This window comes from Schistocerca gregaria, chromosome 4 (genome assembly GCF_023897955.1).
Source record: "Schistocerca gregaria isolate iqSchGreg1 chromosome 4, iqSchGreg1.2, whole genome shotgun sequence".
Taxonomy (NCBI): Eukaryota; Metazoa; Arthropoda; class Insecta; order Orthoptera; family Acrididae; genus Schistocerca; species Schistocerca gregaria.
Genome location: NC_064923.1, coordinates 201,893,185 through 202,444,388, shown reverse-complemented (window position 1 = coordinate 202,444,388; position 551,204 = coordinate 201,893,185). Strand labels below are relative to the sequence as shown.

At 40.2% G+C, this 551,204-nt stretch overlaps 1 protein-coding gene and 3 non-coding genes across 5 annotated transcripts; 3 read left to right on the top strand and 1 right to left on the bottom strand.

Moving 5' to 3' along the window:
* Positions 1–85,140: 85,140 nt before the first annotated feature.
* Trnas-cga (transfer RNA serine (anticodon CGA)) lies at positions 85,141–85,215 on the top strand. Its single transcript has one exon. It is a non-coding gene; the product is annotated as a tRNA-Ser (tRNA).
* Positions 85,216–249,544: 164,329 nt separating this feature from the next.
* On the bottom strand, positions 249,545–249,619 carry Trnas-cga (transfer RNA serine (anticodon CGA)). Its single transcript has one exon. It is a non-coding gene; the product is annotated as a tRNA-Ser (tRNA).
* A 416-nt stretch (positions 249,620–250,035) lies between these two features.
* Positions 250,036–250,110, top strand: Trnas-uga (transfer RNA serine (anticodon UGA)). Its single transcript has one exon. It is a non-coding gene; the product is annotated as a tRNA-Ser (tRNA).
* Positions 250,111–252,672: 2,562 nt separating this feature from the next.
* Positions 252,673–518,928, top strand: LOC126268215 (transmembrane protein 245). Of its 2 annotated transcripts, XM_049973842.1 has the most exons (15): positions 252,673–253,356; positions 253,712–253,940; positions 271,327–271,388; positions 300,978–301,392; positions 309,243–309,367; positions 323,307–323,435; positions 331,679–331,846; positions 377,365–377,560; positions 416,443–416,627; positions 442,905–443,005; positions 469,622–469,752; positions 469,898–470,072; positions 495,488–495,703; positions 495,918–495,974; positions 516,564–518,928. In XM_049973842.1, exons 1-14 carry the CDS (start codon positions 252,820–252,822, stop codon positions 495,928–495,930), a joined length of 2,682 nt encoding a protein of 893 aa, XP_049829799.1. In that variant the 5' UTR covers positions 252,673–252,819; the 3' UTR covers positions 495,931–495,974; positions 516,564–518,928. The 2 variants fall into 2 exon arrangements, with proteins under 2 accessions (XP_049829799.1, XP_049829800.1); XM_049973843.1 differs by lacking the exons at positions 442,905–443,005; positions 469,622–469,752; positions 469,898–470,072; ... (1 more) ...; positions 495,918–495,974; positions 516,564–518,928 and adding an exon at positions 416,972–417,227 and having other exon boundaries at positions 252,724–253,356.
* Positions 518,929–551,204: the final 32,276 nt, after the last annotated feature.

Sequence of the window (551,204 nt, the reverse complement as noted above, 5' to 3'; positions counted from 1 at the left end):
ATTTAAGGTGTATGTGTGATGTAACATGTAGATAATTGCATGCAAATTCAATGCAGAAAGATTACCTAACATACTGTTGTAGATTTCTTTCAATTTTTGTGCATTCAGTGACCCAGAAAAAAATGGAAAACTAACAATTTGCAGAGGTATATGTGTATGTACACCATGAAGAAAGTTACAGGTCTGTTAAGTTTGGAAATTGTGCGGTTTACACGCACCTGTCTCAACATAAATGACTGTAATTCTGGTTCTAATCCAGGTATCCCAGTGAAACTTGTATCATTTAAAACCTAATGAGAAACGCTGTACATCGATTTGCAATGTGACAAGTTTCTAAGAATTTTCACACTAAGGTCATTGACCTTAACCTTTGACCTAGATTTAAAAACAACACGTTCAGTTTTTGTGGCAACATAAATGTGTTAAATATCAAGATGGTACACCAAAGGCATCATGCCCAAAAATGTTGTCAGCGTCAGTATACTATCAAAATGCAGAAGATAGTGCACGAATTATAAAAATATACAATTTGTAAGTAACGTTGTACAAAAATGTAGTTCCAGTGACATCGTGAACCATTTATAGTGTATTGTATTGGGGACCTAGAAACAATGGGGAGGCTTCGTCCCCACTGGAGTACACAACCCCACAATAGGCTACAGCAGTCCACTTGACCCATTGCAGCCCCGCACCGAACCCAGGGTTATTGCGCGGTTCGGCCCGAGTGGACCCCTCTCCCCCCTGGAAATCTTTCACAAGAGACGAATGTAACCCCCATGTTTGCATGGTAGAGTAATTATGAGTATGCGTACATGGAGAAAGTCTATGAGCAGCAGGCACCAACATAGTATAACTGAGGCGAAATGATGGGAACCAGCCTGTATTCATTGAGGAAGCTGGAAAACCGCCTCAAAAACCATCCAGAGTGGCTGGTACACCAGACCAATACTAATCTGCCGGGTGGATTTGTGCCAGGGACCAGCACTCCTTCCTGCCCAGAAAGCAGTGAATTACACTGCACGGCTAACTGGGCAGGCCATTTGTAGTGCAGTCACAATGAAAAGACAATACAGAGCAGTTACATCTTGTTTCACAAGTCTCCAATTAAATTAAGGTTCAACAGAACTGATGCAGGGGAAAAGTATGTTATCCCAGATGACGTCACTGAATCCATATTATTGAGAATGTCACATCTTCTGATAACACAAGTGTCTGTTATGGTAGGAAACACACATGAAAATGGTCCAATTGTGTGGATGCAAAAAGCTGGCCTTTTCTTCGTGTTTCCATAAGTCTGTAAGACATATGCAACCCACCAATGACTGGCATACACAGAGGCAACAAATCAATGTATCTGTTAACAGCTTTTCTTGCCACATAGCAGTCACTGACTCATCACTGCTCAATGAATAAGCAAAATTTGGCTTTTTTTTACTATACCATTGTTAATAGATATTATACACTGAATCTTATTGTCACCTGAAATCATACTTGTACTCTTGAATCAATGTTTCCACTTGGCAGTGTCATAATTGTGATGGAGAGACTGATGTATAGTCGAAGCCCCATGAAGGAATATTTTCTTTGTACCACTGAAACAATTATCATAGTGTGAAAATATGTTTGGTAGTACGCATACAGATAAACATTATTCTTGTACATTGCTTTATATTCGAAGTAAAGTAATAGTGAAGAAACTGATAAAAGCAGCTTCTGTGTGGTTTTAAAGATAAGGGTTGCATGCAGAAAGGTCAGATTGTACCCCTCACCACCTCCCCCTTGGATGGTTATTCGCCTCTCCAATGACACATCTTGTTTTGGCGTTGGTGATATTTAAGTCGGATAATGTTTGAGGTTATTCAAAAGTTTCTGTGTCATTTTGCAACTGCCACCAATTCGGGTGGTGTACCAATGCGTGGCACTGCAGTAGTCATTATCCAGAGAGCAGTTTGTCATTCCGTTGCATTGTTGAACGTAAAGCAGTGTCCGCACTGAGCCGTGCTGTACAAAACCACGAGGGTTGACTTGGACGTATGTCTGTGCCGCTCTGTCTCAACAATGAAAAAGTATTGGTACGTCAAAGGAAATGGTTCGTTCTTGCACAGCTTTGCACAGCATGTCTCGTAATCAGTGGTTATCTCAGCACCCATTCACACCAGAACATACCTGCACACATAAGAACACAATGCTTCATTCTGCGCTGCTCAGCTGGAAATGCGCAGTACAACACGTCCGCTGTGGCTGCTGCTGTACATCAAATGGCATTGTTATCGAAGAAAGCTTGCATCTGGAACCAGACTGTGTGTATTGCAAAGATCAACCCACCCCCTCTCCCTCATTGCACCACTGCATATTTCATGTGCTGTATGGGATGGGGGGTGACAACTTCCTAATTGTAGGACAGTAATGAAATTCTTCTGTTTTTTAATTGGGCAGTACAACTATTGAAGTAGTAAGTGTGAAACTATGCTCTGGAGCTGGAAAGTGAAAATTTTAAGAAATTGTGCTGGAAAAAATACAATTAAGTGTTTCCATGTATGTGAATTATTCCAGTGAAATCCCTGCACTGCATCCTGAATGGTGAACGAATAATTCTCTACAAAATCACAGGCACCAAGATGTTCATTACTTTTAAGTTGTTCTTCAGTGATATTAAACATCTGAGTGCTGTTGGGTTATTCATGAGTACAGTAGGTGCTGTTGTAAATGTGGTGCAAACACACCAATGAAACTGACTGTTGAGTTTGTTATTGTCCCTAGAGCTACATTTCTTCTAGTTAACGTACACTTGTATGTCAATGTAGTTTGTTACAGACAGATAAGTCAATCTTGCCAAACTTGGACAATTGAGACGTGCACCTAAGAAAGATGCTGGAACCCTAAGACAGAATGTAACAAATGGTACAAGTGCTTTTATGGTGGTAATGTGTGCCCTTCACACTTCATTTGTTATTTCAGATTAGACCTTTCAACTGTGGTCTGAAATGCACATAAAACAACATGGGTCCCATGATATAAGCAAGACCACAGTGCTTTGGCTGAAACTCAAAAACTCAATATTTAGATCTGAGTATGCATCTTTGAAATATGCACACAATTCCTTAAGGCTATGCAACCTCAGCTTCTTTTGCTTATGTACTCTAGTTCCATTTTCTTTCACAGGTACATAATCTTTTCCTCATGCCATCATATGGCTCACTTTGTGATCACTGTAATAATAATCATTAAACACTGAATGTGTGTTTTCACAACAAGTTTACCTGGCTTGAGATTTAGTGGTGAATCATACAATGTTCTGTTGCTAACTGATTTGCTCTTCATAACATGTAATCTGAAATGGAAAAATCTTTCATGGTTTTTCTTATACTTGAGCTCTTTGGAAATACTGCCAAAATTTGTAATTTTGTCACACAAACAATAAGTATACTAAAATTTATCTTTCAGCTGGGCTATGATTTCTCTTCATGCATTTTTCACTGCCCTCTTTCTACAGCTGTGCCACATAAGTATGCTCTAACAATGAGGGAACCTTTTTCAGTTTTTGCTTTGGGTACTTTTTCTCAAACCGAAGTCTCTTGTTCTAAATAGGAGATTCACCTAAAAACTGAAAGCTAGTACTTAAAGAATCCAGTGCCATATCTGATGCTATTTCCCTTAATTTAACATACCTAACACAGATGAGCACACCTTCAGGGGTTGATGGGTTTTGTGATTTTACTGTCTACATTTACTGTAAATTTTTCCACTTAATAATAGTTTAGGACACATTTTTACCATCTGCTCCTGAACATTCCTCATTCTTCTGTACTCTTGCGTGAACTCTTTCTTTAAATGGACTGTGGTAATACAGTCTTGACTTAAAATCCATTTTTTACAAACTACTACTACCAAATAAAAGTTTGCAGCACTTTTACACTGCAGTTTGAGTAAACAAGCCACACCCATGAAATGAGCTAATTATGATTGCTTGAAATGAAAGTGTGTCTGATTGGGCGTTCACAGCAGGAAATTTTCTCCAGTTTGTCAGAATAATATTGACTGCTGTTCTGGAAAAAGCTTTGATGTGTAGCTACTAAGTGGGATGGGGAAGCTTGTGTGTTGTGGAAAGGAGGCCAAACAATGAGTTCATCGGTCTCATTGGATTAGGGAAGGATGGGGTAGGAAGTCGGCCGTGCCCTTTCAAATGAACCATCCTGGCATTTGCCTGGAGCGATTTAGGGAAATGACAGAAAACATAAATCAGGATGGCCGGGCGCAGGATTGAACCATCATCCTTCCCAATGCGAGTCCCATGCGCTAACCACTGCACCACCTCGCTCGGTATGCTACTTAGTGCATTTTATTAATATAGTGATGTAGATGAAATAAATTTTTATGATTATGCCTTTGGTGTGACATCTTGTGTTACCATGTTTATAGTAGCATATTGGGGCAATAATTATTTTTTAATTGGATGTTGTGAGATACTCAAGGGGGAAGGTCAGTGACCTTTAATGTGAAAATTCTCAGAAACCCACCATGTTGCATATAATGTAAAGTTGTACTCATCAGCTTTTCAATGATGCAAGTTTCACTGCTCTATCTGGATTAGAAATAGAATTATAACCATTTATGCTGAGACAGACACATAAACTTCACATGATTTCCAAGCTTTGAAGACCTGTAACCTTCACAACTGTCATACGTGTCTGGAAATGGGTCATTTTCCATTTTTTACCTGGACCATTGAAGGCAACAAATTTGAAAGAAATCTGAGTGGGCTGTGCTGAGTGCTGCATTGAATTGGCGTGTAATTACCAAAATAGACTAAAAACATGTTCTTATTAAACATGTAAAAATGTAATTCTGGAAGAGCAGCTGGATGATTCACTGTAGTGTTCGTTTAGTCAGTGCAAGAAACATAAATCTTCATCTCTAGTAGAATATCCTGTAAGAAAGAGGCTGTGCATTGCACAATAGACTTTCTACTAAAATTCTGGGAGTACATTCAAACATGAATTAATAGACATATTTCCTTCTCAATACATCTCATTTAATGATCATATCTGTAAAATTAGTGAAAATCTGTCATACTAAGCTAAAGATATCAGCCTATACCTTACATGTGGCATTTGAGAGGGTCAAACAATAGTGTTACTGTACATATACCCATCACTATACACCATACATTTGGCTTCTGGATTGCAGCACAGGAGATATGTGCCCCTCTCCTCTTTCTTGTCCCCTATCCAACATTGCCCCCTCCCTGCAATATAGCTTGTGCTATCTGCAATTGTTTTATTATATGTAATGTTGGAAGGCATCTGAAATATGTACCATTTGTTCATCAGTGGATATCACAGGGGCAGAATGGTGATGGCTGTAGCTGTGGTGTAAGGAAGTCTTGATAATAGTTTCACATACTCAGTAAAAACACTGGTAGTCAGGAAGTGCCCATCTGCATCAGCTTCTGAAGGCCTAAAACAAGCTATATACATTTCTTCTTGTAGCTCTGGATAGAAAATGCAGTTGACATTCTGTTGATGGCCACAATTTAACAAAGGCTGCATGTTTTGACTATATAAAGATGGCAATTCAGTATCATTTTAGCAAATAAAGTTTGTCACCAACATCTACTATTTTTCTCTGGAACTTTCATCAGATTAAACATAAATGATTCTGGTTTTTGAAAGTTTATTAACTTCCTGAAATATTGCACTCATAAAAGATAGTTCAAGAGAGAAGGTATGTAAATTACATAAAAGCCAGTGTCTCAGTATCAATAACTATTATGTAGATATAGCATAAAAAAAATTAGCATGCGGCATATCTTGTTCACTAAAATTTTCCTGTGATCTGCCCACACAATTCTTCAAAAATGTATTGTTTGGAGATTTTCATAGTCCGCCTATTTGTGATTATCAAAGAACTTTGGTTTTTTGACTTTCCATAGTTTGTAGAACTCGACTATTGTCAGTGCTCTTTTATTCCTCAGTAACTGCCAGCACTGCTTCACACTATCTGGTAGCTGTTCTTATGTTGCTGCACATTTTATTACACTCTTTGTTAGTAATAAATATGCTAGAGATCAATGAGCTATTCTTCAGGAAGGCTGGTTCACAGCAATTTGGCAGTGTCAACACTTCTTCCACTTAACTGCTATATGGATTATACATGGTAATATCACAATGATGTTACAAACTATCTGGGATAACGGAGAGAAGTAAATATATCAATTTCAGGTTAGGGACTCTGGTATAGAAATGTATTGTTCTCGTACTTCTGACAGCAGACTACATGTATCATTACTATTGCAACTAAGTTTGTAGGGTAGGCAACTTTCAGAGATGGCAGTATGGACCAAAACAAGGAAATAATGTCTGATGAACATTTGCTCCAAAGTGCATACTTTTGTTCATCTTTGCTACTGTGAAACATGTGTCATCTGCTGAACAAGTGCCCTTAGCTCTTAAGGTGTGCACTTTAGAACCCATATTTAGGGTGCATTTTTTCTGGTTTGGATCCACACTACTTCCTCCAAAAATTTAGAAAGCAAAGAGCTTTGCAGTAGAAATGTCTCTCACAGTACTGAAGATGGAAAAAGTTGTCATAGCTCTTAACATATGCTTTTAGAGCCCATGTTTACTAGACATTTCTCCTTGTTTTGGTGCCCTGTAGCGCCCTGTTGTGCCCTGTAGCGATCCATAGTTCTGAAACCAAAAAACAGAAACGAGAAACATAACAGTTAGGTAAAATGCATTTAACTGACTTTGAGTTGCTGAATACAATGCAGTCAGATCTGAAGTGAATATTCCAGTGTGTCCTATCTCAAAGCTGACTCTTTTACACTGTAGTCACTGATAGTGGTCGTGTACTCGCATGAAATGATCACGATGCAGAATGGGACTCCGCTTGTGGTGGTCTCTTTCTATGCTGTGATGGTGGTGCTACGTGCACTGGCTGTTGGGGGGAAGGTGGGCATGTTGGTGTATCGGCTGTCGGCTGGCAGTTGCTGTTTGCTGTGGGGCTGCCGCTAGTGGCGACACTAGTAATGCCTATTACTAACCTTTGAATGATGAATAGACATGCCAGTGTAGTGTCTGTGATGGACACCACATTCCTCTTCCCCCGCCCCCCCCCCCCCCCCCTGCCCTTCCAACTCTCCACCATTTGCCTTACGAATGACTGGGAACACCAGCAGAGAAATTAATCATAGGGTGCACACCCATGCCTACAGATGGGGGCATCTTCTTGAAATGGCTTGTGGGTCCTCAGAGGCATGGAGAAAAGCAGCGGGATAGAGAAGACAAGATCTCTGCAGTAGGGGCAGCTGACTTTGCAGTGATGTCAGTGGCCCTGTACAAGATAGACTGGCCCAAAGCTTCCTTGCCAGTGTCTATTTCTGCCAAAGAATCTGAAAGAGACATATACTTTGCTGCAGTCAATGCAGCAGTGTTATTTCAGTATCATGTACAAGTTCCCCAAGGGACTTGCTGTTACCCTGCTGGGAGTGGTATGAGGACAGAAGAGTCATTAGAGCTTGCTCACATATGTGGAAGGCACTTGGCCATTTGCTGCTTAAATGTTCTCACAAAACATTGTGCTTCATGGTTTGTTAGATTGTTGGTGGAATGATGCACTTATCACATGTTGAATGTCATTGGCATTACAAAATTGCTTGAAGTGTGCCAAGTTAAACTGTCTTCCTTTGTCCAAGACTACTACTTCTGGGAGACCTTCAATAAAGAAAACTGACGTGAGAAATTTGATGGAATATAGACTGCAGCAGCAGCACAGACGGAAATTTGCTATAAGTGTCCACGGCAACTGTACAAAGGGTGTTCCAAAATGGGCCCACAAAATATACATGTAGTATCTGCTAAGGAGTGCTAGGCTTGGACCAATCAAAGAACCTGGGGTGTGCAGCAGTCTGGTGCTCTGCATATGCCTGACAATGAGAGGTCAACTTTCCATGCAAAATACAAAAGACTTCTTGTTGTAGAGACTGTGGAACAATCACATGCAACTGATCTCTATTTGAGTGAAGCATAATGACACCCTATTGTACAGACAAGCCATTCCAAACCCAGTGTATTGGTGAACCACTGGATTGTGAAAAGCTTCGACAGAATGTGACCAAATGGTGGAGATTTACTACAGCAGAACTTGTACAGGGTGTTTAAAAAATGACCAGTATATTTGAAACGGCAATACAAACTAAACAAGCAGCGATAGAAATACACCGTTTGTTGCAATATGCTTGGGACAACAGTACATTTTCAGGCTGACAAACTTTCGAAATTACAGTAGCTACAATGTTCAACAACAGATGGCGCTGCGGTCTGGGAAGCTATATAGTACGATATTTTCCACATACCCACCATGCGTAGCAATAATATGGCGTAGTCTCTGAATGAAATTACCCAAAACCTTTGACAACGTGTCTGGCGGAATTGCTTCACATGCAGATGAGTAGTACTGCTTCAGCTGTTCAATTGTTTCTGGATTCTGGCGGTACACCTGGTCTTTCAAGTGTCCCCACAGAAAGAAGTCACAGGGGTTCATGTCTGGCGGATAGGGAGGCCAATCCACGCCGCCTCCTGTATGTTTCGGATAGCCCAAAGCAATCACACGATCATCGAAATATTCATTCAGGAAATTAAAGACGTCGGCCGTGCGATGTGGCCGGGCACCATCTTGCGTAAAACACAAGGTGTTCGCAGTGTCGTCTAAGGCAGTTTGTACCGCCACAAATTCACAAAGAATGTCCAAATAGCGTGATGCAGTAATCGTTTCGGATCTGAAAAATGGGCCAATGATTCCTTTGGAAGAAATGGCGGCCCAGACCAGTACTTTTTGAGGATGCAGGGACGATGGGACTGCAACATGGGGCTTTTCGGTTCCCCATATGCGCCGGTTCTGTTTATTGATGAAGCCGTCCAGGTAAAAATAAGCTTCGTCAGTAAACCAAATGCTGCCCACATGCATATCGCCGTCATCAATCCTGTGCACTATATCGTTAGCGAATGTCTCTCGTGCAGCAATGGTAGCGGCGCTGAGGGGTTGCCGCGTTTGAATTTTGTAAGGATAGAGGTGTAAACTCTGGCGCATGAGACGATACGTGGATGTTGGCGACATTTGGACCGCAGCTGCCCACTGTTGGATCACCTGCTGCACTAGCTGTGCGTTGCCCTCTGTGGTTGCCATACGCGGTCACCCTACCTTTCCAGCACGTTCATCCGTCACGTTCCCAGTCCGTTGAAATTTTTCAAACAGATCCTTTATTGTATCGCTTTTCGGTCCTTTGGTTACATTAAACCTCCGTTGAAAACTTCGTCTTGTTGCAACAAAACTGTGTTCTAGGCGGTGGAATTCCAACACCAGAAAAATCCTCTGTTCTAAGGAATAAACCATGTTGTCCACAGCACACTTGCACGTTGTGAACAGCACACGCTTACAGCAGAAAGACGATGTACAGAATGGTGCACCCACAGACTGCGTTGTCTTCTATATCTTTCTCATCACTTGCAGCGCCATTTGTTGTTGAAAATTGTAACTACTGTAATTTCTAAAGTTTGTCCGCCTGAAAATCTACTGTTGTCCCAAGCATATTGCAACAAATGGTGTATTTCTATTGCTGCTCGTTTAGTTTTTATTGCCGTTTCAAATATACCGGTCATTTTTGAAACACCCTGTATATTGGGTTTTGCAGCCACTGCATGAGCAATCCAGTAGTAATAGATTGGGAATCGATAGTGTTTCATGGTCCTGCACATCAATATGAAACAAGAGTCTTCAAATGTGTTGAACGACGCATCGTCACCAGCTGCCAAATGAGAGAGGGTGTCTGCTTTGGAATGGTTGGCTGTCAGCCCTTACATGATTTCAGACTGGCAATTTGACAGTATCAAAGAACACGTTGCAGTTTCTGCATTGTGCATGGTGGGACTGGTTTCACAGATCCAACTTTGTGCGAAAGCACTGTGTCATTCCCATATGAGGAAAAGTCGGCAGATGCACGACTTACTTAGCGGGATAAAATGCAGTAAATAGTTGTCATTCAACAAAGTTTACTTCAAACGAAGTCTGACACTTCCAAGACCATTCAAAAGAAACATTTGTCCTACATAATCTGTGTAATAGAGACGCAACTTGCTGTGCATTCGAAATGAAACGAACGTAGAGAGGGAGTTTGGATAATTCAGCATTAAGTTCACTTATGTTGGGAGGTCATTAATTGCAGTTAAATGAGACTGCGAAGGGTAGATTGTCTGAGCGTGGATGATATGACCAAAACACTAAACTTTAGTTGGAAAGAAAGAAAACTTGTCTGTGTTGCACGTCAGAACGGCAGCATAGAGAACCTGCAATAAACATCTGAGATTAGAAAGATGTTCCTCAGGAGTACAATCCAAAACCACAATAGCATCCAAATAATTCATGCATTAAGGCACTGTAGCACTCAGCTGTTCAAGATAGCGCTGAAAAATAGGAGGCACTACCGGACTGAAAGCATAACAACTTCAATAGCCACAGGTGGATGTTGGTCACAAAAAAATTCTGATACTGCTCGTCCAATGGAATCTGCAAACAGGCATCCGCTAAGTTTATTGTAGTTACGTGGCCAGCTTACCCATAAGCCTTTTACATCGGTGTGACGACAAACTAAATTGGCTGAGCACACGAACGAGACAAACTGTCCGCCTAGGAGATGTTCAATACCAAGTAGCAGAGCATGCCGTCCAGCATAATTCTAGGGACCTAGGAACCTGCTACAACGTACGTGTCATTTGGCTTCTCCCACCCAACACCAGTCCCTCGGAACTGTGGAATGGGAACTTGCACTCCAACACATCCTTTCATCCTGCCATCCCCTTGGGCTGAACCTACGTTAACCAACCTCACTCCCATTTACTCTTCAGTCTTCTCCTTTTTCCCCTCTCCTCTTTAGCCATTCACACATCTTTTCATCCTTCATAGTTATGTTTATCTTTATACTATATACCTCTTTACTTCTGTATGCGTCCTCTTTGGTTTAAAGCTGGCACAGTACTTAACAGTAGAATATCTTTGGCTTCCCTGTGACAACCATGCCTCCATCCTTGGTACCCTCCCTGTTTACCTTTCCCTGTTGCTTCATAACCTGGGTTGTGAGTAACTGAATCCACTTTTCCCTTTTTCCCCCCCTCTCTCCTCCCTGATGAAGGAACAAAGTTCCAAAAGCTAGGAATGTAAATTTTCTGTTCTGTTTTGTGTATCTATCGGCTGTACTGAGCTGAGGTAAGTGCTGGCCAGCCCCTCTATCTCTTTGTCAGTATTTGTTTCACATCGTTATATGAGATTGTCCATTAATCATTTAGATTATCCATCAAATCATCAGGCTGTGGTAACTGAAGTAAATCAATCAGTGGCCGAGGATTCACTGTTGACTTAGAACCAGCACGCAGTCTTAATTCATCATACGGTTTCCTGATGACTGCAAGAGGAAACGGCCACCGACTAGCTGCTACTGGAGCGATTACGCCTTTTCCTACCGGTACAACAAATGTTGCGTCATTTGATTTCCAGTTGCTTGAGGGACGGGTGCCCGGTAAAACCGCTTAGGCCGTCCTGTAAAAGTTTACTACAGTCTGCACAGAGTTTTGAAACAGTATCCCGATGCAGAAAAGAATTTACAGAAAGTACATTGTCGTGAATTTGCAGCCCAGAAAGATCGAATGCATCAATACCAAAAATGGTTTGACTGTCCTTGGAACAAAACATTAAATGAATCTTTGTTATATTTCGAAAAGTCGAGGCAGGCTACAAACATAAAGAACTGCCATATCACGACCGTTGTAACCCGTAAAGGATTGTCTGTGACGTGTACAGTTTAGGTGTTTCTAGCAGTTCGTAGGCGTGTCCAAAATTATCACTGAAGCTTCCATATACAAATGCATGCACGCGTTGCGATTAGAGAACTTTAAAGTGACATTTTTTTTTTTTTTTGATTGCTGCTGAATAGAAGACTTCTTCGAAACTGATTTCGACACTGACGTGGCACCATGACTAGCACTAGGTAGGTTTGAAAGTACAACATTGACATTCCTAGGCTGGTACTTTAAATTAGTGATGCAAATTACAGTGCCTCAGGTAACACTGGTGTGCCCACTGCTAGTGCCAAATGTGTTACCGTGCCAAAATTCCGATGCCACTGCACTGTCAGTGCCACAATGCCTATACTTATTCATTTTACACGTGTAAAAACCTCTATTCTTCATGCACTGACAAAAAAAGGAACTACATATAGACATCCCGTAATTTATATTAATATTTACATGCACAATATTTCAAAATAATTCTCAAATAAGTTTTCCATTCAATTTTTTCTCTTTTCACTTTATTCCCTGACAGGCTGTTTCGTCTTTTAGTCAAGTTTTGAGCAGCTTTCGGAAACACACGCTCGACAGGCACCGATTTTACTACAACACACAACTTCCGGACAGCTAAATAGTAAACGCTGGGTCACTGAAGCTTTCTTCATAACCACCGTTTTAACGGATCTGGCAGCCTAGCTATTAAGGCGTCTTCCAAGTACCTGTAATAAAAAGATACAAATAAACACTATTTCTCTAATTTGAATGTTCAATAACGAATTAGTGTTTTAATAGAATGGCACTCCGAATATTTTAGAGAGATTGAAATAAAAGCAGCAAATAAAAATATATGTAATTTGCTTATCTGTTTACTTGTGCAATAGCTTGAGACACAGTTGCTGAAATTTGTGGTTGCAGACATCCAGCTAAATCCTCGTTGTAGGTAGCCCTTGGTGAAAATTCTTCTAGTTCATCTTTTTCAGCAACTGTGTCTGTAGCAACGGGACTTCCAGTTCCCCACTTTCTTCCGGATGGGATCTTAAATTTAGGTCTGCTACATCGGTAATGACATCTGCATTGATTTTTCCGGCATCAAGAACGTAAAAAATGCTTTCTCTCTTGAATCTAGTCTCTAAGGATGTACAGGCTACAAATGTCTTGGTCTTCTCAGTGTCTCAACCGACCATTAGCGAATGTAAAACTTGCGCCATGATGCTATGAAACTTCTTTGAATCGATCATTTTATGGCAGAAAGAGAGTAATCTCCTGCTTAAAACAATCATCTTCGACGCCGATACATATTTGTCTGCACTTATTTCGCATTTCACTATTTCGAATGACAAAAACTGCACACATGTCACGAATAATGTGCGTTCTTCCACTGCAGTGGCGGGAACGTTAGCGTTTAGTACAGCAGCCGTACTTTTCGCATCATATGCAAGTTTATGGAAGCGATAATGTGAAACGTCGAGTTTTGCCTAAGGGATAAATCGTGGATGAGTTTTTCAATTGGGAGATCGTTCGCCTGTAAATAGTTTCTTAGGGCTGCCATTGCTATCGAGTTTCTTTCGAAGGAGTCTCCACCGTTTCCCTCACTTTCTCCAGAACAACTTGTTACTCACCCTGCGTCATCGTAAATTGCACTACTGAGTTCAACGCATGAGCGAAACAGCCAAATTTAATAAATTTGCTTCGTTCAATTGCGCGAACAATATTCGGAGCATTATCGAACCCAACAGTTAAACTTTATCGTCGACGTTCCGTTCGTTTGTGATGCGCTTAAGCTGAACACGCAGATTTTCCGCAGTATGTCTGCCTGAACACGAAGAACACTTTAACAAAGACTCTGCATGGTCATAGTGTTTGGCAAAATAAAATAGGCCGTGACAGCCATGAAACTTTCTGTGTTACATGATGTCCAACAGTCAGTAGTTAACACAGGCATAATGAGCAAGATGAATGTATTCTCATACTTTATGCTGGCATGGCGCATACAGAGAATTTATCAGCGAATGATTTCAGACATATTTTGACGGGAGTTCATAGTGGGGATTCAGAGCTTGAGTGTACTCCACAAATCCAGTGTTCTCAACCAAACTGTACCGCTGTGAATCCATGTAGATCACTTTTGCTAAAGCGAGGTCTATTCTCTTCTTTTGAGGAGAATTTCGTTTTCTTCTGGCCAGCGCAGTTACCGTCATCTGGTTGTTAGCCTTTGAAATAGACACCTCTGAAAATGGCGTAGCTGGTGACCTTACAGGGGAGGCAGTTAGAGCAAGAGACCGACTTGAACTCGAAGCACTATTTCGACACTCAACTTCCAGTTGTTCATCACTCTTGTTTCTGCTTTCCGGCGTCTGAGTCACTTCTTCACATCAAGGCAAAATCACTGTCGTTTGGCGACGAAGCATATGCCGTTTTAAATGTGTTATCATCGATTTGAACGATACAAAATATTTACAAATATCACACATTGCTATGTGCTGGTTTTTGTCATCTGGAGTGAAATAGCTCCGCAAAGAGATAGATTCTCGTCAGTCTGCCACTGAGTCGGAATACAAGACAATTCGATTATACACTCTAGCGCCAAAGAAACTGGTAGACGCATGCGTATTTAAATACAGAGACATGTAAACAGGCAGAATACGTCGCTGCGGTCGGCTACGCTTATATAAGACAAGTGTCTGGCGCAGTTGTTAGATCGGTTACTGCTCCTACAATGGCAGGTTACCAAGATTTAAGTGAGTTTGAACATGGTGTTACAGTCCGCCCACGAACGATGGAACACAGCATCTCTGAGGTAGCGAAGACGTGATGATTTTTCCAAACGACCATTCACGAGTGTACCGTGAATAGTAGGAATCCAGTTAAGCATGAAATCTCGACATCGCTGCGGCCGAAAAAATATCCTGCAAGAACGGGACCAACGACGACTGAAGAGAATCTTCAACGTGACAGAAGTGCAACCCTTCCGCAAATTGCCGCAGATTTCAATACTGAGACATCAACAAGTGTTGGTGTGCCAACCATTCAAAGAAACATCATCGATGTCGGCTTTCGGAGTCGAAGGCTCACTCGTGTACCCTTGATGACTGCGCGACACAAAGCTTTCTGCCTCGCCTGGGCCCATCATCTCCAAAATTGGACTGTTGATGACTGGAAGCATGCTGCCTGGTCGGGCGAGCCTCGTTTCAAATTGCATCTAGCGTATGGACGTGTACGGGTATGGAAAGAACCTCATGAATCCATGGACCCTTTATGTCAGCAGGGGACTGTTCAAGCTGGTAGAGGCTCTGTAATGGTGTGGGTCGGGTGTCGTTGGAGTGATATGGGACCTCTGATACCCCTAGATAAGACAATTGACAGGTGACATGTACGGAAGCGTCCTGTCTGATCACCTGCATCCATTCATGTCCATTGTGCATTCCGATGGACTTGGGCAATCCGAGCAGGACAAAAAGACACTCTGCACGTCCAGAATTACTACAGAGTGGCTCCAGGAACACATATCTGACTTTAAACACTTCCGCTGGCCACCAAACTCCCCCAACATGGACATTATTGAGCATATATGGGGTGCATTGCAACATGCTGTTCAGAAGAGAACTCCCCCCGCCCCACCCCCCACCCCCATCCCCCTCGTTCTCTTACGGATTTATGGACATCCCTGCAAGATTCATGGTGTCAGTTCCCTCCAGCACTGCTTCAGACATTAGTCGAGTCCATGCCACATCGTGTTGCGGCACTTATACGTGCTCGCGGATGCCCTACACGATTTTAGGCAGGTGTACCAGTTTCTTTGCTTCTTCAGTGTATAACGAAAGAGAATAAAGCATAGCGTGGCTGACTCCGGCAACACTTGGTAGGACAGGGAAGCTGGTAGAAGCGATCTGTCCTGGCACTAACACTGACACTGGCATGGATCTGAAAGCATTGGCATTTACGTGCAGTGCCTTTGGCAGCAGACAACGGCCAGGCGCAGTCGAGACCGTCACGTGGCTACACACAATAGAGCTTCGTTCGGCAACAATGGCAGTGTCCGTGCCCTTCAGATTGTTCGATGTACTTATCTACATCTGCACTCTGCAAACTACCTTGAGGTGCATGGCAGAGGTTACGTTCCATTGTGCCACATATTAGGATTTCTTCCAGTTCCATTCACGTATGGAGAGAGGGAAGAATGTTTGAATGCCTCTGCTCGTGCAGTAATTATTCCAACCTTATCCTCACGATCCCTATGTGAGCAATATGTAGGGAGTTGTTGTATATCCCTAGAATAATCATTTAAAACTGACTCTTGAAACTTGATAACAGACTTTCTCTGGATAGTTTATGTCTGTCTTCAAGAATCTGCCATTTCAGTTCCTTCAGTATCTCTCTAACTGAATATTTATGGAGCTTCTCTCAGATTGTACTTCATTGGTATCATCTGCAATAAACCTAATTTTACTAGTAATATTGTCTGCAAGGTCATTAATATACAACATGAACAGCTTTTGATAATAAGCGTAGGTGCGGTACTGAGTCAAATGCTTTTCGGAAATCAAGAAACACTACATGGTTGCCTTGATCCAAAGGCTTTAGTATATCACGTGAGAAAAGTGCGAGTTGGGTTCCACACGATCGATGTTTTCGAAAAACCTTGCTGGTCGGCATTGAGGAGGCCACTCTGTTCAAGATACCTCATTACGTTTGAGCTCAGAATATGCTCTAAGATTCTACAACAAATCGACGGCAAGGATATTGGACGGTAGATTTGTGGATCGCTACTATCCTTCTGGTAGAAAGATGTGACCTGAGCTTTTTCCAAGAACAGGACATGGTTTTTTGTTCGAGGAAGCTACGATAGATTATAGTGATAACAGGGTCTAATTCAGCCACAAATTCAGTATAGAATTTGACAGGGATTCCATCGGAGCCTGGAGCTTTGTTCAATTTTTACAATTTTAGCTGTTTCTAAACATCACTGGTACTTATTTCATTCATATTTTCGGTGGTATAAGAATTGAATTGGGTCAATTTTCTTGGAACATTTGAAAAAGGAGTTAAGCATCTCAGTCTTTTACCTTTGCTGCCCTTTATTTCAGTTCCTGTCTCATTCACTAGGGACTGGACACTAACTTTGGTGCCACTAACAACCTTCACATACAACCAGAATTTCTTTGGATTTTGTAAAAGATCATTTGACAATATTCTGCTACAACAGCCAAACGTGTTTCATTCAGCAACTCTCTATCTATAGCCCTACGCTTTGTTTTACACCTATTATGCAGCAATCTCTGTTTCTTTGGAAGTTTCTTTACAGTGACTGTATACCACGGAGGTTTCCTTCCATTATGAACTGTTTTCTGGGTACATATCTATCCAGTGCATGGCCAATTATTCTTTTAAACTTGAGACAGACTTTCTCTACATTCTCCTGACCTGTACTGAAAGTTTCCACAAACGCGTCATCGTCACTGATTCCAGTTTTTTCGATGTGAACGTCCTCAAAGACGTCAAGTCTATTTGTTGCCATTAGATCCAATATATTTCCATCATGAGTAGGGTTCCTAACTATCTGTTCTAGGTAGTTTTCAGAGAAGGCATTTAGCAAAGTTTCACATGGATGGCTTATTAAGTGCACCACTAACAAAATTGTAGTTTTTCCAATTAATTGATGGATGATTAAAGTCTCCAAGGATGCTTACAGTATGATCGGAAAACTTACATTATGTGTTCAAAAGTATCCGGACACCTGGCTGTAAATGACTTGCAAGTTCGTGGCGCCCTCCATCGGTAATGCTGGAAGTCAGTATGGTGTTGGCCCACCCTTAGCCTTGATGACAGCTTCCACTCTAGCAGGCATACGTTCAATCAGGTGCTGGACGGTTTCTTGGGGAATGGCAGCCCATTCTTCACGGAGTACTACTCTGAGGAGAGGTATTGATGTCGGCCGGCGAGGCCTGGCCCGAAGTCGAACTTCCAAAACATCCTAAATGTGTTCTACAGGATTCAGGTCAGGACTCTGTGCAGGCTAGTCCATTACCGGGATGTTATTGTCGTGTAACCGCTCCGCCACAGGCCGTGCATTATGAACTGGTGCTCTATCGTGTTGAAAGAAGCAATCGCCATCCCCGAATTGCTCTTGAACAGTGGGAAGCAAGAAGGTGCTTAAAACATCAAGGTATATCTGTGCTGTGATAGTGCCACGCTGTACAACAAGGATGCAAGCCCCCTCGATGAAAAACACGACCACACCATAACAGCACCGCCTCCGAGATTTTACTGTTGTCACTACACACGCTGGCAGATGACGTTCACTGGGCATTCGCCATACCCACACTCTGTCACCGGATCGCCACATTGTGTATCGTGATTCGTCACTCCACACAATGTTTTTCCACTGTTCAGTAGTCCAATGTTTACGCTCCTTATACCAACCGAGGCGTCGTTTCGCATTTACCGGCGTGATGTTTGGCTTATGAGCAGCCGCTCGGTCTTGAAATCCAAGTTTTCTCACCTCCCGCCTAACTGCCATAGTACTTGCAGTGGATCCTGATGCTGTTTGGTATTCCTGTGTGATGATCTGGATAGCTATCAGCCTATTACACATTATGACTTCCTTCAACTGTCGGTGGTCTGTCAGTCAACAGTGAAGGTCGGCCTGTACGCTTTTGCGCTGTACGTGTCCCTTCACGTTTCCACTTCAATACCACATCGGAAACAGTGGACATAGGAATGTTTAGGAGTGTGGAAATCTCGTGTACAGACGTACGACACAAGTGACACCCAATCACCTGACCACGTTCAAAGTCCGTGAGTTCCTCGGAGCGCCCCATTCTGCTCTCTCACGATGTCTAATGACTACTGAGGTCTCTGATATGAAGTACATGGCAGTAGGTCCCAGCACAATGTACTTAATATGAAAAACGTATGTTTCTGGGGGTGTCTGGATACTTTTGATCGCATAGTGTATGAACAAATGAACTGAGGTTTTCTCTGAAGGTTTCGGTTACATCAGGAGAAGAAACTGGTGACTGAGAGAAGGATTCAACTATAATTTTTTGCCTACCCAGGTACTGGGTCTTGCCCAAACAATCTCACCTGCGGCTTCAATTTATATCTCAGTGGATTTGAATTTTTGGTCTACTGCATCAAAAATACCACCTCCATTTCCCATTGACCTATTCTTTCGATATACATTTGAATTTTCCTAAAAAATCTCACTGCTATCAATTTTATGTTTCAACCAGCCTTCTGTAACTAGTATTGTGTGAGCTTCACTGCTTTTGATGAGTGCTTCTAACTCTGGCACTTTGTTACGAATGCTTCGCCAGTTTACCATTAGGACTCTCCTATGGGAGACATTCTTTCGATCTTACACTGATACTTCTGCATTTACTGCGGCGGTCATCAGCTGGATTGGATGAAGAGTCGCCTAATCTAAAAAAAACTCTTGTGTGCACCCCACACAGAATCATATACCTGGGTAGCAGCTTCTGATGTGTAGTAAACTCGTGGAAAAGTAGGCTTTTTTGGTGTGTGTTCTTGCCCTTACTAAATAACGAGTTGCCCTTTAAGATCAATGTACGCATCACAGACCTTTTTATTCTTGCAAACGTTTCACAGATTTATTTTTGTAGCAGTGCCACTGCCACTGATTCATTTCAAATCGTGGCACCTCGTATATTGTGCCGCCTATGGCACCGGTGTCAAGGCACACAACTACCTTAAATAAAGAACAGATTGCTTGTGAAATTTTTGCTTTTGCAAACATACTGATTGTTTTTGTCCATGTTTACCACAAGGGAACGACTTTATGTCCAGGCAGGGGCATGCCTGACACTTGAATGACGTGAAGCACTAAGGGTACGATTTAACACTGCGTGCCGTCTGCCTAGCATGCTGCTATGATTTGGTAGGTCGCGTCAAGTGAACTGGTCGCATGACCCGTATACTGTCACCACTTCTTCGCATTTCATATATGAGAGGAGAATCAAAGTCTACCGCAGCTCTGTCATGAGTCCTGTGACTCAATTAAATCTAACACATGCTTAAAATTTGGGTCTGGGTATTTAACTGTTTGTTCCCTGATTCTATAGTCAGTCACATTCTGGGTGATAGCGCCTCGAATTATGGTGTCACTGTTATATCAAACGCATTCACACTTAAACTTGCAGTGTCTAGTCAGGACCTGTAAATCAGCTACCCACGGATTTTGAGTTTGAGGAGGCTGTCTAGGCAAATGAAGATCTTTTGACGAGCAGCAGCCACATTCACTTGTTCATCAAAGTATTTACCTAACACAGCAGTCAAGGCCTCATTAGTCTACTGTTTTGGGGCAGGCATTGGAGAAAGCTTATATGCCAATTTTTGTAGTGCAGTACCTACTTTTGCCATAAAAGTTTGGGTTTCTGTCCATATACTGAATGTAATGTGCAGTGTAGATATCGAGCTCAGCACGGTATTCAAACCAGTCCTCCTGCAGTGGATCGAATTCCCGGAACTGTGATGCTGTGGCACGGCTTGGTGCCGCAAGTGACAATGAAAAACTGCCTCGGAATTGCAGCAACTGCGTCATTCCCATCAAGAGTTGTTGGATTTGCTGTGTCTGCAGCAGAATAGCTTGACTTGGAGGTGTTTCCTGTCGTACATTGCCATGATTCAATACGCAATAGACACTCACAGAAAATAAAGTAACCACTGGAGCTGTGAAGAATGTCTCGATTACAAGTCACAGACAAGAATATGCAAAAAAATGACAACCTCTGTACCAGGTAACAATGAAAATAGCGGGTTGCAGGCTGGAATATTCAGAAACATAAGAGTTCAGACACAAGCACCACCGCGGACAAGCACTATGTTCGTCAAAGAATGTGCAAGAAACGCACGCCATCTTTGGCGCCATAGCATTGCTGTATCAGCAAGACCAGAGTCCTGCAAAAAATAGGCAAACGGAGGATCAGCCTTCGCGCCAGTGTTTTGTATTCTGTAGCAATGTGCGGGTTCTGAAGGCAAAAAGCAGAATAGAGAAACACCACAATAGTTAAGCAAAATGCGTTTACTTATCTCATAGTTGCCAACTACAATGTAGTCAGATCCATAATGAATATTCCAGAGTACCCTTTCCTATAACAGTGTCCGTTGTATTGAAGTCGCTGATAGAGAGAGAGGCTGCGTACTTGCAGGAAACAATTCTATTCAGAAAAGGGTGCATGGTAGCTTGTGGTGGGCTCTTACCGAATACGCTACAAGAGCATCGCTGCTTGTACACTCGTGAGGACGGGGTAGGGGGGGAACGAGGTGTGTTAGTGTAAGAGCCGTCGGTTGGCGGTCCCCGATTGATGTGTGACTACCTCTAACAGCAGAAATGGTAATGTCTGCTGCCAACATCAGAAAATGGTTCAAATGGCTCTGAGCACTATGGGACTTAACATCTGAGGCCATCAGACCCCTAGAATTTAGAACTACTTAAACCAAACTAACCTAAGGACATCACACAGATCCATACCCAAGGCAGGATTCCAACCTGCGACCGTAGCAGTCGCGCGGTTCCGGACTTCGCGGCTAGAACCACTCTGCCACTGCGGCCGGCTGCAAACATCTGAATATGAATAGACACATCACTGTGGTGCCTGTGACGAACTTCTGAAAGTTGTCCACTGTACAGTTCTTAGCAACAACAGTTCTAGTACATGTATTCCACTGTCAGAGGTATAAGATCGATTTTCGCTCTCAACTTTCGATTCGATCGTCTCCTGACCAGGGTCCCTTACTCCTGAAAGTCTGTAAAATCATCACAGAATCACCTTGTATATAAACACTATGAGCGAAATGACGCTTTATTAAATGGCTACACTTCGTTGAACACTTTGACACACCCCATAAGAACGTTAAATAACCATTTTGTTAATCGTCTAATATTGCGCATACACTCCCTGAAACGCCAAAACAGCCGGAATTGTTCTGGTTTTCATAAAGTGTGTTACTACCGCAATTTGAAAAAAAAGTTGGAGTTTCTTAGAAGTCCCCATAGTCTGGAAACAAAGGAAATGGATGAATTGATATTCTCACAGTTTGTTGAAGACCGTACTGTTTTATATTACGTAACTGTTACTATAATGCAGGGTATCCATAATTAAAGTTCCAGTTTCAAAATGCTGTAGAAAGAGGATCACTGCTCAGAAAACGTCATATTCGATCTGCATTTTATTGACATACAGGGAAACGTCATGGAAAAAAAATTGGCCAATTGATGGCGCTGTTTTTCATCAGAATATGCACACCTGCAGATGTGCGGCACACGGCTGTTCCCTAGTTTGCTCCCGAGAAACCGAACATGACTGTCTCCAAGAAAGATAGCTAGCTGCTGATAGAACTCTTTTCAAAGGATGGTGACTGCACCAGTAGCCCTGCAGAAGTTCCGGATACCTAAGGGTATTAAAGCAGACGTCGGTCCCATGTCTGCTAAGTGTCTGGAGAAATCCTCTTTCTACAGCATTTTGAAACTGGAACTTTAATTATGGACACCCTGTATTATAGTAACAGTTACGTAATATAAAACAGTACGGTCTTCAACAAACTGTGAGAATATCAATTCATCCATTTCCTTTGTTTCCAGACTATGGGGACTTCTAAGAAACTCCAACTTTTTTTCAAATTGCGGTAGTAACATACTTTATGAAAACCAGAACAATTCCGGCTGTTTTGGCGTTTCAGGGAGTGTATGCGCAATTTTAGACAATTAACAAAATGGTTATTTAACGTTCTTATGGGGTGTGTCAAAGTGTTCAACGAAGTGTAGCCATTTAATAAAGCGTCATTTCGCTCATAGTGTTTACATACAATGTGATTCTGTGATGATTTTACAGACTTTCAGGAGTAAGGGACCCTGGTCAGGAGACGATCGAATCGAAAGTTGAGAGCGAAAATCGATCTTATACCTCTGACAGTGGTATTAAAAAAGATGGATTCTTGTGAAGTCCAATGTGGCAGAGGGAGGTAAGTAGTTGATCCGACATCTGTCGAATATGTAGCCTCAGGGGTCAAACGGAGGTATGCAGACATGCAGTGCACGGGAAACTGCCTGAACGTTGGACATGCCTGTGAGGATGGTTCATAAAATTCTACAAAACGTTCTGCATTGCTATCCGCACAAAGAAAGTCACGTTCGTGAGTTGCTTACTGCTGACCTGCCCGAAAGGCAAACGTTCACTCTGAAATTTCTTGCTCGCATGGAAGAGGACAATGAATGGACATGAAACGTTCCGTGGACAGACGAAGCTCATTTCCATCTCCAAGGCATGTCAGTATGTAGAATCGCAGAATATGGACACATTTCAATTGGTACCATTTCATTCTGCAGAGGTGACTGTTTGGGGTGGGTTGAGGGCATCGTTTATCGTAGGGTCGTATTTTTTCTAAGAGATTAGTTCTGTGGGTCCTGTTACCTATACCATCACTGGTTAACGCTATGAGAGTCTTTGGCGCATCATTGTCATTACAACCCTCAACAGCGTGGATATGTAGAAAGGATCATTTTTATGCAGGGTGCCACTGCTCCACACACTGCACAGCCAGTGAATTGGCTGCTGCAGAGGTATTTCGTAAATTCTAGAATTACGAGCTGTCATTTTCCCACAGTGTGGCCATCCAGATCAACTGATCTTCATCTGTGTGACTTCTGGCTGTCTGGGGTTATGTGAAAGATGATGTGTTCAGTGCTCCAAGTACGAGCATAGCTGAACTGAAGGCACGCATTGTGCAACACATTCTGAACGTGACCCTCAAGACACTCTGATCTGTTGTGGAACATGCTGTTTCTTAATTTCAACTTGTGGCAGAAAATAGTCGACAGAATACTGAAAATCTCTTACGTCAGTCTCACGACAATTAGAAACTGATGCCATTTTGCATTTTATACAGTTTTTGACATCAGGACAACTAAAAACCTATTTTCACGTCCGATGTGGTACTACCTTGCCGTGGATGGGCTTACCTAACCAACAGTGTCACAACTTGCACAGTCATGCACATTGAAAAGTATGGATGGTGTAATGTGTAACTCAGACCATAGTCGTTCTACTGCAATTTACCTATCATTTGTAGCTGACCCCATTTACGTTAAGACCCTTACAGCGGCCTCGGTTGATAAAATTTTTGTTAATTTCTTTGGTCTATAATCTTTCCCCATGTATAAATATAATTCTGTTCAAATTTGACGTCATTCTGAGCAGTGGTTCTCTTTCTCCTTCACTTTGGAATTGTAACTTTAATTATTTGTGCCGGCCGCGGTGGTCTCGCGGTTCTAGGCGCGCAGTCCGGAACCGTGTGACTGCTACGGTCGCAGGTTCGAATCCTGCCTCGGGCATGGATGTGTGTGATGTCCTTAGGTTAGTTAGGTTTACGTAGTTCTAAGTTCTAGGGGACTAATGACCACAGCAGTTGAGTCCCATAGTGCTCAGAGCCATTTGAACCATTTTTTTAATTATTTGTGCTTCCAGATTATCTCACTAAACATCTTGCCCTTGGTGAGCCAACTTGGGGACAGCTAACTTCCGGATGATGCAAAAAAATGTACTCTTTTGCATTATAATGCTGTTCATTTGTCTGATATTCCCAATCTGTTTGTTAAGCTTAAGTCACATGGTAGTGTACATGACTTGTATAGAAAGAAAGTTAGGGCTTTAATGTTCAGCTGAGACTTGTGAAAGACTAATAGGTTTGATCCAAATACCAGTCTGTCCAGTTATTCAGCGCGTTGTATATATTAATCCAATTTCATAGCATAGTTATCTAATTCTTCTTTTGTGATATGCAGCATGATCTTCTTAACATCTGTCGAAGAGTACACGTGCAGAATGAGCTATTTAATTATTGGTATGGAATACATGAAATTCATTTGCAGTTGCGAATATGAACAATTATTAGTTGTGTGGATGTGTGTATGTATATGTATAACGGGCTCGTAAAAGAGCAGTTTGTTGACCACATGCTCCTCAGTATGTGCATGCAATTACGCCTGTGGGCTGAGATGACACGGCGGCTGGTCGGTACCGTTGGGCCTTTATGGCTCGTTCAGCCGGTGTTTTATCAGCTGTATACTGTAAGTGAATGACGATAAGGAAAATCTGAGACGGACCAGAACTCCAAACAAGATTTCCCGTTTTATGCAAATGGTCACGTTAACCGCTTTGGCTGTTTGTGTGTGATCTACAGACAGACCCAGACTTCCATGTGTCATTGTTCCTGAGTGACAACCTGTACTTGTACACACATATGTAATTCCTGTTTGGGAGAGGACGTTTCAACCGAAAGTCAATGCCTGACATCAGTGGGTAAACACATTGTTGTAGGGCCTGTGTTGTTAAGAAGAACTATGCAATTTTCCGTTGGGCATGCAAGCATGAACGACGACATATGCAAGTTTGGGTCTGGCTGTGAGTTGTGTATGGATAGCCAAAGCAGTAAAGGCAACTGCTCATGTAAAGTGGGAAATCCAGGTTTGAGTCCCAGTCTAGTACAGATTTTCATTGGCATCATTTCCTTATACAGCTGTTGGTTGTTTGTATTCACAACTGCAAATACATTTTATATATTTCATAATGACTGTAATCGTCAAAGTGCCTGTACCTCTGGACATGCATGTTAGGTTACTTGGACTTCAATATGAAAGTCGCATCTGACAGGTGGGTCGCCATCATTCTGAGATCTGAGTGGCTATCCGTACGCATCCCACGTGAGAAACATCAGTATATAATTATTCACAACATCAAACAGATTTTTATGAGAATAGCACTCAGAAAGTGGGACACCATGGCATGTCATGGATTTAGATATCTAAAGTTGTGAGTATTGATAGGAATGTTACACAAGATGGAGAGAGACATTAATTTCTTCAGCCTTAGAAATAAATCTCCAAATTTGTGGAACATGTAAGTGTGAGAAAATATGGCATTCAGATGTTTAGCAAGGTTTTCTCATATAAAGTGATAAAAGGAAATAAAGGAAACAAGTAAGCTAGCTGACCAGGGAAGTAATGAGGACATACGATACTTTCAAAAATCGTATAAATGAGTCTCAAGTGGGAGCCATGGTGGGTCTGTCTTGTAAATTCATAAGATAAATGATAAAAGTGTACAGCACTCCATTACCCCTACCCCCTATCATTCTCCCTCATCATCTCCCTCTCCTTCTCTGCCCCTCTATCACACATAAACAAAATAAAACTGGTTGCAGGTGATGTAAATTGGGTTGCCTATCTTAAGGTGCATGAAATATTTTTCTCCGTCAGTTTTCTTTTGCCCACACTGTAATCCTAAATAAATCCCTGTAAGCGACCTGTGTGAAGGCTCTGGCCTCTCGGTTTGGAAAGCCATTCTTACGAAAGATAAATTATTCCTCTTCTGTGTGAAGCCACCTTTACTCATAGGCAAGTGGAAGAGATTGGATTGTCTTGTCAGACATTTCACAAAAGAATGAAAAGGGTTCAAGCTCCATGGAGAATATGAACATCGTATGAAACGCACTCACACTTCCGATTTCTAGAGGAGGACTGTTTGCTGAAACAAAAATCATGGATATAAATGCTTTACATTCTTAGTATTGGTGAGCAGCATCATGGTCAGACTTGCTGTATTTTCATTTGAGACAACTTTGTTTTCGTTAGAGGTGGAATGCAGTCATTTTTATTTCAGCACTGCCTATTCCTGACAGTAAGTTTGCAAACTGATACTTTCTCTGGAATAATTCATTTGTTTGTGTTGTAAAAATGTTATTAGGTGCCAGAGGGAGAGAGCATACAGAACAAGTACAGACTGGAGATGAGTACAGATAGACAGGTCCAGACATGATGACTACAGACTTATTGATATGTGTACAGACTGCCAGCCAGACACTGACACTGAGAGTTGCGAGCTCTTCCTTTTCTCGGGGGGAGGGGGGGGGGGGGGGAGTGGAGGCCAAGCAGGTGAATACTATTCCTGCAGAACCTATAATTGGGTGGGAGATGCAAAGGTGCAAGACTGGACTTGTGGGTTAGCATGTGGTGACGTGGAAAAGATCCTGCAAGCTTGAGATCCCTACACCCTCATGGAGCTGACTGGTCTGGTAGTTCCTCAGGAGATGCAAAGCGAGTTTGATGCGATTGTGCACTCATTACAGTGTTACAGTAAGGGAGGTAGCAGTTTCACCCCACACTATTGTGGCACACACCAGAACTGGACGAACGAGTAACAGATCTACTGCGCTGTAATGGTGCAGAGCAAGCAGTGACTTGGGGTTGATGATTGGGTAGAGAACGTGAAGATGGCCACTGCCTTGCACCTGGCACCTGTCATCTTGGATGTGCATTAGCCATTTGAGGGGGCAATCTAGGGTCACCCCCAGGTACGTCCCCATCTGCAACTACTGGATGGCGCCTCTAAGGATGGCTGACAGGTGGAAAGGCAGGAGGCTGATGGGAGACCACTGCCTGGCTTTTGGTGCCATTAAATTTGTTTCTCTATTTCTTGGACCAGATGTCCAGGGCCTTGCAGCCAAGCTGGAGACAGTGGCGCATCAACACCGCATTCAAGGATCGTTTAGAGCCATTTCATTGGCGTATAAACTCAACTGCATGATTTCCACCTTTGGGACATCAGCCATATACAGAGTCTGAGCGCCAGCTCCTTTGGCACCCCTGTTTAGATTGGCTACACTTTCGACTTTCCATCCTCTGCCCAGATGTAGAACATTCTATCAGAGAGGTATGAGCATAGAAGGACCCCGTGTGATTTTGGCAGCCCTTGTATAAAGAGTTTATACACAAGGCCTCTTGCCACATGGAGTCAGACACCTTGGAGACTAGAGCAGGACAGCCCACCTGACCCAGGCAGAGGGAGGGGGGGATATGGTGCTGGTGGTGAAGGAAGTGCATGGTATAGCGCCAAGCACTGCCATCATTGCTACATAGTGTTGAAATCAGAGCAGCCCCAGTCATGGCAATGGTAGTCTTCAATGGCTGCTTTAATTTTGTGATGCATTATGTTGAGGCTTTTGGCTGGTGTGTAAGCTGCCATTCATGAAACAGGCGATTTGTCTCTATGATTGCTTCCCAGACTGAGGCAGGAATTGTCTGAAGAAGTTGCTGTGGTCAGATGACCTCCTAGGATGGGCTCTATTCAGCACATTTAGTGTTTGATGATAAAATACTGCAATGTATCATCCATCCTGCTCGGTTTGGGTGTATTGTCCTGCCACAGGGGTTAGAACCATGCCATATTGTTGCCATGGTAGGTTTGGTGGTGTGCGGGCTAGGCCGTCCTTTCGAGTGCCATGTCAAACACCACTGGAAGGTTATCAGGGCACAGGCCAACAGGAAATGAGAGACACCATTGAGGATCACGACATCAAGGATGTCACGAAACCCCTGCTATTGGGGTAGAAGGTGGCATCATGTGATCCAAGGAGGATGGTCCCATGCTTCAATGCAGTGCAAAGAAGACACTGACTGCTGTGTTCACAGACTGAATGCCAGTGAGTATATTTCAGATTGCACTTACCTGCAAGGTACAGCTTCCCTGGCATGAACAGAGGACATCAAATTGAGCAGTGTCCAGAATCCCCCTCGGCAGCTAGTAGACTGCAACGTAACTGATCAAGCCCAGAGAAGGGTGCACTGCAACGCTCATGGTTTTAATAGCAGTGAGCTCCAGCAGGTGTACTTGGAAATGCTGGAGAGACTGCTTGACATAGATGACAGTGCTCCCACCAGCGGTCAAGATGTCTGTGCAGTATCAGGAGTCATTGGCCACACACATATAGACTGCAGGTTTCAGAAAGATTTTGCTGACCAGGCAGATGTCAATGTCCTTGTCCTGGAGTAATTGGCGAAACTCTCCTTCCTGAAGTTGGAGACTGTTTATTTTGAAGGCGGAAATGGTGAGACCCATGATATGGCGATTATCCATAGCAGATCTAAGGGACAGTGGGACTGCCCTCAAGGGCTGCCATGGGTGCAGTGATCATTGTGGGAGGCTGGACATGAAGGACATTGAAAAAGCATAGAAAACGCTTGGATCCTTCCTGCATTGCCACCTGCAGACTGCAGGGAAAACGCAACAGTAACGATCTTATCCTGAGCAAGGGCAGCATGGGGGATGTACTGTGGCTGGGGGGAGGGGGCGGGGGCGGGAGGTGGGGAGAGCCCAGGTGAAGACCAGGAGCAGATGGAGTGCTCTGGATTGCTGTCTAGACAGTGACAGGTTCTACCATGAATCCAACCTTGTGAGGTTCCTAGGCTTTCTGCTGAATGGCAGTGGAGAGTTACATCCAGTATCCACTAGGGGTCGCTGGCTAGACACCGTGGTTAGGACATTGTGAGGGCGGAGGTAGCCAAAGTGTTTGTGCTGTTTGCTGTGGAAGCAACCAGTCCACCAGCAGCATCGACAAAGCTGCAACCAGGTTGCACTCAACCAGAACTGGCCAGTTTGCTGCACTGTTTGGTGCCATTGAATGTACTGCACTCTCTGTAGTTGGTGACATGCATTCGCTACAGCTGCAGCACTTGGGCATCTCTTCTTTCTTCTTAACACCTGCCTTGCTGGGATGAGAACCCACACACTTGACACAGTGACTGGCATCGAGCAGAAACAGACAATGTAACCAAAGTGGTAGCAGGAAAAGTGTTGTGCCCAGTGCAGCTTGACCACAACTTTTATGTGTGTATGTGTGTGTGTGGTTTGGGAACTTATGGGCGCCCAATGGCGAGGTTAACAGTGCCCTGACATCGATTGAAACAAACGAATGCGGATAAGAACGAAAAGTGTCGTACACGCATGCACACGAAACTACCACACAACAGCTATCGTACAGGTACTCTTACATGCATTGAAACCAATGAGGAGGCAAGATAGCCAATCAAGAAACTAAAAGAGGGAAAACAAGCCACAAAATAGCTAAAAGAATACCACAGGGAAATGAGACTGGCTGACCATTTACGAAAAAATTTGGGTGAGCCAGCCACCCCATTGACACATTAAAAATATCTCCCCAAAATCTTGTTAAAAATGTGGGACAATTCACAGAACTTTAAAAACCCGAACCACATTCGTTTGAGCATTGCATAAAATAGACTGCAGATCCACTGGCAAATCCGATGCAGTCTGCTGATGAGCAAATAGAATGCATTCCAATAAAATGTGGTGCACCGTGATCTGCACGCCACAAGCACCACACATCGGAGGGTCCTCTTGCCGGAGTAAAAATCCATGCATCACAGGGCTGTGGCCAATGCGAAGACGAGTAAGGATGACCTTGTCCCATTATGTCGAGCTTAAATATCTTGAGATTTTTGAACGAGCAGCATTATGCGGTGCATCTTAGAGGGTTCATCTGTAAACTGCCAGTTGGAGTCGGTGCACAGCAATATAAACAGCATTTGTCTGCCATGGGCAGCTGGCTCTCGGCTGCAGGTGACTGAGGTGCTGGATCTTGATTGGCAGCCTCTGGTGGGGACCTGGTGTAGCAAACACCACACTATAGAAAACTGCGTGATGCATGCTGCATTGGTAGCGGTGCAGGTGCAGAAGTATATGGGTTACTACATTTCTCCTTTCTTTCGGGGAGGGGGGGGGGGAGAGTTGGGGGGGGGGTAGAGCAACCAGATGCACACCCTCCATGATATGCTGATGGGTGACACACCCATTGTGTCAGAAGCAGTCGTCCTGGATGTGCACAGTTCCAGAGTCACGCAGGCTTTTCCCTCTCGGAAAGATCATTGGATGCCCCCAGCACCCAGGAGTCACGGGGCTGTAAGCTGGGACATCATTTTGTCCAGTGGGAGGGTAAGGGCTCAGGCAGGAAGAGGCAGGCAACTGCATTGGTGCAGGGGGTGGCCATGTCAATGTAGGAAATGCCCACATCAGTGAAAGTATCTGGACCAATGTGGGAGGCATCCTTTGCTGTTGTTGGAGGCTTTAGAAGTGACTGTGTAGGTACAGGAGGAGCCGAGAGCAAGGAGCAAGGTGAGAGGTGCCGGTGGTGGTGCAGGAGGAGCCGGTGTTGGTGTAGGAGGCACCTGGAAAGCCCACATAGCTGTAGGAGGCACCTGTGCCAAGGTGAGAGGCACCTGCAGGTGGCAGCTGGAAGCACTGGTGTCAGAGCCAGAGATGTCAAGAGACCGAAGTACGTCATCCGTGCAGGGGCAGCCATCATTGGGGAGGTGGGAGGGCACAACGGTGGGCAGTGTACTGCCACAGGGAGCAGCGATGTCAGTGAATGCCATCACGGAAGCAAAAATCGTAAAAGGTGATGAGCCAAAAAACCACTGTACAATGGAGGCCTCCGACAGAAAAAAAGATAGTGCAGCTATAGTCCCGACTGCTGCAGTAGGTGGACAACAAACAACATAAGTAAATATGGAGGGCATAAACGACCAACAACCAACAGTGTCTATGATAGTTCAGCAAAAGCAATAATTATTCTGTCCCAATGTAGCACACATGCCAACCAAAGGAGAAAAAACAATATGCCATGCTGATCATAGATTGCGGCAGGTTGCAAACGAGTACAGGAAATTGCTGTGTATTGTAGCTTACAAGAAAACGCTTGATGACAGCCAATGATAGGGGGCTCAGCCATGCATACAGTTGCGAGTGGAGGAGCGAAAAAGCTGCTCCAGTGTCTACATGAAGCTCTTTCATGTTGTACAAAGCCTGTGGTGCCGGTTGGAAGTGCCACACGGTGCCTTTGTTCTAGGTGCCAACAGAGTTGTCCATTGCAGCGAGGTTTCCTGGTTGCTTTCTAGCAGCTTCCTCTTCACCCAGCAGGCTTGCTGCTGCGCGCCAATGTTTTCCACAAACAATAATGTCTCCGTCCCCCTCCCCTTTCTCCTGTGAATGGAAAGCGTAGGAAACAGCGGTCGAGACTGGATTTACACAACGAAGGGTGCACTGAGAAACATCTACGGCAGGTACGAGTGGAAGGATCATATCCCTGAGCATGGAGCCAGTAGATTGCTGCATGAGAAAAAAGTCGATTCAAGTACAAGGGTGCATGAGTGATGAACAACTGAAGCCAGTTCTGAAAAAGGGCTAGTCGACACAACTAAGAGAGGAGGGCCACGTCCGGAAATGGGGGCCTACTGACACAACAACGAAGAGTGGGTGGCCATTCCCAAAAAGGAGGCCAACTAACAGAACAATGAAAAGAGGAAGGCCTTCCTTGAAAGGAGGCCACTAGCAGAACAACGAAAAGAGGGAGGCCATCCCTAAAAAGGAGACTATAACAAAAAAAGAAGCGTTACCAGTGTCCAAATCCATCACCTAAAAAACAGCAAAGTGTTGGTTGAGCTGTTGGTAGAAACTTGCCAAACACAACATGCGATTCTTCCCATTTTGCATACTTCATTCTTCTGTTTGTGCAGCAATTTTCAAGTAAAAACCTTAAACTATATATTTTTGTGTTAAAGTCATTCTCACTGCAGCCCGTGGCTGATCAGGTCTGACAGCTATAGCCATAACATTCACTACAGTACCAATGGCATCACACAACTATACAGTTTACTATTGCAGGGAACTTTTTTCTTTCAAGGCGTTTTCATGGTTAGGAACCATGTTACAAATAACTATTTTGATACCTTATCTTCAATTTGGTATTAAAACCTAATTTGCTTCCTTCAGAAAACAGTGCAGTTTATTAATGTGGTGTTGTAAATGATATCATTAAACCAGTACCACTAGTTGCACAGAACCCTTCCAGAAAATTTCCTGAATCCTGTGCCAAACTATATAACATATCATTCACATACAGATGGGCATCTGATTAGAAACAGTTTTCTAGATCTTCACAGTCCACTGCTTGTAAGTCTATGCACACCATAACTAGATGTTTGTATGACTGGAGATGAGTGACTTAGATCCAAATATCTGAGCAAGACCAGTGTCGCCATCTTACAGAAATTCCCACATTGTAGTGAACTGAATTTTAGCAGTGAATCAGCATGACATCTGCTTGTCCCAGTTTGTCATGGTTGACTGTAGCTCATTGTAACCTAGGACAATCAACAATGCCAGCAAATAAGGAGCAGGATCAGGTGGTAGTAATGAAAGTGCAACTACTTACAGAGGTCCAGTGTGGGCTACAGTTATCGTAAGGCAACAAAACTTAGTAGATATTCTAATAATTTGAAACTGATCAACTCTGGAAAAAATAGTTCCAATTTTAGCCACCAGGCACGTGTCTGGCAATGTGAGTGCAAGAAATACATTTAGAAATATTTCCATATGTAATGGATAAGGAATGGGCAGAATAGGTCAAAGAAGTGAGAAAGGCATAATGTTGATTTTAGTATTAGCTGCTGCTTACATAATTTGTTCAGTATGAACACTGGAGACGTCGACAAGATGCTGTACAGCTCCCGATTAGCACCTGGTGGCCAAAATTGTAACTAATTTTCCTCCACCATAAGTCGCTTCCACATTAACACTTTATCATATCTACCAAGTTTCGCTGCCATACGACTATTAGAGTCCACACTGAGCCCCTGTGAGGAACTGCACTTGAATTGTAACCACATGGTACTTCATTATAGGTAACAGCATCAACTGAAAAGAGTCTGAGGTTTCTATTAAGGCTATCTGACAGATAATTAATATAAAACATGAACAGCATGGGTAAAAACACACTTCCACGGTGCATGCCATTAATTCTACATCTGTCGATGCATCTCCATCCGAGATAACATTCTGTGTCCTCCCTAACAAGAAATCCTCAATCAAGTTACAGATTTCGCTTGATACCCTATAAGGCCACATTTTCGATAATACTGAATCAAACGCTTTTCAGATGTGGTGTACTGGAGGTTCAATGCAGGACATTAAAATTGCAACAGAATGAAGCAATAAATGCCGTATTAGTATAAGCTAACTGAATATTTAGCTGTGAAAATGATTATCATTTCAGGTAGCCACACAGACTGTGTGACGACTTGTGAACCACTACAGTCTGTCAGCAAGACGACCATTGTTGCTCCTTCTGCTGACCCCACACCAGAGAGAGATGCGTCGACAGTGGTGGCCTCAGTGATAACACAAGAGTGGCCCACGTCATCGTTTCAAACGAGTCCCATTCCTATGTAGAACTTCACGATGGAGGTATCCATGTGTGACGGTTATGAGGAGAATGGAGATTGACAGACTGCATTCATCATCGTCATACAGCCCCAGTACTGATATGTTGAAATGATGATTTGGATAGGGTTGTCACCCTAAGGCCGATGGTTATGCCCTATCAATGGTGGTTTCCTTGACGTTACCCTTCATCAAAACAAGACTAATGTTGCCTGTGCTGTCCCGAACTGTCTTGTACAGAGGGTGTTCAGCTACTGCCCTGGCAAGCATATTCTCCAGATCCCTCACTTGTTGAAAACCACTGGTCATGGATACTGACTGATTGGCACACCACCACTCGCCAGTCACTAATACGGGGCCTATTAGACCTGTTAATCTAGGTTTTTGATGAGTTTTAGGTCCGTTGTAGAGAAACCTATCCTGAGTTGATGACTAGGGGCTTTTCATGTGATGACCCTTAGTTTTAGAGGAAATCGATGTTGAAGTTTTAGGTGCATTTACCAAATCCGTAATGTTAAATTCGAGGAGCGTTCCTCGGCCAATTTCTGTTAGGAAAATGCGGTATCTGTTTTGGGGTGTCGTAGAATACTCCCGCTTCAGCGCGTATAGTTTCGTGAAGTTCCAATAGGTGGTGACGCTGTACTTAACATTCAAAATGATGTCTATAACAGAGGTGTATTCCATCAGACAGCTGTCATTGAGTTTCTTTTGGAATATCAGAGCATCACAGGTATTCATGGGCGCTTGCAGCAGAATTACGGAGAAATGGCAGTGAACAAAAGCACGGCGAGTCGTCGGGTGAGATGCCTGTCATCATCGCAACAAGGTTACGCAAATCTGTCTGATCTCCCGCGTGCCGGCCGGCCGCACACAGTTGTGACTTCTGCAGTTTTTGAACGTACAGAAACGCTCATTTGAGGTGATCGACAGAGCAGAGTCAGTCCACCAGACCACCGGTTGGAAAACTCAAAGGTGCGTTCCAGCTGGATTCCTCGCCGCTTAACAAACGAAACTTCAGCATGTTCGTCACCAAAAAAATGTAAACGAAGGTCTCCTTCTGCACAGGTCTGCGCACATGAGAGGAGCTCACAAAACTTCGTTGGACTGTTCTTTTTCATCCACCCTTCAGCGCGGAACTCGCACTTTCCAACGTCGATTTGTCTCGCATAATGAAGGATGCACTCTGCTGCAAGCAGTAGGTAGATGATCGGGAGGTAACTGATGCAGCTAGGTGCTGGCTCCAACGTCGATCAGTCGAGTACACCATGCGTGCATGCAGGCTCTATCCGTAAGGTGACGTAAGGCGGTCTCGAATAACCGAGATTATGTTGAGAAAAGATTGAGGAATAATGTGGTGTTTTGGAATCCTGAATAAAACCAACCTATTTCAGAAAAATATTGTTACATTATTCATTGAACGCATGCAGGCTCTATCCGTAAGGTGACGTAAGGCGGTCTCGAATAACCGAGATTATGTTGAGAAAAGATTGAGGAATAATGTGGTGTTTTGGAATCCTGAATAAAACCAACCTATTTCAGAAAAATATTGTTACATTATTCATTGAACGCCCCTAGTATGTTCCGATCGAACCTTGTTGGCGGCCTGGGTTCAAACCCTGCAGATATGCATTTTTTTCACTTTCATTGTACGAAATATAATTAACTAGAAGAGGTCGTGTAAAATTATTCAAAAACACGTATGTTCCATAATAATTTAATAACAAAATCAGTCATGATAGCACACTTTCTTCAAATGTATACTCCATTTGTTACAGAATAGATTACAGAATCGTCACTTGCATCACTTGATTTTCTAGAATAGAATTCCGGATGGTACTTCTCGCAGAAGCAACACAAATTCTTAGAGTGCCATGCACATTTAATGAAAACTTCTGCCACGCAAGCACACCTATTTTTCAGAAGCGATGCCGGAAAAAAATAGAACAGTAAAATAATAAATAAGAATTGTTCTGTCTATGATCAACTTAAACGCATATTTGATAATTCCTGTGAATGCACATGGACTACATTAATACAGAATCAAAGAATATATTTTTATTGAATCTTCCCTTGAAGCAATTTCTCTATCAGCCTTTAGCAATTCGGGGAGCAATCTGTTGGGTTTTTTTATGAATATTTTTACCTACCTATAAAAATAAACACCACAAGGTTGGCAAAGTAGAGCACATTTGGATGGGATAGATTTTGCGTTGTAGGTACATACTTCTCCTTCTACATCTACATCTACATCCATACTCCGCAAGTCACCTGACGATGTGTGGCGGAGGGTACCCTGAGTACCTCTATCGGTTCTCCCTTCTATTACAGTCTCGTACTGTTCGTGGAAAGAAGGATTGTCGGTATGCTTCTGTGTGGGCTCTAATCTCTCTGATTTTATCCTCATGGTCTCTTCGCGAGATATACGTAGGAGGGAGCAATATACTGCTTGACTCTTCGGTGAAGGTATGTTTTCGAAACTTCAACAAAAGCCCGTACCGAGCTACTGAGCGTCTCTCCTGCAGAGTCTTCCACTGGAGTTTATCTATCATCTCCGTAACGCTTTCGCGATTACTAAATGATCCTGTAACGAAGCGCGCTGCTCTCCGTTGGATCTTCTCTATCTCTTCTATCAACCCTATCTGGTACGGATCCCACACTGCTGAGCAGTATTCAAGCAGTGGGCGAACAAGTGTACTGTAACCTACTTCCTTTGTTTTCGGATTGCATTTCCTTAGGATCCTTCCAATGAATCTCAGTCTGGCATCTGCTTTACCGACGATCAACTTTATATGATCATTCCATTTTAAATCACTCCTAATGCCTACTCCCAGATAATTTATGGAATTAACTGCTTCCAGTTGCTGACCTGCTATTTTGTAGCTAAATGATAAGGGATCTACCTTTCTATGTATTCGCAGCACATTACACTTGTCTACATTGAGATTCAATTGCCATACCCTGCACCATGCGTCAATTCGCTGCAGATCCTCCTGCATTTCAGTACAGTTTTCCATTGTTACAACCTCTCGATACACCACAGCATCATCTGCAAAAAGCCTCAGTGAACTTTCGATGTCATCCACCAGGCCATTTATGTATATTGTGAATAGCAACGGTCCTATGACACTCCCCTTCGGCACACCTGAAATCACTCTTACTTCGGAAGACTTCTCTCCATTGAGAATGACATGCTGCGTTCTGTTATCTAGGAACTCCTCAATCCAATCACACAATTGATCTGATAGTCCATATGCTCTCACTTTGTTCATTAAACGACTGTGGGGAACTGTATCGAACGCCTTGCGGAAGTCAAGTAACACGGCATCTACCTGTGAACCCGTGTCTATGGCCCTCTGAGTCTCGTGGACGAATAGCGCGAGCTGGGTTTCACACGACCGTCTTTTTCGAAACCCATGCTGATTCCTGCAGAGTATTGGTGTCATTTGGAAACTTGTAACCCTGATGCCAATCCTTCTGCAGCTGCTAATATTTTCTTTTTCGTCACTGAAACCTCTATGAAGCTGTCCAAGCATTTGGAATTTAACTACAAATCAAAAACTGAATACACATTTGAAGAAAGTGTGCTGGAATGATTGATTTATTAATTAAATTAATATGACAAAGACGCCTAGTTTTGAATAATTGTGGATGACATAAACTACACACATAAAAAAATTACATCACCTCGGTTCCGAGAGTTCTGAAAGCTGTTCAGGAAACTGGAATATAGGTCAACATAAACATCATTTATTGCTCATGAAAACCACACATTACATGTTGTACCACCATACAGCGAGACCTTCAGAGGTGGCGCTCCAGATTGCTGCACACAGCAGTACCTCTAATACTCTTGCATTCATGCATGCCTGTATTCGTCGTGGCATACTATACACAAGTACATCAAGGCACTGTTGATCCAGATTGTCCCACTAGTCAACGGCGATTCGGCGTAGATCCCTCAGTGTGGTTGGTGGCTCACGTCGTCCATAAACAGCCCTTTTCAATCTATCCTAAACATGTTCGATACGGTTCATGTCCGTAGAACATGCTGGCCACTCTAGCGATGTCGTTATCCTGAAGAAAGTCATTCACAAGACGTACACGATGGGGGCGCGAATTGTCGTCCACGAGTACGAATGCCTCGCCAATATACTGTCAATATAGTTGCACTATCGATCGGAGGATGGCATTGACGTATTGTACAGCCGTTATGGCGCCTTCCATGACCACCAGCGGCGTACATCGGCCCCACATAATGCCACCCCAAAACAGCAGGGAACCTCTACCTTGCTGCATTCGCTGGAAAGGTGTTCAGCCTGACCGGGTTGCCTCCAAAAACGTCTCCGACGATTTTCTGGTTGAAGGCATATGCGACACTCATTGGTGACGAGAACATGATGCCAGTCCTGAACGGTTCATTCGGCATGTTGTTGGGCCCATATGTATTGCGCTGCAGCTTGTCGTGGTTGCAAAGATGGACCTCGCTATGGACGTGGGGAGTGAAGTTAGGCATCATGTAGCCAACTGTTGAGAGTTTGAGTCGTAACACAACGTTCTGTGGCTGTACGAAAAGCGTTATTCAACGTGGTGACGTTTCAATCAGGGTTCCTCCGAGCCATAATCCATAGGTAGCAGTCATCCACTGCAGCAGTAGCCCTTGGGCGGCCTGAGAGAGGAATGTCATCGGCAGTTCCTGTCTCTCTCTATCTCCTCCATGTCCGAACAACATCACTTTGGTTCACTCCAAGATGCCTGGAAGCTTCCCTTGATGTGAGCCATTCCTGTCACAAAGTAACAATGCGGATGTGATCTAACCGCGATATTTACCATCTAGGTGTGATTGAACTACGGACAATAAGAGCCATGTACGTTCTCCCTGGTGGAATGACTGGAACTAATTGGCTGTCGGGCCCCCTCCGTCTAATAGGCGCAGCTCATGCACGGTTGTTTACCTCCTTGGGTGGGTTTAGTGACATCTCTGAATAGTCAAAAGGACTGTGTCTGTGGTACAGTATCCTCAGTTAACGTCTATCTTAAGGAGTTCTGGGAATTTGGGTGATGCAAAACTTTTTTTTGATGCGTGTATTTAATGATATTTCATACGACAAAACTGAAAGAAGAAGAGAAAAGAGGTGCACAGGCAGGGTTTGCCGCGATATCGTCAGCGTGGCAGCCACGAACCTTAGTTCCTGTGTTACACTGACTCAGTCGAAACATATTTAACGTTACAGACGCAGGAGGCAAGCATAAAACTTCAACATTTATTTTCTTAGACACTAGGAAGCGTCTCAAAAAAAAAATGCGAGCTAGGTACTCAAAACAGGTCCCTCTACAACATATTTAATGTGGCATCACACTCCACTGGTGTCAAAGTTGCCAATGAAACTGCAAGTTTCTGTCAGGTGACGATAGCAGTGATGTAGGATCCATGGGACCCAATGGAGCATGCCTGCTGAGCCACAGCTCCATATCATGAGTGACATCTGCTGCTGTGATACAGGATGGCCAGCAGTAGCCACGCAGCCCATTCACACTTGGGAGTCTCTTTGCTACGTGACATTATGCAGATGCTGTGTAGTCCCGGCTCCGACTCCATCATTTGTGTTTTTAGTTCAGAGAGTCTAATCCTTGTTGACACTGAGAGCTGGACAGTGTTTATTGCTACATTATTTGCGTAGAGTCTTCGTACACTTGTAAAAACACAAGTTAAGTAAATTTACTGTTTACTGTGTCAACTTGTTCGCTAATCGTTTCTAATCCCGTCCAGCTTTCCTATGACAACAGCTACCACACTACTCTGTAGCCTATCTCTCCGTATCATTGTGTACGAAATTTTACACAAAACTAAAGATTCATCAAAATCCATAATCAACAGGTCTGATAGTCCCCTTGTAAGCATCATGAAATGACATACACTACGTGATCAAAAGTATATGGACAACCCCAAAGCCGGCCGGAGTGGCCGTGCGGTTCTAGGCGCTACAGTCTGGAACCGAGCGACCGCTACGGTCGCAGGTTCGAATCCTGCCTCGGGCATGGATGTGTGTGATGTCCTCAGGTTAGTTAGGTTTTATTAGTTCTAAGTTCTAGGCGACTGATGACCTCAGAAGTTAAGTCGCATAGTGCTCAGGGCCATTTGAACACCCCCAAAAACATACGTTTTCTTATTTTGTGCATTGTGCTGCCACCTACAGCTAGGTACTCCATATCAGCGACCTCGGCAGTCATTAGATATAGTGAGACAGCAGAATGGGGCGCTCAGCAGAACTCACGAACTTCAAACATGTTCAGATGATTGGGTGTCATTTATGGCATACGTTTGTATGCAAGTTTTCCACGCTCCTAAACATCCCTAGGTCCAATGTTTCCGATGTGGTAGTGAAGTGGAAACGTGAAGGGACATGTACAGCACAAAAGCGTACAAGCCGACCTTGTTTGTTGACTGACAGAAACCGCCAACAGTTGAAGGGGGTTGTAATGTATAATAGGCAGATAGCTATACAGACCATCACACAGGAATACCAGACTGCATCAGGATCCACTGCAAGTACTATGACAGTTAGGCGGGAGGTGAGAAAACTTGGATTTCAAGGTCGCGTGGCTGCTTGTAAGCCACACATCATGCTGCTAAATAACAAACGACACCTCGCTTGGTGTAAGGAGAGTAAACATTGAATGACTGAATAGTAGAAAAACGTTGTGTGGAGCTACGGATCAAGGTACACAATGTGGCGATCCGGTGGTAGGGTGTGGGTATGGCAAATACGCGGTGAACGTCATCTGCCAGCGCGTGTAGTGCCAACAGTAAAATTCGGAGGCGGTGGTGTTACGTATGATGTGGTCGTGTTTTTCATGGAGGAGGCTTCCACCCTTGTTGTTTAGCGTGGCACTATCACAGCACAGCACCTTCTTGCTTACCACTGTTGAAAAGCAATTCGGGGATGGCGACTGCGTCTTTCAACACGATCGAGCACCAGTTCATAATGCACGGCCTGTGGCGGAGTGGTTACACTACAATAACATCCTTGTAATGGACTGGGCTCCACAGAGTCGTGACGTGAATCCTATAGAACACCTCAGGCATGTTTTGGAACGGCTACTTCGTGCCAGGCCTCACCGATACCTCTCCTCAGTGCAGCACTCCGTGAAGAATGGGTTGCCATTCCCCAAGAAATCTTCCAGCACCTGATTGAACGTATGCGTGGGAGAGTGGAAGATGTCATCAAAGCTAAGGATAGACCAACACCGTATTGAATTCCAGCATTACCGATGGATGGCGCCACGAACGTGTAAGCCATTTTCATCCAGGTGTCCGGCTACTTTTGTTGATATAGTGTAATTTTACTTTCACTTTGTGAAGGAGTCTCACTACGTATTGAGCTTTCATCACGCCCAATTGTTCTCTTTGACTGTGTGAAGCAATTTTTAACGCAACTAGTGTGCTACTTCATCACATCGGCATTTTTCAAAATAGTTGCTGAAAATGATGAACAAAAATCTAAATGACAATATTGGTCTTTGCGTGGGGCGAGGACGTGTGGGGGGAAATGATGACATAATTGGCGCTCGGCAATAGTAGCAGAAACTGCAACGTTTAACTTCACCACGCAATTTTGACACCTCAACTGGTAGGTTGCTAGCGTTTGCAGAAATGAGAGAACATGTAAGTCGACATGAAGTGTTCTGGACATATCCGATGTGTGTCGAAACCGAACTACGGACCCATCTGACTTGTGCCACTTACACGCAGTTACCATTCTTAGCATAGTGGTTATCGCTAAGCGTTAACTTGCATCGTTTCCCTTTAAACTTTTATTCTAAGAGGGATAATCAGGCTGCTAGCTTGTTTATGTACAGAATACCTAATAATTAATCAATGCTTAAATAATGAGCTCTAAAACCGGCAATATATTTACAATGTGCAGAAGACTTTTGTGGGTCGGTAGAACCAGAAAGGAACAGGAGCAAATAGCACTAAGGGTAGATGACACATTAGTAACCGATGTGCATAGTGTGGCAAATCTATTTAACAAGTACTTTATATCCGTTATTGATAGAATGGGATTGTCAGGATCAGTAAATAATGCCCTTGAATATCTGAAACTAGCCTTTACAAATAGCTTCAGGTACATGAATATGTCACTCATTTCACCAAAAGAAATAACTTCCATAATGAAATCTTTAAAAACAAAGCATTCTAGTGGTTATGATGAAATATCAACAAAGTTAATTAAGGCATGTTCTTGTGAGTTTAGTATTTGTGTAACCAGTCAATTATAACTGGGACATTTCCTGACTGGCTGAAATATGCAGATGTTAAGCCTCTATTCAAGAAAGGGGATAAAGAGATGCCATCAAACTACAGACCGATTTCACTTTTGCCAGCATTCTCAAAAATTTTAAAAAAAGTAATCTACAGGCAGCTATTCAACCATCTGACCACAAATAACATATTATCAAGAACACAGTTTGGATTTCTGAAGGGTTCTGATATCGAAAAGGCTATTTACACCTACAGTGAAAATGTACTTAATTCATTAAATAACAAGTTACAAGCAGGAGGTATTTTCTGTGATTTGTCAAGGGCATTCGATTGTGTAAACCAAAACATCCTTTTAAATAAATTAGAATTCTATGGTGTCACGGGCAGTGCTTCAAAATGGTTCATGTCCTACTTCGCTAACAGGAAACAAAGGGTGTCAGTGCAAGGAACTAGTGAATTAAGTCATCAGTCATCATCAGAATGGGAAGAAATTACATGTGGTGTCCCACAAGGATCCATCTTAGGGCCATTGCTTTTTATTATGTACATTAATGATCTCTCATCAGTTACACTGCCAGAAGCAGAGTTCGTTTTGTTTGCAGATGACACAAGTATTGCAATAAATAGTATGTCGAGTGTAGTTCTAGAAAGATCTGCTAATGATATTTTCGTGGATATTAATAAATGGTTTAACGCCAACTCACTGACATTAAACTTCGAAAAGACTCACTATATGCAATTCAGAACCTGTAAGAGGTTTCCACCCAGCATATGCATAAAGTACGAAGAACAGCAGATAGAAGAGGTTGACAGTCTTAAATTCCTGGGATTATAACTTGATAATAAATTCAGTTGGGAGGAGCACACCACAGAACTGCAGAAACGCCTTAACAAATCTGTATTTGCAATTCGAGTTTTAGCAGACATAGGCGACATAAAAGTGAAAAAGCTTGCATACTTTGCCTACTTTCATTCCATAATGTCATATGGTATAACCAAAATATTCAGAGTCCAAAAGCGTGTAATACGTATTATTTGTGGAGTAAACTCACGGACGTCTTGTAGAAACCTCTTCAAAGAACTGGGTATACTAACTACTGCCTCTCAGTATATTTACTCCTTAATGAAATTTGTCCTAAATAATATATCTCTTTTTCCCAACAAACAGCTCAGTTCATACATACAATACCAGGAACAAAAATGATCTGCACAAGGACTTAAAAGCACTTACTTTAGTTCAAAAAGGGGCCCACTACTCAGGAACACTCATCTTCAATAATTTGCCAGCAACCATAAAAAATTTAGTTACAAATAGCGATCAGTTTAAAAGGAGCCTGAAAGACTTACTAGTGGCCAACTCCTTCTACTCCATTGACGAATTTTTTAATAGAAACAAATGATGTGTTGTATGGATTTATACTATTAGTATTGTTATTTCAGCTTAAAAAAAATAAAAAAAGGTGACATGGTCCACATCCTCCTCAACACAGATCTATGGAACGAAAAACTAATCTAATCTAATCTCATATTTTTCCGTCGATCTATCGATATGCCGATACTTTATTCGACATATTGGGGGCCAATAGTGATATTTCTTTTAAATAGCGGTATATCGGATTCCAATTATTTTTTGAAATACCAACAGCCCTACCTGTCATCACTGGAGAATAGTCTGAAAATGGTCTGAAAATAGATACAAACTGTTCACCATTATAATTAACATTTTTATGAGATCAACACTGTCTTAATTTTTAACTTATAAAAGTTGCGCTGAATTAGTCATGTTGATTGGACGTTTCCGTACCTAGGCTCCTGTTATTTCTTCCGTTTTTTGTTTTGTACATTTGATCCCGTATTTGTTCTTTCATACCTGTAAGGTATACATAATTCCCACGAGAGCTGTTATAAAATCCAATAATAAGGCTAGTTCCGTGACACAGTTATGGTCATTTGTGGACATGACGAATTTTCTATTTTTCCACTTTCCTTTTCTGTTTCAGTTTTTTCTGTCTCTCATTTGGAGGCCATGGGTGACCTCGGTTCCATGCAACGACCACTGAAGGATAAATGTCTAAGATTAATTTTAGCGTTGTGTTGCTACTAACGTTAACACTAAAAAGAGAAGAAACAAAGTCTGATGTCCTATGTATTTAAGTGAGTTTATCGATATCATTTACATTTTGTATATTTTAGTATAACTCGAGATAAGAGATTAAAGTGGTCTTGTGTGCCAGAGGCGCCGGGTTGAAAATATTTTTTTTTTTTGGGGGTGGGTGGGCAAGAATCATTTTGTTAGGTACTACATTTGATAGATAACTTTGCGTCTCCATCTACATGTTCGACACTCCAAACCAGTCCTATTTGCAAAAGACACCAGTGTATTGATTGACGGTGGAAATAGAAAGAATAGAAAGGCTCTTAGGCTGTTTGCTGAAGTCACAAATGAAACATTTCAGAGTGGTTTCTGAGGAATAAGGTACTGATTAAACCAACAAAAAAACGCAGCTATACAATTACACATACAGCAAAATTAAAAATCCATTAAAACCAAATATTTCTTTGGACAACCAAAAATTTAAGTGTCACTGAAACAAAATTGCTTTGTTTACTTACAAGACAATCTGAAATGCAATTCCCACATCACATTCTTAGATTCTAACCTATCTAAAATGACCTACGCAATGAGAATTATATGGAACAACACAAGTGCTGAAGGAGAGTGTCGCCCTAACCGCCGTCTGCTTCACGTCTGCTGTGCAGCGAGCTACCTTAATTTAAGTATTAACTGTATTTTTCTAACTTGTCACTTCTTCTTCTGCGTGTTTTTGCTTTTAGGAAGCTTTAATAGTCGAGTGCTATTAAGTGTTCCATAGATTTCGTGTTTGTTTTGAATACAGTCAGAGAGAGTCCCTTTAGTCAGCCATAGTGCTAGTAGTGCTAGTGTTTGTTTTGAATACAGTCCAGAGACAGGTAGTGCTATTTTCCTTGTTTTCTACAAGGAGTGGTTAGCAATCACACTTTAGTCAATAATCGACTGCCTTTAGTGAATTAGCAGTCTATTTAAAAGTTTATTCACTCTCTATAGTAAATTGACTTCTTAGGATGGATAGGATGTGTGGCTGCTGTGTACGGACGCAGGAGGAGCTGGCCACTCTTCGCGAACAGCTGAGCGTGTTGATGGCCGCGGTCAGCCGTCTTCAGGCTGCTGCCTCGGAGTGTAGCGGCAGTGGGGAGTCTGGTGCGTCGCAAGGTACACCCCAGGTGTTACATGCTTCACCCACTGTCCCTGCTGTCGAGACATCTTCGCGGGTACCGGGCGCGGTTGGGCCACCCTCTCCCCAAGGGGAGTGGCGGGTTCAGCGGCGTTCGCGGCGCACGAGGCGGAGGGTCAATGTGGAGGCCGGCCGTGTGGCATCGCCCGGTCTGCCTGTGAGTGGACATGTGGCAGCTCCTTCAGCAAGGTCCGAGCAGGCACATGGGGGGAGGGGTTTATTAGTTATTGGGAGCTCCAACGTTAGGCGGGTGATGGAGCCCCTTAGGGAAATAGCGGAAAGGTCGGGGAAGAAGGCCAGTGTTCACTCTGTCTGCTTGCCGGGGGGTCTCATCCGAGATGTGGAGGAGGCCCTACCGGCGGCGATAGAGAGCACTGGGTGCACACGACTGCAAATTGTTGCTCATGTCGGCACCAATGACTCCTGCCGTCTGGGTTCAGAGGTCATCCTCAGTTCGTACAGGCGGCTGGCGGAGTTGGTGAAGGCGGAAAGCCTCGCTCGCGGGGTGGAATCAGAGCTAACTATTTGTAGTATCGTTCCCAGAACCGATCGCGGTCCTCTGGTTTGGAGCCGAGTGGAAGGCTTAAACCAGAGGCTCAGACGATTCTGCGGAGAGCTGGGGTGCAAATTTCTCGACCTCCGCTATCGGGTGGAGAAATGTAGGGTCCCCCTGAATAGGTCAGGCGTGCACTACACGCCGGAAGCGGCTACGAGGGTAGCGGAGTACGTGTGGAGTGCACATGGGGTTTTTTTAGGTTAGAGAATTCCCTCCCTAGGCCCGACAAGACGCCTCCTGAGACGCGGCAAGGCAGTAGGCAAAATGCAACAAGGAATAACAATATTAATGTGCTTATAGTAAACTGCAGGAGCGTCTATAGAAAGGTCCCAGAACTGCTCTCATTAATAAACGGTCACAACGCCCATATAGTACTAGGAACAGAAAGTTGGCTGAAACCAGACGTAAACAGTAATGAAATGCTAAACTCGGATTGGAATGTATACCGCAGAGATAGGCTGGACAGTGAAGGGGGAGGCGTGTTTATAGCGATAAGAAGTGCAATAGTATCGAAGGAAATTGACGGAGATTCGAATTGTGAAATGATTTGGGTGAAGGTCACGGTTAAAGCAGGCTCAGACATGGTAATTGGATGTCTCTATAGGCCCCCGGGCTCAGCAGCTGTTGTGGCTCAGCACCTGAAGAATAATTTGGAAAATATTTCGAGTAGATTTCCCCACCATGTTATAGTTCTGGGTGGAGATTTTAATTTGCCGGATATAGACTGGGAGACTCAGACGTTCATAACGGGTGGCAGGGACAAAGAATCTAGTGAAATATTTTTAAGTGCTTTATCTGAAAACTACCTTGAGCAGTTAAATAGAAAACCGACTCGTGGCGATAACATATTAGACCTTCTGGTGACAAACAGACCCGAACTATTTGAATCAGTTAATGCAGAACAGGGAATCAGCGATCATAAAGCGGTTACTGCATCGATGATTTCAGCCGTAAATAGAAATATTAAAAAAGGTAGGAAGATTTTTCTGTTTAGCAAAAGTGACAAAAAGCAGATTTCAGAGTACTTGGTGGCTCAACACAAAAGTTTTGTCTCAAGTACAGACAGTGTTGAGGATCAGTGGACAAAGTTCAAAACCATGGTACAATATGCGTTAGATGAGTATGTGCCAAGCAGGATCGTAAGAGATGGGAAAGAGCCACCGTGGTACAACAACCGAGTTAGAAAACTGCTGCGGAAGCAAAGGGAACTTCACAGCAAACATAAACATAGCCAAAGCCTTGCAGACAAACAAAAATTACGCGAAGCGAAATGCAGTGTGAGGAGGGCTATGCGAGAGGCTTTCAATGAATTCGAAAGTAAAGTTCTATGTACTGACTTGGCAGAAAATCCTAAGAAATTTTGGTCCTATGTCAAAGCGGTAGGTGGATCAAAACAAAATGTCCAGACACTCTGTGACCAAAATGGTACTGAAACAGAGGATGACAGACTAAAGGCCGAATTACTAAATGTCTTCTTCCAAAGCTGTTTCACAGAGGAAGACTGCACTGTAGTTCCTTCTCTAGATTGTCGCACAGTTGACAAAATGGTAGATATCGAAATAGACGACAGAGGGATAGAGAAACAATTAAAATCGCTCAAAAGAGGAAAGGCCGCTGGTCCTGATGGAATACCAGTTCGATTTTACACAGAGTACGCGAAGGAACTTGCCCCCCTTCTTGCAGCGGTGTACCGTAGGTCTCTAGAAGAGCGAAGCGTTCCAAAGGATTGGAAAAGGGCACAGGTCATCCCCGTTTTCAAGAAGGGACGTCAAACAGATGTGCAGAACTATAGACCTATATCTCTAACGTCGATCAGTTGTAGAATTTTGGAACACGTATTATGTTCGAGTATAATGTCTTTTCTGGAGACTAGAAATCTACTCTGTAGGAATCAGCATGGGTTTCGAAAAAGACGGTCGTGTGAAACCCAGCTCTCGCTATTCGTCCACGAGACTCAGAGGGCCTTAGACACGGGTTCACAGGTAGATGCCGTGTTTCTTGACTTCCGCAAGGCGTTTGACACAGTTCCCCACAGTCGTTTAATGAACAAAGTAAGAGCATACGGACTATCAGATCAATTGTGTGATTGGATTGAGGAGTTCCTAGATAACAGAACGCAGCATGTCATTCTCAATGGAGAGAAGTCTTCCGAAGTAAGAGTGATTTCAGGTGTGCCGAAGGGGAGTGTCATAGGACCGTTGCTATTCACAATATACATAAATGACCTGGTGGATGACATCGGAAGTTCACTGAGGCTTTTTGCAGATGATGCTGTGGTGTATCGAGAGGTTGCAACAATGGAAAATTGTACTGAAATGCAGGAGGATCTGCAGCGAATTGACGCATGGTGCACGGAATGGCAATTGAATCTCAATGTAGACAAGTGTAATGTGATGCGAATACATAGAAAGATAGGTCCCTTATCATTTAGCTACAAAATAGCAGGTCAGCAACTGGAAGTAGTTAATTCCATAAATTATCTGGGAGTACTCATTAGGAGTGATTTAAAATGGAATGATCATATAAAGTTGATCGTCGGTAAAGCAGATGCCAGACTGAGATTCATTGGAAGAATCTTAAGGAAATGCAATCCGACAACAAAGGAAGTAGGTTACAGTACGCTTGTTCGCCCAATGCTTGAATACTGCTCAGCAGTGTGGGATCCGCACCAGGTAGGGTTGATAGAAGAGATAGAGAAGATCCAACGGAGAGCAGCGCGCTTCGTTACAGGATCATTTAGTAATTGCGAAAGCATTACGGAGATGATAGATAAACTCCAGTGGAAGACTCTGCAGGAGAGACGCTCAGTAGCTCGGTACGGGCTTTTGTTAAAGTTTCGAGAACATACCTTCACCGAAGAGTCAAGCAGTATATTGCTCCCTCCTACGTATATCTCGCGAAGAGACCATGAGGATAAAATCAGAGAGATTAGAGCCCACACAGAAGCATACCGACAATCCTTCTTTCCACGTACAATACGAGACTGGAATAGAAGGGAGAACCGATAGAGGTACTCAGGGTACCCTCCGACACACACCGTCAGGTGGCTTGCGGAGTATGGATGTAGATGTAGATGTAGAGAGAGGTGTATTATGCATGCATACTTTCCCTTTTGAGTTATGACATCATATTCGTGGGAAATTCCCCTCACAGCATAACAACTTTCAAGAAACAAAAAAAGATTGTGAGGATAAGGAAAAATGCAAACAGCTGAAAATCATGCAAACTACGATTGGCTGGCGACTAGCCCCTACCCCTGGACTGGCTGAAACGTCAATCACAATGTCATTTCAGTCGGAGTATAGGTCAGTAGTGGTACAAAACAAATACATAAATTAAGTTGAAGAAAAATACCTTAATTTTTGATGGCAAATGTACTCCTCAAATCATTCCTACATATGAACTCGTTACATATGGCATCAAGGTCGAGTTTCATGGATTCATCTCTATGGGTGTTGAGAAGGGCGATGTCATTAAGACGATCCTGCCTCATTATAGAACGAAGATACGTTTTCACCCTCCGCAGACAAGAAAACGATCGCTCAGCGGTGCAGGACGTTCGGAATCGTCAGCACAACACGTGTGAATTTCACTAGTTCAGGCAGTAGGTCAAACAGGTGTTTTTCCTGTTTTAGGCATTTCACTATGTCATCCAACGAACTAATATTCGCAGAATCACTACTTTGGATAATGTAATGAAACATGCTTCGGTGGAGAAACAAGCGTTCTTTGTCTATATCTAATTCGTAGAAAGATAAAATATCGAATGAGAAGAAGTTGTTCAATTTGATTTACAAACATGAATGATTGAGTGTTGAACCGTGATTCCAAGAAGCTGTTGGATGTATCCATTGTTTCATAATACAATCTTCTATATTTGTCATATACTTCAGTGAATGTTTCTACAGATGAATTGATGGACTCATCGTATTTCTTAGGAACTTTTCTTCTACGGGGTAATTTTGGGAAATCAATATCCATATCTTGACATTTTGAAGTTACTTCACCCCAGAATGATTCAAAATTGTTTCTCATAAATTTAATAGAAGTTACAAGACTGAAAATCATCTTATTGGTCTTCTCTAAGTGTAGAGATTTCCTCTGTAGTGCTATTTTTACGGTATCAGTGTGACCAAACAGTTTTGCCAAAAGTGATAACATGAAAAATAAATCATATGTCTGCATATTAATCAAAAAGCCGTTTCCCTTGGCCCCAGTGTCTGAATTGTCATTTCTTGAAACATTTAGAAAAAATTCCTTAAGTTCTGTATAGTTGGACAAAACTGAAGACATTGCCAATAATCTTACAGCCCACCTTGTAGAACAGAGTGGTTTAAATTTGTAGAGGCACCTGCCTTCAGGTGAGCAAAAAGATCTAATGTTTTAGGTGAATCTCTCACAAAATGTATGAAGTCCTTCATAACATTCACTGCATTTCGACATTCTGGAACTGCTTTCACGGTGTCTTGTAGTGTTAGATTTAAACAGTGTGCAAGGCAGTGCACAAACATAGCTCTCTTCTCCATTTCCATGAACTTCGACTGGACACCATTATACAATCCGGCCATCTTAGCTGAACCGTCAAAGCATTGGCCCCTACAATTAGATGTAGGCAAATCAAATCGTCTTAAAATGTCGATAATAATATCAAACAGAACCTTAGCTGTGGTACTTTGTGTTGAATATAGCCTTAAAAAATATTCTTCTATCTCTAGCGAAGCATGAACAAATCTTATACAGATACTAAATTGCTCTTTGGTGGCTATGTCTGTTGTTTCGTCTGCTATTATTGAAAAATACTATGCACCCTTGATATCCTCCAATAATTTTCTAAGAAGTGTATGACTTAAAATGGCCAAAATTTCGGTTTGCACATCATGGGATGTCCATTTGTAAGATTCACGCTGTAGCTATATTAAAAGTAGCTGGTTATCTTCACATTGAAGGCGTAATAAATTGTCGAAGTTACTTGTTTCATCAGTATGCCCACGTATTGCAAGCCCCTGCTAAATAACGGAGGGAAGATATGATTTTTAGTAAACAAGCTCGGTTTTCTTTCATTTGCGTCAGTTTTTCTTTGTAAATATGGCTAGATACATTGACACTCGATTTTAAGGATTCGAATTTCAGAACAGCTTCTCTGTGGCAGCCTGATGCTTCATGCGCTTTCAACTTTTCTACCCCTTTCTTTCAGTTCGAAAAACCAGTTTCCATGAGAGTTTTTTTTCCATTTGGTGAGAAAACTGAAAACGATTTTCTTCAAACATTTGTCTGCAAATTTTGCAAAAAACAACATCTCTTACCTTATTGTAATCGATCCACGCAAATTGCTGTTTCCAAGAGGGCTGGTAACAGCGTTGTTTTAGGAATAGTGTTTTTTGTCACCTCCAAAGTTCCATCACTACCTGTGGCTTTGTTGTCACACACAGCAACACTAACACTGGGTGTAGCTTCACCATCGCTAACACTTGCCACATTGTCACACTGTTTCCTAATTATAAACTTGTCCATTTTAAAGTGGACAGTAAGGGACGAAAGATTAACAACTGAATCGATTCACAGTAAGACCGACCACTGGCTCCGGAATATTTACCTTCGCTGCCAACATTAGCTGCGGTCTGAATAACACTACTGTGCGTCTAACAAGAAGTAGACATGTAACAATAGTGTTGATTATTGTCAGGGCCGGCTCTAGGGGGGCGGGCAACCATGCCATCGCCCAGGGCAGGAGATTTGAGGGAGCGGCAAATCCATCTTGCGTAAATAAAGAAATGTGAGAATAAATTGGAAATACAAATTATTCATAAAATCAAGGGTGTTATTGAAAATTATCTATGGTACAGAAACAGTTTGCTCTGATTTACGAAAGAAACGCTTCCTTCAACAAAAATGGCTTAAAATGTATTGCACTGTAAACGTATCACTGACTGCTGCTTTGATCTTAAAGACATATTCACAACAAAGAGACGAATGAGTGTGGTATGTGAAAATGAGGCATAATGTATGAAATATATTGCGGGAAAAGTTGACTATGTCGAAAAAGGGGGGTGGGGGGGAGGCGCTTGACATGTTAGCGCGGGGCGGCAAAAGCCCTGGAGCCGGTGCTAATTTGTGTGGTGTTGTACCTAGTGATTGTCAATAGAATTTACAAAAATGAATGAAGAGCCTTTAACGTTATCTAGTCCTTCTATCGATCGCCATCAAAGTCGTTGTCACTATTGCGCATTAGTTTCTTTTACAAGCTGCCAGCAGGCTGCTCTGGGAGGAAGTGGAGCTCGTCCTAGCAGCCAAAGCGCTGCGAGCTTATGGTGAGCTTTCGTTCCCCGCATACCTCCGTACAGCAAATGTGTGCGAATAGTACAGATGCAGGGGACAAACGCTGTCACGACTGTTCGTCATATGCAGAGGCTGGATGAGTAGCAGGAAGGAAAACGCTATCGCTCGAAAAATCTGTATTTTTTCCTACATAGTCATTACATACTATTATGCAAAAATGTATGTGCAAGTTTTAACAAACTTCCCCGTAAAGGATGAGGAAGGGGAAGAGAGCGGTGAGAAATGCATGTTTGAATATTGGGGGGGGGGGGGGGGGGGCAGACCCGTACTTTAACTATTGGGCGGTGGCACCAAGTACCTTGCCCCCGCCCCCCTAAGTCGGTGCCACTGTTGAGACTCCCTTGTGGTAACTTGTTTAAACTGTACTATGGCGTCATATCCTTCATACGTTACGCCTTGTTTAGAGCTTTTGTGGTTAAGGATTTTGAGTGGTACAGCAAACTTGAGTTCGCTCAGTTATCACCCTTGGAGTTTAATTTGCACTGCTTACATCGGGACTGCAAACATCACAAAATTACGTATACTACAACAAATTTAAGTATTGAAATAGAAATGAATTTAACTGGCTTGTTTGAGGACAATGTACGATTTACTGTCTTCATCTGTCGAAAGCGGCTTGTCACCAACATCCGATGCTCTGACAAATCCGAGCGATATTCCGTGGCTCGTGCTTTACGTCGGTCAGGACATCTACCGTTGATGTAGCCTGATCCTTGGTACAAGTGGCCCAGCTGAAATGGTGATGGAGCGTCCTCTCAGGATGTTTTGACATACACAGGTTTTGGACAGAAACATGGAAAGACAGCGAGAAACGAATGCTTGAACATAAATGCCAAGCGTGCAGGCTGCGCTGTTGCGTCTGATCACGAACGCCACCCCGTTCAATGTCCTCAAAACGTTTTAGGTGTCAGTCGTGGTCAGAACGTTGTCCTATGTAGTTGAGTACAGTTATGTCGAAGCTAAGTGATTTCGAACGTGGGCAAATCGTTGGTTCTCGTATGTTGGGTGCTTCCTCAACTGAGATAGCAGAAGTGTTTGGTGTTTCAAAGAGGCACCGTATCGAAGATTTTTAACGCATACAGGAAAAGCGGAAAAACGTCATCCGCGAATTCGAGACGCGAACGGAAGTGAGTGATCGTGACAGACGGTCATTGAAGAGGATTCTGTTGAAAACTAAAAGGACGACAGCTGCAAATTTCACTGCAGAGACGAATGTCACACTCGCGAAACTTGTCAGTCCTAAAACAACGCGAAGAGAGACTGGTAAGCAGGGAATAGCAGGGCGAGGTGGAATTAGAAAACCGCTCATCAGTGATGCAAATGCCCGTAACAGGAAAGCGTGGTGCCGACGCTACAAATCCTGGACTCTAGAGTAATATTGGAAGAAAGTAATTTGGTCGGATGAGTGCTACTGAACATTGTTTTGGACGCCTGGCCGAGATACTTCCTTAGATTGAAGCATGACGGGGGTTAAATGATCTAGTAGATAGTGTCGGAAGTTTCATGCGGCTTTTCGTGGATGATGCTGTAGTATACAGAGAAGTTGCAGCATTAGAAAATTGCAGCGAAATGCAAGATGATCTGTAGCGGATAGGCGCTTGGTGCAGTGAGTGGCAACTGACCCTTAACATAGACAAATGTAATGTATTGCGAATACATAGAAAGAAGGATCCTAGATTGTATGATTATATGATAGCGGTACAAACACTGGTAGCAGTTACTTCTGTAAAATATCTGGGAGTATGCGTACAGAACGATTTGAAGTGGAATGTTCATATAAAATTAATTGTTCGTAAGGCGGGTGCCAGATTGAGATTCATTGGGAGAGTCCCTAGAAAACGCAGTCTATCAACAAAGGAGGTGGCTTACAAAACACTCGTTCGACCTATACTTGAGTATTGCTCATCAGTTTGGGATCCGTACCAGGTCGGGTTGACAGAGGAGATAGAGAAGATCCAAATAAGAGCGGCGCATTTTGTCACAGCGTTATTTGGCAAGCGTGATAGCGTTAGGCAGATGTTTAGCAAACTCGAGTGGCAGACTCTGCCAGAGAGGCGCTCTGCATCGCGGTGTAGCTTGTTGTCCAGGATTCGAGAGGGTGCGTTTCTGGATGAGGTATCGAGTGTATTGCTTCCCCCTACTTATACCTTCCGAGGAGATCACGAATGTAAAATTAGAGAGATTCGAGCGCGCACGGAGGCTTTCCTTAAGTCGTTCTTCCCGCGAACCATACGCGAATGGAACAGGAAAGGGAGGTAATGACAGTGGCACATTAAGTGCCCACCGCCACACACCGTTGGGTGGCATGCGGAGTATAAATGTAAATGTAGATGTAAGTGATAATTAGGGCAACCATACCGTGAAGTTCCAAGGACCACATGGGTATTCTGCAAGCTCACATTACTGCCAAGGATTATGTGACCGTTTTGGATGATCATATCCATCTCATAGTACAATGCTTATTCCCCAACGGTGATGCTGTGTTCGAAAACGGCAGGTCCCTTGCTCACATTGCTTACATCGCCCATGACTGGTTTGGTGAGCACGTGGATGAATCCTCCCATTTCCCCCCGGCCACGCCAGTCACCAGATCTCAATATTATTGAGCCTTTGTGGTCTACTTTGGAGAGAAGGGTGCTTGTTTTCTGTCCATCTCCATCATCGTTACTTGAACGTGCCGCTAGTCTACAGGAAGATTGGTATGAGATTGCCTTGAGAGCAATACGGAACCTGTATTTATCCATTCCGAGAAGAATGGAGGCTGTTTTGAATGGCAACGGTTTTCCTACACCGCATTTGGCATGGCAATGTGTGGTGTTTTTTATGTTTCCACATTTCTGTCCACGTTCTGTTTGTCGGTCTTATGCAGTTCAAAGCCTAAGCATGCTATTCGGACACTTTGTTAGTAAATTCTATATCTATATCATCTGAAATATTTTTTTTATGTTTGAAAAATGACAATGACAGTGCAAAATTGGACCTTAAATTTTTCGTTGATACAGTTCTGATTTTTTATAATACTTACAAGTTTATATGATTCGTAGCACAATCATTAGTTCTTGCTAGGTAGTACGTCATCTGCAACAAGATGTTTGCTCTGAAAGATGGGTAAAACTGAAGAAATTCACAAACTGTAAACTATCGGCGAAAGTTTGTTCTCTGTAGGTATTAAAATTCTTACACACACGCGCGCGCGCACACGAGTGTGGTTGTGTGTGTGTGTGTGTGTAGCAACACTGACCCTATGACTTATCTTAGAAGATAGATTAAGGAAAGGCAAACTTACGGTTCTAGCATTTGTAGATTTAGAGAAAACTTTTGACACTGTTATCTGGAATAATCTCCCTCGGATTCTGAAGGCGACAGTGGTCAAATTCAGGGAGCGTAAGGGTATTTACAACTTGTACAGAAACCAGATGGCAGTTATAAGAGTCGAGGGGCATGAAAGGGAAGCAGTGGTTGGGAAGGGGGTGAGACAGGGTTGTAGCCTATCCTCGATGTCATTCTATCTATATACTGAGCAAGCAGTAAAGGCAACAAAAGAAAAAGTTGGAGTAGGGATTAAAATCCATGGAGAAGATATAAAAACTTTGAGGCTCGCCGATGACATTGTAATTCTGTCAGAGACAGCAAAGGTCCTGGAAGAGCAGTTGAACAGAATGGACCCTGTCTTGAAAGGAGGATATAAGATGAACATCAGCAAGAGCAACCGTGGGTAATGGAATGTGGTCGAATTAAATCGGGTGATGCTGCGGGAATTAGATTAGCAAATAAGACGCTTAAAGTAGTAAACGAGTTTTGCTATTTGGGGAGCAAAATAACTGATGATGGTTGAAGTAGAGAGGATATAAAATGTAGACTGGCAATGGCAAGGAAAGCGTTTCTGAAGAAGAGAATTTTGTTAACATCGAGTATAGATTTAAGTGTCAGGAAGTCATTTCTGAAAGTATTTGTATGGAGTGTAGCCATGTATGGAAGTGAAACATGGATGATAAAAAAGTTAGTCAAGAAGGGGATAGAAGCTTTTGAAATGTGGTGCTACAGAAGAATGTTGAAGATTAGATGGGTAGATCACATAACTAATGAGGAGGTATTGAATAGGATTGGGGAGAAGAGAAGTTTGTGGCACAACTTGACCAGAAGAAGGGATCGGTTGGTAGGACATGTTCTGAGGCATCAAGGAATCACCAATTTAGTATTGGAAGGCAGCGTAGAGGGTAAAATTCGTAGAGGGAGACCAAGAGACGAATACATTATGCAGATTCAGAAGGATGTACGTTGCAGTAGGCACTGGGAGATGAAGAAGCTTGCACGGGATAGAGTAGCATTGAGGGCTGCATCAAACCAGTCTCTGGACTGAAGACCACAATAACAACAACACGCCTTAATATATTCACAAACGTGTTCCAAATACGAGAAAAACTGCCAAAAAATTCTGTACCAGTCACTATCGACAGCAGTGTAACTCCTTAGTCGCCAGCCCTGTGAAACATGATGTTTATATTCGTACTAAGTGTCTGCATGCGTGTGATGTTCAGTTGTTCTAATCTTACTCTTAGAGAATAATTTGGATTCTCTCTCTCTCTCTCTCTCTCTCTCTCTCTCTCTCTCTCTCTCTTTGTTTCTCTCTTCCTCTCCCGAGCTTTGGGTCTCTGGTTATATTACTACACAGTAAATCATTGGCTTTACTCTGAGTGCACATAACCGAACATAATTTCACACACCAGGCTTTCAGGTTTTTGTTGCTTTTTATCTGAGACATATCGCCCCAGAGTTAAAAGTGGTTCGCATCCCATTCTGACCAAGGTTTTCTGGAGGTCTCCCTTTGTTGCAAGGCAAATGCCGGAACTGGAAATCCCATCCCATATATTCCCAACTGACACTTCTCCAATTTACCACTAGCTCGCATCGTGTTTGGCTGAACTGTCCTTGAATCTCCAGTGGGTCATTATTCTCCCAGTCCATTTTACTTTTAAGGGGAAGGAATAAACGTATTTAAAAAAAAATGTGTTTGTGTGTGTGTATGTGTGCTCGAGGTCACGGGCTCGCGTGTACGTACGTACTTCTTCTTCAGTCTCTCTTTCATCAGTCTGTGCTCCTTTTCCCATATAATTCTTCTGATGCCCTGGACACAGTGCACTTAATGTTGTCTGCTCATTTCAGATCTGTATGTGGAAATCTTCGGTTCTAGCTGATTTATCCATCTGCTCCCTTCTACAAATACCTTTACTCATAGCTGTTCGTTTCTTCAAAGTTTTCTTCTCAGTTCCCACGCTCATCTGCCCACAGATCTGCTCACAGTTAATCGGTCTCCAATGAACCTAAGTTTCTACTAACGACTGGCGTGCGGCCAACTTTAGATATTCCTTTCTTATTTGCAAAAATGGAAATCCAAAATACGACGAGGATAGTGGAAAAACGAATAGTGGAAAATAAAAACATTAGTCGAAGGAAAGAATTGGGCAAATCAGCTGTACGGATCGCGCTTTAAGTGAGGAAACCACATGTTCCTGTTTGATAAGACCCAGGTCATGATAGCCACGAGCGGAGGTTGGACAGAGATTACCCCATACGGAAGAAATTGTAATGGAGAAGAGGAAGGTGTGGAGCTCCGTGGTACCTGGTTCTCGCTTATGAAGAGGAGATGCATCAGAGTTGAGATCATCAAAAATTTTTGATCCTCAGCATGCTATGGTGGCAGGCTTTAAAAACTTATTCCGTGAGTTCCCCCTTAAGCAACCTCCACCCACAAAACCCAACGCGACAAGCTGGCAGCTATGATGTATCGGTAGTTACAAAAAGATTTATAGACGGTCTTAAGGCGCTCACAAATATAATTCATACGACTAATAAATAAAACGAATGAAATCTAGCGATAGGTTTTGAAAAGGAAACTGAACCCTACAGCTGCGTTACCCTTTTCGTAATTTAACGCAGCTCTTACGAACGGCGTTGTCAGAAAAGATCATTCAACAAACTGCTTGACGTAACATACAACGTACGAGAAAATCGTCGCACCGAACGTTGATTTCCTAACAGACGTATCAAAACTACAAAACAACTCTCCGACGAGTTTCACAAATGCGGGAGTTTGACGGAGCCAGCCAACTACACCGTTCGAGCAGAAAGTTTCGAGATTTGATTTTATTCCTATTCTTGAGTCACAAATCGCAATGGAGCAACAAACTGAACTGTATAAATCAAGTATTCTAGAGATTATTGGAGACATTCTCCAGAATGTTTTGAAGAAGAGAAAAGAAAGTATGTGAAATGTTTATCACTGCACCTTGACTCGCGCAAACAGGAGACCGACACGTGGATACTTACTTCGACTTGATTCAAAGGGAAAACGTGGATAGTTCTTTACTGGAACAAGTCACCACGGGTGACACGAATATGTCACAAAATGACAAAGCGCAGAATGGTTCCGTGATGGTTCATCAAGGACGGAGGAGGTGCGAATGTGACTCGCGAATTGAACACCAACCCCAATGAAGGGCTTTTCCGACGTTTTCACATGCTTGTCTGAACGTTCTGTGCGTTGTACTCAGGTGGTTGGGTGGGGGGAACACCCGACTATGTAGAACAATCGAAGCATTAAAACCACCATCTTAAGGTTTCTCTATTTTTATTAATCCAGTCAAGAAACTTCTTGGACTGACAGGAGGGTATGTTATGAATGAGACATTTTTACATGAGGGCTGCTACCATTTATTCGCAATTAAACACGCGGCTTCAAGGAAGGAAATAATTTATAATCGCTACTGATTAATACGCCTTTGTCCATAACCACCGTCTGTAATAAACACCTTAAAATGAGGCACTACAGTCTGTAATGACGTTTGCTGAAGACTATTTTCTTCTATTTCCAGAACAGTTGATGTTGGTAAGAAATTTCTAAGCACAAATATCAAAGCTGTCTCATATACAAGACGCAGTAAAACATAGTTCACTGATACCGAGTTCCCCAGGTGTACATACAGCCTTTCTGCTGTATGGTACAGCACCTATGATATTGTAGAACGTGCGAGTTTTTTTTCCAAGCGAATAACACACTTACTTTAGCTATGTGTAATATTCCTTACATGCACTGGCGCAGGCACGAATAGCTGTTTAAAGTGCTTATGTATATAGTATATACAGGGCGAGTGAGGAGGAAAGGTAAATTCTTTGAGGGGTGATATTATTAGTGATTCCGGAGAAAAATCGTCATTCTTTATGATCATTGCCTTATCACGAATGGTCTCAGGTACAGAATACATTTAATATTACTTTTCTACGTTTTTCCTTAATAACTCGAAAACCGTACCGTCCAGGGGAAACACGTCGCGGAACAAAATTAAGCTACATTAAATTTCCCATAAAAACTTTTATTCATTTTTTTCTCTATGACTAATAGTTTGTGCGGAGAGAGCGCGTGAATATTGAAAATCTCGCGTGACGCGCATGATCTTTAGCTTAGGTGGTTTTTGAAGACCAATTTGAGATATATCCGACTTGATAGACTACAAGTGTCATGTAACAAAGTGTATCTCTCTACTTCCTCTACGAAGACAAAGTTTGAATAATACAGAAAATAAATAACAGTGCGCATTTTTGGAAATTTGTGATAAGATCTTATGAGACCAAACTGCTGAGGTTATCGGTCCCTAAACTTACGCACTACTTAATCTAACTTCCCCGAGACCCAGTGTACATTAAATGTGTTCTACGCCGGAAACCGTTCGGAATAGAGTGTATGTCCATATGAAGTTTTTCGTTCAGAACCACTAATACAATCACCCCTCAAAGCATGTATCTTTCCTCCTGTCTCACCCTTTGTTAAGTCCCTACAGAGGGAAATGTTGGTTTGCGCAACTGTCAGCGTCTTTTGCGTCGAGTGGAGAAAGAAGGAAGAGTGTTCGTAAGACAAATTGTAGCCTGCGGCGAGACAATGATTTACCACTGCACGACACTGAACAAGAGGAGGAGTATGGAGCTGAGGTAAAGGTGAGAGAGGGCCACCAGTGAAGGCCAGAACTCGCGCATCAACAGCGAGAGTCCCAGCGTCTGTCTTTTGGTATTCAAATGGCGCGTCGTTCATTGATATTCTTCACGACAGAAGAGCGATGAAAGCAGCGTACCACTGCAAGCTGTTCGTCAATGTGAAAGCTGCCCATCGCAGGACAGGGTGTCGGTAGTCCATTCCCAGCGTTCTGCTTCGACATGGAAATTCACGACTCCAAGAAATTCATTGCAAATTCTTTTCACGGTTCCTATTTACACCTCTGTGGCTTCCACATGTCAAGGGCCCTGAAAGATATACCACGACGGTGAAAATTCAGTGATCACGCAGCGGTTGGCAGGTACATTGCCGAGTGACTTGCCAACACGGAATGCCCCTCTTCCTTTTTCGAATAAGGGATCAAGAAGCTGCCCGTCCAGTTTCGCAGTAAAATATTATGCTGATTCGTAATGTTTACGCTTCACTAACAAACCTGTAAAATCAAAACCTGCCCTAAGTCTAAATGACTCCGGCATTGCCTTCTCAAGTCTTTACTGTCCTCTTACCCATTCGTCTTCCTTTCTCATTTCGCGACAGTCATCTGTCGGACAGCTTGCACGTCTAATTTCCATGTGTCACTATCAAAGGCAAGAACTAGAGTTCAGACTAATGTTGACTTTCCATTTCAATCACAAAGAACAGTTATTTTTGAATGCGATATTCAGTCGTCCAGATAAACTCAAAATCACTTTTATTCTCCACTTCTCTTTTTGTATCCATTCACTTTTCGTTCCGAATTCAGCTGAATGCAGGATTTTTTCTGCAGGTTCAGTAATGTCGTTGCTATCCTTCAATGCATTTCTTTCTGTTTAGCAGTACTTCTGATTTTACCATATTAATTTTCAGCCTTAAACTCCTGTTTGCTTCATTAATTTCATCTATTGTCTGCTGATGTTCTGCAAAAAGGTGCCGTCCACAATCAAACGTGCTTCAAATTAGAATCACTGTTGCGCATACTATAACGAGTAACTTTGTAACAATTAATGAAAATATAATACTCTTTAATTACTGCTTGTTTTGGAGACTTTCTTTCGTCGTAAAGTGAGAATTAAAATTCATAGTAAAGCAAAGATGTCGAAAAATTCAATCTCGATCACACCTAATTATACACTCTTTCAAATCCAGACTGATCCTTGCTCGGACTACCGTCAGCTATTTTCCCAAATCGATAGTGAGAAATTCGTATAAAATGTGATATAAAACGAGAAGGCGGATTAGGTTTCAACGTCCTATCGTCGGTGACGTTATTAGGAACAGAACACATTCTCGTAATGGACAAGGATGTGAAAGGAAGTCGGGATGCCCATTTGAAATGTACCGCTCAGACATTTGCCACAATAAATTTAGGATAATGACGGAAAAAGCTAAATATTGGTAGCCGGACACGGATTTTAATCCTTCTGTTCTCGGACTGAGTGTACTGCCTTAACCAATCAATGCGTTAGCTCGCCCGGTAAAATCTAGTTTATACGAGGCGTAGTCATAAAGTTTTAAGTATAATCTCAATAAAATAAAGTTACATAATTAATTTTTTATTTGCAAGTACACGTCTGTAATCTCGCTGCACAGTAACGTGGCACGCCGTTTGAATTAAACTATATGCTTGGGGATTCCAATTACAAGGAACTTGGAATGATCACATAGATAATGTTATCAGGAAACCAAACCAAAGACTGCATTTTATTTACAGAACACTTAGAAGGTGTAACACGTCTACTGGTGAGACTTCCTACATTACTCTTGTTCGTCCTTCTCTGGTGTAGTGCTGTTCGCTATGAGATCCGCATCAGATAGGGTTGACGAAGGATGTCGAAAGAATTCAAAAAAGAGCAGCTCTTTTTGTATTATAACGAAATAAGGGAGAGAGTGCGACGGATATGATACCGAATTGGAGTGGCAGTCATGAAAACAAAGGCGTTTTCGTTGTGACAGGAGCTTTTCAAGAAACTTCAATCACCAACTTTCTCATCTGATTCGAAAATATTTTGTTGGCGGCCACCTACATAAGAAGTCATGGTCACCATGATAAAATAAGAGAAATCAGAATTCGCGTGGAAAGATTTAGTCGTTCGTTTTTCCTGTGCTATTCGAGATTGAAATGTCATTAAGATGGTTCGATGAGCCCTCTTCCAGGCACTTAATTGTGAACTAAAAAGGAGTCATGTAGATGTAGATACAGAGGAGCCAAAACAATAAGGCATGTTGTTGTTGTTGTGGTCTTCAGTCCTGAGACTGGTTTGATGCAGCTCTCCATGCTACTCTATCCTGTGTAAGCTTCTTCATCTCCCAGTACCTACTGCAGCCTACATCCTTCTGAATCTGCTTAGTGTATTCATCTCTTGGTCTCCCTCTACGATTTTTACCCTCCACGCTGCCCTCAAGTACTAAATTGGTGATCCCTTGATGCCTCAGAACACGTCCTACTAACCGACCCCTTCTTCTGGTCAAGTTGTGCCACACACTTCTCTTCTCCCCAATCCTATTCAATACCTCCTCATTAGTTACATGACCTACCCACCTAATCGTCAGCATTTTTCTGTAGCACCACATTTCGAAAGCTTGTATTCTCTTCTTGTCCAAACTAGTTATCGTCCATGTTTCACTTCCATACATGGCTACACTCCATACAAATACTTTCAGAAACGACTTCCTGACGTATAAATCTATACTCGATGTAAATTTCTCTTATTCAGAAACGCTTTACTTGCCATTGCCAGTCTACATTTTATATCCTCTCTACTTCGACCATCATCAGTTATTTTACTCCCTAAATAGCAAAACTCCTTTATTACTTTAAGTGCATCATTTCCTAATCTAATTCCCTCAGCATCACCAGATTTAATTCGACTACATTCCATTATCCTCATTTTGCTTTTGTTGGTGTTCATCTTATATCCTCCTTTGAAGACACTGTCCATTCCATATCTTTGCTCAATACGTTCAATCATCTTGAGAGAATCGGTAATCCGACGAACACGTTAGGTTGCACCTCACTCAGCGACCGACAGGCAGCGACTGACGCGTTGGAAGGCGGGCAGGAAAGTCACGCATGCGCATAAAGGTCTCTTCCTTTACAGTGTTCAGTAGCGCCGCGCTATTGTCTCTATTTTGCGCGGGACAATCAAAGGTTGGATACTTCTCGGACAAACGTACATAGTGATAATACTTAGACAGACGTACATAGTATCAGACTAGAAATAAGAACAATCTACATAAAGACCTAAAATCACTTACCTTGCTCCAAAAGGGATCCAATATTCAGGAACACACATTTTCAATAAATTGCGAGAAACAATTAAAAACTTGGTTTCCGGTAAAGCACAGTTTGAAAGACTTGAGATAGGCAACTCCTTCTAATCTATAGATGAATGTCTTAACAAGAACTGTTAGACCAGCTTAAGTAAAAATGTCTGTTAGGTTTCAGTTTTGACAGCACTTTATCACAACAGTCAAGATTAGGCATTTTGCGTATGTGTACAATTATTGAGTGCATAACTATGTTTCATTATGACATTGTATTAATTTTGTAAATATTAGCAGCTCAAGTTTGCTGTAATGTATTCACGTATTTTGACATTCTTCTGACAAATGATTTGGGTAGTGAGTATATTTTCAAATCTTTTATGTTTTTTAAGTTATACTTTCCTATGTGTTCCACACCTATGTGAATCATGAATCTCATCTAATCAAGCCACGTGCATTTCTTGTGTCATTTGTTGTTGTTGTGGTCTTCAGTCCTGAGACTGGTTTGATGCAGCTCTCCATGCTACTCTATCCTGTGCAAGCTTCTTCATCTCCAAGTACCTACTGCAACCTACATCCTTCTGAATCTGCTTAGTGTATTCATCTCTTGGTCTCCCTCTACGATTTTTACCCTCCACACTGCTGTACAATGCTAAATTTGTGATCCCTTGATGTCTCAGAACATGCCCTACCAACCGGTCCCTTCTTCTTGTCAAGTTGTGCCACAAACTCCTCTTCTCCCCTATTCTATTCAATACCTCCTCATGAGTTACATGATCTACCCACCTAATCTTCAGCATTCTTCTGTAGCACCACATTTCGAAGGCTTCTATTCTCTTCTTGTCCAAACTATTTATCGTCCATGTTTTACTTCCATACATGGCTACACTCCATACAAATACTTTCAGAAACGACTTCCTGACATTTAAATCTATACTCGATGTTAACAAATTTCTCTTCTTCAGAAACGATTTCCTTGCCATTGCCAGTCTACATTTTCTATCCTCTCTACTTCGACCATCATCAATTATTTTGCTCCCCAAATAGCAAAACTCCTTTACTACTTTAAGTGTCTCATTTCCTATCTAATTCCCTGAGCATCACCCGACTTAATTCGACTACATTCCATTATCCTAGCACATCGATAAAGTGGAGTTTCGTAAGGTAATTCGTTTTCTATATTCGAAGGAGAACAACACCGCAACAATCCATGCTGATTTGATGGACGTGGGCGGGAACAATTCACATTATGTTTGGGATCCCCATCAGGTCGGATTAAAGACATCGAAGAAATTCAGAGGTGGGATGCTATATTTTTTACCGGTACTCAACTATTATGGTCATACTTCGGGAATTCAGAGGCAAAGGCCTTGCCGCAGAGGATACACCGGTTCCCGTCAGATAACCGCCGCCCCCCGGTAGCTGAGTGGTCAGCGCGACAGACTGTTAATCCAAAGGGCCCGGGTTCGATTCCCGACTGGGTCAGAGATTTTCTCCGCTCAGGGACTGGGTGTTGTGTTGTCCTAATCATCATCATTTCATCCCCATGGATGCGCAAGTCGCCGAAGTGGCGTCAAATCAAAAGACTTGCACCAGGCGAACGGTCTACCCGACGGGAGGCCCTCGGCACACGACATTTCATTTCAACGAAGTTAAGCGCTGTTGGGCATGGCCAGCTCTGGGATGGGTGACAGTCCAGGCCGCCATGCGCTGTTGCCATTTTTTGGGGTGCACTCAGCCTCGTGATGCCAACTGAGGAGATACTTACACGACCGAATAGTATTGGCTCCAGTCACAGAAAACCATCATAACGACTGGGAGAGCGGTGTGCTGACCACACGCCCCCTCTATCCGTATCCTCAGCTGCGGATGATACGGCGGTCGGATGGTCCCGATGGGCCACTTGTGGCCTGATGACGGAGTGCTTCGGCAACTCAAATTGGAATCCATGGAGTGAAAGAGACGTTTTCTTCTGGGAACGCTATTGAGAAAATTTAGAGAACCGGCATTTGAAACCGCTGGGAAGTCAGAAGCACCGGGAAAATAGTTCAAGCGACTATCATATATGAGAGAGGTAAACGAACCGACCCACGGAATTACAGACCAATATCCATAACATCTCTGCAGAATTCTTAAGCGTACTCTTTGGAGAACAATAAATTTCATTGAGATAGAAGAGCTGCTATCCAAAAATCGATATGGAATCAAAAAGCATCGGTCATGCGAAACTCAGCTTGTCCTTTTCTCACACAATATCCTGCTAAGCACAGATGAAGGGTAGCACGAACATGTACGAGTAGAATAGATTTTCAGATTAGTTAGTAGCTAGAAGACTTTTTAAGTAAGGCGACCTAGTACATGGTCAAGAAAAGCAAGTGTTCATCGGAAACAAAGGTATCGTCAGAAATGCCCGAAGGAAATTTTAACAGGACCGCTCTAGTTCCCTGTATAGATAAGTAATTTGACGGACGGGATGAACACAAATCTGCGACCGTTTACTAACGTCGCAGCATTGTGCAAGAAGGGTTCGTCTTTGACTCACCGTAGGCTACAGGAGAACTTGGATAGAATTTTTAGTCCAGTCTACGCAGGACAGTTAGGGGGAAAATTATTCTACTGTAGTAGCAAATTTTTGTGCAGTGGTAGGAACGGTGTCTTCAGCAACATACTGAAACTTCCGACCGGTCGGATGTAAGGCGTTTAAGGGGCACTTATTTAGTTATTTCTTGAATTTCTAAAAATCATTGCTCCTAGCGAAAATGTTTCACAGTGCAAAATTAAACTGAATTAAATTTCCTACAAAAATGGTCCGATTGATCTTTGTCTAGTTCCCGCGTTGCAGGGGGCGTAAATATCACAGATAATTAAAGATAGTGTTTTAATGGTGTCAAATCGATGTTTATTGTTGAATGAAGTAGATTAAGAACGAATTTTAAATGTATGTACCATACCTAAGAGCAGCAGAGCCATATTGATGGATAAGTGTGTTCAAAGGGGGTGTAACAGGGCAGAAAAAGAGGAGGGGGGAGGGCGGAAGTTAGAAGCATGAGAGAAGATAAGTCGCCGGATTGTGGTCATGCACTTCCCTCTTTCATGTGCCTGCGCACTTGAAAGCGAGCTGGCAATTCCCCCTTCTCTCTACCACGCTGCTTCACGAAAAGCAACTACGAGGTGTTTCATACAAATTATACTGACCCTACCGCAGGTCGCCTTATGAATCACTGGCCACACAATGTGGAGTCATGCGAAGGGTTTTTTATTTTCCACAAAAGTGTTAACTTTACATAGAATACGGATTACTAATAATACTGACACAAGAAAAATTCGGAGTAGGTATTAAAATTCGTGTAAAAGAAACAAAAACTTTGAGGATGGCCGATGACATTGTAATTCTGTATGAGACAGCAAAGGACTTGGAAGAGCAGTTGAACTGAATGGACAGTGTCTTCAAAGGAGGATATATAATGAACACCAACAAAAACAAAACGAGGATAATGGGATGTAGTCGAATTAAATCGGGTGTTGCTGAGGGAATTAGATTAGGAAATGAGACACTTAAAGTAGTAAAGGAGTTTTGCTATTTAGGAAGTAAAATAACTTATGATGGTCGAAGTAGAGAGGATATAAAATGTAGACTGGCAATGGCAAGGAAATCGTTTCTGTAGAAGAGAAATTTGTTAACATCGAGTATAGATATAAGTGTCAGGAAGTCGTTTCTGAAAGTATTTGTATGGAGTGTAGCCATGTATCGAAGTGAAACATGGACGATAAATAGTTTGGACAAGAAGAGAATAGAAGCTTTCGAAATGTGGTGCTACAGAAGAATGCTGAAGATTAGGTGGGTAGATCATGTAACTCATGAGGAGGTATTGAATAGAATAGGGGAGAAGAGGAGTTTGTGGCACAACTTGACAAGAAGAAGGGACCGGTTGGTAGGGCATGTTCTGAGACATCAAGGGATCACAAATTTAGCATTGTACAGCAGTGTGGAGGGTAAAAATCGTAGAGGGAGACCAAGAGATGAATACACTAAGCAGATTCAGAAGGATGTAGGTTGCAGTAGGTACTTGGAGATGAAGTAGCTTGCACAGGATAGAGTAGCATGGAGAGCTGCATCAAACCAGTCTCAGGACTGAAGACCACAACAACAACAACAAATGACACAAGAAATGCATGTGGCTTGATTAGATTAGATTCATGATTCTCATAGGTGTGGAACACATAGGAAAGTATAACTTAAAAAACATAAAAGATTTGAAAATATACTCACTACCCAAATCATTTGTCAGAAGAATGTCAAAATACGTGAATACATTACAGCAAACTTGAGCTGCTAATATTTACAAAATTAATACAATGTCATAATGAAACATAGTTATGCACTCAATAATTGTACACATACGCAAAATGCCTAATCTTGACTGTTGTGACAAAGTGCTGTCAAAACTGAAACCTAACATACATTTTTACTTAAGCTGGTCTAACAGTTCTTGTTAAGACATTCATCTATAGATTAGAAGGAGTTGCCTATCTCAAGTCTTTCAAACTGTGCTTTACCGGAAACCAAGTTTTTAATTGTTTCTCGCAATTTATTGAAAATGTGTGTTCCGGAATATTGGATCCCTTTTGGAGCAAGGTAAGTGATTTTAGGTCTTTATGTAGATTGTTCTTATTTCTAGTCTGATACTATGTACGTCTGTCTAAGTATTATCACTATGTACGTTTGTCCGAGAAGTATCCAACCTTTGATTGTCCCGCGCAAAATAGAGACAATAGCGCGGCGCTACTGAACACTGTAAAGGAAGAGACCTTTATGCGCATGCGTGACTTTCCTGCCCGCCTTCCAACGCGTCAGTCGCTGCCTGTCGGTCGCTGAGTGAGGTGCAACCTAACGTGTTCGTCGGATTACCGATTCTCTCAAGATGATTTGGCGTATTGAGCAAAGATACTGCATCAAATTCTGTCAAAAGCTTGGTGATTCTCAAAGTGAAACAGTTCGTAAGACTAAGCAATTTTTTGGAGAAGATGCAATGGGTGTAACACAAATTAAGGAGAGGTTCAACCAATTCAAAAATAGCCGCACATCAGCCGAGTGTGACCAGCGTTCTGACAGGCCCGAAACTGCTTGGAGTGTTGTTGAGAGGGTGCAAAATCTGGTGATGGCAGATTGTCGTTTGACCTTGCCGGAGATTTCCGAGAGGTTGGAGTGAGTAAAGATTCTGCACATGCAGTTTTGTATGATGATTTGAACATGCACCGAGTGGCTGCGCAATTCGTGCCCAAGTTGTTGTCACCGGAACAAAAAGACCTCCGTTTGGACGTTGCACAAGACCTTGTGGACACCACCAGCACTGATCCTGGGTTTGTCAACACCGTGAAACTTGAGATCAGTCATGGATATACGGGTACGACCCAGAAACAAAGAGACAGTCGCCGCAATGGAAGCATCCCGAGTCTCCAAGGCCGAAGAAAATGAGACAGATGCGAAGCAAACTGACGGTGATGCTGACTGTCTTCTTCGATGTCTGTGAACTGTGCATCACAAATACGCACCGGAAGGACGAACAGTGACAAAGGAGTAATATGGAGATGTTCTCCGGCGTCTCTGTGACGCAGTCCAGCACAAAAGACCAGACATGTGGACTGCGAAAAAATGGCAACTGCATCATGACAACGCCCCCGCACATTCATCCCACTTGATCCTAAATTTCTTGACCAAACATGGAATTACAGTCGTTTGTCAACCTCCCTACTCTCCAGACAAGGCTCCTTGCTACTTCTGGTTGTTTCCAAAGTTGAAGACGCCACTGACAGGATCTCGTTCTGAGAGTAGAGAAGAGATAATGGATAACACGACGACAGAGCTGAACACCATTCCAAAAGAAGACTTCCACTTATTATTCCAGCAGTGGAAGGATCGATGGACTAAGTGTGTGCAAGCACAAGGGGCCTACTTTGAAGGGGATTAGGGTCTCAACCACGTCAGGTATTCGAAATATTTTTTTTCCAAAGATTGGATACTTTTTAGACAGGCCTCATATTGAGCTATTGGCTGGAAATAGACTTGCAACAACTTTCATTAAGGAATAAATATACTAAGGAGAAATGATTAGAATACAAAGTTCTTTGAACAAGTTTCTTCATGTTATTCTTGAATTTAAACCACTAATGATTCTTATTACACACTTTCACGTGCTAAAAGCTTTTCCTCGGTTTGATGAGTTATCCTAGAGTATAATCCCATATGACATAATGGAATGAAAGGAAGCAAAGTATGCAAGTTTTTTTATATTTACGTCTTCTACATCTGACGTCATTCTCACTGCAAATACAGACTTCTTTAGCCGCTTCAGCAATTTTTTGGTATGCACTTCCCACCTGAATTTATTATCAAGCTGTAATCCCTGAAATTTAACACTATCAACCTTTTCGATCTGCATGTCTACATATGTTATACACATGGTGGAAGGATATCTTCTACTGGTTCTGAACTGCATATACTAGGTCTTTTCAAAGTTTAATGATATAAATTAGTTTTAAGCCATTTATTAACATCAGCAAAAAATTGATTTGTAGCCATTTCTAAATCTGTGCTTGACTTGCTACTTATTGCAATGGTTGTATCATCTGCAAACACAAAAAAATAAGCATCTGGCAATTTAACAGACGAGAGGTCATTAATTTACCCAAGAAAAAGCAACAGACCTAAGATGGAACCTTGAGGAACACCAAAAGTAATTAATTCAAAATCTATGTAAATCTCCACATAACTACCAGAGGGAGACGGATTCTTAGGCATCCTGTTTGACAGCTGTATCGTTCTTCTGGAAAAGGTAACTTCCCCACTATGACTGCTGCTTCAGTTTCAATGTACAAACAGATTGTGCCTTCCCAACAATCCTCGTCCACTTTTCTCATGTGAGTAAACAAAATAACGTGACTGGGCTCACGTTTACATAGTGCAGTTATTTTTATTTTATTAACTGAGGATTTATTTGCAGTTGTTAAGTGAGCTATCATGTATAAAAGCTCCACAGTTGGTGCTGTCAAGTGTCAGCCACACTGAAGAGCCTGTCCCAAATGTAAAATAATCGCAATATATGTTCAACAATTTTGATTGATTGTCTGCACTATCAATGGTAATGTTCAAAGCATGAGGGGTATCAAATTCATCATCATAACTTCAACCCTCCCAACATCTGAAGAGGCTCACAGGCTTCAGTTGCCTCCTTCTGTATCAGAAGTAGTTCACCAAGGTGTTATGGAACTTCATATATTTGAACGTAAGTCAAACAATGAACTACAGAAAATTACATTTGAACATGATCAGTCCTAATCCATAAGACACATTGATGCCCTTCTTGCAAAGTATAATGCATATGTGAAGCCCACTCTACAACTGCCAGCAATTCCAGAATGGAAAAGATTTACCCAAATTACCAGCAACACAATTAATGGCGAGAGAGGTGTAGTAACTTTCTGATCATTCATTAATTCATCACCAAGTGAGTACAACGCAGTCACGTGGCTTTACAGCATGCTATCAACGACATACAGCAACAAGATGCCACATTTATCAACCCAACCTCTTTCCCACCAACACTACGAGCGTCGCTCACAAAATCACACTTACAAATTAAGTATTTCCAGTCGTTGTCTATAGGTGTATATTTTACAGAAAAGGTTAGTTAGCAATTGCAAATAAATACTCAATAAACAGAAAGGAAATCAACTATATAGAAACGAGTTCAATGAGATTCTTATGTCTACTCGCTTAAGAGAACTGGACAATAAATGCTGGGGAAGTTTCGTCTGTCTGTAAACTGAAAAGCGAGCTGAACTCGTAGTGAAGGAAGCCACCATTCTCAGAAGAACGCTGTAACTGCCGTACTAGTTGACTAACAACCAGTTTTTATTCTTATAGTTTAGAATAGTGTGCAGAGATTTACGTAGAATGTGTCGCAGAGGCGAATCGAGAGGGCGAGAGGTTATTGGGCTGCAGCCCCACGCCCCTACAAATTCATCTCTTTCTTCACTTTTTTTTTTTTTTTTTTAAGAAGAAAGACCAAACATAACTTCTTTCAATTTAGCTCTCAGACTTAACTGTCTCGAAAGTTTTCTCGTTATTGTAGTTGGTACACATGGCACATTGATACAAAACCACCACACACACACACACACACACACACACACACACACACACCTCACCCCCAAACTAAACTTCTGGAGTCCACTCTCATCTGACCGTATGCTTTTCTTGCATTAGTGTTATTAGAAACACGTATTCACGTATTCAGTGCAATGTTAACACTCTTTGTGGAAAATAAACACCCCCCCCCCCCCTGCAGGAGTGTCTGCACGCTGGGTGTTAAGTGATACACGAGGCGAGCTGGAGAAGGGTCAGTATAACTTTGTAAAATACCCTATAGTGGATTTTTGTGATATAATGGTGTAGAGAGAGTGGGGACTCGTCTGCTCGCTCTTTATGTTGCACACCAACAAAGGAGGGAATGCATGACCACAATCTAGTGGCCCATTCTTTCTCACGCTTCTAACCTTCGCATCCCTCCCTTTTAAACTCTGTTACAGTCTCAGAACACAGTATCCCATAAAACTGTTCCACTGCACTTTGATGTGGTACACACATTTAATATTTGGTCTTAATCCACTTCGTTTAACAATAAACATCGATTTACACTATTTTAAATAATTCGCGATGTTTACATCCGCGGCAACGCGTATATTATTGGTTCCTGAGAAAAAATTAATGGAGCCTTTTTGTAGGGAATATTACGTAATTTATTCTTACTGGGAAATTTTCGCGAGAAGCCTCGGTTTCCGAGATATTCAAGAAAAACCTTAAGATGTAACCTTTAAAGATACCCCCACCTCGCACTATTACACCCTAACGATCAGGATTTTCAGCACGTTGTTCATGGCGCACACTCCTATCACGGTACAAAACTCTGGGACTACACGAATTTTTTCTCTCAATCGACCCTTTGGTCTTCGTTGACTGGCTATTTTATTAGGAGAGATGTATGGTAGCGTGTTCTATAAGTTCAAAAACGCGCGGGAGAAAGAACCCTGTAATGTTGGAATACAGTATTAATGATGTGCTTCTTCACACAGTCACGTCGATTAAGTATCTAGACATAAGGTTCCAAAGCGATATGGAATGTAAGGTCGTAGGAAAGGTGAATGTCAACTTCTGTTTACTGCCAGAATTCTAGCAAAGTCTAGCGTATCTGTAAAGAAGACTGGGCACACAACACTTGTACGACCCATTCTTGAGTGCTGTTCGAATGTTTGGGATTCCCACCAGGTCGGGTTAAAGGAAGACATCGAAGCAATTCAGAAGTATGCTGCTAAATTTTGTAGGTTCGGTAAAAACGGGATAATTACGAAAGTGCTCCTTGAACTCAGATGGAGTGAATGGAGGGAAGAAGACCTTCGTTTTGCGAAACAGTATTGAGAAATCAGAATACAGACTTTCACAGTCGGTATCCGCGTAGCTGCTGATATCTTACAAGGGAACCTCCCCATCGCACCCCCCTCAGATTTAGTTATAAGTTGTCACAGTTCACTGAACACAGATCAATCGAGAAAACAGGAAGAAGTTATGTGGAAGTATGAAAAAATTAAGCAAAATTTACAAAATGGTAATCCATGTGTAAGATATGCAACATCAAGGATAATCTGGGCTGAGGAGCGCCGTGGTTCCGTGGTTAGCGCGAGCAGCTGCGGACTGAGAGGTCTTTCGTTCAGTTCTTCCCTCGAGTGAAAAGTTTAATTTTTTATTTTCAGACAATTATTATCTGTCCGTCCGATGAATTTGACGGTCTACACACGGAACAATTTGAAAACGTTAAAAACATATGTTTTGACCGAGCACAGGGAAAACTGTGCGACAGTGAAACTGTTGCATTCATTTGTTTCAGTTTATGTGACAAACTCTTATGTTTTCATCACTTTTTTGGGAGTGATTATCACATCCACAAGAAAACCTAAATCGGGCAAGGTAGAAGAATCTCTTTACCCACTCGCCAAGTGTACAAGTTAGATGGGTCGACAACATATTCCTGTCATATGACGCACATGCGGTCACCAGTGTCGTATAGAATATATCAGACGTGTTTTCCTGTGGGGAAATCGGTTGACCTATGACTTCGCGATCAAATGTTTTCGATTCCCATTGGAGAGGCACGTCCTTTCGTCTAGTAACCGCACGGTTTTGCGGTGCGGTCACAAAACACAGACACTAAACTTATTACAGTAAACAGAGACATCAATGAACGATCAGACAGATCATAACTTTGCGAGAAAAAAAACTTTTCAATTGTGGGTAGGGGAGGGCGGGGAAGGCAGAGTGATCAGGGGTCGTAACCCGAGGCCTGGTCACAGTGTCCCCCTCGTCCGTCAAGGAATCAAGGAAACAGGGATGGGAAGGGGGGAAATCTTTTGTGGGAATCATTATTTATTAGTTTATTTTTATTTACTGTTTTTAATACAAAGTTAATGTGGTTTTACTTTATACCACAACAAAAATAAATGTATCTAGCACCGCATCGTGCTCTGAGTAAAAAAAAAAAAACCACAATATCTCGGCACGTTCCTACGCCGAGGTAATGTATATGGGGAAAACGAAAAAAAAGAGTGCTTCATACAGGATGTAGAAGGGTGTGTCGCTACTCTCCTTACGCTTCATCATCCAGGTACGTCTTCACGTATATCATGTTATTCCACCGAGAATCGAACTTAGTCTTGTCAGCTCACTCAGTGGGTGTCTTCTCCTACCTGTTGATGATCCAGCTGCGTGGAGGGTCGCGTAGGGCACTCCCTAAGTAATTAGAAAAATACTGTCTGTATTTTGGGTTCCGTACGATCTTGCAATGACGTTTTTGTAGGTAGTTCCAAAAGTCTAATTACATCTTTAGGTCCATCGTGAAATAAGTAGTGTACCGCAAGCGCACGGATCCACGCAAGAGCGTTGGTCTTGGCGCGCGGGAAATACTGTTGATCCGGAAATAGTAGAAACCGAGGTGTAATGTGTTCCGGAGTCACTCGTAGAAAATACGACAAAATTTGTCGCACCAAGCGCCATACGTCTTCTGCCGCGCCACGTGTGGGACGGTGTTCGTCCGTGTCTGGTATCCCGCAGTCTACGCAGAGAGGCGATTCCGCCATGTTTAGCTTGTGGAGGCGTGATCGGGTGATCTGTTTAACATTGACTGTGATATACCATGTGGATCGGACGGCTGTGAAGACTTGAACCAAGGACCTCTCGTTCGCCAGCTGCTCACGCTAACCACGGGACGACGGTGCTCCTGAGCCCACACACTCCTTGATGTTGCCTATGTTGCGCGTTGACTACTCAGTTTGTATATTTTCCTTATTTTTTTCATAGTTCCACACAACGTCTTCCTGTTTTCTCGATTGATCTGTGTCCAGTTTTTCATGGCCGATTCACTGTGACAACTTATAACTAAATCTGAGGGGGGTGCGATGGGGAGGTTCCCTTGTTAGGCAGCAGTCTGATGACGACACGAACTGGCCGTTGCGTAATACATATAAACAGTTCGGCTTGCTGATCTTGTTCGAGTCTGTAAGTGCTTTATGAGTTGTTGAAGCCACTTGATGAGGTCTCCAGCGTAGGAAGACGAAACGGTAGGCAGAGAAGTGTATCATGTACCATGGCCTTAAGCGCATAAAAGCAGTTATACGATTGAGGAAACTTTAGATAACTGGCACTTGGCGGTATTAGGCTTATTTCACATCTACCCGGCAGCCGGTAGCCGGCACCGGCTAGTCGCATTTACATGAACTTTTCACACCAGGACGAAAGACGCCGTAGACGGTTAAACGACAGTCGCCCGCCGGGTCGAGGCTGTGGGATGCCGGCGGCCCCCACCGTGTCGGCCCGTTGTCGGTGTTCGGTAATACGGCTCAGGTGGTGCGGCAGGAGAGCGCTACATACAGGGTGTTTCAAAAATGACCGGTGTATTTGAAACGGCAATACAAACTAAACGAGCACCGATAGAAATACACAGTTTGTTGCAATATGCTTGGGACAGCAGTACATTTTCAGGCGGACAAACTTCCGAAATTACAGCAGTTACAATTGTCAACAACAGATGGCGCTGCGGTCTGGGAAACTCTATAGTACGATATTTTCCAAATATCCACCATGCGTAGCAATAATATGGCGTAGTCTCTGAATGAAATTACCCGAAACCTTTGACAACGTGTCTGGCGGAATGGCTTCACATGCAGATGAGATGTACTGCTTCAGCTGTTCAATTGTTTCTGGATTCTGGCGGTACACCTGGTCTTTCAAGTGTCCCCACAGAAAGAAGTCACAGGGGTTCATGTCTGGCGGATAGGGAGGCCAATCCACGCCGCCTCCTGTATGTTTCGGATAGCCCAAAGCAATCACACGATCATCGAAATATTCATTCAGGAAACTAAAGACGTCGGCCGTGCGATGTGGCGGGGCACCATCTTGCATAAACCACGAGGTGTTCGCAGTGTCGTCTAAGGCAGTTTGTACCGCCACAAATTCACGAAGAATGTCCAGATAGCGTGATGCAGTAATCGTTTCGGATCTGAAAAATGGGCCAATGATTCCTTTGGAAGAAATGGCGGCCCAGACCAGTACTTTTTGAGGATGCAGGGACGATGGGACTGCAACATGGGGCTTTTCGGTTCCCCATGTCCGCCAGTTCTGTTTATTGACGAAGCCGTCCAGGTAAAAATAAGCTTCGTCAGTAAACCACATGCTGCCCACATGCATATCGCCGTCATCAATCCAGTGCACTATATCGTTAGCGAATGTCTCTCGTGCAGCAATGGTAGCAGCGCTGAGGGGTTGCCGCGTTTGAATTTTGTATGGATAGAGGTGTAAACTCTGGCGCATGAGACGATACGTGGACGTTGGCGTCATTTGGACCGCAGCTGCAACACGGCGAACGGAAACCCGAGGCCGCTGTTGGATCACCTGCTGCACTAGCTGCGCGTTGCCCTCTGTGGTTGCCGTACGCGGTCGCCCTGCCTTTCCAGCACGTTCATCCGTCACGTTCCCAGTCCGCTGAAATTTTTCAAACAGATCCTTTATTGTATCGCTTTTCGGTCCTTTGGTTACATTAAACCTCCGTTGAAAACTTCGTCTTGTTGCAACAACACTGTGTTCTAGGCGGTGGAATTCCAACACCAGAAAAATTCTCTCTTCTAAGGAATAAACCATGTTGTCCACAGCACACTTGCACGTTGTGAACAGCACACGCTTACAGCAGAAAGACGACGTACAGAATGGCGCACCCACAGACTGCAGCGTCATCTGTTGTAGAAAATTGTAACTACTGTAATTTCGAAAGTTTGTCCGCCTGAAAATGTACTGTTGTCCGAAGCATATTGCAACAAACGGTGTATTTCTATCGCTGCTCGTTTAGTTTTTATTGCCGTTTCAAATATACCGGTCATTTTTGAAACACCCTGTATCTACCCGTCAACTATCGTGTGCCGGCTTTGTTAGTGCTTCAGACTGTTCTGGACATTTCTATTCTACTGTGTCATGGCGGAAATTGATATCGAAATCCTTATAACATTAGTTCGGCAACGGCCTTGCCGAAGTGAATACACCGGTTCCAGTCATATCACCGAAGTTAAGCGCTGTCGCGCGTGGCCGGTACTTGGACAGGTGACCATTCGGGCCGCCATGAGCTGTTGCCAGTTTTCGGGGTGCACTCAGCCTCGTGATGCCAACTGAGGAGGTACTCGTCCGAATAGTAGCGGATCCTGTCAAATAAAACCATCTTAACGACCGGGAGAGCGGTGTGCTGACCACACGCCCCTCCTATCCGCATCCTCATCTGAGGATGACACGGCGGTCGGATGGTTCCGATGGGCCAATTGTGGCCTGAAGACGGAGTACTGGATGGAAGACGGAGTACTGGACTATAACATTAGTTCAGGAGCGACCAGTTTTGTGGGACAAGTCTTTACATACTTTATAAGGACAGAATACAAACAAGGAAAACAAAGAACTGAACAAAGGCTTTGAACGGATGTGTGACAAAGGCGGAGACCACTATGGTAAGTACAAATCTTAAATTCAAAAAAATTTTTTACGTCACTGGCACACTAAATTTTAGATAATTGCCATTTCACAGATCCCTCAGGAGTCATAAAATAATCCGTCATCATTTGTCGTACATTATTGGCAGAAATTCCCCCACGTACACATTCACTTCTTGTTATACTTTCAAGTCCAGTTATGGACAGAGTATCCTAGGGGTTGTAACCTTCTTTTCTAAGAATCACACACCTTGACAATGTCAAGAGCAAAATAGCGTTTTAAATTTATACCTCCGTGGAAAATCCTCCATTTATTAATCAGTGTCCCAAATGAACATTCTACGTACCTCCGGGCTCTTGACAGGCGATAATTGAACGCTCATTTAGCAACTGTTAGTTGGTGTCCAGTGTATGGTCGTAGAAGGTGTTGATGCAGTCCAAACGCTTCGTCACCAATAAAAAAAATAAGGTACAGCCACAACAACACGTAATGGCAGCGAAACCTCAGCCCATCTTTTGAGAAATCGGAAAAAGTGCACTGCGAAGCGACCATAGGTTTAGAAGTAAGCCTATTTACATCGCCAACAACACAGGAGAACGCACCACAAATTCAAAACTATGACAAGTTGTATATTGTGTAGCAGGATAGCTACCAAACTAAATGGACAATAAAATCATGTAAGTTAAAAAAACTAAAAAGATGGAACCCACTGACGATAGCACAAAAGCGCTGAAACATGTATGGGTGAAACAAAAAAAAAAAAAAAAATGGTGTCTTGCGTAAGGCGGAACTTCTCATCCCAGATTCGTAGCAATCACGGATACAACAAGAACTGCACCACAAGATGATTAAATAAGGTACCTTTGGACTTACTGTACTACGAAGGCACCTGTCTTCAGGAATTACCAGTTTTTTCCCATCAGTGATTTGCACAAAGAACATTCTTTAAATATAGTAGAATCACTCTCTTTGCCATAACTACCGATATCTACGTAGATAAATCTACAGTCGGAGTCAGCCACAGCCATGAACACTATTGATGAATATCCTTTTAATTGCAGTACACTGAGTTAGCCGATGACGACACTGAGTTACATGGAAGGACGATAAGAATGTGCTTTCCATCTACAGCTCCAATGCAGTAAGGAAAATTTGCCCTTTCCTCAAATTTTCGAGCAATGTTTTCAAAATCGTCTTTGGTGGGTAGAGCCATACATTCATAACGTAGAGACCAAATAGCTTGGCACACACATCTGACCATTTTTCTGATTAAGGAAATGCCAAGTCTGTAACTATAATGAAGATCTGTGAACTTACAACCGCTGGCCAGATATCCGAAAAAAACGAACTGTTTCAGTAATAGTACATTTTTATATCTTTCTGGAAATGTGGGTGGTGTATACCTAACGTAAACAATAATGGAGAAATAAAGTGCACCATCCTACATTAGGACCATTCCGCGCCCAGTGGTCTAAAAGGTAAAGAACCCCCTCATGATTATCACAGTTATTGATGAAACAATGCACGAACATTTGTAAATATCTCCAATTAACAATGGCAGTGTTTTGCTTTCGCGAATTAGATACTTGTCGAAATATAGTCTCTTGTTTCACACCATAGCAAACCTTTGCACAGTGCGCCCACAGTTTTCGACAACATTGAGACATATCTCCGGCAATATTTTCGTGAAAGTAACACGTCTACGACATGTACAACATTTTGCGCTATCGTAAATGAAATAATAAAAAAATATTGCATTACCAAATTTCATACAGATAACGTAAAGCTGAGTCGAGCGAAAAAATAGCCCCATGAAAAAAGTGTGAAGTTTGACCTTTCATAGCTCGGTAAGAAATTGCGAAATAAGCCTGAAACTTTGTATGTAATAATTTTCCAACGTATGGCTCTACATTATAAAATTTCAATCTCCTACTGCTCTCCAATACTTTTTAAATTGAGGGCAAAACTGACTGGTTTCCTAAAAATATTAACTTTTACACCACTAGACTATTTAAGGTTTCCACTTTTCCTGACGCTATGATTTCAGACAGACTGAAAACCATTAAACTTTTTGTAAGGATAGTAATGTGATGTACCACTTCATATAGTATTCTTGTTTCAGACAAATTTGTGATGAAGAAGTGGGAGAATATTTGCGATTCTTTCCAGAGAAGTGAGATGATATGTAAGTCATCCGTAGAATCTGGCAGTGAGTGGCAGCCACCCAGAACGTACACATACAGTCAACAGCTTCAATTTTTTCCAGAAGACCACAGAAGGACGTCCGACTGCCTCACTTACAATGATGAGTTTATGGAAAGATCACTTTCTGATGACACTTTTTCGGTCACTAATGACGCTCAGCTTCGAGAACATGGTGATAATGAGACGATCACAGATGAAGTACGTAGCTTTAAAACAGTAGAATCACGCAATAAAAAAAGGAAACTTGATCCTGTAGACGCAGAGCTGATTAATGCGCTACACGGAAAACCCAATCGGCATACGTCTTTTTTCAACGGGATAGTTCCAACATTGGAAACATTTGATGACGATGAGATAGTCCAGTTTCAGTTAAGGGTTATACAGCTTGTGTCCGAAATTAAGGAACGTAAAAAGTCATTGGAAAACGTTAATACAACCGCTCACCCTACTACATCACCTCAAGTTTCCCTCTCTATCAGGAACAACAATTTACAAATGTTGCAGTAAATAGTCAACCAACCACTACTACCGACACACAGTATTGCGAACAAGCAGTGGAACAATTTTCAGGAACATCTTCCGGATCCCCAAGCTTCATACGTCTCTGAAAATTCAGTATTGAGTCGCTTAATGTTTAACAAATGTTTTAATTTTTTAAGTTAATAGCAAAAATATACATCTTTTAGGGTAACAATTTTTTTTAATTTTGGCTGTTTTCGTTCCCACTCACCTGCCAACATTTGTATAGACTGGATACATTCTTAGAAGGTCTATTACGACGTTGAATAGAACTCTTCATTCGTACATGTAGATCGTGGAAAGTTCGTAAACTCATCCTAAACTAATTAAAAAACTTGTCTTCATCTCCCATTAATTCCTCAAAAAGAACAAAGAATGTACCCATTTCGTCTCTTCTCATACTGAGTGGATGAACCAAGTGCACTCTCCTTCTTCTTCTGTTTTTGAAACATCTGTTCAAGCGATACCGCTCTAATAGCAGGTCGTGCTCCATTTGTAGTCGAGGTCAACTGAATAGGCACAAGACACGCAACGACGACACGGCATGCCGTGCGGCTGTCAGCTACGTGTGCAGAGGCGGAAGGTCCCGTGTCAGCCCGGCAAAAATGCCGGCTTGTCGGCTGCCGGGTTTATGTGAAATAAGCCAAGACTGCAGAACGATCCTACTAACTGCAACACAAATCTCGTGTAACGACCACGAAGACAAGATAAATCAGCGCTCATACGGACGCATACAGACAGTAACTTTATCCGCGCGCCATTTGCGACGGAAGCAGGAAGGGAATTATTAGCAATTGTACAAGGTACGCTAATACCATGGCCTCCGAGTATTTAAGTAGTTTGGATGTATCTGTAAACGCTGTTGATGGTAATCGGTCCGCTACACACAGGGACTACTTGATTGTATTCGAGAAGAATAAACTTAGTGCCGACAATGGGTTTCATCCAGGGCCGAATTAATCATGTCGGGGCCCCTAGGAAATGCACATCTGGGGGCCCCTTTACCCTTTTCTAACTTCCTAAAATATATTTTTCCACCACAACGCAATTTTCTTCATAATTAAGCTGCTTTGTACTACATTATGAAGGTATGACATCAAGCTCTTCAATAAAAAAAATAAGCAATGGAAAAGAAAATACTTGTATTTTCTTATTACCATATTTTAGGACTATAAGATGCACTTTTTTCTTCAAAAAAATTGTCTCCAAAATTACGGGTGCGTCTTATACTCGAAATTAATAAAAAAATGTCCAGTGTCTGATTTAAAATTCCCGCCAGGTTTAAAAATTGCCATATATTCGATGCCACAGAAAACCTCTCTCTGTCTGCCTCCCGCCCCGCCATCACAAACCCAGAACCCTGTCTAACCTCTGATGCGTTCAAAAATGTTTATTCAAGTTCCTCTTCACAGATAGAAAAAAATATTATGAAAAAAGAGAGACGGACGAAAACGAAATTTTATCAAACCAAGTATCAAGAACATCAAGTTTGACTTAAAAGCTGACATTTGATTTGTATGGTGTTGACTTTCGTAAAAACGCGTGGTTCACCTTTCGTTAGCCAGGCTATAGAAAAACTGTAGTTTTTACGAAGGGTCAAAATGTTTCAAATGGCTCTGAGCACTATGGGACTTAACTTCTGAGGTCATCAGTCCCGTAGAAGTTAGAACTACTTAAACCTAACTAACATAAGGACATCACACACATCCATGCCCGAGACAGGATTCGAACCTGCGAGCGTAGCGGTCGCGCGGTTTCAGACTGTAACGCCTAGAACCGCTCCGCCACCTCGGACGGGCTTTGACGCCTCATTACAGTCCAAGGTGCCAGTGAACTTGAATCGAAAGTGATTTGTGTTATCGGTGACAGTACAATATTTTAGTAAGTAGCTTCTTTTGCGATGGGAAAAAATAAAAGGTATTCATACAATGCGGGCTATAAATTGAAAGTAATAGCACATGCAGAAGAACATGGAGACAGAACAGTTGAGCGGCACTTCGGCCCTCCGCCAACAGAAAAAAACCATTCAGGATTGGAGGGCGAGTAAAGAACAGAAAAAACTGAGGAAGACTAAATGTGCAAATAGAGGACTGAATGCAAAATGGCCAGAACAAGAAGATGATGATTTTCAAGTATTTTAAAGGTCAGCTTTTATAAACTAATAATTTTTTTGGTCTGGGTTTGCAATGTAATAATAAAAATTGTAATGATATTTTTTTTAAAAAAATGCTTTTAGTCTATAAAATACGTAAGTCGTTTTGTAAAGGACGATATATTTAAGTATTCAAAATGGTTCAAATGGCTCTGAGCACTATGGCACTTAACTTCTGAGGTCATCAGTCCCCTAGAACTTAGAACTACTTAAACCTAACTAACCTAAGGACATCACACACATCCATGCCCGAGGCAGGATTCGAACCTGCGACCGCAGCAGTCGCACGGTTCCGGACTGCGTGCCTAGAACCGCGAGACCACCGCGGCCGGCGGGACTAATGACCGAAGACATTTTTTGATAAGTTTTTATTTCGACATTCACCACTGTAACCATCAAACTTCTATGTATTTGCAGTGCTATCATTACATTCGGGAAAGTTGATTTTGCCATATTACCAAAAATTAGTCTATCGATTCCTAGGCAGGTACAGTTTTAAATTTTCGCCATCCTCTGATTGTAAGAAGTACTTCAACTCATCTGTAAACTCAGGCTCAGCGTCCTCGGAATAACGTTCTCTAAACTTTGTGCAGGCCTCTCTAATTTCGTCGTTGGACTTTGTTTTCCTCGGTAAGCCTCTCGTCCTCCCTACAGTTCAGTGTACAAAATGTATGGTATAGACAAGTAAGTTTAAATTTTTAACTTCTGTCTTTGGGTGGAGTCCGCCTTTAGCAAAATACAATTTTGTTTGTTGTCCCAGAAATGTTTCACTGCAGTTGCAGCATTATCAGTGTTTTTTTGATTATTGTGGCTTTTTACCACATGGTGTGGTTTTCCTGCTGTATTACGTTTTTACAGTGCCTATTTCTCTTTACAGTTTGTCATCTGTAAGTTTTCTTTTTTCCTCATCTTCTTCATTGTCAAGTTCTGTGTATTGAGCTGTCACTGTCACTGTTTACCAGTTGTAAAAACCACACCATCTGGTAAGAAGCCATAGTAAAAAAAAACCACTGACGATGCTGCAACTGCAGTGAAACATGTCTTGGACAACAAACAAAATTGTGTTTGCTAAAGGCGGACCCCGCCCAAAAACATATGTTATTGTTAAAGCAAACACAGGAAAAAGAGCTTCAACCTCAAGATGAGTATTTTTAACTTCTCTTTTCCTTTGTGTAAACGTTACCTCCAGATCCGTCAACGCGACTCCTTTTCCTTCTTCGCTCATTTCCATCACTGTAATCAGTATTAGTTTTCTCAATGAAGCGAAGGAAGACTGGGTTTCAGATTGCGTCTACAACGAGGCCATTAGAGACAGAGCAAAATCTCGGATTGTGTCAAGGTGGGGAAGGAGATCGGCCGTACTCTTTCGAACGAACCATCCTGGCATTTGTCTGGAGCGATTTAGTAAAATCATGGAAAACCTAAATCAGGATGGCCGGACGGTTGTTTGATCCGTCGTCCTCCCGAAGGCGAGTCCAGTGTGCTAACAACTGCGCAACCTCGCTCGGTTTACTTTTCTCATTTGCCTTCATATCGTTATCGTCGTATAATTTTTATTTTGAAAGTAAAAAAAAACTAAGTTCAGTAGCTTTTTTTTCTTTTTAGGCTTAGTGTTACCATTGATTCGATCTAATATGGCAGCTCAGGATGCTACCATCACGACAGTTTCTTTTTTCCCCAAGTCCTTTAATAGACACCTGGGCTCGTGAATCGCTTGTGATGTCTGAGTCTCATCAACAGCAATAGACTGCGAAGCTTTCTGAAAACTTGTAAACTTTTGACAAAGCCTCTGTCGCATCGCCCTTGCACACCACTTTGTGTCGGATAATCTTTCCAGAACTCATGACGAGTATTGCTTACATTCATCACCTTTTTCAAGATGTCTGAGCATAATTGCCCAGCAATGAGATGACGCCGAAAAAAGTTGTGTAGTGCCTCTACAAATCCGAAGAATGAAATTGCTCCTTCGCACATCTCCGCAGCACGTACTCCAACCAAATTCAGAGAGTGCACTGCACATGAAACGTAGTGTGCGAGGTGATTTATTTTCCTGACATGCCCCAGTAAGCCATTGTAACAACCAGACATGTTTGATGCATTATCGTAACTATGGACTCTCAAATTTCTTATATCAAGGTTATATTACCAGAATGAGATTTTCACTCTGCAGCGGAGTGTGCACTGATATGAAACTTTCTGGCAGATTAAAACTGTGTGCCCGACGGAGACTCCAACTCGGGACCTTTGGCTTTCGCGGGCAGGTGCTCTACCAACTGAGCTACCAAAGCACGACTCACGCCCGGTACTCACAGCTTTACTTCTGCCAGTATCTCGTCTCCTACCTTCCTTTACAGAAGCTCTCCTGCGAACCTTGCAGAACTAGCACTCCTGAAAGAAAGGATATAGCGGAGACATGGCTTAGCCACAGACTGGGGGATGTTTCCAGAATGAGATTTTCACTCTGCAGCGGAGTGTGCGCTGATATGAAAGTTTGGAAGGTAGGAGACGAGATACTGGCAGAAGTAAAGCTGTGAGTAGCAGCCGTGAGCCGTGCTTCGGTAGCTCAGTTGGTAGAGCATTTGCCCGCGAAAGGCAAAGGTCCCGAGTTCGAGTCTCGGTCGGGCACACAGTTTTAATCTGCCAGAAAGTTCCAATGTTATATTAGTTTAAAAAAATTTTAATTGTAATGTCTCGTTCTTATCCTGTGATTTCCTAAACGATAAAATGTTACAACATTTGAAGTAACGTATCTCAGCACTACAATCAATTTATCAGTACGAGACGTGTCTGGTGTAGAATCGACGCTGGCAGAAATATTCGGCTTCAGCAATTGCATTAACAGTGAATTTTATTTCCCAGTATATCAATAAGATCTTCATAAATCATTGAAGATAAATATAATTGTGTAGGCGACTTGCCTACAACAAATAATTGCATAGCCGTCCGGTATAATGTGTTAACGAAAAAATATTTATTCGCAAAAACTCACAATGAAAAGAAACTAAAAAAAAAACAACAGAGAAGTAACAAAGAACTGGAGACTCTATAGTCTTACGGCAAAGATAAAAAACAACACATGACCAGAAAGAAAACTCTCGCGTACTTTTGTTATCACTATGCACCAGACGGTGTTTCGGTATGCTCTGCGTCCATCATGTGTTGATGCACAGGCGTGGTTTCAGGAGTCGGAGAGGGTAAAACCCATGCTGGCTTGACACGTTCTATCGATAGCTTTGTCGGAACACCATTGTACATTATGTCCACGGTATGTTTATTTCTACTCAGCACCTTACTCTCGTCCTCTTGTTGACTTCGTGTTTCACGCCCAGCCCGGTCTCTCTTGCGCTTAAAAGATAACTTGTGGTCGCTGTAGCGTGCGTAGCTGCGTTCGCAAATCCTCTATTGCAGTTTTTAAATCTCTAATTTCGTTTGAACTTTATGTTGTTTGTCGCGTTGCGACGGCGGCACAGTTTACTGTTATATCGTCAGTTTGGTCATGCTAGTAATGGTAGTTACCGTACGTGGTATCTGTCGACGTCATTGCGACTGTTCCAGTAGGCTCGTGCGTCTCGCAGATTCTGTCTGCAGCGAGCAGCAGTTTGTCAACTGATCTTTCGTCGTATATAGCTAGTGTAGTTCTTACTTAACGTTGGTAGTTGTTGTTGCCATACGTGGAGTAACAGTCTATCAGAGACTGTCGAACTATCTACCAGACTGCGTTAATGACGCCGGTATGATGACGGGTCCTATCTCCCTGTTTCTCTTGGTACAGTACTTGTTTGACTCTGATGTCGACTCACTTCACACACCGAGAAACTAATTCTTCTTTCAGTCTACAGTATGCTCCTTCTGTAGGCGGGTTCACTACAATGTCAGATATCAAAGCTGAGGTCTGATGGTCCAAATTACTTATCACCAAGATGAACTTCTAGTGATCACTGACTATTCTTTGTTGTAGAAATATATTTTCCATTACCGCGAACCATGTGTGTGGCTGAGGAGGCATGAATGGGGGCGCTCGTAATGGCAACCGTTGTGTTGGTGAAGCGTTGAAACCAGCGAGTAGTTCGATTGCTGTTACTTGCTGTGGTTGTGCTGCAGTAGTCCCAGTTTTCGATGATGTTGCCTTGCTGGTGTGTGCCATGGTTGTTGAACCAACGTCATTCCTTTGGTCCAGTATATGCTTGAAGTTCATATCTTTCGAAATATGCAACTGTAAAGTTTCCATCTCATTCTGAAGCCTATGGATTTCTTCCGTTATCGAACCGTATCGTTTGCCGTCGTTGTTCATTGCTTTTAAAGTTAATTTTCGACGTAGCTAACGAAAGGTTTGAAGTTCTTTAATCGGAGGTCACCAGTTATGTAGGCGATTTGCCTATAACAAATAATTGCATAGCCGTCCGGTATAGTGTGTTACCGAAAAAATATTTATTGCAAAAGCTCACAATGAGAAGAAACTAAAAAAACCGCAGACAAGTAACAAAAACTAGGAGACTCTATAGTCTTACGGCAAAGATTAAAAAAAAACGACACATGACCAGAAAAAAACTCTCCCGCACTTTTGATATCACTTTGCATCAGACATGAAAAATATCACTGCCACAATTGTTTTCTCTTGCCTACATTGCCATATTTGACTAAATGCTAACGAAGGAATGGGTCGATTAACTCTAAAATTCCCAGATAGTTGCCATCATGTCGAGAACCATGAATTTCATTATCACCTCAAAATGCTAATCGACGGTATAATAAAAATTTAATCTCTGGAATTATTCCTAGTAACCCTTTCACCGAATATTCTTTTTCTTTGTGGAATGTAGTTTCCAATGAGGTGTCGATTCGTCCGTGAACACGTCGTGAACTAATCAGTGACTGTACAAATGCTCGTTGTGCCGCAATATTCTCATGCCGTTGTATTTCGTACGACGCATGTTTCCAATTAGAAAGTCCAGTTTGAAACTGTGGCTGACTTTAAGCATAAAAAAAAAATCATACGGAAAACAGTATACTTTTGTAGTAGACGAAAACACATGAGCCACTCCCGTTTAATTTTAACACCACTTGTATGTTTCCGAAAAAAACATAGATTGAGGAAAAAAATCTTTTTCTGTCGTCACATTGTCGGCATGAAGCAGAAAAATCACACTCAAACAGTTGCTATTCGTTAGGATCTCTATCACATCAAAAATCTTGCATTTCGTTGGTAATGTTTTTCCATACGCCATTGTCATTCTGGAATTCTACTCCTAGATGGACTACGTTTTGATGTAGTAATTAGACCTCAGTCTCGGTCTCACTTTCTTCTTCTTCACCCACTAAGGTAGCTGTTTCTTGATCCTGGCCCCTCTGTTCAAAACTCTCGCAAGGGATCTCTACTGGGTACACCGCCATCGTCTGGGTGGAAGACGTACTTGGAGGCACATGAGGTTCAGTTTCCGTTAATTGGCAACTAGATACTAGCTGAGAAAGGTTTTTGTTTCTCCTTTAATTGTTCATCACACTTCTGTTGTTGCTCTTGCCGATTTTTAAGTCTTTTGGAACCACTTAGGTGTTTTTTTCCATACGAGTACGTCCGACATTTAATTCCTGAACGAAAGGTAAAAAATCGTGTGATTAGTGTGTGGACCTGAAATTTACAAATAACGTTTGGAAACACTTGCTTATCTATTAAATAACATAAACTGTAAATTAATTTACATAAACGAAGGAAAGACTAAACTAGGATCGCCGGACAGTGATTTTAACCTAACTCTCTCAGGAAGCACATGTAATGCCTCAATCACTGCGCACTTTTGCTCGGTAGAAGAATGCGTATTCTTTTCTGAAGCAGTTTGCTTTCTTTGTACTCCTGAGTTCCTGATAAGTACGGACGGTTGGTTCAAATGGCTCTGAGCACTATGGGACTCAACTTCTGAGGTCATTAGTCCCCTAGAACTTAGAACTAGTTAAACCTAACTAACCTAAGGACATCACACACATCCATGAAAGAGGCAGGATTCGAACCTGCGACCGTAGCACCAGCGCGGCTCCGGACTGGAGCGCCTAGAACCGCACGGCCACTTCGGCCGGCTAAGTACGGACGCTTACGACGTGGTGCGCGCATTTGCTGAGGAAGGGGAGGCAGTGCGTCACGTCAACGAGGTCTGCATTACCAAACTAACGAGAGGAGCTGTCACACCCGGTGGATGACACTCTGTGTGCCGGAAACACGAAGACCAGTCTGCCAGAAGTAAGGAGGCCACGTTTTACAAGTCCGACGTCGAGCGCTGGGGGTGCTGCACCACCCAGGAGCCACGTATTGCGGTTGGAGGATCACCTTTCATCAAGTGCAGATAAAACAGAAACAGAAGTATGAAGAATTTCTGCCTAGCCTACCATTTCATTTCCAACTTCCGTTCTTTTTTCTTCCCTTTGCTGCCAGTTAGAGCCTGCTCGGGATTTCGCCACGCCGTGAGAAAATTTCAAATGCCCCCTCCCCCCCCCCCCCCCACACCACCACCGCCACCATTGCACCCACCCCGCCCCCGCATCGTTTCATTTTCTGACATATTCAACTTTTTTCACGAACTCATTCGTCCATGATGGTATTATTTTCACACATCACACTTACAAATACGTATTTATGATGTGAATACGTCTTCAAGAATAGACCCAGGTATGGGGCACCAATCAGTAAAACGGGAGTTAAACGTTTACAGTGCACATTACAGTCATTCTTTATTTATTACAAAGTTTTTGTCTCAGTTATATTGCTATAGGTGTTTAAGTATGCTGTCTAGGAACTGTTAGGCCATATTGACATTTATCTTTATTTTACGAGGGCGTACTGATAAGTAATGATTTCGAATTATTTATTTTAAAACTCTTAAAGTTTTTAAATAAAACAAACCTTATTAAAATCTACTTATTCTTCATACAGGGTGTTTCAAAAATGACCGGTATATTTGAAAAGGCAATAAAAACTAAACGAGCAGCGATAGAAATATACCGTTTGTTGCAATATGCTTGGGACAACAGTACATTTTCAGGCGGACAAACTTTCGAAATTACAGTAGCTACAATTTTCAACAACAGATGGCGCTGCAAGTGATGTGAAAGATATAGTAGACAACGCAGTCTGTGCGTGCGCTATTCTGTATGTCGTCTTTCTGCTGTAAGCGTGTGCTGTTCACAACGTGCAAGTGTGCTGTAGACAACATGGTTTATTCCTTAGAAGAGAGAATTTTTCTGGTGTTGGAATTCCACCGCCTAGAACACAGTGTTGTTGCAACAAGACGAAGTTTTCAACAGAGGTTTAATGTAACCAAAGGACCGAAAAGCGATACAATAAAGGATCTGCTTGAAAAATTTCAACGGACTGGGAACGTGACGGATGAACGTGCTGGAAAGGTAGGGCGACCGCGTATGGTAACCACAGAGGGCAACGCGCAGCTAGTGCAGCAGGTGATCCAACAGCGGCCTCGGGTTTCCGTTCGCCGTGTTGCAGCTGCGGTCCAAATGACGCCAACGTCCACGTATCGTCTCATGCGCCAGAGTTTACACCTCTATCCATACAAAATTCAAACGCAGCGACCCCTCAGCGCTGCTACCATTGCTGCACGAGAGACATTCGCTAACGATATAGTGCACTGGATTGATGACGGCGATATGCATGTGGGCAGCATTTGGTTTACTGTCGAAGCTTATTTTTACCTGGACGGCTTCGTCAATAAGCAGAACTGGCGGACATGGGGAACCGAAAAGCCCCATGTTGCAGTCCCATCGTCCCTGCATCCTCAAAAAGTACTGGTCTGAGCCGCCATTTCTTCCAAAGGAATCATTGGCCCATTTTTCAGATCCGAAACGATTACTGCATCACGCTATCTGGACATTCTTCGTGAATTTGTGGCGGTACAAACTGCCTTAGACGACACTGCGTACACCTCGTGGTTTATGCAAGATGGTGCCCGGCCACATCGCACGGGCAACGTCTTTAATTTCCTGAATGAATATTTCGATGATCGTGTGATTGCTTTGGGCTATCCGAAACATACAGGAGGCGGCGTGGATTGGCCTCCCTATCCGCCAGACATGAACCCCTGTGACTTCTTTCTGTGGGGACACTTGAAAGACCAGGTGTACCGCCAGAATCCAGAAACAATTGAACAGCTGAAGCAGTACATCTCATCTGCATGTGAAGCCATTCCGCCAGACACGTTGTCAAAGGTTTCGGGTAATTTCATTTAGAGACTACGCCATATTATTGCTATGCATGGTGGATATGTGGAAAATATCGTACTGTAGAGTTTCCCAGACCGCAGCGCCATCTGTTGTTGACAATTGTAACTACTGTAATTTCGAAAGTTTGACTGACTGAAAATGTACTGTTGTCCCAAGCACATTGCAACAAACGGTGTATTTCTATCGCTGCTCGTTTAGTTTGTATTGCCGTTTCAAATATACCGGTCATTTTTGAAACACCCTGTATCTACATGTTTACACTCATTTTCGGAAAAAAAAAGAACACCTTGAACGACTAGAGACAGGGCGGTCATATTCACAGGACATGTACATTAGAACGTTCTGCAGAAATTATTAGCATTTTTGGTCACCTTACTTCAGTATATGTTCTGTTGCCTTGTAGGCACAGGGTCCGCCATGGGCCCTAGTAACTTGTTTTCTGCTTGATGGCATCGACGCGTATAAGGCGCTAATGGCGTCCTGTGGTATAGCCATGCATGCGGCATTAACCGGGTTCCAAAGTTCATCTGTTGTGGTTGACGTTGGGTCAAAGCTCTCCACTCTTTGTTTCACCACAGACTGGTTACAAGTCTGGTGATCTGGCGGGCGAGGGCACAAGGCTGGCATACTGTGACAACAAGAAGGCTTGTGTTTGTGCAGCAACTCGTGGTCGCGCAGTGTCTTGCTGAAAAATTGCGTCTGCAGTGTTGTGTGGAAATATTACGGCTATGGGTTACAGGATGTCATCCACGCACTCGTCACACTGTGCTGGACACGCACCAACTGTGATTTGTGGTTGTATCCAGTAGTACCCCACACATAAGGCCTTGAGTGGGCTCTGTAAATCTTGTACTAATGCAGTCACTGTGATGTCGCTCCCCTGTCTGGAGCGAACCAAAATGCGGCCATCATTTCCAAATAAATAGAACTTGAATTCTTCAGAAAACACTATCTGATGCCACTCCTGTCCCCAGTGACGCCGTTCCATACACCATTGCCGTCTACCATGTTTCTGCACATTCGCGAAGGTATTCAGAGAAGTAGGCGACACGCACGTAACCCACGCCATAATAAACGACGATAAACGACAACGTATTGTCACGCCTGATAGTGTACGATGTGTTACACTCTTCCACTGTCACGCCAGAGCCGAAGAAGATGCGGATCTGTCCTGCAATGCCATTCGGATGAGGTGTCGGCCTTGTCGGGGGATATTCTAGATGTTGCGATCTGACCATCTCGTCGTGTTCTGCCGCCTTTAGTGAATCACTCTGCACACACTCGTTGCACTGCTGAAGCACTTCGTCCCACATGAGAAGCAATTTTCAGGTTGGTTGCATCACATCCTCTCTTTTAAACTCACTGATTTGACGGTACGGTTCGCGCATCTTATACGTCTGCTCGAGCCAAACTGATTCATTACCTTCGATTTGTAGCGACAACGAGAGCGCAGGCACATAAGAGGTGCTACAATAAAGTAATGAGACTGATGTGGAAAAAAAAAGGGGCTTACCGTTTCTGTCATGTTTAGTGTTGTCTCCCTCAAAGTAGTTCCCTTCTGATTGCACACACTTTTCCAGCGCTTCTGCCGTTAATGGTAGCATTTCTGGAACTGATCTTCTATAATATCCTCGAAGACCCTCGTCACAGCTTTTTGGACATCTTGTATTCTTTGAAAATGGTGTCCCTTGTCCGCCGTTTTGACTCTTGGAAATAGAGCGATATCTAGTGAGTAAAGTGGCTGTGGTAGTACTGAAATTTGTTTTGAGGTTAAAAATTGCTGTACTGACAGAGCAGTATGAGATGGCGCATTATCATGATGCAGAATCCAATTATCAGCAATGTTGGCAAAGACATGAAGACCTGTTTTACAAAGCCTTTCTAAAATTGCTTTGTAGTAACATTGGCTAACTGTTTGACCAGGAGGCACCAACTCTTTGTGAACAATTTCCTTGGAATCAAACACGCGCACAAGCATGCATTTCACTTATGTCTTGAACATTCGTTCCGCCTTATGCTAATGAAAAACTTGAGCTCTTGACATAACCTCCTCTCCAAAACCCTTCTGAAGCATACCGTAACTTGTCGTCGCGTATTCACCCAATTTAAAGCAAAAAGAAGTGGCATACCGTTGCCCCATTTTATGGGTTCCATTTCCGTGATGAAAGACACAAACACATGTTAACTTATTACAGCACAATTCTACGACTGAGCAGTTGCGTCGATGTGCCGCTTGGAATAGAAGCAACTTATAGACCAAGGTCAAAGATACTGTGCCTACGCAAGCCTGCAAGATTGTCACATCTTGCAAAGAAAATCAGTCTCATTACTTTATTGTCGCACCTCGTATTACTGGCAGGTGGTGTTGCGCCGCGATATCGATGTTGACCTTCAACCTGTCGGCCGACGTGTTCCAAATGGTAACCATTTATGCAGAACATACTAATGTATATGTCATGCGAGTATGAACGTCCTGTTTCTAGTCATTCAAGGTGTTCTGTTTTTTTTTTTTTTTTTTTTTTTTTTTTTTTTTTTTTTTTTTTGAACGTGAGTATATTTCTCAACATAGTCACCGCGGCGACGAACATATTTGCCCCAAAGTGTGACCAGTTAGTTGATATCACTACAGAGTGTTTGACTTTGTTGACAAAGTCACTGCCTTAACTGCGCTTTCATCCTTTCATTACTATCGAAGTGAAGTCCTCGAAGGTGCTGTTGAAGTTCTGACAAATAAAAAAAAAAAAAGAAGTAGAACCATGAAAACCGGTTGAGGCCAAGTCGGGACTGTATGGAAAAAAATGGAAATCTGTGGTAAGTTCCTATGGGACCAAACTGCTGTCATCGGTCCCTAGGCTTACTCACTACTTAACCTGGGGACTGATGACCACGGTAGTTAAGTCCCACAGTGCTCAGAACCATTTGAACCATTTTTGAACTACTTAATCTAACCTAAACTAACTTCCCTAAGGACAACACACGCACCCATGCCAGAGGGAGGACTCGGGGAGGGGAGGGGGGGGAGGGGAGCCGAGCGATCCGTGGCAAGGCCCCTGAGACCGCGTGGCTACGCTGCTAGGCTCGAGTGTATGGAAGATGATAGACGACAGCGAACCCAAGGCGTCAGACTGTTGAAGATGTCGCAGCGCTTACACGTGGTCTGGCACTCAAGTGCTGAAGGAGAGGGTGCTCTACATGTGGGCAAAGTTTTCTGCGGTTAGAAGTTCGATTACAGCACCGACATAGTTACATTACAAAAAATGGCTCTGAGCAGTATGGGACTTAACATCTGAGGTCATCAGTCCCCTAGAACTTAAGAACTACTTAAACCTAATTAACCAAAGTACATCACACACATCCATGCCCGAGGCAGGATTCGAACCTGCGACCGTAGCGTTCGCGCGGTTCCAGACTGATGCGCCTAGAACCGCTCGGCCACATCGGCCGGCAGTTACATTACACACCGACATAGTTACACACTACGATTTGGAACCATCTAGCGGCAGAGGTTTGCAACTTGTGTCAGCAAAGCCAGAAATTCGACTAAGTAAAATGCATTACATGTAACACCTCGACCGATATTGAGAAAAGAAGAATAAATTCGGCAGCATCACGTCTTAGCATGCCCTCGTCTAAAGTTTTCTCTTCCTTAGGGACATTCACGCTGACAATTGTACATTTCACGTGTTATGTAGGCGCATGGTAGAAATTCATTTCGCAATACTGCCACTAGCAAGCTTTGCTATTTTGATACACGCACACAAAGTGACTCAATACAGCGTTTCACATGCCATCTGTATCACATTTCCTTAGATAATTCCCTGTACAGCACTGGATTTTATAAATGATTAGTATTTTGAGCTTATTCTCATGCTTCTTCGTTTATGCAACTATTTTCATTGTCTTCCTAAGTTCATCATTTTGGAACCACACTAAAATTTAAAATTTTGCCGCCCCCAAACATGTTCCTTCCTGGTCGGTGGCACGGTTCAACCTCCTCTGGAGCTGCCCCTGCCGTTAATTATTTTCATCATGGCAGCCACAACAGCAACCGTTACGAAATTGTCTCGAATGAAAAACAGCTCACAGTTGCACTAAATTATGTTTACTTTAAACCTTGATCATGGTTTCAGCTATAATAATATAGCCTTCTTCAGAAGTCCTGTTTTCATAATTTTTAAAGACGTGTCGGTATACCTATATGCTGCCTTTACTACCTGGGCAGGTACATATTTCATTATTTTCGTCATGGTAGCGACAACAACCGTTACGGAATTGTCTCGAATGAACAACAGCCCATAGTTGCAACCATGGTCAAGGTTTAAAGTAAACATAATTTAGTACATTTTGTTTTCAGTAATTCTTTTTCTTCTTTTTAAATAGATATGTGGTGTACTATGGTGTAGGGGTTTGGGCCTATGCAGGTAAGTATTTGTAGAAGAAGGAAATAATTTTATTAATGTCGTGTAGGCTGTAATAATAGTGACAATAACTGTGAAACAAGGCCTGTAGTTGCTTCGAGGATGCAGATCATATGGAAAAACCGCAGCTAATAAGTAAAATACACAAATATCCAAGTAGCTCTGAAACATGTCTTCCCAAGTAACGTTAATGCAACAACAGGGTAACGATAAGTGACAGGTGAAACATCGCATCTTTGTTTATTTAAAATGCCTTGCCTTCGAGAAATTTCCAGAAACTTCAAAAGCTCTACATATTTCACAAATATCTTTAGCAACACTGTGAACGAAAGAAGTTATTTGATTAAACAGTCGCACAATTGAGGCTACGAAGAAAATATCCATAGCCTTTACATCTTTAAAAATGTAATTCGTGAGTGCAGATACGGGTCAAAGCGCTTCTTTTTCTCTCTTGCTCCTGTATTCTCCTCATCCTTCCGATATTAAATGCGAGGAACGCCACTTCACTAAAAGGAAGAACTGCAGTACTAAAACAATAGCACACTATTTGATAATGTGGGCTCTGGTTCGATGCCCTTAACCGACGAAGGACAAATACAGAAAAAGAAATCTACTGCGACAAATTGTTCCCTTAATTCGTGTATCGAAGAGTATGAAGCCAACATTTCGCTGCAACCGAGTGTAATGTTATGGTTCTGCACATCCTTCCTGGTCCATATCATCGTAAGTCAAATCACGTATCTCTGTTCAAAAGAGGAAGAGCAGATTTGGGCCTGGGGAAATGGTGCAGCTGTCCGCCTACAATCCTAGCGTCACATGACGATAGCGGCGGGGCGTTAAGGAAACTGAAATGTTCGCCAACTTCCTGCCGCACCCACGACTTTATTGTTCTGCTTTTTCCTTCTTAAATTCTGCTTGAGTTTTGGTTGTGATCAAAACGACGAACAGTCTTTGTACTGGTATTATACCGTTCGCTGTCTCGTTCTCCTGTGTGCTAGTTTTTCATCTGTGAGTGTCTGTTACATCCAACGTCCTTGATAAGATGTTTCTAATTTTTTTTAATATTCGTGTGGCCTCACATTTTTGTACCAGTGCTGTTGGTTACATCATCAATTTGATATTCATAAATGTCTTAGCACATCAAGTGGGTATGGCAGCAAGTCATTGAAAGAAATCACATCCTCTGCTAAGATAGTAGCACGCTATAATGTGAAGTGCTGTGTGAGCACAAAAGAGCCCTACACTTTCAACATTCGATACCATTGAAACTATGCAACTTATTCGCTACAAACCTCATGCTGTTAGTAAAATATCTCTGGAAGCTTTTTTTACGTTTGGCTACAATTCTTTTGATGAAGACTGCCTACGCCAGGTAGTGCTAGTGTAGAAAATGGCGACTACATTGCAACAGAAGAGCTGATGTGTCCTTCAGTTATCAAAAAGGACGTCGGTAACCGCTGCGCTACGAGCACTTGGAAAACGTTTTCCCAGGAACCACCCATCAAAGCCTCCATTCACGGCTGGTGTAAACACGTTGATGACAATGGCTGTATTTCCAAAGACAAAAATCATTGTCGGTCTCCTGTATTAAAGAGCAAAATGTTGATTGTGGTTGAGCAGCATTCTAGGGGAGCCCACCTAAATGAAGACGGCTTTCCGAAATCCCGCGTAAATTCTTGCACATGAAACGGTGTTAATTGCAGTTGGTGCAGGCACTCTCTCCAGGAGATCACGCCCTGACTTCTGCACCGAGATGTTGACAAGGACGGGAAATGACACTGACACGCCAAAAAGGTTAATTTTTAGTGACGGAGCAACCTTTCACAATTAATGGTAAAGTTAATCGGCACAATATTCGTTTTTGGGGAGCAGACAACCCCCTATTTTCCATCAAATATGAACTAGATTAGCTAAAGGTTAGTGTGTTCTGCGCAATGACGAGGGAGATGAATAACGGCTCCTTCCTTTTCACGCAGAAAACCTTCACAGAAATTTGTTGCCTCGACATACTTTCTTTGCGGCTTCAGGCTTAGTTGCAAGAAGACTAACATTTCGTCTTGCACTACGGTGATGCACCTCCTAACTTCCACTTGGCTATACGGTAACACGTAAACGCACGTCGTAGGGCGAACAGTTCTCCCGTATTTTCCGGGCTCTCCCGTACTATAGAAATTATTTTTTAATTCTCCCGCCTCCCTTATTGATCGCCTGTCTCTTCTATATATGTCGCCAGTGATCACTGTTATACAAATTGATCCCACTATCTACGGTTCAAATGCTGTGAACGACAGGTCACGGAATGTTTTCATATAATTATTCGGCAGTATTGTCGACCTATTCTCTTTTTTTATGTCCGTGCTCCTAAGTGAGAAAGACGGTTTAGCTCAAGCGAAGCGAGGAGCAAAGAAAATGAAAGGCAGCCTAGGCGCCGGCCGCGGTGGCCGTGCGGTTCTAGGCGCTCCAGTCCGGAGCCGCGCTGGTGCTACGGTCGCAGGTTCGAATCCTGCCTCGGGCATGGATGTGTGTGATGTCCTTAGGTTAGTTAGGTTTAAGTAGTTCTAAGTTCTAGGGGACTAATGACCACAGCAGTTGAGTCCCATAGTGCTCAGAGCCATTTGAACCATTTTAGCAGCCTAGGCGTCTAGAGGTATCCTGAGAATGGGAATGTTTACTTGTTTCCCGACCAGTACTGGCAAACCACGGATGCGCTCACCTCGTACCGATCTGCAGCTACGGTATAAATGGAACACGACAGTAACAAGGAGTGGCGGAAGTGGATTACAGAGGCGTCCATGCTCAGTCACATTCGTTACGTTGTTAGTTCTCAATTGACTCACACAGCGCAACAGTATTTCGCAAATTTTCGAAACTGCCAGTACCGTTAGATCGCTGAAGTTGGTAGGAATCTAAAGGAGAGGGCAGTCAACACAAACGTTCCAATTTGTGTAGTATTCTTTCAGTAATTGTATCTACTACGTTGTTCTATACTACACTATACTGAGGCTTATTACACGCTTTTGCACTCTAAAAACTTTCTCTCAGTTTGTTGAGTTACCCCAAAATACCGTATGATATAATACAGTAAACGTATGCCAGATTTTTAGTATTATTATTACATATTAACATTTTAATACATACATAAATGAGCACTGAACGCAAAGACAATTACGTTTAAAATAGTAGGTGCTAGATTCACAAAGGAAATATTTTTGTACTGTATCCAATAGTTAAATGTGCAAACTGCACCTTAGTTTATTTTATAAGGAAATTTTCTTTATGGTTCAAATGGCTCTGAGCGGTATGGGACTCAACTGCTGTGGTCATCAGTCCCCTAGAACTTAGAACTACTTAAACCTAACTAACCTAAGAACATCACACACATCCATGTCCGGGGCAGGATTCGAACCTGCGACCGTAGCAGTCGCGCGGTTCCGAACTGAAGCGCCTAGAACCGCTTGGCCGCCGCGGCCGGCTTACATTAGTCTTGCATTAAAGTATAGGATGTTGATATTTGTAGTGGTAGAGACAGGAGATATTAAATTTCAAGCAGTACGCTTCTGTTGTTCACAAAGTAGTCTTCTTCTGGATAGTTGTGAAACAAAAATTTTCTTTTTTGCCTTCTTGTGTCTTTCTTAACCTTTTCCGTAACTGAAAGAATAGTGCCACGTTAGAATGGCGAGTGATATTAGTCTTCAGGCAGATGAAAGTAATCTTCTCACGATTTAAAATGTATTCTTGTAGAAACTAAAATTGGGTCCTTGTCAAATAAAGTAAAAAATAAGAAATAATAGTAATGTTAACATAGGATAGTTCAGTGAGTTTTGCTGTGTTTTCTATGTTCTTGTGGTACGTTGTTTTGTACTAGCACTCCGTTTTCAGGCCACAAGTGGCCCATCGGAACCATCCGGCCATCCTCAGCTGAGGCTGTTCTATCGAGCAGCTCTTCAATTGGCATCACGAGGCTGAGTGCACTCCGAAAAATGGCAACTGTGCTTGTGCGACCCGGATGTTCGCCCATCCAAGTGCCGGCCACGCCCGACAGCGCTTAACTTCGGTGATCTTGTTTCGTACTAAGTAGTGACTTAAATAAACGATTGACATCTGCGCCATAATTTTCAAGATGTTACCATACGTGTCAATGTAATCTCTTTGTCCTTTTATCTTTCCATGTTCGTATTCCATATATGCACAGTATTCTTCAAGTGTTGTATGACAAAGATTGATAATATAAGCAGCGGTGTGACATAAATTCAAATGACGAAATTTTGCTTCGTGAGGGGCATCGTGTTTTTCTTGGTCTGGTTAATTCCGTGATGTCGACGTTGTGCGGTCAATTATCGCCAGTCTACTTCGCATGTGCACCGTGATCAGTCTAGCTGTACCATAAGTGAACTTGTGAATTGAGGTGCCAACGTGACCGCATATCGTACAAGCGGGTGTGGAGCTAAGGTGGGTATTGTGGAGTTTCTCATTGGTTATAACTTTGTCGTTGATGATTAGATATCATGTAGACCGGACGTGTGATGGCAGTACAGAGCTCTGGATATTTCGCCAGATAGTATTCCACTTTGCTTGCGGGTATTTTTGAATGACTATAGATTTTCATGTTGGTATAAGGTGGAAGGGAGTTGTCAGTTTGTCGCATGTCACTGAATTCGCAGTAGTAGAATCTAATATGGCGAAAGGTTATTGGTATCATACCTTCACAATCTCCATCGTCACCCATGCCAAGAAAATACTATGTTTTTGTGCAGTTGAAATTTGTTACAACCAAATCTCCCTTAAACTTCCCTTAAAACCATGGTCAGGTATTGGCCATCTTCTTCAAAAACATGATCAAACGTTGGTCGCCCTGCACATCTGCATGTACGAAGGTTCGTCTGTGCAGCTGCTGATGATGACGTCTGGTGCAGATGTCAACCAAGCTCTTCACACTTAACCCCTTTTCTTTTTTATGGGGTTATGCGAAAAGCAAAATGTTTGTTCCATCTCTGCCACAATCCTTCCCACAACTACGGCAGCGAATCGCAGTAGTGGCAGAATCTACCACCACCGACATGTCACACAAGGTTTGTTAAGAGTGTGATTATCGTCTCAATGTTTGCCTTGTGGCTCGAGGAGTACATATCGAGTCCCTCGAACCCGTAAAAAAAGCTTTTAGAGGTACGCAGTTGAAAGGATAGGTATGAAATGAATCTAATTGCACTGTTTTTCGTCTGAACACCTTGTCATCCTGTACATGCCCTGGGAACTGAGACAAGAAACATAGTTAAAAAAAAGAAAAAAAAATGCCTGTAACGTTTTTCTCGCCAACCTGTTGAGTAAATTTAGTGAACCGAAGTTCGAGGAAAAAAATGGTGCAAATGGCTCTGAGCACTATGGCACTTAACTTCTGAGGTCATCAGTCCCCTAGAACTTAGAACTACTTAAACGTAACTAACCTAAGGACATCACACACATCCATGCCCAAGGCAGGATTCGAACCTGCGACCGTAGCGGTCGCGCGGTTCTAGACTGTAGCGCCTAGAACCGCTCGGCCACTCTGGTCGGTGATGTTCGAGGAAGAGTGAACTACAAATCAGCTGACTGCATCGCATATTCCGCTGAGAAACCATGAGAACAAGATAAGAAATATTAGGCCGCTAAGGAATACATACTGTCATTTTTTCCTCGCTCCATATACATATGGAACTGGATAATCAGTGTCTAATATTGTCATAGCTATGTATTGCGCAGCTGTGCAGTGACCAGCAGAATGTATAATATGTATACAGGGTGGTCCATTGATCGTGACCGGGCCAAATATCTCACGAAATAAGCGTCAAACGAAAAAGCTACTAAGAACGAAACTTGTTTAACTTGAAGGGGGAAACCAGATGGCGCTATGGTGGGCCCGCTAGATGGCGCTGCCATAGGTGAAACGGATATCAACTGCGCTTTTTAAATTGGAACCTCCATTTTTTATTACGTATTCGTGTAGTACGTAAACAAATATGAATGTTTTAGTTGGACCACTTTTTTCGCTTCGTGATAGATGGCGCTGTAATAGTCACAAACATATGGCTCACAATTTTAGACGAACACTTGGTAACAGATAGGTTTGAACATTTTATTTCGGTTGTTCCAATGTGATACATGTATCTTTGTGAACTTATCATTTCTGAGAACGCATGCTTTTACAGTGTGATTACCTGTAAATACCACATTAATGCAATAAATGCTCCAAATGATGTCCGTCAACCTCAGTGCATTTGGCAATACGTGTAACGACAATCCTCTCAACAGCGAGTAGTTCGCCTTCCGTAATGTTCGCACATGCATTGACAATGTTCTGAAGCACGTTGTCGGTGGATCACGATAGCAAATATCCTTCAACTTTCCCCAAAGAAACAAATCCGGCGACGTCAGATCCGGTGAACGTGCGGGCCATGGTATGGTGCTTCGTCGACCAATCCACCTGTAATGAAATATGCTATTCAATACCGCTTCAACTGCACGCGAGCTATGTGCCGGACATCCATCATGTTGGAAGTACATTGCCGTTCTGTCATGCAGTGAAACATCTTGTAGTAACATCGGTAGAACATTACGTAGGACATCAGCATACATTGAACCATTTAGATTGCCATCGATAAAATGGGGGCCAATTATCCTTCCTCCCATAATGCCGCACCATAAATTAACCCACAAAGGTCACTGATGTTCCACTTGTCGCAGCCATCGTGGATTTTCCGTTGCCCAATAGTGCATACTATGCCGGTTTACATTACCGCTGTTGGTGAATGACGCTTCGTCGCTAAAAAGAACGTGTGCAAAAAATTTGTCATCGTCTCGTAATTTCTCTTGTGCCCAGTGGCAGAACTGTACACGACGTTCACAGTCGTCGGCATGCAATTCCTGGTGCATAGAAATATGGTACGGATGCAATCGATGTTGGTGTAGCATTCTTAACAGCGACGTTTTTGAGAATCCCGATTTTCGCGCAATTTGTCTGCTACTGATGTGCTACTGATGAGCGTCAGCGGCTAAAACACCTATTTGGGCATCATCATTTGTTGCAGTTCTTGGTTGACGTTTCACACGTGGCTGAACACTTCCTATTTCCTTAAATGACGTAACTATCCGCGAACGGCCCGGACACTTGGATGATGTCGTCCAGGACACCGAGCAGCATACATAGCACACGCCCGTTGGGCATTTTAATCACAATAGCCATACATCAACATCATATCGACCTTTTCCGCAATTGGTAAACGGTCCATTTTAACACGGGTAATGTATCACGAAGCAAATACCGTCCGCACCGGCCGAATGTTACGTGATACCACGTACTTATACGTTTGTGACTATTAACAGCGAAAAACGTGCTCCAGCTAAAACATTCATATTTCTTTACTTACTACACGAATATGTTACAAAAATGGGGGTTCCTATTTTAAAAAACGCAATTGATATCCGTTTGACCTATGGCAGCGCCATCTAGCGTGCCAACCATAGCGCCATCTCGTTTCCCCCTTCAAGCTAGTTCTTAGTAGTTTCTTTCGTTTGATGCATATTTCGTGATATATTTGGCGCGGTCACTATCAATGGACCACCCTGTATGATGGATCATACCCCAGATTGCTAGACGACCACAGTTAGATTTAAAAATTTGTTTTATTTTACGGCGCGGACCGGTTTCATGTGATAGGACGTATATAAATGTGCGAACATTCATTGTGAAGGAACAATTCTTCATGTCGTACAAAAGAAGTTGGTCGAGATCTATGGTTCTGAAACGAACAAAAGGGCCTGTGGCAAATATAAAAAATCACCCTTTTCTATTTACAACTGATTGTCGGTGATAACAAAGCTCGTGTATTTGTTATGTCTACACGAGACACAACTTGCGGAAGACGAAAACTGAGTTCAGGTAAACCTTTTTACGCTTTCATATTTACATGTTAAGGCCTGAAGCGGTTTTGCTAGATCCGTCAGATATCTGCTTTCCGATCGTCGGCTGGTTTACACAAATGCCCTCTGGAAATCATTTGTTGCACTTTCTGATTTAGTCAGCACAATGGCTGTCTCTCTTCACTTAAATATCGGAGTTAGACAACTTGACTCTGTCTACGACTTCTCCTTCACCGCTCAGAAAATCTCTTTGTCCAGATTAGCAGAAAATTTTAAAAAACAAGATGTTACCTGTCAACACAAACACGTCTCAAAAAGGACTGTACGTTTACAAGAGAGCGAAAATCCACTGTGGCAGTGGGAATTCGGCAGCCAGAACCGCTTTTCCAGAATCGTTATTGGGAGTGTTTACACGACCAATCAGAAGCGATATTGGGAAACTGATTTTCGAAATCCGGTTCTGGGAGTGTCATGTAGACGTTGTAACTATGCACACCTATGGGCTATACATACTAGTCGTACGACACTACCTTTACGTGCGATATTTCTTCCGAAAGACGAAAACCGAATTTCGGAAACCGTTTTTCGCGATGGCGTGATGAACCATCCCTGTTTCTTCTTCCCTTACTATCAAATTTATTCATCAAGAACTAGCAACATTAATGGGCATGGGTCCGTTTGAAGTAAAATATTTCGGAGGTAAACTAGGTTCCCATTCGGATCTCCGGGCGGAACCTACTTCGAAAGAGATTCAGGACGAAAGGAACTTTCAGGTTGGGAACATGGAACGTTAAAAGTTTGAACAGGCCAGGAAGGTTCCAGACATTATTAGACGAATTAGATAGATACGATGTAGACATTACAGCTATTCAAGTAACTCGGTGGCAGGGGGAGGGGAGTATAAAGAAGGGTAACTATACATTTTTCTATGGAGGTGCGGAAGCTCACAGTTTCGGAACAGGTTTCGCAGTACAAAGAAAAGTGCTTCGCGCAATCAGAGATATAAGTTTCATTAGTGACCGACTATCAGTTATAGTGTTGTTCGGCAGGTAGAATAGACTAGTAGTAGTTAATGTACACGAACCAACTGAGGACACTGAAGAGGTTGTTAAAGACGGCTTTTACGAAGAACTGGATCAACTGTGGGATGAGTTTTCCTCGTATGATACAAAATTAATCGTAGGTGATTTTAATGCGAAGATAGGTAAGGAGGAAGCATTCCGGTCTACAATTGGGAAAGAAAGTTTGCATAACATTTCGATGATAATGGCACAAGGGTGGTTAATATTGCTGTTTCAAAAGACATGATTGCTGAGAGCACGTATTTCAAAAGGAATTCTTAAAGCAACTTGGGTCTCTCCGGATGGACACACCCGAAACCAAATTGATCATGTTCTGGTAGATCGGAGATGGCACACTAGTATAGAAAATGTTAGGACTTTCAGGGGAGCAGACTGCGATTCTGATCATTTTCTTGTAGTTGCCAAAGTTCACCAACGGCTATCTGCAGCAACATCAAGGTGTCACAATGTAGAACTTGTTAGGTTCGACACTGACAAGCTAAATGATGAAAACTTTAGAAGAAGGTACATGACATAAATTTCAAATAGGTTTGATGCTCTCAGGACACACGAAGATCAAGACGAGGATGCAAATAAACAATGGATCAGTGTGAGGAATAATATCAAAGAGGCACGAAGGTCACAATAGCTACAATTAGGAAGAACAGGAGGAAGCCGTGGTTTGACGAGGAATGCAAGAAATTGGTAGAGGAAAGGAGAAAAGAGCGATTAGATTGGGATAGAATGCGAGACAGAAAACGAGAGGAGTTCTTGAACTTGAGAAGAGAAGCTGGTCGTAGGCTACGGGCAAAGAAGAGGGATTATTTGAACAATCAAATTACAAAAATTGAAACAAACAGTAAAACAAAAAACATTAGGGAACTTTACCTAGACATAAATGCGTATAGAAAGGGCTTCAAGGCTAGGACAAATGCACTTCGAGGGGATGCTTAGGGAATACTGTCAGACCCCAGTGCTATATTAAGTAAATGGAGGGCGTATTTTGAGCATCTATTAAATGTACAACTGGAAGCAGGAAATGAGCAGGCGTACGAAATACATACAGCGGAACCCCAGATACCTGAGCCAACGTTAAAGGAAGTAAGAGATGCAATCAACAAATTGAAAAACCATAAAGCACCAAGATCAGATTGCATAACTGCAGAATTAGTTAAAAATGGGGGACAGAAATTGGTGGAAGTGGTTCACAAAGGTATAACTAAAGTATGGAACTCAGAGATCATACCTGAAGAGTGGCAGGAGTCGATTCTGATCCCAATTTTTAAGAAAGGCGACATAATCGATTGTAGTAATTATAGAGGGATATCGCTATTACCAGTATGTTCCAAAATTTTCTCGAATATTCTGCTAAGCAGGCTTACACCATATGCAAATGAAATTTTGGGGGGGATTACCAAGCTGGCTTTCGGAGGAACAGATCAACTATAGACCAAATATTCACCCTGCGTCAAATTTTGGAAAAGAAATGAGAATACAATAAACCAGTTCATAATCTTTTCATAGATTTTACAAAAGCATATGATTCAGTATTGCACTCAAAATTGTACAGAATTCTTTTGGAACTTGGAATATCAAAGAAGTATGTTAGACTTATAGAAGTGAGTTTGAAAAACACAAAAGGTAGAGTACGCGTGGGGAAATTGGAGTCAGGAGAATTTGTAATAAAGAATGGACTTAAGCAGGGAGATGCCCTGTCTCCGCTACTTTTTAATTTAGTCCTAGAATGTATTGTACGAATGGCAGCAGATAATTCAGAGGGTGTGGAGTTAAATGGAAATATTAAGATATTAGGGTATGCAGATGATCTAAACGTCATTAACGATAGGAAAGAATCAGTAACGGCAAATGCGAATGCGTTAATCAAGGCTAGTGAAGGTGTAGGTCTAGGGATAAGTGAAGACAAAACTAAATACCTGGTTACTACTAGAATGCCAACAGCAGTAGATCAGGAAATGTTAAGAGTTGGAGACATGCAGTTTGAAAAAGTGAACACATTTAAGTATCTAGGCGTGGACATCACTTCGAGAAATGAGATTTAATCCGAACTGAAGAAGAGATTACGGGCGAGCAATGCGTGCTACTTCTCACTGAATAGATCACTTTCATCACGGATGTTGTCTAGGAATTTAAAGATTAGAATACACAAAACTATTATTCTACCAGTTATGGTGTATGGGTGTGAGACTTGGTCTCTCACTGTACAACATGAAAAGCCGTTTCCAGTATTTGAAAACAAAATTTTGAGGAAAATTTTTGGAGCAAAAAGAGATGACATTAGCGGAGAGTGGCGAAAACTACATAACGAAGAGGTTCACGAACTCTATTCAAGCCCTGACATAATCAGTATTATTAAATCACGTAGGCTGCGATGGGCGGGTCACGTAGCTCGAATGGATGAGGCCAGGGCAGCGCGCAGAGTACTGGTAGGGCACGAAGAGGGAAAACGTCCCTTGGGGAGACCGAGGCGTAGATGAGAGGACAATGTGAAGGCTGCTCATAAGCCGCACATCACGCCGGTAAGTGCCAGACGACGCCTCGCTTGCTGTAAGGAGCGTAAACATTGGACGATTGAACAGAGGGAAAACGTTGTGTGGAGTGATGAATCACGGTACACAATGTGGCGATCCGATGGCAGGGTGTAGGTACGGTGAATTCCCGGTGAACGTCGTCTGCCAGCGTGTGCAGCGTCAGAAGTAAAATTCGGAGGCGGTGGTGTTATGACGTGATCGTGTTTTTCATAAGCGGGCATAAGCGGGGGGGGGGGGGGGGGGGGGGGGAGGGGGGGTTGCACCCCTTGTTGTTTGGCGTGGCACTATGACAGCACAGGTCTACTTTGATGTTTTTTTAAGGACCACCTTGCTTCCCGCTGTTGAAGAGCATTTCGGAGATGGCGATTGTGTCTTTCAACACGATAGAGCACCTGTTCATAATGCACAGCCTGTGGCGGAATGGTTACACTACAATAAAATTCGGGTAATGGTCAGGCCTGCACCTATAGAACACCTTTGGGATCTTTTGGTACGCCGACGTCGTGCCAGATCTCACCGATCGACATCGATACCTCTCCTCAGTGCAGCACACCGTGAATTGGCTACCATTCCCCAAGAAACCTTCCAGAACCTGATTGGACGTATGCCTGCGAATGTGGAAGCTGTCATCAAGACTAAGGGTGGGCCAACACCATGTTGAATTCCAACATTACCGATGGAGGGCGCTATGAACCTATAAGTCATTTGCAGCTAGGTGTCCGGATACTTTTGATCAAATAGTGTATGTTACTTGGCAGTGACATATCATGCGTAAGTTGCTTTCGCCCTTAAGTTTGCACACCAGTGTGTTTTTCACAGAAACAGGTTTAATTTCGTAGCCCTTTGATAAGTATAGTATTCCACCGGTATGAAGAAGCACTCGTTCACAACATTTCTACTTCAGTTTCACATATCTCTAGCCAACAATGTAAAACTACTCGTGAAACTGTAGCCCGCGGGCCGTACGCGGGCTAATCAAGACCTGCAGTTCTCGGTCTTATTTTATAATAATATGTAACTAGCAACTACCAGCGGAATCTAAAACCGTAATTAACGTTAAGAGCCTCTTAAGAGGGTCTTTTTCTTACTCTGTGACAAACTAATATGCTTACAGAGACAGTAATATTTTAAGATGTGCTTAATTTGAATTAACATTGGTGAGTTTGGCCGTGAGCTGAGTAAAGTTTGTCGCTTACTTCAGGGGTAGAACGGTATGCTGCGCGGCCACTGCGGGGTTAATAGAACTCACAGGGGGAATGTTTTATTATTTGTCTTCCAATGCTGAAAACGCACCACCGTGCGCATCTATGTAGCTCCGATAGGCTGCTTGGTACAAATGTCAAACAGAAGTAACATGCATTAGTGAATGCACATTATAGAGAATGTGGTGTCTGTAGCAAATAATGTGAAGTCAAATAAAGGCTATTGTAATACAGTGCAATGAGTAAACGAAAAATGACTTTCAAAACATTTAGTAAACATCTGTGGCCGTGTCTCATATTGCAGTTACCGTTATTAATTAATATAACTTAACAAATTGTGAAGGTTAACAACTAGAATTTTAAGAGCACCAGAAATTTCAGATAAAGAGCATGTTCTTGAGAAATCACATTATTCATTAGTGTTATTTTTGAGCAATGTAAGTTTACGTCTGATGTATCTCACTAGAGTTTTATCCTTTGGTGCTCTTGATGTGGACAATAAATATGACGAAATTCTGTTAGCTGATACATGAGGATTGTCCCTTACTTTGATTTTGTTTCCATCCAACTTCTTCAGTAATGACCATTCTTCTCTACTTGATGTTTGAAAACTGAGTGTTTCAACGATCTCTATTCGCCTAGAAGGGTGTGGCTGTATCGAGAATATGAAGTAGGTTATCCGCTATTTCCAGTTCCCTACTTTTTATAAATGCATCATATTGTTTCTCATTAGTCTGGCTCCAACTTGGAATATATTGCTTCCGGTAGCCCCTAGGGATTTCCTTTTCTGCTGCAGTTATCATACCTCCAACAAGCTTCTCACAGTTTTTCCTTTTGGGGCAATTCAACCAAGACATTTGTCCAGATTTTTAGCAAATACATTCCACATTGTTTTTCTAAAGTTCCATCAAGGCTGTGGAAAGGTTGATACGAGAGGGATATTTGTCCCTATTTCAATCAAGATTGGACGGTTTTGGCTGCGTGTGAAGTCTTGTAATAAGAACTGCGAACTTAGTTGTTACATAGCATAGATCAGGATTATACTCTTGTCTCCAAGCTGCCGATACAAATGTTCCTTTATCCTTTGCATCAAACACCAAAAATGAACTATTGTCTTCTGCCCAATTTGCAACGGCTTCCATTGAATATGATGGCTGTTAAAATCTCCGAGGAATATGGTGGTCTGAGGTGATACCGGGATGACCAATGGAGGCCAAGAGATGGCTGGAGGTTTGTATACATTGATTACTGTTATTTCTCGAATTTTTTCTGTTACTTCGTGGATGTCGTTGAGATTAGATACAGAGCACTGACGCACTGACAACAGAACATATGTTGCCACCACATAAGCACGATAGTAGATTGCTCCTAGTAAATCCAAGCCAGGAATTTTTCCACTCTGATTCATTTGCTCTCCATTTTCAGTATGTCCCTCCTGTACAGCAACAACATTGATGTTATATTTTGATAAAATCTTCTGTAAGATTTGGCATTTTGATTTACTTATGCTTTCAAAGTGTATCTGACAGCTCTTGATAACAGGATGAAAGTTTATAGCTGGAGTTTCCTGAGAAGGGCCCTGTGAGTCCATGTCTTGTGAAAAATTCATTTTAGCCAGGAGGTCTTTAAGATTATCTGGCTGTCTCTCCTTCCTGACTTAACATGTTTACATTGAAGTGAAAGTACTTTAGCACTACCCAGAGGATACACGTGTGAATTATAGAATGTCACAGGCGCGAACAGTCATTGTTCTCAGGTGTGATACCTTGGTTACTGATTGAAGTTTACCACTTACATATTCTGAATCTACATATTATAAGGTGCTATACCTTATACTATGAAGATTCAAAATGTGTAAGTGGTAAGATGTGATAACTTATAACATGTAGATTCAGAACTTGTATTCTACCAATAACCATGGTTTGGTGAAAACTGAATTTCTGTTTGAGTGACCACTTTATTCTCCTCCCCCTCCTTCCGCCGTTTTATGCGGCCTGAGATGACGCCCTATGTTGCCAATATTGGCTCTTAAGCACAAAGGTTTGATGACCACTGCTGTAAAATGTGAAGAGTCTGTAACCGAGTACCACCCACCCAGGAAAGCTGGGACCTACAACTGGATTCGTCTGACCCCAAGTGCAGAAACAATCGATCGTCTTGTGTTGTTGGAACAAAATTGTTCGCAGTGTTCTGTTATCTCCTGTAGCTACTGTCATTGTTGTTTCGATCTTTGCTGTTAATGTTGTGCTAATAATCCTTAACTCACGAGGTGTGATCTCTCAGACCACGCCAGAATTGTTAAGTCGCTCTCGTAGGTGAGTTATAGCGCATTGTTTTTATACACCACCTACTCTCCTTTAATCACCAACCCTACAAATTATTATTGTCAGTTGCGTTATCGCATTATTTGAATGTTACTGACATGTGTTGTTGTTACGTGATGGGGTCTCCTAGACCGCGTCTCGTGAACTACCCACCTGATTTCGTCAGCTCAGTAAAAAATGCGTTCGCAAGAATGTTACAATTTTACGCACTCTAAGTTCGATGAAATTTTTAGTCAGTGGATGGAGGATGTTGTCAATGACCATAATTTTTCATCACGTAAAATTCAGTTCTCTAACAGTTCATTAATGTGTACTACTGAAAAAGCTTCATGAAAGTATGTGGTTTTTGATTGATACAAAAGTAAAATATGTTGACTTTATTTAGAGCAATAAAATCAACAAGGAGTATTTAAACAACACTTGTATAGTTGTAACCATAAATATTACATTACAGAAATAAATTTTTCAAATGATGTACAGCAACTTGGTTTAAAGACAGAGGTCTCAGAGATCACATCTCGTTGTATACGTTACAGAAAAGTCACCTCGTTAGTTAAGGGATAAGTAGCTTTTCGTTCAGGTTTCCGTGCACGTTTATGAATAGTGCATTCACTTAACAGTAAACTTATGTCTGGGCTAGAATGCTGAAACGCTCACTAGCGTTGGGAAATTATATGACTCGATAAAAAGTGAGCTTCAAGATAAATTCAATGTGATATGTCTGTAGGTTGATTCGTACTCTGAAATTATAATAATTAACGTTTTTCGTCTGTAAAAAAATTAGCGACACCAGTCATGGTTCATGAAGAACGGAAAAGGGTAGACTAGTATTTAAGTAAAACCACAGAAATTTGGAAGACTGAGTGAAAACATTCACGTAAATATCCGTAATGATCAGAAGCGTTTGCCGGTTGTCTCGGGTAGAATAGGGTGACCGAATTATTTTCGGTGAAAACCGGGACACATTCACCCGGGTGCCAATGGACACTTCATTCCACATGTACCCAGGTTTCTTAATTTTAAATATTAATGTTTTGTTGGCACGTTTTGTTAACCCGATTATTATAACTAATATGAGGATACAAAAGATTGATATGATCTAGCTTATCTGTATAATTAATGACATTTAATAAACGTATACAGTAATAAAGAAATGTATTACGATTTTACAAAATGTTACAGCCATTGACTGTCCTTGGAGAAAAGGGTATTTTTCACTGCCTCCAGCCTTCTTGATCGTGTGTTTGTTCTTTGAGATACAGCGATAAAACTCGGCACAATCCATTTTGTAGTAGTACAGAATCTGCACGATTGCTTCAAGAGAGTCCACCTCCATTCTGTTTCTTTCATCAGACCAATGGATTTTCATGAACGAAAATATTCTTTCCACACTGGCATTATGGGCTGGGATTGCAAATAAATACCTTGCAGTTATTACCAACTCAGAGTAATGCTGAAGACAGTCACAGCTTTAAAAAAAAAAAAAAAAAAAAAAAAAAAAAACTCGGCTGCTCGAACTTTCGTCTCTTCACTTGACTGATGTATCACAAAATAATTTTGTAGAGTTTTACTGCAGCTCGGTGCTCTGTATCTGTTAATGTGTTTCTTTGACCTGATGTGATGAACTATGTAGGAACGTCCACCATGACTTATACTAATAAAACAGTTACATACGGAACACTCTGCTTCGTAATCAAAACGACCTTTCTTAATTAAATTCCATTCCTTGGAATAACAGTCACTAAATTTGCAGGCACGTTTCGGCAATGCGTTTCACAGTACTGCAGCAATAATACCACTAATATGAGAAAAACCTATTGCAGTTTGTCTGACAAAACATCAACTACTACACTGTTCTGACAATGAGTGTGTAAGTGGCGCGACAATCGGACGTTTTCATAGCTCCGTTACGATAATGCAACTTACTACTTGTTGGCCAAAGTACCGCTCAAAGTAAATTATTGCCTGAGTGTATCAAGACTGATACTGTGATTACTAGTATGGGACAATGGAGGTTTTAGACAAATAAGCTAAAATATATTAATTTCTTGTGCTGTATTTTCTTTACTACAGCGAAATCCCAAAAATTTGAGAAAGTTTCACGAGATGTATTTGAAAACTGAATTTCGGGACTTTTGAGCGTCCCGATACAAATTTTCGGGACACCGGATCACAGGGATGAAAACCGGGACAATCCCAGTTTTCCGGGGCGTTTGGTCACCCTTGAAAAGGACAACTAACTTCTACGACGTAGAAGTTGGTTGTCCTTTTCACTGGAGGAGATTTTCCTGATGTCTCACAAGCGCAGGCATCTGCAGAGCCTCGTACGTCACAAAATTCTGCACAGAATTAGTTCGTTGTCTAAGGTATAAAGTAAAGGCGACTTCAAGTTTTGAAACGGGAGAAACTAAGTAAATAGACATTGATAAGTTTCTATTCATTTTATACGTCATGAAACGGTAATTTATTTTCGTTCTTCATTTTTGCTAATATTTTGTTGCTTACTGCAGTTCTTTCTTAACGCACACTGACGACTTTTGCCTTTCCTGTTGAACGACCGACATCGATGCTCAGCGACAATTGCAAGAGGTAAGCGCCAAGAGAGTGCAGTGTTATGTAAATTGAAGGGGGAGGGTCGGGGGAAGGAAAGGAAAGGGAAGGAATTAATGATTTCAGCTGTATCGGAACCTTGTGTGGAGTCAGCGCCGACGAATGAAAACGTGTGCCGGGCCTCCTGCTTACAAGGCATGAAGCCTTAGCCCATCTGGCCACAGTGTTTATCGCAAATGCACGGATTATATCGGCGCGCTTCCCAGTAGACTCACATTTCCACTTCGCGCTACCTATCCGCAGTCCCCTATCCATGTCTTCCATGTTCGCTAATTTTGGATTCTCACTGGAGGTCGAGCATAAATGTATATCCGTTCTGAAGTTTGTGGTTTCATTGCACGTCGAGGCGAATCTTCTTTCGGCCATGTCCAAAAGAAAAGACACCCCCCCCGTTCATATAATAGAGTGCAGGCTTGTGCTGCCCCTCGACAATAGAGTCGTCACAGCCTGACTATTGAAAAGTCTAATAATTTGGTGCTAACAAGTTGTTGTGTCCGAGTACTGTTAACTTCTTTTTTCGTTTAATGTGGATATTCTCTCGCGAAACAATGTACTCTTTTTTAAAACCAAAGAAAGGTTCCTAAAGACTTCCTAATTAAGCATTTTCCGTGTCCGCTGCTTGATAAACTGATTTACCTCACGAGATGCAGCTGTGCACCACTGAGCCAGACAGCTTCTTGAAAAAGCCCACTGCACGTCTTAAACACGATGTCTAACGGCAGATCTCTGAGCAATCTTTTCCTTCTTCTTCTTCTTCTTCTTCTCCTTTCAAAAGGCTAAGCTCATATCTGCAGCCACAGCTCCCTCTCTTCACCAATCCTCTTCATCTCCCTGTATGAAGGACATCCCATCTCCCTGATCCCATTTTTTAAATCGGATGTTCCCGATCGTGTCCTTGTTTTCTTTCCTACGTTCTTGCCTTCGAATAAGTTTTGTAGCTAAATGTTATGTCTGATTAACAGCCAACTGCATCAACCTCGATTAAAAGTTAACCACAGTTAAGTCGGCTATTCACCCTGGTGAAACCAAAATTCGACAGCACCAACTTCGCTGAAAGTTAAACGATGGAGTTAATCATGGTAAAGTTGACTGAGGTTGGATGCTCATTTACTTTGAACTGATCGCAGTTAAAATGAAGTAAACATGTACCATATTAAGATAGCGGCGCTTTCTGATGATTTAGATGGCGTGGAAGATGAAGGAATGTTATATCTTAACCCTGTAAATTGCCGCCGCAGTCGTACTGGTGTACATGTGGAAAGCAGAACTACACCAATGACAAGTGTAATACACGCTGAGAAAACAATAAATAGGATGAAAACTTTAAAATTATTAAGGGTCCGTACTGATAAGAATTTGAATTGGAAAATAAACAGTTTGGAACTCCTAAAACAACTACGTTGTGCTTGGAATCATTGCAAATTTTGTAGAGATACTAATCAGCAAGTTGACATATTTTGCATACTTACATTCAACACCGTCATATGGGATAATGTTCGGGGGTAACTCATTTTTAAGAAGGAAAGTCTTCATTGCGCAAAAACGTTCTGTAAGGATAACATGTGGGGCTCACTCATGATCATCTTGCAGACATCTCTTAGAGCATTCTGACTGCAGCTTCGTAGCATATTTATTCCCTCATGAAGTTTGTTGAAGATAATCCATTACAGTTCACAAGGGACAAGGAGGTACATAATTACAACACCAGAAGGAAAAATGACGTTCATTACTGTACATTAAGGTTGCCTTCAGCCCAAAAAAAAGCGGTGCAAATGCTACAACAAAAGTTTTTATCACTTACCCAGTGATATAAAATGCCTGAGAGACAACAAAGTAAAATTTGATAACAAACTGAGAAAGTTTCTCCTTGACAACTCATTTTATTCCGTAGAAGAATTTCTACTATCGTAAAGGGTGGTAGGGTGATGGGTAGGAGAAAAAAAAAAAACTTAGAAATGCAACCTATGTACAAATTAATTTGTGATATGAATTTAAAATGACTCCGTCCACACTATCACGATCTATCGTGCAGAATGACCCATGGAACATATAAGTAACTAACTTTCGAAAATTCTGGGGGTACGAAGAGAAATTCCATCCTTCCAAAGAAACTTGGTAGTGATTATGATGTCAGATCAACGAGAGGTTGGAATCTTCTACTCATCGGAATAACCCTAGCTTCCCTGTGAACAGTCTTCCAAAGACAACAAAGACATGCAAATGATGTACAAGGTGATCTATCGTGGATCGTAGCAGCAATGTCTCCACGATACATAAAATTTTCTTCAGGAGCAGAATTACACTCCGTGCTAAATGATTTCAGCCTATTGGATGGATTTCCTTGGAGTCACTGGTATAGTGGATTTCAGTGTGACGGCACAATGAAGATATATCAAAAGCGCGTTCTTTTTATAGAATTTGGCTCAGTTAAATATCAAATAATGATATTTGTAGATACGGTCTTTACATAGTGTATTCATATATGGAGAGCTTGGTATCAAGTTGAACCAGTAGCCTAAAAAAAAAAGACCTGTAAACGAATGGTAGTAGAAGGTTCGTGTCCGCGTCCTACTAAAATTTTTGTAACCTTTTGTTTCCTGAAAGGTTCCAGGTGTTTCTTCTTAATTTAATAGCAGTATCATATGCGGTAGTCGATATTATTTATTATAAATAGTGTCTCTGCTGCTGTTGTTGTTGTAAAGACCAATATCTATAGTGTTACCCCAGTGGCCAGAAATCTTAACGCAGTCAGTCTGTGACAGAAAATAAACACAAGTTACACACTGCAAGTTTTTGTTACTATGAACCTTCGGGTAATATTATACATCTGTGCATGTGTAATCTGATATTCAATCTAAATCCGAAACTTTTGAGTTAAAGAGTAAATTCAGTTAGTGTGTATCAGATAGTTATACAGCATTATTCGCTGTTCAAACCATCGACGAGCCCTGAATCTTCTTAACACTACACCAGCCGTCTTTCTGCATTCTAAAAGGTTCTCGTTCCAGCCTACCAACTCTAAAACGATACCAATTTCAAAATTTCTTGTTTTACACAGCACATTACTCATGTTACGTAACAAGCTGAAAAGGACTTGTAAGTACCACAGACAGCGATTATCATTATCTTTGCATGTATAATGGACGCCTTCCCTCGTAACACATGGAGTAACCTTGGCCAGGTTCCCAGTTATTTGAACATGTTTTGCTAACTGCATTTAACGTTGGTGCAGCGCAGGAGCTACTTAATCACGATTAAGCTTTAACCGTGATCGCCGGACCCTTGGTTATCTTGCTGTGTAATCGACGTTGGTGCAGCCGGCCGTAAGTGACCAACAAGTTTTGCTTTGTGTCGACCTATAACTTTCAACAGTTCTTTCCTCTCGCAAATTTCCTGTAGAACCGCCTCATTCGTTTTTTCTGGCAGACCAGCTATTTTTTGCAATTCTCCTCCAGAATCACATTTCTCCAGCTTCGGAGCGAGCTTTCTCGTGCTTTGCTAACGTCCATTTTTCACATTCATATGTCAGGACACTCCACATGAAGGTCTTTACAAATCTTTTCTTAGTGTGGAAGCTGGCGTGTTTATTCAACAGAAGGTTCTTCTTCTTTTGGATGGAACTCCGGCCACTGTTATCTTTCTCTTGACTTCCTTGAAGCATGTATTTCCTCCGCAGAGTTACTGCAGTAGTGAAACTCGATTACTTCATCAAGATGTTCACTTCGTATTTTGTGTCAGTCTTGTCTCCACTTCTTGTCTTGTCTATAACCATGACTTTTGTCTTCTTGGTATTCATTTTTACTTTTGTTTAAGTCTTGAAGCATATTATTTAGTTCTTTCTCTGCGTCAGTCACTATTGCGTGTCATTGACAAATTTGATGCAGTGAATATTAATATAATTAATTTTGATTCCAGTCAACTTTTCTTTCATTGTGGCTATTCCCTCCTAGATGAACATATTAAATAAGTAAGGTGACAGACGGCATCCCTGACTTACTCCCCTTCTTATTTTTGCTTCTTTCTTAATACTATTGATATCTTTAAAAAATTATTTCCAATCGGCCATATCAAATGCTTTCTCTAGGGCAGTACACACTATTTATGTTTTCTGTTTACTTCTAATCTTCTTTCCAATATTTGACTTAGTAATAACACTGCATTTCTCATTTCTTTCCCTGTTCTGAAGCCATATTGATTATTGGCTAATTTCCACTCTGTTTTCTTTTTAATCCTCTCTGTACCTGTTGATTGTAATATTTTTTTACCTATGTGACAGAAGGGCAAGTTTTCTATGAAGTCCTTTGCATTTGCCCTCTCGGGCCACGCAATAGTTCTACTTTTTGTGAAGTCAGATGGTATGATACCCTCTTCATAACATTTGGATACCATAGTAAATAATTTACTTTTGATGTATTCACTACTGCTTTGAAGGAGTTACACAGAGTTGTCATCTAAGCCCATTGCTTTATTCAGTTGTAACCTATTTCGTACAAGAAAGAACTCTTCTTTTATTATCGGCGGCCCGTTATTATTATCATCAATTACTTTTTCATCTTCAATATTCACTTTTAAACTTTCAATTTCAGTATCAGTCCATCTGCTGCTCACATCTGCTATGTAAACAGCAATTCTTGTCTCTCACCATGTTGCCCTTGGTTCTGTGTGTTGCAACAGTTTAATTTTGGAGTAAGCTTCATCCTTCTCACCTATTTAGAATCATCTTCTATTTCTTTGCTAATTTTTCCAGCCACTATTCTTTTTCTAAATGCTACATTGTTGTTATTTTGTTTTTTATTGCTTTATATTGATCATGGGGTTCTTCTTCTGTTTAGTCTATTCCTTTTGACAATATATTCCAATATTTCGGAAGTCATCGAAGGATTCCTCGGCTCAGTTTCTTAATCCTAATACGCCTGAGGCTGTATTTGTTATATTTGACTTGGTAAAATCCCAGCAACTTTCTTCCCTGTCTGCTTCCATCGATGCATCCTTGAATTCCTGCACAACCTCTGCATCCTTCCATTTATATGGTGCCCATTTCTTAGGATACTGCAGATGGTGTTTAATAAACCTGATATTGCACTTCGCCACCGCAAGAGTATGGTCTCTAACTATATTAGCATATGGAAAACAATGACTAGATTTCACTTAGTTCCTGTACCTCTGCTTTGCTATTATATAATCAGTCTGTTTCTCCCATTTCACCAGGTGCCTTCTAAATGTAACATCTTCTCTGTGAGGCTTCATTATATGTGTTTGTTATAACCATTTCGTCTTGTTCAGAAATTTTAATAATTTCTCACCTCTTGAACTTCCCCATCCGAACTTACCAGCACATCTGTGGTTCTCTTGTATAGCTACTGAGGCTTTAAAACCTCCCATGAAAATAACATTGTCTTTGGTGTTTATCAGTTTCATTAAATGTTCAATGGCATCATCATTTTTTTTTTATATTTCTTCGCCGAAACTATTTGTCGTTTATATATATATATTTCAACAATTTTTTTGAAAAGTGGTTTAGCTTTCAACTTTATCATTAACGTCCTATCACTTAAATGGTAGGTATTCATTCCATTATGTATCCATTTCTTTATTGAAATAATAGCTACTCAATTGTTCGCTGACTGATGGCTTCCACTACGAATTATTCTCAAATCTTCTGATTTAAATTCACCATTTCGAGCTCATCTTGTCTCACACAGTCCCAGAATATCTAGTCTTTTTGACTTCCTACAGATTTAACGGCGTTCACACATTTCATGTACCATGCAAAATTAATCTTTTCCTACTCTCTCAAGTCTTCTTCCTCCCTCTCTGCGTGTATTTCGCGGGATGGTGACCTGTGTAGTCTCGCCTCTTTTCACGCCAGACCTTGGCCTCCGAACGAAACCCGTGATTCTCAAGGGTACATTCATATGGATGTACTGCTGGGGGAGGGGGGGGGGCAGATTGGGGAAGCGGAACAAAGGGACAGCTGCACTCCCCCCCCCCCCTTTCCGAATTTTATTTGCCTGCGTTCCCATTGTTGTCGATGAAAGTTATGTTAGTCCCCATCTTATGACTTACTTTACAATATATTTTGCGTTAACTTTTGAAAAAATCGCGTTGCGCGCCCGGTCAAGTTGCGTTAATGCAATACACTTAGCACGGAAAGCAAGCATCACGTTTGCCAGCCACCACTGCGTCGACGACATACGGAATTTTTTGCGAGTACTTTGTATTATTTTTTTAAAATATTCACCTTCGAAAGGAAGTACCTAGATTTAGGTTAGGAAGGTATCTGATATGAATGTTGTGGTCGTCATGTCGGTTTATGCAGCTAGAACTGATTTTCAAAATTCAAATGGCTAAGAGCTCTATGGGATAACATCTATGGTCATCAGTCCCCTAGAATTTAGAACTACTTAAACCAAACTAACCTAAGGACATCACTCACATCCATGCCCGAGATAAGATTCGAACCTGCGACCGTAGCGGAACTGATTTTACCTTCGTAAAAGCCGGTCAGAGTGGCCGAGCGGTTGTAGGTGCTACAGTCTGGAACCGCGAGACAGCTACGGTCGCAGGTTCGAATCCTGCCTCTGGCATGGATGTGTGTGATGTCCTTAGGTTAGTTAGGTTTACGTAGTTCTAAGTTCTAGGGAACTGATGACCTCAGAAGTTAAGTCCCATAGTGCTCAGAGCCATTTGAAACATTTTGAACCTTCGTAAAAACTTTACAATTTTTCTATAGCCTGGCTAACGAAAGGTGAACCACACGTTTTTAGGAACGTCAACACCATACAAATCAAATGTCAGCTTTTAAGTCAAACTTGATGTTCTTGATACTTGATTTGATAAAATTTCGTTTTCGTCCATCTCTCTTTTTTCATAATATTTTTTTCTATCTGTGAACAGGAACTTGAATAAACATTATTTTGATACATCGTCCAACGTATTTCATGATTTCAATCGTTATTTGACGTATTGAACAAGCAATAGCGACTGCGATACCGCCTGTAATCGGTCGCTCGGATTGACACCCCTCACACGGGCGATTTTGCCAAGTAATTTTGCGAGGTGCCGGGGCTAGCAGTGTATTTAACACTAAATTCATCTAGAATCTTCATATGGAAATGATGCTCTAAGCCACCCTTTTCTAACTGCGACTTTTGCTGTTGCATATAGATTAAGAAGAAGCGCGAACTGACTGTAATCGACCCTACAAGTGGAGTAGAAAAGAGTTTGGCACCTGCAATAATTTAATTTGATAAAGGAAAGTTTCATTAACGTAGTAAGAAATGAAAGGGTTGCTTTATCGATCCACAGAATGAAAGTTCTGTCCAAAATAACAATTTGATTTATTATGACTAAACTCAATAAACAAAATACATGAAACATTTACAATACATCAAATTGGATACTCAAATAAATGCTGTGGAGGTGAAGTTGTCCATAAACTAGATTGTGACATTTATGACCAATTGGTATGTGGAGCCAATTCCTTGCGACAAATCTTAAGAGAAACACCCAGCCAACCCAACATTAATTGCTGCTACAGTAGTGATTAACTCAGACAATGAACATCCAAGACAGAACAAAGTTAGAAAAGACGAACAGGCGCGCTCTACTGAGCTCTGATTACCACCTAGCAAAATTTCGTGATTTGCCGGTGCTGCGGACGTACATTACCAAACTGTCTTCTTAACTGCAAGGACACGATCTGGCATACCGGAGGGATGGCTGGCTGCTTCGACGTCCCGTCGTGGTGATGATAATGTCGTGAGTATAGCCCGAAACAAATTCTCCTGGTCTGGTTGTTCCAGACTAAAGACTTCCCAGCAACACAAATACGCCTCTGAGGGAGACGGAGAAGGCTCGCTACACAATCACTGACGGTACAGTGAGTGACTTTAACAAGAGAAGTCACACAGTAACTCCGGTGCAGTCAACTTTAGCCAGAACTGCTCAAGATGCACAACATAGGCCGCTTGTACGCAGAACGCTCAATTGCCAACTGTACTTGGGAAGTTACTTTGAAGTCGAAACTTGAGTAACTTCGTCAAACAATTAAATGAAAGTATACTAGACAGCCAACGGAAGGCAGGCTGTCCAGAGCAGCGAGAGCTCAGTCTTGTAACCTATTCCAACCGAAAGGCGAGAGCTGAACCTCTCAAGAGCCCCCGTAAAAACCGAACACAGTGGCCATGATTGAACGTTCCAATCAGCAATTCGAAAACCGGCTGAAAATTCCACTCTACTGCCGACGCATCACTATTCCACCAATGGAAATATTTGGTGCCAATTTCTGCGCCGATTTTGCTACGTCAAAGAGCTATCCCCTGAGCCAGCCAATCACAGTTATGATTTTGCAGAAAACACGGGAAGTTGCCCGCCAAGACTGCCTGGGAACACAAGTCATTCCCACGCCTCGCTGGTAGCCCGCCAGAAAGTGTTTTCACTAAGTTTCTGCGAAGTAACGGAATCTGTAGCCCAGCCGCTCCATCAGACCTCTGTGGGCATGTCGCTCCCGCTCTTATGACAATGTAGGCGTCTGGAAAGCATCCACTCGACTCCCTCACACCCTTCGGCTTAATACTTTCAAGTTCAGCAGAACCCGCCTGTCACCGGACCACCTGGGTGACGAGAGACGCTGCGTGGGAAATCCGCGTGTGAAAGAATAGCGACTTTTCGCCGCATGCAATTTGAGAGAAAAATCGAATTACTCAAAGTAAGATAGAAATATGAAAGGGGGCTCATTTACTTATTACTCCTCAAATTCTTTTTATTCATTAATCTTACAATTTAACTGCAAGTACTGACACAATTTACTCGACGTGTTTATAGGGATATTGTCAATAGCAGCACTGCTGATTACCGTAACTCTTTTTAGAAATTGTTGAAGGAGAGTTAGTTTACATAAAATGAGAAGGGATTTGAGTGTAACTGAAATGGTAAAATCATAAAACCCTTATGTCCAATACCACAAATTTTTCAGATTAAGCAAAAACGTGGTTATCAGAAAGACTGATAATTGAAAGTTATTGAGAGAAATCCCACATTTTCTACTACATAATATGCTATTCTAGACCCAAAATGTTGCACGTATGTATTATAGGAACCGAAATGTTAATATATGTAAGTATTGGACATGAGGGGTTTCTGCTCATAAGGTGGACATGAGTGTTTCTACATCAAATGAAATGCAACAAATGGCGTTTTAGTGCGATTTATTAATGTATCAATAACAAAATAGTGCATTATATGTGCTACATTTAAACCATGAGCTTTGGGCAAAACATCCTTTCCCTTATAGTCCGTGTATTTTCTGTTGTTTAGTCTCGCTTTCATTATAATGTCACAAACATATGCTACGAACGCCTTTCCTTCTCTTTCTTGGTGATTCTACATCACTCATATTAGAAATGTTTAAACAATGCAGAAGTATGGTTAAACTATATAATAATGTAATGAAAACTGAGTATTAATTGCACTACAGTTATACAACTTTTGTGTATATTATTGACTGCTACCTGCTTAGCGGCCCGGTACAATAACCGTTGAAAACAAAGTAAACCGCCAAGGAAACGAAGGAAATCAAAGGGAAAGATACTTCCACCCATAAGTGTAGAAACTCCTCATGTCACTGGACATGAAGCGTTTCTGAACAAGAATAAAATTAACATGGAAATTATTAAGTGGACATGAGGAACTTCTATCACAATCATTGCAGCTGCCTTCATAGATGTGTAATCGACCATTACCTCACTTTGCAAAAAAATATGGACGAGGAGTTTCTGATTTTAACAATTCAACATTTAAATTAAAATGTCCTCTTAAAATTGTATTAGGTATGTATGTCATTCTGTTTAGAAGTTAAGAACTTTAATAAGGCTTATAATTATTTCAGAGTCTTTTGTATCACAACTATGAACTTCCTAACACTTCTACTTCTATAGCACAAGCTTCAAAATGTTAATCACTGTATTTTGTATTATTTCTCAATATAAATGGCAACTCCGGCTTCCATTTCACTTCTCAGAGTGATTCGTGATCATTGGATAACTTTAAATTCTATCGTAAATTTCCTGCTCAAAGCGTATAAAGAGAAACGAAACAAAACTGCAATAAATAGAGAAACGTGTCGCTGTCCTAATGCCAGACACCTCTGGTAACTATCCAGGTAGTCATACTGGGTGCACAAATCGTATGTAATCCGTAAGATTGCCTGGGATTTCCACATGATCAGCGTTCAGCGACCGATCGCTGCAATTTGCTCACACACATGCCATTTACGAAGCGATCGGTCGCCTATGCTGCGGATCGCTGCGATCCGTCGCTCAGTGTGGAGCCCTTAAAGGATACTGACAAATACGCATGGTGCACAAATATAATCAGTTTGTTACCTACGTATATACAGATCGTATAAATGAAATCTCTTTTTCTGAAGTAGGTTAAAAATAGTGTTCAGCAAGAGTGTGAAAACAAATTAATTTATTAAATAAGCAAGCTTTCGCTGACGAGGCTGTATTGAAACAATATTTTTGGGCTTGTGTATTTACTTTTGCAGCCAAAAAACAAAAATGGGGAAAATAACAGACAAACAAGAAGATACAAGTGACGGTAAATCTTGTGAGGTGGATACAGCGTCAGTTAGACAATTTTATTTTAGTCGTCCAAGTAAGTAGTAATAAAAACTCGTGTAACTCATTACTGAATCCCCTAGACGGATCGGAATCGAAACCCCTAAATTCTGGTAATATTACTGACGAGGTAGCTTCTGAATCTCATGCATCTGAATCTACATCCATTCTGGAAGTTGGAGATAATTGTCATGACAATGACATCGGGTGGTATGTTGGACTATCTTTTGTAGTGAGTACCGAAAAGCGAATGGAAATGTTAAAGCTGCGCTGGATACATCCAGATAATTATGATTTTGCTGGTGATGCTTCGCTTTTGAAACGCAAATTTAATCACACTTGGTTAGAAATGTACAAGACTTGACTTGCTTACTCAAAGAAATTGAAAGGTGCGTTTTGTTTGTTTTGTGTTTTATTTCCGTAGAAATCTCTTTTTGTCCGACCATTAACTAAGTATAAAGATGTAGACAATTACTGTACAACACATGTAGATATTCAGTGACACCGTTCAAAAACAAATGCACAGGTTGCTATCCAAAATACCACACAAAAATTATTAAAGATCACAGAAATGCATGACAGTCTGTAGTCAATACTATTATTTCTACGGAACTCATGATTTGCCATTGAGAGGAAAAGAAAAACATAATGACGTATTTCAAGATTGCCTTGAACTAAAAATTGATTCAAGTGTCGAATTTTTGAGCAAACACTTGGAAAAAGGACATGTACATGCTCAATACACGTCTCCAAAAAAATCGAAATGAGATTTTCAACATATGTGGAGTCCTAATCAGATAATCGGAGAAAAATTAGTCTATAATATCAAAGTTGCAAGTGCCTAAGGCATTTTGGTTGATGAATCAGCTGAAATATCTGGAAGAAAGCAACTATCAATAGGTCTTATACATTACTATAAAAGGGGAAAAATTGTAAGGAATAATTTATGTGTTTTGGCGAGATAGAAAGAATGGATGCCAAATGATAGTTGCTCAAATTAATGGATTAATCAATGCGTTAAACACTGATGTTAACAAATGCGTTGGATAGGGCTGCGACGCATGTTATACGATGGCGTGAAAGGGTGGCGGTGATCAAAAAATATTGAGAGTAACATATAAAAAAAGTTTATTTTTTCACTGCCCCTATCACAAAATAAACCTTGTAGTAAACTACTTGAATAACGCTCCTGAGATCCACAGTGCATTGTAACTGTAAAAGACACGCTAAGTGTTTTCAGGGAATCAGTTTTGCGTCAAAAATATGCACCGAAAATACCATTGCTCTGTGGAACAAGGTGGTCTCATTAAGGGGAAATGCACTTCGATTTTGAAGAATCACGAAGGGAATCCTGATACGAGAAATGAAATGATAATTAAATCAATAGGCTAAACTGTCTAAACTGTCGACAGGCTTTGATATACATTAACGAGGACAGTTGAATATGTATATGCCGAATGGGATCTCCTGCTTACATGGCAGACACTCTCTCCATCTGAGCCACCGAGAGCGCAGAGAATAGTGCGTCTGCAGAGATTTACCTCTTGCACTCTCCCCGCAAGACCCATATTCCCAACTAAATGTCCACACACTACACTCGTAGTGCCCCTGGCCATTACACTCACTACCCGCGGCATACAATCTTACCGAGTCCTTTAAGAGTTCGAGGAATGCGTGTGCATCCAGCACAGAAGAAGAAGGTCAACGGCCGGTTAGTGATAACTATATGAAGATGTAGCTGTTATTTCGGACATGTCCAAAAGAACATATACCGTCTTAATATATGATACAAGAAAAGTAGCTTTCCAGTTGTTATCCACAGCTGGACAAACCACATTCATATTGTCTTTATATACTGTAGACAATTCCCTACTGCAACCGGTCGCAAACACTCTGCATTCTAAGACCTTGGAAGCAATTAAGAGTGCGGAGCACGTCCAAACCATAACATCTGCAGTTGCAGAACACAAACATTCTGCCGAAGAAGGGAGTGGAGAATTATTAAAATCAGCTAGTGAAATTGCTAAGGCTTAGAGCCCAGAGTTGCGTCTTCCAGACAGCAAGCCACCAAAGATCATGCAGCTGATTCGTTAAGCGAGTGTTTCCGTCTCTCGCTATAGGGCCCTATTTAGATTCGTTATCAGTCTCATTAGAAGTGAGGATGGGCAGACAATCACTGTTTTCTCTTTCACTGTCACTCTATGCACAAAGAATGTATGGAGGAAGTACTAAATTTTATGAATTAGAAAGGATTACGCGAACGGCTTTGCCGCAGTGGTAACATCGGTTCCCGTCAGATCACCGAAGTTACGCGCTCTCTGTTTTGGATAATACTTGGATGGATGACCGTCCGGGTCTGCCGAGCGCTGTTAGCAAGCGAGGTGTCCTTAGGCCTTGTGAGGTCAATATTATAGAGCTACTGAACTGAAAAGTAGCCGCTCCTGTCATGAAGAATGACATCGACTGGAAGGGCGGTATGCTGATCATACTCCTCCAGATCCGCATCCAGTGACGACTATCGGCTGTCGGAGTCGTTGGATCTTCCAAGGCCACTTAGAAGCAGTCGAACTGTGGTGCACTTATTGGATAAACAAACAGAACTTTGAAACTTTGGAGATAACAGAATTACTCCAACAAGCAGAGTATTTTTATTCTAAGTTGAAAACAGCCCTAGAAATCTTACTGACAATGCTTTATTTCACAGCTCCTTCATTATATTCAGACGCGTTAAATCATGGTTGAGATTATCTAAGACAGATTAAATGGGCTCTGTATACTCAGTGTACATAAAAAATTTGTAAACAGTATGGGTGATACTTTCAAGGGAGACGTTACCAACCATTTTGCTGAAGACCCACGAAAATTACTTTTAAAACAGATTTCTGATCAAACAACTTAAATTAAGTAAATGCATATTTATATTAATCTTTATTTATCTGACTACCTATAAAGGCTGGCCGCTGTGCTCGAGCGGTTCTATTCGCTTCAGTCTGGAACCGCGCTGCTGCTATGGTCGCAGGTTCGAATCCTGCCTCGGGCATGGATGTATGTGATGTCCTTAGGTTAGTTAGGTTTAAGTAGTTCTAAGTCTAGGGGACCGATGACCTCAGATGTTAAGTCCCATAGTGCTTAGAGCCATTTGAACCATTTTGAACCCATAAAGCAGGATCTCGTGTGGGTGTTCACCCTACACATTACGTCCACCTAATGTTTCGTGCAATTGTCTTCGCGCAGGGTGCAGGAGAAAATAAGTGGGGGAGACCCAGCTTAATAAATTTATTTGTCTCCTCCCTTGGGCTACAATCTTAGTCCGCCTATGTACATATATTATTAGATTCTGCCATGGTTGTCACCCATGGGATATACAAATGAATCTTTAGTGTGGTGCCTTCCCGTCGTTTTCCACATGTCCATGCCATTGGCGTTTGTGGCGCATCTGCCTTCATGGGTAGTCTCATAACCCAGAGGGAAGATGGTGTCCTGCCTGTACTACCTCATCCGTCTGCCTAGGAGACCGTTTATTCCGGAAGACATTCAGTCCCCACCGACGTTGGCCGCCTGAAATGTTGGCCGGTCCCCACCACAACGAGGTATAGGTTGGGGTTTCGCTTCATTGAGGATGAGACCATAAGGCATTCCTCATACCTCTCCAGTACTTCTGAGGAACATCGAGCGATCACAGCAACAAAAATTATTTGAAGTCGACTAACCTTGTACAATGTCTATCACGCGAAGCAAATGTGTACAAATCTATAAATTACACTTAGTAATGATAAATTCTCCTAAGTGCAAATTTTTTTATCTGTAATCCAACATTCATAGTAAGTGCAATAGCTGCAATAAATGGCTCTTAAAGGAAAGGGGGTCAAGTACGAAGGATAATATATAACTGGGGCGTGAAGTGGTTATGGAATCTTTCGTCAGTATGTACAGGGTGATTTTTTCCACCGTGTACAAACTCTAAGAACTGATCGATGAGAGGACGGAATAAAAAAGGTCTAATGAACTTATGTCCGGAAATGTATGGTTTCCGTACTAGAGGCCATTTAATCAGTCATACTTTTTTTTTATAGAGACTGCGTCTAATACGCGCTCTACCATGCAGCCACAGTTACAGTATCCCACCGAGCGAGGTGGCGCAGTGGTTAGCACACTGGACTCGCATTCGGGAGGACGACGGTTCAATCCCGTCTCCAGCCATCCTGATTTAGGTTTTCCGTGATTTCCCTAAATCGTTTCAGGCAAATTCCGGGATGGTTCCTTTGAAAGGGCACGGCCGACTTCCTTCCCCATCCTTCCCTAACCCGAGCTTGCGCTCCGTCTCTAATAACCTCGTTGTCGACGGGACGTTAAACAACACTAACCTAACCTAAACCTACAGTATCCATGGTTTCCTCCTTAGGGGGGGGGGGGGGGGGGCTCTGTTCCTCATACGTCGCGCCCTAGCGCTGTCTCCTGCCATAGTTATTGGTAATGTTGTGTCTGATTCACTTCTTTTGCTGACTCACCTTGTACTAGACGAGATACAGTGTTGTACGCAATGGTTCCGTATTCAAATTGAGAGCTCACCGACACGGTGTTTACTTACGGCAAGGCAAATGGCATCGAGCGGCGGACTGCAAGTTTGTACCAGGAGACCTACCCCCACCGATAACAATCAAAGCATTCAGTGTTTGCAACTGTTTTTCGCCGTTTGTCTCAAAGAGGGTTGTTTCAGAAAGCAGCAAATCACGAAGGACGTATGAAAATGTTTTGACACCAGATTTGGAAGAAAATGTGATTAACACTGTGGAAAGCCGTGTTAGAACCAGGCAGTTGGCCCTCCAGCACAGGGTAAGCCACCAGACGAGCGCGTGGAAAATTCTCCGTGACAATTGTTACTACCCTTATCACTTGTAGCGTGTACAGGGCTTACTAGCGACAGAGTTTCCACATCGGGGGCAGTTTTGTCACTGGCTTCTTCACCAGGCAACCACGATTCCGGGACTTGTGTAATCCATCCTATTCACAGATGAGGCCACCTTTACATGGAGTGTTATCATTAACTTTCATAACAGTCATCTATGGGATAGTATACATAACCCCTATGGTATGGTGACAGCGAATCACAGCGTCGGCGCAGCCGGAGTGTATGAGCTGGGATAATTGGTGACTGTATTTTGCGACCAGTCTTCCTTCTACGTCGCCTAACAGGCCGGAACTATCGGCATTTACTGTGGGTGACATTGCCACACCTTCTGGAAGAAGTGCCATTGATGATTCGAAAGGTTATGTGGCTGCTGCATGATGGCGCTCCAGTATACTTCGCCGTTAACGTTCGGACGCATCTCAAGCGTGACTTCCCTGGTCGATGGGTCAGACGAGGGGATCCAGTTGCATTGCCTGCTCTTTCACTGGATCTCAACCTGTGCTAATTCTGATTATGTGGCTGTCTCAAAAGTATCCTGCATGCAGAGCCCATTCCAGATGTGGAGACACTAGAGCAGCGTATTCATGTTGCCTTTGGCACTGTTCGGATATAGCCTGGTCGATGTGAACGTGTAAGACAGAACATGCTACGACGTGTATACACATGCGTTGAGGCACACGCAAGCCATTTTCAACACACGCTGTAACTGTGGCTGCATGGTACGGCGCGTATTAGACAGCAGTCTCTGTAACAATAATAAATGGTTTCTAGTATCAGTTTGGATTCCGTCGAAATGTTGGAACACGTGAGGCAATACTGACCTTACGACTTATCTTAGAAGAAAGATTAAGAAAAGGCAAACCTACGTTTCTAGCATTTGTAGACTTAGAGAAAGCTTTTGAAAATGTTGACTGGAATACTCTTTTTCAAATTCTAAAGGTGGCAGGGGTAATTTACAATTTGTACAGAAACCAGATGGCAGTCATAAGAGTCGAGGGGCATGAAAGGGAAGCAGTGGTTGGGAAAGGAGTGAGACAGGGTTGTAGCCTCTCCCCGATGTTATTCAATCTGTATATTGAGCAAGCAGTAAAGGAAACAAAAGAAAAATTTGGAGTAGGTATTAAAATTCATGGAGACGAAGTAAAAACTTTGAGGTTCGCCGATGACATTGTAATTCTGTCAGAGACGGCAAAGGACTTGGAAGAGCAGTTGAACGGAATGGACATTGTCTTGAAAGGAGGATATAAGATGAACATTAACAAAAGCAAAACGAGGATAATGGAATGTAGTCAAATTAAATCGGGTGATGCTGAGGGAATTAGATTAGGAAATGAGACACTTAAAGTAGTAAAGGAGTTTTGCTATTTAGGAAGTAAAATAACTGATGATGGTCGAAGTAGAGAGGATATAAAATGTAGACTGGCAATGGCAAGGAAAGCGTTTCTCAAGAAGAGAAATTTGTTAACATCGAATATAGATTTATGTATCAGGAAGTCGTTTCTGAAAGTATTTGTTTGGAGTGTAGCCATGTATGGAAGTGAAACATGGACGATAACTAGTTTGGACAAGAAGAGAATAGAAGCTTTCGAAATGTGGTGCTACAGAAGAATACTGAAGATAAGGTGAATAGAGCACGTAACTAATGAGGAGGTATTGAATAGGATTGGGGAGAAGAGAAGTTTGTGGCACAACTTGACTAGAAGAAGGGATCGGTTGGTAGGACATGTTTTGAGGCATCAAGGGATCACAAATTTAGCATTGGAGGGCAGCGTGGAGGGTAAAAATCGTAGAGGGAGACCGAGAGATGAGTACACTAAGCAGACTCGGAAGGATGTAGGTTGCAGTAGGTACTGGGAGATGAAGCAGCTTGCACAGGATAGAGTAGCATGGAGAGCTGCATCAAACCAGTCTCAGGACTGAAGACAACAACAACAACAGTATGCAAACCATCCATTTCCGGACATAAGTTCATTAGACCTTTTTTGTGTCGTGTCCTCTCACATATCAGTCCCTAAGGTTTGTCCACAGTGGTAAAAATCACCCTGTAAAGTGGACACGGAACAATCTGGCATAATGCTACGAGACGGGAAGTTGAAAATAAAAAGTTCGAATCGGTGGAAGTTCTGTTAATTGCTAAGTTTCTGCACCATCTGTACCATTAAAAAAATTCGTACTTCTACAATTCATTCAGGACTTCGAGGCCCTCTGCAGATTTCCCCACAGGTTCCTTTCTTACAATTAGAAACAGGCAATCACCGGCAGCGTCCTTGTCAACCATGGTCAGGGATGACGAGGTGTGAAGTTAAGTGGTACTGAAAGTGTCGGCGCTGTCGAAGATGAAAGGGAAATACGCTGAAGCGCCAGAGAAACTGGTATAGGCATGCGTTATCAAATACAGAGACATGTAACCAGCCAGAATACGGCGCTGCGGTCGGCAACGCCTATATAAGACAATAAGTGTCTGGCACAGTTGTTAGATCGGTTACTGCTGCTACAATGGCAGGTTATCAATATTTAAGTGCATTTGAACGTGGTTTTACAGTCGGCTCACGAGCGATGGGACACAGCATCTCTGAGATAGCGATGAAGTGGGGATTTCCCCCCTATGGCATTACAGGAGTGTAGTGTCAATATCAGGAATGCGGTAAAACATCAAATCTCCCATAGCGCTGAGGACGGAATAAGATCCTGAAGAAGGGGACCAACAACGACTGAAGAGAATCGTTCAGCGTCACAGAAGTGCAACCTTCCGCCAACTTCTTCAATCTGAGTCAACAACAAGTGTCAGCATGCGAATCATTCAATGAAACATCATCGATGCGAGCTTTCGGAGCCGAAGGCCCACTCGTGTACCCTTGATGACTGATTAACACAAAGCTTTACACCTCGTCTGAGCCCATCAACACCAATATTGGACTGTTGATGACTGGAAACATGTCGCCTGGTCGGACGAATCTCGTTTTAAATTGTATCGAGCGGATGGACGTGTGTGCAGGTGTGAAGACGACCTCATGAACCCATGGACCCTGCATGTCAGCAGGGAACTGTTCAAGCTGATGGACGCTCTGTAATGATGCGGGGCGTGTGCAGTTGGAGTGATACAGGACGCCTGGTACTTTTAGATACGAATCTGATAGGTGACACATACGTAAGCATCCTGTCTGATCATCTGCATCCATTCACGCCCATTGTGCATCAAGACGGACTTAGGCGATTCCAGCAGGACAATGCGACACCCCACACGTCCTGAATTGCTACAGAGTGGCTCCAGGAACTCTCTACTGAGTTTAAACACTTCCGCTGGCCACCGAACTCCTCAGGCATGAGCATTGTTGACCGTATCTGGGATGCCTCCGACGTGCTGTTCAGAATAGATCTCCGCCCCTCGTACTATTACGGATTTATGGAGAGCTCTGCAGGATTCATCGTGTAATTTCCCCCAGCACTACTTCAGACATTAGTCGAGTCCATTCCACGTCATATCGTGTCACTTCTGTGTATACGCGGAGCGCTAAACGATATTAGGCAGGTGTACCAGTTTCTTTGGCTCTTCAGTGTACTTCAGACAATGCAGGTCGCACATGTCGAAAATCGCACTGCCGACGAAAGCCAAAATGCCTGAAAAACTAACCTGTGGAAGTTTCTACAAGTTTTTATTCAACAAAACAAATTACATTTCGTATTTTCTTATCTCTTAATATGGGCCAGTACTTTTGTGAACCGCGATGTACGTTTTAAAACTGATCACAGAAACATAATTCCAGGAACAAAAATAAATTTCAAGATAAATATTATAATGATCAATCTCTTTACGCGAAACATGAAATGATGCACACACAACGAAATCTATACGTTTGATGATACTACAGAGACTTGCTCACAGCACTAAAGGCGATGGAGGCAGACGCCCAGTCGCATTGCGTTCACAAAGCCGCGTTTTTGTGATTGCTCTGTGGTATCGAGGGCTGGATAGTGGTTCAAAAGCTCTAAGCACTATGGGACTTAGCGTCTGAGGTCATCAGTCCTCTACACTTAGAACTACTTAAACCTAACTAACCTAAGGACATCACACACATCCATGCCCAAGGCAGGATCCGAACGTGCGACCGTAGCAGCACCGCGATTCCGGACTGAAGCGTCTAGAACCGCTCGGCCACCTCGGCCGGCGCTGGATAGTGACGACCCAAACTGTACTGCATTCATCGTTTCTTAAAGATCATCTGCTGATTCTAATAATTAAGAATAACGGTAATTAAATTCGATTTTTTATAAAAAATCGTATTATTTTTTTAAAAATTGATAAACTGAATTTGGCGAAATAAAATATGCTGTTATATGCATCAGCAGTGGTTTAATTCTTGAAGAGACAGTTGTAGGTGGAAGGGTTTTGACGAAATAACATCTTCACAAAATTTTTCGTTTGTCGTAGAAGGTTACGTAATGGGTAACTTGCTTTTAATTTTTCTCCATTTCTAGTGCTTCTCTTTTTCGATAATTTGCGACAAACAGTTTTCTTTCATCAATTTTTTTTGTGCTTCAGTTGGTTCGTCGTAACAAAGACAGTAAAAGCACACAGTATGTTCACAAAAGTTCTGGGCAAGTAGACACATAACAATACGCTGGCATGGAACGAGAGCACTCGAGGAGATCAACTGAACACTGCGGTCTGGAATCAAGTGTTGCTGCCTCATTGTTTGAATGTCATTGACAACTGTGCAATAGCAAAGGAGATTGGGAAAGCACCACAGATGGTTAGAACGCGTGATTTTGCTTTCGTAAAACAGTTTATTAAATCAGTATGGATTCTGCACAGTCTCTTAATGTGAATATGAAAAGGAGACGCACTAAACATTTCAGTGTAGTTGTCTGTGGACACAGTGTACGTAACTAGTCTCTTACCCTGATTACACTCAAACTTGTGTGTTTTCAAATGAATATACACTCCTGGAAGACCGTAGGATCCTACGCAGTGCCGTAGGGGACCGCACCGCCACTTCCCAGCAAATTAGGGACACTGTTGCTCCTGGAGTATCGGCGAGGACCATTCGCAACCGTCTCCATGAAGCTGGGCTACGGTCCCGCACACCGTTAGGCCGTCTTCCGCTCACGCCCCAACATCGTGCAGCCCGCCTCCAGTGGTGTCGCGACAGGCGTGAATGGAGGGACGAATGGAGACGTGTCGTCTTCAGCGATGAGAGTCACTTCTGCCTTGGTGCCAGTGATGGTCGTATGCGTGTTTGGCGCCGTGCAGGTGAGCGCCACAATCAGGACTGCATACGACCGAGGCACACAGGGCCAACACCCGGCATCATGGTGTGGGAAGCGATCTCCTATACTGGCCGTACACCTCTGGTGATCGTCGAGGGGACACTGAATAGTGCACGGTACATCCAAACCCTCATCGAACCCATCGTTCTACCATTCCTAGACCGGCAAGGGAACTTGCTCTTCCAACAGGACAATGCACGTCCGCATGTATCCCGTGCCACCCAACGTGCTCTAGAAGGTGTAAGTCAACTACCCTGGCCAGCAAGATCTCCGGATCTGTCCCCCATTGAGCATGTTTGGGACTGGATGAAGCGTCGTCTCACGCGGTCTGCACGTCCAGCACGAACGCTGGTCCAACTGAGGCGCCAGGTGGAAATGGCATGGCAAGCCGTTCCACAAGACTACATCCAGCGTCTCTACGGTCGTCTCCATGGGAGAATAGCAGCCTGCATTGCTGCGAAAGGTGGATATACACTGTACTAGTGCCGACATTGTGCATGCTCTGTTGCCTGTGTCTATGTGCCTGTGGTTCTGTCACTGTGATCATGTGATGTATCTGACCCCAGGAATGTGTCAATAAAGTTTCCCCTTCCTGGGACAATGAATTCACGGTGTTCTTATTTCAATTTCCAGGAGTGTATTAACATTTCGGTGTGTTGTCGGTGGACATAGACTGAGTTGTCCCTGAGTCTGCTGCACCTAAAACGTATGTTCCTTTACCTGGCTTTCTATTGCCAGATACTACATACTTTCGTGAAGAACTGTAAATAACACTTTCTTGACCTCAGTCCACATAACCTCATTCAAACGTGAGTCACTTTGTGTCTGCATCATAAAGTTGTTCTTGATTGAAAATTTCAGTTTACGAGCCTGATTCTCGTCATTTGAGGGAGGTGTTGCAGTCATGTTTCAATATGAAGAAAACAGCGGCTGAGTCACATAGAATGCTCTCAAGTACGTATGGCAAGGGCACTATTAGTGAAAGAACGTGTCTTGAATGGTTTCAACGCTTCAAGAACGGTGATTTTAACGCCGTAGACCGGCATAGTGGTGGAAGAGAGAATGTATTCGAAGATGCAGAAATGGAGGCATTGCTGAGTGAAGACTCGCGTCGAACGCAAGAAGAGTTGCCACGAGTAGTGCAAGTGACACAGCAAGCCAACGTCTCAAGGCTATGGACATGATTCAGAAAGAAGGAACTTGGGTCCCGTGTGAGCAGAAGCCAAGAGACGTTGAACGGCGTTTGTGTGTTTGTGAACAGTTGTTTCAGAGGCAAAAGCGGAAGGGATTTCTGCATCGCATTGTGACCGGGAACGAAAACTGGGTTCGTTACGATAACCAAACCGAATATTCACGGCTCCAAGATCATGCCTGCATTTGGTGGGACCAGCTCGGCGTCGTGTACTGTGAAGTGTTAAAACCAAGTGAAACAATCACAGGTGATCGTTGTCGAACGCTATTAATGCATTGGAGCAGAGAATTAAAAAACAAACGGCCGCAATACAGCGGGAGGCACGATAAAGTGATTTTGCAGTACGACATCGCTCGACCCCATGTTGCAAAAGAGGTCAAAACGTACTTGGAAACGTTAAAATGGGAAGTCCTACCTCACCCGCCGTATTCTCCACACATTGCCCCCTCTATCACCTGCTTAGATCAATGGCGCATGTCCTGGCAGACCAACACTTCCGATCTCTTGAAGAAGTCACAAATTGGATCGATTCGTGGATCGCTTCAAAAGATGAAAAAATTTTTCGACACGGGATTCGTACACTGTCCGAAAGATGGGAGAAAGTAGTGGCCAGCAATGGAAAATACTTTAAGTGATACATATGTAACCAATTTGTTTCATTAAAGCCTCAAATATTGGGGGAAAAATGGCGGAAGCAAAGTTGTATGTACACCTTGAATTTTCCTTGATTAAATTGTACAGCTTATCAGTGTATATTGTGTATATAACTTATGTATTCTTATGCTTATGTTTATATACACTCCTGGAAATGGAAAAAAGAACACATTGACACCGTGTGTCAGACCCACCATACTTGCTCCGGACACTGCGAGAGGGCTGTACAAGCAATGATCACACGCACGGCACAGCGGACACACCAGGAACCGCGGTGTTGGCCGTCGAATGGCGCTAGCTGCGCAGCATTTGTGCACCGCCGCCGTCAGTGTCAGCCAGTTTGCCGTGGCATACGGAGCTCCATCGCAGTCTTTAACACTGGTAGCTTGCCGCGACAGCGTGGACGTGAACCGTATGTGCAATAGACGGACTTTGAGCGAGGGCGTATAGTGGGCATGCGGGAGGCCGGGTGGACGTACCGCCGAATTGCTCAACACGTGGGGCGTGAGGTCTCCACAGTACATCGATGTTGTCGCCAGTGGTCGGCGGAAGGTGCACGTGCCCGTCGACCTGGGACCGGACCGCAGCGACGCACGGATGCACGCCAAGACCGTAGAATCCTACGCAGTGCCGTAGGGACCGCACCGCCACTTCCCAGCAAATTAGGGACACTGTTGCTCCTGGGTTATCGGCGAGGACCATTCGCAACCGTCTCCATGAAGCTGGGCTACGGTCCCGCACACCGTTAGGCCGTCTTCCGCTCACGGCCCAACATCGTGCAGCCCGCCTCCAGTGGTGTCGCGACAGGCGTGAATGGAGGGACGAATGGAGACGTGTCGTCTTCAGCGATGAGTGTCGCTTTTGCCTTGGTGCCAATGATGGTCGTATGCGTGTTTGACGCCGTGCAGGTGAGCGCCACAATCAGGACTGTATACGACCGAGGCACACAGGGCCAACACCCTGCATCATGGTGTGGGGAGCGATCTCCTACACTGGCCGTACACCTCTGGTGATCGTCGAGGGGACACTGAATAGTGCACGGTACATCCAAACCGTCATCGAACCCATCGTTCTACCATTCCTAGACCGGCAAGGGAACTTGCTGTTCCAACAGGACAATGCACGTCCGCATGTATCCCGTGCCACCCGACGTGCTCTAGAAGGTGTAAGTCAACTACCCTGACCAGCAAGATCTCCGGATCTGTCCCCCATTGAGCATGTTTGGAACTGGATGAAGCGTCGTCTCACGCGGTCTGCACGTCCAGCACGAACGCTGGTCCAACTGAGGCGCCAGGTGGAAATGGCATGGCAAGCCGTTCCACAGGACTACATCCAGCATCTCTACGATCGTCTCCATGGGAGAATAGCAGCCTGCATTGCTGCGAAAGGTGGATATACACTGTACTAGTGCCGACATTGTGCATGCTCTGTTGCCTGTGTCTATGTGCCTGTGGTTCTGTCAGTGTGATCATGTGATGTATCTGACCCCAGGAATGTGTCAATAAAGTTTCCCCTTCCTGGGACAATGAATTCACGGAGTTCTTATTTCAATTTCCAGGAGTGTATTTTACCACTTTTGTAAAACATCTGACGATATTTTTCCCAGTTTTGTTGTGTAAGAATTTGCGTTTGCTCCTTTCCAACGTGTTAGGCATGACCAAACACACAAAATTCTTAAAAGTTAGGGTGGGTTTTATGGAAGATGGACGTCAATATTTCCTTGGAAAGTTGGCCACTAATTCTACTGTGGGGGTGCGTACACAATCTCTGACTCTGAGACATTATTATCTCGAGTGGTAGCGAGCGAACAGTTGTTGAGAGTAGTCGGACGCAGCCTGCGGTAGAGAGATGCCGCCCGACAGATGAGGTCGCAGCCTGCTGTGATCGTGCTAGTAGCATTGGAGGAGACTTTGGTATTAACTGAGAATTTTTGGTAATTTGCTCTTTTGCTGCATGTAGTTGTTGCTTGCTTGCGCACTGGAGGGATTTTGCCTGATTTGTGTATGCATACATTATTTGTTGCGACCAGATATGTGATTATTAATTATAGACATTGTCGAATAATTAAAATTGTTGCTAATCAATCCATCGAAGAAAAGGAAAGGTCCGAGCAAAGTTTGTCAGTGTTTAAACTGTCAATTTTCTGAATAGAGTAAATTAAAACTTATCATTGGTTTGTTTCATTTTTTACGCCGCTTGTGGTCTATGGACCTAGCCCCTCCTGATCATTCAATTTCTATATAAAAAATGGCAGTAGTTGTGACCATGCAGTATACTCTGCATGAATCGCAGTATTCCTTCTGAATTAGTTTATCATGTTGCTGGACGCAGAATGTTCACGCAGTTGCAGCGGCAAGATAAGTCGTCTGTCGCGTGCAGGAGCATTATTGTATCAATGTTAGGAGATACTAATATTGTCAGAGATGGAGCTTTGCACATTCCCGTACATCTTTCACCAAAATTGTAAAAACTGCAAATAGAGAAAAAATAAATTTTCGACCTACCTAAGTGCGAAACACATTGGACCTACACATTGGGTTATGATGTGGGATGTGATTTCGTATGACAGCAAGAACACATTTATAGTTATCCCACTCAACCTGACTGCAAAATTATATGTCAATCTGGTGTGCTGCCATTCATGAACAGCATTTCAGGGGGTGTTTTCCAACAGGACAACGCTCGCTCACATACCGCTGTCGTAACCCTACTTGCTCTACGGAGTGTAGAAATATCGCCTTGGCCTGTTCGATCATCAGATCGGTCTCCAACCCAGCACATGTGGGACATCATCGGACGACAACTCCAGCTTCATCAGGAAGCAGCATTAACTGTCATTGTATTGACCGACCAAGTGCAACAGGCGTGGAGCTCCAACCCACAAACTGACATTCACTCCTGTAAGACACAGTTCATGCACGTTTACATACTTGCATTGAACATTCTGGCGGTTACATCTGTTATTAATATATCGGGATTTCACTTTTGCGTTTCAGCGATTCTGTTGTTATCTCATCAGTCGTGGCAAAATGATCTCCTCTTCAGCCTCGGGAATAGAAAGAAGTGGCCGGGGACCATGTCCGCCGAATACGGTTCCTGAGGCAACATAACGGTTTTGTTTCTTGCCAAATAATCACGAACAATCGTTGATATATGAGCGGGAGCATTTTTGTGATGCAGTTGCCACGAGTGTTTTTGCCACAATTGTGGTCGTTATCTTTGGATGTGCACTATCCTATTATAATCGAAGAAAGTACTGAGAAGAAACTCCACATGTGATTGAACTTGTTGAATTTGTTTTTTCGGTTTTGGCTGTCTAGGCAGTTTCTATTCGGGCGATTGGGCCTTGGTTTCGACGTCATACCTGTGTATCCATACAACCTTCTTTAGTTCTAGATCGTCGTCGCAGTTTCTGAGCGATATCTACGCGAGGTCGTTTATGAACGAAATTAAAAATTTCGGAACAGGCTTTGCTGCTACAGTTTCATGCCCAAAGCAACTGAAAAAAATTCTTGACACGAGCAAAATTTCTTGATGTGAGCAACTTCTCTGATGGTGACTCGTCGATTTTCCATAGTCATTTTCTTCACTTCTTCCACATTGTCGACAGAAATTGATGTGCTAGGGCGTCCGGGAGGTCGTCGTCTTCATTGTTTTCTCGACCCTCTTCGAAACGTTTATAACACTCGTAAACTCTTGTCTTACTCGTAGTAGATTCGCCAAAAGCCATACTCAACATTTCGAATGCGCTGCTGCACTTTATTCCGTTTTTAAACAAATTTAACGTAAGTTCATTGATCTATTTTTTGTATAAAATAACAATTCGTTGAGCACTCGAAAACACGTATAACCTTTTCGACTGTCGACAATAAACTAAAAATTCAACACAGCTGAAAATGCAAACATACATTAGGAGCATGTGGAGAAACAAGATAAAAAAAATTGAAAATCGGATGTATAAAGCCCGCGAAATTAAAAAATTCCCGTTACTTTTTGGTCTTAACACGTATGGTTCTAACTTTGTTTACGGCCGCTATAAGAATCACGACTACCGAACTTAGTAGACTTGTGTGTTTGTGTTTGCAACTGAGTGTCATTTTCCCTCCACATGACATTTCAGCAACTTCCCTTGTTCTCTTCCTCCTCATCTGGATATTCGTGGTCTTGTTCCGATACTGCTCGGAACCGAGAAAGGTTGCTAAATTCCTGCAGTATGTCATATATCATCGAATTCAATGGCCTGTGAGGTACTCTTTGTTCATGGTATCGTCATTGGTACTCCGCCCCTCCTAATTACAGCGATCACTGGCGTTCACCACATTTTGAATCTGTTAATCCGAGAATACTTACGAAACGGCAAGACCAAGCACTTCTTCTCTACGCAAGCAGTATGCAAATCTCTGTGTAAGTGATGGTGAGCCGCTGTGAGTGTTAACCCGTTAATACCTGAGTACATTTTTAGGTGAAAGGCAAAACTCAAAAATCGTGGCGTTTAAGAGCTACCCGAAACACGCAGGAGAATACAGCACTTGCCAGAAGCATTGGTGGCTTCATAAAGAATCAGCACCTACCGGCACTCGTGGTCAAAAACAATTAACTTTCGATTTATTAACGCACCACTGGTATGAAGCAAATTCGTGACACTCGGCATTAAGCAGTTAAATAGCAATACCGCGAAACTGAACATTTACTTATATGTTTTTCATTTTAGAATTATCCACGCACTCTTTGAAGTGCCTTCCTTTCCACTTGAAACATTTTGTATTCCCGTAACGTCCATATCTCCTAATCGCAGATATACAGGGCGAATCAGGAGGAAAGGTACATACTCTCAGGGTAACAGTGATTCTGAACAAAACAACGCCATATGAGCAAATGTCTTGTTCTTAGAAACTAATGAAAACAGTGGCAAAAAGGTCAAAAGTAGATGATATAAATGAACCATTGTGATGTGATGTTTTTCAGTTGTGTACAGTTCCTCACAGAAAATGTCCAAAAAGTCCACCGCCAACTGTACTGTATTTTGCAGCTCTTGTAGGCAGTCGCTGTTTTTCTAATCTGAGCTCATTCGTAGGTCCTTTACTTCAGCATACGCATGTAAAATATGAGCGAGAAATTACTCCTTTGTGTTGGCTCTGCGCTTGTAGACTCGCTCTTAAGCTAAGCCCACAAAAGTAATCTAATGGAGAAAGATCGGGTGAGCTCGGTGGCCAAGAAATGACTCCACGACGACCGATCCAACGCCCTGGATTCGTTTCAAGTATGTGCTGTGACTGACTGTACGCAATATGCAGGAGCTTCACCGTACTGATAGTATATACGACGCCGTGTTGTCGAAGAGATTTTCTCCAAATAATTTGGTAACACCTTTTGGAGGAAATAAATATACCGTACTCCATTAAGAAGGTTATCTGAGACAACTGGTCCGATGAGTTGGTCATCAATAACACCGCTCGCATTGAAATGTACAGTAAAGTCAACACTAAGTACACTATGTATCTTCATAAAATTCTTTTAACATTACGTAGCCTAATGTCACTTAGCTGGTATTCGCATGTGAGTGCTGGTGAAGAAGGAAATGCGACTGACGCCCGTGGCTTTCAAACATTTACTTGTTGGATACAGTTAAGAAAAGGGTATGTGTTCATTTTCAGTTTTTAGTTCAGAATTACCAATACAATCACCCCTTAAACGATGTACCTTTCCTCCCGACATACCCTCTATTTATTTTTCTCAAGGTACCTAGCTGCCTCTACACCCATCATCATGTTAGACATCTGGGAACTCCTTTCTTGTTGCTCCAAGGCAGTCGCCTGACTGAACTTTTCAGCTCTCTGAAAGTGAAGACTATGTTGAAACGAGTCTGCTCTCCAAGTATTTCGAAAGCCTGCAGCCGAGGGTTATCGGATAGTAGCAGCGCAGGCAACCACGTAGTGACTTGCTGTCGCAATAGTGGCTCACGCTATCGATAATAAACCGGTAGCGACTCGGTGTGCTTCGCAAAAGGTCTACCGTTTATGAACATTTCTGACGTCTCTCCTGCGGTCGTTTTTGGCGATCACAAGAACAGAAAATTCAGCCTTTTTTGTCTTATATCTGATTTGATGAAACCTGTACCACACTCAGTCCTCTGCCAACCTCATCACGTCAGAATAGCAAAAAATGGTTCAAATGGCTATGAGCACTATGGAACTTAACCTCTAAGGTCATCAGTTCCCTAGAACTTAGAACTACTTAAATCTAACTAACCTAAGGACATCACACAGATCCATGACAGAGGCAGGATTCGAACCTGCAGTCGCGCATTACCAGACCGTAGCGCCTAGAACTGCTCGGCCACCCCGGTCAGAATAGCAGTTGCAACCAACGTCCTTAATTATTTGTTTGATATATTTCAATCTCCGTCTTCCCCTAAAGTTTTTTACCCTCTAGAGCTCCCGCTAGTACCATGGAAGTTAATCCCTGAGGTCTTAACACGTGTCCTATCATACTATCCCTTCTGCATCTACATCTACATGATTACTCTGTAGTTCAACTTAAGCGCCTGACAGAGGGTTCATCGAACCACCTCAAACTATTAATCTAAAATTCCACTCTCGAACAGCGCGAAGGAAAAATGAACAATTAAATCTTCCCGTGCGTGGTCTGATTCCTCTTGTTGTATTATGACGATCATTTCCCCATATGTAGATGGGGTCAACAAAGTATTTCCGCATTCGGAGAGAAAGTAGGTGATTGAAATTTCTTTTAAATATCTTGCTCCAACGAGAAATGCGTGAAACGCTTTTGTTTTAATGATTGTCACTCTGACTTGCGTATCATATCCGTGACACTCTCTCCCTTAATTCACGATAATACAAAACGAGCGGTCTTTCTTGACAGTGTTTTCTTTATGTTCAAATGCTTCAAATGGCTCTGAGCACTATGGGACTCAACTGCTGTGGTCATTAGTCCCCTAGAACTTAGAACTATTTAAACCTAACTAACCTAAGTACATCACACACATCCATGCCCGAGACAGGATTCGAACCTGCGACCGTAGCAGTCAAACGGTCCCGGACTGCGCGCCTAGAACCGCGAGACTTTCTTTATGTACCTTTCCTAATTCTGCGGAGAGTCTCTTCATTTCTTATCTTAACTGTCTATCTTATTTCCAACATTCGTGTATAGAACCACATCTCAACTCTTCGATTATCTTCTTCTACACTTTTCCCATAGTCCATGATTCAATTTCCTACAGTGTTGTGCTCCAGACGTACATTATCAAAAATTTCTTCCGCAAATTGGGGACAGTAGTAGACTTCTTTTGGCCCGGAATGTCCTCTTCATCTGGGCCACTCTGCTTCTTATGTCCTCGTTACTTCGTTCGTCACGGTATTTTGCTTCCACAGCAATAGAATTGCTTCACTTTGTTTAGTTCTCGGTAACCAGTGTTGATGAGATCGCTGGGCGCTCGGCTCGGAGGTAAGCAAGTTAGAATCTTGGTGGTGGATAAAATTTTCACCACGCGGGATTACCCGAGCGGTCTCAGGTGCTGCAGTCATGGACCTTGCGGATGATCCCGGTGGAGGTTAGAATCCGCCCTCGGGCATGGGTGAGTGTGTTTGTCCTTAGGATAGTTTTAGGTTAAGTAGTGTGTAAGCTTAGGGACTGATGACCTTAGCAGTTAAGTCCATAAGATTTCACAAACATTTGAACACTTCGATAAAATTTTCCCTGTCACTACTTGCCTGACAAGTGGAGGAGAGGTGCGGCGCAAAGTTTCTAACCACCAGCCTTCGCGCCAATGCCCTACGTTAAATTCCAAATCTCTCCACACTTTCGCATGAAGTGAGGGCATGTGGCACAATTGATGGCGATCCGTCCGTCGGATGGAGACGTTAACTTCGGTGGCCACTTTGTGCTTTTCGAAAGGAGTAGGCTTTGTGCCGGAACAGAGTTTTATGCTCTTCCTTCTCTCATCATCACCAATGCGAACATGACACTATGCTCCACACACACACACACACACACACACACACACACACACACACAAACACACATTACAGTAAATTTCTTTGTTAATTGTTAAGTTTATCGCTAATCTTATTTCTGCTACTCCTCGTTACTTTGGTCTTTCTACAGTTTATTTTCAATCCATATTCTGTCCTCGTCAGACTGTTCTTTTCCTGCAACAGGTACTACAATTCTCTTCATTTTCACTATTGATGTAATCGGCGAATCTTATGGTTCATGTCCACTTACACCGAATTTTAATTCCACAGCTCACCCTTTCTTATATTTCTGTCATTTCTTCTTCGGTGTATAGACTGAACAGAAGTTGCGAGAGACGCATCCCTGTCTTACGCCCTTTTTAACCGTTCCTGGCTTTCCATTTTTATTTTCACTCTTGGTTTTTATACATACTGTATATTATCCGTTCTTCCTATAGATTACAGCTATTTTCCTGAGGACTTCAAAAACTTTGCCCCATTTTAGTTGTCGAATGCTTCTTCTAGTTCGACAAATCCTGCGGCAGCCGGCGGGGGTGGCCGCGCAGTTCTAGGCGCTACAATCTGGAGCCGCGAGACCGCTACGGTCACAGGTTCGAATCCTGCCTCGGGCATGAATGTGTGTGATGTTCTTAGGTTAGTTAGGTTTAAGTAGTTCTAAGTTCTAGGAGACTGATGACCTCAGAAGTTAAGTCCCATAGTGCTCAGAGGCATTTGAACCATTTTGAATCAAACCCTGCGGCAGCGTGTTTGATTTTCAGAAGTCTTATTTCCATTATCAAATGCAACTTCAGAATTGCCTCTCCAGTGTCTTTACCCAGAACTACCTCTCTGGTGCCTTTACCTTTCCAGAAGCCAAACTGATCGTCATCTAACATTTCCTCAACTTTGATTCCCATTCTTCTGCATATTATTCTTATTGACATCTTTGGTGCACGAACTGCTAAGCTGATAGCACGATAATTTTCGCAGTTGCCATATTCGATATTGTGTGGATGCTATTTTTTCTAATGTCTGCATGTATCTGTATGTCTATTGCCTCACAGAGTCTACAAAACAAATTGAATAGTCGTTTTATTGCCACTTCCGCGAATGGTATTGGAAAATTCCAAACGCCTTCCGCCTTATTTGATTTCAGTATCAAGAGATCTGGATGTCTTCTCCTATTATGTCATCATAGAGCATCTCCATATCGTAGAGGCCTTTACTGTACTCTTTCCACTATCCGCTCTCTCCTCTGCCTTTAACAGTGGAATTTCTTATGATTCTTTATGAAGATGCCATAGGTTTTGATGTTACCGGGAGTTGTTTTGACGTTTTTGTATGCCGACAACCATTTCTCTTTCGATTGCTTCAAATTTTTCCTGAAACCATTTCGCTTTTGTCTACCTGCACTGTCTACGTATTGCATTCCCAAGTGACTTCTATTGCCGTATCCCTCTCTTTTCCTGAATATCTCTGTACTTCCTTCTTTCCTCGATCAAATGCTGTATTTCTTCTGTTAGCAGATATCTCTTTGCACCCATATACAGGGTGGTCCATTGATAGTGACCGGGCCAAATATCTCACTAAATAAGCATCAAACGAAAAAACTACAAAGAACGAAACTCGTCCAGCTTGAAGGGGGAAACCAGACGGCGCTATGGTTGGCCCGCTAGATGGTGCTGCCATAGGTCAAACGCATACCAATTGCGTTTTTTTTTAAATAGGAACCCCTGTTTTTATTACGTATTCGTGTAGTACGTAAAGAAATATGTTTTCGTTAGACCACTTTTTTCGCTTTGTTATAGATGGCACTGTAATAGTCACAAACATATAAATTTTAGACGAACAGTTGGAAATAGATAGCTTTTTAAATGAAAATACAGAACGTATGTGCGTTTGAACATTTTATTTCGGTTGTTCCAATGTGAAACATGTACCTTTGTGAACTCATCATTTCTGAGAACGCATGCTGTTGCAGCATATGACTGGGTGTTGTGTGATGTCCTTAGGTTAGTTAGCTTTAAGTAGTTCTAAGTTCTAGGGGAGTTATGACCATAGATGTTATGTCCCATTGTGCTCAGAGCCATTTGAACCATTTTGTTACAGCGTGATTACGTGTAAATACCACATTAATGCAATAAATGCTCAAAATGATGTCCGTCAACCTCAATGCATTTGGCAATACGTGTAACGACATTCCTCTCAACAGCGAGTAGCTCGCCTTCCGTAATGTTCGCACGATCAGTGGACCACCCTGTATGTCTGCCCAGCTTATATGTTTGCCCTCCTTAGAGACGTCCATTTCTCTTCAACTTAATACCTACTGTGGTATTCATTACTGCAGTATGTACAGCTTTCAAGAACATCAAATGTCCCAACTCTCCTCAGTATTTCAGTATTCCACTTCTTTCTATTCTGATTCTTCTGGACGATTCTCATAAACTTCAGCCTACTCTTCATCATAACTAGAGTGTGATCTACACTCCTGGAAATTGAAATAAGAACACCGTGAATTCATTGTCTCAGGAAGGGGAAACTTTATTGACACATTCCTGGGGTCAGATACATCACATGATCACACTGACAGAACCACAGGCACATAGACACAGGCAACAGAGCATGCACAATGTCAGCACTAGTACAGTGTATATCCACCTTTCGCAGCAATGCAGGCTGCTATTCTCCCATGGAGACGATCATAGAGATGCTGGATGTAGTCCTGTGGAACGGCTTGCCATGCCATTTCCACCTGGCGCCTCAGTTGGATCAGCGTTCGTGCTGGACGTGCAGACCGCGTGAGACGACGCTTCATCCAGTCCCAAACATGCTCAATGGGGGACAGATCCGGAGATCTTGCTGGCCAGGGTAGTTGACTTACATCTTCTAGAGCACGATGGGTGGCACGGGATACATGCGGACATGCATTGTCCTGTTGGAACAGCAAGTTCCTTGCCGGTCTAGGAATGGTAGAACGATGAGTTCGATGACGGTTTGGATGTACCGTGCACTATTCAGTGTCCCCTCGACGATCACCAGAGGTGTACGGCCAGTGTAGGAGATCGCTCCCCACACCATGATGCCGGGTGTTGGCCCTGTGTGCCTCGGTTGTATGCAGTCCTGATTCTGGCGCTCACCTGCACGGCGCCAAACACGCATACGACCATCATTGGCACCAAGGCAGAAGCGACTCTTATCGCTGAAGACGACACGTCTCCATTCGTCCCTCCATCCACGCCTGTCGCGACACCACTGGAGGCGGGCTGCACGATGTTGGGGCGTGAGCGGAAGACGGCCTAACGGTGTGCGGGACCGTAGCCCAGCTTCATGATGACGGTTGCGAATGCTCCTCGCCGATACCCCAGGAGCAACAGTGTCCCTAATTTGCTGGGAAGTGGCGGTGCGTTCTCCTACGGCACTGCGTAGGATCCTACGGTCTTGGCGTGCATCCGTGCGTCGCTGCGGTCCGGTCCCAGGTCGAAGAGCACGTGCACGTTCCGCCGACCACTGGCGACAGCATCGATGTACTGTGGAGACCTCACGCCCCACGTGTTGAGCAATTCGGCGGTACGTCCACCCGGCCTCCCGCATGCCCACTATACGCGCTCGCTCAAAGTCCGTCAACTGCACATACGGTTCACGTCCACGCTGTCGCGGCATGCTACCAGTGTTAAAGACTGCGATGGAGCTCCGTATGCCACGGCAAACTGGCTGACACTGACACTGGCGGTGGCGGTGCACAAATGCTGCGCAGCTAGCGCCATTCGACGGCCAACACCGCGGTTCCTGGTGTGTCCGCTGTGCCGTGCGTGTGATCATTGCTTGTACAGCCCTCTCGCAGTGTCCGGAGCAAGTATGGTGGGTCTCACATACCGGTGTCAATGTGTTCTTTTTTCCATTTCCAGGAGTTGTGTGTGTGTGTGTGTGTGTGTGTATGCTCCTGGATACGCCTTACAAACCACTATCTGGTTTCAGAATCTCTGTCAACTGCGATGTAATTAAGTTGTAATCTACCCGTGTCTCCAAATCGTTTCTAAGTACACCTTCTCCTCTTATGGTTTTTCGCAAGCTAAAATCTGTTCCAGAAATCACTTCGCCTTTCTCCTCTGTCATTTCTACCCCAGAGCCCATGTTCTTCTGTAGTTCTTTCTTCCGTTTCCTCCCTACTACAGCGATCCAGTCCCCACGAAGCCATGGACCCATGTTGTCAATAAGTCACTGTGCAAGCTTTTGGTGCCTCCATAATGTTGTGGGCTGTACTTACATGGAATTGGGTCGTTCCGCCGTTATGTTCGTCTACTTGGAAACCATTTGCAGCCATTCATGGACTTCGTATTCGAAACCAATGATGAGATTTTTATGGCTTACATTGCGCCATGTCACCCGGCCACAATTGTTTAAGATTGGTTTGAAGAGAATTCTGGACATTTGGAGAGAATGATTTGGCCACCCTGATCGCCCGACATGAAACCCTGCTAAACGTATGGGGTATAATCGAGAGGTCCGCTCGTATACAAAATCCTTCTTCGCCAACACTTTCGAAATTACGGCTGGTTAAAGAGGCAGTATGACCCAATATTTCTGCAGTGGACTTCCAACGACATTTTGAGTCCATGCCACATCGAGTTAATGCACGGGCAAAAGGATGGCGAACACGATGTTAGGAGGTATCCCACGATTTTTGTGACCCCCGTGAATAACTGGCTTGGTAGACCAGCTCAAAAGCAAGAGGAAGGCGATGACATACCATCTCCAGTAGGATCACTATTAGCTAAGCGCTATTGCGCTTAAACCATCCTTCGGTTTGATGAGAACTTTTTTCTAAATGCACTATATGCAAACCATTATCGACGAATCGAATAGTGAATCACAATTAGCGTGGAAAATGGATGGGCGTAGCTATTTTAGGAGTTTCAAGTAATAAGACGGTCTAATTGTAATATTATTGAAGTAAACTCTCAAAAGTAAAAGAGTTTTGTCTTAGAAAATTCATTTGTGTGTCGTGTCGATCCAATGATATCATAACCGTAAGCAATCTGGTGCCGAAAAGTTGGAAAGCACTTTAGGAAATGAGCAAAAGTTTTTAAGCGTTAATGGATGTGCTTAATAGGTATTGCTTCATTACGTTCTTATTGCGAAAAACGTTTTTCTATCCTTTTGTATTTCAAATAAATGAGTTTTAGATTGCAAACTTTTTTTTAATTTTTTTATTTTTGGCAACCATCTTTGTACCTCATCTACGTCACTCAGATGAGTTTTGTAGCTAACACGACAGATATGCTTCCTGATCTTTATCTGTTACCTCAGCTCTTTCTGCGCCACACTTTTAATTTACTGTGCCTTTCGTGCCTCCCTATAACAGAAACTGTAGGTAAATTTAGTCTATTGAAATGAGTTTTTTTTATTGAAATTATCTCTAGTCGCTAACGAACAGAGAGGTAGGTATTTTGGTTTTAAAACAAGTAAATGTGTTCTTTTTCAGTAATTTCCAAATGTAATATTTTTTTCAAAATTTAAGCCATAAATACTTGCAGTTGAAGTGGAAAAATCTGAAGTTACATAAAGTAGTAATTGTAAAATAATTTTTCCCTCACTGAAAAACTAAATTCTGTATGATCAGTTAATACATAATATTTCAGTTTCTTTGCTTAACTTTTGTTTAACACTTCACAATAAGGAAAAATATTTTAGCAAAATCATCGAATCTGTTCAAAATGCCAACAGGATTACTAGATAAAAGTATCCAGTTTTGAGTGATCTGTTCGACGAAATTAATTTTGCACTATCTTCTCGGTTGAAATTGCGAAGTCGACCTAGTGTCCTTCAGCTTAGTAAGACCCCTGGCAATGCGAGTTTCAGTGTTCCATTGATTATTCCTTAATAGTTTGCTCGAAATCCTTTTTCCTGACAGAGTTCAGGCGTGCCGTTTCTGAGTCAAGGCAGCTTCTACGATAGATGTCTGATCCCTAGAACTACGTTTCTTCCACATGAACGCATATGCCCATTGCGTAGCTTCATGGCAAATAAAATATTGCGACAAATTAAAACTGTGTGCCTCAGTAAGGACGGGCGGCGAAGTGAGCGTGTTTAGGACTTAACGTCTTGTGGACTGTGACCTCATTGCAACTGAACGGTCGAAACACCTTCAGTTGGACTCATCTATATGTAGCCTACTGCTGTTTACATTCTCCGAAAGCCTGGAAATAGCGACGGTTGTACGGAGTGACACTTTCGCGGAGTCGGAATGTACTGACATTTCTGCGGAGAACAACACACTTTAGGCAGTTCTTCCTTTCACATTCGTTGGCTTCACCAACCTAACCTAGACCTCGGGATAACCTACGGATCAGTCTGTCACCACAATATGGTTTTTTTGCTGTCCCGTTCACCGTATTGGCCGACTCACTGTCACCTTCCAGCCTAATCTAGACCTTGTCTGAAGATGTGCAAGCCAGGCTGTAAATGGTAAAGGCGAAATAAATTACAAAAAGTTGTAGTGTTTTACCGAAAGGGTATATTCAATCTAGCTCTTTGATGGGAGGATTGTCTCAATGATCACAGCAATTATGCCTGATTGCCATAGCAATTCTGTACAGTACGGCCTTCGAACGGAAACTTTTTCGTAGCCCCTTATAGATAGAGAGAGAAATGTACATGATATTTAATATAAACTTTTTTTAGTGAAAACAGAGAGAGAAATTCTTTGACGAGGCAGAATTTTAGGTACTTGCGTAATTTGTAATAACACATTGTTACACCCACTACACAAGTTTTTAAGTGCTCCGTGTGAGAGCACAAGTGAGACGATTTTATTTATTTAATTTATTTAATCGTATGGTGATTTTATACAATATACAGTTGATATAAGGCAAATGATTTTATACAGTATACATATGATATTAGACAAGATTAAACCTTAAAGTCCGTGTTTTTCAACCAGTTAATTAAGCTGGATGTGAGAGTGAACAAGTCATAAGGAATTCCAGGCTATGAATGAAGTGGACAGCGTTGGACTACATGTTCAATTGTCTGCTCTTCTTCATTACATTCACACATTGGTGAACTGATCCAGCCCCATTTGTACCTGAAGTACCTACAACAACCATGTCCAGTCCTTAACCTGTTGAAGCGCCACCAAAGGTTCTTCGGTATGTCAAAACCTTTTGGCTTCTTCGTGTGATCAAGGTGATGGGCTCTTGTTACCAATGTTTTTGTTGACCATTCATGCTTCCAACTTTCATTTAGATCAAAACCATCCGCGATGAGTTGTCCTGCAGTAACACTTGCTGGTGTTCTTGATCGCAAACGTTGCTGTGGCGGATGACAGAATTCCTGGTGCAGTGGTAGAGAGGGCGATGCAGAGATTTTCTTGGCCTCCCTCAGTAGAGCTTGTTTCCGCCTTAAGTGAGGTGGAGGGATGTGACTCAGTACAGGTAACCAGTGGAATGGGGGGTTGATTTGATGGAACTAGTAATGCAGCGCATTGTGTCGTTAAGTTTTGTGTCTACCTCCTATACATGTACACTTTCCAACCAGACAGGTGCACAGTACTCGGCAGCAGAGTACACACGACTGATGCCAGCTAAACGCAGACACTCAGCAGAGGTTGTACCACTGAGCTTACGTAGTATGTTGTTCCTTGCAGCAACTTTATGAGAAAGCTTGGTGATGTGCTCTTTGTAGCTCAGGGTTCTATCTAGAGTGATTCCGAGATGTTTTGGGAAAGGATTGTACCTCAACGTTTGTCCATGGAGCAGAACTCTTGGTCTGTAGTTCGCAGCACGATTCGCTAGATCGAAACAAGAGACTTCAGTTTTTGATGTGCTTGGGAACAATTTCCAGGTCTTAAAGAAATTTAACATCTTCTCCAGATCCTCCGTAAGAATTTGTTAACCATCTTCGAAGTTACTGCTCCGTGCTACCAGTGCGATGTCATCAGCATAGATGAATTTAGTTGATATTGTGGTTGGTAAATCACTAATGTATAAATTGAATAGTGATGGGGCTAAAACAGATCCCTGTGGTAGTCTACATCTACTCTACATCTACATCCATACTCCGCAAGTGGCGGAGGGTACCCTGAGTACCTCTATCGGTTCTCCCTTCTATTACAGTCTCGTATTGTACGTGGAAAGAAGGATTGTCGGTATGCTTCTGTGTGGGCTCTAATCTCTCTGATTTTATCCTCATGGTCTCTTCGCGAGATATACGTATGAGGGAGCAATATACTGCTTGACTCTTCGGTGAAGGTATGTTCTCCGAGCTTTAACAAAAGCCCGTGCCGAGCTACTGAGCGTCTCTCCTGCAGAGTCTTCCGTAACGCTTTCGCGATTACTAAATGATCCTGTAACGAAGCGCGCTGCTCTCCGTTGGATCTTCTCTATCTCTTCTATCAACCCTATCTGGTGCGGATCCCACACTGCTGAGCAGTATTCAAGCAGTGGGCGAACAAGTGTACTGTAACCTACTTCCTCTGTTGTTGGATTGCATTTCCTTAGGATTCTTCCAATGAATCTCAGTCTGGTATCTGCTTTACCGACAATCAACTTTATATGATCATTCTGCTTCCAGATGCTGACCTGCTATTTTGTAGCTAAATGATAAGGGACCTATCTTTCTATGTATTTGCATCACATTACACTTGTCTACATTGAGATTCAATTGCCATTCCGTGCACCATGCGTCAATTCGCTGCAGATCCTCCTGCATTTCAGTACAATTTTCCATTGTTGCAACCTCTCGATACACCACAGCATCATCTGCAAAAAGCCTCAGTGAACTTCCGATGTCATCCACCAGGTCATTTATGTATATTGTGAATAGCAACGGTCCTATGACACTCCACTGCGGTACACCTGAAATCACTCTTACTTCGGAAGACTTCTCTCCATTGAGAATGACATGCTGCGTTCTGTTATCTAGGAACTCCTCAATCCAATCACACAATTGATCTGATAGTCCGTATCCTCTTACTTTGTTCATTAAACGACTGTGGGGAACTGTGTCAAACGCCTTGCGGAAGTCAAGAAACACGGCATCTACCTGTGAACCCGTGTCTAAGGCCCTCTGAGTCTCGTGGACGAATAGCGCGAGCTGGGTTTCACACGACCGTCTTTTTCGAAACCCATGCTGATTCCTACAGAGTAATTTCTAGTCTCCAGAAAAGACATTATACTCGAACATAATACGTGTTCCAAAATTCTACAACTGATCGACGTTAGAGATATAGGTCTATAGTTCTGCACATCTGTTCGACGTCCCTTCTTGAAAACGGGGTTGACCTGTGCCCTTTTCCAATCCTTTGGAACGCTTCGCTCTTCTAGAGACCTCCTGTACACCGCTGCAAGAAGGGGGGCAAGTTCCTTCGCGTACTCTGTGTAAAATCGAACTGGTATCCCATAAGGACCAGCGGTCTTTCCTCTTTTGAGCGATTTTAATTGTTTCTCTATCCCTCTGTCGTCTATTTCGATATCTACCATTTTGTCAACTGCGCGACAATCTAGAGAAGGAAGCACAGTGCAGTCTTCCTCTGTGAAACAGCTTTGGAAGAAGACATTTAGTATTTCGGTCTTTAGTCTGTCATCCTCTGTTTCAGTACCATTTTGGTCACAGAGTGTCTGGACATTTTTTTTGGATCCACCTACCGCTTTGGCATAGGACCAAAATTTCTTAGGATTTTCTGCCAAGTCAGTACATAGAACTTTACTTTCGAATTCATTGAAAGCCTCTCGCATAGCCCTCCTCACACTACATTTCGCTTCGCCTAATTTTTGTTTGTGTGCAAGGCTTTGGCTATGTTTATGTTTGCTGTGAAGTTCCCTTTGCTTCCGCAGCAGTTTTCTAACTCGGTTGTTGTACCACGGTGGCTCTTTTCCATCTCTTACGATCTTGCTTTGCACATACACAACTAACGCATATTGTACGATGGTTTTGAACTTTGGCCACTGATCCTCAACACTATCTGTACTTGAGACAAAACTTTTGTGTTGAGCCATCAAGTACTCTGAAATCTGCTTTTTGTCACTTTTGCTAAACAGAAAAATCTTCCTACCTTTTTTAATATTTCTATTTACGGCTGAAATCATCGATGCAGTAACCGCTTTATGATCGCTGATTCCCTGTTCTGCATTAACTGATTCAAATAGTTCGGGTCTGTTTGTCACCAGAAGGTCTAATATGTTATCGCCACGAGTCGGTTCTCTGTTTAACTGCTCAAGGTAGTTTTCAGATAAAGCACTTAAAAATATTTCACTGGATTCTTTGTCCCTGCCACCCGTTATGAACGTTTGAGTCTCCCAGTCTATATCCGGCAAATTAAAATCTCCACCCAGAACTATAACATGGTGGGGAAATCTACTCGAAATATTTTCCAAATTATTCTTCAGGTGCTGAGCCACAACAGCTGCTGAGCCCGGGGGCCTATAGAGACATCCAATTACCATGTCTGAGCCTGCTTTAACCGTGACCTTCACCCTAATCATATCACAATTCGAATCTCCGTCAATTTCCTTCGATACTATTGCACTTCTTATCGCTATAAACACGCCTCCCCCTTCACTGTCCAGCCTGTCTCTGCGGTATACATTACAATCTGAGTTTAGGATTTCATAACTGTTTACATGTGGTTTCAGCCAACTTTCTGTCCCTAGTACTATATGGGCGTTGTGACCGTTTATTAATGAGAGCAGTTCTGGGACCTTTCTATAGACGCTCCTGCAGTTTACTATTAGCACATTAATATTGTTATTACCTGTTGCATTTTGCCTACTCCTGCCTTGCCGCGTCTCAGGAGGCGTCATTATTTAGTTTCCGTTTGTGGCTTTTAGAGCTGCCTAGAAACACTTCAAATTGCATTTCACTAAGCATGCTGGATATTAGATAGGTACGTTTTTTGACGTAAACACTTTTCTGGCGATATGTAAACCCAAGAGAGAGGAATTTACTGATGAGGCAGGATTGCGTAAACTGCGCAACAAAATTAAAGGGTCACTTTTTTCTGGAATCACCTCATTTTCTCCCACTGCGACGCAGAAGTTTGAACTTTGGCTCGAAGGTGCCAACAACCTTGCTCTGCAATGGTGCAAACGAATGACACCCTGTGACGTCACCCTCGGTCTCGGAGACGCTTTGAACAGCAAGGTGTCGACAAGTGCAAAAAAGAGCTGAGCTCAGACGTTCATGCTGGGTGTAAGATGAGTTAATGATGTCGCATTGGCATCACATTTCACCACAATTCTGCTTAACGCCATGAGAAGATCGTGATACCCTCTCTTACACCTACCTCTTCTCTTGACTCTTCTGCGACCGTGTGCAGAACCGCTACAAATAGTGTAGAAATCATGTGATTTGATTGTGGGTGTTCAAGTGAAATATTTCGCGGACACTGTTGTTCTGGATCGACGCGAAAGCGCCTCAGAATGTCATACAGGGCTGGAATGAAACCATCCTTTCCCGTGGAGCATTCGTTTCCACACGTTTCGTGGTCGAGAACGACTATTTGCAGTGCTAGCATCTCCCGACGAACCAACCCTTCTCTTAGTACATCGCAGGACTGTGCCCTACCGAACATGATCTCACTCCTTTGCAGTGTGGTGTGACCTCAATTTTTGCTCTGGTGTATTGGGTGGAAACACTAGGGGCCATTGAAAACCATTCAACGAAATTTGAACGTGGCCTGAAGTAGAAAAGCGTGTCTACGCTTTTTCATCCCTCCTGTTTGGAGCCCCCCCCTGGGACGTGTGCGCAGGATATCCGACATCGACAGGCGAGTGTATAGAACGACTAACGCTCCCTCTAAGGAGTCGTCGTTGGCCTTTTTGCTCAAGAGCCAATACTGGTGGTGGTGGTTAGAATTCAACGTCCCGTCGACAAAGAGGTCATTAGAGACGGAGCGCAAGCTCGGGTTAGGTAAGGATTGAGAAGGAAATCGGCCGTGCCCTTTCAAAGGAACCATCCAGGCATTTGCCTGAAACGATTTAGGGAAATCACGGAAAACCTAAATCAGGATGGCTGGAGACGGGATTGAACCGTCGTCCTCCCGAATGCGAGTCCAGTGGGCTAACCACTGCGCCACCTCGCTCGGTCAAGAGAGCCAATACTGACATTCTGGAGCGGCATCTCGGACTGCATACGCGCCGATCTTATTATTAACTGGTAATCACATAAATAAGTATAATGAGCCCCCAAAAGACGAACTATAGTAAGGGCGCGATAAGTTGGTCGCCGGTAGGCAAGTATTGATCGTTGAAAGTCGGCATCATTCAGGACACTTCGTGTCGACTGTTCTCTGCTTCACATTGCTGCCACCCTCGGCGAACACAGTGTTGTTAAAATGTAAAATTAAAAATGCTTTAGCCAGCTATATTTTGAATGTAATTTAATTTCCTATTCCTTGCTACAAATATGTACTGCTTAAATACATTACATTCAAGATATACACTCCTGGAAATGGAAAAAAGACCACATTGACACCGGTGTGTCAGACCCACCATACTTGCTCCGGACACTGCGAGAGGGCTGTACAAGCAATGATCACACGCACGGCACAGCGGACACACCAGGAACCGTGGTGTTGGCCGTCGAATGGCACTAGCTGCGCAGCATTTGTGCACCGCCGCCGTCAGTGTCAGCCAGTTTGCCGTGGCATACGCAGCTCCATCGCAGTCTTTAACACTGGTAGCATGCCGCGACAGCGTGGACGTGAACCGTATGTGCAGTTAACGGACTTTGAGCGAGGGCGTATAGTGGGCATGCGGGAGGCCGGGTGGACGTACCGCCGAATTGCTCAACACATGGGGCGTGAGGTCTCCACAGTACATCGATGTTGTCGCCAGTGGTCGGCGGAAGGTGCACGTGCCCGTCGACCTGGGACCGGACCCCAGCGACGCACGGATGGACGCCAAGACCGTAGGATCCTACGCAGTGCCGTAGGGGACCGCACCGCCACTTCCCAGCAAATTAGGGACACTGTTGCTCCTGGGGTATCGGTGAGGACCATTTGCAACCGTATCCATGAAGCTGGGCTATGGTCCCGCACACCGTTAGGCCGTCTTCCGCTCACGCCCCAACATCGTGCAGCCCGCCTCCAGTGGTGTCGCACACAGGCGTGAATGGAGGGACGAATGGACACGTGTCGTCTTCAGCGATGAGAGTCGCTTCTGCCTTGGTGCCAATGATGGTCGTATGCGTGTTTGGCGCCGTGCAGGTGAGCGCTACAATCAGGACTGCATACGACCGAGGCACACAGGGCCAACACCCGGCATCATGGTGTGGGGAGCGATCTCCTACACTGGCCGTACACCTCTGGTGATCGTCGAGGGGACACTGAATAGTGCACGGTACATCCAAACCGTCATCGAACCCATCGTTCTACCATTCCTAGACCGGCAGGGGAACTTGCTGTTCCAACAGGACAATGCACGTCCGCATGTATCCCGTGCCACCCAACGTGCTCTAGAAGGTGTAAGTCAACTACCCTGACCAGCAAGATCTCCGGATCTGTCCCCCATTGAGCATGTTTGGGACTGGATGAAGCGTCGTCTCACGCGGTCTGCACGTCCAGCACGAACGCTGATCCAACTGAGGCGCCAGGTGGAATTGGCATGGCAAGCCGTTCCACAGGACTACATCCAGCATCTCTACGGTCGTCTCCATGGGAGAATAGCAGCCTGCATTGCTGCGAAAGGTACTGTACTAGTGCCGACATTGTGCATGCTCTGTTGCCTGTGTCTATGTGCCTGTGGTTCTGTCAGTGTGATCATGTGATGTATCTGACCCCAGGAATGTGTCAATAAAGTTTCCCTTTCCTGGGACAATGAATTCACGGTGTTCTTATTTCAATTTCCAGGAGTGTATGTAACTTGTTGTTGTTGTGGTCTTCAGTCATGAGACTGGTTTGATGCAGCTCTCCATGCTACTCTATCTTGTGCAAGCTTCTTCATCTCCCAGTACCTACTGCAACCTACATCCTTCTGAATCTGCTTAGTGTAGTCATCTCTTGGTCTCCCTCTACGATTTTTACCCTCTCTACGCTGCCCTCCAATACTAAATTGGTGATCCTTTGATGCCTCAGAACGTGTCCTACAAACCGATCCCTTCTTCTGGTCAAGTTGTGCCACAAACGTCTCTTGTCTCCAATCCTATTCAATACTTCCTCATTAGTTATGTGATCTACCCATCTAATCTTCAGCATTCTTCTGTAGCACCACATTTCGAAAGCTTCTATTCTCTTCTTGTCCAAACTAGTTATCGTCCATGATTCACTTCCATACATGGCTACACTCCATACAGATACTTTCAGAAATGATTTCCTGACACTTAAATCTATACTCGATGTTAACAAATTTGTCTTCTTCAGAAACGCTTTCCCTGCCATTGCCAGTCTACATTTTATATCCTCTCTACTTCGACAATCATCAGTCATTTTGCTCCCCAAATAACAAAACTCCTTCACTACTTTAATTCTCTCATTTCCTAATCTAATTCCCTCAGCATCACTCGACTTAATTCGACTACATTCCATTATCCTCGGCTTCCTTTTGTTGATGTTCATCTTATATCCTCCTTTCAAGACACTATTCATTCCGTTCAACTGCTCTTCCAAGTCCTTTGCTGTCTCTGACAGAATTACGATGTCATCGGCGAACCTCAAAGTTTTTATTTCTTCTCCATGGATTTTAATACCTACTCCAAATTTTTCTTTTGTTTCCTTCACTGCTTCCTCAATATGCAGATTGAATAACATCGGGGAGAGACTACAACCCTAACTCCCTTCCCAACCTTATAACTGCCATCTGGTTTCTGTGCAAATTGTAAATAGCCTTTCGCTCCCTGTATTTTACCCCTGCTACCTTCAGAATTTGAGAGAGAGTATTCCAATCAACATTGTCAAAAGCTTTCTCTAAGTCTACAAATGCTAGAAACGTAGGTTTGCCCTTCCTTAATCTAGCTTCTAAGATAAGTCGTAGGGACAGTATTGCCTCACGTGTTCCAACATTTCTACGGAATCCAAACTGATCCTCCCCGAGGTCGGCTTCTACTAGTTTTTCCATTCGTCTGTAAAGAATTCGCGTTAGTACTTTGCAGCTGTGGCTTATTAAACTGATAGTTCGGTAATTTTCACATCTGTCAACACCTGCTTTCTTTGGGATTGGAATTATTATATTCTTCTTGAAGTCTGAGAGTATTTCGCCGGTCTCATACATCTTGCTCACCAGATGGTAGAGTTTTGTCAGGACTGGCTCTCCCAAGGCCGTCAGTAGTTCCAATGGAATGTTGTCTACTCCGGGGGCCCTATTTCGACTCAGGTCTTTCAGTGCTCTGTCAAACTCTTCACGCAGTATCGTATCTCCCATTTCATCTTCATCTACATCCTCTTCCATTTCCATAATATTGTCCTCAAGTACATCGCCCTTGTATAGACCCTCTATATACTCCTTCCACCTTTCTGCTTTCCCTTCTTTGCTTAGACCTGGGTTGCCATCTGAGCTCTTGATATTCATACACGTGGTACTCTTCTCTCCAATGATCTCTTTAATGTTCCTGTTGGCAGTATCTATCTTACCCTAGTGACATAAGCCTCTACATCCTTACATTTGTCCTCTAGCCATCCCTGCTTAGCCATTTTGCACTTCCTATCGATCTCATTTTTGAGACGTCTGTATTCCTTTTTGGCTGCTTCATTTACTGCATTTTTATGTTTTCTCCTTTCATCAATTATATTCAATATTTCTTCTGTTACCCAAGGATTTCTACTAGCCTTCATCTTTTTACCTACTTGATCCTCTGCTGCCTTCACTACTTCATCCCTCAAAGCTACCCATTCTTCTTCTACCGTATTTCTTTCCCCCATTCCTGTCAATTGTTCCCTTATGTTCTCCCTGAAACTCTGTACAACCTCTGGTTCTTTTATTTTATCCAGGTCCCATCTCCTTAAACTCCCACCTTTTTGCAGTTTCTTTAGTTTTAATCTACAGGTCATAACCAATAGATTGTGGTCAGAGTCCACATCTGGCCCTGGAAATGTCTTACAATTTAAAACCTGGTTTCTAAATCTCTGTCTTACCGTTATATAATCTATCTGAAACCTATCAGTATCTCCAGGCTTCTTCCATGTATACAGCCTTCTTTTATGATTCTTGAACCAAGTGTTAGCTATGATGAAGTTATGCTCTGTGCAAAATTCTACCAGGCGGCTTCCTCTTTCATTTCTTTGCCCCAGTCCATATTCACCTTCTACGTTTCCTTCTCTCCCTTTTCCTACTACCGAATTCCAGTCACCCATGACTATTCAATTTTCGTCACCCTTCACTATCTGAATAATTTCTTTTATTTGATCATACATTTCTTCAATTTCTTCGTCATCTGCAGAGCTAGTTGGCATATTAACTTGTACTACTGTAGTAGGTGTGGGCTTCGTATCTATCTTGGCCACAATAATGCGTTCACTATGCTGTTTGTAGTAGCTTACCCGCATTCCTATTTTCCTATTCATTATTCAACCTACTCCTGCATTACCCCTATTTGATTTTGTGTTTATAACCGTGTAGTCACCTGACCAAAAGTCTTGTTCCTCCTGCCACCGCACTTCACTAATTCCCACTATATCCAACTTTAACCTATCCATTTCCCTTTTTAAATTTTCTAACCTACCTGCCCGATTAAGGGATCTGACATTCCACGCACCAATCCGTAGAACGCCAGTTTTCTTTCTCCTGTTAACGACATCCTCCTGAGTAGTCCCCGCCCGGAGATCCGAATGGGGGACTATTTTACCTCCGGAATATTTTACCCAATAGGACGCCATCATCATTTAATCATACAGTAAAGCTGCATGCCCTCGGGAAAAATTACGGCCGTATTTTCCCTTTGCTTTCAGCCGTTCGCAGTACCAGCACAGCAAGGCCGTTTTGGTTATTGTTACAAGGCCAGATCAGTCAATCATCCAGACTGTTGCCCCTGCAACTACTGAAAAGGCTACTGCCCCTCTTCAGGAACCACACGTTTGTCTGGCCTCTCAACAGATACCCCTCCGTTGTGGTTGCGCCTACGGTACGGCTATCTGTATCGCTGAGGCACGCAAGCCTCCCCACCAACGGCAGGGTCCATGGTTCATGGGGGAGGATATGTAACTTACCTACAACAAATATAGCCTATGTTAGTCTGTGAAAATGGACTCTATAAACAACCTGAGCTGTCAGTAATCGGAATCTATCCTGCATAACACAGTTTGCGTGTTGTATGAGTGTCACTTTTACTGTCATTTAAGCCCTCAACAGATTGTTACACGAAAAACTTAAAACTAACATTTGGATAAGCTATCTGAGTGCTTATTTGAATAAGGAAAACTACAATAACAAATTAATCTGTAAGAATGAATACCTAAGTTATCTGCCTGCGTATTTGAATAAGAATTTACAAGTGATACAGAATCTGACTTGTGCACTGGTATTTACTGGATTAGATTACATGACATGTTGTGGTGTGTTAGTGTCTCTGTTTTGGCCCTAAGTTTTGCACTCACCTCTTTAGATGACTGCCTTTTTCCAAGTGGTTTACAGCAATTCGCAGCAACATGCAGCAGCAGCGGCTAAAGCTTATTGTTACTAAGAATGAATTTAATAAAAAGGAGTTTGCTTGGATCCTGTCAACTACTAAATAACTTAAAATAAGGGATTTCATAAATTACGCATATTTAAAAACATCAGAAATCATCATGACCAATAATAGTTTGACAAGTATTATTAATGGCGAAATGCCTGATAATGATCTTATACGTATCAATAATGGCTGAATGCCAGATCAACAAAATATTTCAATTTCAAAGTTACATTAACATTTAAGAACCACAGCATATTTATGAATGAGCTGTGGTGAGTAATTATTATTATTTGAAGGGTTACGAGGCTTCTTTAATTGATAAGTAAAAGATGGGCTTATTGCAAACTCGGAATAACAATCACGAGCCTAACACTGTAATTGCGCTTTACGCTATGCTTGCGAATTTTACCTTGAATTCCTTCTTCAAGCGTAGTTAAGCTATCTAAATCTTTCCTGGCCATATAAATGAAATAAGGCTTTGAGTGTGGCAAGATCTGCCATCACCGACGTGAGGGCAGATTGCACGTCTTCTGTCTCCGAGCTCTCGACAAGCACTGCTAACTCGTCTCACAACAATCGCGCTCCCATGTTTCGCCCTCAGATTGTTACTATCGATATTTGAGTGCTTATTTATTTCCAATCTTACACGACGCAAAGAATAGCCTTAAGTTGGCTATATTGCTTTTGATACCCAATGTAGCATTTAATCAATGTAATGCAGAGTTCCGGCATACTCCGTACATCATGAGGAAATGAAACGGTGCACCGTCTTTCGGATAGAAAAACACCCATCTCAGTCATCTTCATCGATCTGTGGAATAAAAAAGTTTTCGGCCTGTCCAGATACACAATACCAATGAGAGTTTTCTCCATAAATAAGAAAGGGCCATACAATTTCAGTTTTCTATGGGCACAAAACACCCTAACTTTGGGGCTGTCACGAACGTGTTCCATGGTTGCATGTGGATTTTCACTGCCCCATATTCCGCAGTTGTGGGTGTTCACCATGCCACTGATATCAAATGTTGACTTTTCTCTGAGGATTATTTTGTTCAGGAATGTCTCGTAGTCCCCTATCCGACGCAATATTGCTGCACAGAATACCCAACGAGTAACCTTATCTGTGTCACAAAAGTGCTGTGCCATTCTCAATCTGTATGGTTTCAAATGTCTACGCCCTGCTCGCCAAACCGTCTTTTGTGGAACGATAGTCTCGGGAGACGCAGATCGCGTTGATTTTTATGCACTGTGGGCAAAGCTCTCCCTAATATGTTCGACATAGTCATCAACAAACCAGCGACTTGGTGATTTATCATGACGTAGTCAATAATCAGTCTCAACAAATTTCTTGTGCCAAGAGTAAATTGTAGGCCTGGCAGGAGGTTCTTTAGCGCAATCGGTGCGAAACTTACACCGGACAGTTGCGGCACAGCTCAATTCATGAAACCAAACAACACAGCAAGCACGGTCCGCACCACTGAATGTACCGTTTTTAACTTGCACTGCGCTGGCGCTCCTGGTGGCGGAATGGGGTACTGAAGCACTATATGAATCAAACTTGAGGTTGTTTGCTATAAAGTGACACATCTACCGATTCTGTAAGTTATCTCAATATCTATATTATTCCAAATTTAAAGCCCTTTTTGACTCACCCTGTACAACGGTTGCTGTTCAAATTACCGACTATGTGAACCCACTCGCACCCCTTACCATGATGCCGCTATGATGATGACAAGTGCAATCCGGAAATGATCATTCTCCTTAGAGCTCTAAACATGGATACGTTCACCGTGACGCCGTATGCAAAACCTGGTCTCGTCTTTTCCTGTGTAGCTGTGGGAAGGACCAAAAATGGTCGCCGTTTTGACGATCAGTAGTTAAAAAATGGTTCAAATGGCTCCGAGGACTATGGGACTTAACATCTTAGGTCATCAGTCCCCTAGAACTTACAACTTCTTAAACCTAACTAACCTAAGGACATCACACACATCCATGCCCGAGGCAGGATTCGAACCTGCGGCCGTAGCAGTCCCGCGGTTCCGGACTGCAGCTCTAGAACCCGCACGACCACCGCGGCCGGCCGATCAGTAGTGCTCCAAATGAAGTCACACTGTCCGTTTTAATACTTGTCTTGCTACAAACAAGCCTTTCTCGTGATTACGGGTGTGTAATGTGGCTGTGCGATTCTGCGCGGCAGAGCCAACAGTTTGTCTATTCCATCAGGCACTAGCCGTGGGGGAGCCAGCGAAATTCTGTTTAGCGTTTAGTGTGGCCCTCCTGCACCCATCGATTCCATATTTGCAAAACGACTGTGTGATTCTCACCAGTGCGAGCAGGAATATCACGGAACACTAAACCGCACACTCGACAGGCCACCGTCCTGCCACTGACGAATTATGAAACACGCTTGTAAACGCTATTCTTTCTTACACGATACATAAGACGATATTCTCACAAACAGCCATCTTTCAGATACGATTTCTGAATGAGGAACCGGTTATGTATGTTTCCTTATATATGGGGCTTAGATGGCGTAACTGGTGCCTACCTTGTTTGGCTGTGCCGAAATGTTAATCACGAGTTTGTTTGCGTGGCCATCCTCCGCAGAAAGCATAGAAATATTTGCTTTGTAAATAAAAATCGCATTCTCTTGCTGCACGGTATTTTATTCTCCCAAACACGTTTCGCCTTTTTCTCACTTTAAGGCATCGTTTCATGCCCATGGACGTTTATACAAATATTCTTTACGGTACTCCCCAGAAGGGTATATACATTGAAGTGTATACTATAATTTTATGATTATTTACACAGTCTCAGCACTGCTCTGAAGATGTGCAGAAGACAGATTTTATGTGACCTTCATGTTGATTGATAATTATACGTCTATTCCTTCCACTAAAAAAATCGTCAGAGGTTCAAATGGTTTAAATAGCTCTGAGCACTATGGGACTTAACATCTTAGGTCATCAGTCACCTAGAACTTAGAACTACTGAATCCTAACTAACCTAAGGGCATCACACACATCCATGCCCGAGGCAGGACTCGAACCTGCGACCGTAGCAGTCCCGCGGTTCCGGACTGCAGTGCCTAGAACCGCACGGCCACTGCGTCCGGCTAATCGTCAGAGGAACAGAAGGAGTGAGTAACCAATAACTTCTTTAACTTCCTCTTAAAATGTACTGAATTAGAAGATGAACTTTATGTGGCTGTAAGTAAATTATTGAGAATGTTTTTACTTCAATAAAGTACACCTCTCTAGACCAAAGTAAATAACTTTATTCTTTTATGTTGATTATTCCGGGATGGTTCCTTTGAAAGGGCACGCCCGACTCCTTCGCCATCTACTCTAATCCGATGGGACCGATAACCTCGCTCTTTGGCCCCTTCTCCCAATTCAACTACCCAACGGTTGATAACTCTTATTTCAGATACTGATCACGCGAACCAAGTTGCTGGTCTGAAAAAGACATTTCATCGAAGAATAAATATATATACGAGGAGGCAATAGTTAGTATATCCGCAGTCCCTTGAACAGGGCTCTGCAAGGCAGTCTAGATTTCGCGCCACAAATGTTTCATATTTCACGGTATTTTACTCGAAAAGCCGGCCGGGATGGCCGAGCGGTTCTAGGCGCTATAATCTGGAACCGTGCGACCGCTACGGCCGCAGGTTCGGATCCTGCCTCGGGCATGGACGTGTGTGATGTCTTTAGGTTAGTTAGGTTTAAGTAGTTTTAAGTTCTAGGGGACTGATGACCTCAGAAGTTAAGTCCCATAGTGCTCAGAGCCATTTGAACCAATTTTACTCGAAAAATTTTAGCTTACCTTGATGTGTTCCCTTATGACACATTATGTAATGAAAGTAAGCCAAATATGCCATCATTTTTTATTTTTATGTTACTTACATTTGAGAGTATCCACTTTGAAAATAAACATTTGTTTAGACATTTCAGAAATTCTGTAGTGTGTTTTTTCTAACTGAATTTACTAACAGTTTTTAATCCCAAGAATTTCACAGTGTTGACCTCTTCTGTCCTCCTGTCATCTTATTGTAACGACCCGGCCTATTCCGAATCGCTACGTGTCACGATGGGTGAAAGAAACGGTAAGGGAAAAGGCCGAATCACGCTGGGGCCCGCAGTTAAGCAGTGGTAGTATTGACAGGTGTTTATTTAAGCAGCACTCCGAATGGCCTGAGGGCCGCTCTGCATGCGAGCAAACGCAGCCGATCGAGGAATGCGCTGATGCCCCTATCTCGCCGGTGACGTCCGTTGCCCTGGGTCGCGGGCAGGAGCTGCCGCGGCGCCGTGTCCATCGCCAGCGGGCGAAGAGCAAGTGCAGCCCGGCCACTTTCATCGCCTGTGAAACCCGCGCGTATTCGTTGTCCCAGGTCGTGCGCTTGGGTGCGACAGACGAACAGTGTTGCCCTGGTCAGCCCCCCTCCTCTCTCCCTACCTGGGGTAGACTAGGATGGTAGCCGAAGACGTCTACGTATCTAGGAGGCTGTGAATGCGCGCTCCCATCCGGATTGTGGGCAGCTTGCAGTCCGTCCGACGAAGTTCCTCAGAGCGAGGAGGCTGGCTGGACGACGCCAGCTCCCCGTGTTGTTGAAGTTTTCCAAGCCTCGCAGCCGCCACTCCGCAGGTATGGTACGCTTCCTGTCGGAAATCGATGAGTTAATCAGCGGACAGGTAGCAAGCCGACTTTCATCACCAACTGTTGGCCATTGTTTCTCTTAAACTCAGAAACACGTCATTCTCTCTTGCTCAAGATGCAGACAGAATGGTGACACGGCTGAGTGCCTTGAGCCCCTAAGCTCGATTATTTATAGCCTTGTTGCTACTCTCTTGACGTAGTCCTACTGGCGGGAGGGGGGGGGGGGGGATGAGTAGGTTTGTCTCGTATCACTCACCATGTCAGCTTTTCCTAGCTCGCTCTTCACTATTAGTCACACCGTGTTGCGGCGTTAGCGCTACTATGCACCTAGGCAGTGACCGGTGTTGAAAACCGCGTCTGGTCGGCGTGTTATGATGTGGTAAGTTCCTATTGGACCAAACTCCTGAGGTCATCGGTCCCTAGGCTTACACACTGTTTAAACTAACTTACACCAAGGACAACATACACATCCATGCCCGGGGGAGGACTCGAACCTCCGACGGGGGGTGCCGCGCGAACCGTGGCAACGCGCCCAAGACCGAGCGGTTACCCCGTGTGGCTAGTGTTTTGATGTAATGTCAACAATACTGCCCATTGGCTTACTTTATTAGAACATCGGCCTAGCTGGCCCTTACTACCTACTAGCAACTGGATAAATGCTTCAAATGGCTCTATGCACTATGGGACTTAACATCTGAGCTCATCAGTCCCGTAGACTTAGAACTACTTACACCTAACTAACCTAAGGACATCACACACATCCATGCCCGAGGCAGGATTTTAGCCTGCGACCGTAGCAGCAGCGCGGTTCCGGACTGAAGGGCCGAGAACCGTTCGGTCACAGCGGCCGGCCAACTGGAATAATACTTTGTAAATTTAGAATTTGTGCGCCGCACGTTTTTGCGGCACAGTACTATTTTAGACATACACTGAGATGTAACCTCCTACATGTTTTGCACTGAATATAATGTATTTTTTCTAAGTTTAGTAATAAAGAACTGAATATAAGCCGTTTACTGATATAAATGAAAATGTAGTTCACAGTTGTTTCTAAAACTAATGTTGATCTCCTGTTTATCAAGTTATTTGTGTCATTTTTAAACAAAGAAACTGTAGCATCTAGTAATGATTCTCACGAAAGATCATTAATATACTCAAGTGAAAGTAATATCACTTCGATGGGATCTTGTGGAACATCACAGGCAATAAGTTCTCAGTTGGATGCTGAATTACAGCTTAATATAGCTCTCTTTCCTAATGACACCTTTCTTTTCCTGCTAGATATAAATGACTTGACCAGTTCGCAGAAGTTTCTAAGACACCATAATATTCTTATTTACTTAAGACGATTTTGTTATGTACGCTGAAAACCCCTTCGACACAGCACAGAACGTATCAGTCCCATTCAATTTATTGTCTAATGAATTAAGTACATTCTGATGGTATGTGTAAACAGCATTATCTGTGTAAATGTAGTATTGTGCAGTTTTAAGAAAATTTCGCCTGCTGATAATACCTATAATTTTCCGTAATGCTTTTTCTACCATTGTAGACGATGTAACTCTAATTTTTGAAAATTGTGTTTCAGCCAAAACTACTTTACTTTATATGTAGTACAAAAAATACTTAGAGGATCAGTCAAAATAACCGATCTATCTTAGTATCCGGGGTTACTTGGAAAAAACTGCTGAATGTTACTACACAAAGACGAAAACAGCAAATCCGCTCATCTGGGCATATGATCTCACTTTTTCGAAATGCTATAATACTCCGGGAGATATCGGAATTTGGTGGTAGAGTTCACTCCTACAGAGGTAACGATGCTGCACTGTCTCTGCAATGGGATGACGGAATGTGCGTCACGTTGAGACGTTGATCCCTTAAGAAGCAGATCAACTGCCAAGCGAGACTGCAAATTTCGCTGGAATATTCCCGAGTGCAATATCGGAAGGCTCTTCCCCACTGTCTATAAAGAGACACTATCTATATTACTAAAACGGCGAAGCCGGGACACAGCCGCAAGTTGCATGTCTACTCCTTCAAGGAGCCAAAAATATAGATAAACGATAATTAATTGAAATCATCAGCTGCCGACAGGTGTTGTTGATATACCTCGATGGGGAGAGCTGAAAATGTGTGCCCCGAACGGGACTCGAACCCGGGACCTCCTGCTTACTTGGCAGACGCTCTATCCATTTTTTTATATTAATCTCATTTTGTTCGTTGTATCTGCTCGGGGCGGACGTCGCAAGACACTCGTTTCAGTTCGTCGTTGATCCATTAACTCCTTTCTTTATTACAAAGGGCAGCTAACCCTCTGACCGAACACGCTGAGTTACCGTGCCGGCTCCCAGTTGAGCCCCTGAGGTCGCAGATGAATAGCGCGACTGACTGCAGGGACTTATCCCTTGCACGCTTCCCGTGAGACCCACATTCTCAACTGCCCACAATCTACATACGTAATGTACCTGATAGATATTTGCCTATCCACTCATTACTCTCGCACACTAAGTTGACGATTCCCGTAAGAGTTCGGGCATACCTGTGCGCATTCGCACAGACGAAGGTCAGTGGCTGGGTAGCCTTTAACTAGCTATGAAGGCAGAAACTGCTCTCGAAAGAACGGATATCATTGATGACCGTGCAGCTTCTATAGAATAAATGATAATTAATTGAAACCCTCAGCTGCCGACAGGTGTCATTGATACACCTCGATGCAAGGGAAGCGTGCAAGGGATAAGTCCCTGCAGTCGCGCTATTCATCTGCGTCCTCAAGGCTCAGATGGGTGGAGCGTCTGTCATGTAAGCAAGAGATCCCCGGTTCGAGTCCCGGGCGGGGCACACATTTTCAGCTGTCCCCATCGAGGTACATCAACAACACCTTTCAGCAGCTGCGGGGTTTCAATTAATTATCATTTATTCTAGAGAAGATGCATGGTCATCAGTGGTATCCGATCTTTCGAGAGCAGTTACTGTCTTCATATATATATATATATATATATATATATATATATATATATATATATATATATATATATATATAATGTTTCAATAATTATTGTCCGAATTCAAAAATTTAAAATGCAATAATAATCTGCTAATTAAGAAATTAAGAAGTTTAATCCACTGTTGAAGTTCCATGATGGAAAAGACCATTCCAGCCATATGATATTTGTGATCCAAGTAGTTTCGCAGCGTTAGAGCCACATCTTTAGGGATACATATTCATTTCATAGTTTGTTTCAAACGATAGCCAGTATAGGACCCAATATTATTTGTCCACTTGTAATAAAAATGTTCAGCTGTCAAGAGGTCGGAAATCCAATTGAAATAGGCCACAATGGCAGGGAATATCATCCGATCATCCCGCAGTGAGCACCTACATGTCGTATAGGTTGTCACTGCGGCTCTCACGCTGTCATGACGATGTTACGCGTTTGATTTCGTGTTTCGGGATGATGTATCCTGCATTCTGCCCTATTTTAATGTGGACTTCCGACTTCTCGACGGTTGAATATTTTTATCACAAGGGGACAAATAATGTTGGGTCATCAGCTGGTCGCCGAGTGAGATCATAGGTATTTCCTTCGTCCACTAAAACAACTTATTTAAGAGGAAATAGTGTCAAATTTAAAATTTCTTTGTTTAGTATACTTGCTGTAGTGTCCGTTCTTGTCATACAATTGAATATTAGCGTCTCAGCAGAGCTCGTTCTTGAAGAAACTTCGTGTTATCTGAACTCCCGATAATCGCGACATAATTCGAAATTTTGCGTGACATAAACACAAAAAAATTCTATTCAAGTTTTCTTGATAGCGCAAAATTCGTTGAAAAAAGACAGCTACTAGTATCATCAGTGTCTATTGCTGCGATAAAAGTGTAATAAGACGTTTCTAAATCGTATTTAATTAACACATTTCGTATTGTTTACTAGTTAAGCAGACGCGATCTAGGCCTATATTTTCTGAGTTATAAACGTTTAAAAACCTGAAGAAACACGATTGATAACGTAAATTCTCTGAAAGGCAAGTAATTACTAATTCATTCTTCTGTCATTGTATCTCTGAATGAGTACAAAAACAACAATTGCACATAAGACCCTTGTGTCTTTCTTTGTTTACATATAGCCAATCTCGCGTCCTTGACAAATTTAAAACATTCTTTAAACTTAATTATTCCTTAGAAATTGACCATGAGTGAGAAATTTGAGAGCTGTTAGAGGGTAGTGAATAGAGGGATTTGTTGACAACCTTGTAGGAAATATTTTCACGGGAGGGGGGGGGGGGGGGGGAGGGATGCAGCGGGGAGAAGAGAATAGAAGAGGCTCTCTCCTGAAACTGCAGAGTATGCAGTAGGAACATTTTGATTGTGGAACAGGAAAAGAAAATCTGTGCCCTACAGGCACAGTTGGAGGAAGCAAGGAAGGAACTCATAAGGATCAAGGGAGATAGGGGGGAGGAGGGTGGTTGGGAACTGGCAGCTGATAGGAGGATAGGAAGAAAGAGAACGCAATCTGGCAGTTTTATCATCAACACCAAAAACAGGTATCTGCCACTGCCAGAGTTAGGTGGAGAAGAGCCTCAGGTAGAACAAGGAGCAGGAAATGTGCAGCACACTTCAACCAAGTCCAAGAAGCCTAGGAATGTACAAAGTGTTAGGAAGAAGAAAGTGCTGCTGCTAGGTAGTAGCAATGGGTGAGGTGTAGGCCCTCAGTTACAGGAAAGTTTAGGGGAGCGTACCAGGCCACCAGTATCTTCAAGCCAAATGCAGGCCTAAGTCATGTGATGGAGGACTTAGGATCTTTATGTAAGAACTTTACAAAACAGGACAATTTATTGATAGTGGGTGGGGTGGGAAACAGTTTGGACAGGGATGGGCATATGACATAGGTGGTGACCTGGACAAGATAGCTTCCTTGACTCATGGCACCAACGTACACTTTGTTGAGCTGTTCTGACGTCATGATCTACCACATCTTGATGGAGCTGTGAAGCGAATCAGTGTGGGGTTAAGAACGGCTCTGAGGCCAGTCAACTTTGCTCATGTTTTTCTGGCGCCTGTCGGGACTATCAACGATGGGGCTTCACTCTGCATGGCCTCCACCTAAACAGGACTGAAAAGGGAAGATTGGTATAGCTGATTGATGAAAGTATAGGGGGTGGATCTCGGGCCACACATGTTCAGATATATTTTGTCATGGGTAGGAAAAGTAATTTTTATAGGATAAATCGAGACTTCAGGTTCCCCTGCATAAAGAGTATCTCAAGCAGTTTAAAAAATACTGAAACAATCACTCACAAGATAGATTTTAACACTCCAAGTGTCACGCATACCAGATGTCACAAATAAAAACAAACCATTGAAAAGAGTAGCATGGGGCATATCACAAATTTAAAAATCCTCCATCAAAACATGCAATCAATAAAAAATAAAATACAACTGTTGGAACTTGGGCTCCAATCTTTGAACTGCACAGTAGTTCGTGCTACTGAGCACTGGTGTAGAGAAACAGAAATTCAACACATAGTATTATCATCATATGAAATGGCAAACTCTTACTGCAGAACTGCTTCAAGGGGTGAAGGATCATGCATTTATATCAGAAAAGGAACACAGTTCAAATCAAGACATGACCTCAGTACAGTAAGTGAAAAACACTTTGAAATATCAGCTATTGAATTAAGAGGTCTTGATACCAAGAAATTAATTATTTTGTGCATGTATAGATCTCCCAGTGGTGTATGGACACTTTTTTTCAATTAATTAACAGAAATTTTAGATAAAATCTCAAACACAAAGGGCAACATAATTCTGTGTGGGGGCATTAACATCTACACTAATATCATAAATGAATCCAGCAGCACTCTCATAAATATCCTTCAAAGTTTTGGCATGTTCCTATTGGTCAACAGTGCAACAAGGGTTACTACAATGAGTGCATCAGTAATGGACCACGTGGCCACAAATATGGACAGGGAAAAATGTGATGTAGCTGTAAAAGATCTCGGAATATCAGACCATCTCTGTCAAATAACAACAATAAAATCAGGCATCAAATCATTCCTGAAACTACAACCATACAGATGATATTTATCAGAAATAAAAAAAAAGATTTTTCAAAAGAACTATCAAAACAAAGCTGGGATGAAGTGTATAAGGAAACCAGTGCAAATATGAAATTCTCTAAATTCTCCACATTATTGAAATTGATATTTGAAAAGGCATTTCCAAAAGAATGCATGTCTGTATCAAAATCTCACAAAAATAGTTGGATAACAGTAGGTATTAAGAAGTCCTCCCAAGCACTTAAATACCTCAGTTCCATGAAAAAGGGTCGCGCATAATCCAGAATTCTTAAATTGATATCAAAGATACAAAAAGATCTATAGGAATGTGCTGATTGCTGCAAAAAAGTCATTTAATGACAAAATAATATATAATGCAGGGAATAAAAGTAAAGCAATCTGAGATGTTATGAAAAGGAAACTGGGAGAGGCAATCAGATGCAGAATAACATACTGCTAAGGGAGGGGATAATGTAATAAATGACCCACAACACTTAGCAAACTATGTAAACGAGCATTTTTCAAGTATTGCAGAGAAGTTACAGCAAAAAATTCCCAAAACAAATATAACAGCTGCAAATAATGTTGCACCAAATATAATGATGTTACTTCCTCCCATAGAGAATGAAGTCAATAAAACTGTTCAAAAACTAAAAAATAATAAGTCAGTAGGCTTAGATGAAGTACCAACGTGTGTACTGAAACAATGCATGGAGATTATACAAGGTCCCTTAACATATATAATAAATGAATCCTTCACATCAGGAACATTTCCAGAGCAGTTAAAATAGGCAAGGGTTTTACCTTTTCTTAAGAAAGGTAATGCAGAAGTCATAGAAAATTACTGGCCCATTTCCCTGCTGTCACCATTTTAAAAAATAATAGAAGCAGTTATGAAAGATAGATTAATGAATAAATACAATCATTTAAGCGAATCATAGTTTGGTTTTTGAAGTGGAAAAAATACGGAGTCAACCATAGTAGAATTCACAAAAGTTGTACTTGATGCTCTTGACAAAGATGAGCCTTTCTAAGGCCTTTGATACAGTCGACCACAAGACTCTATTAAATAAATTAGAAGCATTAGATATAAGAGGGGTAGCAAATGACTGGTTTCAATCATACCTAGCAGATTGGGTACAAAAAGTAGAGACAACATATACTTCAAATAGATCTAAACATTTAGTAAAACACTTATCAAGCCCAAAATACATTAATATAGGGGTTCTGCAATGTTGCGTATTAGGACCAAATAGTATTCCTGATATATATCAATGACTTTCCCAGTACTGTAAACCATGGTGAAAAACTTGTCTTCGCTGATGACAGCAATATTATAGTCACTGAGAAAACAAGAGAACTCCTTGGAGAGAAAGCAAATGAAACTCTCAGGGAAGTTTACGATTGGTTAATAAGCAATAAAGTGACATTGAACATAAAGAAAACTAATGCCATGAATTTCAGTTTGAAGACGGAAAATGACAACGTTAAATTAAATGTAGATGGCACCTCTATAGACTGCGTAACAAATGCAAAATTTCTACGAATGAATATTGATTCTAAGTTGAAGTGGTGTGAGCACACATAGGTACTTGCAAACAGAATGTCATCAGCATGTTATGCCCTTAGAATCCTACCATCTGTATGTAACATGCAGTGTGTTTTAGCTACATACTATTCATATGTACACTCAGTTCTTGGCTATCTCATTCTTTTTTGGGGAACAAATGTTCAAAATATGAACACAATTTTCAAACTCCAGAAAAGAGCCATAAGAATAATAACTAAAAGTACTGATTGTAAAGATCTGTTCATATCACTGAGGATTTTAACTGCTCCATGTGAATACATTTACCAGTCAGTTGTACACATCAAAAATAACATTGGTAATTACTGCACAAACAGCTCTGTCCACGACCATGGAACAAGAACAAGCCTCAACTTACGTTTACCAAGAAAAATTAAACATAAAACTCAAAACAGCATTTTCTACCAAGGAATAAAACTGTACAATAAATTACGAAAATAAATTAAAGAAATTTCAAAAATACGCTTATTTAAAAAGGCAGCTAAAAAGTAGCTGTTATGCAATACACTTTATACATAGAAGGATTACTTAGACAAAACAGAGGAGCAGTTTGGTTAAAAAGGTTATACGAATAAATATTAATAATGATTATAAAACATCCAACATTCCACATAACACCTTCACACAATGTTTTCTTCCTTCTTTTTTCCTTTTCTAGTAAAACTTAACCCAAGCTATGCATAGCATAATACTAACATCTCTTCCTCCTTCTGAGCTCAACATCTCACTTATTATAGAGGGATGCTGACTCAGTTTTTCAGGATAGCAAATGGGAAGTTGTGGTAGAGAAAATGGGCCAGAGATCACCAGTGTGTGTGTCTGTCTTTGTGTGTGAAGTAAGTGAAGTGTTATGAAACAATGTGTGTATAGTGTATGCAGTGACTGGTAGCGAGATATGGGAGAACAGTGTGGCCTTACATTATTTAATAAGTTATTTGTAAAAAAAGTACCGTATACCAGGAGCAAATCTAATTATTGTCTCTAACTAGAAGTCTTTAAATGTATGTGTGTGCGAATTAACTTATATTAAATTGGTCTAAACGTGTAAATTGACATCTCCTATACCCTTGTAAAAAGAGATCTACGGATGAATAAAGCTACCACTATTACTAGCGTTTGAAATAAACTATGAAATAAACATGTGTCCCTGAAGAGGTGGCTCTAACGTGCCGGAACTTGTTGGATCATAAATAAAAGTTTATCATACATCATACAGCTGAAATGGTGGTTTTCATCATGGTTCAATTCTACAGCTGCGGCTGCCCAAAATACACAATCTGTTGCCTGTGTTAAAGATTTTACACATTAAGACAGCTATTGCAGTTAGAAACTGGGTGTGTGTGTCTTCAGGCGCGTAGCTCACGACGTGCAAGTTACCCAGAATATACTCATCCAGTATTTGAGAATGAGACCATTTAGCGACTTCCAACAAACACTACGCATAATTTCAAACCTTTACAAAAGTTATCCTCGGTAACGTCTCCCTCACCCACAAAATGATAAAAGGAAAAAAAAACTTTTTGGCTTTCTACATTTTCGCTGTTCACGCAGTAAACTTCAGTTATCAGGCATGATGTTTTAATTTATTACTTCTTTATTATTAACTCTGTTCGTAACATATTTTACAGACGGTATCCGTATATACCATTGAATATACCTACAAAATTATATCACTGTACGACACATAGTTCAGTAGATACGCTTTCAGAAACAATAAGGTGCGTGAAAATGTATATTTTTCTGGAACGGAGCGCTAATTACCTAGACTACAGTCATCCAGTGATTCATAATGAGAGCACTTAGCGACTTATAACAAACTTTAAACATAATTTGAAATCCTCTCTAAACCTTTTCTCGCTTACATGTTTAACATCGAGTATTTAACATGTTAACTTGCTCACTTTTACTTGTATGCGATCAGGCAAAACGCACAGCGCAGTTCTACAGATTTCCTCCTCAATTTAAGTACTCACAAGTTTGAAACAGTTTTATACAGAGAAATTATACAGCTTAAGGAATGGGGGTTTACCACTGGTTACTTGTTGGGAAGCACTCGAAAAACATACTAAAATATAACTCTTATTCGGTGAGCCTAGAGGCGTACTCGGATAGCCGAGGTAGTTGAGGCGACCTCTCGCGATAAGTGAAAAATTCGGATTCGATTCACAGTGCGACACAAATTTTCATCTGTCGCAAACAGCTGCCGTCAATGCGGGTTTGCAAAAATTCTAATCAGTTTCGTAATATTTACAACAACTGTAATCGTCAGAACAGTGTCTATTTCTTCAGACATGCATGCAAGTCAGAATGACATGGTAATATGGAGATAGACATTGTATAAACATGAATATTTTAACCCTCTATGATGTATTCAGGCCTCGACGGGCTAAAATGACGATAAAATATTTGTCTCTCCCTGTGCGGGACTCACGAAATGTGTAAGCGTCAAGGGTTATGCACTGCGTGACATGGATGTTTGGGTTGGTCCTGGATGCGATCTCGGATAACCGAAGTTGTTAAAGCGATTGGTCGTGATATGCTGGCAGTCGGGTTCGAGTCCCGGTCACAAACAGCTGACGTCAATCTGGATTCACAGAAATTCGAATCAATTTCATAACCTCGTACGAACTTTCGCATCCTCCGAAATGTTTCATTGACAGCTAGAAGGAATAGACACGATATCCTCGAGTCTCCTGCACTACACAAGCCATATAATTTTTTATTGACGACTGTATTCATACCCATAAAGCTCAAATGCTACAGGACTTTTTATAGGCGTGCCGCGTATTCTCTGTACGTAAATGCTATAAAACATTTAGGTAATTCGATTCTAAGACACATTGGAATAAGAAGTTCCTTGAGTATTTAAGAATTAGGTGTTGCACTCTTTCAGAAGAGGCAAAATACAGGTATCTCTCAGTAGCTTATAAGTAATCTAATTAGAGAGTGATTCCTAAGAAGTATGAAATAACATAGCCTTTCTAGGCTTAAAAAGACTGTATTAGGGAACAGAAATAGTATTTCTTGGTAATATAGCATTTTGAGATTTAGGCAGATGTGTTTTCCGTGATATTTTGTCTAACGCGTCGTCTCTTTCTGCAGAAGACACTGTTGAAGATAAGTGTTTAATGCAGAACGTAGAAGATAAATATTTAACGGCCCGAATAGTGCAGTGCTCCTCTACATGTGTTCCCTCAGAAGGTGGTATGACTTTTCCTTCTTCTAGCCTTTGAATTGATTTACCCTTTGAATTGAGTTACCCAGCCATTTATATGAAAACCCAACCATACTGTCCGCAGGGTCAGCCGGGCTGGACATAACGCAGTCCCAGCCATCAGCTAATGCCGTCACCTGGATGTGTGTTGAGAGAGCCGGCCGGAGTGGCCGTGCGATTCTAGGCGCTACAGTCTGGAACTCGGATCCTGCCTCGTGCATGGACGTGTGTTATCTCCTTAGGTTAGTTAGGTTTAATTAGTTCTAAGTTCTAGGCGACTGATGACCTCAGAAGTTAAGTCGCATAGGGCTCAGAGCCATTTTTTTGTGTTGAGACGTGTGGTCAGCACAATACTCTCCCGACTGTAGGCGGTTTAATATATCCGGAACCACTACTACTTGGTCAACAAGCTCCTCAGCTGGCATCACGAGGCCGAGTGGAACCCGTTATAGTCCTCTCTGTCTCTACTGACAGTGCTGGGAATCGCACCAGGGCCCTCCACATAGAAGCAAGGTACTCTAACCACTCGGCTATGGAGGCGGGCAGCCAGTTATAAGAGGACCTACAATTTATCATGAACTCTGGACCAATAAGGTTTTTTAACCTTAAAAAATCATTGCCAGAGGTGAAAGGCTTGACAAGTGTCAGAAAAAATAGCGAAATCCGACTGGGGATCAAACCTCAGTTCTTTGGCTTGTAGTCTGGTACTTACTCACTGAATCACACAACTTTACTAAAATGAAAATTTAATAAACGTTGCTAACAGTAATAGCAAGAACAGTTACACTATTTTTCCAATCCTAGCAACGGCCACAGCATCGTGACGTCATCCAAACACTGTGAACAATCTTCTGATCGAGCCGAGGTTGGTCCTGGAACACGACGAACTGCTCCTGTCTAGCATCAAGCTCAATAATTTATCAAACTTGTGTCTTGATTTTCTGTTGAGCGTGTTTTAATGACGTGGAAACCTTCAGTGTATGGTCAAGCACTGTATCATTTCGCCTGTTCGATTGTTGTTATTGCGGTCTTCAGTCCTGAGACTGGTATGATGCAGCTCTCCATGCTACTCTATCCTGTGCAAGCTTCTTCATCTCCCAGAACCTACTGCAACCTACATCCTTCTGAATCTGTTTAGCGTATTCATCTCGATTCTGTATCGTATTCTGTTCGATAACAATCACAAATCACACTGGCCAAAAACTGGTCTCTTGTGTCGTACACCATATAGAGCTGCGGTTTTCACAGTTTCCCCCCCCCCCCCCCCCTCCCCTTCTCGAGGAAAAAATATCAGCTGTCAAGCCTATTTTATTAATAGCATTAGTCGTTTTTATACACTCCTGGAAATGGAAAAAAGAACACATTGACACCGGTGTGTCAGACCCACCATACTTGCTCCGGACACTGCGAGAGGGCTGTACAAGCAATGATCACACGCACGGCACAGCGGACACACCAGGAACCGTGGTGTTGGCCGTCGAATGGCGCTAGCTGCGCAGCATTTGTGCACCGCCGCCGTCAGTGTCAGCCAGTTTGCCGTGGCATACGGAGCTCCATCGCAGTCTTTAACACTGGTAGCATGCCGCGACAGCGTGGACGTGAACCGTATGTGCAGTTGACGGACTTTGAGCGAGGGCGTATAGTGGGCATGCGGGAGGCCGGGTGGACGTACCGCCGAATTGCTCAACACGTGGGGCGTGAGGTCTCCACAGTACATCGATGTTGTCGCCAGTGGTAGGCGGAAGGTGCACGTGCCCGTCGACCTGGGACCGGACCGCAGCGACGCGCGGATGCACGCCAAGACCGTAGGATCCTACGCAGTGCCGTAGGGGACCACACCGCCACTTCCCAGCAAATTAGGGACACTGTTGCTCCTGGGGTATCAGCGAGGACCATTCGCAACCGTCTCCATGAAGCTGGGCTACGGTCCCGCACACCGTTAGGCCGTCTTCCGCTCACGCCCCAACATCGTGCAGCCCGCCTCCAGTGGTGTCGCGAGAGGCGTGAATGGAGGGACGAACGGAGAAGTGTCGTCTTCAGCGATGAGAGTCGCTTCTGCCTTGGTGCCAATGATGGTCGTATGCGTGTTTGGCGCCGAGCAGGTGAGCGCCACAATCAGGACTGCATACGACCGATGCACACAGGGCCAACACCCGGCATCATGGTGAAGGGAGCGATCTCCTACACTGGCCGTACACCTCTGGTGATCGTCGAGGGGACACTGAATACTGCACGGTACATCCAAACCGTCATCGAACCCATCGTTCTACCATTCCTAGACCGGCAAGGGAACTTGCTGTTCCAACAGGACAATGCACGTCCGCATGTATCCCGTGCCACCCAACGTGCTCTAGAAGGTGTAAGTCAACTACCCTGGCCAGCAAGATCTCCGGATCTGTCCCCCATTGAGCATGTTTGGGACTGGATGAAGTGTCGTCTCAGGCGGTCTGCACGTCCAGCGCGAACGCTGGTCCAACTGAGGCGCCAGGTGGAAATGGAATGCAAGCCGTTCCACAGGACTACATCCAGCATCTCTTCTACGATCGTCTCCATGGGAGAATGGCAGCCTGCATTGCTGCGAAAGGTGGATATACACTGTACTAGTGCCGACATTGTGCATGCTCTGTTGCCTGTGTCTATGTGCCTGTGGTTCTGTCAGTGTGATCATGTGATGTATCTGACCCCAGGAATGTGTCAATAAAGTTTCCCCTTCCTGAGACAATGAATTCACGGTGTTCTTATTTCAATTTCCAGGAGTGTATTATATAATGGTAAGACAGAGATTTAGGAACCAGGTTTTAAATTGTAAGACATTTCCAGGGGCAGATGTGGACTCTGACCACAATCTATTGGATATGAACTGTGGATTAAAACTGAAGAAATTGCAAGAAGGTGGGAATTTAAGGAGATAGGACCTGGATAAACTAAAAGAACCAATGGTTGTACAGTGTTTCAGGAAGAGCATAAGGGAACAATTGGCAGGAATGGGGGAAAGGAATAGAGTATAAGAAGAATGGGTAGCTTTGAAGGATGAAATAGTGAAGGCGGCAGAGGATCAAGTAGGTAAAAAGACGAGGGCTAGTAGAAATCCTTGTGTAACAGAAGATATATTGAATTTAATTGATGAAAGGAGAAAACATAAAAATGCAGTAAATGAAGCAGGCAAAAAGGAATACAAATATCTCAAAAATGAGATCGACAGGAAGTGTAAAATGGCTAAGCAGGGATGGCTAGAGGACAAATGTAAGGATGTAGAGGCTTATCTCACTAGGGATAAGATAGATACTGCCTACAGGAAAATTAGAGAGACCTTTGGAGAAAAGAGAACCGCTTGCATGAATATCAAGAGCTCCGATGGAAACCCAGTTCTAAGCAGAGAAGGGAAAGTAGGAAGGTGGAAGGAGTATATGGAGGGTCTATACAGGGGCGATGTTCTTGAGGACAATATTATGGAAATGGAAGAGGATGTAGATGAAGATGAAATGGGAGATACGATACTGCGTGAAGAGTTCGACAGAGCACTGAAAGACCTAAGTCGAAACAAGGCCCCCAGTGTAGACAACATTCCATTAGAACTACTGACGGCCTTGGGAGAGCCAGTCCTAACAAAACTCTACCATCTAGTGAGCAAGATGTATGAGACAGGCGAAATTCCCTGAGACGTCAATAAGAATATAATAATTCCAATCCCAAAGAAAGCAGGTGTTGACAGATGTGAAAATTAACGAACTTTCAGTTTAATAAGTGACAGCTGCAAAATACTTATGGGAATTCTTTACAGACGAATGGAAAAACTGGTAGAAGCCGACCTCGGGGAAGATCAGTTTGATTCCGTAGAAATGTTGGTACACGTGAGGCAATACTGACCCTACGACGTATCTTGGAAGAAAGATTAAGGGAAGGCAAACCTACGTTTCTAGCATTTGTAGACTTAGAGAGATCTTTTGACAATGTTGACTGGAATACTCTCTTTCTAATTCTAAAGGTGTCAGGGGTAAAATACAGGGAGACAAAGGCTATTTACAATTTGTACAGAAAGCAGATGGCAGTTATAAGAGTCGCGGGACGTGAAAGGGAAGCAGTGGTTGCGAAGGGAGCGAGACAGGGTTGTAACCTCTCCCCGATGCTATTCAATCTGTATATTGAGCAAGCAGTAAGGGAAACAAAAGAAAAGTTCGGAGAAGGTATTGAAATGCATGGAGAAGAAATGAAAACTTTGAGGTTCGCCAATGGCATTGAAATTCTGTCAGAGACAGCAAATGACTTGGAAGAGCAGTTGAATGGAATGGACAGTGTCTTGATAGGAGGGTATAAGGTGAACATCAACAAAAGCAAAACTTTTTGAAGTGAACTTCTGGTGTTGCAAGATGAGGAAGAAGGCAGACTTTTACTTCCTTTGGAAGTATCAGATTATCTGTATCCTCTAAGAATCATAGTATAGTGGAGATAATACCCTAGCATGCCAGTTTCCATTCCGTTTTTCCACAGCTCTAATTTCTTTATAAACACCTTCACTTTTTCATCCAAAGTAGCGCTGTTACCTGATTGCCTTGAAGTGAAGAGTTCAAAATATTTAGTTTCTCAAAAAGTTAGTGAGGGAAGCAGTTTTCAATAGAAAATTTCCGTTGCAGAAACAGTCTGCCAGAGGGTAATATTTCACCTTTAAGAAATATAATATCTCATTCCTCAATTCAAACACTCTTTTTAGTACTTTACCCCTTGGAAGCCATCGGGCATTACTAAAAAAGAGCAATTGTGTATGTTCAGTACCCATCTCCTCACATGGCACTTCAAAAAGCCTTGAATGCATAGATTTTCCCTTAATAATATTAACTGTTTGTATAACCGTTTGCAGCACTTCAAGTTGGGATGAGTTAAGTTCTTAAGCGGCCAGAGTCTCCCCATGTGTCATGCAGAGAATCCATCTTGCATCAGGAGCTACAGCTGTAACTTTCGCTTGCAATCCACCATCAATTCCAGATATTGAGCGAGTGCCATCTGTGCATACTCCAGTGCACCTGTTCCATGATGTTCCGTTTTGATTTAAAAAAAAACGTTGATAATGTCAAAAAGGCTTTGAGCCGCACTTGTTTTTAGAATCGGCTCATAGATAAGCATTTCTTCTCGAATGTTAAACTCATCAACGAAACGAAAATAAGCAGTCGAATGACCATCTTTATGAATATCGGTCTCTTCGTGCACTTGAAGGGCAAAACAGTTGTTGTAGAGTTTATCGATTAGCTGCTCGAGTAAATAATCAGAAATGTCCAAAATTCCTCTTCACACTGGGTGATTAGAGATAGGAACACCTTTCAACTGTTGAGCAAATGAGTCACCAAACATTATTGATACTTCTGTGTTAGTGCACAAATTCGTACCGTTTTTCCGTAAGTTTAATAAACACAACAGATACGCTTAACAGAGACTTTGGACTTGAAAAATATATTCTCCTTCACTATTTACAGCAGTCTGTCAATGCTGGGGTAAGGTTTCGATTCTGCGACTGTTGAAAACATGTAGTTTTGAGGCGAAGAACTCGTCCAGCCATGCTCGGTGCGCATTTTCATCGAGAACAGAAGTTCCTTGAAGGATGTTCGATGCGGAGCGAAAAAGGTAAAAATCTGAGGGTACAAGATCAGGTAAATAAGATGGGTTCGAAATGGCTTCCCAGTCCAACTCCTTCACAGAGCTTTTTGATAGTGTAGCAGAATATGGGCGTATGTTATCGTGGAGTAGCGTCACTTCACCAAGTCTTTGTGGTCGTTGTTCTCCGATTGTGTCTGCAAGACGTCTCAGTTGTTGACAATAAATGTCAGCAGGGATGATTACACTTCGGGTAAGCAATTCACCATACACCACACTCTCACTGTTCCACCAGATACGTAACATTATCTATAGTGGATGCGCGCAGGTCTTTGTATAGGGAATTGCTGCTTTGTTTGCACTCAACCATTCCTCTCTTTTCCTTACTGCAACATATTGACACCATTTCTGGTCACCACTAACGACACAGGATGTGAATGTTTGGTGTTGTTCGTGAGCCAATTGACATCGAGCAAGCATAGATGCACATATGGCCACCCACTGTTATTGTGATTTTGGATTAGGGGATGCGGTACCCATACACTCGATTTTTGAACCTTCCCCATGGGATACAAATGTCGCACTATGGTGGAATGATTGCATTCACCACATTTGCCAGTTCTCGAGAACTCCGAGGTGGACCATTGTGGGTTAATGTATTTAAACGACCTTCATCAAACCCCGAAGGTCTTAAAGGACGTGGAGAGTCACTAAGTCAAAACGATTCTCTTTAAAATGAGAAAACCATCTTGTTGCCGTGCTGTATCCAGTGACGTTATCCCACACACGTCGCAAAAATTTCTCGCTGCCTCCGCCGCTATCATACCTCTACTGAACTCAAACAAAAGAATATGTCATAATTGTTACGATTTCTCCACGTAGCACCGCATTTTCTAGCGTCCACAACTCCATTAACTATATCAACTGCAAAATGACAATATGTAATCTCAAATAGCAACAGTGAACTACAAATAAAAATGACACTTGATAAACAAACCCATAGGAAACGGAATACCGAAATGCAAAACAAAAATGATACGAACTTAAGTACCAACCTAATATATCAATCGCTGTTGGTAAAACCAGAGTTTCTGCAACTGTGTGTGGCTTTTTGCATTTAGAAATCCTAAGCGAAATCTCTTTTTCTTTCAGTTTATCCAGGTCCCATCTCCTTAAATTTCCACCCATTAGGGAACGATTGACAAGAACGTGAGGAAGAAATACAGTAGGAGGAGAATGGGTAGTTTTGAGAGATGAAATAGTGAAGGCGGCAGAGGATCAAGAAGGTTAAAGGACGAGGGCTACTATAAATCCTTGGGTAACAGAAGAGATATAAATTTAATTAATGGAACGAGAAAATATAAAAACTTAGTAAATGAAGCAGGCAAAAAGGAAAACAAACGTCTCAAAAATGAGATCGACAGGAATTGCAAAACGACTAAGCAGGGATGGCTACAGAACAAATGCAAGGATGTAGAGGCATATACCACTAGGGATAAGATAGATGCAGCCTACAGGAAAATTAAGAGACCTTTGGAGAAAACAGAACCACCTGTATGAATATCAAGAGCAAAGAAGGAAAACCAAAGAAAAAAGGGTAAGGTGTAAGGAGTATATAGAGGGTCTACAAGGGCGATGTACTTGAGGGCAATATAATGGAAATGGAAGAAGACGTAGATGAAGATGAAATGGGAGATATGATACTAAGTGAAGAATTTGACAGAGCACTGAAAGACCTAAGTCGAAATAAGGCCCCAGCAGTAGACAACACTCGTTTAGAACTACTGATAGCATTGGGAGAGGCAGCCATGACAAAACTCTTACAATTTGGTGAGCAGGATGTATGAGATAGGCGAAATACCCTCAGACTTCAAGAAGAATATAATAATTCCAATCCCAAAGAAAGCAGGTGTTGACAGGTGTGAAAATTACTGAACTATCAGTTTAATAAGTCACGGCAGCAAAATACTAAGGCGAATTCTTTACGGACGAATGAAAAAACTGGTAGAGGCCGAGCTCGGGGAACATCAGTTTGGATTCCGTAGAAATATTAGAACACGTGAGGCAATACTGGCTCTACGACTTATCTTAGGAGATGGATTAAGGAAAGGCAAACCTACGTTTCTAGCGTGTGTAGGCATAGAGAAAGCTTTTGACGTTGTTGACTGGAATGTTCTCTTTCAAATTATGAAGGTGGTACGGGGTCAAATACAAGGAGCGAAAGGCTATTTACAATTTGTACAGAAACCAGAAGGCAGTTATAAGAGTCGAGGGGCATGAAAGGGAAGCAGTAGTTGGGAGGGGAGTGAGACAGGGTTGTAGCCTCTCCCCAATGTTATTCAGTCCGTATATTGAGCAAGCAGTAAAGGAAACAAAAGAAGAATTTGGAGTAGGAATTAAAATCCATGGCAAAGAAATAAAAACTTTGAGGTTTGCAGATGACATTGCAATCCTGTAAAAGGCAGCAAAGGACCTGGATGAGCAGTTGAACTGAATGGACAGTGTCTTGAAAGGAGGATATAAGATAAACATCAACAAAAGGAAAGAGAAGATAATGGAATGTAGCCGAATTAAATCAGATGATGCGGAGGGGATTAGATTAGGAAATGAGATACTTAAAATAGTTAATGAGTTTTGCTATTTGGGGAGCAAAATAACTGATGATGATCAAAGTATGGAGGATATAAAATGTAAACTAGCTATGGCAAGGAAAGCGGTAATTAAGAAGAGAAATTTGTTAACATCGAGTATAGATTTAGGTGTCAGGAAGTCTTTTCTGAAAGTATTTATATGGAGTGAAGTCATGTATGGAGGTGAAAGATGGACTTTAAATAGTTTAGACAAGAAGAAAATAGAAGCTTTAGAAATATGGTGCTACAGAAGAATGCTGAAGATAAGAGATTGGTAGATCGCGTAAGTAATGAGGAGGTACAGAATAGAATTGGGGAGAAGAGGAATTTGTGCCACAACTTGAGTAGAAGAAGGGATCGGTTGGTAGGATACGTTCTAAGGCATCAAGGGATTACCAATTTAGCATTGGAGGAAAGCGTGGAGGGTAAAAATTGTAGAGGGTGACCACGTAATGAAAATACTAAGCAGATTCAGTAGGTTGTAGGTTGCAGTAGTTGCTTGGAGACGAAAAATCGTACACAGGATAGAGCAGCCTGGAGAGCTGCATCAAACCAGTCTCTGTACTGAGGACCACAACAGCAACAACAAGCGAAATATGATAAGGGACTAAAACGGCCTTTTTGGTTACATTCGTCATTAGTTCTTCTGGACAAACAATAAAACATTCAGTTCCTTGACAAAAAAATCTTCTGTTTTTCCCGTTTATTTCGGACATGTCGCTTCAAGATTGCTCTTTAACGCGTTAGGCTTCATGCTGTCAGCAGCTGAACTGGCTAAACTGGTTACATACTGCGGACGTCCTTCACCATTGATTGTAGGTTTCATGAAGCCTGGCAATAAATAGTTCTCGTCATACCTTTTCGCCTTTGGAATACTGCGTCACCTGCGCCAATTGGTGGACCACTGGTGTATTCATCTAAATTGCTTCATACTGCAGTCAAGTTGTCCTCGCAAAGTCTTGAAAGACTGTAAGGAGGCGTCGAGATACACGAGTCAAAGCTTGCAGAGCGCCTCATAGTTTAGCATACAGTCACAGTGCAGCCCAATCATTTCAAGCAATGCTAAAAATATGACAACGGTTTCGCGGTCATCGACTACGTCTGATATAACATCGACGACGGGTGACCTTCAGTCCAGATCAAGGACGTCTTCTTCGTTCGAAGGGAAAGGTAAACGTAATTGTTTGTTACAAAGAAATTTATTGGAATACATCGAACCCTCCTTGCAAGCCATTTGCGTCTCCCCTCCCCCCCCCCCTGCCCCCTCCCCCCTTCTATCCCTCTGGGGGAGTCGCGCCGTACAGTTAGAAAACGACTGATACAGAGATTACAAAAACGAATAGCTCCTGTATATTTTTGTGTAAGCGCACGCTGCAATACATGATGTAAGAGGGAGGACAAGATTGTCTCTATAAAGTGTGTGATATCACTACCGATCTATTGACAGTGTATTAATGTGATCATTTATTGCCCCAGAACGTTGGAAAGGTGGACTTCCAGTTGGATACATATAAGCATTTGTTTGACAGCGACGCTATTCTGTTCGCCTATTTTACTTGACTGCTGATTTATGTGAAAGTATTTCACACTCTTATTCTATTTACGTTATAACGCTCGTCAGCACAGTTCACGCTAAACAAACCGACCTGACAGACATGTGTGATTCATGTGCCTGTTATTTTCCCCCTAGTGTGTTCACTCCATACAGTCATAATGCAGCCAGTTACCAAACGCACTGCGCCTCTGCGGTTGTCTACGGCGACCGAATAATACAGGTCGTTAGAGGTTATCAGTTGCCACTGCTGTATCAATCACAGCTGCTGCTGTGAGAGTGATGCACATCCTCTCAACGCATGTTCAGGAAACATCTTTTGTTAGCTGCGGCTACGAATAGTGTCATTGTAGAAGCCTTTTCAGTGTTGAGTTCGTACCAGAGATTTTGCTGATGCGATTACGTGTGTAACGTGTTCACCGACACTTGGAAGTTAAAGCTTTTGCCCCGGTGACGTCAGTGTCTGCCCTATGGTAATTGTCTCATTACCGCCGACCCGATGTCAGCGCAGTTACGCAAATAGCAACAGTGTCGCCACTGGATACACGATTTTCCACATTCACTAGCCGCTGTCGGCAAATTGTGTGAGCTTGCAGTTTCGCTGAAACAGAAATGAAAATCTCCAAAAACATCTTATACGCACTTACTTAACTCCAATCCATTGAATTTAGTTTGTCACACTACAATCTTGATGTTGACGCTCGCCTCGAGCGCAACAACATAACTTTTGCATAGCAAAATCCTGTTTCGTTTCGCTTTCGTTTGGTTCGCAGTCAGTGATCTCAGATATCTGATGGACCTATTAAATTTGCATGACACAATACTAATTATTCTTTCTTCATTGAACTTCTTCTTTTGTTAACAGTATTCTGACTGGTCTGATGCGGACCGCCACGAATTCACCTGCTGTGCCAACCTCTTCATCTCAGAGTAGCAACCTACGTCCTCAATTATTTTCTGAATGTATTCCAGCCTCTATCTACCTCTACAGATTTTACTCTCTACAGCACCCCCTAACCCCATGGAAGTTATTCCGCGTTGTTTTAACAGAAGTCCTACCATCCTGTCCCTTATTCTTGTCCGTGTTTTCCGTATATTCTTTTCTCGCCGATTATGGGGAGAACCTTCTCATTTCATACCTTATCAGTGTACCAATTTTAAACATTCTTCTGTAGCACCACATCTCAAATGCTTCAAGTCTCTTCTTTTCCGATTTTCCCACAGTTCATATTTCACTACCACACAATGCTGTGCTCCAAACGAACATTCTCAGAAATTTCTCCCCAGATTAAGGCCTATGCTTGGAAGTAGTAAATTTCTCTCGATCATGAATGTCCCTTTTGATAGTGCTAGTGTGCTTTTTATGTCCTCCTTGTTCCGTCAGTCAGGGGTTATTTTGCTGCCTAGGTAACAGAATTCTCTGACTTCGGCTACTTCGTGATCCCCAATTCTGATGATAAGTTCCTCGTTGTTTTCGTTTCTGTTACTTCTCATTACTTTCGTCTTTCTTCGGTTTACTCAGTCCATTTTCTGTACTAATTAGACTTCATTCCATTCAACAGATTTTGTAATTCTGCTTTACTTTCACTGAAGGTAGCAACGACATCAACGAATCTTATCGTTGATGTCCTTTCACCATGAATTGTAATTTCCAACCCTGAACCTTTATTTTTTCCGTTATTGCTTCTTCGATGTACAGATTGGACAATAGGAGGCGAAAGACTATAACCCTGCCTAACACCTTTTTTAATCCGAGCACTTCGTTCTTGATGTTTAAGTCTGATTATTCCCTTTTGGATCTTGTACGAATTGTACGTTATCCGTCTTTCCCTAAAGCTTACCCCTATTTTTCCCAGAATTTCGAACAGCTTGCAGAGTTCGACAGTGTCAAACGCTTTTTACAGGTCGACAAAACTACGAGCGTGTCTGATTTTTCTCCATTCTTGCTTCCATTACCAACCACAACTTCAGAATTACCTCTCTCATGCCTTTACCTTCCCTAACGTCAAACTGATAGTTATCTAACACAGCCTCAGTTTTCTTTTCAGTCCTTCTGTAAATTACTCTAGTCAGCAGCTTGAATGCGTGAGCTGTTACGGTGTTAGTGCGATAATTCTAGCACGTGTCGGCTGTTGCAATCTTTGGAATTGCTTGGATAATGGTTTTCCGAAAGTCAGATGATATATTGCCAGACTCATACATTCTACACGGTAACGTGAATACTCGTTTTGTTGCCAGTTTCCCCCAATGAAATTCTGATTGAGTGTTATCTACTGCATCTGCCTTACTTGTTTTTAAGTCTTCCAAAGCCCTTGTTAAATTCGATTCTAATACTCGATACCCTATCTCTTCTACATCGACTTCTCTTTCCTCTTCTGTCATTTCAGTAGAAAAGTTCTTCCCTGTCGTGGAGGCCTTCAATGTAATATTTCCACATACCCGCTCGCTTCTGTGCATTTAACGGAATTTTGATTGAACTCTCATTGAACTCTTTGTTACAACCTTTACTTTTCATTTTACCGAAGATTGTTTTGATTTTTCTACATGGTGAGTCAGACCTTCAGACAATCATTTCTGTTTCGATTTCTTCAAATTTTTCATGCAGTCATTTCGCATTAGCTTCCCAGCACTTCCTATTTATTTCATTTCTAAGTGACTTGTATTTCTGTATTCATCTTGTCCCTCATTCTTGTCAGTGTTTTCCGTATGATTTTCTCTGCACATTTTTGTACTTCCTTCTTTCATAGAACAACTCAAGTATTTCTCCTGTTCCCTTGGTTTCTTCTCAGTTACCTTCTTTCTACCTATGTATATCTTTCCAACTTCCGCCGTTCGCTTTTTTTAGAGATGTTCATTACTCTTCAAACTGAACTGAAATTATTAAATAGTGTTGAATTGCTACCAGCAACGAAAAAGCGTTGGTTACAAAACAGACAATATATTAGGTTGCTGAATAGTGCGTTCCCTCAGTAAAAGAGAGAAAAATCAATAATATTTAGTAAATATTTAGTAAATTGGTTACACATGATAGTACTGGATATTACAGTCTAAACCAGGGGTGTCCAACCGTTTAGCTTACCTGGGTCACATTGGAAGAAGACGAGTATTTAGACTGACAATGACAAACTTAATACTAAAAATAGGCTATAAGCAAAAAATAGAATAAAAGAAAATTTAAAATAATAAAAAATACGCGGGTTGGATAATGAGAAAATAGCACCATCATCATGTGGCAAGAGTTCGATATCGTTAGTTTCCGTCAACAAAACTGTATAGATTTTTTTCTTTTTTTCTCTCTTTTTTCCGATCTTGTGACACATGCTCACTTCTTGGGTGACATTCATACCTCCTCTGACCGTATGTGGCCCACAGACCGCGGTTCGTACACCCTGATCTGAATGATATAGTTCATGACTAACATTTCTGTTCCGGGAGAGGCAGTGAATTGTTTGCAATAAGTCGGCTTCTGATGCGTGTTGTCTCAGCTCTTTCATTTCGACAAAGAACTCAATATCCAGGGGTCAGTGAGGTGGTAAAGGTGGTGGTCACTTTGTGAAATTATAGGAGTGAATTGACTCGCTTTTAAACTGTTAATAAAATTCTTACTCAGGGATTTACGCAAAGTAGTCATTTAACGTTCAGTGTCTAAAATGAAAAAAGGTTTGCAATGTATGACAGATGCATAGAGTCAGGCAAGATGCACTGATGAGCCAGAACATTATGCCCACTGCTCATCACGAGAATGAATGTCGCCGGTGACGAGAAACAAAACTGAGTACGGTACAACTGGCATTCGGTTCAAATCAACCCGTTACGTATCGTGTGAATGTAAATATTAGCCGGCCGCAGTGACCGAACGGTTCTAGGCGCTCCAATCCGGAACCGCGCAGCTGCTACGGTCACGGGTTCGAATCCTGCCTCGTGCATGGATGTGTGTGATGTCCTTAGGTTAGTTATGTTTAAGTAGTTCTAAGTTCTAGGGGACTGGTGACCTCAGATGTTAAGTCCCATAGTGCTCAGAGCCATTTGAACCATTTTTTTTAAATATTAGGGTACGGTAGTGATCAGTCTCTTACCACAACTTTTATTTGGCTTCCACGCCTCGGGCTGCACTACAGACCAGTCTGTCACCACAACCAAATCATCCTATTTCATCGGAACGCCAGTTGCACCGTACTCATTTTAGCAACTCATCCAGTCACATTAATGTGACACTACTTATGTCCGTTGACTGGAATACTCTCTTTCAAATCCTGAAGGTGGCAGGGGTAAAATACAGGGAGCTAAAGGCGATTTACAATTTGTACAGAAATCAGATGGCAGTTATAAGAGCCGAGGGACATGAAAGGGAAGCAGTGGTTGGGAAGGGTGTGACACAGGGTTGTGGCCTCTCCCCGATGCTATTCAATCTGTATATTGAGCAAGCAGTAAAGGAAACAAAAGAAAAGTTCGGAGTAGGTATTAAAATCCATGGAACAGAAATAAAAACTTTGAGGTTCGCCGATGACATCGTAATTCTGTCAGATACAGCAAAGGACCTGGAAGAGCAGTTGATCTGAATGGACAGTGTCTTGAAAGGAGGATATAAAATGAGCACCAACAAAAGCAAAACGAGGATAATGGAATGTAGCCGAATTAAATCGGGTGATGCTGAGGGAATTAGATTAGGAAATGAGACACTTAAAGTAGTAAAGGAGTTTTGCTATTTGGGGAGCAAAATAACTGATGATGGTCGAAGTAGGGAGGATATAAAATGTAGACTGACAATGGCATTGGCAAGCGTTTTTGAAGAAGAGAAATTTGTTGACATCGAGTATTGGTTTAAGTGTTAGGAAGTCGTTTCCGAAGTATTCGTACGGAGTTTATCCATGTATGGAAGTGAAACATGGACGATAAATAGTATAGATAAGAAGAGAATAGAAGCTTTCGAAATGTGGTGTTACAGAAGCATGCTGAAGATTAGATGGGTAGATCACATAACTATTGAGGAGGCATTGAATAGAATTGGGGAGAAGAGGAGTTTGTGGCACAACTTGACTAGAAGAAGGGATCGGTGGGTAGGACATGTTCTGAGGCATCAAGGGATCACCAATTTAGTACTGGAGGGCAGCATGAAGGGTAAAAATCGTAGAGGGAGCCCAAGAGATGAGTACACTAAGCAGATTCAGAAGGATGTAGGCTGCAGTAGGTACTGGGAGATGAAGAAGCTTGCACAGGATAGAGTAGCATGGAGAGCTCCATCAAACCAGTCTCAGGACTGAAGACCACACAACAGCAACACCTATGTTCGACGTAAAGTGTAGTAAGCACTCACAGACCGCAGGTGGCAGCACTAGCGGTGGAGAATATATAAACTGATGCTAGAGGGGGGGAGGGGGTAAACAGTGCAGTCTTCGTAATGCTGAAGTGGAGCGACTTATCTGAGTTCAAAGGGGTATCAGCTTTCAGGCCAAGCGTGAAGTCATTTTAGAAATGGATAAGTTTGTTAGCTGTTCTCGTGCGTCCGTGGTTAAAGTATATGGTGCATGGCAAAATGGTGCTTTCCAAAACCAGCGCCGAGGCAACTGTGCTGCAGCACGGTCCATAGATGACAGGGGTTAACGATGGCTGCAGAGATGTCTATGGGCGAATATAAAGGCACCTGTTGAGATACTGACTGGCCAGATGTGCTACTTGGTACTACCAGCGTCTCCTCAACGACCATTCAGTGAACATTGGTTCGTATGGGCCTCGTCAGCAGGCACCTGATTCATTATTTCAAGCTGACTGTTCTTCATCTGCGAAAAAGACTGGAACTTGCACACCAATACCGCAACTTGAAAGTCCTTCAGTGGCGACAGGCAATCTTTTCAAATGAATCACGTGTTTTGCACCATCGGGGAGACAGCCATTGGCGTGTACGTCGTGAAACTCTGAAAGCAAACACCCTGAAACAATAGTTGGAAGGGTCCACTTTGGAGGAAGGAGCGTTATGGTCTTCGGAATGTTTTCGTGGCATTTCCTAGGAGACCTCGTTGTTCTGGAAGGCACAAAGGATCAACACAAGCATGGTTTTATCCTCTGGGACCATGCCTAAATGTAGATTTTTTTTTCATTGGCACGATTGGAATCTACCAATGGGACAATTCAATGTGTTCCATAGATCGCAGTGTACACGTGTGGTTTGAAGAGCAGCAGGATGAGCTTACCATACACCCTGTTCATCAGTCGAGAATCTGTGTGTCCACTGCAACTGGGCTGTTTGCGTCATGAATCCTCAGCTGAGAAACCTCGCACAGCAGGCCATGGCTCTGGAGCTGGCATGGGTCCACATCCTTGTGGGCACCTTCCAGAACCTCACTGGCACTCTTCCTGCATGCCGGCTCTCTGGCCGAGTGGTTCTAGGCGCTACAGTCTGGAACCGCGCGACCGCTACGGTCGCAGGTTCGAATCCTGCCTCGGGCGTGGATGTGTGTGGTGTCCTTAGGTTAGTTAGGTTTAAGTACTTCTAAGTCTAGGGGACTGATGACCTCAGATGTTAAGTCCCATAATGCTTAAAGCCATTTCTCTTTCTGCATGTCTTTTAGCGCTCTTCACTACAAAATATGGCATTCAGGCTTTTGACAGCTGACTACATTATGAGCACGGACAGCATATAAGTGGAGCTAAGTGGAGCAGAGACAAATGAGGCGCCATTCTAGCGACAATACGAGCCGCAAACGAGGAACTCCACTAACATAAGCGACTTTGACAAAGGGAAGATTTTTATGGCTCAGTGTCCCAGAATGAGGATCTCAGGAGCTGTGAAGCTGAATGACTGGTGGTCCATGGTCGAAGAATGCTGAAACAACGAGTAGGCATCAAAATGTTGGATGTCCACACTTTGTCACAGAGCGTGGAGGTCGGAATCTTACCCACTTTGTAAAGTAAGGTAGGTGGCTATCTGTAGCAGATCTGACGACAGAGCACAATGCTGATGCAGGCGCAGGTGTTCTGAAAAACATCGTTCAGTGCTCACTGTCGACCGTAGGACTCCGTAGCAGACGACGCCTACGCGTTCCCAGGTTGATACAACGGCATCGTTAATTACGACTGCAGTGGGCACAGGATCACTGCTATTGTACAATGGATCACTGGAAGCATGTCACCTGGTCGGATGAACCACTTTTTTTGTTTACGTGTTGTCGATGGTCGAGTCTGGGTACACCAACATCCAGTCGAATCGCTGCTCGAAGCATGCACAGGCGTAGGTACGTGGGGTCTGCCAGCTTAGCTGAGTGGCAACATGATTTCCTCCCACGCAGCACACCCAAGTTCTGTTCCCATCCGGGGTGGAGATTTTCTCCGTTCGTGGACTGGATGTTGTGCTGTCCTCATCATTTCATGATCACCGACGTGCAAGTCGCCCAGTGTGGCGTCACGTGCAATAAGACTTGTACCTCCCGGGCGTGCTTCTGCGTATGGGGCCTCCTGGCCATCAGTGCCACGTGATCAGTTTTACAGCTAGGTGGGGCCACTATTCTATCTGTGAAGCACATCTACCTGAGCTTTATAATATAATAAAAAATAAAGTTTAGATATATAGAAATAATGAAATTAATTAACGGCAGAAAGAAAATAATAAGCAGGTGATCTGAAATTGGAATTTTGATTACTGTCTCTTATGAAGTTTTCCGGTGTGTTAGAAGCACAATAAGCTGAGCGATGCATGTAAATGGGTAAAAAATCTTTTTCATATTAGTTTCACATAAAAGAAATAGACTTCTCTTGTTGTAGATTTATGCTTACCAATTAATAATACTACGTCCGAACGCCATACCCCTCTACAAAATCTTGACCGTTTCCTTTATATTGTTGTAATCGGATCTTCGTGATAACTCCGAAGTACACAGGTGGGCTTTTTGGTTTTCTATATATTGCAGTACTACTTGGAATAATGACTCATACAACTTTTCACTGGTAAAATAATACTATATTCTTCCTTGGATGCGCTTAAAAAAATACAGACTTTCTACTTATTCTCGACCAAAATGGCTACCTCCAATTACGCTCTAAAATAAAGTGCATCCACCTTCGTTCATTAACAGAGAGCGAGTCCTTTCTTTTACTTAGGGACAGGAAAAACATCTATATTTTTTTTTTAAATCTGAAAATCAAAATTACATGACGGTAGGCGCAGGCTCTGTGCTGCGCTACCGCTTAATATTTTTTCTTTGCCTTTGAAGAAAACGAAAAGATAAAAGCAAGAAATGCAAAAGGTACATCATAGCTTCCGTGGGACCACTGATCGTAACTGAAGACACTATGACAGTTAAGGACTACGCAAATAACTGCATCAGTTCATGTTTGATGTCTTCCCCAATGGTGATAGCATCTCTCAGCAGGATAACTATTTGAGTTATAAGGCCAGTATCGTGCTACAGTGTATCGAAGGAGAGGGGGCACAAATTACAGGCCAAAATTTACGGGAATTGCGTGACTTTATGTATAAACATTTGCTGCTATACACCTCTGGAAACCTACCAAAAACTTGTCGAATTCATGCCATGCAGGATCGCTGCTGTATTGCGTTCCACAGGTGAACCAACACACTAATAATCAGGTGACAATGTTTTGGCTCTACAGACGGTAAAGATTATGATGAAGTACTGTCAGAAAATGAGAGATGAGCACAACGTTGATACGTTTAAACGTGAGATACTGCTATATGTCGTCAGATGCTCTTTGATGCACCGACAGCACCTCAAAAGAAGGAGCATTTTTTAGGAGTCATGATGATGTACCGTCTGATATGCCCCAACCGATAGTCGATACTTGTTGGTTGATGCTAGTCTAACCACTACTTGTAGATTATAAAGGCGCCATAAAACACATTTCGTGCTTTACAGCAGAAATTTGATTGATGGCGAAGACTGTGCAGGTTCAGTTCCTAGACCATGTGAGAGTTGTCTATTTTAAGCTTGCACTGATTGAATTTCAACCAAGTGGCAAGTACACCTTTTGTTATCCCAAGTGTTCGATAAGCAAACTGTAAATATCGTCAAATGATAAGTAAGTTTGTTATAAGAATTTTTAACCATCTCACACAACAAACAGTGAGTGCTCTGTGACAAAGGGGGTCTAGTCTTATTTGCCTGGCAGTACAGCTGGAAACTGCTAATGTGAATCACCCAACTCTAATGAGTTTCGTCAGAATTTGCAGTGGAAGATACATGAGGATGATACTGGAGAAGGTGCTGGTGATAACTTCTGCCGTCACAAGGCCTGAATTAGTTCCCCGTTCTTTTGTTGTTTCTATTCCAACTGTTGGTTTTGTGCTAATCTAACTGTTGCTCCATGGTACTGTTGTAGACGACTTTGCAGCTGTTGTTGCCATAACTTCATGAACGATGGATCCATTTTGATTTCGTATCTCCAGCGAATTGTACGATTTCAAAACCATTTGCACATAATTACAAATAGGTAGTAGCCTCAACGCCTCTTTCATACCACACACACTACCATTTCCTAAAGTAACAAGTATTTCGTACCGTAGACGCAAACAACTAAGTGATAAACGTATTCATTTCTCCAGATATGCCACAGTCAACAGTGTTTGCTCTGTGTTGTCTTGAGTTAGCTAGTTTACGAAACAGCTTGCGTGTGAAGATTAAACCGATAACAGAATCCGAAGTAATCCAAACAGAAGTAACAGAAACGTCAAGAAAAAATTGAGGTCGTAATAGACTGTAGACGGTGCAGATCAAACCTGTATACAAACAGCGAACTGACTCCGGTTACGACGTCACCAGGGTTGGGGACTTGTGTGGATCACAGGTTCCGCCCAGCATACAAGCTTCTGGCAGTCTCACGCGCTTCCTGGTCATTGCCTCGCACAATGGTATGCTAACAGCGTCAATCCTACCCATCTCACAAGTAAACCTACCCAAGGATACACTTCCATTTTGACTGGCTTTGAATTTGTTGTGATGTAGAGCAAAATAAGAGACACACATTTTTTTGTACACTTCCAGACGGCCGTTCAGGGGTGAAACGGCTACCTGAAAAAACTGCGATTAATATTTCTAACTGAATACCGTTGAGAAGGTACCAGAACTAAAAAACTACTAAGAAACTTTCTATGGTTTTTAATGTACGTTGCAACAATGCACCCAGATTTGTCAAAGTATTTTTTTCAAAAACCCCTCCCCCTCCCAATTTGTTATTCATTTCGACATTTGACTAACTGCAAAACTTGTAGCATCGCTAAGACCAAATTCAACCACATATGATGAAGTGGTACTATAAATGTTCGATGTACTTGGTGCGCAAAATCAAAATGCATTTAGCATTTTTTGAAACAAACAATTCCGTGCTTTCTCATTACTGCACAGATTTACAATAATGTTCCAACAATAATGTACAAAGAATTTCGAATATAACACAATCAAATCCACAAAAGTTACAACTTGAAAACAAAATCACACCAAATGTAAAAACAAAAAACAAATACAACACAAGATCTTTTCTACTTCATGAAATGAAAAAATATGTATATTTATGGAACAACTAGCTTAGCGCCCACTGCTTCGCTTGTGTAGCTTTCATTGCCTGCAGAGATGTTTGTTTGAAGACCATATAAGCGTGGCCTTTTCCGAAGGTAAAGACAAAATTTTAAAAAACACAGGCCTGAGTCGCGAACACAATTAATTTGTGACCTAGGTTTCGGTGTCACAAGGGACAAAATTAAAACTAAATTGTTGACTGTAGCAGAGGACACATGCCCGCCCCTAGTGGCTTCCTCCTCTGTTGCATTTTATTTTCATTTGACTATCTGACGCTGTCAGGTATGACTGCAGGTTTCGTATTTTTTGGTATGTTATGCTGTAACATTTAGTTTTAATTTTGCACGTAGAAGGTGTCCCTTGTCACACCGAAACCTTGGTCACAAATTAACTGTGTTCGTGACTGAGGGCTGTATTTTTCAAAATTTTGTATTATACAACATTCGCTGATTGACAGCCATGTTAAAAACCTTAAGATTCTCCGAATGTATTTCTGACAAAAGAGTCCAAGGGTTTGGTTAATCATGCCTTTTGCGTTGTTCTGGAGATATTTCCAAAGCAACTTTCATTGCCTAAAAAATATTTCTTTATATCTGAGAAGTGAAATAGCAATTTTCATAAATTTAGCTTTAATTTTTTTTTAATATAATGAAATATTTTCTTAAACGTTTTCATCTATTGCACTCCCTTAGGTGTCAAATTTCCAGAAACACTGAAACACATAATTTTTTTATTTACAACCAAGAAGCCAAATACTAATTTTCGTATGTGTAGCCTTAAAAATACTTTAGCAGTCCTTTGGTGATTATTTATTTTCAAAAAAGTTTCACCCACTGTTTCATCCCCTTCTTAAAATTACTCTAGTCAGTAGCTTGTATTCCCAAGAACTTTCAAATACGTGTTTCTTTGTTTTCTGGCTGAGAAAGAAAACACCAGTTTTTGCAGTTCTGCTTACAAATTTCCTTAATAGCGGTATACTTTCAGAAAGCCTTTCTTCCCCTATTTCACTCCCTTGAGAGTGGAATTCTGGACAATCCCTTCCTAAGTGATCCCTACAGTATAAGATCCACACCCTCTCCAAACTTCAAGCTGAAACGTCCCCTTAGAAAAATTATTGAATTACTGTGCTGATAAACCTCTTACATTATTTGATTTTCAAACAGCTGAGCAGAACTCAACGCATTCAGACATTTCGCTCTTTACTTATTCTGATCAACACTAAACTGACACACAATATTTTTTAGCGCAACGCAATCTGACTTTCAAAAATTCCTACAAAAGAATGGCCCTGACTGACATTAACCTATACCTTGCACAAATCACTTACCTCACCAAAAATCTTCGTTACTCGAACTACTGCAATACAGCGAGCGCCACTACTGCCAGCTAAATAAAAGCTTCAAACTACTGAAGGCACTAATTACTGATTGACATAGTTAGCAAATGAAAGATTTTGATAGAGAACAAACAATGTATTTACCTTAATAGTGTTCAAAACTCATAATGTATATAGCAGTTCATGACATCCAGTCTTACAAATTTCAAAACTCCGCCATCTCTCTCCCCACATCCACCACTGCTGGCGGCTCACCTCCAACTTCGCAACACTAAGCGCTGTTAACATCCATCTGCCCAATACTACAATGGCGAGTATTACAACAATGCCAAGCAGCCACTGACTGCACACAGCACAGCCAGTGATTTTCATACAGAGCGCTACGTGGCGTTACCAATATAAAAAACCTAAACAGCCTACTTACATAGCCCCCATGCTCCCCACAAAAAATTTCACAATCTGTTTTGGGCACTGGCCAATACAGATTTGAAAATTTTTTCATAATTACAATAACAAAGAAATCAAATGCACACAGTTATTGATACAATGTTGGTCAAAGCTAAATTTTCTCACAGTCCATAAAGACAGTCCTGATCATTCATCACAGTAAAATTGAAGTTTTTCTCAAAGTCTGAGCAGTAAAAGAAATGGATTTCCATGCAATCTCGAAGAAGGAGTGTTGTCCTTCCAACAGAAAGACAGTGCTGACTCTTGACATGCAGATGGGTAATGGGCCACAACAGAGCAAACCCACAGCAGAGTCATTCGAAGGTTTGAAGAATATTGGTAGGTAGGTCATCACAGAGCAGACCCACTAAAGTCTTGGTAGAGAGCATGGTATTGGTTGATCATCAAAGGTGCAGGCTCACTTCAGTCCTTGTAGAGACGGCCAGCAGCCATCTGTTGTGACTGTGCAGGTGCACAATCACCATCGTTAGAACCAGCAATGATGTTATCCAGTCACTTGCTGAATTATTAACACATGTGCAAACACTATCAGTCCCTACTTCTCACATATTGTCCATATACTATGGCCAACAGAAATATGTGCAGTGAATGAATGCTTACAAGGTACTTAATTTGATGAACTGGTGTCCATTACAATTTTATAACATAAGAATACAATAACAAAGGTACAAAATACAGCATTAAAGAACATAACAATACAGATAACATTTGTAGTAATAGGGGCTTTACAAAAGAATAGAACTAAACATATACATCAGTGTTACAGGAATTATGACATAACTTCATACATGAAAGATCAGAACACCTTTTGAAACATCAACTTCACACACGAGCATTAAAAAAAACAGAACAAATAATGTCTAAACATCTTTACAAAGTAAATAACATAGTATTAATGCAAATTATATTTGAGGATAACAGTATTCCTCATCACAGTGAATGTAGCTTAGTATTAAATGAGAAAAAATTCTATGAAACAATACACAGAGACAGGAAGAAAACAAATACACAAGGGTACACAAACACATAGTGGGATAACACAAAAGGAAAGGACAGGGTTTGTTTTCAGTGTAACATTTGGTACTGCAGTCCAACCCAAAACTTCATTCCATAGATCGTCCCTCTTATTTCAACATTTGCTCCAGCCAAAAAAATCCTATCCAAGCATGCTTTCTGTATTTATATGTTCACATATTTCTTACCTCATTATTTATTTTCCATCATCTTATCTCATCACTTATTTCCAAGAAAATCCTACCTAAACCTGTTGTCCCTAAACACTACTTTTTTGTTCCTATCCTCTTTCAAAATACTTTTTTGGCCAAACCATTTTCTTATAGCTTCTCAATGCATTCCTTCCAATTCATCGCAACTCATTCTCTTATATAGTCTACCCGCTCTTAAGCTAACTTAAATCTACTGAGCTCAGATGCTAAACTAAGGGATGAGACAATACAGTAGCACAAAACAATTAATACAAATAGCAATGAAAAAATGGAAATTGTCAAAACAAGCAGCAGCAAATCTAAATTAGCAGAGAAATTGCCATATTACAACTAATATGAGCCAATGTGCAGCAACAAGAAAAATAAATCAGTAGTAAAACTGGCTTAACAGAGTAGTACAAATTGAAATTTAGTAGCACTATGCCTTGCAAACAGCAGCAGCAAATGCAATAACTTATACCTAAACATGACGAAGCTCAAGCAGAAAAAAATATTACAGTAAAAATGGCCATGTCTAATACCTATGTCACATCTTAACACTAGAGTGATGCATCAAAAAAAACTTACTCTGCAGAAAGTTACCAAGTCATCAAAAAAATTATTTATACAGTTCCTGTGAAGGGAAATGTCTATTTGTGCTCTCTTTTCTAAGAAAGTACATCATAAAATTATTCTTTACCGTGTCTGTAGACAGAAAACGTTTCTATTAGTACCTCTATTAAATTTTAATTTAAACAATGCTGCGGTGCAACAAGAAACTAGATATTAAACAAAATGAGCAATCTCTCAACTGGAAAGACAATAGATGTAAAATGTTTCTCATCATTTCATTAGGCATTTTAGTAAATATCATAAATTTAGAGCTCCACAGTGTAATCATATGTTTTGAAGTTTCAGAATTTCGTATTTGCGATGCTTTCGACAAAGAAATGTCAATAGCAAGGATAATGGCATCTTTTTTTTCTCCACTTAATGGCTTTCTTTTGCCAGACGACTATCTCTCAGCTGGGCGCCAAAACGCATTACGTGCAGGTGGTCACTTAACTTTCTTACCGAAATATTTACGACAGCAGTTTGCACTACAGTGACAGTCTCATATAAAAAATTTCACAGGTCGAGAATTTGCATTTCAAATCTGTAGAAACAGAATCCTGTAAATATAACAGAGCCCAAAAAATTTTCGCCAGCATAGTGATACATTCACACATATACACACATTTCATAACTCTTAAAGTACGATTCTCGGTTTCCAACATCCTTTCTCACAAACCAGAGTCCGTAACCACTACTCATTAATTCCTTGCTTTATTACACATACACATATTCGTAGACACTTCTTCAATATTTCATCATAATAAATACGTAGCATAATCAAATTCCTCATATAGCATCAGCTTATTGATCATAAACATACCGCAACAGCGTAATACACATCATCATAACATCATAAAACCTCAGCCAAATATCAAAATCGTCGTAGCTTCCTCCAATAATTTCAAAACCTAAAAAATGTTCTGCTCATTTCAATAGAGTCATCTACCTCAAACATACTTTAAAAATCATGATTTCATACCAAATACATCATTCAGAGCTCTCATAGTATCACAATGGTTCCGAAAAAGTATGAACATTTCACAAAGTACAGACAAAATACAATTTCATAAATGTGAAGTTATCCAACTGTGTAATTACGTCACTGATGTAGTAAGATAAATGTTTGTCTCTCCCTGTTAGATGAGCAGATAGCTGTGTAATTTATGTCTTAGAGAAATATGGTACCGATGTGTAAAGTTGCATAAGCAAATACCATATTAGCTAGGGCTCCTTGTGCTTGCTAAACAGATGGTACACAAAGTAAGCGTGTACCCCCCTGAGGATTAATGTAATTATACCCTCAGGTGTTACAGATTACAGCAATGGAGTGAAATGTATCACGGAAAACCTTTGTATCATTGTAATTCAAAAATCTATAAAAATAAATGTTTAAAGTACAAAATTAATCACTCAAATGCGTTTCCTGTAGCGCTAAATGTGCTTCTTGCTGTAAGATAATCTCTCTGGAAGTGTCGTAGTTATCGTCCTCCGAAAGCTAAGTTCTGCAGAAGTCAATGTACTTACCTCTTGATAAACAAAAGTGAAATGCTTTGCGTATAAATATCTTAGTTATTACCCTTATTGCCGTGATGAAGAAAGTACTGTGCTGTAACGTATTGTTGTGCTACGGAAAAGGCTGTCTTATTGTAGCTATACCACAAAAGTTACTACTAAAACATGTTTTCCTTTCCAGAAGAATTCAGAAAAACTGTGCAGATATAAAACAGAAACACCGCAAAAGCAACATTGTAAATTGTCACTCATTAGTAGCGTCGTGATAAAATCGTGTAGCTGTCAAAGAAACCAAATACCAAGTCATCATTAATGTCACAAAAACTACTTGAAATAAGGAATGTCTTTTCAAGTAAACCAAAATGTTGCATTAATATCTCGTTAGCAGTATATGTTCTAAGTATGTAAGCCTGATAGTAGTTACATAATCGTGCAACTAACAAGCAAGAAGGTACACAGACAGTAACACTGTGTCTTCTGTTCACTATCACAATGCAGTGGTAATTACTCTCTAAATATGTTCGCTAGGTTCTAAATTGGATAGTTAACTTCAAAACATTGTTGCATGTTAACAGTTTCTAAGTCTGACAAAGCATATTAGTAGCATGAAGTGAAAGATTTTATGGCAAAGACTAAGTTAAAAAGCAGATTATCTCTCAATAAACGGTTTTACATCTGAAATGTGGTGCAGTCCTTTACCCTTTCTAGTGCACAGAGCTTCAACTTCAAAGTAATTATCATGTGGTATATGGTACATCGCTAAAGAACGCTCAAATTTTTCTCAAGGTTAGCGTCTATGTTGTTTTTCAGTGAGCCAGCTGGTGCACGTTGCTGCCTGCGGTGCGAGTCATTGTCTGCTATCTCTTTGTTGGCGTGCGTCGGTATTTGGATTAGGAGACCTAACTTCCACAAATTCTCCTTGCTGAGAGTGCCCTGCTCTGTTTGAATCCCGCCAGTTCTGATAAAATTCAGGTCTGTCGTTATGATTATATCGTCTGTCGTCATGGCGGTAGATTCCATAATTTCTTTCTTGTCGGTCACGTGGTGGAGAATTTCTCCTTGAATCGTAACTGCGTCGTGGACCGTTGCGTTTGACATTATTCTGTCTCCCTTGATAATAATTATTTTGGCTTCCATATTGTCTGTTTCTCTGATTGTCTCTGTGATAGTCATTATTACGGAAGTGCGATCTTTTCTGTAACTATTGTTCTGCTAACGGTTGTCATATGGGTGGTGTCTGCTTTGGTCACGATATACGTTATAAGAATAGCCTTATCGTGTCCAGTTATTATTTCTATCATCGCGGAATTGTGACGGATGTGACCTGTAATTGTTGTGTTCCTGTTTTTGCGTTCCGCGATTGTCAGTGTCAATTTATAATTCTTGTATGAGTCCCTGAAAAGCTTCAATGTCATCTTTCCAACGTCCTGCCAAAATAATATGTCGTAAATGTTCAGGTAGTTTGATTAGGCAAATGCGGATGAGTTCTGAGGGGCTGTAAGGGTTTGACAAATACTGATTCTTGTGCAACATGTCTTCAAAATATTTCACAAGACTGGAGAATTCAGATTGTTCGAAATGTTTCATCATTATGATGCTATGTTATACTCGGTCTTGTGTAGCTTGAGACCAATACGCTGAGACGAAGGTATGATAAAATTCTCCTTCACTGTGGCAATTGTGAATGACCGATCGCATTCTTACAGCTGATTCATTCTCTAAATAGCCACACATAAATTCTAATCTGTACTCTAGTGACTAGTTGGGAGGAAAACAATGAGAGAATTGATGGAGCCACGCTTGTGGATGAATGTCATTGCCAGAATTCTTAAATGTTTTGAATTTACGTGTTGTAATGAACAGCTTATAGTCAAAATCATCATGTCGGCGAGTCGCATGTCGGTCATTGTTACGTCGTTTCGGCGGTTCCATCTCAAAATTCGGTGTACCTTGCCAATTTATTTCATAATTTCCAAAGTGCCCTGTGTTATTATTTTGTGGCTGTTCCGTATTTCTATGTCCCTCTCCCCGTATTGAAGCGCAAGTGTCCTCTGAAATACGTAATTCTTGTATTACCTGTGTCAGCTGATCTTGTACTTCCCGGGTTTCTCTTTGGTGTAGCGTATGAATTTGATTCTGATTTTTTTTTTAATTTCCTAATTTGTTCGAACTCTTCTGTGTCATTAAAGACTACCGGTTTTGTGTCATTCAGATTATCATCTACCATCGTAGATAAATTATTTAGCTGATCCAAAAGTTCAACTACTTTCTCTGCTAATGAACTGATTTCCTCCATGTGTCTTTCTGAATCAAGTTTCAGAGTATCTACTGTGTCCTTTAAGTTTTCCTGAGTTTTTGCAAGTTGCGTAATCGATTCAGTAGATGCAACTGAGTCAATTTTACTCGCAAGGTCTCATGATTTTCATGAACAAAAGTTTGCAGTTCTTTTATGGCTGCTTCGTGATTCTGTAATGCTTTTTCATGCCGCGAAAAAATAGGTTGGAAATGCTCACAAATTTGTGTTTTTACGTCATTACAGACTTTTTGACATTTCGATTCGATTTTATGTAACTCAGCAGTTAAATCTTCACGTGTTTGTTCAAGCGTATGTTCCACTGAGTCTAACTTTTGAAGTTTTTGTTCCATTGTGTCAAACTGTTGCTGTGTTTGTCTCTGGTGTTGTTCCATTGCGTCTAACTTTTGAAGATTTTGTTCCATTGTGTCTAACTGTTGCTGTGTTTGTCTCTGATTTTGTTTCATTTGCTGCATTAATTGCAATAATAATGTATTAGTGTCTGGAATCTGTTTCTCTATGCTTTTTGGCAGTGTATTTTCACCAGCAACATTCACATTTTTACAAGCAGGAAATGTGTCTTGACTCATTTGAGAAAACGGTGATGACCCAAAACCTGAATCTACAGTATTTGCAATATTGTGTTCTGTCATTTCGGATTCCTGAGGCGAGCTGTTGCCGACCGATCGATCGATAATGCTTCCCTGTTCACTAATTGTTTCACTGCCTACACCATTATTTGCTGCCCGCTCCATTTCCCCATCCACAATTACCAGATTACTACTTTGAACATTAGTTAATTCATTACTCGGCGGCGCTAACACACTGCTTTCGTCTTCACTGTCATTTCTCAGTTTACTTTGAAGCCTAGTATTACGTTTTTCACACGCCATTATTGTCACAATATTTCACACGACAACACAGAAAAGCACAATTTGAAGAGCAAAATAACAAAACACATTAACATAGCATTGAAAATAATAACTAGTTAATTGCAAGTGCAGCTGCGAAATACTTGGTGAAATCTACATGCATGCCGCAACTGTTTTACTGTACAACAATGAAAAACTACAACTACAAAGGAAATTCTCTGTATAATTACTTGCTAGCAAGAAACAAAAGCTACACTAATTACACAAACTACAAGAAAAAAATCAGAAGATTCCAGTGAGATATCCTGGCAGGGTCGGCATATGAAACGTCCCCTTAGAAAAATTATTGAATTACTGTGCTGATAAACCTCTTACTTTATTTGATTTTCAAACAGCTGAGCAGAACTGAATGCATTCAGGCATTTCGCTGTTTACTTATTCTGATCAACACTAAACTGACACACAATATTTTTTAGCGCAACGCAATACGACTTTCAAAAATTCCTACAAAAGAATGGCCCTGACTGACATTAACTTATACCTTACACAAATCACTTACCTCACCAAAAATCTTCGTTACTCGAACTACTGCAATACAGTGAGTGCCACTACTGCCAGCTAAATAAAAGATTCAAACTACTGAAAGCACTAACTACTGATTGACATAGTTATCAAATGAAAGATTTTGATAGAGAACAAACAATGTATTTACCTTAACAGTGTTTAAAAGTCATAATGTATATAGCAGTTCATGACATCCAGTCTTACAAATTTCAAAACTCCACCATCTCTCTCCCCACATCCACCACTGCTGGCGGCTCACCTCCAACTGCGCAACGCTATGCGCTGTTAACATCCATCTGCCCAATACTACAATGGCGAGTATTACAACAATGCCAAGCAGCCACTGACTGCACACAGCACAGCCAGTGATTTTCATACAGACCATTACGTGGCGTTACCAATATAAAAAACCTAAACAGCCAACTTACAAAGTTTTGATTATTAGCGGTTTGGGCTGGGAGGTGATGAGTCAGTGAATCAGTCTGACCGTATGCCACCCCCTTAGTGGTTGAATTTTTATAAGCAGTGGAACACATATTTTTCATTTCAAACCAAGAAGCCAGACACCAATTTTCAAAGATTTAGCTTTAAAAATGCATTTTCAATTAAATATTTTCATAAAATATTTCACCCCTAATTTCCAAAAACAGTGACATGCATATGTTTTATTTTTAACAGAGAATCTAATACAAACTTTCATAGATTTAGCTTCAAAAATGCTTGTAAAATGAAATATTCTCATAAATACTTACTGAAACCGGTGAAACACGTATTTTTTTATTTCTAAGAAGCCAAATTTAAATTTTCGTAGATTTAGCTTTAAAAATGCTTTTATAATAAAATATTTTCATAAAAAGGTCTTATCCCCTATTTCAAGTGTCAGGGGTTCAAGTTCATTAACACTGAAACACATAATTTTTATTTGTACCCAAAATGTCCATTGATGTAACTTTAAAAATACTTTAGTAGTTCTTTAATAATTACATATTTTCCAAAAAGGTAATTTTACCCAATACTTCACTATTTCACCCCCATTAGGTTTAATTTACAAAAGTTCTGAAACATGTGATCTTTATTTCTGACTGGGAAAGCAAATTTCAGTTTTTATAGATTTGCCTCCAAAATTGCCTTAATAGTAACATTTTTCAAAAGAAACCCTTCATCCCCTATTTCACACACTTAGGGTTGGAATTTCTAAAAATTCCTTCTTAAACGAGGTCTGCAGTGTAAGATGCACACAGTCTCCAAATTTCAAGTTTCTTTCATTAGTGGTTTAGACTGGGTGATGATCACTCAATTACCTTTTATATGTAGAGATATAAGATGCTACAGTAGAATATGAGAAAGACTTATTAAACAACCCAACATGACAATTGACATTGAAGGAAACACATATCAGGTAGATGTACAGTAAAATAAAGACATTTTAGCTTATTTCCGACAAATGCACCTTTGGAATACCATTTCATCATATGTGACTGAATTTGGTATTAATGATGCTATACATTCTGCTATTTGTCAAATGCACAATTGAAAAGCAAAATAGTGGGGGAGTGAGCACTTCGAATAAATTACTTTTTTCGGCAACTCGGGGTGCACAATTGTAGTGTAAATTAAAAACCATAGAACATTTATTTGAAATTTTTTATGTCTGCTACTGTTTCAATGGTGATCATGTAGAAATATTACACTCTACTCTTTTAGGGGATGTTTCACCCCCTTAATAGCTGCCTGGGCACATATAAAAAATGTCCCTCTCTCATTTTGCTCTGTGCTACAACATATTCAAATCTAATCAAAATAGACGTGTATTCCTTGTGTAGGTTTACAATACATAGATTTAAACTGTAGTTTATTTTCCATCCATGTTCCACACCTCTTCAAATTAGTATCATTCAGAGCCTCAGAGGATAATAAATTATGCTTAACATATTTCTGTTATCGTGGAAGGAAGAGCATTAATGAGCGTTCAGTTAGTTACAAGGTCATTATATGCAAAACACTAGTTCAGAGTGGACAAGGATGGGTAGTAAATCGGTAATGCATAGGAAGAATAACCATCCTGAAATTTCCTTACGCCATGTAAGAAAGCCACAAATTTTTTTTAATAATGATGGTCACAGTAGATGACAACTTACATGAGTATTTATAACATAAATTCACATTAATGTGAAACTCTGAACAAAGTCGATCAAATCTAGTCATGCCATGTATCATATCTATTTCTTACAGGAGAGTCATTCTTGTTTCTCGTGTTGTACACATGTATGAAAAGTCCTATGGTTTTTTTCTTCTGAACATTTCTTAGTAATATAAAGACATAAACACACTGTTAATGGACCAAGCGAGGTGGCTCAGTGGTTAGCACATTGGACTCACATTCCGGAGGACGACGGTTCGATCCCGTGTCCGGCCATCCTGATTTAGGTTTCCCATGATTTCCCTAAACCGCTTCAGACAAATGCCGGGATGGTTCCTTTGAAAGGGCACAGCCGACTTTCAACTCCATCCGTCCCTAATCCGATGAGACCGATGACGTCGCAGTTTTGTCTCCTCCCCCAAATCAACCCAACCCAATACTATTAATGTGGCTGATTACTTACATAATTATCTGCAGACGACTAGGGATTGTATAACGCTGGAATCCCACACAACTAAAGTGGCACCACACCAAATCGCATACTGCAGTGGCACTGCAGTTGGACATTTTGACAGTGAAGTATTCAATGGCGCAAGTTAATTGCCGCAACTTTTGTCATGCCACAGAAATCTCAACAAATCGCATACTGCAGTGGCACTGCAGTTGGACATTTTGACAGTGAAGTATTCAATGGCGCAAGTTAAGTGCCGCAACTTTTGTCATGCCACAGAAATCTCAACTTATTTGTATTTTGTGACGCCACTTGCCTTCCACCACTGCTCCCTGGTGATTGTATTTCGAAACACATGCCTACACGAGTTTCTTAGGCACTTCAGCGTACAGGAAGTTGTTAGCACAATCTAACGTAACAGTCGCGACACTCACTGCTGCAAAAGTTGTTTCCGTTTAACAGATGGAGCGATACTAGAGCTCCAAGTGGCAAGTAAGGTGAACGTCAGACACGTCGTAAGTATAATGTTTGTTTTGTATCCATTTCCTACGTAATTTACGAAATATTTTAGTTATTTCCTTGCCTCCAAGGTTTCAAGCTTTGTGTAATATCAGAAGGCATATATGTTTCTAAAAATGATTCTAAAATAAGCGCAGGTATGGACAAAAACCGTGAATCGAGTGGCAAGCTATAGCACATTCATGAAGAAACACTTGTGATGTTCGATAGAATTGCAGCTTACCACGTTGATATCAAAAGAATATAAACACACCGACTCACACGTAAAATGCACAGACATGTACCTCTACATGCAAAAGCGTTCGACAGCTCATTTATCCTTCTGTAGGCCTACTTTGTTTGTCATTGTCGCCTGTTGCCACAAGTACGACTTGCATCTTTGTATCATTCTAGGTGGGACAAGCAATTGCTAAATAGTGGGAGGAATATCTTAAAAGCATTATAATGAGCTGATTACATTACATTTCATGCAAAACCAAGTATGTGAATAATTTTCAAACAATCTGTCAGTGAACAAGGTGCTAACAAAATAATGTCATCACATAAAGGAAGCAAGGAAAATTAAGTGACTAACAGCAGAAGTCAATAAAATACATACCAAACATTACACATTTTTCAGACACGAATAACTGCACTTAATCTAACCACTTCATCGTCAAAACAGGTCTTTGTTGACGTATTACACGGATCTGGCACTGAGACATGGAGAGTTGAACTTGCTGCTTCTGTGTCATAGGACTGTTTTACAGTTTTAGATGGATTGTCGAAACTTTGTGGCAGTCTGCTCTTCATCGTCAGTTGAGGAGGCTTATTTGGGATGTCAAACAGGGTGGGTACTGCATTCCACACGAGTTTATTATTGTATGCGTTCATGAACTGGTTTTGTTCGAAATGTAGCGAACAAAACCTAATATTATTATACAGGTCTTTTCTCATAAGGTCTTCTTGTCTGCTATTAACTACCCATTTTCTGCTCCTAAAACGAAACATTAATCATGTCATTTCTGCCGAAGGCATAGCGCCCGATCCACTAAAACTTCAAGCAATTCGATACATTTCGATTCCTACTTCAAAAAAGCAACTTCGTAGCTTCTTAGGACTGACCAACTTTCTTCATCATCCTGCACTGGCTACCCCAAGATTATGTCAATTAACAGGCAAAAATACTCTCTGGACATGGGATGGACAAGCTATTTACGAATTCTTGAACCGTAAGCATGCACTCTTGAATGAACCGATACTATCACATTCTGATCCCACCAAGAACTTTTCGATCGCCAGTATCAGTTCCTCGGTGTGTACATTTTCCAAGTGGTAGAAGAAGATGGCATCATTCTTATTAAAAGCAATGCATTTGCGAGCCGCATTAAGTCTGCTGCAGAATTCAATTATTCGATTACAGAGTTGGAAACCTTGTCTATCGTTTGGGCCTTTACTAAATTTTGACACTTTTTGTATGGAAGACGTACCACTGTTTATACTAGCCACGGTGCTATTCAACTTCTGCTTTCCGAAAAAATCTCTCACGACTGCCTTGGACGATGGAAGTTATATTTACAAGAATCTGACTTTATTATAATCCATATTTTCGGTTCTCAAAAGTGGTAGCTGATGCTTAAACCCGTTCTCTTACTACCGGACAACAAGACAACTAACTGCAGAGTTTTGTGCATACAGGAAGTAGCGTTTGAAAACTTTATCTCTTCATCTCTGAAAGAACAGGATAAGTACAGTATCTGGAAAAAGATTAAGCAATTTTGGCTTGACAAGACCAATTCAAGAATCAGACTTCACTACTTAGTATGAAACAATGTTCCCTTATGACGTACACATCTACACAACGACAATTGGGTCTCATGCATACCTGAAGATTCAGTCAACAAATTAATGTGATATACACACTTAAGTTATGCTCATTAAGGTTCATGAAAACGTTTCCTCATGCTCAGACAAATGGTTCAAATGGCTCTGAGCAGTATGGGGCTTACCTTCTGAGGTCATCAGTCCCCTAGAACTTGAACTACTTAAACATAACTAACCTAAGGAGATCATACACATCCATGCCCGAGGCAGGATTCGAACCTGCAACCGTAGAGGTCGCGCTGTTCCAAACTATAGCGCCTAGAACTGCTCGGCCACCTCAGCCGTCCATGCTCAGACAGAATTGTTACTTTGCAAATATGGAAAAACGTATACAATTTGTGCTAGCAACATGCAAGCTTTGTCGGCAAACGAAATCATCGACGACTTCTTATCTCTTTTCATTATATCCCATTATACCAATAAATTGCAATGCCACTGTGGATATCTATGGACCAATTCCCAGAAGCAAAAGAGCATTTTCTTAGATTTTTGTAGCAGTAAATTTGTAACATTCACTCCGTTATGTAAAGCAACAGCCAAAACTACTTCAGCAGCTTTCATAAAACATGTCTTACCGATTGTTGGTCATGCACTAAAAGTTATTTCTGATAATGGACCACAATTCAGATCAGCTGTATGGCCTGTACTCTTAAAGCTGGGAATATTGCACCTACATACATATCCAGTTACCATGCTTCATCAAACCCATCTTAACGCATAATGCAAGAAATTTGTAAGCTTTGTCGTCTATACTGTCAGAAGAAACATACTATTTGGAATAAATATATCTACATATTTCAAGAAATTATAAACTACATTCCAGGTGATTCAACATTTTTGTTTCTGTACATGTATTAAAGAATGTTCAACCGCTGAACAAAATTAAGGAATTACTAGCATTTCTGCTTCACGACGACTACATCACCATGAATTTACCGACATTGTGATCAACAATATTAAGCATGTAGCTGAATGAAGGAAGAAACAACAGAAACAGATAAGTCATCTCCACGAATTTAAAATCGGTCAATAAGTATAATATGTACTCATCATCTTTCCAACAAAACCAAAAAGAGCTGCAACAACTTTGAGTTGCTGTGGAGTAGCCCATACAGAATAAGACATTTTCCACATCCAAATGTAGTTCATGTAGAATATTTGCATACAAAAAGGTCGCAAGGGAACCATCACATCTGTAATGTAACACATGTTATTGACTGAAACCATTTTTTTCTTGATTGAGACAATATTTTATACTACACAGTAAACGAGTGACATAATAATTTCTTTTGCATTTTTCTCTAGTTTTAGCTCTTTTATTTCCACTATGCACTAAGTATTTTTTATTTTTCCTGTAACTTATTACCGTATTATGCACTATTATGTTTTTACAGATAACCATCTTATAGGCAGACACAAGATTTCATATGTTTACTAATATTGTCATTACTATTAACTACTTGAGCTCATTCACTGTTTCAGACCAAGTTGTTACCATGTAAAGTAAAATAAGAGGTTAACATATATACATTTTGAAGCATTAAGGATACGCAATACATTAATGGAAAATGAATTGAACATGTGCAACAAAAGTCATCCTTCATCATATACCAACCAGTTTATTTTTCTTGCAGGTTTTACAGGAAACAACAAAGTGTAAACTTACGGGTAACATCTATATACTACAAGCTAATGTATATGATGTCACTAATCATCCTTTTTCAAAGTGCTACATGAGTATTATAGCAATACCAAGAACGACATGTACTAGCAATTTTTCTACATATGCTAGATATGTTTCAATTTGAATATGGTAATATTTTATGAAGTGATAATAATCAAGACCCAATGATGTTCTACTAATGATAATAATGATTTTATGTGAATGATAGGGTAAAGAAAATTGATGATACAGAGATCACATTGTTTTAATCAGAAATGTTGTACGATAATTTGAAGTTAATGAAAATACAATGTGGATTAATGGAGGTACAGATACTATTTTTAACTATTATAGAAGAAAATGAAATTTATCAGTACACAAATATATTACTCCATGTATTACAAAGAAAAGATTTGCTTTTGAATGTTAGAGTAGTCATGCATGTTATGTTTGATACACCGCTTTTTTCTGAACTAATGATTCTTTTACATGACATGTACACTGACATTTAGCATCTGCTGATGTTACTTTTTTGCATGAACTATGCTATTAACAATTCCAGTATAAGAGTTTCCTCATGCTTTACAGGTACAACTAGGCATTTGTCATCACCAATTTTTTCTTTTGTATGCTTTGTGATCTACACATATACTAAATGCTTCTAGTTGTCAAGTCATTTTGATTTCTTTAACATTTGCGTATCTATGCTTAGAACAGTCTTGTGTTCACACGGATTTTCATCTCCCTTTATACTGACTGACCAATTTGATGACTATGGACGAAATGATTTTGTTTTGCAGCATAACTGCACTTTCTTTTGCCTTACTCCTACTTTTCCCAGTAGTTATGCGCGTTCCTTACTTCTGCTACCATTATTTTATTTTCATTTCTCTGTATGAGATATATTACCTACATATAGTCAATATTTACAACAAATATCATTTTTAAATCTCATGTACTGTAGAGATATTCTACTATACTGATCTTTCTTATGTGATCTGACAGCATGTAGACTGATTAATAATTTGTAGACTTAGAGAAAGCTTTTGACAATGTTGACTGGAATACTCTCTTTCAAATTCGAAGGTGGCAGAGGTAAAATATAGGGAGCAAAAGGCTATTTACAATTTGTATAGAAACCAAATGACAGGCATGAAAGGGAAGCAGTGACTGGGAAGAGAGTGAGCCTCTCCCCAATGTTATTCAATCTGTATATTAAGCAAGCAGTAAAGGAAACAAAAGAAAAATTCGGAGTAGGTATTAAAATCCATGGAGAAGAAATAAAAGCTTTGAGGTTCGCCGATGGCATTGTAATTCTGTCAGAGACAGCAAAGGACTTGGAAGAGCAGTTGAATGGAATGGATAGTGTCTTGAAAGGAGGATATAAGATGAACATCAACAAAAGCAAAACGAGGATAATTGAATGTAGTCGAATTAAGTCGAGTGATGCTGAGGGTATTAGATTATGAAATGAGACACTTAAAGTATTAAGGAGTTTTGCTATTTGGGGAGCAAAATAACTGATGATGGTTGAAGTAGAGAGAATATAAAATGTAGACTGGCAATGGGAAGGAAATCGTTTCTCAAGAAGAGACCTTTTTTAACAGCAAGTATAGATTTAAGTTTCAGGAAGTCGTTTCTGAAAGTATTTGTATGGAGTGTAGTCATGTATGGAAGTGAAACGTGGATGATAAATAGTTTAGACAAGAAGGGAATAGAAGCTTTCGAAATGTGGTGCTACAGAATAACGCTGAAGATTAGATAGGTAGATAACATAGCTAATGATGAGGTGTTGAATAGGATTGGGAAGAAGAGAAGTTTGCGGCACAACTTGACTAGAAGAAGGGATCGGTTGGTAGGGCATGTTCTGAGTCATAAAGGGATCACCAACTTAGTATTGGAGGGCAGTGTGGAGGGTAAAAATCGTAGAGGGAGACCAATAGATGAATACACCAAGCAGATTCAGAAAGATGTAGGTTGATAGTAGGTACTGGGAGATGAAGAAGCTTGCACAGGATAGAGTAGCATGGAGAGCTGCATCAAACCAGTCTCAGGACTGAAGACCACAATAATGAACTACGAGGGTCGACTAAAATGTAATGCCTGCACCTTCGTAACTCTTCAACATTTGGCAGCATTGGTATGCAGCACATACTGACTTGTTCCATAGCCTCTTCTCTACTGCTCCAGTTGACCATGTGTATTAGATTCGACTGGGGTTTCAACTTCCAATGATTATGTGTCTGGAGGAACAGGGACAAGTAAGGAAGAAGTGTGCACTATGGGTCGAATAGCTGATTTGATGGAGGTGTACTTGATCGTCTTTCTGTCGTTGTCCTTCAACCCTGCTATTTTAACCATGCAGAAATAGCAGTCAACTACGTGATTGATCAGTTCCATCCATTCCACTGCAGTAGCAAAAGGTGCTGCAACTTCACCTTTTACTTCACCCAACCATTAAGACGAGATCAACAGTTTAGACAGAAAATATGTGGTGCCTATTTTTGTTTATGAGCACCTAACTTGCACCCTAAATAAAGATCATACAATTTCATCACTACTCGTGTCACATGTCGTCTTTGTGATTTAATACTGTACTTCCCACACATGTGGCGAAAGTTATTTGGGAGGTTTAAAGGTACCTGTGACATTGTACATAACCTACACAAACGCACAACTAAAACAAAACAAAATGAAACACACACAAAAGCTATATTTAGATCACACCACTGACACTCATGAATGCCAGATAAACAAAGGAAGCATGAGGAAATGGTATTCAGGAGCAACAGTCAATGAGTCTCATCCACTGTTTTCATATTGTACAAGATTAGTTATAAGAAAACTTTCCGGTAGTGGCGTCATGAGGGCTGCCTCAATAGGATCCACTTATTAAGAAATCTATCTATTTACTTTTTACAACAAATCCATAAGAAGTGCCCATTTCCATTCTTGAAAATTTTTCATGTTGACTGGTGTAACTGAACTCTTTGGGTAAGATTTGCAATGATCAAGCAAAAAAAGTGAGCATTATCAATTGGCTTGCCTTACAAAGAAAGTTGGGTTTATATTTCATCAGATTTGGCTTGATTTCCTTGTATATCACCAGATGCTTGCTACACAATGTTATGAAATTTGGGTCTAAGCAGATCAATGTTTTCAGCTGCGTGAATATCATACATCTTTGGTGGTCTTTCATCTTGTGATGCAAGGAAAGACTTGATGTCAAGTGACAGAACTAGTATTTTTCTTGCCTCTGGTCCACTTATCAGGATCAGTTTAACCAATTTACCATTAACAATGTCAAAAATTTCGTCAACCCTAAAATAGCTTTCATTATAATTCTCCAAGTCCCTCAATTTTCTTGTGGAATATACGTTAGCTGTTCTGTGACTGAGTAAGAGAAAGTGTTACCTTCCAATCGATTTGACGACTTAGTGCTACCCTGCATACTTCTTACCTTAGTTATTTTCTTGTACGGTAGTCTTTGTTGAATTATCTTGATGCAGTGCAGCTGCTATGCATTCCCATCAACTCTTGCCATTCCTTCTCCACCTGCACGGACTCAAAGGCTGCAAGAGATCTTTGATGTACTCAAGCTACTAAATAATGTAAATGTCTTTCTATAAATCTTCTGTATTTCGTTGCTCTGATAGAAAAGTTACAGTTTCAACACTGGGTGAACAGGTCTCTTATTAATCAGCTCATCAGAACAACATTTCCTCACAGAGTCTTACAACATAACAGTACAAAAACTCAAAAAGAATATAATGACATTCTTCATAAGTTCTTTCAACTTTTTTCTTGGGCATTGTCATTTAGAAGCACCTATTGTTTTCTGCCATTCAAACTACCGCCAAGCCACAATGTCACACCATATGCGGTCCCTTCACAGTAGGTGGAGTTACGCAATTGACATCATACCTGCTCACAGGCCTCACCCTGACTCTGTACATATATCAAACCAGTGTGTGCATGGTGTACAATTATCTACACACTCTAATGAGAGGAGTGCTCTGATATTTTTGTAATTTATGCCACCACTTAGCGCGCAAGGAGTGCTCTGTAAAGGAAAATATTAAGCCTGTGAACCCAGACCCTGCCAGATAGGGAGATCCCAGACATGCCCACTGTTAAAGACACCAGTAGACCAGCTGTTGTGAGTGTACATATGTTAGTGAGTAAGTGGGATCTCTGTTTTAGGAGAAGAAACAGTATATTCCCTGTACATAGCAATTTTCTATTACATAAATTACCATACACATTCGGGTTGAGGACATGAATATGGTAATCTTAGTAAAATCCTCTACAGCCTAGAACGATCCCGTCTGAAAATATATGTTAATTTCCAAAGTACAGAACATGCTACATCAATCGAATCAATATGCTGTTGAGAATCACATGTTAGGTGGGAAAATACCCTCCCACGTGACATATCCTCCCCCTTCCAGGTTAGTTTTGGGCTGGGTTTAATCAATAGTTGAAACACTGATTAACTTAGTGCAAAATTACTCTCAGTGTGATAATTAAGCTCTATCCTGCATTGTCTAGCTACCTAAAATTAGACTTACAGCAATATCATAATGAAATTTTAACTGTCATCCAAAGTATACTTTTGATGCTAGCTTGAAATAATCTCAAGGTTGATACCTGTATGTGGAGTCTCATTACACTAAGTCAAAAAATCACAAACTTTCTTTATCTCTTACAATCCTGAAAAATGTGCTGTCAGTATAGATATGATATGCAGGCGAATTGTTCCAATGCAGTTTAGTGATCCTGATCTCATACTAATGATTAAAATTGTAGGATGGGATTCGGGACCGTAAATTATTTATGCTTCTAGTGCATGTTCTTTCTTTGATAGGCTTCTCTTCCATTCTTATTGCATCTTCCCTTCTTCTCTCTTGTAATTCCTTTAATCTTTGGTTTGGGATATGGAGAAATGTATTTAAATACAGAATTTGTGGACATGGTTTACCAGGCTATATCCTGATATATTTGTTATACTAGTATGTGATATGTCGCGTGGTTATTATAGGAGTTGTTGTAGTACATGGTCCCAAACACATTCTTTCAGCAGTCCGTTTCACACCTCCAGTACGTGATACAGTAGTCGAATTCGATCCTTCTTGAGAGGCTTGTTTAATAAGCACTCTATCGAAGAGCTTCCCATTACAAAACTAGCCGCTTATCGTGGCGAGTGACCGTCTTAATGCCTTTATAGCCCCAGGCTGTTTTGCCGAACAGGTATGGACTGCCTGCCAAACAGCTCTTCCAAATTCTTACTGACCCAACGTGTGACATGCATGGTTCCACTTTCGCATCCCACTGCTTCTGTCATCTGAATTTCTTAAAATTGTCTGCTACTACAACAATATGAGTGATGATTGCAGCCGCATCTCCGCTCACTCTTTCCATCATTTTCTATCACCTTACACTGCCATATCTTCCGATGCTGGAAGTTCCTGCTGCAACTGGATCGTCGTCCAGTTGTGGCATTGTGTTGTGATGAGTGTCGGTCTATCATTCTTCCAATGTCTTTCTTTCTTACACTCTACTCTGTAATAACTTAACCTTATCTTTTCATCTTCCCCAGCCATGGCCTTTACATTAGGCATACAAATTCAACATAAATTTAAATTACAACAAAAGGAAGTAATATTCACTCATACAACACACGTTTCGGATGTTGCATCCAAGTGGCAACAATGCTTTCTTTATCCAAATCTTACAAGTTTCCTACAGCTTCATAAGGAAGGTATAAGCATGAAATAACGTTGATGCACAATGTGCTATGTTAGTCGTAACATGCAGTTAGTTCCCCTTTTTTTTACCATATAATCTAAAGCTATGAAAGGTTAGTATGATCATGCTTGGTAATAAAAAATTTTACTGGTTGGCTTTTTGCCTCTATAACAATATTATTGTTTCCGGTCAGTACTTTATCTTTCCTGTTCGTCTCTGAAATATAGATCTTCGAAGTATAGGCGTTTTATCCTATCGATTAGATTTTTTTCTTTCATCAATAAGTATCTAAAAATTATTTTACAAATTATCGTTCGAATATCTGTGGATGTTTTACTTTCCATATGTTTACTCTCCCTTGCCTCTTTATCTTTTCTAGTGCCAATGTCCAGGTGGTTACTCCACTTTTCCTTAATTATGTGTACAACTGTAATGACCATTTTTTTCACTTTTAGAACAATAACTTATTAATGCCACCTGAAAGTTGAAAGGTCACTGGCTCACTCCTCCTTAGTTGACCTGTCTCCCTCATATAACGAGTTATCTGTCGCCAAACCGCCTGACTTCCGTTCCTAGATGCCAGTCCAGAAATACTGTTTACGGTCCTTCCTGTCAAACCTATTAATCAATATGAAAGGTCCTCATATTTTCTCAGATTCCTATAGAAATGTCGTATCTCATGACCCTTCCTTATGAGCCCAAATATCTTTAATGGTTCGGGCGCATTCTGCGTACGGAACCTCATCCTACACCTTCCTCAGTTTAAAGTTTGTGGATCTTAGATCTACCAACCATGACGACAACAGTCCCTGTCGTTCTATAGAAAAGCTTTCAACTTCATCTGCATAGCCTACTTTTAGTCTTACTTTGCTACGACGTTAATCAATTCACAATGGCGTCGTATAACAACTTCTCATTTCAGCTGTTCAGTATATCCCTTGACTTAAACGTACGTGAATATACACACTTCCTTCACCGTTCTTTGTGTTAGCTACTTCGTCCTTTAAGCCTCATATACAGAGGATAAAATAGTTGTCAGTAGCCTCAGTTTTATCGCTAGGTTTCAGCAAATAAAAATAATCTTGTTCTCTTTCTATGTAGCTCCTAGTACCATTCTGGTTATGGCTGAACAACGAATGTTTATAGCGCCGCTTCAACTACAGTATACGCCGGTGCTGTACTTCTGGAGGTATCATAGATAAGTCGGTTAACTTGCTTAGCTGCGGAAACCAAGCTTTGCAGCGAATATACATCGTCAACTTCACCTCCTGTTACGTCAACTGCATTTCCAGTCTCTACTGGTGAAATTTCTCCATAATCGCGAGGGTTCACAAGCACTATGGAGTCTTATTCCGCTGGTTGTATACATTTATTTTCGTTTCTGATTGCACACAGACTTGTGTTTCGGCTGGTCGCGCATTGTCTTTCTGAACTTTGCTTTTATCAGCCTCTGCGTCGAGCATTTGCGCCAAACAATTTAACCCATAGTCATCTTCAGGTCGTGTTACATTCAGTGTTGGCAATTCACCCTCATCATCGCTTGAATCCCAATCAATAGTATCCCAACACGCTAATTGTGACTTTCGACCTATCTGTTCGACCTTTGGTATGCTTTCCTTGTTTCCTGTATCATAAACGAGTCTATTAATCTGTTTACCGGTAAATACGCAATTTTCAGTGGGTCATGCATTATCCTCCTGGTCTCTCACTTCCACAGCTAGTCAGTTTTTACGTTTTCCTGGGTTGGCCGGTCGAATCTCGACTTCAGATCATTGTTGTTTCGCCTTTGATAATCTCATGTATTCAGATTCTGTTGCTCTGTTGCATCATCCGAAGGCTACTCGTGTTCAAATTGTTCGGATTACGTTGCTGGAAACTACTTAATCTATTGTCATTATTCCTCCAGTTACCGTTTCTGTTATTATTATTAATTCCATAGAACCCTTTTGACCTATTGCCATTTCGTGGTGGGTTTCAATTTACCCCATTTCGACTGTAATTCCGCCCTGGATTCTGTCTTCTATTACAACCATTGTTGCCATTGAACCCATTTCCATTTCTGGGCCATCATTGTTACTTTCTTGTTGATTTCAACTCTTATATACATCATCCTCTGTGAGTATAAAATCTGAATCACGGAGGGTTCCTTCAAAGGCTTGCATGTTATCTCCCCCTCTTCCTACCCATCGTTGTTGATACCGTAATGGGAGCCTCATTGTACAGAGACAGATCAACTGCCCGTCACTATACAGATTATCTAGGGCATTGATTCTTCTTCACCAAGTTCTCAAAGAATTTTACAGCGCTTTTCTCTCCCGGATTTTCGCACAATGTCTTCTGAAGCAGCTCATACTTGACTCTATTCTGTGCTTCGGTTGACCAATAACGTGAGAGTAGCAAAGATTGAAACTCATCGCATGACTTGCAGGTTAGGGCTACTCTTTGCATTCTTTTGGCAATTGCACCATCCATGTGAGCACAAGTAAATTCAAGTTTATGAGCTACGGACCAATGTTCTGGTAAACCCACCTTTTAGTTTATAAGTGTTTGGGGAGAATGGTATTTCCATTCTCTTCGTAATGTAGAAATTTTCTTAAAGTGAGGAATTGGTCATTGTTAGATCTTGTTGTGGCGCCATATGATCTTTGTTCTAATACGTCATGTCTCTCTTCTATCGTACCTACAATACTCTCGTCTGTATGTTGACAGCCATCGGGTATTGCAGACTTTCACTGTCATCCAGAAATGTGATACATCGTCACAACTGTTGGCAGTGATGTGCCTCAAATTGCGCCGTATGTACTGGACTATCCGTCACGGGTATTGCTCCACTACCTTGGTACATGCTGTTCATTACAGGGTCTGTGTCCTGTACCGCCAGTGGCACTGGAATATTGTATGGTATGTAGTGTTTTATACAGTGAGTTAGTGCTACCTGTTTCGAGTGTTGTGGAGCTGCCCGCCTGTCAGCGTAAGCTACATTTTCGCCAGAAAGAGTCGGACTCTGGTGGGCTCCATGTTATTCCATTCCTATCTGAGGATCGTTTGTCCCTGAGCAATTGGTGATTTCATTTACTGATAGTCAGCACTCATTGTGTGTAACGGAATACTCGACTTTTCGCAGATTTTTCCCTTTGCAAATTTGTCCATTCAGACACACACCCACATTTTCGTCTGTTAACTGCTTCACGATATTTTTCCGCGTCATTACCACACGCAGGTGATTCAGCTGCATTAGCAGCGTTATCGTTCGGACTACTGTTGACTCTTGGCGTCACAATAGACTCTGAACACACGCTGCAATTGTCACTCGCACCTTCAATCCTCTGCAACAATTCTGATCTGAGCGGTTGGAACTGGTCCTTGTTTTTCAATTCTATTTTTAGAGTTCGGCTATAAAATCGCTTTAAAGTTGTTTTTGCAAGCAACCCTCCTCTGTACTCGTGTCTCCTAGATTGCACCTTTCGCTTCACGAGTTGCCCTCGTTGCAAATACATCAATCCGTTAGTTAACTTTTTCGACACTGTGTTGAGTATCGTCACGCAACATGTTCATGTCTTTTTGTACCTTATCTTTGTCTGTCCTCATTTGTTTGTGACGAGCCATCAGCGTTTCAGTCACGTCTCGTTATCCTTTCGCGTACTTTCGAATTTGATATAATCGTTTGTTTAGATCTGTTCGCATGTGTTGGATTTCGTGACCGATATCCTCGTGCATTTTTTTTCTGTTTCTTTTCAAGGTTACCTATTCCCATATTCGTTTGTTTCAGCGTTTCCTGAAACCCCATTTGTATGGTCTGAGTCAAGTATTGAAATATTGCAATGGTATTGTATGGTACCTTCATGCCTCCCCGTGTAGACATTTGATGCAGTGTTTTCCTGTTCTGTCTTCCCTGTACAGATTCATTGATTTGAGAAGACAGTGCTGATGCACTAACACTCGTTCTTTCGGTCCTATATTGTGCCGGTTGATTCAGTATTTCGTTTTACTTGTGTTTGAATCTCATGTACAGCTACTTTTACTCTTTATCCGTTGTAGCGCATATGAAATAGAGTGATTGTGTTGTCTATTCGAGTGCATCAGTGTGAAACAATTTTCGAGGCTTTAGCACAATTCATTTGTTTTAATGAGTGCAGGGGCACTGATAACTACGCCATTGAGCGTCCATAAGCTCCAAACACACACAGACACACACACACACACACACACACACACACACACACACACACACACACACACACACACTGATTACGGCTGGTTCTACATACTCTACCTGAACATCATCTGAATCCACATCTATCTCCCTCAAACCCTCTTCGACTTGTTCGTCATATACAACCATGTGCATGTGTTGTGTAACTATGCCTGTCTCATCATGTGACACTCTCTGCTCTAAATCGTGGTGGTCACGCAAATAGCCGTTCCAAAGTAGCTTTTTATTTTTGGTTTGTACAATTGTTTTTACGCACGGGAGCGTCTGCAGGGCAATAAATTGCAGCAACAACAAGAAGGAGACACATCATCTGTCTTTTTGTAGGTCTCCTAAGGACCCTCAGAGGGGGAGCAGAAGATGAAAAGTGAATAGCAGACAAGAAGATCTTATGAAAGAGATTCTGTTTACCATTTTATGTGATGTTAAGTTTTCTTCGCTACACTTTGAATAAAACCAGTTCGTGAATGCAGACAATAATAATCTCGTGTAGAATGCAGAACCCACACTGTTTGACATCCCAAAGAAGCCACCTTAACTAACAACGAGGAGGAAGCAGCCATTAAGGTCTGACAATTCGTCTAAAACCGTAAAATAGTTCTATGGCACAGAAGCAGCCATTTAAACTCTCCATATTTCAGTGCCAGGTTCATCCGAATCGTCAACACAGACCTGCTATGAAGATGAAGTGGTTAGATTAAGTTCAGCTATTTGTGTCTCGCAAAAGCGTGTGAAGTGTCAGGTTGAGCAAATCGCTAGACTTCGTGCAAAACTATTATGGGACAAGGAAAGTCGCTATCATTTTAAGTGCAGACAGCAACAGAAACTGTATCAGAAGGATCAAGTGAAGGACAAACAAATTTTGAAGACTATAGGATCCTGATATTTAAAAACAGATGTCCTTGATTTGTTATTAAGCCAGATTAGGATGGCACTAAAGGAGGAACGTGCCGCAGACGAAAATAAGCTGTTTGTTCTAAATTTATTATATGAAAACACTCAGACATATAGATTTCTCAGAATGTTTTATGCTTCCATCATTGTGTACATTACGAAGGTATGTGGAGGAGATACAAATGAAATGTGGGTCAGTGACAATATATTCCACATTTTAAAGCAGGTGGTACTGCATTTTTCAAACACCGATAAATTAGTGAGTATGTCACTGGATGAAAAGTCTATAATGGCAAATTTAATATATGACAGCATTTCTACAGTGTTATTGGCTTTGAGAACCTGGGATTTACACGCACTGCATATTTCTCCCAGTATTTGGCCGTTGCTTGTCCCACTTACAATAATATAAACATGAAGGTCGTACTAGTGGGATTTACAAGCACTGCATATTTCTCGCACTATTTGGCTGTTGCTTATCCCACTTAGGATAATATAAACATGAAGGTCGTACTAGTGGCAACAGGTGTAAATGACTAAAACACAGTAGACCTATGGAACGACAAATGGGGCGTCGATCAATTTTGCATGTAGAGGTACATGTCTATGCTTCTTAAGGGTAATGCTACATGTTTTTATGCCTTTGATATCAACGTGGTAAGCTGCAGTTCTATCCAACGTCACAAGTGTTTCTTGACGAATATGTTGTAGCTTGCCACTGGATTCATGATTTTTATACCAACTTGCGCTTATTTTAAGATCGTTCATAGAAAGATCTAAATCTACTGATACTACACAAACTCTTGGAGGCAAGAAAATATTTCGTAAATCACGTAGGAAAGGGATGCAAAACAAACATTATGATTACGACGCGTCTGACGTTCTCCTTTCTCGCCACTTGGAACGCTAGTGCCGCTGCAGCTGTCAAACGGTAACAACTTTTACATCGGTGAGTGTTGCGACTGTTTGTGAGTCGATCCTGTCCAGGTCGTCAACAACCTTACTTTGCCCTGATCTACGACTTCCGCCATTTCCGATCTTCCTAAGGACTGAAGTACACAGGGCGAGCTTACAAGCTACAAGCCGGCAGGTTAGAAGTCGGCGAGTGCGCTAGTTGTCGAGACACACGAAACTTTCCACTCGCTCAGTAGCCAACTAGCTGGAGTATAGAAATCATGCGGTGTATGCTGTGACGTTTTACTGTTTGTATTGTGAAAATATGTTACATTTCTGGTTGTATTGGTGTTTTCTCGTGGTTTCCCTGCAGTGTCCTACATCCTGCTGTAAAAATGAAGTGAAGTGCAAATAATATTACGTTGTTTTTACAAGTGTACCAACAGTTTCCCACACTGTGGAACGTTAAAGATAAAGACTATAGCAACAAACTGTTGAGGGATACGATTTTTCAACGACTTATGTCTGAGCTGGAAGAAAATTGGCTGTTAGGGCAAATGGATGCGAAGCAACTGAAGTAAAAAATCAAATCCATTAAAGATGTCTTCAGAACGGAATTACATAAAGTTGAGAAAAGCAAAAAGATGTAAGTGGGGCAGAAGACGTTTATGTACCAAAGCTAAACTGATTCAACGATGCTGGTTACTTGAGCGAGATTTTATGAACAAGAAGCAGTATATCAAATTTGGTAAATAAATTTATTGACTTGTTAATTTAAGATATGGCAGATGCATACCATTTTTTTGAAATGCATTGTTTATGCTCTTTTAAATCTAAGTTTCTCCCATTGCCAGGGATTATAGGATTTGCTTACGTGATGTATTTCATAATAATACTCTGATCTCTGTACCAGTTTTGCTTGCATTGTTGCTGCCTAGTGTGGTCGCTGATTGTAGGATGTTGGCATTTTGCCTCCATTGACCAGGTGTCATATATCCTCTCCATTGCTTGTTGTGACAAATAGCCCAGACAACTCTGTCGATGGTATCAGTTTTCAGCTCAATTGGTCTTGAGAACACTCGAAATCGCCAGGCAAGTATGACAAAAGCATTCTCCGAATCCCGCCTGGCACAGGAAATGCTATAATTAAATATTTTTCTTCATCACTGACTCCATAGTTGTTGGAAGGCTTCATAAGATAGGGTCGTAGAGGAACAGCGTCGTTCCCGATGACAACAGAGCTCTGAGGAAACCCTATATTTTATTTTCCATTTCAATGTTCAGGGTACTATCTCTAAATACCGCACTGTCATTTGCTCTGCCATTTCAACCTGTGTCAATGTAAGTTAAGTGCCCGCCACAGCAAGTTGTTTGATACTAGTGGTTTTCTTGTAGTTGTAGAATACTGAACCTGAACAAGGCTGTCTAAGCCCCACAGCATCTAGGGAAATCCTAGTGTTGGAAGAATAATGTTTCAATTTTTTTCTACTCTTCAACAGTTTTGGGTACCTGAAAAGGAACTACTGCTTGTTACTACCTTTTATGTTGCAATGAATGAAATGTGAAATTTACATCATTATTCCAGGACCTAAAACAAAGCCAAACATCAGAACAAGATGCAGAGGGAGACAACATCATTGACCCTGATGAGCCTGGCATCGAGAAAACCTACACTGTTGAAACAAATTCGGCTCGCATGTCTGGAATTGTGATACCACCTGAGCCGCCGAAAAAACGTATAAAAACATATCATATAGAAGCAATCCAGGAATCAAACGACATTCCAAACAATACTGTTGTGGATAAGCCATGTAATCTGTATGGCAAGTATGTAGCAGCCGAACTTTATCAGCTACCAATGTGGGAAGCCATCTTGATGCAGCAGGATATACAGAACTGTGTCACTGGTTGCAAGCTGACGATATTGGATACTGAATCAGTTCAGCAAGAAAGTGGCAACTTTGCTCTACTATAATCTCCTCAATCCATGGCTTGAGAATAGCGATAATCAATACGTTTTCACAGATTCCTTGATACTGCATCTGTCCTTCTATTAAATATACGAAACTCTCCATCCGAACAGGCCTTTGGAGGATCAATGGTACCGACCGGCCGCCGTGTTATCCTCTCAGCCCAGAGGCGTCACTGGATGTGGATACGGAGGGGCATGTGGTCAGCACACCACCCTCCCAGCCGTTGTCGGTTTTCGTGACTGGAGTCGCTACTTGTCAGTCAAGTAGCTCCTCAGTTGGCCTCACAAGAGCTGAGTGCACTCTGCTTGCCAACAGTGCTCAGCAGACCACACGGTCTCCTATCCAAGTGCCAGCCAACCTCACAGTGCTTAACTTTGGTGATCTGATGAAAACCGGTGTTACCCCTGCGGCAGACCCGTTGGTTTTCTATGAAATAAAGTGAAATTAAATATTTCATCCTATCAGATCATTTTCTTAACCAAAACAGTATCATCTCAGATACACAGCACGGATTTTGTAAAAGTAGATGCAATTAACAGTTTCAGGGAATATGTTATTAAAAGCCTTCAAGCAAACGAAAACCAAGAGCAAATTTTTAGATATATCAAAATCATTTGATTGTGTTCAACCTAACATTTTAATTTCGATTGTGAACAATTTTGGAGATAGAGAGCTGTATTTTTATCATCTGTGTACATTTTTGAATCCATCTTGTATTGCATTTAAAAACGTTACTTAATACAAGGGCAAGATGTTCATTCGTGTAAAACGACGTTTTAAAATAAAAATAGAAAATGTATTTACCATTACTTCATTGAATGGTCGTCGAAGAACGAAACAAATCGCCATAAGTACATGGGGAATGAACCTCGACATTGTTGTTTGTGGAACTCGAAACAGGTACTCCAGAGACTTAAACGAATCGCCTGTTGCTAAATAGCGTATTGTGATTTCCAAATTTGTGGTTACAGGGTTTGCCATTCTCACTGTCATGTCCTGTTTTGACGACATTTCGTCTACCATTTCCAGTAGCTCACCAAACTGTTCACCTGCAAGGCTCAAAATATTTCAATAATTTGCAGGTCTTTGTTCTTCAGCTCTTTCAGTAAAGTAGTTGATGCATCATAATCGGTGTGTCTTCCTACCAAGGGTTTCATGCACACTTTTCTCATACGCATTTTCCGTTTCTCGTTTTGTCGCCTAATCAACTCGTTTCAAATCACTTTTGATACAATTACAACTGCTTCTAGAACCAATGCCTCCGACATCTTCAAGACCAATGCTACTTGCTGCTTGTGCCCAAGCAACTGGGAGTACACTTGGCTAGTTTACAAGCTAGCTCGCTCAAAAGCAGGCGAGTGGTGTGTAAAGTCTCTGGCAGAGTTAACTTTTACCAGAGCATTTTTAATACCAGCTATTGGAGCGAGTGCTTCTAGTGCACTTGACTAACTTACAAGCTGCTTGTAAAAATGTAGGTTTGCAACTTGTAAACTCGCCCCATATACTTGAACCTTAACGATCTTCGAGTTTCATGGCATTTGCACGCATGACTTCACGTTAACATACAATCATACGAAAAATTCATTTCCAAAACCATGTACACAGTCGACACATAAATTCACTGCGTTTTTAATCCGAAATTTCAGTGCATAGCTGTACTTAGGAAAAGAATCCAACACAACCTAACAACAATGAGATAGTCACTTGTGCTTCAGCAATGGAAGACACAGAAATTTCTTTAACTACTGACTCATATATAGTTCCATGTCTTTCAGTGCTGATGCACAGGTGACTGTCATATATATATATATATATATATATATATATATATATATATATATATATATATATATATATATATATATATATATATATATCTTGTGTGTGTGTCTGTGTGTAAACTTAAATTGTTTAAGGTCACTTCCTAGTGAATCTGCTTCGAAAATTCGATTTTTTTCTGTTTTAAATCAATATTTAGCGATTTGTGAACAAAATGGTAGTTAAATGATTCAATTCGAACATTGGGAACATCTTTAAAAACAAATATAAATATATATCGGTATGTGGTAACCACGCTGCGGTCGGATGTCAAATGGCATCATTATTACTTTGTGACTTCTAAGAGATACACTGCGTAATCGTTTTTTGAGTTGGCAGCCCTGTTAGCACACACGCTTTCCGATGCTCCTTCGTTTTCCTTTGGTATATCTATGGTTTTTGAGAGTTGTTTGTGTTCAAACTTCTGTACATTATTGAGTTGTTGGTGCTGTGTCATTCTTGGAAGTAGTTATGCCTCCAGAAAGGTGTTTTGGAATGGGAAAACGTAAGTTTTATGGTAATCGGTTTACTTAGTTGGTAAGCAGAGACTATGTAATTACATCCACAAACCAACTGGATGTTATGTCGACTCCGCCAAGTGCCTCAAGACAGAAGCTAAAATATTTGAGTACCCAGAGTGACATTTCTATAAAATATGATCAAAACACTGTAACAGAATGTGTTTCCACACTTGCTGAATTGAGTGCTTTAAGTTCGCTTTTATAGAATGCTGCTGTGTATCCGCTTTATGGAAAAAGTGGTATTAAAATCTTCGAAGATTTTGAAAGCAGGAAAGGTGTGGCTAGTAAGTTACAAGTGTTTTGTGTTTTCTGTGGGGTAACTAAAACTGAGTATTCTGGATTGTGCAAAGGAAGAGTTTATAACACAAATATCAGATTTTCCTTTGGAATGAGGTGTGTTGGGAAGGGTAAAAAGACAGCTCATACATTTTATGCAATCATGAATTTGCCCCCACCTACAAGATTTGAGAAGTTCATGCAATTACTTCTTGCAAGTCTTGGTCAAGTGAGTGCTGTGTCAATGAAAAAAGCATTAGAAGAAACTGTGTTATGCAATGAAGGTGACACTGATATAGCCACAGCCTTTGATGGGACATGGCATAAGTGTTGTCACCTATCATTGAATGGTGGTGTCACAGCAACATCCCTAGAAAATGGAAAGGCGATTGACATAGAATATATGACATAGTACTGGCATGGTTGCAAAGGAAATAACCTGGATCATGTTTGTGTTCAAAATTTTTCTAGGTACAGTGGTGGAATGGAATCAGAGGGAGTTCTCAGAATATTTCAAAGGTCAGAAGAGAATTGTGGTGTATGGTATGTAAAGTACCTTGGAGACAAAGACACCAAATGGTTTGCAAATGTGTTGGAAAATATGCCTTATGGAAAAACTGTAAAAATTGAAAAGTGTCTTGGTCATGTCCAAAAGCGGATGGGCACACGTTTAAGTAAGCTAATAAAAGATATGAAGGCGAAAATACTCAGTGATAGTAAACCGATTAGTGGTTGGGGCCATCTTACTAAGGAAGAGACAAACTACAGCTCTATTATGGTTTAGTCATAAGAAGGAATCGAGACAATATTGAGGCCTTGAAAAAAGAAGAATGGGCCACCTTTATCCATAAACCTTCTAGGGATGACCATCCATAGAATGCTCTCTGCGACAATGGTATAGACACATGGTGTGAATACAAAAAAGCAATAGTAAATGGTGAGACTTATGCACACCATCAGTCCCTGCCATTTGAGGTATTGGAAGCAATTAAGGCCATAAACAGGGACCTAAGTACACTAAACTATTGTCATGGTGCATACATGGAAAGATGCAATATGTTAATGAATGTTTCAACCTTGTGATATGGGAACGCCTGCCTAAAACTGTGTTTGTTGGTTTCAATGCCATGACATTAGGAGTATTAGATGCAGTTATTTGCTTTGATGATGGGGCAGTTAGCAGATATGATGTTTTAGAGTTGTTGGGACTATCTCCTCGTTTCAATGTGAGACAAACACTGATGGCAATTGATTCCTTGAGAGTGATCAAAGGCGAAAAATGGGTCCTTGAGATAACTAAAGAGGTGAGAATAGCAAAGAGGAACAAGAAAAGGAAGAGAGAAGATGAAGAACACACAAAACAAGAATATTATGCAATTGGAGGGTTTTAAGAATAACAGCAGTGAGTAACAGATGAAATGTCAAAATTTTCGACATGTTTATTTCATTTTAAAAAATTGAGCTAGAGATCTGAAAGTTTTTGTGATATTGCAGGCTACCATTTGGAGGAAAGGAGACTACAGAAACCAGCTTACTGTCACCAGTAGGAAAAATATAGTGTTATAAGAAATTACCTTAATTTTAATTGTCTAATTTATGTATTTGTAGTATAAAACTATTGATTGACATCATTTGATTGTAGTCTAATTTTTGATAACAGTGTCATAAATGTGTGCACAAAGTTTTAAGCATTTAAGAAAAGTAAGTAATGAGTCTATAGACTTCAAACTTGGACTGGCAGGAAAAATTTTAAGTTACTGACCAATATAAATGTTTATATAATAAAGTTTATATCAAAGAAATTCTGATTATTATTATACCAAAATCTTCATCCTTAAAACACTTTCCTCTTGTCCTAAAATTTCTTTGTATTCAGAGTTCACATTATGCAGTTAGACCCTCATAAACATTATGAAAATTCTTACTGTTTTTCCAACAGTTCACTGGCAAGTTATCCTAAACAATCCTAGCGTCATTTTGGAGGAAGAATTGTTTTTCTATCAGGATAAAGCACCTCATGACTGTCACTAACTCACAGAACATCAATCAAATTAGAATCCTGGTAACTAATAGTTAAATGTATTGGCAAATTTTCAATTCTTATTTCCAGTAGGATATTGGCCCTGTACTATTAATGATCAGAATAACAACGATTTAAGCACTCTCGTAAGGTCGCCATTATTTAACATACAGAGTGCTCTGGTATTTTTGTAATTTGTCCTACCACCTAGTGTGGTAGGAGTGTTCTGAAAAGGAAAAATTAAGCCTGTGAACCCAGAACCTACCAGTTAGGGAGATCTCAGACACTCCCAGTGTTAGATATCAGAAGAACAGCTGTTGTCAGTGTTCCTAGAATATATCAATGAGTAAGTGGGACCTCTATTTCATGAGAAACAAAAAGGATGTTCCCTGTACACAGAAAATTTGTATTAGATATATTACCAGACACATTTGGGTTCAGTGTGCGAAAATGGTAATCTTAGGAAAATCTTATACAGTCTAAGACGATCCCTTTTTAAAATATGAGGCAATAAGAGTATATCTATCAAACCCAATAAAACATAACATGAAGAAATATGACAAAAGTGCCAGAAATTTCTGGCAGAAATATTCACTCTGACAATGTAAAAAGGACACTTTCACTTCAGCATTTGGTGTCTCAGTAATGTGTCCTCTAGCTTTTGAAGTGTGTAGTGAGAGTGAGGCGGTGGCTGACTGCTGCATGTCACGTATCTTGCACCTGTCAACCTAATAACACTAATCTGACCTCCAACTGAGTCTGTTGTTGTTGTGGTTGTGGTCTTCAGTCCTGAGACTTGTTTCATGCAGCTCTCCATGCTACTCTATCCTGTGCAAGCTTCTTCATCTCCCAGTACCTAGTGCAACCTACATCCTTCTGAAACTGCTTAGTGTATTCATCTCTTGCTCTCCCTCTACGATTTTTACCCTCCACACTGCCCTCCAATACTAAATTGGTGATCCCTTGATGCCTCAGAATATGTCCTACCAACCGATCCCTTCTTCTGGTCAAGTTGCGCCTCAAACTTCTCTTCTCCCCAATCCTATTCAATACTTCCTCATTAGTTATGTGATCTACCCATCTAATCTTCAGCATTCTTCTGTAGCACCACATTTCGAAAGCTTCTATTCTCTTCTTGTCCAAACTATTTATCGTCCATGTTTCACTTCCATACATGGCTACACTCCATACAAATACTTTCAGAAATGACTTCCTGACACTAAAATCTATACTCGATGTTAACAAATTTATCTTCTTGAGAAACACTTGCCAATGCCATTGCCAGTCTACATTTTATATCCTCTCTACTTCGACCATCACCAGTTATTTTGCTCCCCAAATAGCAAAACTCCTTTACTACTTTAAGTGTCTCACTTCCTAATGTAATTCCCTCAGTAGCACCCGACTTAATTCGACTACATTCCATTATTCTCGTTTTGCTTTTGTTGATGTTCATCTTATATCCTCCTTTCAAGACACTCTCCATTCCATTCAACTGCTCTTCGAAGTCCTTTGCTGACTCTGACAGAATTACAATGTCATCGACGAACCTCAAAGTTTTTATTTCTTCTCCATGGATTTTAATACCTACTCCGAATTTTTCTTTTGTTTCCTTTACTGCTTGCTCAATATACAGATTGAATAACATCGGGGATAGGCTACAACCCTGTCTCACTCCTTTCACAACCACTGCTTCCCTTTCATATTCCTCCGCTCTTATTATAACTGCCATCTGGTTTCTGTACAAATTGTAAATAGCCTTTCGCTCCCTGTATTTTACCCCTGCCACCTTTTGAATTTGAAAGAGAGTATTCCAGTCAACATTGTCAAAAGCTTTCTCTAAGTCTACGAATGCTAGAAACGTAGATTTGCCTTTCCTTAATCTTTCTTCTAAGATAAGTCGTAAGGTCAATATTGCCACATGTGTTCCAGTATTTCTACGGAATCCAAACTAATCTTCCCCGAGGTCGGCTTCTACTAGTTTTTCCATTCGTCTCTAAAGAATTCGTGTTAGTATTTTGCAGCTGTGGCTTATTAAACTGAGTTTAACCAGTCCAAACTTCCCTAAGTTTCCGTGAAGTGGAAGACTGTATGTGTTCTTGGCTTAGAGAAAATGGCTCTCTACTTTCGCCAAAGCTGGGCAAGTGCACAATATTGCACTCACAGAACGTTAACTAGAAGGAGCCATCACGTTTCCTGCACTTTGGAGATCTGCGAGGGATTCAGCACGAATATGGCTGAAACAGAGCCTAGTGAACCAAAATTTTTCACAGAAAACCTCTCTCTGCGTTACCATAGGGCATTAAGTGTCCTGTGCAACACTCGACGCCTATTGAGAGAAGAGAACCTCAATTTTCCTTACGCAACTAACTATATTGTCATGAAATTCCCTCACATCACCGTGGCCTTGCCTCTCATCAACAATGGTGTTGGTCAATGGGAGTTCTTGGTAGTTTCTTGCTTGCTTGATGTTTTCCTTGTAAACTTCTGCATCACAATACCGTCGCATTCTCCCTCCTTGCTTCCGTTTCATTCAGATGGTGTCCAAGTATTTGTTACTGCATTTAAGTTTCGCCACGACAGGTGTCTTTCCTGAAAAGCCCATGCGCTATTCACGACAAGATCATGCAAAAAGAATATTCACTAAAACTGAGATGCAGAGGGTTTTTCCACATCCCTCAGAAATGCACAATGGTGAGGGTCCAGACCATTGTCGTCTAAGATTGGCTCCCTGTGGTGAGGGTCAGTTTGTTGTGCCTTGCTAATGTTTCTGAAAGTCGATTTCCACGTTGCACTTCTGTATCCTAAGCTGAGCGACTGGCCCCTTTCACTTCAGTTTCATATTGCTACAAAAATGTATGCATGTATCTGTATGCAAATTAGGAAAGGACTATTAATATAATGGACATGAAAGCCGTATATGTGCCCATATCTCATTGCACTCCTCATTATAGAAACTAATCTGACTGATGACATGTTTCACCATAGATTCCCCAATTAAGATGAAAAATGTTGTGTAAAACAACACACTTAACTAAATACGATCATTCTATTATTTATTAAATTATTATCACGATTTGACTCAAGATCTTTTAAAATCCAGTTCAGTTTTATTCCTTCCAAATGCCATACACAGGCAAGCATAGTTCATGGATCAGTCTCCGAGTTGTTATTACTTTGTTTCCCAACTATTGCATTTCCCCTTTTGATCTATCACATATTTCTGCTTCTGTAATTAAAAAACAGAATATTGTTTTAGTATCATTGTTTTTTCTTAATATAACTTGTTCAAATTACTAATAAGTAGATACTTAATCGTAACATTGTTTCATATGCAAATACAAATTGAGAGACACATTAGCTTTTACTCAAGAATAATTTGCTGTTGACTATTGTTTCATCATCATCTGTAACAGCACAAGGTTCTCGAATTTTTTGAGATAGAAAGGGTTTATGTTCTTATTTAAAATAATGAGATTAATAGCTCTCTAATCCCTTCATTTTATATTAAAAGACATAATATATTAATGTTGTTGTTGTTGTTGTTGTCTTCAGTCCTGAGACTGATTTGATGCAGCTCTCCATGCTACTCTATCCTGTGCAAGCTTCTTCATTTCCCAGTACCTACTGCAACCTACATCCTTCTGAATCTGCTTGGTGTATTCATCTCTTGGTCTCTCTCTACGATTTTTACCCTCCACACTGCCCTCTAATACTAAATTGGTGATCCCTTGATGCCTCAGAACATGTCCTACCAACCGATCCCTTCTTCTGGTCAAGTTGTGCCACAAACTTCTCTTCTCCCCAATCCTATTCAGTACTTCCTCATTAGTTATGTGATCTACCCGTCTAATCTTCAGCATTCTTCTGTAGCACCACATTTCGAAAGCTTCTATTCTCTTCTTGTCCAAACTATTTATCGTCCATGTTTCACTTCCATACATGGCTACACGCCATACAAATACTTTCAGAAATGACTTCCTGACACTTAAATCTATACTCGATGTTAACAAATTTCTCTTCTTCAGAAACGCTTTCCTTACCATTGAAGACTACATTTTATATCCTCTCTACTTCGACCATCATCAGTTATTTTGCTCCCCAAATAGCAGAACTCCTTTACTACTTTAAGTGTCTCATTTCCTAATCTAATTCCCTCAGCATCACCCGATTTAATTCGGCTACATTCCATTATCCTCGTTTTGCTGTTGTTGATGTTCATTTTATATCCTCCTTTCAAGACACTGTCCATTCAGATTAACTGCTCTTCCAAGTCCTTTGCTGTATCTGACAGAATTACAATGTCATCGGCGAACCTCAAAGTTTTTATTTCTGTTCCATGGATTTTAATACCTACTCCGGACTTTTCTTTTGTTTCCTTTACTGCTTGCTCAATACACAGATCGAATAGCATTGGGGAGAGGCTACAACCCTGTGTCACTCCCTTCCCAACCACTGCTTCCCTTTCATATTCCTCCGCTCTTATTATAACTGCCATCTGGTTTCTGTACAAATTGTAAATAGCCTTTCGCTCCCTGTATTTTACCCTGTGGCGATACCTGTAAGACACCGCTAGCCCACGCCTCTCGCGGTGTGCGTTTAACCCCATTTAAATGACGCGCCAAGCGCGCGCCCAGCGGCTGTACGATTAATTACATAATCGGCGTGCTAATCACAGTTGAAATCTCTGGTCCAGAGGGACATGAAGAGGCTGTGGTCCAGAGAGAGAGTAGAGTCAGTCGAGTCTTGTTCAGTCTTAAGAGTCAGTCGAGCTAGAAAGTGTCTTGTGAAATGATCATTCTGTGGATAATATTAGTGTGATGATTTCTTTTATATGTGTTGTGTTGTCTTCTTCGATGAGTAAAAAAAAATATAGGTAAAATAAATTTTTGTGATGTCCATCAATAAGTTCCTTCCAGTAAAAATAGAACCACTTCCCTTCACCTTTATTCACCCTTTTTTCTTTCTTTCCTTTCAACAAAACAAAAACAAAAAATTACCACCCTCCCTTTTTTTTAAATTCCGGACATCACAACCCCTGCCACCTTCAGAATTTGAAAGAGAGTATTCCAATCAACATTGTCAAAAGCTTTCTCTAAGTCTATGAATGCTAGAAACGTAGGTTTGCCTTTCCTTAATCTTTCTTCTAAGATAAGTCGTAAGGTCAGTATTGCCTCACGTGTTCCAGTATTTCTACGGAATCCAAACTGATCTTCCCCGAGGTCGGCTTCTACTAGTTTTTCCATTCGTCTGTAAGGAATTCGAGTTAGTATTTTGCAGCTGTGGCTTATTAAACTGATTGTTCGGTAATTTTCACATTTGTCAACACCTGCTTTCTTTGGGATTGGAATTATTATATTCTTCTTGAAGTCTGAGGGTATTTCGCCTGTTTCATACATCTTTCTCACCAGGTGCTAGAGTTTTGTCAGGACTGGCTCTCCCAAGGCCGTCAGTAGTTCCAATGGAATGTTGTTTACTCTGGGGGCCTTGTTTCGACTCAGGTCTTTCAGTGCTCTGTCAAACTCTTCACGCACTATCGTATCTCCCATTTCATCTTCATCTACATCGTCTTCCATTTCCATAATATTGTCCTCAAGTACATCGCCCTTGTATAGACCCTCTATATACTCCTTCCACCTTTCTGCTTTCCCTTCTTTGCTTAGAACTGGGTTTCCATCTGAGCTCTTGATATTCAGACAAGTGGTTCTCTTTTCTCCAAAGGTCTCTTTAATTTTCCTGTAGGCAGTATCTATCTTACCCCTAGTGAGATAAGCCTCTACATCCTTACATTTGTCCTCTAGCCATCCCTGCTTAGCCATTTTGACTTCCTGTCAATCTCATTTTTGAGACGATTGTATTCCTTTTTGCATGCTTCATTTACTGCATTTTTATATTTTCTCCTTTCATCAATTAAATTCAATATTTCTTCCGTTACTCAAGGATTTCTTCTAGCCCTCGCCTTTTTACCAACTTGATCCTGTGCTGCCTTCACTTCTTCATCCCTCGAAGCTTCCCATTCTTCTTCTACTGTATTTCTTTCCCTTATTTCTGTCAACTGTTCCCTTATGCTCTCCCTGAAACTCTGTACAACCTCTGGTTCTTTCAGTTTATCCAGGTCCCATCTCCTTAAATTCTCACCTTTTTGCAGTTTCTTCAGTTTTAATCTACAGTTCATAACTAATAGATTGTGGTCAGAGTCCACATCTGGCCCTGGAAATGTCTTACAATTTAAAACCTGGTTCCTAAATCTCTGTCTTACCATTATATAACCTATCTGATACCTTTTAGTATCTCCAGGGTTCTTCCATGTATACAACCTCCTTTCATGATTCTGAAACCAAGTGTTAGCTGTGATTAATTTGTGCTCTGTGCAAAATTCTGCCTGGCGGCTTCCTCTTTCATTTCTTAGCCCCAATCCATATTAACCTACTACGCTTCCTTCTCTTCCTTTTCCTACACTCGAATTCCAGTCACCCATGACTATTAAATTTTCGTCTCCCTTCACTATCTGAATAATTTCTTTTATTTCATGATACATTTCTTCAATTTCTTCATCATCTGAAGAGCTAGTTGTACTACTGTAGTAGGTGTGGGCTTCATATCTATCTTGGCCACAATAATGCATTCACTATGTTGTTTGTAGTAGCTTACCCGCATTCCTATTTTCCTATTCATTATTAAACCTACTCCTGCATTACCCCTATTTGATTTTGTGTTTATAACCCTGTAGTCACCTGACCAGGAGTCTTGTTCCTCTTGCCACCAAACTTCACTAATTCCCACTATGTCTAACTTTAACCTATCCATTTCACTTTTTAAATTTTCTAACCTACCTGCCCGATTAAGGGATCTGACATTCCAAGTTCCGATCCGTATAACGCCAGTTTTCTTTCTCCTGATAATGGCATCCTCCTGAGTAGTCCCCGCCCGGAGATCCGAATGGGGGACTATTTTATCTCCGGAATACTTTACCCAATAGGACGCCATCATCATTTAATCATACAGTAAAGCTGCATGCCCTCGGGAAAAATTACGGCCGTAGATTCCCCTTGCTTTCAGCCGTTCGCAGTACCAGCACAACAAGGCCGTTTTGGTTGTTGTTACAAGGCCAGATCAGTCAATCATCCAGACTGTTGCCCTTGCAACTACTGAAAAGGATGCTGCCCTTCTTCAGGAACCACACGTTTGTCTGGCCTCTCAACAGGTACCCCTCCATTGTGGTTGTACCTATGGTACGGATATCTGTGTCGCTGAGGCACGCAAGCCTCCCCACCAACGACAAGGTCCATGGTTCATGGGGTGAATATATTAATAACTGTCAGAATTTCTTACATTTATGTAAGTCTTCCATGCAGTAGTGCACTCGTATCACAGATAAAATAAATCATTTAGACTAATTGCGCTCCTCATTTGTTAGACAAATGATTAGCGCTCAGTGCTGTCTTGCGAGCAACAACATCCATTAGCATTTATTTCAGTCAAAGGACTTGCATGTTACACCATTTCCTTTTCACAGCTGATAGCGCATTACAATTTCCTTCAGGGATACCTTCCTGCATCCCCCCCCCCCCCATTTATTTGACGCCGCTAACACATATTTTACATCAAAATACCAAAGATACTTTATCTTACCACTCGAAACACATTACTGTCTATGTCACTAGGTCATATGTTTGTTACCTGGATTACCTGAAACGTCTCTTGGCTTTGCCTGTGAAAGCAGTTTGTAATACCAAAATGCGACATGGATTAAAGTAGGATTTCAGCGACAGAAACATATGAACCTAGACAGATGGAAAATGTATTTGTTACACCTGTTGGAGAAGAAAGGAATGAAACGTAAGAAAAAGTGTGTTAGGACCAAAAAATAAAGAAGACAGATCCACAAAGACAGGTTCCCATACTACAACTACAAATAACCAGTAGCGATTACACAGCAATGCATCAGTAGAAACTAATTTTTGTTCATCATTTTGTAAGTCCAGAGTCACTCATTGTATTTTACCATTGTATAATGTATGTACTTGTTTGTAACCACCTTTGTATTTAACGACTTATAGTACTTACTTAACGTCTTACATTACCTAATCTCTTCCGGTGTATGACTTACAAAACCCTAGCATTATGTGAGGAGAGAAAAAGCTAGAAAAATCATTCGCACAGAACATACAAAAGAACATATGTTTTATTAAAATAAAGCATGTAATCGTTATTTACGAAAGTATGTCCTTTACACTCAAATGCAGGGTTTCCCTGTTACTTTCATAGTTTATGACAGGTCACTAAAATATGGATGCAAATTGCAGACAACAGGATAAGAAGAAATTACTTCATGAAGGACTAAATATGAAGTAATGAAGCAGTTAACTTCGACTGCAAAGGGATGTCACTCTGCCAAATATGCGAAAGGGTGCAAGTACACCTGGATATTTTATTTTCTTTATCATATCGATATTGTATAAATCTTTTTCTTGCCCACATAACTATTTTTGGTAATACTTTTCAGCATCAGGATGACACAGTTACACTACTCATTATAAATATACATTTTTACTACTTCATTAGCATCTCATAATAAAGCAGCACCACTACTACCAGTTAATCTAACACCTGATTTCTAATAACCAAAGGTATTTCTAATTGTGTTTGTCATTTAGTTCAAAACCTCTGCTTTAGGTTTCAACCACTGAGACTCTTGTAAGTAAATAAAACCAAAAAAACATAAAGAGAAAAATTCCTATAACACTCATAAAATAAAAATAAAAATGGCAGTGTGCCAGATTAAGCGAGACATTGTATTTATAACGATCTTTAGGTGCCCTCATCACAATAAACGATAGCCTCCTGCAGGGTAAGGAGAATAGATACATCTTACATCTTTACTTTCAACCATTGCAGTAAACATTAGACTTATTACTCATAAACACAGTGCATCCATGTAACATAGGATGTATGAAATATTACTGCGTCCACTTCCAACAAACTTTGCTTCTTTGACTGACAATAATTGACATAACACATTACGTGAAACACATTCTCAGATTAGTATTCCACTCAAATATTCATTAATGTTCACACACTAATTACAATAAGCTTAAACATGATAAACATCTTAGCGCCTCCACTAGTATTCAAACTTCCCTGACAGAGTGTTCAGATCTTAATTCCTCTTCTGAAGGATTTTCCATAATCAGACGTAATCAGGCTTTACTCTAGTACACTTGCTAGGACACAGAAATTCTTTTTTGCTTTTCTCCTATATTGCCCACAGGATTAAGTGCAATACTTGGCACAAGTTACTTTTCTTGTACTTTCAGCTCGAAAAATTCCCGTAATAGTTCTACCAAAATAGTCAAAGTATTTGGGCCACTAGTTACATCATTCAATTCCCTACTATGTCCTAACACAAGTATTCGATTTTTCATGTCTAATATTTGACTGTTTATGCTTTTGAACTCCCAAGTGGATAGTCCTATGTGTTTCATTTTACAGTCAACGTCCCCGAACGATTATTGGACCTCTTTCTGGAATAAATCGAATTGTTTTTCCATTTCAAGCTGTAACTCCTCAGGTAAGTTTCTTTTTTTATGGAAATTTACTTTTACAGATACCTCATCTCTTCATCTCTTTATATTTCTGTTTCTTTTATTCTTCTCTTAGAGTTACAAGTATATGAATAGTATCAGGTAACTCTTTTTCAGTGGCTTTTCTTTCACAGTTGACCTAGCTCTTCAAATTTCTTTAGTTTTTCTAATATTCCAGCTAAACTGTTTTCCACATTATGTGTGGTAATCTGCATATAGCAATAACAGTAATATACAACTCAGGAATATGGGAATCATGTGATTCTATTTTTCATACAATGCAAACAACCAGTGGGATGTATATATAAAACCCTTAAGAAACAGGTCACTACAAAAAAATTCATTTGGGGCTGTTTATAGCTCACATAATCTGGTGAACTGCAAGCTGGCAATGTGCATCATACGGCCTTTATGACATAGAGATGGTCTGTGGCATGCTCATTGTGTTGTCAGGTGACGAAAACTTGATCATTTACACTCTGCCACCTTGTTGGTAAAACACCATATACAATAACTGAAAAAAAAATTGTTTCAAAACTTGAAAAGTACAACAATATTGAAAAATCCACTAAATGTTCAAAACACAGCTAGCACAATTCAACAAACAGTTTCTATAATGTTAAATGACAACTTTCAGGGAACATTAATAGATATAACAACATTGAAAACACTATACTTCTGCACAAAATACCCTGAAGGCAAATATAAAAATATATTCTTTATTTTTAATATTGCTTATCTCATGTTTATTCTGGATCTGAGAGAGATCATAGGTATCATAAATACAGCTAGTTTTTCTATGCTGCATTTTCAGTAATCCTACTTGGTCACAGCAAAATGAAATCAACATCCAGCAGTCATGCCAATACTTACAGTGTGTATTTGAAGACCAGAGGAAAAATTTGTTGTTGTTATGGTGTTATAATGATGCTTTCAAAAATTGCCACATTTGCAATAAGATATTATAAAATCTCTTGGAGTAAGTTGAATTGCTTGAAATGATTCCATTTTGCAATTAATGTAATAAGTTTAAGGCTAGAAGAAGGATCTAATCAGATTCTAACTTTAAGTACATTTTGGTACAATCAAAAATATTTAATTACAGTCCCTACACATTACTTGTTACAGAACATGCTCTGGAGAGCCATTTAAGCCGGAGATACACATTTAAAATATTGGTGAACATTCGAATATTGTAAATTTGATACTAATTACTCTATGAATTACACAGCAGTTAATATGTTAAGATACACACTTAAAATATTGGTGAATATTCCAATATTGCAATTTGATACTAATTACTGTATGAATTAATAAAGGGGTTCTTGTTAGAAGCCAAACAGAAAGCTCATGACTACATCACATTCAAGTATACTTAATATATGGACTCTGCAATCGGTAGGAATATTTTTTGTTAACATGAAGCCACTATTCAGTTTAATTATTTAATGGCTACCAATGTTCACTAAAATTTATATTTGCGTGATTTTCTACTCACATCATATGCATTACTTCTCAAAGTTTGCAGTACAACAGAACACCATTATAAAATACATGCAACATTGATTATAATTAAACATAATGAAAATATATACTGATTTTCAGCGCTAGCAATCATTTTGAACTATGTGGTTATTATTAAATGAATGCATATTTAATATGTAATTCCTGAGTATGTTAGAAAATAACACAAATTATATTTTGATTATAAATTAATCAAATGTAATTCACATTGTTAATTTCTGTATATTATCTTGTTTCCCACTTCTGAAATGTTTATTTCACAAACTGCCTACACATACTCATCAGGAAATAACGTACCTAAATTACACCGTCCATAGCTTATCTCTGTGTATTAATTTTCTATCGTAATTTTGCAAATTTGCATCTTAAACAATATGCTTGATTGATACTATAAGTACAAACAGATTGCAACAGTACTGTCATCACACAGATCATAGACAATTTTCAGAGAGCCAAGGTGTAGTCAGTTTGTAACACCAGTTGTTCATAGCTGCATACAACCTACACAGTAATAAAAAAAACTCATTGCAACTCCTGAACTTTCATTGATGATTTCTACAATGTGGCAAAATTGCTACAATTTCTTGACTGGACAACAGAAGATCAGCAACAAAGCAGATATGTAGATCTAAAAGCTGAGTATTAAATTTTACTACCAAGTTTACATCACACAAGAACATTATTGACATTTTCATTCTTATCAGTTTCAGTCTAAATTATCGGTACAAGCACCTGGTGGAGGAATCTTTTTTTTTATTATTCATTTTTGTTGAGACTCTTCAGTGAGATTTAAAGGTGAACATTACTATTTAGCAGTTTTAAATAAGTATATCTATTCTCATTCCAAACAGTTACATAGCAGTTACATGATATCCTCTTGTAGAAAGCTGCAATTGGAAAACATACATTAACAATTTCTTTAAGTACCTCTTTCTTCTCAGTTCCACCTACATCTAACTCGCTTCTGTGATCACAAAGGCATGGTCTTTACTTGTAGATGTTAAGTGAGTGAATGGTTTCACAGAAGTTCTTTTCCATATCGTCACTAGGCAATGAAAACCTTGTAACTCCATCTGACAATGAAATCCATGTAACTACATTACCAAATGTAGACAATTATGCCACATAGGCTGTTGAAATCTTCCTTCTTCGAGTTGAACGGTGTTGCCATCTAGCGGCAATAATGAAAAACTCACATCTCCAGTGATATGTAGTTTGTGCTGTAAACCTCGTATTTCTGATAATCGCCATTGTTAGTGTGGCGAACACATGCTCCAAGATTAAAAAGTTTTTTGATGTGATAGTAACTTTTTTGACTGAGAGACCCAACACTGCTTTATTGCTACAGGTACATATTAGTATTTCTAGGTATTTATGTATTGTATTCTAATATACAGAATTAATAATGACCATGTTAAATACAATGTTGACTTACGAGTTTTTCATCGCGTGTAAAGCAGACTGCACTCGGTACATATGAGGTTCTAATTTTAGAACTGAACAGAATCCTATACATTCCAGAGCATCTACTTCGTTTTCAGCTATGGGTAAAAAGTGTAAATTCGCTCTTCACCTTGTGAAACAAGCTGACAACGGATCAAATCATATAAAATCAATGGAAGAAAATTCTAGTCAGGTTCCTCCTTGTCCTGCACCAAACGAAAGAGTAGACCTACAAAATGAAGGTAAACCATAGTTTATATTGTTGTAACTTTAAGTAATATCCTTGTTTGGAAGTTGAGGTGAGTAAATTATTTAAATATTATTGATGACATTATTGTTTACACTACAGATAATGCAGAAAAAGAAGCCAATACAGAGGCGAATTTCACTTCTGAGTTTGAAATTCTTTTCGAACACAGCAGCGAGGATGACATCTCCAGTGGCAGTAGTGATGTGTATGATCGAGATAAAAACAAAAATGACCATAGCAGTAACAGCAGAACGGAATTCGACGATGACGAAGTTGATGTGGGAGTAAAAAGTAATAAGCAGCGCCGTAGAAGGAAAAGCAATCAATCACTTCAAAGTTTGCAGAAAGTAAAACGAATGAGGGAGCAGGATTATTTAGGAATGCAAAAAGATTAAGAACTGTGAAAGAAAACAAAATAAAACAGACTGAATTATCTTTGGCCATTGTCAAAACTCGAGAGGGATGGTGGAAAATTGACATTAAGAAATTAATTTAACGGTTTCCTTTTCTTTTTTACATTTCTGTGATGACATCCAAGTGTGCATAATCAAGAGTTCCCACATATAATTTGGTTTATGTAAGTCGATGAAACTAAATGGATTGGATCAGGGGTGGTGGCAGCACGAGGGGGGAACGGAAGTTTATGCTTGTGACAGTTTTCAGTGTGCACAGAAACTCTACTTGCCAGAATAATAATGTTGGAAACTGTGCACACTTGTTCTCAAAAACCTGATGGTGGCCTAACACTTCTCAGTATTATAAAAACCATGTTGTCCACCCGAAAACCCAAACAGTGGCAGCTGTATTGTCTTTCCATTGGACTTAATGTGCACATCATTTTGTTAGAAAAACAACTATTATCAAATTAATGATATGGTTAACAGTTGTTTCATGGTATGCTTCATAATTATAATCCAGACTGTTGTTCTACATAATTCAACATACGATATGGAGAATAGAGAAAATGTCATAACTGAGGAGTAATCATTGATGAAGTTCCAGTGGATCAATCTTAGGTATAATATTGATTCTCATACATATAAAAGAACTCCCATGTAATATACTACAAGCTAAATTTGTTTGATGTCCAGGTGACACAAGTACTAGAATCAATTGCACCAGGCATACTGTAACAGAAAAAAAGTTCAACTAACCAGTCTGAAAGAAATATTAACTTGTGTTCTAGAAATTAGCCCATTCTCAATTAAACCTGACTCCTAAAGAGCGGAATACCGATATTAATTAATGAAATAAGTTTTACATAGAACGCCATATGGAGAAATGTGTAAAGAAGATAAAGTATGGACGCTTCCTGGCTTATACACTTAAGAAAGTATGAGGTTTCTGAAAAGTCACCAGAAATTTTCAGTGATGTACAAACAGACTCATAACTACAAAACAAGAACTAGAGATGATTTTCATAGAGACATCCACAAAAATCCCTTTACCAAAAAAGCGAACCTTACCAACATAAACTGTTTATGCAATGTTGTTCCACAATTATCTTGTAAATAACTGTTTAAGGAGCAACTTTTTTAACTACAGCATCACAGAACATAGGAATGCAATCCATCCTGAAAACTGTTGGAAGAAATCCACTACAGTTTAGAAGGGATAACTGTCTTCATAATGCTAGAAGGAAAAATTCTCACATCCGTTTTTCTTTTTCACAGGTGAGCAGATGACTATAACTTAAAAAAAAGACAACTAATGTTACTACTAAAGTCTTATCTAATGACATAATGGTGTTAGAAATACAAAACAAATATTTTTACATTATGTAATCCCAGACAAAGATCATACTAGTATATTCTACTTTTGAGTCCTGGTTGTACACACACAGGATAACTATTCGTTTCTATGCTTAGAAAACTGTGGTAAACACATTTTACCACTGTAGAATACCACCTAACTGGAGAATAAGCTAACATTTTTTGTAATGTGTGAACTGATTTGTTCTGGACCATTAAGACACCTTATGTTGTACAAATAACCCTGTGACATATAAGCAACTAGACTGATTTAAATGGGTCCAGTGAAGGAGGGGATACAACCCATTGGCTTTGACCAATGACGTCAGAATTGGCCAGAGAGCATTTATTACACAGATGAAAGACCTGACAAGACTGTTCATAAAAAAGGAATACAAGAGACCAAAAATATAGTTGACATATATAAGGCAAGTAGTATTTTCATGTTAATGATATCACGTGCTTGTATGGTATTATTTCTGTGGAAAATGAAAGGGGGAAAAATGGATGGAAATATTGGTGGCATAGAATACCTCACATCACATATAAATGGGTTGTATCTCGAACCTCATTCGAATTGTATTGCTTAACTGCAGTGCGGGATACCAGTTTAGCATACGTCGATTTCTTCATTTTCGTTAGCATTAATATCCTGTTGTTCAGTTGAGCTATATAGGTCAACTGAAGCACGGGATACAAATTTTACATGTGTTGTTTCTTTCGCCTCCACTACCACTAATAGTCTGTTCTTATGTAGATACTAATACTACCGATGGCAGAAGGAGCTACATACATAATATTTGTATCCAATACTTCTGCTGACCTATATATATGTACACTGCTAACGAAAACTTGGAAATGGACGTACGTTACATTTGCAATTTACCTCAGTTGAACTACGCAAAGAGGCAATAAGATGACACATATACAATTTGTATCCTGTACCTCACTATGGGCTACAGTTTGTTTTTCGCCTTCGATCCTATTAGTATCGACTGAAAGTTATAGTTTTGAACACAGCAGTGACAATAGTATCCCATTCTTTAGTTGAGCTATATAGCAATACACAACATTTGTATCCTGCTCTCCAGTTGACATATATAGGTAAATCTCATAAGTGTTACATATATCGTTCTTTTCGAATAGGTAGTGTCAGTGTAAAGGTCAACTGAAAGACGGGATAGAAATTTTAGTTGCGTCAGGCGTTTCGCCTTTAATATTGCTAGCACAGATCTAAAAGTCGCACTAATACTAGAGCTCGGAAATGAAAGAAGAATGATAGCTGCGAAATTTCCAATCTTGCACGGGAGTACACGAAAACATACCTAATGGTGTAATACAACAATGAAATACGTCAAAACCGTCAAATGCAGTAAAAGAAAAAAATGGAAAACTAAATTTATGAAATGGGAACTTCTTAAAAGAACCGAAGGTCGCCTAGAAAACCATCAACAAAAATCACATACCCACGTACATAACAAACAAAACATTACAAAAACACTCATAGACACACACATACACACACACACACACACACACACACACACAAATTCTCACAGACACATATACATGCACAGATGCACACTTTCACCCCCCCCCCCCTACCCACCCTAATGTGAAATCGGACGTTACATTTGCCCAGCACGTTTAACAGAAGATTTAAATGGTCAATATGTTTGGGGAAAACTACACCTCCATGAATATTCGTCTAACTGACTTTGAAGTGTGGAAATCCGACGTTTCCCCTTCCCTACCAGAGATTTCACAGCTGACCAATAACCCTCTATGCTATTTGTGCAAGCTCCGTGGATAATGACCTGAACTCAATATTGTGATTAACTATGAGATGCTGATAACCCTTTCCCCTAAATCCCTACATGAAGAAAAACTGTCTGAAATTACAATTGAACCCTCTGCAACGTGATCTTCAATGAAGCTGACCAAAACTTCCTTTCTTCGATTTGGTATTGTTCTAAACACTACATCATCACACTCTGAACCTGAAACTACAGACCCAAAAACCCATAACCCCACCGGAGATTCCCTCCTGCTTTACTTCCTTTTGCCAAATTGTGACTCATCAATTTTGACCGTAACACCCGGCACCCTATGTTTAATGTATTCCCCACAAACTTCCCTATAAAAAGAGTACCAATCCACAACTGTACGCTTACTCACACAACATTCGTGGACACACAGCCACACACGATATCTCAAACGCCAACAGTATGTGATTTTCACAATGTCTCTCAAGGCGAGCTTAAATTTTTCGAACCACGTCCCTTGTTTAATGGACCGCCAGAACCAGTCTTTACTGCACCACAATACGAATAAGTCGTGAGTACAGCGATGAGATACACTTGTGAGGTGCATATGTTCGCCGCACTCACGATATCGAACATACTCGTCACCGAGAGCACACATTTATAAAAAACAAATCGTGGTCAACATGTTTTTATGCTCATAGCCTCTCTCAAATCACCCAGGTTCATCAGAACAGATAAATCCATACCTACAAACGGAAATGAGATAGTAAAAACTGGGATAAATTCTAGTGTCCAATTCCACTCGTCGGTTTTGAGCAATGACGTCATACCTAAGGCAGAGACGCTGAATATAGGCAGTCTATGAAAGCAATGGATCATACTCGTAAACAAACGAATGTAACATATGATAAAATTACAATCACATTCACACAGTTATTTACTCAGTCATGAATTATATCGAAACGAACTGAAGATAACGAAAATAATAAGAACAAGAATTAAAAACAAATTTGCATGTCTGATACGAAATATTATCGTAATTTATGCGACTAGAAAAGTTCAGAGAATCTTTAAGTTGGATTACAGCTAAAGTGCATGGTGAAGTAACACTATAATAAAAAAGTGTTAATTTTATATTAATTACTGAATCTAACGGGAGAAGGGCAGGAAAGTGGGGGTTTTGGGCGGGGAGAAACTAAAATGTATCAGAAAAAAGGGAAAATTAAATGAATGACAACAAAAATGAAAAAGTTGCATAAAATATGAAGAAACCAATGCACTAAATTCTAAAGGAAAAGCCAGTATATGACAAACGAATATCTAAAAAAAATAAAGAATATTGGAATCGATAACTAGAATTAAACTATGTAGGTAAATTCCAGTTACGAATTCCAATCACTCTGTGATTCATATGTAAACTAATTTTGCAGTTTTGCGCAGTGAAACGTAATACCATTTCTACGTTTGTAATTGCTCTCTAAAACTGCTGTGGTGTATAGCAAAAATTGGAGTCGGTAACTAGAACTGACCTATATAGGGCAATACTAGTTACGGATTCCAATGTCAGTAACCTTTCTGCAGTAGTTCAGAGAGCAATTACAAATTCAGAAATCATATTAGCCTACATTCTGGTGCACACACATCCTGAAAAAGACGATCTAATTAATGAATCATTGAGTGGCTGGAATTGGTAACTAGAAATGATCTAGAAATCCTACAAAAACATAGTCCACAGATTTATTACAAAAATGTTCAGAATTATGAACTATCGAAAAGTTGGATGGATGGGCACACAAATAGCGAAAACTGACAAAAAGGAGGATCTAACAAATATTGGAATTGGTAACTGGAACAGACTTATATAGGTTAATTCTAGTTACCGATTCCAACCAAAGTGTTACAGGATTTCTGCATATGGTATTGCTGTCTTCATTACTATGAAACAGAGAAAAATTTGGAAGCTAAAACTACAATACTTATTAGTTTTTCGTAGTAGTTCTGAGATCAATAAGAAATCTAGAAATACTACAAAAACATAGTCCATAGATTTATTACAAAAATCCCACTTACGAATGAAATATGGTTTGTTTAAACTTTAGAGTACAATCACAACTATTAGTACACTCGCAAGTAATGCAAGCCGGCATTTTTTTTATCAAAACACTTCAAGACTACACGGAGTCAAACCACCAGAAGTGAATGTTTTGGGGTAGCTAACATGGTGGATCTTCATTTGGGTCGGCTTCAAGTTTGTGACGTCATTACAACTCCTCTTATTTTTACCTCCATGATTTAATTTCTCAAAGCTGACGAGTGGAATCGGACACTAGAAATCAATAGACCAAATTACCTCAATATCACTAAGAAAGAAGTTAAGTACCGAATGAATTGCAAACAATCAATTACTTCCAGAATGAGATTTTTCACTCTGCAGCGGAGTGTGCGCTGATATGAAACTTCCTGGCAGATTAAAACTGTGTGCCCGACCGAGACTCGAACTCGGGACCTTTGCCTTTCGCGGGCAAGTGCTCTACCAACTGAGCTACCGAAGCACGACTCACACCTGGTACTCACAGCTTTACTTCTGCCAGTACCTCGTCTCCTACCTTCCAAACTTTACTCCAAAGGTACTGGCAGAAGTAAAGCTGTGAGTACCGGGCCTGAGTCGTGCTTCGGTAGCTCAGTTGGTAGAGCACTTGCCCGCGAAAGGCAAAGGTCCCGAGTTCGAGTCTCGGTTGGGCACACAGTTTTAATCTGCCAGGAAGTTTCATATCAGCGCACACTCCGCTGCAGAGTGAAAATCTCATTCTGGAAACATCCCCCAGGCTGTGGCTAAGCCATGTCTCCGCAATATCCTTTCTTTCAGGAGTGCTAGTTCTGCATGTCTCGCAGGAGAGCTTCTGTAAAGTTTGGAAGGTAGGAGACGAGGTACTGGCAGAAGTAAAGCTGTGAGTACCATGCGTGAGTCGTGCTTCGGTAGCTCAGTTGGTAGAGCACTTGTCCGTGAAAGGCAAAGGTCCCGAGTTCGAGTCTCGGTCGGGCACACAGTTTTAATCTGTCAGGAAGTTTCAATCAATTACTTAATTAAATGCACACGAATAATATTTTGAGCAATATGTAGCGATCTCTTTTAAAATCACATTCAGTTATTTTAATGTACAATGATAGAGCTTATCCGAAACACAGAACTGTTTTATTATCTATGGCTGAAAGTGAAGACATTATTATTTATGAGTAATGTTTATTTAGTAAGTCTATGGTGTAACGTTATTGGTCAAAGCTGATGGGTTGTATCCTCTGTTTCACTAGGTCCATTTAAACTAATTCCTTTGGTTCTGTTGTGAGTTTAAGTTATTTTATTTTAAGGACAGAATACATAAAATTATTACTGCAGTTGACTGCCTCATTTGGAAATTACATTACTGGTATGATTCATATGTCCAGTTTTGTGTTGCTGCCCTTATTGTTTTTTTAAGAAGAGGGAGAAATGTTTTCGTTTATTCTCATTATTTATCTCCTATACTATGGAACTGCCTATAACACTTCAGAATACAAATTTCCTATGATCTTAAACCAAATGTGATTAATTATACATATCTACTTTTTCGTGCATACATTGCCGATAAAAGCAGAGCAGGAGTTGTAATGCATGACATGGGAATTAAAACGGGTACATGTTTCGAATTAAACGAAAACTTTACTGTTACCTGTCACTGTTTATTTGTATCCATAATCCACAACACGTTGCAAAAGTTTAAATGTCCATCGTGAAGTGGATTTACAGGTGTTCATATCTCATATGCGTGTGTTGTGTTGCGATTTTGGTGTAACTTGCAGCACTGTCTTCAGTGGTCACAGGCTACTTTCTCTCTCGTAACACATCACAGGTAAACCACAGCCTAACAATCGCGACACTCCGTCTCTTTTTTGTTACCTATGTGATAGCAGCATGCCAAGTGGCCAGGAAGTTATGTTGTTGAGTTCGGCGAGATCTTGTGAAAACGAATGCGAATCGCAATTGTTTATATTGGTCTGTAGAGTGGTTCGACAAACGGGAGAGTCTACAGCACATTAAATTGCAGAAACATCAAGAAGAGGACACATTTCTCTTTTTTAGGTTTCCTAATGACCCTAGGAAGGGTGAACCGCTACGTTACAGAACAGTTTATTTGCGATTTTCTTGTAACCTGCAGATATTTACTGGAGAATTTCGTGTTCCTTAAGAAAAAAAAAAATTGCTAGTAAACTGCAGAAGATCTCATCTTTTGCAGACAGGTGTAGTATATCTACTCAAAAACGGGAAGTTTTCTTCGCTAGTGGAACAGGTAACGTGTATGGAATGCAATACCTATATTATTTAACGTACCAGATAGGCTACCACAACTGTAGCTGAAGGGAAAAACCACGTAGACGTGATAATAAGAGAAAAAAAGCAATAAAACTGTTTCCCCAACACATAAGAAACCAATACCACAATGTTTGCTGCATCTGAGTCACAAAAGGCGAGAAAGGATTGAATATGTGTTTATATTTTCTTGTTTTGAGTGGAGCAAGCTGCAGTTATACACATATTGCACCATCATGAAGATGTAGCTTATGTCATTCAGTGAAGGATACTGGGCTCTTTTTACGTGTTTTCGCTCGGGGCGCTTGTGTCGCACCAACTGTCAGATGGTAACAGTTTTCGCAGCAGTGAGTGTCGCGACCACAGTCTATGTTAGGTTGTGGTCGCGACTTTGTGTATGTGTAAACTGCCACATTTTGTATTTGTTTACAAAATATGACAGTTTACATGTCATGTGCTACGACAGAGAAAGGATCTTGTGACCATTGGAGACAGTACCACAAGTTACCCCAAAATCGTACACACACACACATATGTAAGTCCACCTCCTGGTGGAGGTTTATACCTTCGAAACGAGTTGAAGATGTAAATAAACAGTGACTCGAAACAGTAAACTTGTTGTCTTATTGTATGTCAGTAACAGTCACGGTGAAGCCTAACCTAAAATGCTCCCATTTAATAAACATGTGCTCACCTATTGAAGGACATGACATATACGAAACCCTGGTGACAAAGGACCATTTGTATACTACAGTAATGATGTCACAGACAAGGCGATATACTAATACTAAACATAAAATGTATATTAATCGAAAATTTATTATTGGTATATGAAATTGTAGCCTATATGGTAAGAGGGAAACGTGAAATCATATTTTTTGATGGTTAGACAATAAACCGTGCTCATATTTTAGATTATCGCATATTTGCAGCTGATAATGATTTCAACGTCGACGTAAAATGCACCGTAGCCTAAATGTCTGGATAAGCTCGACATTATTGCAGTGGGATATTAAAGGGTTTCCTATAGGATGAATGCTTCATTGAACTACACGGCAAATTATTTCCTTACAGCCTCGCAACTGCTGTCATCACTTATTACGCTTGTTGTTTAATTTTGTACCCGTATATTCCACTCAGAAGTAATAAAACTGAAATAACTCGGTTGTTAAATGTCCACATTTGTGATACCGGTATCACATTTAAATATCTTGGTACGCTCCATGTGTTGGACGCGAAGTTGAAACATCGTATCACATGTTCTCTTATCGTCGGATTGTTGGCTGCACTGTGTGTCACATTTTGTCGCAGTGTGGACAGTGTGTTGTTGCGTCAGGTTTAAATTTAGGAAGTGGGTGTAACTTCGCTCGCCGTATGAATCCAAGAGAATAACGCCCTAAGCTTAATCATGGCACAGAATACGTCTAGTGCTGAACTCATTACATCTCCCTTGGATAATGTCTTTAGTTTTTTAGGTGGATTACCCCAGGGCCACGAGAAAGCTCTAAAGCAAGCTCTATACAATGCCCTTGCCCTATTTTTTCTGTTTGTTTGTTGCATTGCGGGAGTGGCATTGTTTTACGTTTTGGAACCTTTTATCAAACCTTTAATATGGGCTCTTTTATGTGGTTCCGTGCTGCATCCTTTCAAGTATTCCTTGTCTACCGCAATGCAGGGATGGATTGATTCATTATCAGCTTCGTCAACGCCATTGATAATTGGCATTGTTTTAGCACCTATCAAGATAGTTGATAACTTATCTGAAATAATTGGCGATGTTACTGTTAAATACATAAATTACATTGTAGGATTTTTTGCTAGCGTTTCAATTTTGCTTTTTGTGTACTACTACACTCCAAGTTTTATGGTATGTCTGATTCTTCGTCTTGGATTCTTCGCTAGTCGAGCAGTTTCTTTTATTATAGGATTAGTTAATCAGTATGTGGTGAGTTTTATATCCAGATTACTGTTTTTTTTCTATGTTGTTATGTGACAATGTTGAAGTATCTGCTAGAGCGACTGATTTTTATTTCATTTTAAATTAAAGGGCTTTGTTATGTTATACAATGGAAACTGGCTGTTTGATTAATTATTGAACAGCATATGTATATCACAGTTAACTTCGATAGTAGACTTAAATGTTGTATACTGTTGTATGTGCCTCAAATATGTTTGAAAGGATATAGACATGATATTGTTGAGAATATGCCTTCGTTCAGTCTGTAGTAATCATTTGGAATGTTGCATTTACTTACATAAACACAGTGTATGAATGTTTAAAATTAATTATTGTTGAACAGGTTTTTGCAGCCATTATGGGATACATCGTAATGGTGAAAATGTCTTGGAAACGTGAGATAGCACGACAGTTCTGTATGATGTCTTATGGTGTTTGGCTTCTGGTTACGTGCTATGTCTCGGGATTTGCTGGTCCATACAGAGTTGCAGTATTTTTTACCATAGTATTGTTATTACTTATGGGTCTGGCTTATCAAGTAATGAGTGTGCACAGTGCAGTGAAGTCCAGAGGTTAGATTTACTTTACACGCTTTACTATAATAGAGAATTTTAATAGATTTTATGTGATGTGGTACAGACTGAAAATACATATGTGAGTATTTTTATGTAGGTTATTTTGCATGTTACAAAACACAATATCTCACAGATTTATTTTAACTGTGATAACGTATTTAAACAGATATTTAGTGTTGTATAATAATATTATCAGAATGAATATTTTGTACTGTGACATTGTATTAGCTGCATATACAGCTTAAAACTGTGTGCCTGTCTGGGATTTTAACTTGACCCCTCTTGCCAGTGGCCAACATTTTCCCATTTCTAGTGGGTCTCACCTCCAGATAGATTAGCTGTAGCGAACCATTTTCTATCTTTAGTTTTACCCTAGAGTCCCAGGAACAGGGTTGTTTTAGAACTAATGGATACATATCAGCTGATTGAAGGTATTAGCTAGGCCCTGAGATGTGCCTGGAAATCTTGGATAATGTTACTATCTCCTGTGAAAGACAAATGTTTTAGTGTAGTCAGAGACTGTTTGATTACCAGGAAGTTTCAAAGTGATCTGTGTAGGGAACATACCATCGAAAGCAATAGTTCTGAGGATTGCTGCTGTCGTTAGATGACATTGCCACTTACGTTTTAGATCTCAAAGGAATGAAAACAGATAAAGTTTAGGACTCCAGGTGTACTCCATATGATTAATCTCACTGTTACTTTTTTCAAAGAGGAACTTTCGTAGTATGAACTGAAGCAAATAATAACTAAACAACTCAATACATTATAATTGTCCTGAACAGTTTATTATTCAACTTTTATTTTATACTTTGTATGCTTGTATGGTCATGGTTACACTTACTTGAAGTATCATTATAGAAATAAGTTATGCTATTGTTTTTGTGTTCATATTTATGGGGGTTAAACAATATGAGCATTCTTTACCTCCTGTTGACTGATCATGTGCAAAAGCAAAACTGTCACCTACTTCACTGCAATGCATAACCCTCATTCTTGAAGTGTTCTTGCAGTGGACCAAAGATTGCAACATTGCATTTGGGAACAACAAAACACTCCAACTGTGCTACATGTAATATTGTTGGATCTTAAAAGTTGGCAGTTGCCAAAGATGAAAACTAGCTGCTCGAAGTATTCAGACTTTTAGTGGTTCAGACATAGTATCAGTGCCTGTGCGACCCTCATGTTATGTTTTGTAGGTTACTTCATGCCTGTGACACAGGCTGTCAGTAAGAACCTTTTCTTTCTGTTAAGAAAGTCCGTCCATGCAAGAGGATCACTTCAATATTTCAGTTTGTCAAGTAAAATTTTGTGATCGACACAGTCAAAAACTTATTTGGCAAGGTCAGAAAATATCTACCCACAGCATAATTCTTTTTGTATAGTTTTGCCATCATTTCATTTGTGTGGTACTTTATTGCTTTCTGTGTGAAGACTCCTTCACAAAAGACAAGTCGAGAGAGGTTTTATTTTTGAAGCTAATGTCTGTTGCTGCACGCAGTGTTGACACAAATTAATCTAATGCATCTCTATTCAGTTATTGAGAAAGTGTCTTGTTTGCTGCTTCTGTGAGGAAGTACGGTACTGTAATAACAGAATTTGTTGTCCAGTGATTTTAAAGTGTTGCTATTTCTGCCATAACTGTTTTCTTGGGGTTTAGTTTGCTTTGGATCACCAGTTTTGTTTGTTTCTTCTTCAGTAATGTTCAGAATCGTTGTTTCTTTGTTTTTGTAGTGTTTTAGTTGTGAGCTTAGTAATCTACGTGAGATCCAATTTGATCTACGTGAGATCCAATATCTACATCTACATTCATACTCTGCAAGCCACCCAACGGTGTGTGGCGGAGGGCACTTTTACGTGCCACTGTCATTACCTCCCTTTTCTGTTCCAGTCGCGTATGGTACGCAGGAAGAACGACTGTCTGAAAGCCACCGTGCGTGCTCAAATCTCTCTAATTCTACATTCGTGATCTCCATGGGAGGTATAAGAAGGGGGAAGCAGTATATTCGATACCTCATCCAGAAACACACCCTCTCGAAACCTGGTGAGCAAGCTACACGGCGATGCAGAGCGCCTCTCTTGCAGAGTCTGCCACTTGAGTTTGCTAAACATCTCCGTAACGCTATCACGGTTACCAAATAACCCTGTGACGAAACGCGCCGCTCTTCTTTGGATCTTCTCTATCTCCTCCGTCAACCCGATCTGGTACAGATCCCACACTGATGAGCAATACTCAAGTATAGGTCGAACGAGTGTTTTGTAAGCCACCTCCTTTGTTGATGGACTACATTTTCTAAGGACTCTCCCAATGAATCTCAACCTGGTACCCGCCTTACCAACAATTAATTTTATATGATCATTCCATTTCAAATCGTTCCGCACGTATACTCCCAGATATTTAACAGAAGTAACAGCTACCAATGTTTGTTCCGCTATCATGTAATCATACAATAAAGGATCCTTCTTTCTATGTATTCACAATACATTACATTTGTCTATGTTAAGGGTCAGTTGCCACTCCCTACACCAAGTGCCTATCCACTGCAGATCTTCCTGCATTTCGCTACAATTTTCTAATGCTGCAACTTCTCTGTATACTACAGCATCATCCGCGAAAAGCCGCATGGAACTTCTGACACTATTTACTAGGTCATTTATATACATTGTGAAAAGCAATGGTCCCAAACACTCCCCTGTGGCACGCCAGAGGTTACTTTAACGTCTGTAGACGTCTCTCCATTGATAACAACATGCTGTGTTCTGTTTGCTAAAAACTCTTCAATCCAGCCACACAGCTGGTCTGATATTCCGTAGGCGCTTACTTTATCAGGCGACAGTGTGGAACTGTATTGAACGCCTTTGGGAAGTCTAGGAAAATAGCATCTACCTGGGAGCCTGTATCTAATATTTTCTGGGTCTCATGAACAAATAAAGCGAGTTATGTCTCACATGATCGCTGTTTCCGGAATCCATGTTGATTCCTATAGAGTAGATTCTGCATTTCCAAAAACGACATGATACTCGAGCAAAAAACATGTTCTAAAATTCTACAACAGATCGACATCAGAGATATAGTTGTTGTTGATAAGAGGCTTGACATTGTAATTCTGTTACAGAAGATACAGGACTTGGGAGAGCAATTGAACAGAATTGATACTGTCTTGAAATGATATTTGAAGATGAAACTCTATAAAAGTAAAACAAGGGTAATGGGAAGTAGTTGCATTAAATCTGGTGATTCTGAGGAAATTAGATTAGGAAAGGAGACACTAAATGTGTTAGGCGTGTTCAGTTATTTGGGCAGCAAGATATATGATGATAGCTGTAGTAGAGAGGATATAAAATGCAGACTGGGAATAACAAAAAAATGATTTATGAAAAGAGGAAGTTGCCAGCATCTAATATAAATTTAAGTGTTGCAATGTCTTTACTGAACATGTTTGTGTGGAGTGTAGCTTGCATGGATGTGAAATATGGATGATACTCTATAAGAATTATGGTAGACCAAATAATAGAGGGGAAGGTACTGAATCAAATTGTGGAAGAAAGACATTTATGATACAACGTGACTAAAAGACAGGGCCAATTGATATGACACATGCTGAGGCATCAAGGATTTGTCTATCTGGTAATGAAGACAGTGTGGAGGATAAAAATTGTAGATGGAGTCCAAAGCTTGAATACAGCAAGTTGTTTTCCAAATGGACGTAAGTTGTAATTAGTTAAGCAGAAATGAGGAGCCTTGCACAGGACTGTCTAACATGGAAAGATGCATCAAACCAGGTGTTGATCTGAAAACCATAACAACAACAACAACAACAACAACAGCAGACCGAGGGAGGTGGTGCAGTGGTTAGCACACTGGACTTGCATTTGGGAGGATGACAGTTCAAACCTGTGTCTGGCCATCGTGATTTAAGTTTTCTGTGATTTCCCCAAATTGCTTCAGGCAAATGCCAGGATGGTCCATCATAAGGGCACAGCTGACTTCCTTCCCCATCATTCACTAATGTGACAGGGCGGATGACCTCACTGTTTGGTCCCCTCCTCCCAAATCAACAAGCCAGCCAACATTAACAGGATAGAGCACTCATGATAATGGAGGTTCAGCTCTTGAATACACCTTATCTTTTGAATTAAGTATAAGTCTTTTGGCTTAGCATAAGGTCATCAAATAATATCATCATTTGAAGTTTCAACGTATGGATACACCTTCTCCTCTTAGTTTGGTAGAACCCTTATTTTTCTCACTGTCAATTTTTTCCTTGCCCTTATTATATGAGGAAAAGAAAACTTTGAGAGCTGTAGGAAAATGATTGAGTAAGAGTTTAATTTCCACTATCTGCATTAAAATTTTGCCTCAACATTGTTCTTATAATTCTCTCCAAACACTGTGATTGAATCATGATGTGATTCTGCAATACACTACTTTTATTCTTAGGTTTGTATCTAAATGGTCAGTATATTTTGTAATTGACATTGTAATTGGCTAAAACACTGACTATTCATTTTATAAGTAAATCATGGCAGGTTTTTGGGAATAGAAATTAACGGTCAGTGGGGGTTGCTTTATGTCTTTAAATGATCATTGGGAATTTTACTGTAAAAAATAGTTCAGAATTGGATCAGTACTGTCTGACAAAATAACCAAATTAAAGCCTCCATAAACAATTTTTCTGCAGTTAAGTCTGCATAATCTTTTAAGGGCTGCCTCAATGTGATCATTGAAGCTTATGATAAATCCTTGTAACTAACAGCATTACAAGCTTGTGTGTTTCCTGATCCATTGCTGTAACCCAGTATTCAAGCAGCTGCTCAGCACAATATCCCTTAACCTAAAGGGTGTGGGACTTAAATCAGTTTTTACGTACGTTGTTGATCTTCCGTCCAAAGACTGGTTTGATACTGCTCTCTATGCCACTCCCTCCTATGCAAGCCTCTTCCCTCCAATGCTGAATTGGTGACCCCTTGTCATCTCACAATGTGTCCATCAACTAATCCCTTCTTTTAGCCAAGTTGTGCCACATATTTCTTCTCTCACAAAATCTATTCAGTACCTGCTCATTAGCTACACAATCTATCCATCTAATCTTCAGCATTATTCTGTACACTACATTTCAAAAGCCTGTTGTCTTACCTGAACTGTTTATAGTCATGTTTCCCTTCCACACATGATCACATTCTAGACAAATACCTTCAGAAAAGACTCCATGACACTTAAATCTGTTCAGAAGATTAGACCTTTATTGATAAGCACAATCAGTTTTGCAACATTTTAGGTGCATCAGCAAATGCAATCTGTACAAGTTAATAGTCAAAAATTCATGTAGGGTACCAAAACGTAACTCAGTTGTCTTATGTTCAAAATGATATATACAGGCTGTGGCTACTCTGACTAAAAAGTCTGCTGACTTGAATGTGTATTTGATATCAACAAATGTTTAGCTTTTTCACTCACTGCATTTTACCCCTGCTACCTTCAAAATTTCAAGAGAGTATTGCAGCCAGTATTGTCAATAGCTTTCTCTAAGTCTATAAATGATATAAATGTAGGATTTCCTTTCCTTAACCAATCTTTTGAGGGAAGTCCTAGGGTCAGTATTGCGTTGCGTGTTCTTGTATTTCTCTGGAATCCAAACTGATTTTTTCCCACGTGGAAGTTTCTTTCTATTTTATTTACATCATATATAATCTCTCAAACATTTGTATTCCCTCTCGCCTGCTTTATTTGCTGTAAAAATCTGTATCTTACCATTACATAATCAATTTGAAAAAACCCACTTCTGCATTACTCGTATGTGACTTTGTATAACCCTTATTTATCTGACTGGGAGTTCAGTTTCTCGTGCCATCGATATTCAATAATTCCTACTTTATCTGATTTCAGCTTATCAAGTTCCCTTTATAAATTTTCTAACCTACCTGCATGATTAAGGGATCTAATGTTAACTCGCTGTGACCTCTAGAATATCATGTTAGGTTCTGGTGATGACTATCTCCTGTGTAGTCCCTACCCGTAAAACCAAATGGGGGCTATTTTACCCAAGAGGATCCCTTTTGTGATTTAATCATACAGTGCCTGCATTCTTTTGGGAGTTACCCCTTGCTTTCAGCTATTCACAATATGGGCACAATAAAATCATTTTGGTTGATTTTACAAGACAAGATCAGATAATCATCCATATTGTTCCCCCTACAACTGCTATAAAGGCTGCGGCCCCTCTTCAGGAACCATGTTTGGCTTCGTAGCAGATTCCATCAATTATTCAATTATTGTTGCACGGCTATCTGTATTGCTGAGGTACAAAAGCCACCTCACCGGTGGCAAGGTCCATTGCTAAATATATTTTGCCTTTCATGTTATTGGATCTACAGTAATACTGTCCCTCAAAATCACAATAAAAATTTACTGTAGATATTTTAGCATGCAGCTGAATAATCTCTTTCTTTGTTACAAACAAAATTTTTTAATTGTAAACAAGGAAACTGGCATCATCAGTCGTAAGAGGTTTGAAATCATTTATTACTTGGAAGCAATTTCAGTCACTGTGTGACACCGTCAGTGCAAATATTAGTCTTGAAGACTCACGTAATAAAAGCATGTATTAAAACAGCCATGTTGAAGTTGTAAAATGTGCTTTTATTACATGAGTCATCAAGATTGTAATTTTGCACTGAATATCGTCACACAGCGACTGAAATCGTTTTCATGTAATACATGATTTCAAACTTCTTAGAATCGATGATGCCAGTTTTCTTGTTTACAATATTAATATTGTAGTCATTGAGCTCATGATTCCCAATGGAATCCAACCTCAAGACTGATTTTTGAGATCTAGGAGGTAAATAGTCAATCAGTTGCTCTTGCTCTTCAAATGGTGTTTTAAAGAGCCTCACCCATGAAATCATCTATACTAATGTGAATTGTTGTGTGTAAAAGAAGGAAAAAGCAGTCACTCAGCCATAGTGGATCAGTCCATGGAAAACAGCTACATATAACAGAAAACAGCTTCCACACTAGCTGTTGAGCACTTTACGGGATTGTGTGCTATGGTTTTTGTAGGTGTGAATGTGTGTGCTTTTGTAATGAAAAAAGCTAGTGTGAATGCCATTTTCTGTTATCTTATTGTGCTCCACACAGTTATCTGCTATGAGTGAGTGGTTGCCTTTTCCTTATTTTATGTACTGCTCCAGCTAGGGATAGGAATTGTTGTACTGATGATATCTTATCACTCTCTTACACTTGTCCAGCTTCTTTCTAGAGCAAAATAATTCCTTTAATTTCAGTTCAAATTCTTGCAAAGTGCTGCAACTTGATTGAAGGAAATATGAGGAGGTTCATTCAAATGAAGCCTGGTCAGTGGGTCTACCTTTGGCCTACACCATCTGTTGGTAGGGAGAATGACACGTGCGTACCATTTGATGTTGCATAGTGCCAGTGTGGTTTCACGCCGAAGAGAAGGTGGTCACACAAGTTATCGTCCACTACCGAACATGCAAGCAAGTAAGCAGGAACAACGAGGAGTTATTCGAGTTTTGGCGGCGGAGGGAGTTGGAGGCCGTGAAATGTAGCGATGGTTGAAGGCTATGTATGGTGAGTACAGTCTGAGTCATTCAGGTGTTGTGGAATGGTGCAAACGATTTCTTGAGGGATGTGGGTCAGTGGAAGACGATGGTGTCCTGGACAGGCTCATCGTGTCATCACACTGGAAATGGTTGCAGAAGTGAGTGCTTTAGTCTTGAACAACCACAGAATCACCTCTAAAACAAGCTATTCATGGACATCGATTCGCAACTGACGACAAAGTGTGTGACTGGATCCAACAGCAGCCTACTAGCTTCTTCAAGGTTGGAATCGACTGGTTAGTGTTGCATTGGGATAAATGGGCCAATAGTTCTGGTGATTATTTTGGAGTATGTGTACTGTGTGTAATTACATTTTTGAGTTAATAAAATTGTTACCATTACTTTACAATAGTGACCAGGTTTCATTTGAATCCCCCTTGTATAAGTCTTGTGTCCTGTGTGTTGGGAAGTTGTCACTATTACTTCCTTATATTGTGTCTGTAATAGATTTTTCCAGGCAGTTTTCTTTACAACTTACCTGATAAGAGTAATTTATTTGCGTTGAGTGAGTCTCCTCCTGAAAGTTTATCTTGGTTGATTAAGCATTATGCAGACTGCCAGGCATACTCATGAATATGAATATTGTTGGTATCAATATTCAGCAGTCCTTTTTTTCTCTTATTATCACTCCCTCTTTAGTCCTCATTCTGTAATCTGTTTCCCACCTCACTGTTCCACTTCACCCAATTTTCTTTGTTCATTGCCAACAATTTATGAAATTACTGAACCAGAGCATTTGTATCTTGCTTGCTTCTAGTAAAACTGGTAGTGTGTTGTCAGACGCAACACTCCAAAATCTACTCATTCTCTCTGATCTATTGTGCCAGTTATGCACAACAGCCTTCAAGTCATAGCCAAAACACTTATTTGGTGCACTTCTTTCATCTTCACCCATAGTTAGTTCAAATATTGACAATCATCACTTGCAGTGTGTTGAAAATTAGTTTAACTGTGGCCATGATGTAAGGTATTGGCTTCAGAAAGGACAGGTTTGCACCAAATTTTGGACTGCATCTAATGAGAGGGTCCACATTGTAAGATTTCGATGTGCCATGATAAGATTAATTGTTTGTGCAGCCACACAAAGAATGAGACAGCATTCTTATGATTTCAGTCATGTAACTCCTAGCCAATAAAGAGTTTGTTTAATGACTTAAGTTTACATGATTCATAGCCAGTGTGGGTATTATGATGGCTGATAATTATCTTTTGATTTTCACTTATTTATAATTTTAGCACTGCTCCCAGACCTGTATATGTTCTTGCCCCCAGATGCCGTCTGGATTCCCTTCACATTACGACAGCCTTTACTTTATCAGTCCTTCCTACTACTCTCTCCTAACTTACTACCACAGAACATTCACCTTACGACCTCTGTCCTCTCTCAAGCCTGTGAGGAACATTGACATCCTCACTGTCTGCCAATTATGAGCAGGAAAAGGCCACCAGAATTCTTATTTGCTGCCAAAGATGGGTACTTTCTTTACAAGGAAAGTTAAACTCAGTTCTACTGTCATACTTGGTTGTGGTTATCTCCTCATCGTCTAGAATTTGTCAAGATGCCCATCCCTTCTGAAGATTAATGTCTGAAGTGAAGTGATGTTCCCACTCTCCAACATCTGGTTTCCAGTAACAATCTGATGCTTGTGACACTGTTAGGCACCAGGCTTACTACAAAATGCTCAGGTCACTGGACTCAGGCAAGTGGATATCACATACTAAGTAGATTAACATGGACTTGCAGTGGTTTGAAACTATAGTATGTTCAAGTTAGAAGGCAGTTGTTTGATGTGATCTGTGTTGAGAGTGTTCTTTGTTTGCTCAAGTTGTTGTTTTTCTTGGCAACTGGCAAGACTTGGTTATGTTCCACAGTGGGGCACTTGTTTTGTTTCTTACTAATCTTTCAAAAAACATTTGTTGTTGTTGTTATAGTGGTGGTGATGGTGTCAGAGTGCACTTGCAGCATGCCTCAGGCATGCACACTCACTTTAGTAGCTTATGTTAATGCACATGGATTTTTGGGGTTCCAGTTTTGTTTTCTGTTCCTTGATTGCTAGTGCAATGTAATCTCCATAATTTGTAATGTAACTATGATCTCCTTATTCATACAAAAGGAAAACTGGATTGTTTTGCAGATGTTCTTCAGGCTGGTAATTTGTCTGCAAAGCATGGAACATTGGAAATTCTAAGGGAAATTCACTTAGCTAGAAAAGTCAGGAAAATCACAGCGAACTATGAAAGGCTTGTGGAATTATGAGAGGCTTTAGTGGGTGATGAACTGTTTGTTAATAGAAAGAAATATTTTGTCATTTTGTTACAAATCACATAAGAGATTTTGTTTCAGAATGAATTTGTTCTGGAATTGGACGAGGAAAGGTGGAAAAAGGGCATTGAATTGTTTGTTGCTTGATTGTGGCTACTTCTAGCATGCTTTCAGACTGTGGAATATTTGTTATTGTTCATAGGTTCTTGGCCTCCATACCCATTTCCCACTGCAAGATTTTTTGGTTTATGGACTACAATGAGCATCTGAGAATTTTATGAATGAAAGGCCACTCCAGTTGCTTGGGTGTAGTTTATTTAAGTCCATGATGGGTTTCAGCCTCCACATCGAGGCCATGGAATAGAATAGAATAGAATCTTTATTGTCACATGACATGTTATATACAATCATTCGATTGAAACGTTGGTGACTTGTCAATGAATAATTCTATGCCTACCTAAGTATACCTTAAAACAAGATACATTAAGATAAAGCATATGGATGCTCCCAGAAGCACATTACAACATAAAAAGATAATTACATGTTAAATTTCTTCCTTTTTCTTAAAATTTCCAGTGGTTTAAAATAATTCTTTTTAAGTATTTTTCATATTTGTTTCTCTAGTTTATAAATATGGAGATACTTCAAAGAGCATATATTTTCATAAAAGTAGTATATATGTATACATCTAGATATATAGATACATAATCAGATGATACATAGTTTATAAGTGTGAACACATATAAATAGAACATATAACTCCATTAAAAGGAAACATAAGCATACACATAGAATGTAATGTAGAAAAAACAGGAAAACAAAACAATATCTCTTACTTGTCTTCCTCGTTTATAAAATCATCCACACTACAGTAGCATTTGCTTTTTAAATATTTTTCAATGTTTTGGGTTCTAGCTTGCCGTTCTTCAACTTTGAACACATTTTATTGCTAAGCTTCAAAGCCACCTAATATGGAGTATTTTCAAATAATGTTAGTCTGTGGCAAGTTTACATGTAATCTTGTTTGTGCCTTGTTTCATAAGCATGTGTAAATGAATTTCTCTCAAAAATATGTGGGTTTTTAACTCAAAGAGAAGTGTTTCATATATAAACATGGAAGGAATTGTCAGTAAGTAAGGCTTGCAAATAAAGGTTTGCATGATTGTCTATTATTTCTTCCAGTCATAGCTCTGATAATTTTTTTCTGTAGCTTGAACACACTGAGGAGGCTTCCTTTTCAGCTCCCCAAAAAATTATGCCGCATGTTACAACTGATACGAAATATGCATGATTCACAGTTTTTTAACAGCTAAGTCAGTTTCTTTATTTAGAACCCTCATTGCATAAACAAAACTATTTAAATGCTTCAGTAAGCAGTCCACATGATCAGTCTCCATGACAAGTTTTTATTTATGGTCACTCCCAGAAATTTAATATAGTCTGCAGTTATCAGTTCTCTGCATTCATAACTTAACTGTGTTATATATTCAACAGTTTGTTTGGTCCTGAAGTGTACAATTTGTGTTTTTGTTCGTTTTAGTTTCATAGCGTTATTATTTATCCAATTTTCTAGTTCTTGAAGAGTCTGTTTTGTTTTCTGTGCTAATTCTTCAGTGTTTTTGCAGCCGACTACTGCTGTTGAGTCAAGTGCATACAAAATCATATTTGAAGTTACCTTGCCTGGCATGTCATTTATATAATGTAAAAATAGTAATGGGCCTAGTATGGACCTCGGGTCGCCCTTATGTTGTACAATTACTCTCTGACCGAGCGAGGTGGCGCAGTGGTTAGATACTGGACTCGCATTCGGGAGGACGACGGTTCAATCCCGTGTCCGGCCATCCTGATTTAGGTTTTCCGTGATCTCCCTAAATCACTCTAGGCAAATGCTGGGATGGTTCCTCTGAAAGGGCACGGCCGACTTCCTTCCCCATCTTTCCCTGATCCAATGACACCGATGACCTTGCTGTCTGGTCTCCTTCCCCAAAGAACCCAACCCAATTACCCTCTGTTTCCTATTTTTGAGATACGACTTGAACCAGTTTAAAGGTTTTTTCATGAAAGCCATAAGAAGCTAATTTGAGGAGCAGCTGCGTATGGTTTACCATATCAAATGCTTTACTGAGCTCACCAAAGATACCGGATACACTCTCCTTGTTATCGAGGCATTTGCTTATTTTAGTGATTAGTTCATTAATAGCATGCACAGTGCTTTGGCCCTTCCTAAATCCATACTGATTATTACGAATAATGTTATGTTTTCTGTTATATTTTTCTAGTTGGTTACACACTACTCGCTCAAATATTTTAGAAATAATTGGTACTATTGATACTGGGTGAAAATTTCCTATCTGCTCTTGTCTGCCCTTCTTGTGGATAGGTAGAACTGCATACTTTAGCCTGTCTGGAAAGCAGCCCTCATCAAACGATTGATTTATTATGTGACAGAGTTCGGATGCAATATTATCACATCCTGCCTTTATTATTTTTGTTGGAACTTCATCCCATCCCACAGATTTGAGATTTTTTTTAGGGATTTTATAATGTTAGCCACTTCATAGCAGGATACATGAGTGAATTTGTATTCTAGTTATCTGTGCTGCATTATATTGGGACTTTCATGTGGAGGAAGGAGATTGTCAATTTTTTTAGAATTTATGAAATAGCTGTTGACTTCTTTGCAAGTTTGTGATTATTTCCCCAGCGATTTCTAATTTATGATTAAAACTTTTGATTTTTTCTGCAGACATTTCACTTCTGACAATTTCCCATGCAGCTTTTGATTTATTTGTGGCATCTGATATGTATTTAATAATTGTCATTTGTTTTGCCTGTTTATCTACTCTACCAAATATTCTTTTGTATTTGTTTATATAGTTGACAAACTCTGCAACATGGTTGTTCTTTGCTTCCATGTGCATTTTCCTCTTTCTAGTACTAGAGATCCTGATGCTTTCAGTTATCCATGAGTTCTTTTTACAATTTTTGTCACATGCTGTTATGAAGTGGAAGCATTAGTGAAAACACTCGTGAATTCTGATACAAAAGCATTGTAGTTTGTGTTTACTGAGTACCGCTTGCTGTAAGACCAGGATGTTTCATTTAGTCTTGATTCAAACGTATTCACATTGTGTTGGCTGAAGCTCCTGACTCGTTTCACTGTTACTGTTTTGTCTAAATTTGGCAATGAGATGAAAAGAGCTGAATGGTCAGATATACCTAATTCTAAGATGAACTTTTCTGTGGAACCATAGTTGATGCTGCTCACTGTATTATCTATACATGTTGCGGAAGATGCTGTTATTCTAGTGTACTCACTAAAGTTTAATGTTAAACTGTTTGTAGATAACGTGTCCTTCAGAGAAACAGCAAATCTGTCATCAGCTCTTCCATTTATGTTGAAGCAAGCACAAATTATGGCCTTTTTACCTGCAAACTATACAACAAGATTTCAGATATGTCTAAAAATGCGCATGTAGCTGAGTAGTCACGGATATGATATATACTAATAATTAATATGCCATTCCAAAAGTTCAATACAGCAGCTTTCAAATAATAGTTCGTCGTTCAAGCAATTAAAAGTCTGTCTGACTTCAAAGCTTAGTGATTCTTCTATTAGAATTCACGATCCTCCATAATCGTTTTTTCTACAAAAACTTGCTGCTAAATTGTAACCTGAAAGTGAGTTTATCAAGTTTATATTTTCACTTTTGAGTCAGTGCTCATTTAAGCATATAACTTTTACATAACTTGCATTCTCCAGAAATACTTCTAGTTCATACAGATTGTTCATCATTCCAACTGGTAGACTGCCTACGTTAAGATGCATTATGAAGTTATTATGAACTAAATCAAACAGAGAATCATTTGGTCATCAAATATGGCAGCTGAGTGGGCTTTAATTCTAAATTGCATTCTGTTATTGTGTTTCTCGTGGACCAAATTCCATGGCAATTGGTCCACTCTGTTAGTTTCCCTGTGAAGGATCGCCCAGCATAATAACAGACTTACTTCTGCTTTCATTGCGAGGGAGATCTCTTCAAGAGCATTGCTTATGTTAGAAGCTAGCATCCTTTTACTCTATCTGTTGAGATGTAATCCAAGGCATGTGAAACAGTTTCTTTCATAGTAACTAATGTCTATCAGCTTAACCCTTTCATGGATAAAATTCATTTTTACATATTTTTTAAAATATGATGGTGATACCAGTTTCTTTTCAGTACCATTATTATATTTTCACCACCAAAATATTTTTTAAGTCCTCCATTTTTTCACTACAGGAAGTGGGACACACGTCCCATGAACCAACGCAGTGTACCTTTTCTGCTGACTGACTGATTTTGTAATTTTATTTTTTTAGCCATAAACAGGATTTTGCAGAGAATAAAATAACTACAAATTATACATGCATGTAATCTTTTTATTTGTGTAGAGCCAGTGTAAAAAGTATTCATTACATTTCAGTTTTCATGATACATGATCAATACTTACAAAACTTTACTTGCCATGAAACTTGGAAAAACATGGTGTGGCACAGAGTGGTACACCACAAGCAGTGCAAACAACTTTTGTTATCTTCTCTTTAGAGTTTGTGCTGCAAAATCTGCATCGCTTCCTAGTGCCACTGTCTTTTGGTACATGTTTGCCTATGTTCACGGGCCGGACGTCATCTGGCACACTAGAGACTCCTCTCTTTGCTGGGAAGAAAGTGGGCATTGATCCCCTCTTTTTCCTGGATGAATACCCATTAATCAGTTGTCTTGCTAATCTTTACAAATAATGTCTGCTGGGACACATGTGTCCCACTAATTTTATTTCGATTATAACATAGTACAGTCGCTGAGAAGTACATTCCACACTGTATTTGTACTAAAAAATGATTATTAAGTTAATAATAAGATGAATTACTTACTTCAGCCATCGCTGGAAAGTGAGAAATGATGAAAACTGAAGAATGACACAAATAAGTGGCGTTGCAGCGGCCATATATACACGCCAGTCAACAAAGGTCGTCACTGCTTTTCTATTGCCTTTGCAGTGCAGTCCTGATTTTTTTCTTAGGTTCAGTACAGTCGTCCCTAGATGGCAGCACCGTGCAGAGCTGGGTAACATATATCCCGACACTCGAACTGGCGCTCAAAGTTAGTGGGACATATATGACCCATCAACCACGAAAGGGTTAACATTCACAAACTTGGCGCTTAATTTTTTTAACTTCATATTTGTAAGTCTAATTTCTTGGTTAAAGCACGACCAGTTTGGTAAGTCATACTTTAGTGGCAATCTTGTTACGATGACATTGGTGTAATACAGGAACCGCAGCACTTTAAACAGCTTCTTAGTGAAGGCACTAGCTTTGTTCTTGGAGACGTTATTGGCACCCCCTATGACCACAGCACAAGTCTTTGTCAAATCAGAACATTCTTCGTTAACGCTAACTGTTACACGTCGAAATTTGCTTCAGGTTTTAGAATGCCAGAAACTTGAAAACTGTCATTCACATTGTTTGTTAATAATTCTGGAATGATGTGTGCATGACTATCACCAAATAGTTTCACTTTCTTATTTTGTAGCTGTTTCTCCACTGCTGAACCATTGTTTGACATAAATGTAGCTATTCCTTTGAAAAACCGTTATTACATGACACTGAGATGAGAAGACTTTCTCAGTTTCCTGGTATTTCTGGTTGTCTTCTTTTGATGAAGTACAATCTGTATGGTGAATCAACATGTCCACTTTGTTTACAACGTATTCTTTATTGTGATCTTCTAGCGATGGAGAGAAATGTATTTTCTTTTCCAAAAGTGCACCCTTATTCTTCAGAGCAATATACTTTTTGTTTAGAGCAAACATATCACTTTGAAGTGCTCTGATTATTTCATTCTTTTTTCTGATTACGTCTTTAAATTTGCGTTCACAGGCATAACTAACGCACACAAGACAAGACCATGTATAATCTTCAGTTACAAATTTTATGCTTACTTTGGAACGTTACTCATGAAACCAACGGTGGCAGTTGTTACACTAGATACCCTTTAATACTTTCTTGTCACAAATCTTGCAGTTGTTTGCAAATTTAAGTTTGTTTTTTACTTGTACAGATTTCACTTACAACATTACCGCTCAATGCCATCTTGTACCCATATTCATGTGGATCTAAAACTACCTTTGTTAATGCAAAATATGATGGGTATATGGATATTTTACAGAATAGAAGATGAAAACCAAAGCTTACAAATGCACAGTATAAGCACAGAAAGAGTGTATATATCTTACACTGTCTCTTTGTGAAGCATTGTCAGCTGATAAAAAACATTAAAATTTAGTTGATTTAAAAGTTATAGGTCCACTGATGTTTTGAGAAAGATGGGCATGTCATCATTATAAAAACTGCACTGTTAAATGCATTTGAACTATTGGCATGTTGTAGCTATAAAAGAAGTTATATTCTGATGTGGTCACAGTTTCAAGTTGCGGGCTTTACCAGTAAAAGGATAAAAGTAATTGTTAGATTTAATGAAAATCTACAGTGTTGACAGTGGCCAGTGTGTACAGGTCGATTAAAAAGTTACATTATTCCGCAGAGACTGGCAAAAGTTAAAATGCATGGATCTGTAGAGGTCACAAGAGTGTCTTGGATGCTAGATGGTGTAACTTTACATTCGACCTGGACCAGTGTAACTATTGTAGATGTTTATTAAATCTAAAAAGGAGTTTTAGTTCACTGTTGGTACTGCATGCAGTATGAAACTTCGAACATGTAAAAATGGGATAACATGACAGTTTCAGATCCACCAGAAAATGGCCTGGATATAAGACCAGAATTGGTGGGGGGCTAAAATAAAATACATATCAGCAACTGGACTCGCTTTGCATTAATTAAGTAATTATATATTCCTAACTGTGAAATGGTGACATACAACAGTGATGAAGGAATTCCCAGGTACAGAAAGACCTATAATTTAGACTTGTTGATAAAACTGGTTCATTGTGAAATAATCACTAATAAGATTACTTACAATTCAAAAACTGTAATTGCATAAGTAGTGAAGCAAAACTTTCTATCACATAAAATGAAAATTTGAACTTTTCAGCCTGGAGAGGGACTTGATGTTTGCCCAGTAATCCCGCATTCTCTGGCTTTGTTTCTCCTCTCTCTCCTTTGTCCAAAGGGCGCAAGTCTTTTTACGGGGTGATCTGTCCTGAAACCCCTTTTCTTTTAGTAGCCTTCTGAGAAGTGCTTGGTTTCTAAAGTCAGTTTTAGTTATGTTCAGTTCCTGGATGTCTTTCTTGACTTCTATCGGCCATGGTGTCATGGTCTTCCTGCTCAGTCTTGTTTGGTCCATCCTTGTGAAAAGTCCGTAGAAAGTGAGACATCTTTCCCTTGAATTATTATTACGTGTGCGTGTGTGCGCATCTGTTAATTAGCAGTGTTGATCACTTGTTTATTTTGATATCCTGGGTGACCATTTAATGATGCTTTTTCTTTCATAGGTCATGGAGTCTCCGTTGTGGAAGCCATGAAATTAGCATTGGAGAATGTAACTACAGAAAAGGTAAAAAAGAACATTCGAGCATTGTTTGCCCACTACTTTGTGTCTGCTTAATAAATATTAATTTTTATCAAATTGTAGTAAAATACACAATCATAGTCAATCAGTACTTAATATTTATGTGCTGTGAAAATTGTTTGAAAAGTCTGTTCGCAATAGATGGTGAAAATATTTCTCATTTTACACAAAATGGACGGCGAGGAATGCGTTAGGCCTACACCCAGTTGTTTTCTGTGATAATTTTTAGTTTAGCGACAGAATATGACATGTATATCAAAAGTATCCTTCTCTTGTTAATTGGCATACACTGAATCTTGTCTGGCGCTTAAATGGGGTTATGCAGCTCTGCCGTATGTCTTGATGATGATAGCATCCTCTTGGGAAATATTTCTGGAAGTAAAATAGTCCCCCATTTGGATCTCCAAAGTGTAGAATGATAGGTCTGATAATTAGCTAAGTAGCTTAGAGTCTGTGAAAAGGTAAACTTATGGGTGGAAGTTAAATGTAGTAGGGATCAGTGAAGTGCAGTGACAGGAAAAACAGAACTTCAGATCAAGTGAGTACAAGATTGTAAATACAAAATCAAATAGGGGTAATGAATTTAAAATAAAAGGAATGCAGGTAAGCTACAGTGACTAGCGTAGTGAACACATTAACCGTAACCAAGATAGATATAAAGGCAACACCCACTGCAGTAGCACTAGTTTTTAAGCCATGTAGGTGTGCTGATGATGATGAGATTGAAACAGTATGTTATAAAATAAATGAAATTATTCAGGTAGTTAAGGGAGGTGAAAATTTAATTTTGATGTGGAACTGGAATTCAATATAAGGATTGGGAAGAGAAGGAAAATATTAAGGGAACATGGCTTCAGGGAAGGAATGATAGAGGAAGTTGTCTGCTAGAGTTGTAGATAGAATAGTTCAGTGATTGTTAACACTTGGTTTAAGAATCATGAATGCTATAGCAGGAACAAACATGATTTACGGAACACACTATTTTACAGAGCAACATGGAAGGGACAAGTTGCACGCAGCACTGAACATGTTGACTGGACAAAAGTAACACTTGGTACAGAATAGTCTGAGCACTCATTTGTGATCGCTTAAATATGTGGCAACTCACTAGAGCGACTAGGGGGCCTTATTCAGGTGACCTCTATTAGTGGGCCTGTGAACTGTATGGACTCGCAATCTCTGAAATTTCCCACATCAGGGATGAAGGTACATAACTCTTCCCCTCTAGGAGGTGGGAAAACCACATAGATAAATACATAAAAAGCACTAGGCACAGAAAAATGCATGGTACAGAAAAAAAGCACTGGTATCGAGAAAGCACTGGTGCCGAAGGGAGGGGGGTGAAACACTGGTCTCATAAGGCACTGAGATTGCAAGTCATGGAAAAGAGCAATGATGGTGCTGAAATCCATTTCGTTGCCTGACAATGGAGTCTTCTGCAGCATATGGTGGGCAGACACCAGCAAGTAGGGGCAGAGGTGATGAGGGGGCAGGGTGCGCACCATCCCCTAACTTGTGAGAGGCCGTAGGACAGGACTGGGGACTGCGTCTCCCTAGTGACATCCTTGTTGATTTTGGTGATGGGCACTGGGGGCATCAGAGAAAACGACTACACAGCAACCAGCAATGGAGGCGGAACTCCGGCATCAGATGCAGCGGGGGCAGTAATGGCAATGGCAGTTGAGGAGTGCAGGTGAAGGCAGGAGCCCGAGACAGCGATCTGCCAGGCAGCAACACCCGCTGCAGTGTGAACCAGACATCTGCAATACGGGAACAGGCATCGGCAGCAGTGGAGGTGGGGAGGTGGTGGTCCTTCCGGGAACAGGACCCAACATGCGTGGTCTCAGCTGGTTGAAGTAACGGGACGTCAACCCATCAGGAGTGTAAACGACGCAGAGGTGCCAGCTCCAGTGAAGCATGATCGTTGTAGGAACCCAGTTTCGCTGGCAGTCAAAACCATGAGCCCAGACAGCTGCTCTTGGCCAGAACTGTCATGGAGCCGGTGACAAAGGTGGATGTGGGTCAGGTGCTACAGGTGAAGGAGGGTCTGTGGTTGGCGTTCATGTTTCAGCTCCGCTGGGCTCTTATCCCCACCGAAGTGAAATGGTACGGACTCAAAAAGACAGTCTAAAGCAGCTTCAGCAGACCTGCTAGATACTTCTGCATCTGAGTTTTAAACATACAAAGTGTTTGGCCTCACCATTAGATTGAGGATGAAGTGGGGGAGCTATGCAATGGCGAACACCACTAGCCTGACAAAAAGATGCTAATCCTTGAAAAACAAATGGGGGGTCATTATCAGTAACCATGATTTATGGAAGTCCCTCAATTGCAAAAGCCTTAGGTAGGCCCGAAGTAGTGTCTGCAATGGACGTGGACTGACAATGTGGCGTGTTGGGAAACTACAATGAACCAATACTGATTTAGGAAAGACCCAGCAAATTTGTCATGTAGATGCTCTACAGGCACTGCGATGTTGGCTATGGAAAAAAGACGGCCATGGGGCCATCTGTTGCTGAACACAGTAAGTGTAAGCGGCAATAAGCTGCGTAATGTCCCCATCTACACCCAGGCAATACATGTACTAAAGGGCCAAAGCTTAGGTGCAAGAGTTTCGCCAATGAGCAAACATACAGAAGTCACAGTACATTATAGTGTAAGGATGCAGAAATCACAACCCAGGGAGCAGTGTTCTCCATAGCTAACAAAGAACTCCTTCAAACCCAGAAAGGTGGTGCTGGAGGCTGAGGTAATAATGCAAGTGATCCCAGGCAAAGCCTGGGGGTATTTCCGCGGCAATAGCAGATGCTATTATGGTAGTGGTAATGGGAAAACCATCTATTGCATTCTGGTTTCAGTATCTAAATAGAAACAATGCAACTCATCCTGTTCAAACACCAGGTCCATCCCAGTTGGAAGGCGAGATAAGACATAGGCATTGGCATGTTGTGCCATCGGCAGGTAATGGATCTGATAATGATACAGGAGAGCCCACTGCTGCTAATGATGTGCTGTCTTTTCCGGCACAGAAGCCGAAAGGTTAAAAAAAGCAACCAATGGCTTGTGATCCATGATTAAACGGAACTTAAAAACATACAAGAAGACATGAAATTTCTTGAGGGTGAACACTATTGCTGAAGCATCCATTTCAATGTGAGAATACCACTGCTGAGTGGGAGTGGAATTCTTAGAAACGTTAACATTCAGACCCATCCACATATTTTTGTGCCAATACCACACCAAGACTGTGCTGAGAGACATCTGTGGCCAACACAAGATGCTGAACTGGTTGAAAAATGTCCAGACACAGATCAGATTGAAGCTTAGATTTAAGCAAAGTGAATGCTTAGTCAAGCTAGGGACCAGAAAAAAGGGCACATTTTTAAGCCAGAGCGTGTGCAGAGGCTGAGAAACAGAGGATGCATCTGGAAAAATTTGTTTTAGTACACTTCTTTACCTAGAAACGCCTGCAGTTCCATAACAGGTTGACTGCAGCAAATCTGCAATTATGTCAACATGGTGACACAACGGCTTGACCCCTGTGCGAGAAACCTCAAAACGTAGATACTCAGTTGATGTCTGAAAAAGTTGAGATTTTTCAATATTGCACTTGAGACCCGCAGACTGCAAAGCAGAAAACAGTGATTGGAGATTTTTAAGGTGGTCTTCAATGGAAGAACCCAAAACATGATATTGTCGAGGTAGCTGGTGCAGCTGGGCACAGACGATGCCGGCTGAGAAATCGTGGGCGTGCTAGTAATGCCAAAAAGCAAAGCGTTGATATTGGTATAAACTGAAAGGTGTATTGCTAACAAGAAGATGCCTAGTGCCCTCGTCCAACGAGAAATGGAGGTACGCTTCTGACAAATCAGTCTCACTAAAGCAGTGCCTGCCCGATAATTTTGTTAGCAACTCGTCAGGGTGTGGCAAAGGGTATGTATTTATCACAGACTGTGCATTAATCATGACAGTGAAGTCACCACAAAAGTGAAGGTTACCTGTCGACTTCTTAACAGCGACCAGTGGTGTAGCTCATTCCCTGGAAGAAAGAGGCCATATGACATTGAGCCAACAGTCTAATTCAGCCTTGACAGAGTCGCGCACTGCGACAGGCACCTGCCATGCCTGAAATAAAATGAGGGTAGACGGACTCTTCCATAGTAATGTGAGCCTGAAAACTGGTAGCACAACCGAGCCCAGGGGAAAACAGATGAAAATTCAGAACAGAGGGTCTCCAGTTGCTGATACGGAACTTGATCAGACAATAAATTGTCCTCATCAGCAATGAAGAAACTGAAAGTGTTAAACACATCTAATCTGAGCATGTCTGTGGTGTGGGATCTACAACAAAGTAAGGGACAGGAGTGTAGAACTGACCTAGGGTCGAAATTTGCTGTTTATTGTAGCTAACCAATTCTGTGATACCTGTGTGGGGAGGGGAGCCCAGTTCCATATACGTTCATGCATTTACTAAAGTCACTGCTGTTCCTGCTCCTAATTACATTTTTAGCACTTTATGAAATACACACATGTCAGTAAACAATTTGTTTGGGGAGACAGTCATTGTGGAGATACAGTTTATATCTGTTAGTACTACTGTGTCGACCCTGTTTGAAGAGGAGTTACACGCAGATGCAATGTGGCCTTCCTTTCGTCACTTGCTGGAAACACCCCAACACTTAGGGCACACAGCATGCTCCTGCTGGATAAAGCTGTATGGGCAAGAAGGAATGGGGGCCGCACAACCGCTTTTGTGACATGGGCTGTTGCTGTTGTGGCCATAAGCAATGTTGCCCCATGCAATGCTGTCGAAAGTTGTACTGCTACAATGGTTTCCCCATTGTCTTGAACACCAGGGGTTGACTGAGCCACTTCCGGTACCCCCCCCCCCCCCCCCCCCCACCACACACACACACACACACACACACACACACACACACACGGCAATCTGATCGCTTGTGGCTCGTGACACTTCAAAGGACTGCGCTGTATTGAGCACATCCATAAGTGTCAGATTCTCACATTGAAGCCCTTTTTCGTGAACTTCCATATCTGGGTCCATCCAGATGAATGGTATTGTGCACCATGTGATCATTGTAGGATCCGTGATGTGTACGACAACAGCTCAATCGGTGTAATTCTGTGACTCACACTTTGTATGGTTGGTTTGGGCATTTCTGACAATGGTAAAATTTTACATGAGTAGCAATGACATGCGTTCTGTCTCAGTAATAGGTTGAGAGAAGCTTGCTCATGTCATCAAATGACACACTGGTCATGTCTTGTGAAGGCGCAAGGCACAACACTGATAAATGCAGAGCAAAAGTCAGGAAAGAAAGAAAGCTCCACACAGGTTTGCATCATCCCTATGAAAAACATGGAAATGTTAGTTAACCATGTCTCATAGGAATCCAAGTCTTCAGCCGATTCATCATATGCTGGTAAGGGCGACAGTTGCGGTGACAAGAGAGTAACCTGCATAACACACAGATCCCACTTGAGCGAGAGTGGTGGCTAGAGCTTGCTGCTGTTCTGCAAAATCTTACTGCTGGGCATTGAGATGTTGGAGTATTTCTTCTATCGAAATGTTTGTCAGGTGACACAGCACTGACACCTATGTGCAAAGAAAACATGACACTCACTTACGAGGTGCATTCAAGTTCTAAGGCCTCCGATTTTTTTTCTAATTAACTACTCACCCGAAATTGCGAAACTGGCGTTACTTCTCGACGTAATTGCCCTGCAGACGTACACATTTTTCACAGCGCTGACGCCATGATTCCATGGCAGCGGCGAAGGATTCTTTAGGTGTCTGTTTTGACCACTGGAAAATCGCTGAGGCAATAGCAGCACGGCTGGTGAATGTGCGGCCATGGAGAGTGTCTTTCATTGTTGGAAAAAGCCAAAAGTCACTAGGAGCCAGGTCAGGTGAGTAGGAAGCATGAGGAATCACTTCAAAGTTGTTATCACGAAGAAACTGTTGCGTAACGTTAGCTCGATGTGCAGGTGCGTTGTCTTGGTAAAACAGCACACGCGCAGCCCTTCCCGGACATTTTTGTTGCAGTGCAGGAAGGAATTTGTTCTTCAAAACATTTTCTTCGTAGGATGCACCTGTTACCGTAGTGCCCTTTGGAACGCAATGGGTGAGGATTACGCCAAAACAATTCTCTCCACTTTTTCGATCATGTTGTCAGACCGACTCGTGCGAGCCCAAGGTTGTTTCGGTTTGTTGTCACACTATGTTCTGCCTTCATTAAACTGTCGCACTCACGAACGCACTTTCGACACATACATAACTCCATCACCACATGTCTCCTTCAACTGTCGATGAATTTCAATTGGTTTCACTCCACGCAAATTCAGAAAACGAATGATTGCACACTGTTCAAGTAAGGAAAATGTCGCCATTTTAACTATTTAAAACAATTCTCATTCTCGCCGCTGGCGGTAAAATTCCATCTGCTGTACGGTGCTGCCGTCTCTGGGACGTATTGACAATGAACGCGGCCTCATTTTAAAACAATGCACATGTTTCTATCTCTTTCTAGTCCGGACAAAAAAAATCAGAGGCCTTAGAACTTGAATGCACCTCGTATTGGCATGTTTGGTATAGCAAGAACAAACACAATCTATGGAACATAGTACTTTATAGTGCAACACGTAAGATACAGGTTGTGTGTAGCACTGAACACGTTGACTGTACAACAGTTATATGGTACACAGTAGGCCAAGCACTCATTTGTGATCGCGTAAATAATACCGTTTCCATAGTGGCTCACCTGAACGTGCCGGGAGGTGACCCAGGTGGCCTCTATGAGTGGGAATGTGAACTGTATGAATGCTCAATTTCTGAAATTAAGTGTGTCATGAGTGAAGATGCATCAGTGAAAGAGGGTGTAAAAATGGAAGAGAGCTGGAGTCACTGGAAGATTTCAGAGTGACTGTTCGTCTGTAAGACAGAGCTTTGGAAACCAGATTTTAAAATGTATAAATGTTCAGGTTGCGTCACATAAGAGTTAAGCTGGAGATTTTGAAGATCATTACTGTCTTCAAAAGAAGACAAACCCACAGCATTCCTTCCATTTACGAAACGTCTGAAAACAAATTTGTGCATGTATTATGTTATTATGGTGTTAGGTGAACTTTCTGACCTATGCAGAAAATTTCGGATTTGCTGCATCCAGTGAAAGACAGCTTGAATTTGGAGTACCTGTTGCAATGCGAATGCGGCGAAAATTATATAGGGCAGACTGTCTGCAGCGTAGTCCTATACTGCACCGAAAATAGATAGCACATAAAGTATAGAAACCTTGAGAAATCAGTAATAGTGGAAAACATAGCTTTATGTAAGGGCACAAGATCAGTTTGAGGAAAAGAAGGTCTTCTCCCATCCATCAACCTTCTGGGATTCTGTTATAAAATAAGCAATAGAATTTTGCAAGTGCAGTAATAATTTTGATACAAATGAAGGTTATTATAGGAGTTGTGCCTGGAGATGAGCATTTGAAATGGAGCATCTTCAGGAAAATAGAATCAAAAATTTTAATTCATAAAATGATAGGCAGTGCTGGTGTTGATCTATCCCCTTCAATTGTGCCTGGTGGGGGAAGCGGGGTATACTGCTGCATTGTTAGATTGAAGTTACGTCATCTGACCGATTACTTGCTTGAATGCCAATAAGCACTCTTTGCTCCTAGATGGTCATCTGATGAAGATGATTGTGATGCACAGGCACTTTCACAGCATTGCATTTATTATGTATATATACACACTTGAGAAAGTGTGTAATAATTCCAATTCCAAAGAAGGCAGGAGCTGACAGAAGTGATTACTGCCGATCTATTAGTTTAATAAGTCATAGTTGCAAAATATTAACGCAAATCATTTACAGAAGAATGGGAAAACTGATAGAATCTGACCTCAAGGATGAACAGTTGGGAATCTAAAGAAACATAGGAACACATAAGGCAATACTGATACTACTACTTATCCTAGAAGAAAGGTTGAAGAAAAGCAAATCTATAGTTATAAAATTTGTAGATTTAGAGCAAGCTTTTGACAATGTTGACTGGACTACACACTTAGAAAATTTGAAGTTAACAGGGATAAAATAGGAGTAATGTAAGTTTATTTATGATTTGGCAATTTAACAGTCAGATGTGAGAGGAAAGTAGTGTTTGAGGAAGGAGTGAGATAGTGTTGTAGTGCATCCCCACCGATATTTAGTCTGTACATTGAGCAAACTGATAGGGAAAGCAGGAGGATTTTTGAGAGTGGATTAAAATTCAGAGAGAAAACTTTTAAGTTTTGATGATGACGTAGTTTTGTTAGAGACAATAGAAGTGTTGGAAGAATAGTTGAATAGAATGGATGTTGTCTTGAAAAGATACTATAAGATACATATTAACAAAAAGTACAATAAAGGTAATGAAATGTTGCTGAATTAAATCAAATGATGCAGAGGGAATTACAATAGGAAATGAGACATTAAAAGTAATTGGTGAGTTCAGCTATTTGGGAAGCTAAGTAACTGATGATGCCCAAAGTGGAGAGGATGTAAATTGCAGACTGACAATAACAAGAAAACATGGAATATAAATTTGAGTGTTAGGCAGTCTTATCTGGAGGTATTTGTCTGGAGTGTAGCCGTGTATGGAAATGTTACATGAAGGATAAGCAGTTCAAGCAAGAAGAGAACAGCTTATGAACAAGGTGCTGTGTTGATTAAGTTGGGTGATTGAATAACAAATGAGGAGGTACTGAATTGAATTGGGGGGAAAAGAAAGCTTATGGCACAACTTGACTAAAGGATTGAACTAGTTGATACGACACATCCTGAGGCATCAGGTAATTGCCAGTTTGATGAAAGGAAGTCCAGTGCTTGAATACAGTGAGTGAGTTCAAGTTGATAGGTTGATATAGTTACGCAGAGATGAAGCGGCTTGCGCAGGATAAATTATCATGGAGAGCTGTATTGAACCATTCTTCCAACTGAACACAATATTGAGAGAAAATAGATTATAATTAGGCAAAAGAATAAAATTACTTAAACTGGGTATTACATAATTGACAATTCAGAAGTCGTGAACAAAATTAAAGGTTGTGGCATTGAGGATGATTTCCTATTGTGTCTGGGAGTCATAGATTTTGAGAAAGCTTTTGCCTCAGTTTTAATTAGATATGTGTCTAGACTGGTGAAACAAATGAAGCATATGTGTTATTGGAATGTATCACCTCTGGTCTAGGGGTAGTGTCTTTGATTAGTAATCAAAATGTTCTTGGTCCCACATTTGAAGCTCACCACTGTTTAAATTTTGAATAACAATCATCAGCAGTGGTGACTGAATACTTGTGGCATAAGAAGTCGTCCTCATTCTTCCAATGGCTTTGTCAAAGAGAGTGGAGGAAAAGACAGAGGTTCAGGGCACATAATGTGGGAAACTGCCCTTAAAAGGCAGAAGAATCAGCAACATGAGATTGCAGTAGTCAGTAGAAACCACTGCATTAAAGACACAGAATATGGATGCATAGGACATGTGACCTGTAATTGGAAAAAGTGCCATGATTTCGCCATTGGCAGAAGATTCTGGACTAGTCCTCAATTCGTATCACTGGGAGGGGATGGTGACCATGAGAAAAAGATCGAATAACCAATGAAAGGATAACATTCTATGAGTCGGATCGTGGAATGTAAGGAGTCTAAACGTGATAGGGAACCTAGCTAATCTGAAAAGGAAAATGGTAAGGCTCAAATGGTGGTCATCAGTGGAGTGAAATGTAAATAAGACAAGGATTTATGGTCAGATGAGCATAGGGTAATATCATCAGCAGCAGAACATAGTATAAAAGAAGTAGGATTTGTTATGAACAGGAATGTATTTTATAGAGTAAATCTACTGCAAATAGTTCTGTGATAGGGTTGTTCTTATCGGAATCGACAACAAACCAACGCCGACACCATAAGGTCATGTATACCTGCTGAAGTCACAAACTGATGATCTGCAAGATAAAGTATATGAGGATATTGAATGGGTAATGCAGTGTGTAAAGGGAGATGAAAATCTAATAGTCGTGGGGGATTGAAATGCAGTTATAGGGGAAGGAGTAAAAAATAGGTTACGGGTGAGTATGGCTTAGTAGTAGGAATGAGAGAGGAGAAAGACTAATGAAGCTCTGCAATAGATTTCAGCTGGTAACAGCAAATACTCTGTTCAAGAATCACAAGAGGAGGTCAGGAGATACGGGAAGATTTCAGTTAAATTACATCACGGTCTGGTAGAGTTTTTGAAATCAGCAGACATAGACTGACATAAAAATTTAGTAGTAATGAAGAGTGGGCTGGTAGACAGGAAGAATAATTGTGGGAAGAAATGGGATATGAAAGCATAACAAATGAAGAGATTGGCTTGAAGGTTTCTAAGACTATCAGTGTTGTGACAATGACCAGCTAATTTGACAGTTCAGTTGAAGAGGAATGGACATCTTTGGAAATGGCAGTCATAGAAGTTGGAATGAAAAACATATGGTCTAGAAGGTAACTGTGAAGAAACAGAGAAATAATTCAGTTGTCCAATGAAAGAAGGAAGTACAAAAATGTTCGGGAAGATTCAGGAGTAAGCAAATACAAGTCACTTAGGATTGAAATAAATAGGGAGTGCAGGGAGGCTAATGTGGAATGGTTGTATGAAAAATGGGAAGAAATTGAAAAAGAAATGATGTCAGAAGGACTGACTTGGCATACAGAAAAGTGAAAACAGTAGATTAGATTAGATTAATACTTGTTCCATAGATCATGAATACGACACTTCGTAATGATGTGGAACGTGTCAGGTTAATGAAAGATGTCTCTACAAGATATTACATTACACAAAATATTGCATGACACTAATGCTTAAGTTAGTTTTTTTCCCCTCCCTTAATTTATATCTAAAAATTCAGCCAATGAGTAGAAGGAGTTGTCATCTAGAAATTCTTTTAATTTATTTTTAAATGTTGGTTGACTATCTGTCATGCTTTTGATGCTGTTTGGTAGGTGACCAAAGACTTTTGTGGCAGCATAATTTACCCCCTTCTGTGCCAAAGTCAGATTTAACCCTGCATAGTGAAGATCATCCTTTCTCCTGATGTTATAGCTATGCACACTGCTATTACTTTTGAACTGGGCTGGATTATTAACAACAAATTTCATAAGTGAATATATATATATATTAAAAACTTACCAAGCGGGAAAGCGCCGGCAGACAGGCACATGAACAAAACACACAAACACACACACAGAATTACGAGCTTTCGCAACTGGCAGTTGCTTCGTCAGGAAAGAGGGAAGGAGAGGGAAAAATGAAAGGATGTGGGTTTTAAGGGAGAGGGTAAGGAGTCATTGCTATCCCGGGAGCGGAAAGACTTCCCTTAGGGGAAAAAAAGGACAGGTGTACACTCGCGCACACACACACACACACACACACACACACACACACACATATATCCATCCGCACATCCACAGACACAAGCAGCTGCTTGTGTCTGTGGATGTGCGGATGGATATGTGTGTGTGTGTGTGTGTGTGTGTGTGTGTGTGCGCGCGCGCGAGTGTACACCTGTCCTTTTTTTCCCCTAAGGGAAGTCTTTCCGCTCCCGGGATAGCAATGACTCCTTACCCTCTCCCTTAAAACCCACATCCTTTCATCTTTCCTTTTCCTTCCCTTTTTCCTGACGAAGCAGCCGCCGGTTGCGAAAGCTCGAAATTTTGTGTGTGCGTTATTTTATTGTGCCTGTCTACCGGCGCTTTCCCACTTGGTAAGTCTTTTTTCTTTTGCAGGGCAGCCCTTAACTCTTTGCCTTTAAATATGTCTGCTTGTGTCTGTGTATGTGCGGATGGATATGTGTGTGTGTGTGTGTGTGTGTGTGTGTGTGTGTGTGTGTGTGTGTGCGCGAGTGAACACCTGTCCTTTTTTTCCCCTAAGGGAAGTCTTTCCGCTCCCGGGATTGGAATGACTCCTTACCCTCTCCCTTAAAACCCACATCCTTTCATTTTTCCCTCTCCTTCCCTCTTTCCTGACGAAGCAACTGCCAGTTGCGAAAGCTCGTAATTCTGTGTGTGTGTTTATGTGTTTTGTTCATGTGCCTGTCTGCCGGCGCTTTCCCGCTTGGTAAGTCTTGGAATCTTTCTTTTTAATATATTTTTCCCATGTGGAAGTTTCTTTCTATTTTTTATATATATATATATATATATATATATATATATATATGTGTGTGTGTGTGCGTGCGTGCGAGTGTACACCTGTCCTTTTTTTCCCCTAAGGGAAGTCTTTCCGCTCCCGGGATTGGAATGACTCCTTACCATCTCCCTTAAAACCCACATCCTTTCGTCTTTCCCTCTCCTTCCTGAAGAAGCAACCATCGGTTGCGAAAGCTAGTAATTCTGTGTGTGTGTGTTTTGTTCATGTGCCTGTCTGCCGGCTCTTTCCCGCTTGGTAAGTCTTGGAATCTTTGTTTTTAATATATATATATATATATATATATATATATATATATATATATATATATATATATATATATATATATATATACTGTGAGGATCCCTAGATCCTTAAATAGATGTCTGCAAGATGACCATTGGTGGGCTCCAGCAATTATTCTGATTACACGTTTTTGAGCAATGAATACTTTTTCTACTCAACGATGAATTACCCCAGAATATGATACCATACGAAAGCAGTGAATGAAAGTAGGCATAGTAAGCTAATTTACTGAGATTCTTATCACCAAAATTTGCAATAACCCTAATAGCATACGTAGCCGAACTCAGACGTTTCAGCAGACCATCAATGTGTTGCTTCCAGTTTAACCTCTCTCCAATGGACACACCTAAAAATTTTGAAAATTCTACCTTAGCTACAGACTTCTGTTCAAAGTCTATATTTATTACTAGAGTTGTGCGATTTACTGTACGGAACTGTATATACTGTGTTGTATCAAAATTTGAAGAGAGTCCGTTTGCTGAGAACCACCCAATAATTTTGTGAAAAACATCATTTACAATTACATCACTTAGTTCTTGGTTTTTGGATGTTATTACTATACTTGTATCATCAGCAAAAAGAACTAACTTTGCATCTTCATCAATATGGAATGGTAAGTCATAAATGTATATCGAGAACAGTAAAGGACCTAAGACAGAACCCTGTGGGACCCCATGCTTGATAGCCCCCCCCCCCCAGTTTGAGGAATCAGCTGTTGTATTGACATTACATGAACCACTTATTTCAACTTTCTGCATTCTTCCAGTTAAGTATGAATTAAACCATTTGTGCACTGCCCCCCTCAGACCATAATGATTTAGCTTATCTAAAAGAATTCCATGATTTACACAATCAAAGGCCTTTAAGAGATCACAAAAAATACCAATGGGTGATGTCCGGTTATTCAGAGCATTTAATATTTGACCAGTGAAAGCGTATATAGCATTTTCTGTTGAAAAGCCTTTCTGAAAACCAAACTGACATTTTGTTAGTACTTTATTTTTACATAAATGGGAGGCTACTCTTGAATACATTACTTTCTCAAAATTTTTTTGATAGAGCTGTCAGAAGAGAGATTGGGCGATAGTTGTTGACATCCGACATATCCCCCTTTTTATGCAATGGTTTTACAATGGCATATTTCAGTCTATCGGGGAAAACACCCTGCTCCAAAGAGGTATTACATACGTGGCTGAGAATCCTACTTATCTGTGGGGAACAAGCTTTAAGTATCTTGCTGGAAATACCATCAATTCCGTAAGAGCTTTTACTTTTCAGTGAGTTTATTATTTTACTGATTTCAGAGGGAGAGGTTGGTGGAAATACAGTTGTTTCAAACTGCACAGGTATGGCCTCTTCTATTAGAAGCCTTGCCTCTTCTGGTGAAGATCTAGATCCTACTTTCTCCACAACATTTAAAAAATGATTATTGAAAATATTTCCAATTTCAGATTGTTTGTTAGAACACTTGTCATTCAGTTTTATGGCACTAAAGTCTTCCTGTGCTCTTGGCTGCCCTGTTTCCCTTTCAATAATATTCCAAATTGCTTTAATTTTATTATCAGAGTTACTGATCTCAGACATGATACACATGCTTCTGGACTTTTTAATAACTTTTCTTAGTACCGCACAATAGTTTTTATAATATTGAACAATTTCGGGCTCAGTACTTCCTCTTGCCGTTAGATACAGTTCTCTTTTATGGTTGCAAGATATTCTTATTCCTTTAGTTAGCCAAGGTTTTTTATATGTTTTCTTGGAATTATGTTTCACTTTGTTCTTGGGAAAACAATTTTCAAATACCCTTAAAATGTAAAATAAGTTATATTTCAAGTTAGCATCGGGTTCCATATACACTTCATCCCAGTCTAGCTCCTTTAGTCTTTCCGTAAAGTTTGCAGTATTTATATTGTTAATTGAACGCACTGCTTTGAAATTCTGATTTGATATACTGCATGGAGCTATGCCATGTACTGTAACTAGCTGTGCACCATGATCTGAAAGGCCATTCTCAACAGGATAAGCATTTATGTCCTTAAACTTATCTTGGTCTATAAAAAAGTTATCTATCAATGTCCTGCTGTTCTTTGTCATCCGAGTAGGAAAATCAATGACGGAGCTCAAATTGAAAGAACTGAGTAATACTACAAGGTCATTCTTCCTATCACACTCTTTCAGGGAATCAACATTGAAATCCCCACAAATGATAATTTGCTTCCCCCTGTCTGACAGATAGCACAACACAGCATCCAAGTTTTCTAGAAATAGCTGGAAATTCCCTGAGGGGGACCTATACACTGTTACAATTATGAAAGTGCCATCATTTAGTTTTAGTTCAGTGGCACATGCTTCCATATGTTGCTCTACACAAAATTTTTTAGTTTCTAAATGTTTTGCGCTGTGGATGCTTTTGACATACATGGCAACTCCTCCTCTCATCATATTATCTCTACTTACATGTGCAGCTAATTTGTACCCATTGATGCTAACCTTTTGCATATCAGTGACAATGCGATGCTCAGACAGGCATAGTACATCTATTACATTCTTAGTTTCTATATCTTCTAAACAAAGCAGAAGCTCATCAATTTTATTCTTCAATCCCCCAATATTTTGATGAAATATACTAACATTGTTTTTCACTTTACTTTTGTGAGTATCTTGAACTTTGTTAACATCTTTAGTATTTGCCTGGCTGAGTTTCCCACTGGACACTGATCTTACACTAAAAAAGAGTTTCCACCATGAGATGTAGTTCCTCCCCCCCTTAAATTTCCTGCTATCAGCCCAGCCAGTTTACCCTTCCCCTTCTTGTTGAGGTGTAGGCCATGTCTAGTATAGTCCCACCTACTGAGTGAATCAACAGGAACCACACCAATGTGTGACCTTGCCCTTGCACCAGATCCAAGTAGCCGTTCCAACTCCAAATTAACTCTCCTGACAGAAGAGCTCAAATGAGGCCGGTCGTGGCGCTCCAGAACCGACACAAACCCAACACTGGTATGACTCGATGCCGATGCAATATTTGCCAGGTCACACTCTATGCTGTACCCCGGATCTCTGTCAATACTGTTGCTCGGCCCACCCACAATAACCACAGTATCTTCCTTAGTAAAACCTCTACATAGTGAACCTAAATCCTCTGTAACCTGCCCCAGTCCAGCACTGGGTTTGAAAAAACTTGTGACCTGGTATTCTGACCCTAATTCATCCTTCAGAAGTTGGTCCACACCCCTAGCATGCGAACTACCTAGCAACAAGACTTTCTTTCTCTTTGCACACTTCCCTACCTTCTTATTCAATTTGCTGCTGAAAGCTCGTTGAGCCCTGTCTACATCTACTTCTGTGAGAGGCTCATCAATTTGCGACTGAGGCAACAGGTCAAACCTATTTTGTACATTAATAACAAAGCTGTCAGAAGAATTTCTTGGCCTGTTCCTTATGCCTGTTGCCACTTCCCACCCCTGTTTACCCTTCTCCCCCCTTAACATGCACAGTTCTCGTCTAACCTCATCTAACTCAGCCCGAAGGGCAGCAATTTTCCCCTCCTGTTCCACAATCGTTCTATCTCTACTACATAGCCTACAGAACCACTGATGAGTCTCGCTCATTTTCCCAATTCCCACGCCACTACAATCTCCCCAATGAAAAAAGTTACTACATCTATCACACTAACGATTCTACGGCACGTCAGGCACTTTACACTCATGGTACAAATCGATTTTAGTGACAGAAAGACAATTAAGTTACCGGAAAACAATGAAAATACGTGTACAAAAAATTAGGCCTACTCGCGACAATGTAAACAATGGTTCAGAAGTTTCTTACTGGAAATTACTTAAGAGATGACGATACTCTACAGATATAAAGGGGCAGCAAACATATTTGGCAGCCTTCTGTGAAATTAAAAGCAAGAGCGATAACATCAAGAATGCAAAGGGAATTCCAGTGTTAAATGCAGAGGTGAGAGCAAATAGATGGAAGGAGTACATTGATGGCTTCTATGAGGGGTGAACTGGTCAGATGATGTGATATAGGGGGGAAAAAAAACTGGAACTGATAGGAAAGAGATAGGGGATCCAGTATTAGAATCAGAATTTAAAAGAGCTTTGGAAGACTCAAGGTCAAATAAGGCAGAAGGTATGGGTAACATTCATCAGAATTTTTAAAATCTTTTGGGGACTGGCAACAAAACTACTATTCTCATTGGCGTGTGGAATGTCTGAGTCTGGCGATAGACCATCAGACTGTTGGGGAAAAAAATCATCCACACAATTCCGAAGATAGCAAGAACTGACAAGTGCGAGAATTATCCCACAAGCAACTTAACAGCTCATGCATCCAAGTTGCTGACAAGTGTAATATACAGAAGAATGGAAATGAAAATTGAGGGTTTGTTGGATAATGATCAGTTCGGTTTTAGGAAAAGTAAAGGCACAAGAGAGGTAGTTCTGATATTGTGGTTGATAATAGAAGCAAGACTGAAGAAAAATTCAAGACATGTTTACGGGATTTGTCGATCAGGAAAAAGCGTTCAACAATCTCAAATGATGCTAGATGTTCGAATTCTGAGGAAAATGGGGGGTGAGCTGTAGGTATGGTATACGTCTACATCTTCTTCTATACCATGCAAACCACTGTGAGGTCCATGACAGAGGGTACATCCCATTGGACCAGTTATCAGGATTTCTTCCTGTTCCATTCACATATGGAGCATGGGAAGAATGATTCTTTGAAAGCTTCTATGCTTGCAGTAATTATTCTTATCTTATCCTCATGATTCCTATGTGAGCAGTATGTAGGGGGTTGTTGTATATTCCTTGAGTGGTCATTTAAAACCAGTTCTTGAAAATTTGTTAATGAACTTTCTCAGGATAGTTTATGTTTATCTTCAAGAGTCTTCTAATTCAGTTTCTTCAGTATCTCTGTGATGCACTTCCATGGATTAAAGAAACCTGTGACCAGTCATACTGTCCTTCTCTGTATACATTCAGTATCCCCTGTTAGCCCTATCTGGTATGGGTCCCACACACTTAAGCAATATTCTAGAACTGAGAGCACGAGTGATGTGTAAGCAATCTTCTTTATAGACTGATTATTCTATGAATAAACCAAAGTCTACCACCTGCTTTACCCATGACTGAACTAATGTGATAGTACCATTTCATATCCCTACAAAGTATTACACACAGATATTTGTATAAGTTGGCTGATTCCAACAGTGACTCGTTGATATTATAGTCATAGAATACTGCGTTTCTCTGTTCTGTGAAGTGCAAAATTTTAAATTTCTGAACATTTAGAGAAAGTTACCAATCTCTGCACCATTTTGAAATCTTATGAAGCTCTGACTGAATATTTATGCAGCTTATTTCATATAGTACTATATTGTAGATAACTGCATCATCTGCAAAGAGCCTTATTTCACTATGAATATTGTCTGCTAGGTAATTAATACACAACATGAACAGCAAAGGTCCCAACACACTTCCCTGGGACAAAACTGAAGCTATATCTAATGACAAATATCCACCCAAGATATGGTGCTGTGTCCTACAGGTTTCAACCAGCTTTCTGGTACCTAGTGTTATGGGATTCACTGCTTTTCACGAGCCCTTCAAACTCTGGCACTTTGTTGTGAATGGTTTGGCAGTTCCCATTAGAATTTTAATACTCTCACATGTGGGAGGCATTTCTTTCAATCTTATACTGATAATTCTGTGTTTCATACAGCTATTGTTACCTGGATTGGATGGAGAGTCGCCTAATGTAACTAATCCTTGTGTGCACCTCTCTCTCTCTCTCACACACACACAGTCGGCTACCTGAGTAGCAGCCCCTGATGTGTAATGCACACCTGACCTATTTAGGGGGCCTTACAGTTCTCAACACTATGGCGCAAGTCCAGGAAGTCACAGCCTGGCTTGTCACAGAACCTTTGAAGTCTCTTGTTCAGTCCTTCCACTTGTCTCAGAACCAAAGAGCTACAATCAGTTCTGGAACAATGAGCTTCATTGAACTCCATTTGCAAGGCTGGTCTTCTCAACCTTCTCTTCCAGTCACTGGAATGAGCAAGAATGACCTCGAGTCCAAATGACAGGCATAATTTGTTCCAATGAGTGCCACAATCTGCAGTTGGTTGCAGCCTTTTCCTTCAATGGCTACCAGCATAGGCTCTTCAACATGTTGAATAAAGCTGCCAGGCATATACATTGAGTGCATCTGGTATCTTTTCTGCTCCCTTGCTGCCATTTCCGTAAGGGATACCATCATTTGCCGTATGTTTGAACTGCTGACTACGATTAATAACCTCCTACCCTTTTGCGTTTGCCTCCTCCTAACACTGGACAAAACCGGTTTACCTAAAACAGGTGAAGTGAGTCCCACTGGCTCAGTTCCAGTTTCAGTGAAAGACAGCACCTCAAACTTGTTTGTGAGGGGGATCGGTACAACACTCTGAGTAACACCTGGTCCCCATCCACCCTGTACAGAACACATAGATGAACCTTTGACTCTCATTCAGGTGGACAGGTATTTTTATTGTATTTACTCGTCAAGTTCTGTAGGACCAAATTGAGGAACAAATCTCCAAAGTCATGGAACGTGTCAGTACATGAAATTACAACATAAACGTAGTAACAGATAAAAATGACACATCCTGTACACACTGCAGAGGAGACAGATTCAGCAGGAGAGGATTGTACTTGAGATACCTCCAGAACATGTATCACAGGTACACGACACTCAGGAGCTCTTCCAACATACTGATTCATGGCAGCTGTCAATCGTTTGTCAGTAGTCAGGGTGAATTCCAGCCGTTTATGCATGCGAACCAACTCATCCTGTGTTTTGGGAACAGCATTCACAATGGTGGGGCTGCATTTTGGCTGGTGCAATGTGTTACAAGCCAATGAAGAAATAACTTTGAATTAAGCCTACAGATTATCTTTTAATCTGTTGAGCTAAAAAGTTGCAAATTCTCTTTAACAAGTGAAGCAGATACACAAAATTAGATTTCTGTTAAGGCAACACAGAAACCTGTGGTAAAAAATAATATTTTCCTAAAACATTGTTATGTTGATTATAGTTGTTAGCAAGCTCAAAAACAGAGTTAATTTATGTTAAATGCTGATAATATATAGGGCTACTCCTTTTTAATGGAAAACTATATGTAACACAGTATGTTGGGTAGAAAATCTGCTGCAGACTGTTCGTAGATTATGCAAAGGACAATGGTAGTTTTTGAAAATTCTCAAAAATGCACGTTTATTTGCGTTGGTATAAAATGAAATTCAGGGGTGATGTATTGTGGGGCTGAATTGTGAACAACAAATGCTGATTTGCTACAAAATAAAATTATGTATGTAAAACACTCGTACTGGTAACTTACAAAAATATAGTTTTGTGAACATCCGAAAATTCTCAAACTAACCTATTTCTCACATAATTGTACAGTGAAATTACAGAATGATTGTTTTGAACAAGGATAGGCCTACTGTTCTAAAAATTTTGAAAGAGCACAATTTAGTTGAAGCCTGCAATTGATGATAACAGTACTAGTTTATCACAGCACTTGCAAATGTTCATAATAACACAATAAAAACTGGTATTGTTGCCGTCAGAGAAAGATTACGCAGAAGCAATGTGAACAGAAATATATGTGAATCTAGAACTTTCTGTTGGCACATGATCTTGTACGCAGGGTCTCACACCAGGGAAAATTCGTAAGTTGGCTTTTTATATACAATATTTACAAGAACCAAGAGGGAACAATGAGATTGGAAGACCGAGAAATAAGTGCAGGGATTAAAAAGGGTGTGAGACAGGGGTGTAGTCTTTCGTCCCTACAGAAAAAAAAGGAAAGTTCGAGAGTGGGATTAAAATTCAAGGGGAAAGGATATTAATGGTAAGATTTGTGATGACATTGCTATCCTCATTGGAAATTAAGAAGAATTAGAGGATCTGTGATGGAATGAGCAGTCTCATGATTACAGAATATGGATTGAGAATAAATCTAAGAAAGACAAAAGTAATGAGAAGTAGCAGAAATGAGAGCAGTGAGGAACATACCATCAAATTGGTGATAACGAAGTAAATGAAGTTAAGAAATTCTACTGTGTGAAGGCAACAAAATAACCCATGATGGACAAAACAAAGATGATATAAAAAGCAGTCTGGCACAGGCAAAAAGAGCTTTCCTGGCCCAGAGAAGTCAGTTAGTATCAAACATAGATTTTAATTTGAGGAAGAAATTTCAGAGAATGCATGTATGGAACATAGCATTGTATTATAGTGAAACATAGAATGTGTGAAAACCAGACCAGAAACGGATCAGAGCATTTGAGTAGTAGTTCTACAGAAGAGAGGTGAACTTGCAGAATTAAAATTCAGATGTCTAAATTGATAAAATTAACTTTTTCTAGGTTTGTCATTATTAATGAAAGTTTTATTTCTGAAGATATGAAAGGAATCACCAGTCCCACGCCTTACCCAGTAGAATGTCGCTATTACAATTAATAAGACCTGCCAAACATACTTCCATCAATTCCTTAATAATGGAATTCCAGAAGGCTCTTGTCAAGGCCAATATTTATATGGCAGAATAATCTGTGCAATGTTCAAACCACTCACATAAAGATGGCTGGACGGTTGTCAGCAGGGAATACTCTTTACCCTGAGAAAATTTCAAGAATCGCAACTGTCCATTACTTATAAAAAGTCACACTCTGATACTGTTGTGCAGCATGTTAGTAAAGTTGAAGCAATATCACAATCTCTTACATATGTTGATGAACCAGTGGGAGATATGGACAAATTGCCAAAGTTTTAAGCAGACTTCCGGCGAAATACATTATGTTTGCTATGGCTTGGAACTCCTGTGATGAAACCAAACTGACTTTTGATAATTTAACAGAGAAGTTATTGAAAGAAGAGCAATGTTTGTCACAGACTGAAGAAACAGCAACTGCATTCACTGCTATTAAATTTAACTTCATAGGGGATAAAAATCAGTGTTCACAGGGCAATTTAAGCAAATATTCTGTGAACAGAAAAATAGTGAGTGCTGTTATTGTCACAAGGAAGGCCATTGTAAGGCTGAGTGCAACAGAAGGCTATTTAAATTGTCAAGAGAAAGTCAAGACCTAAACTTATATCTGTGAGTGCAGAAATTAGAAACATTTTGATTACTAATTGTGTTAGCATTCAGTTAGTGCTTTATGAAAATGTATGACTTCACGCCAGGGATGGTTTTTAGTGCTTAAACCATTGGGGAAGTTCGAAGTTCCTTCCTAGAAAGTAGGTAATGTAGATGTCTATGTTGATAATATTGCACCAGTCATGTTAAATGCACTAGTCAGTGGCATATGGCAAACTCTTACACTGGAGGATACATTATGTGGAACTGGTTTAAAAAAAGAATTTTTTTTCAGTGGGAGCAGCAGGCTCTAAAGATTTTTTTAATCACTTTTCATAACAGTAATATTGATGCATGAGTATTTAGTAAGAGGCCTGTGACTGTTTTGTATGGGAAATATAGAATAAGCAAATTGTTCATCATCTAGCGTAGCTCTCTAATGGCACAAGAGGCAGGGACTTGCAAACTTTGAGAATATGAAGAAAATGGCTGATTGTGATTTGAAGACGAATTTAAAATCAAATACAAGGGGCAGTCAAATGAAAACAAGACAGTTGGAAAAAATAAGTAAACTGTTTATTATTGCAAATGTAATCATGCTAACTGTTAATACTTTTATCACACTGTGAAACAAGATTACCAATATCTTCATGGAAAAATGTTTGTGGTCACCTACGGAATGATGAGTGTGTATCCAGGCGTGCACATTTTTGTTCGAAGCCAATGGGGAGTGGGGGGAGATATTTCCCATCCATGTGTTGCCAAGAGTGTGCCGACTACACTGTAGAATTTTCACTGCTAAGCTCTTACACATCCTCCATACATCACTATCACTCCTCATGCCTTTTCCATGGTTTTGGAGCTGTGACGAAAGGTATTCATGGCCCCTGATGTGCTTCAGAGGAAGAGATGCATGCCTGGGTGCAATCATCATTCTGTAGGCAATCACAAACTTTTTTCCATGAAAACATTGGCCATCTTATCTACCAATAAGCTGTGAAATAATGAACAATTTACTTGCTTTTTTCCAACTGTCTCATTTTAATTTGACTAATCCCTATACTTTAAGAAAATTATTTTGTGAATCATATCAGTATGTAGTAATTGCATAGTAAGAGGTTGAAATTACAATTGCGAACTACAAGTGAATTTGTTCTTGATTATGTATGTGGAAAGATGCCACACACATCATTAGATGGAGCCAACTATTTTGTTGTTTTTAATGATGATTGTATTTCGTATGAATTTGTATATTATGACAGGAACAAAACTGACATTGCTTCTGTGTTCCAATAGTTTCCACGTTTGGCTGAAAGGCAGTGAGGGAATAGGCTTAAATTTACATGGGGTTTCAAAAAGAATATATATATTTTTTGAATGCATATATCTATTAAACTGTAAGAGATAAAACTGTGAAACTTGGGTCGCATATTTACAAATATCTCTCAAGTTTGTATTACAGATGTTTAGTATGTCCTCCACCAATGACATGAACAATGGTACATTGATACTCGGATTCCTCCTGTAATTGGGTAAGCATGTACATTGTCACTGATGTTACGGCAGTATGGATCCAATTCTTCAACACTTCTAGGTTCTGTGGTAGTGTCGGTGCATAAATGTTGTTAATGAAACACGACAGTAAGAAGTCACAGGAATTAAATCTGATGACCCAATAGGACAGCTAAGAATTGCTAAGTCACTGGCTGTTTGGCAACCAATCCAACGGTGTGGTAGAGTTTCATTCAGATATTCACGCACTTGGCATCTCCATGGAGGGGTGCCTTTCCCTGTCTTGTTGAAAATGAAGTCGTCTGTGTTCAGCCTCAGAAACAGCATTTTTTAATGTATGAAGATATTAGTGACTCATTAATCATGTTTCCACCACAGAAGAATGAGCTGTGAACAGATGAATGGGTATTGTACAAAACTTATTGATTTTAGGTGAATCTTGTACATGTTCAGTGTGTACATTTGGGTTCTATACGCCTTAGATATGAATGTTGTGTTTGTTTACATTCCCGCTAAGGTGAAAAGTTGCTTTATCAGTGAACACAGTGTGTTATGTGAAAGTGTTATCGTTGTCAACAGCATTTTGAAGCTCATCAGAAATTGCTACACATTTGCTTTTGTTGTCATAGCACAGAGCCTGTAATGGCTTAACTTGTGTAGCTTTGTAACCAACCAATGTCTCAAAACATGTCAAACTGTTGTTGTAGACAGTTGTAACTGCCGACTGCCACAACAAGTTGATTTTGCAGCACTACATTGGAAAGCAGTTTGAATTTGTGTGAAATTTTCTTCAGAAACATGAGGGCAGCCAGAACACTCTCGTTTGTGTAGACATCCTGCATCTACAGACAGTGAATGTTACATCCATTTGGAGGATCAGTTTGGTACCTCAGCCTGAAATGTCTGCACTGTAATCATAGAAATAAATTTTGCAAACTCAGAAACACAAAATGATTTTTGCTGTGAAGTAGCCATTTTGCAACATGTGACAGTAATTAAGCGAACAAAGACCACCAACATCTAGCAACAATGAATATAAACTAGACAATGCATTTGTTCCTCCAATTCTTTCTGTGGCACAGTGATCGATAGTTACACTAGCACAACACTTTATAATATATATATTCTTCACAAAACTCCCTGCTTTAGGGCAGACAGTGGGACAGTTTGTTTATCATCAACTTCATAGTTGTTTCAAGAAGACAGACGTCATCCGTAAAACCAGTTTGGTATACACCCGTAGAATAATGGTAAACCTGAACTTGAAATCAGATCTATAGTGGAAAGTGCTCGCACAATGCTTCTTGGTTTCGGCATTCCAGGTACACTTTGGGCAGAAGCTGTCACATAGCAGTCTGTACATTAAATCACTTTCCAGCTAAGTCTACTTGTGATAATATGCCATACGAGAAATGATTTGGAAAAGAAACATCATTAAAACATATGAGGAGGTTGGAGCTGAATACTTTATGGATGCTCCCAAACGTTTTCAGTTCAAATTTCAAAGCATATCAAACAAGATGGCGGTGACTGGTTACTGCAATAATTGTTTCATGAGATGTGGACTTTAACGAAAATACCACAGTGTATCCTACAGAAACCAGAACCAGCAACATTTTGTTTGGATACAACAGGCACAGAAGGAGTGGAAGATTAAGGAGTCTGTGTTAGCAGAGAAGGTTGCTCAGTTAGGAATAAATCTTAGAAAGTGTGATGAACTTCATCCTTCAGTTAGTTTCCAAAATTGTGTGGCGTGCACAGCAGTCATTGATGAACCACAAACTTTCAAGTAGGTGATGGTATGCAGCAACTCTGAGATGTGGTACAAAGCAGTGAAATATGAGATGTCCTCATTGGCATTAAATCATACCTGGGATTTAGTGGCTCTTATTTCAGGTCATCAGGTTGTAAGTTGGTTTACAAAATTAAATGTAAACCAGATGTTAGGGTAATGAGATATAAAGCTAAATTATGTGCAAAAGAATATTATAAGCAATCTAAACTTGATTGTGGAGAAAATTTTACCCTGTTGTGAGGTATGAATCAGGTTATATTATTCTGGCTTAGGATGACATAGACATGAAGCAGTTTGATGTGAAAACTGTCTTAATGGTGATGTGCAAGAAGTTTTCAACCATAACAATGCAGATTTAGTCTGCAGGTTAAAGGAAAGCCTTTATGGAGTGAAGCAGTCTCCTTGATATTGGAATAAAAAATTTGTTCTTTTTTTTGGGGGGGGGGAGTAGGTATCATAGGAAAACCAAACCTAGAGGAATATGTGGAAGCAGTAGAATACACAAGTGATAGGGTGATGAGGATTCGGCTGAGTACAAGGAATGTAGTGAAGGACTTCATCCAAGTATATGCACCACAAACAAGAAATAAAGAAGAGAACATAGAGTATTTTCTTAAGTTTTTAGTGAGTGTAATTACAGATGTAGAACCAACAGTAATAGGTTACCTAAATTCGCAGGTAGGCAAAGAGAGGCTAGGGAAGGAGGAGACAATTGGCCCATATGGATATCGGAGGAAAAATGGAGAAGGAGAGAAACTGGTTGATTTCAGTGAAAGAAACAGGTTGATTGTGGCCACCAAATGATTCCTTAAAGAGAATAGCCAAAAGATAATGAAATATGAATGGGGTGATAAGATGGACGAAGTGGTGGAAAAGAAAAATCAGAGAAAGTTGACAGATGAAACTGCACTCCCAGGAGAGAATTTGGATGGAGACCATTGAGTGATGGTGGCAAAGATGAGATTTGATGAATTGAAAGACATAAAGGAAGAAAAGAAAAGGAAAGGAAGGAAAATTGTGGGAACTAAAGGATGGCATGGTACAAGAAAAGTTTAAGGAGTTACTTAAACGTAATTTCTCTCACACTGAGTATGGTAATGTGGAAGAGGAATGGGGTTAGTTCAAAGAAGTGTTTGTAAGTTCTGCTGAGGAGACCTGTGGCAAAGTGCCCGGAAGGGCAAAGGAAAAGGAGACACCATAGTGGAATGAGAGGGTGAAGGAGGCAGTAAAAGAAAAGAAGAGAGCCTGGCATGAATGGAACGGAGGCCGAACAGCTGAATGGAAAAGGAAATACCAGGATAGTAAAAACAAGTGTAAGAAAATGGTAGCAGAAGAAAACAGGAAAAGTTGGGAGAAATTAACCCAAGAGCCAGAAAGAGATGTTACTAGTGGCAAGATGATGATATATGGAAGTACAAAGAGTATGAGGAAGGAATAAACATACACGAAGCTAGTGAAAGGGGAAAGCGGAGAGCTGTTAATTCAACCAGAGGATGTAAGGAAAAGATGGAAGAGTACTTTGATAAATTACTAAATGTGAAGAACGGCAATGGAAAGGGAATAGAAGTATGACAGGGAGGCAGGGGTCTGGAAGAAGAGGAGGATATAACGAAATTAGAAGAGGAACTAGCTCTGAGAAAAATGAAAACAGGAAAGGCACCTGGGATAGATGAAACTACTGTGGAGGTGTTAAAGGCAGCTGGACCAGTTGGGCTACAGTGGCTATATAGACTAATAAGATGCATTTGGACTCGAAAATGTGTACCTGAAGAATGGGGAAAGGGAATAATAATCCCAGTTTTCAAGAAGTGTGACAGAAAAGTACATGACAACTATCGAGGATCACACTCATATCCCAAGTAGCAAAAATAATGGAGAGGATACTAGAAAGAAGAGTGAGAGAAATAGTGGAAGGGCAGTTAAAAGAGGAGCAGTATGACTTTCATCATGGTAGATCCACAGTGGACCCAATATTTAGTATGAGACAGTTGATGGAAAGACATTGGGAGTATGGGAAAGATATGATGATAACATTTCTCGACCTAGTGAAAGCATGTGACAGTGTTCCCAGGGAAAAGGTATGGGCAACCTTGAAGAGAAAGGGAGTTGGAAAGCAAACACTTGAAGTCATCCAGGTAATATATGAAGAAAGCTCTAGTTGTGTGCAGACACCAGTTGGAAGAACTGAGTTGATTAGGGACTAAGACAAGGAAGTGTGATATCACCACTGTTATTTATAATGGTGATGGATGAAATAGTCAAAGAGACTAAAGAAGCCCTAGAGGAAGGGGGATGAAGCTGTTACTATTTTCTGATGATGTTGTGGTGTGGGCAACAAGCAATAAGGGTGTACAAAAACAAATAGACATCCTAAATTATAAGGTTGAGAAATATGGAATGAAATTTAGTGTGGAGAAAAGCAAGACCATGTTGGTAACCAGAGGGGATAGCAAAGGCAAGGGACAAATTCATATTAAGCGACGACATATTGAAATAGTGGTAACTTTAAATATTTGGGAAGTGTATTAATGGGTATTGCACATTTGGAGGTAGAAATTAGGAAAAGATTACCACAGAGTAGTACATTTTACTAGTGTGTGAGGGGCTTGGTGTGGGAAAGGTGCAAGCTTTTGCTATGCAAGACTGACTCCACACCCTTACTAATTTACAACTCAGAGACTTGGACTATGACTAGAAGAGAGGAGAGTAGGATACGATCCAGTGAAATGAAGTATCTGAGAAGTGTGCTAGGGAAGACAAGGAGAGACAGAGTGAAAAATGAAGATGTTAGGAAGGAAATTGGAGTGGAGAAATTGGCTGAGAAAATCGAAAGGAGTAGAAAATGGTTTGGGAATGTGAAGAGGGTGGGAGAGGGAAGAATACCAAGAAGAATGATGGAATTCAAGATTGAGGCCAAGAGGAAGACTGAGAAGAAGATGGATTGATACAATAAAGATGAGTTTGAGGAGGAGAAACCTGCTATGGAACCAAACTGTGAAGAAGAATGGCAGAGAGACCGAGTAAAATGGCGAAATACCATTGAGAGCCCAACTGACCAGATGTTGATAAAGGGGAAACGATGGTGATGGTGATGGTGATGTTGATGTTGATGTTGATGATTATGATTATTATCCATGTGACACCTATTGATTACAGTTTATAGTTATGTTTGAAGTACTGTCAAGTTAATGAAGACAAGAAATCCTTGGAAAATGTACCATTTTGTGAGGCTGTTTTGTTTGCTGCTGCAGTGACAAGGCTTGACAATGTTTTCTTTCAGTCAAGTGAGTTGGTTTCTCAACAACTGGGGATCTGATCATTGGACTCCTGCTGAACACATCCTAAAGTACCTTCAAGATATGAGAAACAAAGCTATTAAGTACAGTGGTTGTCAACTTTCACATACACTTAGATTCAGCTTTTGCTGGAGGACTCAGTATTCGTTTAACCAGAGGCTACGCCATTAAATTGACCAGTGGATTTGTTACCAGGTCATCTCACAAACAAAAATGTATTGCCAGATATACAATAGAAGTAGAGGCTATTGCAACATCTGATGCAGGTTGTTGAAATCACTTGGCTTCTTATGTGCCTTGAAAAGCTTGATGTCAGCATGAAGCAAAGTACTCACCTTTCTGTGGACAACCAGAGTGAATTACAAGTGAAGAAAGCAGTGAAAATCACAAACAAATTAAACACACTGGCATAAAGCTTTATTACATTCATAATAAAATAAATAACAATTATGTTCTTATTTCCTATGTTAGATCATAAGATCAGTTGACAGACATGTTGACAAAAGCACTTTCAAAAGAAAAGTTAACAAATTAATTGCATATCTGTATCAAATATGTCTTTAAAATCTGCAAACTAGAGTGGAGTGAATAAAGACTTGTCTGTAAACTTGCCATGTTACAAATCAGATAAAATCCCAAGCTTTCAATGTCTACCTCCATCATAGTTGTCAGGGGCTAAGTTTGACTTGTGGAACTGGCAAGGCTCTCAGTTATAGGCCCAGTGATGGCATCTGATTGGCTGGATTATGTCATGGTGAATCATGGAACTGGCACATACTGAAGTGATTACCTCTGTGTCCATTGATCATATTTGTACACTCTATCCACCCTCACAAGGAGCACCGTCACTCCCTTTGAGCAATAAGCTATGAGAAGTCTTCCTCTGTACTCTTGCTTTGTCAAGTGAATGCTTCCATTCATTGCTAAGTATGTAATTGGTGTCTCTCTTGAAATTTTTATCACAGGGTCTAATTTTCACTGCTTCTTTAGTCACTGATTTCCAGCAATTTGAAGCATGGGCCAGAATTGTTATAAATTCAGACATAGTCTTATGTTTATTTAACAGGCTGTGCTCAGCAATCTCTGATTTTTCGAAATTCCTATATGAAGAGAGAGAGTGGGAGCGAGAGCGCGAGCGCATATTATTCTCAGTGCATCAATGAAGTTGGTTTGTTAGTGTCTTTCCTCCAACCCAAGTATGTTGTCACATGTGTATTTGTGTTAAATTGATGAATGTCACTTGTGTGCTGTAAAATTTTATGTAAGAAACCGTATAACCTACAAAGTATTTGAAATGATTCGTATCTTCTGATGCAGGTACTAGGGAAGGCAGAAAGAGAAGAGAAAGAAGATACTGATGAACCTCAGCTCAAGACTGTGGAAGAAACTGTGGAAGAACTTGAAGAAAAAACTGAAGACTCAAAGAAGGAATCAACTGAAGTTAAGGCAGAAGAAATGGATATGTATTCACCAAACCGGGAGCAAGAACACGTTCGATTTTCAAAAGTGTCAGATGTTAATAATATGCGGATGTTGCGATACTTAAGAAGACTACAATTCAGAGAAAGTCATCCATTGCATATGCAAGAGCAGAAGAAACCTTTCATCACAAGTCAGACATATCTATGTTTACTAGCCTGGGCTTGTTCTGCACTTATTGTATGGAGATACATTTCATTCTTCTCAATCATCATTCCACCCCTGTTCATCATCTACTTAGTTAAACGACTTGGTAAGTACATTATCTACATACTCGATGTTGGTGAATTGGAAAATAATAACACTTAATGTCCAAACTATTCAAACTTTAGAGGTGTAAAATATTGTTGTGAGCATTGCCCGATTATTGTTATAAAGAAAGAAGTTGCTATGCATAAAACATGTGCACTATCACTTGCTGTTGGAGGCGGATGCAAGGAAGGGAACTCATTGATTAACACTCTTGTCTAGCATTATTAGAAGAAGAGTTTTTATTCTTCTACGTTGAAGTATCAGGCCTTTGTCTTTTATGACACTCAACTCTTCCTTGGTCTTCCCAGATTTCTTCAGCCTACTGGACTATAATTTCTAACCATGTTAGGTAGTCTGCTGCAGTTCATTGTGTCAAGTAGTTGACCATGTTTTCTTCTGTTGTCTTCAATTTAGAGTTTCTTACATTAAATATGTTTATTGCTTCCTAATGCCACTTTTTTTCATCTGTCTGCTCTGGTACAGCTTAAACTGCCCTAAAAATCCCATTTCAGCTTCCTGGATCTTACTTTCCTGTCATTTGTAAAATTCATATTATTGAGGAAAAAGACCTTGTTTCACAAAGTGCCTAGCATCCAGCGCACGTTGGTCTATTGATTACTCATATGATTTTGAACGCATCCCGGTTGGTTTTTGAACATTTTTGATCAACTTCTAAGTTGGTTTCTGAATGAATCATAAGTTGATTTTTGAATGTGTGCATAGTGCACGTGATTCTCTGCCAGGGGAATCCCTGTCGCATCTAGAAATATGCTTTCCTGCAGACAAAAGGGGACGGGTCCATACGAACTGAGCAAATAAAGCCAAAAGCGTGAATGACAATCGCTGTTTATGTGGTTGACTGGGTTTGCAAATGATCAGCCTCGTTATAATTTTTAGTGAATTCCTTTGATTCAGACTGCCAGAGTGGAAATAAGCAACTAACAGGAATAACAGGCAACAAAGATTACGTATTGACTTCTCTGTGTATCCAAAAAAATGAAATTTTCACAGTAAGCTTTTGGCCATACCGCTACACCACTAAGGGCCAGTTATACAGTCCCCGGCTAGCAGCCGCTAAAGTTCTGTTCCGGGAGTAGTGCGGAAAACGCGTTTCACGAATGTGTAATAATGCCTAACTGGAGAATAAATGTGGGATAACTAAACTGCTGATTGTGGCAGGGTTAGTGAAGTTAACCAGAGAATAAATTTTGACACTGGTAGGAATAGTTACAGAATTAGTGATAACAGGATTGTTTGTTAGAACAAGGAAGGAGAAGTAATGGGTACTCACACAAATTACGGAAGAATATGACGGTTCGAAATTTATATAAAAATTTTGTACTACTACTTTTCGATCTCATGCTCCAGAAGCTAGAGAGTATGAATGAAATATTGAAACTATTTCCTAACATAAAACTTGTTGCTTGTAGTAGGCCTAATAGGCATTTGATGTACTTCGTGAATTATATTCTGTCGTGTTATAAAAATGACCATATGTGCCAAAACAGCCTTGTTTGTTTGATGTGTGTGTAACAATTGCTGCACTATTAGGCAGGCCTGATTCATTTTATGTAGCAGACAGTAACAAAATACACGTAATTAGATCTTGAAACCACACCAGTCTTGGTACTATTTGCATTGACAGCTTTTCTAATATTAGACAACAACATTTCATTTTTTCATGTAGCAAAGTGCTGACAAACTTTGATGAGGTAATAGATTCTTTCCCATAAAGGAAAGTATGCCATATAACGCTGTGGCAAGATTAGAGAGAAAAAAATTGCTAGGACCAAAGGATTGATGAAATGTGTACTGTCTTGCTTGTCTCTTGTCTTTTCTGAATTTATGTATCCTATAATTAATTTTATGTCACACAAAACAGCAAGTTATTAGCTAATAGGCAATAAAGAGTACATATTTTCTGAAAAGTTCTTGTTCTGCCGGTTACAAATAATCCCATTCAGTATTAATTGCGAGACTTTTTTTAAAGAAGGGCAGGATGTCAGAACGGCCGATTGGGACCAGGAGAGGCACCACAGGACATTTTAATTTCCACTGACCTGGATATAGTTTGGTGGCACCCATTACAAAATTTTATATGTTTGAATTCCACGGAACGAAATATAGAGCCGTGCGCTGGAAGAATGCTGTGTGAAGAGGCGTGGCACTGCACTTCGGCACACTTAAGACCAAATAACATGTCTTACGTTCCCTCAAACGTATTTGTTTGATGTATTAGACTCTTAAGAAACAAGTGCACTACAAAATGAAGATTTTTCTAAAAAGTCGATTTTTTTTAATTTTTGGCATCCTACCTCAAACGCTCGAGGGAGGAGGCGCCACTATCTAATATTGCCCTGGTCCGGAAATATCGTAGATCCGGACCTGATGCTTACTTTAAGTGATTTTGCTGTTTCCTCTTCATTTATTGCTCTCCCATCAAATAAAAACAAAACGGATTTCTGTGACTGGGAGCTATAAAGTGAATTAAAATACATTTACATAATTACGAAAGGCTAAAATATGTTATTAGTTCCATATTTTATTTTGTTTCCACCTTTCTGACAGTCAAGCGTTAATCGCCTTGCGGAACAATGAAGTTATTTTTTTTGGTTTGTTAAAGAAATTTGACTTTTATTAATTTTTTCTGCTGAGGCAGTCAATTTATTTGAAACAGTGTCTAATTTCACGCTATTGGCAAGTTTCAACTGTTCGCTGCATTTCAAGTTCACTTTTTCATCTTCTAGCACGCAAGGTTATTATGCCTTAATAAAGAACTAAACATAAGATAATACAGTACTTGTACTCCAAGAAAATTATATCTGAATCTGCACATACAAATGAGCACTTTAAGCTAAATTATGCATTTTAGTATGGTTCACATAATTCCCATGCTCTTGAAGTATCCTCTAATGTTTTCTTTTATGACATAATGTAAGCTCATAATGTTGTACACATGTGAATGTACCAGCTCCCTGCGTTATTGTAGCTGCACAAGTATGGCGACACCTGTCATCTGGCGCAACTGCTGAAACGAATCTATTTCTAACAGGTTGTGGGAAAATATTCCGAATGGTTGTTTGAAAAATGTTACTTTCAAGTAAAGTAAATGTCCTTTTGCACAAGATGAACTCTGAGTGTGAATGTCTGATGAGTTTCTTAAATCACAGAGCATTTGACTCTCATTCAAAAATCAGATCTTTGAGGGTGACCATTTAAAATATTTTCGAGCCCAGAAGATCAGACATTTATGTCATTGTTAAAAAATTTTACTGGTGCATTTGTGTGATGTATCTTAAAGTGTAACACGCTCGGAAAAGATCAACATTATGTGTGAAAGCTTAGCTTCTCTTGAAGCTTATTAATCCTAGAGACCAATGCTATACGTAAAGGCTTTTCTTTTGTTGTAGCAACACTATGTACATCAATTTAAACCATTACCTTTTCCTATTTGTGTGTTCGTGTTACTTAACAGTGATGTTGCCATTGGCTGACTACATCACGTGTCCTATGCTCTGAATATCCGCTGTCATCGACTGGCAAGATCACTTGACACGAGCTACGACTGGCTTACAAAAATGAATTGCAATCTCGATTTCAATCCTTTGGAAAGTAACATGCAGTGTTTAGTGGAATTCGAATTTATACTTTCGTAATACGAAATACGTAGTGTATGTCTTGCTGCACATCAGACATCTTTCCAAAACGTGTTTTTTCCCCTGAGTTTCGTTTTCTGAAGTGCTGGGAAATTCTACACCGGTTGATAAGTTTTACAGTTCTGAGGAATAGTATAATGGCTATTAGTTGCAGTAATTCCTGAAACTTTTAAAGTATACTCTTACTTAACATGTAAAAAGTGTATTTTCATCCGTGAGAAAGTGTATTTTTAACCAGGAAATCTGGAAAAAATCCGGGACTTTTTTTCCTTGTCCACGTATACACCCTGTTTATATATTTATTAAAAAGTCTGGTTAAAATGCCGTTATACTCTTGTCTTACAGCCCTAGTGCTGTCAGCTCTCCATTCATATCTAATGTGATTGTTGTGTTCTTGTGTAAGCTTTTTAAGTTGTTTATTAAATGGAATGGGCACTCATTATTATGCTCTGCAGGTTTTTCTGTGTTAAATTTATCAAATACTTTTTCTGGACCAAAAAATGCTTACTGGCTCTCATGTTTAAATTTTTTATGTTTTTCAGTGACCTGTTTCATCACAAATACAGTGTCTGTTGTCATTTCCTTCAAGGAAATCCATTTCATTCATGACTTAATAAACATTGTGACCTTATTTTGAATTTGCTAATCAGGATCTAGCATAAGTCTTGCATGCTGTTTCCGGGAAGGAATCCCTCTAAAATTTTGGTAGTTACTTCTATCTCCTTTTTCTTAAACATTACATTAAAAGGGTTTATTGTAGCCATAACTTAAAAATGTGTCCTACCAACCAATCCTTTCTTCTAGTCAAGTTGTGCCACAAATTTCTCTTCTCTCCAGTTCTATTCGGTACCTCCTCATTAGTTATATCATCTACCCATATAATCTCTGGCATTTTTCTGTAGCACCATATTTACAAAGTGTCTACTCTCTTCTTGTCTAAACTATTTATTGTCCATGTTTTAAATCCATACATGGCTACACTCCATAAAAATACTTTCAGAAAAGACTTCCTGACACATAAGTCTATACACAATGTTAACAAATTGCTCGTCCTCAGAAATGCTTTCCTTGTCATTTCCAGGCCAGTTGACATTTTATATGCTCTCTGCTTCGACCATCACCAGTTATTTTGCTCCCCAAACAACAGAACTCATCTACTACTTTAAGTGTCTCATTTCCTAATCTAGTTCCCTCAGCATCACCTGATTTAATTCGCTTACATTCCGTTATCCTCGTTTCACTTTTGTTGACGTTCATCTTATATCCTCCTTTCAAGACACTGTCCATTCCGTTCAACTGCTCTTCCAGGTTGTTTGCTGTCTCTGACAGAATTACAATGTCATCAGCAAACCTCAAAGTTTTTATACCTTCTCAATAAATTTTAATTCCTATTCTGAAAATGTCTGCTTGTGTATGTATGGATAGGTGTGTGTGTGTGTGTGTGTGTGTGTGTGTGTGTGTGTGTGTGTGTGTATGCGCGCGTGCGCGCGCGCGAGTATATACCTATCCTTTTTTCCCCCTAAGGTAAGTCTTTCCGCTCCCGGGATTGGAATGACTCCTTACCCTCTCCCTTAAAACCCACATCCTTTCATCTTTCCTTTTCCTTCCCTTTTTCCTGACGAAGCAGCCGCCGGTTGCGAAAGCTCGAAATATTGTGTGTGCGTTATTTTATTGTGCCTGTCTACCGGCGCTTTCCCACTTGGTAAGTCTTTTTCCTTTTGCTCCCTGTATTTGACCCCTGCCACCTTCAGAATTTGAAAGAGAGTATTCCAGCCAGCATTGTCAAAGCTTTCTCTAAGTCTACAAATGCTAGAAGTTTAGGTTTGCCTTTCCTTAATCTATGTTCTAAGATAAGTCATAGGGTCAGTATTGCCTTGAATGTTCCAACATTTCTACGGAATCCAAACTGATCTTCCCTGAGGTTGGCTTCTACCAGTTTTTCCATTTGTCTGTAAATAATTCATGTTAGTATTTTGCAGCCGTGACTTTACTAAACTGATTGTTCAGTAATTTTCACACCTGTGAACATCTGCTTTATTTGGGATTGGAATTATTTTATTGTCCTTGAAGTGTGAGGCTATTTTGCCTGTCTTATACATCTTGCTCACCAGATGGTAGAGATTTATCACGGGTCATGCCTGGATATCCCAAGGCTATCAGTAGTTCTAATGGAATGTTGTCTAGTCCCTGCCTTGTTTCAACTTAGGTCTTTCAGTGCTCCGCCAAATTCTTCACGCAGTATCATATATACCATTTCAGCTTCATCTACATCCTCTTCCATTTCCATAATAGAACCCTTAAGTACTTTGCCCCTGTATGGACACTCTATATACTCCTTCCATCTTTCTGCTTTCCCTTCTTTACTTAGAACTGGTTCTCCATCTGAGCTCTTGATATTCATACAGGTGATTCTCTTTTCTCCGAAGGTCACTTTAATTTTCCTGTAGGCAGCATCTACCTTATCCCTAGTGATATATGCCTCTACATCCTTATGTTTGTCATCTAGCCATCCCTGCTTTGCCATTTTGCACTTCATGTCGATCTCATTTTTGAGACATTTGTATTCCTTTTTGCCTATTTCTTTTAGTGCATTATTATATTTTCTTCTTTCATTAATTAAATTCAGCAAATCTTGTGTTACCCATGGATTTCTACTAGTCCTCTTACCCACGGATTTCTATGTCTCATCTCTTTCACACCTTTTAGCAGTTTCTTCGGTTTTAATCTTTAGGTCATTACCAACAAATTGTGAGCAGAGTCCACGTTTGCCCCTGGAAATGTCTTCTAATTTTCAACCTGGTTCCTACATCTCTGTCTTACCATTATATAATCTATCTGAAACCTTCCACTGTCTCCAGTCCTCCTATATAACCTTCTTTCATGATTCTTAAACCAAGTGTTAGGCTATTATTAAGTTAAGTTCTACTAGGCGGCTTCCTCTTTCATTCCTTGCCCCCATTCCATATTTACCTACTACTTTTCTCTCTCTTCTTTATCTACTATCGAATTCCAGTCCCCCATGCTATAAATTTCTGTCTCCCTTAACTATCTGAATAATTTCTTCTGTCGCATCATACATTTCGTCAATCTCTTCATCATCTGTGAAGCTAGTTGGTGTATAAACTGAGGTATGCATGGCTTCATGTCTATCTTGGCTACAATAATGTGTTCACTATGCTGTCTGTAGTAACTTACCTATTCTCCTATTTTTTTTAAAATTCATTTTTAAACCTATTCATGCATTACCCCCAATTGATTTTATATTTATAATCCTGTATTCACCTGACCAGAACTCTTGTTCCTCCTGCCACCGAACTTCACTAATTCCAACTGTATATAACTTTAACCTATCCATTTCTCTTTTTAAATTTTGTAACCTACCTGCTCAATTAAGTGATCTGCTTCCATGCTCCTATCCGTAAAATGCATTTTCTTTCCCCAGATAATGGCGTCGTCCTGAGTAGGCCCTACCTAGAGATCTGAATGGGGGACTATATTACCTCTTGAATATTTTACCCAGGAGGCTGCCATCATAATTTATTCATACAGTAAAGCTGCATGCCCTCGAGAAAAATTACGGCTGCAGTTTCCCTTGCTTTCAGCCGTTCACAGTACCAGCGCAGCAACACTATTCTGGTTAATGTTACAAGGCCAGATCGATCATTCAAACTGTTGCCCCTGCAACTACTGAAAAGGCTGCTGTGCTTCTTCAGGAACCACACATTTATCTGGCCTCTCAATATATGCCGCTCCATTGTGGTTGCACCTATGGTACGGCTATCCGTGTCATTGATGCACGCAAACCTCCCCACCAATGATAAGGTCCACAGTTCATGGGGGTGGGGGCAATTCTACTATATTTTGTGAATTTTAACAGCCATCGAGTGTCAAAGGAGAGAAATGCAGTCTTGATGATAAAAAATTTCTTTAAAATACATTTCAGTCATTCCTTCTCATGTCTCATTATGAGAAACATTAATTAAAAGCAGAATAAACTTACTGACAATTTTTCTGAGCGTTCTATATCTTGAAGCTACCTTTATAAGCAATTTACTTGTAAAATATAGGATAGTTAAAAGCAACTACAATTTTAAAAAGATACAGAGAAGGGTAAGTACAACCATCACGGATGTTTTCCAGGGCTCAGCAGCATTTTTATCATATTGATGTATAACATGTTTTTATTTCCTTCCAGGTCACTATTTTGGAGTGTGGGCTATACTGAAAGACAATATATACATACTATACAGCTCAGTTGAAAACTGGTGCAACGAGCGGCTAAATGCTCTGTTTCCTGCTCCTGTGATCGGCCTATACAAGGTATTTCTCCACATTCATGATATTGCCTGTTCTTCATCACAGTGAGAGTTGAAGTGTTACTGAACCATAATTATGTCTCTGAAGTCTTGTGGAATTTGTTCATAATTCTGTGATTGATAAATTTGGTGAACAGTTGTGTTTAATATGTACAGAACTGCAGAAATGAATATTCTTCAGCTTGTATTCATGATTTTAGATAGTTAATATATCACAGCTCACCACTTTTCCTAGTCGAGGAGTGTTTTCACAGCACTTTTAAAGTGGTAATATATTAATTTCACACTTCAACTACTGGGCACTGGCTGACAAATAACATAGTGCATCTACTGTTTGATTAGCTTCACAATGACATAGAAGTTATCATTTAATTATAGGACATGACCTCACTCACGTAGATGGTTATATTTTGAATACCAAACACCAAGTAACTGAATCCTTATGTAAAGATGACACATTGATTAGCAGACAGACTACACACTGAGCTTCAGTCAAAGCCTTTTTCAGAAAAGAAGGCTGCGGCCAAAAGCTCGGTGCTTAACATTTTTACATTGTGAGAATATTTTTAAAAAGATAGGTTGCTACTCACCATGTAGTGGAGATGTTGAGTCGCAGACACTCACAATGAAGAGACAGGTAAACAATTAAGCTTTTGGCCAACAGGCCTTCGGTGAATGGACTGTCCTGCCCGATCTCCAACTTAAACCTTATTGACCACATGTGGGTGCTCAGTAGACCCCACACCATAACACCTGGACCACCAAAACGGCCATGTTCGACAATGTGCATGGGTGCAGTGCATGTACCCACTTCTCACCATGTGAGGATGCATCCAGATTCATTACCCAGACTGAATCTACTCTCATCTGAGAAGAGCGTACCTTCCCTCTTTTTGTTGGCCCAGTCACTGTACTCTTGGTGTCACTGTAACTTGGTGAAGTACAAGACTGCATGCTTTGCAGTTCTGTTAAATAAAGTTGCAATTACACGTGCTGTTTGATGTGAGACCTCTTCTGGTCTTTTGCACAATATTGCAGTGATCTGTTGCTACAGTGGACCGTGGTCAACCACCTCTTTTATTTTGGGCAGCAGTGTGTGTTGTTCAGAATGCTCTCCACACACTTGAAACAATACTGTAAGCAATACCAATCTCCTACGCTACACTTGTCACACTTTGTCCCCCCTCCTCAGTTTTGTGATGAATCTTTCTAGTATAAAGTCATCTAAATGTTGTCTCCAAGCCATGTTGTAATGAAGAATACCATCACAGTGCACCGTCACTGCTTCCTGATTGACGAACTCTGTCTTTTTCCCATTCCTCCGATTGCCTGGTATGCAGAGCCTGCCCCATTTGGCACTGTAGCCATGCTAATCTCAAGCCACGTGACATCTTTCTGCGTACGACTGGGAGACCTCTGGTAACAAGCTCCCGCACTTTCATTTATTTCCACTGAGTTGTTAATATGTTAATTTATCTTTGTAGCCCTTAAGTTTTGCAGAATCACCACATTTCAGAAGCAATAGGAAGCAAGTTAATGATTTCTGATTTAGTAGTGGGATAGTGAACATTTCTTTCACAGTCTTCACTTGTGTGAAAAGGATCTCAGTGTCTTTAAATAGTTATTTTGGAAAACATCTTCAAGACACTGCATTCTCAGCTGCCCTTTATTTACTTGTGTGATTTAGCTTCTGCATTAATTCTTATCCATTTTCTTCCTTTTAGTGAAATATGTGTAAGTATACATAAGAATTTTGCTGATCAAATGCTTTTACAAGTGTTTGTGCTGAGATTTTCAAAGAGATATATGTGGGGCTGTATTTGTTGGTAAAGTGATAGTGTGTGTGTGTGTGTGTGTGTGTGTGTGTGTGTGTGTGTGTGTGTGTGTGTGTGAAAGAAAATATAAATCTCTGCACTTGTCTGCACATAACCAGGATAGCTGTAAATACAATGATAAAATGTGATCCGAAAGTCAAATGTCACAGATATATTGTGCAGAGTCGTTTATCACCAGTTAAATGTGCTGCGAGGTTTTCTGAGAATGACCTTGCAGGATAACATCACTGTAATCCACAATTGGAATTGTGTCACAAAGGAAGTACTTTCCTGATATTCTGCAAATGTTGTTTGATTGATCACAGATGGATGTTTGGCTTCCAGGGTCATTGTCACATCACCTATTAGTGATCATATAAATGTTTTTGTCAGCTGGGATTCCCATAGGATGGGTTCAACTGTCTAGTAAAAAATGTGTTCTACTTCCATGCACATTGGCCCCTTTCCTTGCATATATATGAGAGTTGTGTTGTATGTATATTTGTGGTGTTGATGACGGGGAGAGGGTGAAACTTGGTTGTGGTACAGAGTCTGCTCCTCTCAAACAGCACCGGGGGGGAGGGGGGGGGGGGGGCTGCCATGTGTAACATCCCCATCTGACTGGTGGATCACCAAAAATAGTTTCACATGCCCTCACTTCACAAGATACTGCATCAAGGGTGTAAGTTCTGCAAATATCATATAAATAACATTTTCAGGACATAAGGAATGAGTTCCTGTTTTATATTATACTCTGCTGAAAAAGTTGAAAAAAAATAAAATAGTACCATCATATCTAACATCTCCATGCATCAGTGACAAATTTCTTTATTTGTAATGATGTCGTCTTCATATCTGTTATAACTGTGTACTTTAAGGTTGGCTACTTAAAAGAAAGCAGTTTATTTTCCCAAGTGAAACATAAGGGACAATATGGGTTGTCAGTGATGACCAGTATTCTCAGTTGTATGAGCAATTGGAGGTGGCATTTTATTCTGACCACCCTATTTTTCTGGTAATGCTTTATATCTTCCCCCACGAACCATGGACCTTGCCATTGGTGGGGAGGCTTGCGTGCCTCAGCGATACAGATAGCCGTACCGTAGGTGCAACCACAACGGAGGGGTATCTGTTGAGAGGCCAGACAAACATGTGGTTCCTGAAGATGGGCAGCAACCGTTTCAGTAGTTGCAGGGGCAACAGTCTGGATGATTGACTGATCTGGTCATGTAACACTAACCAAAATGGCCTTGCTGTTCTGGTACTGCGAATGGCTGAAAGCAAGGGGAAACTACAGCCATAGTTTTTCCTGAGGGCATGCAGCTTTACCGTATGATTAAATGATGATGTTGTCCTCTTGGGTAAAATATTCCGGAGGTAAAATAGTCCCCCATTTGGATCTCCGGGCGGGGGCTACTCAAGAGGACGTTGTTATCAGAAGAAAGAAAACTGGCATTCTACAGATAAGAGTGTGCAGGGTGTATACGACCTGGGAGATCTGGGAAAAACCCGGGAATTTTTTCGTCCGGGAGAAAACCGGGAAAAACCTTGGATTTTTTTTAGAATTCTGGGAACTTTTCCTTGTTTTAGTTACCAGAATAAATTTTTGTGATTTTGACTGATAAGAACCAATACTCTAACAAAGGATATTACTGTATCCCGCTTCTGCAGAAGAATGCTGCAGCAAAAAACATGAGCGAGAGAAAAAAACGAAATTAAAACTTAAGTTGCAAAGGAAATGCGCCATATACAACAACAAAACACAGTGCACATACAAGCGTCTGCCTACCAAAGTGTCTCAAAGGCTTTAGGAAGAATATGCAGTGCTTCCTAACAACAAATTGCCTCCGATGAGCGTGACATGACAGCTGTTTACATTTGATTCATTTGAGCAGTTGCGGGCGGGCTCTTGCGCATGTGCAGTTGAGTCGCCTATGAGTAGTACCTTCTCCCGCTTCTGGCTATAGATGTGTGGCTGGGCGCCACTATCTAAATTGCTCCGGTTCGGAAATATCGTAGATCCAGGGCTGATGCACAGAGCAGTCTGAGTTGTAGTGGGGAGGTGGGTAGTCTCCACGTGACCTGTATTTATGTTTAGTGATTTTGTTGTTTCCTCTTCCTTTATTGCTCTCACATTAAATGAAAAAAAATGGATTTCTGTGGCCAGGAGCTACCAAATGAATTAAAATACGTTCACATAATTATGGAAGGTTAAAATATGTTGTTAGTTTCAGGTATTATTTCCAGCTTTCTGACAGTCGAGCATTAATCACCTTGCAGAACAATGAAGTTATTTTTGTCGGTTTGCTCAAGAGATTTAGCTTTTATTAATATTTTGTGCTGAGGCAGTCAATTTATTTGAAACTAAGTGTTTAATTTCACACTATTGGATAGTTTCAACTGTTCACTGCATTTCAAGTGCACGTTTTCCATCTTCTAGCTCATATGACATTATGCCATAATAAAGAACCAAACATGAGATAATACAGTACTGGTACTCAAGAAAATTTACATTCGAATCTGGACATACGATTGTGCATTTTAGTATAGTTCACGAAATTCCGATGCACCTGAAGTATCCTTTGATGTCTTGTTTCTTTTATGACATAATGCAAGATCTTTTAATATTTTACACCTACGAACATGCGGGCTTCCTGCGTCATCAAAGCTGCGCAGGCGCAGTGACGCCTGTTATCTGGCGCTCTCTAGCAACTGCTGAAACGAACCAATTTCTAACAGGTCACAGGAAAATATTGCGAATGGTGGTTTGAAAAGTGTTACTTTCAAAGTAAATTTCCTTTTACGCAAGATGAACTACGTGCGAGAATGTACGATGTATTTCTTAAATCACAGAGCGTTTGACTCTCATTTAAAAATCAACTCTTTGAGGACGACCATCTAGAAGAATTTCGAACCTAGAAGATTAAACATTTACGTCGTTATTAAAAATTTTACTGGCACATTTGTGTGATTTATCTTAAAAGTGTAACACGCGCAAGATGGTCAGCATTTTATGTGGAAGTTAGCTTCTCTTGCAGCTTATTAATATTCGAGACCAATATTATTTGTGAAAGCTTAGTTTTTCTTCTAGCAAAACTATGTGTATTAATTTAAACCATTAACTTTTTTTTGTGTGTTCGCGCTGCAGAAGAGTGATCTTGCTATTGGTTGACTACACTACGTGCCCTGTGCTGTCAGCTGCCGAGGTCAAGTGACATGAGATATGACTGGCTTACAAAAGCGCGTCGTAATCTCGATTTCATTGCTTCGGAAAGTAAAATGCAGTGTTTGGTAGAATTCGAATTTATACTTCTGTAAAAACGAGGAAATGCAGCGTACATGTTGCTGCACATCAAAGATCTTTCCAAAACGTGTTTTCCCCCCCTTGGGTTTCATTTTCTAAAGTACCGCCAAATTCTACGTCTGTGTAGAAAACCATAAACGTTCTAAGGATTGATAAGTTGTACAGTGCCGAGGAAAAGTGTACTGTCATTTAACATGGAAAAAGTGTATTTTCAACTGGGAAATCCAGGAAAAACCCGGGAATTTTTTTTCCTTGTCCACGTATACACCCTGAGCCTGCAATGTCAGATCCCTTAACCGGGCAGGTAGGTTAGAAAATTTAAAAAGGTAAATGGATAGGTTAAAGTTAGATATAGTGGGAATTAGTGAAGTTCAGAGGCACGAGGAACAAGACTTTTGGTCAGGTGAATACAGGGTTATAAATACAAATTCAAATAGAAGTATTGCAGGAGTAGGTTTAATAATGAATAAAAAAATAGGAGTACGGGTGAGCTACTACAGACAGCATAGTGAACGCATTTTTGTAGCCAAGATAGACATGAAGCCCATGCCTACTACAGTGGTACAAGTTTATATGCCAACTAGCTCTACAGATGACGAAGAAATTGATGAACTGTATGATGAGATAAAAGAAATTATTCAGATAGTGAAGGGAGACAAAAATTTAATAGTCATGGGTGACTGTAATTCAAGTCTAGGAAAAGGGAGAGAAGGAATAGTAGGTCAATATGGATTGGGGCTAAGAAATGAAAGAGGAAGCCGCGTGGCAGAATTTTGCACAGAGCATAACTTAATCATAGCTAACACTTGGTTTCAGAATCATGAAAGAAAGTTGTATACATGGAAGAACCCTAGAGATACTAAAAGGTATCAGATAGGAACCAGGTTTTAAATTGTAAGACACTTTCAAGGGCTGATGTGGATTCTGACCACAATCTATTGGTTATGTACTGTAGCTTAAAACTGCAGAAACTGCAAAAAGGTGGGAATTTAAGGAGTTGGGACCTGGATAAACTGAAAGAACCAGAGATTGTACAGAGTTTCAGGGAGAGCATAAGGGAACAATTGACAGGAATGAGGGAAAGAAATACAGTAGAAGAAGAACGGGTAGCTTTGAGGGATGAAATAGTGAATGCAGCAGAGGATCAAATAGGTAAAAAGAAGAGGGTTAGTAGAAACCCTTGGGTAACAGAAGAAATATTGAATTTAATTGATGAAAGGAGAAAGTATAAAAATGCAGTAAATGAAGCAGGCAAAAAGGAATACAAACGTCTCAAAAATGATATCGACAAAAAGTGCAAAATGGCTAAGCAGGGATGGCTAGAGGACAAATGTAAGGATGTAGAGGCTTATCTCACGAGGGGTAAGATAGATACTGCCTATAGGAAAACTAAAGAGACCTTTGGAGAAAGGAGAAGCACTTGCATGAATATCAAGAGCTTTGATGGAAACCCAGTTCTAAGCAAAGAAGGAAAGGCAGAAAGGTGGAAGGAGTATACAGAAGGTTTATACAAGGGTGATGTACTTGAGGACAATATTATGGAAATGGAAGAGGATGTAGATGAAGATGAAATGGGAGATATGATATAGTGTGAACAGTTTGACAGAGGACTGAAAGACCTGAGTCTAAACAAAGCCCCAGGAGTAGACAACATTCCATTAGAGCTACAGACAGCCTTGGGAGAGCCAGTCCTGACAAAACTCTACCATCTGGTGAGCAAGATGTATGAGACATGTGAAATACCCTCAGACTTCAAGAAGAATATAATAATTCCAATCCCAAAGAAAGCAGGTGTTGACAGATGTGAAAATTACAGAATTATCAGTTTAATAAGTCACAGCTGCAAAATACTAATGAAAATTCTTTACAGATGAATGGAAAAACTGATAGAAGCCGACCTCGGGAAGATCAGTTTGAATTCCATAGAAATGTTGGAACACGTAAGGCAATATGACCCTATGACTTATCTTAGGAGAAATATTAAGGAAAGGCAAACCTATGTTTCTAGAATTCATAGACTTAGAGAAAGCTTTTGACAATGTTGATTCGAATACTCTCTTTCGAATTCTGAAGGTGGCAGGGGTAAAATAAAGGTAGCGAAAGGCTATTTACAAATTGTACAGAAACCAGATGGCAGTTATAATAAAAGCCGAGGAATATGAAAGGGAAGCAGTGGTTGGGAAAGGAGTGAGACAGGGTTGTAGCCTGTCCCAAATGTTATTCAATCTGTATATTGAGCAAGCAATAAAGGAAACAAAAGAAAAGTTCATAGTAGGTATTAAAATCCACGGAGAAGAAATAAAAACGTTGAGGTTCGCCGATCACATTGTAATTCTGTCAGAGACAGCAAAGGACTTCGAAGAGCAGTTGAACGGAATGAACAGTGTCCTGAAAGGAGGGTATATGATGAACGTCAACAAAAGCAAAATGAGGATAATGGAATGTCGTCGAATTAAGTCGGGTGATGCTGAGGGAATTAGATGAGGAAATAAGACACTTAAAGTAGTAAAGGAGTTTTGCTATTTGGGGAGCAAAATAGCTGATGATGGTCGAAGTAGAGAGAATATAAAATGTAGACTGGCAATGGCAAGGAAAGCGTTTCTGAAGAAGAAAAATTTGTTAACATCTTGTATAGATTTAAATGTCAGGAAGTAATTTCTGAAAGTATGTGTATGGGGTGTAGCCATGTATGGAAGTGAAACGTGGACGATAAATAGCTTAGACAAGAAGAGAATAGAAGCTTTTGAAATGTGAAGCTACAGAAGAATGCTGAAGATTAGATGGGTAGATCAGATAACTAATGAGGAGGTATTGAATAGAATTGGGGAGAAGAGGAACTTGTGGCACAACTTGACTAGAAGAAGGGATCGGTTGGTAGGACATGTTCTGAGACATCGAGGGATCACCAATTTAGTGTTGGAGGGCAGCGTGGAGGGTAAAAATCGTAGAAGGAGACCAAGAGATGAATACACTAAAATCGTAGGAGGAGACCAAGAGATGAATACACTAAGCAGATTCAGAAGGATGTAGGCTGCAGTAGGTACTGGGAGATGAAGAAACTTGCACAGGATAGAGTAGCATGGAGAGCTGCATCAAACCAGTCTCAGGACTGAAGACCATAACAACAACAACATATATAATAGAGGGAAACATTCCACGTGGGAAAAATATATCTAAAAACAAAGATTCTGTAACTTACCAAACGAAAGCGTTGGTACGTTGATAGAAACAATAACAAACGCAAACACACACAAATTTCAAGCTTTCGCAACCAACGGTTGCTTCATCAGGAAAGAGGGAAGGGGAGGGAAAGACGAAAGGATGTGGGTTTTAAGGGAGAGGGTAAGGAGTCATTCCAATCCCAGGAGCTGAAAGACTTACCTTGGGGGGGAAAAAGGGACAGGTGTACAGTAGCACACACACACACATATCCATCCGCACATAACAGACACAAGGAGACATATGTAAAGGCAAAGAGTTTGGGCAGAGATGTCAATCGAGGCGGAAGTACAGAGGCAAAGATGTTATTGAATGACAGGTGAGGTATGAGCGGCAGCAACTTTGCCTTTACATATGTCTGCTTGTTTCTGTTATGTGCGGATATATATATATATATATATATATATATATATATGTGTGTGTGTGTGTGTGTGTGTGTGTGTGTGTGTGTGTGTGTGTGTGTGTGTGTGTGTGTGTGTGTGTGTGTGCACGTGCGCCTGCGCGTGCGCGAATGCATACCTGTCCCTTTTTCCTCCCAAGGTAAGTCTTTCCACGTCAGGGGAGGGAAAGGTGATGATGGAGTTATTCTGTATGATATTATTGAATTGAAATTATGCATTGTAGACCAACTAAGACAAATTATTTCATAGTGAAAAAATGTATTATTAATATAAAAATCTGATAGTAAAGTATGAAGAACATTGTGCTGCCGGTAAAGTTTTCATTCTGTATGAAGACCCAAGGAATAAATAGTATAAACCCCTTGCATCTGTTGATTATTGTAGGTTACCATTATTTCCCAAGGGTCTTTGGCATTGTGACATTAAATGAAGGCGGTTTTGTTAGGTTTGCCGACAGAGGGTTAACAGTAACAAATTTCAAGATTTTAAACAGTATATTAATATGAGATATGAATTGTCAGATTCAGTGCTAATGCTGTGCACAAACGCAGTAAACTTGCACCATTTGCTGAACAAAATAATGGTAACAAGGGGCTAGGGACAGAAGCCGTGAGGGTCTCCGTAGTGGATAATTCCTCAATCTGATGTACAACTACTCCTGATTTGCTGTTATTTGGCTTGCAAACTGTTTTGTACTCTTACAATAAGGTTTTATTGAAAGTGATTTATGATTAAATCTCATATGAGGTCATAAAAGATACCCATGATTGTTTCATTCGTCTTTATCAGAATAGTTTTACAAGTTTCTGACTTTGTCACCATTTGTAGGGCATAAAATAAAACAGTTTTGCCACTTTTCAATATAATCTCTCTTTACTTCAATATATTTCACATATTTTGGTTTGCAGTTGTACCACAGAAGAAGGGAGAAACAACCAATGTAAGCTTTTATCCCCAGTTGATTTGGAACTGTATCAGAACATTTCTTTCTGGAGTATTCTGTATAAGTTTTGAAAAGAGGCACATTTCACCTACCAATAAATCAAGACTCTTGGCCATTGGAACATCCAAAACCTATGGCAGTAACTGCAGTGTCACCCTCAACATTATTATGAGGGACACTAGTGTTGTAGCTCAGGCACAGAGGTGAAGCTTAATAGTGAGGTATATTAAAGATATATGAAATTACAGCTCTGATGAGTAATACTCAAGAATCATTCTTACAGGTGCTTTGTTAAGTCACTTCTTTCATGGATGAATAACATTTACTGAATATTCTTCCAATGACACTGTCTGGCATCTACTATTTGTTTTATGTGGTCTTTCCACTTAATGTCACTCTGGATGGTTACTCCTATACATTTTATGGTTTTATAGTTTTCAGAGGTTTATCACCAACAGTAATGTGTGATCAGTAGTGTGTGTCTAGGCCCGTTTATGTGCAGTATATTACATTTATTTACATTTCAGCATCAACTGTGAACCCCACCTCCAGTTATTGATCTTCCATACGTCTTCCTGTATTTCACTACCATCTTCTGGATTTTTAGCTTTCGTATAATCATCATCATCTCGAAACAGCCTTGTGGAGCTCCTGGTTTTATCCTGTAGGTATATGTAAGTTGTGATGAGAAAGCAACGGGAATTTTTGTTTTTCTTAAAGAATCTGTGTTTATTCATCAGCATCAACTTTGTCCTCTTCAGAGTAATCCTCCTCAGCTGTAGTACACTTCTTCCAGTTCTTTTTCAATTATTGGAAGCACTTGAGGAACTCACTTTTCGTTAAGATGTTCAACTCATTCAGTAGTTCTGGTTTTATCTCATCAATAGTAACAAAGCAACGTCCTTTCATGATTCTCTTCCAACTCAGAAATAGAAAGAAGTCACAGGGGGCCATGTACGGCAAATATAATGGCTGAGGCATCATAACATTTTTATTTTATTTTGTTATTATTATTATTATTATTATTATTATTATTATTATTTTCAATTATTTCCATTTAAGAGAGCGTTTGAACTTGAATTCCTTTATGATGATTGTTTATGCTTTTTCTGAGCCCAAATTTTCTTCATGTGTTCACTGTGTTGTTTCTTTCGCTCTGCTGTCCATTTGCATCCTGGTCTCTTCTGTGTTGTGGTGTCAAATTTATGTTTTTTGATGATGTTCCTGAATTCAGTTCTATTTTCTGCATCGTTTACTGTTACGTGTGCTTGTCTGAGGTCCTTTCCAACTTCTTTTATCCATCTTGTTTTTCCCCTGCCTGAGTTGATGACTTTAAGAATTCGCTTTGAAAATTTGTTTTCATTCATCCTGTGGATATGTCCGTAGAACTGTATTCTTCTTTTCCTTATTGTATCTGTGATCTTGTCTGTGTATTTATATAATTCTGATGTTGGTCTCTTCTTCCAGATTCCTTGCTCTTGTATCGGCCCAAAAATTTTTCTGAGAATTTTCCTTTCTTGTTTCTCTATTTCTTTGATTTTAGTTTGCCCACCTATTTGTGTTGTTTCAGATGCATACAGTGCCTCCGGAAGTACAACAGTGTTGTAGTGCCTCAAATTTGCGTTAATGGATGTGGACTTTTTGTAACAATAGTTCTACGTGAGTTTATATGCTTTCTGTAGTTTTTTTTATTCTTTCCTCATTGGCCTTTAGGTTGATCGCTGATGGCTGGATGATTTCTCCCAGGTACTTAAAATGTGGTACTTGTACGATTTTCTCATGGGCTGTCACAATAGGCAATTTGTCTTGTGGCACTCTTTCTATGTACTGGGTTTTCTCATATGAGATTTGCAGGCCAATTCTTTGTGCAATTTCGTGTAACTTCTCTATGACGTTAGTGGCTTCTTTTCTGTTATATGTGAGGATTATTTTAGTTTTTATTTATTTATTTTTTCCCAAAAATATCACAAACAAGTATTGAGGTGTAAGTGGAACCTTTATCATGGCACATTTTCCACAAGCTGTTTTGCCACAGTTATGGTCATTTTCTTTGGATTACTTCACACAAATGGCATGTAACTTCCAGGTAGTATTCCTTATTGACTCTGCAACCATTAGGCAGGAACTCATAGTGCACTATCCCATGTTAATCGAAGAAGTCCGTGAGAAAAACCCTCACAAATGATTGAACATGCCAATTTTTTATTTATTTACTTATTTATTTTTTCAGTCTCAGCTCTTCAGGTGTTTTCAGTTGGAACAATTGGGCCTTGGTTTTGATACCATAATCCATGTATCATTGTTTGGTCTCCTGTTTATAACTACCTTTGGAAGTTCTGGATTGCTGTCAATTTCATTCAGCAACTCCTGAAGAACGTCATTTTTGGTTGAAATTCAATAATTTTGGATCAGACTTTTGTACTGCACCATTTTCTTTTCTTTTCCACATTATTGTCAGTGATTTCAGTAACGTATCTGGTCTGATTCATGTTAAGCTTGTAGTTTGTTCAGTAAACCACACTGTTAATTTTGACCACACTGCACTCGACCTTCCTGGTTGCACATGCTGGTGTAACATGCTTAATAAGTCGTACTGTTTCCATTTGAAGACTCCATTGGTTTTTGTCACTGTGGTTCATAAGCTGATAGCATATTTATGCTTGGGCTCTGAACATGGTGCTTTTTTGTGTCGACACTGGTAGCATGTTTTGAATAAATGACCTTTGACACAGTGCAAACCCATCGATGTGCACAAGAAACTGAAAATTATCTTATGTTATACACAGTTTATAATTTTCTAGAATTCCTCTCTGTTTTTGATTATCTTAGCTTTTGTGCTACTTTATTCTCCAAAAGTTAGCCAAGAAATTTGGGAATTCATATATGTATTTTTTTTTTTTTTTTTCCACCTGTGCCTTACGAGGAGGAGGCAGTAGGGTAGAGGTCGAGGTCATGACACTTGTGACCTGCCATTTGGATTCACATCTTGTATGTGTTACTGTATGATTGTCATAGGGGACAGTCCATAATGACAGCAGCTAGTATTATATAAAAATATTCTGTTTCATGGAGATATAGCTTTCTACTTATATGATTGGTAGTGAGAAGTTCTCAGGGGGCACTATTAGATGCAGTTATCATTAATAGATTAAACATCTCTACCAGTGATAGGTCACTGTCTAAATGTGATAAAATACAAGCTCAGGTAATTTTCAGATTGTGATACAAGATCAAACATCATTTCCTGATTTACCTCTATGCATAGCATCACAAGATTTAATATTGTAGTTAAAGAGAAACATATATGCACTTCATACATATAGCAATTGAGACTCCATTTGCTAAATTACAACCAAAAACAGTAAGTTGAGTACCTGAAACTTTCTAGTGTGGCTATGACAAACATAGAGGCCAAAGGTGATACAGCAAGTTTGACTGTAGGATGAGCAGAAGGAATCTTAATTCCATGAAGTTTCTTCTTATTTACATGTAGACATAAAAACAAGAGGTGTACTGATTGTATGCACTCTATTCCACAGCAGAGAATGTGAAAAAGTTCCTTGTTAGGGAAATGAGTTATACCTGGGTTTCTTTGTGTACTGTTTCATTATCAGAGCTCAATTGTTTATATAACCACATTCTAATTTTATTTTACAATCCATTATGTATATAACTGCATATTAATTTTTTGAATAATGTAAAAGCTTAAGGAACACATCATTGTGCCTCACAGTGTTATAGCAGTTGATGTATTTGGCTGATAGAGGCCACTCATAATATAGAAGTAAAATTTAGTTTTTTGACAAAAAAAAGTTTTGCTTGGCAGAACTACTGTTTTAACCTTTAACAGATGATAAAAATGCCGTGAAGAGAGAGAGAGAGAAAGAGAGAGAGAGAGAGAGAGAGAGAGAGAGAGAGAGAGAGAGAGAGACACTACTGTTGTCTCCAGTTGGTTGAGGGCCTCAGAGCCTGGAGGTGACAGTGGCCATGTGTACGTGAGTTGTGCATGTGTGAATTCATGTACAATTTTATAAATCTGAAAAAGGGTGGGGGGGAGGGGGGGAGGGGAAGAGGACTGATACAATAGCTTACTGTTCTTTTAAATGTGCCTGTCAGTCGCAGTATTCACCCTTTATGTGGTGAGTAGCAGTCTATCCTAATTCATATCATTTTTATTCCAGACTGGATTTTCCATTGTTTAAAATATCTTGAATTGTATGTCTACTGAACTGTGAAAATGACTGTTGCATTTTGTGTTGCAGATATTTCTCAGGTGTAATGAAAAACTTGTGGAAGCGATTAAAAACCTAATCGACACTGCTGCAAGCATTACTGTAATCCTGGCATTAATCATATTTTTGTGCTGTACTTCAGTTTTTCTTGCACTTCAGGTAAATTTATTGATCAAACTTTTAATAATCCAGTATCAAACACTTAAGCCATGAAACAGCAGAAATCAAGCAGACAAAAAAGTTCAAAAGCATAGACAATGAATGTGTAGATTCAGAGTATGAATCAGACGTTTCACCAGCAGTCAGATTCAGACTACTTGTAATGATGTACATCCAGTCAGTAAGTCAAACATGATGGCATAAACTCATAACAAATTACTGGATTCTGATTAAAACAAAAGAAGGAAATGTGAATAAACTACTGTGAGGGATACACAGAGGGGCGATGAAAAGCAGCTCATAAAAAATTATATATTTCAAAATAAATTATCAAGGAAAGACGAAATAATTAATAGAAAAAGAGGGAACTCAAATAAAGAAAATAACAGTATTATGTGATTTAATTGTTGAGAAAATTTTTCGAATGTGCAGCAATCTTCAGCAGTTACATTTAAAAGATGAGGTTAAGATATGTGTGGATATGTTGATTGGGGTTGGGTTGTTTTGAGGGAAGAGACCAAACTGCAAGGTCATTGGTCACATCGGTTTAGGGAAGGATGGGGAAGGAAGTTGGCCGTGCCCTTTCAAGGGAACCATCCTGGCATCTCCCTGGAGCAATTTAGGGAAATAACGGAAAACCTGAATCAGGGTGGCTGGACGCGGGATTGAACCGTCGTCCTCCCAAATGCGAGTCCAGTGAGGTTAAGAACATTGTCTAAATGTAACTGCTCAATTATTCTTGTATTATAATCAGCCATATTTCAATGATAACAGTATTGAAGAATACAATGTTTTGTGCAAGTGCTAAGGTTTTGCTCTATCTATGGTCTATATCTATAAGAGTCCAGATATCATGACCACAGACGGGTGTGTGTGTGTGTGTGTGTGTGTGTGTGTGTGTGTGTGTGTGTGTGTGTGTGTGATGTAGCCAATAGTTGCACTATTGAATTTTACAGTTCTTTTCTTTCACTGTTCACAACCTCCCAATATTACACAATTATATGGCCAGTTTGCTTTTGGTAAATGTTGAAAACCCTCATCAACAGGTTGCAGGCAGTATCAGCACATTGCTACAGTAGTTTACTGTTGATTATTTGTGAGCAAAAAAAACCTAACCAAACAGTTCATAGCTCTTGCAGAATAATACAGTATCTGTGACACTAATTTTCAAATAAATTAAAGACACATTGTCATTAATTGTTCTACCACATGGCCTATTTGTGTTACATTTATTCCACTGTTAAATTGATGCATTGTTGTTATTCTATTCAATACATGTTTCACGTCTGAAAATCGACTGTGGACTGACTGTCTTGGGAGCAAAAATCAGTCCTTCATACAGGGTGCGGCAATCAAACCTGTATTTTTTAAATGAGTGTAAAATAAACACGGATGCAGATATCAAAATTTTATTCATACAATCTTATTGTATGTTAAAAAGCATTTAAGAAATATCAACACTTTTTTTTTTCATTGTTTGAAAATAATTTCAGCAACATCATGGCTTTATCAATTACGGCATTCTCACAGGCGATTTACAAAGTTGTCCATCACATGATGGAGCATACCCTCTCAGCAATTGCTCCATTCTTGGAAAGCACCCGCTTAGGAAAAACTTCATTGAGAAGATTAATGCTCATGTGGGCTGTGGGACTTGTTGCTCCATCTTGTTGAAATAATGTTTCAATATTCACTGCATATTGATGAAGTTGAGGTATGAAGAATGTCCTTAACATTGTTGAATAGTGCTCAGCATTCACAGTAACAAATTGCCCTCTTTCATTTTCAAAAAAATAAGATCCTATTATTCCCAATGAGGACACTGCACACCAAACTTGGTTCAGTGCAGGGGTTTTTCATGGAGTTGGTGAGGGTTCTGATCACTCCAATATCTGAAGTTCTGTTTGTTCACATATCCATTGGGGTGAAAATTTGCCTCATCAGTCATCCAGAGGTTGTGAACAACCTCATCATTTTCTTCAATCATTTGCCAAAGACTTTCTCAGAAATGCTGTCAGACCATGAAGTCGTTATTATTCAAAGCATTAACCATTTGGATTTTGTATGGGTGGTGATGTAAGTCTAAGCTGAAAATCCTTCGGACGGTCCTGTCAGAAATTCCAAGTGCAACACTCTGTCTACGAGCTGATCTCTGAGGGCTTTTTCCATACAGCAATTCTTACATGTTCCACATTCTCTCAGGAGTATGAACTGTCTTCACTCTGCCACCTCCTATCCTTGTTGTTTCACTGATATTTTCAAAGTTTATGACCTAAGTTTTTATTGAGTTAACCAAAGACACCGGCCTATTACGATTAATTTGAAAAATGAGTCTGGAAACATTGCTGAGCGGCTACATAGCTATTGCTTTGGTAGAATGCTTTCACTGCAAATGACCGTTGTTGCTTAGTCCTTTGCTCCATAGCTACTGAAATGCGTTGTGTTGTGGAATGCAGCGGTGACCTTGGTTACTCACTCCACACTACTTCCAACGCTTCCACACATTAATAATAAATGCAGGTTTGACTGCCACACCCTCTATATCCTTACAATAATAGGCACTGAAACCATACATTGTTCAATGTTTAAGTACAGCAATCACAGTTAAAACATAAGTTAACTGAATGCATAGAAAAATTCCTTCTGTTTAACAGTTCCTCCTACGACAAAGGTTAGACCAAATTATTTGTTTAAATAATGAAAGTAACAGATATAGTTATACAAACAATACTTTTGCAAACCTGGTAATTATTTTGGAAAAAGGGGTGGCTCTGCTAATATGTTTTCGATTAGAGCCAAGTAAATACTTAAAGAATCCTAGTAGTTTTTCTTCCAAATGTTTGTAATTAGTACAGAATTTATATTTGTTTATAAGCCAACTATAGAATCTAAGTCAGGAAACTTACTGGTTTCATCCTATAGCAAAAGATATTAACTAGGAATGTTCAAAATAAATTAGGAAATTAATGACATACACAAAACTAAGCACATAATTAGACTAGTGCTATATTCCTTAAGGCTGAGGGCCAACCTTCTCTTTTATGGAAACCGGATTATACACATGCATGTTAATGGTAATTAGGCAAAAAAGAAAATAAAATGAATTTAAGGATGCAGATGGCAAAACAAGAGAGGAAGTGAAGAGATCCCAGCTTGCTTCATCACAGCTTCCCAATACTAGTTAGTACTTCCTCATTAATTTTGTGATTGATCCATCTAACCTCCAGCATTCTTCTGCAGCTTTTGTTCTCTTTTTATCTAAACCTTTCATCATGCATGTTCCGTTTTCATAAATGGCTACACTACTGACAAATACCTTCAGAAAAAGACTTTGTAACACTTAAATCTGTATTTTATGTTAACGTATTTATGTTCTTCAGAAATGCTTTTCTTGCCATTGTCAGTCCCCATTTTATACCCTCTCTACATTAGCCATCATCAGTTATTTTCCTTTTCAAATAGCAAAATTCATCTACTACTTTTAAGTGTGTCATTTCGTAGCCTGATTCCCTTAGCATCACCTGATTTAATTTGGCTACATTTCATTATCCTTGTTTTGCTTTTGTTGTTGTTCATGTCATTTCCTCCTCTCAAGACAGTATCCATTCCGTTCAACTGCTCTTTCAAGTCCTTTGCTATCTCTGACAGAATTACAGTGTCATTGGCAAACCTGAAACCTTTTATTTCTTCTTTCTGAACTTTAATTCCAACTACAAATTTTTCTTTTGCTTCCGTTACTGCTTGTTCAGTGTACATATTGAATTTCATTGGGGATAGGCTACAACCCTGTCTCACTCCCTTTCCAACCAGTGCCACCCGCTTGTCAACTCTTATAACCGTTGTCTGGTTTTTGTAAAAGTTGTAAATAGCGTTTCGCTTCCTGTATTTTACCACTGCCACCTTTAGAATTTCAAAGAGAGGATTCCAGTCAAAATTGTCAAAAGCATTCTCTAAGTCTACAGATGCTATAAATGTAGGTTTGTCTTTCTTTAACCTATTTTCTAAGATAAGTTGTAGGGTCAGTATTACCTTGTGTGTCCTTACATTTATCTGAAATCCAAACTGATCTTCCCCAAGATTGGCCTCTACAAATTTTTCCATTTTTCTTTAAAGAATTTGTGTTAATAATTTTGCAACCATGCCTTATTAAACTGATAGTTCAGTAGTTTTGTCCCTGTCAGCAACTGATTTCTTTGGAGTTGGAATTACTGTATTCTTCTTGAAGTCTGAGAGTATTTCACCTGTCTTATACGTCTTGGTCACTAAATGGAAGAGTTTTGTCAGGGCTGCCTATTCCAAGACTATCAATAGTAATAATGGAACGTTGTAAGTCTTTCCTTGCTCTGTCAAATTCTTCATGCTGTATCATATGTCCCGTATCATCCTCATCTACGTCTACTTCCATTTCTATAATATTGCCATCATGTACATCTCTCTTGTATAGACCATCTATATACTCCTTCAACCTTCCAGCTTTTGCTTCTTTGCGTAGTACTGGTTTTCCATCTGAGATCTTGATATTCACACAGCAGCTTCTCTTTTCCTCAAAGGCCTTTTTAATTTTACTGTAAGCGGTATCCATCTTTTCCCCAGTGAAATATGCTTCTAACTCTTTAAATTTGTTCTGTAGCCATTCTTGCTTGGTAATTTTCCACTTCCTGTCAATCTCATTTCTTCAGTGTTTGTATTCCATTTTACCTGCTGCATTTTTAAATTTTCTCCTTTCGTCAATTTATTTCATTCTCCGTTCATCAATTTATTCAGTATCTCTTCTGTTACCCAGAGATTTCTACTAGGCCTTGCCTTTGTACCTGTTTGATCATCTGCTGCATTCACTATTTCATCCTTTTTCCCGTTCTTGTCAAGCGTTGCCTAATACTACCTCTGGAACACTCAGCAACCTCTGGTTCTTTCAACCTATCCAGGTTTCATCTCCTTAGTTTCCTATCTTTTTCTGCAATTTATTCAATTTTATTCTACACTTCATAACCAATAAATTGTGGTCAGAGTCCACATCTGCCCCTGGAAATGTCTTACAGTTCAAGATGTGGCTCCTAAATCTCTTCCTAAACATTATACAATGTGAAGAAAAATTTGTGCTTTCAGACTTTGTAGCACAATTCCTCACATGCTAGCAACACGAAAATGTCTGTCACAAAATTTCATACTACCCATATTTCCATCAGTAAGGGACATTAAATATTGGCAATCTAGCAACACTGTAATCACGTAACCACCTCTGTCAGCATACAGTAGTAGTACTGTGCAGTTGGTGCAGTAGGTAGCATTTTGTATTAGCATGAATGAGGTCGAGGGTTTGATTCTGGGTATTTATTTTTATTTGCCAGTTTCGTTTTGCCATGTAACATTGTAGCATACACTATTTCTTAAGCTACATGTATCCGATATTTACATCTCAGTGTTTTGTAACAATGAACATAACAAAAATGTGGTCAGACAAATTAGAAATTGACTGCTGAAATAAACGATCTGTCATAGGACAGAGCAACTACAAAAACAATATCGATTTCAATATGCTAAAAAGGATCACACAGTTAAATAACATGTACTGGTCATTTATACTACACACAGTAGGGCTTACGTCTGCTCAGATGTAACACATTAGCAACCAGTGACAATAATAATTTCCAAATTCATGGCCGTATGATGTTTACAAAAGAATACATTGTCCTCAGAGCTGAGCAGTGAAAAGAATCATACTTCCATTGCTGTGTTCATAGTATGTAAGTGCTTTGTAGAATACCCACTGTAATTGCTTGATGCCAATTAAGATGCCAGATACCGTGCCACGCAGACTGCAGTTAACAAATAAAAACATATACCCCTCAACTCAGAATTGAACCCAAACACGAGACGCTATCCACTGCAAAAACTGCACAGCAATACTCCTGTATGATGATAGAGGTATTTACTGTACATGTGATTACAGTGTTGCAAAATTGCCATTTAATGTCCATTTACTGACAGAAATGTGCACAGGACGAAACTGTCAGAAAGTCATTTTTGTATTTCTACTATGTGAGAAATCACACTGCAAAATCGACTGTGGGAATTTTTCTTCACCCTGTGTAATCTGTTTGAAACCTCCCGTTGTCTCCAAGCCTCTTCCGTATATACAACCTTCTTTTATTATTCTTAAACCAAATGTTAGCAATGATTAAGTTACGCTTTGTGCTACCAGATGACTTCCTCGTTCATTCATTTCCCCCCGTGCGTATTCACCTATTACTTTTCTTTCTTTTTCTTTTCTTACTGTCAAATTCCTGTTCCTCATCATGGTTAAATTTTTGAATCTTTTAACTAACTCAGTAATTTCTTTTATGTCTTCATACATTTCTTTGAGCTCTTGATCATCCACAGAGCTAGACTACAGTCTGTTTTTCCTCAGTTTTTTTATGCATAAGTCCTAGTTAAATTTTTTTCATCTGTTCCCACTCCTGTCTTCCTCTCATGCCCTGCCCCATGGGCATCCTTGTTCCATAAGCTCAAAATTAATAATTATTACTAGGAAATTTTCATATTTATAGGTACAGGTTTCCTTCTGTTTAATAGTGCTGTTTAGATTAATGTTAATCATCCAAAATGAAAAGAAGCTGTAATTGAAATGTGCTTAACTAACTAAAACTTATAGCATAGTATTGAATGCAATTTATTGATTTCTATCTGTTAATACAATCCTCCTGTAGCCATTCTACAACTCAATTTGTGATAGTTTTTAAGGCAAGTATTTATTTCATGCAAACCAGTCTGATTTTGCTATTATTCTTTTTCTATGTGTCGAACTGGAAACAAATGTATTATAGTGGAGCCAAATTGATGTAAGTTTGCTGTTTTCTGGGTAATAGGTGGATTTTGTTAATGCATTGTCATCATAAAGTAAAATTTTATTTTTAATGTCAGATATTGATTGTTTTAATATATCTCATTGCGAGAAACCACATAATTTTTATGATTATTTAAAGAAAGAAATTGGTCCAGAGGAAAATGGACTTTGTGTTACTTGTGGTCCATAGTCAAGCATTCAGTCATTAGAAAAATCAGTGATAGAAACAACTGAATGAAAAAAATCGATTTAGTCAGTTGCTGGAAAACAGTAGATTTGTTCGGTTGTAGTTTTACATATCCGTTGAATTATTCATTCAATCTTTCGAGTGAAACTCGTCGTGGCGTCGTGGACCAACCAAATGAAAACAGCCAACTCATTTTGGCGCAATCAGTTCTGAGCATAAACATTCCATTGTTTTGCTGTTGTTGAATCATCTTTGTTCATTGCTTTCTGTTATAGTCTGCCGTTACTAGTACTTCTGTTTCAATATTTGCTTTTTATTGATTGCCAAAAAGTGGCTTTTTGTTCAGTTTTTCATCCATGTTTATGAGTAGATGTTTTCTTAATGGTGAATTTTGTGTCTAGACTGGGTTTCCGAAAAGCTCAGTGGTGTGGAAATGAAGAAAATCAAATGGTTGAGTAAAAAGTGAGCCTCATGATGAATGTGATATATAGTATCAGTAAGGATGACTCCTATTATGAAACTATATTAATTAAACAAATTCAGAGAAAATTAATGAATAATGACAAATTTTTCTCGACAAAGAAGTGCTTCCGCCATGACACTAGTGCCTTAAAAGCAAATTGTTATGTCATCAAACAATTCCAAAAATTTTATATTACAAGCTTTCTTTTTATGTGATCTCAGCATTTACCAAAATAGAACTACTGGTGATGGATGCTGAGAACCCGAGAAAATTCTGGTCCTACATAAAATCACCTAGCAGGTCGAAGGCTTCTTGCAGTCAGTCATTGACCAGCATGGTTTGGCAATAGAAGACACTAAAAAGAAAGTTGAAGTTTTAATTTCACATTTAATAAATCATTCACACAGGAGCATCATACAAATGTACAATTGTTTGACTTTCGTGCAGACTCCTGCATGGAGGACATAGTAATAAAGCATCACCCTTGAAGCTTATTTAGCCCTTTATTCGCACGATATCCTTGAAATGTGGATGAAGGGCTAAAGGCAGGTGCCATGCTTCTAGATTCCTGAAAATTTTTTGAAATGGTGTCCCACTACGACTATTAATGACTGTATGGGCATATGGAATAGGTTCGCAGATACACGAGTGGCTCAAAAACTTCTTAAGCGCTTGACATTAGCTATATTTAATACTTATAAATGTTCACTGTCTCTGAATATTAATCTTCCAAAATCTGATCATTGCAGGTATATGCAGAAGGTATAAATCTGGTACAAATAATGGGTAGTGCTATCAATAATACGTTAGTGAAGAATTCGCAATTGTCAGAACTCCTTCCTAAAGATTGGGAACAACAGGTTGATACTCTGGTGGACAATGCGTATGTGTATGGACGTGAAGGCATATCAAAGCTGGTTAGTATGATCTGTATATTTTAGCATACACTCTTTAATTTGTTTTGATTTATTGTTATTCAACTTTTCTTATCGCAAAACTTTCACATCTCAACTTTTGTCTAGTTATTTCTGTCAGTATCTCTCTTCAGTAAAGAATAATCCCTATGAAGTTCAAACAGCAGAAGGCAAATAACAACATAACAAATCAGTGGAAAAAGGTAGGGTGTGATATTTTCATGTGAGTAGATTGTTATTCAGTGAGTACATGGGATGTTACTCACTTGAGTACTTGTATGTGATGGTAATATAGTCGGCATAAGTATCCTACTGAAATGAACAGGATGTTAATGAAGAAAGCAGTGATTGTAGTGGCAGTTTTAAGTGTCCTACATATAATATATAAGTACAGATAAGTGCCCTACATATAATAAATAAGTACAGATAAGGGTACACTTTTTAAAAATATATTGCCTAAAAATGAAAGTTGACATGTGCGAGAGCTTAAACTATGCTGTAAGTTAAAAAGAAGTTGAGGATTATTTATTAGTATTAAAATAATTGACACTGTGAGGTAATAATAGATTTGTTGTGTAAGTAAATCAGAAACTGTCTTAAAGTAGCCCTATCCATGTGAGGGAAGAGTTTTGTGTGGTCGTATGACACTAAGAACAACGGCAATGACAGTACAGCTACTGGCATGGTCTTCCAAACTGGACATGTCCTAGTCAGTGAACGAGACAGATATGTATTCCACAGTGCCCTGTCTTCCCACTCTGAGTCCATCATCGTGTCACATTTGTAAGGAAGGAGGAGATGAACTTTGAAAACTATTGGGAAAGCTATTTATCTTGGAAAGATTACCCCAGAATCAGAATCCATGCTCCTTCAAGTTGGTGGCTAACATTGGGTTATCCCCCCCCCCATAGAAAAGTTGGTGGTGGTAAACAGACTAAAGGGAAAACTCAGAATTTAATAATATGAAATAAACAAAAAGTGCAAGAACAAAGTATACAATTTGGTATTTAGAATAGTTGTAGTTTATGAAAACAGGTGCCCCAATCAGCCTAGTCAAGGAGATTGAAACATATAGGATGGATTTAGTCACTTTCAGGAAGTTCGCTGTGACAATACTGGTACCATTGATATCAAAGTGTATATGAGCTTTCATGAAAGCTGTGATTTAAGATACAAATTACATACTGTATCACTCACCCCCCTCTCCCTTTTTTTAATGCTGTGTCAAGCAAATTTCTCTGTAGTTGGCTATTTACGTGTCTTACATCTGTCGTAGATTGACTAATGAACTGTAGTTGGCGAAATTGTTGGGCAGAACAAACCTCTATGAGTTTCTTTAAAGTGAAAGTAAATGGTTAATGGTTCATGGGCCATCACCTCTCATTTTATGCACTCCAGTTGGTTTGTGCTTCTTCCAGTTTATAGGAGGAAAAAATCTAAAGATTTTGCAACATATTTACGAAGAGCAGCAGTTGAGACGAGTAAGCTGCTTTTTGTAAGCTGGCTTTTACTTTTCCAGAGGTGTGTTGCACCAAAGATAGAACACATTTTATTCGATTTACCATTAAACAGTATTTTCGTATTCCGTCGAACATCACACTGAGGTGACAACTCTAGAACACAGAGGAGCTTGAGCAGAATCCAAGATGGGACCTGGTGGTATAGTGCACGCCTGAAAACTGAATGGTTGCTTGGTCACATTCTGGTCAGACCAAGCAGTTTTGTCTCTTGTTTTTTAATGTAGCAGTCATGTCTCTATCATGTGGAGATTTTCCAGAAACAAAACAAGTTTTGCATTCCACATTTAACTGTAGGTTGCATTTTCCTGGATGGATAAATGTCTCTGGAGATGCAAGTCTGAAGTAACTTTTCATTGAAAGACTCATACCAGGACATTGAGCCACACACAGTTATTATTACCAGAATCTATCCATGTTTACATACAAAGTGTGCAATTTTGTTTCTGCCGTTTACTGATAGGTGGCGACAATGTTAAGTAGTGGTCGAAAGAAACAGATCGCAGATGTCAGGCAGTTGGCTTGGACCTCAGTCAACATAACCTCATTCAACCATTAGTCGATTTGTGTCTGCATCGTAAATTTGTTCTTGATTGAAAATGTCAGTTTACGAGCCTCATTCTCATCATTTGAGGGAGATATTACTGTTTTGTTTCAGTATGAAGAAAACAGTGGCCGAGTCTCATTGAATGCTCTCAAGTACTTATGGTAAGAATGCTAATAGTGAAAGGCCATGATGTGAGTGGTTTTAATGCTTCAAGAATGGTGATTTTAATGTCGCATTGTGGTGCAAGAGAGAATGTTTTCAAAGATGCAGAATTGGAGACATTGCTGAGTGAAGATTGTGTCAAACTCAAGAAGAACTGGCACAATTAGTGGGAGTGACACAGCAAACCATTTCAAAACGTCTCAAGGCTATGGGCATGATTCAGAAAGGAGGAACTTGGGACCCGTGTGAGCTGAAACCAAGAGACATTAAACGGCGTTTGTGTGTTTGTGAACAGCTGTTTCAGAGGCAAAAATGGAAGGGATTTCTGCATCGCATTGTGACCGCGGAGGAGAAATGGGTTCATTACGATAACCCTAAACACAAAAAATCATGGGGATATCCCAGCATGCTTCCATCTTGATGGCCAAACCGAATATTCATGGCTCCAAGATCATGCTCTGCATTTGATGGGACCAGCTCGGTGTAATGTACTATGAGGTGTTAAAACCAAGTAAAACAATCACAGGTACTCGTTATGAAATGGAATTAATGCATCTGAGCAGAGCATTAAAAGACAAATGCCTGCAATACAGCAAGAGGCACGCAAAAGTGATTTTGCAGCATGACAACGCTCGACCCCACATTGCAGAAGACGTCAAAACGTACTTCGAAACATTAAAATGGGAATTCCTACCCCACCCGCCATATTCTCCAGACATTGCACTCCCTGACTATCACCTATTTAGATCAATGATGCATGGCCTGGCTGACCAACACTTCTGATCTCATGAAGAAGTCACAAATTGGATCGATTCATGGATCACTTCCAAAGGTGAACGATTTTTTTGACGCAGGATTCGTACACTGCCCAAAAGATGGGAGAAAGTAGTGGCCAGGGATGGGAAGTACTTTGAATGATACATGTGTAACCAATTTGTTTCAATAAAGTGTCAAATGTTGAGGGAAAAACAGCAGAAGCGAAGTTGTACACCTTGTACATTCTCCTGTTATGGAAGATAATCACAAGTAGGCACACTGATTCACAAGGAAGGTTCGTGTCTATAATTTATACTTATTTGGTGTAAATTAACTCTACTACGATAAATTGCAGCACTTCAGCATGTTTTCCATATGTAAGTGAAGGCTGCTTTCTATAATTACTGTACAGATTTTGATGCAGTGGCTGACACAGCCACCCCACCCACAAATGAGTGCTGCAGAGATGCACAATCGTCGATGCATGGCTGGCATTGTTAGTTGCTTGGCTTTAGGCACTGCAGTATGCTAACAAATTGTGTGTGCTGCTTAAATCATTAAATTTGTATTATGAAAGTTATGATATTCAGTTAGAAAACATTGTTCTCTGATTTTTAATCATAACAATACGCAGTGTCCCGTAAACAAATTTAGTGCTACACCACATGAGTCATCTGGCTGTAGAGAGTACCCATATGAAGCTAGAGCGAGTCACTAGCCCGTTATATTAGGGACTGGCTACCAGTGGGGGGGATCACAAGTGCACTGAAAGTGAGCTAATCTCAGTGGGGACCCTCAGTGCCAACTCTCTTCTTCGCAACAGTAGCCGAAGACTTCTGACAGAAGAAGTCACCTTTGTTCTGCCAATGACCTTTGCAAAGAGCCCAGACGTGCGGACAGAGGTCCAGGGAATTGTCCTGTTGTATGGGTGGGTGACTACCCTTAAAAGGCATAAGAATCAGCAGTGATCAGCCGCATAAGGGTGCAGAAGACAATGGAAACCACTCCATTAATGATACATAATGTGTATACACAGGACGTGTCGCCAGTAATTGAAAGAGTGTCGTGCTGCAGTCTCCATTGGCGCAAACTGTTCTAAATTAGTCTCCCATTTGGATCTCTGAGGAGGGACTGCCAAGGTGAGGTGACCATGAGAAAAAGATGATATAACCAATGAAAGGATAGTATTTTATGAGTTGGAGAATGGAATTGTATGTGGTAGGGAAGTAAGAAAAACTGGAAAGAGAAATGCAAAGGCTCAGTCTAGGTATATTTGCAATGGAAAGAAGATAATAATTTTTGGTTAGATGAATATAGAGACATGTCAATAGCAGCACAAAATGATATAACAGGAGGAGGACTCGTTGCGAATAGGAAAGTAGGACAGAGAATGATTTACTGCAAACAGTTTAGTGACGCAGTAGTTCTCATCAGAATTGATACCAGACCAATGCTGATGACAGTAGTTCAGATGTACAGCGAAGAGCCAGAGAAACTGGTATAGGCATACATATTCAAATACAGAGGTATCTAAACAGGTAGAATATGGCTCTGGGGTCGGCAATGCCCATATGACAACAAGTGTCTGGTGCAGTTGATAGATTGGTTACTGCTGCTACAATGGCAGGTTATCAAGATTAAAGTGAATTTGAACGCGGTGTTACTGCCGGCGCATGACCGATGGGACACAGCATCCCCGAGGTAGTTATGAAGTGGGGTTTTTCCCGTACGACCTTTTCACAACTGTACCGGGAATATCAGGAATCCTGTAAAACATCAATCTTCGACATCACTGCAGCCAGAAAAAGATCCTGCAAGAACGGGACCAACGACTACTGAAGAGAATCGTTTAGCATGACAGAAGTGCAACCCGTATGCAAATTGCTGCAGATTTCAATCTTGGGCCATCAACAAGTGTCAGTGTGTGAACCATTCCACAAAACATCATCAATATGGGCTTTTGGAGCCGAAGACCCTCTCATGTACCCTTGAAAGCTCGGTACGGGCTTTTGTTAAGGTTTCGAGAACATACCTTCACCGAAGAGTCAAGCAGTATATTGCTCCCTCCTACGCATATCTCGCGAAGAGACCATGAGGATAAAATCAGAGATTAGAGCCCACACAGAAGCATACCGACAATCCTTCTTTCCACGAACAATACAAGACTGGAATAGAAGGGAGAACTGATAGAGGTACTCAGGGTAACCTCCGCTACACACCGTTAGGTGGCTTGCGGAGAGGTACTCAGGGTAATCTCCGCCACACACCGTTAGGTGGCTTGCGGAGTATGGATGTAGATGTAGACGTAGAGGTAGATGACTGCACGACATACAACTTAACACTTCGCCTGGGTCCACCAACACCGACATTGGACTGTTGATGACTGGAAATGTGTTACCTGGTCGGATGAGCCTAGTTTCAAATTGTATCGAGCGGAAGGATTTGTACAGGTACGGAGACAACCCCATGAATCCATGGACCCTGCACGTCAGCAGCGGACTGTTCAAGCTGGTCCTCCAGCACTGCTTCAGGCGTCGAGTCCATGCCATGTCATGTTGCTGTACTTCTGCGTTCTCGTGGGGGCCCTACACATATTACGCAGGTGTACCAATTTCTTCGGTTCTTCAATGCCGGTGTCACAAGCAGAAGACAAATAGATGTGGTACTTCTGTAGGGATATGGAATGGGTAATTCAGTATGTAAAGGGGAATGAAAACTAATGATCATGGGGGACTGAAATGCCATTGTAGGGAAGGGCTAGAAGACAGAATTGTGGGAGAATATGGGCTTTGCAGTAGAAATGAGGCAGGAGACAGACTAATTGAATTTGCCAATAAATGTCAACTGTTAATAGTGAATACTGTGTTCAAGAATTGGAGGATGAGGATGAGGATGAGGAGGTGGGGTGGTGGTGGTGGTGGTGCAGGGTGTATAGGACCCGGGAGATCTGGGAAAAACCCGGGGCAAACTAGGATATCTGCCTGGGCGGCAATTTCTGTTGGGGAGGGGGAGACCTTATTTCACAAAGCGCCTAGCATCCAGCGCATGTCGGTCTATCGATTATTCATATTATTTTGAAACGCATCCCTGTTGAATAACAGGTAAGAAATATTACGTATTATTTTCTCGTTGTAACCAAGAAAATGAAATTTTGCCAGAAATTTTTTTGTCAGAATGCTACAATGGTAAGGGCCAGTTGTACAGTCCCCGGGTAGCAGCCACTAAAGTTCTATTCTGGGAGTAGCACGGAAAACATGTTATACGAACACGTAATAACGCCTAACCGTAGAATAAACGCAGGATAACTACACCAGTGGCTGTTGCAGGATTAGTCAAGTCAACCAGAGAATAAGTTTCAACCCTGGTTGAATAGTTACAGAATTAGTGATGACAAGATTGTTTGTTATAACGAGGAAGGAGAAGAAACGGGGACATCACACAAATTATGGAAGAATATGACGATTCCAAATTTATATAAAAAATTTGTACTACTACTTTTCAATCTCATGCTTCAGAAGCTAGAGCGTATGAATGAAATGTGAAACTATTTCCTAATATGAAACTTATTTCTTGTAGGAGGCCTAATAAGCATTTGATATTGTTACTTTGTTATTATATTCTATTGTGTTATTAAAAATGACCATTTGTGCCAATACAGTGGTGGTGTGTGTTAAAATTGATGCAATATTAGGGAGACGTACTTCGTGTTATTTAGCAGACAGTGACAAAATACACGAAATCAGACCGAGAAAACACACCAGTCTTGGGTACTATTCATAGGTATTAATAGCTTTTTCAGTATTGGACAACGGCATTTGGTTTTTGCATGTAACTAACTTTGATGAGCTAATGGATTCTTTCCCAAAAGGAAAGCACGCCATGTAAAGCTGTAATAAGGTTAGTAACAAAAGCAATGATAGAATTTAAAGAGTGAAGAAATGTCTACTGTCTTGCTTGTCTATTGTCTTTACTGGTTTTATGTATCCCATGTTTAATTTTATGTCACACAAAACATAAAGTTATTAACTAATAGGCTATAAAGAGTGCACATTTTGTGAAGAGTTCCTGTTCTCCAGTTTACAAATAACCCAATCCAGTATTAATTGTGAGTTTGTTTTAAACAGGGGCAAGTTGTCAAACCGGCTGACTGGGAGCAGGAGTGGCACCACAGGACATTTTAATTTCCACTGCCATGAATACAGTTTGGTGGCACCCATTACAAATTGTTACACATCTGAGTTCCACAGAGCGAAATACAGTGACGTGCGATAGAAGAAAGCTGTGTGAAGAGATGTGGCACTGCACATTGGCACATTTAAGACCAAACATTTCCTCATATGCCTACGCTTTACGTATCAGACTCTTCAGAAAGATGTGCGCTACAAAATGGGGATATTTTTGAAAACTAGATTTTTAAAATTTTTGACGTCCTACCTCAAACGCTCGAGGGAGGAGGGCGCCACTATCTACTATTGACCCGGTTCGGAAATACCGCAGATCTGGGGCTGATCCACAGAGCAGTATTAAGTTGTAATGGGGAGATGGGTAGTCTCACGTGACCCGTGTTACGTTTAATGATTTTGCTTTTTCCTTTTTGTTTATTGCTCTCACATTAAATGGAAACAAAACAGATTTCTGTGCCCGGGAGCTATCAAGTGAATTAAAATACTTTTGCATAATTACGGAAGGCTAAAATATATTATTAGCTTCAGATTTTGTTTTATGTCCCCTTTCTGACAGTCAAGCATTAATCGCCTTTCAGAACAATGAAGTTATTTTTGTCGATTTGCTAAAGAAATTGGGCTTTAATTAATCTTTCCCGCTGAGCCAGCCAATTTATTTGAAATGGAGAGTTTACTCCCACACTATTGGCTAGTTTCAACTGTTCGCTGCATTTCAAGTGCATGTTTTGATCTTCTGGCACATATGGCATTATGCCATAATAAAGAACCAAACATGAGATAATACAGTACTGGGATTCCAAGAAAATTTACATACGAATGTGCACTTTCAGCCGAATTATGCATTTTAATATTGTGCACGAAATTCCCGTGCTCTTGAGGTATTCTCTAATGCCTTGTTTTCTTTTATGGCATTATGTAAGATCTTTTAATGTTTTACACATACGAACATACAGGCTTCCTGCATAGCTGCGCAAGTGCAGTGACACTTGTTATCTGGCAACTGCTGAAATCTATTTCTAACAGGTCGCGGGAAAATGTTGTGAATGGTACTTTGAAAACTGTTACTTTCAAAATAAATTTCGTTTTATGCAAGTTGAATGATGGGTGACTCTCATTTAAAAATCAGCTCTTTAAGTACGATGACTTAGAATAATTTCGAGCCCTGAAGATCTGACATTTATGTTGTTCTTAAAAATTTTACTGGCACATTTGTCTGATGTATCTTAAAGTGTAACACATGCAAAAAGGGGCAACATTATAAGTGAAAGTGTTTCTTTTCTTGTTGCAACACTAAGTCTATTAATTTAAACCATAAACTTTTCCTATTTGTGTGTTCGCGCTACGTAACAGTGATGTTGCTATTGGCTGACTACATTACGTGTCCTATGTTCTGAATATCCGCTGTTATCGGCTGGCGAGATCATGTGACGTGAGCTATGACTGGCTTACAAAAGCACATCGCAATCTCGATTTCAATACTTAGGAAAGTAACATGGGGTGTTTGGTGGAATTCCAATGTATACTTTCATAATACGAAAATACAGTGTACATGTTGCTGCACGTCGGACATCTTCCCAAAACGTGTTTTGTTACCTGAGTTTCTTTTGCTAAAGTGCTGGGAAATTCTACGCTGGTGTATAAAACTATAACCATTCAAAAGACTGGTAACTTTAACAGTTCCAAGGAAAAGTATACTCTCACTTAACACGGAAAAAGTGTATTTTCACCCGGGAGGAAGTACACTTTTAACCGGGAATTCCGGGAAAAATTCGGGAATTTTGTTTTTCCTCGGCCACGTATAAACCCTGTGGTGGTATACTTGGCAAAGGCCCAAGGTGCTGAAAGATTCCAGCTGAATTACATCATGGTCAAAGAGAGGTTCTGAAGTCAGATATTCAATTCTAAGTCCTACCAAGGAGCGGATATAGACACAGATCACAGTTTAGTGATGATGAAGAGTAGACTCAACTGTGGAAGGAAGTTGGAACACTGAAGTATTGAGGAATGATCAGAAGGTTTTGAAGTTTAATAAGGATGTGGATACTGTGATAAGAAATAGTTCTGAAGAATAGTAGACATCGCTAAAAAGAACTATCACAGATATTGGCTAGAGAGAATTGGGTACAGGGAAAAGGACTGTGAAGGAACCACGAGTATTTGAAGAAATACATCAATTAAGCGGCAAAAGAAGGAAGTACAAAAGTGTTGAGAGAAAGATAGGAGTACATCAATCTAAATCACTTAAGAAATGAAAAAATAAGAAGTGCAGGAAAGCCAAGACAAAATGCTTGAAGAAAAATGTGCAGAAATTGAAAAAGAAATGATAGTTGTAAGGACTGACTCTAAACAACCTTCGATGAAATTAAAACAAGGGTGCAAACATTAAAAGTGCATTGGGAAATCCATTGTTGAACAAAGATGACAGAGTGGATAACTGGAATGAGTAGTTGAAGGCTTCTGTGTGGATATGGGGTTGTCTTATGCCATGATAGAAGAAGAAATTGGAGTTGATATGGAGGAGATTAGGGATCTGTTATTAGAGTCAGGATTTTAAAAGAGTGCTGGAAGACTTGAGATCAATTGGAATTTCTAAAGTCATTGGGGGGAAGTTGTAATAAAAAACTATTCAAGTTGGTGTGTAGATTCCATGAGACTGGAGACATGACATCACACTTTTGGAAAAATATCATGAATCATGGATACCAATCTGAAGACAGCAAGAGCAGAAAAGTGGGAAAACCATTGTACAGTCAGCTTAACAGCATATTCATCCAAGTTTCTGGCAAATAATATGTAGAAGAAAGGAAAGAAAATTTTGGATCTGTTAGATGATGGGCAGTTAGGATTTAGAAAAGGTAAAGGCACCAGAGAGGCAGTCCTGAAAATTGCAGTTAATAATAGGTTTGAAATTCTGAGAAAAATAGGAGTAAGCTAAGGGGTATGACAGGTAATATTTTATACATACAATATCGAAGAGGGGACAAGAAGTTTGGAAGACCAAGAACAAAGTACCTGGATTAAACATGCAGTAAGGCAGGGATGTTGTCTTTTTTATTTCTACTGTTGAATCTGTGCATCGAAGATGCAGTGATGGAAACAAAAGCAAGGTTCAAAAGTGGAATTAAAGTCCAGGGTGAAGGGCTATTGAGGATAGGATTTACTGATGACATTGCTATCCTCATTGAAGGTGAAGAAAAACTGCAGGATCTGTTGAATGGAATGAACAGTCTAATGAGCACACAACATAAACTGGAAAAAATCAAAAGTAATGAGAAGTAGCCAAAACAAGAATAGCAAGAAGGTTATTGTGGTGTGCATACTGTAAGACCTTCGGTACACACACCATCGGATTGTTTGACTTGTCGCTCTAACGAAGTAGGCGAGTGTCAGCAATATGTCTCGTGGTCTTATCGTGGCATGTTTATCTTCTGCCGTTAGGTCAGACGATAGAAATGCCACTTGCACGCTTAGAGTAGTAGATTGACAGTGACCAACTTTAAACAGAACTTGATTAATTTTCATACACATAACAAGCATAAAAATAACTTAACTTGGTTCTGGATGCTATTTACAATTGACAATCTGAAGTTCCTTTGGTCTTGGTACGTTAATCTTATTCTCACATATCTCTGATGCTTGACAAAGTGTCTATACATTTCTCTTCATGGCTGTGTACAGGAATATGGTAATCTTATTAGGTGCAGACTGAAACTTGACTATAGACTGGTACAGACTAAGTCAGACTGACTAATCGGAGGTCTGTACACTCGTTATATTATCTCGAGCGTTCAGGTATCACTGCGTGAGTGTGATCCGCGAGGAGAAAATGTTCTACGTTAGCAGCAATCTCATTGGCTGCATCACATATTAATAGTAGATCGGTGGAAGCAGGATTTGGTCAGTCTCTAAGACAGTGCCATCTCGTAGTGTGGAGATGGACAAGCGCTGCACCTGCCCTGTTGTGCTTAGCGGGGCGCGCTCTAGTGAGAAAGTTGTGTACGCGCTGACTACGCGGAACTATGTACTCAACAGTTATCTTAAAAATTGGTGATCCCAACATAGAGGAAGTTCAGAAATTCTGCCACCTTGGAAGCAATGGAAGCAAAGTGATGGATAAAGCAAAGTGGGTATAAAAAGCAAAAAGCAAAGGCAAAGAACATATTGAATACCTTTTAATAAAAATCACAACTGCCTTGCCTGCTGACACTCAACCAGCTTCATGTTTGTGGAACGGTTCTGCTATCCCCTCAGTTTTAAATATGGACTACTGGTTTTAGCGTGCTATTTGCTTACAACTTGACATGAATGATGAGGAGTGGAAATAAGGCAGTCATCACTTGGCGATGATTTTCTGAAAAGAATCTCTGGGAGGATGTGTCTTCTAGTGGTGCAAAACTGGTAGTAATTTTTGATAAAAGACAACCAGTGCAGATTAATTCTTTCAAAAAAGGCAAAGAGGACATTCCTGGCCATAGGTCTTAACTTGAGGAAGAAATTTCTGAGAATGTACGTTTGAAATACACCATTGTATGATAATGAGTCATGGACTGTGGGAAAACTGGAACAGGAGAGAATATTAAGTGTTTGAAATGTGATGTTACAGAAAATTGGTGAAAATTAGATGGACTGATAAGTTTAGGAATGAGGAAGTTCTTCGTAGGATCTGCGAAGAAAGCAACATATGAAAAATGCTGACAAGAAGAAGAGAGGGGATGATAGGACATATTTTAAGATACCAGGGAATAACTTCCGTGGTACTAGAGGGAACTCTATAGGGTAAAAACTTTAGAGAAAGGTACAGATTAGAATACATTTAGCAAAAAATGGAGAATATAGGGTTGTAGGGCAGTGCTACTTTGAGATACTACTCTGAAATGAAGAGATTGGCAAAAGGGAGGAATTGATAGTGAGCTGCATCAAACCAGTCAGGAAACAGATGACTCAAAATATGTAATGGTGATGCCCACAGAAATTCTGATTTTGCCATGGAAAAATGGTTAGGTGCCAATAAGAGACGTGTTGATGTGGTGTTGTCCTAATATAGTGCACTGTGGTATGCAGTACATTACATAAGCTTGTTATAACTTAGTCTGGTCTCTGGTATAACAGAATTGTAGAGTGAGGTGATGGTATTGGTAGTACCATTACCTGTTACCACATCAGTGCGCATGTTGTCTGTGACATTCAGTCCACTCCCATTATTGCTTCCATGACATTTGCTAGTACGAACTTCCATTTGAACTTTGGACTGAAGCTGAAGTCAACTGTTTCTTCATGCTTGCCATATGTGCCATATGTGTGAGTTATTGGCTGCAGTAAGGTAGAAAGGTGTGCCCACTGGAGCTGTTCACTCTGTCTGTATGGTAGCATACTTACATCTGAACCTGAGTTGGTATATGTCAGTGGTTTACTCTCCTGTCATAGTCATACAAACAGTGTGATAATGTAAACAAACATGCTTGATTTGTTGCTCGCATTGCCATGGTTGATTTATTACAATGTGCCAGTTTTGAGCACCGTGTTTTGATTAATTCTAATTATGTGCTTGCAGGACTAATAATGGCTCATTCATTTATGATTTGGCACTTTTGTCAAACAGTGCAGCCTGTTGCACATGCTGCAGTCCACTGAGGCCTTTTGGGAATGTAGATGGACATGTGCATTTGTAACTTGACTGACAAAACATATGTGGTACCAGCTCACTCACACGTTTGATTCTGCATGTGCAATGAGTGACGCACGCGCATGTGCAGGGGAGGGGCGAGTATAAAGATCACTCTGCCTGTGTAGTTTCCTCCACTTTATAACACGACACCTTCAGTAATTAATATTGTGTATCTATGATATGTGATTAATATTCATGGTCGAATCGTAATAATGATGTTGATACCTCATTTTATTGTTGTAGCCAAGCATGTTTCATGCTAACATATATTAACACTGAATCTTTTTCAGTGGATCCAAATTTGGTGTTGCACAATAGGGCGGAGTCCTGAAAAGATTTCAATTTCTGAACTAAATGTAAAAATTGACCTGCGCAGGGTGTATATGTCCCAGGACAACTGGAATATCTGGGGTAAACCCACATATTTTTCCATCCAGGAAAAAACCTGAAATTTTTTAGATTTCCAGGAATTCTTCATTGATTTAGTTTCCAGTTAAATTTTTGTAATTTTGTCTGGCAAGAACTGATACTCTAACAGAGAATTTTTCTTCAGCCCACTACTGCCAAATAATACCGCAGTAATGAAACATACATGAGGGAATAACACCAAAATAAAATTTTAATTGCAGAGAAAATGTACCATTTATAACAACAAAACACATTGCAAACACAGGTGCCTGCTAACAGGAAGATATGTCAAAGGCTTTAGGTCCATGTAAAACTTCATAACAACAAACAGCTTTGGTGAGGACATCACAGCTATTTAGGTTTTATATGTCTATGGAAAATATTATGAATGGTGGTTTGAGAAGTGACATTTTTAAACAAAATTTCCTTTCACACAAGATGATGTATGTTTGTGTGAGAATGTCCAGTAAATTTCGTAATTCATGGAGCATTTGAACCACACTCAAAACTTGACACTTTGAGGACCACCCACTTAGAAAAATTTTGGGTTCAGAAGACCAGCCATTTATGTTGTTTTTTAAAATTTTACTGGCTGATTTGTTATAATGTGCTAAAAAAGACAAAGCTTCAAAGTTAGTTTTTTACATTTATTTTAGCTCTTTTGTAGATAAAAAATTATACAATAACAGGGGGGGGGGGGGGGGGGCACAAACACAGAAGTGCCAAAGAAACTGGTATAGGCATGTGTATTCAAACACAGAGATATGTAAACAGGCAGAATACAGTGCCAAAGTCATTAATACATATATAAAACAACATGTGTCTGGCGCAGCTGTTAGATCAGTTACTGCTGCTAAAATGGTAGGTTATTAAGATTTGAGTGAGTTTGAATGTGGTGTTACAGTCTGTTATAGCAATGGGATACAGCATTTCTGAAGTAGCGATGAAGTAGGGATTTTCCCATAGACCATTTCACAGGTGTACTGTATATATCGGGAATCTGCTAAAACATCAAATCTCTGACATCGTTGTGGCTGGAGAAAGAGTCTGCAAGAACGGGACCAATGATGACTGAAGAGAATCATTCAGCATGACAAGTGGAACCTTTCTACAGATTGCTGCAGATTTCAATGCTGAGCCTTCAGCAAGTATCAGCGTGTGAGCCATTCAACGAAACATCATCAATACAGGCTTTTGGAGCCGAAGGCCCGCGCGTGTACCTTTGATGACTGCATGACACAAAGCCTTATGACTCACCTGGGCCCGTCAACACTGACATTGGACTGTTGATGACTGGAAACATGGTGTGTGGTTGGACGAGTCTCGTTGCAAATTGTTTTGAGCAGATGGACATGTATGGGTATGGAGACAACCTCATGAATCCATAGACCCTGCATGTCAGCAGGGGAAGCTCTGTAACGGTGTGGCGTGTGTACAGTTGGAGTGATATGGGACCCCTGATATGTCTAGATACAACTCTGACAGGTGACATGTATGAAAGCATCCTGTCTGATCACCTGCATCCATTTGAGTCCATTGTGCATTCCGACGGACTTGGGCAATTCCAGCAGCACAATGCAATACCCCACACATCCAGGATTGCTACAGAGTGACTACAGGAACTCTCTTTCAAGTTCAAACACTTCCGCTGCCCACCAAACTCCCCAGACATGAACATTATTGAGTGTATATGGGAGGCCTTGCAACATGCTGCTCAGAAGAAATGTCCACCCCTTGTGCTCTTTTGGATTTATGGACAGCCCTGCAGGATTAATGGTGTTAATTCCCCCCAGCACAACTTAAGGCATTAGTAGAGTCCATGCCATGTCATGCTGCAGCACTTCTGCATGCTCGTTGGGGGCCATACACAATATTAGGCAGGTCTCCCAGTGTCTTTGGCTCCTCAGTGTAATTATCCTTCAAAGAACGTGCCAGGTGAATTCTTGAGCAATGTTACAAATACTTGGCTTTTATATGGAAAAGTTGAAGTGCTCGGTTATCCAGCTAGGTAACCCACGAAATTTTCGGTGGACAGGAGTGATAGTCATAATTGTACTTGTAAGAAATATTGAGCTGCTGCAGCTTAAGCTGTGCTCTTAGGATCCTTCCTAACCACACCCTCAGGGTGGGGGGTGGGGGGGGGGGTATATGGCCAATACTATGTATTAAATCTTAGGTTTTCTCATAGCTATACTGTGTGTATATTAATTTAAACTTTTCCTGTTTGTGTGTTCCCTCTATTTAACAGTGATGTTGCTGTTGCCAGACTACATCACATGTCCTATGCTCTAAATATTTGCTGTTGTTGGGTGCAGAGATTGTGTGACATGTGCTATGACTAGCTGACATAAACACTTCACAGTCTTGATTTCAGTGCTCAGAAGCTACCATGCTATATTTGGTGGGATTTGTATTTTTCCAAAATGCATTATTTTTGGTGGGTTTCATTTCCTCAAGTATCAGGAAGTTCTATATCAGTGTATAAACCCTTTACCACTCAAAGGATTGATAAGCTTTACAGCTCTAAGGGAAAATATATTGTCACTTGACATGGGAAAAATGTGCTTTCATGAGGGGGTATAGAATATTTTCAGCCATGAAAAAGTGTAATTCCACTTGGGAAAAAGTGTGTTTTTAACCAAGAAAAATCTGGGAAATTTTTCTTTTCTTGTCGGCATATATGCTCTTCTCCAGTCAGTGATGTTTATACAAGGGTTGAATGAAAAGTAATGCCTCCACCTTCGCTAATTGGGTTTGGATGGGAATATTTTAATAAATCAAATGCAGAAATAATGTTTAGAATGTGATATTTAATTACCAATATTCACTTTTCCACATAATCACCAGCCAATTGGATACATTTCTGCTAAAGATGAAAAAGTTTTACAAAGCTGTCACGGAAGAAGTCGACACTCTGTTTCCATAGACCGATGGTTCATCGCCAGGTCATGATGGTGTACCCACATTTCGTCTCCTGTCACAATTGAATGGAGAAAGGCATCACCTTCATTCTTGTAATGCGAGAGGAGTTCCTGGCCAATTTCAAGTCTGTGAACTTTAGTTTCAGGATTCAGCATCTGGGGCACCCACTGTGCACAGATCTTCCGATAGCCAAGCAAAGCAATAATGTGACCCACATGTTCTTGTGAAATGGCTGTTGTGGCTGCAGCTACTCTCTGAGTGATATGATAATCGTCCTGAATCAATCTGTCAGCATTTTGCTTGTGAAACTCGGTGGCTGTTGTCACAGGACATCCAACTCTTTATTTTTTACATAGGTCAGATGTTCCCACCTCAAAATCTTTAAACTTACTCGCCCAATGACGCACAGTACTCACATCAACACTATCGCCATAAACTGCTTTCATTCTCTGATGAATCTCCTTTGGGGTGACACCTTCTGCTGTCAAGAATTCAATGACCTAATGTTTGCATAAATTGCTTTGACCGACCGTCTGTGCAGGGTTCCATTCTTTACACTGTAACTGTTGTAGTTGGCAGGAGAGCCAACACTGTGTAACTAAAGGAGGCCGAAATGCACGCGTTTTAGCTCACGCAGGCTGGCGTGAGGTCTGGAACATAAGGGAATTAGAATTGAGAAAAACGGACGTAGATGGTGGAATACGTAACTTTAATCCATTAATGGCGAACGTCGCTCTTGACGTTACATATTTACAACATCAATAGAAACTGATCATGGCGCCTTGCTAGGTCGTAGCAAATAACGTAGCTGAAGGCTATGCTAACTATCGTCTCGGCAAATGAGAGCGTAGAAGTCAGTGAACCATCGCTAGCAAAGTCAGCTGTACAACTGGGGGCGAGTGCTAGGAAGTCTCTCTAGACCTGCCGTGTGGCGGCACTTGGTCTGCAATCACTGATATTGGCGACACAAGGGTCCGACGTATATACTAACGGACCGCGGCCGATTTAAAGGCTACCACCTAGCAAGTGTGGTGTCTGGCGGTGACACCATAGTAACAACACAACTGTTCAAGTCTGCAGCTCGTGGTCTCGCGGTCGCGTTCTCGCTTCCCGAGCATGGGGTCCTGGGTTAGATTCACGGTGGGGTCAGGGATTTTCACCTACCTTGAGATGACTGGGTGTTTGTGTTGTCCTCATCGTTTCGTCATTATTCATGCACGTGGTGAGATTGGACCAAGAAAACATTGGGAATTTGTATGGGCACTGATAACTGCGCAGTTGACTGCCCCACAAACCAAACATTGTCATCAACAACCATTCAATGCTAAGGCTTCCCGCCAACTGGAGGTGTAGAGAAGAGGGTATGGAACAAGCCAATACCTGCCGCATACCAATGCTACCAACTGTTGAAGAGTTACAAAGGTGGAGGCATTACTTTTCCGTCAACCCTTGTACAATTGTCCCTTGAAGGAATGACACCGTTCACTCACAGTATCTTCACTCATCAGATTTGGTATGTATACACCATGATTACACTGCATGAGAAAAAAAAATAAAGCACAAATAAGTGGAGAAGGAAACAAAATGGAATTTTATGATTTGAGAGGGTATGTGACATATTTCAGTGATTCCAAAACTGATTTAAATTTATGAAGAACTTTGCGATATGAGCTCTCTAGGGCCCAGATTTGACTGAGAAGTCATATTTTTTTCCTGAATTTTAGGGTGAATTTTACAACAATTTATGTGCGAATCTAGCTATTTTGGTATAGAAAAATGTATTTTTATTGTTTATATAAAGTCATATTTACACCTCTTATAGTAATAGGCCAACTTTTGCCCAAATACATATAAATTTATTTTATTTTTAAGGACACAAGAATAAAAACATGAACATTTTGCTTACATGAGAGAGTTCCTGGTGATATTGTCACAAATAAGAACAACAATTATTGCAAAGCTGTATTTATCAGGATTATAGTAAACAAGCGGTGTAAAGTACTAGTCGGTTCACTGACGTAGTTGCACATGGTTGATAGGACATTCTCGAAGCTAATGAAGAAGTAATAAATATTGCCTGTGTAGTCACACTATTTAACTCACAAATTAGCAATATTATTATTATTATTATTATTATTATTATTATTATTATTTCTTTATTTTTCATTTTATTTTATTTCATTTATTTATTTTTTTCAACTCTTTGAAGCTGCTGTGGATGGATTGTATGACGAAAGAGAACTGCCGGCTGCGGTGGCCAAGTGGTTCTAGGCGCTTCAGTTTGGAACCGCGCGACTTCTACAGTCGCAGGTTCAAATCCTGCCTCGGGCATGGATGTGTGTGATGTCCATAGGTTAGTTAGGTTTAAGTAGTTCTAAGTTCTAGGGGACTGATGACCTCAGATGTTGAGTCCCATAGTGCGCAGAGCTATTTGAACCCATTTGAGAGAGAACTTTTTGTTGATAGTAATGGATGGTGCTTCATACACAGCTGTAGAAGCTAACAGGCTTTAGATTCTCTACCTCAGTATGGTGTACGTCATCTGCCTTGCATATTTATTACATGGAGGTGCAGAAGTTGTGCAATCAGATTACTCTAATGTGGACAGCAGATGAATTAGTGATGAATCTTGCCTGCAAGAAGCAAGGTCTGCTGATGACAGCGACATGAATAGAAGGCGTAAAGCTGAATATAGAATGCCAGTATCTACAAAACCTAGACGCATAATAGTGAAGCTTGTGTCGTCTGCCAGAAGATCTGAAAACTTCAGAACGAAGAAGAAACTCGTGAAGTCAGGTCTGACAATATGAGCGGATATCGCCTCTGGTAGATCAAACATTTTTAACATTATGATTTTGAAATTTGGGCTGTGAAATTGTGTGGTCAAATTGATAGCAGAATGATGGTGAAGAATGAAAATGGAAAAAGATCTGTACTTTAAGAGCTAAGAACATGTCAACTCTTGCTGCCACTGATTTGTGTGTTGCTATTTTTGTTGTAGATTATAGTTAGCCATAATTCTACATCTACATCTACATCTACATGACTACTCTGCAATTCACATTTAAGTGCTTGGCAGAGGGTTCATCGAACCACAATCATACTATCTCTCTACTATTCCACTCCCGAACAGCGAGCGGGAAAAACGAACACCTAAACCTTTCTGTTCGAGCTCTGATTTCTCTTATTTTATTTTGATGATCATTCCTACCTATGTAGGTTGGGCTCAACAAAATATTTTCGCATTCGGAAGAGAAAGTTGGTGACTGAAATTTCGTAAAAAGGTCTCGCCGCGACGAAAAACGTCTATGCTGTAATGACTTCCATCCCAACTCGTGTATCATATCTGCCACACTCTCTCCCCTATAACTAAGGTGTCAACTGTTTTGTTTCATTTCCTTACTAATGCCTTGGTTTTTTTAATTTTTCTCCCCAGTTACTGTGCTAATTATTACTATTACTCATCATTAGCAATATTAATACTGTGAGACTTCAGTTTTATGTTACTCAATTTTATGTTCCCCAATTTTACGTTTTTCCCGAGCCTACATGATAAATTTGTAGCCCCTGTGAAGAAACCCATAAGACTGATGCTAAGAATTCCCTGTTTTTACTTTTCTTCCTAGTAAAATTTACTCGATTCTGTGTTCTTACTTGACATATCGCATGACTTCGTACTGTTTTGTTCATATTGACATTTGATGTGACTAAACAAGTTCTAAGTGGCACAAAAGACAGAAGATTGGCACCGTGGGTGATGACTGAGTTACGGGAATATTTTAGGCCATTGCAGAGAGGAGAGATGTGAAAGAGAAAATGCTGATGTAATCCACTATTGATGTTTCCAACACAAATTGCAGTGTTTAGCTTCGCCGCACAATGATGATGGGCTGAGTATGTTTCACAATACTTCTTGCAGGAACTGACATAATCATAACATGACGACACTATGAAGGCAACCAGGAATGATGCTATTGATCTGTAGATTGCTATAGCATGAAGCCGGTGTTTATGGATGGACAGGAGAATCTCAGATGTAGCAAGAACTCTTTAGAGGAGTATGTTTGTGGTTATGCAATGTGCAAAATATTTCTGGCAAGGAAGAATATGAATGTTTGTTGCTCATCATTTCCCTTGAAGCAATTAAAACTGTCCTCTTAGGTTCCCGCCTAATCAAACACTCTGAAATCATCACATATTTGGAAGTAAACAACAAAGTATTTGTGACAAGGGAACAATACAAATTTTATTGCTGCTTGCTTAACTCGCAGGAATGTAAGCAATCCTTTTCGGTTTCTGTCTAACCACACACTCAGGAATCAGCACACTTTTGGAAATAAACAGGCAAATATTTATTTCACCCTTCATCCTCTAATCAGACAGAAATGTTTGACAACATTGAATGTTGCAGAATATATTGTATTACGGTCATAATGAATGTCATAACGACACTAAGCTGAAAAAAAATTTTGGCCTTTAAGTCAGCTAAACATGACATTCTCCATTATGCTACACGCTTCTCATCTGAATTTAGTATTGTGCATTAGTTACATAAACTCTCTTGAAGCCTCACATCATTGATGCTTCATTAATGGACATCTAATAATAAGTGTGATGTATTTGTGATACACTTTCATTGCACCATTGTTTTGAAATCAATCAAGTAACCAGAAACATGTTTCTAGTAACATGTTTCAAGCTTAGTGTGTACGCGTCTTGAAGTCTACGCAACCCAGTTAAACTGCTATTGGCTACAGAAGGAAAACACACACACACACACACACACACCACCACATGTTAGATTCCAATGCCTTTCACTGAATGTCACAGTTTTCAGTTGAATTCACCATATTCATCAATTTTTGCTGTTTTCTGGGTGAAAACAAAGGAAAGATGTCTCAAAAATGCATGTTTTGATGTATAATTTGTGATTGCAGCATGTTGGAAAATAGATTGATTACCTTGTACCCAGACACTAATTTCAATTTTTTTTTAGAAGTTTTTACTTGCTGTTACACATCTGTGATTTTTAAAGAACTGATGAAATTCATTAACACGAGTTATTGTGTAAACATTGTATTATACATTTAATTTCCTTCACTTATGCAGATTTTATACAACTGGTGAAGATTACGATTTTTAATCATATATGCCAATTTACTTTTTTTCCACATATTTTTGGGGTTTTTAACATTATCCTGGATTCTGCTTTTTCCTCAATTTTACAGTTTTTAAGTGTGAATTCCACGAAAACATAGAATATGGGTTTCATTGTCGTACACTTTGTTTTTATGCCACTCATCATGTTTTCAGTACTGTTGTGCACTGATTGTTCCAGCTCTGTTTAGAGTGTCTTTTCCTGTCATGACTCAAATGTTTCATGACTGGTGCAAAGCCCGCTGGCCTTTGCCATAGAACCTCCCTTCTACCTGCCACTTTCACTTCCTGGAACTGAAACTGACTGCCCTACCCTAGTGTATTCCTTACACTTTGTTCCCTTGCCAGCACTGACCCAGAGTCATACGTGTCCATCAGCAGGATCCTTGCACTTGCTACACCTGAACGCACCAAGTTCCATGTCACACACACAAATGTCCAATATCTGCTAGCTCGTCTCAACTTGCGTCGTATGTTTAAGACAAGGACAGCCGTATAATAATTATATTGGAGATCTGGCTCGAACCCAGTATACCCAGCAGTTTGATAAATCTAGATGCCCACATCTTTCTAAGACACAACAGCTGTAACAGACGAAGGGATGGAGTAGGGGCATACATACCTACTGTGCTACATACATCCAACAGTAAGGAAGATAAACAAGTGATATACATTTTCGTATAGATCAAATCACTTAACACAAAGTACCTAATATATGTCTTCTGCAAACAAACTTAGCCAGGGTTAACTGATTTAAAACTGGTCTCTCCAGTCTCAAATCAACATTCAAACATATAATTATAGCTAGGGACACTAATACAAATTTTCTAAGCAACTGTGATTTTAGTGTGAAATTTAAGCAATTTTTTTCCTTCGTCAAATGTTATGCTACTTCAGCTTTTGTCTACCCAACACACTCTACAAAATCCACACAGTAATTTGTAGCTCTCAAATATCTGCACCTGATATGTTTGCCCATGACATAATTTTCCTGACATACTGTTTAGAATGACCAAGAAAGAAACCAAAACTAACTACATCTGAGGCTTTAAACATATAAATTTATCTGTACTTGCAACTGAGGCGCAGGAAATAGTTTGGAGGAAGATGTCTATTCCCCTCTCAGACATAAATGAAAAACTTCATGGATTTACTAACAAACTTACGCAACTAAATGACGAATACGCACCCCTGAAGACCAGAAACAAAAAGGAAACCTGTATTATAGCTAACTGAAGGCTCTTAAATCGGGCATACAAACTATGCCCTACACCTAAAAATTAAATTGCTTACAAGCGGAAACAGAACACTCAGTCAAGTTATGAGAAATGGTAAACTCAAGTGTGCCCATACATTAACGGACAACTGACATAGACCAGCTGTGCTATGGAAAAACCTGCATGATCTTGATATATGCAGAGCAAAGGCTCTAGCTGATCCCACTGTTCCAGCCAATGAATTGAACAGGTACTTCAAATCACCTTGAATTACAATTGAACTGCAGATGAAACAGACTCATTGATTACTTCATGGGGACTCTAGCCACAAAAAATTCTATCTAAAGAATATTACTTGCAATACCATCAAAACAGGCATTATGTGCATCAGATAAGCATTTACTGGACATGATGGCATCACATCCGAAATGATGAAGCTTATTATTGACTCACTACTGTCTACTATAACAGGTATCCTCAACCACACCTTAACCACAAGTGTTTTTCTCTGAGGCCTGGAAACCTGGAGTAGTTAAGCAACTACCTAAAAAAGCACTCTCCAATTACCAGTCTATTTGCATTCTTCCTGCACTGTCAAAGGCCTTAGAATATCTTGTACATGACCAGCTAACAAACTACTCGACTACAAACAACCTGCTAGACAAAGACCAATCAGGTTTTTGTAAACATCTTAGCACAATGTCTACCTTAATAAAGGTAACAGATGATATCAAGCCTGCCGTGGATGGACAAGAGATGACTATCATGTGCTTCTTTGACTTCAGGAAAGGCCTTGGCACTGTTGACTTAGACATTGTACATACCAAACTTGGAAACCTAAATTTCTCACCTAGTGTAGTACAATGGTTTCGCTCATACCTGCTGATGTCTCACCAGCAATGTCTCATGTCTGGCACCATAATGTCACAAAGAAGGCATGTAGTATTAGGCATCCCCAAGGACTCAGTATTAGGTCCTATATTCTTTTCATTGTGTGTCAATTATAATGTCATCAGTTTTGTCCTATTGCAAATATCACGTTTGCTGGTGACCTCCAGTTGTATGTAAGTTTAAAACCAATAAAAGTGGAGACAGCTATCAAGAATTTTAATACTGACTTGCATGAACTACCAAATCCGCACAGAATATTGAGTTAAAGCTTAACACATTCAAAACCTAAGCGGTAGTGGTTGGTTGTTCTTGGCTCATTAGCCTGAAATATTGGCAATTCTGACCATTTTTAATCCTAAGTGCAACAGATATCACTTCTCTCCCTCAGCAAAGAGTCTGGTGTAATAATAGCTGAAAATATAAGTCAGTGTGCAATAATGCAGAAGTTTCCCTCCATGCCCCACAGTATAAAAAGCTCTTCCCTCTTGACATGAAAAACAAACTTGCACAAAAGTTTTTGTTTTGCATATTGCTATTCTGATTGTTGTGGGTGTATTTATCAACTGTAATTTTTTATTTGTAGTTCCCTGTTGCTATTTGAGTTTACATTTTGTCATTTGGAGGTAGCAAGTGGAGCTGTGGAGGCTAGAAAATGAGGGTCCAAAAAGAGAAATCAGAACATTTCCAAAACATTCTTCTTTTTGAGTTCAGTAGAGTGGTGACAAATATTTGCACTGTGTATGGGGATAATGCCTTTGGACATAACACGGCAAGAAAATAGTTTTCTCGTTTTAGGTAGGATCATTTTGACATTGGTGACTTTCCATATTCAGGAAGAACTTTGGGGTTTGATGAAGAGCATTTAAATACAGTCATCCACATCAGTATTTGAGGACTGGCAGATATGATGAACTGTTATCAATGTACAACCTTGTGACATTCACATGCAGTGGAGAAGGTTCAAAAATCAGATATATGGCTACCACATGTCCTTAGCCAAAATCACAAAAATCAGCAGGTGCATCTCTTCTTTCTCATCATCAATTGGCTTATGAACACCACCAACCATTCCTGCCTGATTCATTGCTGGTGATGAGAAATGCTGTCTTTACTCTAACATAAGCAAGAGAAAGGAATGGCTGAGCCCAAACAAAGTAGCAACTCGCCGTAAAAAGGAGTGGCCAGGTGTATCTCGAGCTGGAATGCAACTATAATGTGGAATGCAAACAGCAGTCTGGAGGGGGCGGGTAAGGGAAAGGGATAATAGTCTATATATGGGGAGAGAAATGAATGCTGTCTGGTGGAGTGTGCAGGGACTAGATTGCTAAACTGCCAACAGGCACAGAATCAGGAGGTTGTGGGGCAGGGAGGTGAGGAAAAAAGGAGAGGAGCAGGGAAAGACAGGTGGTTGCATTGGCAGAGGGCTGGAAATAAACACGGTGGGAGACAAGAATGGGGAGGAGGTGATAAGACAGAGGCGGTGAACACTGTTGGGGGGGGGGGGGGGGGGGAGGAGGATGTGAGGACATTACGTTACTGTAGGTTGATGCCAGGATACACATGGGAGCAGGGAATGTTTGGTAAGGATAATTCCCATCTGCACAGTTCAGAAAAACTGCTGGTGGAGGAAAGGATCCAGATAGCTCTGTAGTGAAGCAGCCATTGAAGTCCAAAGTTTTATGTTCAGCAGCATGTTGTGTCACAGTGTGGTCTACTTTGCTCTTGGCCACAGTTTGGTGTTGGCTGTTCATCTTGGTGGACAGCATGTAGGTAGTCATACAATATAAAAAGCTGTGCAATGATCGCAGCAGAGTTGGTAAATGACATGGCTGTTTTCACAGGTGGCCCGGTCCCTGATGGTGTGGGATAAACACGTGACAGGACAGGAGTGGAAAGTGCTGGGTGGGTGGATTGGGCAGATTTTGCACCTGGGTCTTCCTGGGGATTTGAACCTTGTGGCAGAGGGTTGGGATTGGGAGCGCTTAGGATGTTGTGGAGGTTGGGTCGGCAACAGAACACCACTTTAGAAGGGGTTCGAAGTGTCTTAGGTAGGATGTCCCAGATTTCAGGGCCCTGGTGAAGGATGTGGTTCAGTCCGGGTGGTTCTGGGTGATGAAGGGCCTTTGTGGCTGGTTCTTGGGGGTGGTAGGAGGATTGGTGGTGTGAGGGGAAATGTCCTGGGAGATCTGTTTGTGGACTTGGTCTGGGGGATAGTGAAGACCTTGATGATACCCTCAACATACAGAGCAAGGGAGCTTTCATCACTGCAGATACCCTGTCCCTGGGTGGCCAATCTGTTTGGAAGAGATTTTTTGGTGTGAAAGGCATGACAGCTGTCAAAATGCAGGTACTGTTGATGGTTGGTGGGTTTAACGTGGACAGAAATGCGTATGGAGTCATCACAGAGGAGGAGGTCAACATCTAAGAAGGTAGCATGCTGCGTTGAGGAGGATCACGTGAAGTGGATAGGAGAGGTGTTGAGGCTGTGAACGAACAAAGATAGGGTGTCTTGGCCCTGAATCCAGATCATGACGATATCATCAATGAACCAGACAAGGGGTTTGGTGTTTTGGAAGACTAGAAAGGTGTCCTGTAGATGACCCCTAAGTAGGTTGGCATAGGAGGGTACCATTCGGGTGCCCGTGGCTGTGATGCGGATTTGTTTATATACCTTCCCTTCAAATGAGAAATAGTTATGGGTTAGGATAAAGTCAGTAAGGTGTATAGGGAATGAGGTAGTGGATCTGGAGCCTGAAGGATGTGGGGAAAGGTAGTTTCCAATAGCGTCAAGACCATGGGCATGGAGGGATATTGGTGTATAGGGAGGCGGTGTCAACAGTGTCAGGATAGGGTCCAGGAGGTAAAGCAGTAGGGATGGTGGAGAGTCTGTGAATAAGTGGTTGGTGTCTTTGATATGGGAGGCTAGATTATAGGCAATTGGTTGGAGGTGTTTGTCACTGAGGGCAGAAATTCTTTCAGTAGGGACACAGTAACGAGCCACAGTTGGGTGTCCAGGACAGTTGGGTTTGTGGATTTTGGGCAATATATAGAGGTGAGTGTGCAGTGTGTCATAGAGGTGAGGAGGGAAATGGATTCTGGGGAGATGTTCTGGAAAGGACCTAAGGCTTTAAGCAGGGCCTTGTGGTTTGTGTTGGACTTCTGGGATGAGATCACTCTGGCAGAGTTTGTAGGTGGAAGAGACAGATAATCAGCAGAGGCATCTGTCAGGCAGGGTCTCACTTAGGCTTTTGCAGACCGTAATTACCCTCCCATTCTTGTACAAAAAAAGATCTCCCATGCCTTATATCTCAGTCACCCAACACCTTCCAAAGTCTCATTGTCCAGCCAAAAACAAGCATTCTCCTCATGATTCAGTACCATCCAGGACTGGAGCAACTAAATCACATTCTCGCAAGGGTTTCAACTACCTTCATCGTACCCTGAATTAGGAATATCATTCCCACTACTCTACATGTCTTTCCCACAGTGGTATTCTGCCTCCCACTAAACTTACACAATATCATCGTCCATCCCTGCGCAACCCCTGCTCCCAACCCCTTGCCTCATGGCGCGTATCCCTGTAATAGACCTAGATGCAAGACCTGTCCCATACATCCTTCCACCACCACATATCCCCGTCATGTCACAAGCATACTACCCCGTCAAAGGCAGGGCTACCTGTGAAAGCAGTGATACGACCTACAAGCTAAGCTGCAACCAATGTGCTGCGTTCTACATGGGTATGACACAACCAACAAGCTGTCTCTCCGCTTGGATGGTCACCGACAAACAGTGACTAGGAAACAGCTGGACCACCCAGTTGATGAGCATGCTACAATCCTTCGTTTCATTGATTGCTTCACATCTTGTGCCATCTGGATTCTTCCCACCAACACCAGCTTTTCTGCCTCAATCTTCATTAGTTGTTGTCCTTATCTACCTAGTCCCTTCCCTGACCCCTTTCCAGTATTAGACAGCCTTCTATTCCACCAATGCATCCATCCTTTTACTTCTCCTCTTTTCTGTAAACCCCCCCCCCCCTCTGTGTATCCTCCTGACTGCATGTAGCTGCCCTATCCTCTCCCTACCTTGTCCCTTTGTGTTTCCACAAGCAGCACTTGAGCGTCCCCCACCCCTATCCTGCTATTTGTCCTCTTCCCTGCCCCCGCCTCTTTATTACCCCCACTACCTGGTTGCTTCACCCATCATGCACTGCTGCTCGAGTCTGGAAGCCAAAGACTGTGTGTGTGTGTGTGTGTGTGTGTGTGTGTGTGTGTGTGTGTGTGTGTGTGCGCGCGCGCGCGTGCGCTTTTGACCATTGGAAATGACTCGGCTCACCGAAACAGTGCACCGACTCGACTGAGAGAGGGACAGGGGCTGGAACTTGAGCTGCTCTGCAGACTGCAGGTCTCCACAGAACTGCATCTCGTAAAATGGTCGTGAAGATAACAAGTAGTATCAGTTCACCCAATAGATTGTTTAATACCCTGCCAGGGAAAGACTAGTGTCATTTACATCCAGACTCCATGCCTGGGTGTCAGTGTTTATGTTGATGCTTTGTTAAGCAATATATAGTCTTGGTCGACTCAGGAGGTATGCTATTCACATATGAATCTTTGCCTGGCGACACTGAGCACTACGTATAGCTCTAGCATGAGCATCTTTGATAATGCAAGTGCCGAATATTTACATATACATCATTTGTTGACGTCTGCAGTGTTCTCAGCTTCCAGTTGACTGCATTGAATGTTCATTGTTGCTTGCTGCATGGGTACAGTGTGTCTCGCAAGTTACAACACCGATTTTACTCTTCACAGTTCATTGCTGTTAAAAAGGATCTGACTGCTTTTCTTAACTACTTATTTACAGAATTACAAAGTGAATGTCCTCCCATTTGGATTGAAAGTGTTGTTCATACTCATAGAACATCTTTTATTGCACTGATTCCTGTTGCTTAATGTGGTTTATCAGTTCACTTACACATTTCTATCTAGTCATGATTATTTATATGTAGTATGTGGGAGAATACAGATTAAAATTAGTATTCACTGTCTGTACTTTACTCTCTTCATCATTCATCAGTTCGTTTAGCCAATCACATCTTTGTACCAAGCAGATCTTAGGAAAGTTTCCACCATTGATGTATCATTACATAAAATTACCTTTCCTGGATCACCTTTCTTTTAGTAAAATAGCATCAATTTCTGAATTTCTGTCAATTGACCACATTGGATGACAAATACCTGTATATTTCACATAAACATTTCACTCACACAGATTCATTCACTTATTTAGTGACTTTCAACCTCAGTGATGTCCTATAAGCATGTATCTCAGTCGAAACACAGAAACAAAATTGAAACATGAACCAAAAAATGCGACTTTACTGTACACAAGGTAAACTAAAATTGACTGTTTTTTAAAACTAGAACTCGTATATCTCTGGACTTGTATCAGCCAGTCTGCATGGCATGCATGTATCCTAACTGATAGACTATCTAGTATCTGGGTTCATATTCTCTGTATTTCACACTATTACTTATTTTGGCAGTATTTCACACTATTACATATTTTGGCAGTATAATCTGGCTAACCAAACGTAATACACACATATGTATTCGAACATGAAATGAAATCTTTACAAAAAGAAATTAAAACTATTCCATTAAATAAAAAGTGGTAAACGTTGATGCTCACTTCCAGTACTATCTCAGGGTTTACTTAAAAAAGGAAGGATTCTTGCATACACAATTGCTAATTAACTTTTTGTAACTGGTATTATGCATTTACAACTAAACATACACATGTTGATATAAATACAAGATAACAAAAAGAAAAGAAAAATGTACGTTAAGTAATGCCACTTCTTATTAATTGGTGATGCCTTCAGTTGGGACCTAAGCGACACTAAATTTCCTAAATTGTATGATTGTGGTTTTGTTACTGTTTTGTCTGATTGTTTCATATGAAAGCTAGCTTGCTCTGCAAGAGTGACAGAGCTTCCACTGTTTTATCGTCCTGGGTTGTTTCTTTAGGAAGATGATTTAACCATTCATAGGGTTCCATAACTGCAAACATAACAGAGTGTATACGACCCAGGACAACCGGGAGATTCAGGAAAAACTGGGGAATTTTTACATCCAGGTGAAAATCAGGAACAACCCAGGAATTCTTTAGAATTCCGAGAATTTATCATTGTTTTAGTTTTAAAGTTAATTTTTTGTAATTTTGACTGGTAAGAATTGATACGCTAACAAAGGCTATTACTATATCCCGCTACTGCAGAATAATACAGCAGTAGTAAAACATGAACAAGAGAAAAAACGAAAATAAAACTTAAATTGCAAAAGAAATGCACCATATACAATAACAAAACACAGTGCTCATACAAGTGTCTGCCAACAGCGAAATGTGTCAAAGGCTTTAAGAAGACTGTGCAATGATTCATAACAACAAATTGCCTCCAATGAGCGCGACGTCACAACTGTTTCCATTAGATTCATTTGATCAGTTACGAGCTGGCTCATGTGCATGCGCAGTTGAGTCACATATGAGTAGTACCTTCTCCCGCTTCTGGCTACAGAAATGTGTCCATTGGCTGTGTAAGCTGTTGCAGCAAGCAGCCAGATGCTACCTGGTAATATTTTACTGTCGCACCCAAGCTGCCAGATTCACACATGCACAGATGGCCCGGATCTTGGGGGCCGGGTGGGGGAGGAGATACGCTAGATTCATATTATTGAGGAAAACCTTGCTTCAGAGAGCGCCTAGCATCCAGCACACATTGGTGATTTTGAACACATCCCTGTCGGTTTTTGAACACGTTCTAAATTGATTTCTGAATGAATCCAAGTTGATTTTTGAATGCGTGCATAGTGTACTTGATGTTTCTGCCAGAGGAATGCTCGTTCCATCTAGAAATAAACGTTCCTGCAGACAAAGGGGGATGGGACTATACAAGCTGAGCAGAATAAAGCCAAATGGATGAATGTCAATGACTGTTTGTCTATGTGGTTGACAGAGTTTGCGAATGATCAGCATTGTTATAATTACTAGCGAAATCCATAGAGTCAAACTGCCATAGTGGAAATAACGACTAACAGGAATAACCAGTAAGAAAGATTACTTATTATATTCTCGTTGTATCCAAGGAAATGAAATTTTGACAGAAAATGTTTGGTCAGATCGCTACACTATTAAGGGCCAGTTGTACAGTCCCCAGCTAGCAGCCGCTTAAATTCTATTCTGGGAGTACTGCAGAAAATGTGTTGTATGAACATGTAATAATGCCTAACCAGAGGATAATCATGGGATAACTAAACAGGTTATTCTGGCAGGGTTAGTGAAGTTAACCAGAGAATAAGTTTTGAAAATGGCAGGAATAGTTACAGAATTAGTGATGACAAGATTGTTTGTTAGAACGAGGAAGGAGAAGAAATGAGAACATCACACAGATTATGGAAGAATATGACCATTCCAACTTTATAAAAAAATTTCTTACTGCTGCTTTTTGATCTCATGCTTGAGAAACTGGAACGTATGAATGAAATGTTTCTCCTAACATAAAGCTTTTTGCTTGTGGTAGGCCTAATAGGCCTTTGGTATTGGTACTTTGTGAATTATGTTCTGTCGTGTTATAAAAATGACATTTGTGCCAAAACAGTCCTGTTTATTTGTTGTATGTTACAATTACTGCAATATTAGAAAGGGCCTCTGTTGTTTTATCTAACAGACAGTGACAAAATAAGATGTAATCAGGTCAAGAAACCACACCAGTCTTGGGTACTATTTCTATTAACAGCTTTGTTAATATTAGACAATGACATTTCGATGTTTCATGTAGCTAAACATTTGATGAACTTTGATGAGGTAATAGATTCTTTTGCAGAAATCAAAGTGCGCCATGTATAGCTGTAGCAAGATAGAGAGAAAAAAAATTGCTAGCACCAAAGGATTGAAGAAATGTGTACTGTCTTGCTTGTCTCTTGTCTTTTCTGAATTTATGTATCCTATATTTAATTTTATGTCACACAAAACAGCAAGTTATTAGCTAATAGGCAAGAAAGAGTGCATATTTTTGGAAGAGTTCTTGTTCTCCCGGTTACAAATAATCCTATCCAGTATTAATTGCGAGGGTTGTTTTTGTTTAATTATTATTATTATTATTATTATTATTATTATTATTATTATTATTATTATTATTAAAGAGGGGCAGGATGTCAAACTGGCCGACTGGAAGCAGGAGAGGCACCACAGGACAATTTTAATTTCCACTGTCCTGAATATAGTTTGATGGCATCCATTACAAAATACACATGTTTGAGTTCCACAGAGTGAACTACAGTGACGTGCAGTAGAAGAATGCTGTGTGAAGAGGCCTTGCACTGCACTTTGGCACACTGAAGTCCAAATAACGTGGCTTACATTTTTTCGAACTTATATGTTTTATGTATCAGACTCTTCAGAAAGATGTGCGCTACAAATTGAATATATATTTGAAAAGTTGATTTTTGTAAATTTTTGACGTCCTATCTTAAACACTCAAGGGTGTGGGGCATCACTATCTAGCATTGCTCCAGTTCGGAAATACTGTAGATCCGTGGCTGACGCACAGAGCAGTTATAGTGGTGATGTGGGTAGTCTCCACGTGACCCGTGTTTACAGTTAGTGCTTTTGCTGCTTCCTCTTCGTTTACTTCTCTCATGTCAAATGAAAACAAAATGGATTTCTGTGGCCGGGAGCCATCAGGTGAATTACAATACATTCCCATAATTACAGAAGTCTGGAATATGTTATAAGTTTCAGATTTTATTTTATTTCCACCTTTGTAACAGTGAAGTATTAATTGCCTTGCCAAACAGTGAAGTTATATTTATCGGTTCGCTAAAGAAAGTTGGTTTTCATTAATCGTTTCCACTGAGGCAGTCAGTTTGTTTAATTCCACACTATTGGCTAGTGTCAACTGTTTGATGCAATTCAAGTGCATGTTTACATCTTCTAGCATGTATGGCATTATACCATAATAAAGAAACAAACATGAGATAATACAGTACTCGTACTACAAGAGAGTTTACATCCAGAAAACCACAGTGAAAAGTTTAAAATCAGGTCAAGGCCTACCTCATTGGGAATCTGGACATATTAATATTAGTATGGTTCACGAAATTCTGATGCTCTTGGAGTATTCTCTGATGTCTTGTTTCTTTTATGACATAATGTGAGATCTCTTAATGTTTTACACGTACGATCATATGTGCTTCCTACATCATTCTAGCTACAGAAGTGCAGTGACGTCTGTTATCTGGCGCTCTCTGGTAACGTCTGAAAAGTATCTATTTCTAACAGGTTACAGGAAAATGTTTGGAATGGGGGTTTGAAAAGTATTACTTTGAAAGTAAATTTCCTTTTATGCAAGATGAATTATGTGTGAAAATGTACGATGAATTTCTTCATCATAAGAGTGTTTGACTCTCGTTTAAAAATCAACTCTTTGTGATGAGCCATTTAGAAAAATTTCAAGCCCAGAAGAGCAGACATTAGGTCATTAATAATAATTTTGTGTGTTATGTCTTACAGTGTAACATGCACAAAAAAGAACAACATTATATGTGAAAGTGTAGCTTCTCTTAAAGACCAATATTAAATATGAAAGCTGTGCTTTTTTTTGTAACAACAACCTGTGTGTATAATTTAAACCATTAACTTTAGCTGTTAGTGTGTTTGCGCTACTTATCAGTGATGTTACTATTGGCTTACTACATCATTTGTCTTATGCTCTGAATATCCACTGTTATCGGCTGGTGAGATCACATGACATGAGCTATGACTTACCTACAAAAGCGCGTCGCAATCTCGATTTCAATGCTTCAGAAAGTAACCAATGATGAAACTTCCTGGCAGATTAAAACTGTGTGCCTGACCAAGACTCGAACTCGGGACCTTTGCCTTTTGCAGGCAAGTGCTCTACCATCTGAGCTACTGATGCATGACTCCTGCCCAGTCCTCACAGCTTTACTTCTGCCAGTATCTCGTCTCTTACCTTCCAAACTGTACAAACTCTCCTGCGAACCTTGTAGAACTAGCACTCCTGAAAGAAAGGATACTGCGGAGACATGGCTTAGCCACAGCCTGGGGGATGTTTCCAGAATGAGAGTTTCACTCTGTAGTGGGGTGTGCGCTGATATGAATCTTGCTGGCAGATTAAAACTGTGTGCCCAACCGAGACTCAAACTCGAGAACTTTGCCTTTCGTGGGCAAGTGCTCTACCATCTGAGCCACCGAAGCACCACTCACGCCCAGTCCTCATAGTTTGGAAGGTAGGAGACGAGATACTGGCAGAAGTAAAGCTGTGAGTCGTGCTTCGGTACCTCAGATGGTAGAGCACTTGCCCGTGAAAGGCAAAGGTCCCGAGTTCGAGCCTCGGTCGGGCACACAGTTTTAATCTGCCAAGAAGTTTCATATCAGCGCACACTCCGCTGCTGAGTGAAAATGTCATTCTAGTAGCATGTGATGTTTGGTGGAATCGAATTTATACTTTTGTAATCAGAAAATATGCAGCATATATGTTGCTGCACATCAAAGATCTTTCCAAAAGATGTTTTTTCCCATGAGCTTTGTTTTCTAGAGTGCCGGAAAATTCTATGCCGGTGTATAAAACCATAACCATTCAAAGGATTGATACGTTTTACAGTTCCAAGGGAAAGTATAATGCCACTTAACTCAACCGGTAGAAAGTGTACCTTTAACTGGGAAATACGGGAAAAATCCAGGATATTTTTGTTTTTCCTTGTTCGCTTATACACACTGCATAAGGTCTGAAGATGTAAAACCTGTATTGAGGTATGAGGCAGAGTATTGTAAATTGTTTCAAAGAGAATGGCGCAATCAACCCATTTGGTTTGTTTGGGCTGAGCATAAGTTCTTATAAGTCAATTCAGCGCTCTATATACTCTTTATTTGATTACTGCTTGAGCTGAAGTGGGATATTAAAATATTCTTTATATCCTGTAGTCGCATGAAATATTTCCACTTATTACTTACCAAAATAGGAAGCATTATCAGATATAGTGGAAATAGGCAGTGAAATTGGTTTTCTTAGCACTTGTAGGACATTGCAGATTTTAAAGGGTATGTCTTTAAATATTTACTAAAGATGTCATACATAGTGACTAAGTGTGTGACATCTACACCCTGGCAGTTGTGAAAGGGGTCCTGTTAAATCCAAAGCAATATTAGATGCAGTTCAGTTTTGTTGTACATGTTTATTGGCTTTGACTTTTGGCAAATGACAGAAATTCTTAGTAAGCTTTGTACCTTCCTTTTCAGGTTAGGGTAAAGACAATACTGGGTTATTTTGTCTGTGCACATGCCAAAATGCCCCCACGTATTACAGGTACACCAAAGGAAAAATCCTTCATAACAATGAAAATAATCAATTATCAATAATATAATGTAAATGGATAGATAAAAGATCTACTCACTGACTGATCATCTTTCCTTCTCATCCCGTACAGTAAGTCTCCCCTACCCAGGGTTCTGGGTGACTTTTTCTAAGCTGTACCCCTTTGCCTAAACTTCTCCAGTCCTTTTCCTTCACCCCTCTTCCTTTCCTTTCACCCCTCTTCCTTTCCCTTCAACTTTTTTGTAAGAAGAAGGGGCCACTGGCTCCAAAAGCTTGTAAAAGTTAAACCCTTTTGTATGTGTGTTCTGCTGCCACCGCTTGGTAAGCAGATATTTTATCTAAACAAAATCCTTTAGATGACTCGTAGGCACTCGTGAACACACACACACACACACACACACACACACACACACACTTTATTGGAGTTTGTGTTGTGTCTATAGCATAACACTTGTTCATGCAGCTGGTAATGTTGACCAAGAGCATGTACAGAATTGGTTCTTAATGTTTCTTTTATGTTTCTCCACAAAGGGTTTGTATGCTGCAGTGCTCCTTTGTGCCTGCACATATTCAGGTAGCATGTAGCATGTTTGATCAGCAGTATCTTGTACTCTGAAGATTTTTGTACCATGTCGGTGAATTCCGACAGACCTTGGGTTAACCTGGATAAGGCATCTGCTACGTGTTACCCTGTCCACTTAAAAGACGAATCTTGAACTCATATTCCTCTAAGGATTTTGTCCATTGAGACAGCAGTACATGCTATAATTTGCAAACTGAGCACCTGTTGGTCACAGAATACCTAAAAATGTTTTCCATAACTGTAACAAAGAGCCGGCCGCGGTGGTCTCGCGGTTCTAGGCGCGCAGTCCGGAACCGTGCGACTGCTACGGTCGCAGGTTCGAATCCTGCCTCGGGCATGGATGTGTGTGATGTCCTTAGGTTAGTTAGGTTTAAGTAGTTCTAAGTTCTAGGGGACTAATGACCACAGCAGTTGAGTCCCATAGTGCTCAGAGCCATTTTTTTTTTTGTAACAAAGATATTTCCTAAATGTCCACATTACAGCAAGGGCCTCGTGTTCTGTCACTGAATATGCTTTTTCACACCCTGACAGGATGTTATTCGCAAAACCAATAATTCTGACTTCAATATTCCTGAATGTTTCATGTCTGGAAGAGGCACACCCCATCCATTGCCAGACAGAAATCCTTATTCATGTCTTGGTGTTGCAGAATCTCTGAATTGAATAGGGCCTGTTTGACACCATCAAATGCTGTCTTGCAATCATCAGTCCAATGCCAGTGAGCATTTTTTCTCAATTGGCATAATGGCATGTCGTTATTTAGTTGCTGCACTGGCACAAAGCGCCTAAAACTCTAAAACTTGAGGCAAGTCCTAAACATGATTTTAATTGCCTCTTGGACTTAGGGCATGGAAACATTTTAATTGCATCCATCTCTCCTGACTCAGTTACAGTTCCATTGGGTGAAATTATATGCCCAAGGAACTTCATCTGTTTGCATCCAAACTTGGACTTTTTTTAAGTTAATTGTGATGCCAGCATTCACGAACTTAATTAGTACCTTCTCAGCAACTTCCACATGTTTTTACCAAGTAGTGTGGCAATAAGTAAGTTATCCACATAGACATGTACCTTTTATAGAAGTTTCACCCCCTGTTTGGTGTCAAGTGCAGCAATAAATACATCCCGACTTACATTGAGATCAAAAGGTAACACCTTAAACTGGTAGCTATGTCCAGCAAGTATGAAAGCTGTATACTTTTTCAATGCCTGTAGGATGAATGCATGTCGGTCGAGGTAAGGTATTTCATTCTCTAAAACTTTTGAATCTGTTCTTCTAAGTTTTCCACTCTAGTCTGAACTGGGATAATGACTTTTTTTATGTCCCTGTGTCAAGTACTAGGTGAATGCCTTAATCTACTTTTGTAATAGCCACAGATGGACTGCTATAAGGTGAGAATAATGATTCTGTTACATCTCAAGCCAATAGCTCTCTTCTCTCCCTAATGACAATTTCTTTTTGGGTCCACTACAGTGAGTGGGCAGCACAACAGTAGGTCTGATGCTCATAAACATGCATGTCATATATGCATCCACGGATAACACCAGGTTTTTCTGAAAAAAAGTCTTCATGGTGGTGAAACAGCTGTGAAAGTTCTTGCTGCTGTGCTGGATTTCGATAGTCAGATGCAGATACTTTGGATTCAATCAAATTGGCAGTTTGCGGTGTTTCTTGAATGTAATTCATTCAATCTCACAATAACCCTTCTTAGATTGATTATTGCCTATTCGTAATATGTTCAGTTGGATACACCGTACTCAAAATGCATGACAAAACATCCATTTGCTCAAACATTTTATTACTTCTTACATCATGTTCAGGTTACCTGACATTACTTCTGTCCCATTTTTGCTATGCTGAAAACTTGTTTTGCAAACCTTGGCAGGTCTCGCTCTTGCCAAAGGGTGCTTTGATAGCTGCACCTCCTCCTTAATGATTTCTCTCATACCTTTTTAATCTCATCCAGAAATGTTTCTGACATCTGCACTCAGCTGATCCACAGTCTGTGGCAAATCTTTGCAACTAGTTTGCAAAACACTGATCTCGCTAGGAATACTAGCTAAATCTCCCCTGATACTTTCAGCAAGAGCTGCCGCAAGTATCAAGTATGTGATGATTTAACCTTGTAAATCGTTCTTCGTCACAACTAGCTAAAGCTTCGTTGAACAGTCATATGGCCTCTTTCTCCCTAAGAATTTGTTTTTGCTCTCACTCCTCCTCTAAAACTCTTGTTTTTATTTTCATTGTTTTCAAATATTTGTGAGAAGTTGCCTTTCTCTGATCGCCTGTCTTTCCTCTCATTCCTTGTCTAAAACATTTTGTTTTCCTCTCACTGTTTTTCAGAATTGGCAAAAAATTGCTTTTCGCTCATTGCCTATCTTTCCTCTTGTTCCTTCTCACACAATTCCAGCATGTTGACTAAATCATTTTCTGGTTTTATTATTGGCAAGGGATAACTTGTTGCTGCCCCTGCTTCATAATGTCTACCACATTACTGCAATGTAACACCGTAGGTACACTTTCACTGTTAAAGAGTCCAGTGTGACTAAAGATATACTATGTATTTTTTGTTTCTTGTATATAGGATTCAGAATTTATACCATCATATACAGTCTTGGGATTCTGTACTTGGAATTTCTTCCACATACGCTTTATCTTTCCATTTTGTGCTAACCATTTCACTGTTCTAATGTAACACGGTTCACACGAACACACAGTGATGAACAGCTTAAATGTGAAGACACACAAATACACAGAAAAATTGGCCAGATGTCAGCTGAAAATTATTCCTAACAGTTGACAATTATGTAGCAGCTGATACCTAGGTGCAGTTATAGCATCAGTTGTTTGTAAAATCTTAACACAAATCGATAACTAGCAGCATGTCCTGTAGGCTCACTGATGTGCGACCTGAAAACACATGACATGCACACAGTTCCTTACCTTTTGTAGACTCTGGATCTATTCTTGTCATATAGTTATTATAACTGTTGTTTCTGGATAATTCTCATATATTACGTTTCTTCCTCGGTATATTTTTCATCGGTATATGATAGAGAAATTACACTTGTATTAATATGAAAAAAGACAGCTATCAAACAATGGAAAATCCAGGATGGAATGTAACAATATTATGAGAAGAAAAGTTACTTCACACCATATAGTGGAAATACTGAGTCGCAGATAGGCACAACAAAAAGTCTCACAATTATAGCTTTCAGCCATTAAGGCCTTCGTCAACAACACACACACAAACGCAACTTGCACACACAACTCAGTTGTTTGTAACGAGTCGTGTGTGTGAGTTGTGTTTGTGATGCACGTGTGTGTGTGTGTGTGTGTGTGTGTGTGTGTGTGTGTGTGTGTGTGTGTGTGTTGTAGGGGGGGGGGGGGGGGGCAGCAGGGGCACATGGGAGCATGCGTGTGTTTATTGTTGACAAAGGCCTTAATGGCTGAATACTATAATTGTGAGAATCTTTTGTTGGGCCTAACTGCGACTCAGCATCTCCGCTGTATGAAAAAAGACAGCTATATATATATATATATATATATATATATATATATATATACATTTTACTTAACTAAATACAAATATTGTAAAATGGAGGCCCATATTGTAGGTGGCAATTTAATTCTAAAAAGGATTTTACTAATGTAATAATATGAAGTTATATTTGTTGTACAGTTTAACATTATTTGCAGATGTGGGCTTTTATACATGAAGTGCCAGTAGTTTATGCCTGCATAGTTATAAGAGAGATAGAATTACAACACTATTATATGAATTCCTAATAATGCAATATTGCTTGTCTCGCAGCAGGGATTTTCAAAAGAATAGCTAGGAATGATCTAAGTGAGATGTTGCCCTCTTCACATAAAAGCAGTTTTTCAGCCAAGAGCAAGATGTTCTCTTATTTACAAGGAAAATGTGGTCTTTATGTTTGTTGCCGATGTAATGTAGCTTTTGCTTAAAGCTAAAGAGAACATTTATTACTTTTGATAAAAGATAAAAATTTAGTTGCGCCAGAGCTGGAACGTATTTGGCTATTTGCAGTCTGGTGCACTTAAAACGTGCAGAAATTCTGGAAAATTAGAATAGTAGTAATAACTTATTGTGAGCAATGACATAGTTTTGCTTGGAATAACTGATAACAAGCAATGAGGATCCGTTAAAACTGTGTCAGATGCTGATAACATTGTCTCATCCGAGCAGCATTACCAACTGTTCGCGGCTAAGATCAAAGTGTAGTATCTGTTCTTATCAGCATAATCACTTGTAAGCTACAGTGTTGTCCCACACTAAAATGGGACATATGATTCTTCAGACCATTCTTTTTTCAAAGGGTGACGGCTGCGGTAGCCCAGCCTACGCGAAAGTTATCTGTTGGGGTTAACTTAAGCATTTGCCTCTTTTATCTTGGCTGGACTGTGCCACTCACTACACATCAAGCAAAGATATCCTATTTTCTTGCTAAGATAATTCTTACACCAGCACTATTATTGGTCCGGTATGAACTGGTGCGTTATGACTCCCTGGCCAATCTGAAAGCACGCTACGGCTCCCAGATGACTCGGCCACCAAACTGGTACTCTGGCTTGATCTATACCTGAAGTGTAACCTATCCTGTGTTCCTTCCCACTTCTAGGTATTACGTCAAGCCTAAAAAATCTGTCCTTATCAGCTTAATATCTGATACATCCTGCATCACAGCACCAGAACATTAAACTCATTTTTGGCTCATAATAGTTTACATACCCACTGGTAGTTCGTACACGTTCACATTGACATCCAACTATTTCTTTTGGTTTCTTCAATTTCTTATCAAGCAGTATATCATGGTGAATGTCAACAACTTTGAGAAGTTTTGCTCAACATCTGCATTACTGAAGGCATCTCAGTTGAGATTTTCAGTTTCAAGTCTCATTTTGTACAGCTACTGTAGGTGAATGAGAAGAATTGTTACATTCTTGTTACAGCTGATGTAAGCACATTGACCTACTGTGTGTGTCAGCGTAGCTTTCTCCCCGAGCAGAGATTACATTCCAGGTAGCCCTCGTTAATTGAGGAGGAGAGAGAATGTAGATCTGATTCCACATGGGTATTGGTTGATGAAATTTCACCAGTTAACAGTCTGTGTATGGGTAGTGGTAATGTAGGGTGAGACAGTACCATTCCTCATTAGTTAGACAGAGTACTGGAATGAACTTACCCAGAAAATTGTGCCTTTAATACATGCCGTAGGTGTTTGAGTAGGAAGTGTGTGATGTTACATATCATTCCGGGAGAGCGATGCAGTACCCTACATCTAACTTTTCGGTGGATGATGCTTGTGAACAATGAGAGTTGCATGGCAAGCCTGGACTAAGTGTCCCAGCCTAATAATGATGGGAACAATTTGAAAAGAAACAGCAGAAGATAGTAATTTTGATTCATGTCATTCATATGACAGATCTGTACAGAGAAGTTCATGTAATGTTCTTGCAGTACAAAAGATTTATTATGAAAATTGGGCTGTGCTTTTTTTGGAGAGTACATTGCAGATGTGTCTGAAGAAACTCTCTGTATTTATTTCAAAGAATTTGATTCTGTGTTAAGCAATATGACCTACAGCTTTATTCCAGATATCAATATCAGGCAAAGAAGTAGTCATAAAATTCACACGGCCAGAACTACAGTGAGCTAAGTAATATTCAATACATGTTGCTCAGCTTGAAAGTCAGTGCTTTGAGAAGTATACATACTCAGTGTAGGGAACATTACAAGCTTCAGATATTGACAAACCAAACAAAGAGATGTTCTCAGATGATGTAAATGACAACAAAAATAAATTAGCAGGAATGTCGAGTCTTTTGTGTTAGTGAAAGATGAAAATGTCTATGATTTGTTAGGTTTTCTTGGCATCATTGATTATGTTTGTACCTCCATGTGTACAGCTGAGTTTTTGTTTCCATGTCGGGCACAATATTTTGGTGACACCCAGACATCATCTTCAGGTGCTAAGAGTTGTGCTGTTCTGTGTCCTCGCTGTGTGGATTCCAACAAGATCGTGAACTGTTTTTGGTCTTGTGCTGCTACTTATATCTAATTGTGATTTCAGCTTGGAATGCTCACAATGCCCTTTTTCACTGTGTTTCTTTTCAGCACCCTCACTGATACTCTGTGGAATGCTCATGCTCTCAATGTTTCCCACTTTTTAATCAAGTGCTGGAGTGAAAACTTTGTTTAAATTGAAGCCTCTTCGTTTGTTTATTAGGTCTTCATTTCGATAGGCTCCTTAATCATATTGCCCAGAAATTGGGTTTTTTCATGGCTATACTAACCTCATTGTATTCCTTATAATAAATTAATTTGAGGCAGTGATCAGTGACAGCTGATTCGTTTGGTTATTTCAATGAGATCCAGAAACTATTCTTTACTTTATGTTGGCAGAGAGTTAAGAATTTTTGGGGAATTTTGCAAATCTGTTAGTAATGCTAATATCATGGTGGCAGATGATGTTAGTCAAGAACAGTCTAATTCCCATCTTCTCATACTCTCCGTGGTAACAAACATGGTACTGGACACGTTATCCACCAAAACAACGACGACGACGAAATCTTCTTGTTTAAGAGGATGAGGGATTTACAACTAAAAAGAAATAAAGTAGAAGTGCAAGCATCGAAGGAAAGATGATGAAGCCACGTTAAACATCAGATATTTCTGAAAAGCCTGCAGAGGATGGTTCTGAGAAACTAGTGACAGATTATGTTCATTTGTTGGACAGAGCTTCTGCAGGCATTATTTGGTCAGTGATTTAGTATAAGGAAAAGATTGCTAAAATCATTATGAGGGATCGTGATGTGATGCTTTTAATTTGTGGTAAAAGTAATTACAGTGATATACACTTAACAAAGAATATTTTCCACACAATAAAGATTCCATGAACTGCTGTATAAAGGAAAGACGCTATGTTATCTCTATCTCTCTCTTGTCAATTGTTTTTTTTTTTTTTTAATCTCGTTGCTTAGCTCTTGTCTTGTCCTGCACTTGTGGCTCTGTGTGCCGTTTGATGTATCAAGGCTTGCTGCCTATTCATGTAAGTTAAAATTACCATTAAATAATAATTTTACTGTTGAATTTCAAAAATTTGTTCTTACTTCGAAACTGAAACCTTTTCACCTTCTTATCAGTTACATAAATGTGGCCAGTGCTCTGTGCGTATGGGATCTCATGTGTAATTTCAGCTTAATTCCAAAGGAGCTTAAAATAAGGTATCTTTCATTTCTCATGCTCTTCATTCTGAACAACCTGCATTTTAAAGTTATTTAAAATGTCCGATTTGCAGTTAACACAGCACGATTATCTTTGACTGTTGAAAACTTACCTTTAAGTAAAACCACACTAGCAGAAGTTCGCATTAGCTGTGGCTGGAGTGTGATGAAGTAAAATTTCAGAATTAAAAGAATTTTCAATTAATTTCGATTCAGAGAGAAAAATATTTAATATCCGTAACAGAGAAAATTTTTTGTAGCAGTAAAATATATCTTTGATCTCAGGATAATAATTTCCAACATCATATTTTCACTTTACATAAAGGGTATATTTGAAATACAATTTTAATTATTAAATGTAGGAAGAGAAATTCATAATTATATAAGGTGTTTATTCTTGATTTCATAATAATTGTTGAGAGAGATTTTTTCCTCTGCTTTCCTGCCCGGTTAGCTGAGAGCAGTAATGTGCTGCTTCCTGGACTCAGGGAGACGCACGAGCTGTGAATTGAATCTGCCTGGTGGATTATCGACAAGTGCCGGTGTGCCAGCCAGCCTCGATGTGGTTTTTTAGGCAGTTTTTCATATCCTACTAGGTGAATACCGGGCTCGTCCCCACATCCCGCCTCAGTTAGACGACTCGCAGACATCTGAACACATTCACACTATTCCATGGATTACACTTGACACAGACAGCTAGGGTACACTTATTACGTCCGGGGGGGGGGGGGGGGTCAGGTTTACGGGGTGGCAGCAGAAAGGGCAACCGGTCACTCCTTAACATTAGCCTTGCCAAATCCGTCTCTAACCATACCGACCCTGCCCAGACGAGGGATAAAGGCATTAGGAAAATAAGAAGAAGAAGATACTTTCTCAGTTTCTCATAATAAAATCACTCAGTCATAAGAAAGTAGAGGTAGGGTCTAGTTTAATGAGAAAGAAATACAAGACTTTGTATGTAGTGTCATGAATGTTAGTAGCCAGACAACCCTATGTGATATGGAAGTGACCACTAGATGTCACAAGAGCCAGGTGTGTCCGAATAAAAGGAGGTGGGGAATATTGTGTCATAAGTGGAGAAGCAGTAACAGCAGAATGGGTCTCACAGAAGAGCTTGGCATCTTCGATGTGGACTGGTCACCTGAGTAACAAATCCACCAGGTAAATTTCAGCCTTTCGAGTGTTGACTAATGTGATTGTGAAGCGGAAATATGAAGGGGTAACCACAATTAAACCAAGACCAGGCAGACCACTTGTACTGGCTGACAGAGACTGTGAAGCATTCTGGAGGGTGGTTGGAGAAAATAACACAAAACCAGTGGAAGGAATTGTTTGTGAGTCCAGACTAGTAGCAGCTAGCACAACCACTGTGCATAGGGAGTTAAAAAAGTGCGCTAAGTTATCAGTCTGATGGAAGGATTTGGTTGTGATGAATGCCTGGAGAATATTGCCTGCCATCATGTGTAGTGCCAACAGTGAAGGGAGAAGGTGGTGTTGTGTTATAGGGGTATATCTCGTGGGTAGGGTGTGGTCTACTTATTGTGCTAAAGTAAACAGTAAATACAGTAGGATGTGAACACACTTCACAGCAATTTGTACTGTGTACAATAGCGAAACTGTTTGAAGATGTTGATTGCTGGTCACTGTCATAAAGCAGCATCTGTGAGGCAACAGTTTGTGAACAGTAACGTTCCTGAAATATACTGTTCTGCCCAGAGTCCTGGCCTGAACTCAATGGGTCACCTGAGGGATGAGTAAAACATTGACTTCGCTCTATACCCTAGTTTCCAACATCATTACCTTCTCTGGTCTCGGTACTTGAAGAAGAATGGGCTGCTACTACTCCACAGACATTGAAAAACCTGACTGAAATTGTGACCAGCAGACTTCAAGCTGTCATAAAGGTGAAGGGTGGAGACACCCCATATTAATGTCTCTAGTAAATTTCTGGATACATTTGATTAGCTAGTGTATTTGGTGGGAAGGTGTGCTGTTGGATGAGGCCAAGAGGTTGAAAGATAGCTGGGCTATATGCTGTATTTGCATGAGAGTGCTTGGGGAACTATGGGAGGACAACAGTTTGGAGGTAGCCACAGTCAATTGTTGCTTGTTGTGACAGTCTGTAAGTAGCTTAGTGGATTAAACATAAGGGACAGACGATTTTTTCTCTTTGATAAGTGACGCCAGATGGTGAAGAAAGAGATTGATTCTGCTTAGAGTGCAGAATGGTCCATTGCAGGACTGAATCATATCCAGAAATGCATATAAGCTTAAAAACTGTTGGAATTTTGAAACAGAAAAGCAGTGAAGACAGTTTGTTAGAGGACTGTTAAGTAAAGAGAGGCAACCTTCAAGACCTGTGCCAAATGTTGGTAGCAAAAAATAATAAATTTTATTTATTGGGTGTAGAATAAGATCTGCTACCAATCACAGATGAAGATGATTTATTTAAAACGTGGCCAGTTCTGGGTTTGTGCCCATCTTCAGGTGATTATACATTAGTTTTCATTTTTCCACAGTCAGTGTTTGAGTTCAGTGTAGCTGGAGTGTCCAAATCATAATTGCAATTTTTTTTATAAACTCATTTTTAAGGGGGGAGGGGTGACAAATGTGCACTTACAATTTTGATACTCCAGCTACATTGAAATCACTGAATATGGAAACATGAACATGATTGTATAATCATCTCAAACTAGGCACAAGCCCAAAACGGGTCTTGTTTTAAATAAATTGGCTTCAACTCTTGAGTGGAGCCGGATCTCATTGTTAATCTTATAAAGGAACTATCACAAACTTCAACACATTCAACATTGATAAAATTCATTTCATTTATTCTTTTTCTTTCGTTTTGTGCTTTAGGTCAAAGGCTGGTTGAAGGATGTGGAGCCCCAGAAAGGAGCCCAATTGGAAAGCCAGTTTCTTGAACTGTGGGACAGGACATACCAGGCATGGATGAGCTCTGGAACGGAAGCTTCATTTGTTGGGCCAACTGTGTCAACTGGGGCAATTACCATGTCTTGGGAAAGTGTGATGGACAGTGTTCATAAGGTTCCAGGTATGGTTGTGGTTTACCTTGATATTATTTCTTCACTAAATAGCCTTTCCATTACACATGGTATTTTGCTTAGATGTTGCTTTCTACCAGAGCAACACTGTCAAGTATTTAACATACAGAGGTCATTTCAAAAGCCCTGCACACTGTGCATGCAAAGCTGTCACAGTGGCTTAATGAAGTTGAAATCCATGTCACTGTCAGATATGTGTTTACTGGTTCATGTGAGTAATTCAAGTTTTAAAATGGAAGCTGCAATCGAGTCAGGTCGGAATGTGCACAGTGACAAGTGTTCCTACATTAAAATTGAATCTATTTGTGTAAAGAAACCAACGGAAATTTATAATGCTTTGAGAGAAGTGTGTGGGAATAGTGTAGTGGATCGTAGCACTGTATCATGGTGGTCTGCTCGTTTCTGTTTCAAAGCTTGGTTAAGCATTGAGGACAACCCCAGAAGTGGAAGGCCATAAGCTGGGACAGACACACCTCTGACAGTTTGAGAGAGTATTGGCTCAGACACATGAGGAAATTGTGTTTGGGACCAGAATGTCTGTCACTTCAGTTCACTGAATGAAGGCTGAAAAGTTAAAGATGAGAAAAGTTGCTACCAGATGGGTTCTGCATGATCTGAGTGAAGAGCAGGAAGCAAGTTGCAAAAGGATCACAGAAGAATAGTTTCAGTGTTATTGAACAGAAAGAGAACAGTTCTGAAAAGGATTGTTGCACTTCATGAAAACTGCATGCAATATTTTGAGTCGGAACTGAACTCTCAGTAGTTGTCACAATGGAAAAATTCCGACTCTCCACACCTGGAAAACTTCTGTTGCCAACAAGCAAAGGTGAAACTGATGATCTTTGCATAAGACATGAATGGTGTAACACCTACAAATAGAGACCCTAGGGACATCTACAACAGGCGCATACCACAAACTCTTCTGCAAAATGTTTTGCACCCAAAAATTCGCCAAAGAAAGCCCAACATACTAGCAACTGATGTTTCCATTTTGCACGATAATGTAAGACCGCATATTGGTCTACCAATGAGAGAAAAGTGTGACAAATATAAACGGGAAATACTTCCCCACCCTCCATACAGTCAAGATATGATCCCACCAGATTTTGATTTGTTTCCCAAAGTAAATTCCTTCACCAGGTAAGACGAATGGAATATTCCAGAATTTGAAACACGAACATCTGCTAGCATGAGTTTCTTAGAAGTAGATACCTTAGGGGTTGCGAAGCAACTCAAATCGCTTGATACGGGCAAGTCTTCAGGTCCAGATTGTATACCGATTAGGTTCCTTTCAGATTACGCTGATACTATAGCTCCCTACTTAGCACTCATATACAACCGCTCGCTCACAGATAGATCTGTACCTACAGATTGGAAAACTGCGCAGGTCGCACCAGTGTTCAAGAAGGGTAGTAGGAGTAATCCATTTAACTACAGACCTATATCATTGACATCGGTTTGCAATAGGGTTTTGGAGCATATACTGTATTCAAACATTATGAATCACCTCGAAGGGAACGATCTATTGACACGTAATCAGCATGGCTTCAGAAAACATCGCTCTTGTGCAACGCAGCTAGCTCTTTATTCGCACGAAGTAATGGCCGCTATCGACAGGGGATCTCAAGTTGATTCCGTATATCTAGATTTCCGGAAAGCTTTTGACACCGTTCCTCACAAGCGACTTCTAATCAAGCTGCGGAGCTATGGGGTATCGTCTCAGTTGTGCGACTGGATTCGTGATTTCCTGTCAGGAAGGTCGCAGTTCGTAGTAATAGACGGCAAATCATCGAGTAAAACTGAAGTGATATCAGGTGTTCCCCAGGGAAGCGTCCTGGGACCTCTGCTGTTCCTGATCTATACAAATGACCTGGGTGACAATCTGAGCAGTTCTCTTAGATTGTTCGCAGATGATGCTGTAATTTACCGTCTAGTAAGGTCATCCGAAGACCAGTGTCAGTTGCAAAGCGATTTAGAAAAGATTGCTGTATGGTGTGTCAGGTGGCAGTTGACGCTAAATAACGAAAAGTGTGAGATGATCCACATGAGTTCCAAAAGAAATCCGTTGGAATTCGATTACTCGATGAATAGTACAATTCTCAAGGCTGTCAATTCAACTAAGTACCTGGGTGTTAAAATTACGAACAACTTCAGTTGGAAGGACCACATAGATAATATTGTCGGGAAGGCGAGCCAAAGGTTTCGTTTCATTGGCAGGACACTTAGAAGATGCAACAAGTCCACTAAAGTGACAGCTTACACTACACTCGTTCCCGTCCTCTGTTAGAATATTGCTGCGCGGTGTGGGATCCTTACCAGGTGGGATTGACGGAGGACATCGAAAGGGTGCAAAAAAGGGCAGCTCGTTTTGTATTATCACGTTATAGGGGGGAGAGTGTGGCAGATATGATACACGAGTTGGGATGGAAGTCATTACAGCATAGACGTTTTTCGTCGCGGCGAGACCTTTTTACGAAATTTCAGTCACCAACTTTCTCTTCCGAATGCGAAAATATTTTGTTGAGCCCAACCTACATAGGTAGGAATGATCATCAAAATAAAATAAGAGAAATCAGAGCTCGAACAGAAAGGTTTAGGTGTTCGTTTTTCCCGCTCGCTGTTCGGGAGTGGAATAATAGAGAGATAGTATGATTGTGGTTCGATGAACCCTCTGCCAAGCACTTAAATGTGAATTGCAGAGTAGTCATGTAGATGTAGATGTAAATCACTCTGTTGTAAATGTTTTGATACAGTGGATGAAGCTTCCAGTGAGGTGACCCAAGTCAGTAGACAGCTCAAAAATGAAGGTGTTCTATCCGGAATACAGAAGTTACCAAAATGTTGGGGAGCTGTCATGAGCAAGAATGGAGATGATCGTGAAAGCCTCTAAAGGTATTTTGTAAAATAACTCATTTTCTTCATTTATATCGTACAGCATGCAGAACTGTTGAAAGTACTCTCATATTATCATATTTATTTGACTATTAATTCATGTTCTGAACTTGAACTTGCCCAGAAATTCCCCGTGTTTCTTCAGTATGGTGTACTGGCTGACATGCTTTAGTCTTTTCTTATGTTGCTTGCCACTCTGCACCTGTCTTATGGCCCCTTGTGATATTGTTTATGTAATTAAACACTTCACAGTTTTGAGAAATCTTCAAGTATCTGTTTGTTTCCCAATTTGACTTACGGTTCCTAAGCAAAGGGTCAGAATTGTTTCCAGAATCTTTATTGTGTCTTAGTGTGAAAGACCTCTTAGCCTTCTTTGTTATTTCTCTTTGTAGTAAAAACACTCCTTCACCAGAGGCCATTATTAACACCTTTTGATCATAAGCTCCATAGTTACATCTGCAATCATCATTATGTCTGAGAATGGAATGTTGTGGATTGTCTGGAGCAGGGTTATTGACTTAATCACCAAGATCATGAAATTGGTATAAATCTTTTATGAGAACCGCTCACACTCATGAAGAGCTTCACTATGATTGGTTGCATGGTTATTGAGGAAAAAAGCATTAGTGTGCAACCTCTAGGGCACATGCTGCACCGTGTGACAGAGCCAGTGAATTTTTTCCATCTCTTATGTTTTTCTGTTCCCAAGAAATAATCTTATTTTCTAAGTTTTATCTTGTGTTTGATACATTTGCTTAATGATACATAGCACTTACCTAAAAACTTCAGATTTTTTATTTTGACTTGATTTCTCTGGTACTTATTTCTTGAGTATTGCTTCAGCTGTTCTGATTCCATTTGTTTAGTTATTTTTCATTAGAGCACTGTTAATTAAAAGTTACACTTAATTAAAGTTAGCGCTATAATTCGCTACATACAAAAACCTATGAGATAATCAGCTAGTTCCGTAAAGTAAACCTACACCATTTCAAAGTTAAAGAATACCTCTTTTTTATTATTTAAAGCGTACTACATTCCACAGTAATTAACATCAAAGTTCATAACCAGTACCATTTTCTATTGCAGATTTCATTACAAGTGGTGTTAGATTCTGAACTTGGATTACATTCTTTTGTTACTTTATTTTTTCTGTACAAAATGACCGACAGTGTTGATTGATTAACTTATTAATTAATAATGTCATGTAATTTGCTACGATTTGCATATGAACAAAGGGGTTCATATTATAGAAGAAAAATAGTGCCCATGTATTTTTCTAAATTTGTAACATTTTCTGTAGTCCAAAATCTGATTGGTTTTTGTAGTTCATCAGCTTCAGCCTAGCCATTTCTCAAAGTTTTTTGTAGTTTCAAATTAACAGTGTGTTCCTATGCCCATCATCACCAAAAATTGGCAGTCCATGGTTGGAAAGTAAAGGGCTAATGTCTATGTCAGGGTTGATTACATTGTTGCCTTCATTCTTTTGATGGACTAACTTGAATGAATCTCCAGTATGTAATTGTCTTTGACAGGAACGGGACACAGTTTTAATCTGCCAGGAAGTTTCATATCAGCCCACACTCTGCTGTAGAGTGAAAATTTCATTCTAGAAACATCCCCTAGGCTGTGGCTAAGTCGTGTCTCCACAATATCCTTTCTTCCAAGAGTGCTAGTTCTGTAAGGTTCGCAGGAGAGCTTCTGTGAAGTTTGGAAGTTAGGAGATGAGGTACTGGCGGAATTAAAGCTGTGAGGACGGGGCGTGAGTCGTGCTTGGGCAGCTCAGTTGGTAGAGCAGTTGCCCATGAAAGGCAATGGTCCCGAGTTTGAGTCTTGGTTTAGCAAACAGTTTTAATTTGCCAGCAAGTTTAATTCTAGATTGATCTGTATACATTGGCCTGCAGTTTCCCAAGGTTCCATCTGCTTTCCTTCGTACCAAAACATCAAGAAAAGGTAAAGTACCATCTTTTCCACTTGCATTGTGAAGTTCATGTTGAGATGGTTCGAATTTAAATGCTGAAGAAACATAGGTAGAGTATCAAGGCCATGTGACCACACCACAAATGTGTCATCTACATAACCGTAGCAAACAAGGGTTTAAAAGTGACTGACTGTAGTGCTTTTTCTTCAAAGTCCTCTATAAAATAAATGAGCACCACAGGAGACTGAGGGCTTCCCATGGCAACACCGACCCCTTCTTCAAAATATTGGTCATGGAATGAGAAGTATGCTGAAGTAAGCACCTGTTTAAATAATGCTACCATGTCCTCCTCAAACTTGTTGCTAATGAGCCCTAAAGAGTACTGCAAGGGCACCTTTGTAAATAGCTGCAACAACAAAACTTACTAAGAGATCCAATGATTGCAATCTTAAGAGTTTTGAGGCGACCTATGAAATCCTCAGAGTTTCGAATATGATAGTCACAATTGCCTATGAGAGGTCCCAATAGTGATGTCAGATATTTAGCAACAAAATAAGTAGGTGCTCCTATGTTACTTACAATGGGACAGAGAGGCACCCCATTCTTATGGATCTTGAGTAGGCCATAGACTCTAGGAGAAAATGCACCTGTTAAGGCAAACTCTTGGTGTCTTGTTCTGGAAGCGAACTTTTCCTGATGACTTGCAAAGTCTTTCTTTGGGTCCTACCCGTCGGATCACTTTTTAATCCACTGTACACAGAATGGTTGGGCAGTTTGTATATCTTGCTATTATATTCTGTGCATGAGAGAAGTGCAGTAGCATTTTCTTTGTCAGCAGGTAAGATCATGTCGTCTTGGTCTCCTTTCAATTCTCATAGAGCATTTCTTTCAGCTGAGGTGATGTTAAAGTTGGACTTATTAGGTGGAGCTTGAGTCAAGATGTGGCATGTGTCATGCCTAATCTCTTCGGCAGCATCCTTAGGAAGTTTTGAAACAGTCTGTTCTGTTCCACTAATCACATCTCAGTTGGGAATGGTCAGCGGTGTAGGTGCAAAATTTAGATGCTTTCTAGCACCAAAACAGTGGCATTGTCCAAAGTCTTCTCCTTGTCACCACGCATTTGGGCTTCGAGTCGATCGTATTTTGTCATTTGATGAACTTTAGCTTGTCGTTCAGTCCAGTCAGCCAGTGCCCAAGTGGCACTATCAACCCAGCCCCAGGATACTGCTGAAAGGTTCTCTGAAATTTTCGGATGGAGTGATAGTAATTGTCTGGAGACCAAGAACAATTCCAGTTTGACAATTTACTTCTCAAGAGAGGTAGATTGTTAAGCACCCTTGCATTTTTACTAAGATGCTGGCAACAAGCAAATCATTCCTACATTTGTTAAATTTAAAAATGATACAAACTCTGTGGCCACTGTTAGAAATAAAACGATGGGTGAGTGCAGCACTTGAGAGAGAAAGCGTGCACTATACGTGTCAAGAATTGTGGAAGTCTTGCACGCTGCACCTACATACTTATTGTCTAATAGGCCATGCCACTTGACAGGAGACCATATTGCGATGCCGTACAAATTGTTATGTCATGTATTTGTTACTAGTTTCTATCTATAGACTTGTTATTAAAATTATGCTGGTTGCTCTTCCCAGTTTACTGTAGTAATTGAGTATTTAAAATCAGTGAAAATTTTATGAATAAACATTATCAACTTTTAAAAAAAGTTTTATTTAAAAACCAAAAATATTTTGCACTGCTGCTATGACAAATTTCTATAAAAGTGTTTTTTCCAGGTGTAAGTTAGTAAAGAAGGAAGGTTAGAAAAAAACCTGTTGTCCCTGAGGTCAAACAAATAAGAAAAAATACTGGTTATTCAGAACTAAAGTACTGATTTCAGTTTTAACCGGTAGGTTTTTCCCATCCCTAACCTGAAGTACCCTCCACTGCACATGGTTGGGTGGCTTGTGGAGTGTGATGTGGATGTAAATGAAGTGAGGCACATCAAGTTGGGCAGCATATAGCTCTCCTATCCCATCAATGTCAGGGCTACCTGTGAAAGTGACCACATTCCAGAAATCCAACAGGATATCCAGTTCATCTTCAAATCCTTAGACCCATCCCAAAACTTCTGCCCTGAGTCTCTTTCTCTTCTCACTTCTACCACTCTCTGCACTCCTATCCTGTAGATGCTTTGTAAAGCTCATAAACCGAACTACCCACTGAGAGAATCTCTGCTCTTGTAGACAAACACCTTCAACCTATTCCCTGTATACTACTCTTCTACACAAAATATACTTACCAATTCCTCTACAAAGTGTCTACTGTTACTGGTCCTTTACGAAATGACGTCCTGCTCATCGCTGTTGATGCCACCTCCTAAATGCTCATGGCCTTGTTGCTAGTGAACACTACCTTTCCCGATGCCCAACTGACTCCAAACGTACAACCTCTTCAGGGTCCCCATGACCAACTATACCTCCAGCCACAATTAATTCTCCTTTGAAGGCATGACCTATAAACAAATTCATGGTTCAGCAATGGTCACCCACAAGGCACTGTCTGATCCCAACATATTAATCGGCCATCTAGAAGAGTCCTTTCTCTAACAACCCAGAATCCAAAACCCCTCACCTGATGTAGATTTATTGATGACATCTTTGTGATCTGGGCTGAGGGTGAGAACATCCTATCCACATTCTTCCAGAAGCTCAACACCCTCTCCCCCATTCACTTCACCTAGTCTTCAACCCAACAACCTGCCTTCCTTGATGTTGACTTCCACCTAAAGTATGGCTACATCATTACTTCCATTCGTGCAAAACCTACCAACCGCAAGCAGTATCTCCACTCTGACAGCTGCCGTCCATTCCAAACCAAAAAGTCCTTTCCATACAGCCTAGCTACCTGCGATCATTGCATCTGTATTGATGAGCAGTCTGTCTTCATTAACATAGCAAAGATATCATTGGGGCCTTAACAGACCAAAATTACCCTCTCAACCCTGTACAGAAACAGCTCTCCTGTATCTTGGCTCTCCAGTCATCTACGACCTCCTAAATACCCACAAAGAAGCACAATCTATATTGTGACTCAGTATCTCCCAGGACTAGAGCAACTGAATTGCTTGTCCACCAGGGTTTCGACTACGTCTCGTTGTGCCCTGAAATGTGGAATATCCTGCCCATTATCCTTCTTACCCCTCAATGTTATTCTGCAACCCACAAAAACTACGCAATGGCCTTGTCCATCCTGACTCCATCCTTCCCAATCCCTTGCCTCATGGCTTGTATGCCTAGATGCGAGACATATCCCATATATCCTCCCACCAACACCTAATCCAGTCTGATCACATGCATCCTCTATCCCATCAAAGCTGGGGCTACCTGTGAAAGCAGCCAATGTAATCTACAAACTAAGCTGCAGCCACTGTGCTGCTTTCTACGTGGGTATGACAACTAACAAACTGTTAATCTGCATGAATGACAACCGACAAACCCTACCTAGTCCCCAGCACACTCTACATCTTCCCCTGTCCTCACTCTGCTATCCTCCTCCCCCTCTCCCCCCCCCCCCCCCCCAATTGCTTTCTCCTTAAAGCCACCACCCATGCCAAATAGCTGCTCCTATGAGGTGCAGTTGCTGCCCACAATCTGGCCAATCAGCTGGAGACAGTGGTTGTGTGTGTGTGTGTGTGTGTGTGTGTGTGTGTGTGTGTTTTCTGTTTCAGACGGCCATTTGAGTGAAAGTTTACCGTATTTTACGGATCATAAGACTCTATGGACATAAGACGCACTTTAATTTTTAAGTAGTTTCTTAAAATATAACATTTTTACCATGTTTATTACTAGATTGCAACACCAGACTAAAAAGAATTCCAAGTTTATAAGACCGAACTGACCTTTAAAATCCTGAAAATCATCTTCGGAAATTTTTTATCTTCTTTCTTTTCGTTGTCCTCTTCATATATAAGATGGTCTTCATTGCTATTGAGAGCGCTACTTACGCTGCACTTTTTGAAAGATTTAACAATAATGTCTTCTCTCACTCTAGACCATGACTATTTTATCCACAGACACATTTGTTTGATTGTAGGTTGTTTTAAAGCTCCCTTTGACATGAATTCATGTTGGGTTTCATCCATCATCATCAGTTTGTTCCATTCCTCCTCTGATATATCTACACTTTAAGTGGTTTATTTATCAAGACATCAAGAGGTTGCAGTTGTGAAGTACATCCTCCCAGAATAACAGCAAGCTCTCTGGTTCAATTTCTCTTTCACAGGATTGTTGAAATGACTACTAAACTGATAGAACACAAGAAAAAAACTCTTGTTCAATAAGTCACCACTCCTTTCTCCCACACTCTGTTAATCCATAATGTCATACTAGCTCATTCAACTACAATTGTAGCACATTTCATGGCAACAGTTCTGTTACTCGGCACATGAAATGTTAGAGGAGTTTCATCCATATTCGATATTTGGCTTAGCTCCGCACCAGTTTTCTTTCGATGTTGAATAGTAAGGCAATAGAAAGATAATATTTTCTCTTCATACTCTTGTGGCATTTTCTGAGACTGTAGCTCCAACCAACTCTGCCCTTAAAGTCTCTTAAGTTCCACTGTAGCGCTAGCTTATGAGTGTGCGTTTGAATCATTTTTGTATTAATTCCAGTGCCATTTTATCGGTGTCATCGAATCCATTTCAAAACATCATTTTCTAGTTTTTGCCATTTTGCATTCAGTCCTCTGTTTGCACATTTAGTTTTCCTCATTTTTTTCAGTTCTTCTTTACTAGCCAGCCAATCATGAATGGTTTTTCCTTTTGGTGGAGGGCCTAAATGCCACTCAGGTGCTCTGTTTCTGTGTTGTTCTGCATATGCTATTACTTTCAATTTATAGTCTGCATCATATGTGAATCCTTTTTATTTTTCCATTATGAAACTAGCTACTAACAAAAATATTGTACTGTTGCCGATAACACAAATCACTCTCAATTCAAGTTCAGTGGAGTCATAGACTACAATGACACATTGTAGGGAAGACGGGTTTGTGATGGGAGGATGGGAGGGAGAGAAGATGCATCTGAATTTTGGAGGCAATTTTTCAAAGAAAAAAGTTCTTCTTATATCCTGCTACTCAACATTTCCTCTATATGGTGAGTAGCAATCTGTCCCTTTCTCAATTCCATCTTGGATTTTCCATTGTTCAAAATATTGATATCTCATACTAAAGAAAGTCTCCTGAATTTCTACAGTGGTATTGAGGAAAACTATATTGGTAAATGTATTTTTTTTAACTTAACAAATAGACAAACTCCAGCATTGTAGGCCATCATCAAAATTAGAATGGAAGTTTGTGCTTCATTTCTAACAAGGAAAAAACATACAATCACCAAAATGCATAAAATTGTTGCATTTTGTTGCTTCAGCATGTAAGTATGGAGTGCAGAAAAATCTTGTCATCTGTAGTTCTGTAAATGGCAAAATATTTCCAACTGGCATTTTCTGTGACTTAGTGAAAGCATTTTATTGTGCAGTTCTTAATGTTATACAAGAGAAGCTCAAATATTATGGTGTTAGACGTCATGCTGGTAACTGGTTCTTCATCCTATCTAACTTCAAGAATGCAGCCTGTCTCTTGAGAAAGCCGGAGAGTATTGCAACAAAAGAGCATCTTCAGAGTGGGGAATAATCATTACTAATGTACCACATGGATTGTTATTAAGTCTTCTCTTGTACTTTTTGTATATGAATGATCTGCTTTCATACACTGAACAGCCAAAGAAACTAGTACTGGCATGCATATTCAAATACAGGAATATGTAAACAGACAGAATATGGTGCTGCAGTCGGCAATGCCTATATAAGACAACACGTGTCTGTCGCAGTTGTTACATTGGTTACTGCTACTACAATGGCAAGTTATCAAGATTTAAGCAAGTTTGAATGTTGTTTTGTAGTCAGCACACAAGCAATTGGACATAGCATTTCCGAGGTAGCAATGAAGTGGGGATTTTCCCGTACAGGCATTTCATGAGTGCACCGTAAATATCAGAAATCTGGTAAAACATCAAATCGCTGTGACTGGAAAAAATCCTGCAAAAACAGGACTAACAACAACTGAAGAGAATTGTTCAACATGACAGAAGTGCAACCCTTCCGCAAATTGCTGCAGATTTCAGTGCCAGACCATCAACAACTGTTAGTGTGCAAACCATTCAACGAAACATCATCGATATGGGTTTTCAGAGTCAAAGGCCCACTCATGTACCCTTAATGACTGCACGACACAAAGCTTTACACCTCACCTGGGCCCATCAACACCGACATTGGACTGTTGATGACTGGAAACATGTTTCCTGATCGGACGAGTCTTGTTTCAAATGGTATCGAGCGGATGGACGTGTACGTGTATAGAGACAACCTCATGAATCCATAGACCCTACGTGTCAGCAGGAGCTGCTCAAGTTGGGGGAGGCTCTGTAAAGGCATGAGTTGTGTGCAGTTGGAGTGATATGGGCCCCTGATACGTCTAGATACGACTCTGACAGGTGACGTGTATGTAAGCATCCTGTCTGATCACTTGCATCCATTCATATCCATTGTGCATTTCGATGGACTTGAGCAATTCCAGCAGGACAGTTTGACACCCCACACATCCAGAATCACTACAGAGTGGCTCCAGGAACACTCTTCTGAGTTTAAACACTTCCGCTGGCCAATAAACTCCCCAGCCATGAACATTATTGAGCATATGTGGGATGCCTTGCAATGTGTTGTCCAGAGAGATCTACACCCCATCTTACTCTTAGAGATTTATGGACAGCCCTGCAGTGTTCATGGTGTCAATCCCCTCCAGCACTACTTAAGACATAGTCGAGTCCAGGCCACATTGCGTTGCGTCACTTCTGCGTGCTCGTGGGGGCCATACATGATATTAGGCAAGTGTACCAGTTTCTTTGGCTCTTCAACGTATATCCAAGAACCTAAAATAATTTTCTTCACTGATGGTGCAGGTATTATCAAGTCTAATGGAGATATTCAACATTTCCGAAAAGTTAATAAAATCTTCTTGACTATTATTAAGTAGTCCTCTACAATAACATCAAACATTGCGCACCAATTCTGTAATGTATAAGGCCTTACCATGCCGTTAGAAATAATGCACAAGGGAAAATTGATAAGTGAAACAGAATATTCTAAATTCTTGGTTGTTCATTGACAAGAATGTGAGTTTAAATCACATTGCAGATGGTTTTAAATGTGTAGCCTCTACAAGTTTTGCATTAAGGGGTTATCCCATATCTGATTTTCACTCACTTAGGTTGTACAGCATCTTATTCAGGGCCAACATGTTATTGAACAAGAATGAATTCATTGCACAGAAATGTGTAATTCAGGTAATCAGTGTTGTTAAAGCTAAAATGCCTAGTAAACAACTCTTCAAGCAGCGAACCTTCCTGACAACAGCTTAAAGCACATTTTCTGCCATATTTAGTGTAAAAGACCGTCATTTAATGTTGAGCATGTTGCCACATTTTTTACCAAGATACAGGGTATTCTTCGAGTGTTTGTAAGCTTATCGATTCCATGGTGTAGTAAGGGATCACAGTTAAGATCCATGTAACTTATAAATAACTATCTAAAACATTCACATTTTTGTGAACTGCTTTTTTTTATATTACTACTATGTGCCCAGGTCAGAATATATCAGACGGTTGCTAGCATGAGGACCAAGATCTCCTTATTAGGTATAACCAGACATATATTCCAATAAACTTATGATGTATGTAGTGTACACTAAATTAATTAACCAGTGATATGATAAAATATTATTATTTAAATAAGACAGGTCAGAATCAAAACTTACTTAATTTAATAAGAAATTTTTATTGTATATACATATTTATATTTTTGTTTTTTCACAGCGCTTGCTTATACACTGTATTTGTAGTTTTATTGTTTTGGCTAGAAATAAACAAATTAACTTGTGAGCATGTGACATACAATTAGCCATGTGAAAAGCATGATTCCTGCAAGTTATCGTCACAACATCAAAATGTTTCGCCCTGTGCTTTGCAGATTGACATACTGTAAGCAGACTTTACTGGAAATCACAGTTGCCTGAAACTGAATGGCAGTCCAGTTGTCATTAAAGATATTTACTGTATCCTTTGGCTTTTTTTCTTTGCCAGTCATTATACTTTGATGATAATGATCTGCAGTTGCTTCATGCAGAATCTTGCACCATCTTACATTTTTGGCGAATTCAAATTCCACCGTAAAATGACTAGTGAACCAAATTTCTATTTGAGGCAGGGTAGCAGCATTCCTGGAGCATGTGTTCTCTTAAAATTATTCCGTTCCTGACCCTATACAAATAATAAATGGTTGTGAAAACACACTTGATCTCTTAGCAACAGATAATCCAGAACTAATAATGAGTATCAAAACAGATACAGGATTGTCATAGCGAGATTGAATATTGCAACCCCCAAATCCTCCAAAAATAAATGGAAAATATGCCTAGTCAAAAAAGGAGATAAAAATTCCCTTGACACCTTCTGGAGAGAAAATCTCCACACTTCCAAATTATCAATGTAAGTGTTGACCGGGTGTGACTTGAATTCAAAGAATTAGTGTCAACAGCAATTGAATGATTTGTACCAAATGAATTAACAAACAGCAGAGCTGATCCCCTATGGTACACAAAATGGGCCAGAACACTGTTGTTGAAACAATAAAGACAGCATGCCAAATTTAAATGAATGCAAAATCTCCCAAGATTGGCAGTCTTTTACAGAAGCTCGAACTATAGCATGGACTTCAATGCAATATTATTATAATAGTTTCCACAACGAAACTCTGTCTCAAAACCTGACAAAAAATCCAGAGAGATGGTCATATGTAAAGTATGCTGGTGGCAAGACAAAATCAATGCCTTCCCTGCGCAATAGCAATGGATATACTACCAACGACAGTGCTGCCAAAAAAGAATTACTAAACACAGCCTTCCAAATTCTTCACCAAAGACGATGAAGTAAATATTCTAGAATCGAATCAAGAACAACGGCCAACATGGATAACTTAGATTTAAATATCCTCTGAGTAGTGAAGAAACTTAAAACACTCAAAAAAGTCTTCTGGTATACCAATTAGGTTTCTTTCAAAGTATGCTGATGCAATAGCTCCATACTTAACAATCATATACAACTGCATATCCATACCCAAAGACTGGAAAGTTGAAGAAGTTACACCAATATTCAAGAAAGGTTATAGGATTAGTCTACTAAATTACAGGCCCATATCATTAACATCAATATGCGACAATAATTTGGAGCATATATTGGGTTCGAACATTATGAATTACCTTGAAGAGAACGGTCTATTGTCACACAGTCAACAAGGGTTTAGAAAACATCATTCTTGTGGAACACAAATAGCTCTTTCTGCACGTGAAGTGTTGAGTGCCATTGACAAGGGATTTCAAATTGATTCCATATTTCTAGTTTTTCAGAAAGCTTTTGACTTTGTACCACAAGTGGCTTGTAGTGAAAGAGCTTCATTATGCAATATCATCTCAGTTACGGGACTGGATTCGTGATTTCCTTTTAGAGAGGTCACAGTTTGTAGTAACTGAGGAAAAGTTCTGATTTCTGGTGTTCCCCAAGGTAGTGTTATAGGCTCTCTGCTGTGTCTTACCAATATAAATTATTTAGGTGACACTCTGAGTGGTCATCTTATGTTGTTTGCAAATTATGCTGTCATTTAGCATCTAGTAAAATCATCAGAAGATGAAAAAACAAATCGCAAAACAGTTTAGAAAATGGTGCGAAAATTGACAGTTGACCCTAAATGATGAAAAGTGGGAGATCATCACAGGAGTCCTAAAAGGAATCCATGAAACTGAGGTTACTTGAAAAATCGGTCACATATAAAAACCATAAACTCAACTAAATACCTAGCAATTAGTCATGAACAACTTAAAGTGGAAAGAACACATAGAAAAAAGGTTGTGGGCGAGACAAACCAGAGATTGTGGTTTATTGGCAGAACACATAGAAAATGTAACAGATCTACTAAAGAGACTGTCTACACTAAGCTTGTTTATCCTCTTTTGGAGTACTGCTGTGGTCTGTGAACCCCACCAGATAGGATTAATGGAGTACATCAAGATGTTTTGTATTATCGTGAAATAGGCGAGACAGTATCACTGACACGATATGGATTTGGGGTTGGCATCATTAAAACAAAGGTGTTTTTCGTTGTGGCAGAATCTTCTCACACAATTTCAATCACCAATTTTCTCCTATGAAAACGAAAATATTTTGTTGATGCCAATCTTCATAGGGAGAAATGATCATCATAATAAAATAATAGAAATCAGAGCTCACACGGAAAGATGTAGGTATTTGGTTTTTCCACACGCTGTTCGAGATTGGAATAATAGAGAATTATTGTGACGGTGGTTTGACGAACCCTCTGCAAGGCTCTTCAGTGTGATTTGTGGAACATCCATGTAGATGTAGGTGTAGATACAGATTCAAAAATTCGGTAGTAAAATGCACAGTTTCTTACACTTTGATATTATATGTATAACAACTACATTGAAAGATAAATTAATAAATGGGAGTAAATTGTTAGCAGTAAGTAATAAAAGTAAAAAAGTTTTATAGTCACATGGATAAAAATTCTAAGAAAACAACTGAATACAAAAAAGAAAAAAATGGTATTTTTTCCTTTGATTCTCGATTACTATTAAAATGTGACTGATGGAAACCCACTGAGCTGTAAGTAATATGAATTATCGGAATTTGGTATGTTTGATTTAGATGTTCAACAAAATTCAGATATATTTGAGTTCATAAACTGAAGAAATATCATGAGAATTTCGTCTTATATATTTTCAGGTATGTAAAACTACAATTTTGCTCACCTTATTATTTTAGCACATTCCCCAACCTCTTCTCATCAAACTTATTTTCTCAAAATTTGCTGTTACTACTGGAAATTAATAAGAGTAAAAATCCAACACCCAACTCTCAAAATTAATGCAAGGCCACTCTTCCTCTATAGTGCCCAGTGCCCACTATATCTCCAACAGGAACACCCAAAACCCGGAATAAATCATTTAGCCAGCAGATACCGCTAACGTGGTACAATGGTTATCATCTTTTCAGCTTGCAGATCTGCTGCACCAATTCACCTCATGCTACATGTGCATTAATAAAACATACATCCAAACAATAGATTATCTAATCATCATCATCATCATCTTGGACAGTTTCCAGCCTCTGGCCGGGTCTGTACGGAACATCGTCTTCTGTGTTGCCACCATTTCTCCGTCTTCATCTTGGTACAGTCTTCTCTTTTCTTCTGGACGCATTCCTCTACTCCTTTCAGCCATCTCTCTCTCGGTCTTCCTCTTGGTCTCTTTCCTTCCAGTTTCATCTTGTGTAACCTCCTGGGTATCCTCTTGTTCTCCATTCTCTTAACGTGTCCATACTATCTCAGCCTTGATTTCTCTCTCTCCTCCTGTCTATCTTTGTCACTCCAGTACTGTTTCTCAAGAATTTCATCTCACTAGCTTGTACTTTGCTTTTCTCTCTTCCTTTCATAACCCAGGTTTCTGCTAAATATGTCAAGATTGGGACATAGTATGACTGGTATATAACCTTTTTACTGATTTGTGGTACATCCTTGTTCCATATAAGGCTTCTGACACTCTTCCCAAATGCTTCTGCTTTTCTCCCCCACTTGCTTTATTTCCCTGTCATTTTTTTCCATCTTCCTGTATCAGGCTTCCTAGGTACTTGAAACTCTCCACTCTCCTCATCATTCCCCACCAATTGTTATTCCCGTTGTTCTGCTCTCCTTCGTTCTTGTTGTGACAATCTTCTCACTTTTACTTATACTAAATTTCATTCCATATTCTTGTACTTTTCATTCCCATACGTCCAACTGCTCTTGTTTGGGTAATCTAATACATTACGGTAATAAAATTTTAGTGGCGATGATCATTGCTCGGTTCGAAAAATGCTTGTACAACACATCACTTCATCAAAGTGATATGTTACACTACAGGTTCCCCCCCTTAGGCGAATGATATCACCATTACATTGAAACGTTAAAGAAACAACAGATATCTAAAGTTCCAACTTCGCAACAAGTATTAAAAATTATTTGTAACTTTGATGTACCATTACAGTTGTAATTATATCTCATTTTCAATGAATATATTTATTCATGTTTATTAACTGTGGAATGCTCCACAATAGAGTGAAAACCATTAATCATAGGTTACCTGTTTTACTTTGACTAAGTTATCTACCAGGTAATCACTCTTGCTATGGATTTGGAATTTCAGGTATCAAGTATTTATCATCCATAGGGATCATTAGCAGTCCTGTAGTTTCATGGTTTTTGCTCATGCACCGCTCAATATATATAAACAGAACAGAAAAAAAAAAAAGACTAAGGATATTAGAACATAAGAGAGAAAGAAGGTAGACCCCAAAGACTGATAACTATTCCACCCCTACCTTAGTATTTCCATCTTAACAGGTTCTTTGCTGAAGAGCCAAAGGATAAAGTTGTTCAGCGACCTTACACAACAGAATTTCCCATTTCCACCCATACAGACCCTGAAAAGTGGTCCTGACACCTTACTATTGACGCCAAATGGAAAGATTAACAATGTGACACAGTTTGTGCAAATTCTACATTTAACTATATACATGGATTAACTTATCCCTAAACCCAGCCATATTACTTATCGTTGTTGTTGTTGTTGTTGTTGTCTTCAGTCCTGAGACTGGTTTGATGCAGCTCTCCATGCTACTCTATCCTGTGCAAGTTTCTTCATCTCTCAGTACCTCCTTCAACCTACATCCTTCTGAATCTGCTTAGTGCATTCATCTCTTGGTCTCCCTCTATGATTTTTACCCTCCACGCTGCCCTCCAATGCTAAATTTGTGATCCCTTGAGGCCTCGGAACATGTCCTACCAACCGGTCCCTTCTTGTCAAGTTGTGCCACAAACTCCTCTTCTCCCCAATTCTATTCAATACCTCCTCATTAGTTATCTGATCTACCCATATAATCTTCAGCAGTCTTCTGTAGCTCCACATTTCAAAAGCTTCTATTCTCTTCTTGTCCAAACTATTTATCGTCCATGTTTCACTTCCAGACATGGCTACGCTCCATACAAATACTTTCAGAAATGACTTCCTGACACTTAAATCTATACTCGATGTTAACAAATTTCTCTTCTTCGGAAACGCTTTCCTTGCCATTGCCAGTCTACATTTTATATCCTCTCTACTTCGACCATCATCAGCTATTTTGCTCCCCAAATAGCAAAACTCCTTTACTACTTTAAGTGTCTTATTTCCTAATCTAATTCCCTCTGCATCACCCGACTTAATTCGACTACATTCCATTATCCTCGTTTTGCTTTTGTTGATGTTCATCTTATATCCTCCTTTCAAGACACTGTCCATTCCGTTCAACTGCTCTTCCAAGTCCTTTGCTGTCTCTGACAGAATTACAATGTCATCGGCGAACCTCAACATTTTTATTTCTTCTCCATGGATTTTAGTACCTACTCTGAATTTTTCTTTTGTTTCCTTTGCTGCTTGCTCAATATACAGATTGAATAACATTGGGGAGAGGCTACAGCCCTGTGTCACTCCCTTCCCAACTGCTGCTTCCCTTTCATGCCCTTCGACTCTTATAACTGCTGTCTGGTTTCTGTACTAATTGTAAATAGCCTTTCTTTCCCTGTATTTTACCCCTGCCATTTTTAGAATTTGAAAGAGAGTATTTCAGTCAACATTGTCAAAATCTGTCCCTAAGTCTACAAATGCTAGAAACGTACGTTTGCCCTTCCTTAATCTAGCTTCTGAGATGAGTCGTAGGGTCAGTATTGACTCACGTGTTCCAACATTTCTACAGAATCCAAACTGATCTTCTCCGAGGTCGGCTTCTACCAGTTTTTCCATTCGTCTGTAAAGAATTCGTGTTAGTATTTTGCAGCTGTGACTTATTAAACTGATAATTCTGTAATTTTCACATCTGTCAATACCTGCTTTCTTTGGGATTGGAATTATTATATTGTTCTTGAAGTCTGAGGGTATTTCGCCTGTCTCATACATCTTGATCACCAGATTGTAGAGTTTTGTCAGGACTGGCTCTCCCAAGCTTAGCCATTTTGCACTTCCTGTCAATCTCATTTTTGAGACGTTTGCATTCCTTTTTGCCAGCTTCATTTACTGCATTTTTATATTTTCTCCTTTCATCAATTAAATTCAATATTTCTTCTGTTACCCAAGGATTTCTACTAGTCCTTGTCTTTTTACCTACTTGATCCTTTGCCGCCTTCACTACTTCAAGCCTCATAGCTACCCATTCCTCTTCTACTGTATTTCTTTCCCCCATTCCTGTCAATTGTTCCCTTATGCTCTCCCTGAAACTCTGTACAACCTCTGGTTCTTTCAGTTTATCCAGGTCCCATTTCCTTAAATTAGCACCTTTTTGTAGTTTCTTCAGTTTTAATCTACAGTTCATAACCAATAGAATGTGGTCAGAGTCGACATCTGCCCCTGGAAGTGTCTTACAATTGAAAACTTGGTTCCTAAATCTCTGTCTTACCATTATATAATCTATCTGATACCTTCTAGTATCTTCAGGATTCTTCCATGTATACAACCTTCTTTTATGATTCTTGAACCAAGTGTTAGCTATGATTAAGTTATGCTGTGTGCAAAATTCTACCAGACGGCTTCCTCTTTCATTTCTCTCCCCCAATCCATATTTACCCACTATGTTTCCTTCTCTCCCTTTTCCTACTCTCGAATGACAGTCACCCGTGACTATTAAATTTTCGTCTCCCTTCACTACCTGAATAATTTCTTTTATCTCATCATACATTTCATCAATTTATTCATCATCTGCAGAACAAGTTGGCATATAAACTTCAACTACTGTGGTAGGCATGGGACTCGTGTTTATCTTGGCCACAATAATGTGTTCACTATGCTCTTTGTAGTTGCTTACCCGCACTCCTATTTTCCTACTCATTATTAAATCTACTCCTGCATTACCCCTATTTGATTTTGTATCTATAACCCAGTATTCACCTGACCAAAAGTCTTGTTCCTCTTGCCAATGAACTTCACTAATTCCCACTATATCTAACTTTAACCTATCCATTTCCCTTTTTAAATTTTCTAACCTACCTGCCCGATTAAGGGATCTGACATTCAACGCTCCGATCCATTGAACACCGATCCGAATGGGGGACTATTTTACCTCCGGAATTTCTTACCCAAGAGGACGCCATCATCATTTAACCATACAGTAAAGCTGCATGCCCTCTGGAAAAATTATGGCTGTAGTTTCCCCTTGCTTTCAACCGTTTGCAGTACCAGCACAGGATGGCAGTTTTGTTTATTGTTACAAGGCCAGGTCAGTCAATCATCCAGACTGTTGCCCCTGCAACTACTGAAAAGGCTGCTGCCCCTCTTGAGGACACACACGTTTGTCTGGCCTCTCAACAGATACCCCACCCTTGTGGTTGCACCTACGGTACGGCTATCTGTATCGCTGAGGCACGCAAGCCTCCCCACCAACGGCAAGGTTCATGGTTCATGGGGATAGGATTACTCCACTGCAGAGTGAAAATCCCATTCTGGTAACATTCCCCAGGCTGTGGCTGAGCCATGTCTCCGCCATATCCTTTCTTTCAGGAGTGCTAGTTCTGCATGGTTCGCAGGAGAGTTTCTGTAAAGTTTGGAAGGGAGGAGGCGAGGTACTGGCAGAAGTAAAGCTGTGAGGACGGGGCGTGAGCCGTGCTTGGATAGCTAAGTTGGTAGAGTACTTGCCCGCAAAAGGCAAAGGTCCCGGGTTTGAGTCTTGGTCCAGCATACATTTTCAATCTGCCAGGAAGTTTCATATCTGCGCACACTCAACTGCAGAGTGAAAATCTCATTCTGGAAATAGGAAATCATGCTCATTTCTTTCTTTGTGAAATGTGATGAAAGACTTTACTAGCACAGTGTCATTAAGTTTAAAATTAGATCAAAGTAACTTATACTTTCATTTATATAACCAGTAATGTTGTAAGCACACTTAACATAAGGCGAAAAAATTCCTATTCTGTAATAAAATATCATGAGATATAGAATCATAGTCTAATAATTAAAGGAATTAATATGCATTACACAGTGACCCAAATTCACCTAAACACTATTACTTTCCTCCAACAGTTAACAAATATTTATGTAGACAATTTCATTGCCTCAAGTGAGTACATAAGGGTAAGTAAATAATACTGTAAAATCTTAAACAACATAGTACACTAAAAATGCTTCCATTTCAGATATCAGTGTTCTGGAGGCACGTTCCGTCAGGCATATACTATTGTGTCCTCAGCATAAATCAACCAAACCACCTCCAGGACTTGAGCTAGTGACACATATTAAATCTAGGCTTATGACTGTTTTACTGAACATCATCCTTATTGCCATTCAGCTCCAAACATTTACACTCATGTTCATAATAAACAGATCACCTTGAGCAACTAGAGATAGAATGTTCATATTCACAGGACATGTACATTAGTATGTTCTGCAAAAATGATTAGCATTTAAACCATGTCAGCCCACAGGTTCAAGGTCAACACCGATATCATGGCACCAACAACTCACTGGTAAAATGCACCTAAGGCTGTCATTGTCACTATAAACTGAAGGTAATGGATTAGTGTGACTTGAGCAGCCACAAGGGCGTATGCGTGAATCGTACTGTCAAATTGGTGAGTTTGAAAGACAGTGTGTTATTGCCACGAGAGAATGTGATCTATCCATCTGGGGAATGGCTGCTTGTGTGGCTCAGAAGTGTTTTGGGAGTGTAACGGATGTGTGCGTGATGGTTCATGGAAGACCGTAGAATGTGATGAGATGGATCAGGTCACACAATCCAGACCAGACACCCCCCGTCCCCAAGAATATCGGCTCTCATCTGTATGACACTGCAGGACAGATCTGCATCTTCCTCACCTCTGGCGCTACAGTGGAACACATTGTACACTATTAGTGGTGGTGGTCTGTTTACTATGGCATGGGGTTTGTGTGCCACCTCTCTGCCTACCTTTGATGAATGTGCAGAAACATACTAGAAGGCAATGGTGTATGGAACATCATCATCAGGGACAGGGATGACATCAGGTAGTGTTTTTGGACAAATCCAGGTTCTGTGTGTTTGAAAATGATGGCCACATTTTGGTTCACCACACACAGGGGGAGTGGCATCACAGTGACTGCATTTGCACAAGACAAACAAGCCAACTCAAAGCCTTATGGTGTGGGGTGATACTGGGTACAACTGCATATCACAGTTAGTGCGTGTCCAGGGCAGTGTGATCAGTGTGACATATGTGAATGACACCCTGCAACCCATAGCCTACCCTTTATGCACAACACCTCAGATGCCATTGTTTTTAGGAAGACAATGTACGACCACTTGTTGCTGCATGAACACGTGCTTTCTTGATGTCACAGGATGTCAGCCTTTTGCCCTGCCCATCCAGATCACCAGACTTGTCACCAATCGGAAATGTGAGAGATATTGTGAAACAACAGTTGTAGTGCTGTGACCCAATGCCGACCACCACAGGTGAACTTTAGAACCAGGTGAATGCTTAATGGATGGCTATACCACAGGACACCATTCACCCCTTGTATGTGTCGATGCCATTACGCATGGAACAAGTTATCAGGCCCATGGCGACCCTGTGCCTGCTAGGCAACATGACATATGCCAAACAGAGATGACTAAAATTCTAATCATTTCTGCAGAACATACTAATGTACATGTTCAGTGAGTATGAACATCCTCTCTCTATCTCTAATCATTCAAGGTGTTCATTTTTTTCTGAAAGTAAATGTACATAAAGTAGCATGTCTGAAATTACGAGGTATACACTACTGCACTTATAAATCTGAATGGTTCTGCATATAATAAATTCCATAGTATCATATATCGAAAGCTTTTATAGAATAATGCTCCATTCAAATACACTGACCAGCCAGAACATTATGATCACTGACCTACTGTTGATAAAACCCTTCCAGGTGATAGCAGCATCACCTGGTGAGGAATGACTGCTAATCAGACACACACAGTGCATGTAGTATCAGTAAGCGTGCTGTCCATGCGTAGGATGGGGAAGGCAGGTGGTCTTTCTGAGTTTGATGTAGAGCATATTGCGATGACCCAGAGACTCAGCAAGAACATTTCTGAAACTGGCACGCCTTGTCGGGTGTCCAAGGAGTGTTGTGGTGAGTGTCTTCAACATGTTGCAAAACCAAGGTGAAACCCATACAGACATTGTGGGGTTGGGCTGCCACCCCTCATTATGGATCTCGGTCGTCATAGGCCTAGCAGGAGAGGTGGAAAACTGTGGCGGAACCGACATCAGTCAGACCTTAATGTTAGTCAGTGTACAAGTATATCTAAATACACAGTGCACTGAACACTCCTAACAGTGGGCCTCCATAGCATGTGCCAGTGTTAACACCATGACATTGGCAGCTATAATGGAAAAGGGCACGTGACCATTGGCACTAGACATTGGTGCAGTGGCAAATTGTTGCATGGTCTGGTGGATCCCAATACCTTCTTCATCATGCCAATGGAAGGACATGAATCCATTGTCTTCCAAGAGAGTAGCTCCTTGACACCTGTATTGCGAGACAGAGACAAACTAGCGGCAGTTCCATTATGCTCTGGGGAACATTCACGTGAGCATCTCTGGGTCCAGTGGAGCTCATGAAAACACCATGACAGCCAAGGAGTATTGTACACTGGTTTCAGACCACTTACAGCCCTTCATGACAATCATGTTTCCTGACAACAGTGGCATTTTTCAACAGGATAATTAACCATGTCACAAGGCCAGATGTTGGATGGAGTGATTCAAGGAACACAGTGGTGAGTTCCAATTGATGTGCTGGCACTCCAACTCACCACATCCAAACCCAATTGAAAACATCTCTATGTGACTGAACGTGGGGTTACAGCTCATCCCTCCCCCCTTCCCCTTCCCCTTTCCCAGAATTTATGAGAATTAGGTGACTCATGACTGCAGATGTGGTGCCAAATTCCTCTGGCAACCTACCAGGGCTTTGTTGCTTTCATGCCATGAAGTATCTTTTTGTTTGAATACTTCTCACAATAGCAATAGCAACCACTACAAGCTTTGGTGTATCTCCTCATATCCAACCTACCCTGACACATACTATGCTCGAGGCTTAAATTTTTATCCATATAATGATTACAGTTCAAGTGCCTTGCAAAGTTAGGTGTTCAAGCATAGTTTACTTTAGTACACTCCTCAGGGCACATAAATGTTTACCTAAAATCTACGTCCCTAATTTTCGTTGTCCCAAATTTTCCATTGATCACTCTCTGTTCTGTTTGTTTATGCATTAGAATTTGTTTCTCTACAGATGATTTAATCCTTTCTCCAACTTTACTATCAACTAGGTCAACTACTGCTCGTTCAGAATAACAAGTCAGTGCCTGAAAATGTGGATACATCTGGAACTTTGCTTGGTTTCAGTGCTTCCCACCATACTTGAGTGCCTGAGTTTTGTTTGTGTATTGTTTTCTATCATTCCTGCTCATTAAAATCTTTTAATTTTTAAAGTCTGTGTTCACTTCCTTAAATTGCTCATTTGCTTCCTTTCAGGATAAAATGTGCAACTCAATATTTCTGAATTTATTTCATCTAGTAAGGTGTAAAGTTTTGTCTGTAACTGCGAGATGCTATTCTGTATTTACTGCTTTTAAGTGCTGTTCTGGCGTGATGTTTCTTGTTTTTATTGCATTTTTAAATTCTGCTTTAGTATGTTTTATTTGTACACGCCGATAGCTGAGTTGTCAGCATGGTGGCTTGTCACGCCAAGGGGCCCGGGTTCGATTGCTGGCTGGGTCGGAGATTTTCTCCGCTCAGGAACTGGGTGTTGTGTTGTCCTCATTATCATTTCATTATCATTAGTGGAAGGCAATGGAAACCACCACTGGAATCTCTTCCCAAAGTGGACCTCTCTGATGAGGCTCCCCCCTGACAAGACCTGCCGTAAGGCAGTACACAATGTTTTTTAATGTTTTATTTCATTGGCAAGTTGTTCGCCATTTTTCTAAAATCACACTGGGACATGTGAATTAATTTTCCTTGTAATGCAGTGTTTAGAATAATACATGTATGATAGGTCTTAGTTCAATATTGTAACAAGGGTAGCAGACACAAATAAACAAATGAACCACATGTTCGGAAACTAATCAAGTCAGACAATATACAGCTCATTAGAATCTTGCCGCACATAGATGCCAATGGGAAGTGGTATTGGTGTGTAGAGCGCAATGTCACCAACTGTAAATGCACCATAGATACTGCTGCTGCTGTAGATCAGCATGCCGCAATGGCTGATGTTGGCTTTGGCTATTTATCTTCATTATCAGTGACAACAGATATCAGATATCACCAAGCAGTGGTTTGTGTTGTATGGATATAAATGTATTAGCTGTGTACTCAAAATTCACCAATTCTCTTAAAATTTCAAATGTATGTTAACTATTAATATTCTTCGTAAATTTTATTTACTCCCAGCCATATTTGTTCTCAGTTGATGTTGATGGTTGCCATGTGCGATGTTCCTCTGGTTCTTTTTTTACTGTTATATTTGGTGGTGAAGTGAAGGCAAGTCTCATCGGGAGCTAAGACTTGAAGTTACTTAATCTTACTCACCTTGTTATTTCAGCACACTCTCCAGCCTCTTCTGATCACATTTACTGCTGGAAGATAATCCAACATCCTGCTCTCAAAATAAATGCAATGCTTCTCATTAGCAGCATCTCGTATATTGTACACTTATTTACAGTAACAGTGCATTATACAGTTGTTACATTATGTGGAACATCACAAAAACCTTAATAATATGTGGAACATCACAAAAATATTGATAAGTACAAAGACCAAATATGTTCTATCTTCATTAACAGATGTCAGTTTAATATGTCTGTTTAACAAGTTTTGTATTATCCCTGGGAAGTCGTGGGCCTTGTCATGGCCAGTCTTCCCCTGTAGCACCCACTACATCTCCAAGACAGGAATGGGCAACCAGGAATAAATCACCCACCAGCAGGAACCGTGAACATGGTATATTTTCCCAGCTTGTAGATGTGCTGCATCCATCCACCTCATGATACGTGTGCGTAAATAAAATATACACCCAAACAGTCCAATTATCTAATAGATTTTGAAAATAAACTTTTCATAGTGCTGATCTTCATCGGTCAGTTCAATAAATGCTTGTGCAACACATCACTTTATCAAAGTGATAAGCTTGTGTGTGTGTGTGTGTGTGTGTGTGTGTGTGTGTGTGTGTGTGTGTGAGTGAGTGGGGGGGTTCAGAAATCTATATTATGTGGCCAAGCCATTTGGAATATACACCCATGCACCTGCCCTGATGACTTCAAAGACCCAAAATGATTTGAAGTTTTACTGGGTACAAGAAAACCTTTTACTTTAGACTAAATTTTTATAAATGATTTATCTTTAATTTTATATGTATTGATGAGGAATACATGAGGGGGAAATACTTTGACAGCTCCATGGTTTACCATTATAATGTCTTCAGATTTCTGCAACTTTATGGACAGTGAACAATTATGGCACAGAAGTATATGCTACCCTAACCACTCTGTAATGGATGTCATCACAGCAGAAAATTTATTATCAGATCTCACTCTCACCCTTTCTGTACTTTACAACAAGTGTAACCAGATAAAGAGGGAGATACCCAAGTATAAGACCAAGGCTATTTTGCTGGAATACCTGGATCCATTAGGGCACTGAAATTGTTGCACTTGATAAAGTAACCAAACTTGCACATAGAGGAGCACTGTGAGGTAACGTGTTCCATTGTTCAGTTGGCCATCTTCTTAGTTTCGAGTAGAACAACCCAGTGTCACTGGGACTATGAGTGATTGGAAGTAGCTAACAAGAAGCTGCATGCAGACATGAAAACAACCTGGCCGTGTGTGTGTGTGTGTGTGTGTGTGTGTGTGTGTGTGTGTGTGTGTGTGTGTTTTTTTTTTTTTTTTTCCATCAGCCGCCACATATCTCTGGGAATATGTTTTAGCACCTTTATTGGGCCAGTCCTCATTTTGCTGTGTAATACTTTATGTTTACAAAATTTTAGTTTCATTATACTGAGATGACATAATCATAAGCTAATTTGAAAACACACACACACACACACACACACACACACACACACACACACACACACACACACAAACAAACAAACACCCACGTGCATTGTGTTCTTCATTTTCATGTATTGGTAAGTAAATATTTATGCAAGTTACACTCACTAGTTCAGTATTTTTTCCTGTCTCTAGTAATGTCATTATGTGGAAGACCACTATCTGAGGACCTCTGGAGTGACTCCCTAGTTCTGGTTCGGTAGAAATCTCACTACTCTGGACTGCAAGTGTTTTGTGTCTGGCCTCTGCTAACATTAGGACTGCACATTATAGTCTTAGGTGGAGATTTCAATTTACCAGATATAGACTGGGATACTCAGATGTTTAGGACAGGTGGTAGGGACAGAGCATCGAGTGACATTATACTGAGTGTACTATCCGAAAATTACCTTGAGCAATTAAACAGAGAACCGACTCGTAGAGATAACATCTTGGACCTACTGATAACAAACAGACCCGAACTTTTCGACTCTGTAAGTGCAGAACATGAAAGGGAAGCAGTGGTCGGGAAGGGAGTAAGACAGTGTTGTAGCCTCTCCCCGATGTTATTCAATCTGTATATTGAGCAAGCAGTAAAGGAAACAAAAGAAAAATTCGGAGTGGGTATTAAAATCCATGGAGAAGAAATAAAAATGTTGAGGTTCGCCGATGACATTGTAATTCTGTCAGAGACAGCAAAGGACTTGGAAGAGCAGTTGAACGGAATGGACAGTGTCTTGAAAGGAGGATATAAGATGATCATCAACAAAAGCAAAACGAGGATAATGGAATGTAGTCGAATTAAGTCGGGTGATGCTGAGGGAATTAGATTAGGAAATGAGACACTTAAAGTAGTGAAGGAGTTTTGCTATTTGGGGAGCAAAATAACTGATGATGGTCGAAGTAGAGAGGATATAAAATGTAGACTGGCAATGGCAAGGAAAGCGTTTCTGAAGAAGAGAAATTTTTTAACATCGAGTATAGATTTAAGTGTCAGGAAGTCATTTCTGAAAGTATTTGTATGGAGTGTAGCCATGTATGGAAGTGAAACATGGACGATAAATAGTTTGGAAAAGAAGAGAAAAGAATCTCTCGAAATGTGGTGCTACAGAAGAATGCTGAGGATTAGATGGGTAGATCACATAACTAATGAGGAAGTATTGAATAGGATTGGGGAGAAGAGAAGTTTGTGGCACAACTTGACCAGAAGAAGGGATCGGTTGGTAGGACATGTTCTGTGGCATCAAGGGATTACCAATTTGGTATTGGAGGGCAGCGTGGAGGGTAAAAATCGTAGAGGGAGACCAAGAGATGAATACACTAAGCAGATTCAGAAGGATGTAGGTTGCAGTAGGTACTGGGAAATGAAGAAGCTTGCACAGGATAGAGTAGCATGGAGAGGTGCATCAAACCAGTCTCAGGACTGAAGATCACAACAACAACAACAAGTGCAGAACAGGGAATCAGTGATCATAAGGCCATTGCAGCATCCCTGAATATGGAAGTTAATAGGAATATAAAAAAAAAGGGAGGAAGGTTTATCTGTTTAGCATGAGTAATAGAAGGCGGATTTCAGGCTACCTAACCCTAACAGATCAAAACGAAAATTTCTGTTCCGACACTGACAATGTTGAGTGTTTATGGAAAAAGTTTCAGGCAATTGTAAAATGCGTTTTAGACAGGTATGTGCTGAGTAAAACTGTGAAGGATGGGAAAAACCCACCGTGGTTCAACAACAAAGTTAGGAAACTACTGTGGAAGCAAAGAGAGCTTCACTCCAAGTTTAAATGCAGCCAAAACCTCTCAGACAAACAGAACCTAAACGATGTCAAAGTTAACGTAAGGAGGGCTATGCGTGAAGCGTTCAGTGAATTCGAAAGTAAAATTCTATGTACCGACTTGACAGAAAATCCTAGGAAGTTCTGGTCTTACGTTAAATCAGTAAGTGGCTCGAAACAGCATATCCAGGTACTCCGGGATGATGATGGAGCACAGGTAGTCCCAGTCTTCAAAAAGGGTTGTTGAGCAGATGCGCAAAACTATAGACGTATATGTATGACGTTGATCTGTTGTAGAATTTTAGAACGTGATTTTTGCTCGAGTATCATGTCTTTTTTGGAAACCCAGAATCTACTCTTTAGGAATCAACATGGATTCCGGAAACAGCGATCGTGTGAGACCCAACTCGCTTTATTTGTTCATGAGACCCAGAAATTATTAGATACAGGCTCCCAGGTAGATACTATTTTCCTAGACTTCCGGTAGGCGTTCGATACAGTTCCGCACTGTCGCATGATAAACAAAGTAAGAGCCTATGGAATATCAGACCAGCTGTGTGGCTGGATTGAAGAGTTTTTAGCAAACAGAACACAGCATGCTGTTATCTATGGAGAGACGTCTACAGACGTTAAAGTAACCTCTGGCGTGCCACAGGGGAGTGTTATGGGGCCATTGCTTTTCACAATATATATAAGTGACCTAGTAGATAGTGTTGGAAGTTCCATGAGGCTTTTCGCGGATGATGCTGTAGTATACAGAGAAGTTGCAGCATTAGAAAATTGTAGCGAAATGCAGGAAGATCTGCAGTGGATAGGCACTTGGTGTAGGGAGTGGCAACTGACCCTTAACATAAACAAATGTAATGTATTGCAAATACATAGAAAGAAGGATCCTTTATTGTATGATTATATGATAGCGGAACAAACACTGGTAGCAGTTACTTCTGTTAAATATCTGGGAGTATGCGTGCAGAACGATTTGAAATGGAATGATCATATAAAATTAATTGTTGGTAAGGCGGGTACCAGGTTGAGATTCATTGGGAGAGTCCTTAGAAAATGTAGTCCATCAACAAAGGAGGTGGCTTACAAAACACTCGTTCGACCTATACTTGAGTATTGCTCATCAGTGTGGGATCCGTACCAGATCAGGTTGACGGAGGAGATAGAGAAGATCCAAAGAAGAGCGGCACGTTTCGTCACAGGGTTATTTGGTAACTGTGATATTGTTACAGAGATGTTTAGCAAACTCAAGTGGCAGACTCTGCAAGAGAGGCGCTCTGCATCGCGGTGTAGCTTGCTCGCCAGGTTTCGGGAGGGTGTGTTTCTGGATGAGGTATCGAATATACTGCTTCCCCCTACTTATACCTCCCATGGAGATCATGAATGTAAAATTAGAGAGATTCGAGCACGCACGGAGGCTTTCAGACAGTCGTTCTTCCCACGAACCATACGTGACTGGAACAGAAAAGGGAGGTAATGACAGTGGCACGTAAAGTGCCCTCTGCCGCACACCGTTGGGTGGTTTGCGGAGTATGAATGTAGATGTAGATGTAGCAACTCTAAGACAAAGTATCTGTGTATATGAAGTATAGTCATTCCATATCCTGCTACAGTAAATGGTTCACAGAACAGTTCTTATTGTTGTAGATGGTAGTACGAAGCAATAAGCATAAACAGAGAATTCAGTCAACTCATTGTGAACAAATAGTAGTACCCATGCTTAGAGTGGTACAAATCTTCTTATGGTATACCAGCCTTGATGGCACAATGGAGGCATGTGAGCCCTCAGTTGACAACTGCCTGACACAACCATGTAATGAGTGATCTGCATGCACCTCCCGACAAGGGTTCAGACTTCCCAATTCCTCTAGATTGTCTCACAGGGCGAGTTTTCATTACCTGTCATAGAGTTATGTTCCCTAGTTATTATCGAGCTGCCATTGGCCTATGAAGTACCTGAACTGCCAGTATTGTGTAGCAGAGTTGTCACACCAGTGCAGAAACCAAAGTGGCGATTGAGGACATTTTTACACATTCAGCGCCCCTAATTTTTGTTTCTCTTTTGTAGCATTCATTTTGGGTCACCACGGACCCGGTATTTCTGCAATGATAGCAGGAACAGTTGCACCTACCAAAGGAACAGCAGCAGCACAAATAGATGAAGGTGCTGATGAAGCGGGATGTGGAGTTGCTTTGCTCCCTTGCCCTATTGGTGTCAACTTTGTGCAGTTTTCTTCTCTGCCCCTGATGTCATTTGCGAGTTTTGATGAATCTATAGGGGTGGGAGAGTTACCGCCACTGCTGCACTGCCATGTAAGGTGTATTGTTCATTCAGTTGTTAAGGCCGCCTTGTTGTTCAGCAGTCCAAGTTAATACGAGGTTGTTGAGTGCCACAAGCACTCTGAGCAGTCATATGCAGCCTGGATCACCAGTTTGCAGGATCTCTTGCATGAGAATCATTTTGAATGCCCCAAATTTGATATCTCTTTTGCTGACTCACTAATTTAGGGCCTGATCCTGAGATTTGATTCAGACTAGGAAGTTAGCCTCTTCCGACCCTTTGTCAGATGTTACCCAGATTGCATTTTTGTGTGAGCTGACAACAGCAGCAAGGGACATTGTTTCTGATAATTGGCAGGTGGCTCAATTAGGTGTGCTTGATAAACAGATCATGTGCTACATGGCATACCCCTGGAGCCTTGCCTCGCACCGAGTTGCTGTATGTTGACAATTCCGGTGCATTGTCATCATTCCCCTTGTGCTCATTGGGCAAGCTGGTGCTATTGTCCCAAATATCAGTTGTTGCATGTTTGCCGAGACTGCCCACACTTGGAAGCCATGTGCGGGGTATGCTGTCAGAGAGGCCATTTAGCAACTGTTTGTGATAGGGGAGCTGCAACTCAGTTGTCAGATACCCCGTTGTTTATACTGGATTGTCGAGACATCCCAACCTCCCCACATATGTTGCCCCAGGGCATTTTGTTGACATTTTTCGTGTGTGTGTGTTTGCGTGGTGTGGGTGGGGGTGGGGGGTGGGGGGGAGCAGGTTGAATTTAAAGTCAACAAAGCAGAACAGCCAGACTCCTAATTTAGATATTTACAGGCTCTTGGGGCTCCTGGAGTTGCAGTGGCCACTGCATCAGGTTGTATCTTATAGTAAACAGTGCAGTCCTTTGCGGGGGCAGTACTCCATCTCTAGGTTTTCTAAGAATTTGGAACGGCAGCTTATATTATTAGTGAACAGTTCATGACTGGCCAAAATATTTTTGAGCTAGGCATATTTTCTGTTTTTGGCTTCCAGATTATTAGTGCATTTAGTGTCTCAATCTGTTCCTTTTCACGATTTTGACTCCTTACTGCATTCATCATTTGGCCTGCTGTTTGAGAATACTTTGGGCCAGGCTGAAAATTTCAATGCATATTTCTTTTAAGCAATTGGCGGTACCTAAATTTTATCATCCCTCTTCCATTCTCATCACCAGGGGTGACGAGGTTAAGGTCAAATTGCAGTGTTGACAGGATAAATATTTTATTTCTTGTATTCTGTTGAGTAACCAGTTTGATGGTGATTCGAAAGCCTGATGGTGCTGTGAGCCTTTGCAGCAATTTTAAACAGATGGTCGGCACATAATGTGTCATGGATCCAATCCCACATCTACCAGAGTTGTTGGTGAAATTGTCAGGGAGCTAGTATGTTTCATGCAGCGAACTGAGCAACGTCTACCTGCAGTTACCATCGGCCGCAGTCTCTTGGACTTTCTTGGTTCTCAACATCTCCCTTGAGTGTTAACAGTTTCGTTGCTTGCCTTTCCGAATCTTGTCTGTGCTAGGAATTTGTCAACAGTATTTGGAGCAGGTCAGTCAGTTAATTCCCTGTTGTGTGAATTACCTTGATGATATCTGGGTAGTGGGCCCTACTAGGAGGAGCATTTGTGAAACCTTCAGTCAGTTTTCCAACACCTCCTGGAGAATGACCTACATTGCGAGCTGGAAAAGTGCAGCTTTTTCCCCAGAGGGTGTGTTTTTTGAAATATATTGCTAGCAAGGATTGCCTTATCCTTACGGACATCCTCTTAACTGGCTTCACCAGAAAAGAGTTAACTTTGTCTGACCTGTGGATTGTCATTGGGCCTTCCTGTCCTTCAAACAGCGTTTTTTCTCTGCACCCTGTTTGGCTTCTTTCACACTGGTTAAACATTTAGCTCTGGCAAATGGTGTGACCCAGTATGGTATCGATGTCGTCCTGCCCCATTAGAACCCAGATGGCATTGAACAGCTCATCACCTACACATCGAAGGCTCTTTCTGCTGTGCAGCGTAATTATTCACAAGTGGCAAAGGGGGTGTTAGTTGTTATTTCTGGAGTTAAAAAGTTTCATGTTTTTCTGTATGGGGCAAGGTTCCTCCTCATTGTCAACCACAAGCTGCTGGTTTCCTTATTTTGCCTTTGTTACAAGGTGCCAGATGGGACCGATCATCAGTTGCAGTAACTATTTATATGACATTCGTTACTGCTCCCACTGCGAATTGTGCCAGTGGTGATGCGCTATTGTGGCTTCTGGTGGGGCCCGATTTGTTGTTCTTTCAGCAGGAGGCTCTTGTGTTCGCATTGGATGATGCCATGCAGTAAAGTGGGTGATGCCTTCCTTACAGCAAACACTGTCAGATTTTCTATTAGTGGCATGGGAGGTTGCAACCACCATGGTTGCTGACGTGTTTTTCCAAAAAAATTGTTTTAGCAGTTCAGGTGGATTGGCTGGAATACCTATCTTTGGATGCAGAGTCATTTTTTCTCGTCAGTGATCAACTCAGCATTGTCCAGGGGCATTAAAAATAAAAAAATTGTGCAACCAATTACGTTGCTATGAGTATTATTTCTTATTTGAACTGTAGACCTATTTCAGCTACACATCCATCATCAGTTTTTTCTGTAATAGTATATCTTGTACATTTTGGTGCGTCTGTTGTATTATATGTGACTTACTTATGAATAATATAATTTTACATATGTTTTCAAGTCCTGAATTGCTTGCAATATTGTTTTTCTGTCGCTGTCTATTTGCTACTGGTTATGTTTTATATTAATGTAATGATAATAATCAGTTTTGTAGTACATTTTGACTTTTCATTTAGTAGTGATCAGAAATAAATCTTAATCTGTAGTGGACATTTAGTGAAAGCATTTGTGGCAAATCTCAGAACTTCTGTTATTTCAGTTGCTGTCTATTTGTTTACAGATTAATTTCTTTCATTGTTATTCTAGTATTAATCAGCTGTTTGTTATGTTCTGGCATTTCATTAATAATGGTCAGAAATAAACTTAGTTTCCAGTTGAAATTTCAAGACAGCAATTATATCTGATGATCAGCATATTGAAGGTTACATCTGCTTGTTGACAATTTTGTCAGGAGTGTTATTGGGTTTATGATTTATCCAGGATCTTGGTGCATGATATCAATAAAGTTTTCGATTATGTCTTTATATTTTAGGTCAATTTGTTTTTTGAGAATTCAATGTGGATTATTTCTTGTGTGTAGATTTATCTCAATTTCCTCCAGTATGTTCATTATCAGCCCCTTTGATGTTATGTGTAAAACATCAACAGCATTTTCCAATTGGTGTGTTGTTCATAATTAATGTGATAGAAAAAGATGGATAGACTGTTGTCACTTAGGCTAATATGTTCTTGATATCTAGCGGTGAAGTTCCTGGTTGTCTGTCCTATTACAACTTTTGATGTAAATAAAGTAGATAGAAACTTCCACATGGGAAAAATATATTAAAAACAAAGATTCCAAGACTTACCAAGCGAGAAAGTGCCGGTAGACAGGCACAATAAAATAACACACAAACACACACACAAAATTTCTAGCTTTCGCAACCAACGGTTGTTTCTCCAGGAAAGAGGGAAGGAGGGGGAAAGACGAAAGGATGTGGATTTTAAGGGAGAGGGTAAGGAGTCAATCCAATCCCGGGAGCGGAAAGACTTACCTACCCACATCCTTTCCTCTTTCCCTCTCCTTCCCTCTTTCCTGAAGAAGCAACCGTTGGTTGCGAAAGCTAGAAATTGTGTTTCTGTGTTATTTTATTGTGCCTGTCTACTGGCGCTTTCCCGCTTGGTAAGTCTTGGAATCTTTGTTTTTAATCTATTACAACTTTTGGTAGTCTTTGCACTGAATTTTACATATTTCTGGTTGTGAGTATATTGGTGGTTTCGAGTTCATGTATTTTTGTTTTTGTATTATGTCATGTTCGGTAAGCAAAAGGTATGTTGGTGGTTTTCAGTAGTACATTAATGTTGTTTGATATACTTCCCAGGTGTACTGTATTATATATATGAGGGTTACTTACCAAACGAAAGTGTTGGTATGTTGATAGGAGACAATAAAAACACACACAAATTTCAAGCTTTCGCAACCCAAGGTTGCTTCGTCAGGAAAGAGGGAAGGACGAAAGGTTCCAATCCCGGGAGCGGAAAGACTTACCTTATCGGGAAAAAGGGACAGGTATACACGCGCGCGCGCGCGCACACACACACACACACACACACACACACACACACACACACACACACACACACACAACACACCCCTGTCCGCACATATACAGACACATCCTTTCGTCTTTCCCTATCCTTCCCTCTTTCCTGATGAAGCAATCTTGGGGTGTGAAAGCTTGAAATTTGTGTGTGTGTTTTTTGTCTCCTATCAACATACCAACCCTTTCGTTTGGTAGGGAAACATTCTACGCGGGAAAAATACATCTAAAAACAAAGATGATGTGACTTACCAAACGAAAGTGCTGGCAGGTTGATAGACACACAAACATACACACAAAATTCAAGCTTTCGCAACCAACGGTTGCTTCATCAGGAAAGAGGGAAGGAGAGGGAAAGACGAAAGGATGTGGGTTTTAAGGGAGAGGGTAAAGAGTCATTCCAATCCCGGGGGTGGAAAATCTTACCTTAGGGGGAAAAAAGGTGTGCGAGTGTATACCTGTCCTTTTTTCTGTTAGTTTTCCTACCTTAATTGTTCCTCGACCATTAGCTGTTCAATGATGTAAAGGGATCCTGTGGAATGACCCAAACTCTGATATCTGTAGGATAGTTCATGTTTACTTTGATGGAGTTTAGCAGGATTGGTATGTATTGCATGTTAAGCCTTAAGGAGCAACCTGCACTTTATTCTTGGATGTTGACGTCTGATGATTCTCTGAAAAATTATAAATGACAATTTTTTCTTTCCCAGTTGTCTGCCCCCTCCCCCCCCCCCCCCTCTCTCTCTCTCTCTCTCTCTCTCTCTCTCTCTCTCTCACACACACACACACACACACACACACACACACACGGAAAAAATGACCAACCTGAGACAGCATAACGAACAGACAGGGTTAGCTTGATAAGGGGAGAGGTGATGTGAATGTCCCCTTCACCTGGTAGATGGAGTTTGGAGAGACAGTTAAATTCTGCCTAAACAATATTGACATTATGACTGTAGAGTCTGTGGATAAAAGGTTAACAGTGAATTTCTTATCAAATACAGGTAAAATCTGAAGCTTTCGATCATTGTCTGCATATCTTGGCCAGGGGTCGAGTCTGATTATTGTGAACACTGCATGTAATTCAATACCTTCTCTTGCTGACGGTACGGGTAATGTGACTGATGATGATAAACAGAAGGCCAAAATTCTAAACCTAGCTTACAAAAACTTGTTTACGGTAGAGGACTGCAGCAACATTCCCCCTTTCAGTTATTGAACAAACACAAGGATGGCTGACAGTGTTTAGTGTATCTGGGATTGTAAAACAGTTAAGATCCTTAGACACCAGGAAGGCATCTGGCCCAGACAATACCCCCATAAAATTATATGTTGACTATGCAACAAATATAGCACCATTCTTATCCATCATTTATCAGAGATCATTGGAACAGCGGAAAGGTCCATGGGACTGGAAGAAGTTCCAGGTCATAGCAATCTATAAAAAGGATAGAAAATTGGATGCACATAATTACCGGCCAATTTCACTGACATTGATTTGTTGTATAATCATGGAACATATTTTGTGTTCAGACATAATGACCTTTCTAGACTCTGAGAAGCTCATCTGCAGAAACTAGCATGGTTTTAGGAAACAGCGGTCATGCGAGACAGAGCTAGCCCTCTTTGTGCGTGACATACAACAGGCTCTAGATATCAGCTCCCAGGTTGATGCCATATTTCTCGACTTTCAAAAGCCGTTCGACTCAATTCTGCACTGTTACTTGCTCCAAAAAGTCTGCGCTTACAATCTGTCCAATGACATATGCTGTTGGATACAAGGTTTTCTAACAGACATGGAGCAGTATGTTGTCCTGAATGAGGTGATTTCAGCGGAAACAAGTGTAACTTGAGGTGTGCCCCAGGGCAGTGTAATAGGTCCGCTGCTTTTTAAGATTTACATAAACGATCTGGTTGATGGTATTGACAGCAGCATTAGACTGTTTTTGCTGATTTTGCTCTAGTATACAGGAAAGTAGTATCACATGAAAGTTGTGAACAAATCAATGAGGATTTGCAGAAAATAAATGCTTGGTGTAATGACTGGAAGTTATCTCTCAGTATTAGTGAGTGTAACCTACTGTGTATAACAAGGTGAACGTCCCCATTAATGTATGAGAAAAAAATAAATGCCCAGTCTTTGAAAGTGGTACCATCCGTCAAGTATCTGGGTGTGACTATTTGAAATGATTTCAAATGTAGTGATCAGATTGCACAAATAATGGGCAAGGCGTTTCTAGATTGCGGTTTATTGGTAGAATCCTAAAGCAATGCAGTCCTTCAACAAAGGAAATAGCTTACAATACATTAGTTTGTCCAGTCTTAGAGTATTGTTTGTCTGTATGGGACCCTTACCAGTTAGGTCTGATTCAAGAGATTGAGAAGGACCAAAGAAGAGCGGCAAGATTCATGACTGGTAAATTTAGCCATTGCGAGAGCGTTACAAATCTTGTAGAATGTTTGAAGTGGGACACACTTGCAGATAGATGGCACGCTAAAGGGAAGGAGCTGCTCACTAAATACTGAAATCCGATCTTCACTGAGGATGTAGAGCATATATTATTACCACCAACTTTCAAATTGTGCAATGATTACCATTCAAAGATAAGGGAAATTAGAGCTCGTACTGAGGTGCTTAGACAGTCGTTTTTCCCTCGCGCGATCTGTGAGTGAGTGGAACAGAGGGGGGGGTAGGGAATATGACTTTGGCGCGAATTGTGCCCTCTGCCACACACCGCTTGGTGGCTGGCGGAGTATATATGTAGATGTAGAGGTATATATCATGGGGATGTTGCATGCTGCGGTAGTGCCCTCTATTTCCATGGATTATGTTTACACCTACTGTCCAGCATTGCTTTCCGTGCTACCACTTACACCAGACTGTAAACTACAAAAAGTATTTCTGTGTACTTTTGCTTTAAGTGCACAGTTCTGTGAATTGCTCAGTGTGTAACTGGTGTGTCTATTAAAGTAGTTGCAACAGTCTTAACTTACATTGCTTCCCTAATGACAGAAACCCAATAGTGTGATGTATGAGCCGGAATTCTCTTTGTTCATAGTCTTATGTTTATTTAATAGGTTGTGCTCTGTGCTCATCCACCACTGATCCCTCTGCCCCCCTCCCCCAATATTCCTGTATTTAAGATCACGTCTATGGTCAACACAGTGATGGAGAAGGTTGGCATTTTATTTGAAGTAGATGCGACAGATTGACCGAGAACTTTTTATCTATTATTGACATTGCCAGGTTTTCTGATCATATTCATAATAATGATGATGATGACAATCAGCTACTTTTTGTCCATGGGACCGTAGCAGTAATATTACATGTGGTACTGTGTGTTCAGTTTCATTAAATGCATGTGAGTAGCAGCACCATGTGCTTTTTTGACACTTAATGCGATTCACTGGTAATATTTTCCTTATTTTCCAGAACTTTTCAATCTTAGTGCACTTTTTACATTTGCAAAAGAAAATGTAGAAACTTTAATTACACTTTTGGAGTCTATATGGACAATACTGAAAGGCAACGTATCACTTGCATTCGACTCATTTACTGCATTGTTTGCAGTACTATTTGGAGGTGGAACAGCTGTTATAAACTTCTTTGTTAACTTGGTAAGTAATTTTGGTCATGTTTCAATTTAAAATGTTGCAGAAAACGATTTTTTTGTGTTTATTAGGTGACTAATTTGATAACATATGCCATTACTGTTAGTTATCTAACAGAGAACTGTTGATAACATTGCTTATAGCTTGAAATACTTAAAAATTAATTTGGAATGTGGTAATTCAACAGTTGTGTAGCAACAGAAGACTTTGTGTAACTGTTTGTGTACAGATTTCCATCTTTGGCCAAAGTGTTGTATATTGCTCTATCTTTCAAGGTATAGAGTGCCACTGTTGATCAGATCAAGGTTTTATGTGACATCTCCGTGTTTGCTCCTCTTCCTGGTCGTCAGGTGGCAGTCAGTTATCGAGGGGGAGGACAATTTGGCAGTCGTACACGGTGCTGGACAGAGATGTGTGAAACGATGACAATGATGACAACACAACAACAGTAAACAACAACCACCACAGTGCAACAGTATTTCAGTGAGTTGCAACAACCTTCGGTAAAAAGGACATGAAACATCTGTGTGTCATTCTCAGCCCTCTCCTGCAGATATGGACATGGGTATTAAGTGTGTGTCTCCATTGCTTATGAGTAATAATAAACTGTCTAGTGAAGTGCGAGTGATGGACAAAGTGCTCAGACTACAAGTGGACATTGGTGCAGCTGTGACATTGCTGTACTCACAGACTTATGTGAACTTGGGATCTCTGGGATTATCTCCTATTACTCAATGTTTGGTGAGATACCACAAGCAGTGTATCCCAATTTTGGGTCAATTTATGGCTCCCACTGTGTACAAGTCATTGGTTTGTTCCTGGACTTTACTGGTAGCCCCCCCTCTAGGTTCGGGGGTAGGAATAGGCCCGTGGTATTCCTGCCTGTCGTAAGAGGCGACTAAAAGGAGTCTCAAATGTTTCAGCCCTTATGTGATGGTCCCCTGTCGAGTTTGACCGCCATATCTCAAAATTATTCCGAAGAGCGAGCCGATTAGGGAAGGGTGCCTTACTTGGTGCATTGTGTCCATCGTGCGTTGAGACCGTTCGCCAGCTTATTCGTCGTTGCATTGCAGTCCTGCCCGCTCTCCATCTCTTGGGCGTGGATATGTTTCTGTGAGCACTTTCCACCATGCAATGTGCAATGCCACTCTCTGCACAGACAACGACTATGGACTACTTGTCACCTAATATTCAACACGGTAGCCACGGTTGTGGTGGGGCCGCCATGTACCCTGTTGGTTGTAGCCCCCTGACAACACAGGGATCGCTCTGGTGATGCCTGCGCCGTTAACTCCCCATGTTTGCCAAGGAGTAGATGCCTATCTCCTTGGGGCATCGGGACTCCCGGCAATGGCCATCCTGCCAGGTGGCCCCTGCTGAGGCTGGGTGGCGCCCGTGGGGAGGGCCCTTGGTCGGAGTGGGTGGCATCAGGCCAGATGACCCGCAATGAAGCTTGGTACATCTTCTCTCGCTGGTGACCAGCTGCCAGCAGTCTCTAAGTGTTCTCAGGCTCAATTTAACGCTCAGAAATACAATCCGAAAACCTTCCCCTCCCTAGCCACACCGTGGGTGGAGCGTAAGTCTCAGGATGGCAGTGACAGTTACTCACCCCGGTTCCTAGTTTGTACAAGAGCTGATGGGGAGTCTTTCATGTCCATAAAGCCTCAGTTCTTCATAGAGCATTTAAAGGAGAAGTGTAGGGAGGCTGAGGGCTTGTCAAAAATGCACTCTGGGTCAGTATTGATAAAAATGGCATCCTCTGGCCAATCACGAAGGTTACTTGTTTGTGATAAGTTGGGGGATGTTTCCGTTACTGTCACACCCCATAAGAGTTTAAACGTGGTCCAGGGTATTATTTACCATAGGGATCTTCTTTTGCAGTCTGATGACAAGCTGTGCACCAATTTAAGAGCATCAATGTGTACATTTCGTCCGGCGCATTCATCGGGGCCCGAAGGATAATCTGATTGCTACCGGTGCCTTCATCTTGGTCTCCGAGGGTGATATATTACCTGAGAGGGTCAATGTGATGGTCTACCGTTGTGATGTCAAGCCTTATATACCTCCACCGATGTGGTGCTTTAAGTGCTGGAAGTTTGGTCATGTGTCTTCCAGCCTCACATGTCGAGATTGCGGATGCTCATCATATCCCAATACTCCATGTGCCCCACCTCCCATCTGTGTCAAATGCCAAGAGCATCATTCACCTTGCTCGTCAGACTGCCAGATCTTACAGAAAGAGCAAAAAATCATGGAATATAATACCCTGGATCAACTGACCTATACTTAGGCTAAGAGGAAATATGACCGACTACACCCTGTTCGAATGATATCTTCATATGCTGCTGCTACAACAACCATGTTAGCCCCATCAGTTCCGCGAATTCCAGCCAAATCAATGAGCTGTAAAACTCCACATGCCCCCTTGCACATGCGGGGCACTACCAACCCTGTTGCTCCTGCGCCGCCTACCCTGGGAGCAACAGTCCCCCACCCATCGGCAACATCTGTCCCCTCTTCTAAGCCGGAGAAGCATCCAACTTCTTCGGCTCCTCTTGCCTGCAAGGGGTCCCACCCTTCCCAGGTTTCCACAAGCGGAAAGGATGATGCCCGACAGTGGCATAAGTGCCCACAGGCAGCTGGTCGTAGGGCTTCGCGATCCTCCTCTGTCCCGGAGACTGAATCGGTAAAGCACTCCCAGCCAGTGAAATCCAAGGAGCAGCGAGAGAAGTCCAATAAAAAGACCTGTAAGACCAAGGGACTTGCGTTGGCAGCCCCCCCCCCCCCCCCCCCCCCACCGCAACCTTCAAGCTCTGCATCTGAGGATGAGATGGAGATCCTGGCGTCCACTGAGGACCTGGATCTTGCCTATCCCTCAGACACAATGGATAGCACTTGCACAGGTGCACACAGGTGACGCAGTGGCGTAATCTGCCTCTCCACTCCCTTCACGCCTTTCTCGGCCACGTACAATGTCATCCTCCAGTGGAACTGCGGCGTTTTTTTCCAGCATCTTGCTGAGCTCAGACAATTTCTCAGCCTTCACCCTTTCCGCCGCATTGTTCATCAAGAAACTTGGTTTCCAGCAATGCAAACACCCACCCTCTGTGGCTATCAGGGTTATCATAGGAGCCGGGCAACTTACAAGAGGGTATCTGGTGGCATCTGCATCTACGTCCATCTCTCCCTTCACAGCAAGTCTGTCCCTCTACAAACAACTTTAGGGGCTCTCACTGTTCGAGTGTGGACGCCTCAGGCTGATACTGTCTGTGGTCTGTATCTTCCACCAGATGGTGATGTCCTGCAGCATGTCCTGACTGCACTGATAGCCCAATTGCTGCCACCTTTTCTGTTACTGTGCAGCTTCAATGCCCATAACCCTCTGTGGGGTGGAACAGTAGCGACAGGCCGAGGCAGCACCATTGAGCATGTATTGGTACAGCTCAACATTTCCCTTTTAAATGATGGTGCCTTCACACATTTCAGTGTGGCACATGGCACGTGGTCAGCCATCAACCTTTTGATCTGCAGCCTTAGCCTCTTGCCGTCTGTCCAATGGAGTGTGCATGACGACTTGTGTGGTAGTGACCACTTTCTGATCCTTCTGTCACTGCCACAGCGTCACTCTTCTGGACGCCATTGCAGATGGGCTATGAATAGGGCTGACCGGGACTTGTTCTCCTCCATTGCCACTATTGAGCCTCTATCCAATGGCGCCCTTGATGCGGTGGTTCACTCAGTCACCACCGGCATCGTTACTGTCGCAGAATCTGCCATTCCCTGTTCTTCTGGGTTCCCTCGGCGGAGGACTGTGCCTTAGTGGTCGCCTGAGATCACTGAGGCGATTAATGTTTGCCGGTGGGCACTCCAGTGTCACAAGCGACATCCCTCATTAGAACACCTCATCGCCTTTAAACGGCTCTGTGTGCGGGGCCTGCCGCATCATTCGCCAACACAAGTAGGAGTGCTGGGAATGGTATGTCTCAACCATTGGCCTCCCATATCTCACCAACGCAGGTTTGGGCCTTCTGCAAATTACCCACTGGCCTTCCACTCCCTGAAAGAGAGGTTGGAACGTTGGAGCCTTTCCTTTCACATGCGCCACCCTGAATACTACAATGTTCCGTTCAGTGAGTGGGAATTCCAAAGTTCCCTAGCCGCTTGCCCTGATACAACTCCCAGGCCAGATCGTATCCACTGTGAGATGCTCAAACACCTCTCGGCGGACTGGTAGCGATGCCTCCTAGACCTTTGCAACCGCGTCTGGGTCGAGGGTGAGCTCCCGTCGCAATAGCGGGAAAGGATCTTAATTCCCGTTTTGGAACCTGGCAAGAACCTACTGGAGGTGGACAACTACCGCCCCATTAGCCTCACCAACGTTCTTTGCAAGTTGCTCAAACACATGGTGAGCCGGTGGTTGAGTTGGGTATTCGAGTCTCGGGGCCTTCTGACTCCGTCTCAGGGAGGGTTCCGTAGGGACCACTCTGCCGCCGATAATCTGGTGAGCCTGGAGTCTGCCATCTGTATGGCCTTTGCCTGCCGTCAGCACCTCGTTGCTTTTTTTTTTTCTTTTTTCCATGCGGAAGGCATACGATACAACATGGCAACATCACATCCTCTCTGCACTTCATGGTTAGGGTCTTTGGGTTCCGCTGTCGATTTTCATAGGAAATTTTCTGTTGCATCGTACCTTCCGGGTGCAAGTTGCGGCCTCCCATAGTTCCCCCCGAGCTCAGGAGAATGGGGTACCGCAGGGATCTATCTTAAATGTCTGCCGGTTTTTAATTGCAATTAATGGGCTCGCTGTGGTGGTGGAAACGTCTGTCTCAGCTTCTTTGTATGCTGACAATTTCTGCCTCTACTGTAGCTCCATTGGCATTGCAGCCGCTGAACGTCAGCTGCAGGGCGCTATCCGCAAGGCTCAGTCTTGGGCTGCAGCGCATGGCTCCCAGTTTTCGGCTGCCAAGACCTGCGTTATGCATTTCTGCGTACACCCCCGTGGTGTGTGCCCCACCCATGCCTTTGGCTCGAATTGGCACAGGGCCTGAAGGACTTGGCCCCTCCTGAGGCCTTCCACCGCCGCTTGCTTTCCATCCTTGTCACTTATCAGGGGTCTGGCGTTGTCTACACTGACAGTTCGATGGTTGCTGGTCATGTCGGTTATGCTCTCACTCTAGGGGACCATTTCGAACAACACTCATTGCCGGCTGGCTGCAGCGTTTTCACTGCTGGAACTGGTTGCCATCTCTCATGCTCTGGAGTATATCCTCTCCTGCTCAGGTGAGTCCTTATTATCTATATCGACTCCCTGAGCGGTTTACGAGCTATCGACCAGTGTTTCCCTCATTCTCGTCTGGTGATGGCTATCCAGGAGTATCTCCATACTCTTGCCCATTGCGGCTGCTCTGTGGTCTTTGTGTGGACCCCTGGTCATGTCGGCATCTTGGGCAATGAACGTGTTGACATGCTGGTCAAACAAGCTGTCGGTGCACCAGCCTTATCGATTGGGCCTTCCCATGAGTGATCTCAGGGCAGTTTTGCGGCAGAATGTACTTCGCACCTGGGGTGAAGAATGGCACACCTTGCCTTCACCAAACAAACTTCGGGACATCAAGGAGGCTACTGGTGCGTGGCGCTCCTCCTTGCGGGTCTCTCGCAAGGAATCTGTTGTTCTCTGCCAACTGCGCATTGGGCACACCTGGATGACGCACAGCCACTTATTGCACCGTGAGGACCCACCTCTATGTCGCTGCGGATCCGCTTTGACAGTGGTCCACATTTTGTTGGCTTGTCCCCTTTTAGCTGTGCTCAGGTAGACGTTTGTGCTGCCTGATATGCTCCTTGCCCTTTTAACAGATGACACTGCCATGACAGGCTTAGTTTTGCGTTTTATTCGGGCAGGGGGCTTTTATCACTTAATCTGAGTGTTTGTCATTTTTTTTGTTTTGAGTCTGGCCTTTGGCCGACGTTTCTGGGTGGTTGGCTTTTCCTTTTTTTTGTCTCTATGGTCGGCCAACCACTGTCGCACTCTGCGTGCTTTTAATTCCTTTTGTCTTGTCTCTGTCTGAGTCTTTCTTGTCCTGTGTAGTCTGTTGTCATCTCCATTGTTCGTTATTATTCTGTGTGGGTGTTTGAAGTTTTGGAGAAAGGGACCGATGACCGTAGCAGCCTGGTCCCTGAATCCCACAAACCAACCAACCTTTTCTGGTTGTAGATGATATGATGTTGGTACAAAAAATTAGCTCAGTCTGGCCAATTCAGTGTTTTTGACTTTTCCGTTCTGGATTTAGCGCACCTTGTTTCCAACCAGATACCTTACCAGAAGTTAGATTTTCTGTGTTCTCTTCTCTTTTCTTATACAGGTTAGATTGTGCCCCTAATTTTATGGCCCACATTACCTTGAAACATGTAGTGCAGCCATGCTTTTTCCGTGTGCACCCTATTCCAGTGGCTGTGTGCAGTCAAGTTAAATCAGAATTGGACAAGTTGATGCCATGAGGGGTCAAACAGCCTATTATGTCCAGTGAATGGTCTACCCCTGTTTTGATTGTTAAAAACTGAATGGTCAGCTTTACATCTGCAGTGACTTTAAAGTTTCCATTAATGCTCAATCTGTCATTGAGGCCTACCCTTTGCCCCATCAGGACGAGTTATTGGCCAAACTTTACAGGGGCCAGTTTTTTTTAAACTGATTTATCTGAAGCCTATTTACAGGTTCTGTTGGATGAGAATTTGAAAAGGCTTCTTGTGATTAACACGCCCTTTGGATTGTACGAGTATCAGTACATCCTGTTTGATGTGGCTAGCACTGCTGTGATTTTTCAGCATTTTCTAGCATAATTAACAATGTCTGTTTTGGGGTGCATCATCTATGACAATGACATTGTCACGACGGGTACATCGTACACAGCGTAACGCTCTTTGTTCATGGTCTTACATACTGTGTAGTTGGAATGCAACTTGGCCCAACCCTACTTTTTACCCCATGCATTGTGTGTTTGGAGTTGAGGTTTCTGGGATGGTGTAAAACCTTTACATACAGATGCCTCTCAGTATGGCTTCGGGGCAGTCCTTACATAGTGATGTGAGGATGGTTTCGAACATGTGATAAGCTTATGCATTAAAAACTCTCAACTCCTCTCCGCAGCACTACTCCTAAGTTGCAAAGGAAGTGCTAGCTATTGTCTTTGCCCTCAGTAAGTTTAATGTATTCTTTTATGGGTCTAAATTCCACTTCATTATTGACCATAAGCCCTTGGATTCTTTGTTTCATCCTGACAAAGCAGCACATCAACTCCAGTGTTGGGCTTTGTTTCTGTTTTGCTAAGACTAAGAAATACATTTCAGCCTAATGTGCAGCAGCAAAAGCCTACATGCTGTTCCAGCTCCTGATGGGCCCAGATCCTATTTTTGATTAGGGTGAGCTCCTTTGTTTTCACTTAGATGTTGAGGTACAATGTACGGTGGAAGGATTTTCTATTATGGGCTACCTGATAGCAGTCACTGTTACTGCAGACACAGTTACGTGATACATTGTTTATCTTGTTTACAGGGTGCATACACCCTGGGACAACCTGGAAAACCTGGGTATTTTCTCATCCAGAAGAAAACAGTGAAAAACCTTGGAATTTTTTAGAATTCTGGGAATTTTTCATTGTTTTAGTTTTTGCAATTTTGACAGACAAGTACTAATATTCTCACAAAGAATTTTACTTCAGCCCGTTTTAGTGCAGAATTAAAACAGAAATGAGGGGAGGGGAGGGGGGGGGCGTTAGGGTAGGGGAAAACAAAGTAAAACGTAGTTTGCAAAGGAAAGGTGCCATTTACAACAACAAAACACTGTGCCCGCACAAGTGTCCGCCAACAGCAAAATGTGTCAAAGGCTTTAGGACGAAGAGTAAGCAATACTTCATAAGGACAAACTGTTTTTGATGAGTGTGACATCACAACTGTTTACGTTAAGTTTTTACTTTAAGTTCATTTGAGCCATTACCAGCAGGCTCATGCACATGTGCAGTTGAGTCACTTATGAGCAGTAATACTATCTCCTCACCTTTGGTGCGCCCAAAACCCCTCTACTACTACTACTCCTCACCTGTGGCTACCTGAAGTGCAGCTGTTAACTGTATTGGCAGTAGCGATAAGCAGCCAGATGCCACCCGTAAAAATTTTTTTGGCACGCCCAAGCTGCAAGATTCACACGTACGCAGAGCAGTCTGAGTTTTAGTACATATGGGAGTAGTCTCCACATGAAACATGTTTACATTTAGTGATTTTACTGTTTCTTATTCGTTTACAGGTTTCACGCCAAATGAAAACAAAACAGATTTCTTTGTCCAGGAGCTATCAATTGAATTAAAATACATTCACATAGTTATGGAAGTCTAAAATATTTTATTGGTTTCAGTTTTCAGATTTTATTCTTTGGCAGTCAGGCATTAATTGCTGTGCAGAATGATGAAGTTTTTTTGTCAGTGTGCTTAGTAAATTTAGCCTTTATTAGTCTTTTCTACAGAGGCAGTCAATTTATTTGAAACGAAGTGTTTCATTCTATGCTATTGGTTAGTGTCAAATGTTTGCTGAAATTCAAGTGCATGTTTTTATCTTCTGGCTCATATGGCATTATGCCATAATAAAGAACCAAACATGAGATAATACAGAACTGGTACCAAGGAAATTTGCATCCCCAAAACCACACTGAAAAGCTTAATATCAGGTTGTGGCCTACTTCTTTGTGAATCTGGACATGCAAATGTGCACTTTAAGCCGAATTCTGCATTTTAGTTTGTTTTACGAAATTCTGGTACTCTTGGAGTATCCTCTGATGATGTGTTCTGTTTATGACATAATGTAAGATCTCTTAATGCTCTATACGAACATATTGGTAGGGCCAACAATATATCGTGGACCTCGCATACGGGCTTCCTATAGGTTCATTTGAGCGGTTAACAGAGAGTGCCAGAAAACTGGCCATAGTACACATGCATTACATAGGCATCCTGTGCTTGGTATTTGCTTTGCTCATACGCTTTTTGTTGAATATCTGTTTGTAATTTTATATGTGTTTGGGCATCATGTAGCCAGAGCAGCCCTGTGGCATGTTTTTGTTAGGACTTAGGGAGTTGTACCTGGAGCAATAGTTTTATCATACCCTACCTATATAAGGAATGCAAATAAAGAAGCGGTTCTTGGCATAATATTCATTTCAAAACTAGACTCTGCAGCCCAAAGTACCCTAACATTTTGCTGTGTTGTGACTTTAAAGCATTTTTTTTTTTCTCTGCAGTATTGTTTTGTAGCATTTCCAGTCAGGTTTTCATGAGCACAGCACTGTAAAATGCTAGTTAGATGGAATACAAATTTCTAGCAAAAATAAAAGAGACAGTTCCTTGCTAGCTTACACCAGAATAAAGGACAATAAATTATTTCATGACTGTTTCAAAATGTGTAAAAAATTAACAAGGTTGTCTGTGAGGTAAAGAAGCTGTACAACTGACAGTTTATATTCTATTCTAGAAATAAGCATAAAGCCATGTGGGAAGTTAAAATGATAAAACACGCTATGCTGCCAGTCTACAATTTAGCATGGAACGGCATTCCATAAATTTAACTTGTAGGCAACACAAATTAAGAAACAACGTCCAGCCTAGATGAAGTACTAGGCAAGCGTTTTGTGATCGAAAAACGTTGTGTTTCGCTGAAGGCAGATTTGTAAAATTCTGCTAAAGCTGTCAATATATTTCAAACAAAATATTTAATTCAAAACTACTGACCAAATTTGCCTGCTTAGTCAGCTTCAAGTCAATAATTATGTATGTGGGTACATATACAGCATTAAAAGATCTTGCTGTCTCATAAAAGAAACAGGACATCAGAGACTACTTCAACAGCATCAGGATTTCATAAACCGTGCTAAAATGCTCAATTTGGCTTGAAGCAAACATTTGTATGTCCAGATTCACGTAGAAGTATCTGATATTCAGCTTCTGTGTGCAGTTTTTGGGATACCAATTTTGTTGAAGTACCAGTACTATGTTACCTCATGTTTTGTTCTTTATTATGGTATAATTAGATTTGTGCCAGAAAATGAAACTGTGCACTTGAAATTGAATGAAGTTGATATCAACCAATAGTGTGGATTGAAACACTTTGTTTCTAATAAATTCAGTGCCTCGACAGAAAAGATTAATAGAAGTAAATTTCTCTAGAAAGCTGACAAAAATAACTTCTTTAAGTTGGTTAATGGTTGATTGCTAATAATGTGGAAATAATATAAAATCAGGAAATTGAAACTACTAACTTATTTTAGTCTTCCATGTATGGTCTTATTCTAAATGATGGACCCATTTTCAAAGATTCTTATGTATTCAAATACAAATCCAAAATGAACAAGCTATATACCAATAAAAACAGGAAGTTTCAAAGTTTTTGGCGGGTGGACAGTGATGGTTTCAGAAGCAGCCTGTTAGAGTTCACACAGCAATAGGGCTGTCATTCCATATCGCTGTCAGTTGTGAGAGAGATGGTGACTGTGGAGCACAAGGTTTTCTGTGTTCTTGATTTCGTGAAAAGTGAGTCGGAAATTGCAGTGCAGCAGGCACTTCATACCAAATTCGGTATTCAACCACCCACTTGCAAAAGCATTAGCCATTGCTTTATGCAATTGAAACAGACTGGGAGAGTGTGCAAAGGAAAAAGTACAGACTGACTGTGTGTGTCGGATGATGATGTCCAACAGATTCAAGAAAGTTTTGTGCGCGGTCCCTGTAAGTCTACCAATAGAGCCACTTGAGAAAGTGTATGGAAAGTTCTGAGACAATGTTTACTGTACAAGCCCTATCAATTACAACTTGTGCAGGCTGTCAACTCCAATGACAAAGAGAAGTGTTTTGCATTTTATGGTTATGTGCTAGCAAAGATGGAGGATGATGCATTTCTACAGAGTTTAATTTTAAGCAATGAAGCGACATTCCACCTTAATGGAAAAGTCAGCAGGCACAATGTTCGCATATGGGGTTTGGAAAATCTACATTCACCGTTGCAACACGAAAGAGACTCGAGAAGATCAATGTGTTTCATGCTATTTCCTGTACAAAGGTTTATGGATCATTTTTTCTTTGTGGAAGAAACTGTAACGGGAATCACGGACCTGGACATGTTGGAACAACAGGACTTCATTTTCCAACAGGGTGGAGCTCCGCCCCATTGGTACCGTGATGTACGGGGCTTTTTGAATGACTCCCTTCCTCAACGCTGCATCGGTCGCAGGGGACTTGAGGACCTGGCTCTGCACTTCGTGCCACCGAGATCTCCTGATCTCACACTCTGTGATTATTTCTTATAGGATTATGTAAAGGAAGCTGTTTACATCACGCCTATACCAACCACTCAACGATCTATGGAACTGGACCACTGCTGCCGTGCACTCAGTAACGGCAGATATACTTTCGCATATGTGGGACGGCGTTGATGTTTGCCATGCTGCCAATGGTGGCCACGTTGAACTTTAATAGCATTTATCACACTTCTAATTGTTAAATAATTATTAAAAACAAATTAATTACAAATAATGAAAAATCATTAAATTTATTAAATTGGTATCGAACTTTATGAAAAAAATTTTGAAGCTTACTCTTTTCATTGGTATAAAGCTTGTTCATTTCGATTTGTACTTGAATAAATAGGAAGTTTTCCAAATTTCCCCATCATTTAGAATAACCCTGTATTAATTCACTTTATTTATTTTTTTATGGCTCCCGGGCACAGAAATATGTTTTGTTTCCATTTAATGTTGGAGATGTAAACAAAGAGAGAACAGAAATACCATGAAACATATACACATGTCTCGTGGAGAATGACCCCTCACTATAACTCAGATTGCTCTGCATATGTGTGATTCTGGTAGCTGGGCACACCAGAAACATTTTCCGGGTAACATGTGGCTACTTGGTACTACTGCTCATATGGCAGACAGCCACACTTCAAGTAGACAGAAACGGGAGAAGGCACTGCCATGTGCGAATTCAGCTCTGCACATGAGTGTGAGGCCACTGTCAACTACCCAAATGAACCTTATGTCATCGTAGCTGCGCATGCCCAGTAATGCCATCTTCTGGTGCTTTCTGACAACTGCTGAAACGAATTCTGATAGGTCACGGGAAGATATTATGAATGGTGGTTTGAAAAGCATTACTTTCAAAGTAAATTTCATTTTACGCAAGATGAATTATGTTACGTGTGAGAGTGTGCTTTGAATTTCTTAAATCACAGAGCTTTTGATTCTCATTTAAAGCTTAACACTTTGAGAGTTAGCCACTTAGAATAATTTAGAACCCAGAAGACTGGACATTTACGTCATTATTTTAAATTTTACTGGCAGAATTGTGTGATGTATCTTAAAGTGTAACAGACACAAAGAAGACCAATACTATATGTGAAAGCTTAGCTTTCCTTGTAACTACTCTGTGTATTTTAATTGAAACCATTAACTTTTCCTATTTGTGTGTTCGTGTTATGTAATACTGATGATGCTATTGGCTGACTACATCATGTCTCCCATGCTCTGAATATCTGCAACCATCAGCTGGAGAGTTCACGCAACATAAGCTATGATTGGCTTTCAAAAGCTCATCACAACTTGATTTCAATGCTTCGAAACTAACGTGCTGTGTGTGGTGGAATTCGAATATATACTTTTGTAATACGAAAACATGCAGTGTACATGTTGCTGCACATCGAAGATATTTTTTTTCCCCCTGTGGTTTGTTTTCTGAAGTGGCTGAAGTTCTACGTCTGTGTACAAAACCTTAACCATTCAAAGGATTTATAAGTTTTACAGTTCCGAGGGAAAGTATACTGTCACTTAACACGAAAAAAGTGTAATTTTTCCTGGGAAACCTAGGAATTTTTTTCCTTGTGTGCATATACACCCATTATTTGGTATGGTTGGCTGGACAGGCCTCCAGGCAGAGCTCCTGATCCTTTACGTAACTATTTTACCTTCTGTCACTGCCTTTCCAAGTTTGATTATGTATGTACAGGCTGTCGCCCAGGGTTGTGATCCTGGCCACCTTACAGTGGTATGTGGTTCAGCTTATACGTTCAGGACATGAGGGGGCTCTCTTACTGTGTCATTGGCCCGTGAACATGTATTTTGGCCTGGCATCTGTGGTAACATTGTGTGTCTCATTGCGGCCTCCTCGCAGTGTACTACACAACATGCAGTGCTACAGGCAATGGTCTCCCCGTAGCCCATACCACAGCGTCCACAGAAACATATCCATGTTGATTTCGCAGAGCCCTTCCTAAATTCTTACTGGCCTGGAATCTCCTTCTGCCGCTACCATCACCACATGCGGTGCCCACTGCAGAGGTCGTGAATGTGTCCTGTCGCCCATCTCAGATGGTGCACCCTTTCCTCAACAGGGGAGGGATGCTGTACGTCACACCTGGGCAAGCGTTGGAGCACCAGGCCACCAGCACACTATGTCAAATACTCTGCCAAGGGGACCTGCGCAGACCAGCCACTAGACGCAATCCATGACTTGTGCACATGGTACAACACTACAACTACTGCGCCATCTAACAGAGGTCCCCTTGATATAAGGACAGTGCGGCAGACACTTGTTCTCAGATTGTTTTCTACTGCTTAATGTACTGTTCATATATTTGTTGTTTATTTGACTGTGAACAAATGTACTCTTGTTTTTTGTGGCTACACTATTGTTTTGTTTATAGCATTACAACAAGAGTGGCATGACAAAAGATAATAGCTGCTACAAAGTGCAATATCCTCCTTCTTTCTTTCTTTAAAGATGCAGAAAATTGCCAGTTGCTTGTCCTGATGGAGTTACTGTTAGCTCTGAGGAAGAATTGCACTGCATCTATTAGCAGTTCATCTGCAAGATACAGTCATGGATTGACCCCTTTATTTCACTTTGGAGTTGTAATTCTAGCTGGCTATAGCATTAGATATTGTCATTGTTAGCAGACCTAGTTCAGATGAGTGTGCCCTCCTCCTCATCCCCCCTCCCCCTCTCCCCTCCCCTCCCCTCCCCTCCCCTCCCCTCCCCAAGTTTCTTTGTATTAAAAGTTTGCACACATTTACTATCAGGAAATTTCACAACAGAATACACTCTGTTGCAGAACAAATAATTCCCTCAATAATGTTCTCATCATTAAATTTAGCAATAACAAACTCTGCCTCCATGTTATGTTTAAAAGCTCAGTAACAATGTTTAGGGTGTTGCAGTTGTGGATGACAGCCATGACATCGTCTCTCTCATACTCGAGATTGTAAGAGAAGAGATACAGCAGTTTACAGTAGCCAGTATTGTCAGACTGATTAAGCAAGACATAACAGCCATAAATGTTGACCCTATATGGCAGTAGATGATTCAGAATGTTGAAGAAGAGGTGTATTAGTTTTTAGAACCAATCTCTGCCACCAGATGAACACACCAGAAAGAACTGACTTAGCCAAAATGGACTTCTGCTGTAGCTGTCAAATGACAACCCAACTCAAACACAACTAACAGCCCCCTACCCCACCAGACATAATGCCCCCTGAAGAAAAGGCATTTGGAGAATAGAAGCATGTTTCCACTTGTTACACCCTGATCGCATTGTATTCTACTGTATAGAAAGATGAGTGTTTCACAACTAATGTGCTGCCTGGCATCAACTATTATAACAGTTCAGTTCACATCAGTGAATTGCAGATAATTTAGTCAACCTGTGTGATGAAGCCATCACCATATCCTTTACAAGGTCACTTCCCAACACACTGTAGCCATTCCCTGTCACTGTACAGGAGTACCAGCCGCTCGCCTGGCTACCAATTTCAGGAAGACTAAGTGCAATGACTATCTGTGTAAGAGGCTGCCACTGATGAAAATAGTCCATGATCACAGAAAAATGTCCAGAAATCTCATTGACAACATTGACAGGCAACCAGTTCAATTGCTATTTCTGTAATATCGAATGCTTTTCGTCACCAGCTAAAGAAGACAATGTTCCATGATACGAAAGCAATTGTGTTGAAAATCACAAATTGGAAGTTGTCCAGAACATGAATTTCAAGAATAACTATCACTAATGGAACATGTCCCTTTGAACTTACCATTTTATCAGAATTTAGTTATAATGTTCTTTTTGGGTGGAACTTCTTGAAAGCATTACAAGTAGTCATAGCCCATGGAAGATCAGAACTCAAGATTAACAAAACTATGCCAACAAGCACAGCACACATAACAAGATCACTCTGGACAGTTGTTTACCATTGAAGACATTATTATATCGCCCTCATCAATTAAACAAATTCCAGTCATCAACTTTGATTCTCGTTGAAGTGTGAAGCTTTTGTCATTTGCAGAAATCTACTCAGGCTCACAAAAAAGTCTGCAAGACAGTGACAATCATAAGCAGTTTAGGTGGACGAAGGGAACTTTGGGTCACTAAGTGTCACAAGGAGCCACAATTGATCGCAAAAAGTATCTGCATAGGGGTAGCTGAACCAGTCCAGGAAGGGCAGTTTAAGGGGAGATAGAAGGCTATTTTTATCCCTACTCTGCCAATGCTATTTCACCCTTTGAATAGGTACACTTTCCAAAAGGAGTATAAGAGTTGAAACAGTGAAATTTTTACTGAATGAATATAACATAAATGCCTGCATTTACAAGTAAAATGAACAAAAGACCTCGTATGGAGTTGAATAATTTTTTATTCTTTCGATAATAAAATTTCCCTTTTTTTTAAAGTACATTAATTATTATAAAGATGCTACGCACCATATAGCAGTGATGCTGAGTCACAGATAGGCACAACAAAAAGACTGTCACAATTATAGTTTTCGGCCGTTAAGGCCTTTGCCAACAATAGACAGACATACGTGTGTGTGTACACAAACACACACACACACACACACACACACACACACACACACACACACACACACACACACACAATTATCATCCTGAGTACAGATTGACCGAATTTCATATTTGTTTAGAAAATAATGGTTTCTAAAGTCAAAAAAATGTAATTTCAAGAAAAATCAATTTAAAGTTTAGTATTGCAATTGTAGTATAGTTATTGATGAGAATTACTTACTATTAATATTTTCCTACACCATATTCAGCATCATCTGAATCATACTGATCCTCTTTTCTTCTCTTGGTCCCTCTTCTTTTCTGTCTAGCTTCTTTTGTGCATTTTAAATTAGCAATTTCTGCTTTGCAGATTATCTCTTTAATTATTTGCACCAATGATTTTGTAGTGTTTCTACTAGATTTTATGCCCAATACTTCCAAAATATCCAGTTTTCTTGTCACGCCATCATTAAAGCATAAAATAGCATCATAAACAGAAAATTTAAGGGTTGTAATCTGAACAGACACAGTTTTCGGTAACTGGGCCCAAATGACAGTATTCATACATTCATTTAAGTTTTGCATTTTTCCATGAAGACATTTCTTCAACAAAGTATCTTTACAAAGAACTCTAAATACAGGTTTAATTTCTTTCATTACTACTGTAGTTAAAGAACATTTGTGGTCATGTGTTACACTTTTCCTGCACTTGCACCAAGTGTCAGGATCATTCGTGCAAAGACAGTGCTGAGAATTTCCATTTGTGGAAAGCTTATGGAAAAAGACAGATTTTTTTATGTTTTCTAAATTCCCAAAATTTCTTCTTATGGCCAACCCGTAATAATTCTATAATCTATCTGTTTCAGTACGTCAGGCAACCTTTATCACCTATCTTCTCACCAACTTCCAGTACTATTTTTTACTTTTCTGTTAGTAATTTTCTCAACCTGAACCTCATTATCTTCTGAACATGACCAATGCATTCTAATTTAGAGTAAAAGCAGCAAATAATGTACAAGGAATAAAAGACACCTGTGCATGATCTCTGCATGGTGCAAGAAAGAAGGCATGACATTTTAATGCCAGAAAGCATAGAGCATCAGGAAAACCATCATAACACTCGAAAAAATTATCGTATTTATAGGAAACAAAAACTGTTTTACGCAGGAAATAGTGGGAATTTCAAATACACAAAAATCTAAAAATCGATTTTCTTAGCGCATTTGCCTTCCATCTCCCCTAATGCCTTCTATGTAGAAGGTACTGAGGTACCATTGCAGACAACATAGGGAAGGAAGCTGCTGTTGAAATATCAATTTGATCTGGCATGACCAAGAAACAACATTGGTCAGTTCCAGCCATTCAGCTCCAATTTTCGGATACTTTCATATCCAGAGTGGAGAAAGGTAGGCCAATTGGTCCACAGTAGTAGAACACTGTATCATCTCTGGCAATCATCCATTAGTTAGCCAGCACTTGTATGGGGTATCATCAGCTGAACAATGGATAGCCCATGGGAGTGGAGAAGATACTGCAAGGTAACTTCACTAAAACTTCAGAACATCCTTTGTCCTCTCTTGTGGTCCTGATGAAAGAGAACAGTACATGGTGTTGCTGCATTAACTACCAATGACTGAACCAAATCACAAAGAAAGTTGTCTACCTAATGCCGTACATTGATGATACCCAAGACTTCTTGAAAGGAGCAAAGAATTTCTCAGCTGCAAACATGGAAACGGACTACTGGCAAATCAAGATTGATGAGGCTGATCAGGAAAAGATCCCCTTCATAACCCCTGATGGATTCTGGGGGTTCAGAGTCATGCCATTTGTTATATGTAATGCTCCAGCCACCTTCGAACATGTGGTAGACAATCTGTTTGAACACCTTAAATTCATATCTGAATGACATTGTCACTTTTTTTAAGACATTTGAATAACATCTAAACCATTTGATAATCACATTGAAGAATGTTCAGATTCCAAAAAAGTGTTCCCTCTCCGCCCAAGAAATAAAAATCGTGAGCCACGATGTGAATCTTGATGGAGTATGTCCAGATCCAAAGAAAATAAGAGTAGTCATACATTTTCTGACTCTTGGCACTTCTGTGATGTAAAAAGTTTTCTCGGAATGGGCTTGTACTACCAGCGATTCATAAAGGACTTTTGTGCCAAGGCACAACTACTGCAGGGGCCTGCCACATTTTCCTGGAGTGAGGTCCAAGAAGGACCCTTCCTTGTCCTTAAGGAGGCACTAACATCTCCATTTTTAGAATTGTATGATGAGAATGGTTAGATAGAACTTCATACTGATTCTAGTGGTTGTGGGATTAGGTACTGTTCTAGTACAGCTCCAGGAAGGTGCTGAAATGTGATAGCTTATGCTTCCACAATACTATACTGAAGTCAGAGAGAAAGTTCTCTGAAACATAGAAAGTGTGCCTTTCGCAGTTGTTTGAGCCATCAACAAGTTCTGACTGTATTTTTTTTTGGCGAACCACTCACTGTTGTGGTGGACCAAAATACAATGTTACAGTCATATACAAAAACAGATGGAAACACAAAGATGCCGATTGCCTTTCAAGGAATCCTGTGGTGAAACACAGCAGCAAGGATAAAATCTGTCATCGCTGCATGATATGGCGTTGCTGCTCAGCAGAGGAAAGGTCCATTAGTGCTGAAAACTATAGAACCCTCAAAGAATGGGGAACAAACCAAAGGAGAATTCCAGTTAATGAAGGGAATATAAATGACTTGACATAGAGGGTGTGCAGCAGTCTGCAGTTGTTTACTGATGATGCTGTAGTGTACTGTAACATGTCGAAGTTAAGTGACTGTAGGAAGACGTGAGACGGCTTAGACAAAATTTCTGGTTGGCATGATGAGTGGCAGCTAGCTCTAAATTTGGAAAAATGTAAGTTAATGAGGATGAGGAAGAAGAACAAACTTTAATGTTGAGATACAACATTTGTAGTGTCCTGCTTGACACAGTCCACTCGTTTAAATACGTGGGCACAACATTGCAAAGCAATATGAAATGGAAAGAGCATGTGAGAACTGTGGTAGGGAAGGTGAATGGTTGACTTGAGTTTTTTGAGAGAATTTAGCAAAGAGTGGTTTACCTATAAAAGATACTGCATATAGGACAATGGTGTGACCCATTCTTGATGGGATCTGTACCAGGTCAAATTGAAGGAAGACATTGAAGCAGTTCAGAGGTGAGCTGATAGATTGGTTACCGGTCAGTTCCAACAATGTATACGTGTTGCAGAGACACTTTGGGTACTCAAATAGGAATCTCTAGAGGGAAGATCATGTTCTTTTTTGGGAAACACTACTGAGAAAATTTAGATGATGAGAACTGCTGAACGATTCTATTGCTGTCAACATGCATTGCGCGTAAGGACCACAAAGATAAGATTCAAGAAATGAGGGCTCATATGGATGCCTAGAGACAGTTGTTTTTCTCTTGCTCTATTTGGGAGTGGAAGAGGAAAGCAAATGACTAATAGTGGTACAGGGTACCCTCTGCCAAGCACCATACGGTGTGGCTTGTGGAGTACCCATGTAGATGTAGGTGTAGATTTTGTGAGGAGCTACAATCTGTTGGGGCAAAAATGCTTGCTTATCATCCCATATCATCTCCAGCGAGCTAGTCTAAAGTTTTTCCATAACATACGAACATCTGGTCACCTGAGGTCCATGAAGACTCTAAACAGTATCAGACACATGTTTTGCTGGCTGCTGGCCACTATATGAGTCGAGCCATTGCAAGGAATGCCACAGATGGGAGCATGTGCTGCAGTTACCTCCAGCACGTCTAGTACTAAATTTGTCTGTAGCAGCACCAGTCCACCAGAATTGGAATCGAAGTCCTGGGGAAATGTTCGAAGTTGACAAATGGGAATCAACAGGTCTGCACTGACTACCTGAACGCTACGCTGTCACCAAAGCTGTGCTGACTACAGTACATCTGAGGATTGTGAGGTGTTCTGTAGAAGACATCATTATGAAGCACGGAACATCCCTGTAATGATCTCTTATCATAGAAAAGTCTTCCAGTTGAGACTAGTATAAGAGGGGGTTTATTATTGCAATGTCACAAGTGCCTGCCATCCACAGGTGGATGATTTCATAATATGTTGGCAGATATGCTCTCAGTGTATGTTTCTGTTAAAAAGAGATATTGGAATACAATTCTGCCCATTGTAACATTCACTTCCAACCCAGAGAAGAGAGACACTTCAAATTTCACACTATTCTTTTTGCTCCATAGTGATGAGGCTGGAATGACAGTGGATATACATCCGCCCCCCTCCCCCTCTCTATTTTGTACAATATCATATCCTTTATTGCTTGTTGGACATCACAAATGAAGTTGAGGATTATGATCCTTTATCAAGAAGATATAAATGCAGACATTGTGCATGTCATCTCTATGGTGTCCTCCTACGGTCCAGAAGCATTCAGGAAACTGATAGACCACTCAAAGGTCATGAAGTTTCAATGGGAGGAGCTACCTCTGAAGCTCGTCATAGTGAAGAGGATGCGACAACGTGACCAGAACATGAAGATCTGCTGATGCTGCCATACCGGGGACCACTGACAAGCTGGGTCATTCAGTCCACGTGAAGTCATCCAGTGATCTGGTTCTTGACATCACAGATTTTGCTAAGTTTTTGTTCATTTATAGTAGTAATTGTTTGCATGAAAAATCCCAAATTAAAATTTTTTGAACACTTCAATTTTAAGTCATTAATTTTTAAAACTTCCATAAATATGCAGTTTTTGTTACCTTTTGAAACCATAAAATCACCTTGCCTCCAAAACTATTTGATTTGCAGATCTAAAATTTACACCATTTTATTCAGTTTCTTATAAGCTTTAAAAGTGGATGCTGCTTGATGGTATTCTTAATGATGCTGGATTTTCCCAAACATTTTTTTTTTAGTTTTTGAAGTGTTGGAACTGGAATTTTTTGTTTTAGTTAAAAAATTTACATTAGTCATGTATTATTTGTTAATGTGTGTGCCAAGTTTCGTTGTAGTATTCCAGTGGAAACAATATTAGAATACATTTTATTTTACTGGTAAACGTAGCAACTAGTGCGTAATCTGTGGGACTTTGGACATAAGTTATAATGCAAACCTTAAATATCAAAAAGCATTCAAATCTTTATTATTTTTTATTTGGTGACAATCAGTGTATCACGTTATTAGAGTTACACATTTGAATATAAATTCAAATTTGGGTTTTTCATATTAACTGTGAAAATAATGAGAATATTATAAAAAAGATAGTTGGTACTCACCATATAACAGAGATACTGAGTCACAGATAGACACACCAAAAAGACTGGCAGAGACTGGGGTCGTGTGTTAGTTGCATTTGCACACATGCACGTGTGTGTGTGTGTGTGTGTGTGTGTGTGTGTGTAATTCTGATGAAGGCCTTTTTGTTGTGCCTATTTGCGACTCAGCATGTGTGTTGCATGGTGAGAAGCAACTGTTCTCTTCATGATGTTTCAATTTTCCATTATTTGATTTTAACTGAGAAAATTTTTTAACACACACTATACAGCATGTACTCAGAACAGACTCTGAATAATTTAAATAATTATACTTTAAAATACATTAATATTAATCAGTTTAATTAATTAAACAGTGTTGTAGTTATTTGACAGTTTGTTATTTGGGTGTCATGAAGTGAGAAATTTTTTTATCATTATCAACAAGAAAGACAGAATATTCTTCCAGTGGCAGTTGTGGGATTTAATTTACAAAGTCTGAAATTCTTTTTAGTACAGTCAGTTTATTTTATCTGCTTGATTATGAAAAAGAAAGAATTGGACCACAAGGATGTATAAATAAATGCTGTGTAATGTAATTGGATAGATAAAAAATCTACTCACCAAGCAGCGGCAGGAGAACACATATATGCAGGTACTAAAGTTATAAGCTTTTGGAGGCAGTGACTCCTTCTCCTGGCAGAAGAGGTGAAGGGGAAGGAAGAGGGCCGAAGGAAAATTTTGCAAGGCTTAGGAAGAGACTTTGGAAGAGTTGACCAGAAACCCAGATCAGGGGAGAATTACTGGACAGTTTGAGAAGGAAAGACTCATTGTTGGCGACTGCAATCTTGTCTTTCCTTCTCATCCTGTCCGGTAAGTCTTCCCTGACGTGGGACTGTGGGTGACTTTTCCTAAACCTCGTCAGCCCTTTTCCGTCATCCCTTGTCCTTCTCCTTCAGCCCTTCTGCCAGGGTCTTTGGCTCTGAAAACTTGCAGACTTTTAATACCTTTGTATATATGTTCAATGGAGCTGCTTGGTGAGTTATTTTTGTATCCTTCCAATTAGATTATATTTTCAAAAATTGATTGTTTTTGTTGATGTTAATAAATGGTTTACTTCTCCTTTTTTTATCTCTTGATAACACACAAACCGTCCACCTTTTGTTATCAAAAGCTGAAGCAACAAGTCCTGTAATCCATCTGCCACTGGACTCACATGAACGTTATGAACATGAAAAAATTTTTAAAATCAGAAACAATTTTTCTTACCTTTTAGCTTTGCTCGTGGGAATACTTCTCAGTCCGTGTGACTGCAGTGCTTTCATAAAATCTTTTTGCCAAGCTCCTTTTTTGTGCTTTATGCTCATCATATCTTATATATAAAAAGTTACTGATGGCGTATATTCTTTACCCAACTGAAACAATTGGAAGGAAATTTATATTTGATCATGTTGTGCTTTCGCAACTGATCAATATGAATGTGAAGAAAACCGTCTCAACTTTTATTTTAGATGCATTTATTGAGCAGCTGGTTTCATTCCACATTAACATCCTCAAGTGCCAAAGTGGAAAAAGTTCGTTAGTTTCATGATTTAAAATGCCTAATTATCGAACAAAACACTGAAAAGCAGATGATTGAATACAAGTACATTATTCCACTTCAATGGCTTTGCTTGATACTTCTCATATTCTAACAAGAGCCTTTCGGCATTTTATTTTGGGCAGTTAAGCATTTTAAATCATCAGACTGATACTTTTCTGTCACTTGAGCCTCTGAGCAAGTGTGCTTAATGGGTTACATGCAAGCGCCGAGACTTCTCATTCCCTCACCAGTGCTTTGGCAATTTTATCTCAACAGCTCATCTGTACTGAAATGAATTATTGTCAATATGAATTAAGGTTTTTCTTTTATTTCAGGTTGGCGGTATATATTTTCGTGTTGTTTCATAAATGTGAACTAAAAGTACATTAAAAGTTACATAAAATGGAAAAGGCATAATATCCATTATATATTTACGTTAAATGTCGTATGATATGGTCTGGTACAATTTGAAAATGATAAACCAAAGTATGCTTAATTAGTACTCAATAATTTCTTTTTAACTATAGTTTTATGAACCAGCTAGCAAACCATGTACAGTTGAGGTACAGTTGGCAGTGTGAATTGCAGTGAAATAAAATTTTTTTCCATACGTTTCGCTTGGAATACCACTATGAAATGTGAAATGTGGCACACATGTTAACAAGTAGAACAACTAACATAACCCCCCCCCCCCCCCTCCAATAAAAAAATCATATTTTGAAAGTTTCAAAAACTAAAAAAGTTTTGTTTGAGAACATTTTGTATTTTAATCCATTTGATCAAGTAGCACATGTTTTTAAAGCATGTAATAAACTGAATAAAATGGTATAAACTTCAGGTCTGTATGTAAAATAGTTTTCAAGATATTGATTAATGGAAAATCTCATATAAAGATGTGAAACAAATATTAACAAAGAGATAGAGGGGCTGGCCAGTACTTACCTCAACTCAGTACACCTGATAGATACACAAAAAACAGAACCGAAAATTTACGTTCCTAGCTTTCGGAATAAATGTTCCTTCATCTGGGAGGAGAAAGGGGAAAGAAAGGGAAGAAGGGAAAGCGGATTTAGTTACTCACAACCCAGGTTATGAAGCAACAGGGAAAGGAAAACAGGGAGGGTAGCAAGGATGGAGGCATGGTTGTCAGAGGGAAGCCAAAGATATTCTACTGTAAGTACTGTGCCAGCTTCAAACCAAAGAGGATGCATACAGAAGTAAAGAGGTATATAGTATAAAGATAAACACAACTATGTTCGATGAAAAGATGTGTGAATGGCTAAAGAGAAAGAGGAGAAGACTGAAGAGTAAATGGGAGTGAGGTTGTTTAACATAAGTTCAGTCCAGGGGGATGGCGGGATGAAAGGATGTGTTGGAGTGCAAGTTACCATTTCCGCAGTTCAGAGGGACTGGTGTTGGGTGGGAGAAGCCAAATGGCACATACAGTGTAGTAGGTTCCTAGGTCCCTAGGTTGTTTGATTTCACATGCCCAGATATAGATCCAGAGTGATGTAGTCAGCTCCAATGAGAACTTCTGAAATGGAGGGTCACTTTTTCTTTCCACGAACAATATGAGACTGGAATAGAAGGGAGAACAGATAGAGGTACTCAAGGTACCCTCCGTCACACACCGTCAGGTGGTTTGCGGAGTATGGATGTAGATGTAGAAAGGGAGCAATGGCGTGAGCTGTGCTGGATACAGTGTGGCATCGTGGTTAGATCTATATGTCACGTTGCCTGTTCAGTTCTGACCACCAGTAATTGTTTTCCATTTAATATTTATCTGTTTTGGAAGGTTCTCAAAATTTCTTGTGTTTGTAGTGTTTGTACATTCTGGAATATTTGATGCTTGTATAAATAACAGGTCTGTTTGTCCAGTAGTTCAGTTCTGTTCTGGCTATACTTTGGTGTTCGTAATAAACTTGCTTTTAGTGCTAAGTATTGTACTTTATTGATGAGCCAGCTTTCCAACTTGTACTTTATCATGGTTGCAATGTGGCAATATTTAAAATGAACCAACATGTAATACCTGTCCCATATCAGCATACAGGTTTTTATGGTTATGCTATTATTTAAGGACGACAACAACCGATTCCTTTCCCAACTTTGTACCAACTGAGCAAACACTATACCAACTAGGGACATCAATTTTAAGTTTGCTCCTCTTCGCCCTCCTCCCTGTTGTGCTTTATGATATAAGCATAATACCAGTTCTTGAAAGAATCAAACACCTCTGCATAAAACAGCTTCAAACCTCAGATTACTTTACAGATGAGTAAATATGTTAAATATTTGATGTTAAGTATGTAAACAAGAAGAAATTCAGTAAAGGTTTGAAATTATGCTTAAACTTTGTTGGAAGTCGCTAACTGCTCTCATTGTGAAATACTGGATGAAGATGAATATAATCTGTGTAATTAGTGCTCTATTTTAACCAAAAGTAAGTTTTGTTGTGCATCTCAATGTTTATGACATCACATCATCAGAACTGTGTGATGTACAATAATATAATTTTGCAGATACATTCAGTGATTGCCTCAAAGTGTAAGTAATAAATTAAAACATCATGCCTGATGAAGTTTTACTGTGTGTTGTTTTGATCATGAGCTAGTTTTTCATGCATATAAATGTCTATGATGTCAGTATTGTACAATGATATAATCTTGGAAGTGCATTCAGTGTTATATGTGGATACCGTCTATTTCTTTACTACGACTGTCTGGAAAATTGTGTTGCCAATAGTCGGTAGTAAAGAAGTGGTAAATTAAAATGCCATGTCTGATGCTGAAGTTTTGTAAAGGTTTTAAATTATCTGTAAAAGTTTGATGGCAGTTGCTAAATGTTCTCATTCTCAGATTCTGGATGAGTAAAATTCCATTATTTGCGCACCATCAGTTATGCTGCCTCAAGACAAAGACGAAGTTTCTAACTGTAATACTTATCTTTCTGTGTTCAACTTTTAATATAAGAGTATACCTCTTGATGAGTAGACTAAGACAGCAATTTAAAAGTTCAAATTCCATTGATGTTATAAAGAATATTGAAAATGAAATCCTTGAGGCCCCTGGAGGCTATTAGGCAATCTGCAACTGGCACTGGTTTCCATTTTCCGGGACGGTCGCATTGTAATACAAACAGGCAGCCACCCCAGCATGGAAGAATTTTACTTTAGTGTTCATATACTGTGTAAGACCTGTTAGATGAGAAATATTCCTGTAACAATTTCTAGATTCACTTATATTTAAGGTATGAACAATTTTTCTGTTGCTCATTTGTGCTCACTAGATTTAGTGTAATATAATTTTACTTTTTTGATGGAAAAATACATGCTGTTAATACAATTTTTCCTAACTTTAGTGGTTTCTTGAGAGCTGTTTAGTATTTATTCAGTGAGGATTTTTTAAAATGTATGTATTTAGTTTTAGCTGTTCTTCATTTGATAACAGTTTTGTTTCCACAAAGAGATTAAATTTTTTTTTTGAAACATTAAGTGTAAAGCTGTAATTTATGGAATGAATACTGATGACATATTCTTTTAATTTTAGATAGTTTTCTTCACAGCACTGTTTTACCTCCTGAGTTCTAGTGGACAGGAGTACAAACCAGTTGATCTCATACGGAGCTTCAGCCCAGATAGTGGCAGTAGGTATGCTGAAAATTTTTTATCTGAAGAGACTTCCATAGAAATAACATATTTTTATTGTGTTGCTAGATTGTAGGGAATACAATCTGTTACATTACTTCCTAGCATGAGTGTGAATGTTGCTGATGGCTGTATCCAAACACGATTTTTAGTTATTAGCCACTCCTGAAATTTCATATTGATAAATTCCTGCATGGTGTGAACAAATCAGTGCCCATCCACCCTACTACTTTCTTCCAATTATTCTCAATATCCTGTGTTATATAAATCTGGCATGGATCCAATTCTTGGAAATATGGAACTACTCGAACCATACCACAGTCAACCATGATAACATTTACACAGATGCTAGTGGATAAAGGTAAACTTTTTTCCTCATCTATTATCTTTGTACCTCTTTGTATCAGCCTTAATCTGTACACTCAGTTTTTGACTTTGTTCTGATATAGATTATTTCAAAAGCTTCTAGTTTCTTTATGCATATTTTCTGCAGTCTGGATATCATTTTAATGCCATGTTTTTAACTTTAGCCATTGCTTCTTGAACACAATATGTTACACAATGGTGAAAATACATTGTTAACTTATCTTACATGCTTAACAGGAATTTGACTTCAATTTTTCTTGATATATTTCCTCCACTTAGTTCTTGTGTGCATCTTAGTTTACTCAACTTATTATTCATATTTGAGCCTTTTATTCATTTTTAGAATCTGAAAGACTTGTGTATGCATCATGGCTTAAAGCTATTCTGGTTTTCCTTTACCCCGCTGTTAGGTACTCAGAGCAAGGAAAAAAATTAGTTATCTAATACAACTGTTTTTTCTGAAGTAAAATTAATCTTTATACAGTATCTCTTCCATTTTACTTTTATTTTTGGTAACTTACTTCAGCAAATGTTCATATACAACTATCTTTAAAGTTCAAGTGAATAGGCTATTAGTAACTAGAAAAATGTGTGTATAACAGAACAATTAAACATGGCAGAGGTCCTGTTTGATATGCAAACAATATTAGCAAACTTTTTCAGAAACACCGCTCGCAGTACACCAGGTATAAAACAAAGTTTAAAATTGCAGATAGCCAGCATGCTTTGTAAAACACGCTTGGCTGCTTGAAGACAATAAGTGGAACCGTTAATAACTATTGTAATAAAAACTTATCACAAGACCCGTTACAGACGTTAAGAAATAAAGATAAAAGTGACAAAAACTGTTATTTGTACAAAAATTAAAATCCAAACTTGATTGGTGGTCATTCCCACACTAAATGCCTTGAAAAGTTACAGCAGAACAGCAGAGCTGGTAGATGATATGACGAATTTCTCTGACAGGTCTGCCATGTATGCTGGTTGCCTCTCCTTGCCAGTTGTCAGTCACCTTTCCCTCTGATCCTTCCATCCCCTTCCATCTCTTCCTCACTTCTTTTATGCCCTTTATGCTCCATCTGATATCACCCCTCAGTTCAGTCAAGCTGCAGTACCGTGTGTGTGTGTGTGTGTGTGTGTGTGTGTGTGTTTGTGCGTGCGTGCGTGTGTGTGTGCGCGGACGCGCTTTTGTGTGTACTATGTGCCTTTCTGTATTACTTGGCTCTAAAGGTAGAAATTGTCCAAAACCTTCGCAGTGTTTCCCGTCTGAGTTATGTGCCTATTGACCACTCAGTACCTTCACTCTTCCATTATTAAAATCTAGACTTTTCTTAAGGATACAACCATTAAAATAAATTCAAACTAAAATGATCTTCAAAATTGTTGCTACTATTTAATTGTAGAATCATTGTAATGATAACTAATTGAAATATCATACTGGAAATGTAGAAATGTCAAAAACCCCTAGAACTCAGTGAGGCTTCAGGACCTGATGGATTTGCTTAAGTTCTTTGCATAATTTTTAAGGGATTCATTGTGTTATTAGCCATGTTCAGTGCATATCCTTGTACCAGAGAATTGTTTACAATGATTGAGAAAAAACACAGCTGAACTGATCCACAGAAATGCAGTTCCTTGTCACTAACCATTGTCTGTAGCAAAATTCTAGTGTGTAGTACATATTCCAACATAATGATATAAGTGAAACAAATTAACCTTCTCCATGGCTGCTAGCATAGAAAATTATGATAACATTGTTCATCTGAAGTCACCCACACCCCCTCTTCCTCTCACACACATTTTAGATACTATCTATTAGTGTACGCATGTTCATAAACATGCACATGCACAGACACATGCCCCCCTCACCCCAAACCAACCTGTAGTTCAAAATTGTTAAGGCTTTCGTATCCACTTGTTGACAAACTGCATATTGGCTTCTGTCTTGCTTCTTCAGCTGACGTTCATCTGATGATTTTTCTGACTTTTCGCTAGCGTGAGTGGCCGGCATAGTCAAAGTTTCACCCTCCATTGCTGATGGTGGACTGGGGCCAAGCTTGCAGCCGCAGACTGAATGTACCTGGTGTGCCAACGTCACAGGGATTCTCCATAGTCATTTCCAGTGCAGTTTTCCTCTTACTACGTGCAATGGTCGTTCGCTGCAGCACTGAGAGCCAGGAGCCATTTACCTTGAGGCTTTCTTCTTTCTAGTTGAAGCTATTCTTGTGTTTATTTCTGTAGCTTCTCTGAACAAGCGTGTGTAATAGCTGTTGTCTGTAGCCAGAACTTTAGTGTCGGCAAATTTTACTATGTGGTCAGTCTCTCACAGTGCGTGCTCTGCCATAGACGATTTCTCCACCTGCCCCAACCTTCAGCGTCGCTTGTGTTCTGTGATTGTGGAGTCGATTGATTGTCCAGTAATTCCAACATAAACTTTTCCTCATGTCCGTGGTATGCGGTATATTCCCAACATTGCAAGTGGGTCCTTTTGTCCTTTCCTGATATGAGACACTCTTTGATCTTCTTTGCCAGTTTGTAAATAGCCTTTACGCCATGTTTGTGCAGCATACAGCCAATACTGTCTGTCGCTCTGCGAATGTATGACAGAAAGGCCATACCCGACATTTCTTTTCCTGATGGTATCACTTTGCTGAGTGTTTGACTCTGTTATACTTCTAATATGACTAGTGAAGTAATCATTGTTCTGAGTGTTTGACTCTGTTATACTTCTAATATAACTTGTGAAGTACCCATTGTTCCGCAGAACACTTTCCAGCATATTAATCATACCTCTTTTCTGGCTCTCGTGGTGATTTTGATAGTTTGTGCAGATGTTGGTCGCTGTGTGTCAATTTTTAATACATGCTGTGTCCCAGATTTTCACTGTTCCTTGTGACCAGCACATCTAGAAATGGTAGTTTTTTGTCCTTTTCTATTTCCTTAGTAAATTTTATGGAGGCTGTTCAGATGGCTTAGAAAGTCACCGAGCTCGTCTTCACCATGGCTCCACACAACGAACGTATCATCGAAGTATCTGTACCACACCTTAGGTTTACAAGGTGCCAAGTCGTGTGCCTGTGCTTTGAAAAGTTCCATGAAGAAGTTGGCCATCACTGGACTAAGAGGACCTCCCATGGTGACACCTCCCAGCTGTTCGTAGAAGTTGCCATTCCATGTGAAATAGCAATGTAATGTCTTGCGGGAAAATGGAGACAATGTGCTCCAAAGAGTCACTCAGAGGCACTTATGTAAATGAAGAAGCAATGTCAAAGCTAACCAGGATGTCATTTGGTGCAATTTTTAGTTTCTTCAGCTTCACAATGAAATGTCCTGAGTCCTTTATGCTTGTATCAGTCTTCCTCACGTGTAAATGGAACAGAGACGCTATGTGTTTTGCCAGTTTATGTGTCGATGAGCCAGGAGCACTAATAATCGCTTTTAGTGGAACTTTTATTCTTATGGATCTTTGGTAATCCTTACAGCAAAGGTGATAGGGCTTCTGTGTTGCAGAGGTTCCTCTGTATAACCAATTCATATTCCATGTGATATGCTGCGTTGGATCTGCACATTTCCATTATCAGCAGTCACAACCAATATGCCCTTGTCAGCATTAAGATTCTTAATAGCTTGTACCACCTCTTTCTTCAGGTTTCAAGGTGTTGGTTTCGCTCGGCGCAGTATCCTGGTTATTTTAGTGTGTATTTCCTCTTCTGTTTCTTAAGGCTGCTTCAGTATTAGCAGTGATGTCCTTCATAGATAAAGTTCTCTGCTAATACTGAAGCAGCCATACAGACCCTTCATTGTAAAAGAGCAGAGGAAATACGCACTGAAACAGGCAGGATACTGCACCAAGCAAAACCACCAGCTTGCAACCTAAAGAAAGAAGTGGTACAAGCTATTAAGAATCTTAATACCGACAATAGTATATTGGTACTGCCTGCTGATAAGGGAAATGCGACCATTGTAATGAAGTCCGAAGATTATAAGCAGAATATCTGAGACCTATTAGCTCTGATGCCGTACCAAAAACTAAGTACAGAACCAATAACGTGGAATACGAACCGGTTAATCTACTCATCTTCTCTGCCAGTGGACATATAGAAGAACCTGCACTACACAGAAGCCCTACCTCCTTGGCGGTATGGATTACCAAAGATCCACAAAAATAACATTCCACTAAGACCAATTGTTAGTGCTCCTGGGTTGAAGTTTGATATGAGGCGTGTTTTTTAAGTAAGTACTGTTTTGAAATTTTAAAAAAAGATGTGCTAGGATATCTCAACAATTTTATTTTTACATGAAAGCCTGTACCGTAATCTGTCAAAGCACTTGTCATAACGTTGTAACAGTTTTTGAATACTCTCTTCATAGAAGTCTGCCGCCTGACTTATTAACCGCTGCATCACCACTGTTTTGACTTCGTCATCATCTTGAAAACACTGACCGCTCAGGTGTTTTTTCAAGTGCAGGAACAGATGGTAGTCACTGGGCGTAAGATTGGGGCTGTACGGAGGGTGACCTAGAGTTTCCCATCGAAAAGATATGATGAGATCTTTGGTCTGACTTGCTACATGCGGACGGGCAGTGTCTTGCATCAAAGCCATGTCCTTGCTCAACTTGCCACGTCTTTTGTTCTGAATTGAATGGTGCAGATTGTGCAATGTCTTACAGTAAGATGCTGCATTGATTGTCTCATTACGAGGCAGAAATTCCCCAAACAATACTCCTTTCCTGTCCCAAAAAACTGTGCACATGATTTTCTGGGCGGAAATTGTTTGCTTAAAATTCACTTTTCTGAATGAATCTGAATGCCGCCATTGTGTGGACTGTTCCTTTGATTCTGGTGTGATGTAGGCCACCCATGTTTCATCGCCCGTAACAATTTGGCTTAAGAAATCTTCATCATTGTGGTACTGCTCAAGGAAAGTCAATGCACAGTCTTAAACATGTGGTTTTGTGCACATCCGTCAACATTTTTGGTACCCAACGTGCACACAATTTTTGGTAATGAAAGTGCTCGGTCACAATGCCATACAAAACACTACGAGAAACATTAGGAAAGTCATCCCGCAAGGAGGAAATCATAAAGCATATGTTTTCTCTCACCTTATTGTCCACTTCCTGCACCAAACTTTCATTAATGACTGAAGGACGCCCGCTCTGTTGTTCGTCATGCACATTTGTGCGGCCATCTTTAAATGCTCTCGCCCACTTTCTTACCATTCCATCACTCATAATGTTTTCTCCATAAACTGCACAGATCTCACAATGAATATTGATCGCTTTTAGGCCTTTAGCACTAAGAAATGTTATAACAGCCCGTACTTCACAGTCGGCGGGAGACACGATTATCAGAGGCATCTTAAACACTCAGTACACAATGTAAACAAGGAAGAATAAGACCGTAATGGTGTCAGTGCGTAGACAACAGATATAGGTACCCAGTGCGCATGCACAGAATGCCGACCGCAGCTCTGCAGCAGAGGTGTGGCAAAACGGTACTAACTTAAAAAACACGCCTCGTATAATTCGAAGTAGTGAAGTATAGAGGCAGAAGAACAAGACTTACGGTCAGGTGAGTACAGGGCTGTAAATACAAAATGAAATTTGGATAATGTAGGAGTAAATCTAATATTGAATAAGAAAATAGGAACGTGGATAAGCTGCTGTAAAGAGCATAGGGCACGCGTTATCCCTGCTAAGAGAGGCATGTAGCCAACACCCACCACAGCAGTACATATTTATTTGCCTAGTACATAGTAGATGAACAGATACAACATGGAAAGGAATGAACGTGATCAATTTTTCACAGAGCATAATTTAATCATTGCAGACATTTGGTTCAAGAATCACGAAAGTGGGTTTTATATGTGGAAGAGACCTGGAGAGGCAGAATTGTAAACTGCAAAACATTTTGAGGGGCAGATGCAGACTAAAGTGTTTTACTTTCTTGTATTCGTATTAGTCCATAAAGATTTTGTATTACCACTTGATATTTTTCTACTTTACCCTGTTGAAAGAACATAGTAGTCTTCTTGACTGATCTGCTTGGAAATTCTGTTTGAAGATACTGACTGCTTCACATTTGTAAACTGAATATTTAACAATAACCGTATACATCATCATCAATCATATAACATCAAACTTTATCAGTATCAACATCCAACACAAAGTTTCTACTTTCTGTCATTATGATTTGGTTTTCTATTAGTGTTCTTAAAGCTAAATCAGAGGTATATTCTCACCTTTTGGCATGTCATTTAACTACATTATGCCAATGTAATTGAAAAGTGTGTCCCAGTACTTTTCTCAGCATGCATATGTCAGCCCACCTTTCTTATTTTACTTTGGGGCCTGAGGTCTTCTGCCTTTCACTTCAAATCTTCTTCTTCTTTATTCTGCAATAATATTTAAACTTCTCTTTATTTCTACCTTACAATCTAAACTTAAATGTAATTGCATATTCGTGATGACGTATTGAGTCTCAACTTTATTTTCGATAAAGATAGAAGGTGAAGTAATGAATAAAAATGTGTGACAAGGCTGGGACTTGAACCTGGGTGTTGTGCTTAATAGGCAGGTGTGCTATCCACCAAACTACACTGGCATCGTGGCTGACTGTGCTGCATGGACTGCTGTTGTCCAGTGCCCTACCTAACACAAACTTCTGTTCACACCTCAGCCCATCTTCAGTTTCCCCTTCTTAAATCGTTAGTATTGCCAAGGCTCTGCGATGTTGGAATAGGCTGGACTGCAGGCAGGATACCCCCATTGCTATATAGTCAAGGTGCTGTTCCGATACCGGAGAGACTTAGTAATACTGACAATTTAAGAAGGGGAAAGTCAAGATGGGCTGAAGTGTGAATTGAAGTTGTGCTGGGGAGGGCATTGGACTGTGGTTGTCTGCGCAGCTGTGTCAGCCACTGTGGTAGAGTGAGTAACAAATCTTCCCAATAAGCAGGAGACCTGGGTTCAAGACCCAGCTTTGGCACAAATTATCGAAGATAAACCAAAATGAACAGCTGAATCTTACTCTGCTCTTCTCATCAGTAATTTTCTCTCTCTTATTGCTGATTTTATGCCAAAATCATACAGTCTGGGTGTATTGACATAAAATGATATTGTAAAACGAAGATCATTCTATTTAGTTTTAAACTGTCCACAGAAATCATTTATATATTTTCACCACCAGTTCAGCTGTAGTTGTGTATTAAATTTACATAGTTTCTCCCAAGTAAATTGTTTATGGATAATACAAAAGTAATGTGTTAACAGATGACTCAATCTTTTCCTGAACCTTTTGCTCGGTTAAAATATTAACACATCTCTTCAATGTTGTCAAATTGAAAAATAAAATTTCTATTTCATATGAAACTGTGCATTGTTCTGAAATTTGAAACCTGACACTAGTGACTGAAATTTGTTTCAGATCTGTATTTAAATTTCTCTCATTTCTGACAATATTGAACATATACAGAGAAGGGCAGCAAGAATGGTCACAGGCTTGTTTAATCAATGGGAGAGTGTCGCGGAGATACTGAAGAAACTAAACTGGAGGACTCTTGAAGATAGGCGTAAACCATCCTGAGAAAGTTTATTAATGAAGTTTCGAGAACCGGCTTTAAATGAGCACTCTAAGAATGTCCTACAACTGCTACATATCGCCCACAAAGGGATTGTGAGGAGATGATAAGAATAATTAGTGCATGCACAGAGGCATTCAAACAATCACTCGTCCTTTGCTCCTTATGTGTGTGAATGGAGCGGTTTGCAGAGTATATACACAAAAAATTCTAGCTTTCGCAACCAACGGTTGCTTCTTCAGCAAATAGGGAAGGAGAGGGAAAGACAAAAGGATGTGGGTTTTAAGGGAGAGGGTAAGGAGTCATTCCAATCCCGGGAGTGAAAGCTTTCCGCTCCCGGGATTGGAATGACTCCTTGCCCTCTCCCTTAAAACCCACATCCTTTCGTCTTTCCCTCTCCTTCCCTCTTTCCTGAAGAAGTAACCGTTCGTTGCGAAAGCTAGAATTTTGTGTGTATGTTTGTGTTTGTTTGTGTGTCTATCAACCTGCCAGCGCTTTTGTTTGTTTTGTTCCCACGTGGAATGTTTACCCCTATTATATTCAACACACAATGTCTTGTTTAAAAAACAAATTTGAAACTTATTTTGGAATACGTACGCTCGGCTGTTCACCGTGTAACATTGGAATGACAGTGACGTGCACTTGGTGAGCGACTGCCTTTCTTATTGCCAGCCACGCCATAATAGTTGGTTGTTCGCTGCAATCTGTCACTGTCTGTTAATGCTGTTGGCTGTCAACCTCTGTCTTGCAGTCTTAAAAATCTTCTTTGTTAATTGTAATTCCAAGACTGTTAATTGTATCTCATTTGCAACACCCTTCTTCTTAATATTTGTATTTCAGTGTGTGTGTGTATTCATATGCCAATCAGTTACTTGCCAACAGCATAATTTCCCAATACATCTTCGTGTAAAATGGTTTCTTCTTCTGAACTCTTTTTATTTGAATCTTGTTATCACTCATTGCTTCATTCTTCTTCCCTTTTTCACTCTTCTTGGTACCCATATATTTCTCACATAGTTTGAATTTCCTTTAGTTTTAAACAATAATTCCGCCCCACATCCGCAAACATAACACTGCCAATCTAATCACTCTTGAATAGAATACTGACTTGCTTCACATTAATAAACTCCATATTAACATCCAACAGATAGTTTCTACATAAAACGAACTAATCTGAATGTAACATTTTATTTGTTATGTTTCAAACATCATTTATAGTATTAAAGTTATATATCTTCTTGGAGCTTCTGTGCCTCCTCAAAGTAGGTCAGTGATACATGGAACAGGTCTATTTGTACCTAAGCACATTCTTCCTCATGCGAAGTTGCTGCGATCACTCTCCCATCTTGACACTGTGTGTTGTCCTGCGGTATGATGTGTCACAAGCAAAGAAAACAACAGACCTGCATAATATCTGTCATCTCACCTACTTTACATTATTTTCTGTTTTCATTCGCAGGTATCATTCATTGGTTAGATGCTGTAGGGATGCACATCACTCCTCTGGAGCAGTATGTCTGGTGATAATTTATTGATTATGAACTGTATGTTAAAACTGAAGAAATTGTGGAAAGGTAGAAATTCAGGGAGATGTGCCTAACATGGGAGGGAGCATTAGGCAACCATTGACGAAAATAGTGGAAAGAATAGATGACATGGATAACTGTGAAATATGAAATAGTGAAGGCAGCAGAGGATCAAATAGGTAAAAAGACAATGCCTAGAAGAAATCCTTGGACAACATTCGAGATGTTGTATTTATTTGTGGAAAGGAGGAACTGTAAAAATGCAACATATGAAGCAGCCAATAGCATACGGACACTTAAAAAATGGAGTTGTCTTAAGATGCGAAATTGCCAAGCAGGTATAAGTAGAGGACAAATGTAAGGCTGTAGAAGTGTGTATGACAAGGAGAAAAATGGATACCACCTACAGGAAAAGTAAAGATACCTTTGGAGAAAAGAGAAGCAGCTGTCTGAATATCACGAGCTCAGATGGCAAGCCAGTGCTAAGCAAAGGAGGGTAGGATGGATTGTGGAAGAAATGTATTGAAAGACAATGTAAAGGAATTTAACTTGAAAGTAGTATTATAGAAAGGGATGAAGAAGTAAATGAAAATTAGATCAAAGATATGATACTATGAGAAGATTTAACAGAGTACTGGAAGACATAGTCGAAAGCAGGCTCCAGGAAGTGTTCCCTCTGAATTATTGAGATACTTGGAGACTGAGCCATTTTGGAAGTATTCCATCTGGCATGTAAGATATACGAGACAGATGAAATACCCACAGATTTCAAGAAGAATAAGATAATAAAAATTCTGTGAAAGGTGAGTGCTGACAGGTGGTTAAATTACCAAAGTATCAGTTTAATGACTCATAGTTACAAAATATTGACGTGGATTATTTACAGAATAATTCAAAAACTTGTAGAAGCTGACCTTGTGGAAAATCAGTTTGGCTTCCAGAGAAATGCAGGAACATGTGAGGCAATATTGAGTGTACATCTTCTCTTACAATATAGGGTAAAGAGATATAAACTTATGTAATGGCACTTGTAGGTTTAGAGATAGGTACCTGTCTGAAATCGTGAAGATGGCAGGAGTGAAATACAAGGAGCCAAAGATTAATCACAAATTTTACAGAAACCTGACTACAGTTATGAGTCAAAGGACATAAAAGGGAGTCAGTAGTTGAGAAGGTAGTGAGATAGCATTGTAGCCTATTACAAATGTAATTCAGTGGATGAGAGCTATTCAAAAAATTCCAGAACATTCGTAATTTCACACCAATGGTGTGTTGGAGCGCAATGCTATTGGCATCCCTGCACATGCATGTGTTTAATGTTTAACTGCCGTAAATTTCACTGTCTTGTGTCTGTTAGTTTTTGTACAGTGCTGTACTGAGTAGAACATTATGTCATGAAGTTTGCAAATTTCGAGATAATAGAGTTAGAGGAGCAATGCGTCTGCATTAAATTTTGCGTGAAACTTGATAAAACCTTTACAGAGACACACCAAATGATGCAGGTAGTCTGTGGTGATGATTGCATAAGCAGTAAGCTGTACTCCTCGTTATGAATTGTTCACACGGTTTAAAAATGGCTGGACAGAAGTTAAAGGTGACCCTCTTTCAGGATGCCTTTCGATGTCTACCGACAATGTTCACGCCAGGAACATCAACAAAATTGTGCATGTCAATCGAAGACTGACTGTTCAAGAGACTGCAAAGGAGTGTAGCATCTCAGTTGGAAATTCTAACACAGCCTCTTGGAATGCATTGTGTTGCTGCAAAGTTCGTCCCACGGCTCATGGGTCAAGGCGAGAAAGACGTTTGCCTCACAATCTGTGAAGAGCTTTTGGATTGCGTGAATGAGAACAAGATATTCCTTAAGAGAATCATAACTGGTGGTGAGACATGGATCTATGGTTATGATTTTGGGATCAAGGTTTAATCTTCACAATGAGTCTGGAAAAATTTTCGAAGTTCAAACTCAGCTTGTCAGGTCAAGTCCAAAGTCAAAACCAGGCTTATAGTCTTCTTTGACTTCGAAGGATTAGTTCATAGTGAATTTGTGCCACTGGGACAAACTGTTAATTGATGGTACTATTGGGATGTGTTGCAATTCCTGTGGGAAACGGCCTGAAATGTGGTGAGACAATTCATGGCTCTTGCGTCACAATAAGCACCCAACATTCATCCATGTTGGTGCATGACTATTGCACAAAAAATGAAATCACTGTGCTGCCTCATCCTTCATATTCTCCAGATCTGGTCCCCGCGAACTTTTTTTTAATTTCCAAAGGTGAAAACTCAAGTACAGTGGCTAGTTTTTGTGCGCAGCTGCCTTCTGCCACCATGTCATATCTCACATTCACATGCAGCTGTCACCAGCCCACAGCCTGGTGTCCATTGTGTAGCGCCAATATGCCTCATCGTGTTAAGTTCCCTTATGTTGTCCATTGACATTTCTTTATTTTTCTCTTTTTTTTCTTCCTTTGAATTGTGATTTCTTTGGATAATTTTGTTGATTATCTGTTGAATTAACCTGTGTTTAATTCTGACTAACCTGACCATATCAACTTCATAACAATTGGACAGTGTTTCCATTATTATACCTAAACAAGTGTTGAGTGGTTTACAATCTCTTATTATAGTTTCTCAGTTTTCCTACTGCAGTCTTGTTTGTCTGAAGGGAGCCTTATAATCGTCCAAAACCAGTCATGATTGAAATTGATTGGGATATGAAGTGCAAACTGGCAGCAGAAAGAAGAACATTTACAAAGTAGAGAAATTTGTTGATTTTTATTATCACTTTATGTATTAGGAATTTTTTTCTGAAGATGTTTGGCAGTAATGTGGCTTTGTACAGAGGCGAGACAATTGCAATAAACAGACAAGAAGAAAATAGAAGCTTTTCTAATGTGGTGTGACAGAAGAATATGTAAGATCAGGTAAGTAGATTGAATAACTAATGAGGGTGTACTGAATGGAATAGGGGTAGAAAAGAAATTAGTTAATTAATGACTCAGCGTGACAACTTGGAGAGATTGGCTGATGGAAGTTGTCCTTAAGGACCAAGGAATCGTCAGTTAGATAATGGTGGGAAGTGTGATGTGTAACAGTGTAGGGAGGCCCCAAGGATCAAATGCAGCAACCAGATGGATGTTTGTTGCAGTAATTATGCAGGGGTAAAGTGGATTGCACTGCATAGACTAGTATTGAGAGCTCATCAATTTAATTTTCAGTTGAAGACTACTACAGCAAGGTTTGCATGGTTAAACAGGCTGTAGATTTGGCACTAAACTCACACATTCATCCTTATATACAGAAGTAGTTTGTTTACCAACATGTCTAAAAGGTTAGTTTTTTGTCATCAGTTACCTGAATGGCATGATGCAGTCCTCCACAACTTCTTCTCATGTCAAACCTCTTCATCTCAGAGTAGCACTTAAACCCACTGACCTCATATTTGCTGGATATATCCAAATGTTGATCTTAATGTACAGTTTTTTCCCTCTATCATTCTCTCTAGTACAAGAGAAGTTATTCTGTGTTGTCTTATGTCCCATCACCCTATCCCTTATATCTGTCTTGTCAATGGTTTACTTCTATCATCACAGATTTTGTAGAGAACTACCTCATTTCTTATCTTACTAGTGAACCTATTTTTCAGTATCCTTTCAGTATCACATCTCAAATGCCTCGATTCTCTTCTTGTGCTGCTGTCCCCCACTGTTCATGATTCACTTTCATACAATACTTTGCTTCAAATGTTCATTCTCAGGAGTCTCTTCCTCAAATTAAGGACAACATTTAATGATAGTAGCCTTCTTTTGGCAAGGAATAACCTCATTGCCTGTGCTTAAATTAAATTAAATAATGGCTCTGAAGATTGTACAATGTCAACTGGCTGTTGTGTCATCCTCTGCCATGAGGCATAATTTGATGCACTAATCTGATTTTTATGTCCTCCATGTTTCCTCTATTATATATTAGTTTGCTTCTGAGGTAGAATAATTCCATCATTTTGTGTATTTCATGATCCCCCATTTTGATGTCACTCTTATCACTTATCTGATTTTTGCTCCTACTCATCAATTTCGCCTTCCTTCAGTTTATTCTGTTCATTTTCCATGCTCAGTTCATTTCAGTACTTTCTTAATTGTACTTGCTTTAATTGAGAATAGCAGTGTCATCAGCAGATCTCAGCTTTGATATTTTTTCAACCTGAATTTTAATCCCATTCCTACTTCCATCATTGCTTCTTTGATGTGCAGATTGAGCAGTAGGGGAGAAAGACTGCATCTCAGTCTTACACCCATTTTAATATGAGCACTTTGTTCGTGGTGTTCCATTCTTATTTTTCATGATTTACACCTATTTCCATGAGATTTTTGAAAACCTTGTTCCATTTGTCATAGTTGGGTGCATTTTTTAGGTCTACAAATACTGTATAGATGTTCTGATTTTTCTTTGTTTCCATTGCCAAGTGCAACTGCCTTTCTGGTCCATATGCCTTTCACAAAGCAAAAGTGGTTGTCATCTAACAGGTCTTAAATTTTCTTTTCCATTTGTCTATCTATTAAAAATTACAGTAAAAGTCTAGTGTAAAGTTTGACCAATCATTCTAAGTGTAAAGTTGTTTAATGCAAAATACTTAAAGTATGATATCACTTGGGACAATGATTTACAGTTGTATACCATTAGCAGCGCACATGTTCGGAGTGACAATAAGTGGAAGTGCAAAGAGGAATTATTGTGGAGAATCAGTTCTAGATCATACAAATGACACAGTTCAATTTGTTAATATTTTAACTGTTAAAAAGTTTACATGCAGAATGCTTGTCCAACTTATACTGGAGTGCTGTTATGTGACTGTGGGATTCGTGTAATATTGTACTAATGGGGACATTGAGCGTATTCAGAGGATTGCAGTGTCATGGGCCAACATTTTCACTTAGGGCCATGTAATAGAACAACTCAAAAATCTGAGCTATTGGATTCTCATTGGAGAATGCTTAATATGCTGTCAAGACAAACTTCAAGAACTGGGGAATTCTTTTTCTGTGTACCCGTTGGATTTTGAGCCGGTCTGCCTCGTAAGCCAGTAGAGTACACAAAACACAACATTTATACTACTTTATGTTAGAGAAAGAAGTGAAAAATTTAAATTTATACAAGGAAAGTACATAGCCATCTTCAGGTTGCACTTGTGTATAGTTGGAAAAGTATACCATTTATTAGACAAACCACAGATGTACACTAACGATTAAAACTTTTTGCTAACCTGTGATAAAAACTGTTTATTTTATTTCAGTGTGTAAACACATACAAAGTAGAACAATAAAATAAATATTTTCTTTCTACTTCATTAAGTGCAATGCATCATGGTTTGGATTTCCACCTTTTCAAAGAATCCAACATTTTCTCTCAGAACAGCAGCACAAATTCTTAGCATTCTGGAGATAAAATTTTGTAGTGTTTCAGTAGATATTGCACTCCAATACATCTGCAAATTATGTCATAGATCTTCAACATTGGACGACATCAGTTTTCTCATCTCCCTGTAATGTTTATCCTGTAAGAGTTCAGTGGCATTTACATCAAGTGACTGACTTGACCAGATCATATTCTTCAGTTCCCCTATATCTCTCTTTTCCATTGACATACTTTCTGCACAATTTAGAAGCGTGTTTGGAATCATTGTCCTGCTACAAAACAAACTCACAATCAGCAAGTCTCTTACCAGATGGAATTGCGTTGTTGATAAGTATCATGTGGTATCCTTCCTTCTTTATGTCCCATTAATCATCACTAGATCACTGACTTAACCACCTTCAAAATATGCCTACATCATGATCAGCTTTCCACTGTGCTTCACATTGGCATCACACACTGACTCTTCATACGTTCTCAATGGAGTTGACAGACAGACATTTGACAATGGTTTCCAAATACTTCAGACTTAGATTTGTCTGTGATTGACACCTTGAACCATTGCTACATGCTCCAGTTTTTCTGTTGCTGTGCCCATTTCAGTCTTTTCACCTAATTTTGTTTGCATAGTAAAGGTTTTTAGGCCATTAAGCACCCCTTTAAACCTTGTTCATGAAGATAGTGCTGCACTGTTGAGACAGGGATTGGGATTGCTTGCTTGCTATTTACTACCTCACTAACTTCTATACTTCCTCACAAATTTCAGGGGCAGTGTGAGCCCTCTGACATTTATTCTGGACACACATGAACCGATCTTCCCTGTGTGAGGTTACTTGAGGTCTTCCAGATTGTGAAACGCTTGCATTGGCACCAATTGGCTTGAACCTCTACAATGTATACAACGTTGTAGATTTGGCTATGCCAACTTTTGTTGTTATTGTCCTACTAAAATAGCATCCCTGAGGCAGATCTACAATTACAGCACTTTTTTAAATTCTAATCTCTTACTTCTGTCCCTTTAGGAGGTAATATGGTACAAACCCGATCAAGCTTTTAGACACAAAGCTAGATGCACGCAGTGTTCTGTAAACTAAAGCAAACTGGTGGCTACACAAACAGCTTGAGGACTGATGCCTATTTGAATGTAACAGTCTTAGGTAGAGGCACTGTAGTGTTGTTGTGGATACTCATTAGTGTACTCATTAGTGCTCCACATGCAAACAACCAGTCATATACATAACAGAAGTGCATAGTCATTATATGTAAATACTTATTTTGTTATCAGAATGGGGATATGATTGGTTATACAAAACCAAACCCCTGGTTTAACCCCAAATCTATTAGTTGTGACAGGTGACCAAAACTTATCACATTCATAGTGTAGGTTACACATTATGAAGTTACAGATCTCAAATGAAGTCCAGTTACAGACATCAATAGTAAGCAAATAAGAGTCCACCCAGAACATAATGAAATCAGTTCCAAGCACACAAGCAGAAGTTTTAATAGATTAGTTCAAAGTTGGGCAACGAGTGGCCCACAGGCCAGATACAGCCCACGAGTGGTTTCAACCTGGCCTGTGGAAGGAATTCGCAAAATTACTCTTAATTCATTGTCAGCTGAAATTAACAGAGATTGCCTATCTCATTGCCATATTACGTTTTTCTATTTTTCTAATATTAACTTTACTGAATAATTCTTGTTTGTTATGGATGTATTAGGGTATCGCAAATGTTGAAGCTGAAGGTAATTTATAACAAATCAGCTGCAACTAGTTGCCTTGTTAGGCATTTATTTTTTCCTGATGATATTTCAAGATGCCTGCGAACTTATCTTCAGATGTTTACATTTATATATGTGTAGACTAAGTGAGCATTCTTTCTTTATTAATGGCATTGCATAAATTTGCAGCGGAAGTTTTTAAGACAGCTATTGTATACTGGTAATGTCATAAGTAAAGACACAGTGCCCATGGTACATAAATATATATGAATGTCGTGTATGTGAAGAGACTGTTTACTGATGGATGCTGTGGAAGGAATGGTGAAAGGAAGGAGGAGGAGGAGGAGGAGAAGCAGCACAAGCAACCAGATGGTGGATAAGAACACTGATGGTGATGGTGGTGATGATGATGATGGGGATGATGATGATGATGATGGGGATGATGATAATGATGATGATGATGATGTGGTGAACAGAAAATGAATGTATTCTAAAAACACATGTTTTGAGACATAATTTGTCAGCACCACATGCCAGGGTCAGGAAAGGGGTGTTATTCATATTTGTGCAGTACTCATATACATTGTCACAGATGGTATAGTTTTGTATTTATATGCTACAAGTGCTACTGTCACATCTTTTGATTAGGCTGTCTGTGAGCCTGAGTATGTATTTGAATCAGGCCTCCACCTGTGCAGGCAGCTCCCATGAAAGTCATGTCACCTACATACACTGTCTGATAAAAAGTATCCAGACACCCCTAAGTAATGCAGAATTTAGCATTAGAGGTCATGAGAGGTGGACCTGCCAGTATAAAAGGAGGATGGGAGTGTTGTATCGTCAGAAAAGAAGCAGTAATAGCAGAATGGGTCAGTCAGGAGAGGTCAGTGTCTTCGAACATGGACTAGTAACAGGTCCATCTGGGACATTTCAACACTTCTAAAGCTGCCTGAGTCGACTTTAGGTGACATGATTGTTATGTGAAAACTGGAAGGGTCAACTATGGATAAACCACGACCAGGCCTCATTTATGATTGACAGGGACCATCGCACATTGTGGAATGTGTTTATAAAAATAGCATGAAAACAGCAGAGAGAATCATTTGTGAGTTACAAAATGCTACCAGCAGTCCTGCTAGCAGAACAATGTTAGGAGGTAAAACAGGTTGGGATAGAGTGGTCAAGAATTTCTCATATGTCACACTTTAATATAGTCAGTGCTAAGAAATGCACAAGGTGGTGGAAAAAGCAACACCACTGGGTAGTGGATGACTTGAAACAAGTGATTTGGAGTGAACCCTTTGGCAATCTTATGGAAGAATTTTTGTTTGGCAAATGCTTGGAGAACATTACCTGCCATCATGTGTGTGCTAACAGTGATTTGTGGAGTAGGTGATGCTATGGTATGAGAGGGGTTTTCATGATTTTTTCATGATTAGAGTGTGGTGCCCTTATTATTCTTAAGGGGATGCTAAATCTAGGAAGGTACCAACATATTTTATTGCACGGTATACTGTTTACAGTAGAGGAACAATTCAGAGATGATGATTATTTGTATCAGAATGACAATGCACCCTCTCATAAAGTAGCATCATTTAGGCAATGGTTTGTGGACAATAACTTTCCTAAAATGGACTGGCCTGCCCCTGAACCCAGTGGAACACCTTTGGGATGAGTGAGAATGTCAACTTCACTCTGGACCCCAGTGTCCTACATCAAAACTTCTCTGATTTCAACTCTGAGGAAGAGTATGCAGCCATTCCTTCGTAGACATTCAGACACCTCATTGACTGTGTCACCAACAGAGTTCAATCTGTCATGAAGACAAGAGGTGAACATATCCCATATTAATGTTCACTAATAGGTGTCTGGATACTTTGATCAGATAGTGTAATTGCAACATGCAGGGATTTTGCTAATCACCTGCTCTAGGTAATTCTGAATGACAGAGGCACTGTAAATTCCAAAATGAGTCACTAATACTTATGTAATTATTGTGAATCCAAGTGCAATGAAAACTGTACATTCAACGAATTAAGCTTGGTGTAGCATTTGTCTCCTTATAATATAGAGGTGGACTTTAGGGCAAGAAATAGTGTACATTTCTACAATATCTACAAAATTTACTTCTTTTGATGTCTCACAAAGTCTAAGTGTGCTGTTGGGCTTCCATATAACCTCTGTTGTTGAAGCCCAGAAAGTAGATATAAAACAAGAAGCTCATAATAGCTTGACATAAACACATGTATGCACTTCCTTTGCACAGCCTAACAATATTGCTTTATTTAAGATTTGTAAGTCCACTAATAGTTTTTGATGGTTGTCTATTTACGGTTCCCTAGTTTTCCATTTTAGGCACTGTGTCTCTGTGGTTTGGCGTCATTACCTTTTACAAAACTCTATGACAGAGCAAGTGATGTGACCATGTTTCTGACATTGAAAACAAATTGCAGGACTGTCATGGCTATAATTGTGTGAGAAGAACACTTCTGAATCTTAATTACGTGATGTGTAAGTTGGTTGCCTGATTTGCTCTGTGGCCAAGTACCTTACTATTGCTCTCTAGAAGTTAGCATGTTTCCATGCTAACTGGGCTAGCCTTTTATTAAAGTAAGCCATGAAACCTCATGATGGGTGTGCCAGTGCTTTCCTGCCTCTCTGAAATACTTCTTTCAAAGAAATATTTGATAGCCAAAAGGCCTGAATAGATAGCCGCAAGGCCTGAATATGCAACTTCTTTGTCAAGTGTGTACTGTGTGACTCAGTCCCTTTGACACTGTGTCAGCATATTATTGCTTGCCATGTTTGTTTGTACATACAAAATTGCAATGCTTTAAGGTTCGCCAACCATCTTGATGCAGTGTAGATTGAGGCATCCATTACTAGTAGAATTCCTGTCTGTGCTTACAGACTTTGTGTGCATTGACTGAAAATAATAATAATAATAATGCCGCATGGCTTAACAGGCTGCTGCAAATCTTTCGGTTGGATGCCACCGACATTGCTTGACTTCAGCGATTGGATGAGAACCAGTGTATCCAACATGTGTTAAATATGTTAACTCACAGTTCTCAAAAAACCAGTTCTGGTGTGATTATCAATAGAAGCAAATAAAAGTCTGGCCAGAATGCAAACCAAGTCAAGTCCAATATGCAAGCAGAGTTCATAGTAGAGTAGATGGCCAGGGTCTAACAAGTGTAGCGGGACATCTCTACTGACCCGTGTGTTACTCTTGGTGAAAGCTTGTAGCTGGGCACAAACAGGTCTGTCACTGTCCTTGATACAGCAGTCATTGTCATATACAAGACTTGGGTTGTAAAATCATGAAGGCATGATGAGTAAAATAATCCTGGTAAATATCCTGTGAGATTGTTGTCTCTCAGTAGGGATGCTGTCGAACCAGTGCATTATAATACTCCACTAGAAACACCGTCTTCACCAATAATGTATTATTTCTGATTTTATTATTATTATTATTTCTTTCTTATATCAGACGTTATGTCTGGTCAGAAGTAGAAAGTGACGCGGACCTTGATCAAGCGTGACTTCCTTTTAACTGTACGGTATATGTTATATTGCATTTAGGAACTTTCAGGTAATTGAACGTGTATCAATAATTACGGACTTCTGTAGTTGTATATATAGGTTTGGATGTACCTGTATTGCATTGATGTACTGGTGGATATTGTGTGGTATGACTCCTGTAGTTGATAGTATAATTGGTATAATGTCAACTTTATCCTGATGCCACATATCTTTGACTTCCTCAGCCAGTTGGATGTATTTTTCAATTTTTTCTCCTGTTTTCTTTTGTATATTTGTTGTATTGGGTATGGATATTTCGATTAGTTGTGTTAATTTCTTCTTTTTATTAGTGAGTATGGTGTCATGTTTGTTATGTGGTGGTGTTTTATCTGTTATAATGGTTCTGTTCCAGTATAATTTGTATTCATCATTCTCCAGTACATTTTGTGATGCATACTCGTATTTGAGAACGTGTTGATTTATAAGTTTATGTTGTAAGGCAAGTTGTTGATGTATTATTTTTGCTACATTGTTATGTCTTCTGGGGTATTCTGTATTTGCTAGTATTGTACATCCGCTTGTGATGTGATCTACTGTTTCTATTTGTTGTTTGCAAAGTCTGCATTTATCTGTTGTTGTATTGGGATCTTTAATAATATGCTTGCTGTAATATTTGGTGTTTATTGTTTGATCCTGTATTGCAGTCATGAATCCTTCTGTCTCACTGTATATATTGCCTTTTCTTAGCCATGTGTTGGATGCGTCTTGATCGATGTGTGGCTGTGTTAGATGATACGGGTGCTTTCCATGTAGTGTTTTCTTTTTCCAATTTACTTTCTTCGTATCTGTTGATGTTATGTGATCTAAAGGGTTGTAGAAGTGGTTATGAAATTACAGTGGTGTAGCCGATGTCTTTATATGAGTGATTGCTTTGTGTATTTTGCTAGTTTCTGCTCGTTCTAGAAAGAATTTTCTTAAATTGTCTACCTGTCCATAATGTAGGTTTTTTATGTCGATAAATCCCCTTCCTCCTTCCTTTCTGCTTAATGTGAATCTTTCTGTTGCTGAATGCATGTGATGTATTCCATATTTGTGGCATTGTGATCGTGTAAGTGTAACGAGTGCTTCTAAGTCTGTGATACTCCATTTCACTACTCCAAATGAGTAGGTCAATATTGGTATAGCATAAGTATTTATAGCTTTTGTTTTGTTTCTTGCTGTCAATTCTGTTTTCAGTATTTTTGTTAGTCTTTGTCTATATTTTTCTTTTAGTTCTTCTTTAATATTTGTATTATCTAGTCCTATTTTTTGTCTGTATCCTAAATATTTATAGGCATCTGTTTTTTCCATCGCTTCTATGCAGTCGCTGTGGTTATCCAATATGTAATCTTCTTGCTTAGTGTGTTTTCCCTTGACTATGCTATTTTTCTTACATTTGTCTGTTCCAAAAGCCATATTTATATCATTGCTGAATACTTCTATTATCTTTAGTAATTGGTTGAGTTATTGATTTGTTGCTGCCAGTAGTTTTAGATCATCCATGTATAGCAAATGTGTGATTTTGTGTGGGTATGTTCCAGTAATATTGTATCCATAATTTGTATTATTTAGCATGTTGGATAGTGGGTTCAGAGCAAGGCAGAACCAGAAAGGACTTAATGAGTCTCCTTTGGTATATTCCACACTTAATCTGTATTGGCTGTGATGTGATATTATTTGAATTTGTTTGGATATTAAGTGTAGTTTTCCAATTTTTCATTACTATGTTCAGGAACTGTATCAATTTAGGATCTACTTTGTATATTTCCGATATTTGTAGTAACCATGAGTGCGGTACACTATCAAAAGCTTTTCGGTAATCAATGTATGCGTAGTGTAGCGACCTTTGTTTAGTTTTAGCTTGATATGTTACATCTGTATCTATTAGCAGTTGCTCTTTACATCCTCGTGCTCCTTTGCAACAGCCTTTTTGTTCTTCATTTATAATTTTGTTCTGTGTTGTATGTGTCATTAATTTCTGTGTAATGACTGAAGTTAATATTTTGTATATTGTTGGTAGGCATGTTATGGGGCGGTATTTAGCTGGGTTTGCTGTGTCTGCTTGATCTTTAGGTTTCATATAAGTTATTCCATGTGTAAGTGTATCAGGGAATGTGTATGGGTCTGCAATGTAACTGTTAAATAATTTAGTTACATGTGAATGTGTGGAGGTGAACTTCTTTAGCCAGAAATTTGCTATTTTATCTTTTCCAGGGGCTTTCCAATTGTGAGTAGAATTAATTGCTTTGGTGACTTCATGTTGCAATATTATCACTTCAGGCATTTGTGGTATCATCTTGTGTGTGTCTGTTTCTGCTTGTATCCTCCGTCCATGCCTGTTATGTTGTACCGGGTTTGAGCATATGTTGCTCCAGTAGTGTTCCGTGTCTGTTATGTTTGGTGGATTGTCTATTTTAATGTGTGTGTTATCTATTGTCTGGTAACATTTCTTTTGGTTTGTGTTGAATGTTTGGTTTTGTTTCCTTCTATTTTCACTTTTTTTGTATCTTCTAAGTCGTTTGGCCAATGCTTGTAGTTTCTGCTTCTTTTCATCTAATTGCTCTATCGCTTCTTGTTGTGAGATTTTACCTAACCTTTTTTGTTTTTTTTTCTGACATTTGATGTCTTATAAATTGTGTTAGCTGTCCAATGTCTCTTCTCAGTTTTTCTATTCTGATCTGTAGCCTGTGTTGCCATGCTGGGTTTCTTCTGTGTGTTGGTTGGTTCTGATCTCTGCCTAGTGTGTATATTTAGTGTAGTGAGTGCTCCTATATAAACCAGTAGTTGTAACTCTTCCATAGTTGTGTTTTCATTTATTTTGTTGCGTATGATTGTGTTGATAGTTTTTATTGTTGTTTCGACTTGTGGGTTATTTGGCGGTCTATGCAAGAATGGTCTAATGTCTGTATTTGTGTCTTTGTATTCTATATAGGTCATCTGAAATATTTCTTCTATATCTAACATGTGTGTCACTTCGTGTTCTATTTGTACTTGTTCAGGTGGCAGTCTTAAGATTTCGTTTTCCTCTGATTGTTTAATTGATGTGTGTTGTTCTTGGTTTGTTTGCTCTGGGATGTTTGAGTCCATTACTGTATTTTCATCTTGTACTGATTGCACATTATTTTGTTCCAGTATTTGTTTTACTTGTTGTTTGATGTTTTCTAATTCTAACTGGGGTATTCTGTTATTTTTGATTACTACACGGATCTGATCAGCTAGTCGTTGTTCTGGTAAAAGTTTTAATTCTGGGTATCTGGTAATAAATGTTGTGTATACTTGTGATCTGTATCCAGTTGTGTTGGTTCCTAGGTTTGTTGCTTGGTAATAACAGCACATGAGGCGTCGATTAACTTCATCTGACCATCTCATCCTCTGTCTTTGTTTTCCTTCTAGGGTGGTTGCAGAAAGCATATCCTGCAAATCACCTCTATTTGGATTTAAATCATTTTCCAGTTGGCTAGCAGTGTCGTTACCATTTTGGGTGGGCGTAGGGTTCAAGTGTCGTCCCCAACCATGACGGCGCTTGTCCGAGGCTTCTTTAGTTGTGTCCTCAACCAACTAATCACACTAAAAGGGGGGTTAGCCCTGTTAGTGGTTTGCTCTTTTCGTCGCCTTTTACAACTGGCAGAACATACTGGAGGCCTATTCTTTTCCCGGGTCTTCACAGGAATTATTATTATTATTATTATTACAATTATTATTATTTTAATTGGTATTAATGTGCTTGTGAGCACACTGCACATGAAAGGTAGAGACAGGAGCTTGAATCAGTTTTGCATGTGATCTTAACTTGTCACACTTAATTTTTAGGGACTGTGTGTTTCTTAGTAATATCTTTTGTATTGTGTATGGTGTGTGTCAAGAGTAATTCTAATGATCTGTTTGTGACTTGTGTGCTCCCTTGCTTGCTGCTAGTGTTAGTACATAATCATTAGATTCAGGGACCGGTGATATCAAAAGTGGCATCTTATCTGCCATATTGCTTGTTGTAAGCTGAAAATAATTCACATCAATGCGTTTTATTCCTTTATTGTTTGATAATGATCTAGATCATGCCACCCATCTCTACTTCATACTTCCATTCAGTTTCATTCTTGATTATTATAGGGTAAATCAACATTCAAAGTACTAAGTAATGCAGGTGTTTGCTTCATAAATCTCATTCCGACATTCTCCCCATAAGTTTTTAAAAGGTGAGGTGAGCTTTGACTGTTTTGTGCTTGGTACTGATTGCGCAGTACAGTAAGTAGTATGCTCCATACTATTTGAGTGTGTAACTACCTGAAATGTGTTCAACTTTATAGGCTTTATTGTACCAGTGTCCACCTCTATCAATATTCAGTTTATTCATCAAATCAAGAGAAAGTGGGAATACTAACTGTAATGTAATGAAAGTGTTTAAGTTCAAATTATTCAGTATTTATTTAGGTGCATGTCAGATATCCTAAATTTCACTCATAGTACCTCCCATTCACTTACACAGAAACATCAGGCTTTACGCAATACAGTTACTAATTGCTCACTTGTTGGATAAAGGATTGCAGATGGCAAAAGGTTCATTGCATGACTTGACTAGTCATATATTTCACAGAATAACTGGTCTGGTTATTCTTTGGAAGAGGTGGTAACACACAGGAGAAATTAATAGTACATTACTGGCAATCAGCTGGCTAGCAGCCTTCATCTTTTCCACATTGGTGGCCACATAAAGGAACCACCATGAAAATCATATGAATTTTAACCATGATTGATCACGAAGGATCTCTCACAATCCCAACAACATCAAGAAATGGATTGATTGTAATTACTTGGTATCTAGAAGCCAAACAACATACAAAGACACTTCATATAACGTGTGGCAGTTGACAAAAGAATTTCAGTAAGTTTTAAAATAATCCATGAAAAGAGCTCTAAAAACATGATATTAGATTGGGGTTTTAATCATTTTAAGCTAGCAGAGAAATTGTGGGGGATCTACATGGTATAAATGACTTGAAATACTCTATAATGCCAAGTGAACTCTCTCAAAGAGGAATTTACATATGGAAATCACTGGGTAAGTTAGAAAGCACTATTGAAATAATTTAAATTTTGGGAAGAGCATTGGGGGATGATTTAACTGACCTGAATTACACGAGACTCTGGCTAGCACCACATGACGTCACGCAACAAAGGTAACTTGGTTTAAATGCAAAAAATTTAATAATGAAATGTTAGGGGAGCCGGAAAATAGTGTCATTTTTTACATTGAATTCAAACAGATCAGATAAATTATCAACAAACTTTTATTTTTAATCAATGATGTAATTATCCCCATTATTAACAACCTATTGCCATGTAGTTTGCAAATTGTCAGTGCCGGATCGATAAAAATAAGTGGGTTCTTGAGCAAAATATGTGGAGATGGAATCATCTCCAGTGAGCAAGCAGTCAATAAACATTTCTGTATTGTTTTGCTGAAGCAATAAGTTGCATGTGATGGACCAGTTACCTTTTTTTGTCTTTAACAATCTGCAGCAAATGTTCATCATGGATGGTCGACCATGGTTGGCTAAAAATGGTTGACAGTTCCTCAGTTGTTTGACATGGATTTAATTCCACTTCTGCCTTTAAATTGTCATTGTCTAAAGTTGTTGGCCTGCCTGATAGATATGAGTCAGAAAGATCTAAATTACCAGATTTGAACTTTGAGAACCTTCGGCATTTACAAGTATTTATTGCACTTGGATGAACTTCACAAATGTTTTGGTAACAACTCTTTTGCATTACTTCTCTCATGGAACTCAAAAAGTAAACGATGCCAGATGTGTACCTCTTCTGGTATTTTAGTGGACATTTCACCATAAATTACAAAACAGTATTTCATTATATATGAGTAAACAAGTCACTCTAACCTTGAAATATCCTTGAAACAACTTAGAAATACACAATGACCTGGTAAATGTCAAAACAGATATCGACACGTGCGGAAATGACACTACTTTCCAGTCTCATAGTAGCAGAACTGTTGTAAAAACATAAGTTAAATAGATATATCGAGTGTAAAGCACTACAGGTCTACTTGGGACTACCAGACATCACAGACCCCACGTGGCCATACATGGTTGCAGTTGCAAACACTCATTCTGTGGGTTAAAAATTGTAAAACACTGAAAAATAATGCAGAAATAGTGATTAAGCCAATTTAAAATGGAAAGGACTACAAAATCATTGACTGCACCTATCTAACTTCACAGTGTTACATTATCACTCATACTTTGACCAAGCCTGAAGGTAATGCTTGTTTGTCACATATCAAAGCTACTTGATCTGCTATGTATGAAATTGAGTAGAAATGAATAGTGTGTAAATGATTTTCATGCTTGACAGTTTACTTTTAATAAGAGAGGAGATGTGTGACGACCATATCTGTTTTAACTTTATTAAATTTTTCTGTATATGTGTAGGTTTGCTGTTGCACTTGAAGATGCTGTCGCAAGTGTGTTCAAGGCATCATTCAAAATGGCACTTTTCCATGGGTTATGGACTTGGCTCATCCATAATTTATTTGAAGTCACAGTTGTGTATATACCAACTGGTGAGTACATTTTAGTTAATTTAACAATCTTTTATAAACACAAAAAAAGTATTCTGCATTACAGTTCCTAGTAAAGTCACTTTTTAGAGTCATGTTTGTAAATATTAAATAGTGCAGTAACCTGATTACTAAACTTTTATTTCAGTAATAGCAACAATATTAGGAGCTGTACCTTTTCTGGGAACCTATTGGGCATCTATACCAGCAATTTTTGATCTCTGGTTCAATCAAGGACGCCAAATCAGTGCAGTACTGATGTTAGTGTGTGAAATGTTGGTTACTAGTGTGGTTGATTCAGCAATATATCAGGAGATAACAGGGTAAGTTGACAAAGTGCTGTTTAAGCTACAACTTTAGATGATGAAAATAAAATAGAAAGAAACATTCCACATGGGAAAAATATATTAAAAACAAGGATTCCAAGACTTACCAAAAGGGAAAGCGCCGGTAGATAGACACAATAAAAAACACACAAACACACACAAAATTTCGAGCTTTCGCAACCGGCAGTTGCTTCGTCAGGAAAGAGGGAAGGAGAAGGAAAGATGAAAGGATGTGGGTTTTAAGGGAGAGGGTAAGGAGTTATTCCAATCCCCGGAGGATGATAAGTTTCACATATAAGAAACAAGACTAGAAACTGTAATGGTAAGGAATCGTTGATATCTCTTCTCTCCAACTATAAAAATTACTTGGAAAAACAGGTGAAGTAATTAATTGTGTCCATACTGGCTAAGTTCAGGAACCATGACTGTCTTTATTTGTAGTTTTCTACTAGCAGTCTCATTTATTTATTTTTGTTTTAATTTAATATGTTGCAACACATTTCGAGCATTTTTTGCTTGTTATTATTTGTTTGTAGGTACAGATGTTACTTCAAGGTAAAATGTCTTAGTCTAAATTAACCTAGAACTGTTTTGTTCTCTCTTCTGATGATGAAGTATTTGGGGAGAAGAGCTGGCAGTGGGTGCCTGGAAATCATTAACCAGTACTGTCTTTTGTGCTGGCAGTATTGTAATTGGTACCACAGCCTGTGCAGTATTCACAGTTTTGCATCAGCTGTTACGACATGATGATCATGTGATATACTTTTTATGTGTCACTTGTTTACTTATTATAATTTTAAAACCCCAAAGCTTGCATCTACACGACTACTGGCTTTTTCCTGCATTACTCACAACACTGACAGTCTGATAGTATTTTGTTTCACACTGCCACATCTTAAAATATATAGTATTAGAATTGGTTTGAGGCTATTGAAGAATTCTGTTATCTCATTAAGGATATTACCACCGTTTTTTGGATTTATGAATGAAAATTCCCATTTCTTCCATGACCTACATTCTTTTAGTTTTTCAGATTTTGTGCAAAATTTCAAGATTGTGTTTGGTTTTCAAAGGGTGGTGTGTGTCATTAGTCTGTTGCTACTGCTGATTTATTACATTTTTATAGTCCGTTGCAGTCTGTATGTTCATTAAATCAAGTTCTGAAATTTGCATCTGTTTGGTCGGTATAATATTTGTAGCATTGGCTGCTGATAATCGTATAAATGCCAGAGGCATCAAGACCTGTATCTGACAGTTTCATATTGTGGCTTAAGTCCCTTACATAAGTTACTGGTGTTGCAGTAGCTGATTTTTACATTTATTTATTTACCTATTTACATTTTCTTTGCATGGAGCCAGCACAATGATGGCTTTTTCAAATGTCAGGCATAGTAACGTGACAAAAATTATATCTAAAAGATATGTTACATACGACAGTACAGTGTGTTTCAAAAAGGACTTTACAACTTTGAAAATTTGTATAAATTAGTTCATAGTACCTACAGAGATGATTGTAGCGACAGTTTGTAGGGAAATATAAGTTTTGTCTCGTGCAGTTCGCTAGTGCCCAATCGCACCATAACGAGCACTAACAGCAGTTGCGTTAAGGCTACCTTCACTGTACCCAAGTGTGCTAGCTGTGTGTTTCGGTTTGAAGAATCGAAGTCAGCAACAACAGTTCAGCATAATTTCTGTTCCAAATACGCAAAGAATCCTGCTGGTAGGCCTACAGATTGAGTGACATAAATGTTCTGTAGAAACAGGATGCTTGGTAAGACTTGGGAAATCATCAGGTCATCCGAGCACATCAGACGACATTGTGGAGCAAGTGAGACAATGTTTTGTCAACAGCCCTACGAAATCAACCCAGAGTGCATCTCACAAACTGATTGGCATATGTTGAGAAACCGTTTGCATTTGAAACTGTACAGATTGATGATCGTACAAGCAATAAAAGACACTGATAAAATTGCTCGCAAGAACTTTCATGTGTGCAGATATGTTAAATCGATTACAAGAGGATGAACATTTATTGGACAAAATCATCTTTTCTGACAAGTCGACAAGGTTAACACACATAACTGTAGGGTTTGGGCCAGGGAAAATCCATATCAAACATTGCAACATGTTCGTGATAGCCCTAAACTGAAAGTTTTTTGTGCATTGAGCAAGAACAAAGTGTACAGCTCTTTTTTCTTCCACGAGAGAATAGTGTACTTGGATATGCTACAACAATTTTTGATGCCACAAATCGATGAAGGTGACCAAGAACAAAATGTTTACTTCATGCAGGATGGTGCACCCCACTAACTGGCTGACGCCCAGAATTTTCTCAGTGATGGCTTTCCAGGTCAATGGATTGGCTGTGATGCACCAACTGATGGCCCCACATTCCCTAGACATGACACCACTCGATTTTATTTATTTATTTTTTAAATGGGGTTTGATCAAGGATATCATGTTTGTACTTCCTGTGCTAGCTTCTCCACCCGAACTTAGAGCAAGAATTTATGTTGCCACTGAGCAAGCTACACCTGCAATGCTACAGCAGGTTTGGGAAGAAATTGACTTCCAGTGGGATCAGTGCAGGATAACCAACAGAAACCACATACATCATCTTTAGCTTAAGGTAAAAAATTTTGATGTGTTTCCCTACAAAGCAACACTAAACTCAGCTCTATATCTTCCTTCAATAAAGTTACATGAATTTTGACAGTTGTCAAGTCCTTTCTGAAACACCTTGTAGATGCATCTTAAAGCTATTTTATGCATTTATTATTTTCTGTCTGATGTGCTATTGGTTAATGTTGCAAGCAGTGTCTTAGAATTCATTGTATGAATATAAACATTTTTCTGTTAAAAACGATTTTAATTTATTATTAAAATCAATCACCTTATATGTTCTTAAAGATTAGATTAGATTAGATTAATGCTTGTTCCATAGATCATGAATACGACACTTTGTAATGATGTGGAACGTGTCAGGTTAATAAAAGATGTCTGTACAAGAAATTACATTACACAAAATATTGCATGACACTAATGATTAAGTCTTTTTTTTTCCTTAGTTTATATCTAAAAATTCAGCCAATGAGTAGAAGGAGTTGTCATCTAGAAATTCTTTTAATTTATTTTTAAATGTTAGTTGGCTATCTGTCAGGCTTTTGATGCTGTTTGGTAGGTGCCCAAAGACTTTTGTGGCAGCATAATTTACCCCTTTCTGTGCCAAAGTCAGATTTAACCCTGCATAGTGAAGATCATCCTTTCTCCTGGTGTTATAGGTATGCACACTGCTATTACTTTTGAATTGGGTTGGATTATTATCAACAAATTTCATAAGGGAATATATATACTGTGAGGATCCCTAGATCCTTAAATAGATGTCTGCAGGATGACCGTGGGTGGGCTCCAGCAATTATTCTGATTACACGTTTTTGTGCAATGAATACTTTTCTACTCAACGATGAATTACCCCAGAATATGATGCCATACGAAAGCAGTGAATGAAAGTAGGCATAGTAAGCTAATTTACTTAGATTCTTATCACCAAAATTTGCAATAACCCTAATAGCATACGTAGCTGAACTCAGACGTTTCAGCAGACCATCAATGTGTTGCTTCCAGTTTAACCTCTCGTCAATGGACACACCTAAAAATTTTGAAAATTCTACCTTAGCTACAGACTTCTGTTCAAATTCTATATTTATTACTGGAGTTGTGCCATTTACTGTACGGAACTGTATATACTGTGTTTTATCAAAATTTAAAGAGAGTCTGTTTGCTGAGAACCACTTAATAATTTTGTGAAAAACATCATTTACAATTACATCACTTAGTTCTTGGTTTTTGGATGTTATTACTATACTTGTATCATCAGCAAAAAGAACTAACTTTGCATCTTCATCAATGTGGAATGGTAAGTCATTAATGTATATCAAGAACAGTAAAGGACCTAAGACCGAACCCTGTGGGACCCCGTGCTTGATAGCACCCCAGTTTGAGGAATCAGCTGTTGTTTTAACATTACACGAACCACTTATTTCAACTTTCTGCATTCTTCCAGTTAAGTATGAATTAAACCATTTGTGCACTGCCCCACTCAAACCATAATGATTTAGCTTATCTAAAAGAATTCCATGATTTACACAATCAAAGGCCTTTGAGAGATCACAAAAAATACCAATGGGTGATGTCCTGTTATTCAGAGCATTTAATATTTGACCAGTGAAAGCATATATAGCATTTTCTGTTGAAAAGCCTTTCTGAAAACCAAACTGACATTTTGTTAGTACTTTATTTTTACAAATATGTGGGAGGCTACTCTTGAATACATTACTTTCTAAAAAATTTTTGATAGAGCTGTCAGAAGGGAGATTGGGCGGTAGTTGTTGACATCCGACTTATCCCCCTTTTTATGCAATGGTTTTACAATGGCACATTTCAGTCTATCAGGGAAAACACCCTGCTCCAAAGAGCTATTACATACGTGGCTGAGAATCCTACTTATCTGTGGGGAACAAGCTTTAAGTACTTTGCTGGAAATGCCATCAATTCCGTAAGAGCTTTTACTTTTCAGTGAGTTTATTATTTTACTGATTTCAGAGGGAGAGGTTGGTGGAATTACAGTTGTTTCAAACTGCGCAGGTATGGCCTCTTCTATTAATAGCCTTGCCTCTTCTAGTGAAGATCTAGATCCTATTTTCTCCACAACATTTAAAAAATGATTATTCAAAATATTTTCAATTTCTGATTGTTTGTTAGTGCACTTGTCATTCAGTTTTATTGCACTAAAGTCTTCCTGTGCTCTTGGTTGCCCTGTTTCCCTTTCAATAATATTCCAAATTGCTTTAATTTTATTATCAGAGTTACTGACCTCAGACATGATACACATGCTTCTGGACTTTTTAATAACTTTTCTTAGTACCGCACAATAGTTTTTATAATATTGAACAATTTCGGGGTCAGTACTCCCTCTTGCTGTTAGATACAGTTCTCTTTTACGGTTGCAAGATATTCTTATTCCTTTAGTTAGCCAAGGTTTTTTATATGTTTTCTTGGAATTATGTTTAACTATTTTCTTGGGAAAACAATTTTCAAATACCCTTAAAAATGTACTGTGAAATAAGTTATATTTCAGGTTAGCATCGGGTTCCATATACACTTCATCCCAGTCTAGCTGCTGTAGGCTTTCCCTAAAGTTTGCAATATTTATATTGTTAATTGAACGCACTGCTTTGAAAGTCTGATTTATTATACTGCATGGAGCTATGTCATGTACGGTAACAAGCTGTGCACTATGATCTGAAAGACCATTCTCAACAGGATAAATAGTTTGGCAGTTCCTTAAACCATCTGAAACCATTTTTATATGGGCTCCTGTCTGTAATTTTTAATTTTGTTCTTTTCCTATATTAGTTATATTTGGTTCTGGTGTTGTGCTCATGTACATAGTTGCACTTGACAACTTCAGCTCATTGGCTCACAAAAATTTAAGTAATTTAAATATGTATGGAGAATATATTGTTAATAAAATAGAAAGAAACTTCCACATGGGAAAAATATATTAAAAACAAAGGTTCCAAGACTTACCAAGCGGGAAAGCGCCGGTAGACAGGCACAATAAAATAACACACAAACACACACACAAAATTTCGAGCTTTCGCAACCGGCGGTTGCTTCGTCAGGAAAGAGGGAAGGAGAAGGAAAGATGAAAGGATGTGGGTTTTAAATGAGAGGGTAAGGAGTCATTCCAATCCCGGGAGCGGAAAGACTTACCTTAGGGGGAAAAAAGGATAGGTATATACTCGTGCACACACACACACACACACACACACACACACACACACACACAGATACAGACACAAGCAGACATATTTAAAGGCAGTCCCGGGAAGTATCCTGTCACAAGTGAGTCACTTTTGGGGTTCTTCTGTGAGAGGTTCTGGGTTTGAGGGGATGAGGAAGTGGCTCTGGTTCTTTGCTTCTGTACCAGGTCGGGAGGGTAGTTGCGGGATGCGAAAGCTGTTTTCAGGTTGTTGGTTCAATGGTTCAGGGATTCAGGACTGGAGCAGATTCATTTGCCACGAAGGCCTAGACTGTAGGGAAGGGACCGTTTGATATGGAATGGGTGGCAGCTGTCATAATGGAGGTACTGTTGCTTGTTGGTGGGTTTGATGTGGACGGATGAGTGAAGCTGGCCATTGGACAGATGGAGGTCAACGTCAAGGAAAGTGGCATGGGATTTGGAGTAGGACCAGGTGAATCTGATGGAACCAAAGGAGTTGAGGTTGGAGAGGAAATTCTGGAGTTGTTCTTCACTGTGAGTCCAGATCATGAAGATGTCACCAATAAATCTGTACCAAACTTTGGGTTGGCAGGCTTGGGTAACGTGTTTTGGAGACAACACAACTACCTAACCTTTGCACCCATTGTTGTTCACCAACATAAGTTCAGCACAGGATCAACATAGCTCATCTCAAACCCATCAACCTAAGTCCAGTACAGGATCAACATAGCTCATCTCAAACCAACACTTTTTCGACTTTTTTCACACCTTTATCCCTCCATATATATATATATATATATATATATATATATATATATATAATAGAAAGAAACTTCCACATGGGAAAAATATATTTGAAAACAAAGATTCCAAGACTTACCAAGCGGGAAAGCGCCGGCAGACAGGCACATGAACAAAACACACAAACACACACACAGAATTACTAGCTTTCGCAACCGATGGTTGCTTCTTCAGGAAAGAGAGGGAAAGACGAAAGGATGTGGGTTTTAAGGGAGAGGGTAAGGAGTCATTCCAATCCCGGGAGCGGAAAGACTTCCCTTAGGGGAAAAAAAGGACAGGTGTACACTCGCGCACACACACACACACACACACACACACACACACACACACACACACACACACACACACACACACACATATATCCATCCGCACATACACAGACACAAGCAGACATATTTCAAAGAATATGTGTGGTTATGTACTGGCAGGTTATGAGAATGAGGCTAACAATTGTTTGATGAAGAAATAATAACGTGTAAACCTGTGGGAAGCTGCTAAAAAATGAAAAAAACGGGAATGGAAATAAAACGAAAGTTGTTGGAAAAAACTGAGATGGTTGTGTAATGGGTGAAAGGAACTGAAGCTGTGAAATAGTATTCACGAGTTTACACGAAATGTTTGTAAACTTGGAACAATGGATTTTATAGCAGCGGTTATGTTGAAAGCATTGAGGAAGTGGCTCTGGTTATCTGCTTCCGTACCAGGTTGGGAGGGTAGTTGCGGGATGCGAAAGCTGTTCCATCCCGTAACTACCCTCCCAACCTGGTACAGAAGCAGATAACCAGAGCCACTTCCTCATCCCCTCAAACCCAGAACCTCTCACAGAAGAACCCCAAAATTGCCCCACTTGTGACAGAATACTTCCCGGGACTGGATCAGACCTTGAATGTGGCTCTCCAGCAGGGATACGACTTCCTAAAATCCTGCCCCGAAATGAGATCCATCCTTCATGAAATCCTCCCCACTGCACCAACAGTGTCTTTCCGCCGTCCACCTAACCTTCGTAACCTCTTGGTTCATCCCTATGAAATCCCCAAACCACCTTCCGTACCCTCTGGCTCCTACCCTTGCAACCGCCCCCGGTGTAAAACCTGTCCTATGCAACCTCCCACCACCACCTACTCCAGTCCTGTAACCCGGAAGGTGTACACGATCAAAGGGAGAGCCACGTGTGAAAGCACCCACGTGATTTACCAACTGACCTGCCTGCACTGTGACGCTTTCTATGTAGGAATGACCAGCAACAAACTGTCCATTCGCATGAATGGACACAGGCAGACAGTGTTTGTTGGTAATGAGGATCACCCTGTGGCTAAACATGCCTTGATGCACGGCCAGCACATCTTGGCACAGTGTTACACCGTCCGAGTTATCTGGATACTTCCCACCAACACCAACCTATCCAAACTCCGGAGATGGGAACTCGCCCTTCAGTATATCCTCTCTTCTCGATTTCCGCCAGGCCTCAACCTCCGCTAATTTCAAGTTGCCGCCGCTCATACCTCACCTGTCTTTCAACAACTTCTTTGCCTCTGTACTTCCGCCTCGACTGACATCTCTGCCCTTACTCTTTGCCTTTAAATATGTCTGCTTGTGTCTGTGTATGTGCGGATGGAAGTGTGTGTGTGTGTGTGTGTGTGTGTGTGTGTGTGTGTGTGTGTGTGTGTGTGTGTGTGGGCGCGCGCGCGCGCGCGCGTGTACACCTGTCCTTTTTTTCCCCTAAGGGAAGTCTTTCCGCTCCCGGGATTGGAATGACTCTTTACCCTCTCCCTTAAAACCCACATCCTTTCGTCTTTCCCTCTCTTTCCTGAAGAAGCAACCATCGGTTGCGAAAGCTAGTAATTCTGTGTGTGTGTTTGTGTGTTTTGTTCATGTGCCTGTCTGCCGGCGCTTTCGCTTTCCCGCTTGGTAAGTCTTGGAATCTTTGTTTTTAATATATTTTTCCCATGTGGAAGTTTCTTTCTATTATATATATATATATATATATATATATATATATATAAACCTTATGTTACCCTTTCCACCTTCTAATACCATGTCAACCTCACAACATCCCTACAACGACCCCATTAAATTTTATTTACATTCCCTCGGCAAACATGCCTTCATCCTAGCCAGATTACACTCCCATATTTTATTTACTCAGGCATGTCTGACATTTGGCATTACCCTCAAAGGCCTCACACTTAAAGTTCTCATTTCTGGCTGCATTCCTTCTTTCCATCATTCCTTATACCAGTTCCAAACTGTACAATCCATAATCCTCACCCGCCTAATCCTTCACATATACATCAACTCAGCCAATGAACACACCCGTCAACTCCTATTCCAAATCAAAGTCCTCAATCTTTCCTCTCCCACATCCACACCGGCTGTTCACAGCATCCTCCTACAGGCCAACCGCAAATTAGAACAGCATGCCACCCTCCACCTCAAAAAACTATGCTATCTCCTGGTTTCCCACCTCCGGAAAGGCAACTCTCTCACCCTCCACAACCTTTCCAACAAACCTCAACCTCCTCTCATTGCACACAGACCCAGTCTCTCCCATCTACTCAATCTCCCACTTCCAGCTCCACTCCCACCAACACCTCAAAATTCTAGTCAACACCATCTGGAACCACAACACCCCAATTCAGTAGTTAACCTTTCCTCCAAACCTCTCTCCCAATCCGAAACCTCTGTCCTATCGAAAGGCCTCACCTTCAGCCCCACTCCCAGATTCAAGCAAACTGCCCTTGTCAAAGATTTACTGTCCTACACTCGTAGTCTCTGCTGGAAATATCACTTTGCCACGAAGAAAAATAATCCTGATCCCACTCCTAATGATCCAACTCCCCAAGACACTATCCAAATTGAACCCTGCCTGGAACAGTTCTGTCCTCCATCACAGCAGAACCGACCTCCTCTTCCTCAAAATCACCCTCTCCAAACCTTCCAGGAATTTCTCACTTCCAGCCTTGCCTCTCAATCTTTCTTGAAAAACCTTAATCCTACTCCCAACATCACCACAGCCGAAGCCCAGGCTATCCGTGATCTGAAAGCTGACCGATCCATCATCATTCTTCCGGCTGACAAGGGTTCCACGACCGTGGTACTTGATCGTCGGGAGTATGTGGCTGAGGGACTGTGTCAGCTTTCAGACAACTCTACATACAAAGTTTGCCAAGGTAATGCCATTCCTGATGTCCAGGCGGAGCTTCAAGGAATCCTCAGAACCTTAGGCCCCCTACAAAACCTTTCACCTGACTCCATCAAACTCCTGACCCCACCGACACCTCGCACTCCTACCTTCTACCTACTTCCTAAAATTCACAAACCCAAACATCCTGGCCGCCCCATTGTAGCTGGTTACCAAGCCCCCACGGAACGTATCTCTGCCTACGTAGATCAACACCTTCAACCCATTACATGCAGTCTCCCATTGTTCATCAAAGACACAAACCACTTTCTCGAACGCCTGGAATCCGTACCCAGTCTGTTACCCCTGGAAACCATCCTTGTAACCATTGATGCCACTTCCCTATACACGAATGTCCCGCACGTCCAGGGCCTCGCTGCAATGGAGCACTTCCTTTCACGCCGATCACCTGCCACCCTACCTAAAACCTCTTTCCTTGTCACCTTAGCCAGCTTCATCCTGACCCACAACTTCTTCACTTTTGAAGGCCAGACATACCAACAATTAAAGGGAACAGCCATGGGTACCAGGATGGCCCCCTCGTATGTCAACCTCTTTATGGGTCGCTTAGAGGAAGCCTTCTTGGTTACCCAAGCCTGCCAACCCAAAGTTTGGTACAGATTTATTGATGACATCTTCATGATGTGGACTCACAGTGAAGAACAACTCCAGAATTTCCTCTCCAACCTCAACTCCTTTGGTTCCATTAGATTCACCTGGTCCTACTCCAAATCCCATGCCACTTTCCTTGACGTTGACCTCCATCTGTCCAATGGCCAGCTTCACTCACACAAACCCACCAACAAGCAACAGTACCTCCATTATGACAGCTGCCACCCATTCCATATCAAACGGTCCCTTCCCTACCGCCTAAGCCTTCGTGGCAAACGAATCTGCTCCAGTCCGGAATCCCTGAACCATTACACCAACAACCTGAAAACAGCTTTCACATCCCGCAACTACCCTCCTGACCTGCTACAGAAGCAAATAGCCAGAGCCACTTCCTCATCCCCTCAAACCCAGAACCTCTCACAGAAGAACCCCAAAAGTGCCCCACTTGTGACAGGATACTTCCCGGGACTGGATCAGACTCTGAATGTGGCTCTCCAGCAGGGATACGACTTCCTAAAATCCTGCCCCGAAATGAGATCCATCCTTCATGAAATCCTCCCCACTCCACCAAGAGTGTCTTTCCGCAGTCCACCTAACCTTCGTAACCTCTTGGTTCATCCCTATGAAATCCCCAAACCACCTTCCCTACCCTCTGGCTCCTACCCTTGCACCCGCCCCCGGTGTAAAACCTGTCCTATGCACTCTCCCACCACCATATACTCCAGTCCTGTAACCCGGAAGATGTACACGATCAAAGGCAGAGCCACGTGTGAAAGCACCCACGTGATTTACCAACTGACCTGCCTACACTGTGATGCTTTCTATGTGGGAATGACCATCAACAAACTGTCCATTCGCATGAGTGGACACAGGCAGACAGTGTTTGTTGGTAATGAGGATCACCCTGTGGCTAAACATGCCTTGGTGCACGGCCAGTACATCTTGGCACAGTGTTACACCATCCGGGTTATCTGGATACTTCCCACCAACACCAACCTATCCAAACTCCGGAGATGGGAACTTGCCCTTCAATATATCCTCTCTTCTCGTTATCCACCAGGCCTCAATCTCCGCTAATTTCAAGTTGCCGCCACTCATACCTCACCTGTCTTCCATCATCATCTTTGCCTCTGCACTTCCGCCTCGACTGACATCTCTGCCCAAACTCTTTGCCTTTAAATATGTCTGCTTGTGTCTGTATATGTATGGATGGTGTGTGTGTGTGTGTGTGTGTGTGTGTGTGTGTGTGTGTGTGCGCGCGCGCCCGCGCACGAGTATATACCTATCCTTTTTTCCCCCTAAGGTAAGTCTTTCCGCTCCCGGGATTGGAATGACTCCTTACCCTCTCATTTAAAAACCACATCCTTTCATCTTTCCTTCTCCTTCCCTCTTTCCTGACGAAGCAACCACCGGTTGCGAAAGCTCGAAATTTTGTGTGTGTGTTTGTGTGTTATTTTATTGTGCCTGTCTACCGGCGCTTTCCCGCTTGGTAAGTCTTAGAATATATTGTTAACTAATTTTGCTGTGCTTTCTAGGAACTATCTTTGAGATCTGGCTAAGGAGGTATAAGCCACTACTGACTTTTCAAAATACAAAATTAATGTGGTTAGTCCACTGTAGATTTTCATCAACATGCACACCTAGAAATTTTTAGCCGCCTTTTCCTGTTCCCAAGATGTTGCGTGCATTATATACATTGAGGTGACGAGAACTGCCTGTTTTAAATGCCAGTAATTGAGGTTTAGTGACATTTACCATGAAGCCCTGGTTGTTGAAGTATTTTGCTAATTCTTTTACTCCACTAGTAGTGAAAGATTCTAGTTTCTTATATTCTCTACCATAGAATAACATTGAGATATCATCTGCATAGCTTACAATGTTCGAATTAATAGTTTGTACAATGTCAGTAATATATATGAGGAAGTGAAAGGGACCAAGGATTGAGTTCTGAGGTCCGCCTTGTACTACTGTTTCATTAATACATTGAAAGCTCATAATTTTTTCATCTAATTTGTGCAGCCATTTAGTACATTGCTTATGATTCAACAAGTGTGTTGCTATAAAATGATAGGTTGACATGTATATGACAAGACTTCACCCTTAGTAAGCTATGGTTTATTGTCTTAGCTGCCTTTGTCAGGTTTGAAAACGTACTTGCAGTTTACATCCTCTGGTCAAACAGGCAGTACACTTCATATAAGAATTGTGTAACTGCTGTAGTTGTGCTTAGCCCTTTTCTAACGTCATGTTAGGAATTTATAAATACAGTGTTGTGTGGTATAGGCACTAAGCTGAGACAGGATAGTACATTCTAATATCTTATTAAAGTTGGGATTAATGATCTTGGTCCATAGTTAGACACATCTTCCTTACTTCTCATTTTAAGCTCTGGTTTCCCAACACTCATTTTTAGAATGGATGAATGCATGTTTTCTCCGATGCTGCAGTTAATCAAGTAGGTAAGAGGTTTTGAAATTTCTTTTATGAACATCTTAGTAATTGCATAGCATAAACCATCCCATCCAGCTGAATTTTTTTCTTTAGTTTGTGTGTTACCTTGCCAACTTCCTGCTTCTCCACCTCCATAAATTCAAAATCAATACACTGAGTGAGGTGGCATGGGGTCTCAACCTGTGCATCTACAATTTGTCCATAGTTATAATGATTTCTAGGCAAAAGTTATAGTCCTGCAGGAACCCCTGCTAAAATTATGGAATTTGCTGTTTGATTTATTGTAGTAATTTGACAACACAATGTTTTTCATTGCATCATTTTGTAAATCAGTATTGTTTCAGAAGTAATGCAATACCCTTTCATCATCTATTTTGCATAGACTATGTAATATACAAAAATTCTTCTCATCTGCAGTGGTGCCTCACTACTTTAACTACTGTGTGCATAAACTTGTACTCATGTTGTGATTTGCTGTACTGATGTTTATGCTGTGAAGTCATTGTTGAGTGCAAAACAGTTGAGTAGCATTTTTTCAAGTGTTACAATTAGGCTTCAAACTGAGGTATTTGTTGTGTGTGTGTGTGTGTGTGTGTGTGTGTGTGTGTGTGTGTGTGTGTGTGTGCGCGCGCGCAGGGATGCCTGTGCACGATATATATAGCAACCCTCCACCCCAATTCTATTGTCTTCTTTACAAACTTGGCGTCTCTGTATCTATAATAAATGTTAAATGGTCAGAGTTATTTGAAATATTGCAATCATTTCTTACTCTGAGTGGTTCCAAGTACATCATCTTGTACCTTTGCAATATCTGTCAACTAAATCCCAGGATGCTTTACTTATATTATCAAAGTGCTCTATTGCTGTGTTGTAAATCTGTTTTATAAAGTTAGTAATTTCAGCTTTAAAATTTTTATGTGCCTGACTGCACTTTTCCTAAAAAATCTATAGAGTAGTAGTTTTATAAAGCAGGCTGAAGATTATAAATAGTCTGCCTGAGTCTAATCAGACTTGGTGAGAGCTTCGGTCTAGGATTACTTTCATTTTGGAAATGCTCAACTGCCTTTTGGATGATAATAATAATAATGCCATAACAGGGGTGGGGAGTGGGGCGGGGGGGGGGGGGGGGGGGGGGGACCCTCCGTCTTTAGGCCACAAGTAGCCTACCGGGACCACCCGACCACCGTGTCATCCTCAGAGGAGGATGTGGATAGGAGGGGCATGGGGTCAGCACACTGCTCTCCCGGTCATCATGATGGTATTCTTGACCGAAGCCGCTACTATTCGGTCGAGTAGAGCCTCAATTGGCATCACGAGGCTGAGTGCACCCCGAAAAATGGCAACAGCGCATGGCGGCCTGGATGGTCACCCATCCAAGTGCCAACAATGCCCGACAGCGCTTAATTTCGGTGATCTCACGGGAACCAGTGTATCCACTGCAGCAAGGTCGGTGCCAACAGAGGTGGAAGAATTTATTCTATTTGTCATCAGACCTTTTCATCTGATATATAGAATCCCATTTCTCCTCTGCTAGTTTATATTTAAAGGCATTAATATTTGATCATCTCAGAGTTCGCCTCTGCAGAACAACATTTGTTATTTTCTGCACAGCTGAATTTATGTGCTCTTATTACCTAACAAAAGTGATCAGATTGATGAAGATGTAGGTGCTATAACTTACCTGATCTAAAACATTTCTGCTGATTGTAGCACAATCTACTCTATCAGAGCATGTGTCACCCACTCTAATGTCTGTGCTTACAGCCTATATTTACAAGATTATACGAGTCTAATACATCAGTGATCTTCAAATCTACTGTACTGTTATAGGGTTCCAGCTCGTTGAAAAACAGGGAAAACTAGGGTTTTTTTTTTATTCTGGAAAACTTGGAGGAAACTCAAGAGATTTTTATGTGTTTTACCTAAACGTCATGGAAATGGCATGGTACCTAATTTGATTTTGGGCAGAAGCATTTACTTGACTAATGCTGGGCTTGATACAGTGCTACCCTCACCATTCACCCTCAGTTCAGTGCTGTACGTCTAGCCTCCATCTGTGTTTTGGCATCTCCCAACCCCTTCCCTCATTCAATCTAGTGCAGTGGCCAACCACACAGCATGACCGGGATGAACCCCAACAAGTTTTGTGGTGGTTTATTGTTGTTGTTGTTGTGAAATGACATGAGCGACTGTTGCTGCCACCTGGCTGTGCTCTTCTACATTTTTGTTGTCCGTGGTTTTGTGCATTTGTGAAGCAGTGAGACCAGTAAGGAAGGATCTGTGAAGAACATTTGGTATGGTTTACATTTACGACATTTCAGATGTAAGTATTACCTTATTAGCTAACACAATGTGATCACAAAGACATGAGCTTTTAGGGGAATTTGTGGCCCGTTCAAATCTATCTATTTTGAACCAGGGATGCTAGGGCATTATAGGGTTGCATACAGTTCATTGTTTTGGATATATACCGAAAACTTATTGTTGTGCACATTACATTGTGTATGTATAAGATTGATTATGGAGTTTCAGTGATAGGTATAAAATAGTGTAACCCCTGCAGTGCCACCTTGTCACCTCTGGATGCAATCAGCTGATTGTCAATGCTGACGATGGAAAGGCCAATGCTGATGGTTCCTCCGATTTCTTATCTGATCTGGAATATAAAATTACTAATTTTAGTGAAGAAAAACAGTATTTCTAATTAGCAAATAATCTGCTGTGGTGCAGCCATGACATGCATCTTGCAGTTGTGGTGTGGCCGAGCAACCACGTCCTACCCCAAGGCATTCGCATCAAGCACCTGCTGCAGGGACATATAGATGATGACCAATGATGCCAGATTACATTCAAAGGGATGCCTTGATGAAGCCAGAGATCCATTTGTGTCTGTTGGCGTCAATGAGACACCAATCTTCTGGAGACATTGGCACTCATTAATCTCTTATTGGATGTATTCCCAGTAGTAACATTGCCTCCAAAATGCAGACTCAAAATTTAAAAGTGAATTATAGCATTTTGTTCAGGCCCCAGCTGTTTTTCCCCAAACAACGACAGGATATTGTTACTCCCTGTGACACGCTTGTGATTAATTTTGTCGGTTTGTTGTGTTTATGGGAAAGTGCATTGTGCCAGGTTTCAAGCAAGTATGGCACTCCATTGTTTTCTAGAAAATGTGCTGCTAAAGATTTAATTGAAGGATTTGAGGCAGTTGCATCCCAGTCCAAGGTAAATCTGAAAAAGTAAGTTGTTCAATTGTCCATGGATGGCCCCAATGTTAATGAGGCATTCCTAAGAGGACTAAAAAGCAAGCTGAGAGTCAAGGGTAATCCACCATATGCGATTTTGAGACACATAGCTTATACACAGTGCATGATGACTTTGACAAGTTGTACGATCATTGGTTGGAAACTTGTTCAGTGCCTGAGAGCTTTATATAATCTTCTAGCTCAGTGCCCACTGCTTATACCTTCTAAATTTAAGCTTTTCATGCTAATTAAGGTCATGTAAGAATGGTCTTTTTTTAATGTACTTCTAACCAAAAAGTGATTCTGGTAGTTGGAGGCCAAAGTTTTGGTAATCAAGACTTTTGAATTCCTGTGGAGATATTTCTGTAGCAACTTTCATCCCCTAACAAATACTTCTTTATATCTAACCAAGAAGTGAAATACCAATTTTCATAAATCTGACTTAAATTTTCTAGCAGAGAAGCCAAATACAAATTTTCATAGATTAAGCTTCAAAAATGCTTGCACAATGAAATATTTCCATATAAAGTTTCATACCTATAGGGGTTGAATCTCCAAAAATGATGAAATATATATTTCTTTCTTTTTGACTGACAACCCAGATACCAAAATTCAAAGGTCTAGCTTGAAAATTGCCTTAATAGCAACATTAAAAAAAATAAAAAATAAAAATAAAAAATAAAAAAAAATATGCCTTCTTAAACAATGCCTACAGTATAAGAACCCATGTTGTCTAAATTTTAAATTTCTGCCCTTAGTGGTTTGGGTTGAGTGATTATGAGTCTGTCAGTCAATCAGGACATTGTCTTTTATATACAGAGATTTAAAAATGTTCCGGCATGCCAAAGTGATGTCAACAATATTACAAGCACTTCTGTTTCCTCACAGAAGTTTTGCTCCATTTGGTGGGCGGAAAATAAAATGGTGTCCATCTGTGATCAGCAAATATTAACTGCTGTTTGAAAATGTGTAAAGGACGTTGAAAGGGTAAAGAAAGAACAGAAGGAGGTAAAACAAAAAGCTAACATCACTACTGCAATTCCTAAGAGTCATAGCTACTGAATAATGTCTCATGATACTTGAGGGAATTGAGTCTTTGAGGGACAATATGCAGATAGCTCATCTCATCATTTGAGACTATGGCTGCCCAGGTTGATTCGTTTCTGACTAAATGATTCCTTAGCTTCTTTCCTCTATGCATCCCTCCAGTCTATAATCAGAGAGCTAATGAGAAAATTTGTTAAACTAGAAGTTTGTAGAAACAGACTAGCTTTAGAATATATCTTAAGGGCAACATAAATCAGTCACTACTTCAGTAAGTGGACATCAGGTTCAGAACCAAAAACACACTGTGTCAGTGTGATACATCAGAATAGATATGTTGGCATTATCTTGGCATTCTTGAATGAGTGCCTAACATTTATAAACTGTATGATTTTCAAAATTCTGGATCAACTGCACCTGGCATATTTCTGTATGAAGGGCATATTTAGACTCAGAAGTGGGAATTAACACTGACCATGAGAAGAGATTGTTAGGCATAGCATTGACACATTTCACTATCTTGAACTGATTTGGTTGTACTGAGGCTCATGCCATTGCCCTCCAGTTCCAAAATCTAACAGACATCAGACCAGTAAAGAAAATCCTCAAACACTTTGATGAGCATTGTGTTCCCATCAATAAATTCTGGTTGATGGTCATTGGGGTGAAGAGTGGACCTGAAAATGTTTAGACAATTATCTTTGCATGAAGTCTCCTCCATGGCAACACCAGCCTTGAAAGAGGTTTCTTTGACAACTTCATTATGGTGAAAAATTTGACTGAAGCCTCCCTCAAAATAATTTGTACTGTTCACGATGTGCTCAAAGTTGTTGGGGATGTTGGATTTCTAACTATCACAATGCATTTCATACACAACTTTGGAAATGCACATGATAGGTACAATCAAACTCCAGCAGAGAAAAGGCAACTGGGAAATCCTTAAAAGAAAATGAAAGAAAGTAAATAGGGAAGAGCTAAGAGTGTTTCAAAGTAGGAAAACAAAACTTATTTTGAAGAAGTAGTTCTATTACTAAAAATTTCTGTTTGTGACATCACTTAATGTTTATGTATGTGTCCTTATCAGACTAGTCCATTGCTATTCCCATTTCGTTCAAATTGTATTTGAATAAGTGTATTTTGTTGTTGAAATAGACAATGCTCTTTATTTTTATGTCTGTGTACTCAAAACGGCTGAGTATTCTGAATGTCTTGTGGCTACATAACTTTGACAATTGACTTTTGTAATACATCAAAAGAACATGGCCACTCAGCCACAGCTATTAATGACAACCTGCAGGTACTATACATTGTCAGCAAAGGAAAGATATTAAATCTCCTTTGAAGAGCTCAAAATTTACATTCATAGCCCCAAGTCATCACACCTAATTCTGAAAGAACAAATTTATATGCTTTGCCATCAACCATTCTGTATGTTATAACTGGCATAACAATTTCATTTTCATAATGTGTAATATCTGTTTTATGTCTTATGTGTAACATATCTATACCTCTTAGACCCAAGTCTTTGGACCATAACCTCTGTTTGCTAATGTAAACACTTTGGATGTTGCAAGTGCATGTGCTTCTGAAGTTACTAACATCTAAAGTGCCATGTTGTATCAAAGACATAATATGGAAATACCAATAATTACCATGGTGAATAATGTACAGTTGAAGCATGTGCACGAATAATGCTGTATGGCACACCTTGCAGTTGTTGGGAAATTGACAAAAACTGTTATTTCCAGAGAATTAATACGATATAATAATGTAATAGCAGATATGTATTGTTTGTGCATATAGACTGTGAAAAATACTAATTTCTGGTTTTTAAAATCGCGCTAAGCACAGATTTTTCGAAAATAAATAAGTTTTAAAATGGAATAAGACTGTATGGCAATGGATATACAGCATTATTCCAGATCAGCCAGTGCTCTGCTGTAATTATAAGGTGTCTAGAATCCAAAAATAGTAAGTAAGTTATTTAAAGAAGATTCTAAATAATATTTATTGTAAACTGAATTTCTTGATCTTAAAAAAATACAACATTAGTTTATCAAGTTTAGGCTCAAATCTATTACATTATAGTCAATTGTCGCATTGCAGGTTTTCATAAAACTGCCTGTATTTTGGTTCCATAAATTTCATCATGTCCAATAGATCCCTTTTCTTCTCCTTATGAACTTTCATTGTCCCATTATAGAGCAACCGGAATTCAGAAGGCAATGGGCAATTTTTTACTTGATGTTCACAACCATGCTTTACAATAGTGTCTTTCCCATGGGCAAAGCACATTGTGGGTACGGCGCACGCTTAAACCTCGAGGATCATCACTACACAGCTTCAACCAAAGTACATTGGTAATTTTCAAAGCAGGCGGCTTCTTCAAAAGCAACTCGATGGATCCTATGTCCTTGAAGTCTTCCATCATCGTCTCGTGAACGGTCAGTTTTGAAGGATCAACAAAGGCCTCAGCAATGACGTGCTTCCATTCTGAAGGAACCATAACTTTTGACACTTTCTTTCTTTTCTCGATGACTGAAAAATCCCTGTCACAAGGTAGGAAACTGTGACCCAAATATAAAAACTTCTGATGTATTTTTGTAAAGTACTTGCAGCTGATCAGATAGAAATAAAACGCTAAAGCTCTCCAGTTGTTGTTCTACCCGAAACAGCAGTCAGACCAAACAGTCAGTTTTCGTTCCATACCATCTTTAAGCATATCATAATTGTGCGTCACAAATTTAAGAAGACAGGAAACTATTTTCGCTGAACCTCTCCTTGTGGTGGATTCATCCCACAAATTTACGGTGATGTTTCCAGTACAACGTAATGAATCATGAAATTATATGACGACAGCTGTCTCTGGTAGAATACTGTGAAATGAGTCAATGTAGGACAAAGTAAACCTGTTGTAAACCTGTTGTAGGTCAACACATATAACGTGTATATTGTTATTCCTCTTAGTCATTTCCGTATCGTTTTTTAGGGCTTTGTATGCTTGGTCTGCCCTTGAATGATGCAACTGACTCTTAATTTCAATCTTGTGCAGTTCTATTTCATCTGAAGACTCAACCATTATGTTAAACAACAAATCACACAGTCTGCAAGTATCTGATCTAGGTGTTATGAAACGCAGATTAAAATTGTTTGAAACACCCTTTGTTAGTATGACCTGCTTATTGCCTTATCAGGAAACTTTTTGGTAAACAACCGATACATTCTACAGAGGTTGAGATTGGGGTGCAGACATTCTTTTGAGGATTTATTCCTGCTGTGATGGCTCATCTGCTTTGGTAAACTCCATATGTGTTGCCGAATAAGAGCCCTGTCATCATTTGATATGGCATGTGGCCTATTGCAATGTTTTCCTCTACCGTCTTTAGGAGTGGTTGTTCCACCTTTTATTTTACGTTGCAGAGTCTGCATTCGTTGCTGGGTGATGGAGAATATGTCAACCAATGTTTTTTGACACACTTCTTTTGAGTAAACTTTGTATTTGAAAGTAGCTTGTTTCCGTGAAGTATCATCTGTCTTACCTCTCTTGCGCCTGGCTGGCACGCCTATTTCCATGGATTTTATTAAACGTATGGACTGCTCATCATATGTTAAGGCATGATATTCTTCGTACAGCTTTAACTTCATTTTCAGGTTTACGTCCTTGCATCCTTTTGAGCACACTTCTGCATTGCATACAGGATCCTTAATCATGAAAACAATCACTATTGCTACCTCTAATTCAATTAGATTATCAAATTTCACATTCTCTTTTAATAATATAGCATTACTCAGACTGAGTATTCTATTTTTTTGCCAATGATAACTACAGAACTGTAGTTAATTTCATTCACGTTACATACTTTTACTGTAATGTTTTCAGGAGATACACATAACACGTCATTAGAGCCATGTACTCTACAGGGCACATCGCCGCTTTACAGGACACATATGCTTCTCTAAAGACATACACCTTTTACAAAAGCCATACAGCCTTATTCCACTCACCTGGGTTGGAGGCTGTTTCGCAGGAACTGCCTTTCCTTTTCATGATTTATGTTACAGTCCAGCATCACGAAGCCTTTTTCTCTTAATATCCTGCCAACTACCAATGTTAATTTTCCTTTTCCGTGCATTATTTGCACGTTTCAAACCACTTGCGGTAAGCGTCACCTTGCTGCACTCTGCCATTATTGTAACATACAGCACAGCGGCGAAAACTGTGCGCGTCTCGTCGCTGCTTAGTGCTGCCCTCGGACGGTGAACATGTCAGTCATAACAGCAGGCGATGCAGACTGCCGTATACAGAATTATTCCATGCGATTCTACGAAATATCAAAATGTGCCATACAGCATTATTTGTGCGCACGCTTCAGTTAACATGTACTAAATTGAAAGTTTTGTTTCTAAAAAATGTAATGTGGAAATAACATGGACATTCCAGTTATACATAAGAGCTATAATACCATCAGCACATGTTGCATAGCTACTTCTACATGTGTCAGTTGAGTCTATTTCATCATCATCACAGTATTTGACAATGTTATAAAAAGGATAGATTGCAACTCGCCATATAGTGGAGATGTTGAGTCGCAGACAGGTACAACAAAGAGATTACTAAACATGTAAGCTTTCAGCCAGACTGCTAGTTCTGAAATAAACACACCATACACGCGCGCGCGCGCACGCACACACGCACACACACACACACACACACACACACACACACACACACACACACACACACACACACATGACCACTGTCTCTGACTGCCTGGGCCAGGACACAAGCAACTATGCAGGTTGGGAGAAGCAATCTGGATTTGGGGTGGGGGGGGGGAGCATGGTACAGGTGGGGGGACAGTGAAGCACGGCTTGTGGGAGCATAAAGGGACAAAGTGGAAAGAGGATAGGGCTACTTTGTACACTCCCACAAACAACACTTTACCATCCCCCAGCCATACCGCATCCCTCTCCTCTCCCTGCCCCAGTCTCCTCCTTACCCCCACCATCCAGATTGCTTTTCCCATCATGCACAGTTGCTCACAGTCTGGTCCAGGCAGTCAGGAAAAGTGGTCATGTGTTTGTGAGCTGAATTTGCAATAATGTGTGTATTTCAGAAGGAGGCCTTCTGGCCGAAAGCTTACATGTTTAGCAGGTGTTTTTTGTGTACCTGTCTGCGACTCAACATCACCACTATATGGTGAGTAGCAATCTGTCCTCCTCATAATATTGGCATTATTCCATCCTGGATTTTTCATCACATTATTGATCTCCAACATTGAGTATGGAAATGAATGTAAACCACCTAAAGTTGGACATAAGCCTAAAAACTGATGCTGTGTTAAATAAAATCACCTTCTGTTATGACCGGGAGCAGATATTATTCTACATCCTATAAATACTAAGGTTTATGGTCCGTTGGCATAGTAAATAATTTAAGCTTTATGTCAGTGCATATTTTCTTAATTTCAAATTCACTCATTGAAACTTATAATGAACTATTATCTCTATATACATGATGTAGCAGTAAAATGCATGCTTGGAAACTGAGAATTTGCTGGGTAAAATCTTCATCAGACCACAAATTATTCCGTCTTCACGTTAGCCCAGCCTTCATCTCTCACTGATAAGAGCAGTCACTAAAAACAACACATGGTTTGGATTCCATCATGAACTCTAGGTTCCCTTTCCCCATTGGGAAACTAGGGTAAGTTGGGGACATGCAAGCCATTGAAGTGTCATCCAATAGAAAGACTTGAACCAGGCCATTGAGCCACACGAAGTTATTATTATGAGCTATATACATAAGTAGGTTTGTATGGAATCCTCAGAGCATGAGTCCAACTCACAGTTGTCTGGTTTTTATTTATGTGGTATGTCTAAAAAGTTCAGTGAATGCTATCAGACAATGAACAGAACAAAATTACTAAGAAATTTTCTTTATTGTCCTTCAAAATAGTCGCTACAACACACTTTTGACAATATTTGTACATGGGCTGTCACACGATCGTTGATGGCATTAACATCTGCATAACGTTGTAATATTGGTAATTTTTACCTCACAAACATTAGTATACACTCAATAGTAAACACCTGATGGCCTGAAGTTATCAAACAATTGCGATGTAAAAGAAGTGAACCGTCGCATAGCAGCAACAGAATCTATTATTCTTTATCTTTGCCACTCCTGCACGGTGGCTGTAAATCTCTATGTACACATGTTGATTAATGATGTAAAAGGAATTCTGTTGTTTCAAGACAAATGAGGCCTTCAGCGCCTTATCTTTTACTGTTTCTATTCCATGAAAGGCAGACGCTGACTTCCTGCATTCCGCAATATGTGTTTTATAATTAGTAGAAAATATTCTATAAATGTGCTAATTGTAATCTCAATCAGAGGACATATTTTTATGTAATTAATAATGAGCAGGCACCATCAAGAGGACATTAATCTCAAGTATTGCCTGTTATGTGCTAAGTTTTTGTTAATACGCACCAACTATTGTAACTGTAATATAAAAAGGTACATAGCATTTAAAAATGTGTTTTATGTATGAAGTATTCTTATTTAGACAAATTATCTTTAAGTATCTCCATTTCCTCATTACTTGAATGTTAATCATTTTGTATCAGTTTATCTCCAGAACTTGCGATAGACTGAACACAGCATTGAGGCAGGTGGAACATTATCATTTTCCTATTTTCCAAATCTATCCCTCTTAATTGTGTAGTGAAGTTTTTCTTTTAAAGTCAGTAAATCTTTTGGTCACTTAGTGTCGATCCAGGTATGACTGCATTGCAGTCATGAAAACCTGCTGAAATGGTAATGTTGCTTCCTACCAATCTCAAATAAATTAATCTGCTGCTCTATGTCCGAAGAATGTCAGGTATTTAAAAAATATTTATCAGGTGAAATAATCATTACAGTGACTTGTTACGATAAGACAATACAATCAATCTCTGATTCTGTTGCCAAGTTACACACAAAATTTCATTATATCTTCAACGCTATATTTTTTGATAACACTACAACTTTCGCCTTTCATGACTGCCTTCGAGTGTGAGCCAGATCAGGGAGTATGGAGGTTGTTCAAGAACAGTTACCATCTTTGGCACCACAAATTGGTGCACACAGATAGTGCAGTGCAATGTGCAGGGGCATTGTCATGGAGCAGCATCCTTTTTCCAATCTTGTACAACTCTGGCTGAACCCACTGCATATGCTGTAGTAATCAGTTCAAAATGGACTGCTGAAGTGCAGCATTAATGGTTTGACCCGCAGGAACAAATACCTTGTGGATGATGCCATTGTTGTCGAAGAAGGCGATCAACAGTGTTTCTGTATTGGATATTTGCAGACAGCTCTCGCATCCCCCCACCTCCCCCCCCCCCCCCCCCCCCCCCAATCTCGGAAAGACGGTGAACACCATGACATCAATTGCTATTTCGATTCCGTATAGAACTGGTAGCAGCAAGTCTCAATTCCTGTGATGATGGTGTTCAGAAGTAATGGATGCTGATCACACGTGGAAAGGAAATGAAATCACCAGCAGTTTCCTTCCGTTTTGCTTTCTACTCATCTGTGAGCTTGTGCGGCACAAATCAGGAGCAGATCTTCCGCTTACCCAAATCGTTGTGGACGATGGTGTGCTTCATGACCTTTTTGATACCCAAATCCTCTGCAATCAATCTGAGAGTTGGTCGCTAATCTTGTGTCAGCATTTCTCGATCTTTTCTGGGGTTCTGCTTGTCGATGGCTGACCTGAACATCGATCATCCTCAGTTGTTTCCTTCTCTTCACAGAAGTGTTTAAACCATTAATAAAGACATTTTCTGCTCACTACATCCCTCCTGTACACGTGCACTAACATATCACGTGTCTCCATTGCAGTCTTCCACAGTTTGTAGCAGAACTTGATGTTTACACATTGCTCCATTGTGCTGTGCCACTTCGTCTCACACTGTGTCCTGTTGTTGGTCATAGTCTTTTTTTTACAGCCAGTCACATGCAGTACATGCTGTGTATTGATTCTCCTCTAGTCTCTGAAGACCCAAGCACATGTGCGAAATTTCTATTCAGATGTGACACCATTCACCGAACTTTTTACACACACCACATATATTGCTCTTACTGTACATGGATAATGTAATTGTTTAATCGTATTTCTTTGCAGTGCTATATTTAGTTAAAATGAAACTTAATTACTAGTGGTATTTTGTGCTATTTATAGGCACTTGTTTTTAATCAGTGTAAATATTTAAAAATTAATGTATATAATTGTAATTGCAGGACGGGGCACCCATATTTAACAGGTCTCTCAGTGGCAGGTGGAATTTTTTTGATGGGGGTGGAGGGTGCTATTGTGGGACCCATCCTGTTATGTGGCGTGTTCCTTGCAATTAATATGTCCAGTACACTAATGAATGAAGCGTCAAGTTCTGATACCCGGATTTCTGAACATCTGTGCCACATTACTGACATTAGTTCAATCAGTCATATCAGAAGGTAATTTATGTTCTCTTGAATGGAATGCACCCAAATAGCCAGTATAACAAGTAAAACCAACTAAAATTTATTTATATGGTATGTATTTGTTAATTCTGTTTTTATTATTATTATTATTACTTTTGTTTTTGTTGATGTTTATTAATACTATTACTACTACTATGAAGCTAAGAAACATCTATTTGGCATTATAAATGCTCCCTTTTTATTTCAGCAAAACTCAGTGATGCAGTATACTTGCCACATGTTGAAGTAGAAAACAGCAACCAAGGTGAGTAGTTCAGTTGACTCATTGTAAATTTTCAATTTTTTTATTACTTTAACATTGTGTTCATTTCATGCATGGGGGTTTCTATCATGAGTCATCTTCAGAATCTTGGGTTTGTGACCACATTATTGTGTAAAGTATTCCACTCTTTTTGCCATTGTTGTATGTGATCTTCTATTAATTAGTTTTGTTGTGTATGTCTGAGAAAGGACTTAGTCCGGAAGTTGAATAAAACCTAATTGTATTTTTCATTGTGCCTGTTACTATCAACAACTTCTGTATAGTGAGTTGTTGTTGATCATTTCCTTGATGTTGCTACTCCATGACAGATTTTCCATTGTTTGATTTCACTCTGGAATCAGATATATTAATATCCCTTCTGCACCTTATTATAAATTGGAAAATGCATTATAAAACTCATTACTTGTGACTGAATGAATGTTGGAATTGACTCTTTATTGAGTTACTTTTATTTGAATATTATTGGGAAATATTTTTGAGGAGGAGGTTGCTGCCATGGAATCGTGCTACTCTTATGATGCCCTGCAGTGATTAAGAATTAATCAGGCAAGCAGCCTGCCAACATGAACTGACTGATTGTTGTTACGGGCTTATAGCATCCCTTGTCTCGTAATTCAAATCAAAATTACTGTCCATAAGGGATCTGATTTACATAACTGTACTCCATCTTTGATTTAATGTTGACTCATGAAAGAAAATGATAACAGGAGACAGGTTCATATCACATTTGTGATTTATGTTTTTATTCAGTGCAAAACTTTTAATGCATAGTAAAGCTAAACAAGAATAAATTTAGTATATTTTGACTATTCTTCCTCAAAAATATATGGTAATTTTGGCGCAAACTCAATAAATTCATAATTTATATTGTCTCTTTGACTGCTGTAGATTTGTTAACACACACTGCTTCTTCTGTCCCCAGGTACTCTAGACATATTTTAGCAACCTGCCTCTCTTTCCACCAGGTGCCCTAGACATATTTGTCCGTGCCAATTTGTGAATACCTTTGTGCTCTAGATGTATTAGAATGTTGCAGACATTATTAGAATGCTTTAGACGTATTATAACATTCTGCTGCATGGACACCTGTATTATTGCTCCAAGCACTTAGCAGCTGCTCAACATTGAGCCTGTTCAGTTGGAGTCCCTGGACTTCTGTTGCTGTTTTCAACCTCTTTTAGTTACTGACTCTTAACCTAAGATTTTATTTGCAACTAAAATAGCACACTTCTGTACTTTTAGAGGTGAAATGATCTTGAAGATTCTCACTAGACACAGTGAATTTAAGGGAAGTGTGTGGATCTTGACCACTTTCAATGCCACAGAAATTTTTGAGATGATAAAGACTTATGAAGAAATAAAGGAACCACAGTATGTTACAGATTACAACTTGAGACTGGGAGCAGTTGAGCTCACTGCCATGCTACTGAGTTCATTTCAGTCAGCTTGGAAGACCATGGAGTGACACAAAATGTTATTTTTTCAAGTAGTGGGCCTGTGCATTTTATATTCTCATAATCACAGCAGAGTAGCAACTTGTGCTACAGAATGGACCAAAACTGTCAGAAAAATTCGTTCAGATCATGTGAATCCTCTATGATTTACTGCGAGGCATTTTAGAAATGTAATTGAGAGTGAACATTCAAAGAAAGGTACCCCAGTGCTCAAGTGCACAGTATGCTTGAAACAAAGAGTGCATCAACAAATTAGGCACGAGTGCAGAACATGTAAGAAATCACCTAGTGTTGTGCCATGTTTACTGAACACAAAGATTTAGTATCTATGGACAACTGTAGAAGAAGGATGAAATTACATAGCTACTTCTCTAAAATGAATTGAGAACAAAAATACCCTACCTGTCAAAAAGTGAAATACCTAGAAGAAATGGTTGGATGTCAATGTAAATTCATACATGTACACACTAGTGGTGGATATGTAAATGATTAAGAGTTACGATACCAGAGAAGGAAGGCTGCTACTCACCATATAGCAGCGGTGCTGAGTCGCGATAGTCACAAAAAAAAAAAAGATTCACACAATTAAAGGTGTCATCCATTAAGGCCTTTGTCAGTAGTAGATCCACATACACACATGCGTGCACGCTCGGGCGTGCGTGCGCCCACACACACACACACACACACACACACACACACACACACACACACACACACACACATGCAACTTGCACACACATCTGCATCTGCAGTCTCAGTGGTCTCAGCTCTCTGAGACTGCAGATGTGTGTGCAAGTTTTGTGTGTGTGTGTGTGTGTGTGTGTGTGTGTGTGTGTGTGTGTGTGTGTGTGTGTGTACTGCTGACAAAGGCCTAAATGGCCGAAAGCTTTAATTTTGTGAATCTTTTTATTGTGCCTACCAGGACTCAGCATCTCCACTATTACATTCCATCCTGGATTTTCCATTGTTTGATTAAGAGTTACTGTTCTCTGTGACAGGTATAGTGTTGTTAACCGGGCATCGTAAGGTATATATGGTGTATGAACAGCATTAGAAGTAGAGGGATCACTAGGAAGGACGCAGGGACGTCCCTTACTCGTGTGAGACAGTGTTATCAACACCTGGCAGAGTTTGAAAGGGGTGTCATTGTGGCTTTCCATCTGTCCATCTTATCAATATCTAGATTTGTAGAACTTTCACTCATGAGATTTCACTTGTGAGAGTGGCATGAAGTTGGACAGCATAAAATGTCCTTGCATTGTGTTTAGCAATGCATTGTGTTTTTGCCACCCTGGACAACCATCGTTGATGACTATAGTAGCAACCTGGGTAGAAGCCCAATTCTTCCAGTGTGTTGGAGAGACACTGCCATGTTACTCCTGGCGTCATTACGTGGGGTCCTTTGGATATGTCTTCAGGTCACAGCAGGCGGTGATTTAGGGAATTCTGACAGCACTAAGATGCATCACGGACGTCCTACATCCTAATGTATATGATCGTATTGCTATGCCATTTTTTCAACCTGACAGTGCTCGTCCACACGTGGAACATGCCTGTGTAAGCTGTCCATGTGATGCTGATGTACTCCTACGACCAAAAAGATCCCCAGATCTGTCCCCAACAGAACATATCTGAGACCGGCTAAGGTGTAAACTGTGTCTCAGTGCCACTGTCCAGGATATCGAGTACTAGCTACAACTTTTATGGGCCACCTTGCCTTGAGAAGAGACAGCGGCTTTGCAGTACCATTCCCACCTGATCAGTGCATGAGTAGAGGCCAGAGGGGCTACATTGTCGTACTGATAAGTAGAATCACACTACTAAGTTCTTTGTAAATTTGATATTATGTTGTAATAACTGAAAAATTGTCACTCACCCGCTCATCCCTTGAAGTTTCATTCCTTTTCCTTGTACCCTTCTGGATGCACTTTTGTCACACATTGGAAAATAGTGATGTTAGTAATAATATATTTTTAGCCATAACAGTGCCAGTGCAAAGCCTGGATCAATGGAAAGGATGGGAAATATGTACAGAATGTGTTAAAGTTATTTGAACTCTTGAAAGTTCCTGACATTGAAACTCCTTTCCATAAGAATTGTATACGTACTACATATTGTAGATGTTATATTTATTTTTTAGATGACGTACAAAAAAATTACAAACATGTTGTACATTGCGTCAATGAGGCTAAGTTGCACCTAAATGTCAATTGCCAATGCACAAGTGTTATTTGGAAACAAACAAAAAATGCTCAGAAACCTTGACTCTTCGTTTTAGAAGGTTGCATTAGGAAATTGTTTTGGACTTTTGTGGTTTGAGGAAATGGTAAACATCCAAAGAATTTTGCGGTACACAGACATCTTCCCTTGAAAGTTTTTGCAGAAGTGTTATTGTGCTAGTGATGACATTAAGGAACAGTATGTAGTTTTGGATTGTTCATTCCTTATTCATTCAAAAAACTAAAAGTGATGCATAGTAAACAAAGAAAGCTCAGGTGTGGTCAAATGTTTCAGGTGACAGGAAGTGATTGTAAATTAAAGCATTACTTTGATTAATTACTGCAGTGCATGGATGGTGGCATCTGTGCTTTAAAACTGTTTACACGGGGTACTTACTACAGGTGGACAATCTCTCCAAATGTGACAAAGCACTCACTTTACTATAGTCTCAAAAACAGCATCATGAAATTATCAGTCAGTTCTTGTGAAACGGATTCAGTAAAATGGAGAAAAAGTGTTCTTGTTGTGATTCATAGTAAATTACAGTGTATTAGAGTGATATGGTATATGGTCAGTGTAGTCCTATCATCTGTAAATGATGTAGTATGACTGAATAAAATCATCTCTGTTTTCAAGCTATGTTAGTTCAAATAAAATTCTCAAGCTCTTGATGGCAATCTTCAACGACTTTTCAGGAGTGCGTGCAACCTATGTCATCAATTAGAGGGGGTCAAATTTTATTTAGCGTATGGCTAATAGAGACATATCATGAATTACATATACATATGTACATATTGACACACAAGAAACTTAAGTTTCTCTTTACAACTGAATTTCCAGCCCTTCAATCCAGCGCACTGCATCTGGAGTTGCTAGTAGGAAGTCCTCTTTGGTGCTGTGATAGGCTCGAATCCTGCATTCACTGACAATGTGGTGAACAGTCTGGTATGGAGCCTCACAGTCACAAGCTGGATCAGGCAGCTTCTTCCACTTAAAGAGAGCATCCCTGCATTGCCCATGGCTGGTACGGATCCTGTTGAGAGTAGACCAGGTCTTGCGTGGTAAGTCGAATCCACTTGGAAGTTTAGCACCTGAGATGATGTTATGCAGGTGCACATCTGTCACTGCTTCCCACCGACCTTTCCATTCTTCAAGAGGTTTGAAATTCTTAGCAACCATGTCAGCAGCGTTGCACAGAGTTGGATGGCGTGATTTAAGTCTCTTGCGATTTAAAAGTGGCAGGTCACTATGCACGGGTAGGTTAGAATTCCTGGAGATCTTGTGGAATTCTCTCATAAGGGTAGTACATCTGCGTAGATCAAGAGGCATTATACCGGTTAACAGTGGAAACCAATAAACTCGAGTAGATGTGATTGTGCCAGATATTATGCGCAATGTCGTATTCAGCTGGGTATCAACAAGCCTTGTATGATGACTATTCATCCAAACAGGTGCACTATACTCAGCACTTGAGTACACCAAGCCCAGAGCTGAAGTTCCCCAGGTAGTTCTTCATAGCTTATGGAGGATGTTGTTTCGAGTCCTCAGCTTTTGAGCTAAGTTAAGAAGGTGTTGTTTGAAACATAGTGTACGATCCAGGATGACACCAAGATATTTTGGGTTCCAATTGTGACAAAGAATTCTGCCTCTGAAACTTACTTTCAGTTTTACGTTCGCCAACTGGTTATTTAGATGGAAGCAGCACACTTCTGTTTTACTCACACTGGGTTGGAGTCTCCAGATTTTGAAGTAATTGTCTAATGCAGACAGGTCATTGGCTAAAATCTCTTCTGTTGTCTTCATTTCCTGGTGTTTGACGGCTAGAACTAGGTCATCGGCATAGCAGTATTTTCTGGACGAAGTGTCAGGTATATCAGATAGATATAGGTTGAACAGTAAGGATGAGAGAACTGATCCTTGAGGCAATCTGTTGCTCAGCTTCCTCTCCTTACTTATGTTGCTTCCAGTGATTACCTGGAACTTCCGATCACTTAGCACGCTGTTAATCAGTCGAGCCATTGTTCTGCAGGGTATGATGTGGAGAAATTTGTAGATAAGGCCTTCCCTCCACACAGTGTCGAAGGCGGCAGTTATGTCAACAAATGCCACAGATGTTTTCTGCTTCATTTGGTATCCTGACTCTATGAAGGATGTGAGAGCAGCTACGCCCTGGTCTGAAGTCTGCCTGATCAACTGGAATGTTCTCTAAGATAGTGCTACTTATTCTGTTATATATTAGCCTTTCAAAAAGCTTGTAGCAGCAGCTGAGTAGGGAAATGGGGCGATAGTTTTCTACCTTGTTGCTGGGTTTGCCAGGTTTCAGAACAGATATTATCTTCGCCTTTTTAAACTCAGATGGAAGTTGACCAGTCAGCAGGATGTCAGTGAAAAATTCTGCCAGCCATTCCTTAGCTTTTCCTCCCATATGGATCAGGAATTCTGGATGGATACTATCGAATCCAGGTGCCTTAAGAGGTTTGAAGTCCTTCAATACAGAGTCAATGTCTGAAACTGTGAAGGGATGGGTATACTCAGATGAGGGAGATGCCTTCTTTTTCAGGTCACGGAGCTGTCGTCTGATATTTCTTGTATGTTTCTTGTCAGGAGGTATTCTTGAAGTAGTAATGATGTGCGAAGCAATTTGGTCTGGTGTTACTTCGGAATTTTTTCTGCATGCTGGTGCACTTCCTCCCAGTTTTCTCAGAAGACTCCATGCTTTCCTGCTCGAGTGGGTAAAGTCCATAGTTTTGACTGTTTCTGCCCATTTCTGCCTCCAAGACATGTCCAAGCTGCACGATAGTTCCGTAGCTATCTCTGGGTCACCACTTTGCTGGAAGTATTGGTACAGTGTTTCACTTTCCTCATTCCTTCCTGGAACATATTCTTTTTGCTATCCTCTTGGCATACACTTTTTAGCTGTTGCTGTTACTGCACCAATGAAGCGTTGATAGTTATTATGTGATGGAGGTATCTATCGAATAGTCTTATCCAGTTCCGTTGAAAACTTCATCCAGTCGGATTTCTGGAAATTCCATCGAGCATGCGGAGTTGATCGTATGACAGGAACAGTGCAGCCAATTTGTATTATTACAGGTCTGTGTTGGCTATGAGGAAAGGCATTTATCACTTTCCTTGTGGTGTTGATGGGAAAGCCAGTTTCGTTTCAGCTAACAAAGCATAAGTCAGGATTTGAATCCTTGTCCCAAGCAGCTGTCCTGAAAGTGCCTCGATCTTTGGCATCAAACACTAGATGAAGATTATTCTCTTCGATCCATTGTGCAAGCATGCTCGCATTTTCATCATTTTGAGACTACTTCCAAAGTTCATGCTGACTATTGAAGTCTCCTATGTAAATTGCAGGATGTTCTGCTGTGTGTAGGACAAAATCGGGCCATGTTGTTTTGGGTGGTTTGTAAACAATTGTAATAGTAATGCCGTGCAATTGTATGACAACTGTATGTATATCTGCCTCCACACTTACAGAAATCAGTGAAGCTTCGTTTATGTTGTTACGGACATACGTAGCAATTCCATACACCTCGTGGTAAGTTACACCAAGTGCAGAATATCCAGGAATTCGACCTCGGCTTCGGAATATTTCTTCGCTGGAAACACGAGTTTCTTGAATGGCGACGACGTCGATATTTTTGTCCAGCAAACATTTTGACAGGTAGTCACACTTTGCCCTGCTAATGCTTTCAATATTCAGTTGAAGGAGTCTGATAGTTGGTCCAATGTTTCTTGTTAATGAGGTCTGAAAAGAACTGTTTCTGCTGTTTAGTTGATATGTCATTGCCAGGAGATCCTATGGATAGTCTGGCTGCCTGTAATCACTGTTGCTCAATTAGCACCACCCAGGAGGCACGTGTAGGGTATTTTAAGGTTAAACCTACGTACGTGAGCAACGCTACCTCAAAACTATGCATGAACAGAAGGTGAGTTGGGCAGCTCAAAGCAGCTCCGGCCCACCTTGGGAACAAGTGATGTCAGGTGGCATGAGAGACGAACGCCATATTTGAAACTGCCACCGACTGGTGACCTCTGCTGTTAAGTCTCATAGTGCTCAGAGCCATTTGAGCCAAACTGCCACCCCTGGCTCCCTACAAGTGTCTATCTTTGCTTCCTTTCAGTATCCAACCGCCCCCCCCCCCCCCCCCCCCAAAAAAAAAAAAAAAAGAACCCTCTCTCCGTACTAAGTGTATACCCATGGTCTCTGTTGAAATTACTGCTGTTCATTGTAATCTCAGCTGCCTCCTCTATAACAAAAGGGTGGCAAGTCACCATTCTTTGATTTTTAGCTGAGCAGAAGGCTAGTGTGGTCATTAAGTGTACAGGAAACTGACACACTGATTGGTCCATGAACATCTATAATTTTCACCACCTTGTACACAAGAAAGCTGTACTGAACACATGAGTTCACAGAGCAGAAGTTATTTCTGATGAAGACCACCTACAGTGTTAATTGCAGTGCTTGAGACATGTTCAGAGATTATGGTTAGAGCAAGAGAGACAGTGCAAACACTTTCAGGTGCCAACGGAGAAAGTCGCCTTGTGAATCAGCAGAAGGGACCAGGCTGCTATTTTCCTGCCATATCATGTGACAACGAGCAGCAAGTTAGAGCACGTGCTGCAGTGGCATGGACTGAGATCAGTGTTCCGCCCTGCCCTTGAGGTATGAGATATGCTGCGCCATTTAAAGACGACATACCCAGTGTGTGTAGTATCTCTTGCAAATCATACAGCATCTACATAGATCAGACAACTCGTACGACTGCAGAGCGTTGCACTGAGCACAAGTGACACGTTAAACAAAGGGGGCTATACAAGTTGGCCATATATGAGCATTGCATGGAAAATGGACATAAAATATAGTTTGAACACATGAGAGTCTTGGCTTATGCATGAACATATTCTGTAATAAAGGAGGTGGCTGAGATTAGAATGAACAGCAACAATTTCAACAGAGATCAGGGGGACACACTTAGTAGAGCAGGAAGATAGGTTTTGGATATTGAAAGGAAGTAAATATGGATGCTTGACACTTGTAGGGAGTAAGAGCTATGATTTTGAATGGTGCTGACCCCTCCTGCCACCTGGCATCGCTTGTTCCCATGTCAGGCCAGAGCTGCTTTGAGCTGCCCAACTCACCTTCCACACACACATCATTTGAGCCCTCTCTAATTGGTGTCAGAAGTTGGTGGAAAACCGTACGAGCCCTGGCAATCTGTGGTTTTACTCCTGACTGTGATGGCAGGAATTGCCATAGTAACCTTGAGAATTTTATTTGATTGGTGAGGCTTGAAAATCAAGAATATTTTATCCAGGCATGCTGCTGCAAAATACTCTGAGGTTGTAGTATGGCATTTGACCTTGGGGGGGGGGGGGGGGGGGGAGCAAATGAACTGCAGCTTATTTTATACTGTCTTGAGTTAGTACAGTAAGGAATACATTGAAAGGAGCAGGTATAATGGAGCAGCATTGTACTGCTTAGGTAAAACTAAAGAGCATGTTGCTATTGTGTTGAAAATGTCTGTAAAACTGTAATTATTAGTCAAGAAAACAATTGTAAAAAATTTATGAGTTTAGGCAATAATTGATATGCAGAGGCATTTCAAAATTAGAAATTTTGTGTCCAATTAATTTACACTCACACAATGTATTTTTGTTGTATCATTGTTACAAAACTCGAGAGACAGTCGGAATAGCCACTTCCTCTAGAAAATATTCAGCAAGGAGTGAGGTAAGCCATGCAAGTAACACTGCCCCAGGTAGCAGCCCAAGTGCAAGGCACTAAGTGGGCAGGTAACCATATTACCAATAAAGATGCAGTGGTCAACCCAGCTAGTAGCAGATACTTCTGCTGCAGTCAGTGTACACGGTGCACATTAATAAAACTAGGGGGGGGGGGGGGGGGGGGGGGGGAGGTCCTGTGAGAATGTGTCCGGGAATACATAGTTGCCATGGCAGATGTCAGTGTTGAGAAACAGCTGAAATTGTTAATATTGAACATGATGTAACCCCTGTCAGGTTCTATATTGAATTTGCAGCTGAGTTAGCCTCTCTTCTTACTATGACATATCGTAGATCCCTGGAACAAAAAACCATGCCCAGTTTTTGGAAAAAAAGGCACAGGTCACACCCATCTACAAGAAGGGTAGTAGTAGAAGTGATCCACAAAACTACAGTCCAGTATCCTTGACATCAATTTGATGTAGATTCTTAGAACATATTCTGATCTCAGACATAATGAGGTGTCTTGAAAAGAATAACCTTCTCACTGCCATCCGCCATGGATTTAAAAAACATCGAACATGTCATACTGAAAGCTTTAGATCAAGTCAACCAAGTAGATGCAGTGTTTCTTGCTTTCTGAAAAGCATTTGACTCAGTACCACACTTATGCTTATTGTCAAAAGTATTTTCATATGGGTATCAAGTAAAGTTTGTGACTGGATTGAGGAATTTTTGGTAGAGAGAACACACCATGTTATCTAATAAGGAACATCGTCAGACATAGGAGTAACTTTGGGTGTGGCCCAGGGAAGTGTGTTGGAAACCTTGCTGCCTGTCTTGTACACTGATGACCTTGCAGACAATCAGCCTCTTTGCAGATGATTCAGTTATCTATATTGAAGTAGTGTCTGAGAGAAGCTGCAAAAATATTCAGTCAGATCTTGATAAAATTTCAACATGGTGCAGAGATTGGCAACTTCCTCTACACATTCAGAAATGTAAAATTGTGGACTTCACAGAATAAAAAAATGTAGTATATCCCATGACCATAATATCAGTAAGTTACTGTTGGAATTGGCCAACTCTTACAAATACCTGGATGTAATACTTTGTTAGGATACAAAATGGAATGATCACATAGGTTCAGTTGTGGGTAAAGCAGGTGGTAGACTTCAGTTTATTGATATAATAGTGGGAAAGTGTAATCAGCCTACATAAGAAATTGCTTACAAATCAGTCATGCAACTGGCTCTAGAACATTGCTCAAGTATGTGGGATCTATACCAGATAGGACTAACAGGGGATATTAAAATGTGCAGAGAAGGCAGCACAAATGGTCACAGGTTTGTTTAATCTGTGGGAGAGAGTCACAGAGATACTGAAAGGAACTGAGCTGGAAGACTCTTGAAGACAGATGTCAACTATCCTGAGAAAGTCTGTTAACAAAGTTTCAACAATCTGTTTTAAATTATTACTCTAGGGATATAGTACAACCCCTTATTTATCCCTCACATAGGGATTGTGAGGATAAGATTAGAATAATTACTTCATGCACAGAGGCATTCAGTCAGTCATTCTTCCTGTACTCCTTACATGAATGGAACAAAACCCTGATAACTGGTACAATGGGACACACCCTCTGCCATGCACCTCATGATTGTTTGCAGAGCATAGATGTAATGCAGATGGTGCTGACGAATAACAGTTTCTCTCACCACATGCTGTGTGGTCTTTGTATGTTGCAGGCTGTGTGATCGACACTGCATAATGTAAGCATCTGAATGCTCCAGTAGTCATGAGATTGTGTATTTGTACAGCCAAGGTGATGGAAATAGTTGAGAGGCAGCACAGCTATGCAAAACCAAGTACCCTCACAGACACTAGCTGCATCACATAACATTTTAAGCAGTTTTTGGGCATTTGTGTGATCACAGGTCCTTTCAGACAGACAACTGTGCAGGGAGGTGGCTGGCTTTGAGGACCATGTTCTACAGCATATTGAGACAAAACCTATTACAAGCTCCAGGCAAGTGGCCCGCTAACGTGGTGTAAGTCAAAGTATGCTTATGTGCATCCTGCATGATGACTGCTGCTATCCCCGTCACTGGCTTGAAATATTGTTTGATATGGTTGGTGTCTGTGAGGGCACTTGTTTTGGCGTAACTGTGCTGCTTCTCAGCTGTTCTATCATCCTGACATGAATACCAGACACTTATTTTGTCTTCATTAAGAGCTGCATTTTAGTATAAACTAGTACTGTTGGTCTTTCCCTACCACCTACCCTCCCTACCTGACAAAGTATGAGGTATGTCCAAAGGAAAAGGTACAAAACAATACTGCGAGCAGAATTGAAGTCTTCATTCAAAAGTAATCAGCAGAGGACTGAGCACAACCATCCCACTGTTCCATGCCCTGAAGGATTCCCTGTTCCGAGAACTCCTTTGGCAGTGATAGGAGCCAGACCTCCACTGTTCCTTCAGTTCATTGTGTGAGTTGAAGTGCTTCCCTTTGAGATGTTTTTGGTGGACCAAACACGTGGAAGTTGGTGAGCATCACCTGGCCTGCCAAGGGCACAGTTTTGAATGTTTTAGAGGGGAGGTGATGATGCATGCCTCTGGCTTGAAGTGGTTGCACCAGTTCTTGTCACAGGGGACAATCCGCTCCAGGAAAGCAGGGTCTTCATAATAGCGGAACAGCTCTTGCAGTGCTAGGCCCCATATGCAGTGCCTTTTGCAGTTTGCTGAGATTCTTCGGCACCCACTGTGCACACAGCTTCTGGTAACCAAACCTATCCTGCACAGTTGTCCACACTGTTCCAACAATAGCCCTCACCATCACTGTCAACATTTGTGTTGTGACACATTGATCATTTCTCACACCAGGTTGTTCACCTTGTCAAAGAGTTTGGCCATGATTACCTTGTTTGCTAGCCTGGTCTTAGGAGATCCTTCGTACAGTTCCAACCTTCACCAAAACAACTGCTCCACTTTTTCACTGACATGTCAAACACACAGTCTTGCCCCGTATACAAATGCCACCTGTCAATAAATACTGGCCACTCTAACCCTTTCACAGTTAGAAATTTGATAACATCTTGCTGCTCCTCTTCACAGAATTTTGAAATGTGAACACTTGCGTCAAATAGGTGGATCACAGAACTGCCTGCTTCTCTCTTGTGTCATGTGCCTGCACACGTGCACAACCATACCACACACTACATTCACATCCCTAGATGTTGTCCTATTTTATCTCAAAGCATCATATGTAAACTTCAACTGGTTTGGTTGTTATGACACTTCATACCTTTTCATTTGGATACACTTTAGGATAAACAGAAGATAAATCAGACAATAACTCAAGTGAAAAGCAACCCACAGCTTTATTCAAAGTGAAACAATGCATTGTATTTATTCCCAAAAATCATCTACACTAAGATTTGTTCTGTGATATTTTCTACACAAAGCAGACTGTTAAGTTCATAGTAGCTTGCATATGAAGTCAAAGTCAACATTCTGCGCCTTTCAAAATAGATCAGTGGAAAATGCTGCCGATGTTTAAAAAGACCTAACTGTCATGCTTCAAGAGAGCAAGGTGGCCCATAGATTTGGCACTGAATTTGCATTTCTGAAGGCAGTGACTCAATCACAGTTAGGATGTTCACGTTTTGGTTGTCTGTGATTTCCTGAAAATTGCATAAGCAAGTGACAAATATTGGAATGATTCTTTTGAAAAAGACATGAATGGTATGCTTATGCCATTAGACTTTGTTTTCTATTTCTGTTGATGTCATCATTAATGAGACATTAAACTCTAATCTTCTTTCCATTTCATTTGGGAGAGGGGCATTGACACTTCAGTGTGAATAATGCATCACAGTCGCCTGATTGTATTGTACACAGCTTGGTTTGCATTTGAATGCTTCCAGTAAAAAGATATGTACAAGGCTAATTGCCAGAAGCATCCAGTCTGACCAGAGCAATATTCATCCTATCCCCCTGATTTCCAGTCTGTTCCTAAGGCACTTTTCAAGGTAAATTTGTTCACAAAGACAGAGCTTGGGATAAATACAGTTAATGCAGCTACTAGCAAATTAAGTAATACTGCCTGGACAAAAACACTGATGTTAAGCAGAACACATTAAATGTCTTCCATTAAAAAATCAGAGTATCTTGTTAATAAGAAGGATGAAGTTCTCATATCAACATAAGAAATGTAAGGGCAGGCAGACTGTCAGCAGATAGTGTTGGGATGGTAGAGAAGGTGAATAGTCAACTTTGGTTTATTGAGGGAATTTTAGCTAAGTGCAGTTTATGTGTAAAGCAGGCTGCATATAGGACATTAGTCCTACAATAATTTATAATATTTAGAAACTTCGGAAAAATGTTCTTATGGTATGTAGTAGTTTGTTGTTGTGGTCTTCAGTCCTGAGGCTGGTTCGATGCAGCTCTCCATGCTACTCTATCCTGTACAAGCCTCTTCATCTCCCAGTACCTACTGCAACCTACATCCTTCTGAATCTGCTTAGTGTATTCATCTCTTGTTGTCTCTTCCTACGATTTTTACCCTCCACGCTGCCCTCCAATACTAAATTGGTGATCCCTTGATGCCTCAGAACATGTCCTACCAACCGATCCCTTCTTCTAGTCAAGCTGTGCCACAAACTTCTCTTCTCCCCAGTTTTCTTTCTCCTGATAACGACATCCTCTTGAGTAGTCCCCGCCCAGAGATCCGAATGGGGGACTATTTTACCTCCAGAATATTTTACCCAAGAGGACGCCATCATCATTTAACCATACAGTAAAGCTGCATGCTCTCATGAAAAATTACAGCCGTAGTTTTCCCTTGCTTTCAGCCGTTCGCAGTACCAGCACAGCAAGGCCGTTTTGGTTAATGTTACAAGGCCAGATCAGTCAATCACCCAGACTGTTGCCCTTGCAACTACTGAAAAGGCTGCTGCCCCTCTTCAGGAACCACATGTTTGTCTGGCCTCTCAACAGATACCCCTCCGTTGTGGTTCCACCTACGGTACGGCTATCTGTATCGCTGAGGCACGCAAGCCTCCCCACCAACAGCAAGGTCCATGATTCATGGGGGAAACAGAAAAACACTCTTTCTCCTCATCCTCCTCCACCACCACCACCAAAAGTAATTTCTACCTTTTTTTCACAAAATGGTTCATTTTTAGAAGAGAACTGTAATTACAAAACAAAATTCCTGATAAAATTGTACACAAAAAAGGTCTTGGGCATATTTTCAGTCAGACAAATAGCTTTAGAGATATACAGTTTGGAATAGAATTCTGTTGATGCATAATTTTTGCAGCGTTTGTTGTTTAGCCAGTTACATAAATAAGGAGAGTAATTCAGTATATGGAAATATTTTGTATATTTTCAACTTGATAAAATTTTATTGTGTGTACGGTATTTCTGAAATCAGAATTAGGTGCCCAACAATGAAAACAAGAATTTCCAGTTCCCTTTCACTCACTGTTTCCCCACCACTGTTGCTACTGTTTATTCCTACATGTGTCCAGTTTGGTAGAGTTTATGTTGTGAACTTATTAAAGCTGTGCAGGATGTTGAGTCTATTGTTATGTAGTATTTCTTCTTACTCTCTTTTCATTTCTATGGACTGAGAAAGGAATGATGCTGGATCCTTTGACCTGTTTCATTTGCGGTACATATATTTTAGAAGGAGAGAGATAAAAAGCGACAAAGAGGTTAAAAACTTTTATAAGTGTCAGCAAGGAATGGAAGTAAAGTGTAAAATTTGTGAATGGCTGCTGTAAAAGATGTGGGTATGATTTATATAGCTTGAGTATCCCATTTTACATTACTGTCTGTCACCTCAAATGTATCTTCTTGATGAATTATTGTATTGCTACTTCATTCTGGTGTTCCAGATCCTCCTTGTCACTGCCATGCTCAAACATCGAGCTCTTCTGGGCTTCGTTCCTTCTTGCAGGGAATGCTAAATAGGAGATCACAACTTCTACTCCTAGCTATGAAATGACTGAACAAACTCTCATTTCAACTTCTCATTAACATATATTACAGTAGCTCAAATAGGCTATGTCAGTGAAAACAGACATCAATCGTTAAAACACATCTGACGTACAGGTCCTACAGACAGTCAATCGTGTATTAAAAGATAATTCATTTATCTTGATGATGATGATGATGATGATGATGATGATGATGATGGCATAGTTGGTAGACTGCAAATTCCGGGCAGTCCGTGACACCTTCAACTGGAGGCATCACAGTGTAAACACGCACACTGAACTGGTAGATCCCATACATTCACCTCCAATGTGCCTCAGCTGTCCCATAGCATTTGTGCCAAAATAAAGAGCAGCTGACAGTCTCTCTCAGCTTACACACTATTGTAACGTCTGTTGCTGGGAAGATTTTTCATAGTGTACCAGGACACTTGCTAAAACATCCTGATACGCTGCAGAAGGATGAGGAAAATACTATTCTCTCTTCTACACGTTGTTGGAATGATTGACGTGCATAAGGTATGTTGGCACGAATATATATTAAGTAATATAATGTAAAGGAACTAATTACGCAGAAAGGTGCACAAGTATATGAGAAAAATCTAAAATCATCTTTATCCTATCCATTAAATTTCAAAAAAGATTTTTATATATGCTGAAAAATGTGAGTTAGCAGCTGAAGGAAAAACATCAATCCAGAGATGTCATAGAATGTTTGCAGTTTGTGCTTTAACTCTGAAACACACACTGCTTGAGAAAGAAAAGAAATGTGTTGATGATTGTGGTAGAAGCTTGTCAAACACATCAACAGTGTGTTATTTTCAGTAGCTGCAGAGGCTCATTATCATCAAGATTCCTATGCTGAACTAGCGTCGAACCTGCCCTCTATTCAAAAAACAGGCTGCCCTTATGGTACCAACTTTGATGCTGCTGTCTAAGACATGTATTGTATTGCAGATTCTTTTGGCAAATGTCAATTTTCACTGCCAGATTTATTGCAGAAAGTCAATGAAAGCCTTCCAGAATGAGATACATTGGCCATAAAAACTAAAAAACAAACTGACTGAACTCTATGGTGATGGAGTCCTATTCAATTGTCCAACAGATGTTGTGTAGGTCTTGTATGTAGGTGATTTTGAATTTATTATTCAGTTGTACAATTTTTAATTCTCATGACAAATGATTTTTGATTCCAATGTAAATGCATAACATTGAACAAAAAACTGTGTACTAGATGTTTTTAATCAACAAGTGACAATTCTTTGGAAGTTCACACTATTTTACCTTCAGATTTTAATATTAAACATTTATGTGCTACATATGTTTCTGTATGTACAAAAGGAAATTAGCTTTTCATAAAAATTTGAAAGATAAAAGGAATTAAGGGGTGGGGAAGGGGATGCTCACCATTAGGGGAGGGAACTTTTCTCTTTCTGACTATGACAAATGATTTTGATTCCAATGTAAATGCATAACATTGAACAAAAAACTGTGTACTAGATGTTTTTAATCAACAAGTGACAATTCCTTGGAAGTTCACATTATTTTACCTTCAGATTTTAATATTAACATTTATGTGCTACATATGTTTCTGTATGTACGAAAGGAAATTAGCTTTTCATAAAAATTTGAGAGATAAAAAGAATTAAGGGGTGGGGAAGGGGATACTCACCCATTAGGGGAGGGAACTTTTCTCTTTCTGACTACTACATTACCTATCAGTGTTTTCCCAAAGTTTCAGAAATTTATGAATTATTTTCCCCATTTTTCCTAATTCGCCGATGATATTAGGGAGTTTCAGTGCCCGTGTAGAACACTTGTTTTAATTTTCCCCATAGCTAGAATTCCAGAGGTATTAGAGCCATTGAACATGTATGCCAAGTTTTGTGAACAAAATACTTGCATACATCAGAAAATTTACCACATTGTCTACTATAGCTTAGCAAACTTCTCCACTGCATATTTACTCTTTCTAGATGGCTTTGTGTTTGCCTGTCTTAGCTGTCATGCTGTTTTCTGTAGGACCACCCATCAATTATTGAGTTGCAGAGCCAGTTCGCACAGTCTAGTCTTTCCAAAAGTTTTTGAGAAAGTAGTCTTTCCCAGAATACTGCCTGATTTATGTGAGCAGACCTTGTTAACAACCTCTCAGTTTGGCTTTCATAAAAGATTACAAGAACTTACAAATTACCTGCCAGAAAAGCTAATCATGGAAAATTATCCTTTTCTTATTTTTTGTGACCTTGCTAGTGCATTATACTGTGTAGGTATCACAAAATTGTTCTTGCAAGGTGTGTTTTTTGGCACTAAAGGCATCCCTTTTGTGTTAATGGAGTTTCATCCTCATAACGCCCTCTCTTGTATGGGTGGAGTTTTATCCCCATAGCAGAAGCTGCAGTGTCACTAGACAGACTATTGCATGTATGACATTAACCATGCAATGAAAGAACTTACCATGTTGAATCCCATAAAGATTGATACTGGGCCTAGCCTTCTTTTTATTCTACATAAATGATCATCCAATGACTTTATAGGATTGTTAAAAAACTGTAATATTTGCTGATGATGACTCAGACATACTAATGAAGGATCTTGACTTGACCTCAGAAAAGACTTATAATTGGTTAACACCACACAGTTTATCTTAATCTCACAAACACATATTTAATTTCATACAAGCAAGAAAACCTGCTAGCACTGTAAGTAGATGTTAGTGGTCATACATTAAATGAAATATGGCATGTAAAATTCCTTCGAGTTCAAGTGGCAACATGTTAAAAGGTAGACAACTCTAAACTAATTAAGAAGCTCAGTTGGAAATATTAGTAAAAGGTGTAAATTTCCTAAAGGGGTTCAGTTCAAATCTTTTTTTTTCATTTTTTAACATTTTACAATGCAATTGATGTCATCATGCAAGATTACATAAAATACAGCACATAAAAACATATACATAGAAAATACATGGACATTTTATAAAAAAAAAAGTGTGATGGTTAAAATATTTGCATAACAGAGCTACAGGACTGTAACATTCTCTCACATAAGAGAGTCAGGAAGCAGGGTTATCTTTACAGCATGTATGAAACTCTTCTGGCATATAAAAAGCTTTAGCTTTTAGCCACCTCTTTCTATCAATTTTAAAAGCAGATAGTGGAACATCTGATCTCTGTGAAGGCAATGAATTAAAAAAACTTAACTCCTAAGTACTGCTAGTTGTTAATTATCTTCTAAAGCCTAGTTACAGGCATGTCTATTTTTCCTTCCTGTCATGTGCCCTGCAGATGTATTTATTTTCTTAGGATATAGGGTACATTTCTGTTGATTTTCTTATATGTGTAATAAACAACTGAGTATAAATAATGAGATGGTCAGTGTAATCATTGTAGACTTTTGTGAATAAAGCCTTCTGAATTAGTTAATATATTTGTTTATAAATGATGTCATTTCAGCTGCTATCATTATCAGTTCAAAACTTGTAAAACAATATTCAGTGTCCATTTCAATGAAATATGTGCATAAGTGTGCTGTCAGCTCTTAATTTGCTTGATTCCCCTCCATTAGTCAGTTAAGTTTGATTGAAACTTATGTTAAATATTATGAAAAGGATAGTTGCTCTCACCATGTAGTGGAGGCGCTGAGTCCCAGAAAGGCACAAGAAGACTGTCAGGAAGTTAGCTTTTGGCCAACAAGGTCTTTGTTATATTCCATCCTGGATTTTCCATTGTTTGATATTGCATTGAATATTGTTTTATAAGTTCTGAGCTTCGATCTGATTATGATGGAAGTTGCAGAAACCTAATCATAAATAAAGAAATATATTAGGTGATCTAGAGAGCTCAATTCAGTGGAATAAGTCTTGAAATTATGTCCCCTTGTGTTGTAAATTCTCTCTCATTGTTTTGTCTTAAAGATGAGAGTCACAAATTATTTAGTGCATTTTCACTCGCTGTTGTTTTGTGGAATTATCTTCTGGGGCAATAGACTTCAAGTAAGTGAAATATTATTCTGCAGTCGTAAGCAATAAGAATATTGTATGAAAAGATGACTAGGCATTTCACACAGGCCTTCTTCAGGTTGCGCTAACTCTTTAATGATTTTCATTGCTTGCAATAAGCAGTTTCAATTAAAAAATGTGATCTACATAATCACACCACAGATACAAAAACAATGTTCATATATAATTCTCATCTTTGTCTAGGGTTCAGAATGGAGTTATGTTTCCTGGTGCAAATGTATTCACCAACTTTATGACTAACATAAAACAAGAAGTTGTGAATCTCAGATTAAGATCACAGTCATTAGTTACACACTCTATAAATTATCTGAAAATCTGAATTCAAACGTGAATAGTTCTGTTAGCAGCGGCATGAGAAGTAGTGGTGTTCATTGTACTGCTACACGATGAATAGTAATGTATTGTAAACAGGACTTTGTATTAACAGAGGTGGGTAACTATTTTATTTTGAAGTGCCAGTGTAATCCAGTAAATACTGAGGTAATAAAAAACAGCTATTTACTATAACTGAGGAAATAGTTCACTTTTTCTAAAATTTACTGTGTTAAATTTGTCTGGCATAAGCATTAAACAATATAGTGACAGACTGTTGTTAATATGGTGTACAGATTAATTTATTTTCTACGATGCACTTGTCTTGATTTCTCCCACATCCCTGATTGCTCTCATTTCTGACAGTATCTACAGAACATGCTGAATGAACGAGTGATATGCTTAATGAGAGTTTTGGGGATTTGAATACTGATTTAAATTCCAGAGTGAGAGAAACCAGTCACAAAATGTGATCAACGAATTCCTCAACAGTGACTAAATACAGTATCTGAGGGCTGTACAAATATTCTAAAGCAGTTAATATAATTCTATGTTAATTTTAAATAGTATTGAAAATATTCTAAGAAGAGATTATTACTTAGTGACAGATTAAAACTGTGTGTCAGACTGGGACTCCATTTCGGTTCCTTGCCTTTCACAGGCAAGTCCCAGGTTTGAGTCACGGTCCGGCACACAGTTTTAATCAGTCAGTAAATTTCATCTCAGTACACACTTTGCTGCAGAACAAAAATTTCATTCTGAAGAAAAGAGTAAAGAGTTACAAACCATTTATCTATTTTTGTTTAGATAATCATTTTATCTTCTCTTTGTCACAGATGTACGGCCTAGGAGGACCCTCTGCTTCGTAGTGTCAGTGAACTGATACTGCATGATTACAGTAACTGTAGAGATACTCTGACAAATTATTTTTAATTTGTGCATAACGCTTTATACATCCAAGGAAATGAAGAATCGTTTCTGTGTTGTTTGCAGTACATTTTTTGTGCTTTGAACACTATCAGCAAAGTAACTTCTGCAAACTGCTGGCTGAACAGCTGGAGGTAACTGTTCTAAGTTATGAAGCATAAATTATTTTTGTAAATGATTGGAATGATTGCTATATCAGTAGTACACCTGTAACACTATAATACTACACAAAACTGTAAATATATTCTTCTATTGACAGGAAGAATTATAATGTTTTTCTGTGCAATGCATAGTTTAAGATATTTAATTTGCTGCGTAATTGGGATTTATGTCAGTGCTGCAAGACTGTTTATAAATTCAGAAGATTTGGTTTAACTTGATGTCCATCCCAAAAATGATATTTTATTTCCAATGTGGAATTAATTGTGCATGCAACGAAAGAAACAACTGGCAGTCAGAGCAATTCAGAAAAGTAAATGACCAAATATTTCAGTGTCACACTGTTTTCCCTCCTTTTCACTCTTATCATTTTAATAAGAGGGAATTGATTGCATGGACAGCAAGATGTAACAAGGAACTTAATTTGTGTCTACTTCAATCATTTAGCACCTCAATATTAATAAACATATCTGTTGAATGTAAATGCAGCCTCAGTCCTACTGATCACTACAGTCATCCGTCGGATTTCTCTACTGGAAATTACTTATAGTTTTAAAGTCTCTTCATGGTACACATCTTACATTCTGTTGTGGCTTCTCATTAACTATAATAACATAGCTATATGTGTTTCAGAATATCTTAAGAGAGATGAGAGAATTGCAGTCCCATACCTCTTGAAACCATTTCCATGGTATGCAAGTAATGAACAGTAGTTAGCATGCTTTGTAACTGCTAGTTGTTCCAAAAATGTCATCCTTGTATTATATTTTTATTGGCAAGAATTTACTGTACATTTTAGGAAATTATGAATTTAATGTTTGTGACATTATTGGCGATATGCATATCATCTGCTGTTTAAAAATGTGCATGAAAACTGCCAGAAGTATCTGGTAAAAATTAGTTTGGCATATTGAACTTATCGGAGTTCTAAATATTTGTGCAGAGCTTAGTATTCCGTCTTTCAGATTTATTACTTTATTACAGCTAATGGTGTGATTGGCCAAAGTTAACCATGTTAAGTATAGAATCAAATCACTGGTAGAGGGGCCTGCAGTGTTTTTGGCAGTGTAGTCATCAACAAAGAATGATTAGAGCAACAATCCATGAGCTTTGGGGCAGTTTATATAAGTTCTGGTTTATGTGCATAATATGAGGGTAACTGAATCTATCATCTACCAGTGTAAAAAAAGGAAAGGGAGCACATATATGTATTATACACCTTAAAAATGTTTAGTTTGATTTTCTGATTAAAGAAAAGAAGGTTTTTGTAGTCCTGGAATGTAAATGTAATCTGAAAATATTTTATTAATTTAAAGCTTTTGGTAGATTCCACTTTGGACTTTTTGTGGACATTCTAAAATAATTGCTTGACTGCTTCATTGCTAATACCTAAGCATTTTCCCCAGAAAAAATATCATTATTGGAAACTGGGAAAGAATCAAGATTCTCAGCCATGCTCTGTTACAAACCATTGTGTTTAAACTAATGCACTCTTATAAATGGAGTGTGAAACATAAAAGATTGAGTGAAATACTGTAAATTTGTTTGGAAATATGTTCTGCAATTTCAAATGCACATTTTTGACTTATATGGTCTTACCAAAGTTATTTTCAATTGGCTTGATGTGTTGGCTGTGACAGAATGTAATGACAATTGTTGTGGATATACAATTGCATTTTTGATAAAAATGTTGTTACTGTATTTTTAAAGTTGAATATGAAATGTTTTAACTTCATTTGTAATTAGGAAGAACTGTTGATATTAGTTTCTAGGAATGATTTTGGCTTCACAATGCTCACATCTTATTGTATGTTTGTGTTGCTTTGTAAAGTTTGTTTCCTTCATTTGGCAAAGAGTGATGTTTTAAAATGAGAATATTTAAGAACTGCCGTAAATATTGCTTTTAACCTAAAGGATGTTTTATTCTAATATGTACTTTCCATGTTGTAGATGAATAAACTTTACATAGTTTTTTATTTTGTAAAAGTTTTAATAACTAAATAATGTGGCTGTGTCTTTTTTTACGTGTTCCTCGTTTATTTCTGTGAATTTGCTGATGTAGAAAATTATTGTAGTTTTAAAATAAAATTGAAATAAATTGTGTGTTATAATTATTTTAAGCTGTAACAAATTTTCATTATTCATTAACAACATTTTTATCTTCATTAAGCAAATCTTTGAGAAAAGACATATTTTCTGCGGATCTCATCTCTCATATTTAGGATGCTGAACACCATTCTGATGTAAACTGATTGGTGTCTTTTCATTTTATGTTAGGGACACTGGAAAATTTTAATATTTCAAGTATTTTGCAAAAATGATGATGTGTATATTCTAGTTGTAATATAAGAAGTTGCAAAAGTCCTACCCTTTTCTCTGCAAATGGAAGCAGGCATAGCCTATATTCCTGCTTATGTTACATTTCTGCATCTACGTTGCTGCGTCAGCTTTTTAAATCTGCCTTTTAAGAGCTGAAGCAAATGGAGTTGTGTACATTGGAGTTTTAAGAGTACCTGTCTTTTTTGTTTTGTCAAATGGTGTTGTTTTCATGATGTACTGTATTTTTGAAACTGAAGTGAAGTGGACTTGTTTAGATCAGCAAGCAGTTCTTTTTCTCTGCAGCTGTGTAGCATGTTGCAATTCCCATACAGCCAATTCCTGAGTTAATGATGCATGAATTTTCCATTAGACATTCGAATAGTTCTAGTGAGCTAAATATCAGGATTGTTCTTATCAATCTGACTTTCTGTATACCATTCCACGTCTTGTTGGACAGTATACAAAAAAAAAAAAAAGAGGTGCAAAGTGCTATACAACTCTGTTAAAATGGTGTAATTTTTGTTTCTCAAGTGTTCTGAGTGTGTGACCTGGTGGCTAATAGACATTCTTGAAGCAAGTGACTTTTCTCAGTAACATAACATTTCTGATGCCCCGGGAGTCTCATCCAACCCGTTACTGATCTGTAGAAGGGAGACTGCTTTTCAAAACAGCAACCTTCTTTTTCACAACATAGAAAATATTATGGTCTGCTACCAGTCTTTTGTCACTATTGTTGTTTTTATCCTGAATGTAGAATGCTTCTTACAACTTTCCAATTGATCTCCCTTTGTTGGTGATCTTCCAGGGTAAAGTTGTTTCTTGGACTCCATAGAATTCCTGCATGTAAATATGAAAGAAACAGTGCACCCAAGCATGGTCCTTCAAGCTTGGATAAGCCTAATGAAACTAGAGTGTAACACCTGCTCCAAATCCTCTCTGGATACTGTTACCTGATCTTTCCAGAGATGGTAGCCTTGGACTAGTAACACATTTATTCTGTTATTACAGCATTTAATCTTTAGAAATTGGTTTTCCATGATATTTTGACATCCTTCCTGTAACTTGATGAATAATTGTTGCCAAATTCTTCAAGAAATTCTTCTGATATGTGTATTACCTTCTGGCAAAATAGATTTGATAGGATTCCTATCATGGGTTTAAGCAGATCAGTCCATCAAAACATACTGATTTTAGAAAGCATCCCAGGTTTGCATCCCAATCCAGCAGTTAGTTTTAATTGCCCAGGAAGTTTCCAACAGATTTTATTTAAAAATTACAATCAGTGGCCTTTTTCTTGTGCCCAGGATCATTCTCTCACTAATACAGAAAAGGATCTGTTTCAATCTGTTGAGTGTATGAAAAGTGTTCAATGAGAAAAAGATTTCCATAAAGACCTGCTTTCATTTTGGCATTGATCAATACTAGTAGCCCAGCCCTAAAACAGAAAAAGCAGCCCCAGAACATCAAACTTCTCCAGAAAGTCTTCCATGGTGGAGTCTCTGGATAAAAAAATTTTCAGTTATCATGCTGCATCAAATGTGGATAAAATTCCAAGCTTTTGATGACTGCCTTCTCATCACTGATGATGATTAAGGCAGTCAAGGAAAACATGGAAATTTTTTTCCAATTGATGTTGCAAATTAATTGAGAACTTTTTACCCGTCAAATGTTCCATTTAATTCTTAAAGTAGCACTTGCGCCCAGTACTCCTAATTATTTGTTGAATATATTCCAGTATCTGTCTTCTCTTATTTTTTTACTCTCTATGACTTTCTCTAGTACTTCAGAAATTATTTCCTGATGCCTTTATACTTTTAGACCTAGCATGCACAATTGTGTGGGTGCAGTTTGTTTGTGTTACAGCATCATATGATTGCACTAAGCAGTTATGTCCTGAGTTAAATAATTGCATAGGAATTGCTGCTACATATACAACTCGGAGCATATTTGTATCTTGTTACAGGCATGATATATTGTCTTAAACTTTGGAAATTTTCAAGATGCAGATCAAGAGCATCTGCGTTGAGGGAGGTCTTGACTATTCATTATTTGTCGTGTTTTGACACTTTCAAAATGTTTCAGAATCTGAAATGCATACAACAGTAATTAAAAATTATTGTGCCATTTTTTAAAAAATATTTTCATAGCTGCAATGACTATAACTTGTTGTGCATGTTGAGACTATGTTACTAGCACACACTCATTTTAGCCGATATCTGAGGTTAGGATTCAAAGCAGACTACAAAATAAATATGTCATTTTACCATTAGCTTTACACATTATTGTCCTAGTGTCTATTTTCATTTTTAGGGCTTGCTGATGAAATTTTAGCTGAAGTAGATGAATCCAAAAAAGAAGTTTCTGACAGGTAATTGGAGAAGTGCTTATTTCTTCACCTTTGGTTGAAGAACACATAAGTGGATCAGATGAAGAGCTATTTAAAAAAAAAAAAAAAAAAAAGTAGTAAAAATAAACCATCAAATACACCGTATGATGATAAGGAACTGAACAGAAATCAGCACTGGCCATTAATGATTTGCACTCCACTTAAAAAAGAAAATCAAAATCTGAAGGTGTGCTGCATGCCAATGCGATGGATGTCTGTTTAGGCAGAACTGTTGTTAGTGGGCATCTCTGGAGAACCTGCTGAACTTCTGTTGTATTAAGTTTACACAGGCAAGTGGTGCTGTGTCTGTGCTGATCCTTATTTCCCTAGTTGCTCTTGGGATACTCATGAAGGCTGCATCTCTTTCTGACACTGTCAGTGGTTTGGGTGGTATGTTGAGCAGTCTTAGCACCTAAATGCCAAAGAGACCTCATGTGCAAAGTCCACCTGAAGTTTGTCTCAGTACCAGTAACAGACCACATCCTGTGGAGAACAATATTTTTATCATTAATAAATGTGTGGATGATACATTTGAGAAACTGTTGCAGTTCTACATATATAAAGCATTGGGGGCCGGGTGGGAAGCAGCCTTCAGGGTAACTTCAATCAATCGAGAGGCTGTGTAACAGTAATGGCAAGCTGCTAGCCAAGACAGAAAGCTACCCAAGTAAAGAAGATTTCTGTAATTGTGAGGTAACCTGTCAGGATATCATGGTTGTCGGTGTCAAAGAACTGTAACAGGAATGGGAAACTGAAAGTGTCATTAAAGTAAAAAAATTCATGAAAAGAAAAAATGATGAGCATGGGACACCACCATCTTCTATTCCAGTGTGGCAATTCTTCTGGAAAACCTGTAGAAAATCAGGGAATTTCATGAAACCTCAGGGAATTCTATGTTTTTAACCTAGCATTGTAATTTAATTTTATTGAGTTTTATAAATCACAATTTTTAAAATACTTAATATTTCAAAGTGTGTTAATTGTACAACTATTATTCCATATAAATGATCAGTGTTGTTTGAAAACTGCAGTTAAACTACTGTGTATTGCTAGTATATCTCAGCTGGGAAGAAAGAAAAGTCATTATTGTAGTGTCGAAGTTACTTGAGAACATTGCAGCAGATTGTATCCAATTTGAGCCCTACATACCTAAACCAAGTGCTGCTTTATATGTCAGTACTTCAGTCACACCACCATGGCTTGTAAGGATCAGGCTAAATATGGAAGATGTGTTTCAACTGTTCATGAATCAGGCAATCAGTGCACTGCTCCACATGTGTAAATTGCTCCCAGAAAATTCCAATTTAGTGCAAAGAATTTTCATTATTTGAGAAGGAGAAGAACATCCTAGAGGTAAAGATTATGCAATATGCCTCATATTTGAAAATGAAGAAGTCCTCCATTATTACACATATATCTACTTTTTTGAAGTCATTCACTTCAGCATCGAAGCACCTTGTTCTAAAAAGTAGGGTTAGCACCCAAACATTGACAGCTGAAATGAGCACAGCAACCTTTACCTGTGAGTATAGCTGTAAACTTGTGACACTGGCTGTACCAATAATTTTGCTCTGTGGCAGCAAAATGTAATTTCAGAAACAATTATACACCCTCACAGCTGACAGAATAAGGGAAACAGAAATATTGCTGCAAAATCCGCTTTGCCGAAAGTCCAGCCACAGAGGAACAGTAAGAGGAAGGATAGAGAAAAACTTCATTGCTACGATGGCATCCATACTGAAGTGGAGCTTGAATGGGTTGAGAACTCACAAAGAAGAACTGCAACTTTTAGCTCAGGAAATACTAGTGTATATGTATCTCTGATGCCCATGAGCTGCATAGCTACATACTCCACAAAAAGGACAACTTTAGTGGAGAGAGCAACAGGAGAAGTCGCTACTGTCATTTAGTATGCATACCACTCGTTGCCTTCCCCTCACCACCAGCTTATAAGCAGTGCTGTAGTGTAGCTTCATGCATTATAATGCAAGAATAACCAATAACATGTCCTCCAAGAATGACAAATTAGTGCATTACATAAGTGGTTGCACAAAGTGCTATGGGAAATAGTGACACAAACTTTCATTGAAAGGTTAACATATGGGTAGTGACCACCCCGATAACTGAGTGGTCAACGTGAGCGAATGCCATGCAAAGGGGCCCAGGTTCAATTCCTAGCTGGGTCAGAGACGATGTTGTGCAGTCATCATCATCATCATCATCATTGCCATCATCACCACTCATCCCCATCAACGCACAAATCGTCAAAGTGACGTCAGCTCAAAAGACTTGCACCAGGCAATCGGTCTACCCGACGGGAGGCCTTAGCCACATTACATTTCATTTTTCCATATGGGTCACTAACCATGGTGTAGGATAGACATACACGTCCATCATAGGTTAACAATATGATTCTGTACCATTCAGTACCTTCATATTATACTTTCAATGCAGCCTGGTATTGCCATTTCCTGTAGCAGTTACTGCAACCACCAATGAATTGAAAATATTTGTAATTTTTGGGGGATGTACTCTTGGTCATCCTTGTGGTACACTACAAATTTAATGACCTAACTATAAGCCAGATAAGATAAGGAGATTGTTTAACATGTACTGTATATGTCATTTGCCCAAGACTGTACAGCAAGTGTCATGCAAAAATTTGTATTGAATATTATATTTTGCATTGAGTATGCTGTCTACACTTTCTTTGTGACCTTATAGTGCTATAGTAGAAGTGGACTAAGAAAAAGAATAGGTGGTTATTTATTGTTAGAACTGTTCCGTCTCATTGAACTATGTCTCTCAGTTATGTTAACTGATATAAGTGAGCAAGAGTATTGTCTTTTTTTCTGCTAGTTTCCAGACAGTATTTTTGACTTCCACCACGAAGGTTGAGGCAGTGTTATGAAACAGGACATGGTGAAGTTAGTGCATAAGAAAATTAATAATCTTTATTTAGCCATAATAACTTTACAGTCTGAACATTGAAGGGTTAAGTGTACAAAAAATGAGAGTGATATCATGATACAAATATGATGAATATATAAAAGTAGCACATTAGATACTATCATGTATACAGTTACAATTTACCACTACTAATACACAGAAATATACAAAAGTACTACTATCAACCATGGAGTTCAGAAATCTTCAAGTATAAATGTCTGTTAATTAACAACTGTTTCAACTTGCTCTTGAGAAGATTTTCACACAATTTCTTCTTATTATGTGACAACCTTTTACAGAATTGTGTTCCACTTACTATAGTGGGTTGCAAACTGTGGCTCTTTTATTAGTCAGCATCCTATGATGATCACATCTGCTTTGCTTATAGTAATTACAAATGTCTCTAATCATTACTCTAATTTCACCGTTCTCTTTTACATACAGAATTGTGTTAAATACATCACATTGATTACACAGTCAGTAAACCATACTCGATGAAGTAATCTGATGTTTGCTGATATTAACAGCTATTGTAAATGAGCTTGCAATTATTGCAACTGATCTTTTTCTGAAGCTCGAATATCCTAGCCATATAGGCTGCAGGTGCCCTCTCCCATATTGCAAGTGCAAATGAATTTGTAGTATATTTGTTTGAGAAGAGGATGAGTTGTATTTGTGAGATGTTCGAGTAAGTAAATGCACCTAATCTTTTTACAGGTGTAGCTGACATTCTCTTTCAACGTAAGATGTTTATCAGTCATAATGGCTAAAAATTTATGTTTAAGCTGCATATGGTGATTCAGTATTTATGTCCACTTGAGACTGGTTTTAATTTAACGAGAACTCCTTTGCAACAGCCTTTTCCTTATTCAATTTATGCAAAATTGGCCAAAAATATTTCCCTGGGGACTCCATAGATGCGTCTTTCATTCTGATTTTGCTGTTAAGATCCTACCTTTCTTAAAATGTAGCTTAGAACACTGTCTTCTATCTTGGAGATAAGAAATGTAGTGGCACTTCTCTGCATGTAGTTTCTAATTTGGATAAAAGTACTGCAGGCACAGACTGCAAGGCTGTAGACAAATTAAAAGTTTCAATGACTGTTTTTCCTGAATCCAGCCTGTTCAGCAGCTCAGGGAGGGTGGGGGGGGGGGGGGGGGGGGGGGAAGAAGAAGACAGCATTTAGAGACGAACAATTGTATTTGATGTAGAATTACTTTTTCAATTAATTTGTCTGCACACTGTTATGTACTTCTCCATTCATTGAACGGTGGATGTTACTGCTGAATATCTTATTGGTTTATATAATTCTGAAGAATTCAGGTAGCTTTACATTTTATGTATGTTTGATTCTCTAGAGAGTGACACAGATACAGTTGATATACCTGGATAGAATGTGACATTTTACTCTGTTCCAAAACAATAAAACCTAAAAAAATGGTTGCTGGAATTTTCCGCAATAAGTCTCCTATTAAAGAGACTCGTACACATATTATATCCACAGAAATTAAGTCAGTAACTGTACATTCTGCCCTTTGGAGTTTGCTATTATTTTTCTACTACACCATAGAGGAGAAGATATTCGATCTGTGGCTTTCTTATATACCTCTCAGAATACTTTTCAATGAAGGGCCAACAAATATGGAGAAAATTTTAGTTTATAAAGTCTTGTTTCTCACCTCTCATATCAAAATGATTTGTGTGTTTACCATTACGGCTTTCAGTTGTCTTGTATGAAGACATTAGGTGATTCATCTTACTTGCATGTAATTTCAAGCATGATTCCATGGCAGAATTATAATTGTCAGCCAAATTCATATTTTTATGTATGATTTAGTGTTGGTTCTGTATCAGAAGACGTAGAACTCATATTCAGGAGGACAGTAGTTCTACCTGTCTAGATTTTGGTTTCGTGTGGTATAACTGGCAAGGCATGTAGCAGAGTGAACAAAATAAACAAATGTAATTAACTGACTTTTGCATTTTATTCATTTTAGGCAAGGGAATTCTGAGACTGTATTGAAGTACTGGTTATATCACATAACTACAGGGGGTCAAAATATAACTGTCCCAGAGACGTCTGACACAAAATGATTTAACTATTAATCAACAGGGAAACAGTTATATGCTGGAAACTGTGTCTGTTTTCATCAATGTAGCGCTATAAATGATTTATCAAAGTGTGAGGAGCTCTGTCGGAGGTAATGGTAGCAATAGTGTATATAGTGTTCTGCCAGATCTCTTTCAGTGCATGGGGTTGTTTTGAGTCCACTTGACCCATCAGCTGGCCTCACCTGATCAGAGGCAGAGAGAACAAACGATCTGGGAAAGCAAGAAGGTTTGACTTCTTTGCTTACTGCTCTCTGCTCCCTGAATGCGTCACGAATTCATTCTAAGATAGAATTTGCTATTTCTTCATGTTGTAGACAACATCCATGCAACTGTCCCTATAACATGATTTCTTTGCTGCTTCAATTTTGTTGTTACTATGTTTGTGATTCTGGAAACTCCTTTTAGGCTAGTTGTATTTTGTCTATCCTGTATTCATTCAAATAAATACCTAGGCATAGGTGAAGATTTTTAAAAGCAGGTCAGTTATGTGCTGAGAAATGGTATTCCAGAAACACCACAGATGTGTACTTAACATGATAAATTAAAACCGTTTACAAGCCAGTTGTGTCATTTCATTTCAGGTTTCTTATTAATATTCTCTATTTGTAGCCGTCTATTAAGGTTTGGTGATAAGACTAACAAACATTTCATAATAATTAAAAATCTTGTGTATTGAAATTGCTTTAACTATAACATAATAATTAATGTGTATCAAATTCTCTTCCACAGTCCATAAATCTTATTACACATAACCTACAAATTGTCTTTTACCTTTCATTTTATTAACTGTCATCAGTGTTATAATGAAGTTAACATTCAAATCGGCAAACATCATGTTATTGGTGATACTGATACGGTTACTATAAAGGAGCATAACATACAGTTGTTGTCTCAGAATTGATATAAGTTTCTCATTTGCTGCTAGTGCAAATATAAACTTATTGCCTGTATGTACAGATATTACAATAAATAAATTTTCGTTCCTTAGATTTGCAATACTTGTTCACTGAATAGCAGTCTCCTGGAAGTTATCAGATGAACATTACTTTGATTTCATATGTTTATGCTTCTTGTGCAGTCACACATGAATGTTTTTCCATTAAAAATGAAACTGTAAACTGAAACTTGTTTACAAAATAAATTATCCACATGCTAGTATTTATTTACGTTATGCAAATAAAGCTTGGGCTCAGCACATTCCATCACAGTGTGGAAAAGTTTTATTTAACAGTTTAATCTTATTTAACAGCTTAATGCCTGTGATCAAATATGTCTTCATTAGCCCTTTTATTTTGTAAGGCAGTTTCTGCCAGAATGTAAATACTTTAGGAATAAAGGAGACCACTCATGACTAGTGGAAGAACTGAGTTATTCAGAGGCAGAAATATTACTGTCCCTGACCATTGTGGTTACGTGTGACTTTTGCAGCCTTCTATAGCACTAGGTGCAGCTGCTTCAACTGAATCATGCACTATCCTACAAACCTACTGGCAGCTGGGGCACAATTATACATCATCCAAGCAGCAAATCCCTACATTTGACTTCAAAATTGACCCACTTCTCTTCATACACTGCATCCATATAATTTTACATTTAGCTTACATGTGATCAAATATCATCACATCGCAGAACTCTCATACAATTCTCAGCACAATTTCCCGTTTCACTTCCCAGACCCACACTTTGTTATCCATTGTTCCCTTTAAAACAATCTAATGGTTTCATTCATTCATTTCCTTTGTATTTTTCATGCTGCCCTAGTGACATTCACCTCAAATGAACCCCTCCTCCACCTATCTGCAGCAATTCAGGAAACATCCCCACCCCTAGGTAAAACCCAGTCCCAAATACTCTTCCTTAAAATACTGCCTAAGTGGTGGGCAACCCCCCCCCCCCCCCCCCCCCGCCTCTCCCTCCCCCTCTCACCTCCAGCTGCAAAGGGCCTAACGATAAAAATTCCTTTCTCTGGATCACACCCTTCCTTTTGGAATGACCGTCATATTTTCAGATCCCCACAGTCACTACCCCTCACAAACATGGTACTACAGAAACAAATCACCATGGAGCAGACACCCCAAAACCACCTCTGCTGTGTCTCAATGTACTCTTACTGTGCAAGTTCAACTATACTTCTCCCAAATTGAAATCCTTGCCCACCAACACCCATAAGAGCACTGCAGACACAACCTTCATAAATTGTCAAACTTATTGTACCACTAACAATAAATTCCCATCCTACTCACAGTGGACCCCCTGTCAACCCTCCATAGCTCCCAGGCCCTGCCTTGCTGACTTCCATTTGCCACATTGCTCAAACACTTCTTTGCTACCAATCCCTGCAACCAAAGATAACTTAATCCCAACACTGGACCTTGCCTCACTGAGTTCTTACCATTATACAACCATTACCTCTCCCACCTAATCACTAGTGGTCACTTTCCAGGAATTCCTTACTTCCAACTTAGCCACATCAGGACCCTTCCCAAGAACACAAACCTCCAAACAGGAGGAAAAACAACCTTTTGCAGCCTCAAGCCAACCCTGATTTAAACATCCTACCTACACACAAAGGCTTCAACACTGTCATGATGAATTGCAGTGACTGCCAGACAGAAGGCTCCTCCACCAACATAGCTATCCATCCAAAAGTCCAAAATAACCCCCTAGATAGGTCAGGGGTGCACTACACAAAGGAAGCAGCTACTTTGGTAGCAGAGTACTTGTGGTGTGCACAAGGTGTTTTTTAGGCTAGGCAGTAGTGCGAGGTGTTCTGATGAACACTCACCAGTCGACGTGCAGGCAGGGAAATCAGGACGCGCTCAGTGTAAAGACACGTCAGCTATCAAGATATTAGCAGCAAATTTTCAGTGTTCGGAATACAGTTCCTGAATTTACTGCCCTCCAGGAAGCATGTGATCCGCAAATTATTCTCGGGACTGAGACCTGGCTGAACCCTGAGATAGGAAGTTCTGAAATATTTAGTGAGGGTTAGAACATGTATCGGAAAGACAGATTAGACACTGTAGGAGATGGCGTCTTCATTGCAGTTGACAAAAATATTATGTCTACTGAGGTCGAAGTAGAGTCTGATTGTGAAGTTATCTGGACACGTTTAACAGGGATAGGGGAAATAAAGTTAATTGTAGGGAGTTATTACCGGCCACCAGGTTCCACCGTGACAGTTCTAGAATCATTCATAGGGAGTCTATATTCTGTACCGTAGAAGTACCCGGATCATACTATATTAGTCGGAGGTGACTTCAACCTACCTAGTATAGACTGGGATGTCTATGGATTCATTACAGGTGGTGCAGACAAGCCGTCATGGGAATTACTTATGAACACATTATCCGAAAACTGTCTTGAGCAGCTAAATCAACAGCCAATGCATAATGGAAATATTTTAGATCTGGTAGCCACAAACAGACCAGACCTCATCGACGGTGTCAGTGTTGAGACAGGGATTAGTGATCATGATGTTGTCATTACAACTATGGTTACAAAAGTTAAAAAGTTTGTCCAGAAGGCTAGGAGAGTATTCTTACTAGAAAGAGTAGATAAGCAGCTGTTAGCATCCCACTTAGTAAATGAATTGACTTCATTTACTTTCAGTACGACGGACATGGAGGAATTATAGGCAAATTTTAAACACATTGTACATCACGTATTGGACAAGTATGCGCCGAAAAAGTGGGTTACGGATGGAAAAGACCCATCGTAGTTTAACAGCACAGTTCGGAGAATGCTCAGGAAGCCAAGGCAGTTGCACTCGCGGTACAAAAAAGATCAGGAGAATGAGGACAGGCAAAAGTTAGTAGAGATTCATGCTGCTGTAAAAAGAGCGATGCGCAAAGCATTCAACCACTGCTGTCATACCTTAGCAAAAGATCTTGCTGAAAACCCAAGGAAATTCTGGTCTTACGTAAAATTGGTAAGTGGATCGAAGGCTTCCATCCAGTCACTCGCTGATCAGTCTGGCCTGGCAACGGAAGACAGCAAAACGAAAGCTGAAATTTTAAATTTAGCATTTGAGAAATCTTTCACACAGGAGGATCATACAAACATACCGCCGTTTGAGTCTCGTACAGATTCCCGTATGGAGTACATAGTGATAGACATCCCTAGGGTTGTGAAACAGCTGAATGGGTTGAAAATAAATAAATCACCAGGTCCTGATGGGATTCCAATTCGGTTTTAGAGAGTGCTCTACTGCATTGGCTCCTTACTTAGCTTGCATTTATCGTGAATCTCTTGCCCAACGTAAAGTCCCAAGCAACTGAAAAAAGGCGCAGGTGACGCCTGTATATAAGAAGGATAGAAGGACAGATCCTCAAAATTACAGACCAATATCCTTAACATTGGTTTGTTGCAGGATTCTCGAACATATTCTCAGTTTGAATATAATGAATTTCCTTGAGACAGAGAAGTTGCTGTCCATGCATCAGCACGGCTTTAGAAAGCATCGCTCCAGTGAAACGCAACTCGCCCTTTTTTCACATATCTTGCGAACCATGGATGAAGGGTATCAGCCGGATGCCACATTCCTTGACTTCCGGAAAGTGTTTGACTCGGTGCCCCACTGCAGACTCTTAACTAAGTTATGATCATATGGGATTGGTTCCCAAGTATGTGAGTGGCTCGAAGACTTCTTAAGTAATAGAACCCAGTACATTGTCCTCGATGGTGAGTGTTCATTGGAGGTGAGGGTATCATCTGGAGTGCCCCAGGCAAGTGTGATAGGTCTGCTGTTGTTTTCTATCTACATAAATGATCTTTTGGATAGGGTGGATAGCAATGTGCGGCTGTTTGCTGATGATGCTGTGGTGTACGGGAAGGTATCGTCATTGAGTGACTGTAGGAGGATACAAGATGACTTGGACAGGATTTGTGATTTTTGTGAAGAATGGCAGCTAACTCTAAATATAGATAAATGTAAATTAATCCAGATGAATAGGAAAAAGAATCCTGTAATGTTTGACTACTTCATTAGTAGTGTAGCACTTGACACAGTCATGTCGATTAAATATTTGGGTGTAACATTGCAGAGCGATATGAAGTGGGACAAGCATGTAATGGCAGTTTTGGGGAAGGCAGATAATCGTCTTTGGTTCATTGGTAGAATTTTGGGAAGATGTGGTTCATTTGTCAAGAAGACCACTTATAAAACACTAAAACGACGTATTCTTGAGTACTGCTTGAGCATTTGGGATCCCTATCACGTCAGATTGAGGGAGGACATAGAAGCAATTCAGAGGCGGGCTGCTAGATTTGTTACTGGTAGGCTTGATCATCACGCGAGTGTTACGGAAATGCTTCAGGAACTCGGGTGGGAGTCTCTGGAGGAAAGGAGGCATTCTTTTCATGAATCACTGCTGAGGACATTTAGAGAACCAGCATGCTAGTTGTGGTATGAGGTACCCTCCACCATGCATTGTATGGTGGATTGCGGAGTATGTATGTAGATGTAGAATTCCTACTCTCAAATCCATAGGCCCAGCATATAATCTGTGCCCTAAATCCATCTACTATTTCACCCTGACACCCCCCCCCTCCCCGCCCTGGTCACACACCCACCCCTTCCCAAAATCCATAAACTCACCAATCCTGGACACCCCATTGTAGTCAGTTCCTATGCCCCGATTGAAAGAGTCCCCACTCTTATCAACCAACACCTCCAACCAATTGCCCATAGCTTAGATCTTAAAAGATACAAACTATTTCCTTCGTTTACTATCAACCACCCCCACCTCATTAACAGTTGTATTCCTACTTATCACTGTTGATGCTTCCTCCCTGTAGAGCAACATCCTTCATGCCCAGAGCCTTACTGCTATCGAACGCTACCTTTCCCAACATCTTACTGATTCCAGACTCACTACCTCATTGCTTATACACCTCATCAGTTATGTCCTCATATAAAACTGCTACTCCTTTTGGGGGCAGATATTTAAACAAATCTGTCACACAGCCATGGACAACTGCATGACACTCTTGTTTATGGGTCACCTTTCTAGCCTCCAAAACTGCCAAACCTGTTGTCTGGTTCTTCATGATCAAGACCTAGAACCAAGATATCATATCCTCATTCTGCCACAACTGCAGCACCTTCTCTCCCATCCGCTTCCTCGAGTTCTCCCCAGCCCAATGTGCCTCCCTTCTGGTTTATGACCTCCACATCTCTGGTGGCTCCATCCATGCCTCTGTCCATATGAAGTGCACTGACCATCAACAGTACCTGAATTTTGATGTCATCATTCCACACCAAAAAATTGTCCCTATTTTGCCTGGCTACCCATGGACAGCTTATCTGCAGTGATAAGAGTTCCCTTGCCCAGTATGTGGAGGGTCTCACAAAGAGCTTCACAGGTGGGCAGACCCCAAAGCTTAGTAAACAGATTCGTTTGCCATATTCTCACGCACATGTTATCCTCCCACCACCCCCTATAAACTACTGCAATGGACTGAGACCCTCTAATCACCATGAACCAGAGCAGCTGAACCATATCCTTCGCCTGTGCTTTGACTATCTATTACCATGCCCAGAAATGAAGGACACCCTACTGAGGTTATCTCCCAGATCTCCTAAAGTGTTGCTCTACCACCTGTCCAACCTACAAAACATCCTAGTCAATCTGTATGCCATGCCCACTTCCAACCCCTTGCCACATAGTTCGCATCCATGTGGAAGACCCAGATGCGCAAGACTAGCTCGATTCACCCACCCAGCCTAGCCTACTTAAGTTATGTTACAGGCTTACGCTATGCTATCCTATCCTGTCAGAAGCAAGGTCATCTGTGAAAGCAGCCATGCCATATACCTACTCTGCTGCAATTTCTGCACAGGATTTTATACAGACATGATGACCAACCAGCTATCCAGCACAATGAATAGCCACCAATAAACTGTCCAATATGAGAGTTGATCACCCAGTGATGAAACACACTGGCTGGGGATAGTCAATTAACAGTGCAAACCAGCTGCTAGTCAGTCGATGGGAGTTTCCTTTCAACGCATGCTTCACTCCTGCAATCCTATTGATCTCAAGCTCCATTAACACACTGTACCCACACCCTCTACCCAACAGTCTCCCCTTCCTCTATCATGTCAACCACTTCCAATCCATGCCCCTGCATCGTCATCATCATGCACCATATGAACTCACCAGCTCCTGTACCTGTGTGTCGCATTCCTAGTCCATACATCTGCTGTCTCTCCATCACACATTCATACTCTACACACCTACTGCCTCCCTCCATGTCACCAGCTACACTTCTCCAACTCTTGCTCCATGCCTTTTTCTCCCTGTATCCACCCTATCCAACTCTACCCCTCAACCCAGTCCTCCTGCCAAACTTCACTACTGGCAGTGTATGTTCAGTCGACACTGTGTGTGTGTGTGTGTGTGTGTGTGTGTGTGTGTGTGTGTCTGAAAGCCATTGTGTGCGCCTGTCGATGACTCCATGCTGCTACTATTAAGTGAGTGATCTCTCTTGCTCCTAAAGTATGTAAGTCCTTTTATTTTGTTTCGTAATAAGTTATGTCCATATTTAGTTCTTCTCTCTTTCCTCAAAAGCAGGGCTATCGTGAGATATGCCCTGATTTGGGTAGAAAATGTGTTAGTGAGACTCAGTACTTTAAATGTTGTGGTAATTTTATGAAAGTGGCTTTGTGGTCATTTGTAGCCAGTAATAATCCCCGTTAATGTTGTGTAAAACAATGGCCACCATCATCACTGATTTTGCACATGCAAAAACTCACAAAGCTGGTCATTGCAGAGTTGATCTTTGAAATGCAGTTGCAAAAGTTTATAGAAATTTTGTGCAGTGTCCAAAAATTAATTTGTTAAGTGTGTAACATAACCACCTTTCATGGCCAAAGAGGTATGTGTCCATCCTTCCATTAGTCATTTTAGTCCCTCTGTTGACACAATGGATTTTCGTGATCAGTTTTCTTCCTTCATCACGCACACATGTATTTTCTTAACTAAGTACAAAATTGTAGGAACAAATTACATAGTTAAGGAGTGTTACATTGTCCCTCACATATTCTACGAATAGCAGTTTTCTATTATGGGTACCAGGAATGAACCTTAGATAGACACTGTGGCTTTACCATTCTTGGTTCCTTTCTCTGATGAACTTGACACTTATGACCATATTGTAATCTGCAGAAGTGCTTCGTACCTGTGATCTTCCATAAAGCCAAGCAGAATCTTGCAAAGAAGTAGAGTATTTCCACACATGAGAGAACACTTACACCTAAGAAGAGACTCATGATGCCTCCAAAGGAAACTGTTGACCCAAGAAAAGCAAAGAAATATGAATTGGTGTATGCACAAATCAATTAATATTTTAAATTATACATCTTAAATTTTTGAGTTAAAATAATAATATACACAAAAATTGTATATTAGCTCTTATATTTTATTGATAAGAAAGTGTTGTGTCAGTATTATGTAGTTATCACAGAGCAGTAACAATCTGAATTGTTAGTTTCAGTAATCATACGAGTAGAAACTGTAAGTTCTCATCCCTATAGTGAGTTACAGACACTGTGGGAACAGGATGATCTCAACTCTCACTCTAAAGACATGCATTTATTTCTGGCTTGGTAGTTTCATAATTATTTCAGGATACTGTCTTATAAATTGTTTTTGTCCACTGTTAAAGATATTATTTTCTGTCATCTCTTCGCTGTAATGAGAAATCATGCTGTGAATACCAAAAATAAAGCATGTTATTACATTGAAACTGCCTCAGCTGAACTCAGGTGAACAATTTTTCGTTAACAATCTAACATGTCACTCATTGTATAATGTCTATAATGTAATGTAACACTGACTTTTACCAGTTATCATCATCAGCAGCAGCCATTTCACATACACAGCTAGATAAAGGCCCTATCTATATTTTTCTGAGAATTACAGTCTTTAGTTACTTGGATCCATGTCACTCCTATGTGTTGGCTAATATTATTTACCCACCTGTTATTTGGTTATCATCTCTGTATTTTGCATGTTTTGGGATCCGGCAAAGAACTTCTCTGCTTGCCCACATATATTTCCCAATTCCATTTTACGTGAGTTAATAAAGTGTGTTATTTTCTACATACTCTTGAACAAACATAAACAGCTAAAAACATTCACAATCATGATTATCCTGCTTGTACCTAAGTCAATACATGTTTCTACCCTCAGGAGGCTAACTTATTATTTCTGTCTAGATTAAGTCTGCATAAAGCCCCAGGGAGATTTCTTTGAGTGTTCTGAACGTAATATAAACGAATTGGCGGGGGGGGGGGGGGGGGGGGACACAGTAATAAAATCTGCACAAAAAATTTGTCCTTCTCAGTTCATCAAGTTGTCTTTTTGGCTGTTGATTCCTACACCTCTGATAGCATCTTAAAAATCTGCATTCATATCAAATGCATCAGCCTCTAATAATACCTCCATCTTGAAGGCTCTCTCCTTTGGGACTTGGGATAGTCAATACCACTGCAAGCCAGCTGCTAGACAGTAATACCCTTAATCACCTAACTGAGTTCCTGAATAGCTTTGCGAACATGTAAGATGATATATGGTTTACAGTAATAGCCTTAGGTCCTCCATGGCCCCAAATGAATTTAGCCCATTCTTTAGATGGGTATTTTGAAAAGGATTTGGCCAATTGTCTTATTGATTGTAGTCCAGTTCAAAAGTGTGCTCCATCTCTAATGATCTCATCATTATCAGGATGTTAAATTAAAGTTATCTTCAAATCTTTCACCAGAGCCTTGACTATTTCTCTAATCCTCCAATGTTACTTTACCACCCATCCAGTGTATGCAGTGTCCCAATCTGCTCCTTATTTTAAATATGCTATGTGATCTACATAAGTGAACTGTCTGTGATGTATGTTTGTTACGGAATCGGGCATAGGTATTGTTTGATTATCACAACACAGTGTTTACATAAAAAGCTGCGTACAGGGTGTATATGACCCGGTAGATCCGGGAAAAACCCGCGAATTTTTTCATCCGGGAGGAAACCAGGAAAAATCTGGGAATTTTTCATTGTTTTAGTTTTCAGTTAATTTTTTGTAATTTTGACTGAGAAGAACCGATACTCTAAAAGGTTATTACTTTATCCCACTACTGCAGAATAATACTGCAGCAATAAAACATGAACTAGAGAAAAAAAACGAAAATAAAACTTAAATTGCATAGGAAATGCGCCATATACAACAACGAAACACTGTGCTCATACAAGCGTCTGCCAACAGAAAAATATGTGAAAGTCTTTTGGGAGACTATGCAGTGCTTCATAACAACAAATTGCCTCCGATGAACGTGACGTTACAACTGTTTACATTTAGATTCATATTCTTGAGGGAGGGGAAAAAAAAACCTTGTTTCACAAAGCGTCTAGCATCCAGCGCACATTGACCTATCGATTACTCATAAGAGTTTGAAACTCATCCCTGTTGGCTTTTGAAAACATTCTAAGCTGACTTCTGAATGAATCATAAGTCGATTTTTGAATGTGTGCATAGTGTACGTGATGTTTATGTCATGGGAATCCTTGTCGTATTTAGAAATAAATTTTCCTGCAGGCAAAAGGGAATGGGACTATACGAGCTGAGCGAAGTAAAGCCAAATGGGTGAATGCCAATCACTGTCTGATTATTGATTGATTGGGTTTGCGAATGGCCAGCATTGTTATAATTACTAGTGAAATCCATAGATTCAGACTATCAGACTGGAAATAAACAACTAACAGGAATAACAAGTAAGAAAGCTTACATATTATCTCCTTGGTGTATCCAAGAAAATAAAATTTTGACAGAAAATTTTTGGTCAGATCGCTACACTAGTAAAGGCCAGTTGCACAATCCCCAGTTAGCAGTCGCTTAAGCACTATTCTGGAAATAGTGCAGAAGACGCATTGTACGAACATGTAAAAATGCCTAACTGGAAAATAATCACGTGGTGTGCCTACTAAACCGTTGATTCTGGAAGGGTTAGTGAAGTTAACTGGCGAATAAGTTTTGCCAGTGGCTGGAATAGTCCCAGAATTAGTGATGACATGATTGTTTGTTAGAATGAGGAAGGAGAAAAAACACGGACATCACACAAATTATGGAAGAATATGACGATTCCAAATTTATAAAAATTTCGTACTTCTACGTTTCGATCTCATGCTTGAGAAACTGGAGTGTATGAATGAAATGTGAAACTAACAGAATACTTTTTGCTTGTAGTAGGCCTAATAGGCATTTGATGTTGGTACTTTGTGATTTATATACTGTCGTATTATAAAAATGACCATTTGTGCCAAAACAGCCTGGTTTATTTTTATGTGTGTTACAATTGCTGCAATATTACAAAGCCTATTTTGTTTTATCTAGCAAAGAGTGACAAAATAGACGCAATCAATCTGAGAAACCACACCAGCCTTGGGTACTATTCGTATTAACAGATTTTGCAGTATTAGACGACATTTCGATCTTTCATGTAGCAAACCATTTGACGAACTTTGTTGAGGTAGTAGATTCTTTCGCAGAAAGGAAAGCACTCCATGTAAAGCTGTAGCAAGATTAGAGAGAAAAAAATGCTAGGAGCTAAGGCTTGAAGAAAAGTGTACTGTCTTGCATGTCTCTTGTCTTTACTGGTTTCATGTATCCTATATTTAGTTTTATGTCAATCAAAGGAGAAAGTTATTGCCTAGTAGTCAATAAAGAGTGCAAATATTCTGGCAAATAATCCCACCAACTATTAATTGCGAGGTTGGTTTTTTTTTTTTTTTTATTTTAATGAGGTGCAGGATGCCGACTGGGAGCAGGAGAGAGACCACAGGACATTTTAATTTCCACTGTCCTTAATATTGTTTGATGGGATCAATTACAAAATAAATGCGTTTCAATTCCACCGACCGAAATACAGTGACGTGCGATAGGAGGATGCTGTGTGAAGAGGTGTGGCACTGCACTTTGGCACACTTTACACCAAAGAACATGCCTTACATTTCCTCAAGCACATATGTTTTATGTATCAGAATCTTCAGAAATATGTGCGCTACAAAAGAACAATTTTTGAAATATCCGGAGCTGATGCGCAGAACAGTCTGGATTATAGTGGGGAAGTGTGTAGTCTCCATGTGACTTGTGTTTACATTTAGTGATTTTGCTATTTCCTCTTCGTTTACTGCTCTCTCGTCAAATGAAGACAGAGCAGATTTCTGTGGCCGTGAGCTATCAAGTGAACGTCCACCCACGGTAGCTGAATGGTAGCTGGCACGGTAGCTCAGCCTGTTCGGTGAGAGGGTTACCTAACTCTCTGCAATAAGAAACTGAGTGAACGGATCAATGAAGAACCTAAGCAGGTGTAATCGGACGTCTGCCCCGAACAAATTCAACGAACAATATAGAACAAAATGAGATTAAAAAAAAGGTCAGCGTGACGGATTGTCAATCCTCTGGGCCCAGATTCGATTCTTGGCTGGGTCGAGGAATTTCCTCCGCCCAGGGATTGGGTGTTTTGCTGTCGTCATCATCATCCTCATTGAATGCAGGTCGCCGTAGTGGTGTCAAATTGAAAGACCAGCACTTGGCGAACAGCCTGCCCGGTGAGGGGGGGTCCTAGCCATACAATTAAATAAATAAAATTGAATGAATTAAAATACATTCACATAATTATGGAAGGCTGCATGCCACAATTCGCTCTGTCAAAGACGACCTTTGGTGCATCACAGTTGCCTCAGCACCAGTTTTGGATAGTGCCAGTTTGTCAGGCACAATATACTTTAACCATGGTGGCTTGTGAACAGTTTACAGGCTTAGCCGTTTCATAAATTCTTGCACTTCTGGCCTAAAAGCCAATGACCTTGCCATTTTGGATGAGATAAAATTTCTTTGTCTCTGCTTTTTGACTATGAGTGCACTGTTTCTCGCATCTCCACAGACACGATATATCTACCCTCCATTGCTAATGCTGCCACTTGCCATCTGTGAGTGGTTACAGTATGTTAATGTAGAACATAGGTGATGGTCACATTAACGTTACTGGGCCATGTATGAAACATGCATATCATTAAATCTGCTTATAATAATAAATAATAATAATAAAAGTAGAAAATTAATTTTTCTGACTAATTAATCACTGATCTACAGAAATTCACACTCCCTGCATGAGTAATTTTTTGAAACTGTCTGTTTCAACCATGATTAACAGTTAGGATGCATTACACTGACAAGTTGTATGCAGATGGCCATTAAAATTGCAACATCATGAAAATGGTGTGCAGCCAACACCAAATTGGGTGAACAGCGTTTCAAAGTGGGCAGCAGGAAGGCCATGTGCATTCTGAATACAAGAGCTATTCATTAAATGTTATTTTCACCCAAAAACTTACATAACTAGTTTTCAGTTTGTTTGTTAGTACATGTCTCCAGTACTGGTACATATTGTAATCCCTGTGCCTTCTCACACTGCTAGAGTAGCCAAAACAAAATTGTGCAGCTCATTGATAAAGTAGAGTATTGTACGATAATTCATGTTCTGCATTTGAAGGGAAGCACTGCTGCAATAATCCATACTAAGTTGGAGAAAGTGTGCTGAAACAATGCACTATTTTATGATACTCATGCTCAAAGATCGGTGTATCACATTCGAGGTGATTGTGAGAATCATGAAAATCATTTATGGGTCAGTTTTCAATATTGTGCATGACAGTTTGAACATGACAGATGGTGCCTCCCATTGGGTTCTGTAAATGCTCACATCCATTCAAAACGCCCATTGAAGTGAAGCAGCAGTGGAAAAATTGCAGCTGTGTCAGGCCAAACCAGATGACTTGTTCAACCACCTAAATGCAATGGATGAGTGTTTCTTTTATCAGTATATCCCAAGGTAAAGACAAGGCAATATTGAAAACATATGGGTACACCTCCATCAAAAAGGTGAAGATCCAACCATCATCAGGCAAGACGATGCTGTTCATTGTGGCCGTCACAGTGGTGGTAACAGATTATACTCATAAGGAGCAACAGTCACAGAGGTATACTACCAAAGCACTGTGATGAAGGTATGGGAGAGTGTGAAGATGAAGCATTGCAGCAATCTGTCCAAGGGAAAATTTTTGCTCCATCACAACTGCCCAGCTCATTTTTTCAAAGGACACAGTCACACATGCTGCTGCTTTGTGCTGTCAAATTTTGGTTTGCCCCATTGCCTCCTGAAATGACAGTCACAAGTAACCCCTTGAGAGTGCGGTTGCAAAAGGTCAATGAAGTTTACAGTATTTGATGCCCCACAAATTGTCTCCCCATGCAACCACTATACTGGCGGCTAATGGCACCAGGAGGCAGGACTGGAGGTATCAAATGGTGAGCACAGCATGAGGCTATGGAGCATAGTTGAACTGCTTAGTCGACAAATAACTCACAACAGTGCTACAATGCAAGTGATGTTGATACAAAGCAGATCAATGGCAATGATAAAACAAACCAAATATTGCATTGTGTCTACTTCTGTTATATCTATAACAGTTGCCAAAGTTGAAATTTCATCAGAAAGGAAACCAAGAAGTTTCGCAGAGTGAGATAGAAGAGGCAGATGAAATATAGCATTTCTGCAAGATGAGTCAGTGGAATGTTTGGTGCCGTATACACACAACCATGTGGAAATGTACATGAAGAGTGCCATTGTGACGATACATGCGGAACAAGTGAAAGTGATATTGAAGTAGGTGTCATGCCATGTAGTTCATCATGCTTGTCAGGCTGGGAGCCGCAAAACCCATCTTCAGTGAAATGTAGCAAAGGAAAATCATTGTCCAAGGAGCTGGTACTAAAAATAATTGTGATTGTGTATGTGGCAGTAAAAAAAAATAATGATGAACATATTTTGAATAAGTCTGCAACAATATGACTATATAGTGCATAAGGAGAACTACAGATATTGAAGGGAGGGCAAGGCGCACTTCTTACAAAAACTGGTGTTTGCGCATTTCAAAAATGCTTGATATAATTTGCAGGATGTGCACGATAGTGATCTACTATGTTATGCACATCAGATTGCACGTGACATAGATTACAGTGATTTCAAGAAAAGCCATGAATGATTGCATAACTTCAAACAGTGCTACGGAATTGGAAGACATAAGATAAAGACATTTCTAACAAAGTGTCGACTTTACAATCACAGCCAACTGCAGAATCAGCCTGAAAATTTGTCACTGAGATAAACAAACTTACCCCCTCCATTTCTTAAGTGATGTGTATTCAACTGTGACAAGCTTGAATTTGAAGAGGATATGAATATCAAAGGAACTGGAAATCAGAGGTACCAAGAGAGTTTATCATGATCAACTTACATGCATTCGTATAAAATTAAGCCAACTGTTGATCTGGATGATAAATTGGGTGGAGAGTTATTTATTATGTTGTGAGAAGTTGGAAGTGGTCTGCCCTACAAGCGTGATCTTGCAAGGGCAGTAGAAAATATTTATGTCACAGCAAGCAAGAGTGACAAAATGGGTGTAAGCAACTACAACTATGATATGAGCACTGCTTTTGACCAAACAGCTGGTCAAAATAATGTGATTTTGCTTGATTCCTGGTCTGCATATAAAAATCATACACTCTTAGAGCAAGCTATTCTTCCTGATAGTGTGTGACATTGCATTTCATACCACATGGAACCACTGGACAAATTCAGCCCAAGATTTTTTTTCCATATCTATAGAACATATTATTGCACTGTCTGCAGCTACAGCTTAAAGGATAGCCAGTTCCTTGATCAGCTCCATGACAGACTGTTTCACATTCAGTTGCATGCCATGACATTTCATCAGTTCTCATCACTCCATTACAGCAATATGATTCTATATGTATTCCTTAAGAGTGGCTACTCAGCTAAACATCCTTCACAGTTTGTAACTCCCAAGGAATTGAACTTCGATCTTGATGGTATGGTTGTGATCACTGTGGTGTTCCAGTTTTCATTCAGTGTTCATGGTGCACGTTAATGGTTTGTTCTGAACATTTATTGAATATCAGCAATGTCCGTTTTATGAAGTGCAATATTTATGTCTCTTAGAAGGTTGATCTCTGTACCTCCTACACACCCATTTTCTGTCACCCTCCAAGTGCACCGGTAAGTCATTACTAGCTAATACTTTTTTGTCATTATTGTTGACACTTTCAAATGAGCCTTACCAAAGATTTAATTTGCAATCTCGCACTCTAGGGCTTTTTCATTCAATGGATGAAGAAACCATTGTTTGTCAGGCTTTGCCAGGATGACTATGAGGTGATTTTCAAGGTTGGAGTGTTTCCTGAACAGCCAAAATGCAGACGTGTCAACCAAGTTCTCCACAAAGTCATCCGTTATTGGGAAAAAATGTGTTGCATTGACAGGGAAATATGCACTAACACTATCAGCAAACATAAACATAGCCAAAGCCCTGTAGACAAACAAAAATTACGCGAAGCGAAATGTAGTGTGAGGAGGGCTATGCGAGAGGCGTTCAATGAATTCGAAAGTAAAGTTCTATGTACTGACTTGGCTGAAAATCCTAAGAAATTTTGGTCTTATGTCAAAGCGGTAGGTGGATCAAAACAAAATGTCCAGACACTCTGTGACCAAAATGGTACTGAAACAGAGGATGACAGACTAAAGGCCGAAATACTAAATGTTTCACAGAGGAAGACTGCGCTGTAGTTCCTTCTCTAGATTGTTGCACAGATGACAAAATGGTAGATATCGAAATAGATGACAGAGGGATAGACAAACAATTAAAATCGTTCAAAAGAGGAAAGGCCGCTGGTCCTGATGGGATACCAGTTCGATTTTACACAGAGTACGCGAAGGAACTTGCCCCCCTTCTTGCAGCAGTGTACCGTAGGTCTCTAGAAGAGCGTAGCATTCCAAAGGATTGGAAAAGGGCACAGGTCATCCCCGTTTTCAAGAAGGGATGTGGAACAGATGTGCAGAACTATAGACCTATATCTCTAACGTCGATCAGTTGTAGAATTTTGGAACACGTATTATGTTCGAGTATAATGACTTTTCTGGAGACTAGAAATCTACTCTGTAGGAATCAGCATGGGTTTCAAAAAAGATGGTCGTGTGAAACCCAGCTCGCGCTATTCGTCCACGAGACTCAGAGGGCCATAGACGCGGGTTCACAGGTAGATGCCGTGTTTCTCGACTTCCGCAAGGCGTTGGATACAGTTCCCCACAGTCGTTTAATGAACAAAGTAAGAGCATATGGACTATCAGACCAATTGTGTGATTGGATTGAAGAGTTCCTGGATAACAGAATGCAGCATGTCATTCTCAATGGAGAGAAGTCTTCCGAAGTAAGAGTGATTTCAGGTGTACCGTAGGGGAGTGTCATAGGACCATTGCTATTCACAATATACATAAATGACCTGGTGGATGACATCGGAAGTTCACTGACACTTTTTGCGGATGATGCTGTGGTGTATCGAGAGATTGTAACAATAGAAAATTGTACTGAAATGCAGGAGCATCTGCAGTGAATTGACGCATGGTACAGGGAATGGCAATTGAATCTCAATGTAGACAAGTGTAATGTGCTGCGAATACACAGAAAGATAGATCCCTTATCATTTAGCTACAAAATAGCAGGCCAGCAACTGGAAGCAGTTAATTCCATAAATTATCTGGGAGTACGCATTAGGAGTGATTTAAAATGGAATGATCATATAAAGTTGATCATCGGTAAAGCAGATGCCAGACTGAGATTCATTGGAAGAATCCTAAGGAAATGCAATCCGAAAACAAAGGAAGTAAGTTACAGTATGCTTGTTCGCCCACTGCTTGAATACTGCTCAGCAGTGTGGGATCCATACCAGATAGGGTTGATAGAAGAGATAGAGAAGATCCAAAGGAGAGCAGTGCGCTTTGTTACAGGATCATTTAGTAACCGCGAAAGCGTTACGGAGATGATAGATAAACTCCAGTGGAAGACTCTGCAGGAGAGACGCTCAGTAGCTCGGTACGGGCTTTTGTTAAAGTTTCGAGAACATACCTTCACCGAAGAGTCAAGCAGTATATTGCTCCCTCCTACGTATATCTCGCTAAGAGACCATGACGATAAAATCAGAGAGATTAGAGCCCACACAGAATCATACCGACAATCCTTCTTTCCATGAACAATACGAGACTGGAATAGAAGGGAGAACCGATAGAGGTACTCAGGGTACCCTCCGCACACACCGTCAGGTGGCTTGTGGAGTATGGATGTAGATGTAGATGTAGATCAGCATGTGTCGTGGTCACACCTTGATTTTTTGTGGGTGATAATAAAAAATTATGAGTACTCCTCTTAAGGAAAGCTTATGTAAGTATTTCTCATTCAGAAATCGCATCTGAATGTTAACTATTTGTGAGAATATTGTGTTTGGCCTTATGTAATAATTGTATCAAGTTCCTGGAAAAACATTGCAGTTGAATCTAGATTTACGTGGTCTGGAATTTGAAACCCACAAAAGCACCTAAATCGAGACTCTAAATTGCCATCAAAGAATTCACTAGTTGTATAGCCAAATTTTTACATTTGGCTTGGACTGGAGTGTGAGCCACCACAGGATTTACTGCCTGGTGCTTATCACCACTCTTAGCTGAGCTTTCTACAGCAGTGGTTGACTAAGATACCAATGCTTATCCAACGTAATCAGACATACAGCAGTGCCTGTGTCCAGCTGAATGTCTGCCGCAGCATCACTGACTTCCAGTTACAATGTGAGCTTCTGTTGGTTTTAGTCAGCTGCTGAAAGCACTGGAGTGATAGCATGTAGCAAGCTGGCAGCTGTTATTGATTGATAGCCACAGAAGACACTTGATAGGTGTCCCAGCATTTTGCATGTAAAACATGTTATGTCATGGAATGAACAGTGATGCCTTTTGTGTCAGGCTTTGTAGGTGGAATCTGATTTATTCATACTAGCTGTTCTGGAGCTTGTGAGCTACAATGTGGGTGAAACTTTTTTTTTTTTGAGCTTCTGCCCATTTTGTGAGATGACGGCAAACTAAGAGCTTTTTTCTGTGCACATCTACCAATAATGAAGATGATGACTGATCTAACTGTTGTCACCCACATCACCAGGCTATTGGGCAACCAGGTGCTTGGTAATTCAGATGAAGATGTTGACTGACTGTCATTAGTTCATTGATGAACACTGCACTAGTTGCTACTAACAAATAAACACTGTTATCATTAATCATTGCTTGCAGTGAAGCTGTTACTTTGTGGGCTTTGGTAATTTTTTAAATTTTATTCAACATTTGATGATGCTTTAGCACTGAACTTCCCCACTGCTCATTGCTTACATGAAAAATAAAACTTACTTGCAAAGCCTTGTAAATCTGCAATCCATGTTATACTTGTTTGCTTATGTTGGTTAGGTCTCTGTTGAAACTTGGTGACCATAGTAGTCAGCCAGCAGACCATAAATATGAGAAAAAAAAAACTAATAGGGTCTGAAAGTAGTCACAATTTTGCCTACTCCATAGAGTTTTCCAGTATTGTATAGTCTTATGACAATCATTGTACCTTTGAAGTGACCAGCATCATTTATCATTAGGTTGTTAACACTCTCGTCTGGTGACACCACAGTCGTGTCATGTGCGAAATAGCAGTCAATGGCCGGCGACACCACAGTGGTGTCATGCATAGAATCGCTCAGTTGCCAGCGACACCACAGAGGTGCCATGAGCATAGTATCGTGCAGTGGCTGGCAACAGCACTTTAGTATCTTTTGCATTCTGTTGGTGTTTTATTCAGGTAACAATAAGCTACACTCGTCAACAAGTTTTTTGTTTTTATAATTACTTGAGCTCTTTCATCATGGCAGATGAAAGAGACGATATGATTATTTACAATGAATGCACAGAGCAAAATTTGGAGGTTGTCAGGCACATCTCGTCATGATCCAGTTGACAGAATTTCCGGTCACATTAAACAACACCAACTAATAGGCCTACGTATTTCTGAAACGAATAAACGTAAATGAAGAAACTGCCATGTTTGTTCCAAAAACAAAACAAAGAAAGAACAACAACTTAATGTGCAAGTCTTGTGGAGTTACATTACATCTTGGAGACTGTTTTGCTGGATATCACATGAAAGAGTAATACTAAGTACCAAAGACAATGCAAATAAACAAATATATAAAACAAATAAATTTTGTATTTTTTTACATATGTATATCTTCTAAATTTCATGAAAGTAAGGGAAACAGGATTGAGAACTTATGAGAACTAAAGATGAGATTAGTAAAACGTAACAATTTATAATCTCTCGGTAATGTCAAGAATGGCCGGCGACAAGCCAAGTAATCCGAATTAGTGCTGCCAGTGCCAAGCAAATAAATTTGTATGAGACGTGTGGATGGCAAAGTGTTAATATAACATCCCACATGAACACAATGCTGACAGCCCTTACACTGATTTCCATTTTAGACAATTCTGTGGCAGTATGCACCCTTATTTGTATTTCGCTTAAGGTATTTAATTAAAGACCTTTGTTTAAGGAAAAATGACAACTGACTGATTTTTAAATCTGATTTGTTGATAAAATAGTTTATGAATGAAAAATATTTTGAAATAATTGTGCTATGTAATTTGAATGCAAATTTTGAGCTGCAATACTTTGCATAATTAAATTTACTTATTAGAGAAAATGGAAATTTTTACAAATGATAACATTCACAAAATTTGTAACAGCCATTATTTGCACTAAAGTGTTGATTAACAATGATTATAATATAAATGAGGACACTGACCACCATAAAAATAGCAGCTATTTTAGTTCACAACCTGTACACTAACAAGATAAAGGATAAACTTTCATCAGTCAGATGATGTTCAGTCAATAGTTTTATGAACAATGAAGTGACACAGGACTAGTTACTACAAAAATATACAAATATTTTTGTAAAAACTAAAATTTAGTTTTGTCGGACTAGATTGTTACTTATTTCCCCACTGTAGTAGTTTTACCCCATTAAGTACAGAAACACTGATGTTGCTGTAGCTGAAAATATACTGAAACTGAACTTCAGTGGTTATGAAACATCATCATCTAAACTATTAATGTAGCTGATCTACACAGTACTTTGGTTACAAGACATTGTTCATAGTGCAACTATTGCCACTGCATGTGCCTGGTAAGATAGAATGTGCACTCTTGGCTAGCATGCTTATTTCAGTAACAGACATTACAGTTTTTGAACCATCATTTAATTTTAAAGTAATTGACAAATGGTTGATGCAACTCAATAACAAGAGGAGATCCACTATTTGTGAAATCCTGCCATTTACATTGCCACAATCAGGAGTTAGTTTCATTTCTGTGACACTCTGCTTTCTGTATTGAAATTATGATTCCATGCACTCAAGATGGATTTCATTAATGCAATAACACTGCTGAATGCCAAATAGAATTTTGTAGCCCACACAATCAAAATAATTGGAATGATCACAGAAGATGCAAACAGGATAACTTTTTCTGGATTATCTCTGGAAGGACTACAGTGTGTAAACTTTTAGATGGCAGACCTCTCCCTAGTCCTGAATCAGTAGAAGTCGGTAAACGTCGGGAGGCTTCGGTAGGCACGCAGTTTCGTCTGCTGCCAACATTACGTAGCTGACTGTGTTGTACAAGGTAGCCATTGTCGTCTGCTTCATTATTGTTTTGCGCCGTGCTGTTCTGCACGTTTTTATTGTGCAGTTGGGTTAAACATTAACAAAATGAGTGAAGAGGCAGTTGCTGGCCCATCTCGGGAGCCACCAACAACCCTTACCGGTAGGCCTACGATTAGAAGGAAACCAGTATTACGGAGCGATGCTCGCAAAATTATTGGATGAATGGTTTGTTAGCGCATAGGAGACAAACATACATACATTCCTTTTGATATATATAGATTTTAATGTACATGATGATTTCAGTTTCGTTTACGAACAACATTTAAAGCGAGTTTTACTTCCAAGCCTTTCGTCTGCAGTCGTGTAAGCATGACGCACAATTTGTAGTGCCAGCACTGCAACTGGTAGGCGTGTCTTGTCCCCCCCCTCCCCCCAATGGCTCCAGTCCCCTCGCCGACCAATGCTTGCTTCCTCCTCTCCCCGCACTCCCCTCACAACTCTGCCGTCTTACAGTTAACACACTGTACATTTATGAGCCTTGCATCCCTACTTTTATTTATCTGTTGCTTGATAATATTCCAAATTGCCAGTCAGCCTTTGTGCCACCTATAGTACATTTAGTCAAGAGGCAAGCAGACTTCAGTTCACCACACTATCGCAGTGTCGTTTGGTGTGGAATGTTTATTCCACATAAAGAGGTCCATCAAGACACTATTGATACTAACAACTGCATTGTGTGAAGATGTGGATTAGATAGTGGGATGCAGCCTGGATGGTTCCCTTAATTTTCACTAAGATGTAATTTTGCTGTTTCCTCCCAGTTCTTACAGCTTGTTAGTACAATTACTTTTCTCAGGTAATTATCTGCTTGCAAATTCTTTTCATATTGTTTCTTCATTTCTTACCCAATTCAGGAGGGTCCTGCTGAAACTTGCTTAAATGATTGAGTATGTTAGTATATTTATTCCTGAATGACATTTGTCACAAGCAAGACACTTCTTTTCAAACTAATAGCACAATCACAAAATCAGTCATTGGCATGAGAGCATTTGAGTTAATGACATAATAGAATATTTGGGTCCAAGCAGGTGTAAATTATTCAGGACCATAATTATATTTTCAATAACTTACTGACAACCATAAAAAGCTTAGTTTTTAATAAAGTTGAGCTTAAGAGGAACTTGAAAAACTCATTGGTGGTCAAATCCTATTCTACCAATTTATTTTTTAACATATCAGACTAATACTTATATTTTTACGTTACGATAGTTCTTTATAATATTTGACTTCTCCATCTTAAGGTCAATACCATTATTGATGTAAATAACCAATTGACAATATTCATATTTAAGGGCCTAGGAACGTTTTATGTACTGTAGTTGTATATATTTGCATTTTTAATACAACTATTCTACTAATTTATAAATGGAAACTAGTTTTCTTACTTGTTCCACATAATGTAGGACATTTCATTTACTGTCTGTGGAACCAGTATTAAGCCCAAGCATATTAATTATTGTGTAAAATGTGTATTTGATTCTTTCTATCTGCTTCTGCTCTGTGTGTAAATTTGTCCATATCCATTCACAAATATTTTCATCTTACTGATCACTTTCATTGATATGTGTTATATTGTCTTTTTTTCTGACATCATGTGCATACAAAGTGGTCTCCTTAATGTGAGGTTTGAAAAAAACAATGAATGTTATCTAAACTAACATCAAGGAACAGAAGTGGCATTTTCAGTTTTTGTTGGTGCTTTCCTTTTTTCCAAGTCTAATGATCTCAGTATCAATAGATTTTAAACTCTAACCTGCCATATTTTTAGTTTTCAATTTGCCCCACTCGAAAGAGGCTCCACAATGGGGAAATAAAGATGAATCACAAAACATGCTGCAAGCAACTGCCCTCAACTTTTAAACACAGTTGAACACATTGCTGCAGATCCTTGAATGTTGCTGCCAAAACCTCTGCTGTCACTACCTGGATTTTACAGATGATGTTCTCTCGTAAATCTTCCAAGTTGTATGGTTTGTACCTGTAGACCCAAAGGGAAAAGTCAGATCTTAAATCACATGGCCACAGGGGCCACAGTCCTTTCGAAATCGCTCTGCCAGGGAAAAATGATTTAACCTCAGCCATGGTCACTCAAGATGTGTGGCATGTGGTGCCATCCTGTTCGTACAAGCTGAGGATAAGTTCTTCATTGTCCAGCTGGTTCACAAATTCTTGAAATATTTCAACGTAAACTGCTCGATAAAGATTGGTCCGATGACGCAACACTGTGGTACTGCACAGAACATGCCAATCGTTTTTGAATGCAGGGTTTGCATGACCAGTGCATGTAGATTTTTGTTGCACTTCAAATGTGTATTTTGAGAGTTTAGCCCTCAGGGGCCCAGCATTCGTTTGCTGGGTACAAGCTTGGTGACTCCAGGGTTCCTGAGCTGGGGACTGGTCAATGCCACCAGTCCCCTGTCCCTGTAAGCTCTGGACATGCTTCAGTGGCCACTGTGTGACATGGCAGTGGAACATTGTGTGTCTCAGGGAATGTGGATCTTGGCTTAATCACCTGGAACATGAGGATGGTAAAAACCTCCACAGTGCTGCACACTGATGAGATGCATGACTGTTGAGTTGGAACAGTTGCTATCGGGCAACCTTTGGGGAATCTGCTGCACCTCAGTTGTATAAGGCTTACTCAGGCATGCGGGTCTCTGTCTGAGTGGACTCTTATTTCCCTAGCTTCTCATGGGACCAAACTGTATCCTCCAGAATTTTCTTTCCCTGCTCCCAGAGGAAACACTCCATCTAACAAGAGGGCTCATGTTGCCAGTCCTCCTGACTCAGGTGTTAATTTGAAAAGTACAGTCTCTAGTAACAGAATGCAATCTGGTCCTCGGAATGCATTTTTAGTAGTGAAACAGAAGGAGGGCAGTTCAAGAATGTTTCACCCTTCTATATACAAAAGGG

What these genes read in the sequence shown, in the direction of transcription:
- LOC126268215 (XM_049973842.1), top strand. Translation starts at nt 252,820, where the DNA reads ATGGCACAGAATACGTCTAGTGCTGAACTCATTACATCTCCCTTGGAT. An exon ending in CTGTGATCGGCCTATACAAG is followed by an intron (nt 309,368 to 323,306) that starts GTATTTCTCCAC and finishes TTTGTGTTGCAG; the next exon opens with ATATTTCTCAGGTGTAATGA. An exon ending in TAAACTTCTTTGTTAACTTG is followed by an intron (nt 416,628 to 442,904) that starts GTAAGTAATTTT and finishes TTTTAATTTTAG; the next exon opens with ATAGTTTTCTTCACAGCACT.